Here is a 576,716-nt window from a genome sequence, read left to right on the forward strand (position 1 = left end):
TTCTACTTTCTCTTAGATTCTGGAGAGCATTGAGAGATGAAACTTATTCTATAATGCAACTCAACTAGAGAAGTGAATGCTAAACTGTCTGAATATGTGCTGACTGTGGAACTTTAGTGGCTTGTTGATCTGAATGGCTGCAACCTTTAAATGCGGGTTTTTAACTACTTGAATACTTCGTGAAATCACATCCTTTTAAAACTACAGCTTTACAGGAGTTATGTTTTATAAGAGTAATCTAAGTATTACCTTTTGAGAAAGCTTGCTGTTCCTATGTCATTAACAGCTGCTTCTCTTGATCTTCCTTGTTGATGTTCTTGTATGACATCAGCCTTTCTCATTTTAAATTTCTCATATTACCTTCTGTAAAGCACAAACAAGCGGCTTGTATTTTGAAAAGAAAAAGTTCTACACTCCTTACTTACAATTTGGAGAGTCTATTTCAGATGTTCTGTGAACAGAGAAAACTAAATTTAACAGTGCTAGTAAAACAGAGAAGCTCCCAGGCACGTAGACAGTGTACCCTGGCTTATAAATATGTGCCTGAGACTTATTTCAGAAGAGAGAACAGTATGGACTCCTTTGCAGTTCCACAAGAAAATTACTGTGGCCAGTGGTGAAGGATCCAGCTGGCATTTTGATTGACTTCAGATGAAACTTGCATTCCAGGTTTTTATTGTAGCTTATGCAAGCTGTCCAAGTACTCATAGCACATCCCCATGGGAAACAAAAGATGATGTATGTGCAGCTTGGTTTTGTTGCTACAGTGAATACATGTGCGAGCTTAAAAAGGAGAAGAAACAGTGAATGGTTGGGGTTTGGAAACATACAGTTTAATAAGAATAGTCTGAGTTGTGCAGGGTTTGTTTGCTTTGATGGGTTGGGGTTTTTTTGGTCATGGTGTTGTGTGTGTTTTGTTCTCAATATATCATTATGGTGCAAGGCAGTAGAGGGTTTTAAAGTCATAATCTTGCCACTTCTTTCATGGTTGTTCTAATGCTCCGAGTCCTTTCCAAAGAATCTAAGTTCTCTCTGCTCCAATCCCTCTCACTCTGTTCAGCAGGTGGTTCCATGCACCCTCACAAGGGAGCAGCTGGTGTCAGGTACAGCTTGGGGCACAGCTCCGAACACCTGCACAGGGGAAGCTCACTTGCCTGGTGCTTCAAAAGAGTCAGCTGAGTCATTTAAAGGGTTTTTGGCTTAATGTCATATTGATCTGTCTTCATTCTCCTGTCTGCAGAAGCTGTCCAGAGTTGATTACTTTCCTGAAATATCTTTGTTAGTCTTCAGAAGCACAGATGAGCTGGTACCTTTACAAGCTACAATTTGCTTAGCTAGCCTTGAAGTTCTCAGTACTGTTCAGAATGCAAAGTAATCTAGGGTCCTATGGATAAAGCACCACGTGGTGGTGTAATTAAAACTGTGTGTATATACAGTGGGGCCAAACTGGAGTTTCACAGGCAGTTCTAATTCTGGCATTTCTTGATTTTTTGAGTGCTTGGCTTAGCAATAAAATGCTGTTTTATTGTGGTTTTTGGATGTAATTGAAAATATATTGGGAGATGAGCAAGTGAAGTAGGAAACAACACAAGATAATTACAAGCAGATCTTCATTTCAAGCAGAGAAGTTAATCTTCCTTTGGGCTCTTGGGCCTGTTTTAACAGGGTAATTAGCCATAGACCCTGTGGCTTTTGACTCCCAGTCCCAGCTTAAACCTCTACATCCTAATAAACAAGGATGTGCAGCTCTGAGACTGGGAGAAGCTGTCAGAGGCACACATGCATTATGCATGTTCGAACCTGGGGACACCAGCTTGAGTTCTGCTGGACGCTGCTTGCTCAGCAAGAACATGTGTGCAACTGGTTTTGGTGAAGCAAAGAGCCTCAAAAGCACTTCTGTTCCTATGAGTGGATGAACTGTACCAGTCCTTGTTTTTCCTTTTCATTTACGTTATGTTTTAAATGTGAAAATACACAGTCATAGCTGATTTTTAGCCTGTCAGCTGTAAAGCCAATTAGTTTGATTTCTCCTTTACCTCTCTTCACACTTTGTTTATGGGTCATCATGTTCAGCCCTTCTGGTTCCTTTACTCTCATTGGACAGGCATTTCCAGTTGCAAGTGCTGTTTGAAACTCCTTTCATTAAGTATCTGGTGCAAATGGTTATTTCTGTCATTTGAAAGCAGGTCCTGCCTTTCAGAAGCAGCCCCTTCATGTCTTCTTGTTCCCTTCTGTTGACTTCTAAGGCTCAAATACCTTTCAGTGGTCTCCTTCAGAAGGTATTGGAAGGGAGCTGGGTCTCTGGCCACTGTTCCTGCTACGGAAAGGAAGCTTATGGAATGCAGTAGCAGGGGTGAGTTCTAATCTCTGACAATGGTTTGCTGACCCATTTCTGCTGATCAAATCCAGCCCTTTTAAAAATGGAATGGACCTGACAATGGGAGTATAGCTGTCCTGGGCAGAACTGTATGATTAGCAGACCACATAGCTACAATCTGTGGTGCCAAACCCTGCTGGATCACTCTGAAATTCTGTCAGACTGTTTTTTGTGGGCTTTTTTTAAGCACTTACAATAAGAATTAATTTTAAAAAATCGCTATGGCTAACTTCTGATGTGTTTCTTCTAGACAACTGCAGAGGAAAGCTTCTGCCAAGTCAGAAAGATGAACAGTGAATCCAAGCCCTGAAAACTGACAGGGCAATCTAACAAGGTAGATGAATGCTGTGCTGCTTTCTGCTTCTCATGGAAGTGAACATTTTTCAGGTTTACAGTTTCCTGAGTATTTAAAGCTGTTGACATAAGCATGCAATGTAGGGCTGGTATTAACGTGAGTAGGAAGAAGCTCCAAGGGTTGTCATTGCTCTGTTTTTTTTTTTGCACTGTTCCTTAGGGGGCTGAAAAGTCAAGCTTAAAAGTCTCCCAATGAGGCTATTCAACCCAAAACCAGAAAAGCTGATAGTTTTATGGAAAGTTTATTCCCTTTGGCAAAATGCGTGTGTATTGAGTAACCTACAATTCAGCCCTATTTGATTCTCTGTTGGTGTTTTTGCTTGCTTTTCCCCTTAACATACTTGCTGAGAACCTACTGGGCTGTTCAATTACACTTTCCCTTTTCCTCTGTACTGGGGATAATGCTGCAATTATTCTATGAGAACACAAATATATCAAAAGGCAGTCAGCTGAAGTCCATACGCCATCTTCCCCGCTTTCCCTATGGGGGAAATCCCTGCCCTTCTGTTTCTTAGAGATGTGAAATATATCGTTCTGTAGGTAGCACGCTTGGCTCTCACTGTAAGACTGCAGCAATGCCAACTGATGGATATGGCCTGAAGCTGAAGGAACACAAAGCTGCTTGGTTTGTCTGCATCTGTACTCTATAAATGGAGGAGGAAGGATTAGAACTTTACACAGCTTGGAGGTGGCTGAATCTACTAAATATTGTATGACTGTCTTGGCCATCAATAATTCAATAAGATCCTTTGAGCCTAAAATGACAAAAATCTCACTTGGACAGCTGTAGCTGCAGGCGGAACAGAAAGGATTTGAGCCAATTGTGGGCTTGTGCTTTGTTGACTATAAAGGTTGAAGAACACCTGAGGTCCCTACATTCATTAGAACAGAAAAGAGCAGAGCAAAGCAGCACATTTCTGCAGCAAAGACAAAGTATGGTTTTACATTCACTGCAATTGCTCTGATAGATGTAAGGCTGCTGAATATCTGTTTTAGCACAGATTATGCTACCCTGAAATGCTGGATTAATTTAGGAATGTGTTGAGCATAATTTTATCTCTTTTGTGTAATGACATCACTTAGGCTTGGCTCTCTTTTAGTCACTGGGTTTGATGTGCAAACAGGATGTAGTCTTGTCACCTGGGGGTGCTGATCTGTGCATCAGGAGGAGAAGAGCCATGATGTTCTTCCAGCACCTCGCAATGGCTGTGGTGTGTGGCAGTGCTGGGCTGTGCTGTGCTCTCCTTGGTCTACAGGGTAAAATTGCTGGAGCATTTCAAACCTTTGTAGACCTCAGCAGTGGTTTGAGCAGCCCCTGTCCAAGCTCAGTTTTGCCAGTCAGTAAAAACACCTGTGAATACATAGCAGTGCATAAAGATTGCATCTCTGCTTTTTACCTGCTACTATCGGGGCCCTCAAACATTACGAGTGTAGTGCAGTGCTCATAGCAATGGATAGATTTCTTTCCAAAAGATTTTGGTGCCCTCTGTGTGTTCTCCTTTCTCATGCTGTGCTCTGGGATCAGAAACATGTGGCTGATTCCTGGTGCCCAGCATGCTCGGGTTCCCAGATGAAGGAAGGTGCTGATGTGACCCCATCAGATCAGCTCTGCTGCTGTGCTCCCAGATCAGAGCTGTTTGTTCCTGTGTCAGTTTGGCCACAGCACTGCTGAAATCAGAATGAATCCCAGGAGAAGGAAAAAATGGCTCTACCTGGAGTAGGACATTATTAGCAGAGGAGAAGTAGTGCTTTTCTGCTAAGAGTGTGAACAGATGTTAGTCCTTATTGGCTCAAAGGTGGCAGTTGACATAGAAACCCATCTGCCTTCTGTAACTTGGTTATTGACAGGTGTGAGTTTAACTTCCATCAGAGATGAGTTCTTGAGTTGGCCCTAAAAATCTTCAGGCTCCAAATTCAAACTGGAGCGAGAAAAATCTCTCACTTCAAGTTGGCAGTTGTGGTCTTCATCACTGCAAGATTTCTCTTGCACTGTTACTGGCTGAGGTGAGAAGATCATAAAAGCTTCTTGTCAAGAAATTTTTAGCCCAAGTTTGTGCTGCTACACATTCTGGAGCAAAAATGTTTCTTTTATTCAAGTTCTTACCTGAACTCAACTGACACAGAGGTTTTTACTGACTACTAACCTTCAATGTATGTGTGAGCAATTCTATTAAATTTCAACATCAATGAAATTACTCAGGTGAATAACTCTCAAAGATCAGTCCCTTTAAAGTGTGTGGATAAAAATTCTGGTCGCTTCTCAGAGCTCCGTTTGAATTCAATGACTCTTCTGATAGCAGAGGATCAAATCTTGGTTGGACATGATTGACATTCTGATTCTGTGTCTTTTCTGACTTCTTCCACTAACTTCATAGAAAGCCATAGGAAGTAAGGGATAGCCCTGAGGCCCAACTTTTCCTTTCACTTCAGCCTGGCAGGGGGTCCAAATTTTCCTCCTTTTTCTAGGACCTGCCCCAAGTCCTCTGAAGCCCTTTGGACCTGGGGGGTTTTAAGGGAGGTTCAGAGCAAACCTTCAGTGGCGAGACATCTCTGTGGTAAGACTGGGATTGTGCCAGGGTGTCATCCTGTGTACCCTGAAGGCAGCTGCTGCCTGTGAAATGGACCCTTGAGGCATTCTGTCGGATTAAAAAGTAATACGTTTAAAACTCAAATTGTCAAAATTGCCTTTTTAATATACCTTAGATTAAGGCCTTTTACTGCTGCTGACATTCTGCTAGCTTTAAAGTCAATCTGTGGTACGTGAGCAGCTAATGCAAATAGCTAGTTTAATGCGAAACGTTTTGCTTTAAGCAACGCAGCTAAGGACATAAGTAGTATATTTCCTGGAGTGTGTTGTAGCTGCTTTATATATCTGGCTTACATTTTTGTGTAGTTGTAGGTACCAATTATTCACGTTTGGTCTTATGAAACCCTGAAAACTTATGTCTCATGAGTCAGCATGTAATTTTCTTCTGCACAAATTGCAGAATTATGTATCGAAGCTAAGTACATCGAATAATGGTAATTTACAACTGAATTCCTATGGATCTACATATTACAACCACATTAACGCCAGAGGAATCCACAACATTGTCAAATAGGTTAATAATGGTTACTGTTAGTGCAGAGAATACCAGTGGAATTAATAATGATTAACCACTTATTTCAACTGCATAATTTTGCATACATTTACCTTGAAATTATGAAAAGTATAAAAATGTCATGGCAAGTGAAGGTTGAAGAAAGGGAAAGGAATGTCCCTGTTATGAAGGGTTACCCATAACACAGCTCTGGGTTTTGCTGGGGAGCAAAGGCTTTCAGTGGCTGCTTCTCCACTTGCTCACAGCCTAGACAAGAACAATCATTTTCACTGCAGACTAGGATGAGACCATGAGCCTCTTTGAGCAGGAGTGGAGTCCCAGGTTAATACAGGGAGTGAATGTGTGGGCTCTGTGCTGGAGGACAGCGGTCCCTCTCTATTGCAGACCCAGACTAAGGGGTTGGCCAAGAGAGAAGCAGCATTAGCAGGGAACAGGGCTCCTGCGCTGGGAAAACCAGCACCAGTGTGCTGATCTGTAGATTGTTTCAGGCTCTTATGCACCTGTGAGAGTTTTGGTGTGCACTGCCTCATGCCTGAGTATTCACCTGTATGTCAGCGTGCTGACATAAAGCCTTCCTGGTGTTGTAACTGTTTATTGAATCTGGGTGGGATGCTGCGTTCAGATCTTTTCAGAGAAGACCAATAACATGTTCTGGAATGCACGGAGGAGGGAAATAAATGGTACAGCAAATGGATGAAGCTCATTATTTGTGCAGTCATTAATATTAAACTTCCCTTTTTCACAGGCTATTACCACTTGAATTTGTAGTATGCCAAAGATTTCCTGCTCCAGATGAGACACATTTGATCCTGGCAGACCTGAAAGATGCTTAGATTTCATTTTCTGCATCACAATAATAGATACAGTGAAGTTGAGTCATGTTTACAGCTGAAAAGTGCCCATCCCTGGCCTGGGGTACCTGGACATGCTGGGGTTGGCTGGGGGAGCATTTGTCATAGCTTCTTAAAAAGGCTTTGGGTTTTGTGTGCTGCTCCTGCTCACCATGCATTGCCCTGTAGGAGCACACATTAATATTTTAAGTATGGAATGAATTGACTTTGCTAATTGATTGAGCCCGTTCAGAGTGGATGGCTGTATGCAGAGACAGCGAGACCTCAAGGATGAAATGAAAGATGGGATCTCCTTCCTGCTCTGCTCACAGCAAATGGCTGCTGTTTAAAAGACACCGCCCTACAAGAATAATTTAACAGCAAAGTTGTATTTCACAAATAAAAAGCTAATCTGTGGCTGGTCCCTGTATAAGCAAATGACTGAAAAGCAGCTCCAGAAACCAGCTGGGTTTGCTTACTTCACCAGGGAAACAGAAGCATGCTTTAGCTTTGCTTTAGGACAACTTTTTGATGAGCAGCACTGGTGTAAGGAAAAATCTCTTCCAGTCAGTTTGCACATTTTATGGGGTTCCGTCTAGAAGGTGGCTGTTACAGGAAGATAAGGATTCTAATTTTGTAATTGAGTGCACTCTGAAAAGACAATTAGGAACTAATGTGATAAGTAATTGTAAATTATAACAGCAGAAGAAACCTGTTTCACAGTCCTCTGTGGAAACTGTATTTGTGTATTCAAATGATGCATCTGTACTTTTATTTCCCCACATGTATGTTTTATTTATAAAGCCGGAAAAAGGTTTTTGTATGGTTTTAATTAAAAATAATAATTAAAAAATAGCTGGAATGCATCTCAGCCTCATGTTAGTCTGAGTGCAGTATTGGAACAGCAGGTGGGATAATGACTTGGTGGTTTGGCCACATAAAGAATAATGTCGGTATGGTGCCTGGGGTCTCTACCTGTGTGGGTTTAACAGGATTTAAGTCTCTTTGTCAGGGATAAATGCTCTGGTTGGCAGAGACCAGGTGGAAGTGTTGTGCCTTTGTTATAGCAGGAGGCCGGCCCTGGGGCTGTGTAAATCCTATGGCACAGGTTACAGTGATAGTCTCAGTGTGTGTGGATGAAGCTTCAGGTCAAGGAGCCGTGCTTCTTTCTGCTGCTGGCACAGTGCTGGCAGAGCTGTGCAGTGCCCTTCAGAGCTTTCTGCTTTGCAGTCAACCTTCCATGTGGGATTGCTTTTATTTCTGATCACTGAAGTAGGAATAAAAGCTCTATGCAGAAAAGAAAGCCCTGTGGTTGTAGGCAGTTGTGTGCTCTGTGCCCAGGGCAGGGTACTGCTCTGCTTTGCAAAATGTATTCATAAGTAGGACTTGCTGGGGTATCCGCTTACAAACTGTCACAGCAATTAATGGTCATGTAAGCAAAGCAGTGTGTGATTTCATAACAGTAGATTTAGGTCTGGGCTGGTAAGAAGAAATTTTTGCCTATTGAAAAGGACCAAAGAGTAAAACTGCTCTGTGATGGTCACATACTGGCAGCCAAGTCATAGTGAGATCATTTATTTCTGAAAGCAAACTCATTGCTGCATAAGGCAGAGGGAAACTGATTAGTTTATCACTACTGATGTCAGCCCAGTGCTTAAATCAGTCAAACCTCTCATATTACTTCTTTCAATTCTCCCTGTCTCTGGACTCTAAACTCCTGCAGTGCCAATTTAGCAGGTGCTAAACCTACAGTAATTCTGTGTATCAGCATTTTTGTCACTTGATAATAAAACTTTGACACTGGTGGAAGCTGCAGGTCACTAGCACGTTTGTGGAGGCTGGAGTGCTGCTATAAAAGTCAGCATTGCAGGATGCAGCCTTAAGCTGGGAATGGCTGAGTCATTTAAGTTGTTATACCCAACATCCAAACAGGGTGGGAGATCTGAGCAGAATTCCAAATGTTATCTTTCCCCTGAGTTTTGTTGATAAATGGAGAAGGACTGTGTTGTGATTTAGTTGAAAATACACTGCTATGGTGCAATTTGTCATATACAGACAAACCTTGGCAGTACTGAATTTAGTTTCTGTTTGAGCCTCACTAGACCAGTGCTTGCCAACAGTAACTGTCCCCATGCATGGCAGTTTCCTCCAAGCTTGTATAGCTATTCTAGTGCCTGCTGGTGCTCCTTTGGTAAATACCCAGTACAAGGAAAACAAAGCAAGGCAAAATGGGAGCAGGAAAATGCCTGACACATCAAGTTTGAAGATAAGCTTGGGGCTGATGAAAAGGATTTGGTACTTGTGGAGGCCTCTGAGCTCTGTACTCCCAGTGCTGGGGATGTTACTTGTCTTCTTGCAGTTTTCTTGATCTGACCTCAAGATATTTAAACAAGAACTAAATTACACTGTGTAGCCTGACAGTTTTGTTCCTGTAACGGCTGTGCTGGACTCTGTCGATACAGATGAGAAGTCAGTAGGCATATTTATATGGACTTTGCAACCTGCCCTGTGCTTCTGGAAAGGAATGAGCTGTGTGGTTAGTGAGTTAGGTGTACCCAAAGTGGCTAAAATGCCATTGTCATCTTCAGAGCACATGGTGCTGAGCAGAAGAAATGCGATATTACTCTGGAAGTCAGATTTTAACTTTAGCTTACTGCAATTCAAATCTGCATCCCCCATTTTTCTTACAAAGCTCAGAATTTTTCTATTATATGTCACTGACTTCATAAAGAATGAATTCAGACCTCATACAAGATGAAGTCAAACCAGGCAATAAGTGGAGATGCCCAATATCTTTTTGTGTATTTGCATACTTCATTCAGCATCTTTCCATTATTGCAGTACATTGTCCCAGTCTGGTGAGCTGCATCAGAAATGGAAGTTAAAATACTTGGAGTTAGCATCACTGCTTTCCTGGGAACAACAAACTTGATATCTTCTGGGTTGGTGTGTGGTGTCCATAGAATTAATTGAAGTGACAATCATATTTTCACTGCTGGAAATGGATTTCAGACCTGTGAATGTTCAGCATCATCTGCAACTTGTCTGGGAAGAAGGGTGAGGACTGTTCTGCTTGTCTAATGCACTCCTGTTGCAGGTCTCCTCTAGGCAGGGACATGGTGCATGGTACCAGGTCAGCTCACCATCTTCTTTCAAGTGACAATACAGCTCTTGGCTTTAATAAACAAAAACAAGCATCTGACAGCGTGAAAGTAATCAAAGCCTGAAAGAATGCAAAGAAAAAAGACTAGTAAGACCTCAGTCTGACAATGTGATGAGAAAGGCAGTCACAGCGGCAGTGTTGTTGTGTACTGCTAATAGAACTGTGTTTTAGCTGGGTGTATTGCAGGAAGAGGGTAAAGGGAAACTCCTTGTTTTTGTTTAATTTTTAATTTTTGGTCAGTTGTAGGGTTAGAAAGCAAGAGATGATCCTGAACTGAGCAGTGTTGGTAGTCCCTTCTGAATTTGTTCTATATAAATACTTCTAGGGAATAGGAAATGGTTTCAAGCTGTGGTGGGGAGATTCAGGCTGGACATTAGGAAACATTACTTCTCAGAAAGAATGGTCAGGCACTGAAATGGACCGCCCAGGGAGGTGGGGGAGTCACCATTTTCAGGGAGCATGTTAGCATTGTAAGTACAGCAGGAATGAGATGAAGATGATGCCTGAAGGTGGATCTGCCTGCTGCTGTCCTTCAGCACTTGAATTTTGGTGTGGCCAAGTACCTGAATTCCCAGAACTTTCTGTACCAAAGTAAAAAAATCCACTTTGAGTCAGCATTTGGAATGCATCTTTGCAAGGACAGCGATCTGGTTGCAGTTGTTTTGAGGACTTCTGAGTATGACGGTGTGTATGAGAGCACAGCAGCACTGAGATTTTAAATCTGCCCTTTAAAAACTGGGAAGAGATCAGTGTGCTTGAAACGATTGCTCCCAAGTTACTGTGATTAAAACTATATGAGTCTTTTGGTGTCAGTTACTGAGTGGGAAGACTCTCCTGTAGACAGAAGTGGTAGCAGCGGTGTTGTTCTGAGCGGTACCATAACTATGTGTGCTGATGTTAATCAGAGGGTTGCTGTACATCAGTCTCAACTAAACTGTACAGGCAATTTAAACAAAGTTTGGAAAATAATAATCAACACTTGATGGCTGGATGTCATTCAGACCTGTGTGCTGTGGGAGTTGCTGGGCATACCTGAAAGCTGTGCCCATTGCCTGCCGATCTCCCCCTATGTTGCGCTACTTTATGAGCCTCATCAAGGAGCACACTGCTAGAAAAACTTCTCTTGTCTGTTGAGCAATCTTAATTACAGTCGATTAAAGCATCTCCTGCTTAAAAAAGAAAATCAACATTTACTTAATTGAGAAGAATTGCGAGTGTCATCTGAAAATGATGCTGAATCAGATTGCTGTGGGACACTCCTTTATTGAGAGGAGCTCTCTGGGTCGCAGAGGTTGCTTATTGGACAACAGCAGCTTTTCCTGAAGCAGGTAAAAGCCTTCTGGTGATCACACCACTGAAATTCCTGTCACGTTCAGAACCTCTTACAGGAAGCCCGTACAAGATTATAATAGAATTATAACCATTATAACCATTATAATCTAAAAGCTTTTAGGTTTGGCTACATGTTGGGAATAGTGGTTATTCTTGTGTACATATATATGTTATACACACATATGTATGTGTATATATAACTCTGCATGTGTTAGCGTATAGTCACAAACAGTGAGTAAATTGTCTTGTGAAAGTACATACATAAATACATACATACTAAAAAATGGGGTTGGAGGTTGGCTGATTCTGATGATCTTTTCTGTCCTGAAATTCCTAAGCCTATTGAACTGCCTATTTGTTATGAAAGTTTTATTCTTTTCTACAAATCTAATTGCTGGAGATTTATCACTAAGAATACAAAGCAGCACACATTCAGCCTTCCTAAACTCTTTGATGCTTTGATGTGCTGTTTGTTTGGAGTTTGTGCTCGCTGGGGGGATGTGATGCTGTGGATAACACAGTGATGAATTCCCTGCTGTGGAGTGGCTACCAGCTGCTTCTCTTACAACTTTAAAACAGAATGAGTCACTGTGGAGCCAACAAAAGCTGTCAATAAGCTCATTACCCAAACCAAGAGCTATCTGAGATAGGTGGTGAAAACTGACTATATTAAACATGAGGATAATTTTCAGCTTTCCCCCATCTCCCCCCCAAAAGAAGCATAACCCAATCAAATCTATATATATATTTTTCCATAGGAACATAAAAACTTTCTTTAATTTCTAATAGGTTTAATTAACACGACAGTGTCTCAGGATGGCTAATGAGTGCTATCAGTCTCCCATCCAATAATTAGCTGTCTGCTATGCTGTGGACAGGCCACTTTTTCTGGCTGTCCATACATTTTCAGTGGCAGTGCATAACTGAAACAAGAAGCCCTTTTTCCACAAGGTGGGGGCCATCTCTGCAGTTAGCAAAGTGAGGTTCTGCTATGGGCTGTCAGCTGCCATCAGGTGTAAGCAGCCGGCTGCTGCTGCTGAGCTACCATTAGGACTGTTGTGTTGTGTTGAGTATTTGGTGTTTTAATTTGTGTATGATGAACTTCGAAAGTTCATCTTTCATTTCTGGTTTCTCTCCTTATGTTTTAACCTTTAAATTGTCCTATGGAAAAGCTTCCCTAAGTTCTGAAACGAGTCTTCAAAGAAAAGCTTAGTGATCTATTGAACTGGATACACATTTTTTTCAAACAGACAAACTTTTAATATAAGTATTCCATGTTACAACTCTGTAGTGGCTCATCCTGTAGTTAAATGTTATTCCTTGAGATAAATGGAACTTTGTAATGCTGTAGTGCTTTGTTATAGCTGAAGACATCTGAATTCATAAATGATTCATTATCGTTGTTGTGAGACTGGTATTTAGCACCTGCAACTGTAATCTTCCTTCGTCTGTTGTACTTTACCATAGGAAATGCTGAATGTAATGGGTGTGAAGGATTTGGAAATAATAAACTTGTAGAAGTGCTAATTACAATGTGCTTAACACAGACATCCTAGTAACTCCTTTCTCAACTTTAAAATGGGATTTTGCAGCCACCAGCATCTAGTCACTGGTTTGGCTGAGGGTGTGGAAGGGTCGATGGCTGCCTTTGTGTCAGCGGTATGGAGAGTGAGTGAGACTCCAGGAAATCCAGTGTGTGGCCCAAGAGTGGACTTCGGAAATAACTCTGTTCGAAGATCAGTTGAACAGATTGATGAGTGATGTTATAATTCCCACAGGAATAACGTCTATTCTTAGGAAGTGAAGAAATTTAGCTATGTATGATGTGAAGACTTGGATACCTCCTGTTTGTGGCTCTGAGTTAGAAGGACTGCTTTTGATATACTGAACAGAGACAGTCAGAGAGCATGGTGGGCCCTACATGTCCCAAGGGTTCAGTTACTTGGGAGCTGATTCAAGACATACCTTTGGAATAACTTTCTTATGCTTAATGAGGAGTTACGCTGCTTATGGCTTAATTAATGGAAAGGCTTAGTTGCAACAGAGGGGTTGGATTCATTTTATCTAGCATTATACAGAACTTTTCTTCTATGGAAGGTCATGTACTGCACTGACTTTCTTGATACTTTCAGAACCTGTGATGGCCTTGCATGTTTTCCCTTGCTTCATATTATATTTGTGTAAAATAAGTTTAAAAGAAAAGGAAGTAGCCTTAAAGAAGTAAAAACCAGACCAACCAAGCAAGGAAAAAAAAAAAAAAAAAAGCAAGTTTCCACTAAAACATGAGGGTCAGTGCTGTAAAAATTGTCTGTTTCTCAAAAGACAATACCTGTAGTGATCCCATTTTTTTTTTTTTTTTTTTTTTTCTGGATGGTGTCATGAAAGTAACCCATCCATAGCGATTGATCCAGGTAAGAGGTAACTGATGAGATTAATGTTGGTAGCAGAGCAGAGGCCGTGTGTGTCTTGGCAGGCTGGGTGTTACAGGAAAATCCTCTGGCCATTTGCTTTTAAGACCACACAGTCTAAAGTTTCATGGCAGTATATTTCCAGTGCTGTGTGAATTTCTGTTCTCTGTGATTCTCGTGACAACTGAGAGTCTGTGTAATTTGGCTCAGGTTGTTTGGCACGTTTGTCCTTTTTCCACAATGAGCAGGAAGGAGCGTCGCCAGGGGTCAGATTGAGATCGGGACACAGCAGCAATGTGCTTCAGTGCTGCCTTGTTCTTGTGCAACAGAGAAGGGGCCTTCTCCAGGGGATCACCTGGGTAGGAAAGAGATCAAAATGTGTCACTAGAAGTATGGCTGGGTAATGAAAACACTCAGCTGGATGTGACACTGCTACGGCAGGATTTCCCAGTGGCTGAGATATTTGTTGTGTTGAGTTCCAGACCTGACAAAAAACCAGAGGGGAAGAGGAGCAATGAATAAAATGGTCCAGGTGACAACTGGTTATTTCTGGCTAACGTAGCTTTATGTTAATGTATTTTAGTTTAATAGGGCTGTAAATGTCGGGCCATTCCTCCTCGGTGTTATTAGAGTTTATCACTCCAAATGTAAATCATAGTGTATTAAAACTGTAGGCTCTTAAAGCGCTTTGCAGGTTATTTGTTCAGGGTTCTGCAAGCATCAGTTTGGTGCACACGTCTAATTATGATCATGATAAGCAAGAGTGTATGGAATGTTCCAGCACATGAATCTCTAATATGGGGTAATTCCTTGTAAAAATGAGGCAGCCCATATGGGTGAGCATATGAAACAGATAAATGCTGAACTAGAGCAGATGTATGAGCTATGCCAAAGGTTCTGTTTACTGCCCATGAGGAGGTGGAATTAGTTTGAGTTATAAACCTCTGACATTCTAGGTGCTAAATACAACCATGTCATTACAAACCTGAATCACGAGAGGGATTGCTATAGAAGGAGATACAGCTTTAATCACAAAGGGAATGTTGGATTGCTATCCTGGCTAATGTCATCTAGATAATGGAGCAGAATGTTACTTTGACAGTGCTCTCTGTAATGAATTATTTCTATTGTTCAGAATAATTGATGTATATTGAATAATTTCATCTAGTGCGCGTTGCAGCTGGAGAAAGATGGTTGCTTATTATAGCCTGATTGACTTGAAGTATTCATACTAAATGAGATATGCCGTAGCTAAAATATGTAAGAATAGGTATTTAAGTGTTTGTGAATGATTTTATTCATTAGCCATGAGTTACTTAAGGCAAATACAGTGGATGTGCACATAGTCCCTTGGCCCTCTTGAACCTGATTAAAATTGCTGTGCATTTCCTTGTAGCAACAAGGCTGTAAAACCTCCTGTTCTGATGTACACACAGGTGTTAAAGTGCAGATAGAAGAGACCAAGCCCAGGAAACCCAGTCTGCTTCACTGCAGCCCCAGACTTTGTGATGCAGCTGTCTGGTGGACTATATTCAGTATCGTTCAGGAAAGCTTATTTGCCCCCAAATTGGAAAAGGTGTCTTGGGACGTAGATGTTAGAGGTGTCTGAAAGCACATCCAGCTACTGCTTCTATAAGCATTAGAATCAGCAAGATTTATTTTAATGAAGTAACTTTTGGATAAACCCAACCTAATAAATGTATGTTACCCACGATGGCATTCTGGAGATGGAAACAAAACCTGGATTGTTTTGTGCAAAGCATGATAGTTACCCATTTCTTATAGTAAAAGCTGTTGGGCTACTCAGGACTTGTTACCAGCTAGGTAAAACGTATTGAGAGAAAAGTTGATCTTTTGGAAGGATTTGCAAGAGAAGTAGATGAAAGCATATCTTTTCCGCGGAGTAATGAAAAGCAATGGGGAAATGACTTGTAGTGAATGATTTTTCAGGAGACTTCCAGAGATTCTGCTGCTGATTAGAGAAATGAAACTCATGGTGCAAGGCTCTTCGTTCAAAGCCTGGCTAATTCCCTATGGCGCTTTGCCAACCTTCTGTATGTAGATGATAGTTTATCTGGGGGCCAGGCAGGGATCAGCAGAGCAGAAGTAATTAAACTTGATGCATGGAAGGTGGAACTTCTGGCAGGAATCCTCAGTAAATAAAGGTGAAAGCAAGTGAGCAGCACCTGACGTGACAGCCTTGCTGCTTGCTGCTGCCTGCTGGGAGTGCAGAAGCACCACACAGCAAAGATCTGGGCCTGGGTGAGGAGAAAGCTGCTGGAGGGGTTGTGCTCCATTTCATAAAGAGTGGAATCTCTTACTGTCCTGTAAACCACCATTATCTGCAAACACAGCTCTTAGAAGTACGTTCATCAGGGTTGGTGTAAAGCAAGGGAAGGGGTCAGCAAGGTGGGCCCAGCAGTCTGAAAGGCACTGAGACCTCTGGTGCTGGCCTGGGAGAAAGAGGCAGCTCTGAGCTCCTGCTGGGTGCTGGGGCTGCAGGGCCTGGGAGTGCTGCCTGGCAGCAGTTGTCCTGTATTGAGGATCTGTGTTTCCTGATGTCTGTTTGATTTCTGCTTTCTCTGTGCTTCCTTCAGCAGGATGAAAATGTCATCTGGCACATCTTTGTGGGAGAGTTGTTGCCTGTTGTGCCAATCGGTGAACAGGGGAAAGGATAGCAAAGCAGTCCTTAACCTTTGTAGGTTGTAGAGCACATTACTCCCCCCCATGTGTATGACAGCCAATGCAGCACAGTCTGCCACTCACTTCAGCACAAGCTTAAATGGTTTGCAAGATCAATGTCTTAGAGGCCAAATTTTGCATTTAAAAGAAAATATGATCAGAAAATGTCAAAATGCTCTTTCAGTTGGCTTGGCTTTTTGTTCCCCTTTAATAATGTGTATGCAGTCTCTTATACGTGGAACACTGCCATAGTAGATTGCTTACAGCTCCTTCTGTGTAATATTTAATAATAACCCTGTCAATATTGCTGGTGAGACAGACGTTTTGTTTTCCTGGAGACATTTAGGGAGTACTCAGCAGCAGACAATGTTTCCATAATCAACATTTGTCCAAGAATGCTCTGTCTGTAGTGCATAGAATGATGTTTCTAAGAATGTATTTATTGCTATAGCTATCTTTTTCATTGGTCGTTTGTTAAGGTAAGTGATAACACGTAGCTGCTTATGCAAAGTTAATACAAATTCTTTTGCACTCTTCCTTCTTACGATCTCTGCTTCTCCCCCTTACGTATCCATTTTTGAGGGCTGTGTTAGAATGAGTCTCAATGACACATTGGTAGCAGTTTTGTTTTTCAGTTCTGTTCTGTAAAGGTCTCTAGCTGTAACTATTAGCAAGGAAGATGAGACAGCATAAAACAAAAGCCTTCCCTGAAAGACTGTAGGGATTACTCCTTCCTTTGAAATTCAAACCTCTAGAAAGCATTAATGCTATATGAAGAACTTGTTTGTATTCCAAAACAGAAATTAATTTCTAAGAGAAATGTCACCTTTGCAGCAGATGGAACTGCTGTGGAAATCCTCAGCAATATTTGATACTTTGTTTTAGTAAGGAGTATAAACCTACAGAGCAGATCCTCAACTACCATAAAGGAAATCGGAAGGCATTTTCTTGGACTGGATGATCTTTTAGGTCTTTTCCAACCTTGATGATTCTATGATTCTAAATATCTGTGGGCCATACTGGGTGCATAACTCAGAAGTTTCATAAGTCATGTGGTAGAAATCCTTCCCCTGCAATGAAGGACAAACAACTGGTAAAGGGGCAGAGGAAACTTTTGCATTCTAATAAAGCTCATCTGGCAATCAGAATCCTTCCCATCAGTGGAGCTGAAGCAAATTTTTTCCCTGCTATTGTCTATGTCTGTGGAAATACAGAGACCAAGCTGCCTTAGCATAGTGCACTAAAGGGTTATTTTTGATGCAGTTGAGCACTTACGTGGGGCTGCTTTCCCTGGCTGTGTGAGCTTTGGCTGGCTGGAGAGAGACTAAGTTGTGTGTGTTTATTTCTTTGATACTATTTCCTTCTGAAGATGTCTGCAGCAAAAATATTTAAATATAAGCTTTAATGAGGTTTCAGACCTCTTGGTGTGAAGGCAAATTTATATATGGCTATGTGCCGTATGTCGAGAAGGCAGATTGGTGCTGTGGAATGGTGCTGCAGGCATCCCACACCAGTCACTGATGTTCTTCGTGCTCATTTCTCCAGAAGGGATGGATCTGCCTTACAAAGCTGTGTGATGCCCCTGCTGCTGCCCAGGCTGCTGAAATCTTTTGCATGTTTGCAGAATGCAAAAGTGCTCTGATTGACTCTTGCTTGGTGCTTATAAGGATTTCTGTATTAGAGACTGTTGTAGGCTTTTTCCCCTTTCCTTTTCCCCTACTCCTTCCAGTTTGAATCCTGTTTGTTATTCCTTTGACTGCAGTTGCGATGAGTTACCACGTGGTCCTTCAGATATCCCAGAATGAGATACATGGAAGAGACAAGTTCTTAGCTCCTGATGCTTTCAGAATAGGATGTATGACAACATGAACAAGTGTGCAAGTGCTTCTGAGGCAGCTCATGGAAATGGAAGTGCTTTAACCACCGGGCCCTGGGGAGCAACAGACAAAGGCTGCACAAGACTATGAAGCATGAGAGTCCCATTCAGTTTTCCTTGGAGTTCCATTTTTGAGAGTGATAGAAACTGCTCGACACAGACTTGGTTTAGGTTTGAGGATTTCTGTATGATCACTTTTGTTTAACAAATATCAGAGACACTACTTGAAGTGGTAATTATGCTGTGAATTTCAAAGGGGTTAGGGACTGCCTGGAAGTCAAATGGAGCTAGGAACTCAAACCCTCTGGCAAAATCTCAGTTCTCTGGTCCGTCATTAAAATTGACCTGCAAATAGCTTAAGGGCAAATGGAAGGCAAATTAAGCTTTTCTCTTACATACTAAAATACAAACACGTACTTCAGGAAGGTGACACCGAAGCTGAGAGGAGATGTTGGGTATCACAGGATAGAAAACCTTTGAGGACAAAGAGAAGTGCAATGGGGACTGTGGCATTACCGAACCACATGGAATACATCCCATTTCTTTGGCTGAGATGGATTAAAACATGGTTAGTGTGGCCAAAAAGGAGCCTCATTGAGGAGCCATTAAGAGGACTTTGTGCCATACAGCAGGGAGGGCCCTGTGGGAGCTGTCAGAGATGTGCAGATGCTTCCCCTGCTCTCAGAAAATGAAAGCCTTGGTTTTCCCCAGGAAATAGTAATCTCGGGGTGAGAGAGACATATGTGAACACTGTTTGTTTTAATATCCTCTTTCTGTTGTGCCCTGTTCCTACTGGGAGGATAAACTATTTTGAGCGTAAGCAAATTTTCTGATTACGGTGCATAGTGGGAAGAGCAGCGTGTACCAAGCACGGGCGGGCCAGGAGCATGCAGGGAGCCATGGAACGTGGTCCAGGAGAGGGAAAAGGACCAAAGTCTGGCACAGCAGTGAAGGGAGGAGAGTTGAGCACATTTCTCTCCTAGGAGACAGCAGGTTGGAAGCCAGGCCTGCTGGGGTGTCCACTTCAATGGGGCTCCCAGGGCTCCCCTCCGTCCCTGGCAGTGGCGTGGCTTTGAATCTAAAAGTGGGCTGTTGAAAATTACCCTTTTAAAGTAGAGGAATGTGTTTCAAAGATAATAGAGCTGTTTATTTTAATAGCTCACACTGATACTTTACTAAATTAGCTCGGAAGATGATTAACAGAAGCCATTTAAATTGCTATTTCTTTTTTTTTTTTTTTCTTTTTTTTTTTTTTTTTTTCTTCTGAAAGAGATCCCAGTATAAAGGGGAAGGAAAGTATTGTATCTTTATTTTTTGTGCTGACATCAATAGTAGAGCTCTGAACTGTGTATGGACTATAATACTTCATATGATATTTGTATTAAGCCCATTATCATGCAGTAGTTTTCTGCCATTTGATTTTAGGGCATAAGTATTTCTTATAATAGAACAAACACAAATATTGTGTCTTAAAGTGCTGCTACTTGTTTATGTGTTATGATCTGATTATTTAAGAAATTACTAAACCTAACTATTAGTACAGTATGCTGAGACTTCTCAGTGCAGCCAGAAACATCCTTACAAACCACCCCCAACACTTTCCTGAACTCACCTTTCCTCCCTTCCAGATCAAGAAAGAGCCATGAGGGTTAGCTGGGGGTTTATTTACCTCCTTTTGTCTGACAGATTTGCAGCTTGAAACTCTCAGGAGTCTTCTGGTGTGTCCTGTACATCTAGACTTGCACAACATGAATGTCTGTTGTGATGGGCTACAGAAAAAACAATCAGACCATCTGGTGATGTCTTCCACTAACCGTATGCTTTAACGAAGAAAGGAATGCATAGCAGTGAAGCAGCAGTTTCCGAGTCGCTACAAAGGCATTTCAAAAGCAAAATGTCTTGAACTTTGGCTAAAATGTTTGTGATTCCCCCCACTTTAAACAGCATTCTCTATTTGAGTCTCAAACTTAGGAAGAAATAAGAATATGCCAGGGGAGGTACACCTGTGTTCAAATAAGATTTGAACTGTTGTGGTGACTGCTGTGACATGACACTCTTTTATATGTTCCCCTCTGTGATGAGAGGTTAGCAAATCCAAATAAACCTATTAGATCTATATTATTCCCAGTTGGAGTGTTCTGAGAATGGATTCAGGGTGACAGGTGGGCTTACAGCACTGCAGTGTGTGCTTAATGCAATGGCAGGTTATCTCAGTGCCTAGATTATAAATATCTGGAGTGCTGAATGAGTAGATTGGGGAAATTGGAAGGGAAAGCAAGGGAAAAATGAGAAGATAGTAGAGAATGGAGAAAAAAAAATGGAAGTGCAAAAATGGGGGAAAAGCAGAGCAAGTTTAAAAGCAGTGTTGAAGATGTTCTGGGTAAACCTAAGGTGTTGCTAAAGAAGTAGTTAATCTGGAAATACTGTCATCAGTTCTCAAGAGGGATGGGAGCTGAGGGGGGAATGGTGTCTTGAATTGATGCTCTAACCCACAGGCTGTAACTAAGTGTGGAATATGGCCCTCATCCAAATGATACCCGTGCCCTGAGCATCAACTTCTGTGAAGTCAATCAAACAACATTGCTGACATATTTCTCATACCAAACACTTGTGAGAAACTCTGCATTGCTTTTCCTTGAGGTATCTATAATTTGTGTGGCTGAGACTTACCTTTTATACACAGTCAGCATCATAATCAACTTTCATTAAGACCAATGCCAATTTCTGATTTACTACAAAGAGTATTTCGATTAAATTTAGCATTCTGAATAGGACATGATAATTATCTGGTGTTGACACTCCATTTTGTAGGCCTGAAGTTTACAAACAAATCCTGTATCTTTGTTAGGAGCATTAGCAATTGAAATACTCTCCTAAATCATTCTCTGTGCAAATGGTAAATCTCTGCAATCAATCTTCCTTTTCTTTAAAAATAAATTTAGGAGGAATTTGCATAATTGGCCATGCTTGATAAAAGTGATGTATAATGTTGTCTTTTAAATGCACTGCTACCTGGAATCATGATGAAGTGTCAACATGCAGGAGGTAAATATAAAACAAGCAGTTAGTAAGGGATGCAGCTGATCTCATGAGGTGAGAAATGGCATCTGGCAGTGTCATAATTTGAAGTGACTTTACAGCATGTTGTAAGGCTTTCACCAGGAGGGATAAGAGAAGAATGGACAAAACTCAAATGCATCAAAGAGCTTTTATTTGAACTGAACTTGGGAATGAAATTTACACTGGAAATTGCTTTTAAAACGTGGTGAGGGTGATGGCAAATGAATGCCTGCACTTCTCTTTGAAAATATGTGAAGCTCACTGTATGGAGTTAGTATGAGCTAATGGGTTTCTCAGTAATAACAAAGATGGCAGAAGTTGTAGTGGTTTTTTTTGTTTTGTTTTTTTTTTTTTAATGTAAACTTTAATATTATTTTTTCACTGAATTGAAAGGAGACCAAAATCCTCTATTACCCTCAGAGTTGTGTAGTCTGAGCTAAATGGAGAAATGGGTCAGATTTACTTTCCTGCAATGGTACAAAGTGCTGAAATGTCACGGGGCTGCTCTGCCACAAGACCATGCTCTTGCTTACCCTGGGGCTGTACGGAGTACTGCATGTGTACGTGAGCAGCCGATGGGGCAGAGCTGGGGAAGAGCTGAGTCAGATGGTGATGTGGAAATGATCTGGGCAGCCCACTCATGGAATCTCTAGCTTCTCTTTCTGATGTGCAATTTCTGTGCTTGCCTGTCTTTTCCTACCCCATGAATCTGGGAGTGATTCATGCTCTTCAGCATCCTGAAAGCTTGATGTAATGGATGTCTTATGAGCCCATCTTTGCAGGTAACTGTAATATGCCTGGGGCTTTTACAGTAAAAACAGATGTTGGTATACTTAAGAATATGTGTTTGTCCTCTCTGAACAGTGATGTCCGCTATACTGAATGCTCTTTTTATTCCACTAGCTCCTTTTGAGAACAGAACAAAAATATCTTGCAGCACCCTGATCGTTTAGTAAATCATGACTCTTGACTAATGTAATCCAAGCAATGCTGTGTAGTATCCTCAGCTGCCAGTTGTTAAGGAAAAGTTAAAATAAGGCTGTTAATGTGATGAGAACTGACACCTGAACGTTGAACCATGCTGTATGCGGGATCATCAGAGTGAGAATCTTGCATTGCAGAGGGAATATGAAGTACCCTATTTCTGTTCTGTCATATGAGTGCCAGGGATTCTGACTGCATTGTGAGTATTGCTGGTGCTGGATGAGGAGCTCATTACTACTATAAGAAACATAAAAATAAAACTCCCTAGTAAAACCAAAGAATGATCACAAAACATTCTACAGAAGCCAAGAATGGTTTTGTTTGTTTTTGAACCATGACTGTACCATTAAAAACAAACTTAATTCAGCTTCTTTTCCTCATTGAAAGAATTAAGCATGCCTATTGTATTCTAATTCCAATTCTTTCTTTATATTCAATTTACTGGGGTTTCCATGGGCATGATGCATCGAAGAATCAAGCTGATTAGATTTCAGTTTTTTTAGCACAGTGCATTGTAAGAAGTAATTTAATCTGCTTCTGCACTGTATATAAAATGTTGTAAGACATCACTGTCACTCTGCTATAGTTAATGCTGGCACATATTGCTATCATAGGGTTGCACATGAGTTTATAAAGTGCTGCACGTGCGTGGGGTTGGTGGTGAAGAGGGGAAGAACAGGGAAAGTGGAAAAACTTGTAGTGGGCTGGTGGGCACAGCCTGCTGGAATGAGGGCTGCTATTTTCGCTGCACCTTGTATCTGTACCTTGCATGTATGCAGCACTGATACAGGGGTGGAAGGCATGGAAGTCTAGAGATTCTTCTCTGAAGCCTTGGCTAAGGAGTTTGTCATTTCTTATTGGTTTGGTTTTTCCCTCCAAGCCCTTTCTCTCCATTCCTTTTGTAAAGAAATGATCCTTGAGAAGTTTCCCACCAGAAAGTGAATTTTGGTTTCTGCTGAAACAGTGTGCAAAATCTTCTTGACTTAGATACAGATAGACTTATTTTTCTTTCAGAGTGGTAACTGAGTAAACTGAGGATGTCAACAGACTACATGCCCAGGGAGGGGAAATCAGCAGCACTGTTCTGCATTGGCGATGGATTTATTTTGCTGCTCTCCTGCCATTCCCTGGGTGAGCAGGACCTGACTAGAGAAGGGCTGGGGTTACTTAGGTGGGCAGAAGTTGTGCAGGCTTATTGATCAGTAATTTCATTAGCTCTATAGATAGAAACACTGATGGCTTCACTGAGAATCTATTTCACTTTCTGTGGCTGATAACATAATGAATTTGAGGGAAGGACTTATGGAGATGAGATGTAATTAGTAGTATTGGCAGAGATGCCAGCTTTCCCAATTCCTATTTTTTTCCAGTTCTCCTAGTGGCTCTGACTTGCTGTCCAGGATAGCCTCCTATCAGTGATCATTCTGTTCTGGTCAGTTTTGTTCTGGTGTTATTTCTGTAGGCAGCTGCAGTGTGCTTTCATTTCTAAGAACAAAACAAAGAAACATTGCCTGCCGAGGCCCATGCTCACCAGGCAGAGCTATGCCAGTCAATGGTGGCCATAGAGGTGAGGATGACACTGTATCTAAACTCAGTGTTTTCCAAAGAGGTGGAAAAGCATGGCCTTCTTAGTGACCTCTGTTCAGTGTAGCAGTGCCGTCAGATCAATGTGCATCTATGCTTAGTGTAAGAATGCAGCTGCATTGATTCTGGATTACTGCTAAACTGTAAATAATCTAATTTTGTTGCTTGCTGTTCTTTGGTATTTTGAGCAAACAGGTTTTATGAGGAGATGTTTTCTGTACCTTTGGATTTTCAGCACAATGTTTTGGTTGTGGTTCTTTTTGGGGTTTTCTGTGTGTTTTTTGTTTGTTTGGTTGTTTTTTGCTTAACCCATCTGTTCCTGTGTATATAAAATATATACAGGCTTCTGTACCAGTTATCTGCAGTCTACATACCGCTATGAACACATTAATTTTTTAGATGTTTTTTCTGTACATATTTACTTCCTGATGCTGCTGGGATTGACTCTATTTATTAAATGAATATATATGCATATCCTGGTGCTGACTCCCACTGACTTCAAAGGAGCTTCCTCTGAATGGAGGGAACTTGCTGCGCCAGCCCCTGGTTACACTCAGTTATCCTCGCAGCAGGTCAAAGCAAAGTGAAGTGAGCCATTTATTTTGGAGGAGGGACCTTGTGTTTTGGGTCTTGTTAATAGCAGTAATGCATTCTTTGACTTTAGGTGGCTATAAACAAGGTGAAACATTCTTTTTCTGCGTAAAATACGTTGAAATGTGTGTTGGGATTTAAAAGCTGGAATGACTACTTCAGTTGCTATTAATTATTGATATCCTTGATGAATCACAAGGTCCTTGACTTCCTTCTTCTGACAGATTGCTTATGTCTCGGTGTTTCTTCTCTCCTGCACATGCCAAGTTGGATAGGAAGAAGACTCTTCGGATCCCAGTCAGTGGTGATGTCAAGGTTTAAAAGTAGTGGAGATAGGAGTAGTGCACTTATGTGCCAGTTCATCAGACTGGTATTGCTGATTATCTGCTACAGCTGTAAAATGATCATTCTTCTTTGGGCATAGTTTTGGTTAAGTAAGAGGGGCCCTCAAGATTGGGACTTTTGCCACAAATGGAATAATGAGTTCCATTGTAGTTGAAATGATCTTAATTGCAAGCAGTGACACTGAATACTGATCTCTCTCTGAGGGAGCTTAGCAGCCCAGAAGGAGCCATCTCTGAGTCCTTCTCTAGGAACACAGGATTCTGCTGTTCTGCTCTCAGAGCCACACCTCGCCATCACCCCAAGGAGAACAGGGTTCTGTCAAAAACATGCCACTCATCACTGATCTCATTTAGGCTTTAATAAAGCATGTGACCCAAAGTCCTTCAATTCAGTTATGCAGTGCCCCATGCATTTAATTAGGAAGGGGGAGCTTAAAAGCTACCAGTATTTAATTCTGTAACCTTCCTCGTCCCATCTCCCAGCCTTTTGTTGATGCTGAAGCCATAGTTGCAGTGCGGGTTAAGCAGCCAGCCACAATAATTCAAGGGCTGAGTGGTGTGCTGAGTGTGTACCTGTGTTTGCACAGATACTTATCACCATGTGTATCTATGTGGTGCAGCAGGGGAGGCCAAGCACCTTGGGTGTCTGTGCCTGAGAAATGGCAGCTGTGTGACTGTGGCACAGGAGTGTTGCCGAGTGCTTGAAGGACAAAACCATGGAGGATGGTTTTAGTTATGGGTTCTCTATCGGTTTCTTTGCAGAACGCCACCTCCCTTGTTGTCTAAGAAACAATTATTTTAAATGAAAGGACAGACTGCTTAAACTTGGCTTTTGGAGAGTCAGAACCCTCCACCTCCGCCAACAACAAGAAAAAGCTGCTATGGCAAATGGGAAATTCATGCTTCTTTCTCTAAAGAGTTTAGAGCTGCACCCTGCACCTTTTCTGTATCTCTTGGAGAAGTAAAACCATAGGCACAAAGGCTGCTCTGGTTGTGCTGTGTCTTTCTGACCATTGGAAAGCTGTTCCCTGCAGTCCTTCTCTAGTGCTTGCTTTCAGAATAGTTTCAAATGGCTCAATCAATTTCCTGGTTTCCGTGGTTAAACTGAACTCCTCAACCAATATCCTGCATGGGTTGAACCTCTCCTTGCATTTCTGTCTGAGCAGCAGAATGAAGCTGTGATTCTCATATATATTAAAAATTAAAGATTGCATTTCTTCTTTTTTAATTTTTCCTTTTATTAAAGATGTGTACAGGGCTCTTACTGATGTCCCAAGTTAATTATATTCATATATTTATATCCATAAATCAGCTTCAAGAACTGTGCCTGAAAACTACAGCTCAGCATCTGAACTCTGGTAGAACTGTTAGTTTCCAGTGAACAAGAGGGGCTGTGGAACAACCTGGCAAAAGTGAAGCAGCTCAGCTGCCACTTGTCAGACCTCAGATTTAATGAGCTGCTCACATGCTTCCTCTCCTGAATAGCAGTGCTACCAAAAGGTGTGTCCTTGTTTCCAAGTCCCCCATTTGGGAAAGGTATGGAGTTATGAGCAGAGTGCCATGCAAGTGCAACTGGGCAGCCTCAGATCCAGCCTTCCATCTCTGTCTCAGATGCTGGGAAAAGTGTTTCTTTTCAGCACAGGCTTGTTCTTCCTATAAAGCAGAGTGCAAAGCTCTGCTGAGTGGAGGGGAAATGTCTGTATAATATGGGAGCCTTGAACAGGGCAGAGTCCCATGAGATGAATGAGTAGGTAAACTCCAGCCACATCAAACCGATATTAAAAAAACCCCACATACGTGCACACAGAAAAACCCAACACAGCTTCAGTTCACTTTTTTAAAGGCTAAACCACTGTACTCACTGGGGAGGCTACTTTCAACCATAAAATAATAGTGCTGTCTCCCTGGAGATGCAGCGTTATGACAGCTGGAATGAGCACAGTGTTATCCTCGTGATATGACTGGCACTTCTGAGGTACAGCTCTCTCTGCCTTAGGATGATCAAAACGTGATCAAGTATGTGGTCAGAGCCAGTGAATCTTCCTGCCTTTCATCCCTGTGACAGTCCTTGCAGGCAGAAATGCCAAAGAGAAAAAGGCAGGAGGGGATGGATGCTACCCCAAAAGTGCTCAGTGCCATCTTGCCTCCTGGGAGCTGCCCCTCCTGCAGCACTGTGTTACTCTGCTGACTTCATCGTGGGGTTTGGAGCTGATCCAGAACTTAGTGCTGTGATGGGAGCCTTTCTATTGACTTAGAGGCTGGCAACTAGCAGAGATCCCAGTAATAAAATGAATAATAGCCCATAGGAGGGGGAAGCCCATTGTTTTCTTGTGGTTTTTTGTTCAATTACTTAATTACGTGTTTTTAATGATTTTACACAAAAGAACTTGTGATGCTTGCAACCTTAGCATTTAGAAAGCTACCTAGCCCCTAAACACTAGAGGCTTTGATATTGTGTTTTTCATGATAGAATCTATTTCCTATATGAAATGCCCATCATACTGAATCAGAAATAATTTGTCATGTAGGAGTTAATATTTTCATGCACGTTGATAGGCCAGTCTTAACAATTTTAATAATAACAGTTATAAAAATTCAATACCAGCTTATCTCACAATGGCATTACATGTTGGAAAGAACACAATGAGTTCTATCGTTTAGTATTAGTCTCTGTGTGAGCTAGAGAAGTTTCCCTGCAACTGAAGAGATCTTAATGCTAGGGAATGCAAAAGTCACCACCTGGTAACCGAGGGGGGAAAAAAGGCAGCAGGGATGCTGTAATCATTAGTGTTCTTCACCCACGAAAGTCAAAGGGGCTTCCAACACAGAGGACATACAGGAGAAGTGATCTGTATTCTGGAGATTGTATGTACTGGGACAGAGCACAAGCAGGGGAGGACACAGAAAGGTTTAATTAGACTGAAGATGCCAAAAGCTGTGCAGAAAAGGAAAAGCAAGGGCATCATCACAGGCTTCTGGTTAATAATAGAAGCTTACAGAGGAACTGATATGAGGGAAAGTCACCCCAGGTATAAAACTGTGGTTTGGAGCTCTATCAGTTGGTGACCCTCCTGGTGTTTTTACAGAGACTGTGAATCAAACGGAGACTGACTGACTGGAGAGTTTAATTCGTTAATTATCTTTTCTGAAGCCGGTGCCACTAGAAATAATTTGCAGACAGATGTGACCTGAGGACTGCCCCACTCCCAGCTCCAGTGAATCCAGTGCTGCTCAGAGCTCTGGGGCAGCTGATCTTTAGGAATGGGAGAAAGCATTGGCCAAAGTGCCAGAAGCCGGGGGTAACTGTCCTCTTTGAAGTACAGCAGATCTACACAGTTCTCCTTTCCCCTCAAGGACAGAAAATACTATTGTATGGAAAATAGATGCTCTTTTACAGCAGCTGCACCTGGTTAGCCTCTGCAGTGCAAAGGCCAGAGCAATAACAGGGAGAGAAGGGCCAGGGATCAAACAGCTTGTTGTATTTTCTGCTCGGTGTCTCATTAATCAGTGTATGAGAGATCTGGATTTATGACTCCTTTCTTAAAGTTCAGAGTTGTTTGGATGGGGCAGGGAGGGTGAGATGCTGATCTCTGACACATCTGAAGTAACTCTGCTGGAAGGAATGCTGCTGCCCATGGGAGCAGGATGCAGCTGCATCAGGTGCTCTGTGAACACGGGCAGATCACTGTGTCTGAAACAAAGCCTTGCCAGCCTGCTGCTGCCAAAGACAAGGTTGGAAAGTGAGAGCAGAACGAGGGACACAGGTTTAGAAATGCAATGCTATTTCATGCTTTATGGATATTCTGGGCCTGTTAGTCCATGGAAGAAAGCAAGGCACGTGCTGTATTTTTTACTTTGAAAACAGTCTACACGGAGGAAAATATTCCAGAAGCAACTGGAAGCTCATGCTGCATAATGCTGAGTTTCCCTCTGACTTTATTGCCTTTATTCTGCTGCAGCTACAGAAAACTCATTTAAACTATGAAACTTCTTTGGCGTGGATTCTTTATATTGATGAAACAGAGCTGACTTTCTCTGGAGAGTCAGAATGTTATTAAAGCACTTAACCTAGCATTGCTGTGGCTATCAATTATACCCTTCATTTACACTCTACAAGGCTGAAGGCTTATTTGAAGTTCAAGAGGTTTTTTTAATGAGATGTTAATTGAGTACACCTGCAGTTGGCTAAAATTTTCATGGACAATTAAGTGTGATTTTCTTTTTTCCCCTTCCTAAATTCTTTGTTTTTCCTTGCTTCTTACACTGCATTTCAGTACGTGTTTAGTATAAACATATGGACTTCAAATATACATAAACTAGAAGAGTAATCAGTGCTTGTGATTTGTGACTGCTGCTCCGTGCTTTTTTTCTAAGCTTCTGTGACTTTTCTGTTTGCATGAAGTAGAAGTCTCGAGTTCTGTGCCTCGTAATTTCATTAAGCTGGAAACTATTTGTACTTGACGCCACTGAATCACCTTGCAAACAAAGATTCAAACCTTCTGAGTTCCTCTGTATCCCTCCAAGGGAGGTTTGGTACGATAGACCTCTCAATATCTTGAGATATGTGGTGACATTCAGGTTGTACTGAAAGTATAGTTGTGTTGGTCATTTTTTCCCCCCTAGGTTTATCTAAATAAAATTCCCCTTGTGGCTTGTATGCATGTTTTGGAATGGCTGTTTTTGGTTGATGGCAGTTGGATTTGACCTGCAGTGTTTGCAGTAGTGTCTGGGTGGATCTATGGGGAGAAGGCAATGGTCAAAATGAAAAATATTTTTGCTGCTTCCAACTTGGTTAAAACTGCATCAGCTTATCAAACTGGCAGATAAAGCACTGCCCAGCACCTTCTATTTTTGTCCTAGATTTAGAGTATGAGCATTTTCTGGCTCTGCTGGATAAACTTTATAACAGTGCCATGGCCTCACAGCTCCACAAAGCAGAGCTCTTGCACACCTGAAATTTTTGCTTCTGGACTTTCCCTGCAATTCTGTAACTCAGCCTCTCTGAGCTAATTTGTGCTGAGCTAAAAGGTGAAGGATAGAAGGATGATAGGAGGAAGCTGGGGATTAAAGAATTGATCTGTTGGAGCGAAACACAAATCAAAATGCCACTCTGTAAAACACCAAATTTGCATGGATGTTGTCATGCTAAAAAAAACTAGAAGAGTTGTTTCTTAGAGTTTAAGTTGCATGGCAGAACTTTTAATGATGCTTAGGTGTTCGTGTGCTTACTTGCATAAGACAGAGTATTCACATACCTCTCTCATTACTAACTGAGGTGGGAAAAGTTTAGAAATATTACTGTCTTCATCACCACCGCCTGTCAGATCCATGTGTGTCAGTTTTCCATCTAAGTGTTAGTAACACTGGTACTAACTTGATCATATGAAATGCAAAATGCAAATCACACTGATTAGGTTCATTTATGAGTATGCATGGACAGAATCATGGAATTGTTGAGCTTGGAAGGGACCTTTGGAGGCCATCTGGTATAAAACAAGTACTCAAGCGGGGCTGCATGGTGCAGTAGTTGACCACAGTAACATTCTTCAACTAGAAGCTAAAGCCTAATTTTCTTTAAAGATACTGTAATAGAGCCAGTAGAATGGGTATAACAATTATTATCCAAGAGTCCATAGACTAAGTGCTTAAACATCCGTTTGTTTGTTTGGTTAATGAGTTCTGAGTGCCTCTACAGTTGATTTTTACTGCTGATAAGACCACGTGCATTGCTTACCAATACGGGCTTGCTGTCCATCACTGATGTGCTTCAGAAAAAACTTGAACTGCACACCCAACTCCCTCTCTTGTCTCTAAAAGGTCATCGATTTCTACAGGCTTTTATTAGAATATCATGCTTCAGAAAAATACCTGCTCGTTATTAAGAAATAGCATGTAATTTAGAAAGGCCAAGAACTGGTCAGAGTATGGAGATGAATGCAACAGGGCCACAAATTAATGAAGGCTGAATGAAACTAAACATGTTCAGATAGAAAAGAAGCTGCAGTTGAGCAGAGAGGCTCACTAAGCATCAGGTCATGTAACTGTGGTGAGCCATTCATCGCTTGAGCTCATCACATTGAGACTGGATAACTTTTTTGAGGGGTGGAGGCAGAGAGAAGGGAAGAAATATGATTTAGTCAGTCATACAACATTTTGACGTATGCTTTAAGTATGTGTTTAATTACTTCTGGTTTCAGCTTCAAAGCATTGCCATACTCTGTGTTACCTTCCTGAACCAGGTTTTTGTATTTGTTGGTCAAGCAGATTCCCACTTTAGTGCTCCAGCATGAGATTTCAGCAGTTGTCAAAAGGGTTAGGCAGGTTTGTTGGCCATAGCAATTCTTCCTTACTTCAAACCACAGCAATCAGCACCGAATTTCTGGTGCTTTCTAGTGCTTGATCTGCAGCAGGGGAATTTGTTAAAGCAAAGCCAAGTGATCTAAGAAGGGAAAAGAACCTTTTATTTTATTTTATTTACTTTTATATATCCCCCAGTTTTGCATAAGATCAACTTGTTTCACGTAGAAAGCACTTCATGCTGAGGGCTCTCAGATCACCTCAGTAAGCACAATATGTGCAAGCTAAAGGCATGTTGGGGAATAGAAAGTTTATAATGGCTTTGAGTGGCAGTACAAGAGACAGAGAACTGCAAATAAAGCTGAGCAACAGCTTTGGTCAACCTTGTATTTCTTTTTATTTTTTGACTTGAACTTGTGAATGTTCAGAGGAGAAACGTGCCGCAATGGAAAAATGATAAACATTTTAGGCAATAAATGCTGTAGCAGTCTGGTAAATACATCTTTCCTCAACTTGAAGAAGGCTGAACCCATGTCACTGTGCTTTTCAGGCAAGTACTGTAGCCTGCAGGATAGCTAAAGCAGGGAGAGGCACATACAATGCTCTTCCCTAGTGGAACAATTCTCCTTCATATGCAGCGATTGAATAATCGCTGAGCTGGAAAGCAGAAGGCAGTGACTTTCTAGCTGGGTGCTGGGGATGGGGCTGTCTGCTGTACTGTGTCCTTGCCTGGGTCTGAAGGTCCAAATGGTCTTGGGAGCATGGGGTGTCCATCTGCTTCCCAAGTTAATGCTTTGGGAACTGGGTGTCATGGGAGGGACACTGCTTGGCTGTGTTCGTTAGCCCTTTGTTTGTGTTAAAGCTTCTCATTTCAGAGAGATTTTTTAATTTGAGCCCTGCAAACCTGAATGTTTTGCTTAACGTTTGGTCTGGAGGGCATGCAAAGCTTCAGTGGTTTGCAGAGTCCTGCTTTCTGTATTGCTGGCTCTGGCAAGTGAGTGGGAAAACATGTGTGCAGAAAAATGGAGGAAAACAATCTGCTCCCCAATAAGTGAATGCCCTCTTTTGCTTTTAGTCAGTTGTTTCTAAACTGCAGTCTATAGACATTCTTGGCTTTCTCAATTGCTTCAAGAAGATTCAGGAAAAGCAAGTATGTGTGCAAAGTGTACAGATGTGAATGTTCCACACTCTCACTGGAACATTTTTAAGGGTACCATAAATCAAAAGACTGAAAATTCCTTCTCCAAACATACTAAGCATACAGCAATTTTCCACAAGAAAAGACTAAAGTGACTTGTTACAATGCAAACTAATTTTAGCACCGCTGTCTCTTGTGTATTTGCTGCAGGCTCCCTGTGCCCCCAGAGCAGCCAGTTTGCAGAGCAGAAACGTACAGACAGCTCTGAGGCAGGGTTTGCTCATTTATATTCACAAGGCTCGGAACCCACGGTGCAGAACTGGATCGGGCTCCAGTCTGTGCTGCACCTCAGTGGTGTGAGGGCCAGAAAGCTGAGTCTGCCAGAAGAGAACATTTCAAGCTCTGGCAGGAATTATCCTCTATAAATTGAAGGAAGGTTTTGAAAAGGTTCCAAAGAGGCAGGTGTTCAAACCCAAATCTTTGCACTGTTTTCACCCAAATGACTGCTTAACCTGAAGTCTTATCAATAACCAAACATAGGGCTGAATGCTGCTCTTGTCCAGCTGTGTGAATCTATTACAGAGATGACTTTGAATAGGCACCAAGGTAAAACCAAGGAAATTATCTGCAATGAAGGCTGTGTGTTGAGCAGAAAAGAGCAACTTAACTTAAAATTAGTAAAACCTCCCAAACTGCACCAAAGTTCAAAATCACAGAAAAAAAATGTACCAAATGTATTGGAGAGGATATGGGAGTAGGAGCACTTAAATTGAAAGACAAAAGCCCGCCATACTCTAGAAAAAAAACAAACACAACAATGCTTATCAATGCAGCCACTGTGATCAGTGCGTGTTACATGATGTACATGGAACAGATCTCTTTCAGCTGACTTTGCAGAAGTGAAGATAGAGCCCCTTTGGGGCTGGATGGGAAGTAAACAGAAGCACATCAGAAAGTTTCCTTAAAGGCAGTGGCCTGCAGATTGTGTCCTTTGAGGTCAGTGGTTCTATGAGTTGCAAAGTATTCCCCCTGTTCATGTGGGCAGTGCTGTGCTTAGTTTCTTCTGGTTCTGCTTTCGCCAGTACCTGTTGATTCTAGCTGAGCTCAGATTATACTCGTTGTGCATAGTGAGTTGCTAATTACCATTTCTACTAATTGCTGAAAATGGAAAGGTGACATTTTTCTTACCTATCAACTTGACATTATTTTTCTTTAAATTAAACTATATCGAGTGTTATTTGTCCTACTGCTCCCACTCTGTTCTTCCCGTTCCTGTTCTGCTGATGCTCAGCACTGTGCTCTCCCCTGCAGCCAGTGAAGGCAGTTCTGTCAGAAGGAAACTAACTGTAAGGACTGGTTAAAAATGCTGTAGGTTCACATTTTGCTTTATACAGAAGAATGACCAACCAGCAAAAGATGATGATAACTTCTTGGTTTTGTGGGTTTGAGACAGCCACCAAGATCATCAAACTTCTTGATTTCCTTTCTTTCCATTAATTTCTACTTATTACTGTGTTAGAACAAACTGTTGCAAGGAAGCTTCTCTTTATTCCCTGCCCTTATCTTGGTTTTGCTAAATTCAGTGAGTTGCAAAGTGGAGAAAGGGAAAAATGAAAATGCAACATTGCTGAAAGCTCACCAGAAGTGGAGAACAACTCAATAACTCAAGAGTAGGTTTGGTGGAGAATGCTTGTGCCCTTTAACTGGAGCAACATGGTCAACTTAATGCAGCCATTCTTCTAAACAAATTTTAAATTGCATTTGTATTAATGATGATCATTATGTACTAATGAGAAATCATTTTTCCCTTCAATATTTCCTATCTACATCATGGTTTTCATAGTTGCCGAAGTGTGTTTGGTGCTTGGTGGTGATGATTACCAGCCTGAACAAAGAAATCGTCTTCATCAGAAGAGGCCACTTCTTTAGGAAGACACAAGCAATACAAGAAATGTGTCTTGCTCATTTGTTTGATTATAATTGTTATCACTGGATATTGAGATCTACATGCTATGTGCCATGTCAGTCTTTGTATCACGTGAAAGTTTGCTTGTGTTGTCTTGATCCATCGCGCTCACACTGAAGGGCAGCACAGTTCACACCAGGAAAGCAGCAGTGACAGAAGTCTATTTTATTGTTAACTGCTTCTAAACTAAACTTTCTTGGCACTGAAGACAAAACCATGCCGACTTGGCTTAGCCTTAAAGATATTTGTCTTCCACTCCTGGTAAGCATCTGCTTGTGCCACGAAGAAAACCAGAAGGAGGGTTTGCAACATGTGCATGTTTTTCCGAATTGGTTCCACTTAGTCAAGCTAGAGGTCTGGAGAAAGGCTGTCCTTAGCTTGACGCTGCAGGGTTGGTCCAAACCAAGCTAACCTTACAGCAAAGCTCTTGCTGGCTCCATTCAGCTCTTCTTTCTTTCTTCTGAGAGCTGTTTAATTTTATAAAAACGAGTTGTTTTGAGGTTTGGTGCTATTGGTAATAGGTGAACAGTTGGACTGGATGATCTTTTAGATCTTTTCCAACCTTGGTGATTCTATGATTCTATGTTCTCCAGATGAGATAATATTTGGAAACATTTTTTTTTTCTTTAATTGAGCTCACAATTGAGGTCACTGTGGTCAAGGCTTTGAGTGGCATGTAGGGCTATTAGTGAACATCAACTCCAACTTTTTCACTCATGGTGTCTTGTGGTCTCACAAGTCTCAGCCATTGCCTGCACTGCTTAATGCCACCGGTATTCACAGGACTCAGTTCCCCTCTCTCTGAGCAGCACTGCTGTCCATGCATCAGTGATGCTGTACAGTCTATGCTGGGTGGGTCATTTGCTTACAGCTGTTCTTTGAAGAGTTTGCTGAACACTGTGCCTAAGCTGCTTAATCAGATTAATTCCTGAAAAGGAAACAAATGAAAGGTTGAAGGTTAGTATGTGTTTGCATTCAGTCCTGCCATAGATCTGATTTGAGCTCTTATGTATGTCTGAGTGGAGGTAGGATACACGACTTCCAGATTTCCAGGTCAGGAAGTAAGTCTATGTTAGCTTCCATCCCATGAACTGAAAGGTCGAGTGTTTTGATGACGTGGAAAGAAATGGGCCAAACAAGCAAAGCAAGGCTGGGGAGGTGGAAATCCAGCCCATTTGTGTAAGAACGGCCCTTTTTTTACCTACTAGAAGCAGTGCTCTTTCCAGCCATACTGTTTATTTGCAGTGCTTAAAGAAATCTGTACTCTTCCTCACTCCTGAAATGTGGCTTAACTCTATTTAAGGCATTAACCCTTTTCTTTTCTTTTGAGAATTTCTGAGCCCTCATGGCAGCTGCTTTTTCTCATTTCAGCTATTAAAAATGTATAATTTTTATTGGTTGCATGGCAACAGATAATCCCTTTGTTCTGTTTTGTTTAAACAGATGCTAGAACTCTGCTTGTCATAATAAGTAAAAGCACTTCCCTCAGGCTTTCTTTAAAATTGAGAGAGAGTTTGGTGCTTGAATTAATGTTGCTTCCAAAAGTAAGAACTTACGGCTGTAGTAAGCGGCAGACCTGTCACCTGCTGAAATAGTTGTGCTTAAAGCACACATTGATGCAGTAACCAAATGGGCTCTGGGAGGCTTACCTGAAAGGGACACTGTAGACCAGGGCTAAGATTTGCAATTCAAAGGCCATCGCTTTTTGATTAGAAGGAAGGAATTGTTCTGCAGAGGAGCAGTAAACCGAGACCAGAATTGCTGGAATCCAGAGAGTTTTTCATAAACTTTAATAAGCTGTAATCTCACTGATGTCTAATGAACCTGGCGAACAGCACAAATTGACAGTGGCATGATGAGGCTACAGCTCTGCTTTTGATTTCTCTTGGATTGCTGTGATTTCATTGATGCCTGTGAAGTTCCTCCTGAATCTCTTCAGCTTCAATAAGATAAGAAGCAGGCTGCAGGAATTTTGCAAAGAGCCAGCATGAATACTTCAGTGGCCAATATTACCTGCTCTAAAATAGATGAGGGTGTCATTGCATCAGAGCTTCGCGTGACAAATGCGTTTTGAGGGCAGCCCTTGAGACGAAGGGAAGAGACTTGCAGTGTATCTATCATAATAGAGCTGTTCTAAACACTTAAGAAGTTCACCTTTGAACATTACCATAAGGAATAAACCTCAGTACTTTTTTTTTTCTCTCTCTTTTTTTTTTTTTTTTCAAATGAAATGAACACTGACATGGCACAGCCAGGTGTCCGGGCTTTCTAAAGAAGATAAATGAACCTGCAGAGAGCTACTTAGACTTTATTGTAGCCCTGTACAATGTACAGACTGGAGTCCTGTGAAGCATGAGAGGAGTGACTAGAACGTGTGCATGGTAGTCACAGACACAAAGTGTGCTCTAGCAGCTCTAGTTGTTCCTTAGAGACCAACACAGTAAGGAGATTTGGTAGGCCATAATAAATCTTGTCTTCTCTGGCTTTGTTCTAAATACAGAGCGAACTGTGGTTAAGATATGAAAAGAAATGTAGTATTTGTTTCTCAATCGTAGCTTTTAAAGGTAAAATATGAATCAGCTGTTCAGATGATGTCCATCCAGCACCCAGCACAGTTTAACACCAAATCTGATTTGAAAACTGGTGTGCCCCGGTGGCGCAGTGGTTAAAGACGCCGCCTTGCAACACTGGGGCCCGGAGTTCGAATCCCCCCTGTGGCGCAAGTGGTAGAAGTGCCGCTCTGCTACACAGAGGCTCGAATTCCGGGGGCTGGACTTGATGATCTCTAAGGTCCCTTCCAACCCGCATGAAACTATGAAACTATGAAACTATGAAAACTCTCTCCACTTCCAAAAGCTTTGCTTACCATCAAGAAATGATGATACCACTCCCATTCTGTAAATAAGGAATCCTGCTGTGACTCATTATTAGTGCTGCCTGGCTTGCAACAACAACCACCTGGACACACAGATTTCCCTGTATTGCCCTATGAAATGCCATGCTTAAGAAATGAGTTGCCTTTTTCTCTTTCAATTCTGTGGTCCAGAGCCACAGCTTTAAGCTGTGTTCCAAAATGAGAAATAGAGTAACAAATTTCTCTGTAACTTTCCTACATGCAAAGAGATTGGGGAAAATGCCTTGCTTTGCAGTACCAGCTATGTGCAGAAGTGTTCTTGCTGGGTGAAGGTTGCGTAGTCCCAGAGGCTGATCCTGCATACATGAGTATGAATCTGGACACGTTTCCCTGGCATCAGAGGAGTCACTTCAAGTTTGCATGGCTGTAAGTGAGATTATTGTCTAACTGATGAAGTGCTTTGCAGAGGAAAATCTGCTCTTCTCATTCTGGTGGGAACGTAGATGAGCATAGATGTGTGGCTTTCTACTTTGGAAACCTGGAAACCTTCAGCTACTGTTAGCAGAAGTGATGCTGGAGGGAAACTGTTCAGTTCTTCCATGTGCAGGTATTTTAATTGTCCAGTTACTTCAAAAAAGGTATAATGGTTTCTCCTAAAGAGAAGGTTCCTATGTCAGCCTCAGCTCTTCTTTGTATGCCCCTAATGTTTGTGTACCATCTGATTTGCTAGCTTTTATAGACTTCTCTGTGCTGTGGCACTCCCAGTAAGTCCTCCTCTAATTCCTCTGCCACACAAGATGTGTTTAAGAAATCCCTCTTTGAAGTCTCCAGAAATTCATACAGGCTCAAGCCTCTCCCTTCCTTTGTGTCAGTGGGGACTCTAGGGTGTCAACCTCATGCTGACTCTGTGCCTCTCAGCTGCATAGCACTCCATGGAATGTAACAAAGGAACCCCCATTTCACAGCCATGAAATTGTCTGAAGTCATCAGGTACATAAAAAAGAGCTGATTTATTCTGATGTGAAGGCATTGTTAATTGAGTCATGCAGGAGAATGAACACTAAGCAATGAATGCTGTCTGACATCAGCAATTATATTATTGATGCCTCCACATTTCAATCAAATGCAGCTCTTTCTTGGCAGGTAGTATTTAGCAATGATGGAAAAATTGTAGCTTTGAGGAGAGGGTCGGTGAGGGTCTCCAGTGAATGGTGGAATGTTTCCATTAGCATTGGATTTTTTGAATACAGTATTAGTTGCAAAACCAAGTTAACTCCACCTGGAGAGATGTGTGATTCTTTTCTGAGGAGCTCTCAGCTGATGCAATCTTATTGATCAAATCCCCAGAAAACAGGTACTGTTCAACATGGATGTGATTGGATCCATTGGTGTGATCTTTATTCATTTGGGGTCAGCTTTATGTTTATTCCCCAGAAATACTAACAAACCTGTGCTGCAGTCACTGGTTTTTCTTTCTTTTATGGAATAATTTTTGAAAACATTACTGCTTAAAGCAAAGGCTTCTAGGAAGAGCTTTGTCATACCTGAAGATCCAGATATCAGTCTTGAACTCTGATATTCATATATACTTAACCTGAAGAGAAGACAACCTGTCTTTCAAGAGGAGCTAAAATCAGATGAGTGGAACGTGTGCTGAGCTAATGAGTATGAAGGCACTAATTCAAAAGGATAGCTGTTATACCCTAGTAGTGAAGGGTGGTTGCTGTCAGTCTTCCTCATTGCAGCATTATAGAATCATAGATACATAGAATGCTTGCAGTTGGAAGGGACCATGAAAGTTCATCTAGTCCAACTGCCTCGCAATGAACAGGGACACCACAGCTCCATCAGTGCTCAGAGCCTGGCCATGCCTGGCCTTGAATGTCTGCAGGGATAGAGCACCATCACCTCTCTGGGCAACCTGTGCCAGTGTCTCACTGTCCTTGGTGTAAAATACTTTTTCCTTATATCTAAATAAGCATTCCTGTAGACAAAAACATGTCATAAAATGGCTTATACCTGTACGCATGTGGCAGTGCACGTGTATGCAACTTCCACGAGACGGTGCTGTACTTGTATATTCAATGGCAGAGTACATCCTCATGCTGTTTGAGCAGAAGCTGTTGCGAAGCCTTTGGCTCTTGCCTCGTGCCCATTGTAAATGTTGGCTGTCAGTGCCTGAACCCGTGTGAATGGCAAAATCACATTTCTCTGTACAGTCTTAAAATAGATAACTGAAGGTGATGGAATAGTTTGACATCTCCATTTTACACTCCTGTGCCATTATTTTTAACCACCCTCTTTATATTAGCTGTCTCGGAAAGCTGTATTGCTCAAGGAAAAACAAAGCTCTTGCAGAACGTCCCTGCTTGTAATGCAGGAGCACATTTCAGAGCTCATGGAGGTTTGGGTTTTTTTTTGCCTGTTAAGCCCATATTCCAACCTTTTAACATTTAATTGCTTTTCTTTGAACTTTCCCAACTGCTTTTTTTGATCTGTGGATACCAAAAGCAGAATAGAATGTGGGGAGCAGCTCTAGTAGTGCCAGATGCAGATGCCTCTCTGCTTCTCCCACAGCTCATCTCTTTCCCTCCAAGGAACACGTCAGGTTTTTATGGTCGCTGTCATACTGGGGTCATACTGCACCATAACCTTTCCGAGGCAGGTCCTCCTAGATTGACTCCTGCCTTTGTCAGTGGGGGCTTTTTTTTCTTCCTGTGTGCAGAGACTTAAAATTGTCCATATTAAAATAGATGGTGTTTGCTTATGCCTAATTTACTAGGTGACATAGAAAGCTCTTTGCCTGGGATTCCTTCTCTTCCTATTACCATTATGTATTCTTGTACGGCCTTTGCTGATGACCTTTGAATATGATGTCTTCATTTGGTCTCTTTTCAGTAGTGCGTGGGGATAGGACTAGGGGTAATGGGATGAAAGTACAGCATAGGAAGTTCCGCACGAATGTGCGAAAGAACTTCTTTACAGTGAGGGTGACGGAGCACTGGAACAGGCTGCCCAGGGAGGTGGTGGAGTCTCCTTCTCTGGAGATATTCAAGACCCGTCTGGACGCCTTCCTGTGTGACATGGTGTAGGGAGCCTGCTTTGGCAGGGAGGTTGGACTCGATGATCTCTAGAGGTCCCTTCCAACCCCTACAATTCTGTGATTCTGTGATTAATGTGACTGATAAAAAATACTTAATATTAAACAGTTCTTGGAGGGATCTATAAGAAAAGTAATTATGGGAAGGTACTTTTCCGCTTGGTTTCAGGTCTACCATGTGGCAGGGATTCTAACCTTTTAATAGGAGACATGCTCAGTTTGATGTAGCTTTGAAGTACTTGTCAATGTGAAGTAAGATTACAGATTTGCAGCAGACCATGCATGTTACACAAGTGCCTGCACCAGATGACCCATAGAAAACTGGCTGTTAGAGCACTGCTTTCCATAAACCTGCCGAAATCTTTTTCAAGCTATTCCCAATATTGCCCAGTTCATCCTTTGCTGATTGGTGTCGGTGGGAGCAGCCTCCCCACTTTTGAATATTAATTGTTAGACTCGCTTTAGCCTTCATCTACCTTCTAAAGCAGTTACTGCACAGTCTGCTCCATTTCTCTCCAAAATGTGGACTGCCTTGTTTTAAATTCTTGCCTACTGGTGTCTTTATAGTTTTACTAATCCTAAAATACCTCCTGTTAGTATTTTAGCTTTTGCTTAATGCTTATGCTGGCTACTACTGAAGTACAGTACTCACTGTTGTTATCGTTGGGTGTGACCGTGTGCAGCCTCACATAGAGGGAAAATGTTCACTGAAAACTCTATTATTTTTGATGATTTGACACTTCAGTCTATGTGCGAATAACATTGTTATTGTTGCACACCAAAGCGATAACCACAGCAATAGTTCTGGTCTGCCAAGAGTATAAATATTTTTTATGCAGCTGGACAAAGCAAGAAATGCATGGCTGTCCTGTAGTGTTTTGGTAATTTATACATTTTGAGATGTATTCAGGGGAAGGAAATGCCTTTGCATTCGTTACGTTTTATACCTGCTTTCATTTCCCTCTAAGCCAGCTTTGTTGTGGGGTTTTTGTTGGTTGGTTGGTTGTTGTTTTTTTTAACAGCTCCAGCTTGCTTTGATTGCGATTGGTTTCTTTGGACATCTAGAAAAATGTTCTTAATCTGTTCCCAATTACAAGAACATTTTTCTTCTAAAATTCTTTCTCCCAACTGGTTTGGCACTTCTCCCAACCTCCCTCCTCCCAGCTTCATGAAACTGATCCTGTTTTAAGCAGCAAGCACGTGTATTAGTGGGTTTGGCACAGTGGGATATCTTCTGTTTGCACTTGAGAAATGGAATCAAGCCATGATCACTTCTTTGGATAATGCCTTTTTTTTGTGTGTGACCACTTTACTCCTCATCTTACAGATGAGCTTTAATATGGAATTATCTGTGTTGGATGCAGCTTTTCTGAGTTAAGATTTTGTCATCCGTAGTTTCTTAGCAATTGCAAGGACAATTTAACTCTGACAGTCTGAGTTTTCTGCATAAATCATGGATGGGAGTCTTTTTTCCTCATTTGGATGTTATATATTAGTGGTCAAGGTGCTGCTCATACTGATTTGTACTGTAATTTGGGCCTTTTTCCTAAGGGGAAGAGGGCATCTTTTTCTTAATTACTCAGGAACAGATTGGCCTCATGTTTTCACTCCAAGACCACTTTTGTGTTTAGCCATGTGTTCAAATTGCAGAGTGAATTATATGGGAACAGTCCTTGCCAGCCCTAAGAAGCTGCTCGAGGAGCCCAGCGCTGTGCCCAGCAGACATATTTACTGCCCTCTTCCCACACTAACCAAATGGTATTGACCTGACTGCTCATGCCTTCCAGAAATCAGATATAACCGCCCTGCATCTTGTCTCCTTTGTGCCACCAGTTGGCCATCACCAATGGATTAGAGGATCTTGTTCTCTAAACCCTTGGAGGTTTTTAATGGAGTTGCTCAGAAGGTAGAGAAATCCAACTCCTCACAGCCTGCGTATCTTCTCTTTGCAGAGCAATGCTTCTGAGTTAGGATAAGGTACTTTCCAACCTTAGCAATTCTATGATCCTGATGTCACTAACGTGCACTCCTGACCCATCCTCTCTTTGCGATGTGATGCTGAGTGAATCCTGCAGGATTGCTGTGTGGATGAGAGGGCACACTGCTGCATGCTTGCTCTCAACATACTCCCTCCTTCTGCCCTCAATAATATCTGCACTTAAAACATACTTTCTGACAATTACCATGTTTATTCATTGAAGCAGGCATACACAGTTACACTGAGATTTGTATAGGAAAATGGTAACTTGGGGTCAAGACATAGACTGAAATTATTGCTGTGGTTATCACTGCATTGTGCATTCAAGTAATAACTGCAGTCACCCAAGAGATGCACAGTTTGGCTCTTGCAAATGCTTGCTTCTGAGACTGTGGAACCCACATCAGAATTAAAATTAATAAAATGGGGTAGCTTGTATTAAATATCAGAGGGGATTTATTAGAAGCTGTAACAAACTGAGTAAAGAATATAGATAAAGCTGCAGAAAAAGGAAGACCTAGAATTGACATGAAGACTTTTGAAAATGATCTTATGCAGTCCAAATCTGTAGTGTTACCAGATTTTTCTCTTTCCTTGGGAAATAATTTAGCACTCCATTATGACTGTTTTATGGAATCAGTGCTCTTTTTAGCAATGTTGACATTATTTTCATTGGAAAGTGTGCATTTACAGATGGTAATTGTTTTTAAATCACTGACACTAAATAGGAAATAGTCCTCTTTTTCCCATGACAGACAATAGCCTGAATGAAGGGCTAGGAGGAATATTACCATCTTGGCCCTGACTGCCCTGCTTAGCTGTATGTGGGCCATAGATTTGGGCTCCTGATGAGTTCTGTGTTGGTTTTTGGTTCAGCCAGGCACACTTTGCTTCTTGAATGCATTGCACTTCTTCCTCCATTAGAATGGGAGGGGATGAAATCTTCCAGGAGCGCTGGGTGGGACCTGGGCAGAAAGTAGGTGCAGATGTGCAGTGATGTGCTGGGAGCAAAGTGTGTGAGTTCAGGCATGTCCTGGTTGGCAGCAGAGGAAGGGAAATGAGGAGTAGTGCAAGAGTTACCAAGTGGAGCAGTTATTTCCTATCTTTTCACTTCCATTTCCTCCTCCAGATTGCATGAGCAGAAATGCCAAGGAACAAATTGGTTTTCTTCCCACAGCTGCTTGTTTGCTTTGTCTGCCCTTCTCTTCCCCAGTGTAAATAAGTCTGATGGGCAGGGCTGGAAAAAAATGGGATGACTGTGAAGCATTTGAGTAATTCACTTAAACCCCAGTAGCTGCTTCTGCAATTGCTTAAGAAAAACAAGGTGCTGGTAGCAGGGTGAGGAAGTGGCAGCAGAAGGGACAAGCAGGAGGCTGGGAGGAAGGCAAGGAACAAGTTGTGGGTACAAATAGCTGATCGAAGCTGGTGAAGGATTGCTTACATCATTCTTCCACAAGTCTGCCTTGTCTGGGTTTCCGAATGGTTGTGACTGCCAGCATGTTCTGTTTGCAGCTTGTCAGTGCTCCCAGTATCCACCTCTAGCTGGCAGGAAGAGCTGTGGATAGTGTGTTTCTCTCTGCAAGGAGCTGAGGCACACTACTTCGTTACCATATTTACCATCCCTATCCTTTTGTGCAGTTTCTTCCTCTTCAGAACTTATTAAAAGTCTCCCCCTAAAGCAGTAGCACAGATAACGCTGCTAATCATCTCTGTGCTTTAAAATACTTATAAATGAAATCTGTACCAGCCAGTTCTTGAAATGTAATTATAAGAACTCACTTGAGATGCAAGTTTCTTTGAATTTGTTGAAGGATGGAAATGGAAAGGAAAAACAGCATCTAACATTCCGGCTTCTGCTTGGAAGTAAGTGTCTCTGCCTGCTGCTCTGCTGTGCTTCCCATGCCTGGTATAAAGCCAGGGTGTCACATCTCAGATTTTTAACTAAACCAGCTGGAAGCTCCTTGGAGATATTAAAAACACGGCGTTGTTCTAGCTTCATTCCTTCCCGTGTGTGGAGACTGCTGTAAGAGGTTACGGGAAGTGGAAGGTCCTTCAGGCTCACTGTGTCAGACTGCCCATAAATCATGGAAGCTTTCACTTCCAAGCTCTGTACTGTAAGTGGGATGTTCAGAGCTTGTTTCCAGGGCATGAATCCATGCTGAGAGCATGCTTTGGAAGCCTGCTTGAGACCATATTCACCCACAGCAGGGCAGCTGCTGCAGCAGGGATACGGGGAGGTGGAGTAAGGTGCAGCACATTCCTCTGCCTTACTTGTGAATGAGAGCCAGGCTAGGTAGGCAGATGGTGACCATCTTCTGTTCTCTACTCGTGATGTGATTCAAACCACAGATCTTGGTGTGCGTCCATGGGACTGCACAGAACAGCAGGGGTTCAGCAGAGCCTGGCTTTGAACGAAAAGGAAATAGTGAGGTATGAAAAAGTATTTCTTTAAGTGCAGTAACATAGAGAGAAATCCAAGAAGGGAGAAGTTGTGCCAGGAATGCAACATAGAACTTGTGTTGAAGAGTTAGCCTGTAGGGAGGGAAGCTGAACTCCATGGTGCTCCATCCACATGTTGCTTACCTGGAGACAGACTGGAGATGTAAGAAGATTACAGAGGTGTTGTTTATACCAGACCTAATACAGAGTAGGATGAGAGCTTGTGGCCCTGTGAGTGAGGTATAAATTAGTACATCTGATACTGGATGCAGCTGAAGAGTTTTGGTGTGTCCTGTCCTCAGCTGCTATCCTGTGAAGAGGAGATCCATGCGTATTTGATAACAGATGCAATAGAAATGATGCTGCAATTAGTGAACGTAGGTTGCAGTGTTCGATTATCACTGAAACCTAATGGCAGCTCTGTAATTGCTCTGAGTTCTCTCAGCTGAAATGGCTGCTGAGGTGTGGCATGACTTCCAGGGAAGGTTTGTGGAGCTTGTCAAGAAATTTATCAGATTTTTGTTTATTATTATTGTTCAACATTATGAATACACTCGGCATACGATCTTTCAATTTACAAGAGAATACAAATGTACCTCCCTGCTGAAAGAAGCCTCTTCCAACTCAAAAAGTGTGTTTGTACAGAGAGAAGCGACTAAGGGAATTAATGACTTAATGATGATTGTTTGTTATTTGTATTACAGTAGCGTTTAAACCGAGACTGAATCTTTTATGTGTTCAGTGTTGCACAAAAGGAGATTGCAAAAGTGGCTTCCCCAGAGAGCTAAATGGAGAACAGATAAAAGATGGAAGAAAAATGACTTTTCCCAGATCTGAGAAGGAGAGAGAGGAGCTGCCTTGCCTGGGGTTATGTAGCTACTCTATGGCAGAGCTGGGATGTGAACTCAAATATATCAGTGCAACTCTTTTCACACAAATTGATGTGGCATCTTGATTTTTATCTAGTACTGCATTAACTGCATAGTGGTGTATTTGTGGAAGAATCTGTGCTTCCCTCTTTGTGAATGCTAATGCTTTGTTTGTGCACATATAGAAATGGAAAGCTAACATTCGTGTACGACTGTATCTTTAATCTCTCTCGTATCTCCTAACAAGATACATCTGTCAGCAACTGCAAATCCCGCTAGTAATGCCGGTTCGATGCAAAATTACTCTGTCTCATGAGCACTGGACTGGAATTCAGGTTGTCTGAGTGCTGGACTGGCTTCTGCCAGCGGCTCTTCTAGCCGATAAAGTTGATGCAGGGCAGTTCTTCTCTTATTGCACACGTCAGCCTCAAAGCTCTCATCACCACCGCAGCCATCACTCACACTGGTTCATCATCACCCACGCTGGTTCATCACTCACACTGATTCATCACAAGTCCCTGCAGTGTCCAGGTGGACTGCTGGAGCAGGGCAGTGCGGGCGCCCAGCAGGGAGCACTGCACCCCAGAGCCCACGCTTCAGTCCCCTGCCAAATTCCAGGAGTGAATATTTGGTGTTTTCATGTTGTTCCACTCATGGTACCTGAGGTTCCTGGTTGGGTTGGACAGTAAGAGGTGATCCTTTTGTTATGTGTTTTAGGGTGTTTGCTGCCACTTTGGCTTTGCACAGTTGGCACGGCCCTAATATTTGCTCATTTATGTTTTCAAAGCCTCCCCTGCTGGAACAGGCGTTTCACTGACTCTATGGGGTGTTCGTAATTTTTCTGTTTTGTTTTGTTTTTAAAGCACTGGCTCATTTCCCAAGGCAGCCTTCTCTTTAAGAAGAAGCTTCCTACCGTGTACAGCATTTATTTTTTAATTAGTCGAGCTAATGTGCAATTAATGTTTATAATGCAAACCTGTCTGGGGCCATCCATTCACTTAATCAGAACACTTTCAATAGTTGTATTTTTCAGTGTGTTTTCTTCTTATAGCTACACAACAGTATTTTCCTTGCACCTCTGGCTGTCACAGCAGTTGTGCTCTTTCTGAGAAAACCCCGATGAACTTTTTGTTCTTTGCTGTCTTGCAGCTTTGTAATGCTTCCCTGGAACAAAATGAACCATCAACAGAACATCTCTCATTTGCCAGGAAGTGTTTTGGTTTCTTTGAGGCCAGTCCCACTGCTGTGCCTGTAGCAGGTAGCTTTAAATTTGGCAAGAAAAATAGCCAAGAACTTTACATAACTGCTCTGTCCATATGTGCTGCTAAGCATACATGCATGTTGGTTAATGTCATCTCAGAATGACTGCAGTAACTTTTGTCTGCCAGTGATGCGCTGTTCTTCTGGCTGCAAGGCTGTGATTGCCATGCAGTGCAGTCGCACACAGTGTACCTTAAAGTGGGCTGCACTTGTACATGTTACTTTATGTGTGTGAACCACATGGCAAACATAATGCGCAATTCACAAAATTCCCGCTCATTCCCCTGGTCATGTTTTTGCTACTAACTTTTTGCAGAGGATGAGATGTGTCCTCAGACATGCTGCTGCTGGTGAGCTTAGCAGGTGCCTGAATGCATTTCTCTCTCCAGACACAGCTGTGAAGGTGTAAATAACTTGTGGGTTGCTTTTTCTGTTGTTGTTGTCCTTGTTCTTTAAGAATATTTAGCTCCTTTGTATAGGGTAGAAAGGAAGGTAGTTCGGTCAGACGCTACTTTCCTGGTACCTGGCCTAGGCAGTGTGCACTGGTGCCCTGGCAATTAGGTACCCAGCCTGTCCCAGGGACTGTGAAACAAGTCTGTGACATAAAGGGACATGGGGATGGCTGTGCAGAATGACCAACTGTATAGCAACAAATCATGTTCTTCATACCATCACAGTTTCTGGGCTGTTAATTATAGTGAAGTGTTTTGTGATAGGAACTAAAGCAAAATCCATTCTGGTGTTGGTCAGCATGGAAGTAATTATGTCCTTTTGATTTAGTCTGTGGTGAAAAAAGCGCTCGGTAAAGACTGTGATTCTTCTTCCTTCAGAAATAAGAATGTTCCAAAATAATTAAAACTATCATCATCAATGCCTTAATGGAGGAGAAACAAGAAAAAGGTGAGACCACTAGATGGGTCAATTTGTAGGGCATTGAAATCAATATCCAGTTATCAGACAGCACTTTGAAAACACTTGTGGATAGAAAAAAAAAATCACTCTTATTAATTTGAATAACATTTCTTCTGAATGTACAAATTAAAACTGAGGGCACTTATTTCAGGGACAGTTGTGGGCTTTAAGAGTGCAGATGTGTGCGGGGAAAGGAAACCCCTCCTGTGCATTGCTGCAAGGTATGTTAAGGGACAGTGCTCAGTGTAGCACTGAGGGACACACCAGACTTGTGCACTGGGAAGATGCTCCAGCAAAGGACAAATGTTTTGCCACCATGGTAGAGCTAGATGTGAGTCAAGTCATGTTCTGCAAAGAAGTAGGCAAAGGGTGTGGGTATGCAGGGCTTCTTTCAGTCTGCCCTGACATTCTTTCAGGAATGGTATCCGAAATGACTCGTAACAACTTGCTGTGCTTCAGAAGGAGGAGTGAAACCAAACAAGGTGTGCTCTGTTGAAGTGCAGCATCAGCTCCATGTTGCCATAGCAATGCTGCTTGTAGGGCATAACAAAGTGGAATAGGAAGGAGCCAGCAGGGTCATTAACATCATCAGGGGCTCAGTGGAGCACAGCTCCACAGTAGATAAATGGCTTCATATTCTTCATATTCTTCAAGTCACATCTGTGGGAGAGATGCACAAAAAGGGAGATGGTAAAAATACTCCAGCGGCTGCAGCAGCCCCGTGGTGGCACTGCCCTGATGTCTGCTGCCCCTTCAGTTTTCTCATATGCCACGAGGAGTTTGTAAAGTCCCTGTTTGGGAACATCCAGGGATATCCCCTGCCCAGAGGGCTTCCTGCAGACATTGCCAGGTACCTGCATTTCTGGGAAGGCCGCAGTCTATCCCTGTTTCCTTCTTGTCTGCTCGTATCTGGGATTCCTTATGGGCTCTGTTGTGCCAAATGCAGGGAATAAAGTGAGGTCCTGCCTTTGGTTATGTGGAAGATGCTAAGAAACAAAGGGAGGAAGGAATAATAGTAATACAAAATGAAGCAAAAAGATTCATGTTTTGTATCCGAGAAGAACAAGAAATGCAAGCAGTACTGCTGTCCAGAGACACTGAGCAGAGTGCATTGTGCAGTACTTTGTGTGGGTATGTCTGTGCTACAGCCACTTAGCTTGTGGCTTGCACTGTCAATGCAAATGCATGCTTGATTTCTTTTTTGGGTTTCTTCTGATACCATTTCCTGAATTTCCAGGGAATAATGATAGCAGGGAAACAGAATGATCGATCCCATATTATTGCTGCTGTAAAATGATCCCCAAAGGCTTTTAGCTGGGTCACTGAAATCCACGTATGTTGAAGAGCTGCATACAGACCAGGGTCAGAGCTAAGGGCCAAATCCTCAGCAGGGGGAGGTGGGCCAGCTGCCTTCAGCCAGGAAACCACTGCTATGTAGCACTGCTCGGTCGCAGGAGAACATCTTTTGCAATGGTCAAATTTAGCTGTTATCCCTTCCTTTCCCTTCCCTACTTTGCACACTTGTGGTTGCTCTGAAATTCCTTTCAGTGCCGCAGTGAATCATATTTTACAGTCAGCAAGATTTTCACTGTCATTCCATTAAGGTTCAAGAGAACTTGTTTTATTTTTACAACTTGTTTCTTGGAGAAGGTTCACTTCACCATCCTGAATTTGAACAGCTTCTGCTGGCAGTGCTGCCATAGAGCTGCACATCAGTAATTCTTTGACATGCAGGTAAATCAGTGGAACTCCTGCAACGTCTAATTAATTTGTGGTTGTTGTGAAGCTTGTGCAAATGGTCATTACTGGTGGTGAAAGCTATCGATCCAAAGAGCACTAGAGAAAAAGGGGAACAGGTGAAGGCTTCAGGTCGGATCCCCTGATAGCCATTGCCAGCACATTCCTGACCTCAGTGGAGTAATGTTAGCTGAGAACATGGTGCATAAAGTTTAATGTTGCTTGAATTGTTTCAGGATTTAGCAATAATGCAGCTTATGTAGACACCTACGCTGAAAGTTTCAAAGCTACCTTGGGGAATGTGATGCTGGATATAACGTAATGGGTGCTCCAAGCCCTGAGACAGCCTCCCAGATTGCATCCCATCACACCAGGAGGTGTGCAGCCACACAGCCTTACTGCTGCTTGTGTGATTCCATGGGCTTCACTTTTCTCAGACATCAGCACCGTCCCCCTTCTACTTGTAAAGAGGCTGCATTTTAATCATCATGGTGCACATTCTGGATGCTTTGCTTGGTAAACACAGGCAGTGTAATATAAATTTTCCAGTCTTCAATTTCAACACGACTTTGTAATTTAAAAGGTAATTCAGGAAAACACATTTTGAAACTCTTGTGCTCACTGCTTGTTCTGTCTGACTGCTCAGAATACAGCTACTGCATGAGAAAGTGATGTAATTTCAGTCGTTGCTATAAATTCATCCCTAGTGCTATCCATTACAACTAATGGAATTAGTTTTGGCCCACTTTAGAATTTTTAGACACTGGAAGAAAAATTACATTATGCTTGTCAGGAGGTAAAATAAGTCTGACACAACCTTCTATGAATTCGTATTTCATCCTTCATTAATGTTACACTGTAATGATGCTAAGCCTTTATGCTGTTTCAAGGGATTTTATGTGGTCCTTCAGCTGGCAGCAACAGGACACCTTCACACACACGTGTGTGTGTGCCTCTGTAGGAGGTGCATGAGCATATGTGAACACAGATGAAAGCCAGGAGACCTCTGCATGTAGAAGCATCTTTTAGTGTTCTGAAAGAATTTATGAATCTTGCACTTTCATTCTATTTATTAAATAAATCTTAAAATTAAGAGCAAAATTGCATCTAAACGAGATAAATTCTATTAGTCATCACGAGAGCTGAATTCCTAATTTGTAGACATTTAGCAACGCTGCTGCTTTTTTGGTTGGATCTTGAGAGAAATTTTATTAAAATGCAAATAGTGTAGCTGCAACACCAGTCCCTGATTAAATGAAAGAAGCATCACTTAGTATTCGTTGAAGTCAAATGTAATCAAGATAGAACTGACTTTAAATTCAGTTCGTGTAAACAGTGCTCATTCTAACTCTTAAAAATCCATAACATCACAAAAAAGCCAGCGTTATTCTTTGAATGGGTACAAGGTAAAGAGAGAACTGCTTACATGCTGGATACGTTTATAATGAGAGCAGTGCTAGCCTAAGGTAATAGCAAGATTGATACTTCTCCACTGCTACAAACTGGGAATATATATGGGAATGTGGTGGGATTCTTGCAGGCTGAGCGAAATGGTGGAGACCTCTTGCATGTTTGCAGCCTGGGACACCCCTGGTCCTTCTCCCTTCACCACAGGGGTCACCATATGCCTTGCAGATATCGTGTGCTAGGAATACAGAAAAGTGCCTGCTGGCTGAGCCTCTGGGCTCCATCCCCAGTTAGTCTTTCAGAAAACACCCAGCAAATACCCAGTTCCAGGAGTATCTCCTGGTGATACTTCACACCCCTCAGTTTGCACAGATCAGGGTGCAAAAGAAAGGTTCTGCCTGTATTAAAGACCAGGCACTGGACATGCCTGCCTGCCCCTCAGACAGAGGTTTTTAGGAGTCATTTTGTGCTAAGAGAATGAACGCTGTGCTTGCTAAGCAATGTGCATCTTTTGCTTACTAAGAAGCAGCTCCTAATATCTCCATTAAGCCCTAGTGCTCCGAAGAGCATGTGACTGGAAGGTAAAAGCTTGTATTGACGTTGTGTTAATGCAAGGCTGGGGAAATGCTTGAGGATTCTTGAGATCTCCGACATCTCGTGTCTTGGGAAGATCACTGCCATGAGCAATATTTCAGCCCTGCTGATTTCTGAGAGCAAAACGTGGCAGAATGTGGAGGTGAACAGATAAATGTTCTTCAGGCTCAAGTTTTCCCAACTGATTACTCCACTGACCATAATGAGTTGGAGATGTAACTGTTTGCTGTACGGGCTGCTGAGCAAATGGAGAAATCTTCACCTTCAGTGAAGGAGGATGCTATAAACCCATATAAACAAACCCCATGAGCTCGGTGTGCTGCATCTGCCTCCCTGCTTTCTTCTGTACCAGGTTTTGCTTTATTTTCACATGACCTATCTAAGGAGAGCAATTTAGCTTTTAAGTGAGTTGCCTGGGGTTTTTCTGAACAATGTCTTAGGCCATGTTCAACAGCAACATTCATATTAACGTTAGGATGGTCTCTTAGCAGATAAAATTAGATTATTCAGGAAGAAAATTATATTTTGAATTACTCTGATTTCTTGTGGTTTTATGTATTCAATATTTCTCCCTAGCTGATGACTCCTAATAATAATCTCTGTGCACATTTCCCAGACATTATACTGAATGATTTAAACTTGGAGAAATCTCTTTTTGGAAGCCAATTGGTACAAAGCAAGTTGGAGTGCTGGTCCATTTTAATGTAACCAATAAAGTGCAAATGGAAATTAATTCACTGTGCAAAGCATGTTTCAGGATGTGTTTAAGCAAATGAAGATCAACAAATCAAAGGTCATTCTTGGAAAGAAGATGCATTAATGTGGAGAAAGTGCCTTGGAGCACATCTCCTAGTAAAATCCCAGTGGAAGAAATGGTGGTGAAATATAAAGACCAGAGTCATTGCATCTGGGATGGGTCAGGCAGGTCAGGACATCAATTATCGAGATGGCTTTGACTGTCTTACTGCAAATGACTGTAGCAAAAAGTAAGCTCGTGTATCTGGGAGTCTCAGCAACAGGAAACAGGTTCATAATTCCTCCTCGTAATAAGCTGTTTCATTCTAAATTTCATATTCTTCCGTTTAATATTGCGCTCCATTAAAAAAAAATTGCTTCATAAAAGTTTTATAAGCGGTATAATTGGAAAGAAAGGTGGGATCTCTGTGGGTCCCATTCATTTCCCTTCTTGCAAATCTATCAGTTTCTAATGAAACGTTCTCATTGTGGCCATGATCTCCTGAATGATGCTCCCAGGACGCAGAGCATCCAGCTCACAGCACTCAGGTCTTTCTGATTTGGTTATGTGATCCTTTTCTCCAAGGCTTTTTGCTGATGACTCTTAGAATTTCAGTCTTTAAATCAATTTATTTTCCTGAATTGCTCCTACTTCACTGGCAATGAAGTACTTTATTATTTTTTATATTGAATAATCTTTAGTGGTAGTGAGGATTGTATTTAATTACATGCATGAAGCACTTTGGGCAGCTTATTTGTAAACAACTGCTGTACTCCAAAGGGCAAAGAAAGGAACAATCCTAAAAGATTCTCGTTGCCACCATCGTTATTTTGCATGATGAGAAAGGGGGAAAAAACAAAAGAGAAAAGGAGAAAAGAGAGCCTATTTGTAAAGGGGTGTGATGTGCAGGGAAGGGTGGCAGAAAGAGTACGGGGCTGTTCTTCAGTGATGTGTGGTGGATGGTGTCCCTTATGTTCAGGGTATCTTAGAGTAGTGTCTATTTGACTTGCACTGTTTCCTTACTGAGTATCTGAAAGGCTTAAATATTCTTAAATATAAGCTTTCCCTTTCTTTTCTCTTTATGTGAAAAAAATAAAAAAACAAAAAAAAAATGGTGCATCTTTGGGTAGAAGTGACTGAAATTCAGGTGTGCATCCTTGCCCCTGGGGTGCCAAAACCCAGCTTGTTTCTGTTTCTTGTGGCAGGGTTGGGGTTTGTTTTCTTTTGCTTTATTCTCCTCAGACTGACAATGAGTGCTAAGCCTGTCACGCTGTGTTTTAGTGTGTCACTTTGCTGTAAACAGGCCAGTGGTACAGGTAACTTAAACTCCACCGAGGGACTACTGAATAGCAGAGAAGAGCATTAGCCGTTTCATGGGCTGAATAGAAAAAAGATAGGATGAAATCATTCCAGAAGCAGAAAGGAAATGTGATTTCCATGCTGCTTTATGATTTATACTTTCTGAGCTGTGCTACAAAGGACAGCAATGAAAGGAAAGCAAAACATCCTCTGGTGATATTCCAGTAACATTACAGATTACGGAAGGATCGCAGCTGAAGGCTGCCAAGCTCCCCTTAGCAAAGCTTGGTGAAGGACTGTGCTGTCCCCTCCAGCCCCATTCTGCTGTTGCTGCTGCTGTGTTCAACAGATCTGAATAAGCCCTGGGACACCCTCTGTCCTTGCCCCTGCATTTCGTTTTCTTCCAATCCTCCTCAGTAATTTTGGGAATCAGGAGGCTGACTGTGTAGATCTGGTAGCCTGCAGCTGCTCTGCTCTATTTTTGTGTTATTTGTTGGCTCAGGTGGGCTGAACACTGTGTTTTGGAGGTCAGCATAGAAAGATTTAGAAGGGGATTACAAAGAGCAAAAGATATAGCCAAATCAGTGATTCCCCAGCAGTGTCTCCTGTGTGTATCGGGCTGGCACTGGGCAGCACTGAGATGCAGAAAGAAGTGGAGGTGCTCTTCCATCAGCAGCTTCTTCACAGTTGCTCAGGTCAGTGCTAGGGCAGGCAGAACCCCGTGCTTCCACAAACACAGCAACACACCCAGCTGGAAAGCTTCTCCCAGCATCTCACAACCAATTTCTTCTGGCTTGTGATGGTGAAGGATCCTTGAACAGAGTCACTAACAGATTTTAGTGGCAGAACTGAGAAATCTTTTCTGGGGTAATAAATAGTGTTTGCAGCAATAACACTCTTGTTTTCTGACTGCGGTCCCAGAGGTACACACAGGGCAGCACCAGCGTGATGGGCAGAGTTGGGAAGTGTAATTTACAAAGTGGAAGTTGCCCTTAAACTTCTAAAGATGATGTGTGGAAGACTGAGGCTTGAATTGCTGAGGCTTGGCCTTGATGTCTAAGTAGAAAAATACACTTATTCCATCACTTTACTAATCCCAGTTCAGCACATTTGACCTGTTGCATCAAAGGCCTAAATGGAAGAACACGGTCAAATGCAAAGCAGAGATATAGGAACAACATGGTGACAATGTGGCCCACGTGGCACACTCACTGAGCATTGCATTTGAATCAGGTGTCTCTGATTTGCTGTATAGTATGAACTGTTGAATTCGGCCATGAAATATATCATGCAAAGCTCTGCTTTTTCTTGTAGCTATGATTCAAAAACTCTATCTCAAAGATGCCACATTCTGTTTTTTGAGTCTTCTAGAAAAGTTTGTACTATCACTTCCTTGGGCTCCATACATGCTTTGTTGAAAGGAACTTCCAACCTGACTGCATACTTGCTGAACATGGTGCTCTGTGCTGGGCATGGGGCTCAGTGAACTCTCTGTGATGCTCACTGAGCTGCAGAGATTTGGTTCTATATAATCCTTTGTTCGCAGCCTGACATAGTTGGAAACAAAAGCATTTCCTAAAGTGATTGCTCAACCTGGTTCATTGAAGAGCTCCCACATTTTTCCCCTTCTTTCTGATGTCACTGGAATAGCCAATTTGAACTATTCTAGCTGTCTGTTGTTGTGGTAAGTGCAGGTCTGTCTTCTTGTTTGTTGTGTTGCTAGGGAATGTGTGCAGCTTTTGTTGCTTTTGAATTATAGCTGCTAGCAGTTATCTTCAGCAAATAGTGTTTATAGCAAGTTCTTTGAAAGCAGTGCAGTCATTTGTACTTAAGACAGAATTATGGCAGCAGCAAACAATTATAGAAAGGAATTTAGCCCAGTGTTGCTTTTACAGACTGGAAACTGCTTACTCATTATTCATTTTTGTAAGAACAGATTCCTTGAATTTCTAGAAAAATGGAAGGAGAGGATTTTACCAGAGAATTTCCATTTGCCAATGAGGCTTCCTGTCAAGCTACAATGTTTAGTGGAGCCTTAAGCATTTCAGTGATCCCTTGGGAAGGGGTTGAGGATTGAAGAAGCAAAAGAGGTCTGGGGGAGTGGAATTACTCGGACACTGATCTGGGATGAGAAACTGGGACTTGAACTTTCCATATTGTTTCATAACAGCCATACACTCTTGCATCCTCCTTCCAAATGGAGAAGCTGAGGTTTTATTCAGAAAGCGGCCACTTTGGCCCGGTTTTGTTTTCATGGCTGCATTAGAAATGGATTTAGTTTTGTTCAAGTGCAAAACAGAAAATGTTTTCTGTGTTTTGTTGTGGTTATGCTGAAAATTCTCACTAAATGGAATTGTCGTTGTCAGGTCAGTTCTAATTTGCCAGCATTCAGGAATTATACCAGACAATCATATCTCCCCATTCCTGTTTGACAGATATTTTGTTGTGTATTCTAGCACCATGTGCCTTGTTCTGCAATTAAGACAAAAAGGGGTAGAATGAGAAGGGTGATCTTGGTTTGAAACCTCAGAGATCTGCTTTAAGCAAGGGACATGGATGTGTCACGTTTGCAGAAAAAAACCATTGCCTTACTGAGGTGCAGATCTACTACAGTGGCCCAAGAGTCTGCAGGGTCCTCTGCAGAAAGAAGTTGGTGCTTCCAGTTGCCCTCATGTGGGGTGGGTTAAACTGTCATCTTTTGTGCTGTCATCTGTGGTGACGGTGGGTGTACTTGGTGTCACCCAGGTGCAGGGAAAGAGCTTCATGGCAATACAGGCAAAGTGAAACTGTGTGTGAAGTGAGAGGTTTATCGTTTGGGTTTTATTTCTTTCCTTTTGGAATGCTGTTCATTGACTTCTGGAGTTCTTAAGGGCTCTTTTTCAGAATGCCTTTCAGCTGTAGGCACTTCAAAAATGCAATCCCTATCAGGTGATAGTATAGGATTTGTTTTTCCTCTCTTCAAACCTTAAAAAAAACAAACGCCCACCCTACTCACTCCCATTTAGCCTCATAATTTATGGACTGTCAGTATTGACAGAAGTGTGTTTCATTTTTCCAACATCTTTGTTCCACAATAGGACTTTAGAAAGCACTACCAGGAGAGACATCACCTTCCCTTTATATCTTGAATGTATCTTATTTGTGCTTTCCAGAGCTGTGTACTTCTAGTCACTGCAACTGGATTCATAGTGCAATGACACATCATCAGTAGGGTAAAACTAACCTGTCTCACAACGGTCTAAACCCAGCTCACATTCCCTATTAGTGAGACCTACTAGTGAGACCTGCGTAGAGACTCATTAGAGTGTAGAGTGAGACCTATTAGTGAGACCTGTGTAGAGACCTACACAGCAATGGTCAAGGTGAAATTTAGAAGTTGGGCCTGAAGGGGCTAAAGGTGATGGATCTGCAGGTGCTCCCAGGCTTACAAAAGGATGCAAACTCTGTGAGCTGGGGCCTCCCCAAAGTCTGTGCAGAGGGGGTGGGTTGGGTGACCCAGAAGAAGGACAACACCTGAGCTCACTGCCAGGACCTTTCTACTTGCTGTTAGCACCCACACCCACAGGGACTCATTTCCAGAAGAGCATTTGAGTGCAAAGAATACAATTCTTCTGGCAAAACACACCAACATGATTTTTTTTTTGTTATTTTCTGTGTAGTTCCTACTGTCTTATGAGATTTGAAAATGAAACTAGCTCGAAGGCAGTGCGTAATTCCTTGAATATGCAGTAAGTGAAATAAACTTTCTAATTAAAGGTGTTTATAGCTACAGAAGCACTAAGCCTCCATTTTTTTCTCTTTGAAATAAACTTTCTCCTGTTGTCTGCTGTTCCTTCTGAGTATCTGCAGCCTTATTTTGCCTCTGTGGCATTACTGAGTATTCACAGTAAGCCTGGGCAGATCGGCTGCATTCTTAGCTGTAGATACGTGCAGTAGATCCCTGTTACCTCTGTAATTTTTTTTTGTTAATATCACCTGCAAATCTCGCTTTGGATTTATTTCATTTTCACAACTGTGTGATGAAAATGTGAGCTTCCAGAGATGTTACAGCCCTCCAGGACAGCAATGCTAACCATTCTGGTTTTCATGCTGAAGAGCTTTTTATTTGGGCACTGCTTGGTGCCCATCTTTGGGCATGCCTTAGCTCTAGCGATGCTGAAATATTTTTTGATGTGTGTGTTGAGATTTGGGTTTGTTTTTGTGTTTTTCTCTATTTAAGCTCTCTTTGCAGTCTGTGTAGGCCTCCTGCACATGCTGCTGGCAGCAACTGCTTGTCCCCTGCTTTTCCATTCAGAGCTGTGACTGCTTGGCTGATGTGTGTCTCTATGTACTGCTTTAATTCTCTTTGATATTATACTTTATTTTACACTCCTGTGTTAACTACAGGTCCCTGGCTGGGGCTCTTCCCTTAAAATCACAAGAGGTGAATTTTCAAGAAGCAAACAGAGAAAAAGCTGTTAATGAAAGGATTAAGCACTCCTCCAAGTGGGAGCAAATATTTGGTCAGGCAAAGGAGGGACACTTGAAGACAAAACACTGTTTGTCTAACCAGGTTTCTGGCTGTCTGAGATGATAATGCAATCATCAGGAAGGGTGGACTGTAAGTCCTGTAAGGGCAGGGTCTCTATTAAGCTGTTCTAAGGAAGCTGCAGGACCACAGGACTGGGATGTGCAGGTGGGAATGAGATAGGAGGGTGACCTATAAGGTGGACTAAATGCCAGCCCTGTTCTCCAATTCTCCAGCTGGAGAGGAGTTCCAGTTACTGCTTGTGTGGCTCCCTGGGGTGATTTCCTTTCTCCTGTGGAGAGGACCAACGTTCAGGGCCTAGTCCCTGCCAGGCCATGAGCTGCAGCATCGCTCACTGATGCAGGCAGAGCTGGGCGGATATGACCAATATTGTCTTCTGTCACCATCATGACATGTTCTGGCATCTCAATTACTGCTGTAAAATAATGAAAGGGGTTGCCAGGTCAGGTAGGTTAGGTGAATTACCCAGCTCAGTTATTCCTATCTAAAATGATCCGTATCACTTTGCTGAGTGTCAGCACGTTTCTTATTCGCAAAGCTGTGCTGGAGCTCCAGTTTCTCTCAGGCATGAGCAGGAATTCTTTGGAGTTTGGGTCTCTTGATTTAGTGCATATCAAAGAAACTGTCAAACCATCTCTAAGGAAAAAAATATTTTAACATTAGAAAGACATTCATGAATATAAAAAGGGAAAAAATGACTGCAGAGAAAATAAACTTGTTCACATGGAAGGATTTTAGTATGGGTGAACTCAATGATTTCCAAATTTACCTTTTCAACTAAAAGTGGAGCCTATTCAGTTGCAAAAAAAAAAAAAAGCAGTATAGATCCTGAGGGCTGGGGGTGGGTGGGAATCCAATGAGCAGGTTTTATTTTCACTTCTCATTGTGTTAGTAGCTATTTAATCCTATCCCTACCACGCCAGACTTGGTGCGGGTGGGTAGGTAGAGAAAGAGATCTATGTTGGAGAGCTGCAAAGTGGTTTGTATTGCAGGGAGCACCTGTTTGTTCTCCTGATTTCATTTGGTAAAATGAGGAATTGGAAATAAAATAATGAAATTTGAAGAATTGTGAAAAACCCGGAGCAGAAGGAGAAGGTGTGAATGAGTCTCAATTCCCAGGCTGTGTTAGCTGGATGCTTCACTGAAGTACGTTATTTCTTTTCCAGTTGTAGAAGGGTATAGTATAGCAGAAGCACCATGTTAGTTCAGTGCTGTGTGTGCTGTGAGGCTTCAGCACGGCCTGCTGATGGGGTACTGATGTGGTGCTGATATGGGACGGCTCTGCTTCACCTGCAGTGGGAGGACGGTCTGCCTGGGGGCTGGCTGCTGGTGAACACAAAATGCCTTTTTCAGCAGTGCTCCAGAGATGACTGAGTTCAGATCCTGCACAGTGTGTGAGGACTGGAGGACAGATCTAACCCCACGTCCTTTCTAATAGAATCCAATCTGGAAATGTGGAACCCCTCTGTCCTTCCCCTGCTGAACCACATCTTTCTGCAGGAACGGAGGACTGGGCCAATCACCTCATCTTTTTTCTCCTTCCTGGGGCAGAATGGATTAAAAAAATCTGCCTAGCCTCTAACTAATGTCTTTATTACTTGTGCTGTGCTGTATCTCATACACTGGCCTTCTCTGAGTGCTCACATTCAGGCTTCCTTCTGATGCCCTCTCATAGAAATGGGCTGCCCGTTGCAACCTCCTTATTCCTAACTAGAAAGAAAAATAGGTCTTGTTTTAATGCGGAGCTTGGTGACTTCACTGGAAGATAAAGCATAAACCACAATGTGGTTCACCTCAGTTACCGTCCAACTCAAATTCAACAGCTGTAGGTTGCAGGATTCTGGTATCTGCCTCTGTTTTGTGCTTGAGGAGGCTGAAGCATGTGCTGAGTGTAGACTAGGGTATGTGATTCAAAATACAGAATGAAACATCTTTGCTTTGGGGAGAGGGGGAGAGGCATTTGTAGTACTACCAAGTAGTACTTTTCCATTTCCAATTAGTTTTGTTCTACAATAAAACCGCCTTTGTCTGCAGCGATACTTAGTGAAAACTCAAATTAGAGCATATGAATCCAGAATATCAATCAGGTTGTGAACTATGTGAGATGCCTGGAAAATGAAAAACAAAGAGTGGATTAGTATTGGTCAAAAGCATGGGTGAAAGAAGAGCAATAAATTCCAAGAGCAAATTTAACCAGATACAATGAGATTAAAAATGAATCAAGGTCAATTGTTGACTAAAACAGTTTAGTACAGATAAATAGGGTAATCAAGACTTTATGAGGCTTTATCACAAAAGTATTTAAAAAGGGACTTGCCCAAGGACATCCAGCACATCACACCATAAGCAGAACTCAAGCCCTCTGTGCCTGTGTTCTGCCCAGCCGTGAGCTGCAGATGCCCAAAACGCTGTTGGCAGAGAGGTTTCTGCCTGTTGGTCAATGTTCTTTCCACAAAGCAACAGCAGGTATGTGAGGCGCTGCACAGGCAGTGTGTTGTGTGGCACAATGCTGGGCTGATGGACAGTGTGAGCGCAGCAGCCTGGGGGAGCTCTGCAGCTCCAGGGCATCATCTGCTGGGTCTGAGGAAGGTAGGAGTGACTCCTACCTGAGCCTAACAGCCATAAAACAAGAGAAACCTCTTCAGTGCCTTGCTGTTTTCCCTTTGAAAGCAGTTTTATGCTGTGAAACTTTGAAGTGCCCAATAATCCTTGATGTCTTCTCTCTGGCTGGGTGCAATGATGATTATATGCTAGATCGCGGAGAAAAACATATAGATTAGTGTTTCAAAATGATCATAACGCTTTGTTGCACTGCTTTACAATCTTCCAAAGTGCTTTACCGATACTCCTTTTTTAGACTCAATGCAGGAGTGAGACAAAGATGATCAGTATGCACATCTCGTGGGTAAGGCGTGTGCAGGCCAAGGGGAATGGGAATGGTGCTTGTGTGTGCAGTCCTCAACCAGCAGTAGGAGGTTTACTAGCACAGCGATGCATCATCAGTAGGGTAAAACTAACCTGTCTCATGACGGTCTAATCCCAGCTCACGTTCCCTATTAGTGGGTGAACAATCCACTCCTAGAGATAGATGGTTCCAACTTGACCTGGGTTTGGGTGGCTTTCTGCTGGCAGATGGGGAAGCTCCCAAGCTCTGCCAGGCTCCAGCTTTCCACATCCCACTTTGTTCAGGTGGGCTGCCCATCAGTGGGGACAGAGGCAGGCACTCTGTAAGCTGACACAGCAATGGAAACAGGGAACTCTGAGATGTGATTTTTGGCGTTTTTTTGCCCTTCTGTCAGACGAGGCACTTTTCCAAGCAATTTCTACTTTGTATTGCCCCAAATATTTCATATTAGCCATATGCAAACAAGTCATTGCAATCTAAGATATTTTGATTGTAACTGGTCGTGGTTCACTTTGTATATTCACATCTGTTGCAGTTGTCAGTGCAAATACTAAGGCAGTATATCTCACCTGCTCATTTGCCCATGGAAATGGAATTCTTTGCATAAATCCAATTAACCTTCAAGTGAATCTACATCACAGGACTTTGCCCTGATGTGGCAGAGCAGTGACTACATGCTCCAGTTGGGCAGCTCGATGTCCAGGTGAAAGCCTTAGGTGGAGAAGCGAGGCATACATCTGGATAGGCAGCCCAGCAGCTCTCTAGAGGAAGCTTTGGCCTTTACTTGTCTGTCAGCACCAGTGGGATGAGTTTGGAAAGCTTGCCATCAGAATTACGTCGGGCAACCATATATATCCTGTCCTGCAGTAGTACTCCTAAGCAAGAGATGCCCACTGTTTGGCTGAGCAGTGTTTCAGCTGGTGTAGGAGGCAGAGCTCTAGCAGACTTCTTAAGTTGTTGGTAACAGTGCTTTCAGATGCTTTATTGTGAAAATTCAGTTTCTTAAACATTAATTTAATACAAAAAACTTTGTCAGTTAAATGGCCTTGTAATCTTATTTTAGCTCTGGATGTGAAAAGCACACAGACATGTGTCTGTCTGACTACCAACAGCTGCAGACCGCGAGGGAAAATCAGCAGGCAAAAAACAGAGCAGTGATTTTGTTTGTCTGAGCAGATGAGAATAATTTATATGTACAGGCTATTTATAGGAAGGCTGCAGCGAGATAATTAATTGTTTATAGGGAGAACTTTAAAGAGCATAACCTGAGATCTGACATTCTGTGTAATAATTATAATTAGAGATGAGCTGGTATCGAAAATCAGGATGTGAACACAGATACATTTTGGAAAACTTTTGAATCTAATCCAGACCTCAGCTGTGCTGCTTGTGGCAGCCCTCAGGGCAGGCTGGAATGAAATCCTGGGCTGGAATTCAGCCTTCTGTGTTCCGGTAAAGTGTAAATCTGCATCCACATGATGCAATTGTGTCCAACTCTTAATCATCATCTGGCATAGTGGGGGAGCAGCACACAATGGATTGCTGTGCTTTTGTTGGTTCAGATTTGCTGGGTTTGGTGTTTTTTTCTTGGAATAAGTAACTTGTAAAAGCTCACTGGGCTGTGTGTTAGGATCTTGTAGAGCTAGCAGTGTGATTTATAAGGTGATTGTCAACCTTCTAAGCTATTTAAGTAGCAGCCTGATTTCTGTGAAGCTTCTTCAGCTTTATAGGAAAGAACTGGCATATTGGTGCTTTCCAGATCTGGAGGAATACTGGAGAAGAAGTGGAATGCTCAGCTTGGGAAGGCAGTGGGGTGTGGGCCGTGGTTATGCCTGGCACTCACCAGCACATCTTTCCCAATCCTATGCAAAAGCACCCAAGTATTTTGAAATTTGGTTGTAATTCTAAACTAATTAGAAGTCAATCACTGTGTTCTATATAAATAAATAGACAATGGTGAACCTGCAGTGAAAGAGCATTGAGTAGCCAGAGGATTAAATCTCGGTCAAATATTTATTGTAGCCAGCATATCTCAGTTTATATGAGATCCCTGTAAGCTGAAAGAAAAATGCATCCAGTTGAAGTTGACGTCTTGCCTGTGTGATTCAGTTAACAAATATGCGTCTGAATTTCAGATTTTGTTTGTTTTTCTTCCATGCACCAGAGGTAATTGCTCGAGAGTTTACAATACTTTGTATAGGATGCTGGTGAACTTGGAAGCTGTATTCATCTCAGTGCAGCAGCCAGTACGTTTTGTAGGGGGCATCCAGAAGGCTTTGCAGTGCAGGGATGGCACTCCAGCAGGCAAGCACGCTTCTTCCACTGCCATCACAGCCTGAGGAGGGCAGGTAGTAATGGAGGGTCTGCAGCACATTTGGGTCGGGTGAGATCCCATGTGAGCAGCTCTGACTGTGGCTGTCCAGCATTCGGCATTGTGTAAGTGATGATGCCGTGTGCTGCAGAGCTCTGGGCTCAGACACTGTGGGCATGATTTGCTGCTGACACTGCTGTGATTCTTTTCATCTGTTCCATCCAAGAAACATCTTCAGGCTGCTCAAGCTTGTGCTTTCTTTTGCTTTCTTAATTTCTCTTCCTCCTTTGTTATTGAATTATGCCTTTTTGTGTGCCATACTGGGGACTTCAGTATTGTTGTCAATGTGTTTCCAGGCAAACCAACTTACTGTCAGTGGAGCAGCTCCTGAGCTGCACCATCTCATGCTCCAGGAACTGCAGGCTGGCTCTCCCCATGGGAGCCCTCCCTTCCGTGTTCAATGAGGGACTGCTATGGGGTGCTGTTATTTCCCTCATGTCGGTTGCAGGCGATGTTTTGCCCCTCAGGGTAGCATTTCTGACACATAAATATGCTGCTGTAAAACTACACTTCCACCACGGTGGTTCATAAAAGTGGGGGTTGGTTTCCACAGCTCAAACTGAACTGCAGAGCTGAGCTTCCTCTGCAGAGTGCTGCGGTGAACTCAGTGCTGCTTGAGGAACTATTCATCATTCTTGTCTTCTTCGGTGAACTTGCAAGTCTGTCTAATAAGGACCACGTGCATAATCTTTTATTTATGTTATGGTCTATTTATCAATGTGAGGTGAGAATTTGACCTTACTGTACAAACTTCAGTATTCCCAAGATGTGTCACGTTTCCTCTTGCGGCTCTGCCCTCCTTCACCCTCTTGCATTTTCATGGCACTTTTTGTGATGAAGCTAATTAAGCCACACTCTTATATAAGCACCATTGCACGCTTTCGTCAGCTAGGGAAAAGATCTCTGAATATAACTGAAGAAAAAAAATCTCTTTGTATGTGAGTCTATGGTGTGTGGAGCAGATTTTTGTCTGAAGTAAGTCAGAGTTTGTTCAAATCAAAAAGTCATTTTACTATTGGCATTGCTGTGAAGGCAAACTATTGACCCATCTTGTGGACGTATGCTCATCTCCATTCAATCTGGAGCAGCAAGGGAAAGAAAGAAAGAAAAAGCCAGAAGCTGTTGTTATAACCCTCCTTCCTATCATTCCAAATGATGGAATGACGATTGCTGTGGGTTTGCAAATATTTATCTTCTGATGAGCGCTGAGGTTGGAACAGCTGAATCTGAAAGGCAGAAAGTGAGATCAAGTGGCGCTCGGGTTGGTAAGTGGAGACCTGGGGGCAAATTCAGCTGTAGTGGGGACAGTGTCTGGTTTTAAAAGAAAATAAAATAGTTTGGGTGTCTGCACTGAGCTGGGCCCTGTATGGCCCTGCATGGCATTGGTAGTCACTCTGTATGGTTTCCAGAATGTTTTTTGTTGCTTTGTTTTCATCGTGGAACTATTTTATTCTCATTTCTGACTTTACCCATCCATTGAAAAGCTTCGCCCTACACAACGCATCCAGTTGTCCAAATTTTGGGTGATCCAAAGGTCTCGAGCCAATGACTTAGAGAGGGGAAACTCAGATGCTGCCCAGCTCTGGGTGTAAATGAGAAGTCTTTGGGATAAGGTGCAACTTCTGATCCGCTGCAGCCGAGTGAGCTTAAGAAAATAGACTAATAGAGACTCACTCCTCTCCCTCTGGAAACAAAAGCAGAAAAAATAGAAATGCACAATGTTTTCCTGTTTTCCTGTTGCACTTTATGCCCAAATCAGAATTGCAGAGGCCACTAACAGCACATGTTGAACCAACATGCGCTCATTTCAGCTAAGCTTCAATTTTTGCTGTGAAAGTCAAATTAAAGCACAGACAGCCCCTCAAAAACATGTGCACGAATGAACTCAGAATTGGATGGCTGTTTCAGGTCTTGTTTTCCATGTGCAGTACTTTTATAGATAGGTTACAAAATTACTGATTTTACACATGTGCCTGCATCTTTCAGTTAAAGCTGCACTGCTGTTTGCATGTGCTCTGTCCTGCTCAGTGCCCCATCACAGCAGCTGCTCCTTGTCTTACATCTCACTGTCATAATTCAGAGATCTAACTGAAGCTAACTTGGCTTTTCAGGCAGGAATCCACGCCTTGTGAACTGCAAAGCAAATTCTGCCTTATGAGCACACTGTGAGTGGAAGCATGCAAGGTTTGCCTGGCTTTAGTCACCTGTTTCCAGGTATTTGCTTAACTAAACATCCATGTTTCTAATTTTCCCTCTTCTTATCAGGAGAATCGTATGCATTCTGTTTTTGCTACTGGCTTCAGATAGTGTGCAGGGGTTGGATGGCAGTGAATTTCAGTTCATGTTAAAGGATGGTGCTCAGTAAAATATATGTTAGGTTTTAATTGACATCAGGTCGTTAATCTAATTTATGTGCAGGCCAGATAGAATACTTCATCTAAAGACCAAAGTATGGAGGAGGGGCTGTTGGATTTGATGTTACGTGCTGCTAATACATGTCACCAGCCACATCCATTAGAGAAAGAAAAGGCGATGAGTGTGATTCCAGGTACAGAATCACTGTCAGGCTACCTTAGGACACTGTTAAGCCCCACAGCCATTGCTTGCTTGCACAAAGTACTTGTGCCGGACTGCAGTGCTAGGACACACGCTGTCATGATTTCCTATAGTACTGCCTGGGTATCAGAACAGTCCTTTGTAGTCATTACAGCCTGATGGGCGCTAATGAAATAAGCCCACTAATTCTAAGATACTCTACAGCTTTGCCTCAAGTAGATATATGTGTATATATTTGTTCTGGCTCATAGATAAATAAATAAAGTGCACAGAGCAATTTCTCATCACCTCTGGGATTATATGCCAGGATGATTTGTCAGAACTCCTACAGCTCCGCTGCCTTTCCACCTATTTCTTCCACCTTTCCCCTTTTATTTTCAGATTTCAGTTTATTGTTTTTAAAGTCAATGAGATCACATCACTGCCCCAGGGGAGGAATTTTTGCCACTGCACAGTAAAAACACCATTCTTTAAGAAGTTACGCTATTGCTCTGCAGCTTTTAAGAACCGTCCTTACAAAACCAATGCAATGAAAGTTTTTAAGTAGGCTGAACCATTTCTAAACAGCCACGGAGCAAAGCCAAGGAGCAAAGCCTGGCTCAGAGCACTGATGGCCCTGGTTAGTCTGTATTTCCCTGAGAAGCACGGGATTATGTTGGTAGGTAATACCTGGGACACCACATTGCCCTATGCATTATTTTCAGAGTGCAGCAGAGACGGGAGAGCCCAGACAGGCTGTCTTCGCTGTTGAAGAGCACAGTAAAATATTCATCAGTGGGGAAGGAGGAAAGGACGAAAAGCTGAGGTTCTTCTGAGGCGTAGTTAGAAGAAAGGAAAAGAAGCAAACTCATTCTTTGGGATGCTTCATGGCTTCACCATGTGAAGCACCAATATTGCAGTTCGGGTAATCACTGCAGCAGAGATTCTTCCTGAATCCTTATTCTTTTTGGTACCGATAGCGTTTTAAAATCTTGTTTGGCTTGAATTTTCTTACAGTTGGTCCGCATGGGAAGAATCCAAGTAATTCCAGGTTTGCTGTGTAATTTTATTATTCATACAAAATTCCTCCAACCACTTACAAATGATGTGTGTGTGAAAAACAAATATAGGCTCATTGTTATAATCCTAATTGAACTGTAATAACCTCCCACTGGGTACTTCTCTGTCCCTTTCGGTTACTAAATCCCTTAAAAAAATCTACCCCCTAATCCACTTACTTTCTTTTGAAAATCAAATTAGGCAGCCGAGGGTATTTGGTACCCAAATGCCTTTTTAATCCTAACCTGGGTCGTGTTCTGAAGTGAGAGTGCAATTGCATGTCCTGCTGGCTGTGAGCTGCCCTCTGCCTCAGGGTTACCTGGAGAGGATGCTGTGTGCCTCCCTCCTCCTCCATCCCTTTCTCTGGTGATATACAAGCAGCTTAAGTAGGAAACAGTGAAAAGGTGAGGGTTGCCACCTCGAAGTTGTAACCCATGTGAGGCCGCTATGATGGATGGTGCCGTTTCTGTATTTGTGCTGGTCACATATACTTGAGAATAAAGTTCCTTTCTGGCATAGATGAGCTGCCTGTATCGCTGCTAAGGCTGCTCACTTATCTCTCAGGGAGAACAGTCGCTGCTTAAATTGCAGCAGGGTCCTCGGAGTGAGAGCTCCTGGGTCTTTCCCTCAGGTTCTTCTTTATTCCATCTCAAATTGCATGTGGAACTAAATGCTGAGGAAATCTGGAAGGCTGCAGGGAAAAAGAGTTGTGCTGCATTGGAAATGGGGTGGCTGCCAGGCTTGCTGGCTGCCCCTCCACCACGCATCTCCATTAGACACAAACTCCCTGCCCTTTGGTGCAGGTGGGGATGGGGAAGCACACTTCCAGTCACACAGTGCAGTCTGCTGTTGTGAAAATACCTGCTGCCCTTTCCAGCTGTGCCTGCGTGGATGGGTGGCTCTGTGGATTTCAGAACTGACAATGCAGAAGTCAGTGATGTGAAAAAAAATATCTCCTAGGGTTCTTAGATCTGTGCAGAACATGGATGGAAAAATTACTGACTGTTCTGCAGTTCGAAGTAAAGTCAGCATGTGAATGTGCCTGAGCTCTTACCCAGCCCAGTCCTGTGTCTGACAGTGCTGTGTGAGCCCAGCTTTTTCTGCACAAGATGAATTGGGACGTGTGTGTTTGGGCAGGGGGGAGATCTGGTGCTGGTTCTGTGCGTCTGGAAATGAAGGTCTTGGTGTGACTGAGTCACTGTGGGACGTGACTCTGAGTTACCGGCACCAGAATTGATGAGCTGACTGCAAATTTCTCTGACATCACTGAGACAGAAGGAGCCTGCCTGCTCCTGGCAAATGACAACTGTGGTGTTCAGCGTTTAGTCCTGTCTCCGCACTGCACTGTGTTCACATAGCAATCAAGCACAGGGTGGCACTGGAGGCACCTGGCCTTGCACTGATGTGGTGCTCCTACAGATGGGTTGCGGTGTCCAGCCTGAGCAAGGTGCTCATCTCCCAGTGGGAGCTGCTTGCTGGAAGAGATGCTATTTCAGAAGTAGAGCACTGCAGTTCCCTCCTGTCCTAAGGCAATCACCTGTACCCGAATCTCGGTGTCATGTAGAACAAGATGCAACAAGATAAGAAATGCCTAGCACCCCCGGTTGCAGGTTTGGAAGCATCTGTAGAAATGTGGCCCTGTGTTACTTTCTCAGTGCAGCAAACGAAGCATGTGACAGAATGAGGAATTGTGTCTTGTGCAGTAAGCTCTGGAATGCCAGCCAGTCTCCAATTTGCTTTGGCTTTCAACCCATTTGACTGATGACACATCAGTAATTCTTACAGTACTGTGAACTTTGTTTTCTTTACCCTCAATTCTACTTCTCAGAGTGGGCAAGAAACACGGTGAGATGTGCAGGAATCCCCGCACAGCGATGAGGCCATTTGTATCCCATTGAAGTACTATTTCCAACTTTGAGATGAAAAATATCTTATTGCTGACCATGGCCTTCCAGGTCTCTGCCCACACACAGAAATGTGTGTGTATTTGTGACAGATTACCAACCTCAGAAGGGATGTGATGTGTAGAAGCTGGTCTGTAATTGTGGTAAAGGTGTTTCATGAGTAAAAGCAGAAAAAAGATAGTGTTTTATAGCCTTAAACAAAGCGGGACATCTAGAACTATTTCCATTTCAATACAGTAGTCCTGCTGTCCCTCCCTCCCTGGAGGGCTGCAGGAAGATTCCTATACCAGGTGATGCTGAGGGCAGCCTGACCCTGCACTCTTGCAAGCTTTCATTACTGTGTCTTAATTATGATTTTTAATCTTCAGAGATTATTACAATTGTGTTGAGATTCTTTATCTCCTTTGTGCATACTTATCCTTTGATGATCTATGTATAGTATTAGCTACCTCTCTAATTACATCTGCCTGATTCTTCAGCAGATCTTTTAAGGCAGCATTAATCAACGGAATTTGGAACAGAGAGCACCTGGGGTGCCTCGTGCAAACCCTCAGATTTAATATAAATGGTGCCCTCAGAAATGAAAGGCAATTTCCAAAGATTTTTTTTTAAATTTAACTTCAAAGCCTCCCAAGTCTATTTTATTTGGATAGATCGCAAAAAGAGGAACGTTTTTTATTGCCAGCGTTTCCAGCTCTCAGGCACCTCCAGTTTAGACCAGGCTGAGAAGAATCAGTCATCTATCAAAGGACATTGAAGAAGTTTCTAGCAGCTGCTTGGGAACAATAAATAAGGCACACGCTGGTTAGAAGGGAGCGTGTTTTATATCTCCAAAAAGAAAAGATCCTTCCTGGTTACAGTGCTGTGTGTTTCACAACATGCTGTTGGGTTTTCTCCAAGTGAGACACTTTTGTTGCAGGAAGGGAAGTTATTTTAGCCTGAGAGAAAGGCAGTGCAGAGAATTTGCTTCACAGTTTGACAACTGTTCCTCAGAAGGTTTGCAACAAAGGTTTTTTTGTGGGAAGACACTGCAGATTCCAGACTTGGGAAAAAATAATGCTCTCGGTGTTTCTGAATGGGTACAAAATAGGGCAGAAGGTGCCCTTCAGGTACGAGTCTATCTAGTCTGTCCTTCAGCAAACACTAGCTCACTCATCTTGCTGTTCATCAGACTTGTGGATGTCAGAGAGGCAGCTGAGGTTGGGAGCAGTTGTTTGGTTCAGCGGTAAAACTTTGGGGTATGGGACTGGCAGCAGTTCCAGACTTGCAAACAAAATATGCAAAAAAAATGTCTGCATGCTTCAGGCCAGTGTTTTTTATTGTGAAGACACTTCCCTGAGTGGGTCTTTGCAGGACCAAATAGAGAGAAGATGAGGCCTTGGGTGTAAGAAAGTCTTCAGGGTTCTTGTGCTGTGGAATACTACCAGCTTACACCACTAGGTGTTAATTGCAAGCGCAGAAAACAATCAGTGATAGATGCTTTTATGTGTTACACGCAGGAAAAAAAAGCACACAAAACAACAAAACCCACAACTTCTGAAGTACATAAATGATTTGGACCTTCGGATGAGAAAGCTCATCTAAGAGCCTTCTCTTAAACTGTGCCACACCAGGCAGGCTCTGAACACTTGGCGCTGCCTGCTGGGCTGCCCACCTCTAGCACTGCACCTCGGGGCTCGGGGTGGCCATATTTCAAATTCACATCCAGGCAGTGATACTTCATGAATTCTGCACACCCTGCCTTAAATTTCCATTGTAAAATGCAGTCGTGCCAGTGGGATGGCGGAAATCAGATTTTAGTCTAGAACTGAGCCCAAGGTTCTTTATTTCCATATATTTTTTTCCCTGTTTCTTTTGTAAAAGCCAGGAAATGAGGCAAATTGAAGCTGTGCCTATATTGTCTACTGGCACCAGAGAAATAAATCAGCAGCATTTTACTCAGACGGTATGTAAATACTGCTCAGCCTTTCTCATGTGATTGCCAGTTTGGTCTCTGTGCAATACAGTGAGGCAGAAATAATTCTTCTTTAAAACTCACCATCCCATTCACCTTACCATATACTAAACCGTTTTGGTTTTCAATTGGCAACTTTGATATTAAGCCTACTGGCAATTATTCATTTTATGAAGATTCTCTGTTCAGTAACAAAAGGAGAAAAAATTAATCTCTAGTAGCATATAACTGCCCCGTTTAGCAGCATTAGCCATCCATTGGAGAGCTAATAGTGTCAGATATAGTTTTCTGACCGCCAGATGTTGATGACTACAGCAGTGCTGACTTGGGGACAGGAGAGCAGTGAGCAGCTCAGGGGCAAATTGGTTCCACCAGGGTAAAGCAACCCATCAGGAATGCAGCAGCAGCACTGGGATGAATGCTCAGCAGGTGGCTGATGGGTGTCACACAGTGTGTGTGGGATAGGGAAGGAGAGATTTAGGCCATGCTGAGGTTTACCTTCAGCGTCATTGTTTCCAGCAGGAGGGCTCATCCTGCTCCCAGGTGGTGGCAGTTGCCATCCCTCCCTGTGCAGCTGTTGGTGCTGAGTGGTAATTGGGGCTGGATGTGATGGCTGAACAAAATCCCATCTGTCTCAGTGTGGAGCCAGCACTTTCCTGTTCTGATATTCAGATGTGATTCAGTCTTGATGCGCTCAGGTGAAAGCTGCTGCACCTCTCCTTGGATACCAATCTGAGGGAGTAAGCATCTCCTTGCATATAACCTCATCCTTCCAGAGGAAGCACCTTGGTACACACTGGCTTTGATTTCAGGTGATTTAACAGAGGAAGATAAAAGCTTCACAGATGAGACAGCTAAGCTGGAGGAGCCAGTGAGGGGGAAAGGAGCTCTGCATCCCCCAAACCACTGCCCATTCCCTATCTTTGTGCAAGCCACTCATGGCCGTGTAGAGAGGATCACAGTTTGAGCACTGTTCCTTTCATTTTGCCTAATTAAGATATTTGGAATGATTGAGTCAAGTTTTCTGTTCCAGTAGATCTTTTTGAAATAATGCTACAGAAATTAATCAACTTCTTTTTTTAATCATCCATTTCATTCTGACCTGTCACCTTTCCTTACAGCACTAGCATGTAAATCATATGCACACGCAGTTAAACTATGCTAATGTATTCCACAAATCACTCCCAGGGTTTGCTGCAGTGTGTTGAGCAGAAATGTGATGTGACAGAGAATAGAGAGCAGAGAACACGCACACCTTTCTGTAGACACTCTCTAACTCTAATGAAGTAAAGTCTTAGAAAATGCTTGGTGTCTGCAAAAAGTACTCAGCTCCTTCCCGTGCCTTTTACCTTCATTTCCACTTGTCCCCTGTTGCCTTAGGCTTAAGGGATAACAAAAAGGAAACAGCCATCACAGATGCAAGATGACAGTGGTGGGGAGCGCTCATTGTGACCGACAGACGTTGTCATAGGCTGAATTTTCTTTCTCTGGAAGAACAGATCACTGTTTTGCTGCATGAATAGCTACTTCCTTCTTCTTGTGTACAATACAAAAGCTATTGCTCAAGTACAAAAGCTGCTCATCAGATCTTTCCAGGATGTTCTTTGCCCAAATCTGCACTTTGAAGGCACTTTTTGCAGTGCAGTATCTGAATTACATGGAGTAAGTGGCAGCTTTTTTTTCTGAAAATAGCAGTTTTGAGCAAGATTTGGAGTGAATAAAAACCATCGGAAGTGGTGAAATGGAAAAACTTGTGGTGTTTTCTGAGAGGAGCTGTTGTCTTTTATGAATCCAAACTTCTAGAAGTCCACATAATATATTTTTCTCCTCTCCAAAATAAAGCTCTACTTTCAGAAAAAATCCACTGGGTGCAATTAGCAGAGATGGTAGAAATACTCGTAGTTAAAGATGAAACCGCTTAAAATCCAAAGGGGCTTAATTCTGAATTAATGCAGTGATCCCACACCAACTGATACCTACGCTTAGTTTTCAGCACATGGAAATCAATTCATCCCAGCTGAAAAAAAACCCCTCTGTTTGTGATTGCAGAGAGATGATAGGTGTTAGAATCACAAGATGGAACAGGTTGCCCAAGGAGGCTGTGGATGCCCCATTCCTGGAGGCGTTCAAGGCCAGGCTGGATGTGACTCTGGGCAGCCTGTTCTGGCTGCACATAGAAGGGGGTTGGAACTGGAGGAGCACTGTGGTCCTTTTGAGCCCAGGCCATTGTATGATTAATTCTATGGAGACGGGACCCATAAGCTCTCCTCCAACTGTGCTCTGAAGTGCAGGCTCATGTTCATCACTGGCAAAAATGCAACATCTGTGGTGGTGATTATGTTAAAAAAAAAACAACAAACGTTTCATAGCTGACAATCTGTGCTATCAAACAGTATTATTGTGCTCTTTTTATCTGTTGTAGCTTCCACAGAGGTAAACAGGAGGCATTACTTTTGGAGCAGCCTAGGCATTTCATAATATGGCCAGTTTTATTCTTTTTTCTCTTCCCTTAAAGAAAACACTGATAAATGCTGCTTTGGTTTTGATTCATCCTCTGTAATAGCTTTCTCTCAAGCCCAGAAAAATCCTGTACAGAGACACAGACTCTCTTTCACAGAAGAGATACATTGACTTCTTGGTGTGGAGAACAGTCTTCTTTTTTTAATCACAGACTCTGGTATTGTTGTCCCAGTGTTAGCATCTGGGTGTCACTTTGCCAGGCAGACGGGCTTCCTCTTGTGACTCAAAGCCAGGGCGAGTGAACACAAAATGAGTCTAAAACAAAGAAAGAAGGCACGTAGTAAATGGCAGTTCCATCTTCGCCCGTTCGCAGCTAAATATATGTGTACACATGGGTTTCTATATATATACATACACAGGAAGAGTATTGCTCTAATTTTAGTTTGTGCATCTCAGCAGATGCACATACATAAAAAAAAAATAAAAGAAAAAAAAAAAAGAGGTGAATAATTTGCTGCTGTGCAGTATTGAGTGGATGTTTGCTTTCAGAGTGCTTACCAACTTGTAAATATCTGCCCAGATCCCACTGCTTGGCCCATCAGCTATCACAATGCTTTGCTGGGATGTGTAGCAAGGGTACAGATGAGGGAATTCGCCCTTCAGGTGGGGTGTGCCTCCAGCATGGATGGTAGAGATCCGTCCTCGCTGAAATCCAGGCTGCTCCCTTGGCCCTCTGTCACCAAGGTGAAAGCAAAGGGAGAGGGAGGAATCATGAAATGCATCTGCTTATTCTTCTGCCTCTTCTTTCCCAGTTATTTGAAATTTCTGAAATGCAGGTCCAAAGAAAAGGTAATTACTTTCTGCAATGGGCATTCATCTAATAGGGGAGTCATTTGCAATGGAAATATTTTAAGAGCTAGGTGAAATGTTGCTAATAGTTTTCATTGTCAGGTCATTAGGTAGCTGCAGGCCTCACTGAAGACAGCAGGAACTTGGAAGCAGCAGCCTCCTTTCTGATCATCTCTCACTTCTGATAATGCATCCTCAGGACCATAATCTTGTCTCTCTATGGGGACAGCGACACAGTAGGAAGAGTTGCTGGAATCAGAGCCCTGGTGTGGGACATGTCATTGCAAGCTTCAAGTAAACGCATACAGGGCAGGCACCTACTGTCTTCTTTGGGCATCTCAAACTTTTCCCTTGATACGTTAATGGGTTGGCTTCATGGTTTGGAAATATGGTTTTTTCCCCTTTTTTCGTCTTCTTTTCTTTTTAATGTTGTAACTGAGCAGGACATGGCTGGCATGTGTGCCAGGGTGCTGTTGGTACAGGGCAGCATCCTGCAGGCTGTAATTCCATACTGGGCTGTGGCCCAGCAGACATCCTCAGTACTGAGTACTGCTGAGGCCTTGGACAGATGATATATGTCAGGAAACACTCTGCTGTAAGAGACCTGTGATTTAGACTATCTGCAAAGGGCAGGGATCTCTGAGCTGTTACAGGAATTGGTTGTGAGGAGAGAGAATAGGGGCATTTGGGGGTGATGCTTTCTCTGATGTTATTTGCACTCCTATACGCAGCCTGAATGCACTTAAGGTAGGAGCAGAGAGAAATTAAGATCTGTGTGACCCATGAGTAATGTGTCTTCATTCATTCATTCTTTTTTCTTTTTTCCTATTTATTTATTTTTTTAAAGTTTCTTCAAAATCACAACGAAATTTGATTTGCAAACTATCCAAAACCAGGTCAGGATGCTCAGTGTCACCTTGACATTCCTCTTGTAGTGATAGACTTGCACAGATTGAAAAGCACTGAAAACCTAGTTTGATGATAAATTTGTTTTTTCAACTTGGCGACATGAAAGATATTCCCTCCATTTTATTTTTCCCTTTACTGCTTTGTAATTCAGGTAGTTAAGTTTGTCTAGAAGAGGCACTAAAGAAATAGTGGAATTTGAAACAATATTCTGGGAGGGATTGTATTAATAGCAGTGCAATGTGATATGGAGGCCTCTTAGAATTTTCTGTAGAACCATCAGTTGGACTATTGACAACCCACTGCATTTTGGTATTTTCAACACAGAGTTCAAAACTCTTCTTGGTAATATTTTATTGGGAGATTTCGCCATAACTCATTTAGTGCAGTTTGACACCTTTTCCTATCATCAGTCTAAGCTGTTTCTTTGTGCTTTGTTCAGGTGTCTCTGGGAAGGAAAAAATGCGTTTTTACAAGAGCAAAGTCACAGGGTAGAAAGAGCATTTGGTGCAAAGTAAGGAAGCACCAGACTTCTTGACCTGTTTTCTTTCACTTCCTCCTGTTTCCAAGTGAACTCCCAGGTCAGGGTGTGTGTACTATAACTTGAATGCTAAGATCACTTATTTAATCTCTCATCAAAGCTGTACCCTAATGCCTATCCACAGCCTTGGTAGATTAGAAATAAAGAGTGTTGTCAGGTCCGGAAATGTAGTTATTTCACTTGTCATTTCTTGTTAGTTCTTTCTTTCACCCATGATCACTGGGTGGATAAAATATTTAAAGGAGTGTGCTGTGTTCTATCAGATGCAGTTGAGATGAGCAACAGGGGCTGTCGGCAGGAGAGGTCACCAGGCACTTTCACTCGGCTTTCTTCCAGGGCCTTTGTAAGCCGAGCTTTGGGAAAACAAGCCAGGAACACAGAAGGATCCCTGGTTTAATGCATATTATGTGTTTTCAATAAGAGAATTTGGCTTGGATCCCAGAGACTGCAATGACATCTTTCTGATCTGTAATATTTTAGGTCTCAGGGTGATTGGTAGAGCATAAAAATTCATTTGTGTGTGACCAAATCTAAGTGATAATTTAAAAACAGATTCAGATCTGTTGTGGCATGAGTAGATAGGGCACCTGTAAGAGATCTGTATCTATGAACTCATAACATGACAACAAATAGCAATGGGAACATAGCCTAAAAGGCTCAGGCTAGATACAGCCAGTTTGGGATCGCTTAGGTCTGATTCATAGCAGTCCTGAGCACTGTTATTTTGGTGTTCAGTCAGAGATGTCTGAAGTCAAGTGCCTCAAGATGAAGAGTCATAAATTCCCAGACTCCTTGAGGTTATGTGATATTCCTTACCAACTGCTGTATGTGGAGAGGGATTTACAGATGTCTGGGAGCTTTGTTACGTCTGGCCATATACCTTCTGCACCTCTTATTGACCTTTTCTCAAGCAAAATCGTGGTCCTCCTTCAGATGCTGCAAGCTTGTGTATCTGGCAGTCTTGCACATCCCACCTATGTAAAGGGTCTGCTGCTCACCACAAGCACAGAAGGGTGAAGTATGACTAGTGCTAGCTGTTCTTTGTACAAGAGATACGGATCCTGTAGCTATTTACCTTAAGGACCATAAGTGATATTCCCACTGGAGTAAAGTCCAGAGATCCTCTCTTGTGTCAGCATGAACACAAACCCACAATCATAATAACACTTTGAGATGCTAAGTTTGCACATCCCAACTGGGCCCCTACTGGCTCATAAGTGGGTGGCATCATCATTTTAATGCTGTATTTCAGTCAGCTCGTGTTTTTTCCATAGTGCTCTAACAGCTCCCAATGGCACTTCAGTTGTTGATGCAGCATTGTTTCCAATATCAGTCCTTTTCAAAGAGTTGTTTTGTAGTTGTTTCCTTTTTAGTTGTTTAATTTATTTATGTATCACCTAAAAACTCACTGCCAGCCAAATCCTGTCATTTTTTAAAGGCAAATATAACTCTCTTTCTCCTTCCCCTCCTGAAGGTCATGTCTACCTTTACCAGACAAATCTCAACTTGTTTTTTTAATGTTGTGTGAATGATACTCATGACAGCACTGGGACACTCAAGTGAGCACAGCATCCCAATCTATTGGATGATGCTCAAATGCGTGATGACAGATGTCAATCTAAGCAGGGAGAAGAGGAAATAAAGGACACAAAGTAATTAATCCAACATCACACATGAAGTCACTGGCAGGAATTGAATCAGCACCTTTTTCTTTGATGTCTTTGCCCCCAGTTCCCTCCTGACAAAAGTGAAGCACTGTAATGGAGGGAGGTTTGCGTCCCTATTTTATTTTTCCCTCTCAGTCCCTAAGTATGATTTTCATTCCATTTTTCCTAATAGATGCTCTCCACAAAGACAAATAGTAACTGATAATACTTCGTATTTTCAATCTACCTCCTGCAGATCTTGTAGGTTCAGTGGGCAGACCCAATTTAACTTTGGAGTTGTCCTGCTTCCAGCATACAGGTGATGCTCCTGCACAGTGGCATTCTTTAAGGATTACAGGTGCTCTATTAACTTCCACTGCCACGACAGCAGGGCTCACTGTCCGGCCTATGGATGGAAAGGTCATGTGGGAGGAAGTTAAACTATATACTGTTTTCTTGCTAAATATTAATAATGGAAAATATGAAAAGTGCCTCGAGTTCTGCTGTACTTATCAGTATGTGTCCTGCCTGCCCTGAGAACAGCTTCTGCTTGCCAGGATTTACTTGAATGTTGCAATTATACAATTAGCATATTTACCCTATGCACATAATTATACATAGTTACCGTAATCATGTCGGTACGAGATAGGAAAAGAAAAACCCTGCATTTAATAAGTCCCAGTGAAATTCAGATGAGAAACTCAGCATTAAAAGAACATTAAGGGCTTGATACGACACCAAAATGATTCATATTCAAATGCCACAGAAGAACGTAGGACTGCCAGAGAGCTGCTGGTTTTATGTATTCAGATGTTTGTCTTCCAGTGTGAATTTCCTTGACTGTGTCTGATTTGTGGCAGGATTTCATGAGGGAATAAACTCGAGAGCAGTAACTAACAAACACGATTATACAAATCAACACAAAAAGGTGTATTTCAGGTGTTCTGGAAGTGATGGTTCTTTAAGTACCACAAGGCAATAATGTTTTGGACATGACAATGGAACAAGTGAGGCCTATGGTTCTGATTTGCCGTAGTCAGGAGGGGAAGAAATAGCAGACTTCCTTGTTACTGCTCCAGCCTTGATATGGTGTAAGTCAGTGCATACTATGTGACTTAATATTTAATAGCATAATCATTTTTGTTATGTTAGAAGCTGGGACTGAAATCGAGCTGTTCTTCCTCAATTCCAGTGGTACCACGTATCAGATGCTGCATCATCATGAGCAAAGTGCAGTGCAGTTACTCCAAGGTACAGCAAGAGGGGTGATGTAATTGGAACAGCCAAGCAAACCTGCACGGTCTCTGTGTAAGTGGCAGCCATAATGGAAGGCCTTGCCAGCATTCAGACTCCTCTCTGTTTTTTGTTGGAGGCTGAACTGGTATTGTGTTGGCTCATACTGCTGTCTATGGAGTCTGCAGTGGTGCACTGGGAAGACAGAGTGCCTCAAAAGAGCAAGTGTGCAATAGAATTGACATTGGGGTCTTCTGCAGCTGAACTGCTGTATTTTCAGGTTATAGTTAAGTTTCTTATTCAGTGAATAATAGGGCAGGAAGCAACACTGAGAGGTCGTTTGGCCATGTCTGTGCCCCAGGGCAGGCTCTACTGTAGCTAAACTATACATGACTGAGAGTTTCCAGCCTTTTCTTAATAATGTTTAATGACAGAGTCTCCAGTTCCTATAAGTAATCCATTTTAGGGCTTCGTTAGCCTTGCTATTGGAACAGTATTCTGGCTGTCTAACTTAAATCTGTCTTGCTGCAATTTAAACTCGTTATTTCTTCTCCTGTTCATTGTGTAACTATCTTGAAGAGTTCTGTCATGTCTCCCTTGAGGCTAGAATGCTGGAAAGCCAGGGGAGGAGGGTGGCAGTGGCTCAAACAGAGCTGGGAACTGCTGCCTGCTGCCTTGGATACCTTCACCTCCTTTTCCTTCAGTCATCTGGAGCATCTTCTTGTACACCATGGTGTGAGTCACCAGAGTCTATGGAGAGGGTAAAAGGACCTATTTGGGGCACATAGCCACTTGCTACATCTTTGAGTAGAAATACAGGTGAAAGTGCAAAATACTGTTAATTCTAAGATTTGGTTTTGGAGGTGGACAAGGCAGGTTCCTTTGTTGAAGTGCAGTGGGACGAGGGAAGTGCTTCATGGCAGAGGAACCAAGGGGAGTACTGGCAGAGAGACCCAGTCTGTCTGCTGTAGGCAGGTTGCTGTCACTCAGCCTTATGGGAGTAAATCCAGATGAAAATGGATAAGAGAATTTCCCCTACTGGTGTTTCACATATGCCAAATGGAAGGTGACTGCACCCCTAAAAACTCTCTGACTGGAGATTCAGTGTTCTTCCAAACACATTACAGTTTCCCTGCAGTAGGACATAGTTGTAACTAGCATTTACAAGATTTATGATTTACTTTATGTACTGCATGGCAGAGATACCTGACATATGCTGCTGAGAGATCTCCTGGGTGCTGAGAGCAGCGTATGGGATGCTTTGGGCAGATGAGGGAAGTTTTTGAGTGGCTGCTTTTTGTTAATGCACTGATTAGAAGAGAGCAGCCAGCTCTTTCAAAACTCTTCCTTTAGGGATTTGTGTTTTTACTTGGGTAATATTACACTGAATTCAGTGTGATGTATCCAAAGAGCACTGGTGCTTATGTACAATCCATACCAGCACTTGCTTTCCTCAGATGAGTCTGATATCCATCAGGAGAGACCATTCTGAACCCCCACCAGCTCCTGACTACCTCTTTGTATTAGCTTATGACTTGTCTCCAAGGCCTGGCTGCATCAGCGTGCACAAACACAGCTGTTAAACAAGAAACAGCAGCTTGGTAACATTCATTGCTAATTAAAAATGTGCTTTGTGTCCTGTGACCTTGAGGCTAGGCATTCAAGTGCTAAAATATGACCTCTGTTTGACAAATACTGCTTTGATGTGGCCCATATTTCACAAATAACATTTTAATTGGTTTCTGGTGCTTACAGCAGCGTAAAATAAATTGTTCCTGATTCGCATTCATTGACTAATGTATATTGCATTATTAATTAGTGTGTAGCTGTGCTGTAATGTTTGTGATGGGGAGATTTAGATGTGTTTCCCTTGGGTATTTCGGGCATCTCGTCTTCGCAGGTTTGGAATGGCTTTAAAATAACTAATTCAGAGGAAATTATGATAAAAGAAAGAGACACTAATTCTCATAAATGGTTAAATTCCAGAAGAAGGGGGCAATCAGCTATGGTTAATGCAAGCAAGATGAAGTCTTTAGTGTTGTGAATGTTCTTTGTGAGGTGATGCAGGGGAGCAGTGTAAAAGACTGTGCTCTGTTCTGATGACATCTGCAGAACATGGACACTCTCACTTTGCTTCTCCTCTGACTGTGTAGCACCTCCTTCAGCTGTTCCAACACTCAGCCCTGAGCTGGGGATCCTCAGTGTGAACTGTGCTTTGGCTGTTCTAAGGGATGCAAAGAGGAACTCAGAGGAAATTATTGGTATCACAACGCATGGAAAAGTTGGAGTGTGATCTTCAGCTCTAATAAATCTGCAGCTCTGTAATTGGTTCAAGTGCTCAGTTACAGCAGTGAAAGACCTGAGTGTGGCTAACAGGAGGACCAGGTGCTCCCAAGGAAGCGCTGTGCAGTGGGTGGCTGTTTCTCACTGGCTGTGTGCTGCTGCCGTGACCTGCCCTGCTGGGGAGGGCTCTGTCAGTGCACTCCTGTGGGTCCCAAAGAGGCCTTAAGCAGAGAGAGTGCAACTGGTTCAGCAGTCAAGCAGAAAAGGTATATTTAAAAATCGCTCTTCTGTTGACTAATTACCTTTGGGGCCCAGGAGAAGTGACACTTCTGCAGAGCAATCAGCAAAAAAGTTCTGCGGTCTCATGCAGTTCTGCTGAGCTGACTCTATCTCAGTTGAGGTGTTTTTTGCAGTGCAGATTTCCTGCAGTCCCAGAAGGGAGGGGGAAAAAGTCTGAAATCTCTTCTGAAGTGAATTTCTCATTTTCAGACTTTCCTCACCATCCTGAGATTGGAACCAGCCCATAGCAGCAGCCCCCTGTAAGGGCAGTCAGGAGCCATGTGAGCTCAGGATGGGGTATAAAGGGATGCGCCTGTATCAGCCTGAAAAGGAAAAGATGATTTAGATAAAGTTTTTGCTTTTTCTTGGATTTTAAAGGGGCAAAGCTCACAGCACCACAGCATAGTGGGAGAACTGAGAGTGTTTCGTCCTATTTCCAGGTAACTTCAGCTCCTGAGAGATTCTGTGATTGTGAGATGAAAGGTCAAAACGAGCAAAAGAAGTCAATTTGTTAAGAAGCTGCTTCTTGGAAAGATAAGGCTCTCTTCCTCCCTATGTACTTATCACATAGTTTGGTGTCTACAGAAAGTGTCCTTAAAACATTCCCTCTCTCTTCTCTGTTCTGCAGAAGGCTGTAGGAAACCAGACTAGCATTTGGGATTTCTCAGTAAAATTGGGTTAATCCCTTCTCCCTCCCTACAGCTCACTTTTCCCATGGATAGAAGCTGGTTAACCATGTTCAGCGAAAGGCTTTAGCAACACAATATTATCTCAGATGCTTTGCAACTGGGAGCTTCTTAGTGGAACTGGTATCACTGTTTTAAAGCATGAATCTTGGCACCAGTGGTTCCACTATAACACCCTCTGCTTTCCCCAGCTTGGTTCTGGGGCTCAAGGTTCAGCATCTCTGCTGTGGCTCCCAGCTGCTGTCCTTTCCATCCAAAAATGGGATTTATATGTCACATTGCACAGCAGTTTTTTGCTGACCATTTCAGTAGCTCTGTCTGCAGTGGCACCGTAGTGGTTAGGGCTAACACAGGTGTGTCTTAAAGTTCTGCTGATGGGGTTTTAGGGTGTTTGCATGAAATGACCCAAAGTGCCTGAGTCCATCTGTATGATTTGCATTGGGAAAGACATTCTCTTCCTGCAGCCCTAGCAGTGTTCTGGCCTTGCTGTTCTGTGTCAAAAGACTCTCATTCATTCAGCACCCTCACAAAACACAGCTATGCATCTGAAATAAAAGGATTTTGATTTCTACACACATTTATTCCAGAATAATAATGTCCATTAATTGTCCCATCTGAGACAAACCCTGATTAGTGCAGAAAGTCCAAAGAGTGATGGCTGCTAACACATTTAAATGCTTTTGAAAATCTCACCCATTCTATTTGGGATCTCACCCGCTTTGGCGCAGCAGGGCAGGGCGCTGCCTGCCTTGGTTTTCCTACTCGAGGGAGAAGGACCCCTACTAAATCATTAACTATATGAGCCCTGTCTCCTCTATTCAAATTATAGTGGATGCTTTTTCATTTCTTAATATAGTTTTGCTTTTAAATGATTCATGTTCTGTTGCATGGTTTTCATGGCACTGTATGGGAAGTTGGCAGTGGCCTGGAGGACTTTTGTTCACTTCAGCATGCTGCTCCAGATGGCTTTGCATTTCCACAGCAGATGAGGTGCTCTGGCCATGGAGTTGCAGTGGATGTATTTGCTGACCTGCTTTGCCAAGCCCCAGACCCTTGCAGGGCACTCTGTGCACTGCATTCTGAAAGCTGGCATTTCAATTGGCTTTTGAAATTAATGTTACATTTTCTTATTTTAATTACTGTCCCTGCTGCTCTCATAGTTATTTATTAGTCTCTGCTGGAATAGTTTGAGTCTATTCAGGCTTGTGATTTTGGTAATAAATTTAGGCCTGTTGTTATTGCTGTTATGCTAGGGTCTAAATACCTAATTAGTGTCTCTCTGGTTTCTGAGAACCTGAATATATGGACGGTAGGCTGCATTTTGTCTCACAAAACAAACTTACATTGTAAAATATGCATATAGCATTACATTATTATAGCCCAGTATATTTCATACTATAAAACGTCGCATATTTTTACTTATCTAGTAAAAATAGGTAGAAGAGTAGCAGCTCCATTTGATTGGTGCTGAGCTAAAGCTCTAAAAGATGAATGGATCTGCCTTCAGATACCTCAGGAATGGTGGCAGAATCTGGGACTCCATTCTTTTTGGCACATTTGACTTCTGCCTCGTGAATTCATTGAGCTGTGTGGGATCAGACCTGCAGCAGCCGCTGGGAGAGCCAAACTTATACCAGACAGCCAGAAAAATGGGATTCCTCACATGTGCAATTTCACTGAAATGGTGGGAAAACGTTTCTCACTATTAATTTGCTTTTCATCTCCATGAACGTATTTGAGCCAGAAGTGAGATGAAACACTGTGCCATTTATGACCGAATTGGAGGTTGGACTGGCTGGCTCAGCCAGTAGAGCTGTGCTTGGTGCATGGAGGGCGGGCACTTTGGATGCTCCTGCTGAGCAGTTCCTGGATGGCAAACACAGTGCTTTTCTGAAACAAGAGTCCCATTATGTTCCTCTGAAATATACTTATTTAAAATTATGGTTCTTTTGTGTTTCTCTGAGCCTGTCTTTGGGTGATCCTCTGGCTCCTGCCTTGGGTCCTGGTGTATGACAAGTGAAACCATGCTGTGACACTGGTGGCTTCAATTTACTACCCATTTTGTAGTACTTTGTATTTTGTAGCAAATTGATGCATGCTCTAATGAATGTTGTTGCTTCTTTTAAAATACTCCTGTACTTCAGCATATTGCACTTTATTCCACTTTCAGGACCAGGGTTCCTTTGCCACTTGCCTGTTCCCAAAAAAGGGCTGATGATGCCCTCCCCTGACCTGCCTGGGTTTGGTGACACATTGCACAGGGGTGTGAAAAGTGGAGAAAGCACTCCTGAACTGGTACATTTGCAGCAGTCTTGCAAAATTAAGGTCAATGGCTTGAACTGCAGAGACTGGGTGCAGTGTATGAGCAGATCTAGAGGGCTGTCTGCCTGTCTAAGAGCCCAGCAGCAGTATGGGAGGTGTAACTGAGGAAGTGGGCACTGCTGAGAGTTTGCACTAATTAACAGGCTTTCGTGACTGATGTTTTTTGCTAGGCTGATGACCTCTGCTTGGCTGCTGTTATGTACAAAATGAGGGAATGTGGGGCGTCATATTTTCATAGTGTATGCGTCTGTTCTGCTCTGAAGTGATTTGTATCATACAGAGTGAGCCTTCAGAAACCTAACAAAAAGTGGCAAGGCTCCCAGCCTTTGGCAGAACTTAGAAAGCCATTTGGCCACATGGCTCTGCCTTCTTGAGGGGCGAGTTGAGCTCATATTTGGTGCTAGAATGAGTTTTTCACTACTAATGTCAAAAGAAGAGATTTCAGCTCAGTGTTTCAGGCTGCTTTCTCTGACCCTGATAGAAGAAGTACAGGGACAAATGTTTAGATGCTGTACGTGTTCTCTGTGGGATTCAATTGTAACTAACCTGGGACCAGAAAAAGAAAATCTGAATGTGTGAGAAAGGATGAAAGGTGGTTGTGTGTGTGAGACCATTCTTGCCATCCCTTGTCTGAACAGTGATGAACATCTAAGAGAACTTGTCTTTATTTCTTTTACTGAATGATTCCAAGCAGTGGTTATTTACTGCTGCATTTACATTTTTTAGCATATTTCCTTGAAAACAGACCCAATAACTGGAGTTGTTCAGTTCCAAAGCCCTCATTCCTCATCCCTCTCCTCCTGTGATGTGAACCTGCTGGAGGATTTTGGGGTCTATTAGGTTAAGTGCCTACAAAAAAGGGAAGAGTTTTAGCCAACTTGCTCCGAACTCCTCTTGTTTCACTCCACAGCAATGTCATTACTGGTGGATCACACGTCGTGGCTTCACCAAACCCTTCAGTTATGCACTCAGGAAGTCACAGCCTGTCAGAATTGCATTAGTGTCATCTCTAGCACCTCGCCTACCCACTGCCACCTCAGATCATGCCTGAAATATTAACTCCTGTGCTCTCTTGTAGTGGTAAAGTGAGGCTGATCAGCTCCTTGTCAATCAGCCTTTCAATCCAAGCCTTCTAGCTTGCTCATAAATGATACTACCATTACCTAAAACAAAGTGGGTGTTTTTTCTCATATTTCTCATCCATTTTCATGTCGGGAAGGAAATCTGGGATGGCATATCCATGCCATGAGCTTAGAGACACTGTGGATGGGATGGCAGAAAGTCATGCTTGGGTTTAGGGGAGCTTGCCCAGCTCTGCCAAGGGTCCCAGCTTCCAGCTGTGCACATATCCACATGCAGGAATGGCATCCATAGTATTTCCCTACCAAAGAAAACATCTCCATGCAGCTAAACTCATGGTATTTCATAGCACTGCTGCTAATTACTGATGAGAGCTATCAGTGCTTTGATTTGCAGTTTTCTCACCAGGAGAAAAGCTGGCAGTGAGGGAGCAGTGTGCTCTCCCAGGGCAGACGTTGGCAGGAAGAGCCACAGAGAAACGTACACTGAAATTGGCATTTCAGTCAATACATTGTTCATGGGATACTTCTTGTTCTCGAGATAAAGGGAAGCCACCTAATTTTAAAAGTATATCCCTGGGGAGAGGTCAAGATACCAGACTGACAGGTTAGAAGAAAGTCCCTGCACTGCTCGGGCAGACTAGAGGAGCCTTGGAGGAACTGTAAGATCAGGTCTCTGTTAGGTGCCTGTGTGTAACATTTTAGCTAAAAAGGAGACGTGTAATGGAAATCTTCTAAGCAGTACATACAGTAACATACCCTTCATGACAGAATCAAAGCCTGGAAAAGAGGGGAGACAGGTTTCTTTGTCAAGGCTTGTGCTTTTGTAGCTGTCCTCTGCATTAAGCCACCATGTCTGGCTTAGTGTCCATTGGGAGCCTGGATGTCAAAACTTTTAGTCAACAGTTCATCAAGCAATAAGCGTTTTGGTTCATACTGAGACCAAACTCTAGGGTGGCTGGTACCATCCCAGTGACCAGACTACTTAAAAATATGCATACATATTCTTACATATATATAATAGGTAAGGATCATAGTTTGAGACTCCCTAGCATGTAATCATGTGGATATACAAAAAGATAAATCTGACAGCTTTCTTTTATGGTGATGTAGAAGCAACTTACTTAAATGTTTACCATAGTCACAACCTAAAAATATTGGGGTAGTAACAAAGCTTGTGAGCTACAATCCTGTCTTGCTACATGCATGAAATCATAGATAAGTGTGACAGAATGTGACATCTAAGATACAGTTTAACTTATCCGTGAGGGACAAAACCAAGATAAGACATACTGCCTCCAGGGAAAAAGAGAAGAATAAAGGGGAGAGAGGGGAAAGGTTCACTGTAGGGATCATTCTGATTTTCGAAGGAAATCACAGTGCTTCAAAATGATTGTGCTATAATGGCTATAACATCAGGAGCAAGGGTAAACTCCTGGGGAGCTGCCTCTGTGGTCGATGCACTGGGTTTTCCAGTATTTCCATTTAGCCATTTTAAGGCAAGTTGGTAGATGTAGTAAAGGAGCGAGTGCTATTTCCACATACACATTTTGCTCATATTCTCTGTGTGTTTCATAGGGCTGCATAGGCTACCTCCGTGGCTTCTTATGGACTGAGCCACAAAATAAACCAAAGCAAAGCAAAGGCGGCTTACAAGATCACTGACATTTCAGTCTTGAAATTAGTGCGTGACAGTAATCAACAGAAAAATACCACGGCTCCAATGCAGGCAGCAAAGGCTGTGGGCAGCCTTGCTGATTGCTCTGGAGCAGGGTCAGGCAGAGCAAAAGCAGGCTGAGCTCTGTGAATACAGCTCAAAAAGCCAAATTAGCATGCATTTTTGCATGATCTGTCTTGCTGCCTGGGCATTTTCCCACAGTGCTTGGAGCTCTGATTAAGGCAGTCAACCGTAAATCATGAAGGCACATGTCAATGAAGCCCTTATGATGCCACTGGGGATAGAAGAATCATATCCTCTTATTGCTTTAATCGTGAGGCTGGAGTCCATTAAAAATCCATTTAAATCTATGAACTGGTGCTAGTTTTAAACTGGTAATTTATGTCCAGTGGATATTAGCAGCATTTTTTTCCCCTGTATCTGAACTATTGCCAAGATCTGCTCTAACTAACCTACAGTTCTCATGTTGAGGCTTGTACAATATAATCTCCTTCACTCTCTGGATGTATATATCAGCAGGCAGCAGTAATGGGTATTGTCTGCATCAAAGTGTCTTAAAGGAACATTGTAAACTGGACTGAAAAGGATGGAATAGCTCACTGCCCACACGTGGGAAGTTTTTCAAACTGAATTAATTGGAGGATGTTCTACTGTCATTTTTCAAGCTGTATTACAGAAGGATTCAGGAGAAATCCAGTAGTGTGTGGCCTAATACCCAACACTGATGTACCAAGTTGAGCTATACGGTAGTAATAAAAGAGGAGTCCTTGGAAGTCAAGGGCAAGTTGAGTCTAGGTGATTTTGTGGAGTTTTGAGTATTTCAGACGCACTGTCTCTTTGAGCTCACTGGGTCTGCATGGTGAAGTGTTCTGCAGGGTGAGCTCACCTCGAATCATTGCTCTTCTCTGTGTGTTGGCCTTTCAAAGAAGGCAGCCAGCCTCCTGCTCTTGGCAGCTTCCCAGGCTGTTTTCTTACAGCGTTCTTACAGGCGTTGATTCACACAGGCTGATGTCTCCTCATTTACTCACAGTAATTCAGAAATTCCAGAATTTAAAACAGAGTTAAAGGGAAGCCAAAATCCTTTGTTCTCATTGGCCATTTTCCACTCTTAAATGACGTTCCAAAGTCCGGAGGACGGCAGGTAGTTAGGCTGTCACTTCCATCTGTCCCTGCTGGGCTTTCTCAAGTCCCCATCTCCCATCAGTGCATCCTTTGTCCATTCCCAGGCTCCACTGCCCACCTCCCGCATTGCCAACAGCCGTGTGGCCAGCATGTCCCAGGTGGAGCCCAGCAAGCGGCCACGCCATGGCAGGGCCTGGTTTGTGCTCACGGTGTGTCTGTCTGCCGCTCCTTGGTCCATCTGTCAGCTTCTCTTCCTGCTGGCAGGTGAGCGCCTCACCTGGGAGGGCTGCAAAGCAGGAAGGAAGATGGCAGGGGATGGAGTGAGGTAATCACAGTGCTGGATGGAAAGGTGCAGGTCATGGCTGGAGAACCTGCAGGGGAGGCAGAAGCAAATGTTGAAGGTTGTGATGCAATTTGTCTGGCCTCTCATTTAGAAATGATGGTCAGAGCACGGTGAAGCTGCCTGACCAGGCAGAGGCAGTAGCAGAAAACAAGAAATGAAGGGATGAGTGGAAGCAGACAAAGGCTCCCATCTTCCTGAGGCATCAAGCTGATCTTTATGTTTCAAAGTGAAACAAATGAATTCCTACTACAAACTACTTATTTCTGTTAGCAGCAGTCTCAAGAAATCTCTGGGTAGTGCAGGTGTATGCCAGCAAAGCAGCAAGAAAATGAAAGGGGAAAAGGAAAGGTTCCCTTCACTTTCAGCTTCATAATCCAGACGACAAGTTTTGAAGTGAATTATAATAAATAAATAAATAAATAAATGAAAATCTTCGACAGATGCTTTATCAAAACCTGGCTCACCGCTTGGCTTTGCTTGCAGCTGTTCTGCTTGTTCTGGGCTTGGCACAGGACAGCTGCTGCAGGGCTGCATTCTGCTCACCCTCTGTGTGTCCTTTCTCTGACTCACCTTACATCCAATACATCTTTTTTTCCCCCTCATTTTTTGCTCGTTGATGCAAAGGGAGTGAGCTGCTGCCTTAGCTGTTACCTCAGTTAGACACAGGGGAACTGCTTCCCCAGGCACATGGGAAATGTTTGCTTGGTACCAGGTGCTCACTTGGGACAAAAGAGTAAACTACAACAATATCCAGTTTTCCCCCTGTCCTCACACTTGCATTAAGTGCTCTCCCATGAAGGTTCTTCTCTGAAACAACAGGGTTCATTGGCTGGACTCAAAGGCATCCAGATAGTGCCTCAAAAGGCACAGTTATGCAGCATTAGGGGAGGTCACAGTTGTGGATATAAGCAACCTAAAGCAAGCTGGGAAGCTTCTGTTTGATTCAGACAGCTGATAGCTGGGCGGCAGTGAAGTTTGCATTTGACTGCTGCCGGACTCCATCCTTTTGATTTCCCATGTCCAAAGACCCACAGTAGTTCAGAAAGGTTTCATGTGTGTAACTGGGTAAAGGGGGAGCCAGGAGCATTCTGAAATGATTCAGCGTGAGTTATGTTTTGTTCTTAATGTTTGTCTTTTTAGCACCAGAAATGGGTGCTGATGTCATTCCTGTGTTTGCTGCTTAGTTTAGTGAGAAGAAAAGATGGCTAAATCAGGGTGCTGCATAACGCACCGCCCAGATGGCTCAAAAGACAAATGAGGGAGGTGCTGAAATGAGAGGCCTTTGTCCTGGGCTTGTAAAAAGAAACAAAAAAATCAAGCAGAAGTGAAGCTGATTTTGAGCCTGATATTTGCATTCTTTTGCATCGAATCAAGCAGTTAGTACTGCTGTATTTATTCTGTGTTAAATAGAGGAGCAAAATGAAAAGCAAAGCAAGGTAAAGAGCATTAGGCTGTGAGGGAGTCTCTTCTTTTAGCACTGTTTTGGCACTCACTTATGTTGCTGCTGGTGGTGTGTTCCCAGCCTGGATCCAGGCCAGGTGGGCTAAGAGATGCTCGTCCTCATGGTGGCCTCAAAGCTGGATGCTCACCTGCAAGAAACATCCCATATTTTAGTTCTGGCCTGGATCCTGGCTATTTCACTGGTCACATTTCAGCCGCTCACCATCACAGTGTCATCCCTGCAGAGCACAGCTGCAGACTGAGCCAGCAGGTTAACCTGGTTCTTCTACAGTAGGTGGTACAGCAGAGGATGGAATAGGGACTACAAACTGGAGGACCACGGGCGCTAACATATGGCACTGCATCAGTTGCCAACACCAGCAAGACTTTGTTAAAAGATTCCCATAGGGTTCTCTATGACAGTGTTACTGATCTACAGCTGGTGATGCCCATCTCCCTGAGTGGTGCAAAATGAAGTAAAGAGTTACAGGCTCCCCGTTTCCAGCAGTCTTTCCTCTGTGGGTATTCTGTACCTTGGGAAACAGGTGAAACGATTTCCACCATAGCAGATACTGCATGGCATTTTCTGGCACTGTGTGATTAGTAAAGTGTAACATCACTTGTTTGGCTTATGCCACACAGCAGCTAGGGAGAGGGCTGGCAGCCAGTGAATCCAGGAGAAATAGCCTGAGGAGATGATGATAGTTTTTCATCTGTTTTTTTTTTTTTCTCTTGTGTTACCAGTAACACAAAAGCATAGCAGCATAACACGTATGTGTTGAAATTAACAATGCTGTGTGATAAAGACCTGTTTTGTTTTTTTTTTTTTAAATGAACTGCTATGAGTAAAGCTGAAAAGGAAGGAGGAGTACAGCACTGTGGAAAGGGCAACAGAAATGCTCTTACACAATCTGAAATGTGAAAACTTGTTGACAAGAAATATAGGTTGGCTGACGAGCAGCATACAGTAGGGCAGTGATTGTGGATAGATGATGCATTTTTAATTGTTATTTTTTACTTAAACAGTAGAAGGTATGAGGCACTTTGAGCACGTCAACCTCGTGGCATTCATGTGGATGTAGCTCTTGGCTGGGGTTACACTGTAAGGCAGGGAAGGATCTGTCCCCAGGCTCATCCTGGCTGAGAAGATGTGAGGTGCAATGCCAAACGCTGCCTTTTCTTCAGACACTGGAGATGTGGGCAGAGGAGGAGTCTGTCATCCACAGAGCACACCTGTCCCCATAGAGCAGGTTTGCTGCTTACTCTGTAGCTGGAGCAATCTTACCCTCTGCAAGGACACCCTTGTCTCTGTCTCTCATCACTTCAGAAAGCATGTTTCTTCCTTGGGTTTCTCTTTGTGTGCACTGGGGCTGATGAGCTAATGTGATATGACAGTATAGCTACAACTGCAGAAAATACAGGAAGAATAGCACTTTTTTTTTCAGGGTAGGCTCCCTTCTGTTCCAACATTTTCTTGGCATGTTAGTGCGTTAATGCTTCTTGTGCGGCAGTAACTGACTTACTGATGAGGAGGATGGTAAAGTCCAGCATGAGAATGCGTGCTCAAGATAAGGCATCACAGTAAAGGTAACAGCTTCCAGTCACCAGATAATGTTAAAAACATTCGGAATGCAACATTCACTTGTGTCCTGAGCAGCCACCTTGTAGGTTGCTGCTCACACACATTGAGCAGCCACCTTGTAGGCTGCTCACACACCCATCCAGCTGAGGATTGATGCACAGGCTTCTCCAGTTTTCTTAACGGGTACATGACCTTTCATGAGCTTTCTGCAAGGGTCAGATTTTTCCAGCCTTTCAGACCTTATCGTCTACAGGAGATTGAGGAGCTTTGATCTGTGCTTGTCCGTGTGTAAACAAGCATAGAAAGTGCAGGGAAGATTAATACAAACCAGTGTTTCTAAGTGTTTGACTGTCATCTTGGCTGTTGATCAGACGCTTCCTCAATTTCTATGTAGACATGACCCCAGTGCACAAAGATAATTAGACTTGGTGAAGCTGATAACACTCCTGCAAAAACCCAAGGCTGAGACCTCCTCGTCTCTGCCAAAGAAAATCAATATTTTCATTCTTCCATAACCTCATTGCTCTGTTTAGCAACACCAAGCCTACATTATGCTGAAACTTATGCACATAATTAAGGCTTTGGGACTTTGGAGGTGTTTTCTCCATAATTAGACTGAAGGAGAAGGATAGCAGGGCTTTTCTTTTTATGGTTTTCTACAGTCTCAATAGAAAAGAACAAAACTAAAAACCTAAGTGGAAAGAATTGACCCATAGACCTGGAAGCCATCCATGCCCCACAGAAGTCAGACTCCTGTGCAAGCATTTCCACCCACTGTTTAACTAGAAGGTCAACAGAAGAGCTCCAGTTTAACCAACAAAAAAGGCACCGAAAGATCCCATGTGAAACTAGGATAGCTCCTCCACTAAGAACTTCAGGAACAGTCCAAGTGGGCTCACTGGTGCACCTTTGCAAGAGGAGCAATATCCTCCACAAAAAGAGAAATATAAGCTGTACTTAATGCACGTTTAGCTATGTTTAGTTGCTGGCACATTTGAGTGAACTACTTTTGGGGACTCTAGATACATGATGTTCTCTGTTGATAAATAGATTAAGGGAAACATTGGGAAAGGTTTTTTTCTCATGCTGTGCAGCATCTCCCAGTGTCTTTCGGGACTGTAGCTGAGTAAAGGTTTATAGGGTTTTGGCAACAGTAGAAACCTTGAGCTGGCTTTGGTTTATTGCCATAGAATGTGCCCGTGATTTCCTCCCTGTACAGACAGCCCTCATCTTTACAAGCCACTGAAATTCCTTCTGCTGGCATAGATGAGATAGGCCAAAGCAACATAGAATCACATCTGAGGCTTCAGAAGAAATGTGGGTAAGGGCTGAAGCTGGAGCAAGGCAGCTTGGCTTGGCCAAATACAATGGCTCTGGTGCTGTTCATACCTATGCATAACCTCTGGCAATACCTGTGTTATAAACACAGATCTCTCTTTGTTTTTACTCAACAGAATGTCTTCTGAACAGATCTAGAATACTGAGAGTAAAAACAGTTATTCACAAATGAAGTAAGAAGGCAATACTTAACCTAACAGCTTTTACTACAGGTAGTACATAGTACAGAGAACGAAGTAATGACTGCACTGCAGTTTAAGCAGCCTTCTGAGCTTCAGCTGCATATGCAGCAAATATATCTTAAACAATTTCACATGAAGGGAAGGAAAGTGCCAAAGACAAAGCTGACACCAATAGCAGCCAGTGGTACAAGTATTCCTGGGTGCTCAGAAACAAAGGAGGCTTTAGGAAAAACTTCAAGCAAAGAGAGTTTGTATCTTATCTATATTCATCCTTGGTTCCACTAGCTCGCAGTGTACTCTATCTTACAAAGGAGATCAGCTTTTGTGGGGACAGCTGGGACTGGGATGGCTTATTGTCAAGTCTCAAATGTCAATGACTAATGCTGATTTACATGCAGATTGCCTCTCAGCTTTATTTTATTTGGTTACTTATTTCTCAGAAATGCTGTCTTTTGCTTCTGAGGAACAAATCAATGAGAGGGCAATAAAGAAAATGGAATCTTATTGCCAATTCAGGGGAAAAAAAAAAAAGAAGGAAAAAAAAAAGAAGACTAGATGATCATTACAGCAAACACATAACTGCTGGTAGTTTTCCTATTCAGGTGTTTGCCAGATGTCGGTCTATTTGAGAAGAATGCATGTTTTGCTACATCCAGAGCTGCAGTTGAGCTCAGAGTCTGTTCTGTCTCTGTTGAGTTAGCTTTGAACCTCTCTGCTATTGGTCTGAAACAAGAACCGTTCCATCAGCTCTGCACTCTCACAGCTAAAGAAGTGAACTCCTGTAGCTCTCACCATCTGGATATCAGCAGAAAAGGATTTTCATTCAATGGGAATGTCTTCTTTCCAGGGTGTTCCAAATTCTATCCACTTAGTTAGTGACAAAATTAAGCTATTGTGGGTGGCCCATCGCCTGCATTTGATGCTTTAATTTGGTTCATTATTTCCCTGTCCTATCACCTGCTCTCTAATACTGGGTGCTCTGTGGGGTAGGAAGGGGCTCTGTACTCATTGTCTTTACAGTGACTTTGCAGTCCTTCCTCCTGCTGTATGAAATGTCTTAGTTAATGGTGATAAATTAGAGTCAGAAAGATACCAATCTAGTGTTTTTGCAGACTTTGAGTTTGGAAGTTAGTGATTAAATGAGAAAGTTGGAGGTACAGCCATTGAAAATGAGCTGTGGTACTCCACCAGATTTACTTTGCATGGCAGTTTCCAAAATGCAATTGCAATGCCAACAGTTCCTGTTTCACTCAGTTGGTCCCCAAACCATTCAGAAGTGGCAAACTGCATTCCAGAAGAAAATGAATTTGCACGAAGGAGGCATAGATTACAATGATGTCAGATCTGGTTTCAGTTTGCAGCATGCTGGCACACCTCCAGCTATGGGGTCAGCTTCACCCCAGCCATTAAAGATGAGAGGGTACACTTGGGTCCCCATGTCCTTCTCCTTGCTGAGCTCAGCACTGTGGTGGTACCAGCTGTGAAATGCTGCTAATAAAAGCACTGTCACACTGATGGTTACCTGAATGTAAAATCCTGAAGCTACAAAGGCTGTTCCGATTGGGACAAACACTTAATGCTTAGGATTTACTGTAGCCAATTACTCAATGCACAGCCCTCATGTGGATTCAGAAGAGTGAGGGGATTTATAAGCACCGACAGATAAGAAGAATGGAGGGACAACCCAGTGTTTGTGGATTTATAACCAAACTGCATTGATTATTATCCTTTTCATTTTGATTTGGGACAGATGTAGAAAATGATCACTGGCTGATGGTGACCCTGCAAATAGCTTTATAATGGTGATAAAAATCCTTTATTAAAGATTTACATGGAGCAAGGGACCAGGTGACAACTTTTTGAGATGCTGAGTGAATGTGCTTCAGAGCAAATAGACGTTAGTGGTGATGTGAACGTTCTTTCTTGAGAATCTGTAATAGTTAGAGGATCCTTCTCATTACAGTCAGATATCTCACTACTAATTACTCTGTTGGGCTGTGTTCTGCTAGAGAGAGAAATACTGCAACAAATTTATTTACCTATTAAATTCTTTATGTGTCTATTACTGCCACCAGTCTGTGGCTCCTCAGAAATATAGACTCTTATTGACGGGATCCCAGATGCTAACTAGAATTTAATTTACTTAAATAGTTTCAACTACAGATTGCCTTTTTCCACAGTTGTGCACAAACAGAATGAGAGAAAGCCATTATCAGTTGCTTGGGCTAATTTTTATATGTATATTTTTTTTCACTATTTGCACCCTTCTTTCTTTGCATTGTAAACACAAAATATTTACAACTATTTACGTAAAATACTGCTTTTGTTTTGGTTTGTTTTGAGTCAGGAAAGCTGCTCCCTGTGAGGAAAGCCATGAAGTTGCTGTCAGTGCTGTCACTCCAGTTGTAACTGTCCAGCGGTTGTAAGACACTGCATCTGGCTCTACTTATCTTTTTAGTAGATTACACTAAACTGAATCCTTAAGGCTAAACCCTCTAATTTACTGAAACACACACACATAAAATTACAGCTGTCTCACAAAAGCTTTCATTGATTTGAACAGAGCTGAGATTCATTTAAGTGGTTATAAAACTTAGATAAGCAAACTTCTTTCAAAACAAACAGAAAAAAAACCAGCAAAATACCAAAACACAAACACCTTCAAACTGCCAAACAAAGCTAATTACCGGCATATTGATTGGCTCATCAGCACCTTATTCTTCACCTCTGTGTTCACTGACACCATTGCTGTCCCTTGGCTCCATGTGCAACCTTGGTCCCACATGGAGGGAAGAATTTGTTGGGAAAACAGGGCATTTGTTGAGATAAAAACACAGTTTTGCTTTGAAAAGTAAATATGTATATTGTATGTTCATCTCCCTGAAGGCCAGTTGCCTAAAATTTGGACGTCTGAAGCTGAAGGCAAGGCAGCTCCAGATTGTCTGCTAAGGACAAAGAGAACCTGGAGGGAAACACTTAGAAAGATGATTATTTTCAGGCATCTTAAGTATCTAAAGATGTAGGATGTAGCCTTCTGTGCACCTCTGGGGACTGATACAAAACACTGTGGAGAAGGAGAGTGAGTTTTCTGTTAGGACTTGGATGTTCTCAGCCGTCCTCCCAGGAGTGAGCTCTGCTGTTTCATAGTGCCGGCCTCACCTCGCTACGCTGCCCAGCTCAGGGTGTTCATTGCACCTTATGGTGTTGCTCTGAACTTGGTTGTCTGCATCAGAAATGTTTGAGAGAGCCAAAGAAATGGCAGAGAGAAAATTAATCTGTTGGTTTTCTAAAGAGATGGTAATGTGTTGGCAGAAGGTGGTGCTGTTACCTGATGTTGCCGCAGATAACTAAGTGCCACATCCTGGAACAAAACCCATGACTTGAAAAAAGATATTTTTACCCTGCAGCCAGAGGTGTGCTACATAAATAGATATAGATGAGGTTTCCCAGGCCCTGAGATATAATGAAGTGTACTTAATTAGAAGTCAGGCAACCAAGGCAACATTTCTCCCAACAGAAAGGAAGACATTGTGTGAATAGTGCTCGCAGAGAAATAATTGCCACTGCATGATGGCTTTCCAATGGGGTAGCTGATTTCACCCTGAAGCACAGGGTCCCATGGGCTGGGTGTCATAAAAGCAGAAAGCAAAAGATGCGTGACATAAGGGATGGCTGGAAGTTTCAGAATGCCTTTTAAGTGCCTTCACATTCAGAGGTCGGGAGAGAAAACCCAGATTGAAGCTGGGTTTGGAAAAAGCTCTTCTGATTTCTGTCTTCTTCAAGCTTAATGCAGTCAGGTGGCACCTTGATCTGGGTTGGGTGTATGTAGCAATTCACTTGTGTGGCACACATCGCTTTGGGGCTCTTCAGAAACATCTCCTATCCTATTGACAAGAAAGGGGACAATCTGTAGGATACACTGATAATAAGGATCACTTTGAGCCTTTAGATTACCTATAGGTTGTATTTTCAAGCTTTGTGTTATCATAAAAGCCAGAAACTTCTTTTGTGTTTTATGAAAGATGAATGATTTTTCACTATTTCTGTGCCTGTAGGAAGCCCAGTCATGGTTGTGGTTATGATTTATGGCACTGGAGCAGAACATGTATGCAAATAGAAGTCGTTGTTTCCTATAATTCATGTTAACTAAGGCATTAGAAATTGTGATGATTATAAGCTTTATCTGTTTCTGGGTTAGAACTTGGGCTATTGGCAACCCTGTGCTGTTACCATCCTTGGACCCTACTGAAAGTTCCTGATTCAGAAAATGAACTGCTGAAAGCTCCTGAATTGTCTGACTGGTGTGTAGCAGCTGAAGTGTCAACCTATGTAACAGTGTTGTAATGAAGGTTTATATTCAGGAGCTTCGGAGTACATAGATATACATCAAACTTTTTGAGCGCTGGCTGGAAATGGGATCAAGTGACAAACCTTTAAAAAATGTCTTTACCCATTGCTAAATCCTCAGTAATTTAATCTCATTTTAAACATAAGCATCTCTAAAGAGAAAAATGTGTACCAGGAGAGAAGATGGGCCAGTGGGGAAAGAAAATAAAGTCCATGTCATGGAATAGATGCATCAGGATTTGTGCTCTCTGCTGAACTGCCTCGGCAAGGAGAGCAGCAGTACATTTGGAAGGGCTAGAAATACGTGTGTGTTTGGTACACAGGGGGCTGTGATACTGCGATGTTCAGATCTGGGCAGTGTGAGCTCTAAATTTCAGAGATTAATTTGCAACAGCTACATTTTGGGCCATGTATTCAAACCTGAGAAATCTCGGCTTCAATTCTCTTGTTAGAACAGCTTTGTGGAGGAACACACAACCAGCCCACAAGTACCTGAATTCAGGTTGGGGGGGTGCCCAGCTCTCAGGATCTGGCTTTTAGAGACCGGGCACCACGGCGTCCCTTCAGAGGAGAGAGACAGAACTGGTCAGATGCCATTTAAGATACAATTCAGTCTGAGAGCTAAAGGTTCTTGCAGGATTTTCAGACCTTGAGCATAAGAAGGCTTTTTTTTTTTTTTTTTTCTTTTTCCAATTGGATTTCACGGTTGAAACTTGGTGTAAGAATTGCGAGGCTAGGGAGCAAATAGCTTTTTATGGAGATTTGAATTACATTTTACACTTGAAAAATCAGTCTAAGCAGTGAGTCGAAGGGCCTGGCACTCTGGCTGTGCCCCAGTCCTGCTTCTGGCATCCTGCACAGGGCAGCACTGGGTGGGGAAAGAAAGGGAAAGGGAAAGGGGGAGGAAAAGGGAAAGGGAAAGGGAAAGGGAAAGGGAAAGGGAAAGGGAAAGGGAAAGGGAAAGGGAAAGGGAAAGGGAAAGGGAAAGGGAAAGGGAAAGGGAAAGGGAAAGGGAAAGGGAGCGCTGTGGGGCAATGGCTGCTTCCTCCTCTTAAGCCCTCCATAGCAACCAATGGCAGAGTTTGTGGAGACTTAGTGGTGGATGGTGTGGTTGGCAGCCTTGCCCATGGCAGGGGTTGGAACTGGGTGCTCTTTGAGGTGCCCTCCACTCCAAGCTGTTCTGTGAGGATAGCTTTCATTTACCCTCCATCAAGCAATACAGGGAGGAGAGGTGGCTGCTGCTGCTTTCTGCATGGCTGCCATCAATGCAATAATGTCTCATGTGTTTCAGCTTAAGTCTCCTCTGCTGACAAATACCATTGCCACTTCAGTGGAATATTTAAGGCCATTGATCATGATGACACGGACCGTGTCCTTCTGTATGTGAAAATCCAGCAATTTTTGCAGGATTGCAGGTAGTCCTCAAAGCATCTGCAGGGCTTCCCATGACACGCGCTGAGAGGTGTATCTTTATTCGATTCTGTGGTTAACATCTACTGCAGAGATCAGCAAAATTAGCTGCCAGTCAGTTTGTGACTGTGGAAGCCTGCTTCTGGTTGTCCTATGAGTGCTGGTGGGAAGCAGAAAAGGAGTCCAATGGTGGTACGGTCCGACCCTGTAACCGCTGCTACTCAGGTGGGTTCTGCTGGTGCCAAGGGAAGCAGTTCTTTGTCAGCCACAATCTTTCTTTCACCTTTTTTTTGTGTGTGTGTGAATTGCTGAAAAGCAAACCTTTCTCACAACTAATTGTATTTGCTAATTACCTGTGAGAAAGCAATTATCTCCCGGTGATGCAATTCTTTGGGAGGGCTTATTTATTTATTTATTTATTTTTAGTTGGCGAAGAAGGAAGGAATCTCTTCTATAGGGGTTATTTGCAGAAAATGCTGCCCCAATATTGTACCTGATGTATCACGGTAGACACATCAGATTGGGTTGCATCAGCGGTGTTGCGTTACGTTACATCACCGAGGTAATGTGCTGTGACGGCTTTGCAATGCAGTGTGTCAGCTGGAAAATAGGGAAAGATGTGATTTCCCGAACAAAATGCTCCTTAAGCTTTATGGCATTTTCCCCTCCTCCACGTAAATAAATGGCTGTTTAGGTGTTGGGGTATTTCTTAAAAGACTCAATTATATTCAGAAGAATCTGAAGCTGTTTTGTTGTTGCTATTTTCTCTCTCGATGGATAATTATCTAATCTGGAAAGATATCTTCGCTTCTTATATTTCCATTACCATTTGATAATTTGTCTGCACCCCCAAACATGCAGCAAACTGAAAAGGCAGTTTCCAGGAGGGCGAATTCAGCTGACATGGTGAGGCATTCTGGTTGTGGTCCTGCTGGGATGACAGAGCAGGGATGGAGGCACTTTAGCTGTAGCTTTGGAGCTAGAGAGGACAGAGCAGCAGAAACAAAGGAGGTACACTTAAAACTGTTCTGCACTTTAGGAAAGTGGGCGCTATGAAATCTATGTGAAAGCGAAAATCCAAGTATTTTGAGCACGTCTTCAACCCTCTACATTGTCAGATATAAAGGGCAGTGTTGCTTCCTTTTCTTTTTGTTTTCTTTTAAGTCATCCTTCATGATGAGCTACTCAAAGTTGTCTGATGTTAAATGCTGCTCACCTTACGCTTCAGTAAAACCGGACCAATATATAGTTAGTTTCTGAACAGGGAAGTGCTATGCGATAATGGTGACCATATCGTCACTAAGCTGTGGTGGTTAACAACCCCAAATCGCTTTGATATTTGTACACACTCAGATACAAAGGATTGAGATGTTTGCTCTCATTTTAGTGAGCTCTTGTGATTCAGTACATTTGGCACTTTAGGGTTTGGAATAGTCACTTGTTTCCTACAAAGCAATGCCCTGAAATGTGTTACTATTTGGTTGCTCGTTATGGACCCATTTAGATCTTTCTATTGCTGTGCAAATATGCCTTCGTTTCACAGTAACTTGCCTAATGCTGCTTTGTTTGGCATTCTTTGTTGGAAGGATTAGGGTTCTGGTGCACTCAGAAAGAAATCAGCTAAGTAAATCTGTAATAGCATCGCTGTTTAAACAGCGCCTTGGAGCACTACAAGTAAAATTAAAAATGTTGGTTAGGCACCTGTGGATGCCTTTCATTTTCAGTTCAATGGTTTTCTTACAAAGGGCAGCAGTTGGGTGAGAAACGTTTACTTACCGTTTTTTTGTTTATTGTTTTTTTTTTTCTTACTTTGATTTAGCACTTAAGGACAATACCGAGATTTTACAGCCTATCCTGAGTGAGGTGAAGTGCATAATCGCTGTGCCCTGGGAACAGCCTGGGAAATGAATTATGGGGAAGCAATTGCTAATCTTTCCCTGGCAACCTCCACTTCTGCTTGCTCTAAGCAGATGTTAAGAACATTAAGAATAAAGGTATTAGAAAGGTATCGAGGCACCTAAAATTCAAACAAACTTACAACATTTCTTTCAGGAATAAGCGAAGTAGGTCTCTCATGTTCCTTGAAAATAAGAGCTGTGTGTCAGTTCACCTTCAAACCTCTGCAAAAAGCGTTATGTGATCTACTGCACCCACCAGTTATGGCAGCCATGCTGCTATCCCAGATCCTATTTCTTAGTCCATTCCCAGCTCTGTACCCTCCATATCTTGGTAGTAATGGGGTCATCCCCTACCCCGCACTGATGTCTGGTTGTACAATCCCACATCAGAGCCGTTTCCCCAGATGTCTTGCAGTCTGATGTGAAATGCACCCTGAGGTCTCTTTGCTCTCTACCAGCTGCATGGGAAGCCCCCCTGAGACGAGCCCAGAAGTGGATGCTTCTAGCCTGGCAGCCAGTGTGCTCATGTTGTAAATGAAGGGACAGTCTTGGTGCTTCTGCCACTTGTCTCCACCACAACATTGCTGTTCCACCTCCCATATTATGTATGTTGTTCAGATCAATAAAAAAGCAGCACAATCGTTAAGCCAACTATTAACCTTGCTCTCTATATGCCAGCTGGTATTAGCTGTCACTAACCCTTATTCTGCATTCTGAACCCCTATTCTAAGCCTTTTCTTTAAATCCGTTATTAAGTCTGCCTTTCATGTCAAAACCTGGTGCAGTAGTGCAATTAATTGCTTTACTTAACATGCAAGGTTATAAGTGATCTCTATGATTCCACGGACGTTAAAGAAATAAACGGAGCTAAAGTGATTCTCATTACAAGGTGATCATTACGCAGTCTTTGATTGGTGGAACCAGCAGCAGATGTGTATTGCAGAATTAATGTTAAAGTGTTATAACTAACATTGTCACACAGTGGCAGGATACAGAAGAATCTGTGCAAGTCTTGTGCTTCAGTTTATACTTTAAAATAACTCAGTCATACAGCCAACACCTACTTTTATGCTCTTCTTTTCCTTCTGGTTATAAACACAGCATCTGCTTTTCCTGTAGTGTGCTGGGAAGTTCAAGCAACTGCTCACAATGAGCCAAAGGTACCTTTCCTACTGCAATGGGGAGAGTACCCTGGTTGTTTAGTTCCTGGTTCTCAGCCTTTTCTGCTGGTGAATTCATAGAGGAATGTCTGGATGTTTTGTCAGGCTTGTCTCATGATGAGACTGAGAGAAGTCATGCGATGCCTTGTGAGTAGAAGTAGGGAACTTGGTGATACGCGTTATTAAGTGCCTGATGTGGTAGCATCCCTGCCCAGAAAGGCATGACTCTGAAAGCAAAGCAGGTAAGCAGGGAAGGCAGGTAGTTCTGTCCTTTGCTTAGTGAGTGGTAAAATTTCACATGATTCTTAGAAAAGACCTGTGGTGATCCAGGAAAGCAGGTGACTAACAAACGAGTAAGGTTTCTGCAGGAGCTTTAGGGTGAAGGTAAGGTTCACTTCTAGCATCTATAGAAGATGTGATCAATACGTTTGCCAGAACAGAGCAGAGAGGTTCAAAAAGCTTGGGGATAAGGCTGAATTCAAGGGTTTCGGGGCAGTTACCATATCCAAGTGAAGCTTGTAATAGCAATGCCAAGAGCATGATGGAAAACCACTCCATCTACTACTTCAGGAAGACAGCATTCATTTGATTGCAGTTATTCAATAGGCACACAGGAAAGCAGCAAAAGACCCCAGCAGACAGAATAGCTGGTGACGAAGCTGTAAGAAACCACCTTTAGAGAAGCAAGACTGCTTCCCCAGGTGGGGAAAAGAGGATGAAGAGATTAGAGAAAATGGAAAGTGTCCACCAGGGTTAGAAACATTAATGTGAAGAACAGAGCACAGCAGTGCTCCCTCCTTGGAGAGGTTGCTGGAGATTTGCATTGCTAATTTGCTTGCTAGAAAGTTCTCCCAGGCTTCTGGGGAGAAGAGGCAGATGTATTCTCACAGGGCAAGGCAATAAGTGTTTGTGTAATTTTACCTCTGTGTCCTGAGCTGTGAAGGTAGTGGGGGTGAAGCCTCAGGGCTCCCAAACAGAAAACACTCAAACTTAAGAGCAAAGAGAGCTCGTTTCCAATCTTGATATCTTCGTTAAGTAACACATCAGTAGGAGGGCAGAATAACAGTTGCTCTAGGCCCAGATAAGCTTTTGCATTGCTGCTACCCCAATTATTTCCTTTTTTACACGTGCTCAGCAATCTCTTGCCTCTGTAATTACAGCACTGAACACTGCAGCTATTAGATACAGTCACTAGACTTTTAATAAGCCATCATTACTTGCACTCGGAGTCTTACAATTTAAAAGCAATGTCTTTGAGAACGGTGTAACTTATTTCTCCTTTACAATAACTACACAGACTCATGCATGGACATGCATGTCTAAAAGCTGGTTGCAGCTGTGGGCTTTGCTAAGGAGCAGCAAAGAAGCCAGGAATAGAGCTGTCAAATTATGATCCTGATTCACATATTCTGGTTATTAGTAACATCTCAATATTGGGAAGATAATTGCCAAATAAGGAAGTAGTAAATATCTGCAGCCCTCGAGGTCTTGTGCTGATGTCAGAACAGTGATGTATCGTCTGTTTGGAAACCCAGAGAAGTCAGGGAGGCAGGTGCACAGGATCTGCCTTTTCCCAGCTCCCCCTCCCTCTGGCAATTTCTTTCCTGCACTTTTTGCTCTTGAAATACTGCTGAATACTAAAAAGAGGCGATGCTGTGTACAGCCAGGCAAGCAGGAGCATGGTGGGCCCAGTGACCTGATTAGCCCATGGACTTCTGTGCTAACCCCAGGTGGTCAGACAGAGCAGGCATTTAAAAACTCCTCTATCTCTTGTCTGACTGTTTTTGAATTTGCATAATTAAAAGCGAATTGCTTGCTGTATTTTAATATATGCTGTGAAAATGCATGAAAAGCTGAAGAATTACAGCAATCCAGTAATTCATGTCATGTTCCATTCAGAATTACAGCTTCCCAGTGCCAGCTCAAACACCGAGGAATCTCTGCCACCATAAAGCTATAATTGCTGAATTAATAACAGCGGGTTCTGGAGAGTGACTGCTCAGACTCTCTGACCCGAGTAATAGAAACACTTGTGTTAAAGTGAAGTTGATACATTTGACTTAATCTATGTAATATCAGTCTGTAGGAGTGAAGATCATTGCTTTTGCATCCCATAAGAAAGCTGCAGGGAGGTGGTACCCTTCTGGTTTAGTTTGAGTGACCTGCATTTGTCAGCCATGGGAACTAGGAATTGTATTTGCAGGGATTAGTCAGGTTGCATTTCCTTCTGCCATGGGATTTGTACCCCAGTCTGTCTAGAACTTCTGGGAGGTGGAGTTCCCATCCAGCTGCAGAGGGGTGGGGAACAGGATGTCGAGGGAGATGGTGAAAGGCTTCCGCTAACACTTCATTACTCCAGAATATATTAACAACTAAAACCAATCCTTCCCCCCCCCCCCCCCCCTTCTAACTCAGGAACAGATTCTGATGCTGGTGCTTCACAAAACACTGTGCCTCATGACCCCCACAGCTAAGATGTTCCTCAGAACTGGGATAAAGGAACTCTCTTTAAACAGGATAATAGGAAATTAACCAAAAAGACTTGATCTGAATGAGGAGTTAATTACATTTTTCTTCATATTTTTAGTTTATTTTTAAAAAAGAGTTTCCCTGGGTGTTAGATGGACCCGGTAATTCATTTACCATGACTTCCTCAGGTTTGGTCCTTGAATGGGACCTGTGCTACTCTACATTAATTTCAGTTGGATTTGTGATTCTTGGTAACCTTTTAGGCTGACTCAAGTCATTAGGGACAAATTGCCCACGTCAAAGGATCTGATTGTATCATGGAATTGATATAGTGCACAACTAGTCACGTTGCAGAGCTCAGCTGCAGCAAAAGCCAAAGCGTGTGACCATTGAGATGTCGAACTTCTCAGCTCAGGGCATCATCCCATGCAGAGGATCTTAGCAGCAGCCTCCCTGAGGTTGTATATACATCTGGATAAAAAGAATTGGCAGATTTCAGGGCTGCCAATCTGGTTCTTTTCGTAAGAATTACCATCAGTAATTAAAATATCTTTTTTTTTTTTTTTCTTTCTTTCTTTCTTTCTAATTATTTCAGCTCTAATTCTCTTGCAGGTTCATAAATAGTAACATCCCTTTGTCCTGGAAAAAAGTTCATTTTTCTTTTCTTCCTCTTTGTCATTGCCCTCATTCTCTGTCCTCTCATGGCTTAAGGTAATTAAACTTCCAAAGCCCGATCACCTCTCTGAAATATTTAAGCATGATCAAAGAGATTTTCATGTTGCTTTTGCCCACAAAGCTCCATGGGAGTTTTGAACACAAAAGCTTTCTCCTTTCTGCAGATGACTGCAGAAGAGGGGCTGGGTCTGCTGAGGGATCATTTCTTTCCAACCTGGTTTGCTATTGCCCAGACCCTGTACTACTAAGTTATGGTTCAATAAGCAAACATTTCAAGCCTTGTGACTTTTAGGCGCAGGAAAGGTATTTAACTTCATTGCTGTAATTGCCTGTTTGCCATTTAGCACTGAGGTTCCAACATGTACCGTTGGATGTTGACACTACTCTCAGTTAACTGCTGCATCCAGCAGATTTCTGCAAGATATCTGTATGTGAGGTGCTCCTCTACATGCCCAACTGCATGCATGATGGTGGGCTGATATGTGGAGGGGAGGAAAATCTTCTCAAAGGGAGGTACGTAGAGCGCGATTACCCAGAAGAGCTGAATAAAGGACCTGGGTATTTTGAAAAGAAATACATGTAAATCTGTGGTGTTAAGGCAGAAGGAGATCCCTCTTTTCACAACTTGAATTTGTGAAGGTCTTTCTAAGCTGACAGCAGGACAGCCTTGTTTTTTCACTTACTTCACTATGAAATCTGCTTTTTCTGTGCAGATATTTAGCTTGCTGGCTGATGTTTTCTTGAAATTTCCTTTATTAAGTGCCAAGCTTTTGTACCAGAAAATATCAAACACAGCTAAAGGTCAAAGTAAATCATGAATGAAATTACAGAAACTGATGTATAGTGGAGGATAAAACAGAATTTCTGATGGCAGTTTACATAAATGCTATTCCCGGAGTAGAGACCTACTGTGCCCACCCAGAGAAGCCCTGTGCCCACGCTGCCGAGACCTGCTTGTACTGCTCTACTGAGATCAGGCTGGGAATAAGACTGAAATTCCCAATAATTTCACCATTAGAAAAACAAGAATTTGGAGAACTTGACTGAATGCTTGTCTTTCTTTCAAGAAAACATCTGAATTTCAAAAGCATAGAGATGCCATAGGTACCAGATCACTCTGGAAGTCTCTCCTTAACTGCAGCTTGACTGATATCAGGGAAGAAGAAATTTTTTCTATATCTTCTTACTTTTCCTTACTTCTTTGCTTAGGTGGTGAGGGCAGATGAACTCAAGGTGTTCTGCTGGCAGTGAGCACAGGAGTGCCATTTGTGGGCAGCTCACAGGCTGGGAGGGTCTGTTAGATCTGTCCTGATGCTATTGGTTTCTTGCACACTTGGTTCAGTGTGCAGTGCCTTTCTGGTTTCCAAAGACTGCCAATGGACTTTCAGTCAAAGCTTGCCATTTGTGGTGCATTTCCAAGCAAGCCTCCAATAACACAACTTAGTTGTGGGCTGTTGGGCCATGAATCAGAGATGTCTGACAAACCACCTGAATTTGGCTTAGGAGCAAATCAGTTCCATGGGCCAGAGAGACAATGGTGGCATTTTCAGTGTGTCTTGTGGGGGTTTTTGTTTTGAGTGTGGGTCAAATGCAGAACTTGTCTGGTTACCAGCATTCCTATTTCATGGAATTTTAGGAGTGTGAATACTTCTACTATATACATACAGATAAACGCATACTCAGAGGCTTTGTGATCATACAAAACAAGAATAAAAGTAATCCTTTCTTTTTCCCATTTTTTTTCTGGATTTTGCAGCTCTTGTCTAAAAATAGTGGCAGAAGTGGAAAGAAGGAAAAGCACACGGGCACAGGTCACAAGCAGAAAAGTAAAGTAGATATTCTGAAGTACTTCGATGGCAACAAGAATGTTGTCTCCCCTCCAACGTCCTTTCTTTCTTTATTTTTATTTAAGCTTGGTAGGCAGCAAAATGAAATGTTTTACTGTTTTATCAAGTGCAGCAAAGTCACTGCTATTATGCTTGCAATTTCATGACATGGTAAACAGAAACCTTTGTGCAAGAGGGTCTGAGTGTCAGCAGTGTAGAAAACTGATGACTACGCTGCCTTGTGAAATAGGAGCTCCTTCATAGGAAACGCGTGCTACCTGGAGCAGCATCACCTGATATTTGCCCTTGTGGAGTGTCAGCCTGTGGCCAACATTTATAGTGAGATTAAGAATGAGGAAAACAGCTGGGACAGTAAAACTGGTGATATATTTCTATATTTCATCTTGGGCTATATGGGATATATCTATCTTGCCACTTCAGGTGCAGTGTTTCTCACCAGGCTTTCATGGTGGGTGTATTAAGCTGCCTGCAGGAGGAGAGCTTGGTGACTGAGGGTCTTCACAGCAAACAGGGGGTGGCTGCTGTCTGCCATTCTTGCTGTGTCTTTGTTGCATGCGTTACTGGTGCGAGCTCATTTGCTTTCAGTCATTAGAACATTTAATTTGCAGCAGCTGTAATTTATATTTGTAATTTTGTCTGAGATCAATAAAAGAAACCGAAGAGATTTATAGCCCTAGTTTCAACCAAGATAAATTGAAACGGGCTCTGTTTCCCTGAAAAGCTGTATTTAAACGGCATTTTAAAAGAACAAAATGAATTAGATGGGATATTTGCATGCAAGTATGGATAAACAACCCGTAGTGTCTGGAAGAAATATTGGGAGGCGTGAACACGGTCAGTGTGTTCTTCTCTGAAATACAAATAAACTCTTGGGGAACGTTATTTTAGAGCAGGGTCTGATGGCAGACAAGTAACCATTTCATAATGTTTCTTAACAGCAGCAACTGATAAACAGCCTTTTGAGACATGTTGTGTTAATAGATTATTAAAAAGAATCGCAGCTGCCTGCTTTAAATACCGCCAAGATCACTGTGAAGGTGGAAAGGCAAACTCTGAAAGCGAGGCCCTTCCTTCTTTCACAGCAGTCCAGGAGCATGCATTGCTGAAATGTGCTAATGATTTTCAAAAGCTCTGTGGTCACTGAAGAGATCAGCCTCCCAGTGCCTCCTCTCTGTTATCTCCTACCAGCACTGGGCTGTGGGATGGCACTGGGCAGCACAGCCAGACTGCAGCCAGCCCTTGGTGCAGCTGGTGGTCCTGATGCACTGCTGGGCAGCTGCAGGCCGTGCACAGCCCGCAGCCCGCCTGGCGCAGCACTGGGTAACGGAGGCCATTCTGTCTCCACCCCTGCTCAGTTGATTTATGTCTCATTCAGACGCCTTTTGCCAATAGTCAGCTGGTGTCATTGTGCAAGGGAATGTGTTACTCGCCCTTGCAGTGTAGCCAGGCTTATTATTTCTGCTGTTTTTGGATAAAGCTCTAGCTCCTACTGTTGTGTGGTGATGTGGAAATGGTGTTTTACTGGAGAAAAAGATCATTTGTGCTTAGATGCATGGGAGAGAAAGTTCTGCAATAAGACCTACACTCACTCCCAGCAGGGGAGTTGCTTTTTAGATGAGCTGTTCCATGTTATGGTGGTTTGAGTCGGGGTTCTGCCATCTGCTGTGCACTGTCAAGGTTCTGTTCTATTCCAGGTCCGTGTCCTGAGCCTCTATGGGGTCTGCATTTCTGTTTTCATGGGCCCATGTGAAAGCAGATGATGTGTGTGGGGGTGGGGGTTGGCGGGGAGAAATCTGCCTGGTCCAGCCTGTGCTCAACGCATGCTCCTCTGTCTTTTTGGAAGGTGTGCAGCTGACCCCTCTATTCTAAGCACATTTTCTCCTATTAGGAGCAATCTAGGATGTTAAGTAAGTGTTGAAGTGCTGTTGTAATCTGTGTTATTCTTAGATTGCTAAAGGAAAATAAAAAAAAAAAAGGGGGGGGGGGAGTGGGAAATCCCTATTTCCTACTTTGACAGAAAGCTTTCTGCTGCATGCTTCCTGATGTCAGTTCCCATTGAAGAACAGTAAAAGTATAACCCGACCCACCTGGATGTGCATGCTGCATTTCAGGAGGAAGATTTATTTATGAAAGCTGACTGTCAAAGGCACTTATTTCAGACTTGAAATAGAAGCACAGCATGGTTGGGCTGGAAGGGAGCCCACAACCCCCCTCCCCTGCTGTGGGCTGGCTGCCCCCCCAGCTCCAGCTACTCAGGGCCCATCTGTGGCCTTGGCACCTCCAGGGATGGGGCACCACAGCTCTGTGCAGTGCCAGTGCCTCACATGACTCATACCTGAACTGCAACAAATGTCTATATGGATCATGAGACTGTAAACGCCATAAATATTCCTATTAATAATATTAATAGGAATTGTATATGCATTAAGACAATTACTAGATATATCAATGAGAGCTTCTGGCACTAGGGTCAGTAGAGAGAGAGAAGTCTGTGGAGTAAGACTTCTTCCTTCTTCCAGTGACCTTCTCTCTCAAATGGATGACACTGAAATGAATGTGTCAATAAAAATTTTAGAAGCAAGAAAATATGCTCAGCATCACATAAGGAATACAGCAGAACAGAGCAGTAACCTTTAATCCTGACCCAGTGCTATGCTCTAAGTATTATCCTGTTCATGGCAATGCCAAAGCCACAGGCGCTCTGTTTATTGCATGCAGTCAGCTCAGCTTGTCACTTCACCTGCTCTTTCTATTACCCGGTGTTTTCCTTAGAAGCTTCTAACAAAAGGATCAAGCGAAAGACTTCCTGAAAATGAGCAGCTATTTTTGAGTCAGTGCATGATACTGTATTTCACCTGCTGTGCTTTTTGGAAGAGAGAAATTGAAAAGGAACAGCAGATAGCACAGCCATGTTCAATGGCCTGTGGGTTGGTCTGAGGTCCACAGTCATCAGGCATACAGGGCTGAGGCCATATGGAGACATAACTGAGGAATCCTTTCCTCCCTTCCTCCCGTCCCACTTTCCTTCCCTCCCCCCCTCCTTTCCTCCTTCCTCCCTCCCTCCTTCCTTCCCCCCTTCCCTCCCTTCACTCTCCCTTCATTCCTTCCCTCCCTCCCTCCCATCCTCCCTTCCCTCTTTCCCTTCCCATTCTCTCCCCCTCCACCCTTCCACCCTTCCCCTCCTCCCTTTCTTTCCTCCTCTTCCTCCCTTTCTTCCTTCCCCCTCCTCCTTTCCTTCCTTCCCTCTTCCTCCCTTCCTTCTCTCCTTCCTTCCCTCCCTTCCCTTCTTCCTCCCTCTCTTCCCTCCTGCTTTCCCTTTCCTCCTCCCTTCCCTCCTTCCTCCCTCCCTCCCTCCCTCCCTCCCTTCCTCCCTCCCTCCCTCCCTCTCTCTGACAATAGGACTGACTGTGGCTTTCCTCTTATGAATTAAAATGGTCTTTTGTCCACCTGTGCTTTCTTGAAAACATTCAGTAAGAAATAGGAACTATCACCTATATGACTATATAACTGTCAGTTTGTTCATTTCCTGTCTGCTAATATCTCTTTAACATGAGCCTCAGTTTTAGAGTCTCTTCTTATTCAATCTGTAGTGCTAACTGGAATGCATTTGGAGAAAGAGAAGGCCCCCTTCCCTTCCTCAAAGCCCCTCCTCTTGGCTCCTGGTATGAGCTGACCCTGGGAGAAGACCATTTATCCCCACAGTCTGTGGCCCCAACACTTAACTTACTTTGCATTGCATCCACCAAGTGCTCGCTGAAACCTGGACCAGCATAACAATGACCCGCATGGTTCTGTTTCACTTGGCATGTACTCTTCCCCTATATGCACAGTTTCCTGTGGACTTCCTTAGCAGATCCTCTGCAGCAAGTAGGTGTTTCTCCACTTTTCCAGCCTGTGAACTTGAAGTTAAATTAAAAAATAATTCATCATTTTATAAATAAGTTATACAAGCTGTCACCACAGATCTGTCACTGCACAGACAGGTGCCAACATGCGCAGTATGCAAGAAGGTAACGACACCAGGATTGGAATAAAGGATGTCTAAAAAGCAATTACATCCAGATATTAGGCAAACACAATTATTTAAACTGCTAGTCAAAAACAGTTGATAAAATAGGTAATTAAAAAAGATCGACCCGAAAGCTGATTTTAAATTATTCTGTCATATGCACGTAACTCAAATAATTGCTCTCTCATAACCCAGCCTCCATTAATAGGAAATTTCACCTAGAAAAAAAATTACATATTCAGTACGTGGTGATTAAAAAAAATATATATTCTCTCAAATGCTGGAGATGATGTGAGAAACTGTATTAAAAAGTGGTTAAGAATTATGCCTGAACTGCAAACAGTAGTGTGGTCTGTCAGTGCAGTAAATCATGCTCAATAGACACTGAAATGATAAGTATGACAATGCAGTAAATCTACATCAGCCTCAGAGCACAGCAGAGGTAGGAGACCTGCCTATCCTGTGTGTGGATACAGAAGAGACAAGCTGGACAGTAGTAGGATAGAGTCATTAGAAAGGAGCTATTTTAGTAGTCCAGTTTTCACACTGAAGTCTTATGATAGGACATCAAAGCCCCTAATTAGGAGCCTGAGTTCTGTATTTAATCCATTTTATGCCCGCTTCATATATACACAAGATATCCCAGCTTCCACCTAAAACAATATCCTGACCCCTAATGCAGGGTCAGATTGATTGTTCTTAAGACCTCATTTTCTGTGCTGCTATCTGGTAGTGATGCAGGACTGACTTCAGTACTTGTGCTGTCATACTTCACCATGTCAAAAGCAGGATCAGCCCGCTGTGCTTTAGCTGGGAGGACACAGGGGTGCCCTCATTAATGCATCTGTCTTTAAGAAGCCATCCTGTGCTATCCTGCACTATCGTCTTTGAACTTGAGAAACGCTAAAACTTCAGCTATGAGCACACGGTATTACTCCATAAATGGTACTGGAACTGATTAACCTATCAATCTCTATTATTCAACTATTGCAAATGAGACACATGCTCCCATGGGGATTTACCTGGAGTGAGATCAAAAGGAAACTGTTTTCTCCCTTCCCAGCTTGAAAGTTCAGAACTTGTTTTGACTGGTGATGCTACAAATAAATAAATAAAAGAAGTGACCTGAATAACTTGAGCAATCCCCTTGGGATTGAGGCAGGAAGCATCTGAAACATGAAAAGTTGCACCCGTGTTCAAACGAGAGAGGCCCTCGTTAATTATTTACAGCAGCTGAAAGCTCATCAAAAATTTAACCACGATTTATTTCTCTGTGACTGTGCGGGCACCACAATGTGCAGAAATGGAGGCTTTAGCTGTCTTAAGTGAAGCTCTTGAGTTTTCACCTCCCCAGCATTTGAACCGCTGCTGGGAGGTTCTGAGGTGGCCCTCAATGGACTTCAGCTGTGGCAAAGCTGTGACCCGTCGCTGTCAGTAGTTGGTATCAAATACAAACCCACCTGTGGCATAGCACTACTTCCTCTCCCACCTCGTGTGCCCTTCCGTTTTGTGCACACTGGCTGAGTGAAGGCTGGGCCATTGCCCTTTGCTTTGAAGTCTGTTGCATTTGTGATTTTTCTTTGATCATCGCTGTGGAAAAGCCTGAAATGTTTTTCTCTGGAGTCTGTATACACACAGGCATAAGAGAGCTGAGAACCTCAGGAAAGGTAAAACTTCTGAACTGATCTTGATTTTGTTAATATTAAATTAAGTAGGACCAAATTGTGTTTTGCCTTGGGAGACTAATGAGGAGGAAACAATACTGTTCTACTACTATCCATGTACTCAATACATTCACCAGCGACAGGAACAGGACCTATAAACGACAGTGACTACCTTAGGATACCAACTTCCTGCAGAGGTTTCAATGATGGCACCTCATGACCAATATCTCATAAGGTCCGTGAAAAAGAATAAAAAATCAAGTATTTTCTCACCATCTCTGAGTAGAAAGCTCACAACACAAGTGGGAATTCATTTTTCATGAGAAGAGTCAGTCTCTGCATTCTCCCATGCTTCCGGAGCTTCCCAGAACCTCTTATGACTGAGTCACTCTGCCCTCTGTATCTGTGCTGGTTCAGCCTTTTCTTGGTCTACGCAGTCTACACAGCTAAATCTACTTGGGAAGCAGAGCTCAGAGTCAACTGCCCATCCTTCTTGCAAAAGCATCTGAAGCTCAGATGCCCCAGGCATGGAACAAAGCAGAAGATGCCAAAAAACAACAGCAATTCCTATTTGCAGCTGAATCCATCAGTGATGTATCAGCTCCCAACCCCACTGTGACCATCCTTTCTGAAAAGGGCTACCACTGAACAAGAGATGAAGGAGAGCAGACAGACAAGGGGGGAGCTGGGAGGAAGAAATGGTCCATCCAAGGTAAGCTGCGCCATCAAACCACTTGGTGGCTGAGGATTTTGTCCTGCTGGGTTGTGCATTTATCAGTGACACTGAGAAAATGAATGAACATTGAATACTCTGCACAGAGAGAGGATCTTTGGCAAATAGCTAAAATAAGACCCCCTCAAATCACACTGAATATTTTAATGCTTCCTGAGAAGTATCTGGGGAAAGAAACTGTACAAAGCTTTCATTATCAGTTGAAATATTACTGTATATTTTGATTCATTTGGCTCAGTTCGTGATATAATGGAGCACAACTGATGTAACTTGGCTTGATGTGACCCCTTGTTACACATACTGGAACAATATCTGCAGAAGCATTTGAAATGACACTTTTTTTTTCCCAGACATCTATTTTAAGGATCAGTGACTTCAAACAAGCAGTGCATTTGGGCATATTTTAAAGGCTTATTTCCTGCAATCATGTGCAGGTCACGGCTAAATCCTCATCAGAAAGAACGTGTTTTGGGATTCTGATGACTGAAGGGGCAGTGAAAGAAGGATACACCTAGAAAGAAAAGCATCAGAGTTTTCAGGCAGAGCCCGGACTCTGGACCGGTAAATCTTTGATAAGAATTTTTGAGCATGGTGCTTTTTTTTCCTTTGTATTTTCTTTAACATTTGAATGTGGCACCACAAGAGGTGAAACAAAACAGTCTTTGAAGTGTTGGTTAGGTGAGGTTCTGGCATTGCCGTGCACTGCACTGACATGGGCACAGACCTGGGAAGAGCCAACTGTCTTGGCAGGGAGCAGGTAGCCAATGTGATGAGCAGCTGAATCTGTTATTTTTTACCGAATTACTGAGAGTCACAGTACTTTGGAAAGTACTTTTCACAGCACTGTGACTGTACAACGAGAGTTTTAATGGCCAGTAAGCTATTTTAAGTGAGAAGGAGCAGCACAGCTTTGCTTGGCCAGATGCATAGCTGTGCTCAAGGGAGGGCTGGCGAAAGGCAGAGGGAAATGTGACAGCTTTCCACGACAGATAAGAGCTGGATTCTGGCCCACTTCGAGCTAGCTAAGCAAATAATTACCTGTGAATAAATTAGGAAGAAAAATGCTAAATATCCTTATTAATAGAGACCATATGTTTTTGGCAACTTCTCAGCAAAAGGCTCCTAAAAGTACGCAGTGACATTCTAGAGTTCCCAGTCACGTTTCCTACATACACTCACCATGTAGCAGACAGAATACTGATTTTGTGGGTATTTTAAAGCCCCACAGCCTTACCATCTGTGAATGCATGGGCAAAGCCTGTTTCTTCACCTTGAGCATACCCAAAGTATTCTTCCCAACACTCCCAGATAGGCACTCACTACTCATTTCTGGAAGCGCTCTCTTCATTTGGTGCTGCTGACAAGTTTTTACACCTGGTGTGGTTTATGGGAGCCTCTGGGCTGCTCTTATTTTCTGCTTGCAGGACAACTTCAAGCTGAAGAAACAAAAAATGGAGCGATCACAAACCACTCCAGTACCCACCTTCCCTGCCAACCCCTGCATTCCAGCCATTGCCCATTATCTCCACAGAGAGCGCTCAAAAATCAGGCTGTGACTGTCTTCCCCTCCACAGGTTTCCCTGATGTCCCAATCACTGCCCAGCTGTTCCAGCTGCACAGACAGAGGCTCCGGTTCAGATATACCAAGGGTGGCAAGCAGAGGAAGCATTCTAAGGTTCATTTATTAATCTGGTAATACATAATCTGATGTGAGCTTGAGTTGTTTATGTGCCAGAGCAAATTCAGATTTGGGAGGGATTCTGGCTTCTCTGTGCCCTGCCTACACCAGGTATTGGGAATACTACAGTCAAAAAACATCCTGAGCAAGATAAGAAGTGGTAACAGTGTAAGATGGAGAAACTTTGCCCTGGTGCTTTAAAAAAGAGAAGGTGACAGCTATCTCATAGGAGAGGAATGAGTAACCAAGCAGTTCCAATGGCCATCAGCTGGGGATGGCAATGCCACTGCTGGGCTTATATGCACTCCTGCACAGAGCCTGGATGCAGTCGGGCACTGTGCACTGGTGGTATCAGGGTGTGTGTGCTGGGGGAAGCTGGACTGATGGGCACCTGGTGACAACCAAGGGTGTTCTCAGGCTTTCAGGGAGTGGGGGAGAAACCAAAAAGGCCAGTCTGCGTGTTTCATAAAATTGACCAGTGCATTCTAAATCCAGATATTTTGATATTAAGCTTAGATTTAATCACACCGCTGTGAAAAGCCTGTTTCCCTACCTGTTACACTCAGAAGCACTTCTGCAGATGAAGACCGAGCCTTTCCATCCCACAACCTCCCACAGACATATGCACACACATTATGTCCCACGTTTAATTGCCTTTCAAAACTGTCTTATCTTGGCACAAACTTGTCGCTGGTTTATCTCTGCTCAGGATAAATGCATACCTAATCTTATTACTGGATGCATGCAGAGCAGGCAATCTCATTAAGAGCCACCCTTAAGGGATTTCTATCCAGGGATCAATTTCATAATTGGAACACAGCTACATAATATATAAATATACCCTTTCAATGGCACAGCCATTTGCCTGCTGGTCTCATGCTGTTCTGTCTTGCACATCTCATGAAGAATTGAAAAAGGGGAAGAAAAAAAAAAAAGAGAGAATCCAGAAAGTATTTTTAAACTAGAGATCCTTCTTGGAAGCTTGTTAGGTTTTCAGATCACACCACAGGCTTACAAGCTTGATTTGTCAGGTTCATGATTGTTACTGGATATGTGAGTTCTATCATTTTTAGCCTGCGTAGTCACTAAGAATAGTTTTCCCCAGCACTGCACTGAATTCTGTATGCTCTTTGTTGTAACATATAGAATTCTATAATGGGAAAAAACCTGACTTGTTAGCTACGTATCATTTTCAGAGCCAGCAGGAGCTGTAGAGCTTTTAAGAATTAAATTATGTTCATTTATTCAGTGACTGCAAAATACCCTACCAAGAGCCTAATAGCTTAAAGGCTTCCTAATCAACTTTACTTCATCATTAAATAATTATGCTTCACATCTCCGAAATTCACTTTTGTCACATCTCATAGAAGGGATAGTTAGTGAATATAAGTCATTACTGAGGCTGAGCGAACCATTCATAATTAAACCTGAGCAACGCAAAGCTTCCTGGTCTAAGGTTGTGTGAACCTTTCACTGAGTCTGGGCTAAGTTTCCTACAAACTTAAATCCAATTATATCCAAACCACAAGAAAACAGTATCTATTCGCTCACTGTGCAGACCCAAGCTACAGAATGCTTCACTTCCTTTAGTGGATTTAGCTCAAATCAAATGGGACCGATTCACTGTCTCCCTCCCATGCTGGAAACACACAGTGAGGATGGGCACCACTGATGCTCTTGGAATACATACCTGAGAAAATAGTGAGAAATGCTGACAGGTGTTTCTCACTTGGATATACCTGTATGTAGCAGTGAGGTGTGTAATTGCATGCAAGGTTTTTTGGACATCACTGAGTACTGCTAGACAGCTGGTCAAATGGAGAGAAATTAATGTCATAACTCAAAAGGAGAGTAGCACTATTAGTAAAAAAGATGATGAAATAAAGAAATGCCAGAAATGGTCATTTACTGTGTTTGCTTACCAGCAGCTCACAAGCCACTCAGAATTGAATATCCTCATCCCCAGGGCTGCCAGCCACACCATGTCCTGTCCCTGCTGCCTGCACAGCAATGATGGTGACACATCCGCATGGAATGTGGAGATGGAAGCCCAATGTGTGTCATCTCCTCTGAGGCTGCTCAAGTTGCTCTTCAGTGCTTTATGGGGAAAAAACAGAGCAATTATAAGGCTCTGCATGAGCAATAAGACTCCAATTTGTATTGTGATGGCTCTTCATCACTGGATCTACTTTCTAACAGATGGGACAGAGATGCAGGTAGGGTGGAGGGGCCACAAAAGCCCCTCCAGGTTTCCTTGGAGTTCGCCATTCTTTTTGTTTCATTTATATTTCATTAAGCATGAAATTATGTTTATAATTGTATTAGACAACTGTGTGAGATATTAGATCATAAGCCCAGACTGAATTAAAAACCATTTTTAATTAGTTATTGATTTATTCTGTTTTGTCATTTTTAATGAAATTATGCCCCTGAATTCAAAGCACCAGTGCAGGTGTGTTATCTTAGTTCATAAAACTAGCACTCTGCTTAGCTCCTAACCAACCAGGAGAGTGGAAGTTGGTGTTCTTTAACACAGTTGTGGTATCAGTCACTGATGTGCATCTGCACAAGGGGTGTGAAGGAAAGAGACGCCACACTCCAGAAGGGCTCCCTGGGCTGCAGGCACACTGCTGGGAGGAAACAGGGCTGAGGAAAACCCAGGGTAAGCTTTCAAAAAAAAAAAAAAAAAAAAAAGAAAAAAAAAAAAAAAGAAAAAGGGAAAGCAGGAAACAATATGCAGCTGTGGGATGTGTGAGATGTGTGGGATGCTGTGCTTCTGCTGGTAAGGAGCAAAAGCCCATTGCCCTGGCGATGCTGTGTTGCAGCACCAAAAGCATCAGCCACCACACAGTACTGGGATCCAGTTCAATCCCAACAGCTGCAAGGACACAGAGCAATGCTGAGCAGCGAGGCTGTCTGTGCTTTGTCTATGCATAGAAATCAGAGCCAAGAGGTTTGGGGTTCTTTGTGGTTTTGTTGTTATCTCAAATCCATCAGTTCCTCAGCTCCCTGTTATACTTTTCTACTCCATCCTGTGATGTTAATACATACACAAGGATTCACTTGGACTTCAAAAGCGCATCCTCCTGTGGTGTAGGAGCCTCAGGATATTTCTCGAGGTGTTGCAGACATTGATGGCTTTCATTTAAAAAAGAAATAATAAAGAGGCTGTAGTCTGTAAGGTGCTGCTGACGCACCTGAGCCATTCCTCAGCTCACCTTCAAAATGCTTTCTTTTTTATCACTTTCTGGCACTCACGCTTATTCTGCTAACGACCATGGATCTCCAGAACTTCTTTTCACCCTTCAGTACTTTTCAGTCTGTGTGACAACACGTTCCTCACTGGCATTTATCTCACAGTCTGACAACCCAACATGTTCCTTTTCCCATCCAAGCTCCCCAAATGCCCAACAACTGACTCTTATCCTTTCTTTCTGTTTCGGTGTGGGGTTATTTTGGCTTCTCCTTTCCTACTTCCTTTCCCCCCTTGTTCAGCCTCCCACATGGTTTCACTCACTAAAACAGCCCATGGTGAAATCAGACAAACACGTTGACTTTGCCCCCGGCCCCAGTGGTAGCTGTACTTCTGAAGCCACCATTCACCTCTAATTACACGTCTGCTGAAATCATGCAGAGAAGGAACAGTGTAAGTCATTAGCCCTCCTAAATGAATGCGCAGCTGAGTAGCTAACAAAGGGATTAACACTTGACAGCAGAAGCGTTGCACGCTGAAGGGGAGGGTCATTGGGTGGCTGCTTATTACACAGAAATAATTGCCATCCAATGCTGAAAGAAACCGATGGCTGCAGGCTGTGTTTACTGAAAAAAAAAAAAAAAAAGAAAAGAAAAAAAAGGCATTTTTTCTTATCCCTTCTGCTTAATCTTCCTTTGCACAGAGCAGGGAGGAGGCCCATTGCTGGGCAGGGCATGGCAGGGAGCACATGAGCAGGTAATGTGATGGGAGCTGAAGCCCAATCAAGTTCAAAAGGAATTCTCCTGACAGTCAGAAAGCTTTCACACCTATGATAAAACTTTGTGTTTTTTCAACTTTTACAAACACTACTTCTCTTGTTCCTCTGTTACCCTACCATGGCATCTGGCTTTACGCAATGTTTAAAAAGGTATAATAAGGTGATTATAAAGACGTAGTGAAATTATTTGTCTTTATCTATTTATCTCCACAGGTTTAGGGGACTATGGACATCCCTGTCACCATGGGGCTGTTCACAGAATCATAGAATTGCTCAGGTTGGAAAAGACCTTAAAGATCATCCAGTCCAACCACAGCCCAACCGCACTACCATAACTCTAATGGCCCTCCACTAAATCGTGTCCCTGAGCACCACATCCAAATGGCTCTTAAACACATCCAGGGACGATGACTCAACCACCTCCCTGAGCAGCCCATTCCAGTGTTTAACAACCCTTTATGCAAAGAAGTTTTTCCTAATATCCAACCTAAACTTACCTTGGCACAACTTGAGGCCATTTCCCCTCATCCTGTCACCGGTGAAATGAATTACTGAATTGTGTGTGTCTGCTGAAAACACGCTGCACACATTAACACAGTGCGATATGGAAGATCCTGTTTAGCAGATAGGGTGACCTTACAGTTAAGAAAGATTTGGGGTACGGCTTCCCTACTAGAATAAATACTCATCACTCTATTGAAATCACTGCAGCTGCTATGTTTGAAATGGGCTGAGATACATTCCCTTGTCTTTAGGCAAATGAGGACAAAGCAATGAGTAAAACAATGTAGGAGAATTCAGTACACATTTGACATTGAACAGAAAGGGTCTCCATGGTGGACTTCTGAGCAGGGATGATGCTCTCGTGCCCTACCTGGTGCAGGTTGCAGTGCAGAAGGCGTGTGGCTGATGCATGACTGGATTACGTGCCACGCAGGATCTCCAGGTAGGAAAGGTTTGGGTCTGGCTTTTTTTTCCCTTCCTTCTTCTTCCTTTCTTCAAACAACAGAAGGTGGAAAAAAACAAAAACCTTTTTAGTGTTTTTAGGAAAGAAAGATGCAATTTCAGAGCACGTTGACTCAACCGTAAAACCGGACTACATATAGATGTACTTTGACACCTTCAGCCCAACTGAAAGGCAGTGGATTTTAGTACAGTCATTTTAAGCTATCAGATGATAGCTGAGATGTAAATACCACAGATACATGAAAAGCACGGCAGCACTGGGGTGGTATGGTACAATGTGAAAAGGGTGTTTACATCCAAACATGACACGCACAGTTGAGCATGAATTCATATTAGCTCAGCTTGCGTTTCAAACATCTATTTATTAACTCTGGGTGGAAACAGCTATTTTTCAGTAGCAGAGTTCAAGTATCACAAAGGGTTCTTAATGACTTCTATAAACCTTAGCACAGCTATTATTCCAAAACCTGAGCAGAGGTGATGCTTAAGCTTTTCTATTATTCACCTCTTTTTTGGCATTTTTTCTTCCTGTGTCTTCAGTGATGTGTCAGCTTTCCTACATTCTTCCCCCTTATGTGTCACTGTTTCACTACTGTGCTGTAGCCCAGTGAGCCCGTGCACGACTGCAGCATCCTGGGTGCACACGGCCATGCACTAAGAGCTCCTACCACCCAGCACAGGAGGGGCTCATGCATGCCAGAACTACTCGTGGGCACAGGCTGGATGGAAGGCCACAGAAGCTGTGAATATGGGAATAAAAGGAAACAAATGCATGAGCTGATGCGCATCCTATGGAGTGTTTTCCATTCACTGTGGGGTACTGCTTCCTCTTGTCTGATTAAATGACATCCGGTTAGTGTATCTGCCTGATTATTTAGTTCTCTGCATCACTCTGAGTGCTGTAATCTCTCTAATTGGTGCAAAGAATTTTTTTCCTCAATAAGGTTAGAATGAAGCAGATTCTCTGTCTATGCTCCTTCACGGTTGATTCTGCTTTCAGCTTCAGAAATAATACAGAAGGAGTCTGACTGTTCCATTCATTCAAGAATTCTGACATTTGCAGCCACAGAAACAGTATTTAGGTCTGGATACAAAGGAAATATAATGCCCCAATTAATTTTCTGCATCACCAAAATGGAGCTTCTGTCAAATGGGGGAGGCAGACATTGCTGATGCTGAAGAGCCATCCCAGAACCAAGCCAGCAATGCTGTTTGGGAACAAAAGGTAAGAGATGGTCAATGAGATGAAAATGCTGATTATGTTTTTGGATGAGATAAGCAAACTGGCTTGTAATCTCAAATTCTTAAGTCTTCTTGCTGTGTTTTCACACTATCCTGAGCCTGTTGTTATGTCTGAAAACAGCCCTTGGTCTATTTTTATGCTTCAGGCAACATTAGTTCAGATGAAAACACTCTCCCTTGCCCTGATTTGTTAAAGCCCTAAGGTTTATTTCCTGATGATAAGAGGGCAGTCCCAGCCTTCTCAAAAGTGCAGATTTTCTTTAAAACAAACACTCCTGAGCTATTTGGCTGTTTAGGTGTGAGCTGGCAGTCGGCCGCACAGAGGTGCCCACATCCTCCTGAGCCGCACCAGCACATCCATCCCAACGCTGGAAGAGCGCTGGGTCAGGAACGTGCTCCCAACAGACAGCCTTGGAAAGAGCAATAATGCAAGCCTGCCAGAGATAAATAGCTGATTTGTCTATAAGCAGTTGTCTTAAAGCAAGGATACTACTGATAGTATTGATATTTCCCAACAGCTTGAATTTGCGGTGTTAGAATTGCTTGTACTCTGACTGCTTGAAATTCCTCTGGTGGTTTTTATCACAGGATGTCTAAATTGTTTAGCAAGATTCATTAACAGCGTGACAGCCTCTCTGCTGACTAAGAGCTTCCAATGGCCACTTCACAGAGCAGACACCACAAAACGTGTTGAGTTGGTGAGAAAAGAACAGGAAGGGCTGAGGCATCCCTAACTCCAAGAGAGCAGCAGGCATTATAAAGAAGGAAATCATTTTTCACTTCTATAAGGAATAGGGAAGTGATGAATGTGTAGAGCTTCAAAATAATGTGGTGACATTGTCCTGACACTCAAAACATTTGCAGAGAAGGTACTTCTGAAATACTGTCCTGGTCACCAAAGGGAGGAGGAAAGTGCCTGGCTGCACATGAAGCAAAGGTTTAAATTAGAGACTGGAAAAGCTTCCTAATGAAGAATACTTAATCAGTGAACCTGGCTGCTATGGGAAGCTGTAAAATGTAAGTTCTAAAGGACCAATTAGACTAACACCTGTCTGAAAGCAGCACAGCAGGGTTCTGACTCCTTGCAGCAAAAATGGACTTAAAGCCACTATCATACTGCAGCACTATTTCTTATCCTCCCAAATCCCACTCACATTCCAAAATCTCATTTTTGCTATTAACATGTAAAGCATCCTTCCCTAGTGAAAAAGGTGCATTCTGACTTGTGAGCTACTAATGCATCCGAGCTCGCTTAGGGAAGTCTCTCCTATAACCTTTATCTTTTGGAGGGGTTTGAGGATGAAGATCCTTGAGGAGAGGGAGAGGTTATTGCCCTTCAGCTCTCTGTGAGGTACACAAAGGTTTTACCTACCGTTCCCTAACATGACTGATTTGGTTTCCTGGTGCACTGCATGAGCAGTGCGGACATGCAGTTCACAGTTCTGGGTTTCCATCCAAAAGCCAGGATCCTTCATGCCACCCTCAGTGCTGCTTCCCAGGCCTCCAAATCCTTGACTGCATTCTTAGTCAAGAATTACAAGAACGATAACCAGCACTGTAAGTCAGCAGTACCCCCTTCAATAAGATAAAGCAGCTGTGTTGGCTCTGGAGTAGCTTAACTTTAGACTTCTGAGTATGATGAATTATTGTTTAAGGAGATGCATTCGTAATTCTGTTCCTTCCAAGCAGGTGGTTGATATTTTGAGATCCCTGCTGTATCAGCACTGTGTATATTTGGCACAGAAACTGCATGAATATTATAAATTCTATATTTAATTGAGTCTCATAATGAAACCCTGTAAATCATAGTCAGCCCATCAAACTAAACAGGAAATTGATATGTTGAGGTGTTAAATAACGTTATTTCTTTCCATCACTACAGGTTAGGCAAAACTTGGTTATTTCCCTAAGAAGGAAAAAATGATGGCAGTCAGACATAGTTGATGTAGTTCTCTATCTGAAAGTAACATAAAAATCTCCATTTACATTTATGAACATCATGCAAGTGCTGGGTGGTGAAAACTACCACTGCTTCAACTTACTGGGCTTCAACAATCCTGAACTGTTCAGCTTTTTCTGAATGAAAACTAGCGCAGGACTATACCCATACAGCTTCAGTCTGAGGCTATGGCAGAGGAACTTTATCCTAGGAAACAGAATCATAGAACAGTTAGAAAGGACCTTAAAAAAATAAAAGATTATCTAGTTCCAAGTAAGAGACAGTTCAAACAAGTGTAAGTATGATCTAGTGAGTAAGGGTAAAATCTTAACACAATGGAAAGTACAGCAATGACAGCAGAGCGGCAAGATCCCAGGCTGCAGCAAGTGAGGATTTGCTCAAATGCAACAGCTGTGGGCACAGAAATGAAGGAAAGCTGCTTACCTTCAGAAGGCCTCAGGGATGCAGGGATCTTCAGTGATATCCCCTTGCCTCCACTGCCAACCCTACAATGAAGGCTGGGAAGGGGTGCATCCTGGTTCCACCCTTCTGGTCACCCAGTGCATTGTATTGCATGCATCTGAGCTCCCCTGGGCTGGTCCTGCCTTCCCACCAGGTGCTCCATCACTGCTTCAGATTGTAACAGCATTTCCACTACATCTGCAGGCAAATTCAAGTGGAGTAAGATTTCTATCTAGCTTCTTTCAGTGGGTTGTAAACAGTGTATGTTTACATGACTAACATTGCCTTCATTAGTAGCATATTATTTTGAGGTTTTGGTACAATGAGCTACTATTTGCACCTTCTTTATCTATGGTGATTCTATGACATCAAGTCAAACAAGTGATAAGAGAGACTTGCACTCGATGAATAGAGTTCATTATTTTGCTGCATCTGGCTAATTGAATACAGAGAGCAGAGCAGCCTTTGGCACCTGACCTGCTTGGTGTTTTTTGCCTGCAGAGTGCTCTTTGTGGATGAGGACAAGGAGCTGCACATTACTCTGCATTTTCTTAACAGGCTGTTTCAAGCACTCTCCAGATTTACTTCCTCTGCTTCTCCAAACCCTATTCACACTGCTTCTCTTTACTGCTCTTACAGTGGAATTCATCACAGGCTATTTTATCTGTGTGAGAACTGAGCATGCACAAGTACAAACTGTGGGGCTGCTGTCCAAGGTTGTGGCCTTGCTTATCAAAAAGCATAATGCCTGGGAAGTGACCTCAGTAAGTCAAGGTGACCCTGAAGCATTGCACCGTGGGCAGCTGCAAGTCCCATTATGCGATAGGCAAGATGCACACTTGCTTGTCACAGGTCAGCGAAAGGTCCTGTTGAAGATGGTTTGCAGATACGTGTTGAAAAGCCTCTTTGCTCGGCCAAGGATGTTTCTTGTGATAACGTTTAAACATGACATCTTTGTTGTGCAGCATAATAGTGATGCTAGAGGAAAGTAACTCAGGTTAGCAGCTCCTGTGTTGAGGGTAAGGGAAACAACAGAGGGAAGGGTAATCTTCACCTGCTGAGGTAAATGCTTGTCACTGCCCCTGGAAAAGCAATTAAGGAAGATCGAAAGTAAGCTGGTGAGAGCATGGGCAGAAGAAACAATTTCCACTGTGCTGGGGGAGATGGGAACTGGTAAGCACAGTCTAAGCAAAGGTGGTTTTATTAAGGAACATATCTACTTCACTCAGTTTTCTTGCCTATTGGAAATTATCCAAGGCAAAAATTGACCAACAGTTCACAAAGAGGACAAGAGGGGTTCTGTGCGTACCGAGGGGCTCACTGCAAGTGTGGGTACTTGGAGAATTCTGTGTATGTCAATAGCATCCCTTGAACATGCAGGACTTCATGACGATGGGGTAAGACCTCAAGTGTATGCATAAATATAATTTCATATTTTACTATTACACAAAGAAAAATCATTCTCCCCACCAGAAAAGAGGCAAAGTTTTTCTGTAGTAGGAATCAAGAAGTAACTTTGCTGGAGGCACCGGTATTAGCTAATGAGGTCTGAATACTTTTACACACACTAAACAATACCTGCATACACTCTCCTATTGAATTTAGGGGGCTTTTTTACAGCAAATTACTGTTCTGCCCAAGTAAGTCTGTGAGCATCTGGATTTCCACTAACTGAGATTACACATCTATTAGACTATTCAGAAGTTATGACACCCTAGTATTGCCATACACTGGATTACCACACACTGAAGATAGGACCCTGGGAAATTATTCAGTACAAAGATGTAGGAGCCCTATTTTCTCAGTAACAGCAGATCTGTCTGAAGCACAGCAGTTTCAGCGACGATTTGGCTCTTGGAGCAGAAGCCATTTAACTTTGGATTTGGAAAGGCCAGTGCTGGAATGGAGGGAGCAGATTTGTGTGTCACTGGATTATAATGGGGAAGCTATTTTGCAAATAACCTGTCCTCTGAAACTGGTGACTGCAAGATGCTTTAGGAATATTGACAGTTTGCCACAAGTACAGAAACCTCAGAGTCAACTCCCATCATCAGACAACTTAACAACACATTTCACTTAAATGAAACAATTCCCTGTCCTCCTAACAATTAGGAGAACATTTCTCAGTGATTATGCTTCCCCGCAGCAAAGAGAAGGGTGCTGATCCAGGCCTACGTTTCATTTACAAATTGTGTTTATATTATGACTCATATTGAGGGCTTTTCTAGGGAGAAAACGGGGGATTATAAAATACTATTAAATATTGAGCAGATGGCTTCATCTCAAAGAAAAGAACACCCTCTGATAAAAAGTAAAATGCTCAAAATGACTTAACAGCAAGGATGCTCACCACAGCGTGTGTGATGTTTTGGAGAAAGCTGCATGAGAATGGAGCAGGTCAGCTCATTTCACACTGCTGTCATCTGGGGACTCAATCACGGGTTGGCTTCCCTTAAGATAAACAAATAACATCACAGGAGGTCACTCCTACACCAGAGTTCTGTGTGGTTGTGCATGGAGAACTGAACTGAGAGAGGCTGAGATTTTTTGCCCCATAATCACAGAGCCTTTGGTGGCACTGGGACCTGAATCAAGATTTTCAGAGCTTTTACTCAGCACCTCCATCTATTCTTCAAAGGTTAGGCCCAAAGGGAATCTGTAATGATGGCAGAGTTTCCATAGGATTACTTTGGTAACTGTTTCAGGTCTGTGTAGGATTTCCTCTCCACTTTGCCTCTTTAAAGCTAAGAGAAATGCAGTATGCCCATGGACACTGCCATCTCCACCTTCCCAGCCCTGTTCCTTCCTGCAGACCGTGCTGTTGATATCAGAAGGAAAGAACTGGCTATAAGCAGAGATAATTCTGCCTCAAGTGAATGAAAGGAAGGAAAAAAAAACAAGTTTCACGACTGGAAACAGTGCTGACAATTTCTGTTAATATTTCTACAGATGACCCCATGCCAAAGTTCTTCTGCAGTCCTGCAAAGTGCATGCCATGGGTCAGCCGGTGGGACAGCTGCCCAGGACAATGAATGCTGCCTTCCTCCCCTCTCAGGGTGATTTGTTTCCACATCCCAAACGTTTCAGTATTTTTCTATTTGATTTCTGTGGGTTGAATCCCACGCCTTCTCATGCATGCAACTATCAGTGGGCAGTTTGGGCTCTTGAGCATTTCGGAGATGTTCCAGCCAATTGTCATTCTCCACGTGACTGAATTTTATAGTCACGACTTCATTTGTTGCAGTGGTTGTGCTCACGCACCCTCTTTTTCTGAGGTTTAGAGAGGCCTTTCATTTCCTGAAACCCAGTGATAAAATCTATTCCAAAGGCCAAAGCCATTCCTTACGTTCAAAACGCATATGTGAAAAAAAAAAAAAAAAAAAAAAAGATAGGCTAATTAGTTCTAAATTAAAATTCAAAAGGAATATCCATTATTTCTGGGTTATGTATACGCACCACTTACTTCCTTAACAGTTTTTGATGAAAGATCAGCCACTGTGCCCAAGTACTGCTGAGAACACCAGCAATGCTGTCACGAGACGATATCTTGATCGAACATGGTGACCTTTAAGTTGGAGCTGTAGAAGCAAACCAGATAAGAAATGTTTTCAAAATACACACGAAAAGCACTACAATGAAAGGAAAAATTATTATCCCCACATTCTTAATTGTTTTAAACAGTTGATACAATTAAAGTAGATACTGTATTAAAACAATGGGATTTCATGCCATGCTGGCTATGTTATTCATCTTTGAATGAACTTTCCAGTTTTCCATTTATGAGGCTATGCTGATTTCTTTATGCATGCTTCTCATTTTTCTTCACATATCATATGGTCAGGACAAAAATGCTCACAGCAGGAATTGATTACTAGCCAGTCACTTCAAGCCACGTGCCCTTCCTTCTTTGTAATTATTGAATAACTTTCTGTCCTTGTTCTGTTTAAAAAAGGTTTCTACCAGCAGACAACAGCTGGGGTCATTTTTATTGCTCCTGAGTAATCTTGTTTGGTAGGAACTATCAGAATGCACAAAGCAGCCCCCTACTACCTCACTGCTTCTGTGCACAGAAGCTCTTTGGCAAGGGAAAAGGCAAAAGCAAAAACATCTACTAGCGCCAATTACATCTGCTTCCCTTTAGGTTTTGATCCTGCTTTTACAATTAGACTTGAGTGGACTAAGAGAGTTAGAACCAGGGTCAAATTTTGTCGTGTTTTTATATAATGCTTTACAAAATGAATTCCTAATCCTTGATTCTGACTGGGTGGCTCATCTGCCCTAAATATAATAAATATTAAAATTCAGGCTTTGCTGATGTCAAACAGAAATGAGAGACTGGGAGGATGAGCAGAGTTGAGTGACCTTTCCATGTAATCCCAGGTTGGATCTATAGATTAAATATATTCTCTTTGAACAAATCCATTACCATGAAAAACAAATTCAGCCTCAGTTCTTGACTGAAATGCTACTGCTTATCTCTTTCCTTTTTTTCCCTGAAGGTTTTTCTTCTGTTTTTCCTTCTTCTGAGCCCCGTGGTGTACCTTGAGCTCCAGCTTTGACAAGTGAAGCTCATCAATGTGATTCCAAATGGGAGAAAGATATGTTGTTTATCTGAAAAAATATCTAAGAAAAGGCTAGAGGAATCCAAATTTCTGCATCCTGGCACAGCCAGAGCATTGCTGTGTTATTGTGCTGCAGTTCCATATGAACACCCACAGGCTCTGTTTGCAGTGCTTTCCTGGTAAGAGATTTGAAGTTTCTAGCCCCAGAATGTGAGTCATTCCCATAACCCTTTGAATGCAGGACAGCTGGCAGCCTTGAACTTAAAGTTTAATCTTACCTGAAAGGCCGAACTTCCCAGTTTGGGTTGCTGTCTTTATTTCCAAAGCACTTGTCTAGATCACTGATGTAACTTGATATTCACATTAGCTTGCATTGTACAAATGGAGAACGCAGCATAATCTGCTGCTGAATGTACTTGAGGCATTGCATAACCTGGCTGAAGTGAGGCCAGATGTTTACTGAAGATTTATATCCTTGATGCTTTGATTTGACGTTGGTGACAGAGTAATCCAGAAAAGTGCTTGCACTGCAATCTCTCTCCATTGCCAACCATCTATAGAAAAGAAAGCAAGCAAAAAATGTAAACTAAGGACCCCAGCTATGCTGCTGCTTCCCTCAGAACTGCAATAATGAGGCCAGGCTGGGCCATGAATGAAAGCTGTAAACCACCTTCCATGGAACAGTAGGCTATCAGATCACAGAATTACCCGGGTTGGAAGGGACCTCAAGGATCATGTAGTTCCAACCCCCCTGCCTAGCAGGGCCACCAAACATACACATTTACTAGATCAGGTTGCCCAGGGCCCTGTCCAACCTGGTCTTGAACACCTCCAAGGATGGGGCATCCACAACCTCACTGGGCAGCCTGTTCCAGGACCTAACCACCCTTCTAGTAAAGAACTTTCCCCTAACATCCAACCTAAATCTTCCCTCCTTCAACTTAAAACCATTTCCCCTAGTCCTGCTATTATCAGCCCTTTCGAAGAGTTTACTCCCCTCCTGGGAGTAAGTTCCCTTCAGGTACTGAAAGGCTGCAATGAGGTCACCTCGCAACCTTCTCTTCTCCAGGCTAAACAAACCCAACTCCCTCAGCCTGTCCTCATAGGGGAGGTGCTCCAGCCCCCTGATCATCTTTGTGGCCCTCCTCTGGACCCTTTCCAAAATCTCCATATCTTTTTTGTACTGAGGGCTCCACACCTGGACACAGTACTCCAGATGGGGCCTCACAAGAGCAGAGTAGAGAGGGACAATCACCTCCCTATCCCTGCTGACCACCCCTCTCCTGATGGAGCCCAGGATCCCGTTTGCTTTCCGGTCAGGTCAAGTCCAATAAGTGCTAGGGCACAGCAATTTTTTACCACCCCAAATCCAAAGTGTTTCGACAGCAGAATCACAACTGGGATTCAGAAGAATAGAATAAAAATCCCCAAACATTCCCTCACTGACAAAGAAAGGTAAGAAAACAAACAATACAGAAGCACAGGATGCTCTGACTGCAAAAATACAGTTATTCTTGTCAGCTTCAGTTGTTTGCCCTCATCTTCACGATGGGTGTTTAGAATCAGTTCCCACTGACACCAATATCAGCACTGAGCCTTGTTCTCAGGATATCACATTGCAGTCACTGATTAATCCCTCTGTTCTATTAAATGCTTTCATTCTTTCAATAGAAAAAGTATGATAGGGTCTATCACAGAGGTATCCTGGGCTGACATTTTATCCTCCTTCTGTCATGAACTCACAGGCGAGAACAGCTGAGAATAGAGAAATGAGCCATAAAAAAAGTGAGCAAAAGATGGCACTCGGATCGCTGCATGTCAGAAATGCCATGCAGGACCAGAATATTGTCCTCACTCAGCAATGACATCGTTTTGTCACTGTCTTCAGTGCTGTTTTACTGGGCCCATCAGAGCTAACTGGACACAGCACCGCTCATCCAACTCCTGTCAGTCACATTCTAAAAATAACATTCAGCTGTCATCAAGTTATTGGAATTCATGACTATTTTATATGCTGCCCACCCTGCCTGTTTAACCCCCACATCAGCCGTGAGTCCTGGGTGACACCGGAGATTTCAGGTAAGACATACTGAACCCCAGGGACTGGATAACTCTGGATGGTAATTACTATACACATAGGAGCACTGGAAAGGAAGAATTAACAAGTATCTGCCACCATGGTTTGGTTTCATACTGTCTATTTTTGTCTCCGTACTGGTTTCCTGCATTGTCCTGCCTTTTACCAACCCCTGTGGTTGTGGTTTGCAAAACAATGTGTCTGACTTTTTAACTCCCATCCCTCTGGATTCCAGCTGGGATCAAACACTGGGTACGCCTGTTCTTGAGAAGTAACAGTGCAGGTATTTTTCACTAAGTATTTTGTGTATTATAGCTTAATACATCATCCTCTAGTGAGAGATAAGACACACAAACATAGCATAGAGCCACTGGTGTTGAGCATAAATCCAGCACTGGCTTGCAATGTGCTAATGAGCAGATGGGAGCCCACCAAGGGATAGCAGCCTCGGGGAGAAAAGGAGGATGCTGAGAGCAGCTGGAAGGCACAAGCTCCTTTATGAAGCTCATAGCTGCCATGGGGAGGAGGGCCTCGTAGAGAGCTATCTGGGAGCACTCTCGTGGGGTTTTGGTTGTGTGGAACTTGCATGAAGTCTAATAGACACCAGCATGCCCCCCTCTCCTCTACTGCAGCTTCCTGAGAATGGAGCCAACCCCCAGCAGCACCTGCTGGTTTGCTTCTCACCTGAAACCCACTGAGGTTTATCTCAAACCCCAGAGCTCTCAGACATCTGCAGAGGAGCCACTTTCTACGCTCAGCCAATGGCAGATAGCCTAGACGATCTTGCCAGAAGCAAAACTCTTGCTAATTCTCCCATCTCACTCCATAAGACATTATAACAAAGTACCAGTGCAGCAGCTCACAAAAGAATGACAACACAGAGAAATTTCTAAGGTGCTGGGAAAAAAGACTCTGGGTTCACTTCAACAGCTTCTCAGTTCCTGAAGGAGACACAGCATGCAATTCTATCTCTGCAAACATACACTCCTTTCCCCTGTGCCCTTGGTGAGCTATCTGAATAAGGCAGCAGCAGGTTTGTCTGAAAGGCACAGAGGCTTTGTATCCAAAATTTCCTTCCACATACATTTGTAACACAGTCTTTGAACACACTCTGTCACCATTTATAATTTTTTTGTCTTTCTTCTTTATCGTCTCTGCAACAGCTGCTGCTGCTACTGCCAGATGCCACCAAAATGTCTACAGAGCATCAAAACCAGGCCAGCCCTAACACTGGGCTAAGTTCTCTGAAGTCAGAAAAGAGGCACTAAAGAGTCTTTCTCCTTACTAGTGGCCAAAAACATGTCTGTTACTTTGACACAGAATCTAGCCTACCAGATAGTCATCCCCATATTGGACTCTTCTCACCCACCTGCCTAGGTTAAAGCAGGCTGCTGCAGTTTCCTGTAACATCCAAAAGGATGCACACCTACATGATATCCCTTGTTAATGAGATCAGTGGATTTGTATCATTTGGTATGAACTCGAAACACAACCACTTCAATAACTACACAACCTAACCGCTACTCTACCCCAGTAGAAATGGGTCTGGTTACACAGCAATGTGTCAAAGCTAAGTGATTTTCCAGCGGCTGATTTGCAGTGATGTCTTATTTGCACTCCGATGTGTCTGGGAACATCCACAGGGTTGTGGTGGAGCTGCCCCTTTTGACCACAGAATCATAGAATTGCTCAGGTTGGAGAAGAACTTAAAGATCATCAAGTCCAACCTCAACCTGACCATACTACCCGAACTCTAATAACCCCCTCACTAAGCCCCATTATGGAGCCTGAAGGATGGCAGAGGATTGCTTTCCCAAGTACTGACTGTTTACTGAGAAAGCAAAAGCTGAGAGTGTCTGCTGAGCCAGCTGGGATAGGTAACAGCAAGCAGCCAAAGCAAGAGCTTGAATGGAACTTGGCCAAAGTAATGCAAGCCAGCAGGGTCAATGGAACCCAACACAAGCTGTCCCCAGGGGCTGCCCTACTGCACACATATCTGGATCTCAAATAAGGCAAGGCTCTGGAGGATCATGGATCAGACCAGCTGAGTAATACTGGGAACTTCAGCACTGAGTCAAAGCCAAAGCTTTTTTAACTTTATCACATCCAAAACTGATTAAAGCAAAATAGTGCAAAATGACAGAGAAACAAACTGATCCAAATCAATATTTGGAAGAAACTGTCAACAAAGAACTTAATATATATGCCAAGCTTCCCCTTAGGAACAGACTAATTTTGCACAGACGTTCCTGAGTGGGAGATGCATCCATAAAAACACGTTGTCTCCAGATCTCACAGCATCGTGGGATCTCCTTACTGAATTAGCTTCCAGGCACAACTCAATCCTCTCTTCTTCCCCTGTGGCCAGTTCTGAGCAGCTTTCCCTGCTTTGTCTCCGTAGGGGTTAATTCCTCTCTGTTACGCAGACACTGGGATTACCCTGAGACTTTCCACAGTAGAAAAGGGAAATAAAAAGTAGTTCCTTGCATGATTTGTGGAAAACACAAAATACAATAGCAATAAAAACAGTAAAGAGCTCATTGCAACTGAAATGTCTCATTACTACTGCAAATGCCAATCATATACATGGTCAGGGTCTGGATGGTACAGGCAGTCCTTTCAACACTGTCCTTCCTTGCTCTGGGGATACAAGTCAGATATAAAAGCATGTAATCCTTCCTATTCCTGGGCTGCTGTCCTTTCATTGGCTCCCGAAACAGTGTGGTGCAGACCGTAGTGCCTGGAATAGGTAGCATACAGGGCCAGATACTCTGGAGCCAGCACAGCAGAGCAGTGCTTCCCCTTCAAATTTACATTACAGCAAGAAAATGGAGGACTCCTTCTATTGGCAAGAAATGGTGTGAGCACACAATGGGAAGATGCACTTGGAAATAAGTGGGAGAAAAAGTTCTCATCAACATACTGCTAATGGATTCAGGGCATTCGCAGATGAATGGCATAAACCAGGCTAATAATGCAGCGTCAGAAGTTTTAGACATCGAGAGCTGCCATGGGAAGACAAGGCATGTTGCTGGCTGCCAGCTGCCTCCTGCAAGGAAAGTTTGGCCACCAGTGCTGGGTTCTCCACTGGGCATTGCCCAGGCACAGTGTGCCCAAGCCCTGCTCAAGAAAATGTCCCTATTAAACATCTGTACATATACATCGCATGAGAGCTATAGCTGAGCTCCTCATATCAATGCATTTCTTTGTGCACATGAGAAGATGATTATATTCATTTTATAGATCTGGGATTATACTTCTGAGACCAGAAATGGTCCCAGAAGTTTGGCACCTTTCTCCTGGCAGCAACCAAGCTAAGGCTTAAGCTTTACTGCTGACACAGACACATCACTCTTAGCCTGCACGGAGCTTCTCCTGGATCACTCAAGACACATTATGTGCCTAAGGGATCAGACTTTACAGGACCTGGATTTTAAGGGACCTCTGCAGCACTGCACACACACATCCCTGCACTGTCTCTGCAGTGGTATGGCAGCCTGCAGCAGAGCAGGAGATGAAACTTCTGTCCCCTTCGGGACTGGCTGTTCCATAATTGCCAAGCAGTCCCCCTGCGTACAAAGTTCTTTTCTCATTTGTAATCTAGGCTACAGGGATTGTGCAACTCCATCAAGATCTGCAAGGTAATAATGAGCAATGCTCTTCAAAAATGTACTTAAGGCTGAAAGTGTTTAAAGATGCTCCAGCCTGCAATTACCTATTACTCACTGGTGCTCTAAACGGTTCATTTTTCACATCATTCCAGGAAGTTGTAACTTCTTAAAGCAACGTTTCTGGTAATTATGGGAGAGCAGTGACAGCAGGCACAGAGCATTATCTAAGGCTGCAGCAGAGGCAGAAATGCCACCTTCTGCAGCTGAGACAGTGAGTGTAGGAGCACAGCAAAGCCACGCAGCCTCCAGTCTGACTGCTGGCCTGGCCGTGCTGGGGCCATTGGCCACCCAGTGGGACATTGGGTCTGAGCCTGGCAGTGGGATGGCTGCAGGCAGGGCTGGGAGTGTGGCAATCTCTGCAGGATGCATCCAGCTCTGCCTGCTGCAGTTGGCCAGAGAAGAAAGGAAGGCTTTAGGGGATGTCTTTTTAGGCTCTCTAGTTTTAATTTTGAAACATCATCAAAATTGCTAAGGCAGCTGAACATGAAACCTCAACAATCTGCCTGCATGTCTGAGGCATTGCTGAGAACTGCTTTACTTACTGCATTCACTCTTTGGTCTGATAAATATATTGCAGTGCTTAGAGGAAAAAAAAGAAATCACAAACAAATAAAAAAGAGCTGTAGGCCCTTGGGACATCCCCTCTGAACCAGACAATGCAATTGCTGGACCAAGCACTGCAGCTGTCCTGCTGCTTCCTCATGTATCCCAGGGCAGGGAATGATCCCTAACAATGGTTGCATCAGGCTCATCGGTCAGCATCACATGAAAACCAAAACTTCTGTGGCTGTGAGCTGCCTTGCTCTGGAAACACACCCTGGGATACACAGAAAGCAGGAGTTTTGCATCTGCTGCGGCGAAGTGACTGATGGCACACTCACATCCAGAAGAAGTGCCTGGTTCCTAACACCAACTTGGCTCAGCGTGCAGATTTGGAGCTGCTGGTATCACATCTGCTGGCTGAAAAGTCAAAGGCAGCAGCATGTGAATTGATCTTCATTTTCCCCTTTGTAGTTTAGAAACAATATCCAGGTTGTATTTTTCCTCTCCAACATGTTTTGCGATGCTTCATTTCCCTGTGCTCACCCCTCTGGCTGAAGTGATGGGGTCACATCAGCCCACACTCTCCCAGCCTTGGCTGGGCTTTCCCAACCTCGCCATGCATGCACACCAGGCACCAGTGCTGCTCCACGTGCCGCAGATGCATCCTGGGTACAAGCTGTTTCAGCACATTGGAGACCAGCAGGAATTCACAGCCCAATTCGTAACTCACAGGAACATCAAAGGGCAAGTCCTAGTCTCCTGAGGTTTTCCTAATCTTTCTATCTGGGGTCTCAACACAGCTGACTTTCCGATGAGCAAAATAAGTGCAACCCAGGCAGTCCAACTTCTTCAGCACCCAACTGGGCTGGAGCAGAACAACTGTGCAACATCTTCTAAGGACTGATATTCTGGGGAGGAGAAACATCACCTCTAGGAATTCAGCTTTATGGGATACTCTAATCCAGAAGAGATAAAAGCACTTACTAATTACTGCTGGGTTTTGTTTCTTTGAAGAATTGGGTTAAATCTCCTTTGAAAGCAGAAGGCTGTTTGTGCTCGTTAGATGTATAATTTAATTTATTTAGGAATTCTTTCTCTTTCAGGGTTTTGTTCTACTGATATCTGTGCACTGACTCCTTTCCTTTCCTCTATTTTCTCCCCAAAGATAGGAACTTTTGCTTTACTCTACATTTCATTATTTAGCAGTGAACATCCTTGAGTTGATGCATCTTTTTTTTCTAGGGGTGGAGAGGGGGGGTATTTATTTCTTTTTTCCTCTCAAAAATTCACTTCCTTATTATGAAAATAAAGCGTTCCTTTCTTTTTTCCCTTTTTCTTCCCTATATAATAATCCTGAGGTATTAATTCAGAGCTGCATGTTTGCTGACTGAAACACGTCTTCATGCTACACTGAAGAGAAAACTTTCAACATCTACTTTGGGGAGAAGAAATCATTGGAATCACTGTACTGTAATTTATCTGCTAACTACTGCTATGCAACATTGCAGAAGCAAAGAAAATTGGCCTGAAGGGGAACTTGGGAGGTTGTTCAATTCATATTACTTCCCCAGGTCAGGATCATCCACAGCCTACATCCTTCCTAACAGATGTTTTTCTAACCTGCTCTTAACAATCCCAGTGATGCTACGTGCACAGCCCTCCACTGCAGCTTCTATGAATATTATGCTGTTCTCACTATTAGAAAGTATTTTCTTATGCTTAAACTGAATTTCCTGAGAGGCAATTTGAGCCTATGACTTCTCATCCTACCCACATATATTTGAACTTGCAAGTCCCTCCGGCTGGAAATGATCCACACGAACTCCCAGGAGCTCTCAGCACTTGTGCTGCTCTGCAAATATAGCCCACATATGGGAGATCCCACACACTTAGAACTACTCCCAACATTCAGAGATCAGCTGCTTGCCCTGCCCATGCCTGACAACTACTGAGGCTTTGCTGTGTCAGTGGAAAAAAATGCCTCATGAATCACACACAGAGTCACACTGCACTCAATTGCTCAGCTCCCTTCTCTCTCACCCCACTGCTTGGCAGGACAACGTTCTCCATCTCCAATCAGGTTCTGCACTGAGATGTGTGAATATTGACTTCTCCTGTGTCAAGAACACAGCTTTGGATGGGGTATTATAAATTAATTCTTTCTTCTGCAGTATACAACCTGGAGTTTGCTATACAAATAAAGAAAAGTACTGATTGTCTGTCTTGTTTCTTATCTGTAGGATGGGAAAACATACATTGCTATGGAGAATTCCAGCAGCTGTTGGGGCCCCTTAGCTCCATCTCTCTGGTCCTCTGGAACAGCAGCAGTGGCTTTCCAGACATCTGCTAAGCAGGGCAGAAACCAGCTGGGGCACAGCTACTCTGCAGCTCCCAGCAGTTGCAGCAATTTTCTCGCCCCTAGCCCTGGCTCTATCTGGTTATTAATTTCAGTTTTCAGCATTGCTATTACTACTACTATTCTAAACAACAATGGGACAAATTCCTCCTCAGAAATAGATTTTTTTTTTTTTAAAAAGCAAATGTTACTACATCCTGTGACAGCCAGAAGAGAAATGTCCTCATTGTATGAGTGGAGAGAATTCCTTGATGCTAGATGGTGGGCTACTAGGAATGGCATAAAGAATAAATACAGATTAAATTGGGAGTCTGGATCAGACAATGCAGGGAGACACTGGCTTGGGCATCTGGACGTGTTGGCTTCTCTATTCCTGGAGCAGCAGTTGCCTCAAAGGCACAAGCCCTGAGAACATGGGGGTCCCACAGTGCGACAGCCCAAACCGGCAGGAAAGCAGGGAGGATCTATCAGACCACAAATGGGCGAGGAATTGAAAACATTTTTTGACTGATGCCAAGTGATTGTACAGCTGGTCTCAGGAAAATTAAATGCTGAGCAACAAAACATGATCATTTGGGGCCAATCAAAGAGGTCTTGCTCAGCCCCAAGATGAAACAGTTTTGGTTTGTTTGATTCTCTTAAATAAATAAAAAAGAAGAAAAAAAATAGCATGGACAGATTTAAAAATGGGGAATTTCAGAGGAAAAAAGAAGAGAGTGATGAAAATACTTGGCTTTCTTTTCCAAGTGTTGATCATTTTGCAAGCTTACCTCAAGACATTTCCAAAAGGCTGCTCAGTTTGTCTCAGTGTGCTCCATATGCCTGGGGCCATGGCGCTTCATCCCAGCCAAGGGAGCAAGGGAGCCTCTGCCATGGGGGGTCCTGGTGATGGGTAAGAGAAAACATGATAAGGAGTGGTGCAGCCACATCAGCATGCCCTCATTTATGACTCCACCAACTCATGTCTAGCAGCCCTGCAATCCTTCAATTATTTGGGTAAGGTCTCATTCCCAAGACTGAGGCCTTGCTGTGCTCAGCAGCAGAAAAGTAACAAAAGAAGTCCCAGCCCTAAGGAGCTCACAATTTTCTTCCATTGCCTGTTGAAAGGAGCCAAAGAGCTTTGGCCTGGAAAGCCCAAGATATCTCCAAGAAGATGTCCAACTTCTGCCTTTCTGCAAGAGATGACTGCAGTGGATGCTGTCAGGCTGGGGAGGGACAGACCTGTTCTGATGGAAGGACCACTTGTTGCCTCTCTACCAAGAGAGAGGTGAATACAGGCTCTTTAAAATGATGCCCTCTAAGTCATGTTCCATCGATGCACCCTGTAAGCACAACCTCACTTAGCAGTTTGAGGAGCTGTACACCACAGCACAAAGAATTCAGAACTTTCCAACCAAGAGAAAGCATGCAGTGAATAAATACATGGTAACATCCACAGAAATCATTTACAAATGGTCACTGACTTATATCTCACCTCACAGCTGTCTCTAACTGAGGGGTGAAAGATGAAGGCCCTGTTTCTGGAAGGCGCCAGCCCAGTCCTGCCCTGCCAGCACCTCCCCCATGCAGCTGAGCCATGGGCAGAACACATTCCATTGTTAAAGGATAATTGAGAAACTTGCTCCCTTCTGCAAACACCTCAGACCATGGGGCAGCAATGGGGGCCACCCTGGTACTATTAACTCCCCCACAGAGGCAGAGACATGCCTTGCTGTGGCCTCCTCCACCCACTCACTGCATCACCCCCGAGGGAGCTGACTTCCCAGCTTTTTTGAAACCAAAGTGTTTAGCAATCTCTTGTAAATACTGAAATAAATCTAATTATTCACATAATTGGGGAAAAGAAAGCTCCCGCTGCTTCCCAAAAAGCAGGCAAAAACAAGCCATTGCGACAATGCAAGAGAGAAATACGTTTACAATCCCAACCCCATACGGAGTTTGTTAGAAAGCTCCTCAGCCCTCTTCAGCCTGTTGCCAGCCCCACACCTATATTCAGAAAGGCACAATGCAGCAGAAAACCAACGAGCCAAACCAGTAAACTCTCCAAACCCAAACGCTGCTTAGGCAGAGCAAGCTGTCCATCAGCTGCTTGGGACAGCAGTGCAGGTGGGATGGGGTCTGGGCAGACGGGCAGCTCTCCCCTCACACCATCCCGTAGCTCTCAGAGCTGACAGCAGGAGCAGCTCAGCGAGCAGCAATGCTTGGTGGCATCCCAGCAGCTCAGTAATGAATGGGGAGTGCAAGTTCCTTTGGCTGACAACCCCAAACGTGAACTGCAGGCTTGCAGGTCCTTCATATACCCAGTAGAGGACACAGAGCAGAGCCCAAAGACATTGCTTTAAACTACCTTATGTGTTATCAGATCCTCACTAACTTGCACAGGGAAGATGGATGTCTCTGGACCTCTGGCTCCTGGTCATTCCTCCCTCTTTATGCCTCCTGCCTCAGTTCTGCTGTCTGTATCTCTCTTTCCATGTCCTGGGGCTCCCTGTCCCCCTGCACCCTCATGCAGGGGGGCAGAGCTTGTGCTTTCCCAAGGGAGCACATCCCCAACCCCTGCCAGCCTGCTGCAGGGATTGAAGAACACTAAAACAGTATTTGTTTCCTTTTCTCCCTTCTTAATGGCTTTTGCTCTCCTACTTCCCCATCTGAACGTTTGTGCCCACAGGTGCCCTCATGGATCCAGGGCTGCTCCCTGGGTCAGGATAGAGGGAAAAGAAAGGCCCAGATGTGCCCTCTACCAGGATCAGGAGGCAGAAGGGGACTCCCCGGGCAACTCAGGGGCTGTGCACCAACAGATAAGCCATGCTGGGAGGCAGTAAGAACACAAACTCCGTTTCCCAGATAGGGTGAGTCAGCTGGGTCACAGCTCAGTGGAGCCATGGAACTCAGACAGTGCAGTCATCCCTGCAGCAACTGCATTAACTCCTTGTGGCTTGTTTTCAAGCCCAGAAATAATCAATAGAAGCTATGGAACATAGTAAGTTATTATTTGCTTTTTTTTTTTTTTTTTTTTTTTTTTCTTTCCTAAAATTATGTGCAACTTTGTTATATTACTGCCAACACAAGCTGCCAGACAGACAGCCCTGACTGAAGGAAGAACTGCCCCATATACTCACCTTCCAGCAGATCAGAAGGTGCCACGTGAGCAGCTGAAAGCACAGCTGAAAGGTGAGCGCTTGGGGCAGTTGTTCTTTGAATCAGGGCTTAATTCCTTTGCTGGCCACCTGCCTCAGCTGGAATTGCTGGTGCAGGCTCATGTCGGCTCTGTGCCACTGCATTCAGGGCTGCATGCGTGTTCATCGTGGCTCAGGGCAGTTATGTCAAGCCTCAGCCCGCAGCAGCTGCAGGGGAGGCAAAAGCCTTTTCCTATGGCGCAAGGCAGAGATGTCAGTGTTGCAATCCCAATGTAAATCAATGCTGGGAACATGAAATCAAGACTTTCCTCCAGCGCTGAGTAATCTCTTTGCATAATTCCCCTCTGGATGTTTTGGATACAGCAACATATTGTTTCTCCTCTAGTGGCAGATTTTGAGAGGGCTTTGCTACCAACTCATGTCTAGTTGGGCTTCCAGTCTGCTTCATGGGAAATGAAACAATTGCTCATATTGGGAGACTTGAAAAAATACACAAACGCTTTTAGAGGAATGAGTCTCCCTTACTTTGAAACATATGTTTCCTCCTTTGTGGCTGTTGTGTCTTCGTTGGGTGCTTTTTTTAACTCACACTTCTTAGCAAACATTGTCACCAACAACATGATGCAAGCAAAGAGAGAAAGCCAAGTTTTAAAACGTCATAATGGTTGATTCATCATGGTAAACACCTGATTTATGTATTTGCTGTCCCTTGAATGAGGGCATTACCACGTTGCCCAAGACTGAAATGCCCAATAAAAACAGCTATAATCTTGAGTACCAAATGCTGTTAATGTTCTGCTTACCATAAACTACTGAACTGGTCACAGAAAGGTTTGCTATGATGACTCATTTCCAGGAAAGTTATTAGCTTCTCAGCTGAATTTTAGGCAGCAGGGGGGAGAAAAGGTGCTAAGTAAGTCAAATAAATACTACAAATTATTCACCGTCTTCTGACATCTGCAGAGATGACCGTTAGCATCTCCCTCATTCCCTAGGGGAGAAAGCAGAGAGGAGAAAGTAGAATAAGACTTCTCTGTTCCCCTCTAGCAACAGTTATTAGCACTTCCCCGGAGCACCCTCCTGCCACCAGGATGTCAGAAGAGGTCAATCATGTTCAGGAGTTCCCAGCTAAACGCAGATCTGGTTCAGGAAATAGCACATGAGCAGAGCAGCCCATTCATGTGGGAACAAACAGGGATTTCTGAGCCTATTCTGCACCAAATGCTGCTTCAGTCCCACCGCCTGCAGTTTGGACTTTCACCAGTGGTGACAAAGCCCTGACAGTGATGGGGCTGTCAGCAATAAACTCCCACCTGCACCCACTTGCTTAGGCTGGAGCAGCTCACTGGGCTCTAGTCAATACACAAGCAACTGTACAATCAGTGTTTTCAGCCTTCTGCAGATTCAGTCTCTCCTGAGAGATGTTACTTTCCAGGATATCCCTCTAAGGAATCCTTCCTTTAAAATTGTTAGAGATTACAACTGACAAGGTTTAATGGGCCAGCATAGGGTCTGTTTTGTCTAAATCCATTGAAAGCATTGGAAAATAAGACTTAACATTGTGGTCCAGCCCAGGCTGATCTTTGGTACAGGAAACATTGTCTCCCAAAATTCATTTGTGCGCAGCCCAACACAGTGTGTAACCTTTCCCAACTGATTTCCCACCCCCTCTGCTCCAGATCACACAGCTGACCATGGGCTCAGTGAATCACAGAGATAGATGTTCTCTGTGCATGGCTCCTTTCTGAAGAACACTGCCTCATCCTCATTAAAAACAGCCCTGCCACCATTTGTTTTCTTTCTGCTACCCATATGCTCCTGAGCACCTTTATTAGAAGCCTCGAGCTTGGAGTTAAGAGCTAATTAAACTGACAGTGCTGCCTCACTGCAACTCATTGCAAAACAATTCAGATTTCATTTGGTCTGATTTCTTGGAAGTGAAACCAAGCAGTGCTGGGGAGAGGAAGATACCTGCAAAGCACGGCGGAATTGCATGCCCTCACCAATGCTGTGCATGTTGGTGCAAGGTGAGATGCAGAGCAGGCTGGAGGGGAAGCGTGGGCATCAGCTCTGTGCTCTGCAAAGGGGCAGTTAGGCTGGAGACAAAGGCTGGAGAATCTGCTTGAGGCAGGAGCAGCCTGAATAACACTGACCAGGGAACCCGGTTCTTAATTTGAATTAGGAAAAGAAGTGGCTTTGGGTTTTTTCTTTCTTCTTAACAAAACATTTAAAATCACAGCACTCAACAGCCTTATTTTTTTTTATTACTCATTAAAATTATTTTGCATGTAAAATGACATAGCACAAGATCTCTGAGAGGTACATGCAGGCCAGCGTCTCAGCGGTCACCTGCTCTCTGCTCAGGTGGGCACGGCACTGCCTTTGGAAAACCACAGGTTGGCACAGTGAGCTCAGGTCACCATGTGTTGCTCACAGCACCCGCAGCTCCATGCAGATTGCTTGTGAAGCCAACAGGAATTCGAGTCAGTGTTGACACTTGTTGGTGAGTGACATGAAAGCTGTGCCCTCACAACGAGCTCAGGCCAAGCTGGGGCAGCTGTTTGCCAACCTGAGCAATTCTACAACTCGGTGACTCTTGCTCAAGTTAGGATGCAACTTCAACATCTTAGCTCCCTTTTTTGTTTGCATTAGAAGATGCCTGACTTAAATTTCTTAAAACCCTCCAACAAAACAGTGTCTCCATTTCATTATTTCTGCCTCAGACAGCTGAAACAGAGCGGGAGCCCTTCACACTGAGTGATCCAGCAGAGGACAGCTCTGCTGCTCAGTGCGCTGCATTGCATTGAATGCAGCCAAATATTCATCAGAACCTCCCAGCAACTTCAGATAAGTGCTGGCACCAGCACTGTAAGGCCTGGCTGTTTGCACCCTCAAAGCCCAGCTCTGACGCAGCCATTGCAAACAACCCACTCTACTTTTTGGGAAACAAACCAGCAATCACCATCTCTAACTCCACTGAGCAAATCACCTCTCATTCTCATACGCTTGGCTGCAAACAATGCAGACCTTTGCACACAGGGCTGTGGGGGCACCTGACGTGACCAGCAGTGACGTGCTCACTGCTCACAGCTTTCGAACCTTTGTGTTTAAGGACCTCCACCACCAGTGCTGAGATGGGCAGCACAAGTGGAATGGGTGTTGAGGAGGCTTTACATCAACACACCACATCCCTTAACACTGCAGAAATCACACTGGTTACTAATTTAACTCCACCGGCTGGAAACCCGAACCATTTGCACATTGCTTCCAGCTTCTGCTTTGTTAAGGTCACATTTTTTTTCCCAAGCATTGATTCATAGGAACTTTCCACTGTGCTGTCTGCCACCAAACCTGAGTTATCTACATTTTTCCACAGTTAGAGATGAGGAATGGGAAAAAACTCTGCCTTACCCCATCAATATAGGATAGTATAAATAGATAATGTTCTATTTTTATCTCATACCAGAGATCCAAGCCTAACAGCCTGTAAAGCTTCAGGTACTTTTTGCAACTGCAGTCACTAATGTATTAGTGAACAAGCAACTGGAACCTAAGAAAACAGATGCAGAAATAACTAGGAAGGAAGCAGCACAGAAGAATGGTACTTTCTTGTTCTCACTCTGCACGTGACTAGCTTGTCCTACATCATAAATGCTATATCAGTGTCTCACTGCAAAAGGATTTTCAACCACGGTGCTCTGTAGATTATATGAATTTCTTTTTACAATCATTACCTGTACAGTCATTTAAGTAACAAATCACTGCAATGATGCATTGCTCAAAAACACTTAGCCTTCAGGTGATAAATGTGGGATTTGAGATGCAAACCAGGGTTTTCTGCCTGGCCTCTGCCTCGAAGCCTCAGACCTCCAACACTGCACTGGGGATTTCTGCCCTTTGAAAGTCTGTTCTGAAGAGCAGTAGCTGGGTAACGTGAAGATGTCAGACAGACTGCAAGTTAGTCACTACAAATACATCTTCCCCATAAGTCTAACATACTTTCCTGATCAGATAAATCTCTTTCTCTCTGATGGATTTGCAGAGATGCTCATCAATAGTATTTACATGTATGTAATTTTAAGCACAGAAGATCAGCAAGTCAACTGGGAGTCCTGACACTGAGCAGGCAGCATGGCTTTGTATTCCAATGCCCAGCAATGGCACGCAGCAGTTTTTCTATTTAACCCAAGGGAGCTCTGTAAACTTCAGGGAGAAGAGATAGAAAGGGTGAGGAAAAAAATATCTCTTTGTCACCACGGGGGCAAAATAGCTGCTAGACAAATTCATCCATCTCACAAGATTACTGTCATCATCTTCTCTACGGCTTTTTTTTTTTTCCCCCTCTTGCACTACGTGCGTATAGAGGAGAGGAGCAGAGCGATGGAAGACAAAATGAGAACAAGCTGAATGACAAATTCAGTAGTTATTATATAACCAGCAACCTCTTTGGAACTGTTTAGGACTTGTATACATAAGACAGGACATTTCAGCATGGGACGGGACTTACTCAGCTCACTTGGCTTTGCAAAGGCGTTACGGGGTAACTGGCATTACAATTCAAGCATGAAAAAAAGACTGAAATGATATCAGTAGGAGTGAAAGGAAAGAACCCCAGATAATACTATCAAAAATTTAGAGCAGTTGGAGAAGATTTTAAAAGTGGGAGCTGATGAAAATGAAAGAACTAAGCTTTGAATTTAGTAAACGATGCTTACTTGATTACACCCATATGCAGTCACTGATGAGATCTTGAGCAGAACTGATGAAAAATTGGATTGTTTACATGTATTAAACCAAGCAAATGGGAATCTGAACTGAATGTGCCAAAAAACCTTGAGAATAAAAATGCTAGCAATAATTGCTACATTTTATGTGTCAACAGCATGCCAGCAAGGCTCCTGCATCAAATTCTGACCAATGGAAAAAAGGTTGGGTATGTGAAACTGTAATATCACTTATCTACCAAGCAGGACACCTGATGACTGACAACTTTAATTTGAGCGTGAAATTGGCTGACTAGCTGTTGAAACATCCATCCCATTTGACAGGGACAGGAGTCTCCAGATATTACCACTAGGAACTTCCAAAGTCAACCACCTGCTGTACTCATCTTCATTTCAAGCAGCAAAGAGAGAGCCTTAATCCAAATCACAGCTCTCCCTCAATGAGCAGGGCAGTGGCCTTACGGTGTGGGTGTCACACATCACTCCCCTCTCTATAGAAAGGTCCACGTGCTCAGGAGAGACTGAAGCACTGGGGAGCTGAGTACCCAGAGGACAGCGTGAGGTCTGTGAGGTCAGTGTGTGAGCTGAATCCAAAGGAACAAGTTAAGACAGAATGAAAATGTGGATCAGGAGTGCAGCCAGAGCTCAACGGGTTGTTCACAGCCAAAGGAGACCCACTGGAGCACATGGCTTGATTTCATTGTTGGGTTGTAGGTACGTCACCTCACAAGACTACATAAATACAACCAAGCAATGGGGCTGCAATCCATGTTACTGTACGATCTCTACCTCTGCTCTACACTTAACAGCAGTTCCGAGCCCTACTACATTTAATTTATTTAGGAAACTCATTAGTACTCATTTCATTATTCTGATTTTGATATTTGCCATCCACTCTGGGTTGAGGGATTGTTCACAGCTAAACAACAATTAGAACAGAAGCCAGGCAGCATATCCTAAAATCCTCCCAAGTCAGCCTGGAGTTGCAAGCTGCCATCCTTCAGGCCTCTGCTACCAGAGAAACCAGCTTCAGTTCTGTTGGCCTCACTGCAGCACCACGTGCATGTTTGGCCTTCACCCCAGTTTGTGCTGGTTGAGGAATTCCTGACATACTTGGTATCACATGGAAAGATACCCACAATGAACATCCCTCCGCTCCAAATGGGCTTTCTATCAACTGATGGCTGAGTGACCAACACACACGTTCCATACAGCTGACTTAAAACAAACAACAAACCTAAAAACAACTGAAGTATATCTGCTCCCTCCAGCTTTATTATGAATCTATGGCTCTTAAGATCCTATTTGGCATTGTACTCCTGGTTCTTCAGCTTCCTGGTGGCCCAAAGCAGCTGTAGGGTGAAGCTGTCTGTGCCAAAGCAGACCACAGGACACTAAGAGTGATTAACTTTCCTAAAAATACCATCTAAACAATGGCCTCAGGGAATGGCAGAGTGCATACGAAGCCTGAATGCTGCATTGACTTTTGGATTGCAACAGAAGGCTTCCAAGGAATTGAAGGATTACTGCTCATTTTCATTCAAAAAGGAAAAATAGAACTGATGAGTATAACACGTACACGTACAGTATGCTGAGCGCTGCATCAGCCCAGACACTATTAGCACATAATTAATTAAAATGGCTTGGCACTTCGGCTTATGCTACTGACACTACATGAGCTAATGCTGGCCCACTTTCTACTCTTATTATAGCCCACGTCAATAGGATGGACACATCTGAAATCACTTCCTGTTCTTTTTTACAGTATGTGCCAAGAACAGGAGAAACTGATGCTGTGAAAGAGAGACAGCATCTCCAGCACTGCAATGGAGAATGGGAAAAGGACAAGGGGCAAGCAGGCAGCCCTGGGTGGTGCAGATGAGAGCCCAGACTGCTGCAAGAGCTCTCTGGTGGAACAGCACAGGCACATCTCAGAGCAGCAGGGTTCTCACTTCAGTAGACAAAGCAGAAGAGGAAAAATGAAACGGGGAATAAAAACAAATTCAATTTTTTGCAAACTTCTAGATCTGCAAGTGTTCCGGGTTCCTAATTTAGCAGCGTTAAAAAGCCACTGAATCAGAGCAGGCTTTCTTTGCCAGAAGATATTTTCTTCCCAACTGCTGCAGACAAATACTGTAGGAATCCCAATGGGCTCTTTCTCCCCCAGGGTTAAGGATGGGGAGCAGAGCACGCAGTGCTCACACGTCCATGTGGGTAATCTCCCCCAGCTCCTTCAGCCTCATCCAGGCTCTGCTGCTACCCCAGTTTGCCTCAACCTGAAGCACAAACCTGACAGTACCGAGCTCTGTGCATCTGCACAACACACTAAACACAACTCTTGAGGATTTATTAGTGTTTCAGTGTCACCAAGAGCTGATTAATTATCAAGGATTTCTCCACAGCAGCTTAAGGGAGAGAATCGTGCTTTGAAGAACAGCATCATCCGCACCAGCTGAGTAGCAGAGAGCTAATTATTTCTGTCTATGTCATTGTTGCTGCCATCAGTGGGGAGAAGCTGGCATTTCTCCAGCTTCTAGTACTCTAAGGTAATAACAAAGTGTCTCAGCATGCAGCGTGTTAGAAGGAGATTTAATGTGCTTGCTGAATATTGTATTGAGTTCCTGATTTGTGTCAGCAAGACCTGCTAATTCATAAGAAAAAGTGTCATCAGAACTTATTTTACATACGTTTAGACATGGCCAAATTACACAGGAGACAGCCTGAGTGTAGCCATTAGGCCTTTGCTGCAGATCTCGTCTGCCTTGGAGGGTTGCTAAGGGTACAACAGCTTGCCGTGCAGCAGCCTGCTTGGCCATAGCCCTGCAGGGCTCCTGCACTGCTGCCCCATTGCTCCTCTGCCAGCACAGAAGCTGCATGTCCTGCTGCTCCCCCTGCACCCACTGCTGCGGCTGTGCATCCTGCAGTGCTTGGGGTGCAGACTGCTACAGCTCTTGTAGCTCCCCTCACCTCTCCTGTCGCATCTGTAACACAAGGCCTGACTTAGGACTCCTGCGTTTGCCACTTAAAATCTGGTCTCTCAAAATACATCTGAGTTCTACTGACAACCCCAGAAAAAGCAAACAGAAAAGGTACTGAAACCAGTTCTGAGATGGAACAGTGCTTGGGTTCCTCAGGTGATGCCAGGCTCCATCCTGCCCTGGGAGAAGCAGCTGCCAAGTGGGGACAGCTGGGTGGGTGGTGGGCTGGTGGGTGGTGGGGGATCACGCAGGAGGGCCGGTATGTGAATCCCTGCTGGAGCCTCCAAGGCTGCAGTGTGCATTTCGACACCATGAAATCCCAGAACCCTTCATAAAATATTCATCCCTTCTTTAATGCCGCATCTTCTAATTTTAAAATTCAGCCCCTAAATAATTCAGCAGACTTATGGAAAGAAAATAAAGGAAAAAACAAATAATAAAAAAAAAAAACAACAAAATCCCCATCGAGGTTGCGGCACAGTTCCTAAATTAAAGCCGTCAAAGATTCCTATCATATTTCTTGAGAGAGATTTATGGCTGTGCCCACTGCCGTGGGGTGCTGAGCCCTTTTGGGGCCAACAGATAACAGCAGTGGCCTGATGCTGCCAAAGGAAGGGAAATGCTTATGGGAAGCGTGACAGCATGTGCCAGGGTCAGACCCCTCCCGTCCCACCACGTCCCAGGGACCTTCTCATCACCCTTGTGTTCTTCACTTTTACACACAAGAGGATGAGCAGAGACGACGAGTTGAGGCCTCTCCTCACTACTCAGTCCGTAATTAAAGCATCGTATTTGGTTGAAATTTGTGTGCTTTCATGTTCCAGCTCTGGGGCTTTTCTATGGGTTTTCTGCGCCAAGCAAAGTTACACCCCAAACTTCCTTCTCTTCTTTCCTCGTACAGAAAATGCTACCCTGCAGAATCAGCCCCAGCTGGGCCGCCTGCAGTTGTTCAGCAGCACACAAAGTCGGACTGATGAGAGAGATGAAATTAAAACATAAGGCTCCACAGTCACGACCCTGCTTTGCGGTAACAGTGCTGCACCTCTGTGCTTCACTGCTGCTCAGGGCTGCCTTCATGTAGGTTACCCTTCCAAAAGCAAACTCAGTTCACCTCTTGCTGCAGAAATACAGCGTGTCCCTTGCAATGGTACATATGCCAGCTAACTTTCCCAATTTAATTAACTTTTCCCCAATGGCCTTGCTGAAATAGACTTCAAAGTTCAGAAGACCAAAAAATAAAGATTAAAAAAAAAAAAGAGAGAGAGAGAGAGAATTGCATTTTAATAATGCACTCCACAGAAATGGGGGGGAAAAAAGGGAGTTTTCATTATTCAGTACTGAAGTCATGGAAACTCCTGTGCCTAGCGGCTGTTTTGCCTTTTATAGCATCAATAATTTAAAACTTAATTGTTGTGCATTATTTGGTTAAAGAAGATTATGACTCTAACATTTGCATTTATTTATCAGTAATGGTGAGATAGCTCTTCCTCAGCAAAAACATATTTGGAAATCCATTCACCCTGCAAACAGAATCACAAAGCAGCTCATCCCTAATGCTCCTATTTAAGCACTGAGAAATTAAGCCTTTCCATCCCGGGGTGTGATGAGAAATGTCTGTTTATTACCAAGCCATTTAGGTGACTTTCAAACCAGTTGAAAGGCGTTTTTTGAGGGTAATCTCTGGGAATAACAACCCCATTACATCGTGCATAAGCCAAGTGAAATCTCTTGTTTGTGTCTCCAAAGGGCAGAAGACGTTTCTTAACGTCTTTCATCTATCAGAAGAAACTGAACATCCCCAGTGCAGTCTGCGCACAGAGGACAGCACTGTTGGGCACAACAAGGCATGCAGTGGCACTACTGCTTGTCACATCTAAGCTGACTTTGTAGGCTGCAGGTTTCAGGCGCTGCTTTGAGCTTGTGGGATGCACAGTCACCCACCACATCTCCAGAGTGCCCCTGAGCTGCATAACCACTTTGTCAATATGCACAGCTAAGGGGCAGCTCCCTACAGCTTCCTGCTTGCCCTGATACTGTGGGTGCCACAGCACAGGATTTGCTCTGGAGCCTTCTGCTCTCTCCTCTGCCCCTTACACAGCGTGCTCTGTGCCAGCCAAAGGGCAGTCTTGCAACAGGGCACTGCTCCCTGATCCCGTCAGCTTATAAAGTTATATCTGAAAATCCCATCCTCTATTAATTATGGGGAATTCAGATACATTCACCTTGTAGGAATGAAAGCTTAACTTTCCAAAAGCACCACCTGTGGACCTGCAGGTCCCCATCACTCCCACACAAAGCTCAGATCATCATCTCGGCAGCAGGAACTACAGCAAAAATTAGGAGGGAGAAAGGGTCTTTCAGGATTGGAAAGCAAAATGTGAACTCTGCTGGGATTAAGTGCACTGAAAAATTGTCTGCTGTTTTAAATCCAGCAATCTTATAACATACAGCACTCCCGAGAGCCTCATCAGAACAAATCACATGCAACTGTTGAAAAAATGCAGGAGGAAAAAGGATTGTTAGACCTTTTTCCTTTTACCAAGATGTAAAAAAACCCAAAACCAGAGAACGTGGGAGGCAGAGCCTTCAAAGCAAGTCAATTCCATGCTCAGTTCTCTGGACTGTTTCTATATTTACACCCTTCTGAACCCCTAATGCAGAAAGATGAGCACTAAGGACCATCAACTCGGCACACAGAGATGTAATAAGAAAAACAATTTGTGGCTTTGGAAGTTTTCAAGTTCACAAAGTCAGTGCTGAAGTTGATACAACCGGGATCGGTGAGCGCCTACATGCAGAGCAGCCCACAGCCACACAGCACACATCTCTCAGTGCTGCAGAGCTCCCCTGAATGCAGATCTGACAGCAATTAGTCTCACTACAAAACGCCAAGTCCCATCGAGCACAAGACTAAAGGTTGGGTTTTCTGAGGTTTCCAATGCTTGCTCGAGCATCTGTGCAGATTCAAATTGAGCGTTAATGAGATGCCATGGAGAGCTGAAGTTACTGCAGGAAAAAATGATGCCCTGGTGCAGGCACGATCCTGCTGGGATCTGTTCTGTGCCAGGGGGAGCTGTGCTGCCCGCTCTCTGAAAACAGGCGGTCTGAGCAAATCCTGCAAGACACCCAACTCAGAGATAGAATGCAAGTTGATTGCAAGCATCCATAACAAAAAAGCGAAACCCTCGGGAATAATAAATGTCCTTAATAATGCCTATGTCCCCATTAGGGAAAAGAATAGCCAGCAGCCTTCTGAGTGTCTCATGCTAGAAATGTGTGGAAGGTGGCAGTCTGTCTGCATGCAGACAGATGAATTGTGATTAATAGCAGAGACTGCAAACTCCATTTTGAAGGAGGATTTCTCTTGCTGTCTTCTACCTCCACAGAGTGATAATACCCACAGAGGTGTCAGCAGATGATCTCGCCCCTGGTGCGGCTCTAACAAGGGTCATTAAACTCTGATGAGCATCCATTTAAATCGATCTAAGTCAAGAATTTGGCTTCTGTTCAAGGCAACCAAGTGAATGCATTGGTGGGAGGAGGCTGGGCAGCTGGGGCCAGGCAAGCTGAATGCAGATGGGAGACAGGAACTGAGGGAACCCTTTATTATTAGTCATGGGACTAATAAAGGTCAGCTGGTATTAGGGGTATACTACAGGCCACCTGATCAAGGGGAGGCTGCTGATGAGGCTTTCTTGCTCCAGATGTGTGAGGCGTCTGGCTCACGGGCTCTTGTCTTGGTGGGGGACTTCAACCATCCTGACATCTGTTGGGAAAACCACACGGCGAGCTGCAAGAGCTCCAGAAGGCTCTTGGAATCCATTGATGATAGCTTTCTGGTTCAGGTATTGGACAGACCGACCAGAGGTCAAGCGTTGCTGGACCTGCTGCTCACCAACGCTGAGGAGATCATCAAAGGCGTCAAGGTTGGAGGCTGCCTGGGCTCCAGCGATCATGCCCTGGTTGAGTTTGTGATCTCAAGCGATGTGGGCCTGGCAAAGAGCAGGACCAGGATGCTCAACTTTAGAAGAGCAGACTTCAAGCTACTCAATGGAATGCTGGCCAAGATCCCCTGGCGCACTGCCCTCAAAGATAAGGACGTTGAGGAGAGCTGGCTACTGTTCAAGGATGCCCTCCTGGCAGCACAAGAGGTCTCCATTCCCCTGATTAAGAAAGTGGGCAGGAGAAGTAGAAAACCGGCATGGCTCAGCAAGGACCTGCTAAGAGAACTGAGGGTGAAGAAAGGGGTGTACAAGCTCTGGAAACAAGGCTGTGTCACCCGGGAAGAATACAGGGATGCCGTCCGAACTTGCAGATGTGGGATCAGGAAAGCCAAGGCACAGGCAGAACTGAACTTGGCGAGGGATGTGAAAAACAATAAGAAAACCTTCTACAGGTACATTGGCCAGAAGAGACAGGCCAAAATGGGCGTACCTACTCTGGTAAATTCAAAAGGAGAAATGGCTTCAACAGATGAAGAGAAAGCTGAGGTGCTGAATGAGTTCTTCACCTCGGTCTTCACTGGTGGCCAGGATTCTAGTCTTTTTCACGTCCCTAAGTCTTGCACCCCCATCCCTCCATGTGGGGACCAAGGAGGTAAATCCCTCCCCACTGTAAGGGTAGAGCAAGTCCGAGAGTGCCTCCTTAGACTGAATGAGTATAAGTCTATGGGGCCAGATGGCGTGCATCCCAGGGTCCTGAAGGAGCTGGCTGAGGTGGTTGCTGAGCCACTCTCCATCATATTTGAGAAGTCGTGGCTGTCAGATGAGGTCCCGGATGATTGGAGGAAGGGTCACGTCACTCCCATTTACAAGAAGGGGAGCAGGGGCGACCCGGGTAACTACAGGCCGGTGAGTCTCACCTCTGTGCCTGGGAAGATTATGGAACAGATCCTCCTGGACAACATGCTTGATCACATAAAGAACAAGCATGTGATCCGAGACAGCCAGCACGGCTTCACCAGGGGAAGGTCATGCTTAACTAATCTTGTGGCCTTCTATGATGGAGTGACGGCGTTGGTGGATGAAGGGAAGGCGACCGATGTCATTTACCTGGACCTGAGCAAGGCCTTTGACATGGTCCCCCATCACATCCTCATCTCCAAATTGGAGGGAGGTGGATTTGATGGGTGGACAACTAGATGGATAAGCAATTGGTTGAAAGGCCGCAGACAGAGGGTGGTGGTCAATGGCTCTATGTCCAGGTGGAGGCCGGTAACGAGCGGCGTCCCTCAAGGGTCTGTCTTGGGACCGGTGCTCTTTAACATCTTTATTAATGACATCGATGAGGGAATGGAGTGCACCCTCAGCAAGTTTGCTGATGACACCAAGCTGAGTGGTGCAGTTGATACGGTGGAGGGAACGGATGCCATTCAGAGGGACCTTGACAGGCTGGAAAGCTGGGCTCGGGTGAACCTAATGAGGTTCAACACGGCAAAGTGCAAGGTTTTGCACTTGGGCCGGAAGAACCCCAGGCACCTGTACAGGCTGGGAGGAGTTGTCCTTGAGAGCAGCTCGGCAGAAAAAGACCTAGGGGTCCTGATAGATGAGAAACTTAACATGAGCCAGCAGTGCGCTCTGGCAGCCCAGAAAGCAAATGGGATCCTGGGCTCCATCAGGAGAGGGGTGGTCAGCAGGGATAGGGAGGTGATCGTCCCTCTCTACTCTGCTCTTGTGAGGCCCCATCTGGAGTACTGTGTCCAGGTGTGGAGCCCTCAGTACAAAAAAGATATGGAGATTTTGGAAAGGGTCCAGAGGAGGGCCACAAAGATGATCAGGGGGCTGGAGCACCTCCCCTATGAGGACAGGCTGAGGGAGTTGGGTTTGTTCAGCCTGGAGAAGAGAAGGTTGCGGGGTGACCTCATTGCAGCCTTTCAGTACCTGAAGGGAACTTACTCCCAGGAGGGGAGTAAACTCTTCGAAAGGGCTGATAATAGCAGGACTAGGGGAAATGGTTTTAAGTTGAAGGAGGGAAGATTTAGGTTGGATGTTAGGGGTAAATTCTTTACTAGAAGGGTGGTTAGGTCCTGGAACAGGCTGCCCAGTGAGGTTGTGGATGCCCCGTCCTTGGAGGTGTTCAAGACCAGGTTGGACGGGGCCCTGGGCAACCTGATCTAGTAAATGTGTATGTTTGGTGGCCCTGCTAGGCAGGGGGGTTGGAACTACATGATCCTTGAGGTCCCTTCCAACCCGGGTAATTCTGTGATTCTGTGATTCTGTGATTCTGTGGAACCCTGTGCTCAGGAGGTGTGCTGAACCTGGGTGCATCTCAGGGGGTGAACCTGACTGCATGGATGCTGCCCTCCAAGAGACAGCACGGGTGAGCAGAGAGCAGAGAGACCAGACCAAGCAGAAGCATGGAAAGCGCATTTCCATGAAAGTCCAGAGGATGTGCTGCTCACAGCCTTGTGGAGTGCCAAAGCCCCATGCTGTGGTCCCTGAACATCAGCATTCAGCACATCCCAAGGAAGCACAGCAAAGCAGCTCTGCTAGGACACTTCAGCCCAGAAAACAGGAAACACTGAACACAATTCCAGTAAGCCAGTTGGCACTCTCCTGCATATTTAGCATCTCTGAAAGTACTTGCACGTGTTTAGCAAAGCATTTAATTTCATGGAGCTGGGTGGCAATATTTACTAAGCTAATGCCTTTTTACTGGCAATAGCTTTCATTGGTGCAGGGCTACTATCTTTTGTTTTTAAAGGTCTATTTGTGTGCATCAACACTCCTTGCTCTGAGGAAGGATCCAAAGTTACATGAAAACAACCAGTATCCCAAAACCTGAGGGAAAATGACCTGCATACTATATAACCAATGCTACTTTCCTGGCTGCAGAGAACACATACTGCTTTAGAGTTACAGCCAGTCTATAATCTGCTGTATTTCATCTTATAAATTCTCTGTTTTCACTTCACCAGACGTATCACCAGTCTCAACTGGTCATTTACAAAGCAGCACTTCACCATTCAGTATTTGTCAACACAGATCAGAATTGCACGCAAGTCATTACCTAATTATTGTTACAGAAAGAGCAAACCAGTGAAAATAGCCTTAAAATCCCCACAGTAGATATAGAGGCACGTTGGAAGGGAGACAGTGCTACAGGGCTGTCTATTATTTCTGTTTGGCTCTGCTGATCTTTGAAAAACAGTCCAAAGTCACACACAAAGACCAGACTCAACCATCCCTGAGAAACCCTCCATTGGGTTGTAGTGGGAACCAGATCAAGCTCAACACCAAACTCATTTCTGAGCTGTTTATACTTTATCTCTCAGATCACTTCATGCTGTACTACATGGCTAACTAAAGGTATTACATTTTCATTGGCTTGCATGCAGGGGTTGTATGCTAACTCTTAACGATGAGCCTCTGCTACAATGATAACGACGGTGTTTTTGTTGCTGGGAAGGTCTGAAGGCGTAGATGCACCACACAGCACTTCTAGAACTGTGCACTTGCCCTCCTATGTTTTATAAACGGGCGTGTTTCTTGTTTCTGTTCTTCTTGTCTAGTATTATCATTTAATATTTACTCTGCCACTTCATAGCTCATGAACTGGATAGCTCAGCTGACAGAAAATACACTAATAACAAAGCGCCATCAACTAAAGCCAGTTGCTTCAGTTTGAGTTTTGCAGGAAGCTGCAGAGCTAATGAAGAGGATTAGCATTTTTCCCTCGACAGGTACTCATTTGAGGGACACTTATTTTCCTTCTGCAGTTTCTTGGGCAAATGACACGTTCTTCTGAGAGGGAGGATCTAAGCTACAAGGAAGATCTTGTTATTCCCTGGCTTCATAAACAGGAGCTTCAAAAACCAACAGAGCCTCATTATAAATGGAATAAACAGAAACGCCGTGAAGGAACTCGCTGTCCCTGCAGGCTCATGAAGTGAGAATGGGCACGATTTTCCAGCAGATAGGAAGTCATTCACAGCCTTCAAAGTTTCTGGCTCCATCGAGATCAAAGATCCGGATGCTCAGCACCGCTGCCTACAAATACAAACTGGGAGCTGTAGGAATGTAAGAGACCTTTTTATACAGGAGTCAAGAGTCCTCCTGTGTCCAGCTCCAGAGCACATAATCCTCTGTGACTTTTTGACTAAGGGTTGGGAGCGGAGAGAGAAAGCTTCAGATGCACAATAAATTATAGTTGTATAAAATTAAGCTTCATTTGAGAATCCACTCAACTTACACCAAAATCCCTTGGCTCAGGAACACAGCATGCTCTGTGTAATACACAAGCACTCAAAGAAAAATGTAGCTTACAAAAAGCAGCCAAGATGGTGTTTCTGACTAATGATTTTTGAGTGTTTTAATATAAATACATTTAAAGGGAAGATGGTTTTCACAGCCCCTGTACAAACCTTTTCAGATTTCCTTCAAATAGGCACCACAACACAATGAGGAAGCAGCCTCAGCAATCTGGGCCACATTCTTAGTTCTGAAATACATACCTTAAAATGAAGCACTCTTTTGTCCTGCATGAGGGCTGTAAAGCTGCAGTCCTACACTACCCACATCCCTATGAGGCTTCTTCAAATACCCCTACAAGGGCATTTTCTTCACATGACATCCCAAGCACTGTGTCAAACAGACACAACATTTAGAAACTTTTTTATTCCCATTCTGTATTGTTGCTTTTCTTAAAAAATAAACAGACCTGAAAAAGTGATCCACAGTGTCCCTCTTGTTGCTCTCCTCCAAGCACATATCCTTTTGATAAAGCTGCCTTCTACTCTGCTCTCTAAGCTTCATCCTCCATTTTCCTTCAGGTTCTCATGTCTCTCCATGCATTTAACATTCTTCCTTCTTGGAAGTTGGTATTCGTTTCCCTATTTCTGTTTAACCACCTAAACATCTGACACCTTCCTCTTATCCTCTTCCAATTCTTCCACTTTCCCAGTCCCATTAATTTCTACCTGTACTCCTCAATGGATTCTGACACTCAACATCCCGTACTCCAATTCCTCTTCTCCACCCCCCTCCAATGAATTGTCTTCCTATAGCCTATCATCTGCCTTCACAACTCCCCAAACAATGCATTGGATCATAAATATTGCCATGTTTTATTCAGCTTGTATTTGTGACAAGCCCCAAAATGAGCTGCCATGCTCAAACATTAATCCACCCTCAACTGTCTTCTGTTATCAGTTCACCCCGTGAGCTGTCAATCAGCCTCCCTGGGTGTGAACACTCAGTTTCCTATTCTGTGTCCTTTGCACCGACTTCTCCAAACCCTATTTCAGCACTTCTACTTTTCTCCTAGATTTTCTTCCACAGCAGAACTCCTAATCCAACGCTATCCCTTTCTGCACTACCAACGTATCTCCCATCTCACACCACTGCCATTCTGTTTTAATATTCACATCAGGGCTAGGAAGCAGAAGGGCCAAGATTTATTAAAAAAAAAAAAAAAAGAGTGGAAATTCATGGAATGGCTCATGAAGCATGCAGCTTTCAGCAACCACGGGCAGTGACATTTGCAGGCTGCTGTTCTCGACCAAAAGGCTGGAGGCATCTCCTCTGGGATGGTAATTGAGGAACAAATGCTGTCTTGCCAACAGACTCTCTTTTCTGGTCTCTGCCCAAGAGACATGTCTTGGATGCTTTCCTTCTACCGTGCCTTGAAATCTGGGCACACTAAAGAGTCATTTCCTCTCTTGTTCAAGTTTTAATTCAACCTCTGACCACAGCAGGTGTTGATGTTGGAATCCTGCACTGAAGAGGTGCACACTGCTCTTCTCACAGGAAGTCATATTTGTATACCTGTAGCATCTGCTAAGTTATAATTATATTTTTTTCCATTCATTTTATGTGAATTTTTCAGTATGTGGCATTGCTCCCCTTCCAGGCTGTCTTCATTTACTCCTTTTTGATTTGTTTAATCTTCTATTGCTGAATTTTCCATTCTCCTGTGTCCTACCTAACTCCTTTCTAAATTCACACGTTTGCACCTGCTTCCCCTTCCAACCACTAATGCATGCGTAAAACAGGGCTAACAGAGGATGAGTGCATACAGCAGAAAGGGGCAAGGAAAATGCTTCCTAAGTGCACACGTGATGATGGCCCAGGGGCTCTGATGCTTTGCTGAAGTTGTTGGCTAGATTCATGGAGAGTAAGGGAATAAAAGAAAGGAGAATGGCACCTGATAGCAAATCTGTGTAATGGAGATTCTTTCCAAACCCTTTTCTCTAGAATCATCTTCACCTGGGTGCTGTGGGCACCAGTATTTGCTGGGAGCCACCCAGCTGGATAGCAGCTCTGCAGAAAAGGGTCTGGGAGTCCTGGTAGGCACAGAGCTGAGCTCGAGCCTGCATTGCGCTCCTGATGCTAAGAAGGCTAATGATCTCTTGGCTGCATTGCCGTGCATTTTTGCCATAGGTTTATATACAATCAATTTCCCAGACTGTTTTTTCAGGGAGCAGAGAAACAACGTGGATCTATTCAATAAATTTTTCCAGAGTAAGCAACCTGTTTTGCCATGGAAAATTGGATTTGTGTTTTCTTCAGCAATGTGAAAGACTGGAGCCTTGAGTATATATACGTATGCTCTGCACTACCAGAGTGTAAAACTGGAACATGATTATCTGATATTCCTGGAGGGTGGAAGGTTTGATGCCTTTTACCTCTAACAAGTCATCCCAGCAGAAAGGGAGAGATTTCTTAATGTTTTTCTCTTCCTTGAGCACCTGTGTCAGGTCAGTCCTTAGCTTGATTTTAATATTCCTGACTTGATCAGAAGTATTGGCAGTTGAGAAAAACCACCTTAGGGCTAACAAACACAGCATGTTTATCACAGGAGCAAAAGAAAGTCTCTGTTCAGCCTCACAAGCGCCATTTTCAGAGATGATGAAACCGTTCGTTTCAGTCTCTTAATTGACAAGTGGAATATGACAACATCTGAGTCCTTACAATGACACTGCAGACCTTCACTGTCGCCTGTAACAGCTGGGTCCCTGTAGCACATTTTGTTTTGGGTGTTTTTGTGCTTTACGTCAAACCAAACCAACCGATACGAAGACAGCCCTGGGGATGGCAAAACCAGCTTTGCAATTTGGCTTTTCTGCCAGGGGAGAGACAGTGATATCAGCAGGACATATGAGCATGGACTGAGGGTGTTTTACAGCCCACGGAATTCTTTTTTCTTTGACGTCTGCTTTATTTCTCCCTGCCTCCATGAGTGCTCTTGAAAAAACAAGTGAAACCATCCCAGAATACTCTCCTTGTGTTTTCTGAGAACGTCCAGCCCTTAGTTATGTCCATGAAAATCAAAACCCATGGCTGGATAATACAGGAAACCTTATTAATGAAATACTAAGCTGCATTATATTCAAATCTGGATTTCATTATCTTTCATCTCATAAAGACTAATAACGGTACAGACGACGACCATCTTATCAAAAATAGCCTCTAATACAAATTGCCTTTGACTGTATTTACAATGTCACTTTTAATCAAGTAAATTGCCAGGCTCTTACACTTCTGCAACCAACTCCACACAAGATTATAATGAAGGGAGAAGTGGGTCCAAGTACCTTCAGCCTTAAATGGCCACCCATCTCATATCAATTACTGCCTATTTAGTCAGCATCCCTTTCTGTTCTTAGAAAAGTGCCAGATAGAAGCATACCGGTTCCTCTGAAGGAGACAGCGCACAGGAAAAAAGCTTATTCCACTTATTGAGGACATTTATCTCTGTAATTACACTTCTCTTACTCCTATGCAATTAGTAAATACAAGCTGAGCATCGCCAATTGAATGCTAATACGGTCCCTAACTGTTTCTCTATTATGTCACTTTCAGGTAAGCAAAACGTTCCATTTATTTGTAAGCTAACAGCTTTATTTAGATGACTTTACCTTTGCAGGCACATTCCAGGCACCTCATCCCATCCCCCTGTACATCCCATAGGTACACTGCTGCCCATGCTCTACTCTCAGCATTCAGCAGCTGCCCACAGCTCTGCCTCACATTGCCACACTCACTGTGGCCTCTCCCTGGGCACGCTGAGATCAAGAATTTCTGTTGTTTGGGATTTTCTATTGGGAGTGGTTTGCAGAAGCAGTCAGCATTATAAAGAAGAATAATACTGGTGCTGCGGATGTATTTATCAATGGCAGACCATGCCCGAAGCTCTGATGACAAGCACACACATAGCTCAGCCACCTGCCACAGCTCGCAGCACCTTCAGGAGATGGCACCAACCAGATCCTCCATCAGTGGAGAACTCCCCTGCAGGCTTGAGCTGCACACCAAGGGCACCAGAGCTCTCAGCAAAACCAAAATAGGAAAAGTTACGCTTCCCAGTAGAAGTGATCCAAAAGGTAACCTAGTTTCCAAGTTGCCACCTGTAGACCCTTTGATTTCTGGTAAAAGCGAACTTATTAATCATTTCCCTTCTTGTGAATTAATAACGTTCCTGCCCTAAGGCCAGCCGCCTATTTTCACACAAGGTGCAGGTGCTTAACACAGTTCCTCTGCCAAATATAGCTGTGCATTTACTATTGGGTTTAAATGTATTGTTGAAGGATTGACAGACACAAGGAGAGTACGGAAGCACACGTTTCAGAACCTGGTCTAACACATAAGCACCTAATGCTATTTTTATGACTTAAAACATTTATTTCTTTTATCCCAGTCCCCTTCTTCTTTCTCAACAGACAGGTTCCTGCCACCACAGCAGAATTATTTCAGCTGGAGAATGAATATGTCCAAATATAAGCTTATGCTTAAATCTCCTCAAAGCCTGGTGGATTCTTTTCCTGTGGAAAAGAACACAATGTCAATTAAAAGAATGAGGACAAGAGCCTTAACCTGAAGAAATCAGGGAAAGATCTCTATTCCTATAAATGGATCAAGGGTCTCGTTCCTAGTTGGTGAATCTCAAGCCTCATATTGAGAGATGCCCATTAAAAGCTGAGCTGACTGTTTGAAGCCAGGAGCAGCAGGCCTTATCCTGGGATGTCACCCTTCACATCTGGACAGCTCCAGGTAGCCCCGTCATTTGAGACTTCAATGGGTTTTAGCTAATGGCAGTGAGCAGAAGGCACGTGGACAGAAGCTGCCCAGAGCACACTGCAAACAACCCCTGAAATACAAAGGCTAGATCCAGCATTTGCATACAGTGCAATTAAGGCTCTTCCAAAAGAACTGGTTTGTGATCCTTGGAAGCAACACTGGAAGCCTGTTTGAAGTAGTTGTAGCTGAAATATGTGTAGATCTTGCATGTGAACAAGTGGACTTAAAAAGAAACAGTGGAGAGTTGCACATACCAACAACAGTAAGCCTCGAGCAGCACAATACTCAGCTGTATGCTCAAAACTACCCCTCAGGAATCCCAGCTTTACCTTTTCAATTTTCATCTGCCAACAATGCTCTGAAAAGTCTACAGCTATAAATATTAACGAGTCGCTAAATTAGAGTATAAAACCCCACCTCCATAACACACACGCAGGCACACCCCTGTCTGTGCACACACGAGGGTATTTCCAATGGCATGTTAGCATGGTTGCTTTTATAGAGCACGTCTTCCTTACCACCTGTAAGAATTTTGCTCTGCTTCTTGAGAAGAACATTCTGCAGAACAAAACTCAGTTTGAAAAGGGTGTAAGGTGGGAAATAAAGTAGGAAATACATCAGTTTAAGAGCTGGATGACACCTCCCCCCCAGATACAAAAAACTGAGAACACTGAGGGGGAAAAAACAAATGAATGAAGTGAATGTATCTAATATTCCTTTTGTTTTGGAACAAATATCACAGGCCTAATTTTCTCAAATCCCAAAGAGAGAAAACTCTTTTCCCCCTCCCTTTCCGAACGCCATTTTCATTCTTTTGATAAACTAGAAAGCTTTTAATTTCCTTTTCTGTTATAGTTTGAATTATAAACACAGACATAAGCTTCTGGGGATTTTGCATTAAACACAGAAGCAGAAATCATAGGTGATGATTCTGAAAGGTTTGTTAGCAGAGCAGAGAGGGAATGGTCACAGCACAGAGCACAGCTGCTGCCTGCCCTGTGCCCTTTGGCTCTCTGGAGTCCAAAAACCCTGTCTGTAAATTCCAGAGTGCTGTGCACTGCCTTCTGTCTGTACACACCACATCTCTTCTGGAAATTAAATCAGGCCTCTTTGCTCCAAAACATCTCTTAAGGATTAAATCAGGGCCCTCTGCAGCACCCAGCCCAGATAAGTGCGCTGAGATCGGCTCCTGGGAGAACCAAAGGCCTGGGGAGGAAGGAGGCAAGGACAGCCATGGAGACCCATCGAAGCAATGAGCTCTGCCATCACCCAGGGCTGGAGGACAGCTTTTCTCCCTCCCTCTGACTCACACCACTGGCTGAAGTGGTGCTTTGACAGTCCCACACTCCTCCAAACATCATCTATTTATAAACAGGGCTAAGCAAGAAGCTAACTGCCTGAGCTCCAGAACACGCGCATTTTCCGATATTCGTTCCAAATCTGCAAGCAAACAGATCAATTAATTTTGCAATTCTTTTCCCGTCTCCATTTGTCTGCCAGAAGGATGATCTGCTGGGACAGAGCGTGCTGATCATCAGGGAACACTTCTGGGGGTAGAGCTGACTGCGGAGATAGGGAGCTTAGACCTTTGCGTCTCTTAATTTACGGAAGTGTAATTAGGGAAGACTTAACGCACAGAGCACACAAGGAAGCTGCAACTTCTAGACAAATATTATCAGTACCATTTTCTTCATGCTTCATTAATAAAGAACAAAACGTCTCCAGACTTTGTAACATATGCACAGAGTGATTTCAAACCAGACTGAAATTCTTTTGAAATGAGGGTTATAATACACTCAAGCAATAACAATGCAATTTTTTATTGCTTTGCTTGTGAAGCCGTTTCCGTGTTCTACTAGGACAAAGTTGTTTGTCAGTTCTGCAAAGTGTAACTTGTTACTTTGATGGGTTTGAGGACCTTTCTGTTTCAGCTATCGATTCAAGGTTGCACATAGCCTGCAGCACAGCCGAGCTTGGGGAGCAGCGCCAGAGGAAGACTTGTATGAAAACAATATAATTTCTACATAAAATATACAAATTAGAGACATCAGAATACAACGTTTTGATTTATCTTCTCCATTATATATATAACATGTAGGATTTCGTGCCACACAAAAAAACAGAAAGACTCTTTAAACATTCCACATTTACTCACCTCACTCAAATTGCAAACAGGATTATTTTATTCATTGCTTAGATCTGAAATAGAGAAAACTGCAAGCAACAAGCACAACTTTCCCCTTTTCTACCAAAGACAGGATCAACAAAACCAGTGTGTCCTGCTTTGTCTTCAGATGCCCAAAAGACACACTTCTCATTGGCTTTTTGCATTGAAGAGTAGAGATGCAGCAGCCTGAGCCAAAAACTGTCTGCCTTGAGAGCCCCGATGGGGCAATTATATCTGAGGAACTGAAAAATTAACCTCATAATGTCCATTTCTAAAAGGAACCAGATATGGGCAACTCCCCAAGCGATTCTGCACTGAACACAAACCTTCATCCATGTAGGAAAAGGAAAATCAAAATAATCTCACAAGGAGAAACATTTGATATAAGAAATCTGGTGGAGAACATTAAACAAAGGAATTCAACTATTGCCCAAAAATGCCCGTGTGCTCCTACAGTGATGTGCCAAATTTCTCTGCAGGCATTGAGATATCAATGTTTACCATTCAGACATAAGTACAGAGTTGGGAACAGTGAAACAAACTAGGTAACAATGTCAGTCATGGATTATTAAGCAGAGATCTGCATACCAATTGATAGCTGCCAGTTGGTGCTTCTTGTGAGTGTTCATTGTGGTTTGACTTTCCATGTGATGCAGACTGTATCTGGCAGGCAAATGGCTCTGAGGTACTTTGCAAAGAGGGAGTACATTCATCTTGAACCAGAGAACCACTGGGTGCCTGGGAAGGGGTGACAAATGCTGGCACTGCCATACTGGGGGTGACTGGGTGCTCCCCTATTTAACATGGAATACCTGGAACTTAAAGACTGTGCTGTCAAAGGGAACAGAGAACTGGAGAGCGCTGTAAAACCAGATCTGCTGGAGAGCTGGAACTTTCCAGACCTTTAATTAAACAAAGAAGCAAGGAGCATTTGGGGTTGAAATCTTTGTTTAAACATCCGCTGTTACTTTATTTGAATATCTGAGTGGAAGAGAAAGTTCACACGCTGAAAGAAGCCAGAAGATTGCTCACCTCCCACACTCTGTTGTTTTTTTTATGTTGCACTCATTCTGAACACTGAATAAACACAGCTGATTGATTGGACCGTGTCTGCTGGTCAGCAGGGCAACAGGATTTGAACTCTTACGGTAGGAAACAAATTCCTCTCTGAAAAAAGATTCTTCTGCACTGGCTCATGTCGTCCCATAAAATAAAATAAGCAAAACTCGACTCACTAACAAACTGCCTGGACATATCACAGTATCCGTGTCTCAGGAAAAGCTAAGGAGCAGTTTGGAGTTTTACTTATCTTTTGGCTCCACTTTTACCCTGAAGTTTAAGTACATCAATTACTTTATGCAAATGCCAACACAACCCACCGCCACCCGCTTAACACATCTCCTCTGGATGGTTGAGCTCCCATTGTTGGGAAAATGCATGATTTAAGACTTCTCCCAATCACTTAAAAAATTAAATGGAGGAGAAAATGAGAGATTATTTAGCTCAGATTTGTTTTGCTTTCCTAAAATAAAATAATTCTGGATTCTACTGACAGGAAATCTGCTTGGTTAAGAAATGTTTAAATGAAAACAGCACAGGGCTGTTGTGCTTTGTTGGCTTTTTGTTGTTTAGGATTTCTGGACAGGTTTACAGTGAAATTATAAAACCAAAATGAACAGTAGTTTAGCATTTTCCAGAGCTGCACAGAACAACAACACATTCTGATTAAGAAAGCCAAATCCCAGCGTGTCAGGAGTTTTCTGATGAACTGTTTACTGCCAGAAAATGATGGTTGGCCATAAAAATCTCTTATTTTCTAGATATAAACTCGCATTGAGCAGTTAGTATGAGAAACGTGTTCCCACACGGCCACCCTAACAGCTCCCTCAGTGGCGTATGGGTCAGAAGGATTCCAAGACCAATGGGCACCAACCTGCAGCACCAACTCAGCACCATGCATTTCACATGTCAACAACATTTTATTGTCTCATTTTAGTTCCTGGCTCCATAATATTCCTTCCAAGATCCCCTCAAACCTCAACACATCCTCATCTCAGAGCACAGCTCTCAGAGCTGAGAGGTGCCTGGTGGGCACCCACAAAGACAGGGATTACCTATTGATTTTTGCATAAGAGAAATGGCGACTGTAGGCATTCTAAGTAGAGCTCAAGGCATGGGGAAGCCTGAATTTACTACTGCTGTTAGCTTAGGTTACCTTTCCTGGTGCAGAACAAGCTCCCATGCTTCCCCAGCTCTCACCCAACCCATGGGTGCTCTGGCAGACAGGAACCTGGCCATCACCTCCAGTCCTCACCTTACCACTGTCCCCAAAGGATGGTGTTCACCACCTCTGTAAGTCATTTGTCTTCCTTTCATTTTGCTGTGGCTATGACTACTTATGCAGGGGGGAGGAAGGGATCTATTTCTTTCTGTGGGCACCTGCAGAGACCACACAATGGAGCTGCGATCTCATCTGAGGCCTCAGAGCAGACACTCCTTTCATGTAACCATCCCTCAGAAAATGCACAACAAACAGACTGGAGAAAAACTAATTTTCTGCTTTCATTCCATTTAAACATGCTGCCAGTTCAAAAGGCAGGATCCTTTCATTGCTGCAATGCCTTTCTCACCTATAGCATCCCAGCGATTATGGGCAGAGAAAGCACTGAAGTGGTGCAGTGGTGCCAGCACCAGGAGTTTGTGATCTGAGAGATGAGCCCAGCAGCTGGCTGGAATTGAAGGGAATGGCTGAAATGGAAGGGAACGAACAGCCAGAATATCCACACTGAGCCTGGAAATCAGAGGACTTTCAGGGTTCAGGTGGATGTGCTGCAGCCCAACAGCATGTTCAGTTTCATGGAATCCAACATGAGCAGCTCCTGGCTGCATTCAGTGGCACTTCTGCCCTACACATTTCATGGGCACCATCTAACCAGACATCCCATAAGTATGGACCCACTCTGGCATTGACTACACAACACCTCTTCCCTATCACCTTTCTACTGCACAGCCCCATTGATTTCTCCTCTCCATAACTGCCAAAGGCAGCTGTCATTGGTCTGCCTCTACAGCCAGCTACAGTGGGGTAGTACATTGCTAATAACGTGCAATCTCCCCAATGGATGATGGGGCTCCAGAGGAGTTACCATCTATTTGAGCAGATACTGACCTATTCCAGTACACAAGCCAGGTACTGATATGGGAAATATAAAATATATATATATATAAATATATATATAAATTTGTACAAGAATACCCCCAGTCAGCCATATCAGTTTATCTATGCTCTTCTACTCAAATACCCTACAACCCCCTAAATTGGGGAAAAACATCACAGTGAAATATTGACCTGAATTACCATTTTACAGGAGACTTTTTTTACCTGTAGGTGAAAATTATACTGGTAAAACAGCACTATGGGTGTTTACATCACTTGCATTACTAACACCGTGTTACCTTCAAAAGTATCTTCTCCAAACAGCAGCACTGAATGCATAAGACACTGAGCACATTGCATTAACCAGAAGGCATCCCTTTAGCTCAGGTATATTACGTTTTGTTAACATACTTTGCTACGCAAGAATTTATTACCTTTTTTTTACCAGCAGTTAGTGGTTTTGAGACAAAGAATGAAACCAACCACTAACAACCAGCACTCAGGTTATGCACACAAAGGAAAACGAGCAGCAGAATGTGTATGAGCTTCCGGCCTGCAGCGTTTATAGAGCCTGCAGGGTTTTGATCTGCGCGCGTCCTCATTTACCAAACGCTGAAAAGCCAAAGCAACTGCCAAAACTCACATTTGGCCCTGATTAGTTCCTTGTTTATCATGGTTAGCATTCCCCAGATAAGAGATAATGCTGCAAACTCAGTAACTGCAGAAAGTTTTGAGGACGCTTAAAGTAAAACACTTATTTTCCCAAAACCAAAGTCAAATTAATTTTAAACTGGATGGACTTTAATCGGGCAATGGTTAGAATTGGCCAAGTCTCACTCCTGAAAAATCCCACCTGGTTTACACCCTAAATAAGTGCATGAGAAAATGCAGCTATGGCTTCACATGTGCATGTCTTCCATTTACCACAATGGTATTTCAGCTGCCTTTACATCTCTCACTGCAATAAACCCCAAAATTCCACAAGTCACCATTTCCCATCCTTCACATCAAGCCCACAACACATGGCTGGAACTCAGAGGGAAATTATGAAACCACGACGGAGCCGTAGAAGACAACATCAAACTTTTCCTATTTCAGATGACATCGTGCAGGCCATTGCTGGCTCTCAGATGTACAAGAACTGCTGCCCTGCACAAACAGAGCAACCCTGGGGTTGGGATGGACTTGTTATTCAGCGCCACTCTTGGCACAGCGCGTTGTGCATTTCTGCAGTTGGAGAGCACTCTATAACCAGGTGAACCAGGCATGCGAAAAGTTAATATCCTGCTGTTGTGACAATATAATTATCCCTAATAATAAAGGAAAACAGCTGCTTCAAATATTCCTTCACTTAGCGTTTGGATCATTATACTTTGACTTTTATCACCTGTTTTTTGGATCCACTCCCAACGTGGTTTATGGTTCTGCAGAATGGTAACATCTCATTTTATGAGTGACAGACAGATGGGCTTTGCTGCAAGGCTTACTGAGAGGAAAGCACACAAGATCATCCACAAGGCTTAACTGCAAGAAATACTGAAGGTAACAAAATATCACCTTCTCTTAGTTTTTAAGACTCCTACTGTTTATTTTCAACTGTTTCCAGTATTCTTTTCTGTGAGTTTTTGGTGGTATCACCAGCTAATCCTAAAACTGAGGGGTTTTTTTGTTTATGTGCATAGACAGAAGAACAGCTGTTTTACATTTAATTGGAAGGTAACGGAGTTGCAGACCAGATTTCAGAGCGAGGTTTGTTTGCAGAGCTGTATGCCACGCATTTCTTTTTCTTCATCCTTCCCACCCCCAGCAATCATCTAATTGGATTTTCATGTCCAAATCCTGTTCTCTTAATCAAAAGACAAACAAAAATCAATCTTTTGAGTTCCCAGAATCCGAGCAAAGCATTTAGTCCTAAAGAGCCGAAAGCCTTATTCACAAAGCTCTGGCACACCCAGCTTACTCAACTGGTTGACCCTCATCACTAAGAGCCACGGCCTTCATCCCCGAGGTGTGCTGTGGGAATGTTACATTGTCATATTAGGAAAGGCTCAATTTCCCCAAACCTCTGTAAAATCCATGAAACTGACATATGGCAAATGGTGCTATATGGTGGGAAAAAAATAAACTGAGAAAAAAAAAAAGAAGTTATAAATCTTAACCTTTTGGAAGCAGACACTTCAAACACGTGGTAATATTTTGCAATATTTGTCCTGGAAAGAAGAGCATCTAAAACGCATTTGAATGAGTTGCTATCTCTGTGACAGACCACATCCTTGAAATCAGGAGTTCAGCTCTTCTTCCTCTCCTCTTCTTTGGCAATTTATATCTTACACCTCTGCAAGGCCCACATGCTTTCTGCACTGTTTCCTGCACCCTTCCCACAGAGCAGCAACCTGCACTGTTTTTCCAGCATCCTCCACAAAAAGCAGAAGATGTATTTGTTCCGGTTTTGTTGGTTTTAGTACCAAAATTCCTTGTTAGCAGCTCCCGAGAGCTTTCAGCAACCCATATGCACTGATGGAGCTGTGGGTGTCCCTATTCAGTGCAGGCAGTGGCTTTGAAGTGCCTTTTCCAACTCAAACCATCCTGTGATCCAAGAACCTTACTACTTAGGGGCTGAGCGAGCCTTGCTCTTTCTCCTTTAACCTTCTTTACTGGCCTCATCCTGAGCTCTACTGCCCCCTGAGCCACAAAAGAAACCCCTAACATCTCCTCACACATGTTGCTGGTTGCTTTTCAAAGAGCAGCTGCAGAGATGCTGACTCAGCTTAAATTCCCACTAAACCCAAAGCTCTCACCTTCACTCCACCCTGATGGTGCCCAAGCACTGCTCAGCTTCTCAGACCACCACTCAGTACCCCCACCATAGAAGCCCACTAATTCTCAAAGATAAAGAATCCTTATCATACCTAGAGGCCACATTCAACTCCGGACACCCTGAAGGGGAATCTCAGAGTCATGAAAAGCACATTTATCCTTATCTGTCCCACATGAGTATTTTCAAAGAAATCACATTTTTTTCCTGCTTCTGTGCTTGTGCTGTAGTGAAGTCCCAGCTCACCAGGAGGAAGCAGGGGAGCCCTGTGCTCTGGGCAGAGCCTTCCAACCAGGAGCCCCTGAGCATCCCATAGCTCCCTGGCCCCCATTTCCTAATGGGCTGTGGGACAATCTGCTTCAGCAAAACCAAACAAAATGACTAACAAGGAGGAACAAAGGGAAGTATACAAATTACTCATCTTGTGATAGGGTTGCTTTATTCAGTGTCAGCTTTGGCTGCTGGTTACAGTCCAATGTTGTAAGATAGATTCCCAGCTGAAAAAACACAATTTGATCCCCACAAATGTTTCACAATACTCTGCTGGAAAGTCACAGCACAGCTTTGGGAACCCTATAAAATTCCTCCAGGAAGAATTTCCCTCACGCTGCACTGAAGCCAGTGTTTCTCCTAGCATTCATCACATACCTAGCAGCTTTATAACCTTATAAAATGTGCAATAGTTGGGTTCGTGACAAGCTTCTTGGTCTTTCTGTTATAGGAGACTTATCTTGTTTCACACCCATGATGCAAACATAGATTGCAAAATAACTTATCCATGATCTGCCTGAATATCTCCAGGCGAGGTCAGAACCACTTGGAGGCATCAGGTCAGCGAGACAGGGATACTCTAACTTGTAAAAATAAAGACAAGACTTAAACCCTTTGGATGGTTATAAGTTCCTTAGCAGGGTGGAGGGGGATGCAGAGTCAGATCTAAACAATCCAAGCAGCAGGGAAGTAAAATGCTTGCTGGATGCAACTGCATTGCAGACTGCTTCTATTGGAAGACAGGCCTGCAGGTCATCTCCTCTTTTTGAGGCCCACATTGGCAGCGTGCAACGGCACAGGGAAGTCCTGCTGCTGGGGCTGTGCAGAGGTGGAGCAGCTGCTGGGAGTGCCCTAGCAGGGAAGGCAGGGCATGCAGCAACTGGTACTACCAGAAGAACAGAGCCTTAATAAAAAGAGCAACAGAGGTTGAAAAGCTGCATCTGAACAGGAGCCAATAGCTCACGGACCTTCCTCTTTGGCAACTCTTCTGCATACATCAGAGTGCAACAGCACTAATTAAACCTCAGCAATCCACGCTTTCCAAAAACAAAGCCGTCTTCCCATGGTTCTGTCAGCCCTCACACTGCTCCTACAGGCATTGCTGCACCCAGCACACGCGGAGCACTTCAGCTGCAGCTATTTAAGCACCAGCCTTGCACCGAGCACAACTCAGCAGCACAAAATCTGTGCAGAAGTGACAATTCCAGGCCTCTGCTCTGTCTTCTCCTTCCCACCTTACAAACTGCTGTTGAATCTTATAAACTTACAGTCAGTGGAAATGTAGTAGAATGGTAGGAAGCAACTTCCAAAGTCCAGGCACAGCAGCAGATGCCAGGGACCTTTGCAATAAGGGTAGTGCAGACACTTAGCTCATTTTTCATTCTATATCTGCCTGGTCTGAAGGTGCACTGGAACAAGCATTCCGGTACACTCTTGCCCACAACCTGCTCAGTATAAATTCAGTGTCTTGGTCGTGTTTTTCATCAGCCTTGACCTGGTTCAGAGGGGTTACAAATCAGAACAAATTAGATTTTGGTGGTAGTAAAAATAGCACAGTTTCAATGAGCATGAATTTTTAGAGGTTCTGCTGCTGACAGTGGAGGGAAGCACAGCACAGCCTCAGCTCAAACACCTAACACTGCATTAAGAGGGCACACGAGTTATCAATGGAACGAGATTTCACTTCCACATGAGCTCATATAGAGAAAGCTTTCATTCTTGTGGCACTGAGGGATGTGTTAGTGGGCATAGTAGTGATGGGTTGATGGCTGGACTAAATGACCTTAGTGGTCTCTCCCAGACTTAATGATTCAATGAATCTGAGCTTAAATATCTCTAAAAACTGGCCATAATCAAGCTGTTCCTTAGCCCATCTTCTATTTACAGCTTTCATTGATGTGTCATTAGATTCTTTGTTAAGGTCTTGGCCGTGCATTTGGATGGCTTTAAAATGTTGGCTCGTTATTAAAGCCGAGCATCTATCCACCTTATAAATACAGCATTCACCACAGTAAAAGCTTCCAATTTGCAAAAATGGGGCAAATTCAAAAGAGCAAAAATTGATTAATGGAGATGTTGATGAAAACTATAAAAGCAATTATTCTTGTTCGTTGCTCCTCGGGAAAAACAAAGCTAAACCCTGTAATGTTATTCTAATATTCAATTCCAGTAATCAAAGATCCTTTTAGTAAATGATACCAGGCATCAAACCACACATTCTCAGTCCTGCTTCAGTCCCCCGGTCTCAGCCATTTGCTGATGCCCTTTTGCCCAATCCTTGAGTACGATCCAATTACCATCTTATTTTTCAATAGAGTGTAAAAATAATTCTTCAATTTGTAGTGCTGCTAAAATCCCCACAGACTGAAGGTTTGGCCTTACAGGACTCAGTGATGGTCTAAAACAAACTGGAAAGCAATTTTTACATAGTAAACCAGCTGTAATGGGTAACAAAGCACACTGTGCAGATGTGAAAGTGACTGAAATGGGCTGAAGGACCAACAGGACAGAATTCTTTAAATTAATTGGGATGCAGAACTTGAGATAGGAAGAACACATGGAAGCTTCAGAAGGGTACGATAACACACAGTTATTGTATTATATCTTGGAATATACAGCAGTGTTTCTACAACTTATTACAAATCATTCCTCAGAAATAGCCATCTGCCTTCACAGCAACTGCTCTTCTCCAGAGAATGAATGTAGTCAATTAGTCTTCCTTTATGTATCCTGTGCTGTTGTAATGCCGAGCAGCACTTGGACCTAATTCTTCTGACACAGTTATGAAAAATGTAACTTCTAAACCTTAAAATATTCACACAGCTAGCGAGATAGAACTGAAGTCTGAATCAAGTTGTCATTTATGTGTGGTGTACTACAGCAGATCCATTCAATCCATTAAAATAAAAGCAGCAATGAAACATCACCAGCCAGGAGGAGCCCATTTCTGCCCACACCCAGATCTTATTTACCTATTCCTCTGCCGTATACCTTTCCACAGGCCTTTCTGCACATCCAGAAGACAGCTTTGGAGAAGTAACTTGTAGGATTCCTATGGCCAGAATACTGCTATTTATTGCCAATAACAACTTACCTCACTGACCATTTTAGTTCTCGCCTTGCTTCATCTTTAGCATCTGTGTAAGCCACTGCTACACACAGATCAAGAAAGCAGACTCTAGTGCCTCCTTGCACCTCATCTTGTTCAACATTTCCTTTTCATTAGTAGGATAAAAGCACTCTGCTGTGTTCAGTGCTCTTTGAGACTTTGGCTTAACCCTTTCAGCGTGATTAAAATAAACAAAGATCAATTCTGCAAGCATTCCCCAGAAGGACAGAGACAAGCCAAATTGGTATTGAAAACTCACAAAAGGAGCAAAAAAGAGATAAAACTTTTTCCTTTTTTTATTGCTAAACTCAAAGGGGGAAAAAAAGAATAATTGATTGTGATTAGTTAAGCCAATACTTGGAGACATGGTCTAGATTACCAGATTTATTGTCCCCTTTCAGCAGCCATGGCCATGACTGAGCTATTGGGTGGATTGTATGCAGAACTAATCAGCTGCCATTTCATTCTGAGATTCATTAAGCAGGTGCAGCAGATAACCATTACTGCTTTTTGGTGTGAGAAGACTTCAAAACTCATGCACCACTAACAATGCCAGAATTAAGAAAAGCAATACCCTGCTGCATGCAGAGGTCAGAGTAAGCTCTAATGGAATACTTATCTGTCCAGAGAGCAAATTAAATCAATTTTCTGTGTCTTGTAATGGGTATAATGCTGAGACAGGAGGCTGCAGGACAGGGAAGCCTCATTTCCCTTACAGGTGGCTCTGTGTTGCTCTGACATGCAACACTGCCAGCCACAACGACAAGCAAAGCTGCTGGGAGACGGGGGCTCTCTGGGCACAGCTGGGGCCAGCAAGGTCTGACTGCATCTGGGGAGGGCACTGATGCCTAATGAGAAGAAAGGGTCATACTTGAGAAGGACAAAAGGGAGAGGAAGAGGCTCCTTTTACCACAATGGGAAAGGGACACATCTGTGCTGTGCTTTATTTTCTTCCAAGTCCAACAGTCAGCAGTAAGAAGCTAAGCACAGAGGTGGACAACCAGAGTTATCCTCCTGCTCTCTTGCCTTCAGGCTGTTCTCTCCCTCATGGCCACTCTGTAAGACCTCACCTTTCCTTTCTCCTCTGGCATACAGAGCTTCTGTATTGGTCAGTAAAGTAGCAAATGATGGCTGCAGCAAGGAAGGACATGTTACAAAAGCAGTCACCCTTGAAAGTGTGTGTGAAAGACACTTAGGGTTGGAAATAGGAAGGGGAAGAACTGGCACTCCATTCGTTTGTGCTTGTGTTCCCACTCTGCCTCTCTGCCTGCCTGTGGTCAGATGGTGCTGAGTGATCCGCAGCATCAGAGCAAAAGCAAAGTTAAAACACTGATCCTCTTCTTCTAAACAAATCTCGTTCATCTCTGCCATGCCTGGAGCTGTCAATTCTGGTCTAACATCTCAATGATTAAACAGCAGGGAAGCAGCTGGCTCGTATGGCATCAAGGTACACCCAGGACTGAACAGATGAAGCCTTTGAAATGAGTTGCCTTCAATGGCTATGGTTTGTTCTAAGGGCTTACATGTTTGTTTGGGAGCTGTTTGGCTTAAGCTTCTCCCTGATAAATCAGTTTTCATAGATTCAGAACAAAACCCTCATTTTTCTTCTTTTAATAGGACCTTACTGCACAGCTCCTCTGGAGCCAGCACCTTGTTGGGCTGCTTTGTCATTACCAAACCTGCTGCAGTGTTCTCCATTGAGTGAAAACTAAACTTTTTTTTTTCCTTTTTTAAACTTTCCAATTTACTTTTTGCCTTCCATTCTGTGCAACTGCATCAGATAGGAAAGGCATTTCAGCTGCTTGCAGAGAAAGGATTGCTTCATTGTGCTGAGGAATATCAACATCTTATTCTGCCAGCTTTCCTCATTTAAACCTCAGAAAACACAGGCTGAAAGTGCCCTGCATTCTGGTGACAGACTGTACTTTGGGGCTACCAAAGAGATCTGAAACAGATCGTTATTTCTTTCCCATTACTTTCCTGTACCAAAGGAAAAGAAAGAAATGGACAACTGCAGATTGTCTGAAGGTCTCACAGCAAATCATCCCCTTGAGTCCAAAACCTTCACAGATCCATCAGTCAGTGCTTACAAATATTCCACATTGAAAAGTTCTAGAACTGCTGTTATGAAGGTTAAGTGATACATACAAAGTGATACGTACACTTGCTCAAAATGTATTCTTCTGTCTTAATGCCACAGTAAACTCATTTATAATTTCACAACTTCTCACCTTTCCTTTCTTTTTGATGCTCCCAAATTGTACCATGGAGGGGACTGCATCCTCTGACATCTTCAGCTGTGTCTGCTGCACCTCACTTAACATACTATGTACATGCCATGACAATTCTTCTTACAATCCTAGATTACCATCTCAACACAGCAAGAGCTCATTTTATGTTGGCTTAAAGATTTCTAGGGTTGTGAATGCAACTGGGCTTAGCATTTTGCTTGGCAAAGGGATGCTGTTAAGAAAATAATAGTTAATGGACAACCCTCTTTGCTCCGAGAACTCTCAATCATGTTGAAGTGAGGCAGATCTCTTATTTTCTGTTCTCTCTGGCAGCAGCATGAGAGGTGAGATGTTTTGATTGTGCACTTCCCTTCACTCCAAATCTCAGCTGCTCTGCTAATTTAACTGGTTCATTTTTGTTGTTCATTATTTGCAGACAGTTATAGCTTATTATCTCCCGTATTTGCTAAACCCTCTGCTTAACTCCCTTAGTACTGCAGGTCACATTAATTGACCTCATGAACATCTCAGGTTCCCTGTGTGCAGGTGTGTGAGCATGCGGTGCCCACCACCCAGCCCTGATGATGAGCAGCACACTGTCACCTCCCCACATCTGGATTTCTACTATTGTAACACTCCTGTGACAACTGCAAGTCTTATCATGGCACATAAGCATCTGTAAATAGGTGGTTGAGTGCCCTGCTTGCTGAGTTCATTGACCCTGGCATTTCCAACACCTGGGGAGGTGTGCACTGGTTCAGTGCTCAGTGGAACAGGGCAAAGCCCTGCCAGTGCTCACCCTAAAAAGATCTGGCAGGAAACCAGCCAAATGAGGCCTCTCAACAGGGAATGAACATGGATTGTCTGTCAATCTGTCATGACAAAAACAAGCTCCAAGCAAAGGCGTTATTGCTCTTCTAGACAAAGCTGCACTGCGCTGCATGGGAAGTAGGCTGCAAGAGACGTGTGAAATAAAGTGACATGGGAGCAGCAAGAGATGGAAATGAGAGCAGAGATGTTATTGAAGTAGACAACCGAGATAACCTTGGAGCTACCAGCATGTGTGTCAAATAGAGGTTTAGGCGCTGTCCTCCATTCCTCATCAGCAGACACTGCCTCGAGTCACTAAATTCACTTCTTTCAACATCTCCATGAGTAACTTTGAGAAACGCAACTCTGGTATCTCTCCTTGCATCTGCTGTTGACAGTATCTGAAACACTCCAGAGATTTCCTCTATATGGTCCTTGTATTTTATTTATAATCACGAGGAATACATTTTCACATCCCCAGCTTCCACTGAAAAGAATTATTTTGTATTTTAAACACCTTCCAGTGCCATCTGCAGTGTTTTGGCAGCAGACAACTGATTAGCAACCAATGTAAAGAGCTTATAAGAACGATACATGGCCACGGGTTGGCCTATTTGTATTCAGTGGTTTGTTTTATAACATTTGAAGATACCCAACTCTGATCTCCATGCAACTCCAATTAACGACAATGGAAATTATGTGAACAGCCAGAGTAGTTACATTGCCCTTAAATTCTTGTTAGAGCAACTCTCATCATCTACTACTCTACATTTGCATAAGCAATTAATTCCTCATTAATGTCTCATTAGGAACTTGTACCATATGAGAGAGGAAAGAACATTAGTGCCTTGGTTGAAGCTGTATTAGGTCACATATGAAAACTACTTTTATGGTTTCATCTCATTTTGTCTCTGCATATGCAGAAACAGATAAAATCAGATGCATAAGGCATGGCCTGGAAGCTCCTCCTGGTAGCTGGGAGCTCCTATGGTGCCCAATGCTCCCAGCTCACTGCCCATGCATTCACCCTCTAAGTGCTTCGCTAAGGCAGAACCAGCAGCACTGGGTGCTGGGTTTTGGCAACTCGTGTTTCTAAGTGCAATCACTGAACTGAAACAAAAAACTGCAAGACAAAGCAATAAACACACAGGCACCGCAGCACGTGTAGCTGAAATCAGGCATATTTCTGACACCCTGCTTATTTTCTTGGTACTCCAAAATAAAGAAATATATGAAAAGCATGCTCAACCCTATTTTCAGCATTTCTCTTTCCAGTGCCTCAATTAGCAGCAGTCACAGCCCTAGCACAGAGCCTTGCACAGACCTCATGTGGAACAGCATCCTGCACAGCACGAGCTATCACCGCAGAAATCAAACTGCCTCTGGTTGCACCAATCTTAATGCAGCCACCGCACAGGCAGGAATGTTAACTCTTTCACAAGAGTTCACCCTTTATCTCATCTTCTCATTTTAAACCACATTTATCTTCCAGTATCTCTGAGGTTTAGCCAGTATCATCTGAAATGAGACTGTAATTACTTTTCTTCCGCTCCCCCCACCCCCCAGGACTTATAAATAAAGGCTTTTACATCCTACCTCCCCAGCTACGATGAAACGCCTTTGTTTTTGAGCACGGCAGAACAAAAACAATGTTGTATTATTCAGTAGCCGTGGGAAATATTTCTTTATTTGGATGCAATTAAACTTAAATGTTTAGTTCTGCTTTTTATCAAAAGCTTCTATGAAATATGTATAAACACAGCAATCTTCGCCTGCTCATTTATTCACTTTGAATAGGCTATGCAGAATTAAATTGAGCTTTATTTCATTCTTGCTTAATAAGGTGGGTAACTAGCTAGTAAGTTCCCAGGACAAGTTACACACCGCACTGATCTTGCTGTTCCTTTAATTTACTTCCAGAGAAAATGGGTTGGATCCTCGTTTCAGTTGCCAATGTTTTCCCTTAACAGAAGCACAACTCTGTGCCCAGCTGAAACCCGTGGGTTTGGGCACACCTCACTCTTCTCAGCTCACCACTTTCTCATTGATGGTGAGTTCTGAGTCCACGGCTGATTCACACAGCAGTTCCCACAGTGCTCTGGCAATCCCAGTTTGATTTCCAACGTCTCTTACGCTCACATTCTCACACTCACAAAAGCTTGGGCTGGAGATATAATTTAGATTCTCTCAGAAGCGTTATTGCAAGAAAGTCTTAGGGAAAACACACAGGGATGTTCCCTTAAGAGAAAGGGAAAACCACTGCCAGCCTTGCTACCAAGCCAATACCCCCATTGGCAACCACTTGGGCTGCTCAAAGGTGGAGACTCCACATGCCCTGTGGTCTCAGCTTGCACAAAGGGAGACTCTGCACCCCCAACAAACTGAATCACAGTGTGCTTGGGTTGGAAGGGCCTGTGCAGCCCCTTAGTGCAAAGCCACTTCCATTTTGTTTCAGAGACAACCACCAACACATCGATGTGGTTTGTTTGCATCCCTCAGAACAAAGTTTACCCATTATTTTTTTCCCAAAAGGAAAATAAGGCTTGTTTTCATCATTATTTTGAATGAAAACTTGTTTGTAATGAGAGAAGCTCCCGCTGGGTGGAAATGCCACAGCTTTTACAGCTTCACCTATTGGAACCAGAGAGCTGAAGGCACAAAGTTATGAAAAAGACCAGGTTGCCTGGGTAACCATTTTTTCCACAGTCAGCAGATCGGTCTTGCAACTTATTTTTAGCTTTTCTTAAGGAGAGAAACACCATTGCAGAGAAATGCTGACAACAAATAACAAAAGAGGCACTATTTGTAGAAGTAGTAAAAATATTAGTATGATTGCACTGGTGAGAAAATACAAGCTATGCTTCCATAAGACAGACCCAAAACCCAGGCTTTTAAAATCATGATATGAATGAAAATACTCTGATTTGGGGCCTGATTTGTGTGAGCACCAAGTCAGGTAATTACACATAGAAATAGTTCTGCATCCTATGGAAACACCCTCTTCCTGCGTGCAGCCCAAAAATCATCACCACATCCTACAGCACAGCTATAACTGTTTATCTACAGAGCCCCTGGAATTTGTATTTGCCTTAGAAGCATTTCAGCATGTGTTAAGAGTAACGTGTTTGAGAACTTGCCACACTTCTCAGCTGCTGTGAATTTTACATCGGTGCTTGTTTATGTGAAGGGCCATCAGAAAAAGAAACGAAACAGGAAAGAAACACAGACCTGATTAGCTGGGATAGCTTTGGTCACCATTCAGCCCTGTGAGCAGCAGCACACGCACAGCAACCCGGGACTGCAACACACAGGCTGTAGTGGTGCGATTCACACACCACAGTGCTATCTCTAAGGCAGCACTTGAGATATTTCAGGGGGAATCAATGGGCAGAAACAATCTTCTGAAGAACCTGAATTACTGCTGAAGAGATGTTATTTTTATCTCCATGATGGTGAAAGTTCCCAGTGATCGATAAACCTGACCTACAACCACCCTGTAAATGGAATCAAAACAGTATTTCTGCCTCTGTCTCATGGATTATGCCACATTTAGAAGCACACCAAGCTATATTTTCCTCTTTTTTAGAAGAGATATTCGAACAATCACTCTCAAATCTGGCCTCCAGAGCAGATGGACAACTTCCTCTCCTCCCTGCAGAAGTTGCTCTCTAACTCAGCACAAACTCCTGCTTAACATGCAGCCCAAATATGGGAAAGGATACACAAGTGGATGCTTTAATTCTAATCAGGACACCAATTACAGTTTTAAAATGACTTCTTGTAAATGCAGAACCCTGTACACTCTCAGACAAGCATGAGCTCTTTCCATATTGACACTCCTGGCTCTTTCTGGGCAGCTGCAGGGTATGACTCTTTCTGGAATAGATCTAACTTATATTCCTGCTCCATAGAGGAAGGATACACGATACACACATCTAAGGTAAGCAGACAAATGGGAGGAAGAGGAAAGAGACCAACTGAAGTACCAAATCATCAGCCCTTGGCCAAAACACGTTATGTCATCAGCAGCATCTGTGCAAACTGCTCCACTTTTAGAACCCTCCTCAACCCAGTTGCATAACTGCACTATAACAGTCATTAACATGCACTAATCTGCACTCTCTGCCCCTCACACACAGATGCTGACGGCAGCCCTAGTTATTGCTCACGTCCAGCCCAGTGCCTCACCTGGGAAATTCAGGCAGCTTTTCTCCACTCAGACAAAAACATCCCGATACCTCCAACAACAAAACCCCATGTTCTGCATACAGCTCCTATCTGCTATTTCTCCATAACTGGGACACGCTCTGACTCGTACCCCCTCACTGTCACCTTTCATTCTGGCCTGAACTTCAGAGACTCAGCTGCAGATCTCAGATGCTGCAGGCGGTTCAAACCCGATGTGATAGGAAAGTTTCCCTGGCAACAGTCACCAGAGGAAGCCCTGTAAAAATGCCTTTCCTCACTTTTGTAATTCTGCTTTCCAAAGATTTACACAGGTAGACCAGATACAAAGTTTGGACAGCTTACAGAACAGCAGCAGAAACACAAGTCTGAGCAGAAATAACTTATTTCTCAGCGTGTTTGAGAACACCTCCCATTCTGCTTCTTCATATTATACCCAGCAATTCACACATGCTTTAACAAACCACAAGGTGTAACTTCTGTTTAGAAAGGCACAGCCAAAAAACCCTCTCACGCAAGAAAGCTTGCATGTGATCACCTTTGATAGGCATGAACCACGCTATGTATTTATTATGTCATGTTAAGATAATTAAACAGCTGGTTTATGAGCCATTAAACTAGGATGTTGGTTGACGATGATGTAGGTTTCACTGCAATTCACACTCCAGTCCATCCTTCTTAATAATCAAATAATGAGGTACTAGTTATTGCAGCTTTGAGAGTGGTAAACACCACTGCTTCAGTAACATCTCCAGTAATATTTTATTTTCCCTTTAATTATGCCCTGAAAGCAAATCCAGACATCAGAGTAGCAGCAAAGTCACTACTGGAATGTGTCAGGCTGGAGGAGCATTAATCAATGGGTGCTCTGCAAGGAGATACTACAGAACACCAGCCTGGTGTTACAGGAGACATGAGCAATAAAATACCTACTGCTAATATGTAGTGCAGTGGTTCCCTCTTATATACCTGCCACTGTGAGATATTACTGAAATAAGCTGTTTTCAAGCATGATGTTTTCAGCACCAGTAAATCAGCATTTCACTAGCAAGAAAAAAAGGACCCTTATTTATGCAAGGCCTCTTGTGGAAATGAGTTATATTTTGGGAAGAGGATATAATCGAGAAATACCCTGCTAAGAAAGTGTATTTGTGGCCTATGATGAAAGAGTTATCCCAATCTCAAAGTAACACAGAAGTGTGGAGGACACGAGCAAAGTCTTCAAAGGTCTATCAGGGGTGGGGGCTCCTTACACAGCCTTGCCCAGGGGCTGTCAGGACCTCCCTGCTTCTGGGAAAGGCCCAACCTACTAATGGGATTCTTTCCCAGTCATTCTCTTAACACTGGTTTGCATTGGAACCTGGTTTCTAGCTGAGGAGCCTATTAACCATTGACAAAGCCAAAGCTGCAGACGGAAGATGTGAACTGAGAGCCCTGCTGTGGGACAAGGCAGATGAGTGCAGTAGAAGAGCTGATAGGAAAGGCAGGGTGGACCCATAACCGGTTTCTTCCATAGGAGGCCTTGGCTGCCCCCAGCCCCACAGCTCAGCCCAGGAATGCACCCCATAACCTGCTGTGAGATACTGTTAAGTGCCCAAAGCCAAGGAAATGCTTCAATACACCAAACAACTTGAAGAAATCTTCTCAATATAACCAAAACATACCACGGATGGTCACACATTGTCCAAACTGCTTAGAAAATTTGGCTTACAGAAGAAAGCTGTGTATGGGATGGAAGCAGAGCCTTGCTATGAGTTCTCACCTGTGCTGACGGTTGGCATCTGTGTTAGAAAACCAAACTACTCTCAAAGCAAACCATCTATTCTGTGGCAAGATGCTCTGCCAAAGGCATCTCACTCCTTTATGTACTCTCTTTATAAGTCACATATCCAGAGACAGAAGCAGGTTACACAGACTCACTTTTTGAAGCGGCTGGAGTAGAGGCTGAAGAGTTTTGAAAGGTCAGTCATGGTTATTGACTGCTTCATAACAGTACTAAAAGCTTTTTCACAACAACAGCACTCGATTGCTGCAAAAATATTGATTCAGTCACCAGAAAATACCACTGCGTTGGACATGAAGCATATTGCAGAGCAGGAGAACTTAAGCACAAAGAACAATTCATAAACACTACTCATCTGGCTTGATGGTAAACGAGTTACTACAAATCATTTTTTTAATTGCTGGCAAGAAGCATCACTGCTACATTTTGTTGATTCCAAGGAGAAACTTTCCTATCTGTGACTGAGCAGACAGGTCAGTTCCACAGCCCACACCCACACACAGGGTGCTGTATGCTGAAACCTGTGCAAACCACATGTGTCAGACCTCCTCAGTTCACCAGCACACACAGGGCTGCTTCAGGAAAGGAGAGCTGAACTGCAGTTCTGGACCAGCATGAATACGCAAAGCATCAATCTGTCCCTCAGGGGCAAGCACACCGTGTCCTCAGTGCAGTGCTAACGTGAGATGTATTCCAAGAGATATGGAAAATACTTAATCCAGGATTAAGAGATTATGGTTCTCTGAGGTTTCTGATGTGAAGTCAACTATGGATCAGTTTCTAAAGCTTGGGTGTCAAAGAAGGACAATTCAAGGCATGCACCTATTGAGTCTATGCCATGAGCAGAATGTAAATAACTTGCTCTAGTGTCATGTGGCCAATCCGATGGTTAATCCTAGAAGAGGAAATCAGTTGACCTCAAATAACATCCTAATCAAAAGCATTGCAGAGTTAAGCACAATGATATGAGTTTACCGGGATCTACTGTTTGGGTTTGTTGGGGTTTTTGTGTACTTCAGACTCTGACTGAATGACAGGAGCATGCAAGTGCTCCTCCTTATGAAGAGGAATATAAAGTGTGTGCATTCAGGCTTCTAAAGGTGGATGGGCTGGAACAACATGAAGCAAAGGGCGTTACAGATTTAGTGTTTTTCTCCTGGAACATTTATGAGGAACAACAAAAAATAAAGAGGAGGAAGTAGCTGATATCCACAAGAATTGAGTCTTTCTCCCCTTGACTGACACACATTAATGTTTAGAGTATTTCCCTGAAGGAAACATGTTCAAGGTAACCTACAGGGTTTCTACTACATTATGGACAAAAGTTTTCATTAGCATGTTAGAAAACGTGGGCAGCATGCAGCACAGATTTGTTCCTGAGCATTCTGAGTGCCACAGTGCAACAGTATGAAATCATTCCAAACTCATGCCATGACCATGAGGCACACCGGCAAGGAGCAAGCTGTGCTGTCAGCCTGGTAACTAGCAGTCAGCTTCTTCCACTGCTTCACTGGCAGAAAAGCCATAACAACTACAATTTACAACACAAAACTGGCCTTCATCAGCATCAAAGTATCTTCCACAACATGGTAGCGTTGCTACAAGTTCTGCTGGCGCCTACTAAGCATTGCTTAAAAGCTTCTTGCAAATTCTAATTATTTGATTATGTAACTTCACTCTGCGTCGGTGTTCAGATTCAAGAATATCTGCCAGAAAACTTTTTATTCCCCTAATCAAAACAACTTCCACAGTGACGGGTAGAGGAAGAGCTGTGGCTTTGGACTCCCTAATCCAACCACCCCTCTGCCTGCTCTCCCACTTTTTTTATTGCTACCTTCCCCTCTTTGCCCGTTCTTTACTCATCCTTACAAACTGGGACAGCAAAGCCCAAGAAAGATGTTTTTACACAGCAAATACTTAAGTTCTTCAGGCCACAATCTTGTAACTTAATACACTTATGGAATGTCCAGTTTTTCCATGATGTTATTCCCTCAACTATGAAGGATTATGACATGTCTGAAGAAATTGCCTCTGGCCAGAGTTCTCTTGCAAGTGGGAACAGAGCCCTGCTCTTCACATCCAGAGGCAGGTGACCAACCTAACACACATGCTTCTAGATGTTATCTAGTCCCAGGCACATAATAAAGATGCTTTACTTCAAACCTCTGGGTAAAGAGCTGCATAAAAAGAACCACTTTAGAGGGATTCAGGAGAAGAATGAACTCCTGGCTCTGCAGACAGCCTCAACAATATTCCCTTTTATGTAAACAAAGCCAAAGATTTCAGCCCCAGTAAACAAGCTGCTCACCATTACCATCAGAGATCTTCATCTCCTGACTTGTGCACAGGAATTATTTGTGTACTGCTTACTTCTGCAGAACTCATTTTACACACAAGACAGAAGTGTGTTCTAAAACAGGAACCCACATTCCATGGCAGTATTTGCTAAGTATTCACTGCAGAAAGATTAACTGATCAGGGTTAGCTTTAGAGATGAGAAGTGTAACACTTGGCTTGAGTGCAAATATATCGAGCACATGTTTTCTGCTAGTGCCGACAGGTGGTGATTCTTTTGGAGAATAATTGAGATTAGGGTCAAAATGGCTGAACACTTCGTTTTCCTGTTCCAGATCTGGAAAAATATAGTAAGAAATAAACAGGTGCTTACTTTTCAAACTGTGTGCTTAACGAGTTGAAGCACAAGCATGCCATGTAGCTCATGCCTGGGAAGGCAACTGCGCAACTAGATGGAGTTGGACAGCACTTCTCTATCTACAAAGTAACATAAGACAACCTAGATAGACATTTAGTACAGGAAGCCATTCAACTCATGCTTATTCACTTCATCAAGAAAGTGGATGCCAACTACAGACAATTCAGTAGCATTAAACTCATCTAACAGCAGATCCCTAAAGAAGGGCTGATCACCGACCTGCAGCACCATCAGCATTCCAACCTGCAGCAGCTCTAAAAGTCCTGTCAGTCTATATATTGCACTACCTAGAAATAAAATGAGGGCTGATGACTTGATAAAACATTGCCAGAGGTGTGAGAAAAACAGCTGTGTATTGATTACTATGTAACAAGTATAAATGCACCTACTGCAATTATTAATTACATCCAAAGCTCTGATTGTATAACCAGTTTCAATACAGTATTAGCACTACCGATGTTAAGATTTACTTCCTGGCTTAATATCCTATCTTTAAGTTTAATTTCAAGCCATTTAGATTCAAAAACAGTTCTTTGAGTTCCAAAATGATTTAAAGTTTTGTAATTAGCTGAGCTATGATCCAGCTTTTAAACCACACAGTCCAACTTTTCCATTAGGAAAAACACATACGTGTTACTTGCAGTTGGACCCGAATTAAAATTGCTCCCTGCTTGGCAAGTGAAGCAGCAGTGTTCAGGATCTGCTCCATCAAACACTGATTCATATCCTCAGCCATCACCCAACAGTGCAGAGCACCTCTCTCTGGCTGTTAGAAGCAGATGTGGCAATGAGAAGCAGCATCCCAACAGGGCAGGCAGGAACAACAGCACTGCTCCAGCTGCTGGCAGCCTAGCCTGGCTTTCTATAGCCCTGCATGGGGTGCTTCCTCACTGCTGGTTTACAATGCCTTGAAAACCTCCCCCTTCACCCAAATCTCGAATGCAGGTTGTGACAACTAATTTAAGAATTAGAAAAGAAAAAATAAATAAATAAAGCCAAAGATTTCACTGGAAGGAGAACACAGACTATTTTTTTCCTTAATGGCCAAAATAAAGTCATTCTCTTTATGTGAACCACAGCTCAGCAGCATCACAGCAACAGCGCGAGCTTAGCTGTGGGTGCTGAAACACAGCTCTCCATAAATCACCCAGCTAGCCCTCACCACGCATGTGATAACACAGCTGACATTTCTTTTTTTCCCCCAGGATATTCTGAAGCCAATTAATCTGCGCAACAGATTAATGAGATGAAAGGACATCCTGACAGGTAGAGAACCCGCTACAACCATTTTGCCACATTCATATTGAATGTGAGAAGTGAATGTAGTGCATGGGGAATTTTTATTGATCACAGCAAAGTTGTAGTACAGATAACGAGCGCATCTAGAAGCCCTGGTGTGAGATTGGTTCAGAGCCAAGATCTCTATTATCTATTAACATCCTGACTACGCTGCACAAAAGGGAAAGACTTCTAGTGCATTAATATACCTTAGTATTAAACTAACTGAATATCACGCTGTTTGTGAGCTTGTGCAGTTCAAATGCATTCCTGCTAACATGACTTAGAAGTCAAGATTTTATCACTTACACTGTGCTTGCAAAAACCTGATTGTTTTACAATACCACCAGTGCTGGTGGGATCCAAGTTTATGGAGCTCCTGTGTAGAATAAGCCTGAAGTAGTCAGCTGGTGTAAGGCCAGCACGCTTCTCTTCTAGAGCTTGTCACCCACTGCTGCTTCTCCTCTGCAATCTGCCAAGTGATGACACTCATTTCAACACGCAACGCATCTCCTGAGCGCATCTTTGTAAGAAGTAGGATCTACCCATCAGGGATGTAAAACACACCTCCCAGAAGAGGACTGGTAGGAGGAAGAAAGCCCTGCTGAAGGCTCAGCCAAGAGGACATTTGGGCTCAGACCCTGTTTTCCACCCAACAGGCAGCTTGCCATAGACACACCTCTACACAGACCAAGGGGTCCAAAGCCCACTGCACCAAGGGCACTGTGATGAGAATTAAGGGCCAGCTGCCCAGAAGGACCAGGCTTATGAAAGGATTCAGACCCTTCGTTACCCTTCCATGTGCCAGGAAACACAACACTCAGGGCTTTATGCAAGCAGAAACTATTCCTCTTGCTCTGTGCCAGCTCGAATCCCATTTCAACACAGGCAGACTGGCTTCCTCCCTGCACTGCCCTGCACTGCCTGTCTCCTTTGACAGCCCCAACCAGCCCATGGAGGCTGCCAACCCGCTGTGAAAAGCAGCCTGTTCCACCAAAGCATAAACGGGCCTTCTTCAGCCCTCCCCTCCAGGTTGACCCCAGCAATCCCTCCTCTTCCCACACACGGAAATCGCTTTTGTGAGGACAAAATTCAAACAGAAGCACTGCCCTCCACACCAATGCTCTGACAGCCTTCATCTAAACCTTCACTCAAAAGATGTTCTGTGGCCCACGGGAGTCATAAATCAATCCTCAGTTTTTGAGCTGGGTATCAAGTGTTTATCGGGGCTTCAGTGACTTAAAATGGTAAAGAGTGAGCCAGGGCTGTTTTGTCACCATTTATTATGTTGATTGTATATTTATTCCTCAAAGCAGGATTCTGCTTAATGTTCTGTGCTTTGAAAAACCCTGGCAGCTGGTGTAAATGAGTTATAGTCCCATTTACCACCAAATCAAAGCCCAGAGCCAGATCAAAGCCAGATAAAAAAAAATCATTTTTCTGTCACAGACTGGATGGCTTCTTCTCTGCCCTGTAAATAAAATTGATATTATTTCATCCAACTTCTATTTTCTCCTGATCAAAATATGATTATGTCTAATGCTATCCTGTCCAGGGCACTGAAGTTATACGAGATGTGAAAGCTTATTGATGTATTCAATTACTGGCTGCTGCTCCATTGTCTGCTGCGCAGAGATGCTCAGTTATCGGTTCTTTAGAGCTGTACGTTCCTGCCTAACAAAGTCATAACTCCCACAATTACCTGCCTGATGGATGGAAAACAGAAATATCTCACGGGTCCAATGCTGTTATCAGCTCTTTTCCATCTCCGAAATTGCTTTATATTAATGAGATAGGGACTATGAAAGAGGTACCAGAAGATTTAATTATTAGTGTTTTTCCTCTTACGGCACCAATGCGCTCACATTTCTCTATATGCACAGTGGTTTTTCTCCCTAAAAACACAGCATTCCCAGAGTATGAACTGGAGGAAACACAGTGAAGTGACTTTCTGCAGCCTCAGGTAACTAAGGCTCACGTACCACTGTGCTGACCGCCCAGACACAACCAACCCCCACAGCACGGCAACAGGAATCCCTCAGCAGCCTGTGCTGACGCCCTTCCCCTTAGTCAGGTTGATGCACACAAGCTAAGCCCTCAGGAGCCAAGTGCATCAATTGCTGGCACCCATATTACTTCTAACCATGCTGCAACTCCTTCTCCCTATAGCATTCCAACAACAACTGTCCACACTTCGCTATGGTAAAGACTAAAGAGCTGGCATACACATAATCCTGCTTTCCAAACACCAATCCACTCTCACTGGCACTGTTTCCCCAGGAGCCCTCAGCACAGATTGCATGGCTGCTGACATTGTCTTTCCTCCTCACCTTGGACTTTCAAGAGGTTTTTTAGAGGGAAACACCTCATCTTCCTGCAGCTTGCTCTGGTGGAAAGGCAAGGAAGGTCACTTTCCACAGCTGTTCTGTGATGCTATTGCTGCAGTAAACCACTTAATACAAACAATACAGCTGTAACACAGCACAGGTACCTTAAAGGCTGCGAGAGGGGTTCTGTGTTTATTATGCACGCACAAAGAAAAGAATTCAGCTTTGTCACAGTTAAACAGAATTTGAGTTCTGCAGGGAAGTGGCAGAAGGCAGACAGTGCAAGTACAGCAGCCTGAAAAACTCCTCAGCCTGTATAGAAACACTGCTGCTCACAAAGTGAGAAAGCAGAACATGTAGCCAACTGATATTAAGTATTCTCCTCTTAACATTCAGTAATAGATGATGTCTTTTAGGTTCCGTACAGGCAGAAGTTCGATGCTGAAGCTGCCTGGACTGCTGGGAGTGATTAGATCATTGAGCAGCCCTTTCTGACACTGCTGACTGCGTATCATATTCAGCTGGTGACATTTAATCCATCACCCTCAGCTCCCAGGAGGCAATATTAAGGAGCACACAATGACCACACAGCCCTGCCCTGCTTCTCCCACCTTGCTGTCAGCATCCCTGGCTGGCCATCATTTGGACAAAAAGGGTTAACGTGTCACTGTCACACAGAGGATCTTGGGCAGCATTTCTCCCTCTCAACTTATCATTCTGCAGCAGTCTGACTGCTGTCACCCTCCTTTATTATATAGAGCAGACAGCAGGGGTAATCTTTGGTTCAACCGTGACAGCTTGTTTTATAAAGTCTTAGTGTGGTATAAGCAGTAATACTTGGTATCACTGGCATATAGTTTGAGATACTCATATTAGTGCCAGAGATAACCTCAACGTCCCCTTCAGACACCAAATTAACTTTAGATGCATTAACACAGCATTTTAGCTTTCACTTTGTCTGCCACAGCTCCAATCCCAGTAGAGCTCTGAAGGACCAGAGCATCTTGCCCAGTCATCAGCTTCCTGAATGAAGGAGTCATCAACAGTTCTCTGCTCAGCTGCCTTCAGCCACTCCAGAAATGGTACAAGGACAAATGTCAGGGAAGATGAGCTCTTACTCTGCTGAGACCTGTAGGGCCACTACTAGGGATCCTTGTTGGAAACTCTTGCTTTGATTAAGCTGTGTCAGTAAGACACTCACCTGCCTGGAGCGGCCTTGGGATAGTCAGCCCCGTGACAACTTATGGAATATGTCATTTTTCATCTCTCCGTGCACTGTAGTTAATCCTTAGAATAAGGAGGGAAGGTGATCTGATATGTCACTGCCCTCCTGACTCAAACAGGGTTTCCTCCTTCTTTACTCAAGAGTCTGCAGATCTACCATAAGAGAGTGCAAATCAGGAGAGTTCACCGGTATTTGTTTGGGAAGCATGTGTTAGAACGTGAAGTGGATCTACTTATGACATTTTCAGAAAGCTATGAATAATCATACACCATTAAAGCTGCTGATTGAAACACTGCTTTGCCACGACACTTCTAGGAGATGGCATAAGTAAATGCAAAGACTCACTAGAGAAAAACCCACAACTGAAACTCGGTCTTATATTCCAAAGCCTTTAAATCTTATCCTAGATTTAAAATGAAGAAAGGGAAGGAGGAGTTGCTGGCAAAGCCAATAGCAAGTTTCCATTGAACTCAGCAGGATCAGGTTTACTCCAGTAGCAGTAAATTCCTAAGCAATAAAGAGCATAGGCTGCCTTTGGAAGGGAGATTTAGGCTCCTTATCACACGTAGAATCTTCAAGTAGCTCTCTTCTTTGCATTAAAAGGGTGCTTTATCACAAAACATTCATAATATCAACCTATTCTCTGTGGGAAAAAAAGAAAGCAGTAGTGTTGCATAACATACATGTTGGGAATAAATCCATTTGTTTACACAAATTAAGAGCCAGGAGCGTGAGAAACCAAGATGAGGCTTTAGATATCTGAACATAGCTCGGCTGCAACAATGAGTTTCCATGAAGCTAACTGTCCTTTCATTAAAAACCACAAAAAATAGAACCCATGTTACCTGGAGATAACTGATGCTTCCCAATGATACCATTTCCACCTTGAATAATTTCACAGAATCATGGAATCATTTAGGTTGGAAAAGACCTCTAGGATCACCATCAACTCATCCCCACCACACTCACTAATGAGTATCATGGCTAGCACTGCCACATGAAATACTGGGAAACTGAGGCAAAGAATGGAAACAGCAGGTTTTTATGTATTCTAAGACAACCCCTTCAAAACACCGCTCAGAACCGTGCATTTACCCATCTGATTGCTCAGGCAAAGCTGCCCCACAGCAGGTGCTGCTATTCAGTAGCTGCCTTTCCTGTCCTATTACACAGACCTCTGCTCTGAACTTGGGTCATCTGGCTTCTCAGCTGGATGCTTCTGAGAGCCAGGAACAAAGCTACGGGTCTGTCTGGTTCCTGTCTGTAAGTAGGTGTAAAAAATGACAATAAGTTGAGATGAGGAAAAAAAAATGAGAAACACACAAAGTGGAATAAATTCTCACTGCTGCTTTCTACGTGCCATTCATTTTGGCCCTAGCCCAAAATCCACTGCATTTGGAAGATCTGGATTCATTACATTTGGATAAAGCCATTATTCATGAGAAACGCTTCTGCTTCCAAGCACAGCCTGATTAAACATAACACAGCCGCATCGCAGTGAACAGCCAGTCAAAAAGCAAACAATCTACAAGCAGAAATTTATTGACAAGATTTAAGTGGGGAGCCACTAGGAACAATCCCTTGTCTGGAATCGGGGTCACCTCAGACCACAGGGCAGAAAGGCAGCTAGCTCAGGAATGAATCCTATTCCATTGCATGCTTTAGCCAGCTCTCCATATGAACTAATTGGGCAAGAGTTGAGCTTGCTTTGTGTTAATTTGACTGGGATTATTTCATAAGATTGGAGAATTCTGTGGCTTTTGAACAGAGCAATCTCAGCTTTAAAAGCTCCATTTTCTCTGACCAAAAATCCCTTTTCCATAGAATGGTTTGGGTTGGAAGAGACCTTTAAGATCACCCAGATCCAGACCCACTGCTGTAGGCAGGGACACCTCTCACTAAACCCGGTTGCTGACAGCTCCACTTAGGTTGGCCTTGAACACTTCCAGGTGACATACATAACCTCACTGGACAGCCTATTCCAGGATCTCACCACCTTACCCAGTGAAGAATTTCTTCCTAGTATCTATTCTAAACTTGCCCTCTCCATTTAAAACCATTCCCCGTCATTCTGTCACTACCTGCCCTTGTAAGAAGGCCCTCCGCAGCTTTCCTGTCAGCCCCTTCAGGCACCAGAAGGCTGCTATGAGGTCCCCCTGGAAACTTCTCTTCTAAAGGCTGAAGAGCCCTGGCACTCCACCTGCCAGAACATCTCTAAAGATCACACCCAGCAGAGCTACTTTGACGCCTGGAAACAGACAATCAATGGGAAGAAACATAACTCCATACAGACATGCATGTCTCAGAGCAGTGTCTGTCTATGCAGGGTGCTGCTGCAGCATCCTCTGCCAAATGCAGCCAGCTCTGCACCTGGCAGCATGATCAGAGCAGCAGCCAGCAATGGGCATCCAGCACTGGCAGCAAAACAGCACGCTGGCCAGCCCAGCCATGCCCAAAACAACTGATAATTGCCTCTTACAATAGCAAATGAATTCCACAGAGCTGTTGACCAAGATGCTGAGGAGATGCAGGAAGTGGAGCTGCCCAGGAGCCACCAGCTGGAGCCTCACACAGTGATGTTCTCCTTTCTTTACGGTGTCGTTCTCTGTTGGCAACTTCTTTTTAGAGCTGCTGGCTTCTCTGAGTTTTTATCATATTCATTAAGAACTTGGACTGGAGCTTCAGCCTTCCTGCCAAGCAGATCTGGTGTGAAGGTAATGTCACTGGTGGAACTATTATGTTGAAAATGAACCTTTCCAGCTCATATTGTCCAATGAGTTATTCAAAGCACTTGGCGTATCAAACAGTTCATGGAATATAGGTGAAACAACTCCCATTTACATTGATTGTGACCTCAATTTAAAAGCCAGAGGTGAAGACAGAAGACTTTGGATTTGTTTATTATCTGGCAAGAAATTTCTCACGCTCATTTTGTCCCTAGAAAAGTGTCTGATAAAATGGTCAAATGTACATCTCCCTTATAGATGCTGCTTCCAGAAAGCAGTGTGAATATGTGCATTATTCACGTTGGTTTTTTGAACCAGGTGGTTCTATTTCTGCCATAGCACGCATCCTGCTATTATTTAATGCTGCAATATAGCAACCCCAGGACACAAAGTCAGCGGCGGCTGCACCTTTTACTAATATAGCCTAAATCACTGAGGATGGTGGAGAGGAAAACTTGTTAGCAATTAAATACTGTCCTAGAAGTCATTAAGAATATTAATGATACAATTATACACCCTAGATGTCCAGTCTGAAGCAGCAGAAATAAGTCATGGAAATAAAACATGGCCAATAGGTGTATTTCAGGAGCAGCTGAAGAGATTTCTTAACAGAAGAGTTGAAATTAATGAAGTGAAAGCTGCAGTACTTTCCAGAAGGAGCTGCATATGCTCAGCAGCAGCACCTGCTTTGCCTGTTTGCTTCTGTAGGGCAGAAATTCATTGGGAGGTCTTCAAAATTGTGAAGGCAAATGACTTTTGAAGTCAGAACTGAGCTCATGCCAGGGCTGAGGAAAAGCCAGACCTGCTTCAAGCTCAGTGAAACTGCATTTTGTTTACTCACACCAAAATTCACCCTTGACTGAAATCTCATGGCACTGATGTCCATAAGTTTTAAGCCTCCAGGGGTCATCCTTTTTAAATGCTGCTGTTCTGCTTTGTGCCTCTTCTCCCCCAAATCCAACACACCACAGGACTCCTAACCAGAACTGGTCCTAAAGGGCACGCTTCTCTGAGAACAAACATCTGTGTGCTGTGCAACTGCCTCACAGGGTCTGGTAGGTCTGGAAACAAAACCACGGCCACCAAACAGCCAAAAAGTTGTGACAAACCCAAGGTTTGGACCAGAGGGAATTTTTATGAAACATATGCAGTTTTATTCTAAAGGCGCTTTCCTTAGAGAGCCGACTTACTCTGATTGCTTTTGGTTTTCAAAAACAAGAAGTTGACATTTTCTGCAGGAAGTGCAGCATTTTCTGATTAGCTCTAATAGCCACCTTTGGGAGATGCTGCAATTTATCCCAGCATTTGAAGGAGCTGAGTGCCATTAATTGCTATTCACGGGGGTATTAAAGGCACTTGGTACCTTGTGAAGATGGGAACTAGAAATCAGACTGCAGGCCAGGATTGAGCAAAACACTTCAGCAGACACCAAAGGCTGAGCTGCACACACACCTCTGTGCCGGGCAGACCCAGAGCTGTGCATGATGCACCCCAAAGGCTCCATTGAGCATCTGCTGGCAAAACCCAGATGCAGTGTTACTCTTGCTTTGAAATGAGGCATCCATTCTACCCAGATACCTGACCTGCTGCCAGAGCTCTCCAGGTTTTTTTCCTCCCTGTATCATTCTCTACCTTCATATTTCTCACAACTATTCCCTCCAAAGTAAATATATCTTGGCCTGGTATTAAAACACATAATGTTGTTACCCAATAAATCAGATCTTGATAATGCCAAAGCTACAATAATATGTAATTCTTGTCAAAAGAGTCACTTATTTTGTTTGCCATCCTCAGAGACATACGCTCTAAGTTGGTTTCTGATAGAAACAAATGAAGTTAATGATTTGTCTTGAATAATAAAGCACCTGCAGCTGCAAACATCCTTTCGAATGATGGCTTACCATTAGCAGAAGCGCTTATATATTCCAAGAGCCCACATGCCTTGCGGGTAGGATGCCAGGGTCTGTGCCATTTACCTTATTTTTTCATCATTTTTTGTTAACAAGAACATCAAGGATGCAGCACATACAGCATCTACCCAGGAGTCCAGGTGCACTTTAAGCCGTGACCTTTGAATGAGCCCACTCTGCCCCTAAGAAGTCAATAGGAAAGATTTCCTTAGACTTGAATCATGTAAAATCTATAGCACAGAGCTTCCACCTGGGACCTGCAGGCACTGAGCAGGTGGGGCTGGGCACAGCTAAACACTGCACAACTGCAGGAAGGCTTTTCACAGCAGATACACATACCGCTATTCTCCAGGACAGCAAAGCTCTGAGCAACAACTGCTATGTTTGTCTCTGCTCTACATCCCAATGAGGTGAGACCTACGTGCATCTTCTGCGAGCAGTAAAGGTACAGAGCGAGCATGAAGCAGCAGCAGTCAGCTGTAGGGCTTCGCCAGCCCGCTGCTATGGGAGCTGGAAGCAGTGCTTATGGCACAGGCACACAGCAAGCACCTCAGCTTCATTCTAAACGCATTAACTCATCATGGAAAACATGACATTAAATCGAACAGAAATGAGTGAGGGATTTTCATGGGTGTGAGCATGCTGCAAATTATCACAAAGCTCCGGCATAACTAGAAAGGAGAAGATTCTAGCAGTATAATTTACAATTTGGGAAGCTCAAATAATTACCCAAGTCACTAAATATTCGTGAAGGAAATAATGATCCCTCTCTACAGCAGCTTTAGCTTTACATCACCTCCATGACAAAAGCCAGGTGAACTACTGCTCCTTATCACCTGCATCATCCATTAAGGCACAGAACCTCCCTGCAGGCAGTGCTTCACATGGTTGTCTGAGTCAGCACCACCTCCAGCTTCAAACTCAAATGCCACAGCACCAGTGCAAAGTTACTATTAAATCATTTGCTGCAAATTAATAAGATTCATAGTCAAAAAAATCACAGAATCACAGAATTATAGGGGTTGGAAGTTTCCATTGGAATAAATGTGCTGCCTTCACATGGCCTTAAACTTAAACTGATGCATAGCTATACGCACCAACTTCAAAACTGGGGTCATCAGTGCAAGCACACACACTCTGCCCATACACACAGAATCACAGAATGACGCGGGTTGGAAGGGACCTCAAGGATCATGTAGTTCCAACCCCCCTGACTAGCAGGGCCACCAAACATACGCCTTTACTAGATCAGGTTGCCCAGAGCCCTGTCCAACCTGGTCTTGAACACCTCCAAGGACGGGGCATCCACAAAATCACTGGGCAGCCTATTCCAGGACCTAACCACTCTCCTAGTAAAGAACTTCCCCCTAACATCCAACCTAAATCTTCCCTCTTTTGACTTAAAACCATTTCCCCTAGTCCTGCTATTATCAGCCCTTTCAAAGAGTTTACTTCCCTCCTGGGAGTAAGTTCCCTTCAGGTATTGAAAGGCTGCAATGAGGTCACCCCGCAACCTTCTCCAGGCTGAACAAACCCAACTCCCTCAGCCTGTCCTCATAGGGGAGGTGCTCCAGCCCCCTAATCATCTTCGTGGCCCTCCTCTGGACCCTTTCCAAAATCTCCATGTCTTTTTTGTACTGAGGGCTCCACACCTGGACACAGTACTCCAGATGGGGCCTCACAAGAGCAGAGTAGAGAGGGACAATCACCTCCCTATCCCTGCTGACCACCCCTCTCCTGATGGAGCCCAGGATCCCATTTGCTTTCCGGGCTGCCAGAGCGCACTGCTGGCTCATGTTAAGACCTGGGTGAGGCTCTTCCCCATCTCCATCTGACATCCTGGTTCTGCCTACGAGAGAGAGTAATCAAAGCACAAAATCCATAGGGCCAATTTCCACTGCCTTCCTTGGAGCTGCATGCAGTCACACTATGGTCTTCAAAATTACACACACCCGACCCAGCAACACATGGCCAGAAGGAGCTGCAGCTGCTGTCTTCTCCAGCACAGCAATGACCACCTCACTGCTTGCCTCTCAGGTAGGGACAGCTTCAATTGCTCCACATTCAGCCTGAGTGCCCAGCTGGCAGGCACCAAGCACTGCTGGAAGCAGTGGGGCTGCAGCCAGTACCCCATGCCCGGAGCACCAAGCAGCCTGCACACAGCTGCCAGCACAACACATGGGCAGCAGCTTCCAAGTATGTTATTTCAGGTACATGTCCCAGAGCAATGTCCCCACGGTGCCTGCTGGCTCTTACCAGGACACATGGGGCTGGCAGTGAGAGAAGAGAACCAGTATATCTGGTGCCAAGCAGGGAAATAAATGAGAGCTGCATTTAGTTACCATTTCTCTGGGTATCCTACATAGCTTTTCTTCATCCTCATTATCAGTTTATTTCAGCTGATGCATTTCTACCTTTTGCATTGCTCCTTCTATGAAAGGATATCCCTAATTCCTCCTCTCCCAATCTTCTGTCCTCCCCTAAGTGCTTTTCCCCTCCACTCACACCCATCAGTGGGCCCCTTATGGCCCTGCTAGCCCAACAAGCCCACCTCCATCCATCCAGAGGCTCAGAGACACACTCCTCACACCATTATATTTGCTACATATCACATATGCATCACGATCCTAACCCATAAATATGACATCACAGAGAAGCACTTAAGAGGTTTTAATCTGTGCCTGCAGATCCAAGTCCCGACAAAAGCAATTCTTAGCAGATGTTTGTCCAATAGCCATCAAAAAGCTCTGCAGGTGGAGGTGTTTCTTACCCTGCACAGCTGGGCTGTGCACAGAAGTTGAGATATTATTAGGTAGTGGTGTGCATGAGCTGTTACAGCACAAGTTCTTGCAAGCCTGTGCACAGGACTATTATAACGTTCCAGTATTACTGGACTTTACTTTTGCTGTGGGTTGCTGAACTAATATGAAATTCTGATTGAATTTCTGCTGCCGGTGGAAAAGCTGGAAATCGGTAAATGCTCTGAGAGCAGAATGCTGGGAGAGCACCAGGCAAAGCTCTGCTACAGGGGGAAAGAAAAGCCTTGAAGAAATGCTTTGGAGCAAACAAGCTCTGCTCAGCCCTCCAGAGTTACTGTGGGAACATCTGCATTTGTTGTAGGGATCCCTGCAGCAGTCTAAAGCCATGGGGTTATATATATCCTCTAATGTCCATTGAAATGAGAGGAAAAAAGCAGAGGAAGATTGTTTCTGGAGCTTTGCTCATGCCAATAAGGGTTATTCTGCTTTATGAGAAGTACCCTCAAACCTCAGAAGCTTCTTACACAACTGGAGCTTTCTACACAACCAGTCTGGGTTCATTTCCATGCATTTTCATGTGTCTTTGGCAAAACCTCGAGAGCTGTCATTCTCCAGCAGTAGATTTTAAGGGAACTGACTTGGCTGGAGCACACCAACTGCAATGTCCTCCTCGTTTCCTTCCAGCAGCCCTCATGCTGAGCTTCCTTCATAAACATACCAACTTCACAGGGCCCACACTGTTGCTTTGGCCACAAGGAGGCCTTTTCTCTTGCAATAAGCTTCCCCAAGAACATCCTGTATGCAGAAAGCTGTGCATACTATCCTCACTCCCAGCCATTACAATGCACCTCAACCTGTACTCAGTTTATCCTGGGAAAGTGGTTCAAAGGAGCACAGTGGGGATTAGGATTAGAGATGGAACAGAAAAGTGAGGATAGCTTACGATCCCTCCCCCTTTTTTGTTTTAAGGCCATTTGCTCAGTCTTCAGACCATCTTATTTCTCACTCATTAAATCTCATATGCAAGGCTTCAGAAGATCCACCCTCATACTGATGTAGCAGAGCTGCGACCAGGCACTTTTACAGCATTGTGACTTACTTTCCCCATACATGAGAAAAACTAACTTTTTTAAATGAGTCATTAAGATGAAACGAATAACATTTGAATTGCTTGGCTATTATTGTGATAGACTGTGCAAGCAGAACTAGCTTCAGGCACCATTCATTTTGAACAGGATGTAGTGCAAACCAGCTTTGTACACCACAACAAGAAAATCTAATTTCAAATCAGAACAGTATTTTTGTATTTATTTCATTATCTTTCCATTAATGCCTTTGCTTTTCTTCTCCCCCCCTCCCTAAGAGGACATTCAATTTCTTGAAGTGATCCAACAAAAGCCTCTTTTAAGCCTTAATTTCTCTGAATGAAGCAGCCAATTTCTAGAATAAATAATGATTACAGCTGCCATTCATTCAAAAAAGGAATCTCATTCTGATCAGCACCCACCTCTCAGCTCTGAATTTAAATTGAAATTGGCCACAATTTTTGGCTACAGTTACTGCTAAAATAAAGAGGGTCTTGCTGCCTGCAAGAGCCATGGGAGCTCTTCCCATTCCAAAAAAAATCACATTAGGCCATTGGTGCCTGCAGCACGATTCTCCTTAAAACGAACTGCAGTTATTTGCTCCCTGGAAACACAAAGAATTGACACCAATGATACTAATTGATTAATCCAAGGAGCGTGCCACAGTGACCCCCACTTTGTCCCTGCTCCACTGGGTGTCCCACAATCCTCCTTCCTTTATTCCTACAAACAAGGATGCTTGAGTTGAAGAGACTGAAATCAGAAGAGGCCAAACCCTACAAACACACTTCTGTCCATCACACCATGCAACACAGCAGAACAAATGCACCAGGACTGAAGTCCAGAACTGCCATATCTTATAGTACCTGCATTTAAGAAAAAGCTACATTTGAAAATACCTTGCCAGTATCCACATTAGACAACATTTTAAGAGCACTACAAAACAGCTCCAAGCTATGCATGTATATGGATGGCACCAAAATAACCATTATGGTAACTCAGATTGGACTGCAGCATTACATGGAGGCAATGTGAACATGCCTACTCAGCAGCAGATTTAGCAATGGGATTATCCAGGGGCTGCCTTCCAAATGGTGCATTAGCCTTTTTCTGGCACAGTACTGTCAGCCTGTAACAGAATGTCCTTAATACAACTGAACAGACAGAAGTGCCCGAGAACATAATGAAAAAGACCATTTAAAACGTGACTTCAAATTCAGTATTGAAGACTTGTAGGAACGAGTCGCTGCATTAACGAGCTGCACCTCTCAGAGTGAACATGAAAGAGCGTGACTTTAGTCCAACTGAGAACCTATTTCTAATTCTACCAGATTTTTGCCCTGCAGCCAGACTGAAAGATTTAGGTCAACTTTAAAGAAAAAAAATATATATATAAATGGAGATTTTGATCACAGTTTACTGCAGAAACTTTGGGCTATTCACAAGCCATTGACTTTCCTTCTAACACATGCACCGAATGTTGGGGCAGTACCTTTACTGTAAGGAGATTCAAACAAAGCATCTGATTTATTCAGCCCAGCAAATAGCAAGACACATCAGTCCACGTTCAAAGTATTTAAGAGCAATGAAGAACTGTTTGAAGATCAGAGCAGTACAAAGGAACAGAGCCTTCCAGCTCCTTGCCTGGGAGGAGTGGCACAGGATTTGACTACAGAGAACAAGCAGCTTCAAAAGCAGCGAGTCCACAAAGTCCCCTTGACTTCTCCACAGAGGAGGAATCATTTAATTGCATCAAACTGAACCAGCTCCCACCCCACTTCCCTTGCCAGGAGTGACTTTGAGTAGAAGAAGAAAGAAGAAGGTGCACAGAGTTATGCCTCAGTTCAGAATGGTGATCAGTGCAAAGCACTCAACACCTCTTCCATAGGTAGTGCTCAGTTTTCCCACTTAGTGGATACTTTCATTATTTAGCATGGGTTTTCTAATCAATTTCTTGAGGGGTTGATTTCATATTACTTAATCTTTACATCGAATGACAGCAGTCATCTAAATTCAACAGGTGTTGAAAATTGGGAAAGGGAATGCTTTTTCTGTAGCCCACAGATACGCTGGCAGACCACAGGCCAAAATGGCACCCATCGCTCACCCTGCAGCCCAAAGGCAAAGGCTCACCACCCTACAGCCCCATCCTCAGGGTCAGGTGTGGATAAACAGTGATCACCCTTCCTATTCAGCAGGTCTTATCAATACTGCTGAGGAATAGCCTTCCCTTCCTGTTGGACATCCTGGACTAACAGCTGATTTGTTCCAAGTCCATAAACTCATTTCCCCACACACACCACCCCAGCACACACTGCAAGTAGTGGAGCTCAGTGGCACGAGGCTTGGATGTACTGACCTTTCCATCCCATCACAGACAACACATTCAGTCCAAGGAAACTGGCTGGTGCCTTGCTGGAAAACAAAGCAGCATCATACAAGTTAACAGGATGATTTAGAGCTGGTACAGAAGCACCACTTCATTACCCACTTCTTTCCAGTTCATGTGGACCTCAGGCTACATTGGTCATCATCACACACTGAGGAAGATAAGCTTGTTATTCCACTTAGCTAACTTAGACTTTAGACACATGGCAGCAAAAGTGTTTCCAAACAAGACAGCATCAAGCATTCGAACTGCAGCGATAGTGGAGCATTGAGTTTATTCCTGCCTAAGAGAAAGCAATATAACAACAGCACAGCCAATCTGAGGCTCTGCAGTCATTTCTATGTAGGTAGCTATAAATTACAGTATGCTCTGACATTCTTTTACCAAATACAACATTAAGCTGACAAATTGTACTAATACAGTAAGATTTTAAGGTGTATCCACACTTGCAGCATGTGTAAATTTCTCAAATAGAATCCGATGTTTGCTAATACGGTACGATCTAAGTTAATAAGATCAAATTACGTCTGATCATACTACATTAGAAAATGTCACATCAAATTAGTCACTTTCGGAATGATAATGAAGCACAGAAAGCAACCAAAAATAACTTTTCCAACACAAGTAAGCAGCTGAAGCTGAAACCTGAGTGAAATACCAAGTCTCTAGAGAACACTCCCTGAATTCAAGGTTAGCAGGGTTTTCTCTTCAGCCTTATTTCATAGGGCTCTCATACATGATTTAAATCTGGGTTTGATTCAGAGAAAGGTCTGACCTGAAGGTTGCTAACAAAAGCTGGAGGTAAGGGAGGAAAGGAGGTGGCACAGTACGGCTGGCTCAGAGATGCGGTCGCTGCGTTGGTCCCAGGTAGGAGAAACTACAAAACCCCTTCTATCAGAGCTTTGGAAAGAGGAAGCTACTTAAAACATCATTAAGCTTTCCTCCTTACTGGTCAAGTGTAACTGGTCAAAACTCCAGGCTTCAAAGCTCGGTTTTCTCCCCTCCCACCCCCTTGTCTATTACTGAAGCCAAGCACCCACTGAGTGCACTTTTCACATAAACCCATTTGTCTGCAAATACAGTTTGCCTGCTGCAGGCATAATAGGAAAAGATGACCTGCTGGCCATGTCATGCTGAGGAACATAGTATATGCAGACTCTTCTCTCCTTGTGCTGGACATCAGCCCCACAGAGCTGATTTTCTGTTTCCTGCCTCCAGCTTCCTACAGGCTTCCTCCACCCACCAACATGCAAAGAGCTCTCTGCAAACACCCATGTTAAAGCTGACATGCCACGAATGCCAACATACCTCAACAGGATGCCCATGATCTCAAAGCCTACCCTAAAATGAGGATTCTGATGGAGGATCTCTTGCACACCTTTCCCAGGGCTTTCTACAGGAGGAAACCAAACCTGGCATGTGGCAGCAGTCGTCAGCACGTGCAATAGAGCCACACTCACAAGAACACCCTGTCCATCAGCTCTTCTAATGAAAGTTGTCATGGTTTTGTAATTTTGTAATTTTGCTATCAGTATTCCACATCATAACATCATGTAAAGCATGGATACTTCTATTGAATGTGCAGTCCACAGAAGAAGACTACATATCCGAGAGAACAACACGGTTAGTGATAAGTCACAGGACCAGGACGCTGTATAATCTCGTTCCCAGGCTGGAGTGTTCTTCTTCTTCTCTCGAACTTCTCGGAGAGTGGGAAGCGTTCCAGCCATGTCGTCTAGAGTTCACAGTAGGCCTCTCGGCCTCACAGGGGACTCTCTCTCTCTGTTTCGTTCGATTTGTTAGCCTCAATTATATTATATTGTGTTATCTTGAATTTTGATATCATATTTAGTAAAATAAGTTTTTCCTCCTTAGATTGCCACTGTTTTTATCCCATTCCTCTTTTCCCCCTCCTTTCTGGGCCCCGGGGGGCCCTACGGGGTGGCTTCCCCTGTCATGGACATAGGTAAATCTAAGTAACCCGTGACAAAAGTTAAAAGGGAAAAGCAGCCCAGAAAAGCACAGAGCAGGAGAACTTTCTTCCATAAGGCCAAGCACAGCCTGGGTGGTGGGGAGGGATTCTGCCCCATTTATGCCACTGGGCAAAGCAGAGCCCAGGATTGCCTCAGCCCTGTGCTAAGGGACGTGAAAAAAGAAGTAATGCAAAGGTTCTGTTTCTGTTGTCACTAAACTAACATATACCAAACATCATCACAGCTAAGCCCTCTGCATAGATCACCTTCATTCCCTGCTGGCTAAATTAGCAGAGCAAAAAAACCCAGACCTTGCAAACAGAAACTGGGGGGAGCAAAAGCTGAAGTGGCAGTTAAGATCTAACAGCCCATTTCTCAAAACAAAAACACCACACACAGAAGAGAAAGGAGAGATTCCAGCTGCTTTTTCCAGAAAGGTGGAACAAATACTCACTGTTGTGACCCATAGCATTCAATATTAATTTCCATTATGTACTATACATTGGCATGTGCTTCAAAGGGCGTTTTTCCCCACAATGGCTCTGCCAACCCCTGTTGCTCGTGACTTTTGTTTATTTGTGTGATATTTGTTTCTTTTTAAATCCAAGCTGTCTGCATGAAGTTTGACTCAATTATGGGTGTTTGTTTAAGGCAGTCTGCTGAGGGACAAAGTTGTTGATCCCCAGAGGAAGCATTGTTCCCATCCCGCCTGTATTTCAGTAGATTAGGTTTAAACAAGGCCTATCATCAAAACACACTCGCTACCACACAAGCCTGATGTGTGCTTTGGCTTGAATGAAGTCATTATGATAGACTAACCTTTTGTTATTAGCAATTATGAACACTTCTGTTGGATTCCTGTATGCTAATGGACTAGGAGTGCTTTGTCATCTACTAAGCCAATATCCATGTTATTCTGCATTTCCTTCTTCTGATCATTTCTCAGTCCGGGAGGGTTTTAGCAACACTTTACCATCATCCTGTTATCAGACTTGTTCTCCCTTGGGCACGTGGCAGCTTCATTGAGTAGCTGAGCAACATGTAACAAAATCAACCCATGACAACATAAGCTCAGCCAAAAAACAAACGCTTTGACTTTACTCAAGACAAAAACAAAAGAACATAAAAGGAGAGAGAAAAAAAAAGAAAGAAGGTAAGCTTTATTGACTGTATCTTTCCCACTTGTTTGGCTGTGCATATTGGAGCTTGATGTCATATCCATTGCGAGCTCCTGTCTCTGACCCACTGAGAGCAGCTGGGACAGCCAACCCACCTCAGTAGGACAGGAAGAACTTCCTTTGCCCCAGCAGGCAAAATCTGTCCTCCTCATTCAATCAAATCAGGCAAGAGGTTCTTCCTCTCATAACAAACAGGCCCTTACTATCACATACACGAGCACTTTCTGAAACATTATTTGGCTGCACATGGACATGACTTAGAGATGTTTTTAATGACCTCTGCTTGTAGGACCCAAGGGCCACTCTTATCACCTCACTCATACTCACTTGAAGAAGTAATATTTTCCATCATCACTTCAGAGAGCAGAGTTCAGCTTACACCCACTAACACCACTGTAAACCAGGAGCAAACCACTCAAGCCAACTTTCTATATGCCATCGCTTACAATCAAGAGTTTTAATGTATGCATGGGTTCCAGCTAATTAAGTGATCCCAATACAGTAAGCATGCAGAGCAGCAAAGATCTCTTGGCATGGGAGGCAGCACATGCTGCTAACACACGGTGAATCAATAGCAGTTTAATCAAAGCCAGCTTCCCACAAGGCACAACCCTCACTACTTGCTTTTGGCTTCAGTCTTTGGTCACTTCCCTGTTACTGCCAAGCCCATCTTGCTGGAAATGATTCTGTTATGAACCCCACACAACATCAGCAAGCAGCAAGAACAGAAATGCAAGCTCCTCGTGTATTGTGACATGGTCACCATGCACAGACAACACCGTGTAGGTCACTGCCAGCCACAGGAAGATGGAACATCAATTGGCCTTAGGAGGCTTTCAGAACACAGCTGTAAATAGATCTCTTTCTCCCCCTAAAACTGAAAATCACTTACATGAAATTGGTTTAAAATACATCAGTGCCAAATTAAACTGAATGCAACCCAAAGTGGTTTTGTTGTTGTTGTTTTAATAGGGGTAAAAGACTGCAGAAACCATTTTTTTTCCCCCATGTGTTTAATTTTTGTGGCCTATGCCCATTAGCCTTGAGTGAGAATAGTCCTTCAATCGTCTTCAGCTATTGCACCTCCAGATTCAGAAGCAGAAATGAGGCTGCTCCTTTGGGTTTCAGATCTGAGTCACGATTATGCATAAGAAAATTAAAACAGGTCTCTGTTGACCACAGGAGAATTCTGACCAATATGAAGATAGAAACACAAAAAGGCTTTTCTTTCAACTCCCCTGGCACCAGTGCCTTCCCCTGAGGTTACACCCACCCCGGGACACAGGAGCTGCCTGCACTGAGACCTGGGAAGCAACCAACACTCAGCCCAACTTACAGAACAACGATGTTGATTGTGGGCAAAGCTCTCCTGGCTCAACTACAACTCGTTTTCAGCATTAGACATGAAGCAGGCCTGGAGTTAAGACAGCTGATAGCAAGGGTGGTCCATAGCTTTGGATGGCTTTTTAAACCCAAGTTATTCTATTTCTATGTTAAGGCTAACCCACAGTGCACAGAACAGACCCATTCCCTGGGCATCTGCCCCAGTGTGGAATTAAACACACACGTCCAGCATCTGCTTCCTTCTGTTCCACACACAAAGAACCTCCCTCACACGCATGCACGCTGTTAATTAATGAGCCCCATACAGTCAATTGCTCCTTCCAAGAGACAAAAAACCACATCATTATTCATCCTTCATTCACACTGAGCAGAGTATTTCTAAGGCACAGACACAGTAAACAAAACAAAGCCCCTCTCCCTGGCCCTCATCAGCTTGGAAGCTTCAGCTGTACCTCATGCAGCTCCTGATGCCATTCCAGGCACCCATTCCCATTGCAGTCATCAGAGCACAGCATCCATCCCTGCAGGAGAGATGGAGATGGAGTGGAGCTTGGTCAGCACAGGGCCCTATCATGGGGCAGGCAGCTCTGTGTTACAGCCCTGTGTTACAGCCCTCAATAACAGTAGCCAAACTAAAAGGAGGACAGTAACCCAAGGTCTGGAGATGCTCTTCAGTAAAGCTTTCTGCTAAGATGCCTTAACTCACATCAGATCTATTACAATGTTCCATTAGTGCTTCCTTCTTTGCCTCCCATTCTCCTCTCTGCCTTTACATCCTGATCTGCCTTCTCCCTTTCTAATAGAGATACAAGAAGCAAACATAGCTCCTTAGCATCAGCTTCCAAGCAGGCCTTTGAAAACAAGGCAGCAAAGTTTACAGCACTACAATAAAAAAAAATGCAACTTCCACAATAGGCTCCTTTACTTAACACCAGCCACCCTCACAAGGAACAAAAGGGAGATGAAGAAATGAAGCACCATTTTCTCCCTGCTTTAAATCCTTACCAAGTCCAGCTTCCACACAGCCAAACAAGGCTGCTAGAGAAAAGTCATTCTGTGGTGTGTAAGGGAATCCCTTAATTAATGGCAGCTGTCCCTGTCCCAGCACTCCCTGCTCTGTGCTGAGGGCATGCATGCAGCTGTGGTCTCTTGTATGCTAAAGAGAAGGACTTAACCCCTTCCCTACTAACCCCAAATGAAGGCTACAGAACCCAGAGAGCAGACAAAGAGTGAATGAGACCAATGGCATCTTATGTAACCTTGTGTACATGATTGTTATCAACTTCGCAGCTGAAATAGATTTATTTTCTAAATAGAAACTATTGCCAGACTTCGCTCTCCCCCTGCGGAGTGACCACACCACAAGCAATTCTGGTTGCCTGTTTTAATTTCAGTTTTCTTGTTTTCTGGGATTTCATCACCTGGCAATGAAACGCAGTCCCCTGAGGTTCCCAAACAACGCTGAGTTGGGCTCAGTACATCTGCAGCATGCAGAACAGAGAGAACAGATGGTGGGTTTGCATTGGTGTGGTGATTCCAATTGGGCAGGCACTTTAAGACAACATCCTAAAGACTCCCAGATATTCTGCAGAGAGGTGCAGGGCATGTGAACTGGAAGGTTCGGGTCTCTTCTGAAGTATTTCCTTCTGTGTCCAGTAATTGCAAAAACAAGGCATCAAGGGAGGCAGCAAATATGGAATGGGCTGTGCACTTTCACTGTGTTAATATGCTAGCTAAAGCAAAGGGAGATGCATCTCCATCTCCCTGAGGGCACTTTGCCCCTCAGCCACAGGGTTCCCAGGCATACCAAGTGCATCCCACTTCAGAGCCTCGCCTCTGAGGAGCAGGTCTCATTCTCTATGCTGCTCTATGTGGGGGCATTTCATTGTTTTACAAAGACAAATCCCCATGTGGAGTTACAGAGAAAGAGTTCTGTAAAAACCAAATTATCCAGAGGCAATAAGGAGGGCACTGAGTACACTGTTAGTGCCACCAAGTACCGCACTGTTGCTTTGCATGGCAGTGAAGGGCTGCAACATGCCTTCCCCCTCCCATGGAGACAGAGCTGCGTCTGCCATTAGCACATCTCAGATCTGATTTGGGACTCTGTAGGTGCAGGATTGCACTGCAAGCTCCTACATGCCATTAACCAGCAGTGGACGTCATTGTAACACAGTGAATCTGTAGCCCCCTCCCTTTGCAATGGGAAGAACTACAGGCGTACTCAGCACACAACCTCGCTGGGCTGCAGCTTGTATTCCACATCTGGATCTGGTCACTGAGGAAGTAAAGCACTGTAAATATATTTTGAAAACATGACTTGTAAACACTTCAAGAACTGATTACTGCCCCTAAGTGATGAAGAAGAAATGCATCGCTTCATAAATGTGAACCACCTGACCTCAAAGGAGGAAAGAGTAATAAACGAAGAAAGTGCTGTTGCATACAATTGGCTCAATCCTAACCATGTGGCACAGAGATCTGGTGCCATTAGGGTCACACTGAGCGTCACTGTGTGTTGACCCCACTTACAGATGTAAGAGATGGATGATCCTTTTGTATTTCTGAACAGTTAAATTTCCAGGAACTTAAATACTGCAGTCAGGTGGATGGCAGTATTAGGAGCCTCCTGGTAGATGGCAAGATGGGAATAATTACTTTAATTAATTTCTGGGTCATTGTAGGAATCAATTCTAGTGTTGTGGCCCATTAAGTCAGTTTGGTTTATCCCAGAGCTCTTGGTCATTATTAGCTTAGAGTCAATAAGCCACATTGCACAATCATAATCAATAGATGAAAAAGAATTCTGAAGGAAAAGAAAGAGAAGGATGGATTTTGATCTCACTTACATCAATAATTTCCCAGAAACTGGTGGAATTCCCTGATGTAAAATCAATGTGAGCAAGTTCAAAATTGAGTTGTTTTGCTTTGTCAAGAAGATAAAATGGAGAGCTTGGATTGTGCCTTTAAAGTCAGACATTTATAGATTAAATTTTATCTGCAATATCTTGCTCTCCAGAGATTTTCTCTTCATTTATGGGCTTAAAATATCTGTGCTCAGAAGGAGGAAAAAAGAGAGATTTTGCACATCTGACTGAAAGAAACCTTTGATGGTACTTCAGGTCAATCACCACTCACCAAATGCTTCCTGTCATCTCATCTAAGATGGAGATTTGGTTACACTGTTTAAAAACATTAATATTTTCATTTAGGACCCAACATTAGATATATCAGACACTTATTCTCTGTGGTTTTAGCATTAACCAAACGTGTAGCTTGGCCAACGTTTCACGCAGTGAGAACGTGAATATTTCAATGTCTTCATTCATTTTCATCAATAACAGCAAGCTGAGTGGTACAGTTGATACAGTAGAAGGGAGGGATGCCACCCAAAGGGACTTGGACATGCTCAGAAAGTGGGCACATGAGAATCTAATGAGGTTTATTGAGGCAAAGTGTAAGGAGCTGCACTTGAGTCACTGCAGACCTGGGTACAAATACAAACTGTGAGAAGAACTCAATGAGAACAGCCCTGCAAAGAAAGACCTGGGAGTCCCAGTGGATCAAAAGCCAGCAGGGTGATCTTACAGGCCAGAAGGGCTGTATCAACACAAGATTCTTCTGCAGACAGGGTAGAAAAGCAAGAAGCTGCTGTTTTTGTGATGGGAGGACTCCGAGAGGCCAACACATCTGCAGCAGCTCAGGATGTTGCAGCTGAAGCGCAGGTCATACATCACTGACATCAACTGTGTGCTGGAAACAAAAATGCCCAGTACTGGGAGCTCTCTGCTGGACAACTATTGCTGCTGTGAATGTTATGCACTTGAGCACAACAACACAAAGTCTTGTTATCAAATGTTTCCCATTGGTGCATGAACCCAAACTCTGCCGTAAGCAACAGCCCCCTTGCACTGCAGGTGTGACTATTACTGATACAGGGCATATATACTGATACATGATTGATAGATTGTGTAGATTTTAATGTTTTGCTTGTTCTTCTCTGTTAGAGAATAATTACGTCCTTCCTTTCATTCATTAAATCAACCCTTGTTCTCAGCACAACCAAGTGTATTGCCCACAAGCAACGCCTGCTCTTGTGCTGAGACCTTGTCAACTCGTTTTCAGCCTAAAGCAAAAACTTCTGGCTGAGTTCATCACTCCTCATTATAAGGGGCTAATAATGGAAAAGGCAATTTGGGCTCAGCTCTGACAACCTGACTGCCCTGCAACAACACTCCCAGCACTGCAGCAGAGAAGCACATGTACCCTCAGGCAGTGTGAAATGACCACATCCCAGTGACAGCCAAACCTCATGATGTAGTACAGCTGTGTGGTGTGCTGCTCTGCTGATTTGTTTCCATAGGCAAATAATTAATTTGCAATGACTGACATTGTTTTATCTCCACCCCATCACTGACATCTTGTCCGAGTTGCATCGTATGCCACAAACTGCTTATCTTCTTTGGTCGCTGATGTGCTCTATTCCTTCTCCTTTAGTATGATACTCATTACAACCTCTCTTATTCTGAGGCCAAGACTCCTGCTGTGATCCCAGGTAATGGATTCTATTACCGAGCGCTTTGGTTGGGGAGAAGAGAGGAAAGAAGGAAGGAAAAGCCTGGAGAGGGAAAATGGCCAAGTTGCAGGATTTCTGGGTCTCTGAAACAGTTCCAAAGTTCCTTGGTGTTCTGGAGGTCTTTCTGTGCACGATGAAGGCACTGGGCTTTTGTATTGTTTGCTTTATTTTGTAATACTTTCTGATTCCCATATATTCTGAGTTGTGTTGATTTGTGACCAGCATTTCATCGCTATCCTGGGGAGAATTTTCTCTGAAAATACAGGAAAGAAACAACGCCCTGATGCAAGACTACAAATGAGTAACTGCCACCAGACCATGGCTTCTGTTATTCACCCTGTTCTTGCAGAACGCTCATGACTGCAGTACGTGATCACCTCCCAGAATGATAAAGTGGAAGTAAAGGCATCTCTCTCCTGCTCCCTCCCCTTCCCATTTACCTCCCACATCAGCTCTGCAGGCCATCACACAGCAGGGAAGGACCACAGCCTTCCCCAGCCAGGGAGGAAAGCTCTGTGATTAAAGAGGTAACCATGGATGCAAAACATGTCAGCTAATTGCATTCTCTAACATATGTTTTCTGGAGGAATCCACCTAGTACCAAGCATCTTAAGTCCCTTGACTTGTAACAAAACCAATAGATGGTATCGATTTAAATCTTGTTAGGAATCAGAACTGCAGTCCTTCAATGTCTTGGGTGCAGGCTGTGAAATGAGAATATCAGCATTGCCCTGGCTTACAGGCAATAATCGATTCACGCAGATATAGAAAGCACTCACATGCTAGGTCACAAGAGCTGTAGGTATATCTAAGACCAACAACTCCATCTCCTTGCCCTGGGGTTATTGTAGATTTTCAGGGATATAAATGAGACCAATTTCTCATCATTCATATCTGAAAGTACTTCCACAAAATCAGTGATTCTCTGAGCACAAGAAATCAGGGCTCTGATTTCCTATGGATTTGCATCCCTGTGCCAGGGCACCCTCTGGGTCCTTTAATAAGTACTGAATTCATGACACAGCCATTCTCTTAACTGGGCGCTAATAGGATTTCTCTTCTACGCCCAGCCACCCACAGCCACTCCATGCATTGTGCTCACTCTCCTCACCTGTCCATAACAAGCTGCTGAGGCTCATTTCCACTAAGAAATTGCCTTTGCTCATTTAAAACATTCATATCCTCAGCTGCTACAGCAGAAAGAGTATAGAGCCTAATACAGTTAATTTTCAAGCCAGCTTTACTTACATCTGAGCAAAATTACTCTTTTCTTTCAATTCTGATCTCCCAGAATAATTTTGTCATTTCAAATTCTGTTTGTATATCCCTGAAACTATACTGGCATCAAATCAGCGTAAGATAAGTGAGAATCAATAAAGAGAATTTTAATCTAAATCATTGAAAATTGTATTTATCAGGACCTTGGGTTCACTCCATGGCACTGAGGCAGATACAGCATTCTCACTGCAGATGTTAGAATGGCTCCAGATGTGCTGGTATGGATGAAAGTAGATCTGCAAATCTATCCATATCCAGGGAAAGTGGGTAAAATCCTGGTTTCAACTTTTAATTGGCCATACAGGGCAATAACTTCAGCAAGAGCTCTCTCTGGAACCAGAGGCAGTGATTCCACCCACTCAGAAGAGTTTTTTTCCTGTCCCATATTGTTCCATAAAAGCAACAAAAGCTAATTTTCACTGGGATGGGTTGGACTGACTTTACAAAGGCTTGTCATAAAGAAACACCAACACTGAGAAATATGTGTAAGCGCCCAGTTTTGAACAGAAGCTTTTAGGGCAGCCCACATTTCTACTCCTTTTTGGTTTTCTGCTTCAAATGCAAACAGTCCTAAATTGGGGGTATATACAGAACCACATCTTTCAGACAGCTTCCACATCAGGTGTTGTTTTATGAAGCTGAGTTCCTTATTCTCAGCTACTAATGCTACAGCTGCCATTCTTACAAGCATATTATAATGTACCAATTTATATTCAGAAGAACCCAGGGTTATCCCATCATCAGAAATCCTTGTAAGCTTGATTGTTTTTTCTGTTCCCATCATGTAGTAGGATTATGGTTTCCATAAGAAAAACAAAACAATTTTTTGCCTTTTTTTAAATTTCCCTTCTCCCTTCTTTCCTCCCACAGTTTAATTCTGAAATAGAGAACACTTTTCTTTTTTTTTTTTTTTGATTATTCTTTTTAGGGCATTTGTTGCACACTACAGGCTGAGTGGAATGTGCCTTTCCCCACTCAGTACTAACCTGCTGGCCAGATGCGCGCTTGGCGCACTGACAGCTCTGGTTCACTCATGTAGAGACCCACAGCACAGTTTGGTACCATGTTCCCTAGCAGGATAGACTTCATTTGACATCAACCAGCACCAGATAATGGTTTCTTTCCTACACCTTCCCTCCCTCCCCCCCCCCCCCGCCAAAAAAAAAAAAAAAAGAAAAACCAACCCAAAACAGACAAATTCTAAACAATTTCTATGGAAGTGCTGGAGTATCTACTGAAGATGCTCAAGCAGGGAGTTCTCACTAGCATGAAGTAGCCAAAAAAGAATCATCTGCTTCTTCTCAGAAGTGCTCAGCTGTGCTATTCACCCACAAGACAACCAGGTGGGAGGTGACACCCCAGGACAGCACCGTTAGCCAGCTTTAGGTGAGCATTTATCAAGGCAGCATGAAACTTTAACTCTCAAGGTAACTTTTTTTCCCCAGTGAAAATATTCAAGACAACACTGATTCCTCCACCTCAGGAAACTGTATTTTCTATTGAAAAAGCATTTTGATGGAAAGCACCCTTACACTCAGCTCTTCCTTGCCTGAATGCTCATAGGACTCAAACAAACTGCAGTGTTTCCCCATGGGTGATGGCACTGCAGGAGGACAGAACTTCACTGCATTTCCCATACAGAGCCACGTGGACCTGTGGGGCATGGAGCTGTGTGTGCTGGGCTTTGCCCTGGGAGCTTTCTTTATAAATAGGTACATAGGAGAAGCACGCTTTAAGTGCTTGCTCCTTGCGGGCCCATTACCTCGACATGGAGACAGAAAGGAGCAATGTTTTGTAAATATCTGTCTATCAACTTAACTTTGTTCACCTTTCTTGCTTCCTCTCCTCCAGCACCTTTTCACAGCAAGCTCTTTAAGCAACATCTCTGGATTTTAAGCTGTTTGGGTGTAGCTGTGCATTTTTATGGGGTGCTCCACCTCTTTCCTGGAGCCTTGCCACAGCTTTGCAAGTCAGGAGAAAAGAGAATGGAGTTGGGAACCCATCCAACTGTGTGTTTGCATCAGATAATTCTGGAAGGATTTCATCCCCAGACTGTGCTCCTAACTTACTTTGCCCAGGAAGGAGAATATATGTCATATCTATGGAGAAAACATTCCACAGAAAAGCTGGAATCGAGAAAAAGATTCCTACCATAAAAGATTCCACACCCGTAACCCATGTGAATAGAAAGAGCACTCCAGCTTAAAAATAAGCAGTACATAGGGGTAGCAAAGATCCTCAGGTTCATTTTCCAGAACAAATTTCCTTTCCCTGCTCCCACATTCCAGGGCTTGCTGGCTTTGCTGTGCCTTGTTCCATTCATCCATTGAGCAGTTTGCAGGGATCCTCCTGAACAACGCTACCCAAAGTGTCTGGATGCAGTTCATCACTGGTCTGTACTAGGCTGACAACGTGAGCTATTTGAGATACTCAGCATTCAGTCCTGACCTGTGACAGTGCAGAAAGGAGCAGTGAATGCTGAGTATTAATGTTCATAAAGAAACAAAAATGGAGAAAACCTGGGCTTCTGGCCACTGCTTTCCTCCCCTGTTCCTGTCCAGGTTTCCCTGTACTTCTACGCATTGTATGAACCGTAGACTATATATAGAACTCTGCTTTCACTGCTAACCTGAGGAGGAATGACAGAGGTCTCTATGTGCCACATACACCCTCCCAGCACTGCCATGGCAATGGGCTGGACACCAGCATTCAGTTCCTAATGTTCTGGGAACTGACTGCTCCTACAGAAGGACTCAGTAAAAGCTCATGAACTGTATAATTACAGTTCCCTTCCTGAGGTGGTAACAAAAGAACTAAACTGTAATCTGGGCTCTCACAGTTAGCAATATCCACTCTTCTGGAGAAATATAAGAAAAAAAAGACCTAATACTGACCTCCTGCACCCCAAAGGAGCAACCACACACACACGGCTATCACGGGGGCATCAGGAGCTGGCAATGCTCAGCCTCTCCTCACAGCAATGTGGGCACTGGGCTGCATTCTCTGCTCCTGCAGGACTGCTGATGGTTCTGCTTGCTTTACAACCATGGGAAAGCTCCTACAGGCATCATGGCTGCCCCAGAGCAGCAGGCTGTTCCCAGCAGGAGTTGCTCAAAGCAAATAAAGCGAGGATCCCGCCAGGCCCACCTCAGGTGATTTCTGCTCCGTGATGGTGAAGGGTCTGATCCACTTACATGGAACAGAGGACAACAACCTGCTTTGATTACTGCCTATAACTGCACTGCACATTCAAATCTTGCTCCGTGCACTCAGAAGTCCATCCCCAGTCCCAGCAGCATGGATTAATGACACCTTCCCTCCAGAAAGGGAACGAAGGACAAAAACGTCCCTGCATTTGTCTTTTCCACGCTGAGTTTTGCTGCAGATTTGTTAAAGTCTGGACAAAATCATTACCATTCTTTAAGAAGTCCAACTCTCTAGCCAAAGCTAAAATTAAATTGATGGATTCTCCTTGACTCTCCGTTATGAGGTGAGCGCGGACTACTTTCATAAACATGAAGGACCTTGACACAGCTATCTGAAAACTGCCCGTGTAATAAATTAAAGATTTTTCTGTAATATAATCTTTCGCTGCTCATTTTGTTCCTCTCCTTCTACCAAAGAAGGTTTTTGTATATATTTCAGCTCCCTCCTTGCAAGAATTCTTATGTGCCAGGGACGTATTTGGAAACATCCCCGTCACGCAGCTCTAGCAGCAAGCAGGAAATGAAACGTGAGCAGCGCAGTTCAGCATCGTTTCAGTCTTCCCCGTGAGCTGCTGCTTGCTTCAGACACTCACAACAAAGATTCTAATTAACAATCCCAGTGGATCTGCTTTCTAAGAAAACTATCATTGATGCAATAATGCTTCGTGACTCAGAAACTGCCAACAGGCACTGCAGAGAGAAAGGGAAAAAGGTCTGCGCTGCAAGGACATTTACATGTGAAAATTGGGTCAGAAATCACTTACTGAGATTCCAGTTGGGTTTAATCAAACTACTTCTTAATTTGGATGATCTGATTGGAAACCTGACATAGTGACCCATCACACCAGCTTGCATCAGCCCTCCTGTTCCCATGCAAATGAAAAGAGAATTTGCCCACTGAGTGTGATGGGAGTTTGCCTTAATAGGTAGTGAAAGTTTGGGTCCAACTCGAGGAGATATTGCTCATGTAAGCCTCAACTGCATTCTTCCTATATTTAAAATCCAACTGTTCTTCATAGCCACATGTATCTTACCAGATTATCCCAAGGACCTTATGTTCCAAAGGTCCTATAATTGGAATTTCATTCTTCCTCCCCCACCCCTTTCTCTATTATCCTTGGCGATATTATCCATATGTCTCAAAGTAAGGTACTTTTACAGACTATTTTGCCTTGTTACAAATATTTACATTTTCTCATATTGCTGTTTCTTTTGGATGAGTCACACTGTCTCCATCTCACCGTTGGTCACATTTTCATTGCTTGTAAAACTATACAACATTTTCACATGTAGGATGAAAGTGTTAAAATTCCCCTTTCTCTGGTGTAAAGAGCCCATCAAATTAATTTGCTTCACGAGTTTTGTTTTTCCAGATTTTAATAGTTAATAAATTTACTGTTTTGCTTTAGAGAAATGGAACATTTTGCTTTCTCTGATGGGGCGTTGGAGGCTCAGTGCCATCCTTAATTAACACAACACATTGGAGATCTATTGACCTAGGTAGAGCTGCATCGCTTCACAAGAACAGAAGATTCAGCCTCCAATGAAAACCAAGCTTTTCTGGAAGCACAGCACAATGAGCCTACAAACTAAAAAGGGAGAAGGATCCTTCACATCCCTGTTTCACTACACACCCACTTCATGAAGCCCCCAGCATCATGGCAACCCCATGATTTCATAAGGGCTGGTTTAGAAAGAGACTCCAAGTAAGAGGCTTAAGTGTCATATCTCTGCCAGTTTCTCTACAATTTCAGTATGTTTTTCTGCCACAAGGATCCATGCTACACTGTTTTTATCTCGTGGCATTTTAGCACAACTATTGAGATACAGATGCAGGTTCAACCTGTATATACACATTTAGGAAGAGAAACTCCTCTTTCCCCGTGCCCTGCAGTGTTTAAAGCAGCTGAATTAGCTCAGTTCGAGTTTCCAGGAGCTGCGTTTCCGGGCACACAGAGCTCATAAAAGAGTCTGTGAGTTTTGGAGGGGCAGTAGAAGGCACAGAGACACAACCATTAAGCCACTCTGGCCCTTTTCTGTGCTTGTGCTTCCACTGTGTTTCCCCACCCAGCAACCCGCATCTGGAGTCCCAAGTCCCACATCAGCTGCTCACTTGATCCAGGAGTTAGAGGAAAACAACAGAAATTAGCCTGGTGGCTTATTGTGGGTGGATGATTAAATGCACCAAGATTGCTGCTGTGATTACTGAGCTTTCAACTCAGGTGATGCTAGTTTGGTTTTCCGTTCTTCTGCACACATACATTGTGTTAGAGCAGCTTCACTGCAGTACTGCCAGAGCTGCACACACTGTTCATCATCACAGCCAACCAGCCTTACAAACTACTCATCCAAGGCATGCTCCATTGAAATAAGGCACCACCTCCATTTATGCATTGTCTAAAGCATAAGGCCTCTGATCTGGGCAACGCTTGGGTTTGGGAACACAGCTTTACCAGTCACCTGGGTATGCCAGCGTAAGTGCAGCCACTCCTCCAGCTCCAGCGCAGACAGACAGCAAAAGATCTGTGTACACAGCTCAGACTGAGCCAACACAAATGCACCTTATCAGTGTTTGGGCAAAGTTCAGCAGAGCCAACAGCCATTGGAAGCATCCACAATACACCGGGCCCAGTGCAGATGAGGAGGACCTGGGCATGTCTGTAGGGGGCCCAGAGGAGCTGGGTGCTGATGCCATGTTGCCATCCAGCAGCCCCAAACTGCCTAGCAGGGGCATTGCATGCCCTACCCCAGCTTGCAGCTGTAGACATTGCCAGAGCTGCATGCCCCAACGGGCTGAGGGCCATGGGGCTGGGCTGCTCGTGCAGGAGAGCAAGGAGGAGGGAGGGGGGCAAAATAAAGCGTGGGAAAGGACGTGAGAAATCTGGGAGAGAAAATACAAAATGGGCTGTAACTGTTTATTCAGCATAAAAATTTCTCACCCTGGGAGAACCCTGGATTTCTGATTGTGTCCTACATCATGACAGCACATGGAACAAATTAACTTGCAGCCATGACCTACAATGAGATCAGAAAAGACTGTTCAAACTAGAAGTTGTGAGCTGATGTTGTCAAAATACTGAGTGGTTGTTTTCTTACAGCCCTTAGGATGATCCCCTGCAGCAAAAGGCTTCAATGTATTCCCCAGCAGAGCATGCCTACTAGCAGCTTCCAAGCACTTAAACCCCCGGGAAGTGCAGCTATCCCTCACTCATTAGCTTCGTTTGATCAAATGGGACAAGCACAAACAAGAGCAAAACCAGCAAACTACAGCAGTGGAAACAGCAGTTTCCCAGAAACATCCAGTAGGTGTGAAATAGCTGGAGTCCCCAGCAGAACCACATCAAACCTGCAAGATGTATGGATGTACTTGGTGCACTGATGCTAGCTTTGAACTTGCTACGGTCTTTCTGAATCACATCCAAAGTAGGAAAACGCTATTGCAACCTCACCTCCTGCAGCAGAGACAAAGCAATACCTGTTCAAGTGGCTCAGACACACAGAGGGGAGATGCACAGAAATGGCACCAAAGATGAGCAGCCCTTGGCAATAAAGAGCAGATCCTATTTTTAAAGCTAGATTTTCTGCAATCCCAAGAATGCAGAGATGGGTTTCAACAAGCACACTGAGTTCTATGTGCAGGAGCAAGCACACCTGCCCTTCCCTCTGGCTGTTTTCCCCATCTTGGTACACTTTTAGCAGTCAAGTTTTTGCCTTCCTTTTGTTTCCCGTGTCCCAAATTCAAGCTGCACCTTAATTACAGCAATTAGCCCCCTAAGACAGGAGGTGTAGCCTTGAAAAACTCTGCTGTGCTCTCCCTGTCTCTCCCTTCTCCAAGGCTGCTAAAGCAGACACGCTAACCCACGAGCAAACAACCTTGGACGATTAACTCAAATATCACGTTAGGGTTTGGGAGGCTGCCGTTGACAATGCACACACAGAAGGGTGACAAGACTGATGAGACAGAAGGAGTGCCACCAAATGTCATCAGGCATTACCAACCATCACTGTGCCTGGGGCTTTCCCAGGGAATTGTGCCAAGGAGGAATCCAAGGGCTGCAGCACAGCGGCACATAGCTCAGCTAGGGCGAGAGACCCTGAGCTGTTGCCTATAAATCTCCAAAGACTGCTGAAACATAACTAGAGAAAGCAAGTAAAGCAGCAGGGAGACCACTCTGGAAGCAAACGACAGAGCATCACCGAACCATATGCAACCCCACAAAGATAATGGCCCTAAATTACCTCTCACTTGCATTGGTTCATTAAGAATTTGATAGAGCTCCACTAGTGCTGTTGGAAGCCTGCTCAGAGAGCTAAGTGGACTCTGGATCAGGCCCCGGGACTGGAAAATATATTAGGTCATAAAGTACAGTATTACATATTTTATAAGGGAACAGCTATCAACGTCTGCTCCACCCAGTGAACATACAAAAATAACAGCTGGAAATAAGAACAGCTGTGCAGATCCCAAGCTCTCTTTAGCTGCAGCTTCTTCCATCCACTCCTGAGCTCACACAAGAAAAACGTTTCTACAGCTCTTGTCTGCAGGAGGAATCTTAAGACCAGGAGAATAGCAGTATGACAGCAATAGATGTGAGTAAAATAATTACAGCATAAAGAGGACATACTTAACATTGTCAATTATGTGAGTTAACCTATGAGAATACAAACATGGGTAACGAGAGACATGTTTGCAGGTACCTTTAGTGCATACATCTTCTATCACAAATGTGCAGCCAAGATTCTGGTATTTGCTAGCCTGATTTCAATGACTTACACAGCTACAGCCCAAACCAGAGCAACCACTGCTTACACACAACATTGTCCTGTTAAGGTCTGCGTGGAACAACGGGCATCAGGGGATACATAACCTCATTAGCAGCATCTCCACTCACTGCTTCTTACTCCCAAGGTGGAGTCCTGATGCTTTGGATGGCAGGCTTCTCCCATCAGATTTTATCCATAAGTAAGAAGTAGAACTAAAGCAACTACTCAGTCACAACAGAGAGAAATTCTGCCAGTTTAACACAAACACATTCCTGATGCAGTGAAATCCCAAGGGACACGCTGCTGTGATGGAGAACCCCTCCAGCCCTTCACAGCAAAGCGCTGGCACTGAAGCAGAAGCTTGCGGAACACAAGTGATGTCAGGGAGCTGAGCTCAGAGATCCAGCTGCTGAAATTAGCTTGCAATAAATGCACCAAAACCAAGGGAACTCCAAAGCACTGAATGACTTCTAGCGTGGAGCCAAGAGTCAGAAGTAGAATGGAGATGATGCAGGTAACTGTGAGCCAGCTGGCCAGCACAACACTGAGCAAAGCAATGCAAAGCTGATACAAACTTCAATTAATAAAGGTAATTAATTAAAATAATAAAGTATAGCAATATAATTAACACCAGTAACCACTGTTTATGGAAAACAGGCCTGTCAGATAAATCTAATTTCATTCTTTGATGAGATTACGAGGTTGGTTGATGAAGATAATGGCAAAGACGCAACATGCGTGGAGTTTGGTGAGTCAGGACACTGTGAAGCATCTGCTGAAGGAACACTGCTTGGAGCATGAGGCCATGGTGTGCCACACACTGCCTGGATTGGGATCTGAACCAGCAGGAGTCAACAGTAGAAGGTAAGAAGTTAATCATGGAGAGCAACGTGTGTTTCTGGGGGGTTCTGGGCACTTACAGTGCTATTTAATGCAGGCAAACAGCCTCACAGCTAACAGGAATATAGGCCACCACTGCAAGGAGGAGTACATGGAAAGCTGTGAGTCAGGACAGAATAAAGCTCTTGTATAAACTGAATGCAAGTCCTCTCTTTTCTTTTTTTTCCTAATTTCTTTCTTTCCCTAAAGCAAATTTGATCCTTCAGTGCAAAAAAATAATAAGAATATGGGCAGATTTTATCTCAGCACACAGCACCTGCTGTGTTTTATCACCTGCATTTCTTAAGGCTGCCAAGGATTTGTGTGGGTAAAGTTTGAAACCATTCGGTAAAATATTTTATAAGTTATTTGTGGAGTTCAATCTGTTTAATTAAGCAGCAAAACAATGGAAAGGTGATTTAATACCATGTTTGTGCGTGTGAAAGAAAGCAGTAGGTATCAAAGGAACTGTTCATCAAGTGAAGCAAGGCACAACTTGCACCGAGGTCCTAAATGTGAAGCCAAAGAATTTTAAGTGAGCAATTATGAATGTAGTTTAATAGAAAAAGATACAAACTGCTTGCACGATCTGCTGAGGAAATGCTTGATTAAGCATGTAAAAAGACAAAACTAAATGCAGGTTACCTTTCTTAAAGAATAAAGAAGACCCACCTATACGTCTGCAGAATAAGTATGGGGGTAGCTGGCCTTCATTAAACAAAATGTCAAAGTAGATGTTCTCATGGTCCTTTCTGGCCTTAAACCAATCGAATCCCTGAAGAAACTGACTGCTTTCTCTGTAAATAAAATGATAGGATGACTTCTGGTTTCCAGCCAGTTCTAAATATGCTTTAAACTGTTCAGAGCTCTGCCTGTTTTTCCCATTCTGCCTTGAGTATTTCAAGCAGGTCAGTACAAATATCGATCAAACATATTTCCCACCAAAAAGGAGATTGTTTGGTCAATAATTTCCATTGGCATTTATATATTTTTACAAGCTTACGACCAACTTTACAGTGTGCTGGGTTCCTCTCAGCATTTCCTGGCGCAAACCAGAACACTTTGTCATCAAAACATCCATACAGTTTTGTTTTGTATTCTTTTTCCTTGCCTGTATGTAAGTAATCAATGAATAAAACTGATGTATGAAGTGGTCGTTTCTTCCTGCCTTCACATCCAGGAAGTGACATCACCACCATCTGCTGAGGTTTCTGACTCCCGTAGCACATGATGGGATCCTGTGAACACAGGACAGTTTCTCATCATAGCACTGCACACAGTCATGTTTTTAGCATTCCTCCATTGCTGGGTGATATTTGAGCTTAGCAGACAACTGCACAGAAAAACAACATTTATATAAATGTTGGGCCAGATCCAAAGCACATTAAAGACAATGGAGAATTTCGATTGAGCTAATGGAACAGGACCTCCAGGGCCACGATTTCCCACAGGTCCTTAAGGTACATCTCCATCCTTCCCACCATTTTTGGTGGGGCTGACCCTGCAAAGAGGCTCTGAGCAAAGCCCTGAGGTCTCAGCTGGGATACCCAGGAAGAAGGCACAACAACAGCCCATAGAAAGGCACTGGGCTGCTCCACATGCCTTGAATCCCTCCCCACAGCTCACACCCATGGAGCAAAAACCAAGAGAAACAACATCCTTCTGCCAGTCATGTGGCCAGTGAGGGCAAGCATGCTATGTTTGGGTTATTTCTTTTTATTTTTAGCAATAAGGCCAAGTATGTGTTGCCTTATCTCCTTGGGGAATTCCAACTTGGGAACACACAAAGGATGAAGTGGTATCTCCTAATGCAAAGCATACTCTCTGCTGCAACCTACAGGCCACAGACGATATCCTTCAGCCTCAGGATGCCTTTGTTAGGATAAGACTTTCTGCTTTTGGTTTTACTCTATGCTGTATCAAATGGCTCCATTACAACCAGTAACGCTGAAAGGAGAACTAGACACGTTGTGTTTCCAAAACCTATCCCTAACACATACGAACATACTGTTCCCCTTCCATCTCCCACCAGGGCACTTCCAGCTGCTCTCTTGTCGTACCCAGCACTTCAAGTCCAAAACCAAATCCTCCTCCTCCATGCTTTGTTTTGGGTACTTTTGAATCAAGCACACAGCAGAGTCCATCAGAGATGCACACTTTGTACCAGCATTTCTTCAAACATTAGGCAGGATAATACAGGACAATGAAAATGGTTTCAAACTAAGGAGGCAGATTCAGACTGGGTATATGACAGACATCCGTTACAATAAGGGCAGTGAGGCAGTGGTATAGGGTGCCCCATCCCTGCAGACACCTGAATTCATGAGATGGGATCTAAGCACCTGATGGAGCTGTGGGTGTCCCTGCCCAGTGCAGAGCATGGGACAGATGGCCTTTAAAGGTCCCTTCCAACTCAAATAGTTCTATGATTCTATGACTCAGGGACAAATGAGACATGAAGAGTCAATATGGAGCAGCCTCAGGCACTTTGGCTAAATTTTCCTCCAACTGTCAACTTTGAGAGCATAATTAGTCAAATAGCCAAACCTGTATTACACCCCCCCTGTATCGGAGCACTTCGTGTGCTGTCAGTGACTGGTTCCAATCATACCCATTTCCAAATAACCGCACAGCCCAGCACCTAACAGTGAGCTCAGAGAGCAGCAGAGTTTGTAAATCATTCACAGATCAAACAGAGCACAAAGCCTCGGGAAGCGAGGTTTGTACAGCTATCATACACTTAACAGCATCACCGCAAAATGTTGATGAGTGGAAATCAATAGGATCTGACAGGCTAAGAATCATTCTGCAATCCAAACATGAGTTTAACTAACTTCACAAACGTCACCTGGGCCAGATGAAGACAGAAACAGACAGAAACTGGGCTTTTCCTTCATCAAGGAAGGAAATTACTATTTTGTGCTCTGTGATCACATACAGGTTTCACCTCTCAGCTGCTGTGAAACCCTCCCTATCTCCCCAGCCCAGGGAACACCAATGGTTCCAGCTCTCCAAAGGAAGCCAAGACACACAGCGTGCCTTCCCAAGAGCCCTGTGGGGAGTGCACAGCATTGCAGGGAGGGCTGAGTCAGCAGCCTGCAGCCATCAATCTCAGCCATCGCACAACACCCTTCCATTTATTTCATCTGATCCTTTCCACTGCTTCTGTAATGGACTAATTTCAAAAGCATGGTTACCTCCTTCAAAGGAGTACAGGACCTTATGGGGAGGGTAGTGCTGGCTCACACCATTTCTGTCTCGAGCCTTGGGATTTCCTGTAGTGTGCTTTAGCTGCCAGGAGTGTGCAATGACACAAGGATCTCAGCTAGCTCTGCTCTTGACTTTTATTAACAGCAATTTTCTAGGCTTTATGATCGTACCCTACAGACCCAGAAATCAGAACACAAAGCAAAAAGGGGCCAATTTATTCAATTTATCCATGATTTTTAAGAACTCCAGTCTGAATCATGATACTTTTCTGATGAAACTGGCAGCACTTTTTCCTTTGCAGCCTTACAGAGCTGCCCCTTTATATCATTCTAATGTAACTATCCAGTTATTGAAGAAATAGGAGACACAAGCTCTCTGTATCTGGATGCAGAACAGCAATCAGACCTGTTCTTTCCAGGAGTTTGCACAGAGGACTTTATGGTGCTGGGTGAGGAATGGGCCGGTGCTGGGGGGGGATGAGGGGCACCTCCTGCAGAGCAGCTCCCCATGCTCAGGACTGAGTCTGTGCACCACACCAGGACAGAAGGCATTACTTTTGGAGCAACCTGCGTACTTAGAGCTAGAAAGGGAAATTATGACATGTGCTCTTACAGTTCCTTCCCAAGCTGAGTTTCCTCTTTGCCTTTCACAGATCCACAGCTGGGCACACATCCACAGTGTCACTGCTCTACAAAACAGAAAGGCTAGCAAATACATTGAGTGAGGGAAGGGAACGTTTAATCCTCTGCATTCAGAAAGGTTTTGCTAAATTCTACTGTGGCCAAAGCATGCCGCTGTCAGGGCCAGCATCTCCCTATAGATGAGCTCAGAGGACAACCAGGTTCAACCCTGCAGAGGTGAGCAGCCACCACAGTGCTTTGGGCAGGAAGCTGTGCACCAGTCACCTCTTCCCCTCTGAGAGGATCTGCTTCAATGACAAGAGAAAAGAGACTGCAGCTTGTAAGGGAAGCCCTGCCCAAAGCATCGGGCAGAGCATTTTCAGGGCACTGCTGTCTTCACTGAGCTGCTACATCACCACTGGTTGGCAGCCACAACGAGGCCTGTTGTTCTTGGCACCTCTCTGAGAGCCTCACCTACCAAAAGCATTTAATTAACAGCGAATTTTAACCTTCACAACAAGCAAAGCAAAACAAGAAGCGACTGTTGAGCTCTGATGACTTTGGAGAAAAGCTCAAAAGCATAACCCTGGCATCTCTCAAAGGCACCAAAGGCAAGAAGAAAGGTAGCAAGACTTTGTGTTCTGTTTTTAGATACAAGAGCTCCAAAGCCAAACTCCTACTTTTAGAGGACCTGGCATCACTTTTGCATGGGAAGAGGCATTAACAACTTAGTTGGACATTATCTTTGGGAGAAGAATCATTTACCAGATATTAGCTATCTCCAGATAGTAATGGGCCAGCGAAGAAAAATGTGTTTTCCTTAAGTGTTCATTACCATGGTGAGTTTCACTTGCTCTAAAACAACTTGCATATTAAGTAGCAATAATGAAAGCCTCATTACGGGCTGCACATATGTCTGGCACTGAAAGGACACACAGGATAAAAAGAAGCCTGCAATGTTAAGCTGTTCCCAACCTTCTCTGCTGGTGATCCCACCCGACCAAACTCCTCACCCCCATGGAGGGGCTCACTGCTGCTGCAGCCCAGCTTCAGCCATCCTCTCTTTTCGTAAGAGCTATTTACACATGGTTCTGTGTGTCAAAGGGTACAACAGCCCAAGTGCAAAACAGTATGAGGAGACTGACCTCTGAATAGAAAAAAAAACCAAGTTCAGTGTTATCAATAATCAGACCCAAATCAATAATGGAGGAATCTCACCCAGAGCTGTATGATGTGTTGTATATTTCATGCTTCTAAACAAGAAATATTGGTATTTCCTGCGGTGTATAATACAAGGGAACTTCAGTTTCTTTCAAGCATGCGTTTTTATAAAGTTAGAGGAATAAAAATTCTGACCTTGAAGCAGAGCCAAAATAACATTAATAAAGCACAAAATGCCTACGATTCAGTTTGTCATTATGACTCAGATGAGATTAGCTAATCAAGCAGTTTAACTCCCAAGCAACTATATATTGCTATTGTTTGCTTGTGGTTCTGCCAGAGATGCCTCAAAAAGGATGAAAACCACAATTAAGGTTTTATTTACATTTTCTTTAAATATAAGCAGCATTATATCATGGACAATGCCCTTAATTACCTACCCAGCTCCAGGTTTATAATGCACTACCTGCACATAAACTCCAAGCACTGATTCACGGTCTGTCAAGACATTGCTGTTTTCACATGTGAGTCTATAGAGCTCAGTCTAACTTTGCTTCTAGCAGAGAATTGATGGCTCTCGGAGAGCTCTGTTGCTTACCCCAGTCTCTGGTGATCTCATGAGAGCATCAGACAACACACAGCTTCATTTCCAAACCATAAACCATGTTAAATCTACAGCTTACAGCCAGTCCTTGGGGAGCAGAGGTGGGTATTCCTCTACAAGGAGCAGATCTGCTCCTTGGACAGCTGGATACCTGGCTCTGAAATCTGCGTTGGACTCGATGATGCTCATGGGTCCCTTCCAACGTGGGATACTCTATGATCAGAGCAGAGGAAACACCTCTTCCCCTGACTTCCACATAGATAAAGGGGACGTGAAGCTACAGCGGCACACATTAAGAGATATGTTAGTTTGCCATTCCTAATGTGCAGGAACATCCCTCTCCTCCCTATCTCCGAGCCTGACACAGGCTCCAGCCTGCACCTTGGACCCATCCTCTGAGAAGGGAGGGAGGAACGAAGGGCACCAGGATGGCAGCTAATGCTTTCAGCCCAACCCTTATTTCAGTCACCTCCTCCAAGAAGGAAAAGCTGAACAGACTGACTCAGTCATCCCAGCTTGCCAAAGCAGGAATACGCTCTGTGGTATTTTCTTAAGTGCTTCTGTCCAGTTTACACTTAAATGATTCAAGTAATGGGGATTTCACGATCAACCAGCTTTGTTGTTTGGAAAAACACTCTGGCAACCAGCTGGCATTTCCTTGGCTCATTCTCATGCCATCCCTACCCAGTGCCTCTTTCCACCACCCAGCACATTTCCTGGGCCCTTGGAGCAGCTTCCCTGTCCTCACTGTGCTGCCTTCAGCAAGGCACAGAGCCAGCAAAAGGCTGACCTGCCTAAAACACAGCGATAAACACAGGTTTATCCTTCTCCAAGATCTTGGGAGCATCTGCTCCTTGGTCACCAACTGCAGCCTCAGCACAAACCGCTGATCTCACACCAGGTACCCCAACATGGGGATATCTCCCACGTCACCACCAACAGCTGAGTTCTGCCCCTCCCCTGGGCTTTCATCCACACTCTGAGCACCCCTCCCTTCACAGCCCTCCCACCCAAACTGACATCCCTCCCATCAGTCCAAGGGAGCTTTTATTCCCCCAGCCCACTCCATAGAAACAAGGCCCTCTGCAAATTGCAGACCATCCTTTCCATTACATTTCTATAGCAATGCTGGCACATTAGTTCCACTTATCCTTGGTTAATAGTTCAGCTTATATTCAAACAGCCATTAGCATAAAAATCAACACAGCAATTTCGTATGAATTCTCATATCATTAATCCATTTAGAGTGGATACACAGTTCACACTCCAAATTCACTTAATTATTGACTTAATAACATTTAAAGAGGCCATGGTCTTCGGCTCCCCTGGCATGCAATTTTTCCCCCCTTTCCTTGTTTTTATAGGTTTGCTGCAGAAGTTAATTTTGTAAGATTTGGGTAATGCTTGGAGATGTGACATCTCTGTGAGAGATCCCCACGCAATCACAGGTTCACTCTCATGAGAAATAACCTTCCAGAGCACTGGCTGGCTGCTCGCTTAGTGTACTTGGGAAAAAGTAAAACAAATACAGACAGCATAAAGCAGATGCCATTCACCCAAAACACTCTATGGGGTCAGCCCTGAGCGTCCCAGGACTCCTTCCAGTTTCCCTTTGTCCTGCTCCAGCAGAACACATGTAATTATGTCCATCTTTTGCAGGGTACATCTTCCTCTACATCCACCAATTAGCTCTGGTATGAACAGCGAACATATCACCATGATTTCCAGGCACCACACACAAAGTCAGTAACTGCACCAAAAACTGTTCAAGAGAACTCTTGTTTTCCTCTACCATTCAATTCAATGTTTTTCTCTTTGTCTCTTCCCCAACCCTCTGTTCTCTCATGGTCCATGGGGGATGATGTTGTTTGCACTTCAGCTGCTGTTATTGGGAAAAAAGCAATCAACAAGCAGCAGGCCTTGCATTTCACTTTGAAAAACAGCAAGTTTGGACTCGCCTGAATCATTGCATAATTTGTGCTGCTGCTGGAGGCCTTTCCCAGAGGTTTGTCTTTTTTTTTCCTAGTGCAATTTGTTAGCACAGCTATGGATGTGGAGAGAAGCAGAAAAGCATCCAGAAGTTATAGGGCAATGCAGCATGCAGCACCATCACTTCAGCCACCTGCCCTGCATCCCTCTGCCAAGGCCTGGAGCACAGAGGAGAATGCTCAGCACACCAGGCAGTGCTGGGCTGGAGCCCACCTTGCTATCATGCCAGGCAGGGCTATCACACCCAAATAAGCCCATGCTGGGAATGCTGTTTGGAAAGCTTGGGGTGGATCAAGTCATTTTCAATTAGTGTAGCAACACACTTCATCAGCTTAAAGCCACATGTTTGCCCCAGGTATGTTGCAAGCCACATCTCTTGTGTGAATACATTCTAAATGCAATTCTAGCTCTCCAGGTGATCATAACAAGCCCAGCACCCCCAACGGCTTGCAGTACAGTTGTAGCAGCGTGCTGGCTGGAAACCTCCACTATTACAGACACTGGTGGAGACTGACTGCACAGAAGGGGCACAGGAGCCAAAGAGGGCACTCTGCCTTCCACAGGGAAATGAGTGCTTGGAGGATGTATCAGTGGGACTGAGCCCAGATTTATTAACCCATCTTACCACAGATATCAGCAAAAGCAGATTCAGATGCGCAGCACTGCAGGATATAAGCAAATGCTTTTATTCAGATGTTGTAGTAAAGAGAAGAACATCCCAGAATAGAAAATAACTGCACTGTGTGTGGTTTCTCCTCATCAATTGGGCTTCGGGGTGTTTCCCACCTCTTTACCACACAACATCATTCCCTCTCAGTTTATGCACATGGGAATTTCAAGGGAGCAGTGCTTTCTTGGGAGTGCCTTTGAAAGAGCAGGCAGCTGCTCAGCACAATGAGGTACAGCTTCGCACCCATCGCATTTTGCTTGCTAGCTGCTTCAAGAATAGAAGTTCCCCATTTGGGATTTGAGAATCTATCCACACCATTAAAAGCGCTCCTTTGTTGTGAAGTGTCCACCACTGCATCTGCTTAATTTATAAGGTGACACCATAATCCTACTTCTAACTGCAAAACACAATGAGAACCATTTCAAAAGGAGTCAAAGCTGCCCCTGAAATGCTCTGTGACATTTCACAAACATTACCAAACTTCTCCCTGCCCTAAATTTGACACAGATTTTTTCTTAACATTGCATTTAGAAAACGGCCCTCATAAGCAACAGTTGCTCTGCACAAGGTCCACGCCTGGTTTGGGCATTACCCCCATCCATCACCTCCCACCCCATGCATGCACATACAGCCCACATCCCTTCTTGCAGCCTGTAGTTTATCACTCATCCATCCCTATGCATGCTCACAGCAGCAACTGCACCATGTAGCAATTTGGAGAGTACGGTGGAACAAGAGGAAGCCCTCCAAGCCACACAACCCAACAATGTGTGCAGCCACAGGTCAGATATGGAGCACACAGCTGGGTGGGCTGCAGCTCCACATGGGTTTATCTCAGCCCTGCAGCTGCTGCACTCCATGTGGCACACACAGCAGAACAGAGCAGCACCTCCCCAACCAAAACAGCTGTCTTCCCACCTAGCATTTCTGATTGAAAAACACAGCATAGGAGCAAGCTGAGCTGCAGAGCATGCAAGTCTGCATCAGACAAATGCCCTGAGGAGTGGGTTAGCACACAGGCAGGGCTGGGTGCAAGCAGCCCTGCCAGCCCTGCTGCTGATCCTCAACTGCCAAAGCTGGGACATGTCCAGGCAAACCGTGCTGCTGAGCTCCAGCCTTTGGTAGGAGCAAACTCAGCAGCTGGAGTGGAAAAACACTTCTTTCCTACACGCAGTCATTCATTCCCACTGGCATGTTTGCTCACACGCACTCTGAAATCAGGATCATCCTGAAATAGAGTTTAAGTTGTTTCTCGTTTACACTAGAGGAAATTCTCTTACCTCACTGTTTTTTGCCTTGCTACACATGAGTTAGTACAAATGAATTTGGAGGGCTGCTCTGCTTTGGAGATTCACAACACACTTCCTAGTAAACCCCTCACCACCCTCATAAATACATACTAAAATGATGGTCATTGTTCCCATAATAAATCACATCCTAACCTAGTCCAGAGCAGCGCCATTAAGTATTTTCTCCATCTTACTGGGCCCCACTTTTTTCTATGGGGACACTGTTAGAGGGTACATTTTAAAGATAAGATATCCCAAAAGTGACACAGGTACTAATTTAATTTAGAAGAAAGAAAGGAATTAATGATAGTATACTTTGGGATCTCTCCTTTGGGTATCCACCAGGAAGCCCTAGGCAGCAGTAGTACCCAGCTCCAACAATCCCAAGGCACTGTCCAAGAGGAGCCCCATCTCAGAAATAAAGGCAGTTCCTATCTCATGACCATCAGCAGGATGAAGAACCAGTCTAGTTGTAGGCCTGGAGGCCACAAGGAGGTCTCATTGCAGTGCTGCACAACAGTAAGGTGAGGAACAAGCATCAGAATTTGTCTCATGGTTTCCATCTTCCAAGGACACATTCATACACACCCTGCTTGTATTGGGCACATGGAAGTACAAGTCAGCATCGTTTTCCTAGCAAGAACAGAAAAGTTAGGCTTTTTTACTGCTAGTTCCACACTGGAGTAAACCACGGTTCCCACCCCTGTATAAGCACCATTAAAGGAAGGAAAAATCATACATGCTTCTTTATTTTTAATACAGACGAAAGGAAAAGGAGGGAACCTGTTTGTACCAATCACTTAAAAGAGACCAGGATTTTATCCAGTCTTTTTAGAGATGGGACCATCTGAACACCTTGGATGTTCCCTCTCCTGTTTTTGCAGTTAATATACAGAAGCAACACTAAGGTGGTTTCCCCACCCCCACAGTGAACCATCAATATGAAATGGGATATTAAAAATACATAGCAGATATAGTCTGACTTCCTAGAGAGCAGCAGGAACCCAACTGCTCATTTAAAAAAATACCAACAAAAAACCCTTTCTCACTGCATTTGGTTTTAGCTGAACCAGGACGCAAACGTAAGCCTGACTGTGCCAAGATGGGGAATGCACAGTGCTCAGGACCAGGAGCATTTGCTCTCAGAGCTAGCAATAAAAAGAGGCCTGCATGGAAAGTGTAATTAAAGGCAAGAAGCTTTTCCGTAGCTGAGATCTCACCCTGACTTTTCAAGCTGCACTCCGTCCAGTCTCACATTCAGATCAGCGCTCACAGAACAGGGTGGAGTCCAGGTCCAAATGCCAAGTCATTTCAAACCTTTCCATGCAAGCCAAACTTTTCTCATCTGACATTGCCAGAAGTGGGGAACGCTTTACTGGGGCCTCAGAGCCCAGGGCTACAGATGAAGAACTCCATCTAATCCCACATTCACACCACAGCTCAGCACAGCTGCTCCCATTGGGCTGCCCCAGTGCAGTTGACTGCCCCAAGCCCAGGGCTGGCTTGCCCTGGGAAGATTTGGTACGACCTGACCCCAAGGGATACACAGCTCACACCCACAGAAGTCTTTTTGTTGAGACAGCTCAGAGAGTTCTGAGCCAACGAGCTATTTCAGCAGAAGGATGCTGTTGTATGTATGCTTCCAATTAGGGCTTCATTCCCCAGCCAACTGGGAACAGCCCTAATGAAAGTAAAAGTAAGTAAATAAAAGTGTAGGTAAATATAACAGTAAAGTATGGGTCAGTACTCAAGAACAGATTTGTTTGGAAGGGAGTATATGTAATTCTGGTCCTTTTTTTGCCTCAATAAAAGAGATCACGGATGGGGATGCTGTTATGAAAGAGTTTTAAAGAGAGGAATCACGAAGGCAGTGAGAACAGCTGCTGGGAACTGCAGGGCTCGTGTTTATGATCCTACTCCAGCAGTTGGGAGAGAGGGGGATTAATACTAAATAACTCTTACTATTATTTCATTATTTACAACCCTGAATACAAATACTATAAACAGATGTGAAATATGAGATTAAGCCAATTTTTTAATTACTAGCATTGAAAAAAAATATATATATCTTTAAATTCAGTATGAGCTGCAACCAGTACAGCTCCTTTCATTCCACTAATTGAGCTGAATAGATTTAATGAATACACTTCATTTTTGTGTTTCATTGCCAGCACATTCTGCCTCCTTCTATTACAACCCATTGTGGAAGACACCTGATGTTCATACCTGCACAACCTTCCACTTGGTTCATGCTTTCAACCCAATTAATTAGCTGCTTTCAGCAAGCCTTGAGCCCATGTGCTTCATTTCTTCCAGCCAGCTGTTAGCACAAGGAGCCCCAGCACTCCAGCAAGTCCAAAGCATGTCCATCCAGCCCAACCAAGAGCAAGCCATCCTTCTGTCCCCCCAAGCACTGCACAGGAGTCCCCTCTGGTTCATGTGCATCTTTCCACTAAAGGACCATTGGGCCTTTTCAATGAGGCCACTCCAAACAGATGTTTAATAGAGAGCTGTGTCTGTTTCAGTGTTCAGATGTTCACCTCTGAGCTTGGCTCTGGGTTTCAGGGTGCAACTCCCACCTTCCACAGAGGCATCCTGCAAGCTATAGGAGGAGGAAAGCCCAGGAACGTGGGTAATGGGAAAACTGCATTATCCAGGTTATTGACAAAAGAATTTATTCACTTAGAAGGGAAATATTTCCTGAAATAGCAGACAGTGGAACACCTAAATTATATTCTGCATAACATTAATCAAAGAAAGCAGAGGTGCTCCAGCACTCGCATAATGAATGGTACATTACCACCAAGCTACTGGAGGAGTCCAGGGCTGTACCTGGGTTATCTGTCCCTGGGGCTTCAGTCAGAGCTCATCATGTAGACTCTGAACACAGCCTGCCCTGTATGTGCTATTAGGATATTGCACATGCACCAGTTGGATTTCTGAGCAGAAGGCAAAGTGTGTTAGCACAATCCTCAGGATACATACTCAGGAGAGAGGTGAGGTAGATAATATACAGAGACCAGCAATGCAGATAATTAGGGGGGAGGAAATGGGAAGAAATCTGCCAGGAAAAAAAAAAAAAAAAGAAGAATGCACGATCTGAATTCTTCCTCTGTTCCTGTTTCAAAGAGGGAACCTTCCAGGAAAAGGACATCCCAGCACTCAGCTGTGAGTTCACCTAAAAGATGGGGAAACTGCGACTGCATTGATGGGTAATGCTGAGGAATAATAGAGCTGCAAGAGGTCCTTCTCTCACCAGAGAACAGAGATTCAAGTAATGATCACCCATGGAAGACACAAGTCTTGCAGCCTGCTGAGGTCAGCAGCTTTTACAAATGATTGCCACACATGTTAATGTGGTGTGAAGGCCATCTCCAAGCAAGCAGCTGAACTTCCCCAGCCTCCAAAATCCAAGGGAAAGAATTACAACCTGCAGGTGATGCCTCTGTCCAACCCTGCAGATTCCAAAAGAATGCACATCTGGAACCAACAACTGGGATAAGCTTTTACTACCAAAACCATAATTCTCATAGAATAGAGCATAAATCAATACACTATTTTCTTTTTTCAAACTGATGCCAGCTCAGGTTTGTCTCCTTGGAAGTGGCTCTTCCAAGTTCCAGCTGCACTTGGGTTTTATCTCATAAAGATCTTTATCTTATCTACTGCAGAAGTCAAGCAGGGGAAAGGCTCCCTTATCTCCCCCAGCTGTCAGGGAAGGGCCTAATGACAAAATCCTATTGTTCATCCACAAGGACCTACTTGCAGCTCCCACTGAGCTTGCCACACTGTGGATATGTGCCAACACCCATCGCTCTGCTGCCAGTGTTTACTCAGATCCAAACCACACACCTCACCTATTCCACAGGAGCCCAAACAGCATTTCTCTTCCCCCTTCTTGACTTCACAGCATTCAGGTATCACTGTGTTGCAGTTCTCAATTGGAAGCTTTTTTCATTAATACTAATGGTCATAAAGTGTGACAAAGTTAGTTTGTGTTTACTCATAAAAGGTAATTCAGATTATGACAGCCATCCTTCTGCTGCTGCTGTTGGCAGCTGTGTCTTTAGTTCATGTCTTCACCACACTGGGAAGTGAGGATCTCTGTTGCCATTGTCCTCAGGTTCTCCCGAGGATGTTTCAATAAGAGCATTAATAAATCCAGCACCCAAAGGGGAAGCACAGTAAGTCCACTCCAAATGAAGTACTGGGAATTTGTCATTTATTCCTGCAGGGGAAGGGCAGTAAAGGATAGCCCAGCTTATAAGAGCTCTTAAATTGCTAAAAACTCATAAGGAAATCATGCAGACCGAGTTGGTCTCTCTGAATAAGGGAGACCACAAAAATCAATGTAGTAGGTCTACCAAGAAGGAGGCCTAAATAGCTTCACTTTTCTTTATCAAAACATAATTAACACAAATTTCACCTTCTCCTTGCACCAACACTGTGAAAAGCAGGCATTTGCCTGCAATAAAGATTTCATGACACAATGCAGCAGAGCAAAGTAGAAGCATATAATAAATCAGACCACATTCTAGCTGTGGCTAAGGGGCTTATAGAAAGCTCTCTATCCATTTCACACTCCAAAATCTGAACTGTAATTAATTCCAGGAATCAACCAACCTACCCTTGCTTTAAAAATGTCAGGCTGAGGAGTGCACTATGTGAGATTACAATTACAATTAATCAGAAGTGCACACGCAAGCATCTCCCCACTTAAACTCCTTATCCCCCCAAAAATTACAGCAGCCCTGACAGATGCTCAATGATCTTTTCAAACAATGCTCACTGGTGATGAATGGTGCAATTCTGCAGCCCTGTGCTAACACAGAGCTGCTTGGCAGCAAGCAGGCATCATTCAACAGCTCCCATGCTCACTCCAACACACGCTGATGGCACTGACAGCTTTTGCTATCCCATCTGGAAGGAACTCCAGGGATGGAAGAGCCCAGCATGCTAAATTCTATACAAAGTTATCAATATTTAAGGAACATTAGGCATTATTCTCAGGACAATGCTGTTATTTACTCATTTTCTTGCACAGATAAATTGAGTTACCTATTGCTGCTGCTGCTGCTAAGGGCCCTACCTGTACTTTCCAGCCCCATGCTGTCCCACTGAAGACCACAGTGCTTCCTCTGCTTGTGCCTGTTGCCCTGTCAGACATGACTGCAATTCAGGCTGTTCAAATAAAAGCACCTTTTCTTCCACTTACCCACCTGAAGAGCAATTTCTGTTCAATTCACCAAGACAATTATCGCATCCTGTTCTCCCCCCAAATATTTCTCTTTCCTAATCACCACACAGGGCTCCTACCTGCAGTACACGAACCAAGCAGACCAGACATATCTACTGCAGCCAGCTAGAGATCCTGCTCTTCTCTCATCAATTATTTGTGCTGCAATTGTTTCCACTGTTTTCTCCTCTTAATGAAACTGATCGCAGCCGAGTGTTTGGCTGCTGCTGCAGAAGGTGCCAAGCCTCATTATTTCATTATGGAAGTATTACTCTTAATTTGGGCATTCTTCACAAGGGCTTAAAGTAAGCTTTGTCTGGTTGAGAAAGTATGGCTGAAGGACAACTCCTGAAGATGGCTCTGCAAGGATGAATATGATTTCCTATGCAATAATTAATGAATAATTAATGGGAAAAAAAAGCATCTCTCTTCTACCCTACTTCCAGGGGTGAAGCTGACAATATGTTTTTGGAGAGGGGAAAAAACTCTGGGCAAATTCCTCCCGTCCTGCATAGCACTGGAAGAAGGAAAACAAGGTTCTCCTTTCCTGCCCTGCAGGGAAGGGCTGTCAGAGCGCAGAGGAGTCCCAGCCTTAAAAGAGCTCTTCCCTACACCAGGAGCTGAACTCAGGGGCCAGGCAATGAGTCGTAACATCCTGCCTGCTCTAAGGGAACAGAAATGTTGATCCTGTAATTTCTTTCTCCTCTCTGTTCAAGATATCTCCCAGCTGGAAATGAAACTGTTAAGAAAACAGTGTATGTGCAATTAACTGTAATAAACAAGTGCCAGAATGACTTATTTTTCTAGCAGCAAGATCCACATTCCTCATGGTGTAGCAGAAAGCATTCTTAACCCTGGTTACAGGGGTTGTAGGGCTCCACACAATGATGGTGAGAATGTTTTACAGGCTTGCTTTGGAACTGCATTTTACAGTTGCCTTGTGACATGGAGAGATGTTACCACCATGTGCGTGCCTGATAGCTGGTACTGAAAATACCCATGGCATCCACCTGGTCCCATTTACCCCAGTTCAAAGAACTGAATGTACTGAAATGAACTTGCCAGTGACAATGAGGCCTTCTGGACACCTGTGTTATTCCACAGAAGTCCTTCCACATCCCTTGATTGCACTTCATCATTTTGGAAGTTAAAAGTGTTCCTCTACCAAGTTATTTTTGAGAACCCCCCTCCCTCCCCCCCCTCCTCCAGTGGAAATAGCAAGCCTGGGTGTTACCATGGTTCAGTCAGCCCAAGACCAGCATTGGTAAAGCACCACACTGTACCTCCAAGGTGGAGAATCCTGGTCTTATAGTGGGAACAGAGCACTTCACTCAAAACATGAAGACGTTGTTTCAAGTCTACTATACAAATTGATTCAAGCAAGATAAAATTAAACTGTATGATTAGGAAGGTTAACAGACTCAGGGGAGTCATTTAGACAAATGGTGAAGACATCTGTTTTTAAAAGAGCAGAATCAGAGATACTGGAATTCAATCACTTCCATGCAGTTTTCCTCATTTCCCTCAGTTGAGAAAACACTAAGTCAACATCAAACAAAAGTATTAAACAACTTACTCAGTTTTGAGTATTAGATTTAAATGAGGCTTTATAAGGTAAGTGTTGGTTGCTATTTAACCTGCTGTAGGAGAAAAGTATGTAAAATATTAAACACGATCCAACTTTATTGCTATTATCCATCGTTTTCTAATCCTTAGCTCTTAAAAAGGATTTAAAATAAGTTATATAAGGCAAATTTGTTTACTAGATCTTATAAGAAGCAAGTTAGAAAGGAAGCAGGCTGTCTGAGAACGGAAAGTATATATTTCAAGCAAGGCTTGAGGAAAAGTTTCCCCAAACACTGCCATGAAGTAAGAAACAAATTCTCATTTATGGGAACACCTCGGAGCCAAAGGAAAGATTTCCTCCAGGAAAATTTAACTGATGTTACATGACAGAAGTACTTCTTTGATATCGTGTGCAGCAGCCAAAATGCAGAGCAAAAAGGCTGCTGGAATTCCTGCCTGCTTTCATTCCCCAGCACGGAAAGCGAAAGAACAAAGGAAAGGTTACAGTGCCAGGTTTCTTGCTAAAGGTGATGGAAGTAGTTGCCTTACTGATAACGCCTTATGTTGATCACATCTTAATAATCTTATAATCACAGCCACCCAGCTCCCTGCTTAGCACACCACACTCTGCAGCAGCAAAGCAGCCCTCTGCCCACCCCGCACTGCCCAGTGTGACCACTGATGAGTGGTGACATCTGCACCAGGGGGTGTAAATATAACCTGCTCTGCAGCCACGTGGCTGTCAGCTGCTGCCAGCAGAGTGCTTCCCAAGCAGCAGTTTTCCTGGGGTGCTTCAAGACTAATAGAAATAATGGTACTGAAGACCCCCCAGCCTGGAAGCGCTCATGGATTTGAGCTGAATCGGTGTAGAGCGCTTCCCAAGCAGCTTTCCCTTCTCTTTTCCTACCCCTCACTGTCACATCCCTCCTGCAGGGCTTGCAGGGCTGCTCCTTGTGCTCAGCTCTACCTCAGCCTGCTGTCAGCCTCCCAGCAAACACAACATCCAGCAACAGAACTGAGGCTCTGCACAGAGCTACAGTGGTCACAGGGAAAGTGAGAATATGAAGTCAGGACCCTGTTTTCCCTGGGGAAACAAGAGCTTGCAGCAGCACAGCACCTGACAGTAGCTTTATCACTTGCACCTCTTGCTGCTAAGGGAAACAAAATTCAAACTGTCTTTTTGCTGAAGGATTTCTTTAATGAAGGTCATCTCAAATGGTGAGCCACATGCACAGGAACTGGGAGCTCTGTACTGTGATGCATGGCAAGGCAGTGAAGGAGGATTCCCTCTGCCCATCAGACTCAATGGCCTAAATGCTGAGAGCAGTCTCAAACTCATTCCCTCATGGGTATTTCTGAGAGCAAAACCCAGAGGGCTGAAAATGAGAAGAGCATAAATAATTGCTAGAATGAAGGAAAAGAGACTCATGCTGAGAAACAGCAGCACAACACCACCCTGAGACTACCACGATGTGATGCTGCAGAGGGGAGGGAACGGGATCTATTCCTCATGGTTCATGGTTCAGCAAGACATAATAAGATGAAATTATAGTTAAGGAAACTCAGTTTGGACATCAGGAAATACTTTCTAATGGTAAAAGACTTCTGCCCTGGAATAGATAGCTTAGGGAGACCAGGGAATGTACAGTGCTGGTGGTTTGAAGAGACAGATGAACTAAATGACCTCCTGAGGTCCTTTCCAAGTCCATTGTCTTTAATTTAGAGTAAATCATTTTCAAATTTATCAATGGACTCTGCCACCTGTATGACCTCCACCTTTCCAGACTCTGTGGACGTGCTTAATTTCTGAATCCATGGTGTCTTTGGGGTTTTGGGAGAAAAGTACATAAACAGAATGATAATTATGATATTTTATGATACGCTTTTAACACAATTGTATATAAGCTATAGCTCCATTTGATCCAAGAACAGCATTAAGCATCTGGCCACGTAGCTTTCATTCAGTCAAGAACATCAACCCTTGCAAACACTCTTTGGCTGCTCCCAGACAGCACTCACAGGTTGCACAGTGTCAGACTTCATATTTAATCAGCTCAGATGCTTTAGCATTGCTAACTGGGAGGGCTCTGTTAGACACTACTCTAGGTGAACAGGTTTTGATAGCATGCATTGTAAAGATTCTGCATGAGCAGCATTTTCAGAGGGTGATTTATTCAGAATCACCACTTGTTTTTAATTGAAATCCCAACTTGAAGAGCCGGCCTAAGAGGCAATAAGTGAAACCACGCAGATCTCATGTGAGCAAAAACCAAAGCGAGATTTCAGTGTTCACTACGGACCCGATCTCACCACCCACTGCACACACTGGCACCAACCCAGCAAAGCACTTAAGTGCATGCTTAAAATTAAGCATACAGGTAGTGCCATTTAGGCTAATGGAATGGCTTAAGTGCTTTGCTGGACTGGGGCCAGTCTCCTCAACATCTTGCAGTGTCGAGTACACTGAGCAGGGGTTCCATTTAATCGCATCAGACTTTAATTGACAGAATCAAAGCGAGGCAGCATTTAGACCAAACCCATCTCTCCAAGACAGCTATTATAATTACAGTGAGTAGGACAGGGATTATTTGTGCTGTCCTGCTGCCTGGAGTACCCTCATGGATTTGATCCACTTTGCCTCATCTCTCATAAGCCCTTTATCAGCAGTTCCCCTCTACGCTTCCCATCCAATGCAGCTCTCATTGAGACATTGATTTTCCCCCCCCCCCTTCAATGATTACTTTAGCTTCTCACATAACTGTGTGGCACACCATATCAAGCATGTCTTGTTCATTGCTACCTCCTCCTAATATACGCTTGCTTTGAGGCTGCAAGCTCTTCTGGAAGGTGCTCTCACATGTACATCTTAGAGTTTCACAGCACATAAGTTAATCTGGAGTACAGGAGCTGGACTCAATGACCCTCCCAAGTTCCTTCCAACTCAGGACGTTCTGCATTTGCAGGTCCTTTACCAGACCCACAGAACATGCCCCGCTTCCTCCTGAGAGCTTCATTTTCTTTAGCAACTTTATGAAGAATTTTGACTTTGTACTCACTTAAAAGCAATTTGAGCACTTATGTTTCCATTAGCTCTGTGAACCCACCCATAGGCACAGGAACTGGGGTACAGCTGCAGTTCTGGAGTCCCAGGCTGCACAGACCCCGCTCATGATGTACCAATGCACACAGTCATTGGGACCCCTCTGCAATGAGTTCTTCATGGGGGTCGCACCCTGAGCAAACACACAGCCTTTGCAATCTGTCCAGCAGCTGCCTGATGCCATGAGTGTTTACCAAAACATGCAGGCAAGACAAACAGGAGGATATAAAAATCAATCTGAAGGAAAAACTAATTTTAAAGAACCAACAAGAGCATCTCCCAGCATTTACACATCTCACATCAAGGCAACCCTGCTGTGTGTGTGTGTCTCTGCCAGGGTATGCTCCCTAAAAATAAAACTCCAGCTGCACAAAAAAAAAAAAAAAGGGCATTTCTCCCTCTGGTGACTGTGACAAATAGGAACTTGACTCCATAAATCAGAACCTGGTTTTTAATTGCATCAGCTCCGAACATGGTCAAAGCCGTGATGCTAAGCACAGCCTTCCTGCAAAGCACATCATATTTGAGAAGCAAGTAGGAGGGGAAGAACGACAGACAGGAAGAGGTTCAGACTTCTGCAGCCTTGGGTTTGCACTGCGTGGTAATTACACTGAAGAATTCATGACTCACTTTGGTGCACTACTGTGCACAGCTAAGTTAGAAGCTTGGCCAGCACACCAGACAAATGATGAAAGGTAGAACATTGGTTTCTCCAGTGTAACTCATCACTAAGGTCTCATGGCACTTCAATGGTCTTGTTAGTTTTTATAGCATTCTAAGAAAGGGTTTTTATAAAAGAAATTCAAGAGTAACATACCCAAAAAAACGCACTGAATGGAAGCTTACAGAAATAGCAGTATTCCTCTTAAACAAACAAACAGCCTTCCGGATAAACCGGGCCTTAACACAGAGCCTCCATGGAGCATTCTCACATAGACTACATAGAAGTGCTGTGTGTTTGAGCAGAAGTGTGAAGAGGAGTTAAAGCTCCCCCACAATATAACATGAATAAAGGAAGAAAGTGTTTCCATTACACCAGCACACAAATGGGTATTGTCATAACGATGCATAGAAATGCCCCCTCCCCTCCACCCCCCAATCATCTGACAGCTGCAGCAAAGCCAGCCATGCTGGAAGATGTACATATGGACTGAGAGAGCACTCAAATTAACTCTTAAAGAGAAATCCTCCTCTGCCAAGGATCGCAGCCAGCCAGGAGTTATGCAGCACGCTGGAATTAATCCAGTTTTGCCAGATGCAGCCAATCCCCTGTGTCACACTGAGCAAGCTGCTGGGGTTTGTAATGAGAACCAATTGGTACCAGCCAGAGAGAAGACGTCTGCTGTGTGACCCTGACTTCTTTGCTCCAGCTGCAAAGCAAATATCAAAGATTCCACCTTCCGGGTAGGACAGGGGTGGGATTTTATGTACTTGTATCACTTCTCTTAAAAGTCACTGCAACACAAGTAGATTTTCACAGCTCACAGCACTCAAAACATTTGCAAAAATCTGCCTGCAAAACTTGTCATTAACATCACAGGCCCCCTGTGCAAGCCTGGCAAGCTCTCAGAAACAGCAGAGGCAATTATTAAAGTTAACATCTCCATACACCAAACAACCACCCCTCTGTATGTTGGGATTCTGTTTTAAGGCAAGCACAGAGATGGCAAACAGTTATTTTTAACTCTTTTCAGTATACAGTACATCTGTTGTGCTCTTGATCTCCATCAAAAATCAGAGTCATTTACTGATCGGGCTGCCAGCCAGCGTCCTGTGTGGAACACATGGGCTGAGCTCAACACAGCACTGCCTTCCATGCATGGCTGCATGCATTGCATCCATCTTCCGTGGGAATAAGAAGTGCAGCTAAAAGTGCTTGGGGTGTGGGGGGTCTTGAAGGAACAGACTGCCTGAGTTACTCAGATTAAAAACACAGCCATGAAACCTTTGTGTCACATGCTGTTACAGTGACATACAGTCCATTGCCTTCATCCTCTTGAGCAAGGGAGCTGAGGCCACAGAAGGGACGGGGTTGGGGAGTACCTGATATCTCAAGCAAAGCTCGAAAGAACATGAGTTGAGAAAAGCCTCCAGCAGAAAAGAACTGCCAAAATACCTGCCAAGATGGAAGTCAGCCAGCAAGCAGAGCCAGTTCAAAGCTGCCACAACTTCCCTGACAGTTCTCCAGCAAAACCTGACCTGGGTTTTGTTTTCCTGGTGAAGAACAGAAGAGGATCAGTCCACACCTAAAGGGCAGCAGGGTCAGACCATCCGAGTCCAGGGAAGGGAGGAAATTAAAACACCAGGAGGGCACAGCCAAGCACCCAGCCAGCAGCCTTATACCAGCTCCATGCAATGCAGCACGGACTCCATCCACAGCCACCACTGCCCTTGGGTCACACCATCGTCTCCTCACAGGGCACTGCTGTCCTGGCTTTCAAGGTGGCAAAGCAGTGCAAAGAGCAGAGGGAATCCTCTACAGAAGTGATGAACGAGGGCTTGGGAGGTCAACGTGACACTGCTCTCACTGAGACTCAGAGCTGAGGCAACAGCAGAAAAAAATACGATAGCCATTAGAATTTGGAAGTAAATTTCCAGGTCATTGTCTTGGCAACTGCTCAGCATTGTTTTCCATGCCGTGCATGCATAGAGAACAATTTCTTAACCAAGATCCTTGCAAAATCAGCCAGCCTAAAACATGAACAGCCAGATGTTTAGATGAGGTGAAATTCAAGTTATGCATTTGATTTCTGATGTGATTACATAACCTGTCCAGCAAGAAGGCAGGGCTGATGTCCCATGGCTGACGCAAGCAACCCAGATGGAGCTTCACTTGCACGGCAACTCTTGTTGCTATCAGCATAAGCACATCTGGCTGCCCAGGCCAACACCACCACAGGCAGCATCCAGCACACGCAGGTCCCAGCCCACAGAAGTCATCAGACAGAGCTCTGCAGGGTGGAGCAGCATGATGCAGAGATGCCCAGATGAGCAGGAAGCTGTGAGAGATGGAACAGAACTTGTCAGCTCCAGCCCAGGCAGAGCCCTGCTCAACTCCTGTAGAGATGTGCAGGAACTCTGACGCCTTCCAGCAGAGCACCACAATGCATGGATATCCCTTTGTTGACATGAATTAAAGCTAGCTTGCACACAGCCAAGGTGGAGGCTCTGCCCACCACTCCCACACCATGCTCCAACACACCTCCCCACTAAGGGAACCAGAACACTTTTTGCATCTCCTCCCATTCCCTGCCTACCAGGTCCCTCCACCCCAGCAGCACGCAGTCCACGTGTCAGCTCACCCACCAGACAAAGCAGAAAGCAGCATTTCAGATGCACATCACTCTTCCCCCTTTACAGACCTTTCAGCAACTTATCCCCCCAGCCTCTGTGTGCAGGCAACACACAGCACTGATTTCACACCCATTTTCAGAGGATGGGATGAAATTAAGTGACATGGCCATAGACACACACAGGTAGCAGGGTTAACATGGACTCTGCTAAAAGCAAATCCTTTCCCTGGGTGCAGGTGTGCCTTCTATTCTGTGCTGTGTTACTGCTCTGTGACCATCAGGCTTACCAGGCTGAAAATACCATCGTGTTACCAGACATACAGTTTAATTTAATGTGAGTGTCCTTCAGAGGTTAAACCTTCACAGGAGTTATTTCTGTAGAAATACAGTTTGCAGATGTCTGTGCCAAGAAAGCCGTTTCTGCCTCTTTTCTTCACAACTGCAAAGTCCATGGGGCTTTTTTAAACGACTCAAAGACTAAATAAGAGCACAGCTTAGGTTTCAAGAATGCAAACGTGCACGTTGAGCACCCAGAGCAAGTCCTCCCGTGCTGGCAGCAATCTGCCCCAGCTAAAAGCACAGCGCTTGCAGAGGATCCAGCTGGCAGCGCTCAGAGCTGCTGCCCTTTGAACATTGGGGCTGGAGAGCAAAGCAAAAGGGAAAGTCATTTTCCAGATCTTTCCATTAAAAGACTTCAGAGGTGATCGCCACTGCTGTGCCTCTCATCTTTCTAAGCCTCTGTTCCTTTTTCCCTTCCTTACTCCTTTCTGTTTCTCAGCCTCTCTGGCTGCCAGTCAGTAAGGAGCTCAATTACTCCTGCGGCACTCAGTGTGGGTACAACAGCAGCATGTCTGCAGCTTCGACCCATTTCCTTGCTGCCACCACAATGAAGAAGAAGATGAGAAAGTGCTGCTGCATCAGAACACAACCTCTATAAATTTGATAGAGAAAGAGAGGCTACTGGGGCATGCAAGCTGCCAGCACTGCTACCTGGGACAGAGATTTGTATTGCACTGCCCTGCAGCATCCTTATTCCTCCTGAAGTATCTTGCAGCAATGCCAGCATCTCTCTTCAGGAAATAAGCCAAGAATATTGCATCAGGAAGGGAAGGAGTTTTCAGTCAAGTTCCCTCAAGTCTTTCACAAGAGAAACAATTTGGGTCTGTGCAGATTCATGAGATCATTTGGGAAGTGAAAGGGCCATTTCACCACAGGTTTGTAACAAAAACAGGTGGGAAATGACACAATTAAGCTCTGACTTTTGCACTGTCTCTGTGATATGCTCACCCCGGAGTGTGCTTCAGCATCTGTCACACACTGTATGTGTGCAGCACACTCAAGGCTGCAGCCTCTGTGCATGGGAGTGGGCTCACAGGGGTGCCTAGCAGGACCTCACTGCCTTCGTTTGTATGCTGGTCTCCACACCAAATGCTCAAGTACCGAGTGTGTGCCAAGATACAAGGAAACAGCATCTTCCTTGGCACATAAAATAACCCTATGACTTCATTGGCAGCAGCACTTCATACATTCTTCCACACCTCCGTAGGTGGCAAGACAGGACCAGTCATGCTCTACAGATCTCCAGGGCTCCCCAGGGGAGGCAGCCTCCTCCCAGGCCTCACTGTGCCATCACACATGGCCAGGTCCACCCACACCCAGCACAGGGCAGTGCTCTGCCCTTTACCACCTATGACTCCCCCCAGTCCACTTCTGTGATTGCCAGTGGTGCACAGCACACCAGGCTCTGAGCAGTTCCCCACAGCACGGCTGCCCTGCAGACCAGAGGCAGAAGGCACAGCCTGTCTGTAATCATCACAAGCAACCTGTAATTATCTTCTCCAGGGTAAAGCACAATAAAAATGAAAGACAAAAATAGGAAGCATGATGCAAGTGTTCACATGGGACTGCGAGCACCTCTGCTAATGATACTCAAAGCAGCATCTCACTGCGAGTCCCTTGTTTTATTTCTTATCATCCGTCATTCTCAGCCCTTCTGTATAAGGCATCATGTTCTTCTGCTTCATAATTTTGTTCTTTAATTTATTCATCCCCATTTCTTTCTGTTCTTTCTTTGATGTGGATCCTTCTAATGTTTTTTTTCTTTCCTTCCCCCAAAGTCCTTTTTTCTTAGGAAAAAGACATTACCAGTTTCAATGCTCTGTCTTTGAAGCATTTCTGCATTTGCTACAACTTCTCATAGAGTATTTATTCTTAACTTTTGCTTGCTATCTGTGGACCCAGCAGCCACCAGGTACTGAGAGCCTCACTGCTTTACACTGTATCAGAGAAACACAAATGTTCATTTCTCCATTTATTACCCACAGTCCTCAGTTTACTTGCATCATGTCCATTTATAGACTGAAACTTTACTATAGTCCTTTATAGCTTTGTATTCCATGAAGGTCTCCAACACTATCAATGAACTCAGCAATGCTGGGTTAAGCAGTCCTCTATTCCCTCTGCTAACCCCAGGCATCACAACAAGGGCTCCACCAGCCTGTCAATTCAACACACTCAATTATCCAACATCAAACTGCCAAGCTGAAGATCACCAAAGGAGCTCCTGTTGATTCTAGCAAGCACCTGAGCACACTGTTCCTCCGCCACCTCCAGCACAGGATCCAACCACTCCAGATCTCCATCCCATCAAGGCAAGGAGCACCCTGAACACAGCATTGCCCCTTTGAAGATCACAATCATTTGCCTCTTTCTCAATTGTTTTCTAGCTGTACCCATGCCCAGAGGAGCAGCGCCTATGGAAGAGGGACAGAGCAGTCCAGCCCTTGTGACCTAATTGACCCACCAGGTGAGCACAGCCTGTATTTGAAGACAGATGGAAAAGGAACGGGGAAGGACTCCTTCACACAGCAAATGTGAACATAGAACTACCACCATGGTTACAGAAAGCCCCTTCAAACCCTTCAACTTCAAGCTCGCAGACTGAGCTGATATGTCATTTGGAGAAGCATTCACATAAAGATGAGTCACTGTATCATAGAGTTTGAACAGTGTCTGTATTTGTACGTATGGCAGTTATGTCTAAGAGGTCTGGACCACACCTGGCACTGCTCTAACTTCACTTCAGCTCCTGAAATATTTTACAAGTCAGCAGCTATTGCACTGGCTTGTTCTGCATGTTTTCCTGTGAGAAAGGACAGAAATCAGAGCAGACAGCCATGTGCAGAACATTGATCTAAAAGATAATGGGAAACGCTTTGCAAGGGGAGAATTCAATTCACTTCACTAACAAGGAATGTTCACTTCAGTGACACCCAGAATGGTCAGCACTGGGCTCTTGCAGGCTCAGCTCCCCATACAAAGGTCATGGTGTTTTGTCAGCAAAGAAAACAAAGGTGTTGAGATGGGCTAGTCAATAATTGACTGAGCCCTGTTACTCACTGCACTCTCTATCTTGTCACCACATCCCTGCCTCCAGGTTTCAGCTAAAGCCATTGGAACACTCCACTGAGAAGAACTTGCAGGGAAAAATAACTCACCACCACTGCCAACAACAAGTTCCTATCTGCTTTGGGCAGAGGTCACCAAGCACTGTTAGGTCCATTTACACTGCAACTTCTGCCAGCTGTGAGGCACACGGAACAAAGCACAGTTACACACAGCTTTGGCTTTGAAATCCCCATGGAAACCTCCTGTTTCTTTATTTTTAAGAAGTTACCTTCAATCTTCAAAGATCTGGAGAAGGAAGAGGCTGCACCCAAAGCTCCTCTCCCTGTGGGTCCAACATCCCAGCACAGCCCACCCAGGAGTTACAACCTCAACACTCCTCCTGGCAACTTCCCAAAGTGTTCATCCTCCAACAGAGCAGGTAAAAAAAAGAGCAGCTACTTTCCCTGCCAGATCATTGTGGCTGAGCACTCAGATCATCCCATCCTCCTCCTCAGCACTGTTCCACCCAAGGACATCACTCTCATGCTGCAGGCACTGCACAAATGCACAATAAAGGACAGGCCCTGCTTCAAAGCTTCCCAAATCTTCAAGAAGTGGATCAGTTGAGATGTATCACCTCAGCCCATAGGTGGGAGTCTCAGTTTGAGAGAGATCAACATAGGGACAATCCCAGAAGCAATCAGGTTTGACTTAAAAGGGATGTAATTACGTTTCTAGCTCAGACACTTCAGCTGAGCCAAGTCTTTGGCTCCATCCCTAGGAGAAGCCCAATGCCTGACAGAAAACAAGATGGCCAGAAATGCATCCTACTGCAGCACCACAGCACACTCCTGCACCCAGTACATCATCCCTGCCCTGTAATAGCACAGCTGCTCCTACAACAGGGGCCACACACATCCTCCCACCTCTAGCAGCAAAAGCCAAACAGTTCCCACTAAGCACCAGAGTTTGTTATTACAACACATCAGTAGAAAAACAACCAAGACAGTGATAATGTGTGATAAATCCCTTAGGGAAACTGACACATTTGGTATCAAAGAGTGGAAATCACCACCAAAGAAATTCCAGGGAAAACCCATCCTGCAGACGGGAAGAAGAGAAAGCAGAGCTGTTAGCTGAGGTATAGAGAGCACAGAACAGCACAGTGACAGCAGCACCAGAAGTGGGCCAGGAGGACCAAAATTCCTTAGGAAAGGAATCTGACACCAAGCTCATCAGTTAGGATATACCTGTTTGTTAGCGACTGGAGCACAGAAGGTGCTTGCTTAAAATGCACCAACAGCAACACCAGCACCTACTGAGCTGAGTGCAGGTGGCAGGAAAGAAAAGGAGGGTTGATGGAGACTCGGGTCCTCATAAGCACCAGCTTTGCTCACACTTTTCTGTGCTTGCTGTGAGCTTCGTGGCAAGGCTTGATTAGAGAACAAAGTGTCATCATCTGGTGGGAAATGGGGATTCCTTATGTGATAATTACTGTACAGGAATTCTCCACGGCCAAAGTTCTCAGTTCTTTCATATCAAGTCATCAGAAGCAAAGCTGTGATTATTCTGATCAGCGTTCAGGAAAGCACTTCTGCAGGGGCAGCAAGCAAGAGAATCACAGGGGGGCAGGAAAGCAGACTGGGTTGGGGAGCAGAGAGTGCAAAGGGCTCTTGCAAGCCCCTGGCTTTCTGTGCTTTGCATTCCCAGTCACATCACACAGCCTTCACATATTGGAGCAACCCCACAGCTCTGAGGGCACTACTGAGTGTAAGAGATCTCTCCATCCAGACTCATGCAGAGCCCCAGCATTTCAGGTTTTCCCTCCACACAAGTATTCTTAAGGGTTTGAGTTTCTTGAGAGGTTGAAGTCAAGAGCATGAATTGCTCTCCAAGGAAAAGAGATGGAAAGTATCAGCATTTCTCTCCTGTACTTTCATTAACACATCACACAGTGCTCTCAGGTCTCTCTCCCAACAAATGAGGCTGAAGTGACTTCCCAGCATCACATGAGGAACCTCCATGTCCCCCAGGGCACTGGAACTCACAGCCCGTGTTACACCACCTAGCTGCGGGGCTCTCCCATGAGATTTCTTTATTAGTATTTTAATTTCTATTTCAGGCTGTGGTGCGCTTAAAGTGTCTTTGTGGTTTACTCTGACTTCCTCAGGGTTTTTTTTTAATGTTCTGATTGAAAGTTTAACCAGCCAAGAGGAAAAAAGCTCAAGGTAAGAAGTCAAAACATCCATAGAAACCCAAATTATACAGCAACAACATCAAAAAAAGAATTCCCAGAAGAGTTTCTCCCCTATACAATTGAACTCCTCATGTGTGCATCCATTCATCTATTGGTACACACTGAAGTGTGGCTCTGTGACTGCATACATCAGCATGCAGAGCCTTCCCACGAGGATGTGGGCTGCAGCTTGTTTTTAGCATCAGGGTGCATTTTCCCCTGGCATAGATCACATAGCTCCCTCAATTGGAATGAATCTGCAAGATGATTGTCTAATTCAGGTCTAAAACATGACTTGCTTTTTAAAAGATCCACCTGAACACTGAAGGTCCACGTGGATTGCAGAACTTTTGCTGATAACTCTTGAGGGAAACAGTTATTACAGGAGGATGAAATTACAGTAACTGAAGTAGTGCATGGCCTTACACCTTGCAAACCAAGATAATGCGAGTTAGTTCAAATAACTTTTAGATAAGTAAACAACAATTAGTTTCCATGTCATCCTTCTACCAGAGGAGGGACCTAAAGGAGCTGCTGGAGCTGTACAGCAGACCACCACTCTGCCTGAACAACTGGAGAAATGCAATGCTGCCTCAGGCCAACCCCACTGCTCCAACTACAATGCCAGGTTTTGTTCCCTTACTACCAGGCAGCCCTCTGTTCCGGCCAATGGAAGAATTGAGCATTGTGGAGCAGATCCTCAGCTGATACAGTGAGATGGCATTTCATTGAAGCTGTGGCCAGCTGAGGAACTAACTCCTGATCTGCAACAGCTGAGGAGTAACAAAGGGGCAGGAAAAAGCCTTCTGTTTCACGGTCCTAACATAATGAGTTCTCTGCTTTCAACAGGTCCCTCAGCAACTCCTGGGGTCACCCAGAACATCTGAAGCCCAACCTACAGGATGGAAGCACCCCAAGCTGTGGCTGAAAGTTTGGGCTTTCAACAATCAGTTGAGGCTAGTGGTGCATTTCCAGGATAGGTTGCACCTTGCCCAGCACTGACAACTCAGCAGCAGCTCTGCTGGGAAGAGGGGATGCCTCCGTTCAGCACTACTGTGCTCCAGCTCACAGCTCAGTGCATTTCCAGTCAGCTTTAGCAAAGCCATGATGGGAAGGAAGGACTGGCTGCATCATCTCTGGGTTTGGGAAGAGATGGGGGTCAAGACCTGGACCAAAAGTATCAACTAACTCACAGAGTCTTGAGCTGGAATGCAACCAAAATAATTTAAAAGAGACAGACCTGTGTGATCGTCTGAACACATCACACTGCTTTAAATAAGCACTGTGATCTTCCACACACCAATGAGAAGCATTGAAACAGCACTGACAGTCTTGCCTTCTGTTCAGGAGGCAGAGCAGGTGCAGTTCTCAGCAATACAGGCAACTTTCACAGCATGGGAGGTTAATATGCAGGAAACCCCACTTTCCCATTTGATGGAACAACAAAACCACATTGAAAGAAGCTGTGCAGTCAGGCCTGCCTTGCGGTCTGTCCTGCTGCACTCAGGTTTTACATCAGAAGGCTCTAAGCAGTTAAAAAACACAAACTAGCCAGGTCTGTTTACTTACCCCAAAGCACGCTTCACTTATTCACCTGAATACTTTATCACACACACTGACCATTGTCACTGCTCAGTGAAGTGAGCAGGCAAAGTGGGGGAAACCAACTCTGGCACAGACCTCCCCAGCAGAAAAAGCTACTAATTCATGTACAAAACAATGAAGAAATGCCAGGATACGACTGCTGCTCCCAAATTCTTGACTGCATTGTTAAATAAAAGCAATACATTTTTGCATGTTCTGCCTTTAAGTGCTAATTTGAAACATCAGAAAAAGCATGTTAGGTCCAAAGCAATCGTAGCTTGTGGTTGTAGTGGTTTAATGTCACACTTCCAACAGCATTCACATACTTTCAAGAAAGTGAAGGGCATTTTAATTCAATAGTCCAAAGAAGAAAAAGTGGATGGCAAGGAACATTATTTTATTGAGATTATTAAAATGAGCTGCATGCTTCTTAATTAACTATTATGACATTGAGAAGTTATTTCCTTGTTAACATCGCATTAGCTCTTATAGGAGCAACACTGGTCCAACTCAGCACAGCCATAGTGAAAAGCTGTTGACCACATACAGAACTCCATTTGAAAGCATACACTTCAGATAGGGATTAATACTTACACTTCTGTTACTGAGTCTGGGATCTCAGGAGGTAAAACAGTAAGTAAGCAACTTCTGAAACCATCCAAACCAGGTGGTGTCAGAAAGGCCCTATGGCTCTATATCAGTCAGTTCTGCAGGTAAAAGCTGATTTGAACAAGGTTCAACACCAGTTCACTTTTCCCAGTTACCAAAAGAATCAGTGTTTTCCCCAGCAGCTCCAAGTTGGGAAGGCAAATGTTTGATTGCCAGTTACCTCCCTTGCCCTCAAATGCTGCACTTATGTTGGAGTGAAGGTGCCAAGGCACAGAGATAGGGCTCAAGTCCAACCATACCTTACTGGGGCACTGTAGAACCACTTGCCCACAGCAAGCAATGGGATGCTCCTGGGAGGCTGCCCAGCCCTGTTTCCACAACCTCTCTAGCTCTGATCTAACCCTGCCTGCTCCTTTTCTCTTGTGCTGCCCAGTCTCCCATCTGGACTGACCTGCATCCCAGCTCCTGACTGCACTCAGGCCTCACCCTTCAGCTCCATGCAGCCACAGCCTGTGGCTTCCTGGTCACAGGTCACCTCAGCTCCCCCACCAGATATTCAGGTTCACAGCATGGCCCAAACTCCAGGCTGCTCACCAGCCTTGGAGAACCTCCAAAAGGAACACAAACAAGATTACCACTTGCTCTGCCCTCCTAAAGTGCTATTCTTACTTCTGTGAAGAGTGTGTTTTCTCACACCAAAGTTCTGATGTCCTTAGAACAAGATCAGGGCTTTATTCCTGCACTTATTATGGGGGAAAAAAAGTCAATAACAAAGCAAGGAAACTACTGCTGCCCTGAGATGTGCTGAAGACAGAACTCACACTGGAGAGAGGAGGCTGGATGCACCCTGGTTTCACTCCCTTGCATTACCAACCAGCACAGCTCGGAGACACACAGGAGATGAGAAACACTACTGATGCCAATCATTAGCATCCTTCAGAATGGAGGGTGGAAGGCTCAGGGAATACAACAGTGGGAATTACACAGTGCCCTTTACTCTGAAGCAAAGCCATACATTCACCCTCTGCCAGTGTTTGCCTTGAAGATCCACACATCTTTAACCATCAGTGTGGTCATCTGTGAAAAGCAGCATTTGTTGAAACAGAAATCAAGAGACAAAGAAATATCTGATGGCTTTTTTCCCCTTAAAGTTTTCCTCACTGCATTGACTAAGAAGACCAAAGGAAAATTTGATCCTGGTAACAGCGTCTGCTCATCCCTGCTGGGAAAGTCTAAAGCAGGAAAAACACCAAGAAAAATGTAAGGAAAAAACACCCACAGGCTGGAAAGGGGAACAGGGAACTCCAGGAAGGCAGCCCAAGTTAACCAGTGTGCAGTATCTCCCAGTGCTCCCAGGAAGGCCAGGACCACAGGTGAACAACATCTCTTGAAGCAATTAGCTGCAGGTGAATGGAGTCACAGCTCTATTGCAGATCCTCAGAGGAGATTCTCCAGCTGGTGTTGCTTGGCATTTCAACACCTTGACTAGACTAGCATATGGGTGTTGTCTACACTATAAAAAGAGTTGCTCAAAGAAGGGCTCATGTTGCAAAAGAGATTTAGCTCTTCTGAAAGCCACCAAATAAATTTAAAGTGTAAAAAATTAAGCACCTCTCCTTTATGCACATCTCCAGGCCTGGAAAAAACCATCCACAAAGACCAGCTACAGAGAGAGCGTAATACATCCAACCCCTACACAGATCTGCACTGTTGGAAAGGACCAAAAGGACCAGAACAGGATTCAGTCCATAAGTAGATAAGATCTAAGTAAAACCATCCTTAATTTAATAACCAATATTTACAAAAAGTCATTTTGATGAGAACAACAAGGAATCATTTGCCTGCTCATGATACTGTACTTTTTATTTCACCTTTTGAAAGCCATGTAATTAGTTGCATTTAATTTTCTGTATTAGCCATCAAATCTGATCTCACTTCCATTACATAACTCTTGAACACACACATGATACACCTAACGCAGCATTTTGTTTCTGCAGAATATCTCATGTACTCGAACAACTCCAACCCCACACATTCCACCTCCCTGGTGCCTGTTAAGGCCACCTTCTTTCAGACCAGAAGAGGAGAACCCTACAGATACACCACGTACCATATAAGCCCTCCTGGGCCAGACCAAAGCAGATAACACACAGCACCCTCCTACCTCACAGTGGGTCACAAAGAGTTCCAAGCAACTTACTTAGAGCCCAAGAAAAAAATCACAGTAAAGGGAACACAGATTGAACCACCACTTGCACTCACCTCCCATGAAGCACCATCTCTACCTGCTCTCCTCCACCACAACCATAATACAGCTCCCAGCTGCCTGCTTTTGTCTCCCTGGGCTTGATGGCTCATGCAGCCCAGCTGGTGGCCCAAAGGACAGCACACCAGGCTGAGCAGGAGAAAGGCTATAGCCAGTGATAGGCAGAAAACTGCAAGGAAATGCTCTTCTCCACATAATTCCTGCTGAAGCCCCCTCATGTATCACACTCCTTCCAGTAGAGGTGGGTTCCTCAGTTGAAACAAAGCAATGTGTTCTCCCTGGAGGAGCTAAAGCACTAACTTTGAGCACAAGCTGTGAGTTCCATTTTGCAGAGCAGGGTGCTGCTGTCAGTACATGGGTGTGCCCTGCAGAAGCTCCCAATGGGGGAATGGTGCTGGATGGATCCAGAGGTAAAAAACACTTCTGAAGGGGGAAAGGCAGTATTTAATGTTGGTTAATCCTGAGGAAAACGGGCCATCCCAATCAGCTTTGAGAGGATCCTATGCAAAGAATTTCACCCAGAGGGTGGTAATGCACTGGAACAGGTTGCCCAAGGAGGCAGTGGATGCCCCATCCCTGCAGGCATTCAAGGCCAGGCTGGATGTGGCTCTGGGCAGCCTGGGCTGCTGGCTGGCGACCCTGCACATAGCAGGGGGTTGGAACTAGACAAGCACTGTGCTCCTTTGCAACCCAGGCCATTCTCTGATTCCATGTAAGGGTGGTGGTGGCTGGGCAGAAGCACATACCTTTATCTTTCCTGCTGCATCCCCACTTAAAGCTTATTAAGCCTCGCTAATAAGCACAGGAGAGTCGTGGCACACACAAAGCCAGCAGCCCTGAGCACACCTCACCACCTCTCCAGGACCGCAGTGACCCGTCCCATCCTCCAGCACCCACTCCCACCACCCACGGGGCGCTGCCCTGTGGCCACCAGCAGGCAGAGAGCGCGGATTACCTCGGGATTATCACAACCCACGGGATGTGGGATTACAAAATAAACACTGCTCGGCCGAAGGAAGCAGCGCACAGCGTTCCGCCCTGACTTTGCAGCGGTTCGGGGCTGAGCTCGAGGGGAGCCACCCGTGCCCACCCTGCAACCCCGGCAATGACGGAGCAGAACCGCCTCTCCCAGCACGGCCCGCAACGCGTGCAACACTTTGCAACGTTATTGCAGATTCCCCTCTCCGTCACCGCTCGGTTATTACCATCATCTTCTTTAAATTCTATTTTGCAAACCTTCGTGGAACAGACGCCCTCTCCTTGCTCCGCTTGGAGCTGCAGTAGAATGAAGGGGGGGTTGGGGGCGGGGGTGGGGGTGGGTAAGAGGGAGGAGAGGAGGAGAAGGAAAAAAAACACTTTTGGTTGAGGTTTTCCTGTTACTATCACTGTAGCGTTTATTTAGCCAATCTCCGAACTGTGACGTGAGGAAGGCAGGAATCATGGCTCGCTCATAATATTTAACACACCCACTGGAAGCTGGAGCTGCAGAGCTACCCGTCCAACCCGTCTCCAGAACCCAGTGTGGCTGAAAGAGGTTTTCACTCTGCACCTGCCATGCAGCTCTCCCCCTCTCCCCTCCTCTCCCCCCCTCCCTTCCTCTCTTCCTTTCTCTAAAGGCAGATCTGTAGGACCCAGCAGAGATCAAAGACGGGACCTCTTTGCTATATAGAACCGCTACCGAATTCTATTAGTTTCTTTCCCCTAATCCTTCCCCTCCCCTCCCCCCCCCCTCGTTTTTCTTTCTTTCCCTGTGCCATATTTAACCTTTATGTTGCAGTTGTGCCATCCGACAGTTTTGCAGCCAAAAAAACCCAACCCACGCCAAAGGCAAAGCCCAGTTCGGATACAGCAGCCACACCGGCTGGATCTCAGCTGAGCGCTCATCTCTCCCGAGCGGCGGACAAAGCGATGGATGAAGGAACTGGAACCGCTCGGAGAAAATGATTTTGCAGCCAATGTTCTTAAGCAGTCTCACAGAAGAGAGGGAGCGAGCGGAGAGCGCTTCTGCTGCATCACTGGGCACATTGAAAGGAAGGAGTCAGCGTTTCCTGCACTGCCAAACGTTATGGATGTTTTTTTTTTCCTTCTGTCGCGTTGCCGTACAGGTTTTCTTAATATTCTTCTCCCTCTCCTCCTCCCCGTCATTTTTTGAACGATTATGATTTAATCGCAGCCAACGCCAGACGCCGGTTTCTTCTCCAGAACCAGCTCTCCTTATTTGTTGTGATCCCCGTAATAAAAAAGCGAGAGAAACCGCGAACAGATGGCTCTAGATATCGCAGTGCCGCTGCCTTTGTTTTCCTACCGATTTTAAAGGCTCCTTTTTCCGATTATTATTATTTTTTTTTTCCCCCGATTTCCTTCCCCCCCTCCCCCCCCGCCCTCCCCCCTCCCAAGTTCTTGATGATACTGAGAAATGAGGACCTATCGCTTTTAGCCTCTTTCTGTCGCGGCGCCTATGGAGATAACTTTATTGACTTGATCGCTCGCTGCTCGACCCGCCAGGAGAGCGCCGGAGCCCCGGGGGGGGCGGAAGACCCGCTCCCGCTGCCGGCCGACCCCGCCGCCTCCCCTCCCTCCCTCCCCCGCTAATTCATCAGCCGCTCCCGGCCATGAAAATGCTCCTGGTCCGCAAGTTCCGGGTGCTGATCCTCATGGTGTTCCTCGTCGCCTGCACCATGCACATCATGATCGACCTGCTGCCTCGCCTGGAGCGCCGCGGTGCCGAGGGCCGCCCGGGCTGCTCCTGCCCTCCGCCCGCCGCGCCGCCCCGCGCCGCCCCGCGCTGGCCCAGCAAACACACGCTGCGGATCCTGCAGGACTTCAGCGCCGAGCCGGCCTCCAACCTCTCCTCGCAGTCGCGGGAGGCGGCGGAGCGGGCGGCGGGCGGCGGAGGGGACGCGGCGGCGGCGGCGGCGGCGGGCGGGGACGGGGGGGCGGCGGGGCGGCCTCGGCGGCTCATCGCGCCCGGAGCCCCGCGCCCGCCGCCCCCCGCCCAAGCCGCGCCGTTGGCCGCCCTCTTCCAGCACCCGCTGTACCGCGCCGCCCTGCCCCCGCTGACCGACGGCGACCTCCTCTTCAATGTCAACAGCGACATCAGGTTCAACCCGCGGGCGGCCGAGCAGAGCGAGTGGTGAGGATCGGGGAAGTGGGGGGGGAGGAGGGGGCGCGGGGTCGGGGCGGAACGCGGCGCGGTGCTGCCCTGCTGAGCTGCCTTTTTCCGGGGGTGTTCCCGAAGAATTGGGTGTCACGGCTCGGGGTGAAAGGGAGGGATTCGGGCTTCAGGGGTATGAGAAATGGAGCGGAACCGTCTGCAGGCGTCAGCCGTTGTTTTCCTTCCAAATTAGCCCCGAAATACGGGACGTAACGCGGCAGTGTCGGGAGCAGAGGGTCCCCGGGATGCTGCCTGCAGCTGCAGCCAGAGGCAGATGCTAGCAGAGAAACAGTGGGAGGCCAGGCTCAGACACAGCACAACCCCCTTGCCCTGCACCTTCTCATTTGCAGGGGCTGAGCAGTCCGTCCCGCCACCAACAGCCTCACTTTTCTCTAAAGTAAGGTCTAATGTCACAAAGTTCTGTCTTCAGGCTTTGATCGGTGCTCCAGTTTTCATCCTCAATTAATTCCCAGTGTCCTGGCACCTCCGCAGCCCTCCAGCCTTCAGAGTGCTCTATTGCCTCTGCGAATGGTTTGTTGGCTGGTGGGAAACGCTGGGAAATCTCAATGAGTGAGAAATCCAAAGGCTTGTCTAATCCAACAGCACCCTCTTCCAAACACACTGACATTGTAGTGTTTAAACAGCTGCATTGTACCGAGCAAAAGCTCTGTGAAGCTGCAGAGCTTCCAATGGGATCCGAACATTCAGACGGAGAGGACAGATATCTCTGATTTCTACCCCCTGCACATGTCAGTGGTCCAGGCCCTTCTGCTTAACAGAAGCATCTGTGAAGGGAAATAACTGACAAAGTTCTGGTTTCCTTGAGAATAAAAGACCAATGGCAGAACATGGAATGATGGCTAAAAGCATGGGAGGCTTTGGGGTGGGAGAAGTGTGGCTGTGTCACATAGGTGGAGGGCAAAGCTGTCCCTAATGGCCATAATGCAGCTGCTGCTGTGTGTTTTCCCCCCAAGTTCCCCGAGCAAACATGAAATGTAGCATTCACATGTTGTTCTCACAGTCCTTTTCCATATCAGTATGGTGCTGCTAAGGAAGGGGCGACCCACCCCAAGTTTCTCTTTAGCAGCAGGTTCAGCTGAGCTGGTTTCTTCTTATTCTTCCTGATTAAAAGGAAGGAGGGGGAACATTGGGTCCAACAGGTCAGCTTTCTGCTGCACTGACTTCCAGCCCCAGCTCTGTTAAATAAAACTTGAGGACGATGCTTTGCTTTGGGTCCAACTTGTAAGAGATGTTTGCAACATGATGCACTCTAAACACAACGTAAACCCTGCAGCTCCACATTTCGGCTGTATAAGGGCCTCTGTGAGCTCCTGGTTATGTCACTGTCAGTTTAGCTCCTGTCTTTCATGGGCTTCAAATAAGGCATGAAGAGTGGAGGTGCCAATTTGGCTTCCCCCACCTGCACAGCCCTCCCCAGCCCCATTTCTTGGTGCCTGCTACAATCTGTAACAATATTTCTTTCTCCTCATTTATGGTATTGCTTTTTTTTCCCCCCTTTCCCTTGTCTGTTTTGGTGGTAGGCATAACGAAGAGAACGAAGAGTTTTTGCCAACTGGAGAAACCTCCATAGACTCCTACCCAAACTGGTTAAAATTCCACATTGGCATCAATCGGTACGAGCTGTATTCCAGACATAACCCTGCAATCGAGGCTTTACTACAAGACCTGGTCTCCCAGAAGATCACCAGTGTTGGTATGTTTGGGCACTAATGGTTTTTATGGCTATTTGCTTGTCGTTCAGATCTCTGAATATTAATAGCTGTTTTGCACGACTTCTCTCTGTGCCTACAACGTTGCTTCCTGACTTCTGTGCTCATTTTCCTTGTTAAACAGAAGGAGATATTGCCAGCTCTGTATCACCTGAATAATTGAAAAGTCTGCCAGGAAGGCATGCCCTCATTCATTTCTGATGTCCTCTGGTTATCAGGTTGAAAGCACCCTATTTAAAGAAAAAAGGAAGAAAAGGCTAATGAAAAAATCACAGCCAAAAGCAGACAGCATCCTGCCTGAGCAAAGCGTCTGCTGCTTGCTGGTCATTATTTAGGGCTGAATCTGGAAGGAGGAGAGCAGCAATGAGCCCTGCAGCCATGCAGGGAGAGATGGGCATGGGGGCTCAGAGGGGCTGCATCCCCCTGGGCACAGCTCAGCTCTGCTTGTTCCACTTGGGATGTGCCCCTGTCAGCCTTTGGCTCCGGTTAAACAAGGTGACAGAGTTTGTTGTTGTTGTTTTATTTTTTCTCCGGGGCTGTTTAATGACAGCGTGTGTCTCTTCGAATTTAGCTGCCGAGCTGCACAGGGAGTGAAAAAAACCCGCAGCCTGAATGAAAGCCCTGCACTGCTAAACAAGCACAGCCCGTGGGCTGCAGGGTAGAACTGCACAACCACCGGCCTCCAAGAAAATGGAGTGCCTTGTGCTGACCACAGAGTTGCTAAGTCTGTTTCAGGGGCATGAAATAGCAGCTCTGTAAAAGTGCTGATTGCATGGAGCCACCGCGGGATGAGGTCACCAGGTCTTTAACCCTGCAAGGCAAAAATTCCCCTGGCTTCAGCAGGAAATGGTCCCTGCAAGAATAGCACCCATAGGCCTGTGGTGGACATTTCCATCATGTGAATCCCAGCAGCTGCTGAATAGAACTAAGGGAGATCCTTGGTCATCAGTAGTGGGCTGAGCACAGATCAGCCAGGGTGGGGGAAAGGCAGGATGCCCTGGGAGGGCTGCACATTCAGTTATAGAATTGGTAAGGTTGGCAAAGACCACTGAGACCATCAGGTGCAAACATGGATGTGTGCACGACTGGCAGCTCTTCTCTGAGCTCTGTGGGGTGGAAACCTGCTGCAGCAGTGCATGGTGTCCAGCTGCTGCCCTGCAGGTGGGAGGACAGGGTCTGGGGGACAGCTGGGCTCGAGAAAGAGGACAAACACAGGCTTGTTTATTAACAAGCATCAGGTTCTCCATCCCTACAGCTCTGGACTGGGAGAACAGGTGCTATGGCTAAGCTGTGTGTTTTCCCATCTCTGGCTCAGAAATGGCACTGCAGGCAGCAGCACGCTGCCAGTGCTTTTCCCCGTGTGCACATAGCGATTCCTGCAGTAGCAGTGATGTGTGAGCAGGGTCCAAGGCAGCTTTTTTCAGCATTAGCAGTGCTCTGTAAGCACATCCTTTGGGAGAGAAAAAGAAGAGGTGTTCTGCCCTTCCCTGCCCCCCTGCAGAGCCCTGAGCAGTGAGCAGGTTGTGCCTGGGTCCTTGAAGGGGGGATGCTCAGCCAAACTGCCCTCTGGCTCAGCTGCTGAGGTTCACACAAAACACATCAGCCCCAGCCATGGTTTGGACTGCGTGGCTTCTGTGTGTCCCTTCTACAGAGCAGTGAGATGGTTAAGGTTGATGTAGGGATGCTCAAGAAGGGAGATGGGAAGGAGAAATAATAGGTTACTCTTTGCTCAGTTTGAGCTTCTGGGCATATTGCTTAACCTCTCTATGCTTCAGTTAACCTAGCAGCAGCACTGTTACAATGAAAAATAGGAGTGAAATCCTGACAGCAGTGACGTAAGTGGAAGTTTTGTCATTGGCTTCCCTGAGGCCATGATTTCACCAATGCATCGTATAGATGTGTCATGAGGTTTTCATTAATTATGGTTTTGATAGAGCTTTGAGATCAATGTGGAGGAAAGGCCAGAGCCTGCAGAGGAGGTCTGATGATTAACAGCCGTTTCCTATGGGACTGTCTCTTTGCTAATGTTTGAATAAGTCAGGGCCTCTTATGCCCCAACATGAAAGCACAGAACTGTGCTTTCTATCAACGATTCAGTATTATTTCCATACGCTGAAATATGAAGTACATTTAATAGAGGTATCAGTCACTGTGGGAACTGGGCAGCAATCCCAGCATAACATGAAGCAGGGAGGTAGAAGGAGACTTCTGCCCGGGTCAAGAAGCCAGATAGGAATGTAGCTGGGAGCTTCCACAGCCTCTGTGGGGCTTCAGGGGCTCTCGGTCGGATTGCAAAGCAAGAAGAGCATCTTGCTAATATGCTTCTTTTAATCCATCTTTTATTTCCCTTTGCAAATTCTTCGGATGTTTAAAAATATGTTTTAAAATAACATCTGCCATTTTTCAGCTTTGCTGCAGAGCCACAGCAGGGATTCAAAAACATGTAAGCTGATTAATAAAGAGTCATATATTTGACCAAAGGACATTTATAGGACTTTTACAGTCTTTTGAATTTTCCTGCAGATTTTCCAATTGGACTGAGTTTTTCTTTATCCTCTTTGCTCTCTGTTCATTTTTTCTTTAAGGCAGCAGCAAAGATTCTAGGTTAGAAGTAAAAATAAATGGGCCTCTTCGTGGCATCCAATCTTCAGGCTCCTTTTTGTAAGCAGGACAATTAAATACGCAGGCTTACATGCATTAGATGAAATGGGATATTGCTCTATCCAGTCTTTTCCCAGCGTTCAGATTTGCTGTGGCTCTAATAGAATTAGGTGATTTGCCATGTGGGTTTTTGATACCTTCAGTAATTAGATCCAAACTGCAGCTAAACAGCTTTCTTCACCACTCCGCACTTTCCCTGCTCCCTTTGCATTATTTATGGAGGAGAGTGGTGACCGGATTGATCCTTCCCCATCTATCAGCACTGCTCACACGGCCCCGTAATGTGCAGCGTTGTTTTAAAATGAAAACGGTGACAGAAGCAATTCCCAAGAGCAGGGAGCACCAAGGTGACATTTTCTTGATGTTAAAGTTTAAACGGAACAAAAGCAGGGATGGGAAGGAGCGTCACATTCAGCTCCCACAGTGACACCTAGAGCTGGCCTTGAAAAGGACAAGGTTACTCAGAGCTTTGAAGCTGAGGATGTGTTCTGTGCCCTGCATCAATAGACGGAGCTCCTATTCATTCTGAGCAGCATAAAGGGATGGCTCTTAATTTGATTTAATTCAGTGAAAATTTCCCCCTGCCATAAATAGGAGCCTGGAGAGAATTGTTTTCCATTGGGCACCGACTCCCAGTTTGCAGAGGAAGCACACGCACAGGCAACTGCACGCTTCCTTTGCCTTTCAGAACTGTTTATTGCATGCATCAATAACCATGGTTGGCTGTTTTCTTGTGTATTTACAAAACGTCTGTGCATAATTGCACAGCGCTGTCAGCAGTTTAACAACAAATACGGCACGGTGCATTGTAGATCTTCATCTCTCACGTGTTCCTGTCCCTGTGCTGAGGGACTGTGGTTGAGCAGAACATGGTGATCGATGGGTTGAGTGAGTTGGGTTTGAGGTTTTGATTCTTCTTTAGTTGTCTGGCTGGAAAGATTTGGAAATATACCTGACTGAGTTCATTTCTGAACCTGCAGTGCCTTTGGTTTGTACAGGCAGTAATTAGGAAGTTACCGCATGAGATTACTCATGCAGTGAAGGAATGCTGCAGTTAGGCAAGGTAGACTCTGCTTCAACTTAGGAGAAAATAAAGAGAGAGGTAGACAATAAATACTAAACTTAAATTCTGGTGCTGAAGGGAATTATAAAAATCTCATCAAAGGAGAGGAAAAAGTGCTGCTGAAAATGTAATGCAATGTAGCACCATTGATTTACTGTATAAGGAAACAGTGAATCAGCCAAGAGTCAACAGATTGATTAAATGTACAATTCCAGATGAAAAGAGAGGACTTAAAGCGTACAACAAAGCCGCTGAATGGTCTCACAGATCTCTTGCCTATCAGAATTCTTTACTATCTTGACTAAAGCAAGAAAGGTCATTAAAAACAAGTTAGCAGGATTGGCTGAGCCAGAACAAATTAAGAGATGATGATGGTTTGAACTTGATTTGAAATCTATTCTTTACAGCTTGTCTGGGGCCATGTCTTTAGCCCAGGGCAGAGTATTGCTTGTTAAAGCCAGTCGTAGAGTCATAGAGTCACAGAATGGTTTGGGTTGGAAGGGACCTTTAAGATCGTCTTGTTTCAGCCCCCTGCTATAGGCAGGTACACCTCCCACTGGATCAGTCAACACTCTCATGCTAGATTTAAGCTTGACCTATACAATAGGATCTGAATGGATCTGGACATCTATTTCAGCTGTTTGCACATCCCAGGCTTTGACTGGATCTTGTTGCTCAGGCATTAGCTTTGCATAAATAACCAAAACAAAGTGTTCAAAGGTCCTTTTGGAACTCTCACTTTCTATCAGAAGACTATATATGCAAGACTTATGCAGCAAATCCAAGCTGGAAAGGCAGATAAATTCCAAGTCCTTTTGGGTCAAATCACAATGGGCACCACTGGATCTCTACTGAGTCTGTACTAGATGATTTAGAAGAGGGAGATAGAAACCACGTAGCATACAGGTATAAAAACAGGCTTGAAAGATAATGGGTAGTGCATCTTTTATACTGATGGTATCTGTAGATTTGGAGGGGTATTCACTGGGACATCTTGTATTGATGAGAAGAAGAGAATTGATTTCAGGAAAAGAAGGAGGGGACAGGATGGAAGAGGTAGCAGACCCGATGTGTGGCTATGTCAGAAAACACTGAAGGCATTTTTAGAGGCATGATTCAAAAGTCCATCAGAGAAAACAGAAAGAATCTGTCTGATTTTACTGGTCTTTGGTTCCTAATCCCTCGGACCCTCCAGGAGAAGGATATCTCAGAGGATTTTCTGCAAAGCCTCCTGAAGTTAGGAAGGTTTCTAATTGCACCCAAAAGATCTTTCCCTGGGTTTAGAGGAAAGTTTAATGCTGCATTCCCTTTCTTTCTACTTTGGGGGAAAAGAAAGCTTTTGAATTGCCTGGAGGTAAAATAGCAATGATTCTATTGGGATTTGGTTTGAACACTGTGCCGGTATGTTCAGGTGCTGTAGAAGAGGGAATTTGAGGTATTCCTTTTCCAGAGCTGCTCTTGTTCTTACAGTATCTTCAGAAACCTTAAAACCAAACAAAGATGAAATCAGAGTTTGACTAGAGGCTCCCTTTAGAATCAGAACAGCATGACATTGTGAGACCTCTTAAAAATTATATAAGCTCGCTGATCATAGACAAGACAGATTGTGATGGCGTAGCATCTTCCAGTTCCTTGTAAAATGGTGTATTCTGCTCCAGGGAGTTATAAATCCTTCAGAATTGTTCTTATGGGCAGTAAGTGACAGCGCAAGGACGTCTGCAGGTAAGCCAACAGTGTTTGTCCAGGAGAAGTTCCTGGAAGGGGACGTGGCTATTGCTGTTTGCCTGGGGTGACCAAAGGGATGTATTTAAGTGAGGTTTGATCAGGAAAAAAATACAGCTCAGAAAAGGGGAGGGAAGCCAGTACTCTACAGTAGCAGTAATGGTCAAGGAATGTAATCGAGCCTGGAAGTTCTAGTGAGTCACCTCCAGTGAGACCTGCTCTTCTCCAATTGCCACCCTCATGATTTGGGCACCTTCCTCAGGCTCTGCTCCCCATTCTATTTAATTTAAAGTTGCATTAAGGATATTATTGAGTTCAGCAGGATAGTCTGGGCTCAGCACCATGTGTTTCCTTCTCTTTAAGGACGGAACATTAGTTGCTGGACTTGCTGCGTATCTTTAAATCTCCTCTGGCCTGTCCAGTGACTAGATGAAGTGGGAATGTCTGGGAGCCTGGAGAACGTGGAGGGAAGCCAACATGGAGCTCATATGACGTTGGCCCCAGTGCCGATGGCTGCCAGCATACTTAGTTACAAGGCTCCATGCAACGCTGTTCCCATCAACGTCACCCTCTGTTTTGGAAGGGCCCGAAGTTTTCTCCTGGCAGCAGCAGTGGGACAGCATCCCAGCCAAACTTCTGTTGGGTTGAGGCTACTATTGCAGCCAATTAAGACAATACAATAAGATGGATCTAAAAAGGCCGAGAGATGCTTTTGTCTTACTTCAGCTCAATTCTTTCTGACAGGAAACCAAGCCTCTGTGTCTCATGGAAGAATTATGCTGAATTGTTAATCTTCTTCATACATTCCCCTTCTCAGTGATGACACACTCTCTGTTGAGTTCAGCTGCTAACAAAATCATTATCTGTCGAGTGGCTTCAATTTGCTGAGAAACCAGTCAGCTTAATGCATCTGTTGCTTTGTGCTTAGAAATAGGCATGCTGGAACATCCTTTTTTCTTCTTTGCATTTCTGTGGTTTCCTAAAGCCTTGGCTTCCCAGCTGTACCTCAAAATAGGCTCTGTCCTTCCCACTTCTCTGATGAGCTTACAGGATATTTGCTATATTTTGGACTTATATGGCTCAGGGAGGAGAAGGAGCCAGGGTCTAAGCCCTGAGCTATTCATAATTCAACCAAAAAGCATACATTATGTAAATTTTAAAGAAAAACCGTGCAGTCTTCATTTGTTGTGATCAGTTTGCAAGCAGCTGTACTGAGATTGGTGAGCTGGGGAGGATTATACCTGACAGAAGGGACAAAGTTCTGCCCTTTGGGCTCAAGACACATTACTGACCTAACTGAAGACATCCCACATGAATAGGGTTGCGATTACAGGTTGTGCCTTAAAAAGGCAGGCAGACTCTGCTCGTTTGGCAGCAGCTGGGCAGGGATGTTCATGGAACGGCAGTGGGTCTGTGTGGATCTTTGTAGGCATGAGGCAAGGGCAGCTCCAGCTGCCTGCCTGCTGTCCAAACCAAGCAGAAACGTTTCCAGAGTGCATGGCTGGGCTGTGATGTTCCTGGGGCAGCACTGTCTGCTTTGGGATGGATGTTTGCTGTTCTTCATTGCCTCCGGGCTCTGGGCTTGGTAGAAAAAAAATGCCTATATCCTTCCCTCGGGTGCAGATCAACTGACGTGCTCTGCACAAGAGAGACAGTTTGGTACATGCAAATCACATACTTCTGCTTTACCTGTTCAGTGCAAGTTATTTAATGCCCTTTAATTACTAATTATTTATTTGTTCCCTTGGGATCAACTCATAATGCAAGAGAAGGCAGGGGTCAGCAAAACAGCAAGGCAGAAGGGATTTTGTTCTAAGGCAAGTGTAATCACACTGACCAGATTTACACAGCATTCTGTTGCAAAAACATGGATTACATGGGCTGAAAGAGAGCTGTCAGCCTACCAGTAATATGGCACGGAGAGGAGTAATTAAAAAGGCTGTACAGCTAGTGGCATTGCTTAGAGAAAGAGAAGGTACGGATTATATAGGTTGAATAAGGGTGGCTCAATGCCAAAACTGACAGAGGGAGGCAACTTGACTTTCATATCATTCTCCAGTCGATACAGGTTTTTTCAGAACAGTAAAGAAAGGGATTGATGATGTGATCGTTTGTGGGAAGCGTTTTGAAAGGACTGACTCATCCCCACAGATAGGGCTGTCATGGCTCTCCCAAACAAGAAGTGAGTTAAAGAGTTAGGGTATGGGTCATTTCATTTATTCAGAGCAGTTTTGATTGAGACGGTGAAAAAGCAGCTGGTTTGCCAAAGTATATATTTACCTTTTCCAGTAACCTCATCATCAAGTAGCATGCATTTTAGGAATTCTTACATTAAAATAAAAAGGGCTCTGACTTTAAAAACACTGTAATCTGGCTGTTAACTTGATATTGTTCAAATTGTGCAGGTTGGTATGAATGAATGTCAGTCTTAAATTCCCATTAGTTCCCAGCTGGGATGTGAATTCAGTGTCTGAGCAGTCGGCCCCAGGTGCATGGGATGGACTGCAGCCCCTGCCACCCCACATCCCGCTGCCCTCCCCACACAGCCAAAGGCTCTCTACACACCTCTGCTGTCCTCCACAACCACCATGGGGTCCCCTGAAAGCTAGTAGGTGGTTTGGGTTAAATCTCCATTGTGCATAGAGGAGATGGATTTACATACCGCTCAGCAGCAATGATTAAAATCGCAGCAGAGATCAGAGGCTGCTCTAGTATCTGCTCATACTTTTAATTAAGGAGATGTCTGCTGTGCACTGGACTGTAATCCCAGCTACAGCTGGATTTGAAACCATTCTATCTGCCTTCCCAGTGTGTACCTCTTGTTAGCAGGAAGTCCCAAAGTAGTTGAAGATGGAGAAAGCAGGACTTCAGTGAGCTGTTCCTATATCTGCTCCTCAGTCAGGGTGCTTGTAGGGACCACCATGGATCTACCCATGACCAACCAAAGAGGACAAAGACATGTCAGGGAGTATGATCCAAATTAGTGCTGGCCAGTAGCACAAATATACTCTTCCCTGTTCTCTGCACCCACTGGATAATCTGTTATCCAGTTAGGACTGCCCTGCTTGGTGCTCAGATGCCACAGTGCTGCATGTGGTACAGAGCAAAGATACGTGCTTTCATTTCAAGGAAGCTGAATGTAAGTAGATCCATATGTAGCATTTTAAAGGGGTTTTGCTTTTTCCCACAGCAATGAAGTCAGGCGGCACGCAACTGAAGCTGATCATGACGTTCCAGAATTATGGACAAGCATTGTTCAAACCAATGAAGTAAGTGAAATGATGTCTGGCTGTGTTGTATAGCCTGTTGCCTCTTTCAAAGCCATTAGAAGTTTGCTCTGGTATTGCTCGAGGTTGGTGTGGCTGATTGGCTAGGCTGGATGCTCAATATAGGGCTGTAGGGTATATGGAAACCTTGCTTTGGTTTGCTTTGGAAAACTGGGCTTTGGAAGTTACATTTCAGATGCATTTTAGTCTTCTCAGGAGTGTTATTCACTCTGATCTCTGTAATCTCCCATCATAAATACAGGGTGTTTTCAGCATTTCTTTTGTATGTAAATGTATTCTATAGGCTCGAGCTTTATCTAATGTCATTTCTCCTCTGGAATATGATCATATGTGGGAGATGGCTCAAAACAGTTTTGGGAAGACCTGAATAGTATTTGTCTGATAAATTACAGTTTAATCCACTGGTTGTTTGTATGGAAGAGCTGTGTTAGTCATTTGGCTGTGGCGATGCTGACTGTGAAATGTGTTCATTTGAGAGTGCTGCTGCAAGGTAACGGATCTGGAAACAAGGGGAAGGACTGGGATGAGGCAGTGATGGTTTGCACCTGCATCAGGCTGCCCAGATCCCACCGAGATCAGAGAGGTTATTCATACATAAAAGAGATGTTAAAGAGTTCCAATCCCTGACCTCTGTGTTTGTGTTGTAATAAGGAAGATGACTCTGTGCTTGTTGTAGATGGTTTAGCAAAGACACTGGGTATTGCAAAATGTTTAATGAAGCTACTCAATATCTGTGTCAGGGGTACCACTGGAATAATAAATTCATTTCCTTCTTTTGTTCCCACTGTGGAGAAGATACATTAATTATCTCTAGGATGGCCCATAAAAGAGTAGAGTAACTCAGAATGAGTGGTTTGGAATACATACTGGCATTGTGTTATGGCTCTAGTGGGGAACACAGCTGGTGGGGTAAGATGCTGGCTGGGGCCTGAGATAAATGCCCAGTTTTACTACAGATATTGCTATAGACTGACCTCAGACAAGTGCAGACTTTATTCGATCTTATTTGACTGCCAGAAGGGACAAATAATTGGTTCCTGCTACCTTCGACTCAAGCCTGAGCAGGAGCTCACCTTGTGTGCATTTATCCTGGGGTTTATGTGGAAATCCATTGAGTGGCACAATTTTTGAGGCACAAAGATACTGTACGAAAGCATTACACCTCCATGTTATTTCTCTTGTTACACACAAATTTCTCCATGTTTCTAGTGGGTCCCTAATTCCTGGGAAGAGTTCAGAGGAAACAGAGATATCAGATCAGAGGGAAAGTGCTTTCAGAGAGCATCTACTCCAACATCTTCCCTTTCCTTCTCTGCCTCTGCTCTGAATCATTAGATCATCAGAGCATCAGTCCATGGGTCCAACCCCTACATCTTCAAGTTTGGTGCATTTAAGCACAATTCCTATTTGTTTCCCATCCTTCATGGCAAACTAAGAACTGGGCACATCTAGGGAGCCTTTAAGAACAAGGAAGAATCATGGTTGTGCAGTTGGATTTTACGTAGCGTGTGATTTGTTTCTTCTCCATTTGCTGAGATGCAGATAATTTCAATCTCTGTCTTTGGTATAACATTGTAATTCTGGGAATGCTAATGAGGTTAAATCAAAAGTTTACTGCTTCTACCCTGCCTTGGCAAGATGATGGATGACAGTAGATGTATAGCCACTTTCCTGTACAGAAGCAATTACTACCATCCACCAGTACAACAACAAAAGATGATGATGTCTTAATCATTCCCTTTGCTTAATGCGAAGGGCAGCAACATCTTATTTTCTCCCTGATCTTTGCATTAAATACACATCTGGATAAAGCAGCTTTAGAACATTCAGCATCTGTGTTCCCAGGCACCACACCTTACAGCAGCAACGCTGCTTTGTGTTCATCATTGCCAAGCACATTAGTGATTTTGAATAAGGATATATGCAAGCATTTGTCTTCATTCTGGTAACAGCGAGCAGGGAGCCAGATGCTCGCCTAGTGTAAATCTTCTGAGCTTCTTTGGCATCTGGTCCCATTGGCCTCTTTCACCAACTTACAGAAATGTTTGTAGCATCATTTCTTGATATGGAAATAAGCAGCCTGGAACTGAAAACAAGGAAGCAAACAAAAAAATTCCGTCTTTTAAAGCAATGAGACTTCTTGTGGGACCTTACTGAGCACACAGACTGTTTCTGGTGCTCCCTCTTTTAAGCAGGTTACCCCTCTGATCCAGGCTTCACACAGATTGCTGGGCCTTCCCTGGGCAGCACACCAGAGGAAACTCACAAATCAGGGCCACATGTCTCCTAAATATACTCTTGTCACAGCACTGATGGTGTAAAGGACATTAAAAAAGAATAATTTAATTAGAGAAGCATGAAACCTCATCTTGGTGATTACTTCTGAGATCAGTTGGTCAGTGGATGGTCACTGTGCTGTCAGCTCCGTGGCTTTTCATAGTGGGAGAAATTATGTTTTTCTATCTCTGGAGCTGATAAGGCCCTTCAAACAAGCAATCTTCACAAATTCCACGTAATACACTTGTTAAATAGCATGAAGTGCCCAGCTGCAAATGAGAAACCAGAGCTTGAGTTCATCCCCTCAGTGCTGGAGGAGGCAGTAGGGGTTACATCTCCATACTGCACTGAACTGCATTACTGATTTTCAGAGGACAGGATTGGCATCAGTAGTACTTCAAGCTTGATCACAAGGAAAATTGATAATCCTGCATTTCTCACCCTGTCTGGAACCTGGAGTTCTGATAGCTGAATGGCATGAGGTACAGAGGGTAACGTGCAGGGGTGGGCTGGTTTGCTTGGTTTCAATTCATTTGAACTACCTGGAAAGCTGGTTTTGCTACATATAGCTGCACTTGGCATCCCCTGAACTGAGCTAATGCCTCTTTGAGGAGGATACCTTCACAGCATGGAGACATGGGAGCCCTTCCCCATCACAGTCAGGTATCTGCTCATGGGAGGAGGTGTCTCCATCCCCCAGCTGTGCTTTCTGTAGGAGAGTCACAGCAAAATGTCCTTTCTGGGAAGTCTCTTGGAACGTGCAGAACTCGTAGGACTTGTTCTGCCATGTCCCAGCCTCCTCATTCCATGTTGCATTCATGCAGAGCGTAAGCCAGCTCTGGAAACACCCAGGAGGGCTTTGGAAATGGGGTAAACAGAATCTGCCCTCGGCACTTCTGTGCTCAGTACTTGGCGTTAACTGACAGCTTTTCATCTGGTCACTGATTCAGGGTAGCGGAGCAGATGAGAGGCGGGGAGCTTAACAGTCAGGGAAATGTGATAGTGGTAAATAAAGCCCCATCAGCTGCAATTATTTTATTTATCTGTGGCTCTGCTTCTTCATTGCCGAAATAATTGCCCATAAAGGATTGCCGGGGAAGCCAAATCTATTTATAAATCCTATGGCCCAGCGTAGATCCCTTTGCTAGTTCCAAGTGCATCATAGAAAAAGTGAATATTTGCTAAAACTCCAGGGAAGATTTAATGTATTTGCAATGTATCTAACAGCTAATGTGTAGTTTTATTTAGCTCATAATACTTCAATCATACAAAATTATTACCATATGGGACAGGAAAAAAATAGCAGCCTCCTCTTCTCTCATGATTAGTGCGTCTAACTTCATTAGTATTGTAGAGCATAAAAAAAATGATCTACGTGATCGCTGATAACTGCAGCCACAGCTTTCTGCATGACTTAGCAGGTAAAGATGGTGTACAGCCATAAATTCCAAAGGGTTTTGGCTTATTTGTCCAAAAAGAACATGTGCTTCATAGTTTTATTTGGTTTCCTTTCGTTCTTGCGAGCTGGTGGAGTTAAATAGCTGGCTCAGCAACAAAGCCAACATACTTTTTATCCCTCCCAGTGCTTTATTCTTGAAGAGGGGGATCCTGCGCCAGCAGTCGGTGTCAGGACTCCTCTCAATGCCAGGATTTTGAGAGAGGTTTTTACAGTTCCTTATGGAGAAGCCAAATAGAATCAAGAAGAAAATGGTATCTTGCGATAGGAATTGCGAGCAAAGTGCCGGACAGTCTGTGTTTAAACAATGGCATTTCTCACCTCCAGTTTTATAGGCTGCTTTGTACGACTGTGTAGGAAGGTTATTCATTAGGAAATCTTTGAGGTTCATTTGTTCTGTTGAAGAAATACTACTGTATCTTGCGAACCCACTTTTGACCAGAAGAGGTTAAAGCCAATTCTGTTCCAAGTTCAGACGTTGCCTGATATTTTTAACATCTTTTTCCCTTTCTCCTCCTGTTTTTACAAGTCCTGATGTAGGATTGGTGAGAGCCACGTGGCTGCTTCCCCCAGTAACCGCTGCTCACAGTTACAATCTTTAATAAAGCAGAACTAATTAGCATCAGGGTGAAATCAGGCCAGAAGAGACTTTTAGGGTCATGAAGTCCAGGTTCCTTGAATTGCAAGCAATCATGTCATCAGATCTCACTCATAAACAGATCCAACCTCTCTGACCCCATTTTTGTACCCTTTGTCCCCTCCGCTCTTCCTGAAACCCACTGCGGTGGTGTCTGTTGTGTTCTGCGAGGTAATTATTAATTGCAGTTGAACAGTTTAATCACAGAAGTTTGGTTTTGTGACTATGTAGAAAAAATACTTCACGCTGACTCTTATTTTGCTGGAGTGTCAGCATGAAGAAATCCCCAGTCCCCAAAGGCAGCACCCTTCTTAGTGCCAGCTGCAAGATAAGTTGTCAGCACGTACAAAGGTGCTTTATAGAAAGAAACCCAGCACTCTTGCCTTCTGGTTTCTGTAACATTCCTATAGCTCAAAGACGTAGGCACTGTTAGCTGGGTTGTAATCTACTAGCCAAGGTCACCGGGAAGATAATATATGTGCTTCAATTGGCAAAGCACCGCTTTTTATTGACTTTCAAATGTCATACTTATAAAGACAAAGGATTAACAACCTTCCTGAAGTTTCCCTTTGATTTCCTTTTAGGAGTGCTCAACAAATAATGCATCTTTTGATAGGGTTATTAAATAGGGAAAACAACCCCCATGATATAAACAACTGTTAATTGTCTTCCTACAGTTCTATCCCCTTCTTGAAGCTGCAGTGTGACTGCTGTACCTGTGAAAGGCAAGCAGACCAATTAGCTCAGCATAATTCTTACAACTTAGTCCAGTCATAAGTCAAGACATAGTCCAAGTCAGAGGAGTTGAAATGAACTTAGCATCGGGGTGGCTGGAAGATTGCTTTCCTTATTACATTGCATATCATGCTGTTTTGAGGAAATACATTTTGCAAACCTGTTGCATTTCAGCTGGCAGGCATCCAGTATAAACACGCTGTTATAAGTCAACGTGGCAATTAAATCAAATTGCAATGTTTTCTCTGAGCTGCTACTGAAGTGAGATACGCATACAGTAGCTGCTACTCTAGAAGCCTTCCAGGATTAACACTTGGGCAGGTCGGAATGTGCTGTGTGAAATCCAGCAGGGCAGTAGCTGGTCAAAGTGCAAATCCAGCCATCAGGTTTTGTAACTTGGTTTTGTTGCTGAGCTGTATTACTGTGCTGCTCCTCTAAGAACTCACTTTCTGCATGAGGTGGGTTGCAGGAAACCCAAGGATGAATGAGCTGGTTGGGAATGCTGGCGTTAGTAATCCCAATATCCATCTTGTATAAGTGCATTTTAAAACCAAGTGCTGTTTTGTAACATCACAGAGAAGAAATGCTTTTTTTTTGCTGCTGGAAGTACCAAACCATCATCAGATATTCTGTGGACCTCATCCATGAGATTTTGGTCTTTACAAAGATGCATTCAAATCCTTACCTACCAAATCCCTGCTGAAATATTTACCTTGCTCAGAGTGACAGGCAGATTCTGCTTCTATTTACCTCAGGAATGAGCCTGGAGTAAGCTAGATGAATTGTATCACTTGATATTTGAGTTGTGTGAGATCTGAATGTGGGACTTAATGAAGACAGCAGAGGTTGCCGTGTAGTATTTTAGTTCTTCAATGTGTTGTGTATTATGCATGAATTGTTTTTCTCTTTTCTAGCTAATCTTGATCACCAAACCAATCCTGCAGTATCTCAGTGCAAATTGTGTTTTAGCACTCAGCAGTGCTGGTGGTCCAAATCTCATTTATGCAAAATGGGAAATCTGCAGTGACTTTAAGGAGAGCTGGATGGGGATTGATGCTGACTGATAGCACTGGACAGTAATGAAACTCAGTCTTCTGTCTGCCAATGTGCACCGCATTCCCCCTTGCCACAGTTCAGCAACTGCTGCCTGAAATATTGATCAATCCCATCCAGCCCAAGAGCAATCTGTTCTGCAGTTCTGCTAGCGTGTTTATGAAATGACCCCAGAGTCAAAGTCTGCAAAGTCCAGGTAGCTCAAAGGTTGTCTGCTTGGTTTAGGGTCTGTGGGGACCAATGTCAGAGGCATTTCACGAGGCAGAAAGAGGAAAACAAATCTCTTTTCCTCTTTTTGGCAGCAGCTCTGTTGTACTGTCCACGCTGAGCTTCCCTGCACTGAATGGTGTGACCTGGTGCTGCACAAATGGCCACAGGTACAGGCTGTACCTGTCCCTCATCACCTTTTTAAGAGAGAACTGGGTGGGCAGTGCTATTTCACAGTAATGTGTCTGCACGTATTAAGCTATTGATTAGCTTTCTACCTTAGTGCTCAGAGAGTGTCGCTAATTAGTCTATAGGAACAGAGACACACTGCTGCATTTTTTCTTTAACAATCAGATATTGCTGCAGCTATTTTTTCATGCTGTGCATTAGGAAAGGGGCATTTTCAGTGTCTGATTTTAATCAAGCTATTTCTTCATTTTAATTTTCTACATACCAAGAAGTGCAGTCCTGTGGATTTACCTTTTAATCATTTCTAGTTCCTCACTTTCCTGTCTAACACATCTTGCCCTGTGCTGGCAGTACAGAAAAGCAGCAAACGTTACTGAGGGAGGAGCAGGCAAGAAATGCATAACCTGTGATTTACTGCAAAGTAACAGGGCTTGGCACACGGGGGACTCGGTGTCGCAGTGAGGTAAGATGCCCTTAGTAAATCTAAGCAAAAAGGATGTGTTCAGAATGTTCTCAGTGGGATATGCAGATAATGCTACCCTGAAATATTTCATGGGAATTTTTCTCCATTGCTCTGCAATTTATAATCCTTAAACTAGGCTCAAGAGACCGAAATTCAGGAAGGGAAAATGATTTGTGCAGGAGTTGTGGCATAAACCAGAGGCTGAAGCCGTTGGGTTGTGCAGTGTTTTATCTCCAGTGATGCACACACAGGTTTGTCCTGGCAACCAGTTGTGTTGTGTTCATCTCCTCCCTTGGGGGCAGTAGATCTGGGAGGTATTTATGGAGCAGCATTGTTGGTCTCTGTGGTCTGAGCATCCCCACCATTTGGAGGATACAAGTAGGGATTTGACCACTGCTTGCTGAGACTGGAAATACATTTGCTCTTCTAACAGTCACCTTGTTGCAACCCTCAGCATTTCTGCACTTACCTCATGTTAGGGACGGCTCCCTGCAAACATCTGTGGGAAGGGGCAGGGAATAAGCAGCAATGAATTAAGTTCGATGAACCAACTTCATTGTCTGAGGCCCCGCACTGAGCTTTGGGCAGCAGTTCAGGTCCCATGGTCAGTGACAAGGTGACAGCATGGTGACACTGGGGAGGGACCTGCAGCTGAAGTGACAGCATCTTGCAAAGTGAGACAGGGAGGCTTTGGTGAACTGAGATGCTGAAGAGAAAGAGCATGGAGTGCATCCAGATTATGCCACTGGCATGGAGCTGTCGGTGACTCACTGTTGTAAACAAACAATGTATGTTTAAAATAGCCCTAATAGCTGCTAATAACACAGCTTTAGGACATGCTGGGCATCTCCAGTTGTTGGTTGTTTTTTATTTAGATTTCATGTTCAGTGTCTGGTTCAATAGTCTGATGACTTTTTCTTTCTAACTTCACATTTTCTAGCCCGCTGTAATGTTCTGCATGTGGGCAAATGGAAGTGAGAAAGCCTGAAAGATTCATTTACATGCGAAGGAATAGCAGAAAGCCAGAGTAAATAGCATCTGCAAACGTGTGGGAGCTGGGGAGCAGGGAGGACAGCAAAACTGTTGTAAATAGAAGCAATTTAAAGAGCTGCATTATGCGCTGCGGATAACAAAATACCCCACCCAGTGCTTAATCCAGATCCTTCCCAGCAGCAGAGTCCAGCTGATCCTGTTAGCACTTGGAGCCCTTTCTGTAAACCTTATTAATGGGAGGACTGAGTCCTGCATGCAGGGCTGCTCACTGGGCCAGAGGACAAGCAGTGCCACGGCTGTGTGTGGGGACCACTCAGGGCAGCGGTGCCACAGACTGCAGCACGCAGTTGGTCAATGGGTTTTGAACTGCTGTGATGTGTTGGCATGAAGCAGTAAAGGAGACATTGAATTCATGTGTAGGATTAGAGAAGATCCAGCTGTGATTATGATTATTATTGTCTTTAGTTTTTGATGTAACCTATTTGTGTTTTGTTTGGTTCAATCTCGTGATGCACAAGATGAGCTTTTCTACCTGGCCTATTTGTATTTCTCTGCATTTTGTGTCTGCCTGAATCGCCGCAATATGACAATCTGTGCAAAATTTTCTAACAAGACTCTTTTGCATCCGATTCTTTAGGGATTTATGAAGCAGAAAATCTGATTCCCAGGGCCTAAAACCCAGAGGTTTTTCAGCCTTTCATGTTGCGAGTCCAGGTTTTGTGCAGGGAGGAGGGGAGCACGGTGCTGCCAGCTCTGCCTCCTGAGGCTGCTGATGGCAGAGGCAGCTAAAAGCAAAATTCTGTTTTTTCTGCATAAGATTGAGATGTGGGTCCTGGCTGGGACCACAGATTGATGCTGACGTAAGGATATGGCACATTCAGGAGGGCTCGTGCCAGCCCAGGGCAAGTTGGCTGTCTTTAACCACATGGACCCAATGCCACCACAGGCCTCTGTCTCTCTGCCTCCACACCAGCAGCCAACCTAACATTTCAGGTCTCCAACACCAGCGAAACAGACTGCCTAAAGAGTGGAGAGCTTCCCTTCCTCATTGTCTGCCTAATTACCCTGTTCTCGGAGCCAGCTCCGAGTTAAAGCCATCTATTTTTGCAGCCTCCTGGCCTCAGGTACAGGAGCTGGTGACTGGGAGTTTAGCCCAAAACGTGCCCTTTTTGCTCTGCCTGACCTACTTGTCACCGCCCGCGGCAGCTGCAGAGTTCTGCTCTTCTCACTTCTTTGCTTTGCAGTCAGTTGTTCGGGCTGCCTACTGCATCACGGCGCCTTGAAGTCGCTCTGCTGTGCCTTGGGTGTTTTAGGACAGAAGCTGCATTTTGTATGCTTCCGTAGCACTCGAGGTACCAACACTGCCCAAAGCACTGGTGAAACCTCTGTTGTGTTGTTACAGCCCTGCAGGGCAGCAACAACGCGCAGTAAGAGTGTGTCTCCGGGAGGTGTGAGACCCCCAGGGCTTCTGGTCGGTTGGCACTCAGAGAGGCCACGCAGAAGAGCAGGGTTTTGCAGCATATCCAGGCCACCTATTCAAACCCAGGCTCTTTTGGCACTCATGAAATTGTCTGACAACTTGCAGGCAGGCACTGTGCCACATGAGCAGATGGGCATGGACAGCCTGGCAGCCAAGAGCCCGGGATGTTCATCTGGCAGAGGAGAGGCAGGGCAGAGCTCCTCGGCCAAATGCCAGTCCTGTGAAGTCACTGAGGGAAAAGCTGTCATGATGGTGGGGCTCTGGTTGGGACTCAGGGTGTTTTGCAGCAGGGTGATGCCCCCACGGCTTCATTGAGCTCCACTAACATGGAGCTGCTGACATGGTGGGATCGAGCAGTCTTGATTCAAGGAAGCTGAAGAGAAGAGAGGCTGCGGTGTTGTCCTCAGTTCAGCAGGTCTTTCTGCAGGGAATTCTGTTATTATTCACGGTTGTAAATGGTGACATGGCACTGCCATGCATACACCTGAGCACCTGGTAGGCTGCAGCAATGCAGGTTGCTGGGCCTGCTCTGTGAGGTGGCTACTGGTCATTAATTAAGTGTTATGAATTAACTCCCTAATCTGAAGGGAGGGAGATAAGGAGAGAGGAGCTCCTTGCAGGCCTGGGTCCCATCCCTGTGAGCACAGCCCACCATTCCGCAGCACTCCACAGCCCTTTGCGCCTGGGGCTGAAGGAGCTCGTAGGGACAGCAGGAGGAGTGACCCTGATTTCACTGCTCCTCCTTGGACCACCCTTATTTCCTGACTGCCACAGTTCAAACCAATGGTCTGCAGGAGTGAGACTGTATCTATTGCTCTGAATGTGGAGGAGGAGAAAGACGTAGAAATAGATCCGTTGTTGCCTTTGAGCTTCTCCTTGTTGCCTGCAGTGTAGGATGGGAAGGGTTCAGGTTCTGTGTGCAGTACAGCCCAGCTCTACCAGTGGATGTTTGCATACCTCCTTTAAGGCACGCCATCCTACACAAGGTTTCAAACAGAAATTAGGAAAAAAAAAAACCACATTGCTTCTCCTCCAGGTTAGCTGCAGTGTGGTGACCTCTCCTCTGTCTGCCATAGCTCCAGCTGTGCTGAGATCAGAGTCCTGTTGCAGACAGAGCCGTACTGCGAGAGGCCAATGCCTCTCCTGCTGACTTCAGCTGGACTTTGCCTGTGTCCTTGAAGATGTTATTTGGCTCTGATCATTCTGAGCCAGCCCGTATCTTCTGCCAGTTGTGCCTCTAACAACATCATATGTCAGGCGATGGGATGGCGATTGCTTTATTTAACTTCGTCTGCATTCGCCTTTCAAGGAACAACAATGCGGCAAATCTGTGGACTATATGTGGCCTAAGAGAAGGAGCCGTCCTGTTTATCCACAGACATCAGAGCCTTATGCGAGTTCTTGGGGCAATGCCAGTCTTGATAAGACATCAGTGGTGCTGACAGGCCGATAATCATCACCTCTGATGGGCATTTTGCTGATGGTTGTGCAAAGTTTTGCGTCTAATATTCTTGACCCTATGGGACCGTTTGGAAACGCTCCATGGTCCCTCTTATCTAACTGTGCTCTTATGAGATTATTGCTTTCTCTTTTCTCTCCCTTCCCTTAAAAATTCACAATAAAAAGTGGGATTGCAGTGTATTGAACCACATGATATCGCACCAATTCCTTATTGCAATATCTTATGGATTTGAAGAGGTAACATTCTTCCAACAGTTTTGGTATTACTGAGAACTTTACTATCTGTGAACATAAGGAAGGTATTTTCTAGCTCACAGCAATGACTCCAAAGACCCAAAGAATTACACTCAGCAGCCCTGAGTTTGAAAGCCTGACATCACTGTGAGCAAGGAATACAAATCCATCAACAGGAGCGGGATTTTAATTGCTTTTGAGTGATTCTATAGAAATCTAAAATTGCTTTGTGGGATGAAAAAAAAATCCCCACTTTTATCTGTGAAGAGGTTTTAATTCTGGTGAATAAAATAAGTGGCTGCAGTAATAATACACAGTTTTTTTCCCTCTGACTGTGTAGCTGTTCCTTCAGCCCCTGCCTGCTGGGATTTTATCCTTGAGCAGTGAGACATTGGAGTTCATCAGATATTATAGGCAGCAATTGCCAAACCAGGAGAGGCCCTTTGGTGGAAGATTTGTGCTTCTATTACACGAGCTGTTAAAAAATGAGACCACCTGCATCCTTCTGCAATGTGACCTTCCCTAGCCAGTCACATGCTGTATTTTCTCTGTGATCTTATCTGATTTTAAGGGTATTCAAAAGGCCAGCAGTGCTTTAAAACAGAACCTTGACTCTTTTTTTTTTCCTTTTTTGTTGTTTTTATGAAAAGAACCCAAACTTCTGCATCTGTGCCTACATTTCACTTCACTTCTGGTTAAACATGTCCTCAGGGAGTGCTGGAAAACAGCACTTCTGTTTAGAAGAAAAATAAATGAGCCATGTTTTTCCAAACACTTTGCAAGGAAAGCGATATCAGAAGGTTGTCTGTATTTTCCTGTGTAATAGATAGGGGGAATAGCTGAACACGGTCTGTGTCACAAGAGACGGTTCCAGCACCAACAACAGTCTGAATATTTCCACTGCTTTGCCAAACAGAATGATTATTGAGCTCACTTTGGGCAGGGAGCAGAGAGAAGGAGAATCTAGCATTTATTTTAGTTAGTATTATTGGAAAGGGGAGGCTGGCAGCTGCACCTGAAGATCTGCACCCATGTCTTACCTGTGCTTTGAAGGGTGACGATGCTAACATGCATTAAGAACAGAAAACCTTCCTACAGAGGGCTTTAAAATACCTTTAATTATTTGTAGGAACAAACCCAGCCACGATTGTATTTTTTCAAGGACAATTATTTTGTCCCTTCTCGCATAACTACACATTTTAAAATACAGTTTAAAATGATTATTTTTAAATTGATTTTCTTCAAATTGGCCATAACAAACCAGACAAATCTCTTTGGGATTAATTTTCCACCTAGCTGAAGAAATTAGCTATCGCTTTCTCCCTCCCACCTCAACGCCGTGGCAGAATGGTTACCTGGATACCCTGCCTGGAAAGGATGTATGTGCTGAAGCAATTTAAATAGCCTGATTTGTCATCTAACTGCAGACATCATTAGCAAAGCATTATTTGGCTGGAACATTGTAGGCTGAGCAGGGAGAGCTACTCTGTGTTGAGAGGTGGAATTTAACCACCTTGTGACCAGAGAGTGCCCGTCCTGAGAGCGGAGCTGCAGCAAGTCCAGTGTGAGGAGCTTTATCTGGGGGGGAGATGCTGTTAGGATTGTCTGCAGCCCTGATTGCTCTGCATCAAGGTGAAAACAAAACCATTCAGGTTTATCATGTTAGGACTCACTGATATTTGGGGATGAGGATTCAATTTTCATATAACGGAGAAAAGGAAAGGAAGGAAATGTGAACCTGGCACTTGCTTTTCTTCTCATTAAGCTTTCCGTCTGCCCAAGGCCCCATTTCAGTGTATTCAGTGACGATCACCTCAGGAAACAAGGCCCTGCAAAAGCAGGTTTTAAGGAAAAAAAAAAGTTGGATGACATTTGATGTGATGTCTTGAGATTAATCTTACTGCGTATGACAGCGTGCAAAGCAGAAAATAGGCAGCTGCTCTGATCAATTGTCAAGGGGTGGGAATGGCCATTTCCCTGGTATGTGCCTGTGCAGCATGGCCAGCGTTCTGCTGTGTGCATGGGGACTGCGTGAAAACAAGCCCTGCTATCACATCACTGCTTAGGGTCACAGCTAACACATCATCCCCAGGATACATCCAAATTCAGGGTCTTTGTGATGGGTTCTGGCACAATGTGGGACATTCCCCCAGGGCGTGGGGTTTGTCAGGTGTGCTCAGTGATGCTGCACCCTTATATCTGAGCTAATCCTGCAGCTATGGTGGAGTTGCGGGAGCACCGTGATTGCACGGCTGCACAGTGCCTGTTCTGAACATCCTTCCAGGCAAATCATCTCCCACATCTTCTTCAGGCCTCACGGCCTCAAACGAAGCACAATAGTTGCAAAATATTCACTTGTTCTGTGGTGCAAATCTTTTTTTCCCTTGGTTGTAATTGATGTTACCAAATTTATATGGCTCCTGTCATTAGTATTCCCAATTGGCTCGATCTGCAATTTATCTCATGCTGTAAAAATGCTACGAATTTTCTACTGATTAACAGCAGCAGTTGGGCGTGTTTTGGGACTTATCAGTGTGGGTATTTTAGGGCGGGCACAGAATCTTTCGTCTTTGAATTAAAATGAGTCTAGACAGGTTATTTTTTTTTTGACACAAATTTAGCAAAATGAAGATACTTTCTAGGTAGTAATTAAATTCCTTCAGTGACATGGAGTCTATTATGCACAAGGCTTCGGGATAATGAATGTATTTATTTCCAGGAAAACGACAGCCTTTTCCTTGCCATTTGTAGGACTCGGCATATAAATAATGCAGGCCATGCTGCGCTGCTTTTCAGTTCTTCCTAGGAAATTATGCCATTAGAAATGCCACAGTTCTTTCAGGCACACACAGACACAGCAGGTAAAGAGAATATTCATGTGATGAACAGTGACAGGAGCAGCATCAGCCAATACACCACACGGCAAAGCGCAGCTCAGGCAATGAAATTGTTTGCAGTAATTACAGCATGGAATGAGACTGTTGTTTAACTTAACACTGCGGTAGTCAAATCGCGATCCATCAAAGTGGGCTCTGAATTTATGGCCAAGGTTTAAGACTCAGAGGTGGAAAATGAAGTGAAGGGAAATGGAGAGCTCTGCAGCTCCACTCCAAACTTCCAATAACAGCCCTAGTGAAAATAAAACTTCATTTGAGCAATTGGAGAACGACAAGGTCCTCATTATCTCCTCACAGGCTTGTTTTTGTTTGAGAGCACACGTTGCTATTTGAAATGTGCAATGCAGATGGTAAAATGTCTCTGCTGCAAAACTGGCGGCTGCTCCCGTGGTGTTGAGGCAGCAGAGATCAGGCTGGGTGTAAAGGCCCCTTTTCTCAGCAAGGTAGGAGTGTTTGGTGTGATAGGTAAATTTACCATCTACTCTTTGTAGGCATTCCTTGTGCTTAAACGGAGCTTTAGTACATGTTGCAAATGGAAATCGAGAATGTTATGAGCCTGGAAAGAGTTTATCTAACTATTTATGGGCTGGAAGTGTCTCTGTTATTTTTAGTGAAATAACATTACAGTAATGGGTGCATTTCTACAGGAGCAGATCATCCTCCTGTCACGTGGCACTGCTGCATGGAGCGACTCTCAGGTCTGATTTCCAACCTTCATGTCTGCGGGCTCAGTGTCCATGGAGAAGTGGAATCTCCACTTCTGCCCAGATAATTGCAGATCAGTGAGCTGCAGCTCAGAGCTAGACTTTGGTCTTCCTACAGCATCTCTGTGTGCCTTTGTGCTTTCCTTCTCACCTCCAGCTATGTTCTGAGGACAGACAGTTTTGGCCAGCTGGGAGCCCTGGTTTGTAAGGGATGGCTGCTCCTAGCAATCCACGTTAGGTTTTTCCATCCTTAAAGTACAATGGCCACATGGAGTGCATGCATTTGTTTGCCCCAAGGTTTTGGAATGGATTAATTTCCAGATCTGGGGTTAGCTGTGGCTGGTACAAAGGAACTTTGTACAGGAGTGAGTTCAGCCAAACACAAGGCTCTTGGATGTAAAGTTTTTGTTGGACCTGTCAAAACAGTTCAGAAAGCCAAAGGAATTTATTGTCCTAGGAAAAAGGGCCTCTATCTGCTTTCTACCCTTTCTTTTCGTGACAAACATCAACAGTTGCTCTCAATTGCTCTTTGATACAGCTTCAGAAAAAAAGATCACAAACATTAGAGATGCAGATGTAAAGCAACACGTCATTAACATGAGTGACTACCCCTTCTTTCTAATATGAAATGTATGGAAAACCATTAAAACTTATGAAATAGTAAGGCAGAAGCATATAATTTAATAATGCCACCTATTTGGAAATGCACATTGTGCGTGAATAAGCAGACATATCAGCAGGGACTCTGCAGCCATCTAGCAAGTAAGTTGTTTTGCAGTCGCCATCTGACCTGCAGATAAGCGGAAACAGCGTCTTCATTAAACTTACAAAACTGCACATTAATCATTAGCAAAATCAACGCTACAAGATGTAGGGGAAGCTTTGCTGTGGCTCAGGAAGTACTGAGCATGTACCTCATGGCAGGATTGAACTGTTATGGTCATATCTGATTTTGGCATGAAGGTTGGCATGAAGGTTTGAGCCGCAGTGCTTGTGTGCCCGCTATGGAGGAAATCCAATGTAGAGTATCATTTCTAGGCTTACTCTATACTGGGAAAGTAATGCTGTAACTGTAAATATGTCCTCAAAGGCCTGACTTCACAAGAGGTTTCCAATGAAGATAATTTAGAGGGGAGGAACTGGGCTGATGCTGCACTAAATGCTCCATTGCTTCTCATCCTTTCCAACAAGCTGTGAAGCAATCTGTACAACTGCAGAGCCTTTGGAAAGCACGTTTTCCAGCTCTGCCTAAGACTGCTTACGTCTAACCTGGTCTGTGCAGGTTTCTCCAGTGCCTTCCAATAGCACGGAGACAGGAGATTAATGTGTCAGGTGTGGTTTGTTCTCTTTTCCTCTTACCCTCCTCAGGGTGTAAAAGATTAAGAACAATCGAGTGCTTGTTTTTTATAGGCCTTTCCCAAAGTGTCTTGTTTCGTCTTCAGTGTTCACAATGATTCGTATTCTGTTCCCTGCTAGAGGAGGGATGGCTGGTGGGGCAGGAGCTGGTGATGCCCCAAGATCTGCAGGGAGTTCATCTCATCTCTTGGAACACACAGTTGTTACGGAGGTGAAATCTCCAATGTGAAGGCTGTCATTGATAGGATGGGATGGCTCCAGTGTGTGCAGTGCTGGAAATCAATGTTTGTTATCACAACTAAATAACTCTGCCCTATGCATAGAATAGGGAATGGCAAATTTGATCCTGCATTCCATCCTTTGCTTATTTTGCTGGTAGGTGAGCAAACCCACTTTATTGTTTTCCTCTGTTTACCTCTATTGCTTGTTTCAACCAAGAAGCTGATTCAGTCCAAAAGTAGGCTGTCTGTAACTAATCCTGTAACACCTCCCTAATGTTCATATTGCTGTTGAGCATTTCGGTCGATAAAGTCTTTGCCTGTGAGCTGCGTGGAAAATAGTGTGCCCAAGCAAAGAATACAGCTTTCATTCTTATCAGTATTTTGATAATATGAAGATCTTCACTCAACCTTACTGGAATTTACTCAGGCATTTGGTAATAGCAGCCTATTGGCCACAGATGGCAAGGGAATTTCAAGGATCTATACTGAAGTACAAGAAGGCCTGCACATTCTTTTTTATCCATTATCTGAGTCCTGAAGGTGTCAAACGTGCAGCATGTTTTGTACAGAGTCAATACTCCAATGTTAATTCAAGATGCTATGCCCTACTCTTGCTTAATCCTGCATCTGCCTTCATATTAGTAAGAGCTATGGAAGATGCCAAGGACATACTTACACTAAACACGAACAGCAAATGTTATGTCTTCTTTCCCTCACATTCAGGCATAGACAAGAGTGGGGAATTTGCTATCGTAGCTGTCTTGTTTGGGTTGTTCCCTTCATTCTGCATCAGACCCACACTCCTCTGAAGTCACTGAGAGCTTTTCCCATGGCTTTACTGGCCTTTGAATTTCAGTATGGGTAGACTGGCTCCCATGGCTCTGCATTTCCTGATCCAGGTCACCATAACCACAGTCTGAGACCTTTCACTAAGTAAAAGGAAAGTTGGATCAGACCCAGGGTACTGAAGTACTAAAGGAAAGAAACAGTGAGGTTCAGTGGTTAAGTCTTGGGATCACTTTGCAACACCATATACCTGTCCTCACGGTTCACATTAAAAGGCAGGAAAACAGTGAAATACAAGGTCCCTTGCCTTTGGAAAAACATTGTCCTCTCTTTGAAACCAGGCTCCCACAAAACTCATGTGAGTTGAGCACATATATCTATCAGACTGTACAGGAGATAAGCTTCATATTTTGTTGACATTTAAACACAGTTAAAAATTCAAGGAGAAGCAGCCAGACATGCACAGTTGGAGAAAAGCAGCTGCATGTTGTAAATTAGGTCCATAAAAAAGTTGGCAGTGGTGACAATGTTTTACTGCACATCTTTTGCAGAACTTTCCTCCCCACTCATCCTCTGCTCTTCTCTTTCCTACAGTGTTTTCCTGGGCTCTGCTTTCATTACCAACCCTTGCATGCTCTATCACAACATCTTCTTATCTTACTGAACAACCTGAATGTGGGTAGGCTCCTAGGTTTAAATTAGGATAAACTAATCTCCCTTCCAGGGACAGGGGATCCACAACCACAATACCTAGCCCTTTTAAATCCTGCTTCCTTGCAATGAATGCAAAACCTTCAGGTTTTCCCTAATGCTCTCTCTTTAGCCAGGATGAAATCAGGGGCTATGGCTGCATGGGCAGCAGTTTTGCTCTGCTTCTCTCACTCCACTGCAGCCTCCAGCACTGGGCCCATGCAGAGACCAGGAGGTTAAGATGCTCCTTCCCTGTGCAACGACATGAGAGGGAGGAGATGCTAACACAGCTTGATTTTCCCCCTGGAGTAGCACAGGGACTCCCTGGGGGCTGCAGAGCATTAACCCACTCCTAATCCAGACATTTAACAAGCTAGAAGGACCCTGATGTGTAATTTCCAATCTAATGTGTGAGTCATGCAGCGCCCCTAATATAAAACATGGATTAGCACTGAGAGTTTCCAGCCTCAAAGAGGAGATGTTTAGAGGAAAGTGAGATCTTTTCATAATTTCATAAAGCAAAACAACTGATCTCTGAAATAGATCTCCCATCCCATCATATATCATTAGGGACATGGCTTAGTGGGCGTGTTGGGGATGGGTTGATGGTAGGACATCCTAGTGGCCTTTTCCAGCTATGGAATCCTATGATTTATGTAGTATATATAAACAACTAAGGCAGAGAGGAACATGTTCATGACGCATCTATGAAACCAGGCTCAGAAATGTGCTGCCCAGTTCCTTGACGTGGCAGTGGGATGGGGCTGGTGCCAGTGAGCAACATGAGTCTGGGCCCATCCTACACAAGGAAACAATGAGCAGCAAAGTGCTCTTCTGTATTCCTTGTTCAGGCAAATTTATTTGGGGGAAGAAAATGCATTAAAAAAAACAAAAACAAAAACTGAAGAAAGAGTATTTAAAAAAAGAAAGAAAAAATAAAGTGTTACTTATGGACCACAGAAGTTCCTTAGGGAACAAAATAAGTTCAGTGGTCCTCACAGAGATTGTGGTTTCTGATGGGAGGAGTAGTAATGAAAAAGGAGTAAAAACTGGGAGGAAAGAAAGAAGAGGGAGGTGGAATAGTTTCCTTTGCTGGGGCAATGAAATACCTCACCATATCAAAGCAATTCCCTTTTCTTTTGTAACCACAAAGTAGTCTGAAACAGTCAATTACATCTTCTTTCCAGCTCAGAGAGGCACATCACCCTTTGCCACACATTAAGGAATGTTAATAGCCGCAGTAACGAGTTCAGGGGTGCGTGTGCTTTATTGGGAAATCACACCTCCAAGGAATTAGAAACACTCAGCCCTGGGGAGCGATTAGCTCACAGTAACCACATGCCTGCTATCCTCTGTGGCATAATTATTCTTGGAATTTGGGATTGAAACACGATGGAAAAGCAAAACTTGCAGTTCTCCGATGGAATAACCAAGCATACAGATGTGGCACAGCGTCCTCAGGTACTCTGTGCTACTCTGACACTGCTGTGTTTGACTCAGGGGGGAGAGCAGCATGCAGACCTGGAGAGCCGCAGCTGGCAGCAGCTGGGCAGCGCAGTGCTTGCTCCACAAATGGGGATTTTATGCTGTTTTTTTTTCAATCTTTCAGTTCACACTTGCAGATTTTTGACAATATTGATTTATCTGCGAAATCTTAGGAGCCTGATTCAGTGTAAAGGAACATCCCGTAGTGAATACACGCTAAAAGCACTTGGCTTCTGCACAGGGAGGAGGGGAGTGATGATGGAGTGATATGAGTTACAGTTCTTTGGGGTCTGTGAGGAAATGGAACTCCCCTGTATGAATGCAGATGTAGACATCACCCATGCCATCAAACTGGAACTTCATGGCTGCAGCCCTGAGTGACCTTTTATTTATTCCTACATGAAAGGATGGCCTCATTGTATGGCTAATTGAGAAGTGTCATCATATTGGGTTTTGTCCCATTATACCACCTTAAGAGCTGTAAATGTTTCATTTGGGAGATAGAGATTCCAGCTGAATTACAGTCTTCCCATGGCTTCCCATGCCATCAATATTTGGTTCACCCAACTTCTCCTTGGACTGAAAGGAAATTGTTGGGTCAGTCTTGCAGTGCTTTAGGTGGCGCTGTTATTTGGGCACTGGAAGTCAACCAGATATCAGCCTGAGAGGCGACCTCTGGGTGCCACTAAAGCCCATGGCCAAAGCTGATCTGTACTTTTGGTGTAATTACATGCTTTTCCCAAAGTGCTCATCATCAGGGGTGGAAGAAAAAGGAGAAAACAGCCCTGAATCTGGAAGCAAAGGAGGAGAGCTGCTCCTGAGATCCCGCTCATCACTGCCTTGTTCTTGCAAAGTGCTGAGCACAAAAGAGCTCCAAGGAAGTATTAAGTCCGCGCCTGACTGTCAAGGACAGCATAGTTCACTGACTATATGCATGCCCAAAGTTAAGGATGTGCTTAATGAGGCTAGAGTGCTTTGCTTAGGGCAGAGCTGAATCCTTAATAGCTCCATGTTTTGCAGCTTTTGCTGAAAAAATGGGTCTGCTGTTTTCTTGCTTCCTGAGATATTTAGAAGACGAGCTCACTAGAAGTGAGTAAAAGTGATGATCAGAATGTTATGTATCAATGTATCAGTTTCAAAGTAATTAATTTTCCAACTCTCTGTGAACCCTGAGGTTTCAATGGCATTTACATCCTGTCCAGAAAAAGAGAAAGAAAAATCCAAGAAATTTGAGCTCTGCGATGCTTCTGATACACTTAATGTTATTGTTCCTTTAAATCCCTGCCTTTAATGACCGCAGACATCTTTAAAATCCTTCTCAGGGCAGAAGAAATGCTTTCCACTTCTAATTTCATGCCCGTTTTTCCTCCCGCGCTCTAAAAATGTTTGATATTGTAAAACCTTCTCTGCAGAAAACATTGTGCAGCCTTTCTCCTGAGGAGAGCCTGGCAGTACCTGGGCTCACATTGAGCCCTTCTTGCACTGTCTGCCTTTTCAAAAATAGTTTCTGCAGCTGGATCGTTTTTCACGTATGCAATTTATGGCCAGCAGGCAGTGTAAGGCTGAGCCTCCGAGGGATAAATCAAGGGGAAAGATGACAGATTTTATAGGCTTGGCATGGCAAAAATGCTCACACCACTCATCCAGGAGCACAGGCAAATCCAGGATGGAAAGGCTGGGCAGGAAACAGCCACAGCGGTACAGCAGTAATGAAGAAACCTTAAAGAACAGCACAGACTATCACTGCAGCTCTTCATTAATTATCTCTCCTGCTTATTTAATCGCTTTGAGTCTTTTCTTCCCTGCTGTGGCAACAGCATTGACCGTGTTAATGTTGGTGCTGGGGCCTGGTCTCTGGTGCTGTTGAGTACCTCTTCATCTTTCAGCTCCTGTACATTGAGGCAAGTTTCTATCTCAGGGATAAATCAAACCTTATTTCTGCATTAAGTACTTTATATTTTTTTTATCTGCAGAGTGAATTAGTGACAGGAGCTTCCCAGAACTTTCTGTTCTCTGCACACTGTGACTCATTTGTTTTTCTGTACGAGCCTTGCATTTTTTGGATGGGAATAAAAACGTCCTAGGCATTGTGCCCCATCATTTCGCCACTGGGACAGTGACATCTGTTCATTCTCCATCCCACATCTCCTCTCCCCATCAGCGTCCCCAAAAAAAAGGGAGATGAAGGGGAATTGCAGCAAGTCCCACACATTTGCACACCTGCAGTTTCTGCTTCTGTGTCAGCTCCTGTGCTATCAATGGAGCGGAACGGATTCTATACCTGCACGGACAGCAGGCTTCTTTAAATCAAGGTGTGTGGAGACACGAGCTTCTAATTTTGGAAGCACATATTTCAGCCCCTGAAGCAGCCACGCATATTGATATGTACAGCAGAAGCAGCTTTTCACACAGCTTCCAGAAGCAGACGTGAAAAGCATGAGGGAAGGTCTGCACTTACCCTGGTGTTCAGTGATGCTTCGTTTTGATTATAATAGAGACCACACCGTCCCATAAAATGAGAGGAGCTAGAAAAATTCATCTAATTTTATATCTTTTAAAATTGCATGCTCGCACAGTGCCTGCATTTTGAGATATCTGGGGGGTAGGGGAGAAATATAAGCAAGTATTACAGAGAAAGATCCTACCTGTCTGATCACAGTGCATCCTGTACCCCAGTGGAGGTAGAAGGCAGTGGTGAAAGTGTTGGACAATACATAAAGTACACCTGCGTGCATTTACCTGTAGTTTGATAGTGCTGGAGTTCTGTTCTCACATTACCTGCTTTGGAACAGCATTTTGCTTGGCTTTCTTTCCAGACATTTTCTAGCTACACAATAATAATAATTAGTAATAACAATTAATAATAATAATAAAGAGCTGTGAATCAGATATCTGACCTACATCCCCTTTCTAGCTGAGGAAGGGGAAAGGGACTGCTGCCTGCTGCACCAAACAGTGCAGGTGGGGATGGCATCCTGACAAATGTGCTTTCACCAGTGATATTTTTCCATTTGCTTCTCCCACCACAGGCAGCTACTCACTGGGCAGGTAATATTCAGAACTGCTGAAAGAAGTTTTCCTGGTTGATCAAACTCGTTGTGTATTTTATAGTGATCAAAGATTCTCTGCATGTCAAACGTATCCTAAAGCACAAGAGAATGAATGAGAAAAGATAGTTGTTCTCCTGAGCTGGTAGACAATGAAATGATGATTGGTGAGATAATGCCTTGACTCTACTGTCAGCACTATGTCAGTAAAAGCCATGGTATAGAGAGGGTGCCTTTTGAGACATTAGTACCAAGTCCAGATCTCTAGAAGGAACAGGAAAACCCCACAGTGGAGAAGAATGTCTCGTTTTATTGTATTTTTTAGCTTTATTGGAGAATAAAAGAAATCTTTTGTATTCTCAGATTCTTCTAGTTACTTTGATTATTTGTTCCTTCGCATTCTATCTGCCTGTGTAGTCAGGAGGGGCAGCTTGTGTTTTGCTCAGGTGGAAATCTGCTTTTCTCTGTGTATCTCACAAGTGATATATTCTCATGTACAGCCTGGAAGGAGCCTTTTCCTGATGATGCTTTGAGCCAGGTTGCAGTTTTGCAAACCCTTTTCCCGAACTCCCTCATCTGTGTCAAGGAATCAGAGATTGCTTCCTTGTCTGCTAGAAACAGTGCTGGTTTTGAGAGGAAAGGCAAAAGTCAGTATTTCAAGGCCTTGAGTTGGAGAGAACTGTAATGAATTAGAAATAGATGAATGGTTCTTCATTCCCTAAAGGTGTCTCTGAGCAGAGGGATGTAGAGGCATTAAGGTGTGGTTCCTGGGTCTCAGCTTTGGAATGTGCTTTTCAGGAATGGGAGCCAGTCACTATGGCAAATCTCTTGCATGTATTCGTTCCTCAGGAAGGCACTCAGGTGCAGCAGGTCCGATGTGATGGCTTTGCTTTGGTCGTGGGGCAAGGAGGGGAAGACAGAGAGGAAGTGTGCAAGAAGAGAGGCCAGCATGTGGGGACAAGGAGGAGAGGGCTGTAGCTGTGGGACAGGGAAAGGGATGTTTTGAAGACCGTGTTACAGTGATGCCTGTCAAGAATGGTTTGGGTCAGGCTGAACTCGCCTTGGGGCCAGGGGTTGGGGTAGGTGACCTCCTGAGCCTTTTTCCTTTGACTTTGCAATCAGAAATGGAAAAAAACCTTCTTCAGCATATCGATTCCCTGAGGATTTTCTTTCACTCTGTCCCCCAGTAACCTCCTGTGCCAGGTAAAGAGATGCTCATACATACAAATGCTCTTTTTGAAGCTCATTGTTATGCGCTGTCTTAGAAGTTTGCCAGTTCTCTGGCTCTGACTGGTCCTTGAGCATGTGCTGCTGTCAGGCTCTCCTTGTCTTCTCTGGAGAAAAGCACTCCAGGGCTGGCATGCAGTAGCATCATCTCAGTATTTATCCTTTTGGCGGTTTGCTAATTATTCCTATTCCTAGCACATCCCTGTGCGAATTTCTGTCTTTCTGCCACAGTAAATACTCTCTCATTTTTCTAGCTGCAGAAGCGCTAGCTTAAACAGGAGAAACCTAAATATTCTGCAGAGGCCCATATTGTTGTTTGGATGAGAACAACGACACAGGCCAAACATCTTTTCTGTATCACTTAAAACTCATGTCTTTGCACTCCTGGATTGGCCACTCATTTTCTGGACCATATTCTGCTCTTGTAAACAGCTCATATCGTTCCTGGGAGTGCTTTTTGTAGCAGAGCACTTTGATAAAGCCAAAACCATCAGCTGCCAAGACTCCATAAGGAGTCGGAAACAGGCACCAGATAGCTCTGCTACTGTAGATGTAACTGCATTAGCAGTGCCATTTATCTTCCTAAGGACTTATTAAACTACTAAAATGTATTCTAAAATTAAGTGGCATTTTTTCCACCTGTTCTAACTGGTGCCAAATGCATGGAAAGCTCTCCCTGGTGATAGGACTGTGCATGCAAAACCTAAGTGTGCTTCTAAGCACTGCAGAAGCCTCAGAGACATTGTTCTGTTTCTCTCTTTATTTTTTTCCACGGGCTGCCTACTTCAGTTAGAATAATACGTCTTAGATTATCTCAAGGCACTCTGGATCCCAGTGCTGCACAATCCAATTTGACACAAGGGTTGCAAGAGGGGGGAGGGGGGAGAAAATCCTGCAAGCAGACACTGGACTCTCAGTCTGTGTTTTCCAAACTACAAAGAAGTTCCTATGCTGCGGATTTACCTGCCTGCCTTCGCCAGGAGAAGGGCTTTCTGGACTTGGTGGAGCATCTGTGGTTACATCAACTGGTTGCTGGTGTAAAAGCAATGCCAAAGCCCCACATGGTGCTTCTGAACACACACAAGAAGTCCCTGGTTCTTCCTGGGTTAGTCCCTGCACTAACTGTATTTTATCATTTAGATAACACCGGATATTAACTGTCAAGCCTTCAATTTGGCTCCACAGCAGGTAGTTATGCACCTTAACAGGAATACAGGAAAACAGCTTTCCATGGGAGAGTAGCAACCTGTAGCTGTGGGTAGACCCGGATAATCTCCGGTTCTCTTTTCCCATAACCACATTACTCTCTTAGCAATGTTAGCTTTATCCCTGCCAATGCACTTACTGTGCCTTCTTCCCCACTTACGTTCTTGCTGCATTTTGCAGCTGCCAGATTTCCCCAGCAGGATCAGGGTCTCTGTCTTCCAAACCAACCCAAGCTGACCCCTCTCTGCTGCAGACCTGAGATCCCTAATTATCCTTAATCCCTTTCTATGATTCCCCTGATTACATGTGGGAGTAGGAGCACAGCCTTGTTAGGAGGAGCTGTTTTCCAGTCATCAGTGTGTCCTTTGATTAGCTGAGCTACGAGCCTTTGAGACCAAGGTGTCCTGAAATACCTTGGACTGGGGCACAGGAAGACAGTGTGTCTGTCGGAATAGCAGTTGAGTCAGATTGGGCTGTTTGCCCTATTTTCTGGCTTTCTGGCTGCTGCACAGATAATAGGATCCCTCCAGTGCAGAGGAAGTCTGGCATTGAGGGAGGATTCTTTCGAGCAATGCGTGGCCCTCGCGGGGATTAAACCTGGTAATTTAGGCAGGTGCACACAGGAGATCCTGGAAGCTCAACAGAGATTTCCATGTTAAAGGTAACCTAATAGTGCTTCCTGAAATGCCACAGAGCCTGCAGCCTCAGTGTGCTGATGAGCTTCATGAAAAAAAACAAACAAACAAGAATCCAAGAAATGATTAATACTGAGTTTGGGTGAAGTTGGCCAACAATGGTTTGCAGAAACATAGAATAAAAAACTTGAGGCTCTGCAATTACACCCACACACACATCACTATGTTGACTTACCCAGAAACTCCTGAGCACCACAACAGGTCCCAGCCACGGTCAGAGTGAGCTGACCCGATTTACTTATGACCACATCCATTTAGCACAGTATCTCCGTTGCTTCTGTTTTCAGGCATGACTTGCTCTTCCAGCTGCAAGATCAGACAGTTCCATCTGATTGTGCAGATGTGTTCTTATCCTGTTTAAAATCCTTCTTTACTTCCTGTGTTTTCTCCAAGTTGGGAAATTTTCATGGCCTTTGCTTTCCCCTTAGTTCTTATTCCTCTTATTCCTCCCCTGTGAGCGTTACCGGGGTTGATTTGTCTTTTCCTCATGCAGTAATTGGTCTGGTGCCACTGTGTAATTTTTAACTGTGTGCAGCACCAACAGACCTCCATCTGTCTCTCCTCCAGAGCTTCCCAGCCTGCCGTTAGCAGTATCTGCCAAATCCTCCTCCAAAGAGAGGATCACCAGATTCCAACTGTTTGCAAAATAAGAGCCGCAGCCAGAAGCGCTCTCCCACTGTTGCCAACATGTGCAGGACTGAGTCCTGCATGCTCTGGGGTTTGCTGTCCGTCAGACACGAGCGGTGTGTGAGCGTCCGGTGTATTGGTCTGTGTGCTCAAATACTTCACTGCACGTGTCCTTTTATTAGGCAGCAACCTTCAATAACCACTGGGTGATAAAATAACAGAGAGGGGTTTCTGGCTTGGGATTGTCTTTAGGTTGTTGGTTTTTTGTTTTTTTCCTTAAAATGAAGCTCTGATTTCAAACATGCTGTGGGATGGATCAGCTCCAGTGTTGTTTTATAAGATATTTTAATTGATTCTGGCTTAGAGCGCACGCTCCTTTCCCAGCCTTTCCAGTAGAGACTGAGGCTGTTGTGCTAGAGTAACCGCTGTGCTTGCTGACTGCCCACCCGTGTTACTGACAGCAAGCTTCGCTTCATAGAATCCTTGAGTTTCCCACCGCTCCCTACACACACAAGTGTGTGCAAGTTCAAAGACTGTGTGTACGTATAAGAAGATTATTAGAAGTACTAGCAGCAAACTGGGTGCTGATTAGACTGCACACATTAAACCGATCAAGTTTTCAAATATAATAAAATCATTTACAAATTTGTTTAAACAAAAAAGTTAAGGTTATGGTTATGATGTAGGTATTCTTTTAACACTGCAGAAGCTATTCCTAATGGTCCACTGACTCCATCAGTTCAGCACTGCATTAGACCTTTCAATGCAGTACTGTACTGAAGGCAATGGTCATCACACATGCTGGCATCTGCTGGTGGTTTAGCAGCTCTTTAGGAGCTGCTGCAGACATCAAATTAATGATAATTTGTTTGAATAGAACTCTAGCCTGCTTAGGTTAGACCCAAAGAGCAAGATTCTCCTTTTTTTTTTAAGTGGAATATTGCATCCTGTTATGTGAAGGGAATTTTCAAGGTTATTTCAGAGAGTTTCACTTCTGAACCTAGTACAGCTTAGTTCTGCAGAGCTGTTTTTGATAAATACTCCTTCCAGTCTTCATTCAGAAGTACCCAGCACTGCCTGGAAACAGCAAAGTGGGTGCCATGCCTGTGGGCACAGCCCGTGGTGACTGGGATGAATACTGGTGCGTGTTCATCTGTTGATGATAAGAGTGAAGCACTGAAGAAACATACAACTTTGTTACATGATCTTTAGTCAGGCTTAAAAAAAAAAACCACAGTATTTCCATTGTTTACATTGCACTGCCAATTGGGTATCCATTTTAGAAAGTTTTAGGGACAGTCAAGTTCATGATTTTCTAGGAGGGTGCGCCCATGCCACCATTCAGTAACACATTATGACAGAAGCACATACAAACAAGCAGAAGCCTGCAGGAGAGCTGTACTTACTTGAAAGCGAATAATATCTCCAACCATTGCCAGGGGTGGCAGGGAACAAAGAGGAAAATGAAATGAGAGAGACCAGAGCCTCCTGGTTGTGATGTGCCGACTGCCCAGCACATCGGGAGCCATCGTGGGGTGGTGGGGAGAGCTGTGCTTGCAAGATTCACATTGACCCTTTCCTTTAAGTCTCATTTTCCAGAGCAAGATTTTCTTGTAAAGAAACAGCCATGACATGTTTAAAGCCTTTTGGAGATAAAAAGCAGATGGCATTGATTAGCTAATTAGTAATATTTTCTGCTGCTTATCAGCTGTGCTTATATGTGTAAAGTTTGCAAAGGCTTGGGATGAGTCTTTTTTACTCTGATTTGTTGAATCAATCAACTGTTTTAAAATCTGGAAGGGAGGGAAAGCTATATACAGACTCATAATTTCTGCCCAACAGAAATAACATTTTCTTTGCATTTATTTTTAAGGCTCATTTCTTTATTTTTGAGGGTAATATACCCAGGAAGCCCGCAGCTCTCATAGCTTTCACCTTCCTTACTCAGCACCCTGTGTGACTTGCCTCAGGTTTTGGACCCTGTTTTCCTCCTCCGAGGTGCTATCCTTTGTCTTTCCATGTATAGAGAAGACAAAGCACAATATTAGTTTTTACTTTCTGACCTCCTGCCCCTCTGACCTCCTGTTAAACTGGACCCACCAAATACCTGGATGTTCTCTCTGTGATGGCAGTAGTTCAGCACTTACCATGGAATCCTAGAATCATGTTGTGGCTTGGGTTGGAAGGCTTAAAGGTCATCTGGTTCCAGCGCTCTGCTGTGGGCTGGGATATTGTGGTCTTTCTGGAAGTGAGCACGTGTTTTAATGGCTGGTGTGTAGCATGGGTGATGCACGAGCTGTCAGCTGGCCACCTGGAACAGCACAGAATGAGAAGGTGCTTGGGAAAATTACACTTTCCTCTTCTAGGTAACTGTCCTCCCTTGCAGATGTTCTGCTTTGCTGTCCATATTTCATGTTTAAGACTTCAAATAGAATACGGTGCAGATTTTGGTGGGGCCCTGACATTGTATTGGTCAACTGCATGTGTTGCTCTCCATCCAAAAGCCATCAGGACTGAAAATTCCTAAAATGAGGCAGATTTGCTCCTATCACGCAGAGCTTCCTGTTTGCCACGGAGTTCAGTGTTCAATCTTTAGCCTTTCTCTTTCCATCAGAATGACATTTTTTATTGTTTCTTATGCTGAGGAAACAACAAATTCTGCATCTTCTCAGGAACATGGGCTTGTTAATGTTCTTTGAAACATGACATGTGTCGTGGCCGTCAAACTGCAATGATCCCATTTTTTCTGAAATGAGAAAAACATGTCACTTTTGGCTCCAAGAAATACAAAGGGAGAGTCATATTTTAGATAGGAGATGCACTGCTCCCAGAGATGAAAGAAAAATGTTATTACTTTTGGAAATTTCATAATTACAGTTAATGATAATTTAATGAAATGGCATTGTCTTCACTGCTATCACTAATGAAATGTTTGAGAGTGATAAAATAGATCTTGTTCAGTAGAGCGAGAGCCTTGAGTGGAGGAGCTTGTATGACAGCAGCCTGCGTGCACGAGTCTTGGAATCCTATTTTTTGTTACAGTAATTTAAAACAGAACTTGAAATGAAGGCTACGTGACAAATAGTGCACACATGAAGTATTTAAAGGCCTTCCAGTAAGCAAACAACGCTGAACCCCTGAACAACACGCGGATGTCTGAGTGCTGCTCCTTAGGAATGCTAACCCTTCATTAAAACAATTCCCTTGTTTTTCTTTGCAGGCAAACCAGAGAACAAGAAACCCCACCTGATTTTTTTTATTTCTCAGACTATGAAAGGCATAATGCAGAAATAGCAGCATTTCATTTGGACAGGCAAGTAAAATGGATTTGCATTAAAAGAAAAAGTGGAAATATTGCAATAAATTTATGCACTTGCAATGTAACTGAATTACTTTTTAAAAGGGGGAAAATGGAACAAAAGTGGGCAAAAGCCATGAAGAAAAGAAATGGAAGATGACGACATGGTAGATTAATTATCAGGAAATGTGACTTGCTTTGGGAGTGAGAAACTGAGCAGTAATTCTCAAAAAGAAATGCTCCCAAAAGGAAGCTGAGAAAGTAATTTTCTTTGTGATCTCCAAGCATTTGTGGGGAGAAGCCATCTCCTGGGAGAGAGGTAGCATAAGCACAATGGGAATCTGGCTCACCGCAATCAGCTCCAGGTTGGGCAAATCCAAGTGAGGCATGGGGAATCTCCTGAGTGTTCAGAGGAGAGTAACTGCCATAGGAAAGGAGTCCTGGCATCACAGCCAGAAGCTGGGGCTGTCCCTTATCAGGAGGACAGAGAGGACACTGATGGACATCTCATGTTTCTGTTAGCTGAAGATGTCCTCCAAGCAGAAATAATGTGGGCTGTGTTGAAAATGGACTGAGGACAGTCTCAGCCAGCCCACATTAGGAGCAAGAATTAATTATTAACAAGGAATTACTGACAAAATGGCTACAAAGCATTGCATTTCACAGGCTGAGTTAGAACTGAAGCTTTTTTCACAGTCTGCAGTGCCAAGAAAGATCCTTGCAAAAGTTTGAAGCTTTGAGCCACAAATTGTTTAGAGGTGCATGGAGTATTGATGCCTTCTGGTTTGATGGTCAGGATGAGGGAACATGTCTGTGGGTGGCACAGAGTAGACTGGCCATGGAGAGCCATCTTGGTCACATCCTTAAAGGGTCTTCTGTATTTTAATGTTGATCTTGGTGCTGATCCCCTCTGTTTTATATTTTATATTGCCATTTTAAGCAGATGGTGCTGTAGTAAAAGGCATTAATGGAGTTCCTGCAGGGAGTAATGCTAAACATTCACATGTTAAGCAGAAAAAGCAGTTGCTACCCAGTGTAAAAAATCCTATCAGTAGAGTGGACATAAAAATCCCACCTATGGGGAGGCTTTGTATGGGGACTTTGCTCTTTTACTGTGTCTAATGGCACTGCTTCATAGGGAGCTTTTAATGACCCACTAAAGCTGGGGAGTTTGTGGTTGAGAAAGGCTCTTTCTCCAGGCTTTGCCTGTGGGAAAATGTTCAGTTTCAGGGAGGTTGTTTGTATTGGTGTGAGGGTACTGAAAAAGGGAGGAGCTGAAGGAAATAAATGAAACAAATACGAAGACTGTCAGGAAAAAAAAAAAAAAAAAAGGAAAAAAAGAAAGAAAAAAAGGCTAGTTTACAGGTTTATTAGATGGTGTTCATGGAAGAAAGAGGCTGAAATCCCTAAACTGCTTCTTCTCCTGTTCTCCCAGGATCCTGGACTTCCGTCGCGTCCCACCAGTTGCAGGTAGACTGGTTAACATGACGAGGGAGATACGAGATGTTACTCGTGACAAGAAGCTGTGGAGGACGTTTTTCATCTCACCAGGTAGTCCTGGAAACAACACTGTGTTCTTTCTATCCCACAGAACACGTACTTAAGGGAGCAATGTGTAGATTGCTTAATTGCTCAGATATTTCTAATAGAGCTGTCTTCTAGACCTTTGAATAAATATAAATGTGGAGACATAGCATACAAAGAAGACTTTATTGTTTTGAATTGAGTGCCTTTCCCCTTGACAAATTATCCACAGAGACAAGCTTTTATTTTCACAAAACCAATGCACTCAACAAATGTTTTACGCAGAGCAATTTCTAAAGCAATTTCTTCTGTTACTCTCAGTTTACCCAAAACCTTATTACTCAGCCCATTAGTTATTTAGACCCTTTTTTTCTAGTGCTGTGTGAGCTGTCACTTTTGGTGGTCTTATACATTTATTTCTCATTCTTTACTGGAGGACCAAAACCTCCTTTTCTCAGAGTCACATACCTCGGTTTTTATTACAAGAGGAGTCTGAAACAAAATGAAGCAGATGTGTAATGTATCCTGCTTCCAGCTCACATTCACTGCTGTGAAGAGTCTAGAGTAGAACTGATCTGAATTGGTCCCAGCCCTTGAACTTGCTTTGAGAACTGGCCCAGGCCCAGACCAGTGGCCCTAGCCAAGGACAGAGCTCCATGGGGTGGGAGCTGTACAAATACGAGGTAAAAGCCCATCCTGCTCCCAGAATAAACAAAAATAGGTGAAGACAATCAAATGGATCCTCTGGGGTATTGAAATGTTGAGGTTCAGGCTCTGAATTAAGGCACAAAAATACATGCTTAAGTATGTTTGTGGAGAAAGAATATACAGGGAAATGCTTGATGTAAAACCTCTAGCTGTGTCCACAGAGCTTAGCTCATATTAGTTCAGCTGTGTGCAAATGTGCATTCCTGAACTTGGGCTGTGGCTTGTGTAACAGGAAATCTGGAGTAAGGATCTCTAGGGTTCTCTCCTTCACTCGGTGTGCCTGGACAGCAGGTGCTTAGCCCAGATCCCTGTAAGCAACACCCAAAGCCTTCAGCACAGATTCTCCCATGGCAGCATCATGTTACTGCTGCTAGCTGGAAAGCAGAGCCTGCACTGCGCAGCATTCTCTCTTAAAGTGTTTATCACACTGTTGTGAGCACCAATAAAGTCATTATTGTGGCTGTTATTTTTAGCTTAATGTTTATATTTGGCTCTGCAGGATACGGTTGAGCAGACTGTTACTTATTCCAGTAACTACACTTGTGCAATACATTACACAATTAGAAGATGTTTCACCTTCCCCATGTTATCCGTGCCCAAGATGTGCCCATATGACTGATGGTGTGCACAAATGTGGTCTGTATGCACGCTGCAGGCGCCAGCCAGGCACTTGTCTCACTCCCTTCCTTCTAGCTCTCTCTGCCTACGTATGTGTGTATATTTATATATAATTATTATTATTGTTGTTGTTTGATTTGTTTTCAGGCAAATAATTACCCATAAAAGATTACAAAAAATAATCTTAGAGCTGTTTGTGCACATCAAGATACTTCGGCTCATTTCAAATATAAGAGGTTTTATTCACATTTTAGCCAGTGAGACAAGGATTAATAGGCTTGCTTGCTTTTTAGTCTTCCTGGGTTATATATCAAGGCTTAGGAGTGAACTTGAGTGCTGAGAATTCCAAAACTGTGCTTGTCTATGGGGCAGCTGCAGCAGCCACAGCCCAGCAATGCAGAGTGAAGGCTGCTGCTGGATGAAGACACAGATCTTGTCACTGCTAAATTCCAGACAGCCAAAGGATGATCCAAGCATAATCCTTTATTCAAATTTATTTGGAGGCTTTCAATAACTGCAATTAAAATATTTGATGAACTATTTGAATCAGGCTTTCCTGGAGAATGAAATGCTTAAGCAATTAATTTTTCTTTCAATTTTACGTTTTCTGAATCTATATTCTATGTGTAAATCATGTTGGTTACTTGTCGGAGCTCTTCCTTGCAAAGCTTTTATTTAATTAGTAGGAGTCTCAACATATGCCCAGCCTCCATCTTGTATTGCATACTGACCTTAAAAGGCAGACATTAATTAATGCCTAATGAAAAAGTGATAAAAGTCCTAAATTAAGCAATTAGTTCTGTAGTGCTGCATGGATACTTTCAAGAATCAGTCTGAATGTGGCCATATGGCCACCGAGGCCCCCCTGGGACTGCCTGGTATCTCTGCATCTCCCTCCACAGAAGTGTCTGCTGACAATGGCTGCTCATGGGGATGTATTGCTTCTGCTAGCACTGTATCCCTATCCATGCAACAAGCACTGAATGTAATTAATTATTTACAGAACTCTTCCCCTTGGTCTGGGAGACCATCATTTGCAGCGAAAACCCTGCCTGGGTTCATTATGAGCGCTGTGACTGTTGCCCAATACACGGTGTTTTTCCCTAGACCAGCATGGGGGATGTTAGAAGGGACCTTTATGAATTTCCACACTTGTTCCAGCAGAAATGGAAATGGAGATCTGTTCCTTCCAGGCAGCTCAGGCAGGTGCTGCTGCACAGCACGTGGTGTCCGTCTGTCCTTCCCTGCGAGCAGGCAGGGCTGGGGTCAGGCATTGCAATAGGCTGCATTCAGAGGGAAAGCAGATTGCAGAAAAGTGCTCTTCCAGGCAGTTTGGACTGAACATAAGAAATGGAATTAGGTCAGTAATTATTTAAATTAATTTTCCATCCTTTGCAGTAGGGCAGACTGCAGTAGCCCTGCTACTCTTACAAATGAATGGTAATTTGCTAGGAAAAAAGAGACATATTAATGATGTCAGCCTTCGTTTTGGAAGTAATTGAGGCAGCAGCTTAAAGAAATCAATGTTGCACAGCTAGTAAGCACTATGTTTTTGTTCATATTAACCAATTCCAAGGGATTCTGGTGTGTGTTGTTTTTTTTTCCTCTCAGCAAACAATAGCAATTCTGAATTAGCTATTATTTTGAGCAGGTAAATGAAAGATTTGTTCATGCATTGCATCAGTAAATATTCAGGGCTCTTTCCAGCACTTCAATTGCACAGGCTTGCTAAATGTCCTCTATTAAGAGTCATGCAAATCTCAATAAAAGAATTGACCTGCCAAGCAATTTGCTTTAAGGTATTTCTACTTGTTCCTTTTCTTCACAAGAAGAATTATGGTTCAGCTACCTGGGTGATGCACAGAAAATGTGCAGATGAGTACACAGACACTCTCTGCTTCTTAATTGTCATAATTAATTCAAGTTTTGATCACCGAATGTGGTGATTTTTGTTGGATTTCATTATGAATTGTGTGCATCCATCCTCAGATATTGGAAGTCAGACATTTGCAACACGGTTCAATATTCTCTTTACTGTGCTTTGAGGGAAACAGGTTTTTTGTTTGTTTTTAATGAAGAAGGGGTTTACATGTTGCAGATTCCAATTATTTGAACATTTCCATGTTTGTAAACATCTCTTTCTGCTTTGGCTGTGCTGCTGCTGCCATTCCTGCATGCAGCCCTGGTGGTTGCTCCCACTCTTTGGGGCTCTCATTGCCTTCCAAAGGCCATGCCCTGTTCCATGTGGGGCTCCTGCTGAAGCTCTGGGTCTGTGTCTCTGGCTGGAATTTCCCACTCAGCATGCCCTGCAGAATGTGGGTCACCTACTTAGGCTTCCAAGAAGCTTGTGCTGCACCTTGAAGCCCTAAATGAGAGCAGCATTTTTCTATCTTTGGTAGCTCTTTATTTTTGCATTTTTAAGAAGCCTTAAAAACAAGTCTATTTCCCCAGATAATTTAGGCTGCTTCATCTCACTCTCTGTATATAAGAACCAGGATAGACATTTCAGCATGTCTCTTCTGTATGCATCAAATAAGTTAATTTCGTTAATAATCACTTGAGATCCATCACCCTGTCACCTCTGCTACACCCAGAAAACAGATAGAAGTGACACAGAGTGAGTTCTGTATGTCTGAGAGAACACCAGCTGTCAGAAAAAACATTACGCCTTTACCTCATGCTTACTGCCCTAATGATGGGCTGTATCCTGCCGTGGCTGTGTTCCTGTTGCAGCAATGGGGCTCTGTGGGAAAGTCAATAGCTGGAGGGTACAGCAGGAGCAGATCAGCCCATGTGCCAGCTGTGTCACCCCTCAGCAGCAGCAGCATGAGAGTGGAGATAGCCCCAAAGCCTTCTGAGATTTATCTGGGTTCCAGTGTGCGATTACTGTCAGATGGTTACTCCCAGTTGCTTCCGCTGACAATACCAAGCAGGGTTTCATTGTTCCCCTAGTTAAATTCCAGAGCAAACTATTAAACACAGTATATATCTTCCCCGCTGTGCAGAATGCTGTGTTTATTATAATTCCTTTTTTTTTTGAAAGGTCAGATTTGCATAGTGTGCAGCAGAGGCTGCGATAGCGCAGGAGGGGCATCTCTGTGTGTCTTTTGCTTGCTGCAGAACCCGTGCAGCAGCAGATAACTGAGTGCTGGCCTCCTGCTGCCAGCTGGGAAGTCAGGTCACCCGGCCCCTGGGAGATAAATTGTCTCTGGTGATCAAGATAAATGGGAACGGGTTCCTTCCCTGTGCAGAGCAGCAGGTGATGCTGACACAGCCGAACCAAACAGGAGCTCACTGCAGCTTCCATTCCATGCAGACACTGGCTGCAGATGGAGAGAGCCCTGCCTTCCCACCGTGTCAGCAGGCACTGGGAAATCAGGCATCTCTTTGTACCTCCTGATTATTCTGTGCTAGCCCACAGCAGGCACAGCATCTGTATGTGATTTCTTGTAAACCATCCCTTGTGGCAGCCTGGAGCCCCTTGAAACACTTTGTCTGCAATCACTTCTTTTCAAGGTATAAACCACAGATGTTTTCCCCTGTTCTTTGCTGGCTGAGCATACCCCAGCCTCCCTAACCACCCACCCGCTCCTCCCATCCACAGACCCACAGCAGCTCACTGTGCTGCCCGCAGGTGATCCACAACTCTGTACTTTCATCCTGAGAGGTTTGCAAGGAGGCACGAAACCCTCCTGGTTTTGCCAGGATGATCAAAGGCAGCTGAGGCACCTCCATTAGCCCAGGGATAAATACATCAAGACTATGCTGCAAGAGCCCTTGTGGAAAGGGAACCCTTGAGTGATCACAGGCTGCAGGGCTGCAAGCCAACAGCTTGCTTTACATTGGGTTTCTTCAGATGTTGACTTTGCACTTGATTTTAGGCTAAGAGAACAAGTGAGGGCCACTGAGATGGTTCTAGGGCTGGAGAGGCTGGTGTATGAGGAGCTGAGGGCCTCGGCTTTGTTTGGCATGGGGAGGAAAAGCAGGCCCGGTCCGAGGGACACAGGGCCGGCCTGCGTGCTCCCCCTCTGCCTTCTGCTGTTTCTGATATTCATTTTCTCTTCTCCCAAGTGCTTCTCTTTCAGTTGTTTTCAGGAGTGAATCAGGCTTTAATGTGTGAATCTGAACATACTGTTTGGGAAGGAGTTATACCTGAGGACGGACACATGGGCAGCCCTTAGAGCTGATGTCAACAGAGGGATTTGAAAAGCGTGCGCCCAGCATAAAGGAGCTGCACCTCAATGGACAAATCGATGGCCATCAATAGAGGCTGCAGATGAAACCCTGATTGAAACTGTCAAGTAGTAAATCATCAGCCTTTTAGTCCAATTATTTGCTGTAATTCCAGGGTTAGCAATTAGTCCTATGCAATACAGCTAATTAATGCAGCCAAAGCCATCACAAGACCTTATTGTTGTTCTCCCACTCCTCCCTCAGCTGCAGCCCCATGCTATTTCTCTGTTCTTCCTATTATCCCTTTGCCATGGGGGCCACGTTGCAGCAGGCAGAAACCAACCTTCATCGATGCACCAGCCCTCCCTGCCTCATTTACACCTGTTTTGTCCTCCTGCAAGGAGAGTAGTTCTGAAGGAACGTTTGAATTTAGAAGGAATTGGGAGGCAAAGTGACTTCCGCACTTGTGTCTGCCATAAGAAAAGGGCACAGTCTCCCTCTAATGACATTTTATGTGCATACAGTAATTTTAGGAAGAGTTGTTGCACACCAACAAGCTCAGTATCATGCTCTCCTTCTTGGTTGTGGTCCTGTGGGAAGGGAAGGGCTTCTTGTAAAGGGGTGGACGGTTCCTCTTATTACAGAAAATGTTGTGGCATCTTTGAGGAAGTTTTAAGGTAATGCGCACTCCAAAACGTGCTGCAGGTCCTTTGTCTGTGGTTGTTGGGCTAATGTGGTGTGTGGAGGAGAACATTTCTATTTGGGATGTGTGTTGAAAGATTTACATCTGTGCTGCTTTCCATGCACCCCCATATGAGTCTGCATGCTACATAGCTCTCCTTAGTAAAACTGCCAGTTCTCATCCCAGCAGGTAAATGGACAAAACGTTATTGTCTGTTCTTTAAATACAAGTCAAGATTTTAGAAGGTGGCATAATTTTGGTCATGTGTCATTGCTCAGCTGCAGGACGTGGGGTTTCAACCACCCCAGTTAGCATAGGGCAGCACATGCAAGAGGACACATATCAGTCTGGGGCTGGAAGGAAGGAAAAAAAAATGTATATTTTGTTGTTTGTGAATATAAATAATATGGAAACAGTCACAGCTCAGCATAGGGCATGATCTTAGCCACTGAAATAAATCGGTCTTTCTAGTGGTTTCAATGGAAGAGAAATATGCATGGTAACAGCGGTTTCTGGATCAGAGCTTTACTTCTGCTTCAGTTTTTTCACATACGGCAGTGTTTTTGTGGATTCTTGAAAACTAATTGAAGAGTAGGTTTTAAAACAGTTTTCTTTTATTTGTCAGCCAACAACATCTGCTTCTATGGCGAATGCTCCTACTACTGCTCAACTGAGCATGCCCTGTGTGGAAAACCAGATCAGATCGAAGGGTCTCTAGCTGCTTTCCTTCCTGATTTGTCCTTAGCTAAAAGGAAAACCTGGAGAAACCCTTGGAGGCGTTCCTACCACAAGCGCAAGAAAGCAGAGTGAGTAGTGCTGAGCAAAGTTCACCTGCATCAAATGCCAAGAGGAAGATTAAGCAGTACTTTCTCTATCTCACTTAATATGCTGTGGTGTAGGAGAACATTTGCATTTCTTCAGTGGCTCCAGCTCCTGGAAGGGGAATGCTTGCAATTGCAAGGAGCTCTGGACTACAGTCCTGAACCTGAAATGACCGTCAGTGTCATAGTCCTCTTGTGGGATAGATATGTGCAATGGCTTTTGACGGGATGTGTTGGGACCTGTATTACATCCTATCAGAGAACAGAAGATTCACTGCTATCAGCAGCCTTAGACAAGTCCCAGATGTTTTCACCATATGACTGATAATGCAGCTGGTCTCCTAAATCCTGAAGCTGTTAGCCACATAGTTTTCAGTGTTGTGATTTTCTTCCTTTTTCATCAGTCACAGTCTTTACTGGTTGTTTGCACTACTGAAAGCAGCCTGAGGAATCTGCTGCCTCCTCATGCTCCTGCCCTCAGTCAAATACAAGTAAATCCTCACAAAAAATACAATTTATTTTTTTAATACTCAGTAAGCTTTGCATGTCACATAAAATATTGAAATATTGGCTTTTCCAGATGGGAAGTTGATCCAGATTATTGCGAAGAGGTTAAACAAACACCCCCGTATGACAGTGGGACCAGAATTCTGGATATAATGGATATGACAGTTTTTGATTTTCTAATGGGTATGTTTCATCTCTTTCAAAAATTAAATGCAACATTTAATTAGAATAAGAACCACTTCTTTCTACACTGCTTTGCATAGCTCAGCAATTTGCTAAAGCGTGGTTGAAGCTGCATTTGCAGTATATGCCATTCTAGATGATTATGAGAAAATGCACATTTACATGGTTATGTATTCCCATCAGTGCAGATTAAAGGAATAAAGATGCTCAGAAGTGCACAGTGATAAATGCAGGTCATTCTAGTCTCCTTCAAAGTTGCCAGGAGCTTCACAATTTGCTGTAGTGAGCGCCTTAGCACTGTTACAGGCAGCTCCTGCATACCCTTGCAAAGGCTGCTCAGTTTTGGCACATTGCTTTCATCCTGCAGTAGTATTCCCTGCTGCTTGCTCTACAGACTTGGAGGTTGAGACTGGGGAGTGGAGAAGTACTGATTTGTCACAAAGACAATTCTAGTATGTATTAGGAAGGTTTTATCTTGGTTAGGTAACCTGCCCACAATAAAATAATTATAAGCAAGAATTTAATTGTGACCTATTCCAAGCCTACTCAGAGGTAGGGAGACATTTGTGAGACATTTGTATGTGTAATCTGCCCTGCTGCACCAGTATAAATGCAAGATGCCAGCATACGCACTTGGTCCTTGAACACAAGTGAGCAAGGACGGAGCCTGTGCCATTTCCACTACTGAGATCTCTGCAATAGACTGCAGCAGGAGAGGCCAAATCACAGCTCAGCAGCCATATGTGGCATCTAGAAGTGACTCAGGATCCCCACTATGAAGATAAAACTCCAACTTGGCACTAGTGCTCAACACACTGACCTTAAAATGGTGATCACATGTCCATCTGTCATGGATGCCCAAAGCAGTACCAGGAGCATCCTGCTCCATATGTTAGAGCCATAATGGTTTATTGGCTTTCCAGGCAGGTAGAAATTTGGAAATAAGTTTTTAACCAAGAAAAAGCAAGGTGTTTGGTTGTGGATCAAATGCATTAGTGAAGTCATATGGATGAACATCCCTATTTCAAGAGTCCATTTCCCTCTGCAAAGCTAAGCCTTAACAAGAATGGTCTTTTTTCTCCATAGGTAACATGGATCGCCATCACTATGAAACCTTTGAAAAGTTTGGAAATGAAACATTTATTATCCACTTAGATAATGGAAGAGGGTAAGTACCTTTAATAATCTTTTTGAACAGTGAAACAACTTAGGCCAAACTATTTACTTCATAGTAGCCATTATGAGACGATTTTGCATCCTGTAATTTATGAATTATTAGCAATTACTGGTATACTAAGGCAGTATTAGAAGCCCCAAAGCAGAGCCAAATTCTTGCATGCTATCTGCTTCTCAGAAACAGGTTTTCCTGGTCCTTATCTCAGAGTTTATAAGGAGAGGAGCTTAGCAGAGAAAAGTGCAGAATAAATATTTGCATCCCTGCTTCAGAAAAGAAAAACTGAACTGAAACCTGCCAGAACTGTGTCATTTGTTCAGAATAAGTGGCTGTGCTTGGAGTCCTATTTCCTCAGTGCCAGTCCAGTTAAGCAGAACATACACAGCTATGAATTTCATACTTGCATTTCCTGAAATGAAAAGAGGTGTGCAAGTGAGTCTCTAAAGCAGCATTTGTCACATTCTTCTTCTTACCTTTAAATAGGTTTGGAAAATACTCCCACGATGAACTTTCCATATTGGTGCCTTTAAACCAGTGCTGCAGGTATGTTTCATCTCTGTAGTCATCCTCCATTTTGTGCAGATTTTTCAGCTTACTAGCTGAAATGTTACTCACTAGGACTGTAATGTTTGAGTGCATCTTCCACTGCAAACCATGGAGACAGGGGATGCTGTGATCCTGCCTGATGAGCCTGACCTGAGCTGTCCCTGAGCATTGGCACTGACACGCTGAAGTGCTTTACTGAATTAAGATCTGCCAGCAGGAGCGTGGCTCTGAGCTGTTGTGAGAGGCTCTGCTAAAATCTGGCTTTATTAAGGCAAAACTGAAGTCAAGGGTGAACTCTTCCCTCAGCTGGAGTGTTTCTTAAAAATGTGTTCCTCAAAGCCCATGGCCAAGAGTATTGAGATGAGTGATACCTATAGAGTTTCATTTTGCATTACAGCCCCTTCTCTGCAGGCTCCCAAATGTCACCAGCCAGGTGAAAATGGAAGCACACATTTGGAATGTGATGCTGCATGGTTCTTAGCATTTCAGATCACATAGTAACATTTTTTTTGCAATCATCTCTATGACTTTACCCTTTTACCCTCATTGAGGTCAACAGTGATGAAAACATTGATAGATTTTTTTTTTTCCTTTTTCTTTCAGAATAAGGAAGTCTACCTATCTGCGATTACAGTTGTTAGCCAAGGAGGAATACAAACTCAGTCTCCTGATGAAGGAATCTTTGCTAAAAGATAAAATAGCTCCCATTCTCTATCAACCTCATTTGGAGGCGATGGACAGGCGGCTGCGGATTGTCCTCAAGGCTGTCGGTGACTGTATAGAAAAGGATGGTTATGACAATGTGGTTGAAAATGACTTTAACACTGATGTTAACACTGTCGCGACCGAGAGGTAGTGAAATCGCAAGACTACGTTTTTATCAGCCAAGTAAAGAAGATTCAAAAAGGATAAAAAAAAGTCTTGCAAAAGACTGGTATGCCACTTTGTGAATTCAGTGAATTCAGAAATGAGATATAATTGTTCCCAGAGTAGGTAATGTGTAGGCTCTGCAAAGGATTAGCTCATTAAGAAAAATAAGTCTAACGTGATGCTTTTCATTAGTTCCTGAGAAGAGATTATGGAAAGGTTGAGAAGACATTCAAATCGTCGACAGACAGTGGTCTGATAGCAGAACACCTCCTGTCCTTTTTGTATAGCAAGGAGGCCTTTACTTAATATTTTGTATTTATATACGGTATATCTACGAACCCCCAGACCTACCTACCAAATTTAATGAAGAGGGACAGCATAGGTTTGTGACTCACACTTTATTTGTGGTGACAGTCCACGTAGCATTTTGTGTTAACCCTTTAAGTGCTCTAATCCACTGTATCTTATTTAAATTGAACACTTTTTTCCCCAGCTATTCAGCATTTAAAGGGTTAAGGCATTGCAAACTTTTAAAGGCAAAAAATAATATTAATAATAATAATGAATACAGTGATTACCAGAAGGGAATTTCACTAATTGTGCATTGACAGGAATACTTGAATGTTGGTTTTACAAAGTGATGTAAAATGACAAGTTGTACTATTTATCCTTAAGGAGGTGGCAGCTCTTATCTTTCTAGACTATCATAGCTGAGCTGCTACTTTTCAACTTTGCTTTTGATAGTTTTGTGTAAATATATACATATATGGGTAAAAAGCTGTTTTCAGCAGCTCTAGGCTTACTTTTGCAGCATTTTTGTGGAATTGTTTGCAACGTGGTAAAAGTGCAATAAAGATATGGCAAAACGTGTAGCCATCATGTGTAGGTGAATTCATTTGTCACTGCAGTATATGACTAATGTACATTACAAATCCGTTAAGGACCACAGTGGTAAGAACAGTTAATCTTCCATAGGAAAGCATTGTTTTGACTATCATTTCAGCATCCCTTCCTGTTGCAATTATAGCTGTAGAAACAAGCTGTGCAGCAGCACCTCAAAAAGATACATTCTCAGAGGGTTTAAATGCATCACTTCCTCTGGCTTGGGGAGCAGAACCCCTAGAACGGGCCTGAAAATCTCAACCTAAATTATCAATAAATGCAATATTTTCAGGAAAATAGTTTTGAATCACGCGCAGCTGAGCCTGTGAAGAGTGTGTTGAGACTTTCAGGCCTAAAGGTAGCTGTAAATTGTAGGAGAGGCTGTATCTGACATGCAGAAACATGGCGTGGTACAGAAGAAGTCCCTCACCGCTCCTTTGGGCAGAGAACAGGATTTATTGTGACAATATTCATCACAGTCATCATTCACTGCTGCTGTTTCTTTAATTTTATGTCTCTCTTCTCAAGGGTTTGTAAACATACATTTTAAAAGCTTGTAGCCAGACAGCCTAGCAGGTAGGCAGTGGAGGGTAACCCAGCAGCCTTAACACAGTGAACAAAAAGAACAGCCATGCAGTCTTATTCACTTCTTAATTTGATACACAATCACTAACGAATGCCTTTGTTACTATTGTACTCCCCATTTCCAATTCCCATGACCCTCACATACATGGTATGCAAAGAAGTCAGTGCAGCTCAGACGCTGCAGCTGTCCATGCACTCAGAAAATTGCTGTGTTACCCTGTGGCGTTTTACACTGCCTGAGATCCAACTGTGATCTGAGGATGTGCTCTGTAACACAGCACTTGCTCTGCCATTCCCACTCCCTTACCCCAAAGATGCAAAACATAGGATTGTAAGAAGGCGAGGTGGGTGATGCATATTTGTTCGCATCTTTCATCCCTGAGGGGTTACAGAGGACTGCTTGTGTGTCCTTACTCTCTTTCTCCTTCAGCAAAATCTCAAGTTCTCTCCCTTAATCCATCTGCAGTGCCTGGCTGTGGTTCTCCTGCAGGTGCAGCTTTTTCTCACTGTGAGAATATGAGGCAAGGACAATAAAAGCATCTCCTACGGGAGCAGTTCTGCTTTCTGCTTCTGGGGTTGGTGCAAACCTGATGTACTTTTGGAAAGCAAAGTTTGGCAGCCTCTGAGACAGCAGATATTTTCATTCTGGAGAAGCTGAGCTGTAGGTCAGGAGCTCCTGGCAGGAGGGTGCAGGCTGGAGAGTCAGCAGCAGATAGGAACTCAGATGAAAACTTACTGCTATTCTGGATTTCTATAAGCTAAACGAGCAGTACTTACGTAGAATAATCAACTGAAGGTTGCTTGTTTTTACCATATTGTAGCCAGGTCCACAGGGTCTCCAGTTTCTTTCCTTAACCTCAGCACTTCCCTTTGCAGGCTTTGTGTTACAACTGGTTGTAACCCTATAACAATGTTCTTGTCTACAGCAAGAGACAATCTTGGGTTACCTCTGCTCCTACATAGCTCTGTACATAGATTTCCTGTATATTTAAAGAAAAGCTAAGAGAGGGGTTGTTCTTTATGATGAGGCTTACAAACACTTTAGAAGAAGGTAATTGCTAAAAAGCTGGGAGACATTTCCCTTCTCCCGGGCCTCAGATGATAAACTGGGGTAAATAAACCACAGTGGAGCAGTGCAAACCCAAATATAGGTCAAGGTGCTTATCCAGTTAGTGGCAGCAGCTGAGCTCCTGCCCTTTGTAGGGTATGGGGAGCTGAGGATTTGGGGCTGACCCAGAGGGCATTGCAATGTAGAAAGGGTGATTAATTAAACAGGCCACACTACTCAGTATGGTTTGAGGGCCCCCTTTGAGGACAGCCCGTAGCAGTGGGGTATTATGGAGCAGAGCTGTGGGCTCAGTGTGTAGAGCTGTGCACTTCTACATGCCATGCAGCAGCTCAGCACGGTGCTCCCAAAGGGCTGTCACTGTGCGTTAGGTCAGTAATCCGAGAGCTAAGGAGGATTAGCACGAGGCGGTGTAACATCTCTTTAGGAGTCCTACATATCTCTCAGACAAAAAGATTTGCTCTAAGGAGATAAATAAATGTCAGAATCCAATTGGTTTGTCTCTGACTCTCAAAAACAGTGTAGCAACAGCATCCAGACAATCACAGGTTGAGAAATCTTCAGTCATCTGTCAGGGGCATGACACGTTCAGCACAATAAGTGTAGTATGCACAGTAAATAACAGATAAAATAGATAATATACTTCTGCAAGCACCTAATTACAACCGCATCTGGCAGCCTCAAGCAGCTTACTGTATTCTCCTGAGTGATTCAGATGAGAGCCTTGTTTTGTTTTGCTGGTTTTATGTTATTTAAGCATCAAAGGAAATTCACACAGATTAAAAAAAGCTCTCATTGTTTGAATTAGGTATCGCTGTTGTGATCAGCGGCAGCGGGCAGAGCCTACAATGTATATACAAGCTACAAGCCTGAAGGAGATTGCAGTGTAAGCAATATTGTGAAGCGTTGCACAGGAGGAGGGAATGTGGGAATTCAGCCCGAATGGTGCCTGCAGGCACTGAACTCAAAATGAACTCTTCTGTGGGCACAGAAGGAGGAGTGTCCAAAGGGCACTGTGCTCCCTGCTGGTGGGGCCGTATGTGGCTGTATGGTACCCCAGGATCTGCTTGAGAATCACAGAATTGTTAAGGTTGGAAGAAACCACTAAGATCCCCAAACCCAACCCCAGCCCATTCCTGCCATACCCCCTAACCACGTCCCCACATGTGCTCTTTTCTGGAACACCTCCAGGGAGACTCCACCACCTCCCTGGGCAGCCCATGCCATACCCCAGTGCACACAGCAGCACACCATCGCCTTCCCACAACCTCCACCTGCAGGCTCTCCCTGTGCCAAAGCATTTGTGGTCCCAGCTTGGAGCTGGGCTCACACCAGAGCCTTGATGATGTGCATCCTTATAGAGTGAGGTTTTCGTTTTTTTTCTGGTGATGAATGGAAAACTGCAAAATTAATATTCCAGAATGAGTTCAGATATCAGTTGTTCCCATGGACTATCTTGCCAGTGATTGTTTCCTGAAATGTTTGTGGCTTATCAAGGAGAAATTAATAGACTGAAGGAAAATTCTTTTTAAGATGTAGATTGAGTGTCTGTGCAAAATGTTGAGTTTCCTGGGACAGGTTGTCACATGGAATTTCAAGTTATTACCAGTTAGAAGCTGATGGATCTTTCTGAGAATACTTTTCACGCTGGACCTGTGTGATTCATCAGTCGCTTCCAGCCAGAACTCAGACTGTGACCACATCAGACTCAGTTATCTGCTGGCTTCTCCATTCACATCAGCAAAGTACTCATCCAGTGCTTGTGGGGACTGCCTGGAACATAAAAAAAATTATAAGCAAATGGCTTTGGTGGGTCCACAGGCATAAAAAGTCTGAAGAGGCCAGCCCTGGTTGTGGTCAGCAAATGAAGCATAAGCAAACAGGGAGGTCATTGATTTGGCACAGCAGTACCCTTTCCTCTAATGCAAGGTCAGAGTAAAAGTTTGTCCAGTAACTGTTCAAGAGATGCTGGAATGCATGCCATCAGCTGCTCCATCTTTTTAGAGATTTAAATACTTTCCAAGGGCTTCTGTTTCTGCAGCTTTTGATGTAGTTGGCATGAGGAAGGAAGGGGATTTGGAACATGCTGGGGGAATGTCTGCATTTGTATCAGTGCCCTGCGTGAAGACTTACGTGCTGGGAGATCAGCTCCACTCATTCAAATGAACTTCACACACGACAGTCCCCATCCCTTGTCAGAAGCAGCATGTGTCATGCCTTGAATCCTGCTCAGACCTGGGCCTGAACCCAACAGCTTGCAGATGGAATTGGCAGCTTGAGCTAAAGCAGAGCATCTCACAATTGGAGGTGTCAGATCAGAGCACTCTCCACTTCTATGAATGTAAGAATCTGGGTCATGTCATGCCTTGGCCATTGTAATGAATGACATTAGGTTCCCTACATAAATTCTTCTGCCACCTCTTCTGGAAAGGAGCTCGCTGATTGATAGACATATGTCCAAAACCACCTACGTGCGTTAGTTGACCCTGACATAACTTCAAAATACATCCCAGGCTGACTTAAGATAGAACCTACCCCAAAAGACAGACAATTGAAAATCTCATCCCTCCAACTCCTGGTGCTGTATCAACACAGCTGTCAGTGGTAGCTGGGTGCGCAGAAACACAGCGCTCTGTGCCCACAGCACACACCGCAGCACCTGGCTGCCTGCACAGTTGCCAGCAGTCACACAAGAACTGAAATCCCCGTGCATATTCTGAGCACTTGTGCCCTGCTAAGTGACAAATGAAAGTTAAAGCTGTCAGCACGATGGAAGCAATGCAGCTGTGTGAGCCCAAGTGGGGGTAAAAAGGCAAAGATGATGCTCAGCCCCTCCTTGCAGCTGCTGAAATGTGGACCAGAAGCACCACTCACTGTTCTGCTCAGGCCGAGCTTTGGAAACTGGGCATGAAACCTCTTCTGAGCTGAGAACTAAGCCAACCCAGAGCTGCAATGGCTTTCCTTCCTGCATCACCTCCTTTGTCCTCTCATGTTCCCATTTGTGCCACAGGCAGTACTTTATAAGTAGTGGAGATAAAAGGCTTTTCCTGTTGGACCACTTAGTGAGGTTCACATCATTTTCCAGATCCAATTAAAACTCTTTTTGCTTCTTTTTAAGCAACAACTCCTTCCTAACCAGTGGAGTCAGAGTTTCACAGGTCAGACCTTAGGCCTGTTCCCTCCTGGCTGCCCCATTGGCAGATGAACGACCTCTGCCTTCCTCACAGGTTTCTTGGGTACAAGATTCTGTATTTTATTCTTATTGTTTATGAATTTTCTAGATTTCTAGCTGCTTGCTTCACTGAATTGCACTAGATTTCCATTTGTAAAGGGTGCTTGCTTAGCCTGAATAAACTCTGAATTCAATTATTTATATATTGAAGCATCTGTAGCCCAATCTTTGCACTGAAACAGCAGCTTCCTAATAATGCTAACAGCAGCACATAGACCTGGCTTTTTGCAGTGAGTCTCTTTATGATGTTCATCTCTGCAGAGCCCTCCCATTGCAACTCATCCAGTAGCCATCTGTAGGAGGCTGTTAACAACCCCATAATGAGCCCTCCAAGTGTTTCACCCTCATTGTCCACCTGAGGGCTGTATCTGAGGGCATCTGCTGCACTGTTTGTACCTGCACAGCTGAAGATGATGCCTTATTGATCTTTGCAACCAATTCTGGTGGACTCTGTACCTTCAAGGTGCTGCCCTGGAGGTTACGCTTCAATGAGTGGTTTGGATTTCAATGTAAAAATGCTTGGAGGTGGTGGTTTTTTCATGGTGGCTGTTTTATCTTTTCTCTCCCTGTGTTGGCAAGGAAAGTGAAAGCATTAAGGAAGCATTCATCCAGCTGAGCCTCCCTGCTTCTTCACTGCCCTAAAGGCTCTCAGCAGCTGCTAAATCCAGGGTTAGCATGGGGAGCCTGTGGGCTGTCTGCAGGTTTGATGCAAGAAGCTGATAGAAACTTCTCTCAGAAGAAGCTGAGGTGAAGTTAGGAAGGCTGTGTCATGGCTCAGGTGCTTGGACGTTTCCATTGAAAAAGTTCTGCTCTTCCACAGTAGATTTATTCGCCTTTTGACTAGGCAATAACAGCCATTGCACAAAACCTCCTTACTCAGTAGATACGATCGGTATTTTCCCATCAGAGGACCTAATCTGAAGTTAATGGACCTGTTCCCAATGGTTTCAAGTTGTTTGAATCTAGCCCAGAGCAGCTGCTGGGGGCCAGTGGCACAGAACTGCTGCTAAGAGGTCTCCAAACAGGAATGTTAAAAATTAAAAGGGCTTAGTAGCTGTACCAGCACATCCTCTGACCTGAGCTGGTATATGTGCTTCCTGATTGAAGCCATTGAGAGGACCACAGCACCAGCTCACAGGTTCCATCTGCTCCCACCGGTCACCTGCAGAAACTCTCATCTTCATGCAGCATGGATCCAAAGGAAGAATGGGAACCTCCTCCATGTGTTTCTCAAGGCGACTGTGCCCAGACATGTTTTTTTCGTCTCTCTTCTGGGAAACGTACCATGGAGAGTTGCATTTTCTCTTCCCTCTGCAACAGATTCAAATGTATCGAATGAGATTTGTGATAATTGAGATGAGAGCTGAATGCTGAGCCTTCTCCAGATCCCTCCGGCTTTTCCTGGGAACATGATGGATTGCCCAGTGTGTTTCAAGCAAAAAAAAAAAAAAAAAGAAGAAGAAGAATGAATAACTAGATTTGTGAATAACAGCATGCCTCGTTTTGCCTATCTCCTAGAGAGAGAGGAAGCTGATTCTTTAAGTATCAGGAATGTGCTCATTATGCAAAAATGGCAGAGCAGATGTACATATTCATAATAAGTATATTAGAAATCTCATTTTAGCTCTTTAGAAGACGAGCGCGAATGCAAAAATTGGGTGCAATTATATTTATCGCCCCACCTATGGCGTGCTTTCATTTGGATGTGTGTTTGTTGGAGCTGTATGGCAGTGCGGCATTTCCTGTGACTGAATAAGCAAATTACCAAACCTCACAGTGTACAACACTTCATGGCAAAGCTGATCCAAGGGCTGCTGAAAGGCTTGTGCTGAGTTCAGCTTTGCATTCAGGAAAGGGCCGGTCTCCGTGCAGCTCTCAGTGTGTTCACAGCCACAGAAAAGAGCAGCGGGCACAATGATGGTGGGGCCATTCATCACAGCTATCGTTTAATCAAACCAATGTGATGAACTGATCATTAGATATCCTTGCAACGACTGCCCTGAGCCAGAGCCCTGGGTAGGTCCCCTTCCATACAGAGAAATAAATCAGATGGGTTGTCTGCTATGGGCAAAGAGATTAATCTTGGGCATCAGTGTGAACAATAGTGGGAAAAAGTGCTGCTTGTGGACTGTTGGTCTGAGTGCTGGTTAGTACACATGGGCTGTAAATCTGTGTTGATTGCAGTCGTTAGCAGTGCAACCTGTGTGGAGCAGGAGGAAAGCCTGTTTCTCAGCCTAGCTTTCTTTCTGTAAGGAAGACTTATGCAATTGCTTTCATTCTCCCCAGCTTACAAGATAAAAGGTTGCCTACTTCCCAAGATTTAATGAGCAGCACCTTGGAATACTGTTATGGACATATAGGCAGTTTAATGAACATGGTGCCAGTCGAAAGTTGCCATCTTCCAGAATGAGAGTATGGCTTAAATAGGAGAAGATGCAATGGTCAGACTATGACAAGAGTCCTCTCACAGCACTGAGAGGCTGACATGGATCAGGACCTCTGAGTTATTTAATGGCATTCAGCTATACCCCATGAGGTGTCTAACAGTTTGAGTCAAGCTGATGCACGGTTCCTATTAAGTCTGCTGGGCCAAATCTGAATCTCTCTTGATTTTCACACTGGCACATTTTTTTGCAATTTATCCCTGATTTCCTTAGTTAGAGGAGAAAAAAAAGGAAAAACTCAAATAGAGACTATGACATTCAGCTGAACAAACAGCAAGGTGAACTACAGCTCCTGTAGGAAGACAAAAAGCAGTTTCCAAAAGAACTAAACGTTGTATGTTTATCCATGATTAGGGCTCAGCGTTGCCAGAGAAAAACATGAAGGTAGGGAGATAAAGACGAAGAGAGAGAGTTGCTTACAGCTGCTTCTTTAATTTATTTTCTTAAAGATCGTTAAGATTACCACAAGAAATAAATATGCTGAGAAGGAGAAGTTTGTGGGCAGGAGCAGCAATGAATGAGGACGATATGCCACAGGAAGGAAGAAGAGTAATTCTAGGAGTAAGCAGCTACTTTTAGAAAACACCATCTGTCTTAAATATGAGTTGGCCATATATTGTGACTCAAAATGCTTTTTCTACTACGTTCCCAGCTCTGCCTTTATTAAATGTTGATAACCTTAATTGGCTCAGATATGGCCACATCCTGTGATCGATGCGTAGCCCTATCTGGAGCCAAAGGACCAGGCAGCTCCAGAAACCTCCAGTCCCAGTATTCATCTCAACTCCTCCTGTGATCTCATGACTTCTTTGCAGTTTTTTAACCCAATTGGACCATCTGTAGAAACTTGCCTTGGAAAGTGCGTGCGTTAACCTTACTCGCTTAAATTCACTTGCTAATGCATGTGGGAGACAAAGCAATACAGAAACTCCACATACTGTACAGTAGAAATTAGCAGGACAAGAACACCAGGGTTCAGAGCATCCAGGGAACACCTCTGTCCTTCCTATGGAGAAATGCCTGAGTTTGGGATGTCTGACATATGGAGAAAACAGTTTTAGATAGCGGAAGGAAAACACGTTGATCAGCAGCTTTGCCATTTAGGCTCAGTTCTTTTAATTATCCCCAAACACTAGAGGTGGGAAGTTGCTTTTTGAAATATGTTATTCTGCATCAAAGGTTGTTTTCTTCAGGGCTTTCTGTGAAATCAGTGGGAAAGCAGAAAATGAGAGGAAAAACAATTAATAGATATAAACATCAGTTGGGCCAAATTGAATCCCTTGACGGGATGAGGCAGGCTTTCATCGCAAGGTCCTAAGCATCTCAAGAAAGATGAATAACTGAGCAGAGAAGGGAAAAAAGCCAAGTCTGGTTGGGAATTACGAGGGAACCCTTAGGCAGAGAGTGTCTCCAAATGGCCTTGTTGGGGAGAGAGGCTTTTTTCTTTTTGTTTCCCCCGAAAAGCCTCCTCTTCGGATAATAAAGCTGTGCTGAGTAGAAAGATCAGCAGGAACACCTGCTACAAATACTTGTCCTGCATCCATCCAGAAATGGACCCCTGCACTGCTCTAGTGCCACATGGGAGATTATCGCTGTCCCATCTGCCTGTGTTCCAAGGAACCACATTGCCATGCTACCCAAACCAGCAGCAGAGGGGGACAAGAGAGCCCAAGAGGGGTGCACAAACTCTCCTGCAGTTCATCCTGAGTTAGCACAGTTTTTAATAGCATCCTTTACTCACGATCATGAGGGGGAAAAATGCACCCATCTGCAGAAAATGAAATGAGGAGAAAATGCTGATTCAGACTAGAAAATAAAGCAGCAGGTGCTCGTTCACAACATTGAGGACAGCAGAACTTTGTCCGCAGGTTGCTGAGTGTGGTGCAGCACATCCGGGACATGGGGCCCAATGATTCACTGTGTTGCAACTCCAGCAGTTTCTGTGAATTTCCTCCTGATTTATTGTGCTGCTTGTCAGATGACAAGTTAGTTTTCATTTCTATATCTGTCATCACAGCTAGACCCGCACTGGAAGTCTGATGGTGAACAGCACCTTCACCAATTGAAGTACGATTTCAAGAGGACTGTCAGTGCAGGAGCCTTCTTTCTGTTAAGTGCTGGGTGTTACGACACAGTCTTGCATTGGGCAAGTGAAATGAGTAAGATGAGTTCCTGGCAACAGCTGCAAACTCTGGGACTGTCTGCTTCGGTGAGCTGGAGGCGACCAGTTTGGTCATCCATGGAAACTTCCCTGTTCCTCACAATCAGCCACCCACTCTTATCTCCCCTCTGCAGAAGTGGAAGATGAGCACGCAGCATCCACCCCACCACGTAGATGTGGACAGGGCCATATCACATGTTTTGTTACTGTATGTGCACTGTTCACCCCCTCATCCAATCTCCCCCGCAGGAGCCATGCAGAACCACAACCTGCCACAGCCTGCTCTCCAATACCACTGTGCAGAGCAAATTATACACTTCAGCATGAGCAGAAAGAGAGAGGGAAGCTTCAGGGAGTCGGGCTGTTCTCAATTAGCAGTTATCTCCAGCAGCTTATCTGATTAATGGCTGCACCTCACACTGTGTGTGGGTAATAGGTGCACGGAAGGTGCTTTAAAAGTGCTTTGCTCCTAATTACTGTGGAGACTGACACAGTGGGCATCTCTTGTTAGAGTAAACATCTTCCAGTCCTTCCCCCCATCCTGCTCAGATCTATGCACATACCAGTGCTGGGCCTGGGCAGACAGTACAGGAGGGAGCACGGCAGGTACAGGAGCCAGCAGGAACCCGAGCACTGTGGGGCTGAGCAAAGCTCCATGCTGCCATCCACACTCAGCTCCTCACATTTTGAAGCCTTTCTCATTCCTATGTATATCAACAGGCCTTTGGAGTTGGGTTAGGCTTAGGACACACTAGTGCAACCAGCAGATGTATCTGCGGAACTGTATTCAGCAGTGTGGGACTGGCATGTTGGGGGGAGATGAGAATGACCAAAGAGTTCCTCTGCTTCAGGCTTATGGGATCATGATAGTCACTAAGTTAACATGAATTTGGAGATATTTTCAGAAAATTTGCCCTAAAAACACCAATGCCGGGGCTGTACTGCAAAGAAATGCAACAATATATCCCCATCAGCTGAGTTATATGAGATTTACAAGCAACCTGTGGCTATATGAGGTACTCCTGCTTCCCTCTTTTTATCAAGAAGTTCAGGTAATTTCACACTCAACTGCAAAGTAAAGAAAGGTTTTAAAGTACACTTCCCTTGTGAAAATATCAACTCTTTTTTAGAAATGAGCTCTGGTAAATTATGAATGAAGGCACTCAGAGCTGAAAGCCCCTGCTTATACATTTTTTAAATGTAGCCTTTCACTTCTGATAATACTTTGAAAAACCAACTGGACTGGAGCTTACAGTCCATAGCAAAAACCACCATGTTCATTGATCTGTAGAGTCCTGGCTGCCTCAGTAAAGTTAGACATGGTGCTGTCTCCCTTGCAGCCTGGAAGAGAGGCCAGCAGCTCAAAAAAATAATAGCAATAGCAATGATAATGATGGTGATGATGATTATATTAATAATAACCCGAATTTCCAGCTCTGGAGCTCTTATTTAGGCTCTTTGCTAGGCAGGATGGTTGTTGTTGTGGAGGTGTCAAGCCCCACTAAGGGACCTCCGTGAGCAAGGGATGTGTCCAGTGCACAGACCTGGGCACAGACCCCAACATGACCCGTACTTTGGGGTGACAAGACGCCCTACCTACACTACCAACAGGACCCATTCAAGTACTCACATGGCAGTAGCATCCTTCCAGTCCCATTCAAACTACCCAAAATGAATTTTGATGAACCAGAGACTTCTTTGGCCCATTCTCCTGGGACACACAGGGACAGTTAGAGTCCAGTCTGACTTTTGCACTAGTAGATGTTGAATAGACAAGGAGGTACCAGCCAAACTCATGTGAGAAGAGAGCTGCTTTCCACACAGGGATTGGATACCTCTCCCTTTCCCATGGCTCTGTCAGCTTCAGTATCTCCACTTAATATTAGGACTGTGATGTTGCTAGGATATGTTTTGCTTAAAAACAAATCTCCCTTTTATTTTCCATAACCCTTCCTGCTCTGGCTTTGCAGTTATATATCTTCCGCTTACTTTCATTTGGAGAACCAAATGATTTCCAGTTTGTGTTGGCTGCTGCCCATCATACACACTCTCTTTCTCATGTGGTCTATTCTTTCACTCTTCTGGTGCTTTTGTTCCATCAGTGAATCAAAAGGTGGCTCATATCAAATCGCTCTCCTCTGCCTCAAATAGATTTCTCTGCATGAGTTTTCACTTATTAAGGGTTGCCAATAGGAGATTCTTCCACGTTTTCTTTTCTCTGTATTTCTTTTCAATCAGTTTCACTTGGCAGTGGTCAGCCCTGTCCGATATCTCCTTTGCAGAACAGCACAGACACTGCTGGCATTGTTCAGTACAAAACTCTCAGTCAGGAATTTGTGGTTCTGAACTGTAAATACTGAAAACCATTAAAGCAGCTTTCTTACTCAGCTCTGTGATATTTCCCAGTCTGACCTCTGAAATGTGCTGCATTTCCTGGCACAGACTCCCGGGTTCAAATATAAAAATCAAAATAAATGGCCTAGGAATAAACTTAACGTGCCGGATAGTTCAAGGCACGACACAGTGCAGTGGGCCAGGTTATAGGAAATATGCATATACTGCCGTGGATCTGGCCCTCGTCCCAGCTGTTAAGGGAATTACCAGCACTGCAGCGTTCCAGTTCTCTGTCACTGGCAATCCGCCCTCCTGCAAACGCAATTAAAAACCTCTGCCCGGAAAAAGAGAGCTCCCAGACACAGCAAACTGGGTTTAATCTCAAATTTATTATCAGACTGCACCATCTAGAGGGCAGCAGCAACATCACCCGGCCTTGCTCTCAGCCTCCCCTTGGAGCGCCCATGCTGCACAGATGTTTCCACATCCCGCTGTATAGGAAACGTTTCTATGTCCCTACTGCCTCCTCACTGCAGCTGGAGCAGCTCTGCAGAAACATACACTGCTGCAAATACTGAACGTGCAGCAAAGCAAGGAGCTCTGCATCGTTACAGGAGGAAACTTTCCCTGCCCTCATTATCAGGCTACTCTAATGGACCTTTGTTAGCATTGGTCAACCCTTAACTGGTAAGCATTCATACTATATGCCACACGCAGCCCTCCCTCTTGTCTTCCCTTTGCTTCCTTTTCTTTAAGATGACCAACCATTTGTCTACCATGACCGACTATTGCTGGCTTGTTGCTTTAGCTGAGAGCTGTGAGGTGCTACACAGCTGTGGAAGGAGCTGCTATGTTAGGAACCATGCAGACATTAAAAGGGAGATGTCATCCCCAGCAAGAAGCAGCAGCTGATCCTGAAGGAATATGTAGCAAGGCATGGCTGCAGACAGAATTGCTCCTCTTCCCAATCTGCCATGTCCTGGGTTCTCCTCTCATTAAAACCAGCATAAGTCTGATCAGGGCAAATCAATAGGAGGCCCTCTGCTGCCCAGGGCACAGAGCACCAGAGCATAGCAGGGTTTGCAGTCCTTCCCTTTGCCTGGTTTCAGTGTCCCATCAGATCCTGGTTCTGTGCTGGGATCATCCTGGTGCAGCTCCAGGATGCAGCTGAGCCTCAGCTGGAGCATTTCATTCAGAAAATGCACTTTGTCATTGCAGTTTCAAGTCAAACTGCTGGGGATGGCCTCGAGTAAGGCAGGTGTGCTCATTATCTGCTCAGGATTAGTGTCTCCAGGATTGACAAGTCATTTCTATCTTCTGAGTATTGAACAGTGTCATTGGTCCTGCCCCCTTGAATCATGTTAAATAACCCCTGAATGGAAAATCACTCATAAATGCCATGTTCTGCCTCCCACAGGACCTGTGGATTGCCTTCCCCGTTGCAGACAGAGAGGAGCAGATGTGAAGCTCCGAGGTCCATCCCAGCAACCCCTCATTCCTGTTCCAGCATGTCATCATCTCACCTCTCATCTCTTCTCACAGCACAGCACAGCTCATCCCACTGAGCTCTGTCACACAGAGAAGCTGATGACACAAAATCATTTCAGGTGGCTGTTCTTACACCAAAGCCTCCATCCCTGGACCCCCCAAGGAAGTTTGGAGGTTTCCCAGTCTACCCCTTATCTGTCAACAGCTGCAGGACAATTACATTTGTGAGATCCAGATGGCCTCAAACCCCTTTGCCCTGTCCTGAAGAAATCTGGGGACATCCCTTAAAACCTGTGAGCAGTTGCTCTCCTTTACTTCTAAAAACAGATTCAATTCCAAATTGGCCAAATCAGATAGGATCGTGTAGGGGTTGGAGCCAGGAGACAAGCTTTAGATACAAGGCTCCAGCAACCAAAAATAACCTTGGGAAACAGTCTTCCCGAGTCCCAGTTTTAATCAAGAACATGTCCATCCCCACCCATCTTCCAGGGGAAGGAATCTAAATACATCTCTGGCTTTCTGCTTGGTGCTGTTCAACCCCATACCAAACAGACAGACATAAATAGTTGCAGTGACATTTTTTAGCAGAAATTTTCCCCACAAAAGCTAGCAAGAGATACAGAGGCCTTCAGCCATAAAAAGGGCAGAGATGAATGCTGCATGCTTCAAATTTAGAGTTACTGGGATCCAAAATATCTATATTGTTCTATTTCAAATTGCAAATAAGAACTCCTTACTCAGATTGCCCTCCCACGATATTGGCGTCTGATTTTGATTTATTAAGCTAACTGGAATTGTTCTCTCCCCAGACACAGTTATTGCAGAGTGCTCAGAACATGTGACCTGTAAAACTTCCATGCTCTAGTTTCTCAGCCTACATAGTGAACTGCCAGCAGATAACTCTGCAGCACTTGCCAGAATAGGATCCTCTGCTCATTTAAGTGATCACATGGCTACTTTGCGTCCTTCTTCCTAGAAAACATAACTCCATCTTGATTCTGACTGATAACCTTTGTCAGTGCTAATACACATCTCCAGATCTGAGTGACCTTCAAGATTATTTCTGGTTTGCTCCTGCAGTGTCAATTGCCTTTAGTAGCTCAGAGCCCATCAGGTGGGTGATGCTTTGAGCCTTTCCCAAGGATGCCGAACAAATAACAGTGAGCATCACCAGGCCCAGCTTTGTCAGCAAATGCTGTGCTTGTTCTCCTGCTGTCAGGCAGCTGACATGGGAGGATGCTCCTACTGCTGATCTCTGCTGTTTGTTTCAGTACACACACAGTGGGGTTTGGTTGGGACATGAAGCAGAATAACCACCACTCTTGTATCACTGCTTCTTTTCAGGTCAGTGCTGGGTGTTGGACCACCTGCTTTGGATGTGGATCAGAGCACGGAAAATTCCTTTTTGTGGTTGTGCCTTCTTTTTATTCCAGATTGCCTTATAGTGAAGAGACAGAATGGAAATATATCAGTTTGTTAAGACTGACAGAAAGCTGCAAAGAAAGAATGTCTGAAACCATCCCGGTGTCTCACCTGCTCCACTCCATCATGGATCAGTCTACACTACAGCTCCTATTGGAGGCCATCATAACAGCAGGCTCTGACATTTCAGATGGACTCATGGCACATCAGTTGCAACCTGTATTTCTAAATCCTGAAGTCCTGAGAATTATTTGTAAGAACTGATGAACAACTTGGAAAATAAGCAAGATGCAAAAGAAAAACAAACTGCGTTCACAGAGTCATCAGCAGAGAGGTAAGCTGTACATAACAATGCTTTATCTTATGTATCCACTCTAACAGGCAGCTGCAGAAGCAATTTAGACAGAAAACACACAGGATTTGACTCTCACATCACACAACCTTCAGCTTTTAGTCAAAATATGTGGTAAACTGGGAATTTATTTACAAACACATATAAGCATTGGGGCATGATGAATGGGAAGGATTCATTGCATTAAATGCCCGGTGTCTCAGAGCTCTCATTTGGTTAAATTCTGTTGTCTGGATGAAGGACCTTCCCACTGAACAAAAGGAAAGTGGAAAGTTTTTGGTGCTACAACTGGGCTTTGGACACTTGGAAATCCTAAAGGCGTTTCAAAACGATCAAACTGACATGTTGATAAAGGTCAAAAATCAGTGGGAAACAAAATCAGTGCTGGTGGTTTTTGTTTGTTTTTTTTTTTTTTCTTTTAAATATCTACAAATAATTTTTAGCACACTGAATATTTCAAACAAAATATGACTTTGCCAACAGATTGTCATTAACTCTCTCACCTTCCTATCAACAACAGAGCCCAAGAGAGGAGCATTGCACTCCAAATATTTTCACCTGGAACTGTACTGATGGTGAGAAAGCACTTCAGGAGACAAAGATCAAAGCTTTTTTCTCTTTAGACTCCACTGCAAGCATCGGGAAGCCTCTCACAAGATGAAAAGGCTGGAAAAGCAAGAAGGGAGCTTACACCTCTTTAAGGAGCTATCAGCAGAAACCTCAAAACACAGTGTTAGCCAATGGCCCTCCGCTGAGACTCTTTCATGTGATAGATTGCCAAATACTCCAAGGATGATAAATGCTGAACTTTGAATGATTATTCTAACTCAGAGGAAGAAAAGAAGGCTTATGTCTGGCATTGTGGAAAATGTAATCGGATGTCCCTGACACATTTGCTGTCAAGTGTTTGTCCTGGAATGAAAGAGAGCAGTTTAACTGGGATTATCAAAACATATTTACTTCTTTTTTCTTTTTTTTTTTTTTCCAGAATTAAGGAAAGAAAAGCCTTGATGACTGAACTTGGTTCAAATCATATCAGTGAGTTTGGAGAGATGTGTTTTCTATGGGGAAAAAAAGAAATCATATTGATCATGGAGAAACATTATCACCATTTGGCAACAGAGAGACAATATACAAGGCATGAACCCATTTGAAAGATGGGCTTTAGAGGAAACTGGAATATTCTATAAGGTTTATGCAGCCACAGGTTACACCTGGTAGAGAAACTAGAAAATACCTGAAGGAAAAATAATTGGACAGTCCCTGGCTGCCATCCCCATCTCCAGCACATGCATAAGACCCAGGTTCCAGTTACTTTACTCCTGCCAGTTTGATCTGCGTGGCTCTAGGATTCATCATGCAACTCCCAGAGAATTTATGCACATCCTTCAAGAAGCTGGAAACCTGCATTGCCACTCTGCTGTTTGCTCTTACAAGGCCGCATGCAGTCTGCCAATTAAGGCAAAACCTGTTAGGACCTTCTTGCAGAAAGCCTTGCGTTTGTCCATTTTGCTGCACCACATAATAAAAAATCATGGATTCTGACTCCAAGCTGTGTGCAAGGCTGATGGACTTTGAACCACTTTAAATATCCTGTCTCGTGGAGCTGTTAAATGCTTGTGCAACCCCCAGACAGCCCCTTAAACAATGAGACATGTGGTAGAGAACAGAAAACATCACACAGTGGCCAGCCCCTTGGTGGCTACCAACCCCCTAAATACTGTAATTTGTGAGTGGGTAAAACGAGACTGTTCTATCCTTTAGATTCATGAGTGCAGGAGAGACCCGTGGCCTATGGGATATTTAAGAGACATCTTCAACACCCTCTGGTGTCCCAATAGCAAACTTTGTCACATCTGGGGATTAGCTTCTTCACCTCAGCACTGCTCCTCCATGCCTGGCTGCCTGTTGACCTTTATGCTCTGCAATAAAGAAGACTGCCAAAAATGAATGTGTGGGATGACTGGTGCCAGTTTCCTCCATTTAGCAGCGCACAGACATTTGTGTGGAAGTGTGAGCCAGGATGTTTGTGTTCATTCCCATCATTCTCTGGACAAAATGATTTTATAAATAATCAGGCCTTAATTGTGTGATTCCAGTTAATGCAGAGGGGAGTTAATTAACATCTGGAACAAGTTTCCTGGCCTGAGCTATTAGCTGTGTCTGGTGCAGAATTCAAACAACGTACGAAGTGAGTCCTATAGCCAAATGATTTTGTACATAGCTGAAATGAGAAATGACCAAAGATGGATGAGCTATGGCAGCTGTGCCAAGAGAATGTCCATTTTTGGTAAACAAGTGTAGACTGTGTCAAAGCGTGAATGCCATGCCAGTCCGAGAGGTGCACCGTGCTGCAAAGAATAGGCATCACCACGTGATTTATCCCATCTGCAAATCCTCCAGCTCTCTCCTTTTGTCTCCAGAAGTCTCATGGATCAGTGAGTCTTTCACAGACGAGGGAGGAACAAAGCTGCCAGCATGAAGGCCAGGTCTCCTATGCGGTCTTGCACATCCCCAATGTACTTTATCCCATCTATTTGTGGAGTCAAAGAGGTGGATTTCATTTTGTGTCACTGAGAAGGAGAATATCAAGCCATGAACGGTAAAAATCTGAACAAATGCCTCGTTTCCCTGTATCAAATACAGAAACTCCTATGCATCCTTTTAATCACCAGCATCCCTCCTCCAGAGATGTCCTGGTCAAGCTGAAGGTGGAGTATCTCTGGTTTGGGGTGTTCTGAAATCATTTTAGGTAAACCCAAAGCATTCTGATCAACCTAAAAATACATTTTAAGAAACAATATTTTTGATATTTTTATTCCTCTCCCTATTGTTTCTGCTTTTAAGCAGAATGTAAATCCACAAAAAATCCAACAATTTAGCCTAATAAATGGCTAAAACTTGAGATTTGCTTACCATCTCTCTGCACTGACTTTGAAACCACGACCCCATGGGAGAGAAGGAGCAAATAGCACAACACAGTGCTGATTCCTGTAATGGCCGGGTCACTCCGTGATCAGCCCCACCAGGAGCCCAGCACTGCGTGTGTCATCTCCCCCACGCATGGCAATTGATGTGGGGCATTGTGGCTGCACACCAAGCAGAAATAACAGCCCATGCTGGTGACTGCGCACAGGACATCATAGGACCATGGAAAGCCCACGGGTCAGATGGAATTCCTGACAATGTTGCTTTTTTGTCCAACAGTTCCAAATTAGAAGCAGGTATGACAGAAAGCTTTTCTCACTTTAAACAATTCTGTTCCTTGTTCTCACTATGAAAAGACACTGAACATCCCCAGGAATGGGTTTTCACATATATCTTGTGAATCTCTGCATCTACCTAAGGCAGGAATAATATATCTGAGCTAGTTTATATAGTTGCTCTCTTAATACCAACGATAATGTTATGAATTGTCAGCCAAGGATTCTTATTCACATTCCTGTTTGGTAGAAACCTAAGTTGTGTTTTATGCACGAGTTTCCAATGCTGCAGCTTGAAGGCGTGCAGATGAAGAATGCTTCTCCAAATAATCCTCTCTCTAGTAATCATAAACAATCCTTGCTAAGCCCTGGCAGAAAATTGCAAACTGTGGTGCAAACTGTATTTATTTCCATGAAGTTCTATTCAGTCATGTGAAAGAGAAGGAGAAAGGAGAACAAGTCAGTAGATGAACGTGGGTGAAAAAGGGAGCAATGTGGGAACTGGGTGTACAGTGTGGCATAGCTCTGCTTTTCCTAGATGTGGTCACTATTGAATTGAGTATCAGAGCTCTTAATTGGGCTGCCAGGTGCCACCACAACCACAGCTTCAGCTGAGCCCACAGGAATCTCTTCCCCATTGCATATGTTGCAGAGTGACCATTACACTAAGAAATTAAAATTCAGCCCTCTTTGGATTTTCTACCAGCCTGCATTTCATGTACAATTTTTGTAACCTGTATCATAATTACAAAAATTGCATATAACTTTTTAATATCGACATTAAAAAGAAAAAAAGAAATAGTCAAATCTTTCACGGCAATTTTATTACCGATTTACGAGCTCAAATCAAATGGTTTATGACTTTGTGTTTTGAAAATATACAACACAAGGAAGCCCTAGCCTGGCATAATTATGCTTTTACGGTAACGACAGCGATGAGTTACAGTTCTTCTAGTTAAACTGTAATGGCCACACAGATGCTAGGAAAAAACTATCGTACAATATTTTGCCACCGTAAGCACAGCACCTGCCAGCACAACCACGATGCCCAGAAGAGCACATTGGCAATTCTTTATGAATATAATTCTTATGGAGTATAATTGGACCATAAACATTCTCATGGGAATAAAACATCAGTCTTTGGGCTTTAAAAAGATAGACAGATGGCACGGGCAGCAGTTTCCTTATGTCTCTGACCACTGTGCCCTGCTCCAGCCACCCTTAGTCTCACTCCTGAGATGCTCTCCAGAGGCACCAGCACTGGATCCCATGGCACATCACAGGCATTTGCTGGATGTAAAGCCACAAAGCAGTCTCTGAAGCACGAAGTTATCTGAAGGGTTTTGTTCCACAGCAAAGGGTGAGGAAGATGGTGGCCATGTCCTGTGTCACAGAACAGGGCTATCTGTTATCATAGAATCATAGAATCACAAGATTGGAAAGGACCTACAAGATCATCCAATCCAACCACCCTCCCATTACCGTAGCTACAGCAAGCCACTAAACCATTTCTTGGAGCTCCTCATCCAGACACCTCTTGCACACTGCCAGGGATGGTGACTCCACCACCTCTCTGTGCAGCCATTCCAGTGCCCAACCACCCTCTGAGAGAAAAAGTTCTTTTTATGTCCAATCTAAACCTCTTCTGGTACAACTTGCAACCATTTCCTCGGGTTCTGTTTGTTTCTTGGGAGAAGAGGCCAAGCACCTCCTCATCACAACCTCCCTTTAGGAAGTTGTAGAGTGCAATGAGGTCTCCCCTCAGCCTCCTCTTCTCCCAGTCTCCCTGAGCCTCCTAAGACTTGTGCTCCAGATCCCTCACCAGTTTCATTGTCCTTCTCTGGACATGTTATGGTGGTGCACGTTACAGATGTGCCAAGCACAGGTGAACTGACTGCAGTCAAGAACAGGTAGGAATTGAGGGACATCACATTACTGAAAGAATGACATTGCTTTCTTTTGCTGTCACTCCCTTTACAGAAAAGTTCCCCTACCACACACTCTTGCAAGCACATGAAGGTTTTGGTCCAAATCCACAGCCTGACTTTCTTCTCACCAAAGCGAGTTTTATCGAGTATCTAAGGGTTTAATGAAGGGAACCAACAGGTTGTGTGAAATAAGAGCAGCTACCCCAGCACTCATTTTCAGAGATTATTGTAAGTCAGAAACCACAATGCTTGTGTCATGGGAATGTCAGAGAGGCAAAACCTCTCCCATGTGAAGAACCACTGCTACAAACCCACGTGGAGGTGTGCTTGTTTCTCAAGGAGGACTGCTGCAGTGCAGGAAAGTCTTCCCGAGTCCACAGCCCACCAACTTCTTTATTTAAACCTTTTCAGTCCATCTGGACAGAGAATGAAGATCAGACCTTGCATATTTCATCCTTCATCGCTGAACCTGCTCCATCTTACTCAAAGCCCTGCTTGTGCCTTGGGCAGCAGTTGCTGACCCTTTGTATTAAGACCTCCTCTGCAGTGGATGCTTCATGCATATGCCCATTGATGTATTTTAGAGTGAAGATAATTTTTTGTTTTGGATTTCTCTGCTTGGCCTCACCTTCCTCAGAAAGCACCTCTTCTATCTATTTTTTCATGCCATATATTTCTCCCTATTCCCTGCTATATTGCATTGTTATATTCCACAGAAAAAAAGCTTTCTTACGTCTGTCTTTTCCAAAACCCCAGGAGCCCTTTAAACGTCACTTTGAAGGGCTCTTTATCATTTGGATGAATTTTCCTCTAATTGTATCCTTTAACTCCAAAAGGGGTTTGGGGACATACTTTGTATGAAAGATGCTATAGAAAACACAGTTGCATTGCTAGTGGTTCTGCCTTTATATTTCGATCCACACAACTCTCTGCACACCAATTTGCTTTCTCTTTTCCAATACCCATTTTCTCCCAGGGCTGGTTCCTGGGACAGAGCTATCTTCAAATAATTTAATTATCATGTGGCATACACCTTTTTAGCCCCCTCTGAAACAGCGTGTGATGTCTTCAGTTTACATCACTTGTTGGAAAACACTCCAAAGCATTGAAAAACTATTAAATTGTTACAGTATTGGATGCCAACACACAGGGCTATTAGTCTAATTCATCCTTCAGATCAAAGCCCACACAGGCAGCTCTCCTGCCTACAGCTATTTTCCTTTTACTTTCCTGCTTGACAGTAGTCCCTCGTATCCCTCTGTTCTCCTCTCTTTGAACATACACATTTTCCTTTAGTCACGGAAATATAATTTATGTCTATTATCCCGCATTATAGACTGCAGATTGGGACGAATGAATGGATCGTCCGCTCATCGAACGTCGAGTTTCCAGAAATAAATAAATAAGGAAGGCACCCCGCTTTGCTGGGGGGAGAGAAAAGCCAAAGAGGGATGGCTGGGGGGCTGCAGGGGGACTCCGCTCTCAAAGTTGAATTTCCAAGCGGGGACCTTGAAGCACGATTTATTAGCACCATGCTGTTTGCTTTTGTCACGTTGGGATGTGGTGGGGGAAACAGTGGCCCCACTCCAACCCAGACCACCCAGCGAGCTGCCGGCTACCGGCTGGCACAGCCCAATGCAATGGATCACCCCAACTCAGCAGCTCCAGCCTGGCTCCGCAGCCCCTTTGGGGGTGAGAGCAGCAATAACAGTAACAGACCACCCCCCACCACCACCCCCCTAGGAAAATAAAAAATAAATTAATTATATCCTAACAGACGGGCTGTCTGGGACGAGAGAATTGCAAAAACAATCCCCACCCCAACAGGGAGAGTGTGTGTGTGTATGGAGGAGAGGGAGAGTGAGGAGGGGGGAGAGAGGGAATGAGGCAGACAGAGGGGAGGGAAGAAGGGAGGAGGGAGCCCACGCTCTGAGAAACATCACTCCATCTCTCTCACTCCACGGGAGCTGAGTAAGGAGCAGAACGATGTTTGACAACACGCAGTACCCCTATAACTGCTTTAATTATGATGGCGATGATTATCCTACCTGTAGTTCTGACGAAGAGAAGAAATTCACCAGACCGGCGTATAGGTAAGAGGAAGTTTCTCCAAGTCCCCCAGCTTTGGGGAGGGTTTTTGAGCTGTGGGATGGTGAGATCGGAGTGTGTGAGGCAGTGGGGCTCCTCATCCCAAATGTGTGTGGTGGGGTTGGGTCTATGGTGGGTACATTTCCCCCTTCCTGTGCTTGTAGTGCTCACAGTTTGTTTTGTCTCATGTGGGGGTCACAGTGCTGAGCCACCAGAGCTCAAAGGATCTTTTCTGACCTCCTGGAGCCCCAGGAGAAGAGGTCTGAGACGTGCAGCATGCCAGCAGGGGAGTGGGATGTAGATAGTGCTCAGTGTGGTGGTGGGAAGATGCGCGGTAGGTGCTGTTGGGGCAGCTGAGGTCCATTCCTTGACCAGGCAAGGCTCTGGTGAGGAATATCTCTGCAGCCTTTTGGCTCACAGAAACTTTTCTGATGGGGTTTGTGAGGAGGGTGATCTTCCTTTAACCCTTTGGGACTCAATTGCTTGGAAGTGCTGCCTGCTTCTTGTGCTGGTTACTGCAGTGACCACGCTCAGGGCTCATCCTGGGGCATCTCGGGTCAGTGTGCAGGAAAGGAGAACTTTTGGAAGCAGAATCATGGACACACACAGACCTGTGTGGTCCTAATAACAGAGTGTGGGGGTTAGGTGATGGTGTAACTGCAAGTTTTCCTTTTTTTCAGCTACATTGCCTTAATTGCAATGGCCATCCAGCAAAGTCCTTCAAATAAAGTCACTCTCTCTGGCATTTATGACTTCATTATGAAGAAATTTCCTTACTACAGATCAAATCAAAGAGCCTGGCAGAACTCCATCCGGCATAACTTATCACTAAACAGTTGTTTTGTAAAGGTAAGACCTGTAACTGTGCATTTACTTACAAACTGTGCATGGCTAAAAAAAATTATGCAGGAATAGTCTCATCACTAGGAAGGAAGGCAAAAGAACAGCTGAGCCACAAATCACTTAAATCTCCCTAAGCTGTCAATTACAGAGATAAAGAGTATATCCCTGTCTGATGCGTGCTAATAGATAACAAACAGAAGAGGCTAGAGTTTGCATCCTATTCATGCAATGAAACAGAATAGGCTTAAAAGTCTTGTCATATGTGTTTACACCATTCTTGAATGTAAATGAATGCAGATGTTAAGCAGCAACATCTGTAACGCATACAAATACTGAACTGCCTTTAAATAAATACAGGTTCCCAGAACAGAAGGGAATGAGAAGGGGAAAGGAAACTATTGGAGCTTTGCAACGGGATGCGAATCCATGCTGGATCTCTTTGAAAATGGGAATTACCGGAGAAGACGGAGGAGAAGGAATATGAAAAAGGAACATAAAGAGCAGAGATCAAGCAGAGGGAAAGGGTCTTCGTCCCCTGATACATCTCCTACGGACACTGCTTTAAACAGTGCTTCCTCTTCTGAAAGCATACATGAAAGAATTGGCTCAGAACCAAGACTACTGGAGCCCCGTGGGTTTGCTCCAAACAGCACAGCCAGCAGGCAGAGCCTGAGCAGCTCCTCCTTAGCAAAATCGGATTCTGAAATAAAATTCAGCATCGATTACATTCTTTCAGCCCCCGACCCTTTGCCTGTCCTGAGATCTCAGTATAATATGCAAGAAAATAAATATCACCTACTGGAGGCCCAGCAGATCAATCTCCAGCTCTGGACAATGTGAAGTTATTCGTGGTATCAAAGTCCAGGTTGCAGTACAGGCTGCCATCGCTGCCATCAGCCGTCTGCCTCCTCCTCCTAAGCAGCACTCAGAAGGGGTTACCCCTTCTCCATCTGTACCCAAAGAACTGTGCTGTGCTTGAAGTGCAAATAACTGTCACCAGTATCAGTTTTTGCCATGCTGAAATTCATCATAACCCCGCTTTGTTTTCTGAACTATCACAGACACCATCTACCACCACAAAGAGTTTCCTTCTTCAAGCAGAATCTGACAGAAGAGACTTGCTCCCCAGCCCAGCGCTTTCTTAGAGACAAAGTGAATTTGATTCCACTTTCACTGGTGGAAATTTGGGTTAATTCCACTGAAATGTATGGCTCAGCTCTTGAGCTGATCCACAACGGTGTCATTCTGTCCATTTACACTGGCTAAGAATGTAAAGGCTTGGGGGTGGGGATTTGTTTCCTTAAAAATGAATCACATAAAATCAGTCTTCTATGAATTTTGATTTTAGCATCATGTCCCAAATTGCTGTGTACTAACACAGCTTTTATCCATTGTTATTTAGCAAATATAGCTGTTAATACGTGCTTAAGGTATATTTTTGTTGACGTTCAGAGCAGAATTGTTCCAGCTGTAGAAGCTGTGTTCAGGCTAACCACATGAATGCTGGTTGTGAGGCTGTTGAATACTGGCAGACACCAATAGATGATGTGACAGAGGTGTGGGGTCTCCTCATACCTTCATTTAAAAACAGAAGTTCCCCTCTCCCCTTGCACTACCAGCAAATGTCTCCAGGGCTGCAGGAAAGCCCTTGGTCACATTTTGTTTAACAAGTATGAAGAAAGACCTGGGGCTGCAAGAAGCTGCATTCTGCGTCAGCCAAAGCCAGAATTCCACCTACCTGCTCTGAGACAAGTTGTATATTCCTACTAAAAAGATTTATATTGATCCTTCTTGCTAGCAATTGATAAAGTGGTACCTGATGGGATTTCAGGAAAGCTGGTGAGATGAAGATTGTACGGAGAGCAACATTAGCTCCCCATCTCCATTCCAAATGAAAGCCATTCCAGCACCATCTACACACTGTGGGATGTTTCAGAACAGAACCTGAAGGACAACGCTGAGCTCTACATGACATTTAGGAACTGGTTTTTATGTAAGTTGTCCAATAAGAAACTTCTTGGTACTGAATGACAGCATCAGCAGAGATGCCACAAAGCCTTGGTTTTGGCTTGGCAACCAGAAAAATAGCCTAAGGAAGGCAAAAAAACAGCCAAGGATTCTGGTGGTTTTAAGCAGTTATGTAGAGAGATAAAGTTATCTTTGCAACATGAACAAAATGAAGGTATACAAGATAAGACTGAGCAAATTGCTCTAGAGGTATGCTCAGGCATGACTTGAATTTTTATGCAGAAGCTTTGACATTTCACTAAGTTATTTTACATTGTGTCTAATATATATTGTACATTTATACTATAAATTCTTATATATTGTTATTGAGAAAGGGAGCGATATCACTGCACTTAAATGTTGTAAAAATGCATGATGTATGTAGCTGTGCTGCTGGAAGTCCTGCCGCTTACTCACAATTCACCATCAGCAATATTTCACACTGATTGGTAATAAATGCTTGTTTTTTGGGGTGGAAAAGTAGACAACTTGCTGTCTTCAGGCACTTCTGTGGCACACTAAAGTTTTTGCTTCTTCAAGAAAGGCCAAATGGAAAATCATGTCAAAGTTGCTTTGCTGTGTGTGTTCCGAGCTTTTGAGGGATGACTTCTTGTGACCAAAGTGTGCCTCCAAAGGGAGCTCTCTATTCACTGCAAATCCACACTCATTCTGGCTGCTATCATCTGAACACACAATGTGAAGGGTTAGACCTGGCCCATGCGCCATGTGCACCAATGTTGGAAAATCTCTAGGCTCACTGGCGGATGGATTCTCACCTGAAGAGAGATGAGACGTTGCACCCTTGGCACACAGGGCAGTATGTAGGTGTGGGAAGCATGACCCCATGGGTACTTCAATGTTTGCATGTACTCCTATGCATGGTGGTATTTGTGCTCCTCTTGCTTCCACCCCGCAGTTACGTATTCACTCTTAACACTCGTCTCCTTTTCTTGATTGCTTTAAATGTGATAGTGCTGCTGTTGGTCCAATAGTTATTCTACACATCAGCACTACATTTGAAATATATTTTTATTGCCACAAAGTGTGCAAATATTTCTTACTATTTGGTCTTTGTTCCTGCAAAAGGTAACTAAATGACAGCAGAAGTTTCTACCGAGCATACATCTCACCCAGAGGAACACAGAGGGCTGCTGAGACCAATGGAGGAACCATTATGGCTGTTAAGCAATGCAGCATAAATGCATTAGGAAAGGCAGAAATATACCCATGGAGATCCAAAACCATTTACAATAAGATGAATTAATATTCACAAATAGCCATTTCCTCTGCTCACAGTAAAGTACCTGCTAGGAGAGACTGTCTTACTTGCATTTCTCTAACATATAATCAAAGAAATTTGTGTACCAATAGGTGTTAACATTTGTTTTGCAAAGGATATCAATCATATTTCAAAAAATGAAGGGACATATTTCAATTTACCCACTGTATTATATTCTGACGACTCCAGAAAGGTTTCCAGCACTTAAAGTGAATGGCATTTAATATAGAACAACATAACAGGGGTGAGGGCTAGACGTGACCTTATTCAAATGTCGTAGCCATTACAAAGCCATTCCCAATGTAATTATAATTAAATACTTTATGCCTTTCTTGCAAATCCTCTGATCGATCATTGATATTAACATTAATATTGTATTACCCCCGAGCAAATGTCTCCCACACAAGTGTTATGGATCACCAGGTTTCCATTAACAAAGTTGTGAGCTATTGCCATATGCTGGTCGTGGATAAATTTACGTAAATTACCTTTTCTTGAGGAAGAGGGGAAAAAGTCCAGATTTTTCTTTTTATCCCTGCACTCTGAGCCTGGTGCTATTTCTTCAGCTCCATTTAGAAACCATCAGCAACTTCTATACAGCCAACACCAGAGAAAAATCTGATAGGAACATCCATCTCCGCTGGGTGAGGGTAGGGGTCTGCACCCCACTGATGCCATCACTGGGATGGTCGTGCACAGCAGACAACATGAGCAATGGTAGTGGTGTTTGGCTGAACTCATTTTCAGGGGTCTTCTTAGCTACAAATGGAAACTCAGGAGTCTTGGATTTCCTAACCCTAAAAGATGTACTTCCCTTGGGGGCTGATGCTGGCTGTCCCAAGGCTGGAGCTGCCTGGAAGGGGAATGTAAGCCCGTACTTATAGTGTCATGAATACCTTTGCAATGGGAAAAGGTGAGAGGTTTCTGTCTGCAGACAAACTAAGTTCAGTCTTACTGAGGGATCCCAGGTATTTATTTATCCTATTAAAGGAAGGATCCCTATGACAAATCAAAGATTTGGATGGAACTATGGCAGGTCACTCTGCAGCAACTTGACTTCCAAAGACTCAGTTTCTTGGGCTGTGTGCAAATCCTTGCAAACCCATTAACTTTGGTTCATTTGTTTTTGGAACTGAAACAGCACGTGTGAAAATGAACACTGCATTTTGTACCCAACATCTCTGCACGCGCACTCTGCCAAAATGTGTCAGCAACTCATCTCCAAGACAGCATCCTTCAAGCAACAAATGATCCTTCCTCCTTATTCTGCCTCAGCATCCAGCTTCTTTCTCCAAAACATGGCTGCTGTTTGCACTGCAAGGCACAAAGATCCTAGTGCATGCCCTCTGTTTCTCTTCTACTGGGAATGTCCTTCACATTGCATGTCAGGTCATTAAATTAAAGATCTGGGTAGGTCCAAGCCCTACAGAACTCACATTGGAATTCTTTTACCCAGAGAGCTAACATAAAATAACAAAGTAAGCTATGCTCCCTCCCACCCTATTACAATAGTTGGAGTCAGATCCAACTGTGAGAATTTTGCCTGAGAAAGAACTGCAGGATTTCTCCCACTGTGAAATCCAGCTGTTAATTCAAACAGAAGGGATGGACCTGACCAGATAGGCCAGCTGGCTTGTTTCCATCCCAAAGTCCATTCTGTTCCACAAGTTCCTAAATTTATGGTTATGAAGGTCTTCCAAAGCCCTTGTAGCAGAGTATGGCATGCAATGTTTTTGTTATGGAATGCACGCTGCAAAGGAAAAACAAGGTTTGAATTTATCTTTCAAATGAAGATCCTGGAATCTCTCAGGATAAACAGTCTAAATTAGGAATCAAAACACCCCATGTTTCTCACCATAACTATGAAACTGAAAATAAGCTCTTGCAGAGGACTGCCAGAGGAAAACTAGAAGTTGCAATAACCCAACCAACTCTCTTTTTGAGATCAGTATTTCCATGCCGCTCATTGTCAGTCCATTGCAGGGGATGATGCTCTGCAGCAATGGGAGCTACCTTTCATTGCAGGGATGCTTGCTGGTACCAGCACTTGGCCTTACAATTCCATGTATGTGGATCTAACTGCCCCCTGTAGCTGCAGTTTCCAGAACTGCTAATGGTGAAAGGCTGTCATGTTTTTCTTTGCCCAGGAAAAAGATTAGGATGGAATCAACTTTCCCCTTGAGCCCAAAGGCTCTGCTGACCATTAGCCATCTGTCCCAAGCACATCTGCTCCAGTTGAAAATCCTTTCTGAGGTTTTCATGCCACGGATATTTATTACTACATCAAAATTACTTCCCATTTTCCCCTCTTCAGCTTGAGGCATGACACTGTGCTAGTATTGACTGTCACCATTATCCTCTGCTGCCACTTTCTCCTTCCAGCATGGACTCTATAGGAATGAGAAAAAGAAGCAGAAATGAATGTGGAAAATAGTAGGTGCAATGAGCTGTGTTTTGTAATTAATCTGTCTTAATCTTCACAGAGGCTGTGGGCTATATGAGCAATTAGTAAGCCCTGGGAGGCATTTTAGCACCAATCAGCCCATAACATCATTCTGCACTGGAACATCTGGGACTGGCTTCATAGGTTGAATCCTCAATCTCCAGAAATGAGTGGGAGTTTGGGTTCAAGTGATCAAAACTTCATTCACTGTTGCCAGGACCAGAGACTGTTCAAATTAAATGCTGCGTTGACTGTAGAGAAAACCAAATACCTGCCATAAGATATTTGGTGTTCTCTCAAGACAAAGTAGCAGCTTGTTTCCACAGGTTTCTTTGGCTCTGTCTTTCAGCCAGACAAAATACTCCTTGAATTCAATGGAAGATATGTACAAACAGGGAAGAAGTTCCCAAAAGCTGAACATAGCAAAACCAGATGTTGGCAGCTGGGGACAGAATTCCCGGTGCAAAGACCTCTGTGTGTTCTCTGATGGCACCTCTGTTTTGGGGCTGGTGTACACATCCAAATAAACAAGTTACACTAAGCTCATGCCCAGACTTGGGATCTCAAATTTTCCTTCAATGGGAAACTGTCCCAAATCTGCTACAGTTTGGCAAGGGAGTGACACTGTATTACTTTCTATTTTGTTTTGCTGTTGATGAAATTACAGGAAAATAAATGTTTTCAAGATGATACATTGTGTATCCCTAATAAATACCGAGGGCATTTAATATAAACTACGGACACATGGTTTGCTTTGTTGTTCTAAGTAACCATTTCCTTTCAACCAAATGAAAAACTAGTTGTGCTGTGATGCTGCAGATTATAAATTAGCAGCTCTCGTATGGTTTTGTGCAATTGTTTCTCAAAGAGCTTTAGGCTACTTCAGACACACACACAAAATTCAAATAAAATATGAATTCATTGAACTGTAACTTGTGGTATTAGATTTATAACAAACAAAGGTAGGTCACATAATCATGTCACTGAAAACAACACTTTAAAATTCAAGCAGCAACATTTTAATCGAGTTTTAGTTCTGGTTCTAAAGTCAAAATGAAGCTTGACTCTTCCTGCTTTCCAGTGCATGAAACCAGAGCAGGCAGTAAGCACATAGCATATACTTGCAGACAGGTTTGCTGTTGTGGCAGAAGAGCTGGGGACAAAGTGAAACCAGGGCTGGCCCCAGCAGGGTGCCATCAGTCTGTCAGAGCATTGGGTTGCTGGGTGCACCAGCTTGACTTCCTCAGCTAGAGGAAGGAGCATGCCATAATGGATAGAAATCTTCACTCCTAACCCTGACACTGCATCATGTTTGCCATTTCACTCTGGGAGAGCAAACACTGTTCTTGAGACATAAACCCAACTGCTATATCCTCTCGTAAGGAAAAATCCTATTAGCAAGCAAATTCTCTGTGTACTAGGCTCTATAGGTACATGGACATGGTATGGCACACATGAAATTGGTATCTCAGTCTTAATTCTGGATTGCAATTACTTGGAGCTAAAGTTCTTCCATCTGCCAGACCTGTGAGTTAATGCTTGTACAGCTACTGAAATTGATTATCAGGCTTCCTGTTTCCTCACTTGTGATCCAGTAATATTGACATATGGTACAAGGAAATTGCAATCTGAATTCTAGTAGCAATAGCTAGAGGCAATTACAACAGGAGCATTGCTGGTGGTGGCACGTGGATTCCTTTATTAGATGTAACCATATTCTGATTATGATGCATTCATCTGAGATAGCAGGAAATTCTACTTTTTGCTGTTAAAATACAGCCAAGAAAACAGTTTGTTTCTGTATTTCAGGCTTTACACTAGAGCAGCACATGAAAAAAGCCTTCTGGCTCCAGAGATTCAGGTCCATTTTGACCCTAACAGGGGCAATGCCTTGGGGCATGTCGTGTTCTTCCTGTGCCTTCACATCCCCATCAGCAAGGCAGTACAGAGAGTTCTGCATTTGTTTTGAAATTAGCTATCTATAGGAAGCTCGTGTTATTAACATTCTATATTCTCCTCATTTGCTTTCACCTCTTTTGCCTCTGCTTTAGCTTTCTGTGACAAAGAGAAGCATTTTTCACTCAGAGGGAACAGGTTGCCCAAGAGGTTGTGGGTGCCCCATCCCTGCAGGCATTCAAGGCCAGGCTGGATGTGGCTCTGGGCAGCCTGGTCTGGTGGTTGCTGACCCTGCACAGAGCAGGGAGTTTGAAACCAGAAGACCATTGTGGTCCTTTTCAACCCATTCTATGGTTCTGTGATTCTTTGATCAGAACAGAAGGTTTGGATTTCATTTCTTCAGAATTATCTTCTTGTTTCTCATTTCCAATATGAAGTAAAGCATACCTATGTTATATACCTCCAGCTACACGTAAGAAACTTTCCAACTTCTGTCACATATTAATTCCCACTACCACCCACATAAGCAAACTTTGTGCCATTTCGGCAATTTTGCACTCAGTTCATTTCATAAAGACCCACAAATAGGCTTTGTTGGCAGTTAAAAATAAAATGAGAAGAGGACTACTGAAGTTTACAGAGGAGTCCCTATAAGTGGGGATGATGGTATTGCAGTGGGTAATTAAATCAGCCTGCAAAAATTGCCTGGGTGCAAAACTGGATGCAGAATCCAGTCTAGCTCTTCTTGAGACAGTCCAGCTGTACTGGGAGAGGGAGGCATTCAATATCTCCAGCTCTGTGAAAACAGAGCTTTGATTTTGCCTTTGGAGAACTTTCCCATGCCAAGCCCAGCTGGTTAGTTAGCATTTGCTACACATCCAGCCGCAGTGCCATCCTGAAGTAATGACCCATGGCCATCCATTACAGAGGCTGAGAACAAGTGGGTTGTCATGGATCGTGGCTCCACAACAGACCAACCTTTACCAGAGGAAAGTTCAGCCAAAGTGGGAAAGTTGATGGGTTTTTCCCTTCCTTGTGTGATCTGTGAGAAAAGTGCTTCTGCTAATGAGTTCTCCTTGCCTTTTTCCTTCAGAAGTCCCCAAGGCTCTGTGTGCCTGCCTGCCCACCCGCAGCAAGGCAGAGGTGTGCATGTGAATGAGGCAGATACCACCGTACCGTAATTACAGACATCCTTACCTGCAGTCACTGCCCAAGGGGGGAGGTAGCATCTGTTGGGGCCACTATAAACTGTAATAAGGATGAAGTATAGGGCTTTCTATCTCTCTGCAATACCAGATGTTTGCAATTCAGACGAGACTTTAGCTGTAATGAACCCAGACTTGTAAGACTTGGAAAACCTTGGGCGATCCTTATGAAAAATGAGTGTTTAAGAGATTCAGGAAGCAGATATGCCAAAATATGATAAGAATGACGCTTCTGAGTGACGTTTTCCTTCCTCCAAATAGAATAGAGTAGAAATTTCACCACTACCATGAAGTGTCTGGAACAAAATAAGAGAAATACAGAAGTTGTACAGATGCAACAAAGCCTGTCCATCTTCTCAAAGCTCTTGGGCTCAGCCTATCTCTGATCCCAACCAAGTGGAAGAGAACCATACCTGGAATTGGACAATCCTTCCCTACCTTGCTCAGCAGCCCCAGTGGAGCCAAGCTGTGTTACGCTCAACCAGCTTCTAATCCCTTTTTGCTTGCAATACAAAAGTTAATGGGAATTTCATGTTGATTAAATGTGTGTAAAATGCTGCTTGAAATAAAAAAAGTTCCCAGTTAAATGACTTCTCGTCACTAAAATTAATTTAAGTTGCATAATGTTTTTCTTGTTAGAATAATTAGCCCTCATTTAGGGTCATTTGGAAGACCAGCTTAGTTATTTAAAGGCAGTGTTGTATTTTATTCAAGAAAGCTTTGTATTTGAATTATTTCCACAAAGTGATGCAGATAATTGCTTAATGCTTACTCATTCCAATACATAGTCTCTCAGCATCTGAACACCATTAATGGAAGCAGAACTTGGCAAAACTACCCATCATTCTTATCCCCCAATCTTTTTGGAAACGAAGAAAGAGCATTACAGACAATGAAGTATACAGACTTTCTAATTTTTGCCTACAAATTGATCCACAAACAAAATGTATTCCTCCAGCTGCCACTTCAGGACTGATTTCACATCACCTAGCTTTAATACATTGCCTTTTAGCCAACTTTAAACCCAGTCATGAGGTGTACCTCAGTTTTGGCACCTCTCGTGTTTCCCCAGATAAATAACTATGTTCACCAGAATCAGGACCTAAAATTCCTTTGTTTTTCCCAAAGGTTTATTTGGTTTGTTTAAATATTAGAATCCACCAGCAGTGCAAAATAGGCCTTTTTCATTTGCTGTTTGATCATGGTGGGAAAAGCTATTAATTTAGTTGGTTCCCTGCAATGAGCTCTGGGGTTGCTACCAAACCACAAACTGATGAAAACAATAAATGCTAGACTGTATTAACTGTAAAGGTTAATCCATAAATCAAAGGGAAATGTCAGATGCCTTTTAACATTGATTGAGATGTAATTTGGTGTTGGTAGTGATATGTTTGTTTCATAAATTCACAAATGCACGTGATTCCTGTTACAAGTCCAGGTCTTTGTAACTTAAAAGAAATTAAGTAATCTGTTTTATTTATATGGTCGTATAAAGATTGAATATCTCATCCTGTTTCCGTTGCAATATATCACTGACTTTAAAACAAGTGAATAGTACCATCCAAGTCTTCTTCCAGGGCTCTGTACTTGGGCTTGGTATGAAAATGAATGTGCTCTTGTTTCTCCTGAAAGTATGCCATTACCTTAAATATGTTTGAGGCTGCTGTTCCTTTTAATTTCTGCTTTTGATCCATGTTTTTTGAATTACAGCATAAGAATCAGCCTTTGTAGACGTGTGTACTGAGAAGTACAGAACATATTTTCTATATTATGGATACATCATATTTAAATACATAATATAAAACAACAAATATGAGGAGGAAATGCCACAAATTAGATCAGAATGGAATACAGCCACTGATGCCAAACAGCAAGGAAAAGATCATTGTGGTCACTCACAAAAATGTTTCTTTCCACCACTCTTCATGAAAGAAATATGAGGCCATGCAGTTCTTCACTCAGCGCAAATGAGAATCAGGCCATGAAACCTCAAAATACAAACAGATAAGAACAGCCCTTTGTGCTTTATCTACTCAAGGAAGCTGCAAAAAGAAAGTTCTCAAGGAGAGGAGAATCACTCCCAGGTCACTATTAGCCCCAAACTGAAGGCACTGAGTATGTTTACTACCTGGTGCTTTGGTGGGCAGCCCACTGGAGATTGCTAATGATGGGAGTATTCTGCACTTTCAAAAACTGCATGGTCAGTGGATCAGTCCTCATGCCTTCTTTCTTCCTCAAGAATAGCAAGTGATACAGATGAACACAGAAATCACTGCAAGAAGCCCATGGGAGCAGACCTTTAAAGGCACTCAGGTAGAAGATCACAGTCATTTGTTTCTGCTTCATTTAGCTTAGCCATGAGTGGGAATGCTTTCCCCTGGATTCCTAAAGGGCGCTGACCCAAACAGGCATCCAGAACACCTTTGTGAGATTAAGGCGCAGGATGACGCGAGACATGGTCAGTTAAACAGTGCCCTCACTTGTCTTCCTTCTGCAGCAACAGCTCACTGCAAGGCTCAGCAATGGCAGCTATTTCAGCAATGGTAAATGTCCATGCAGCCAGCACGCCCTGTGTGGACAAACCATTGAACTCTTGATGGCTCTAAGCCATCCAAAATTTAAAAGGTGATTTTATTGCCACTTCTCTGCCGTCTGCTCGTGCATACAAAAAAGAAAGCACATCCTTATGTACCTATTTTTCATCTCAGCATACAGATGCCTGCAGGAGTTGAACCACATCCTCAGCTCACAAGTATTTTTCCTGTTGTATTTCATGCACCAGCAGCAGATTTTGGCCAGTATAGAAAATGCAGGGCAGACAATTCACAGACACACATGAAACCTTCTCTGAAACATCTGCTCGGGCTCAGGCCGAGAAGGGTCCAGAGTAGAGCACTGCATTAAGAGGGTATCAAGTACAGGAAAATACCTCCTGTTCCACCATAGAAGGTCCAAGGCATACAGTGAGAATGAAAGGGCTTCAGTAAGACAGAAGGCTTTGGGATAGAGCAGGAATGAATCAAACATACAGGGGCTCTGCAGGCAGGGTGGGAGTTCTGCAGGGCACTGGCACTCACTAAGCCCTGGGGACAGGCTGCTGTGGCTATCTAAATTAGGTCCTCGGAAGAGGGAAGGGAAGGAAAGATGCAGCAGGAGATTAAGACCACCCTGACCTCCAACCAGCTCCCACGGCTCCATGTTCTGTCCTGAGAAGGAAGCGGAAAAATGTCTTTGTAATCTGAAGCATTGCAGTCAAACATGAATCGCAGTGCCGCATGCAGGAAAAGCTTTCTGACAAACATTACAACTTATTTTGCAAATCTTCAGGCTGAAGTAAATCCAGCCTTCTGTCAAAGCCCTGTCTGTAGCTTTCTTTAGGCTTTTGGTTTTTTCTCCCAAAGTAAAACCATACTTCATGGATTTTTCAACTACATTTACCCTACTAATATACAGTTCTATAATCAGAGGTTCAGTACTTCTCACCTGCAAGGATGAAATTACAATGAGTGTATAATGAGCTGCTCCACAGCCACTAGTTCACATGCTTCAGCAACTCCAAACTCTTCAGTACAGATTGGTGGAGTCCTGCTGATTTGCACGGCTATTGTCTGTGGGAATAAACAAAAGTCATATTAATATTCACAGTGTCATTTACTCAGATGGTAATTGGAAGCATTGCAAAATAAACTACAAAGGCAAACACCAAAAGGCATGTGATCAGGGTAAACCTCAAGGACATGAATAATAGAGCATTGGATGGAGAGGGACCTCTGAAATCACCAGCTTTTGGGAACTCCTACACACCAACTGTCACACAGATAAAATACTGAGGCCTGTTGTCCTTCCAGTTGTCCTGGCTTCATTCTTGTCATACTAGATTCTATGAATGGTGAGGATAACACAAACAGGGGAAGAAAGTTGGCAGAGGCTTGGCTTGGCTTGGCTTCTCTTCTCAATGAGAAGAAATCTGCCCTATTGGACCCAGAGCTTCTACTTTATCCCATGATGACTGGCCAAAGGTGGATGTTACCAGACTTCCGTAGCAGTCACCTAAGGATGACGAAAAATTCCCTCTTGCTCCATCTTCAGCCCCTGGATGATCTCAATCACTGCAATGCACCTGTGTGCCATTCCAAATTAAGGGCAGCACTCTGCTGAGTTCCATTCTCTCTCTCCATGGATGTTGTGCAGGGAGCAGAATTCCTTACCCAGTTTTAAACATCTGAGATGTTGCATGAAAACCAAGAAGAACACATTAAATAAGCAAACAAATTAAAGGGAGAAGGCAGGGCAAGTGAGCAGTTCCTTAGCCCTATAGAAATTGTGTTCTCCATTCCAAGCTAACTCCCACACACTGATGGGCATACATCTCAGCAAAGGATTGATTGTCTTCACAGCAGGCACAGTTTGCTGGATCTTTCCCACACCTCAAGCTCCTCTTTTTCTAAACACCAAACAAGAAGTCCTTGTGGAAACCTATTGACAACTTACTGGGTGAACCATTTTTTTCTGATGGAGATCCTACCCAAACTGAGATATTGAAGTTTCCATTAGACAGGTTTTAAAAACTCTTGAGTTCACCTGTACCTTATCAACAGCTCCATGTCCCATATCTCCTGGGTAGTCTAACAGAATTTCTAAAGTCTGGTATTTGGCAGGAAAGAAACCCAACTCACACTTAAGTTTGAGTCCTCTTTTTGGCATGAGACACATCCAGTCCTACCATCTGTGTTCTTTATGCTCTTCACTTGACAGCACTGCAGCCTAGTGAGGGCAACAGCACTGAAGTCTCCAGCCAGAGTTGACAAGTCTAAGGAAGGGACTGTTGTCATCGCACTTGGTTATAGAAGGGCAGCTGAGAGGAAGGTTGCCTGCAGCAAGAACAGCCAGGCTGAGACAAACTCTCCCATTGTTTGGGGTCATCTGGTCTGCAAATTGTTTCACATGAGAAAATTAGGTTATGCCAAACCAGTTTCTTTGGAGTAATTTTTTTAATCCAGCATTAAAAGGATGGAAGTAAATTGTAAATCTGGAAGCAATCACACACACATCACTTAGAAATGCTCTGCCTCAGTGCAAGAGAAACAGAATACATCAGTGCTGATTGGCCTGAGGTATCTCCCCCTCAAAAACCATGTCCCAGACAAGCTAAATGTTTCATTAATTAGGCGCTAACTATGGTTAAAATTAGGAGGGCTGCAAGGATCTCTCCTCTTCCTTCAGACTAATCCTCTGATTAAAAGCAGGGCCGCTAGTATGGGCTTGCAGGGTCACTTTGCATTGCTGGTTTGCATTTGTTGAGGTTGGGTTTTGAGCCAGTGTGGTGGAGTGTGTGAGGCAGAGCGGGATGTCATTTTGGTGCCAGAACAGGGGCCAAGCAGTGGGAGCAGCCGGGAAGAAGGGGACACTGCTGCTAGCAGGGTGTATGATGGATGTGCATACACACAACCGCTCTCATGAGCCCCCATAAATCCCAGCTGTGTATGAACAAAAACTGGGCAGAACTCACCACTGTCTTCCAAGGGAACTGCCTCCAGAGGGGGCAACTTAGAATACCCACCACATCCTTTATGGCCCATTTCTGGAGGTGCCCAAGGCCAGGTTGGAATGGAACCCTGGGCAGCAAAATCAAGTGGGTGGTACTGCATGACAGGGAGGTTGGAACTGGGTGGTCTTTAAGGTCTCCTCCAATCTAAGCCATCCTTTACCCACATGCCAGAAGCTACAGCTCCTATGTGCAGCCCCCACAGTGCAAAGGACTCCTCATAGGAATCCATCTCTCCCAAGCTGCCCTTGGAGGTGGGGAGCTGGCTCCAGATCCACCTCTGCAAGGCAAAAGAGAAAGCAAGGCAACACTCTAGCCAGAAAGTTCTGGGCTTGAGGGTGTTTTTTCCCTAGGAGAGATTTTGCTTTTAACTCAATGCAAATGCAGCAGTTTTGCAGCATCACTCTCCTCAGCAGGACTAGCATGGAGATTTCAGGGCCACTTGCTTGTTAAGAAGAGAGAAGTGCTCTGTCCATCCACCCAAAGTGCTGTCAAACTGTGACATTAATCAGAAAATAATGGCTTTGGCAAGCCATTCTGTCAAGAGACAAAAGCAAACCTGGTCATTGAGGGAAAGCTGTGAGGGAAGCTCAAGAGAAAAGAAAACAATGGGGATGTTCTGTAGTAACCACAAATCCCCTAGTTTTCTGCCATATTCTGCTTTCCATAAATGTTGGCCTCTCTTTAATGCAGAGCAGCCAAGAGTGGCTTGTATGAATTCAGCCTCCCTCACCAAGAGCTTTAATCAAGTATAAATAAAATTACCATGACAGACATTATGAAATACAAACTCACTGTGCTGAGGTATGTTCTAGCACCTCTCAACAAACTGGAAAACCATGAAAGGCCATTGAAATGCAGCTTTTTCCAGGCAAACAACCACAGCCTCATTAGGTGTAGTGAGTAGCATGTAGAGAACAGAGGAAAAATGGAGCCTGATTTACAGCATCCAAAACTTTGAGAACTGAACCTAAGGACTGCTTAAAATACACGTGTTTTTGCTCCAGTCTTTCCTCCCAAGCCAACACCTTCTCCATGTTTTGGGTTTTTTGGTCCCTTTTTTGGCCCACTTGCTATCTGAGAATGCAGGACATATTGGGACATACTGAATAATATTTTCCATGTAAATCCAGGCAGCTGAAAACAACGTTCTCATAAAGAGAAGCTGCAATTGTCACATGAGGACTTAAATCCAATAGGTGAGATGTTTTTGTACATCAAATACAATGAGATCAGCAGTGAGATCCAAAGGGCAGGAATGTCCGAGGGTGCAAACTAAGCAGGATGCTGGAGAAAGACTGTGAAGTTCCCACTCTCTGAACCTTGGTTGGCAAAGGTGCTTTCTGAGAAAGAGCCAGGGGATGAATGCTGGTTAGGAAGGAGCACTTCAGCTTTGAATAACATGGTGTCAGGGACTAATTCCCAAAGCACAGAACCAGTAAGGACAGGGACAACTCATCAGCCCTCCAGGAGTACAACCCCTGGGCAGCAGAACTGGATGTAAAATGCTGAAAGAAGGGGATTCAGTTTCCTGAGCAGCCTTGAAATATGGCACCCCATCTGATTTTTTAACATATGTCATTTGGAACTGAAAAAATACATATATCTAAAATTCCACTTCAAACATTCCAAGTAAAAACCAACATGATATATTTAATTTCCACTATTCCTCCCTCCTTGAAGCACAGGCATGTTTAGAACCATCTCTAAATAGAAATTCCAGAAGAAAAAAAAAAAAAAGAAAAAAAAAAAGAAGTTGGAATCAAAGCAAAGCAAATCTTCATCATGAGAACGCTGCAATGCAAAGGTCAGAGCGCTGTGAATTACTGTTTTGAATTATTGTTATTAGCGATCATCTTCTCTTGGCTGAAGCACCTGAGAAATCCGAGTTAATTTACAAGCCTGTCAGAACGACTCACGTCCACATTTTTCTCCTTTTTGCTCATTAAATACTTGACCACAGACTTTCCCCCCGTTCACATCTCAACACCTCACCAGTTCTGACCCTGTTTAACTCGTGAGAGCTGAATCCTTCCTAGCTGGGAGGCCGGAGACTCACCAAACAAACAGTGCCTGTAACATTACCCCACAGCAAATGGAACTCTGATACATTATTTTAACTCTCCCACTGTGCCAGGGAACTTCACGAAGTGCACGACCTTGGTAATGAGATGCTTTGGTGCTCTGCCAGACGCAAACAGTGAGCTTAAAGTCAAGCAATGGTTTCAGTGCTAATTTCTTTCTTTCTTTCTTTTTTATTGATAAAATTTTTATATTTTTTTTTGCTTTTAGTGGCATTGAACTTGTAATGTTTGCTTAACATACTTAAACACGCTGATGTTAATACGTAGTGATATTTACTGAAAAAACAGGGTGAGTTATGCTGAAGGAAAGGTGCTGGAGGCACACTGCTGAAGTTCAGCTCTTGAAGGGGAAAGTCCTGATGTTATTTCAGCTGGAATAGCTGCTGGGTTCACCACTAGCAGATTTCCTTGCTGAGAGCAGGAAGTGCCCCTGAGATGTCACGATAACATCACCAGTAATTTCAAGGGACATCTCCCTACCTGCCCAAGCTGGGAAACCATCATGAAGTTCAACCACTGCCAGCACACCCTGTGCAAAGCCCAGCCCAAAGGCAGCTCTCTGCAGGCTGAAGAAGGAGCTGGTTCTCTCATGGCCATGTATAGAAAGGGAAACTGTGCTGTTTCCATTGACTGCTCAGTAAGACCATACGCATTTTGGGATCTGGCAGTCAGAGATCTCCACTCTCCCAACAATGGAACAACCAAAAAAAAACCCTGTAGTAAAAAAATCCCATCAGAGTGACGGAGAGAAGCTCAGTCTGCACTCAAGAGGCCAAGTCATGGAGCGCTCCCAAGTTTTTCCATGTCCACGTGCCAAAGTCTGTGTTTGCCTCATGGACTTTTTTTTGCTCATGAGCACAGTTCAAAAGAGTGAGTCTTGCTGTGATTAAAGCCCTATTATCTTCTAAGGAGGGTTGTTGCAGGCTTTCTCTGTGAATGATGGGGTTTTCTGTCTGTTACAAGCAGTCAGAGGGTTCCATGGGTACAACTTGCAAAATAAGAGAAAAATATTCGACCCCCATCCCAAACTTTGGGGGATGATTTGAGCAGAAGCACAGTTATTTGTTAGCAGAAGTTATAACATGATGTGAATTGTGAGAGGCACCAGGGTCAGCATACAGGGGGGAGGTGAGGGCAGCAAAGTGACTTTGGGGTCCAATAGCTGTGTGTTAGGAAGGTAAGCCATCTGCTGTGGCTCATTTTCCCCACAGGGTCCCCTTTTCTCCCTTGCACCTATAACCATCCATAGCACAGATATTAGTGCTGCAGTCTGGTCATTTCTCAGTCTGGTCAGTTGCTATACTCAGGACAAAAACTAATCGGAAATCTTTTGGGTCAAAAAGAAAAAGTAAAAGGAATCATACAGAACTGTTTGAGTTGGAAGGGACTCTCAAAGGTCATTTAGTCCGACTGCCCTGTACTGAGAAGGAACACCACAGATCCATCAGTACTCAGGGCCCCATCCAGCCTGACCTCAATGCAGACAGGGATGGGGCATCACATCTCACTGGCCACCCAGTGCCTCACCACCCCTATCATAAACAACTTTTTCCTTACATCCCATCTAAATCTGCCCTCCTTCAGTTTGAAACCATTTCCCCCTGCCCTACCCCACAGATCTTGCTGAAGAGTCTGTCCCCTTCTTACAGCCCCTTCAGACACTGAAGGCTGCGCTCGGGTCTCCAGGGAGCCCTCTCTTCTCCAGGCTGCACGGCCTTAATGAATTTTAATGAATTAATGAATTTCAAAATAGACTGCTTCGATGTTTCTTATATGAAACATTATTTTTTTTTCTGAAGAAAACTTTGCTGTTCTTTTTTTTCCTGATGCCTCCTGAAGTTCAACTCTTTGACTTCTTGTTTTGCAAACAGTGGTTTTCTTTTCATTATAAAAAAATCACTTCTCAAGCCCTTAGAAGGATAAATAGCCTGAAAATGAAAGGCTGAATATGACTGCGTTTTAAGTCAAACAAAAACATATCTGGTTAACCAAAATGAAAAATGTGTTTTTTTCCCTATTGGGCCTCAGAAGCACCACAGGTCCTTCACACCCCCACGTATACCCAGCGGTGGCTTCTCCTCCCACATGCTGAACTCTTTATAGGGCAGGAGGGCAGGCGCTGAGCTGTTTGGCAGCAGGGGACAGGCTGTTCCCATGGTGGTGGGAATGTGGCAGCCCAGCTCGGCTGGTGCCTGGAGGATCTCTTTGTTTAGGAGGACAGGAGGCCCCAGCTTGGTTTGCTCTGAGTTAAGCCAAGGGTGACACAGCCAAGATTTCCAGTGACATTTTTTTCAAAGGAGGGAGGAGAAGGCTTCCTCAAAATGGGGCTCATTGCAGTGGGCTGGATGAAGAAATATGCATCTCTATGTTGTCTGTGTAAAACACACCCCTAGTGTTTTCTCTACTGATAAGCAAGATGTAGTCAACACACTCATTGCTGTGTAAGCGTGATTCGTCTCTGTTGATGCTGCTTTCTCAGTTGGGTCAGCTGGAAGGTGCCTCACAGATTGCTCATTTTTAAAAGTGGACTGTGAAGGAGATGGAGGGTGATGAAACACAGACACTAACTTGGGATGAACTCAGTTCCCACTCAAAAAAGACTCCCAGGGAACCATGAAATGGTGCTTTGTGAATCGGGCAAACAGGAGAGGCACTGAACCACCTGCAGGAATAGGAGTATCAGACATCAGACAGTTTTGTTCTCAGACCTAATTTATAGCACAGGAAAATGTGAGCCACGCGCCATACTTTCATCCTTGCACTCAACACAGTTCCTTTGCCACATGAGAGGGAGATGAGCAAGATTGGTGCCCCAGCTTAAATCCTTGAAACCTGACAGGTTTAAATGGCTAAGGAAAGAGAGGTGAGATAGGAGCCAGCATCAAATGGAAGGAAAACTGAAGGCAAGTGTGCATGGCTCTAATGCTCGATAAATACTTCTTTTCTAAACTGTGCTGGGTGGTTATGGAGAAACCAGACCTGGTTGTAAATAGGTAAGAGTCCAAGAGGGACATGAACTGCACTGACTACAGCATTAAGCAGACTTGTGAAATAACACAAATACAGGCTTTGGAAGCTTAAATATAGGCCGGTGGGCTCCCAATAATAGTAAAGCATCTGGCTTCCCTTCTCCTCTCGGTAAATCACTACTACATGTGCTTTAAGAGGATGCAAAGTAGTGCTAAAGCTCTGCAGACAGCTGCCAGGAGAAATGCTCTGCTATCTGTCCCAGCAGGTTACCTTCCATCCCACATCTTGCTTTCCAAACAGCACAGCACAGCATTGCATGTGATGGGGTTACAGCTCTGCAGCCTAGTGGCACATCCCCATGACTGGAGGGATTAATAGGGACAGCTGCTCACTGTGTCCCCCACATCCTCGGGTTCATTGATTCCCCATGAAATGCATTTTGCTGCTTGAGTGCCCATGGCATTGCTGGTTAGAGATGATCACCAGATGATCACCTTTAAATATCCCGGAGCACAGTTCATACGTGACACTCCAGAATGAGGAAATAGCTGTTGTGGCAGCTGGAGGAACCTTTAGTCAGATTTCACCACTTGGTGGCAATAGTAGTAAAGGTTTGAGACAGAAGATTTTTCTGGAAGCTCCCAAGCCGTTCAAAGTATAAACCAGGCTGCTGTTCAGTCTACCTTGTGGCATAATATAGATCTATTTTTCTGTCTGGAGAGATCAGCTGTCACAGCTGCCTTAATAGAAACTGCGTCCACTTCTCATCCTCATGTATCTTTGAGAACCAAAGATGATTCTGAGATTTGAATGTCTCCTTTTTTCTTCCCCTCCTACCTTCCCCAAAATGTATAACTGCAGCTTCTGCGAACTGTTAATGCACAGAAGGTTGTATTCTCAGAACTGAGAGAATTGCAACATGCAAGTTTTCTTTAGCAAATGAGGTACATTTCCAAGCATAAGAGTTGCCCAAATGTTCCAGTAAGGTCAGTTATTTCCCTATTGGCTTAATTGCCAGCAGAAAAATAATAATAATAATAATAAATATATTGTGACTTCATCCCCAAAGTACTACTCTGCCATCCATCCCTCCCAAAACAAGAAAGGGGAATAAATCCAGAGTCAGTTGCTATTGGTGACTGGCCAACATTGCAACATCACTTCGGGAGGTAAGAATGAGCTCCTGTTTGTGCAGAAAAATGATTGCAGTGCCGATGTTCCCCCCTCCTGCAGGACAGAGCAGGGTCAGGAGGACCCTGGGGGACAGGAGCAGCAAGGAACAGGGTGCAGGTGGCATTTTGTGCAGCCAAATAATTAAGAACATTGTGTTGTTTCCAGGTGTCTCTTGTCCCACAGATGCACGTTGCAGCCATGGCAGAGGGCTCCAAGGGTGCTGGTACATCAGTTATGGCATGAGGTGAAGTGCAGAGCTGGATCGTCTCATTTAAACAGGAATTACAACATGACAGCACACACACTGGAGTTAACACCCCATTCCTCTGGGAAGTGCTGGGGATTTATGGCTCTCCCAAAGGACCTGCTACTGCTGCAGCCGTGCTCCAGAAGCCCCATGCAGCGCTGTCTGGATCAGCAGTGGCATTTCCTGGAGCACCTGTGTTTTTCTTGGAGGTTTCTCATCTCCGTGCTGACCAGACCTGATGTTGCTTATCTTTGGCAATTAAATCAGCTCATATCTGCTGGACTGGAAGGAATGATATAAAAACATACCATCCTACACCATCTCGAGTAACCTGCCGGGAAGCAGTTTATTTATATGTTCCAGGCACTCCATTTACTGCATGAGTAGACAGGTGCAGATTTAGCAGGGAAGCCCCTGTAAAGCACTTGAACCCTCCTGTCAGCCATTCTCATCTGCGTCAGGAGTAGCACATTCTGTTTTGTCACTGAGGCCCAGCCTCTTTGGTCACTCTTTTGGTGCTGGCCACACACATGATGGCTAGAAAGATGGCTGTCGCACCTATTGCTATCAATGTCTAGGAGTATCTAAGATGAAATGAGATGTCTCACAACTCTGGATTTTTAAATAGCAATTGAATTAAAACTGAAGCAAAATGAGGTGGTGCAAAATGTCTATCAGTCCAACACCTTCTGCTGCCATTCCTTGGAGTCCAGCCACCAGCCCATCACCTCCACTAACCATATCCTTGCAGCTGCTGTGCCTATGTGTGCAGCTCGGGCTGTCCCAAGCTCTGTTTTGGAGATAAAACTGTTTGCAGTTCAAATGTTTGATGTTTGATGCACGATGGTTCCAAGAAAGGAGCCATCAGTTAAATTGATCTCTGTGTCTGAGGAGGAATCTTGGCTGAAATCTTCCCCCGTGAATCCAACAACAACAGCACATCAGTTACTCCAGTGGATTTCATTTCTCAACCCTTTAACATGTAATTCCTGGACAGATGCCCTAAACTGAAAGAGAAAAAGCTCTGCTTATGGCCACTTGAATTGCGTAAGAGTGCATGCCTACTGCTAAGCCATATACAACCACTTATTTGTGCTGCACTTACCACTGCCACAAAGCCTGCAGTCTCAAGGGGCCAGTATTTTTGTATTGGTTTTCCTTAACAATTAATATAAATCACTCAGGAAGGACCAGAAAAGAATAGCGCTGGAATCTCTTACTGAAACTGCCTCAGTTAAGCCAGTTAACAATTACCACAGATGAAATAGTATGTAGGAGCTGAAACTCTGGGGTATGCCTGCAGACTGCCTTTGGAACAAGAAGACATGGGAATCTCCTCAGCTTGGACACCTCTGGAGATGTCCCTTGCCTCAGAGGGTTTGGAGTCTTCACATCTTGCTCGGGGCAGAACAAATCCCTCAGTATTGTTCACTATTTGTAACTTTAAATGAATTATCTTTTCTTTTTTATATTCATAGCCTGAGGGCTACGAATATGCTGAAGAGAGTAAATGGAAGCTATTCAAATAGAATAATGAGGCAATTTAATGACTTTCTATCACTTGTTTACAGATAGTCGATGTTTGATTTGTCATTTGGGCAACTGAACAACACACCCAAGAAGATGCAGAGAATGTCACCATCCATGGAAGCGTTCCAGAGCCATGGAGATATGGCACTGAGGGCCATGGTGAGTGGGCATGGTGGGATGGGTCAACAGTTGGACTTGGGGATCTTAGAGGTCTTTCCCAGCCTTAATGATTCTATGATCCTATAATCTTATGATATCCATGGGGTCCAATTTTTTCCCTAGTGAGAGTTGGGCTCCAGCACTTATTTCTTTATTCATTTAATGCATTGAAGTATTTTTTGCTTTGATATGGCGCTCATAGGAGCAACAGTTCCTGGGTATTTTGCCTTACAGACCTTCAAGGGCATACCAGTGCTCACATCTGGAACTGTCCTTAGGCCTCATCATTTAGGTGTGTGTCATTGAAATCAGGCCTACCATATATTTTCCTGGCATAAATATCATTAGGCGTGCTGTTAGGCTGCTTTGCACGTTACTTCCGGTCATTCATTAGATAGAAGCAACTCTTTCCAAAAGATTTCCATTTTCATACATCAAAGAGCGCTAAGCAGAAAGCAGTCTTCAGTTTTAGAGCTTCTCCCAGCATGCAAGGCCTTAATGAACAACTTGTCTGATTGGCCATTGCATAGAGCATTAAAAATTACTGATTTCTTTAGGGGTTTCTCATAGTTCCATTCTTGTCTCAGCTGCATTGGACAGAAAGTATTTCAGGCAGCAGGAAACTTTTAGATCTATTGGAACTTCCTTATTGTAAATACATTTAGTTAACATGGTGATAAAATAATAAAGGAGGATCAGACTGACACCAATAGTGCACAGTGCCTGGTTATTCCCATTGTTGGTAGCCTCTGTCCCAGCCAGTTCCTGTGGGGACAAGGGGACATGGCTGTGAAAACTACACTGGGACAGCACTGCAGATAAACCTCATTACCATGTTTCCCCTGAACCACATCCGCTTGTTCACACGGTTGTAACTGAATGCATGCCAGCGCATGCTGTTCTCCCAACTCTGTGATTTCTTCTACCTCATGCCTTGTTCACGCAGAGCCCGGCTTCTCCAGCTGCTCCTCCTTGCTCCACAAGAAGGGAGGTAGAAGCTGCTGAACACAGCCAAGCACGGACCATAGTTCTGCTTTTTATCTTGCTTTTGAAGACTTGCTGCTTAATCTCTTTCTGAACAGGAGCCAGTTCCAAGAAAGCAAGACGGCGAGGTCCTGAGGACAAGATGATGGATGGAGACACGGAGTTCACAGCACTTCGTTCAGCTCCTCAGGTTCTTTCTTAAGATAATGATAAAGTTAAACAGATCAATTTTGGAGCTCTATAACAGCAGGCTGTCTGTGGATTGACAAGACACAAAATGAATTACCCACTTGGATGTCATCCGGCTGACACAACACAGACTGTATCAGCACTTGCAATATCCAGTTCTAGTATAGTTTTAATAAACCAGTTATTATCTCGCAGATTACACGTACTGAATAACACCAAAATCATGGCTTGCCTGTTCAATATGATCTTGCTTTTATTTTTAATATCATCACTTACTGCCTGGGACAATATTCAGGCATCCCTAACTCCATGCCAAAGTACCCACTACTGTGATCTGATACTTCTGAGAATGGGAGAAAATCCTTGGAGGAGGTAAGTTAGTGTAACTCCATTAAATGAATGGAGCTTTATTTACATCCTGGAAGTAAGTAGCTCCCTCCCCTGGTTTCTGGATTAGTCCCATGTGTAAAGCAGCACCTCTTCAATGAGTTAATTTGACTCACTTTGTTCCAATCAAAAAATGACCATGGAGAAATGGATAGTCAGAAATGGATAGTGAGAGCTCTTTTTCACTGTTTGAAGCAAGCAGGCATCATTCTCCTTCAGAACTGTATGGTATTTCTCTTCAGTGTCTCAGAAAGAATCCTCCAAAGTTGATGAAGAAATGCAAGCTCCTGTGCCCAAAAGGGCAGCTTGTAAATGCGAGATTTAAAAAATACACAGATATAACAAAGAAAAGGTCCTGAGATTTAGCAGGGAGGTAAACCTGTGGGAATTACTAGGAATGTGGAGTGGAAGAGGAATACTGAAGGAGCCTTGGTGCAAGTCAGAGTGGAGATCTTTGGTCCTGAATGAAAGCTGTGCAAACTGTGCTGTGAACTGTTTTGTTTGTACAAGTTTGTACAGCTTTTCATCTTAAAGTTGTCGGTTCACTGATTCCGGAAGAAGAAGCAATGGAGTGAAACTCTGATACTGTTTAACAAAGCAACCTGTATGTGTGAGTCAAGGCAAGGTCCTGGCTTTCCAGTTTGTTCCTGGCATGCAAGGAAATCCAAGAAAAAGCAGTCTTTTTTGAATCAGGGCTTTTTGCTGAATTTCCAGCCCTGATTTTGGAATAAGGACAGCTGACTATCCCCGGGTTTCTTTATGAAGATATCCTGGTTATAGCAGTCACGTGTCATGATTCAGGCCTAGGAATTGAGGAAAGACAAAGACTTGCTGAAACACCAACCCAGCATGAGTCTGCTTAGAGCTCAAACTGAAAAGAAGTGACACAGCAGATTCGATGCAATCTCTGCAAACTGAGAAGGTCTGAAATCAGTGCACTGAAATAGCATCAGCAAATCCTGACCCACATCACAAAGAAAATCCTAAGATCTGAAATGTTGTAAAGGCTTCTGAGACTATTGTTGAGGAACTTCTTTGGATGTGATGGTCTCACCTTCCCATCACATTTCACAGATCCTGCACATCAAATTTGTAGCCATGTAAATCAATGCCCAAACTCAGCTCACTCCTTTGTACTCTTTCCAGCCTTCCACGTATTGCTGTATGAAATCCCTATTTGTTTGCTTGTTGTGGTTTATTGGTTTATGTCTCTGATCATTTCACAAAACAATATTGAAATTCATGGATCAGGTCAGAAAACAAGTTTAATATTGTTCAGCAAACTGAGTAGGCAGATACATTTTACAGATGGCTCAGAGATCTACAGAAGAGCTTGTCTGGGGCAAATGTTAGACTGAGCTTGAGAAGTTTGATCAACATTTAATGTTTCGCAGTTGTCATTAAGGATGGTGGCAAGTATTAAGGTATTTATTCTGACTGGAAAGTCAAAACATTCTGTTTTGAAGGATGCTTCTTCTGGTTGTTTATTTGCACCAGCAGGAACGATTCAGTGGAAATGTGGCAAACTCATAAAACATTTTTGTGTCGCTGAATCTGTCTTTTTGCCAAAGAAAAAAAGGGGGAGAAAAAAAAAAAAAAAAAAAAGAAGAAACAAAAAAGGAGACAGCCAGAGCTGTTCCCATCTCTCCTTCCAAATTATTACAGAAATTAGAGTGAAATGGTAGTGATTAAGATGGGGGTGGGGGGCATCACCCTTGCAGTAACTCTATCCAAGGCAATGGATTTACATGAGAGCCAGTTCTTGGCTCTTGGTATTTACTAAGCCTATAGCCTTCAGCAGTTCATTTTCAGAACATTCTTCTTCAATGACACGAGGGTGGAATATCACAGATAATGACTCCAATGTTTATAAAAGACAAAAGAAGCAAGATTTACTCAGACAACAACATGAAGCCTGGGCAGCACTGACCCAGAGAAATCAGAAATGTGGGTGCATATAGGCAATAGGTCCGTTTGGTCTGCAGCCAACTGATCAGGAGAACAATCTCAACACAGGCCTGAAAGGGGCTGCCCTTTACTTCCCTTCAGCCACCTCTAGTTTTGAGGCTTTTTGTTTATTTACTATGTCAGGTCCTTTAGTTATTCATTTCAGTGTACATTAACCCTCCTCCTAGAGTTTTCACCCTTTCATTTTGCCATCCTGTGGCAGCTCCTCATTCCATGCGGCTAAGATAGGTTATCCGACATCCAAGCCTCATACATGGCAGTGAGAGATGTGAAAAGCCCATGAATCTTTAAGACAGGGGCATGTGTCCTTCCTAAGAGTGCACGTGGTTCCAAAGGGGATACAGAGGAATTAATGTTAAAATAAAATGTTATGTGAATTAAGGAATACACATAGCTGGAAAACCCTCTCCCCCATAAGCTGGAAAATATCAGCTATTGTGGGCTCTTTGCCAAAAATTCAAATTCTCATGAACAAGCTCCTCTGAGCTCATCCAGAAATCCTCGTGAACTCTGCTGCCATCCACCCATTAGGTTCAGGATGAAAAGAAAGCCTGGAAGCTGCAGAGACAGCTGAGGGCTGCCAGCCCTCCCACATCTGAGCGTGGGACTCAGCTGAGCTCCCCTCAGCCCACGGAAAGCAGATGACATAATGCTTGGACTCATCCTGTCCATCCCTTGTGTGGTAGGAGCAGAGGGAGGAGTCATCTTGGCTTTCTTTGTGGGCTTTTATAGTGTGAAAGGTGCTGGGAGAAGGCTAGGTGCCCACATCCATATATGCAAGTAAGTCCAGACCCATGGGGACAGACTCTTGAGCAGGGTCTGTTGTGGGCTGGGTGCAGGTTCTTGGGCCCCTCTCTTCCCCTGCCCAGCTTTTGGCAGAAGCCAGAGCTGGGAGCATGCTTCAGAAGCACATGGGTCATGGCTGGATGATGTGAAAGCCTTCTCCAGGTCTTTCTGTCCCGCAGAGCTTACTTTTATGCCAACCAGAAGGATGGAACCCTGCTTGTGTCCTGCCATGTGCCATGCTTTGGCGATAAAAAAAAGTGCTTTGGGTTTCAAGTGCATTTCATTTTGCTTGGATACATTACCAGCTGTACGTGCATGTGGCACTCCTTGTAGGTACACGTGTACGTGCATCAACTTAGGTGAACCGAGCCGAGCATGCAGCGGTGGGGCAATGCACAAACTCCCTTAGGTGCTGAGGGAGGGTAGGACCCCCCGCCACTAAGTGCTTATTTGATTTCATTTTAGATAAGGACATTCCAAAGGTACAATCCAAACCTTGATAACGACGATGAAAAATGAAACTGGCATTGAATGCTCACTACCATTCCTGTTAGTTTTTTTTTCCTTCTTTTTCTTTTCCTCACAAAGACATGAGCAAGATCTTTCTAAATGAAAACTACAATGTGGCACCAGGGCAAGGCTGGGCTCAGCCTCATGGCATCCTTTCTGGGCAGCACTATAGTCAACATCAGGATGTGACAGCTTCTCCACAGCAGTATGGTGCACACAACCACATGCCCTGTCATACAGACAGTTTCCATGTCCATTCCTCTGCAAAGCCACTTGGCTGGCACAATAGCCCCAATGAAGCATCACCACTTCAGTCCCTGAGCATCCAGGGGTGCTACTGATTCCCCCAATAGCCACGGACTTGAGTGCGGTGCCACCCCAGCCATGGCAGTGGCATTCAGTTGGCTCTGGGCTAGAGCTGCTTGCAGAGGAGCACTGCCAAGGAAGGGTTTGTAATATCTCCTGTTCTTTTTAGTGGTTTATTTGTGTGTTTGTTTCTGTGTATTTTTTGTCTGCAGAGTTGCTGAGTTTGGAGGAAAAGATATCCCACAATGATTGGGATCAACCTGCATTGGCCACATATCTCTCTGAGGCATAAAGAGAGCCACTTCAGGCTGCTGTCTGCACAACAGAGGTTTGATCTTTCAAAACTTGCTTTGTCAGAATCCCTTTGCAAGAGAAGAGCGGTGAATAATGTTGATGCCAATTGCTGGGGAGGCCATGTAGCACCTGCCACTGCTTTCCTCCCACCAGCCAGCAAAGGAAGAAGGTGACTCAGGGAGATGGGTACTGTGAGTGCTGGCTTTGCTGCTCTTTAGTGGATGCTTTGCAGAACGTTATTATGGGGATGGTGTTGGTGTCCAGCGGCTACACTATCTACAGCAGGGGCAGAAGCCCACTTGTGCAGAAGCACTCCAGATCTCCCACATTAGAAGCCTGCAAAGACACAGCACCTTTCAGAAAATGAGAGATGTAAAGGTAAGGGGCAGGCATCAGCTCCGCCTCCTCCCCACGCCTGCCTCTAATATCTCATTATTGGCACTAATGACTGATTATACGTCTCCAGTCTTTTGACCTTTAATAATTTCTGTACCAACATGCTTTACTGCTTTCCGGGGGAAATGTTATCTGAAGTGTGAAATTAACCATTCTTTTGTTATGAAATCACCACTTGGCCATCACCGCTGAATAGTTTAAAACCTGAAACATATTTGAACTGTTTCCAAGTTCATCTAGAGCGTGACCTTGTGTGTTTTAATAATTATAATTTCCTAAGTAAAGTACAACTCTAGAACCAGAGAAAAAAAATGTACAGACAGCTGCAGGGGTGGGGAGGGCTGACTGCAGTGATGAGCTCCATGAATACAGCAGGAGGAAGGCCATAAATCTCCAAAATCAAAGTGCTTTCTCATTTTAACCCCTGGTGTGCAGCAGTGCTCTGATGATCCGAAGGACCAGACCTTCCCATGGGCTGTCCTGGTGGCAACAGAAGTGGGAAATGAGCAGGAAGAATGAGGAAGAGGAGGAGAATCAGGTTTCGAGATGATCTTTCTTTTCCCAGAGAGCCGCTCTGGTTTCAGATTTTTATCTCTGGCGTAGTGGTGTAGATCAGCTGAAAGCAGCAGGATTTACCCCTGCCCTGCAGAGACGTGAGCGGCACTCAGGCGCACAGCCGCGGTATGCATGCACATGTGAGTAATACCATTGGAATCAAGGACTTGAAAGAGGAGCGCGCACATGAGTAATGTTTTGTAGATACAAGGGCTGGAATCTGGGCCACACGGCTCAGGACAAAGAGACGTGTCAGTTCTGCATAAATAACACAGGCATCCAGCTTCAACACCACAACCTACTTAGCAGGGCGAAGTAGGGAAAGTCACCCTTTCCATCCCACTTCCAGTAGGGCCAGGACTGAGCAGGAGGTCACCTTCTGAGCTATGGGTGAGCCCAGGTGCTGGGTGCTCTGAATGCCCAGTGCTGCAAGTTCAGCTGGGGCAATGGATGGAACCTCACTGTTCAAGGGAGGGAGTGCCATGTTTTGTGCTGTGGTTGTCTTGGAAGGAGAGCCTGCTTGCAGCCCTGCTGCAAGGGAATGTGGACCACAGCAGGAGGAAATAGCCTCTATTTCTCCTCCAGGCACTTTCTGTGTAACAATCACCTCTTAAAGCCTTAATGAAACGGGGTTAAAAAAAAAATAAAAGGAAAGAGCCAGAGCGACAGACCACCCAGGTCAGGGTGCGTTTATCAGGCATGCATCACTCCGTGCAATGTAAGGCTTCTCTGAGGCACTTCTGGGAGATTTTACCAGCAATATGACTAACACAACACTTGGCAAAGCAAAGACTAATAGTGTGATTGTTCTGCCGGCTTCTCCCCTTCTCGAGTAATATCGTGCTGAGCAGTGTTCGAGTTAGCAATCTGAAAGGCCTTTTCATTATTGTATCGAAAACTCCTCTGACTGCAGATCTCTTAATCAAAGGACTTTTATGTAAAGTCACATTTTTTCCAAAACCAGAAAAGTTCAGGCTCAGAGCATAAACATTAGACTCATTATTTAGAAATAGCAAGCAAGTCCTCTGGGTTCTGGTATCAGATCAAAGCTAAAAAATTAAATTGCTGAAAAAAAATAAAATAAAAATAAGCTCATTTTTGGGGATCAGCGTATTTCTTGTTTGCTTTTATTTTTTCATTACAGAGCTAAAAAAGGAAGAGTGAGATTCTGTCGGTGGTTTTCAAGTGTTTTCCAAAACTGGAAGGATGCTGCATGCTGAGCACTTCCACAGTCTGCGGAGGCAGAAAATATTTTGTTGACATGACAATAAAAACATTCTGCAGACTTATCGCATTGTTCCCCCCTCTGCTGTTCATAGCCACAAGCAAGCAGTGTGAGCACCGCGCTCCTGAGGAAAAGAAACCCATGTCTGGCTGCCTGTGTCTCTGGGATGGAGGCTGGAGCCTGCCCTGATGCATCAAAGAAAAGTTCCCATCCAGGCTATGGGCAATTGGACTCTGCCTCCACTAGCGTGTAGCCCAGTGTCATGCTGCTGTGCCAAGGGAATCTCTGCCCAGCAGTAACCAGTGGCAAAGATAATTAGTTTATTGATGTTAAGAGCTCTAGACTCACATCTCCAGTTTCCAATGCTTTTTCTCTCTTCTCCCTGCTGATGGCCTCCACCTGGTTTTTCAGGCTGTGGACATACGCACTGGGGTGGGCTCTTGGTGCAGAGATCATTGGATGTGGGGATGGAGGAGAGCCATGCAGGCAGGGCAGCTACCAGTGCTGTCTCCATCCAAGGCAAATCCCACACTGGAGACCTACAGCAAAAATTCCCAACACCCCCAAGGTTCTGTCACCTATACTGACCTTGGGCACCTCAGGAGATGGCAGAACCAAGGAGTGATGTTTGGGGTTGCTTTTTATTTTTACTTTTTTCTTCCTGACTCATTTCCCCAACACCAATTACTTACCGTGCTCGCAAGGGAAATAAGAACAGCTCCAATTCCTGCTGATGCTTGTGAGCTTTGCACGTGGCTCCAAGAGAGGTGGGACTCTCATGGAATACCAAAGCAAGTGGCTCAGGAATGGCAGAAATGCCCTCGTGCGTTCTGTTTGTGATACTGCTGCTAATGGGAGTTGCTTAATCACACAGCAAGGCAACTTCAGAGTAGCTTTACACCAGTCCTTCAGATGTTTCCCTTATCTCTGATTTTCTGTGGCCTGCTGGGCTTTTTCCTAGATGGTTTTCTGTCACATAGAAATGGCTCAGAGCGTTTATTCCTCAGGACATTTGAGTTTTCTCCATGATTCAGCCACAGATTCCCTGCTTGGCTATCAGAACGCATTCAGTCTTCATTTCTAAGATCCCCATCAGTACAGAGAGGCCAAGAATGAGAGGAAAACAGGCATAGTAGGTCCAGCTGCATGCAGATCCTCAAGTGTTGAGGGGATATGCAGTTTCTTAAATGAATTGGTCACATTATACTGTTCTGGGGGGGATTTTGGTCCTTTACTAGGTAACTGAAGCTTCATAAATATTAGGAATCTGAAAAATGAGTATCAGTTATTTACATACAAACAGTTTTCTCACAGCAACCTGAGGTTCTCATAGGGAAGAGAGACCTTCTGTGAGCACTGCAGCAAACAACCACTTGTTTCCACAAATGTAAGGATTCCCACAGCTGGAATGAAGAGTTTCATTCAGGATATAAACACAGATTTTCCATCTCTACATTGCAACTTCAGCTGGGATGCCCACCATCAAACCTTCTCCACCAAGAAACACATCTATTTCTCTACATTTCTATGCTTTCCAAATGACCATCTTCTCCATTTAATAAATAAGATCTGAATTCCTCTGGCTTAGCTTCTAATTTTGTGATGGGCTTGGCACACGAAGACCAAGTAGTAGGAAGCGCAAGAATGCAGGTGGATGAACTTGGTCCTCCAGCTGCTACCCAATGGGAGATGCATGGTTATCAAACTCAGCCCCACAGCAAGTGAAAGGCTCCTGCTACAGCATGGGGATGTAATTGGATCTTGTATGCTCTGTGACATGGGAACTAATTACATAGAAATCCAAGTTTTGGCAGGCAAGTTTGAACTCTGGTGCTAGCTGGTCTCCAGCAAATGGCTGCTGTATGCATGGTAAAGGTTAGGATTCAGCTGATGCAGAGCTGGCAGCTGAACTGAGTCCTTTGGCATTAATATGCCATCCTGGGTAAGGAAGAACAATAGATAAGTGCCTTCTGGAATCCTGCTTCCATGCTCCCATTCACCCTGTGACAGTGAAATGGCATGATTCTGTACATTAAGCAAGGGAAAAGGGAAAGATAGGCTCTCCTGCAAGCAGTGCTGGCGTGGTGAAGAGAGCCTGATGGAAAGAACTGGACCCAAGGAGGAATGAGTGGTTCTTTCTTATATGTTCTTTCCTTAACTACATGCAATGCAGTCCAATGAAGATCAGATCACTTTCCACAATAGTGCGGGTTGAAGATACATGAACATGGCAAGATGGTGCTGGAAGCCAAGTGAGCAGCTGGCCAAAGCCCATATAGCCAAGGAGGCTCAGTGCTGGACACCCAGGGCCTGGCCCCAAGCTCCTCTCTAGTGATAACCGCATCACTTCCATACTGCTGCCCTCATGTCATCACAGAGAAGCTGCTTTCAAGGAAATGGGAACACGACCAAAGCAAACTGCTCTGGTTTCATTTGTTAATGGACCTTCAGACACCATAAAAGTCAGAAGGGTAGAGAAGTGGCCAAAACCACTCTCTCGTTTCTCATACTGGGTGAGGGCGGAGTTGGCACTAAAGAGATGTGATTTTGTGTTTGAAGGAAACAATCAACCTATTTTTCTCTCTATAAGGGAGCAAACTTGCCATAGCTGCAAATTAACTCCAGCAGTCCACACCAGATCCAGGAGGAAAAGAATTTTGTTTCATTTTCATTACACATTTCATAAGATAAGGATTAGAAAGCATTGATTTTAAAAAGGAAACACTGCATGGTTTTATGACCTTTATAGTTAAAGCTGTATGACTGTCTGTAAAGATAGAAATAAGGACATTATGAAACTTGTTATGGGAAGAACTTAGGACTCTAGGCTCCAGGATACATTCTAGTTCTCTGAAACTCTGACGTGGCTTTTGAAGCCCAAGCTTTGCCTTTCGGTTCCCTTCTTGTTTCTTGCACACCTGGAGATCTGGCCTTTGTTCTTTGCCTCTGTGTCTTGAGCAATTTTCATACATTTCTGGGCTACAGCCTCTCTGTGTTTCATATCAGAACCTATCTCTTCCTTTCCATATCTACACTCCTATAGCATCTCTTTTTACTGGTATTACTTACTCCTAATAACTGTAATTATATTATGGATCCCTGTCAAGCTTCTAGGAACAAAGCTTGGATGAAGAATTCTATACAAAATAGACCTCTATCACAGGAAATTTGCACCATGGCAAAGAGACAAGGAAGCTGTTTGATCATTACTTTTATCTAGAACAAATTGCACATAATAACATAATCATATTTTCTACCAGATTCCGTTTCTCAGACAAGCCCCATTTCTTTTCTTTCTTTTTCTTTCTTTCCTTTTTCTTTTTGGGGTGGGGGGTAAATTAATCTGCATTTAACTGAATCATCTATGTATATCTCAGTCCCCAAAATAAGATACTTGAATGTGCATTAAAAAATAAACAAATGACTAATTCGCTGAATGCAGCCCTTGTTTCACTGCCCTTGACATAGCCCTAGAAACTCAAAACTTTTGTATTGACTTAAGATAAGTGCCATAAGACCATTAAGCAATCCATTGTTCTTATGGTACCCAATAATCTAGTCTTTTTATTTAAATATGATAGGAAGTAATCCCCAAGCCAATGAAAGCATGGAACCAACTAGGTGTAACGTTCCACAAATGCTATATTGGATGGAAGAGTTCAGCTCCTTATCTGGAAAACAGTTGGCTGTGACCCTATTAAACAATTATATATTATCAGTTTTACTTGGCAACATTTATGTGTCAAAATGTGTCACGGGTTTCACAGCTTATATCCAGAAATAGACTGTGATCTGGGTGACATCATACTTCTCAGTAAAACCCTTTTTTTTTACTTTTCTTCCTTTCATAATCATTTGTACTCCCAGTATTCCCAGCCTTACACTGGGTGTGTTTAGGCCAACAAGATGGAACAAGCTCTTCCCACAGTTCGGCCCCATGGGCACATCAAATGGGTTGAAAAGTTTACCAAAACAGTGCTGGTCACCTGGTGACAAACAGGAACCTTGGTGGCTCCACTATGGCAGAGCACAAAAAACATAGGAACTTTGGTGGAGACTGTTTATAGCAATAACCACTGCGCAATGAAGAGACACCAAAGGCTGTCAATGATTGAATGGGGCTGTCGGTTCACTTTGTGATGTAAAGGGATAAGAATGTGTTACGACTGGGAGGTGCAACTCCCGTAACTCAAACAACCTCTGTCTGTGGATGTGCTACTCAGAGCGCTTGGCCCGAGGCACAGGGGAGATGTCGGCTGGTGAAAGATGAGGAAAAGCTGCAAGTGGGGAGAGGTGAACGTCTCCTCTCAGAAGCTTATTGGGATTTTCAAACTGTAAGCAACTGGATTCTCAAATGTTAAGTGGGATAAACTGGCATTGCGAAACTGCATTGCATAATCCTATTAAGTTGAGGTTGCAAACAGCTACACAACTGTCTGTTGTGTTGGAGCAGGAAGCCTGGGCACCATTTTAATGAGTCATGATCAAACATCATGCTGTCATCTCAGTTTTTTTCTCAAATTCATACTAGGAAACCTAAATGAATTCTAGAGTTTTTAGCATTCAAAGAAGAATGTGTATAAGGTTTTCTGCTCTCAGTGCTAATCCTTTCCTTCAAAATATTAAGGGTGCATTATAGTTAAACTATAAAAGGAGTTACCATGGTAAACTCAAGGTCTTCATGAACTAACCCACAGACCACAACATTCTCTTTTATTTTGAAGGATCGCTTTTCTGGATTGAAGCATAACTGCATTTTACCTCGCAAATCTGGACAAACATCCTCCAGGTCGTAAGCTGAAGGAAATGCGTAAGAAAGGAAAACAAATTAAAAGAAGACATATGAAAAGTTTTCTCAGAATCACTCAGGAAAACTAAACTGAAACAAATAACCCACATTTGGGAGAGGAATAATTCTATCACATTAAACTCCAGGGCAACATTACTCAAATTTTAGCTATTCCAGTCTGTATTTAATTTATTTTGGAAATGAATTAAACAGTGGCAAAACTAAGGTACGCTCATCACAAGATGAAGAAAAGCTGAATAATGTACTTTAAGGTTTTCTTTTGTTCCTTTGTTTTTTTGGAATCTCCTTTGAGGTTCTTCATACAAACTGCTTTTCACTGGTCCATCAGCACCTGAATATGGAATGTTCCTCTCAATTCCTATGGCAGTTTGGAAGTGACATTGGCTTTTTCTGTGACACTGAGAAGCCCAAAATAATGACATTTACAAGAATTCATTGTGTTTTCTCTTTCTTTATCATTTATTCTTTCTTTCTTTATCGTATCTTCTTCTTTTCTCAAAAGCCAGAAGCAAAATAAGGAGAGGAGGGTAAAAGGGTAAAAAGCAAGGTGGAACTGCAGAACAAACACGATGGCAAAATAACAAAACTATTTTTTAATAAGCTGGGAATTTGCCTCAGTATGCAGTTCTTGGAGGAGAGGCAGCTCTGTGAGCTGGCCAGGTTCCCCACCGCACACATATGGACACCTGGAAGGAGAGGCAAAAAGAGCTTTACTCTTGTGCAACCCAAAGGTTACATTTTTGGGACAAGTGTAAGTACTCCTTATTAAGGAAAGGTTGAAAAACTGCAAAAATGATAAATGTCAGTTTCTAGTGGTGCAGTGATAAACAAGAATCAAATAGGGATCTTTATTCTCCACACAAAGGATAACTGCACTGATGGGCTACACTGCTGGAAAGCTGTGCTTCAGAGGGGAATCCAGCAGGAGAAATTAGAATGAACAGAGAAAAATGCACTGGAAATGTAGAGGGAGAGCAGAGGAAAAAATGCTATATATAAAAGCTATATTTGAATTGAACTGTTCTTGATCTTTAATGAGTGATGTTTCCTAAAGGCAGATAAGAATGAGAACTGCAATGAAGGAAACGCCTGCTAAAGATCCAGGAGGTATTTCCCAGAGTCCCAGCCCTGAGGCTGAATGGGGAGAGAGCTGAAGTTGCCCAAGGAAAAGCCCAAAGTGAAGGAGGAACACTGTAAAGTGCAAAGGAGAAGAGAGCCATCATTCTCTCACTGGGGCTGAGCAAGGGGTAGAGGAGGATCAGACACTAAATGTACTTCATGTGTCAACTTGTCCTTCTGAACAAAGCTCCTTCAATCTCTAATGATTTCAGCGGCCTTTCTAAACCCCAGTTCACTGGTCATTAATTCTCTATCACGACTTTTGTTTTGATCTATTGCATGGAGGCCAGGACTGGCTGTGAAGCAGATGAGAGGTGACACAGAACATATGGCAGCTAAACAGTGGTGTAGGGGCCAGGAGAAGATGGGCATGGGGAGCACAAGCGCTGCTTACTGACCATCTTTCCTTTAGGAGGACCTGAGTTACACCTGAAGACCATCAGTTGGCCTTTGTCACTTTTCATCTTTCTGTGGCATCACTGGGAACTCTTGGTGGTGACGTCTGTAGCAAATGAGCCTTGGTTAATGAAGCAATAGCCAAAGAGCTGATCTGCTCCTTAAAAACAGAGTGGTTCTATTTTGGGCAAAGTATGTGCTAATATATGTGGAAGTGCGTCACTCTGCTAGATTTCATCCGCCATTGCGACATTCTTTTCTAAAGGAAAACGTGTTTTGCCATTACAACTTAGAGCAGCTCTGTCCTCATTCTCACACTCCATGTGTGTGAGCTCACATCAGCTCAAATAGCAAGGCAGCTGTGATGGGGCAGTATGGGGTTATCTGAAGGCAATTTAAAACATTGTTAACATTGATGTAGAAGAGCAAAAGGGTGTTTCTGCTGACTTAATCGGTGAAGCTTGCAACATTACATGCTGGAGTAGCAGAGCACCCTTGGCCCATGCATGCTCTGATGTTGGATGGCTTTTTCATACCAGAAGCAGAGCTGGAGGGGACAGGCAGCAGTGCTCATGATCTGTCATGAACATCGGATATGTGCGGTCATAAGCATCCTGTCCTTGGATGTCACAAGTCAACATATGGCAAGAAAATGCATTTCTCAAACACGTCTGTTGACTTTTCAGAACAAGTTGCACAGATGCTCACCTTTCTCTTCTAAAAAAAGGATTGTGTTGTAGCCAACATTGCTATAAGAGCTCAGGAACAAATAAATGTGTGGCACACCTCCAAGGGGTTTTCCCTCATTTCCTCACAATTGACAAAGAAGCTAATGTTGTTTCAGAGTAAGGCAGGATGACAAATCCATGCATGTGTTCTACTTCATAGCTGTCTGAGCCTGCTGCTGCAGAGTTTTCTTAGAAACGACAGCATTATTATATGTTTCCTGGCAGAGACAGTCTAAATTGATGCCCATTTTCTTCACTCTGCCCTGGGAACTGTAAGAAAAAAAAATAATCAATTGTAGCCCAGATGGATTAAAGCAGGAAATATCAGCTAAAATGTTGGAAAAGCTGGTTGACAAGTGAAAAAAAATATATATATATATCAATATTCAAACTTACCAGTGGACAGATTTCTTTCGTAGTTTCATAAGTGGATGTAATGCTGGAATAATCTCAGCAGAGTAATTGTGATCTCTTATGCCAAACTGTATCTCAAATTACTTCAGTTTATTCAGCGGCATCACTTAGGATGCCTACCAGCTTGGAGTAGTTGACTGGGGGTTGACTTTATAAAAGTCTGACATTCAAATCCAGCAGAGGAAATCTTAGCCAATTAGAAAAGACACAGATAGGTGCCCATCAAACATTCACTGTCTGGATCTTTATTTGGATGTTCCAAATAGCAAATAAGCAGTTAGCTTACTCCATTTCTCTGGGGAATCGGTAGGGCTTGTACACAAAGAAAGCTGAGGTGTGGCATGGAGAGATCCCATTGCAGACAGATGAACTTCTCCCCTGCCTTGTTAGCTGATCTTGTGTGCCTAAAATTTCCCAAGGTTAGGGAGGCAGGCTTGAAAGTTAATCTGGAAGGGCTACAAGGAGTTTGCAGTGGAAGTGCTACTGTGAAGTTACGATCTGATAAGAAGGAGAGACAAACCAGAGCCAGCTAATAGCTTTCTTCCTCCTCCTGGTTCTGCCACTTACCTCTGGCTGCCCTTCTCCCAGATTTTGTGTTAGGACAGAGAAATATGTATTTGCGATTGCATGAAAGCTCCTCGTAACCTCTGAAAATATTGCTAGCTTCTCATATCTGAGAAACCTACTTAAATTACAATAAAACACTCCAAAAGTTTCCCCCTCTTTCTCCTGCATCCTGTAATTAGAATTATGCTTTGCCCTGACCCTCATCACAGCTGTGGACTTGTTATTTTTCCACAAGTCAAGCAGATCTTGCCATGGAAGAACTACGTCTATGTGAGGAAGAGCAGCACTGAGAGAGATGGAGGAGAGTTTACACGTAGAAGAAGGGCCTCATAGCATCACTGCTGGGATTTGATGAGGAGCGATGATCTTTCACACTTTTGTTGAAGGGCAGAATATGTCCTTGGATTCTTCTGTAGGATGGAACCACCTGGAGAGAGTCATGGGAAGCTGTGCAAGGTGGCCCAGCTTGAGTAAGAGTGAGAACCTTCAGCAGTCCCTTCCAACCTCAACCATTCCATGACTGTGAATTCACTAATTAACCTCATGCTGTTCAATCTGTGCAATTTCTCAGTCCCTCTGTTATTGATTTTATGTATCAGAAGACAAAAAACAGCTTCTTGCCTTACACATACGTTGTGCTGAGGCAGATCGTTGAATTTGATGTCACTCTCTATTTTACTTTTCTGAGGAGAGATGGGAACCAGGGACTCTCATCATTTCTATTTTGTTTCCTGAGGCTAAATATCTCATATCGTTATTTTTTTGTTTAGTTTCACACTGGCAATTTTCCCATTGACACACACTGGGTGGTAACTTAGGCCCCTGAATTCCAATTCCCACTTGGGCTCAAAGAAGTCATCATTTCAATCAGCATCTCCTATCAAATTGTCCTACCCTCACTCTAATATTTGGGTCTTTTAAAAATGTCATGTAGGTCCCCTAAAGCTCCTCTTCCTGCTGAAACATCTGATTAAGGAAGATCTGGTCTTTGACTCTTTTCTTGGGGGGAAAAAATTCATTACCTGAATTCAAAGGGATGCATATTTGAAAGCCTGAATATTTCTTTAGATGATCTGGTCTGATGTACCATATGACTCACTCCGTGTCATTTCAGCTAGGGAGTTCTCTAACTTCTTGATTAAAAAATGTCTTATCTGTAGGCATCTAGTCACCATCTGAAGACTTTAGGAGACAGACGGTTAAGCAGCACTCCTCCATCCCTTTGCTGCAATTTTCTTCTTGGCTTTCGTTCTGTTATGTCCTCTTCCCCACCTGTCAGTGAATATAGAAGAGGGAAACTGTGCAGTTTAAGGAGAACATAGTAGCTGAGGACTGAAATCAGTGATCTCCCTCAAAACCAGGGACATGTGAAACTTATCACTGCATATTACAATATTTTTTATTCTGGGAGAGAATTCCAGTAAGGTCACTGGGGAAAATAAACAAACGTGCTTGTTTTCACATAGCTGAGACTTTGACTTTGTTTTTGAGTTATCAAAACATGTCAGACAGCTCAAAGCCCAATGAGAATTCCACTCACCAAAAGCAAATTACATTTATAAATGAGGAGAAATGGTTGAAAACTCTGAGTTTGAATGCTTGATGAAAGTACACCGATCACTTCATTTTTCAAAAGGTAAAGAAGAGTTTTGGGTGTAAATATTGTCAAAAGGTCTTTTCTGTATCAATTTGCTGTGTAATTCACAGCATTTTTTAATGTACAGAGGTATATTAGTTGTGGTTTATCCTGAAGGAGGAAAAGGTTTATATACATACAATGCTCAGAGAATGAAAGCCATGAACCAGGCAGTCTATTCTGTGATTGTAAAAAAAGAAGAAATTGCCTTTGTATTAATACTTTGTCCTCACTAGAGGAAAACAAGATGCTAATTTATAAACCAATTCAGTCATTACTGGCTTGATTTATTAGTTATTGTCAATAAATCCATGGAGACAACAAACACCTTTTTATTTCAAATGGAGTTAGTCACATTTATTACACCTACCCAATCTCCACTAGCAGTTGACTGTTTCAGGGTGAAAACATGTAATATTTTCCTCTGGTTAAGACACGCTGCAAGATCAGGAGGGAGATATGGAGAAAGGTCAGCAAGGATTACTCTTCAGAGGGGCAGATTGCTCATTAGTGGATGCAATAGACTTATCACCACAGAAAGAACAAAACTTAGTGATTATATCTAAGAAGTATGAATGTTTTCCTTGTCAAATGTCATTCCCTTTAGAAACTGGCAATAGTAACTTAATATAATTTTTCTTTCATGTGAAATTAAGTTAGGCTGTGACTCCATATGTAATCTTTTTCTCATGATGGTAGTATAATTTGATATATCAACAGTATATTTATAATGCAAATAAACATCGTTGTGACTCCCCAAAGGGAACTGATCTAAATCTCACTGAAAGAAAAATGGAAAGATTACCATTGACTTCTCTGATCTTCAGTCAAACCATTGTAGCTGCAGGATTCTTTTGCTTTCTTCCTTTATGCCTTGAATCCAGAAACCACACATATTTTATATCTGTGTATTTGAGTCATCTCTTGTTTTGTTCCCATTATTCCACAAAGTGTTAGAGGTGCGTTAACAATGTAAAACAAAACAATTATCGTGTTGTTTCAGTGTTATTATCTTGGCAGCAGAGCACACAAATACAACAGTGCTAAAATCTCAAGTTTTCATCAGATTGCACGGACCAAACTTGTAGGCAGGTAACTCTGCTGATTTCCATAGCATTGCAATCAGATACAGAGGAGCAAATCCAACCCTCTGCACAATTACTGTGGCTTTCCTCAGCAGTCTGATCATGTCATAATTCACTTTAATGCTCATGTATACTAGCTTGAGGGCTTATATAATTATTACGTCTGTCTCATCACGAAAGTGGGATAAATCACACCCGAATACAAGAGTAGAAATGTGTCGTTGTGTTTAGATTTAAAACATTTTAAAATCATTATTAAATGAGCAAATTATGTATGCCCTGCAGTAGATGGTACAAGTCAAAGCTATCTGGAAATTTCTTAGGACTGCTGATATGAATTTTGAACAGTATAATCTTGTTAGGAGGAAACATTGATTAACAGGGTTATGATGAATTTATCTGAATGTAATGCAAGAATTAAAGATAGAGAGAAACACATGGGATATAAAATACAGTCCAGTTGGATATGAGAACATTTCATAGATCAAGCAGTACTTTATCCCAATACAGAAGTTATCATATTCATAAGGGGCTCTAATTATACAGACATCTGTTAGGGGCGTATTTACAGAAAGGTTTCTGAATAACACAGATGATCATTCCCAGTTAAGATACAGTTCCAGAAGATGGGTGTCCCCTGACTGCAGAGGCTTCAGTATCAGGTGGGTGTGAAACGTGAAAGGAATTAATGGCAAATTAAATATTCTATAAAAGCAAACGCCTGGGAAATTAAGACATCTAAGGCCTGATTTAAACTCTAAGGAAAAGGATTGCTTTGACTTCCATAGTTTATGCAAATGGGAGTATTAAAACTCTGGAGTGTGGTATAATGATGAAGAACCTGAAGATATATCATGGCATAATACAAGATGCCTTGTTAAGGAGACGTGCTGTGCTGCTGGAAGAGCACTCAAAAGCACTAAACAGGCTGTTTCCAGTCACTCCACAGTCCAAGTAAAAGGTACAGTTCCCTCTCTGCATCAATTATGGATACATTCAGAACTTCACAGTTTGCAATGCTGTTTTACCTTGTCATCATTTTTTCAGACTCATTAGATTTTTTAGTGCTTGTGCAGATAGCTTTTATAAACACCTTACCTATCAGTTGATGTAGAAACTGACTGGAGTGGGAGTACAGGGCTACAGGAGGCAGATTCTCTCTCCTCTTTGCCTTATGTTTTATCCTGATATTCTTGACTCTCTTCTACAGACAAACCAGCAGCAGTCATATTAAGACAGGTGGTAAAACATTGCGTTGCTCAGAACCAGTGTCACTCTTTGGGTCACTGTTAAGTTCTATATGGTTCTAATTTCCCCCATATTCATAATTACTCCAGCTTTCTCTCCTTTATGGAAGAGTAGAAGACATGGGCTGATCGCTAACATCCTGCCTGCTCTATGTCAGACAAAACCAAGATCTGAGCCACCATGTCCACTCATACAACTTCTACATGTTTGCTTTGGCACAGCCACCACTGGCACCTTTTCAGATAACACCGAGATGTACAGTTTTCCTTTTCAGCCACTGTGATTATAAATGTCACGTGCAAAAAAGTGGGAATTATAGATACCATAGAAAAACCTAATATCCTTCTCTGTTTCACTACTCAGTCAGTAAACAGAGATAAAAACTCAGGAGACCACAGCATCTCTGCAGTGCTTCTTTCATTATTCAGAAGAATCTGCCTATTAAGTGTTAGGGCAGACCTTTGTCTGTACTGATGGCAACAGAAGGAATAGGGACCCCTGTTCTGAGGTTTCTACCAGCCTTCTCATGCTGTGAAGCAAAGCAGAAAAACATAGAGAAGGGGAGACAAGGAACATTCACCCATCTCAGGAGCATGCTGCCTATCTGACTGTGAGAGAATGTATTTATTTACAAGGCAATTAGGTTTTGTTTGTTATTAATTTAAGTGGGAGGGCCTCTAATTTAGATAACACACCTGGTACAAAGTGGGCTTAAAGCAGGCCTGGCAGCAGAGAGAGAAAGAAAGAGTAGAGTGATGTGAATGACTGCAGGGCAGTGGATGCTCTCAGGCTGTTTGAGCTAAATAAGAAGAAGTTGGAGAGGAGGAGTCTGGGAGGAATAAGCAGAGAGATTTGCTCAGAGTTTAGTACAGTGGCATGGATGTTTTACTCCTACGTCAGCCCTGGTTGAAACTTCAAACCCAAGTCACTCGCATGGCCTCAGATGTGGTGCCTCTTCAGGCATGAGTATTGTGTGTGATGGAGTATTATCTCACTTTTTGGAGCATTGTCCCAAGGAGAGTAGGAGCATAAATGGTTTAGGTCCTTTCACACAAGGAGAGTGAGCACCAAAACACAGGAATGACCTAAAGGCATGAGATAATCTTGGTGTTCTTCAGGGGAAGTTGTGCTTAAAGGGCAAAGGGGACTTCAAGCCTCTCTCAGCAGTTGTGCCATCATACTACAATTGGATGAATGTACAGCTCAGTCATCTGCTGAGTAATTATCTTTCTCTATCACTATGCCCAGCTGTACTTACCCACCATTTCTGGCCAACCTCAGCTTTTTTCCTTATTCCAAGCCTTTTGCCAAAAGTTTGTTCTTTTGGGATTAAACCTCTAGGTTTGCCCCCTGAAACAAAACCAAGATAGCAGGATTTATAGGAAAATATAAGGAAGATTCAGATTCAAAGAAAGAGGGTCTGTGACCATAATCTTGTGAGGGTGGCAGGGAGCAAACGAGGTAACTGGCTGCACTTTTAAACAAAACTTTTAAACGAAGTTTGCAACACTGTGGTTGACAATGGCAGAATGTGCTTCCAAAGGGAAGTATGGTTAAAGGAAAAGATCTGGTGAAAGAATGTATCCTTTGTGCAGGGAAGTTATGCCTTTAACAGATCTCTACTGAGTTTTTTAATAGCACGCCATATGCCAACAATTTATAGAAAAATGGACTTAGAATTTTGATTATGATGTTAGCAGGCATTCCTCTGATTGCCCATACATTGCTGCTCTATGAGATGTTACTTCTACCATAATACCTGTGTTCTGCCTTTTCCATTCTGGAAATATGTGATTGTTCTGGCTCCTTTTTGCCATGGCCAGAAATGTTTATTCATGGTGCATGGAACCATAAAGCTGAGCACAGAGCCTTGCTATTTCACCACAGCTATAAATAAAGGAGATGGCAGTGAACCCTGCCTTCTCAGTCGCCAGATGCTGTGCTCTGGAAGGGGCCGTGAGTGAAGTTGAAGAGCAGAAAAGCTGTTTGCCTGGCACTGATGTTAAGAATTTGAAGCCTGGATGCCAGCTGGGTGATGGATAAGAGCTAAATCCCTTTGATGGATCTTGAAGTTCCAAAGGAATTCCCCTTGCCTTGAAAATCAAGTCCAGCCAGCAAGAGAAATACCACAGCTTTCTTCAGTGATGGGCTGCCAAAGAGATTCCTCAACCAGAGTATGTTGGAAGGGAGCCTCCAAGGAGAAGGGCTGTATTGGAGCTTTATTGAGGCTGTGGTCAAGGTTTGCATTTTAGATCTCATCAACAAGAAAACAAAACTGCACTGCTAAACAGCTGTGTCAGGTGTCTCCTGAGAATAGCTGGGGCCAAAGCCTCCTACTGCATCTCCTACAGTCCAATTTCTGAAAGACTTTGGATCAAAATGGCTTGCAAATTGGGAGATGGTTTTCTTCTTCTCAGTTGTCCTTTGCTAGATCTTTTACAGACCCTAATGTGGGAACTTGATGTGGGACAACTGCTTTAATCTAACTGGGAAACTGAGCTTGGGGTAGGATGGGATTTGTTTGCAATTATTAAAACATCTTTCAGATTATTATTATTATTTATTAATTCTTTCTTGAACCACAGGGCATTACATTTTAGTTCGTCATGTGGGGTTCTTTTTAATGAGTTTGTGTGACTCATGGAAATGATTGGAGGAAATGAAACAAGCAATTTTTGCCCTCCCAAAGTGCACTTTGTTGATAAATTGGCTTTTCTTTAGTAATATGATGCTAATTTCACAGCATCATAAGACACTTCCACCAGACCTTTCAGCACTTGCAAATATTTTGCAAATAGACCAGAATTCCACATGTGCAGTGACTCCTGGTCTACCTGAGAAGAGGATGGCTTCATAGATCAATTCACTGGATGGGGACCAAGAAGCTCAAAAACTGCAGGGGTTTCATGCACAAACCTGTACAAACTGCTTAATCCCTGCTCCCCTGGGGCTGCACGCATTCCCATTCTCTTAAACACTGCAGATATTCTCTGACCAGTCTATAACGCCTTCACAGCAACATCTCTAAGAGACTTCCAGTCTAGTGCAGAGACATTTGCTGAATGTAAGGCAATAATGCAGACTCACCACCAGTTAGCTCCCAAGCCTTGTTTCCACAGTGCAATTCAAGTTTATCCACAGGAGCTGACCTTGAGTCCTCCAGCAGAGCTCTGTCCTCTGCTCTCAGACAGAAAGACCTCTTTACCCTCACTCAGAGGGTATTTTGCTGAAATAAATTCCCCTTTAGTTACTGCTTGAGCTGCATGGAATCTCATGGGTATTGTATTTTTCCTTCACAACGTGTACTCCACAGCAGCTTTCTGATCTAAAATGTGGTATAAATGTTGGGGGGCTGTCCATGCGTCGTTGTACCAACATACTTCAAAGTTACTGATGAAACACAAATGGTGTTGAACATAAAATAAAGACCAATATCATGTCAAGATTTTTTTTTTTTTTTTTTTCCCAAGAAGAGTTAAGTGTGCTCTTTATATGAAATATGTTGTTAAATTTACTGAAAGGGAAAATATACAAAATGTGCACATACTTCAGAACAGCTGACCTTTGAGCACACCACCTTGTGGCCACATACACAAAAGCAGGGAAGGAATTCATGGCCCTGCATGAAACACCAACAGGCAACCTGAGCAAATGAATCTGTGCACTTTTGCTGGCATATTCCATGCTCACTGGGACTGGGTGCAGTTCAGTAAACAGAAGTCTTTGGGAGCAGAAATTCAATGATTAGTGTAGCATTTTCTAAGTCATCTGTGATTCTCTTAAACTTTCTGGGATCTTGCTCTGAAAAGTTTTCAGAAAGAATAAATGAAAGTAATAATTACTTCACAGCTGGGAGGCAGTTCAGGCTGCATGGACCCCATCCACCCTACCAGTTAGAACCATTTTCTTACCTGGTGGAATAACGCTGTTGTAACCAGATCCCTTCTCCTTGTTGTAATTGTGGTTTAGGGGAGACTCTATTGCAAAGGTATAGCATGTTTTACATGAGTCGTCAGCTTAAGTACCTTTGTGGTTTAATGCTTCCAAGGTGCTTTGAAGGATCTAATTAGGTCTTAAGTTTCAGTGATGGAGTCTACTGGCTGGAAGAGCCATCTACTTCCTGTCTCCTAAGCAATCAAGAGGAGAGGAACAATAGGAATGGTGATTAGCTCTCCTCAAAGACACTGGCAGTGATACTGTCTACCTAATGGGATTACTATGGTGAATACCTTCACAGTGCAAAGCTAAGTAGGAAGATACTGATAGCACAACATGGAAATAAATAAATAAATAAACTTAAGATTTAATGTGATGGGAGTAGGAGTCCTCACATTTGAATTTATATTGCCAATAGGTTAGTGGTCTTGAGTGGAATAAGACTTTGAATAGCTTTTATATTCCAGAAGTTCACTCTCCATCCATCTCAGCTCCTCCCCTCAGCTGACCAATGACGAGCACCTTCTACCCCATCCAGAAGAAAAATAAACAGCCCTTGAGTCCTTGTGGTACGAAAGACCCCTTAGCTGGTGCTCCAAAACCCTGAACTGGGATAAATGAATTGATTTACAGTGGGAGAAACCTCATAAGGCACCTCTTACGTCAGTATGTTGTAGATTTTATTCTATTCAAAATAGCTTTCTCATCCTCCCAAGCATAAATCAACAAATCAGTGGTTCACTGAGTCAGTCATGCGGTAAATCTTTCATCAGAAGGGGCCGAGCTGAAAAATAACTATACTTCAGAGGAATGTTAGTGTGTTACCTCTTCATTTGATTCAATAATCATACTAATTAGGGCAACTTCTAATTAAACTATTTTCATCTAGGCAGACTAGGAAAATTGCAGTTATTAACAATAAGAAAGCCAATGGCTCACATATGCTGCAGTGGATGTGAATAACAGCAATGCTAACTTGCACCCTACAAGGTTTTTGGAACAAGCAAGTGGGTGTGCTGCACCCACTGCACTGACAGAAATGTCACTGTTGTCCTCTTTGTTTTCATCCCTTCTCCATCTCCACAATAGCCTGACTCACTGTATGCTTGCCTTCTTTGTCCAGCCTGACATTTGGTCCCACACGACCAAATAGTGTCTGGTCTGAGGTACCCAAGTAGGAGTTGGTTGTATTTGGTCTCTTTCTTCCTTTTTTAAAACAGCTCCATTTGATAACAGAGCAGTGAGGCATTTCAGAATGCCACAGGGGCACCCACTGTGGAAAAGAAGCCCCTACCTACATTTTTATGGTCTCTCCACACATGAAAAGGCGCCTTTACAAGATGTCCTTCTTCGTTCTATAAACACGAAACCTGCAATTAAATAGGAAAAATGAAGTTAACAAGCAGCGAACACTAAAAAAGCTTACACTTCAATAGAGTTCTGTTTCTAGGTGCTTGGGTTAGCCTGAAAGGAGAGAAATGGTGCAAAAAGCAGGTCATGGCTATTTCTAGAACTTGTGGAAGTAACTGTAGCCTCTTGACGCCAAGAATCAAAATTTCCAGACATAGAACATATTTGATGCCAAGATACTCACTTTAATCGTTAATTCAACAACAAGAAAGCGCATTTCAGGTAGAATTAAAAGGCTGGATTAAGCCTACAATAGCAAAGACAGATCAGTTAAGGAGAAACGTCCAGACTGACAAATGCAACTTCTGTCCATCAGAATGACTGGTAGAAAAGAAGCATGGTGACATAAACAGAGACCAGAATGATTTGGATGTTGAAAGTCTTGTTTTTCTCTTTGTTTTTGCAAATGAAGATGCTTAAAAACTGGAGGTTTTTAATTACTTTTACAATCTTCTTAAAAACAGCCCTGAAGTAGAACAGTGACTATTACTTACATACAATAGAGACTTTATAGTCTTCCTAATTAGATACATTTCACCAATATCTATTATGTACAGTCAATTGAACATGCAGTTAAAACACTTAAATTGCATACTGTGGACTACACTGAGTAAATAAATAATTAGGGAGTTATTAAAATGCAAATTCCTAGCATAATGGAGCAATTACGGGAGGAGAAAGTATTTTAGTTCATGGCTTATTGACCATATCAGCTTTTCTGTTGGGTTTCCTACATTAATGTGAATGTTGCTGACACGATAGACACTGAAGCAAAATGGTTTGGTTTGGTCAGTGCCTAATTACTTACAGCTTTTAGATCCTGTGGTCTTGATTTAGTGGATTGTAATGGCTCAAGAGGGAAAAGGAAGTTCTCTGATGCCCAAAGACTTTGTAATATTGTGGAAAATAAACTTTTTCATCTTTCTGAATCCATCTTTCACTGTTTATAATTCAAAATTGGTCAAATGTTTATTTTTTTCAAGTTTAGCAAACACCAAGAGAACTGCTCTGTTTTCTAGACCCCTGTTAGTGAAAGCCAATACAAAGTGCAGCCTGATTGTCAGAAACTGGCATACGTACCATCAGGGTTGCAGTCTTTCAAACCAAAGTCAAATCCTGCCTGTTGCTGTGGCTTTGTGGAGCTGCTTTTCACATCCAGATGCAGATGTGACTCTTGAAGACAGAGCTCAGCAATTTGACTGCCCTGCCCAAAAATCTATCCAACACCACATCAGCCTATCCAAAGCCACTGCCTTGCAGGACACATCACAGACAAGATGGTCCTTGTGGCCCCATTCCTGGTCTTCTGCCATGTGGATCATGGCTTTCCAGGGCTGAGTTCTGCCCTACAGCTGGGCTGTCCCACCAGACATCACTCACACACCTCACACACCTGCAGTGCTATGTGGTGTGCATGGCTTTTTTCCTGTTGTGGTTGATGAGATATACATTATTTCTGAAACATAGCGCTTCTTGTTTGTTTTCCTGTCCTTACAAAGACTGGACCAGCAAATTTGCTGCATAAATCAGAGAAACTGTTGCCCTTCAGAGTATGTAGAGTGAAGCTGTGTGTGTGCATTACCACCATATATATGCTTTAGCCATCAATTTCTTCTGTCTCCTTCCAAATGAAAACTAATATGTAATGTATTGAGGACCACTTTCCCTTGCAGCTAGGCATGCTGCATACAGTGAATTAATTTTACTGATATATAAAATGGACTCAGATTTCTTGAAGTGATATTGTTCTCAGTGTTTCCCTAAAAGGCCTCTATGAAAATGTTTTCAATTAATACTGAATCCTCTTGTTTCTTACGAATACTTTTTTCTCCCCCAATATTTAAGAAGAAACTACTGTGCAGCTCTGCTCCTAATAGATTTTATTGGCATTATTCTATTGCTGTCAACTTCAGCTCTGTTGCAGTAACTTTCTTCCGATGCTGTGCTCTTTGCTAAGACTTGGCTGGACTAGGAAACCAAAATTAGAGGAAAAGTTACAGTTCTGAAAGCATTCATTGCTACGTTCATTACATGCAAAAGTAAACTTTATAAATCACGTATTGCAAAATTCCTCCAGGAAAAAAATACAAGAAGATCATGTAGTGCTTGGAACAAGATAGTTGGTCACCTTTCACTTTTATTGGTTTTTATTGTACAATGTGACAGCACTGAGCCAGACCCTCAGCCCATGAAAACCAGCAAAGCTGCATTGTGTCCCGTATCCATGCCTTCAGTGTTTTGTTATACATGTAGGGCTATATCTTAAAAAAGGCCATTGTTTGGTTAGGAGGTAAATGACACCCAACATTGGCTGAGAGGTTTCCCATGGAGGAAATGGGCAGAGGGTGGGAGCTGAGCATAGGGGTGGAAATGGTGCCTTGAGCATCATGCAGCTTTAGGACTGTGGTCTGTGCAAAGCTTGAGCATTACCAGGGTGTCTATTTTCTCAGAGCTTTTCCTTTATCTTTGGTCATGGCCATATGTGAGTACATGAATACATCTGCAACGTAACTTTGTATGTGTGCTGTTACCTCTCCAACAACTTCATCTTAAGAAGTTGCAAGGGGAAACTCATCTAATTATTGTACATTTTAACTGAAAAGAATGAATGTTCCCTCATTAAACAATGAGAATTAATGCAGTATGCAATGTGACCAGTTTCAGTATATTAAAGAAATCATTTGTGACTTATTTCTGAGGGAAAAAATAAAATCCCTACATACCATCCCACTATCCCATAGCTCCCTTTTTAGCTCTATACCTTGAAAAATCAAGAGTGCTCTCTTCTGATGAAGCATCTTTGCCTCACTTTAGGTGCCATCAGCACTAAGTAACTATGATGTGATCAATTCTATCAGGGCTACAGCGGATGTAACACATTCTATAAGGTGAACAGTGTTTAAATTCAGCTCCCATCTGAGTAACATAAACCCGCCATCATTCTCTGCCCAGTTTTGGCTTTTCCCATAGTTGAAATAGTTTATCCATCTCAAAGTTTCAGCCACTATTGGTTGGCTGAAACTTGCTAATGAATGTCCAGTGCTTAGAAGACAATGTAGGCGGAGAAGTAAAAGGATAATTAAAGCTTGTTGTTCCATTAATGTCCCAGTCTTTAAGTGTCAGTCTACACTGAGAAAGTCAGCAATACATAATGTACTCACACTGTGCTATCTTGCAAGCCAGTGTTAAAAGAACCACAGCAACCAGTGTAAAATATGTGTGAGTACATATAGTGTATTTACATTGGTAAACCCAGTCTGCTTGTGCTAGGAAACATTTTTAGCAAATAATTTTATTTATAACTTCTGTGCAAGCATTCCAGACATAGGTGGTCGGTCTGCAAATTCCAGAAGACACTATTTAAAATGGAATTCTGTAAGGAAAAAATAAAAATAATAACACTCCCTGGAGGTGCCAGGCGCTGCTCCAGCTGGTACCGAGCACTAATCTTTGCAGAAGTGAACTCATTTTTGTTTTGACACAAAGATAATGCTCTATGATTTCACAGTGAAGGCATTATCTATCCCTGCTCTTTCTACCTCCAATAAAGTTTTACAAGCAATAAAACGGCCTAGAGATCAGCTATCTTCCTGTTGGTGCCTTTGAATGTTTCCTTTTGATGCCTACCGCACAGAAACCTCCCCTGTGAATTATTGCAAGGAACACTTTAACACCACTTCTCGGTGTAGGTATGCAGTCTGCACTGCAGAGCTTGGGGGATACAAGGCATGGTAATGACGCGCTTGTTAAAAGCAAGAATATTCCCAGGCAGGAGAAAATCCGGGTTAAATATGGATTAAAAGCAACTCTTCCTTTCTGCATTCTGGTTGTTGACTCCTTGTTCCCCAGAGCTGGTGACCTGTCCTGCCTTGTGCTCTGAGTGCTGAGCCTTCCCCAGGCAGCAGTGAGGCAGGTCAGCATCTCTGGGCGGTGGCTGCAAGAGGCTTTGCCCTAATCATGCAGTGACACTACAGATGGGGGAACTCCCGCTTTCTTCCCTGAACGACTCTCCTGGGGAAGATCCAGTTTGTTCTTAGCCAAACGTTGTGTCCTTTCTGACTGGTATCGTTTCCTTGTGAAAGCAGCAATTAGGAGAAACAATGTCAGTTAGTTAATAGAGCTGCCACAGTGCAGATTGCCTTATATGTCATAAACTTCTCTATGCTTTACAAATAACTATATGAGAAGTACTTTTTTACAAGCAGTGTTTTCATTTATATTTTAATTCCAGGAAAGTTGCTGGCTTTCCTGTTCCAGCCACATAGAACAATGCTCCCATCCAGATTTCCTTACAAAGTTTGCTAGCCCAGTACTCAGAGACCTGAACGAGATCCTGAAAACCACCCAGGTCAGGAATTCCCAACTGCAATTGCACATGGGAGAAAATATCTGGAGACACATCCCCATAAATCCACCTCTGCTCCCACTTTAGCATCCTCTGCCCACTACCAGGAACAGGATATGGATCTATGCTGCCAGCACTAGCTGGGACTACCCAAAATGGCAATTCTTAGCTTATTCTGCTCTTAAGTTTCTAGCTGGAGTGCATCAGCAATGTTAGTCACTTCCTCTCCTTCCTCTTGGACCTTGTCACAGGAAACAAGGAACAATGCAGCCCCTCCACTGTACAACCCTCACTACTAGGCAAAGTGGGGTGACTGTGGCACGTGGAAGTGGCTCCTGAGGACAGTTGTTCAAGTACAGCTGCACAGAGAAAGAACAGAAACGATGCTGAAAGAGCCAAAACTAAGACAGTGTTCACAATGATGCCATTCAGACATTCTTTGGTTAACTAGAACACACAAGCATACTTCAATTTTCTTCATCTTGTCTACCAAGCACAAGCTATGGTTGCACATCTGCAGTGTTCACAATCTGGAGTTGTAAGGATGTGGATATTTTTAAACTCACACCTGCCCTCCTTCTGCTGGTGTTTATCCACACCGCGGTACAGAAATCCTGTTCTCCAGAGGTACACTCCTGTCTGGAGACTCTTCATGGGCTGGGGGGTCCCAGGGATACGCAGGAGGGAACTGAAACCTGAAAAGCAATGGAGAACATCTACTCCATCCTGAACAGTTCTACAAAAAAAAGCTGGAGCTTTTCTTGATCTGCATTGGAGCAGATCAAGAACCTTACATGAGGAATCATGGGGCAAGAAATACACATAAACCACAAGTCAGGTATCTCTGCTCCTCATCATAGAACATCAGCACATACTCAGTGAGAACCAAATGAGTTAAACTTTTTGCCACCCAAGAATGAACATAAATGATCACTTTTAACTAAAGTGTTCGGGGGTATATTCTTTAATTCCAGGAAGACACCTGTTTTCTGAAGTTGCACTGCCTAATGCTTCTTACCTCCTTTCACAGTATCTTTTTAAATCACATTTTAGTGGCAAAAGTGTTCTTCTTGTTTTATGTAAGTTCAGTTTCTGCCAATGTTTTAGTGTAATTTCTAAGTCCTGCACACACTTAAAATGACAGGACTTGCATTGCCTTTCATCTGAAGCCAAATGGGTTTTAATATAGTTATCTCTCTGCATGCAGTGCTCCCCTCCTCCTCTGCTGCTTCACCAAAAGGGGCAGGAAATGCTGCGTCCACCTTCCATTCACAAGCTGGTCGGTAGTAACAGCAGAGAAGGATCCATCCAAAGCCCATTGAAACCAATAGAAAAAGTCCCTTTAGCTTCAATGGGTCTTGGACTCATCCCAAATAGCTTTAGGGACCTTTATCTAAGCTTCGGGCTTTTCCAAAATATTTATAAAGTAATACCACTCCCTGACTGGCTGAAACGTAACCTTTCACATTTGTGCAGACTGTGTTCTTTATGTAGCTGGATAAAAAATATCCAAGCCGATACTTTAGGTTTCTAAAGGCAGAACAAAAGACTTTAAATTCCAAGCTGGGAGTTAATGGGTTGGGTTTGGCACCCAGCTGGGAGGAGGATAACTGTGTGGAGCTCCCATGAGCTGAACTGCTCTGCTCCAATACTCATTCACATCTTCTTTTAGCCATGAGCCCCTGAAGGGGATGCAGGAGGACCGGCGCTGGGTCCTAGATATTTCCACCTGTTGTCTTATTCCATCCAAGCCAGATGGAGGGAAGTGCAGGCACAAGGGTTGCTGGTGGGGTTAGGAAGTAGATAAACCATTCACTTCTCACAGGAGCCAACCCTGGTTACAGAGATAGCTGCATTAGTGTGAACATTTAATAGCAAGTAGCTACATCATCCCCAGGAGAAAGGGACTAAGCAATAGAAGCAAAGATGACTCTCCTTTATTTCTTTGCTTTTTTAATTTAATTGGGCTCGGTTTTAAATGACACTTTAAGGAAACAGAGGAAACAAACATCTGCTTATAGATGGAACATGAAAGGATTTCAAAGACATAGTTTGCAGGATGGGGGGGTGGGAAGGGAGAGGTCCTTCAAACCATGATGCAAACCTTCCTCCAATGGGGCGATCTGCTCCCACTGCCATCACTGCTCCCCCCATCAGAGCCAAGCCCTGCTCTGTGCTCACCCACATCCCTCCAGGTCTGCAAAGGCTCGAGCTATTTACACTTTGATTTTCAGTTCAGATGACAAATCCCACCTCCCTCCTGGTGTGTGTTACTGAACACCGTGTGCTGCTTCCAGAGTTGGCCTTTTCAGATATCCCTTGCTCTGAGGAGAGCCATTGGTACAGACATCTGTGCAGTGTATGCAGGCATTTAGTAGGGAGATTAATATTAAAACACTCGGCTATCCGATGAACTTATTAGGATAATGTAATGACTCGAGTCTAGATGTTAGAGTTCACTTAAAGTTCACTGACTATTATGGGACTGATGGTATATAGAATAGCTTAATCTTACCGTGGGAAAACTGAAATGATGTAGGGGAAAATTAGGCAAGACATGGAGGATAAACTTCCATTCCTATGAGAGATACCACGGGGCATGCCAAAAAAAGGCAGAAAAGGATCCATTTTCCTCAAATGCAGAGGGAAAGGCTGCGCTGTTACCAACATGCACAGTAGCCATTTGCAATCTCAGACTGTTCTGGAAGCACTTTGCAAAAGTGGGGAGGGGAGAAAGAGCTGCATTACATTTCTTCTGCAGGAGCACAAAGCAGAGGGGAAACCAGAGATTCAAAAGGTTGTTCTGTTTTGCAGGCTAAAGATTCCTGCTTCTTTTACTGACAGACCTTTCTATGCATAAGAGGAGACCTCCCACACCTTAAATTACTGCCCTGAATGGATTTACATTCTGCTTTATCCCCTGCATTCCAGCTCCTGCCCTTAGCCTTGTGACGGTGTGCATGCGACTCTGCCGGCCTCAAGTCCGCCCCACAGGAAAAAAACCTCACAGCCAATCCCCCAGGGAAGAAATGATCCCCACTGACCCAAGGGCCACCACTTCCCCCCTTCAAAAGCAAAAACTTGCGGAAGGGAGAATTTGAGAGAAAGCTGGAGCTAATGAATGCTGCACAGGGCTCCTTGGCTGCGCCTGTCTGGAGAAGAGAGGTGTAGCTCTAGGCAAGCAGGAGCTTGTCAAGCTTTAAGAAATGTTACCTGCTTCAAGGCAGGTAAAATCTGGCACAAGCTTAACAGTCCTTAATCCATCATTCAGGTTATTACATGCCAAACTCCTGTAAATGTTTTTCCACCACATCCTGTCTCCTACTTCCCCAGCTGAAAAATAATAATAATTTTGGAAGGGCATGAATTAGGCCTGTCATTCTTTATTTTTCTTTCTTGTCCTTAAACTACATCATACGAACTCCCCTTCTGGAGGACTCAGTGCTGCAATCCCAGTCAGGGGGCAAAATTCACCACTGCTTCAATTTGATGTGAAGCTGAATTTTCTTCCAAAGAGAGAAGAACTGAGCTTTCCTCCTGCCCATGACACATTCCCTGCCATCAGTGGGATGCCACTGGTCCTACTGGTCCTGCACCAGTGACCAGGCCAGGCTTTCCAGCATGAGGTCTTGCAGCATAGACAGCAGAAGGAGGAGAATATTGCTGTGAGAAGTTGATGTGGCAAAGCCAGATCTGAGCAGCCTCACCCTCAGTAATGAGAGATGTAGACAAGAGTCAGGCTGTTGCCAAGCAGTTGTTGTAGGTGAGCAGCCCTCGGCAGTGGGTTCATTTGGGAGGCACTGGTGTTGCATCCTTTGGACCTTCCCATCCACTGGGTGTGTGCACACAGACATGCCTGATGTCCTGTGAGTGCTTGAGGAGGGAAGACCCTTTATTTTTTTTGTAATTTTTTAACCTATGTATGATTTTGTGAAAAAAGATAGTGGGGATGGGATGCACTGCTTTTTGCTCTAAACCTACACGTTAGTTCGGGGCTTAGTCTCACTTTCTAAGTGAGGTAGGATGATTATCTGATGGTGTCTGTATGAAGACATGCCACCCAGTGACTCCAGAGATGCCTGTATTTGGTCTCCCTGGCACTGCACCTGTGTGAGGCTCTGTTTCCCTCTGCAGAAGCTGGGCCTTAGAGCAGAGTTGCTGCATCAACCTCCCCCCCCCACACACACGTCACCACTGTGGTCCTTCCTCACCTCTGGGGTGCTGCAGGCTTTCCAGATGCACCTGAGACACATAACACCTGGACTTTGTAACACAATTATGCTGCGAGCCAGATACTAAAAGAAATATGTAGATCTGACAGAACATCCCAACTCCCTAGTGCACCTGCAAGCCTGAAGTTTCCTTATTGCTCCTTAGTATTCCTTGGTCAGAGTCCCCAGGGGTGCTTGAGGAGCCTCTCCACCTGCAGACAGATTTTCCTTCCACTCCCTTCTCTTCTCTGAACACAGCTCATAAGATTATATTCTTTCTTGCCCGTGCTGACAGGTTGTATCCTAAGCAGTGTCACTAATTCTGTATAATTACCACAAATGCAATCTAATAATATTGCCTTTGTTGAGCAGGTTGGCTTCACCCCCTGAGCAGGAGTATTTCCAGGTGCTCACAACCTCACCCATGCATAAAGCCTCCTGCTACTACAACAGGTAAAGTCTCCAGATGGAGTTGGATGTTCCTATGTAGGTAGATGCTCTGGTTTGCCAAACCAGGCTTCGTTCACATGAATTTTATTCCCCCCAGATGTGATAAGCCGATGTATAACACCTTTTAAAAGGCATTTGATGTTTGGCGTATCTATGGAAATATGAGTTGCCTCCTCGAGTTCCTGTTTACAGTGTCACCTCCCTGTGGAATGCACCATCTCACAGAGGCATAGGTCTGTTGCAGAATATTTTTCTTTCGAGATTTGCACACACACAGCATTGACACCTTCTAAGTTTAGGTCTAACTCAAAGCCAAGCTCCCTCTCGTGTCAATGCAGCCTCCAGAGAGCAATTTGGGATACCTAAGTTAAAAGCCCTAAATTAAGCCACGTGAATATTTCCCAAAGCGTCAAGAACTCCACACTTGGCATCAGGAGAGATCCTGGTATGAATGAACCAACAGGAGTCACTGACCTTAAGAAGACCACAATTTTCATTCGGGTTGTTAATGACCTTCTGTTAGAGCAAATTCTGCTGTTTTTTTAAAGCCACTTATGAATTTCCCTTAGAGCTTTATGAAGCTGCATGGAATAATTAAGAAAATAAATCTAGTCCCATGCTAAGCAAATTACACGCCTTGTGGTTTCATATGTATTTTTCTCTCTTTCATCGTTACCTTTTAATACCATCCCATATTTCTTTCTGACTTTTCTGTGTTACTCTCTTCAGTAATCTTCAGGAAACCCGTTATTACTCACGGGACCAAGTAATCAAACAAGTCTCGCTGAGCACAATTAATCTCTTTGGCTGGAGGCTGGAAGATAGATGGCTTCCACCTTGACACTGGGCAGTAGCTAGGAATCAGCACAGCTCCCCTCAAAATTCCTATGCCCGTATCCCCCTGAGAGGACTTCACTGTGGGAAGAGTTCCCAGTGCTCCCAGAGAGCCATGAACCAAACCCTCCCATCTCTCTTTGCCGAGGAAGGAGGGAGGGAAGGGTCTATACCAGTACTTCAGTAATATCCTTAATGAGGCAAATGATTAATCTTCAGGATGCACAGATTAATGATATTTTTACTCAATATGTGGATCTAAAATGTTAATATTGTAGCAGAATCATTGCTAAGTGTAAAAACACACTTGTGCAGCCTGGCAGAGTGGTCACCCTGGGGACGAGGCTTTTGATCTGAGCTCAGAAGATGAATTCTGGAGCCAAAAACAATCACACCTTCTACAGAAATATTAGAAATTAAAGATTTAAATCTTCCAGACCGTCTGGAGATATACCTTGACTTTAGTGAAATTTTTGACACTGTCTCATAGTGCTCTTATCAGCCAGTTTGGGAAACAGATTGAAAATAAGCTTATGCAAGATGGGAATGCAAAGTGCGAAAACTGTTCTCGGGAGGACCTATCTAAAGATTAACCTTAGAAGAGAAGTGTCAGGGTTAGGATATTCTAAAAGCTTGTTACTGATACGGTACTGTCTGGTACTTAAAATAATAACTCATACAATTGACTGTAGAATATGCTTGTTAACTTTGGAGATGGCATCAAGCTAGGAAGGCCTGTGATATGTTGGAAATTCAAAAGGATCTTACAGATTGGAGAAACAGTGGAGAAATGATCAGGGGGCTAGAGCACCTCCCCTATGAAGACAGGCTGAGGGAGCTGGGCTTGTTCAGCCTGGAGAAAGTAAGGCTGTGGGGTGACCTCATTGCAGCCTTTCAGTTCCTGAAGGGTACCTATAATCAGGAGGGGAGTAAACTCTTTGAAAGGGCCAATAATAGTAGGACAAGGGGAAATGGTTTTAAGTTGAAAGAGGGAAGATTTAGGTTGGATGTTAGGGGGAAGTTCTTTACTAGGAGTGGTGAGGTCCTAGAACAGGCTGCCCAGGGAGGTTGTGGATGCCCTGTCCCTGGAGGTGTTCAAGGCCAGGTTGAATGGGGCCCTGGGCAACCTGATCTAGTACACATGGAAGTTTGGTGGCTCTCCCAGGCAGGAGAGTTGGACCTTCATGATCCTTGAGGTCCCTTCCAGCCAGGGTCATTCTGTGATTCTGCGATTCTGTGATCAATCGGGCGATGGCAAGTTTTGACCAGTAGTTTACATACCAGATCTGCACAAAATGATGTGAGCTTCACAGTGGATCACAAGCCAAGCACAAATTAGGAATGTCCAAGTTATTACAATAAGTTCACAAACACACTCTTGAGATCTAATTGTACCCAGGAGTCCTGTCTCTGACATACACACACAAAAACTCATTGCCCTCCTCATAGTGCTGGGAAGGCATTGGCTGGGATGCTTCATCCTATTTTAGCTCTACAAAGATATGGACCATTGGATAGAGTCCAAAGGACAACAGGGATGGCCAAAGGTCTTGAAAATAAAGTCCACAAGGACAAGTTATAGGATTGTTTAGTCTGGGGAAGGAGAAAGAAAGTCTTCAAGTATGTACGAAGTCTACAGGAAGGGAAGACAAAAATTCTTGTTCCTTGTTATGGGACAAGGAGAAATAATCACAAAATGCACCATGGAACACCATGCTTAGGCATTAGGAAAATTTTCCAGTGATAAGGATAGCTGGCACTGAAAGAGATTGCCAAGAGAAGTTGTGACATTCCAGTTACTGGAGGTTTTGAAGTGCTGGCAAAGCACAGAGGATGAGTAATCCTCCCTTGGGCAGAGGGATGAACCAGATGACCTCCTGAGGTTCCTTCCAGCCTGTTTGGTGTGCCACTGCACAAGACGAGAAGCAAATGAGCATGAGAAAATATCCTGTAGCAAAATACTGTAGACCCACTCCACATAACTCTGAAGGGCAAGACAGAAATTAATTGATCTTTCAGGGATTTTGAGGGAAAAAATTGTTACACTATTGCTTTCCTAAAGGCAAAGTCATTCACAGCAATGGCGTACCTATAAATTAGTCCCCAGTCCTGCTGACCTGAGTGAGAGGACAGGGGGAATACAGAGCCACTTTGCAGTGCAGATATCTCCTGGAGCACATTGTTGTGTATGACACCAATGTTTGAGGCAATATTGAGTTTTTGGGCACCCAGACAACTATTCAAAGGAAGTTAACCTGGGAGACACTTACAGGCAGAACCAACAGGAAAGCTGGTCAGACAGACAGCAAATTCAGAGGTTTACAGCCTGCTACATCTGACCACAAGTAATTGAGTTCTGAAGATTTAACCTTTTCTGCATTAATTTGTAAGCTATGGAGCTCCATAGAAACTGAATAAAACATGAGTATTTTTGATTGAATAATCTGATGTTCATCTTGCCCTATGGGAAGGGTAGGCTTGCAACCCTTTCTGAATGGAGCTCACGCTGATCAAATTGTCAGGAAGATAAATATTAAAATATCAACTCAAAGGAAAAAGCTAAGCTAGGCTGCTTATAGATGGCAGCACCCTGACTAATTGTTACATGTCATTTTCGCACCATCAATATATGTCTAAATACTTCTGGAAAGCTCTTATTCATGCAGGCCTTGCAGTTTGCAGAGTTTTCTTCATTGAATGGAACTAAACCTCAGGTCACCAAAGAAGAAAGTATAGCACAAGGCAGGAGGACCAAGGGACTTTCACACCATTATGAGGCTATTCTGAACCTGGAAATAAAAAAGAGAAAGAGAATGAAAGAGAGAAAAATTCACACGCCAGAATTACCACTGCAAAGATGGTGCTCATTATATAATTAAAGAGCTTGCTGGATTTCAAGAGTTTAATTTTTATCTTGGCTTCTTTCTGCGGCAAATATTTATAGCCCTCTCTTTCACTTGCAAGAACATCCAGTGGCATTTTCAACTGATTTAAATAAGCAGTGTGTCCCTGTTAATATCCACACAGGCGTGCTATATTTTCATTCAGAGGCTCAATTCTCTGGATATGCACCAGAAATTGCCAGAAAATTAGAGAAGGGCAACAAGAGAGGACTTCTGGTATGTCCTCCTTTCTACTCACCTGATGAGCGCCTGCAAATCCAGGCCGGCCCAGACACTGGGAATCTGAGAGCAATGAGGGTGCTCCTGATCATTAAGTGTTCATCTAAGTTATGGGCAAAGCTGGAGGTGCAAAATGGGGCTCTTCTCTCCTCAGCCTCTGCCCGCTGCCCTCATCAATTGCTGCTCCATGGGAAGCACTACTCTAATAATGCAAATCCTGCCTGAGGTTGGCTCACTCACTTATACCCTCCCAGGACTAATCCAGTCCTCTGCACAACCCATTTACATCACTGAGTTGGGCCAAGTGTCCATTTTGGTGATGCGTATGATAAATGGTGGCAGTGAATCATGCTTCATTTCAGCATCAGGTATTGCACAGAAGGCAAGTTAAATAGCATCCAGCTATTATTATTGCTGTAGGAAGGTGGATCTCTTTTGGAAATACGGTAAAACATTTGCAGTATTTTAGAGAGGCTTAAGTTCTCTGAGTTTTACCACATAGAAATGGATAAATAATTTAAACAAACAGTTTTGCAAAATGTGCTTAATGAATTATTCAACGAGCTTTATTTGATCACCCTCAGACACAATGCTGCTGTCAACAGCAATGTAGAACTTTCTAAGTAGGTCTTAAATATTCATTTTTCCCCATTTGAGAAATAATGTGTACCCTGTCCTATCACCCGTGTTAGCATGTCTTAGAGTGAAATAGTTTCACAAGTTGTCATCGATCCCTGTATTTGTGTTAAACTTTAAATTTAAGATTAGATTATCTCTTACATATATTTTTTTAAAAAGATAAGTGAGGGAAAATGTTTGCTGTGCCAGTTAAAACCATGTCTACAATGTAAAAGTGAGTGCATCTCTGGATTCGGATAGTTACATAAAAAGGCAAGAGAAACAATGGAGAAGGAATGGCATTCCTGGAATGCAGTCCAGATGTATATGGGTTGGGTAAGGCTAGATAAAGTTTTAGAATAAACTCTGCAGTAATAATCACTTAAGACAAAAGGTCTCTAAAGCTCTAATTGCTGATGTAATCCTTGAGTCTTAAGGCGAGACTTCTGAAATTTAGATCAGAAATGAGTGCTATGTGATTTTGCTGACAGGTAGTGAAAAAAAGTGTGGTTTTTGAAAGGGGAAGCATGGAAATGAATATTCCCAGATTTCACATTAAGGGTGAGAAGCTGCTAGGAAGAAATCAGAGTTCCCACCAGGCTCTTCAGGGACTTGGATTGCTCCAGATTTGTGTTTAATATCTGATGAAGGCAATTTGATACAGGATCCAGCAGCAAGAAAAGAAATGAGAATAAAGGCATGAAGTTGGAACAAAACTCTGCTACTAGACCTTACCATCAACTACGGAGTATTTTTCTTTACCTCATTGTTAAAGCTCACAATCATGATAGTTTCAATTGAAACCAATTGCTTGGAGGGAAGGTAGGAGGAGAAGAGAAAATGCCAAATATGTCAGCCCAGTTTCCCTGGTTCTTGGATTGGTTTAATGGGGTATGTGAGCATGAGGCCCAGTGCATCACCACTGACTGAAGTGATGGCATGTAGTAATGCAGGGCCATCGCACTGGAAGCCTTAAGGTACCCCTACACAGCCAACACCCCAGGGCCATTGCCATTTGTAAGTCCTTAGCCTAAAGGGACTATAGTTCTGTTGCAATAAAATAATACTCTTCTACAGCATTGTAAAATCAGACCTGCTTGTAGCCTCCAAGTGCCTCCAGAAACAACTGACATTCATTTAAAATCCTGCTGCTGGTCCTGACTGCACCATTTTCAATTTTGCCTCTCCCCATAACTGAATATCAGATGGAGAGATCTGCTGGATATTTGGCTCCAAACTGCTCCTTGAAAGCCAGGAAGGAACTAGAGCAGGCAACAGAAATCTGACTCAGAGCTGTGTAAGGAGAACACTTACTTACAGAAACATTAACGTCCATTATAGCCTTGGAGAGGTATTACAGCAACTGGGGATCTTGGGAGGGGAAAAAAGCATTGTGCCAGGTAGTACTCTGAAGTCTCTTCCAATTCAAGTCATTCTATGATTAAGCATCTATTCTTCTAAATAACATTTTTAAAAAAATTAGAAAAATTTAAAAAAATAGAAAAAATAAAAAAGTTCTTTTTTCATTTTAAAATGAAGTGAAACTAAGGCTTCTGAAAGGAAGTCATTTTAACCTCAGCATCAGAAAGATTTGTTTGCAAATTGATAATTGATGTACTGGTACTATCAGTTCTGCTAGAGCTGTTTTGCTCCCACAGTACAATGGTTTGTAAGAGACTGAGTGTGCCAGACTCCTGAGAGCCACTCTTCTCCACCTCAGCTGTTCTGTTTCAATGTCATCCACAACTGCTGGAGAGCCAGCCACCACTGTCTCACAACCTTTCTTGCTGCTTTTACATGTTTTTCTCCTTACTGTGCATGGTTTTGATTCTTCATCCACACAGCAATGTGTCAGAGCTTCCCTTGCTGTGGGGAGGTGTTAGCTGTATTGCAGAGGTTTTGTGCTAATTGAGTTTCTGTGCATGAATGAATGAGCTTATGTAGGATCTCTACATTATCCAAAGTGTCCCCTTCATATTTCCATGGGAATGCTCCATTGCATCTTGCTACCCTGTCCAAAGACAAAGTGTGCCACTTAACAACTTACCGAGTATGCTTGACATCCCCTCCACTCAACTCTGACTCACAGGAACCACAGTCTAAGGTAAGAGGGCAATTCAGTCCTGGTTCTCCACCACCCTTAATAGCTCCTTTCTGCACAGAGCACTGCCAGCTGTGGTTGAACACATACCTGGGTGGCGGTGTGGAAGTGTAGTTGGCTGCCTGCAAAGTTTAGTTGTCTCACTAAACTTTTTTCATTTTTCAAATGCTGCAGAAAGAACTCAGGGTAAGGAGAAGGAATAATAGTAGGGAAGGGGAGAAACATGGAAGGCATCTGTGCCAAGAACTGCAGGACTTGTGGGAGAACCCTGCTGACTGGGCTGGGTGGCGAGATGGTTCTGCACTGGTGCCTATGTGCCCTGCTGAGGAAGGACCTGGGGATTTGGCCTGCAGGACAGCATTCCTGGGAGTGATTTTGCTAGAAATGTCAGTAAATACAGCATCTAGTACAGGACTAGGGAGTAATTAAAAGAAATGGAATGTCAGAATAAATGTCTGTGGATCTCTATCTTCCTAAAGCATAAACTACTGAAAAACTCTGTCCTGCTAGCTCTTACCGCACAAGATAGAGCTCGGTGAGTATATAAGTCTGCTGTTTTTGCTGTCTTTATACACTATCAGTCCAACTCCAGCTGATTCTGGACTGAGATTAGATACAGGCCTGCTTTCCATCTGTGCTGATAAAACAAGAGAAAATGAAATGATTTCTGCAAGCCTGTAAATCCATTTCACTTGCTGTTTATCAGGAGTTGGAGAGGGCAATGACAGAGGCAAAGCCTCCAAGGTCACTCCAGCATCCAACTGTGCCTCCTTCTGCTGAGGGACTTCTCTTGCTCTCTCCTGAATTAGTTCATGTGGAAAAAGAAAGTTAAAAAAGAAAACAACAACTGAGTACAGACAGATCCAATGTTCCAAAGGAAAAAACAAGACCATGTCAAATGGCTTTATGTTCCCGTCTGAAAAAATACATGCATGTTCCAACAGGCTCTACGAAAGTATTTGCCTTGCTTGCTCTGAACAATGGGGAAGAAGCTCCTTTGTGTAGTCCCTCTGTGTTAGATTGGAGGTTCTCATTTGTACCAGGAGGAGTTCTGAGGGGCTAAGACCTAAAGGATTATGTAGGGGATTGTACCTAATGCTCATGAGCAAGCTATACCTATGAGGAAAACTACACAAGATCTGGATCTACTAGAATCTATGTCTTGCTACTTTCACCTATGTGAACATTATTGTAATCTTTTAGCCAAGTACCTTACCTTCCAGGTATCCCATGTTTTACAGAAACCAGATAACCCAAGATGCATGGGCTGAAATTATCCAAACAGGTTCTGATACAGACTCCCAGCAGAGTCTCATCTACTTATTAGTCTGTTTGATATTCCATGAGAGCTGTTTTCAGATCCTGGTGACAACAAACTTTCTTATGAAGTCTCTCTGGGTCAAGTTTTCAATCTGTTTTCGTGAACAAAATTTACTTGGGAGTGTTGTGATATGATGAATGTGAGCTTAAGGATCTGTCAATAGAAGGCAATTAATTCCTCTGTGTCAATATGGCTCTGGTTTTGCCTGCAAGTCACACTCAGGACTGAATTGTGATGGATCTTTATGCACAGAAAAAAGGAACCTTACAGGGAGTGAGCAACAAAGGGCTTACCTCTGCAGACTGTGAATTCAGGGAAGCAAAGCCAGTCAGGAGTTTTGTAACCTTTCAAGGCAAGAGAAGCAAAGAAGACATACACAGATATATGCAAAAGAGAGATGGAGGCACTCGGGTCCTCAGCTTTAAAAAAAGTCATGCAATACAATGGATTTCCATTGCTTCCTTGGTCAGAAGCCTCTGTTAAAGTAGATGCCTGCAGAGTCAGAGTCAATAAATAGGTCAGAAAGCATGAACTTCTACTCTCACAGCCTCCAGCGCCGGCCGCAGCAAGCTGACTAAGCACGATGCTGCAGACAACAGGTTTTGCTGTCTTCCTCAGCAGTGTGTTTGTGGCGGCCACAGCTCGCCAGCTGTCAGCGCTCTGCCCTGCTTGCTGACCGCAGTGCTGCTGCCCAGCAGGAAGCATGCATGTTCCCTAACTCCACCTCTCTCCCAGTTCCTATCTCAGCAGGTCACACCTGTGGCTTGGCCAGGAGAAGGGGACCGTGCAGGAGATAGCCAGTATCTAGAGAAATCACCTCTGCTTGATGTTCTCTTCATGTTGACAACACAACAGGATGTAACAGGATGAGGACGACAAGAAGGAAAATAGGACAGCTCCCACTATGCGTGGTTGAAGACTGTCTGGGAGAACTGCAAAGTGATCCGTGTGCAGGCAGATAAATAGCAGCTGCAATCTCTGCAGACACCATCACTGACAGAGGTCAGCAACCCACGGGTGTCTCTTTCAAGTTCTGCAAGAAGAAGGAAAAAAACCAAACCTGTAAATTGGAGGAATCACTGTGAAAAATGCAAAAATAAACACCAAGAATGGAAAGAGAGCTATAAAAGTATGTTGCACATACACACAGCCGTGAAGCTTTCTCATCTGTTAAAGAACACAGAGTAAATGTTCACTTCAGAAAACCACATGGGAAATGCCAACAAAGACTGATATAACACCGTGTCCTTCCTTTATTTGCATTAGCATAGAGATCTTTTTATCAGCCATTCTAATCTTGCTTAGCATTTCACAGGACAGTGCACTGGGATATCCACTCTGCTATTTACTATTTAATTAATTTGACCACAGTCCAAAAATACTGAAGGCAAAACAGTGTATCAATATTTACTGTACCGTTTCAGTGGAATTAAAATACTGTAAAAACATAACCGTGCGCAGACAACGTTTGTCTTGGCCATTAAAGTATTTTGAAGGTTTATGTACAAAACACAGGTTAGGAGTAAAACTGTCGCTGAAAGGTATTGATCATGCTTTCACGTTCCTTTGTCCAGCACCACAACCTATTAGGACCAATTTCATTATCTATGGGATGTTAATGATCAAGACCAGGTAAGAAAAACAAACGCTGACATTGATGACTAAATAAATATTACCATTAACACCCTGGAATCTGGAATTTCTATTGGCCAAATATGGACTTTTCACTAAAAGTGTGAAGGGAAAGACAGAAATGCAGCACTGCTTTTAAATGTGTCAGAATGTTACAGAATTGTTTCTGTGCAGCCCCTTTTCTACACAAGTAGAAAATATTAGACCTGATGAGTGAAAGACCACTTTGGGGCTTTAGTAAAAAGCAAGTGATGAATGTGAATGACAGGCCATGATATAATAGTATAAGTACATCCATTCCCCAACATAGTACTGGTGTGAAAACCACCTGCACAGCACAGGGTCACCTTCTGCCTCACACTGCCATACACTGGCTGAACTAACATGAGGTGTACATCTCCAGCACCTGAGCAGAAGTGGGACCGATGGGCAAAGCTCAGAGGTCTGCCAGAACAACTGACAACTCCAGATGGAAGAGAGACACTGCAAGAAAAAACTGGGCACAAGCTTGGAAAGCAAACGTTTGAAGGAAGGAGTTGACCAGCACACCGTGTGTAATTACTAATCCACCCTTCTTAGGTGCGCCAATATCAGGACTGCATCTCAGACATGCTTTCTTTTAAGAACAGAAAAGATAAGGTATCTCTTTCTTAGAGATACCAAGGTTTCTAATTGCCCACAGCAGGAGTGAGCCATGAGACCTCAGCTCATTCCTCTGTGTTGGCCTGGTGTTGGATGTCAGTCCCTGCTATTGTGACAAGTGTACCTCATTTTTTTGCTTGGTTCATGTCTACAGATTTGGGTGGTCAGGCAGGATCTCATTCAGGCCAGAGGAACTATAGCTCCACGATGACCTGGCTGGAAACCAAGCTCTCCAGACAGGCAGCTGCCTGGGAGCAGGGGAGAGTGCTTGTTTAGCACATTCCTGAGAGGCACTGACTATCTACAGCCATTTTCAAGTGGTTCTCCACAAGCCTACCCAGGAATGTGCTGATGGGCTGTACACGTAGGGTCGAACGTCGAACCCTCTGGGAGGATGCAGTGACTTTAGAACAGAAAAAGTTGCCATGATAAGCATTGTAAACTAGTGCTCCCATACAAATAATTTGTTAATAGTTCCTTAATTAAGGACATGTAATTGCTAAGCCTTTCAACTTTGTTTTCTTGGGCAATCATATGAAATAAAAAGAGGTGGCAGAAGGACAGAGAGCTACTGGAGTGCCATCAGGAAGCCAGCATTCATACCAGCTGAGTGTCACAATTCTCTTCTTCCAGAGCCTTTGGCCTGAGCCACGGTAACATTTCACACTTTTGCCAGATGACTGAGTTGGAAGGTGGAGATGATAGGTTGGTTGAGAAACTGCTTTTCACAGGAGAGTCAGCATCCTGCAGGATGGAGCACTTGGAAAAACATTGCATGAATTAGCAAGCAAACGTGAGGCTGAGACAAGTAAAGAGGGACAAAACTTGTCAGTTTGTCATTCATGCAATAATGCTGTCAAGTGTGAAGTTGACTACACTGGTGATTTTTGGCTTTGTTTTTGGGAGGAAGGAAGGAAGAGGGATAACTTACTTTATTTCTGATGCATTGTATTTTTCCAAAAGGGAAAGGCAATCTTGATATTTATGTTTGTCATTTGCACTGATGTTTTTTGAATGTCACATGGCAATTTCAGAATCCTTCTGTGTCTGCCACATCGATGTGCGATATCTGAACATCCCAACTGGTTATTCATTTCTAATGGGGACAATGAATTCATATGCAGAACAATTACTGATGGCAGTTTTAGATCTCCATGAATTTAAAACCTGGCTGGAATAGAAGTAGTCCTTCAGTCTCCAGACTATTCCCATCCTCGGTCTCTGACAAAGTCTTAATTCCAAAAAGTCTGTTAGATTCTCAGAGCTAGCATTACAAAAGGCCAAAGAACTACTCAAATTAAAAGGAAAATATAAAAGGGAAGTAAAAGGTCTGAATCATCTTCTGATTCCTTGTACAGGGAAAGCTAGATTCACCCCAAATTGTGTATGTGTTGTTATAGCGTTGTTATAGAAACACTGAAATACTCATGACTGCTCATCTTATCATTCTTCTATGTGAATATGGTTAAGAAGATAAGTTATGCTATTTATGGTGGCAATGGGAAGATCCAAGTCAAGGACTGGAGCTTCGGAAAGTATAAGAAAAGGAACCCTGATTGCCATCCAACAAAGCATCTTTGTTTGAGAGTTAATGATCTCACTGGCAGGGCTCAGAAATGAATCCAAGTTTTCAGATTTAAAACTGACACAGAAAAACACGTCATTTTTGATCCATAAAGTCAGACAGAGGAGCTGTTATCTGAAACAACGCATAGAGTCTGAGTGATCTGTCAGACTTAACACATCCTGCCTCAGAAGTCCAGGTGGGAAACTTTACTAATAAGGAACAAAATTAAATGCAAAAATATCTTCTAATAGTTCAACTGGTGCATTGACAACACCCCACAAATAAAGCTGTTAAACTGTACGCATATCCACCATTGTAACTGCTATACCAGCTGGAAAAAGTCTCATGGGGAAGGTTTAGGAAAGTAAGACTTCCATCATCTGCCCTGATTGGGACTGGATCAAAAGAGGGAATGACCTTTCTTCATTAAACAGCGTGAGGAGCTAGAACTGGTCGTTGGCTGTAAAGTTAGAACAAAATGCTGGGCCTTACAGAGTGCAATTCATTTACATGGAGAGTGTCTTGCATGGGAGAAGCAATTTGCATCCAGGAGCTCGGAACAGATAAACAAGAAATTCAGGGACAAAACCAGATCCCATCTCTGCAGAGGACCTCATTCCAAGATCGGGGGATCCAAGTTCTCTCCTGTTCAGACACTGCAGAGCTTTTCTGGCAGATTCTCCCTCCCTTTGGCTGGTTCAGCCACTTATCACAAACTGCAGGGGGTTGTTTCCCCACATTTATATTTGGCATGAGAATTTTTTGCTTGAAATGATGGAGCTGATGCAAAGGTAGCGCTTATGAGAGCAGCATCCTCCCAGATGGCCTCATAAAAGGGGGAGAGGATGAGCTTGTCGTGCTGATTCGGAACTGACAAGTTGGCAGAAGTAAATATCAAGTTTTGAAAGAAGTTCATGCTGTTGCATAAAATACTGCCCTCCCTAGGACAACAGGCAGACTTAATCCAGCAGCACTCAGATCAACAAGAGGTTTTCTAATGACTTGAGCAAAATCAAACTTACCACCTTAAAGCCAGGGAAGATAACAAGAATCCTCTACTCATCAGGATTCTTCAGTCCCTAAATATCTAAGACATGGATCTAAACCTTGGAAAGAATAAAATACTGGTGTTGCTGGTAGGTGATTTTATGTTAATTTAGTTGTCAGATTTCCCAGGAGCTCAAGCAGAGATGTCTTCTGCAAAGATTTTGAAAGCAATCAACAGAGCCGGGTGAAGTTTTGTCTTGCTCAGATGCCTCTTTGCATGGGTTTCTAGATACAAAAGCCAACTCAACATTGACCATCACCATATGGCAGAACCAGACACTTAACCACCCAGGGTTAGAGAACTAACACCAATGACTTACTAACCTCCATATAGACAGAAGCTGAGATCTTATCACAGGATGTTGGCCACAAGAGCAGCCAGTCCTGATCAGCCCCTGAAAAATTACATAAATCTTTGCCATTCAATGATAAGATTGTGGGAATTTTTGCCAAAAACAAAACAGAGCAAAAAAAGAAACACAAACAACAATAAAATTCATCCAGACAAATCCTCTTCCCTCTTCACTTTCTTCCCCTCACTGTCTGAAAAGCTCAATCCACTGGTATGCAATAAGGGACTAGCTTCCAATCAGTCACAGATTGCCAGTTGAAAATCAATGCCAGACAAATCCAATTAGAAAAAAAAAAAGAGTCTCCATTTCTTTAACAAAGGTGGTAATTAAGCCTGGAAAAATTTTTATGAGTAGACTTATTAATTCCTCTGGTTACCTGCTAATATTTGTGTCCAGATGGAGATCAGATAAAGCCTGAAAAAATAAATTAATTGATGATGGACCCAGATCCACAGTATAGTGTTTTCAGAAGTGAAGCAGCTCTTCCAGCCATGGCTGGATTTCAGCTTTTGGTTGTTTCACATCAGCTGTGTAGTAAAATGCTCGATCCATGAATTCTGGCTCTGGGGGCTGACAGTTGACCTTAGGGAGGCATTTCAAACCATGATGCCATTTTCATACGTCACTGGGTTTACATCTATTTCCTACAGTCTTTGACAAAAAGATTTGGAAATTTTATTTATTTATTCTTTTTTCTTGATACACAGGACACTCATCAGAATATCTTCTATCAGCCATAAAGTGATTTGAAACTGAAGGTACCTGCTGTCAAAGGCAGATTTTTACTCAACTGTGCTTTATATACAGAAGCTATTTCTTGTACTTGTACTGGAACCTCTCTGCACCGAGGCAGACGTAACATGACTAATAGGCTCATTGTGACTAATAAGTTTGCCCCAGCTACTGCACATCAGTCAAATCATGCATTGCTTTTCACCAGACATGACACATCATGATATGTAAGGCTGGGAATTTTGAAAGATAATATTAGTGATAGACTGTGCCCTGATGCAACAACTCAAAGTGCAGTTTTAACTATCTGCAGAATAACTACGTGGATTTCCTGCCAGGAAGCCTTGGGCCAGGATCTCAGTTGAGTCTCCTGAGTAAGCATCAGGTGTTAGTAAGGATACTGATCTGCAGTGTCCATGTCATCCTGTTATACAAGGGAGGTTTTTAGGTTGGCCAGACAGGTTGGTTTCCAAGATTATTGGGATTAAGATTTGAGATGGAATCACGCCTTAGGTAAAATGCTTACAAAGATCAAACCTTCAAATAGCTTTTAACTAGGATTAAGAGGTGAATGGAACAGGAAAGAGCAAAAGTAAGCACTCAGCAAGAGGGTCAGTCAGTGTGGCACTGAAGCAGAGAGTTTGCAGAGGCTGACACAGCACAGGGTGTAGAAAGCACTGAGAACTGAGGGAATTAGAGAAAAGCATCTCACTAACTCAAGTTTACAGCAATGAGAAAGGATTCAAAGAACCAAGACTCAAGAACCTGTTAATTGAAAACAATAGGTAACTTCCTTTCATAGCAACAGCCCTAATCATTTCTCTCATCCATTTCTCTCTAATCCATTTCTCTCATCCCCCACCTAAAAATCTGCCCTTCCAGGTAACAGAATATCACCTTTCCTTCAATCCTCACAGCCCAAAGAGAGGGAATTATATTCTCATCCTCAAATTTCAGCACACTCAGTCTTTCAAAGGAGCTGTAGGGTGAGGATATGAGGCTTTCTCACTAGAGCACTGATATCTCTGAAACTCCTAAGTCGGATGTGAAAACCTCAGTTCCTTGGTACTGGGTTATAAACCCTCAATTGCAGCTCTTTGACTGTCACCAGTAAGAAATAACTTGTTTGCTGCTAATTATTGAACATTCATTAGATTCACAGAGTGAGGAATATGTAGGGTTGTGATAACTTCTCCTTCTAATTGTGTATTTAATTGGTGATACAGTGGCAACAATAACAGTCAATTTGTTCTTGAGATCCTTTCTTCACTATTTCCAAAGCTGTATGGCTAACTGGTATAAGAGAAGTTAATGGCTAAAGACTCTCCTAAGATGCATTTAAATATGACATAATGAGGACATCAATTAACTTAGGGCAAGAGTTGATTAACTATGAAAATCAGTAACGCTCAGTGGGGTGTAACAGCAGAGGGACAGTGATCTTCCAGGCCATAATTTCACAACAAGATCATAATCTCACAGCAAATTCTTAAGTGTCCCAACTGAGAAAACAGTAGAGTTTAATTTTGGGTCTTACTGTATTTGTGATACTAGAAGAGGACATTACATTTGGAATAACTCCCTATAGACACGACTGCCTTCTTAACCTTCACTGAAGCAGCTGAAGAAATGCTTTGTGCTATAAAGTGGGACTGCTAGCTGATATTACCACAGAGGCTTCAGGAAAGTATGCACCATATCCTGGCATTTACCAAATGTAGTAAAGTATCTACAGCTTCGTGTATTTATAAACCATCTCATGATCTTAGAAAAGGCGTCGGGGAGAAGTCTTGATAGGAAGAAGAGATTTATGGATAACTGCGTTTCACACTAGATAAGAATTTGCAAGATGATGAGGTAGCAGAAAAGGCAATTCTGTGGAGAGCTGCTTCCCTTCAGCAGAGACTGTGCAGTAAGGAGGCAGAGAACAAACAGGCGGTGTGGATAGAGCTCTGATCTGGCCTCACCTGGACAGCAGGACAACCACCACTTTTGGAGGCTGGCAGATTTCAGCATCTGCCCCATCTCTGTCCTGAATAACCAAAGAAGAGAAAGACAGAAACAAGCTGGAGGGTGTTCACAGAGTGCAGAGAAAGTATTACAGGCTGAGAGGAACTGAATTATAGGGCAAGATTATAAGGAAAATGAAATATTGCTCTAGGCCAGATCTGTGCCTAGAGCAATGCTTTACTCATGCACAGTTGCTCTGATTTATATTAGAGAAGATTGTAGCTTCTGACACCCTTGTTCGCTTTGCACAGAAAATTTCATTTCTTGGATTTTTATATGGAAGTCAGAGGAAATGAATGCTTCTTACATAAATAAGAAGATGTTAGGAGTGCATCAATAGAAGAAGGTTCTGTACTACATAAAGCTGTCTGCAGCAGCAGTGATTTCTGCAGAAATTAAGAAGGGAAAAGACATGCAAAGTGCTCTCAAACACAGAATAGTCGAAGGCCTCAAACTGAGGAATGTTACATTGTCTACCAAAAAGCTTTCAGTGAACTGAGAGAGAAAAGGACCTACTAATGGCTGAGCAAGGCATCCCCCCTGGACCTGATCTGTATAATATACTTCAAGCCAGAAGCAGAAAGCGACCTAAACCCCTCAGAATTGACAAGGGCAGTAAAAGAGCAGAATAGAGAAGAATACTAAAGTGAGAAGGAAAATCAGGTCTGCAGCACTCACCCTTACATATGAATATACACACATAGTGTCCCCCCCACCACAGTTTTTAAGACTGTCACAAGGTAAGATGTGAGTAGACCATGCACAACAATGGCTTACCTCCATAACCTCTCTAATCTATGGCTGAGCTTATAATCATCTGCCATTCACACTTCCAGGGCCATTTCAGAGCTCATCTGTAAAGCTACACAGAACATCTTATAAAGGGAAGTGTACCACAGTGTGTCCTTGCAGAAGGTGTCCCAGCTGCTTTCTAAAAAAGGTCCACCACGGTGGAAACAAGTTTACCTCAACATCTAAATAGCCCAGACAAGCACTAACAGCCAGAAAAATGCATAAAATTCCACTTGCAGCAGCTGCCAAAAAAATAAAATAAATAGAAGCAGACTTACTTCACCCACTAAATCCATCAATCCCTAGGAGATCCATTAACAAACCTCTCAACAGCCCAAGGGTCCCACTCCCCAGGATGCTATGTGCTGTGGCCAGAATTGTCCTACCCAGCAAATGGGAATGTGCAGAGGTTTCTCCCCTTGCTCGCTTGTAGGTCTCTCCTCAAGCTCCCTGCACTTTGGCCAAGCAGCCTGCAGGCTCTGACACTGTGCCCTTTTCTGCACACTTCATCAGAGTGGGACGTGGCCATGATGGTGCCACCTCTCCCCATCCAGACCCCACGAGCTGGGAGTCTGAGAGCAAAGTGTGAGACCTGGCAGGGGACAGAGCTGGCAGCCTGCTCTGCTCCATGCAGCTCACAGAGAGAAGAGCTGTTAGCATGTAGCCCTTTTACTGGAATCCTACAGCCCCCTGGGAGACACCAATAGTAGAAGTAACTTTGAAATGAGTCCCAAACTACTTGGGACTGGTGGAGAACTTGCTGCGAATGTAACTTTCCATCCCCAAGATATTTTGGGGTAGGATAACCCGTAATGAGCTGATGCTGGTCCACAAGGTGCCAGACACTGCTGCACCCAGGTGGGGTCTAGGAGTGTTGTCACACCAAAGAACGATGTCATAGGTGAGCATTGCTCCAGGCACCCCATGTAACACCACTGCCTACTGAACTTTCTCAAGCCTCAGCCAGGTCACCGTCTCTAATTTACAGAGAACACCTTCTCTTTGTGCCCATGTCTCCTGCTGCCTTCCAAAAAGGCACTGTGGGCTATGGGCAAAATGGTTATAAATCCACCTCTTTATGTTATTCATAATATTCTATGTAAGAATGTTTGAATAATGCTTACTATCATATTTTCACTAGGCATATACATATATATGTAATGTATATGTATAAATAGGCATGTATAAATCAAAGCGTGGTTTCTCAAGGTACAGGCAAATAAAATCAGCAATTATTTTCTATTTTGTTTTTAATCACCAAACTGATGTTTTACCTCCAGATAATGACAAATATGGTCCTGACACCAGAGGTCCACATGCTCCCACTACACTCATTCAGCACGGAGCACAAATAAGTCACTTGTTAATATACCAACTGTCATGTAAGAAGCCACAATTATGCATGATTCATCCCTACAAGCTATGTAAATCTCTGGTGTGTATATATGATAACAAATGAGTGTTACTTGATGGGAGAACACAGGTGCCAAGGACTGGGACTTTCTGTACTATGGACGTCAGGCACAGCGTCGGTGTTAACACCTCCACTAACCCTCACCTTCAGGTATATGCATTTCCAAACTCTTATCAAACATCCTCTATCATTTCAGTCTGTCAGAGCACCGGCCAGCCCAGATCCTGAACACACAGCATTGTTGGAAGGTATGAGAACAGAGAAAGCACGTGCCTCCTCCCACAGCCCAAAGCACACACCATGCCCAGCCTTCCAGCTTTTAGTTTTACATGACTGAATTTGGACCTGTGCCTGCTCTTGCCATAGTGGTTACTAAATACTGGTCACAAACCAGAAAGGAGTTGCACCAACTCCTGGGACAGCAGGCTGTGCAGACAGCCATCAGCAGAAGAGGCTGGAAGCAGCAAATAGCAAAGTGTCTGAGACAGCACACTGCCTGACAGAGTTGTCTGTAAGGCTTTGGGTGTTATTTCACCCACAGATGGCATTTGTATGTATGGCAGATAAAGGTAGAGGTTGGGAGATAATTACTTTTTCTTCACAGTTCTGTCGTTCTCTAAGTAAATATCATGCCATTAATTAGTTCTGTTCCTAATCCTGAAAACTCTCATTGTAGTGCATTTAAATATGATTTCCAAGTGTTGTGTATTGTAGTGCGGACCACCCTCTATCCCAGTGCTTACGAGCTCTGTGTGTAACACCTTGAAAGTGAGCAGGCTGGTAGGGAGCAGAAGAACTTTCCTTCAGATAAAAATACAGAGGCTTGAAATGCAAGCCTGAGCAGTCCAAGGGTCAGAGGGGAAAGAATTTTTTTTGCTCGCAGGTTTGAATTCCTCTGTTAGTGATGGTATTGGATAACATCCTCGGTGTTTGCTTAGCCCCCAGTGGACAGTAAGACACAAACCAAAGCCCTGCTCACAACTGGGATAAACACTGCATTTTTGAAACAAAGGGCTCCATTGGGGCAATGGTAACGTGGCAGTAGGGATGGTCACAGTGCCACTTTGGGCTGGAGATGCATTTTGATATGTGCCCTTGATTTTCACCCACACAAAGGAAAAAGATCACCTCATTTTTTTCTTATTTCTAGCTACAATGCTTCCTGCAGTAAAAGCTGAAGAAAATGATTGATTGGTTTCCTCTGAAAGGAATATAATGCTTCCAGCTTTTACTCCAGCAGGGAAAGAAACTGGCTGGCATCATGGCTGATCTGCCAGATTGCCCAAAGATATAGCAAGAACCTGGGTATAACTACGCTAGACATACCACCCTCATTGTGAGGTGCTGTTCACAAGGTTTTTTATCTTCTGAAAGCTTTAATTGTCTGAAACTGACTTAGAAGTTAAAGGGTGTCCAGGTGATACCCTGACAGGCCACGTATTAGCTTAGACAATTATCTATTGTCAATCACTGTAACACGCAGACACTATAACATGCCACGACTCAGTCTGATCTTCTCTCTCCCTCCCATTCCACCCCTGTTCAGTCGCATGACCAGGTGTGCTGCAGGGTTACTGTAGCAGGTTTCCTCTGACTGTTCCTGGTGCACTTCCTTGGCACATGATTTACAGTTGAAAGATGGATATATGTGGCAGCATTCACACAAGGGCAGAACAGATCTTTTGCTTTCTTTCTGCTGTACAAGTCTTGCAGGGCAATCACTTGTCAGTCACACTCCACTCCTGTTCACATCTCTGTGGTGCAGTTTTCATGCAGGGAAACACAATGTACTTTGCTCTATACCCTGGGGATTAGCATACATACACATCAGGAAAGTATCTCTTTGTCTCTGTCTTCCTAGTTCCCCTGCTTCCAGTTTCAGAGTTGCTCACACATTCCTTAAGACATTTCTCCCTGCAGTGCATGCTGAGATATTAACAGCATCTCAGCTTTACAGAACTGCAGCTAAGAATGAGGCTTCAAAGACCTCTAGGTTTCTAAGCTGTGTTACCCAGTTTGCTTTTCATAGCACTAAAGACCCGAACATCAGTGATGGGCCTGAGGCCAGACTGGCAGTGGAGGAGGTGGCACTTCCCTACTGGAGACAGAAAAGCATTGGGAAAGCCATAGCAGTGCACAGCTGGCATTGCAATGACTTGGTTACAGACCACCAGGTCCTCCTAAAAACAGAACCCCTCCAGCAGGAATACCTACTGCCCATCCCCGGAGCAGACAGTGAGGGAATTTTGTTTGGGAGCCTGTGGTCCACAGGGATTGAGAAGCCAGCAGCAGAGAGCACTATGGCATCATCTCCAAAAGACATACAGCTGTTGGAAACATGTCTAGCAACCAAGCCAAGTGGGCCAGACAAAAGAGATCTGAAAGATGTCCAAGATCCTGACCTCCTGTCTGAACCAGTGGGTATGTTTCTCTTTGATTTTTTTATATAGCAGACTGAAGGCATGGTAGAAAACTTGCTGGGGTTATTGCCTCTTCCTTGCCTGTTTTTCCTCTTGAGTCTGGGTAAATGTTTTTGTTTGGAGGTCTCGCTAACAAGCTGAGGTTTTCATCTTAGTAGGTCTGCTCGTAGTACAGGACGTTCCCCTGGATTTGTGATTTCAGAGCAGGATTTTCTTTTAGAGAGTGAGGGATTTTTTATTAGAACCAGCCAGCCTCCAGAACTGCGCTGTATCTAAAAATAGAAGGGGCTGCTTTTTTTCAGATGTTAAAAATAGAGATGTATAGAAATGGTCATGGATAGGCTGCTTTTTACAAGGAGGCAGAGGTGCTCCAAGTGGAAACATTTGCAATCTGCCATGTGACCGAGGAATAGCACTTCAGAGTGCCATGAGCTGCTGCTTGCTAAGAACTAAGGAGAATCTAATAACCCTGGATGGACTGAAAATGGAACTGGGACCACGCTGGAATACACACATTTGTGTAACTTGTCCCAGATCCCAGGGGAAGAATAGGACATGGTCTTGTAACGCACGGGAACCAACAGATTGTCAAAGATGGGGTGGTGCAATGGGAGGGATGGAGCAGAATCATTCCACAAGACACTAAAGAGGCCATCTAGTTCTCCTGTCCTGGGCCCTGCTCTGGAGTGATGCTGAAAGCTGCATTCCTTTCAGCATTGCTGAAAAGCCTACCAAGCCCCATTTACCCTGCACAGCTTCTGAGTGTTCATCCACGTGACACAAGCCGAGCGCTAGGCAAAAAACAGTGACCTCAGTGGGAAAGATGGTCCTAGAAACACTTTCAAAAGCAAACAGAACTTGCACCCATTTAGAAAGTAATGTTGTGGCTTTTGGGGAGATCTGGCAGGGTGAGGATCTTGCAAAGACAGATGGATTTTGTTTGCTGTACTCTTTTTATTCCACATCTCTCGCAGCTAATTTGTGGTCATACTGATCTGCCATGTTATAGCTGAGATGTTCAAAGCTGTTAAAGTGATTTGGATAAGAAGTTACCAATAACTGGAACTGGAATTGGAATTTGGCATTTAGATTTGTTAAAAGAGGAAAAAATCCCAGCCTAGGAGTCTATATGCCACTAGAAATCTACCACATTTGAAGTTCTGTTAAGTACTAATAAGTTATTTCAAATGAAAAAAGAACCCTGCAATTTGTTTTAAAAACATATTTGCAGCAACTAATTGCCCTATAAATACTCAAGGCCAACTTCACAGGACACAGCTCGGACAGTAAGTAATGCTGTAATACACTACCCCAACTCATCTAAATAAGGGACTGCTGTTTTTTTCTCCTAAGCTGGCCAAGTCTTTAAGATACTTTAACCATCACCTCCCCAGTCTCCCACTACCGCATCAATCCCACCCTGAAGAACCAGCTGCAGCTCGAGAATCTCAGGTCAAGCATTCATGACATTTTATGAGATGGCAGCACCACATGTGCCAAATGCAGTCCTCGATTACCTCCAGTTTAGAGACACTCATGTTTCCATCAAAGGATCTGATACTTCTTGATGTAATGGCCGGGGCAGCTCCATTTTTATTGCCGTATAGATGTCCTTTCAGCTATGCTCCTGTGAAACAGTCACAGCTCAGTTCAATCCCCTGTAATACCAGGAGAAGAAAGTGGCCAACAGCTGCTCTGTGTCAGTGGCCTTGTGGAGCTCAGCAGGCTGCTTGACCTCTTGATCCAGGAGGACTGGGCTGTAGAATAGGAGCTCCCTTCCATGAGAGAGCAGAAAAGGAGCTTAAAAAAGCCCCGTGGGAACTAGGAAATGGGGAGCGCCTTCTTTCTGGTTTGATTCTCTTTCCTTTGCAAAGCTTCTTGCTGTGGAGTTAAAAGGAGGGGTAGATGAACAAAACAAAAAGCAGACCAGCCCTAGATCAGGGACACACCACAGTCATGGAATCATGGAATCACAAAGGTAGCAGTTTTCCATATGTTCATCAGTTTTGCGTGAGAAGGGATTTGAACAGGACCTCGGAGCTGCAGGTTGGCACCACTCATGGCTTGGACCAAATGTGCAGATGGGCTGGCTCCATAAGAAGGTCCCACTCTTTGTGTTCTTATTCGCTTCACTAATTCTAGGTGGCTTAGCAGTCATGCTAAAATGCATGTCTGAACAAACACCAGTTGTGCCAGGGCCACGCAGAGCAATGGGGAGCCCTCTATATGCTCAAAATCAAAGGGAAAACTCTCCATGATTTCCAGCAGAAGTTCAGTTTGTTACAGAGGTTATACAGAGAGGCAGCACATATTTAAAGCCTCACAGATATTCTGAAAGCAAAGCTAAGTTTATGTTTTATATAACTACAGATGGATTTGGCAGCCAATCACTGTGTGGACGGTGTTTCTTTTGAAATGGAAGTTGTGCTCTGGAACGGAGTAAACACTACACAATACATCCACAAAGAAAAGTCACGGGCAGTAACTCTAAACCGAATGCCTCCCATTCAACTCTGAAAACCCAAGGGCTTTTCCTAGACTTTATTGCCACTGAATTAGCAGCTGCTGCTGAATAGACAGAGCTGGGTGCAATAAGGGAAAGTACCGGGAGATGGGAACTCTGTGACTTGGCAGCATTTGCCCCTGAAAACTTGGGAGCTGAAGGAGAAGCTTCTCCCTGTCCCCTAAACAGTTCCTTTGTGCATATCACATGCATAATTGATGGCAAGCAAACCATCCATGCTGAACTCAAAGCTGCTTCATACACACACCTGCATTAGAGGAGTTGCAGGCCATGGAAAGACCAGAGTTGATTTAGACATCAATTATGGATGAGAAACTTCTTTAATATAAATAAACTTGCTGGTTCAACACTGTATGTAGGAACCTGTCAATAAAATAACTGATTATTCAAAGGCAGAGTTCCTGCAGTTTGTCTCAAGGACACATTCTCTGAGTACATGCATACACACAGCCACCAGCACAGGTTTGGTGAAACACCCAAGCTTCAGCAAAGCAGGAATTGTACCTTCAGCTACCAATAGACTTCTCTTTCTTAAAAGGCTCCATTCCAAGAAAGAAGCTTATCTGAGTTCCTTCTCAAGCCACTTACATATTTGTAACCTACTTATCCAACCAAATCCCACCACCCCTTTGGGAATTTTCATTTTTGGCAAAACTGGAATTCTCCCTTGAATTTAACTATACTGCTTATTTGTTCAACTGTGGGGCATCACAGGGCACATCAACACTACCACAGACACATGCATGTGTGCATAAATATATAACTTTGAAGGTGACCTGTTTTCCAGCTGCAAAATACTGTCGCTATCGGAGGTTTTTGCCAGCTAGAAAAGGACACGAACCAGAGAGGTGCAGAGCAAACTGCTGCGTCTGCATTATTTAGAGCTCAGCATGCCAGGTTCACAGGTGTTCAAACTGCCCAGGAACCATTTGGCCCACTGGTATGGAAAACATGATTTTAGAGACTGAAATCAGTCAGCATAAATGGTGTTTTAACCAACCAGCGACTGCAGGACAAAACAAAAAGTCAAGGTTTTCTTTATATTGCTTTTTATTCATTTTGTTGTTCTTTTTATTTCCCCTGGCACCTGTGATAGTGCTTGCCTGACATTGGGAGCTGCTTTCAGTGGAGAAATTTATTAGCTAGAAATTTTGCACAGTGTTTGTAGGAAATGTTATTCAGAGTCACAGAACTGCAGGCAGAAAAGAACCCACAGGAGGGAGAAGGACTACAAGTCAGGCTGTGAGGTTGGACCACTCCTCCAAATGGGGAGGCTATGCAAGCAGCACAACATGGTGTATTTATGTGTGCTTGGCCAAGGCATTGGCAGCCCGATATCTCTGGGTGAAGAAAGCAATGAGGATAGGTGAGGGATCTTGTTTCTTTCCAGCGTCCTATCTGAAAACCATGGGTCAAATCTGTGGAGTAGTAGCATCTGTCTTAAGGATACCATCCACCAGATTTCTGTAGGGTGTAGGGAGAAAGAAGAGTTGGTTTGTGCTCACCAAACATACAAAGGAGACCAAGTCCTCAGTAGCTCCTTGGGACTGCCTTTGCTGTATGTTTTGAGTTCAAACAGAGCCTTTTGGTTCATCTCACTGTGTTGGTTTGTGACCTTCCTGGAGGAGGGACACATGTGGCAAATCAAAACCAGTAAGTGTCAGTCAGAAAGCCCTCAAGGCCTGGCAGGTTGCAGCTGTCAACGTCAAGCTTTCCAGAGGAGAAAGCAAAGCCCAGCAGCTATCAGCCCTCAGCAGGGTCACACCCATCAGTGGGTGGCTACAGTTTGAACATACAAATCTCAAGCAGCACTAGTGCATGTGGGACCTGTCTGACTGCCTAGGAGCTACCAGGACTCACCTGGTTCAGTGCATTGTCTTTCTCACTGCTTTCTAGCAGCTAAAAATAAAGCAGGTAGGTGCCCTGAGCCAGAAGTCACAGCCACCATGCAGAGCTGCTCTCAGCTGCCTCTTTCTGCCATTACAAGTCTATTATTATCATGCAGAGTGAGAAATATTATTGTGAATATCTTTCTGAATATTCAGAGGCATCTAAAAAATAAATCTCTTTTCTCTCTGTTCCATCAGTTCCATCTTGCTGCTAAATATACGCCCAGAACTATAGGATGGAACTGTATAAAACTGCCTCCCCAGCTCTGAACTCAAAATCCAAGATCTAATGGAATTTAGGACCAGAATGCTAGAAAAGTTGGTACACATAGATGGAGTTCAGAATAATCCTAAGTGTTCAGACGTGCCCACATCCTATAATCCATTGATTTAAAGATACTTCAATCACGTGAATCGCCTTTGAGAGCTGAAGTTCTGCCTCTATGTTATTTCGACATCGCAAAACATGACCGTATGCTTTTGCCCACATTTCTTACATTGCAGAAACCAAATTATTTTCTTTCCTCTGAGTATGTACTTATAAATACACATGCACAGACTGCAGTCCTGCACTAATTGGTATTTGCAACGTAAGCACTGGCCTTTCCTCCCTTTTCGTCAATGAAAGTAAACATGATCAAAGCCTGCCAGTATTTAATGATGAAAACATGCCGTGTCTCGGTAGCCTGAATGTCATTGGAGTGAACTTGAAGGAAGAAAGAAAAAGAAATAAGAAAAATGACTAAAGAAAGGGTTTCATAACCACTTCAGAAATATATCTATATGTTTATCTTCCTTTCCTTAGCTTTTTTTTTTTTTTTTTTTTTTGTCTAGGGGGGAAAAAAAGGAATAAACAAAGATTTTTATTTATATATATATTTTTAAGTGGTGAGCAAAATAAATGCATAGGGACTTTATCCAGCACTTCTAAGGATCTTGGAAGTGCTACAGCTACACTGTAGTCTCTTTGTTACGGCTCTGTATGCATTTATACAAAAGAGAGATGAAAGAGGGGAGAGAGTGGTTGATATGGGTTGTGAGAAGTTGGTGGAATTAGATGGCAAGGGGTCAGGTTACAGACAATGTAAGCTAAAATGCATCAAAGGATATGAAGCGAAGGACTAGATCAAAGTCTAAGAAGCCAAGTACAAGAATAAAAGAGTGATAATTGTAGGCAGTGAGAAAGCACTGGAATAGAAATGTGATAATGGTATGACCTCATGACAGGATTTTTTTTCCCCAAGTCACCAGTTCCCTCGCACAGGGCACCCAGGCTGGAGGGGGCGGTGGGAGTGAGACAGGAGTTCTGCAGATGGTAACTTTTCTGTATGTTGAGGAAAACCTCACTTTTTTTTTTGCAGTGCTGTTCATTCATACGTTCTCCATAGGATGACAGGGTTGCCCTCACAGGCACTGGTGTGAATCAGCAAGCATCAAGCTGGAGAAGGGCTCCTGGGAGGCTGAATGGCTGACGGGCAGGTTCTGCTCTCCAACAGCAGAACACAGCAGGCATTGGTGGGGGAGTGGGTCTACTTTGGAGTCCGCATAGGGCCCAATGTCCTGGAACAGCGGATTTTAAACCACCAACAGATCTTCAAGAAATTCAGTGGACACTGCAGTGCTTCCTTTCTGGTCCACGTGTTTACATTCAAGTCATCCTCCTCAAAAAAATAAGCTCTTGAGACATGAATGAGGTGATCAGACAGCTCCTCTCTGATTCACTGAGCTCTGTTGAAGTCTGAGTAGGTATATCCCATCGTTATACAGCACCATTCCCTGATAAGCAGTAGGCAACTACAGGGTTTTCACTGAAATGCCTGAATCTTTTTTGAAGCCACACTTAGCCAAAATTATTCTCAAATCCACTGGACTGTCTGTCATTTCATACCTCAGGAAGTCAACATAGGGGATCTTCCTGACAAGGGTCTGTATTTTATCTATGTTTCATAAACAGATATTTCCACACAGGATAAAAAATCTTTGGCTGCCCTGGACAGATTCTTGAGAGACCCTGAAGGCAATTAATATGTGGCTTGATGCAGGATGATTTTTGCTTTCCAAAGCCTTAATTTGTGGCTGAATGCCAAGCGTTCTGCCAAGCATCTATGCTGAGGGTGACATGGGCCAGAGGTAGCTGTGAAGTGTGGCATGCTATGTACTGCTCTCTGCCCTTACTGAACTCTCCTGCCCTGTGCTGATAAACGGCTCAGGAGATCTTAGCATGGTAGGTCACGGTTCAGCTGTGTCAGCCCAGCACAACTGATTTGAGTCACGGAAGATAAAGAGAATAAACTCATAGGAACTTTTGCCTTTAAAACCTTCTCGATCCCATCAATTGTTCAAAATGCAATGTAGAGAAGTCACAGCTACAGGGTCCAAAATGCCTTCTAAATCTTGAAAGGCCATCACTCTAAAAACACTCTTGAACAGCCACGTTGGCATCACCAAGAGTCAGATCCACTTCTGTACCAAATCATCCAAGGTCACTTTCTGCAGACTCCAGTCCAGGTCCTGATGGAGCCACCTGGAGAGTAGAAGGAAGCGTGGCCTGAACAATAGTATGGAAATTGGTTTGCACACCAGATGAATAACAGGATAGAACCCATTTGCATTATTTTTGGTTTAGGTAAATATTTGTTGTGAATTTTGGCCTATATAGATGTATTACTAAAAACTTTTGCTCCCCGAGGGCTTCCTAAGCCATTATCTAAATAGTGTACACATGTCAATTCCCAGTCCTGGAGAGTGCAGAAGGATTAGGGAACAGCAATTCGGGTTCATATTAAGAATTAAGAAGAGATGTGAGAAGAATGTCTGGAAGGTTGTGTATTATTGAGCAACTGTTTGTTTTTAGGCACCTGTAGAGGCCCTGCACTCAGAACTGATGTCATACAATTCCTTGCGGTTGTCTACCCCGGATATGTGGGTAAAAGCAACTTCCCCCAAACCAGTTCCTGTTTTGCTTTTCCATTTTCATTCTTTTTAAGGTTCTGCAAAACATGTGATATGCTATGACTCATATCTTGATGAAATAGCAAATTCTAACAGGAATTTTCCAAACTATTAACTTCAATGCCACTTGCTTTGGATTTGACCATATTAATTGCATTCCAAAATATTGACAGTTACTGATCCTGATCCTAGGAGACAACACAGCAGCAAAGGATGATCCAGCAGTCACCATGCAGCTACTGTCCTGTATCTGGTGTGGAGATGTAACACACAAAGACATTGACGTCCTCATTACTCAAAAAGATGAAGCAAGGAAAGCTTTCAGCCATAAGAGTGGGGTCAAAAGGACAAAGAAGCCTTGTGCTCTTTCATACCAGATCAGTAGTCTTTCAGAAGAAGCAGAAGGGGAAGATTCTTATAACCTAAACCAGCTTGGCCAGTTTCCTCATCCAAGAAACCCCAGTATTTTGTTGCATCCCGCAGTTTTGATGTGAATCTAGAAGTGTTGTATTCCTTTTTACCCAGTTATTCTCCCATCAGTACACTTGGCCTTGTATGTGAAAAGCAACAGTGTGTCTAGAATGTCTCTTCTTTGAGGATGCAAAGGGAGGAGGGCAATCAGTATTGGGTTTTGATGAGACACTTGTAAGATCTCCCAGTGGTGCCAAAGAGAAAATATTCCTTGAGTGTGAATTGCTTCAAATGTTGCCTCTTTAAAGGGTAATCACGTAACTCTAGTTACCTTGGGGGCCATAATCCAGAGATTTATAGCCTTTACTTTTACACATTCTTCCTTCTGATGCATCTGCTGTGGTAACACACAGCCAGCTCTGAGCAATCTGCTCTGTCCAGCCCACAGCTTAATTTCCACCTCACATCCTGTAAATCTCATTGGATGCTGCTCTTCTTTTAGGATCTTCTCTAAGTGCGACTGGTTCCCCACTTTTTTCCCTTTGCAACAGAGTATCCCCTTCCCTTGGAACCATCCCACAGTCAGAAGACCTCCACTGGGAAACAATCATCAGAAACTTTGCAGGTTGATTCTAACTATTCTTCACCTCCTCTTTTCTTTCTTACTCTCTCAGCTTTGGAGAGATTCATTCCTTTGCAAGTTCATTTGTGTTCATTCACAAAGAACAAATCTCTCCCACTCAAGCTGCATGAATGACTTACTCAGTGACAGTGAATTTTTGATCCTAGCTTAGACCAAAGTCATGATTTCTACCATTTTGCGAAGAGGTAGAAAGCACACATTCCAAAATTGCTTGTGACTATGAGTTAAGTTCAATATAGCTGGCAGCTTCTCTAAGGCAGATCTGCAGCAGAACTGACCTCACTGACTGAATGAATCACTTGTCCCCCAGGGGCAGGAATGTTTCTTCCAGGACAGGATTGAAGCTGCTTTCTTATAAAAGCACTATCAGACCCAGGCAGGGAGTTGGAAGCTGCCTGAGCCACACACCTGGCTTGTAGACCGTTCCTAGGCCTGCCAGGCATTTACCATTCAAAAAAATACACATTCTTCATCAGCTTGAGCTGAACTTTGGCAAAGGGTGCAGGGGGGAGAGGGGAGAGTAAAAGGGGGAGGAGAGATTCAGGGGCTTCAAATGGAAGTTTCCTGTGACATATATAAATTTCCAGGTCTGTCCATTTTTACGCCAGTGCATTTGTTAAATGTTCCAAGACTAGAATTATAACCCCATACCAGTTTTCCAATGATTGCTTTCTAAAAAATTATTGGTTTCTTATTAAGATTATTCCAGCATCCTCAAGTGGAAGGAGCAAGGAGAAACCTCTCATGCAAATCCAACACACTCGGTCAGGTTTACACTCCAAACACTGCTTGGACCAGTACTGGACACAAAGAGCAGTGTGGAGCAGCCCTTGATCAGGGCAGATCACAGGAATCTTACTGTCATAGTGGGTAGAGATGAAACATGTGAAGATGAGAACTCAAGAGCTTGACAAATCCAGCACTTCAGCATGTTTTTAGCTGCAAACATATGACTGAATTTTTCACATGCTACTAGCTGGACATGGGCTTACTTAGATATTTATATCTTGATTTTACTGAAAATAAATGGGCATAAATAAATGTTATCTATTCCTGTGGCCATGCCTGAGAGATGGAGCAACCAAGGCACAAGTGTTTTTGCATGCCTGATCCATGCCTCCTGTGTGCTAAGACGCCTTTAAGCTCTCTTTAGCTGATGAGACATGAGCAGGTGGTCCAATTGTGAACAAAATGTCAGAATCCCTTCCCAGGTACAAAACCCCACTTAGAGAGACAGTCAAGCTATGCTGATAAACGTCAATTAGCCCCAGGCACCACCAACCCCCAAATCTCTGCTTTCAGTACTAACATTAACTCTAATTATGTTCATCCTAAATCTGCTTCCAGTCTTTTTTCATTACCTTCATTCACGTTACTTTGCTATCACTTGTCCCTGCTTGCTGGTCTGATCTATGATCTGATCTATTAGCAGATCTGATGCAGTGCTTTTATATTCATTATTAGCTTGTATGTGGCACTTCTGCTTTCCCTGCAATGTAGCTGGTACACTTCAGTGCAAACTTCTTATACTGGAAAACTGCTTCATATCTGCTTTCAGGGCATTATCAAAAGCCTTCTCTTCTGTCACTGAGGTCAGTAATGAGAACAAACACAAACCCCATTGTACCTTCAACAGGAAGTTGTCCTTTGCATCACACAAACAAATAGGATGCATGTTAGAAAAGGCATGTAAATAAGATAACTTATTTGGATTTCCAGCAGCTCTGGTATCTTAGGGGACTGCACAAATTAGGTTTGTTTTCACACAGATGCTTGCTCTCCCGCTAGCTGGTCTTTCTAACACCTATAGAGAACAGTGATGTAAACATATCTGGGGAATGACAACTCTGCTATCTGCAGAGCAGTCACACACAAAGCACTGGGATAATGAAGGTCTGTTCTGATTTCCCCATGCTGTTTCAGTCTCTTGTGTGCCAGCCATAGTGCTGCCTGCAGGTTACATCAGGGAACACGACATCCCAAGGGCCTGCATTCTCAGGTGTACAGAGCACCCAAATTTCCCAGTGTTGACGATGGGATGTGTAGTTACTCCGTGTTTCCAAAGCCTACATTTTCCATTTAGATCAATACTCTATGTCTGCATGTATATTAAACCAGAACATTATCTCCACGTTTCTGGAAGAGGTGCTTGCAACTTCCATTCTGCCTAGTAAGCACTGCAGGAGTATTAGCTCCAAAATCAGACAGAAGTCCAGCACCATCCCTTGGAGACATACATTATGCCAGGCATGTCTGCCAAAAGGACATATCGAGATCAGAAAAACATGTTCACTTCTTCAGAGCTTTGTAAGATTCTGCAACTGATTGTAATAAGCCATGAGCCCTTGAACAGAAGGTGCTACTGAACTGCAGATCAGTTTCTGTGAGTAGATGTTACATGCTGCAATACTCATAAGATGGAGAAGGAAAATGATATTTTGAACGCATTCTCAAACTTATTTGTCAGTCCTGTGTGCTGTCACCCAGTTGGCATAAGAGATAGACCTTTAAGGGTTACTGACTGGGGAGCTACTTTCCCAACATAAGAAGCTTTGTTGTGTGTAATATATTTACTGATACACAACAATGTACAGGCATTTTTTAATTTCCTAGTATCTACTATGTGCTGTTTACAGTTATTGAGTCCTTGATGACCCCATTGGGTAAGGCCAAAGATTAGCTACCCCTCACAGGAGGTTTTCTTCTTCTATTTCTCAGTGTTGATATTGCCACTTATGTGAAATGTTACCACACAATTTTGGTTACCAACCATGGCACCAGGCAAGCAGGATTTCATCACTTTCTTTGCTATAGGAAATTAACAGTATTATTGCGGCACATTGTGTCTATCCCCCTAAATTATGTTTTGGAATTTCTTTCTTTACTTTTCTATAGAAATAGGAACTTGGTTTTCACTTATGCCAAGTCGAGTCGGCGCTTGTTGGGATAAGAGAGGCAAACTTTTAGAAGAATCATTTAAAATTCCCATTTTCAGTCTATTTTTGAGCTTCACACACCATAATTCTTTTGCTGTTTTACTGTTTTCCACTTTGACAAGAAATAAAAGATGGGAAAATACCTTGGGACAACCCCTGGCTGCAAATTGCCACTGATGCATGGAGTCCCCTATTCTGTAAAGTTTAGCACTTTTCTGGGTTGGACCTTTAGAAAGTCAGTAAAGAGGAGAGTCATTCAGGGTTACTTCTGTGAGAGAATTAATGCCTTAATCAATTGACTTGCATGGAAGAAAAATTAGCAGATGCTGCGGAGTTTCAAGTGTCCTTCCAAACACCGGCAAAAATTCTTTATGCTCACTAAGATCAGATGCATGTGTGACAGTTCCCATTCAACCCGTGTTTGCAGTTTGCATATTTCTGTGTAAATGTGTGTCTTACAATTAGCTTGAGGATGTGCTTACAGTTGCTTTTACAAGTCCTCATTCTTGACAGTTTTACGGATGTTTGCACTAAGTAGCTTTTAGTGGCATACTGGTGAAACTAGGCACCTTGTTTTCCTTTCTTAAAGGCCCTTGGTTCTAATACCTACAAAGGCTAATCCATTTGCCTCAGCTAATCCAGTCTAAAAGTACTCCAATGCACTTGAAAGGATGTCCTGTGAGCAAAACATCTCACCTTGAGAATGGGGAAAAACTTGTTTTTGGGGGCTGCTTCCCTCTGAAGCAGCAACTCCAATTGGCTAATCTATTTAGCAAAATTAATTAGAGGGCCATGGATTGAGTTTCATGGCAGACTAAAGCCCAGCTTTCTCAAAGAAAGGAATTCATTGTTGAACCTTTGATGGTCTAAAGGAGGAGAGGTGCATTCATATGTTTTGGGTAACTCCTTCATCATTACTAAGATAAAATAAAAAGGCTTTAAGGTTTCTTTCACCAGTCACCCCACAGGTTGGCAATTATATAGGATTACTAGTATCCCATAGACCTGAGCTACCAACAGCTATTTTATTCACTTGTGCAGTGCATTTTATGGTAATAACAAAAGAGTTCTTCTGGCTGTTTTGTGGTCCATACAGATGAAGGAGGGGGAGCCCTTATTTTTGTTTGTGTTTTGAGTGAGGGTGATGGGCAAAAGAGTGGTTCTTCTGCCAAGAGATTAGCATGAAAGAATGAAATGAAATGTTTCAGTCTTGTTCAGCTCTAGTCTAATCAAGCCTACTCTCAAATTAATGAGCTCTTACCGGGGGGGAACATCTCTGGATGCTGGAAGGCAGCAGTAAAGCTATGCACTCCTATTTCAAAAAAATGTAAAGCAATATCCTTTTTGGCTTCAGATAAAACACTGAAAGAAGCATTTTTCATCTTTTAGGGTTTGATTTAATGCTACGCTGACTAGCTGGGTTTGTGTTTATTGGAGGCATTTTTCTAGAGAGCTGAACAAATTGCCAATAATTTGAGGGTTAGAATTCTGGTCTATTTTGGCTCACGGTGAATGAAAAATGTAGGAAAAGGAAATCTAGTGAGGGAAAAACTTTCCACTTATTTTCTGAGGAAGACTTCCTAAACTCTCTTTAGATCATAGCAGCCCTTAAGTCCTTCTAATAGCCCTTTCTTCTCTCCCAAAGTTCATAGAGTCAGAACCATTTGAGTTGGAAGGGACCATGGAAGGCCTGCAGTGAACAGGGACACCCACATCTCCATCAGTTTTTCAGTGCCCTGTCCCCTGGCCTTGGTTGCCTGCAGGGATGGGGCACCACTGCCTCTCTGGGAACCCTGTGGCTGTGCTTCGCTGTCTCATTATAAAAAAAACTATTTTCTTCTATTCAATCTAAATGTGAAACAACTTCCCCTTGTCTTATCACAGGAAACCCTGGAAAAGAGTCTGTCCCTTTTGGGTGCTTCACCTGACTGCCACGACTTTTCAAATGTCACGTAGAATGGCTTGGTGACTACATCAGCCAGTTCCTTCAGGACCCCAGGACACACCTCATCAGGACCATAGAAGTACACATGCTCATGTTCCTCAGGTGGTCACAGAAGGGATCTTCACTTACAAAGGGACATTGCTCCCCCTGCCTCTACCCTCTGACCCATCAGCTCAGAGGGTACGTGAGGAATGTTTGCCACAGAAGTTGTTCAAATCTGGAGTGACAATCCCTCAATTTTTGAAGAAATCTTTTCTTAACGTGGATCTGGTATTGATAATGGCTCACAAGGCTACAATCCAAGGAACTCCTTTACAACTGGTCTGAAGTACAAGCACAGGTTTGCAGTGCCTTGGGGCTGTAGTTCCTGGTACCATGGAGCAACACTATACGGGAAAGGCGTCTGTATGCCAACATATTCAGGTCATGTTGAGGTATTCCACACTGCTTAGAGCTAAATTCATATGTTTTTTACAGTTACACCCACATGCAGTTTTATACTACAGAAAGCTAAGGCTGGCAGTTCTCTCACTTTGTACAGCAGGAAATGTCCATTAAAGTAGCATGTGCGATTGTCATTTGCCCTTTCGCTTATCTATTACAGTGCTTTGATGAATTATCTCAACACGGGCTATTTTCCTTACTTTATTTAGCACAAAGAGCAGTGAAGGCTTACAGAATCCATGTGTGGCTTATATTCTCTTGTAACTTTATAATTTCAAAAGTATTTTCAGGTCTTATCTACCATTCTGTATAACCAAGCATTGTACCAGACCAGGTATGTTCATATATTCTTTTAGTTTCCAATTATATTGCCATGATAGCTTAGAATATTTCACAGGCATCAGTTCATCTTTACAGAACCCCCATGAGATAAGGCCCAGATGGATTAAGCCCAAGCTTGTCACATTTTCTGATGTAAGTCACATAGAGGCTGACTAACAACACACCCTGTGCTTTTATAGGGCAATCTATGTAAAAAACCACAAATCTCCTTGTTCCAGATCTAGGTGAAATCCTCTCTTTTCTTTCTTCCTTCCTTCCTTTCTTTCTTTCTTTCTTTCTTTCTTTCTTTCTTTCTTTCTTTCTTTCTTTCTTTCTTTCTTTCTTTCTTTCTTTCTTTCTTTCTTTCTTTCTTTCTTTCTTTCTTTCTTTCTTTCTTTCTTTCTTTCTTTCTTTCTTTCTTTCTTTCTTTCCTTCCTTCCTTCCTTCCTTCCTTCCTTCCTTCCTTCCTTCCTTCCTTCCTTCCTTCCTTCCTTCCTTCCTTCCTTCCTTCCTTCCTTCCTTCCTTCCTTCCTTCCTTCCTTCCTTCCTTCCTTCCTTCCTTCCTTCCTTCCTTCCTTCCTTCCTTCCTTCCTTCCTTCCTTCCTTCCTTCCTTCCTTCCTTCCTTCCTTCCTTCCTTCCTTCCTTCCTTCTTTCTTTTTCTTTTCCTTTTTCTTGTTTGTCAGGCTAGATCATTCTGTGTCTCAGGGGAACACAGGAAAGAAGTAATTCATCACAAGTGAGGTCATACAGAAGTTTTACTCTATGTTATACATAAAGTAGCACACAGATCCCTGACAAACACCAGAAGAAAACCTAGGATTTTGGTCTGGGTTTTGGTTCCCTCATCCCCACCATCATCTATGCTCTTCATGATGGGGCCTGCCTCATTGATTACCTACATCTCCTGAGATATGTGAGGCAACATGGTATATATGGTGATATATGGTGAACAACAACCTCCTTCAGCACAAACCGTGATTCATTTCCTCAGTATCATTCCCAAAGTGTGCTAAAGGCCAAAATGACAGACAATAAAATTCACTTCTTCTAACATTCACTAATGGAATACTCTTAGATTCATCTTCTAAGAATTAAAATAATTAAAATAATAATAATAATAAAAAATAATAAAAAAAAAAGGCTTCCTAGTGGTAGAAGCCTACAGAGTTTCACCTACCCAACCAGCAGGTATGGACTTTGACCTAAGAGAGGAACTGAATATCAGTATACCTGCAGCACTTTCCACTGTGAATGAGCCCTGATGAGGAATGAGGCAAATGAATTGTCCATCTGCAAGGCAACAGACAAGTACAGAAACTGGTCTCTGAGTTTGGAAGAGGACATAATGGCAACCTAAATGCCTGCTGAGCCATCCAGTTCTTACCGTCTGCTCATGTTGCACCCCACCCTTCTTCTTGCTTCACTCAAATCTACCAGCTTCTTCATTTCAGTCTTCAGTGCTGTTGGGTGAGCTGAGGCTGAAAGATGTCTTGTCCCAGATCCTCCTATGGAACAGCATACGTCAACCTGGAACAACCCTTGTAAATACATTATTTAGTTACTGAAGCTGTGATCCTTGAGATCACTATGGTGTCCTCAAGAGTTTCACCATTTTCTGCTGAGCTTCCAAGCTCTTTTTAAGCACCTACTCCACAGCAAAACAAAGCAAAAACAAAGCAAACTTCTGAACAAAAGATCTGAAAATGTGTTCTAAATTTGTTCAAATTATTTTTTTCTCATTTCATCCTTTCAAAACAATGAAAGTGTTTTTGCTAGGCATTCCCCAGCACAGAAAATTCCAGGAGGGACCATTTACAAGGCCTAGTTCTCAGCTCCTTGTAATTTTGCCAGATGCTTCAGGAAGAGGCAGGCTGCTGTAGCAGCAGCTGTTTATGTCAGCTCCATGTGGAATGACATCAGGAGTTGGTACTGTTGAGTGATGCTGCACATTACTTCTGCTTGTTCTCAGAAAACAAACCTTTTCTTAGCAAATGATAACACAAGTCACATTTGGGCTTTGAATAAGTGGATTACACTTGTGGGGAACTATAAATATGGAACTAAATGAGGAAATTTGTGTCATGAAATCAGAGAGCATTTTTCCCAGGCAGGATTGCTGTGCTCTAGCAGCCTGGCTTCCCACAGGGCAAGGTCAAAGCCTTGAGCCTGAGCACAAGGTGACCTGGGCTGCACAGCAGGGACTAACAACCAGCAAAGCACACTGGTGTGAACTAGAACTTAAATTTATAAAATGCAAATAGGATTGCAACAACAAAGATCCAGTGCCAGAAAGGGCTACGAGCGAGGATCGGTATCACCTGTCTGTGGGCCAGCATGAAGGTGCAAATATTTGAAGGATGTGCCAAGTCAAGATCACAATGTGTTTCAGCTAATAAGCTCTCTAAAACACAGATTTCTTAAGCAAAACATCCCTTTATTCATCTACCTCAACCACATAAGCTTCTAATTAGACCATATGAGTAACTTCGTAGGCAGCCCCCTGAAAATAGAAAACTCCAAGAAAGCTTTTCCATAGTGAAAAAGCCATGTCAAAATGCCCTTGTTCTCTGCATGCCCATCTCTATCTCAAGAAGCAGAATTACGAGTTAAAAGTCCATGACAAACACCAACATGAAATGGCTTAAGAATTTACTACCATTATTACTACAATGATTCTCATGGCTATCTTTTACTGTCACATCTTTCTCCTTGGCTACTTTTTCTTCAGATGTCATCTAACACATTTTTGTACTTGCTTTCATGACTACAGTGAATCAGAAACTGTTCTCAGGAAGAACAGTGCAGCACTGTCCCTGGAGGTGTTCCATAGCAGTGGTGATATGGCACTGAGGGACGTGGTTGGGGGCATGGTGGGGTGGGTTGGGCTTGGAGATTACTTAGAGATCTTTTCCAACCTCAGATTCCATGAACAGCCTCACTCAGGGAAGCAAAACGCCTCTGGCTCCTCTTGCCCTGTGGACTTTTTGTAAGGCTGTCTATCACTTCACATGGTTGGCAATGATGTGTGAACTACCACAGATCTGTTTCTGATCATATCTTCCAGTTACACTGCAAATGAGAACTCCTAATATGGGGCTATCAGCAGGCAAATTGCTTAAGCCTAACAATGCCACATGAAGAAGTGTAAATAACTTGAATCTGCTCCTTTTAAGCAATGCACAATGCTTGCATTGTGTGCCCAAAAACAACTAGAAGCATTTCTGGATTTTTTTTTTTAAACCGTTCTGTTGCCAAGATTGAATAGAAAATCACATAAAAAAGGGAGAATGTTTTAATGCATTCACTGACACTACTCCAAACGCGAGCAGATCACAACAAACAAACTCCAGTACTTGGAAAAAATCAAATGCTTTGCCCTTGACATTCTCCCTCCTAGAAGTTTTTGAGAAGATGGGGAGGAATGAATATAGACAGCAAACAGAAAATACTCAGTATAGAGGATGGGGAACCTGGCAAGAGCCTGAAGCACCTTGGCAGGATAAAGGTGTTCTTCATTAATAAGGCTGAGTATTAGGGCATCTCTTACTTATTTTTATGACATGACGATGAAAGTCTTGAGTTACATCAGTTTGCAAGCTAACATACATCTCTCATTCATAAACCCCTCCTACTGTAAGTTAGTTCATTCAATTCAACTATAAAATCAAGCACCACAAACTTCTCCAAAAAGCCTCTTGCCCAATCTTTATGAACACATTCCATTTCTTCTCCCTTAAGAGATCACTCCCTGAGGGAGAGAGAAATAATCCTTCCCTCCCTAGAAGGGGAACCGTTGGAGCTCTACACAGCACAGTAACACAAGTTTTCTGTGTTCAGAGGATGACTGCTGGCTTGGAGTAAGGTCTCAGAGGAAACATCAGTTGAAGTTATCCCAATAATAACCCAAAACTAGATTTTCCCCAGAAAACCGCAGCCAGTACTTTCATTAAGATGGTGATGAACTCAACAACTCAGAGCCTGCTGGCCCTGAGGCTTCCCCTCAATACTATTGCCTCTGTACAGCAAACTTGGACAGAGAGTATGTTGAGGTCAAGAAAAGGGAATGGGTGAATTGATCCACTGAAATTTCAGCCACCGAATCTTGAAATGGGAAGAAGAATGCTTTCCACAATTGTGAACTGTGTCCTCTAAAACAAAGTAAAGTAACTTGTGTTGGAACCCAGAAGACAACAAGACCTAGGGAAATAATTGCCCTGCTTGATGAATCAATATGTCATTTTCTTTTTGGGGATCTTTTTCACAACTGATCATTTTGCCTCCGAACAAAATGAAGTGGGGAATTGAAGTCTCATCACATGGAGGTTTGGGGACTCCAGCAATTATACCATTCCCAGTCATAGCTACATTTCTTTCAGATGGAAAACTTTTGCCTCAAAATCAAACGTTGTTCCACTCACAGCTGTTTTCTCATTTGAAGTTATATATTACGTAGTATCAATTTTAAAGAGCAAATGACACAATTTTAGAAGAAAAAGATGTATTCGGTGGTTGATTTTTTCAAGTGTAGAGATAACTTAGGATGGTTCAACATTCCTGGGACTTTTTCATCACTTTTTAAATGAAATTCCCCCCAAAAGCAACGTGAGCTCACAAAATGCTTTTCTATTATTATTAGTTTAGTGCTACTGCATCTTACTGATGGAAAAAAAAACCTTCTCCATCAAAGTCTGTTTCCAATGAGTGCTACTCCTGACTCAAGTAGGAGCATGTCTGAAAATCCTTCAGATGGAAGATTTATTATGAATCATTGGGAGGGAAAAAAAAAAAAAATAGGCAAAATGGTATTTGGGGCCAAATTCTGATACAAGCCGTTTTGTGCAAAAATGCTTCTCTCCAGACAGTGAAAATTAGGCTTTATCAACATATTCCAGGCTCCTAAAAAAGAGAGGTACCTGATAAAGAGGATGAAGAATGTCATCATGTGTTTGTGCACATGCACAGATGCATATGAACACAGCCAGCCTGTTACTGTTCTAGATTGCTTTAGAATCACATACTTACACTGGGATGGCCCATAGCCTTGTGATTTTTCAGGTGTTTATATTGACTTTCATCTTTTTTTTAATGTTATTTAAAAATAAAATCTTGTGAGAGAGAAATGTTTAGTCCTTTGTCCGCATATATAGACCACATTTTGATACTAACCAGCAAGAGCTGCCAAGAAAAGCCACACATCCCTTGCATGTCAATAGGACCTTCCCCAAAGCACCATTACTGAGCTGTGAGATAATACTCCACGGAAGCACGACAGCTTGTGGATTGCAGACATGCCCAAACCAGCAGAAGGGTTAAGGAAGCTGTGGTAGAAGTAAACCAGCAGTTTCTTCAGTACAATTAAATCTCTTCACAACAACAACCCTTATTTTTAGGGACAGGGTAAATAGAAAGATGTCTGTGTTGCCAAGCTTCAGAAACCCACTCGGCCTAAAGATTGTCTGAGAATGTTAGCCTGATGCTATGACTTTACAGGCAAAAACATTGTGATGTGTATCACAGTACTGCAGAGGGGCAGCTTCTCTGCCAGCCTTAACAGATGTGAAGCACAACAAGCTGGGCTGATTCAGTCTGTTCCTATAAACACAATGTAGTGAAAGGAGGTTGCATAATTAACCCATTGTCCTAATAAACATTATTTAATACGCCGTCTATTTAAAATTAAATTGCTTTCAAAAGCAGCATTTTTATTTCTAGTTTTCATTTGTGTTCAAAGCAAATAAAGTCATGTCTGCAGTATTGCCCTAGGCAATGACATTAACTGTTCCAAATGCAGGGTTTTGCAGCCTGATTTACAGTGTTGTGGAATGACCAATATTACATTGCTGCTTGGGTGACCTGGATCCTGCTGAGAAAAACCCAGGGCTCATCTGAAGTGGGGAGGAATGAGGACTCAGACTCTCCTTGGGCCACCTGGAGCCTGTCAAGTGCAGGTATAAATCAAAGCAACCTTCACGCAACAGAGGCTTGTTGAGGCCAGGACTAGGTCAGATCCATTCCTGCAATTGAGATAAAACTAAACTGCAAAAACTTGTGGTATGATTACATGCACTGTAGTAGGTCTCCTAGGAGACATCTCGCCATGCAGTCAGAGCAAGTCACAGAACAGTGATCAGTCTGAAGTAGAAAAGTAGTGAGAAATGAGAGAACAAGCTAACCAGCAGAGAACTGTGACCATGGTCTTTTTCTTTACCCTGCTTGCTTCATCTTCATCCATGCAGCACCCACACAGACCTCAGCTACCATACTTTGGTGGGGTCTGGGCTCCCTGCTGTGCAGAAGTAATAGCACTTTATAGAGGAAATGGGGATGCCTTCAAGGTAGTCCAGCTCAGCTATATCTTCACTTGTTCTGTTAATGAGAGAAGTTGGTGGAAAAAGCAAGAATATATCCTAAGGCTCCCAAGGAGCCATCTTTTTAGGGTCTGCTCCAGGCTACAGTGCCTTCAGGGACAGCAGTGTTGGGTAGATCTGAGTGTTTCTGATGAAATTAGCTTCCCCTCAGATGAAAATCTGCGCTGTTGGTGGAATTGTGTAGCAGAACCTCCATACAGGGGTGAAAGCTCTTAGCTCAGGAGCCATTTAACAATTATGTAATTTTTAGTTTTCCTTAACCTAAAAAACATGTAAGAAATACTTGCATGACACATGTTTAATTTAACATGGTAAATATTTGTTCTCATAAAGATTCAGAGCTCAGCACCACCGGATGGCAGAGTTATTCCTGTATGTGCCGGCAGACTTAGCCTAACCCAACCCTACCACATGTTTACTTCAGCTCTGACCTGTAAGCCCACCTTCCTGACCTATCCTCTGTTCTGGCCACTATGTCAGTGCTGGATGCCAGTCTCCAAAGCATCAGAATTTCATGGTATGGCTTGTGTTGTGGTGGCAGCTGTTCTCATACCACTCCCACCCCCCCCCACCCCAACTGGCTTTTATGCAGTCCTTATCACTGTGGTATAAACCATTTCATTCCTGAAACATCACAAAATCACTGGCATTAATGCCCTGGTAATTAAAACTCGTTTGAGATAGAGCAGCCAGAGTTTGTAGTTGTCTGAGAAAATACCTAAGGCCGTATTTTACAAAGAGCTTTGATCAGAAGCTCTTTCCAGATATGGACAGCTGAAATGTTATACAGCCAATCTGAAGGCAATCTTAATTTATGTAACACTGATTTACTGAGGAGCTCACAGCTCAAAATAGGCTTTGATGGCAGTAGCTTATCTCCTTGAATCTGATAAAGTCTGAGGACAGATGTATTGCTACAATTAACATAAAGCATATTCTGCAGAAAGTGAGGAGGAAAACAACTGTGCCAAGAAAACAGGCACTCCTTAATGCCACCTTTCTTATGCTGTGCACATCACAGTGAGTGAGGCTCCACTGTAACTGTAGGACATATGAGTAATTCCAAGGCAAATCAAAGCATATTGGGAGGGTCCTCATCATATCTGAGCTCTTTCCAGAGGTGATATTTACAGCCTAATTAAGATCTATCACCAGTTTCCTCCCTCGTCTCTGGGAAAGAAGGCTATACCCTGGTCTTGTGAGCCCAGGGGCAAATCTGATTCATTAGACTGGATTTCCAAATAGTTAGTTGTTTGTTTCTGCTGTGTGCTTACATTGAAAAAGCCCAAGGATTTGGAGAAAAACTGAGGATGGTCGTGGTGACTGCAGAGGTTCATCGCATGCATCGTCACAGAGCTGCCATAGAAAAAACAATTCTGCAGAAATAGGTCAGGTCAGGATGGTGCCCCATGGTGTGGGAGTTATCACTCCTTGTTTCGCTGCACTCAGGATTCCAGCATAGGTTAGTGGTGGAGGTTTCGAGCTCAGGGACAAGGTGAAGGACAAGTGAGGCAGATGGGAATGATGCTTGAGAGCATAACAACAAACATACTAAGAAAGTAATGCAAGGAAAATAATCTTATCAGTGTAAATCTCTCATAAGTTAGCCTGGAACACCTGAGAACCAAATTCTATCATCTTTAACACTGAAATTGCATTGAAGCCTTTTCTTGGAGCAGTCAGCAATGATCAGAAATGGCTTGTTGGAGACAGCTCTCAAAACCACATCAGCACAATCTAACCACAGGTTCTCGCTCTGTCTGCTTTGAAATAGCATGAGGGTGGAAAGCAGTGCATCTCCCGGTGGCTCACTGCAGCTTGCTTTTACATGTCACGAGGAAGGGCACAGCAGGAACACAGGATCTCTTCCATTCTTTCCCATAGCAGTTCTATGAAAAAGGGTGTTATTTGCAAGGAAATGTCTACTCAGAGAAAGAAGGGAAATGAAAGGACACTGTAATGCTATGACATTTCTCAGGTACCTACCTTGGCACTGGCTTAGTGTCACTCAGCAGCTGCAGAGATGCTGATCAAAGCTGGCTGAAGCCTGGAATTTCCTTTGGAAGCCAGGAATACTGTAATCCTCTGCTTATTATTATTATTTTAATTATTTTTAACTGGAAAACAACATGAACAGTTGAAATTTCCTATGAAATGAAAATCCTGAGTGATTTCACTCTGATGGCATGGGAACATCCTATTGGAGACATTTGTTTCAGCATGTCTACCATCGTCACAAGGTCACAGTGTTTTGATCCTAATGGGTCTGTTGAGACAGTCGTCAAAACAGAAGTTCCATAGGAGTTTTAGATAGCAGATAAAACCTTTTTTTTTCAGCAAAATGGTTGTTTTCTGTAACTTCCCCTGAAGAAAAGGGGGAAAAAAAAACTTTGACCATGATTCTCCTTCATTGAATAAGTATATTCTGCTGGAAAAATTCCACGATCACAAGTCCATTTCCAGTTATGCCTACAAGGAGAAGATTTGCAAGTGCTTACATGTTTGCAGGAGCCGTGCCATGGACATATCATTACAGTTCCAAGTTGTTTTATCTTTTGTCTGAATATAAATAGATGAGTGAATATCAGTAATTTCCTTTGCCCCTCTCGCTGCAGGGAGTTTATCTGAGCAGGGGAAGGCTTTAGGATTAGGGCCAGTCGTTGGGTCTGCTTCCAGGCCCTCTGTTCGGGTCGGCTCATGAGCTTTTTGTAGATAACACCCCGCTCACATGCAGCCCCATCAGCACACATCAAACTACAGCGTTGATTTAAAGAAACAACAGCTCAGCTGTGCCTGCCCCACTGCTTCTGATGCAAAATGAGAGCTTCCCCAGGAGATCAATCTGGCTGAAAGAACCTCTTTTCTCCTATTTTGGCAGACCTCCCATTCCATCCTTCTAGGCTGATCTGGGACCTGTGGGTGAGGAGAGAGAGCACCTTTTCTCCATCGACTCAATGGGTTCAGTAAAAGTGGAAGCTGTGGTTTGCTTTTTCTTCAGGTCAGATCTCCTGGAGTTTCATGACAGTTGACAGCAGCTTTTGTTCCTCTTGGCTGTGGTCTCTGCTCTTATCTTCTCCCATAAGTGCTGTCAATGTTTTCCTTTTCATCAGAAATGTCTCCTCTCTTTCTCCCTCTTGATCTCTGGTGGGTCACTTGCTGTGAAATATTCAGCAAAAGGGCGAGCTTTCATTCCCATGAACTTGGGACCACATTTCTTCCCAGTCCCACCATTCTCCTCACATGACCCCAGTTCCTGCCTTCCCACTCTAAGTTCTATAGCTAAAAAACCAAGCCTCACACGGTGTCTAGTTGACATAAACAGATAAAGACCATGCAGCTTATAAGGAAAACTTGGAATGGAAGCCCTCAGCTCTGTATTGCACTGCACAGTGAGTTACACGTTATCAAAACACACACACACAAAAGTTTCCATGCAATCTCATTACCTCTGTATGGATTCAAACCTGTGCATAACTCAGTAATGCCTTGATTCTATGATTTGCTGAGCTACAACTATTTGTGGCTGCTGGGCTGAAACGTCCCTTCACCCCTGCAACCTTCTTCAGTCCCCAAGCATTGCTGGGGTGCAGGGAACCACTATAAATAAAGGAGCTTTGCCATGGCAGCTGGTGCAAACCCCAACCCATCAAACAAACTAACCTTTCCTGGGGATTCTGACCAATCTGCTGTAGAAGATGGCTAATGTAGAAGATGGCTCAGGATTTTCCACAGTTGAGGTATACATAAGAAATGCTGGTTGTTTGTGTGCACTCCAAACGCTTTCCAGCTTGTTTAATCTGGCTGTGATGCCTTGTTCTGTGGTTAAAAAATGAAAGCAACAACGCAGTTAATGATTTTTGATGAAACCCATTATTCTCACAGCTATTTTTAAACACCACGGAAGGCAGATCAATCTAACACACCTACAAGACTAATATTTTAATAAACTCACAGAGACAGTGGTCTAAAGCCATGGTATTTTTGCTCTGATCTCTTGTTTTGAAAGGAAACCTGGTGAGGTTACTTTGGCATTCATTCGCACAAGGGAAGCAAAAGCTAGAAAATAAATTGCTGTTGGTATCTCCTGAAGTTTGTCTTCAGCTTTAAATGGAAAACAGAAAATGGCTTCAATTTCATAATTAGGTATGTTACTGGAGAAGGAATTAAACGATTCTGATGTTTCTCCTGCTTCCACACACCTGTTAAATGAAATGTGATAATGCCTCCGTCTTATTAATATCTTATGAGGAAAGTCAGGGGGGAGATATCCATTTTATACTTACTGTTATTCATTTTGGAAATCCTGGCTCTAAGATGAACTGATGAGAAATTGTTGTAAAATGTGGAAAATCATTTAGATTGTGGCTTTTCCTCCAGCTTTGCTGGAAACTGTCCTGAAATATAAAGACAATTTTTCATGTCTGGCATCCTCAAATTAATTAATACCGTGGCTGAGAGCTTCACCCCCAGCTGTCACATTTACAGGAAGGGCAAGAAAAGATGACAGTCTGTGCCCTCTGGGAGAAAGAAGATAGGGAGATAAACCCTGAGAAAAAAAAAACTGAGACTATTTACAGGGTGAAGAAATACCTGACCTGAGCAAGGGTGGACCATTCCTAGCTCACCAGACTTGTTAAGTGTCTTAACCTGCTTCTCAATCCCTCATGAGGATCATAACTACACAAAACTACCTCAATCTAAAATTCATTTTTGACATTTACTGCAGCTTTCCTGAGGTTTCATCTTTCCCATTTTGTCCTGTTGCAGCTTAAAGATGACATTTCTAATGTTGCAGCTAGTTGAGAAATTGTCTACCAAGCTGACGATGCTCAAATGCACAGAGCATAGGCTCTCATTCTGTAGGATGAAAGAGCTTTGTCTGAGGCTGCGAGAGGAACCCTCCATCATCTCCTTATATCAGCTGCTAAATTGCCTATGAGGAAAGCAGTGTGACTGCAAACATACTGGGCTGTGAATAATGTACTGAAGAGCTGGAGATAATGCAATTATTGCCACATTAAGAAAATGCAGGTGAAAACATATTGCCTTCTAAGAACTAAGACGCTGATGTGAAATTTCAGGAGCACCTCCCCATTTTAAAAATTGAATAGATTTGGAGAACAACAGTGAGGAAAGCTGAGGAGGACAGAAGGGAAGGGCATGGCTGCAATCCTTCCCCACATCCATGCATTTCTTTCCCTGCTTCCCGCAGCTCTTGGGAAAAGTTCACAGGTTGGCCCCAGCCCACAGCCAATGCAGCCACTGATTTCTTAGCCTGGTTCTTCCTATTCAAGTTGAACTTGCTCATGGCCACGTGTTGTGTTTGAACGAATGGCTGTGTTTCTACATTTGCCCCCTTGCAGTGAACAGATGAACTTTCGGGATATGGTTTTCAGAGTCAGTGCTGTGGCTGCAGCTCAAGCCTGGAGCGCAGAGCAACCCCACAACTGGCATTAGCCACGCTCACTCTATTAAAGGCAGCCCTCAAAAAGGAGACCGTTACTGGATCAATTAAAATGCTTCAGTGATTGAAGCGGGTGACTTCCACACACAGCTTTGTAACACTACACCCCGCTGCCCTCAGTTAAAGGCACTTCTTTTGCAGCACACCCTGGTAGGTGAATTTATTCAACAGCATTGACCGTGACCTTAAAGAAAGATCATTAAACTATTCTCCTCGTCTGAAATCCGTAACTCTATCTGTTTCTTCTATGGGAAAGGATGGGACAAGGAGGGAAGGGAAGGAGCAACTCATTGACCACCCAAAATGACAGAAGGACCTGAAATAACTTTGTCAGCCTTGATTCTTGCTGGTGTACCTCCTGGTAGATAAGCAGGAGAAGTCAAAAAGAGGGAGATGTGATACCTGGTAAGAGTTTTCCAGTATCTAACAGCAGAGCTGAGGCACCTCGCTCCCTGGCAACAGCCCCCATGGGCCTGAGCCACCCCTCTGCTCACAGGCACTGCTCCCAGCCGCCCGCTGCAGGCGTGCCAGCAGCTCTCATAGCGCAGCAGAAGGCTGCAGGGCTGCATCCTGGCATCCTGGCTGACGTCTGGGCAGCTGTGCCTGCAAACATAAGGGAAAGGGTGACTTCTGTCACTTGTCTCAGACACACTGCAAAGTTCAGCTGCAAGCTTTTAATGGTCCCTTGATGCTGAGCCTGCAGATATCGAGAGATAGAGAATGTAATAAACTTTCAAAATATGACCTAACTACGTAACACATCAAATGCATATCTCAACCATATCCAGTGGAACTGAGCGGAATCAAACACGCCATGTCAAACCAGACCACACACAGAAAGATAATGCACATGACTAATTTTGATGACTGATTTCATATAAATAATGCACCGGGATTAGTAGATGCACTGTAATATTTCTTCATTCCACTCCTTTAATTATCTTTTCATTGAGCCTCCAACTGGAAGTGGCTGATTAATACGGTACTTGATTTTTACTACTTAGATTAAAAGCACATCCCATCCTAACTGAAAACAGTGAGAAATTGCACAAAACTCAGGGAATGGCCTGCTTAACACCATTCAAAGTAATGCTGGCATTACAGCTCTTAGCTGGGTGGCAAAGAACAAAATAACAGGTGTAGATAAGGAGTGGGAAGAACACAGTACTATGGTAGCTACACGTTGTAAATTGCTATGGGAACCAAACAGTTTTGTTCTAGATCAGCTCTGCCACCTACACGAAAGGGGAATAAGACATAGATAACCCTACAGCTGAGTTCTGTTCTTCTGATGTCTGGCAATGTTTAAATGAACTCATGAAGGAAGTGTTGAGTAGTGAGAGACAAATGACCTTTCCATCTGGGAAAGGTCTCAGAATCTTAAAGCTGCAATGCCTGTGTTTATCAGGGGAGAAAGAAGGGAAAATACAGGTGAGGAAGAGAACTAAAATGCACAATTGTGAATTCACTGCTTGAATTTGAAGAGGATAGAAGAATTTAAAGGAGCTAGTGACCTTCGGGAAATTGATCCTGGTGTTGATGGATCACTGCATATAGGACCCTGACAGCAAGTCAGATATTGCCTTTTTGCTGTAAAAAAGGTGAGATCTCCCACTCCTCCAGGGACAGAAACTTTAAATGGTTTTGAATGAGGCAATTTTAACACATATTGCACCATCCCCAGTGATTTTCAGACTATTTTGCAAATGAAGCAGACAGTTAGAGCAGATAAGTCCTTCCATCCCATCGTTACTGATGGAAAAACTGATACACAAAGATGTGACACAACTTGTCTAAAAAAACTCCCCCAAGAGGGACGCTCATTCTTGTTACTCAGGTGTGTGATTAGCCACAGGCCACTTTTCCCCCTTAGCAAGTTTCACCTGCTTTCATATTAGAGCTGTCCAGAACTACAGATTTGATGTATTTTTTAATACTAAGCCATCAATTAGTCCAGGTTTACTCAAAACAGTGCTCTGGGTCTCTTTATAGGTCCATAAACCTGAAAGGACCTACTTGTGAACTCGGGCTGTGATTCAAATTCTTAAGAAAAAGTGAAACTGGGGCTTTTTTTTTTTTACATTACTGCAATTTTCATACTTAGTTCTCACATTCTATGTCTGAATGTGCCTGAAGGGCTTGAGCAGAAAGCAACATGCAGATCTCCAAGACCTTTTCTTGCTTCAGTCTTCATCCCAAATTCCAACTCCCTCCATGCAAAAGTCTTAACATGAACATCTCAGGATATCCTATGTTGAGATGATTATATGGTCTCAGATATTATTTGGACTGAATTATTTGGGTCATGGGCTTCCAAGTATGTCAATGGTTTATGGGCTGGTTTTTGCTAATGGCTGGATTGCCATTAGCAATCAAAGGCATGTTGACAAGATAATAATGGATATTGCCCTTCTGTTGTACCATGGTGTACCAGAGCAAATCACTACCATGGCAGTGTCAAAGTTGGATAGGGGAAACTATTAACAGCAGATCAAGGGAGAATAAATACTAAAAGAATTGCTTCTTGCTTGGAAACCTCACCGAGGTTCAGTTTGACTGTGGGAAAGGAGTCACAATTCCAGGCTTCGTTCAGACCACTTCTGGGAACAAAGGCACCTGTATTAAAATCAGAGCTGTTGATTTTGGCAAACTGTGATCAAATAGATATAGAAAAGAATAGAGAAGATGGTACAAATCTGATTACCCCTGGGCATATAATTCTTGCTTCTTCACACATCCTCTCTACTCTTCCCACATCTTGGCATGACCTGGTCTCCTTTGTTTCACACCACATCTTATTTGCTTGAGTGAAAGCTGAGATGTGAAAATATTGGTAAGATGGCAATAGGATGAGTGTGAGAGAGGGCTCTGTAGCAGGAGTGAGCAGGCTATGCAGGGCAGCCCTCCCACCTGCCAAGTCTCACCACTGTCTCCTGTTCCCTGGATCCTTTTGGAACACACTCTAAGAAAACTTTAGTCATGTATTTTGTTAATTTTAAACTAAACAAAAAAAAAAAAATTAAAAACAAAACAATCAGAAGACAACCAGAGCTACTAGTCCTCATTTAATATAGAATTATTCCCATATATGGAAACAGTCCTAGGCTTGGCTTCTCAGCAGCTGGAAATGCACAAAACTCCTCTCAGTTCATGGAGCATTTCATACCAGCTAAAGGCCTTCCCCAGTGCTTCTTTCATCAAGATGGGAAATTGAATAAAGACTGGAATTATTTAAGAAAATGCTGAGGGAAAAATAGCCTTTCTGTGAGCATCAGGAGCAACTGAGCTAGTGAGGACACAGGGAGGACAGGCACCCAACCCTGCCGCAACACACTGTGGAGTGGCCTGAGACCATCACTGCGTGGGCACCTCTCCTGAAGATGAAATGTTGCAGCTCAACATTCCCCCAAGGTTCAAAGCATTTTACAAGTGGGAAGAAGTGCCAGCAGCTCAAAGTGTCATTCACTACCGAGCTGTAGCATGGAGCAAAAAATAGCAGCTATTCAGTAGTTGTTTAGGGCAGAAAATGAAAAACAACGTGGCCATTGAAACAGCAGGAGGAATTTCTGGTAGGCAGAGCATCAAGAGCCAAGTTGGCCTGTGGCCAGAACATGGAGGTTAGTCATCTCCTTTTGTGAAAAGTGTTGTCAGATCTTCAGTGACTAAGAGTATTCAAGATCTTGGGTTTTTGTCTAAGAAGATAGATAATAACTGTAAAGAGGAAACATCAGAGGCGAGTATGACCATAAACAGGGAGGACACACAAGATAACTTCCAGACAGTGGAGAAAATTGGAGCTGTAGGCACTGGCCAAAACAAACACAAGTCACCATGAGTGGATGGGGGTCATTTCAGGATACTATGTGAATTACATCAGGAACTGACATTGCCTTCTGCATGGCTTCACAAAATTTGGCTTTCACACTTGAGCATCACTGTCAGAACAAGGCAAAAATGTTGTACCCACAATCAAAGAAAGCCAAGGGGGAAACTTGGAGAGATAGATAGAAATAAGGAGTCTGGTTTCACTTTGGGGAACAATTAAGAATTATTTATCACGGGTGAACTAATGGATTTGTATTTTTAGAGGAAAGCTTTGGGGAATGTTAAGAGTTTCCCGCTCTTAGCCTGTATTTTAATAATAAATAAGTATCTATCTGAGTTCTGGGGAAGGTTCAAGACAAGCAGCTCTCCCAGTTGCAGCCATGCTGCTTTTAAAATGGAATCAAGGTGAGTAACTAACTAGAATTCCTGCAGCCAATTCAGAAGTCCTGCACCTTTTCAGAAATCTCAGAAGTAATTGATTTCTCCTGGCATTGTTAATTAGGGTCCATTCTGTTAAGGAGTACCCCACAACACATATGTCTGAAAGTGAGGGATTCAGCAGTTATGTATCATTCAGGGAAGTCTGTAACAGTGAAAAATACATTCTGCAAATATAACCCTGATGGATTTTCAGCTATCAACAGACCGGATTCATGTTTGTCTGTGGCTCTTATGTGAGCTGAAATGAGGCTTGAAAATCAAATCTGATGACTTTCATCTACTTCAAACTCTGAATAGAGCAGACCCACAGAGCTAGCTCTAATTATTTACTTTAAAAAATATTGGGCACTTTTTTAAAGTACAACCTTTAACTCTCAGCCTGCAAGCTATTTATAGGGATTGAGTCTTTCTCTATCCATTCCACATACACACTGCAGCAAAAGGTCACTCATAAGCACATATTAAAAGTGGAAGACAGTGAAGAGGCATGCTAATCAGAGTTGCTCCTAGCAGTTTGCTGCTCAAAGAGCAGGCTGGGGCTAAATACTAATGTATTTGACCCTTCAAAAGCTTACTAGCCAATTAGCTACCTAAAGGCCATGATGAACTGCCCTCATTTACTGTGCCTCCACATGCTCAACAGTCATGTTTAACAAGTAGTAGGGCCACCTACAGCTGCCCAGCAGGACCGTTTGCATACTTACTTAACACAAATGTAGCCACTTAGGAGGAAAAAAGATGTAAAGTGCACAACTTCAGATAATTTCCAGTGACAAAGCAATGTCATTTGCAAAGATGTAAGATTCCAGTAAGTTCCATAAAACATTTTTCATGGTTTGATTCTTTGGAAGGGCTCCCGTGTACCAGTTCTCTTTTCTGTATCAAATATAGGTCTAATGGTCCCATCCTTCTCACCATAAGCATAATCATGTAAGAAACCTCTGGAAACCCAAGGAAATCTTGGACATCTTCATTGGAAAGATGGTCACTGAAATGCCAGACCACTTCTGAGATTGTTCACATGTTTGTCTGCCACATCTATCTTGTTACAGGTTTTCCTAAGCTCCACAGCAGCATGTTTGGCCAATACTGGAGCCCACCATGTTAGACAAATCCATTCCCAGCCATAACTCACAAATACGCAGTGCAGATTTGGTTTTCTCCTCAATTATCAAAGCAAACTAAATAGGGCTCACAAAGCAAAGTCGAGGTAGGCAAACACAGAGTCAGATTATCAGAGGTTTCTTCATTCCCTTTGGTGCCCTTCAATCAGTGCAACACCTGAAGATCCTCTGGGCTGATATCACAGCAGCCAAATAGTACAGTTGTGAATGCCCCCTATCCAAGCAATAACTGCACATACGGGCATTTATCGGTCTGGTACCAAGTCACTAAAACACTTCACATATTCTTCAGTCACACATGTCCCAGAAGTGAAGTATGTCCTTGGCAGGGAGCTGAACCCAAACAGGCTTAAACAGATGCTTAAATACAAGCACATACGTAAGTGTCTCACTGAACTGTGGCTGTGTTGACATTCATATTACTAGCCCAGGTGTCAAGGAGAATCATTTATTAGTTTCTTCTCTCCTTTTTAGGAGTTGTTTTTATTCTATTTTTTTTTTCCTACTGAAGTCTTCATAAAGAGAAGTTGCACTTCATTCCAAGTTAAGTTGAGATAAACCTAGCATGACTAATCAGTCTTTTGTAATAAAGTGTGAAAGCAGGGGAGATGATGGACAATAGTGACAGTGAAACTGGAGAAAGACATAGATGTCAAATCTTTTTAAAACTCCCAGTTTTAAACAAGTGCTGCATTTTTGCCCTTGGCGCCAGCAGTTCTGCAAAAATAAGAGGTTGCCTTCAGCTTCTTTGAGCTAAAGTTTTCCCTTCAAAATTCTGGTAGGTTAAACTTCATGGAAAGTTTCACAAATAAACAGGGAAATTTTCCTTTTTAGATAGCAAAGCAAGAGATGAGGAATGTTCCTTTCTTCTCGGTACATACCAGTCATGCTGTTGCAGTCTCAAATCTTCTTATGCTTTTTATGTCTCTCTGCCGAGCTTCCACGGTCTGCCTAATGACATTTTGGACCCCATGACAATGCGAGGGTTATGTCGAATATAATTCATCAGGATCAGATAGCAGCTGGTCCTGAACACATCTCCCAAGAGCTGGGACAGTTCTCACCCATCACAGAGCAAAAACAATTATCTGAAGCTCCCCACCTGCTCCAGGGCCACTTTGTCAAATATGATACTTCAGGGGGTGACACCTACCTGTCATACTGATTTTTTGGATGTTGACACAGTGGTTGGAGAGAACATCTGTTGCTGCTACTCCTCTGTGATCTCATTCACGCTCTCCAGAAGCAAAGATGAAAGTATGTTTCAGTGCCTACTGCCTGCCTGCTCCACCTGAGAACCCCCCTGTGCGTTGTCCGGGTGTCTGAGCAGCTGTGACTATGTGACAGCTTATCTCCTGCTTTCTTTGTAACACCAGTTTAATTCCCATCTACTCGCTTACTGCATTCCTCTGGGTATCTAGCTGTGCATGCGGCCATTTTTCCATCCCTTGTATAAATATCTCAGCACTTGAATGAAGGGGAAATGGAACAACTTGCTTCTTCACTGATAGAAACTGTGGAGAAAACAGATAAAAACCTGGCTGCAAATCACAGAGTGGGGTCCAAAGTGAGATGTTCCACTGAACACAGACACTGGCATGGGATAAGGGACCTGTTCAGTGGGAGCTGGGTGCCAGGAGGGGTAGGTTGCAACCTGCCATCCCCCCTGCAATGGATTTGTGCCTCCAACAATCCACCTAAAGCAGTATTGCTCTTCAGCAATACTTGTAGGATTTTTTCAGACTTCGATTATTATTTGGGTCTGGAGGTTTTTTATTCTCTTCTTACCTTGTTCCAGGATTACAAGCAAAGAATCATTCCCTACTAAGAAGCTCCATTGCATCTGGAGGAGCCAGAAACCCACTGTTTGGAAGCACAAATCTTCCATCCAGTGTCACTCAGTAACAAAGATAGCAACATAGTCATAGCTACCTCTGGGATACACATTTTCAAGCTCAAAATGACAGCTTCCAGCAGTTCAAAGCTTTGCTAGAACAGAATACACAAAGCCTCTGTGTGTTAATTAATCAGTTTTTCTGTCTCTGTGTGATCACTTTGTGAGTTGCCATGAAAGTGGCACCAAGAGTGAAGAAGACGAAACACTCCTGTCTGGGTGCTGTAATCACACTGAACAAGTCTGAGCCGCCTGTATAGCAAATGGGCACTGGAGATTTTAAATATCTCAGTTTTCATCATTAGACATCACAGCCTAGTTCCTGTTTCCTTCTCAGTCACCTATACTGACTCTGTCGGGCTACTGATGCAATGCTGAGTGATGTGTGGCAGCACATTACTCTCAGTGGAGATTAATTATTTCTTTTTTAAGGCTCCTGCAACCCCCAACCCCTCTGGGGCTCTCTTGTTTGGTAAAGTAGAATGTCAAAATCTAATGGGAAGGTGTGAGACATGACATGACTTTACGGGGAAAGAAAATTTGTGCCACAGGAGATGGAGTTTGAATTCGGAAAGGGATTTTTTTCTTTTCTGTTTGTTTCTTTCCCCCAAGAATATCTTTCTATTTTTAAATCCAAATGCATTGCTGTGATTCATTCTGTAATTGCTACAGGAAATCAGGAGGGGCTGCACCTGTGTTGGACCGTGAAGTACAGCCACCTCCGATAGCCAGGAAGCACAAAGCAGTGCTGATTCCTCCTCACACTAACTAATCCCCTTAGTCTGCTCTGCACAAACACTGCTACCTGCCCAAAAGCCCTTCAGCCCTCAGACTCCCTTTTACAGCTGTCTCCAGAATGTCACAAGAAAAGATGATGAATGGGCAGAATTTTATTTCCATTAGAACGAAGCCAACTAAATATTTCCATCTGCTTTATTAAAAATACTACTTCTTGCTTTGCTTAATCTTGAAAAAATGCAACATGTTTCTGCAGCTGAGGTTGCATTTTGTCTAGCAAATAAATGGATGCTTGAGGCGGAATGTTTTTCTGCTGGCACAGAGCAGGGTGCAATGTAGTCCTTTCTCTATTGTAGGAACCTGACTTTGCAGAGAGCTGATAGCCTGCAATTAACGTCTCCAGAAAAGGGCCACACTTCAGGTTTTTGGCAAGGTGATTCCTGAAGTCCAACAGAGGAGGCAGTCAGGGAAATATCTCAAACAGAGGCCTCTGTGCCATCTCAGCTGTGTGCCAGTCTCACTCCTCTCCACGACCAGGCCTGAGCCCTGAAGCACATTGCTGACCCTCCCTGATGGGTTTCTGTCACTGTGGCTGTTGACATGCTACTTGTGGCTTGTAGCTGGCTTCAGTTACAGAAGAGTGCTGGCAAATAAGAACATCTAACTGCTTGGATTTGTTGGGGTGTGGAGGGGAAGGTATTACAAACACAAGGGTTGAGCATCTAATGTAGACAGGCTAGAGGAAGTCAGATCTGGATGAACTGCTCTATCGCAGTGTCTGTCTAACTAAAACTCTGTCAAAAAATCTGAGTTTGTTCAAGTTTTTTCTTTACTTGCATTGCTTTTCCCATTTCATTTTTGTTTGCCCAGAAATAGAACATGACATTTATTTTAGTGGACAGTATGATCGTATGGCTATTCCCCTGTGACTGGGTAATCTGAACGCAATTATGTTCTGCTGACAAAAAGTGATAAAACCGTATTGTGTCAACACTCTGAACTAACAGATTTGTCATCTGCTCTACTCTCAGATAATAGAAACAGAATTAGAAAATGGTCTGACAGAATCCATCCTCTTCCACAGTCAGAGAGTTCCAGCTCTATGCCTGGTGACTGTACCATAGCATTTCTCCTCTTCCAGCAAAATCTGCCCATATTTTACACTCAAGTGTAAAGCTTGCTTTGATGGACTTCTTTTGGAAGTTTATAGCTTGTATAAACTGCTTTGAAGTAATTGGATCTATCATTTCACATCAGTTCTGTTACTCCCACATTCTCCATGTCTTTGGAACATTCAAATTTTAGCGTATATGGTTTTACTATACAGATTTCCTTCCAGAAAATGTGTTTGATAGTAGTACTTGCATTGCATCCTCCCTCCAGCTGACTTCATAGCCTCATAGACCACGAGCTGTTGAGTACTGTCATCCTGAGACAGGCACCCACCTCTGCCCTACAGAGAGGATCAGCTCTAAGCACGCACAATGTTGAAGAGAAAGACATGCATAGCTCCTTGAGACACCATCACATCCTAAGTCCGATGGCAAACCTGCATCTTCAACTCTTGATAAGATGTATGGCAATTACTGTTAAAGAGTTAGAAGAATGATGATATAACTCAAGCAAAGTAGAAAAACCTTTTTCAAAGCCAAAGAAAATGAATTTCCAAATTTTCTGTAAACCATTTTCCTATGCAGCTGTGACTCCTGCACTGTTAAATACAGACAGAGAGCATTTCCATTCAAATAGGCATCTGCAATGTATATTAAGGCTTTCCAAAAATAGGGATCAATAGCCACCAGGTGTAAGAATGGAATGAGTCAAACATGATAGCATTTGGCCAGCTGACCAAAACCTGCCCAGAAAGATCATGTATATTGGTCTCCTCTTTAGAACAGAAGACATGATATATGCCATGAAGATATTTTTACCTTTTGTATTTGGTCCCATCTCAACTCAACTCCCAGCTTCCAGGTTAAGCACTCTGTCAGACTGAGAGTCCCCAAAATTAGTTCTTTTAAGACCACAAACATCAGAGTGATCTCAGGCCTACTCACCTGAGATGCATGCTCCCTCTCTCCTCCAGCCTGTCCATTACAGCCCATTCTGTTCTTCAGCTTCTGCAGTGCCCCAGCACATCCAGGCACAAGTAGACCATACCTGTGTAAGCAGCATTTTGCATAGGTGCTCTTTCAGATTGATGTATTTCCTTGAACAGAGAAATGCAATCAATTTAGACAGCAGAATGAGGTGAACTGAGCATGTACATGAAGTTCTATTGTCTATTCCTCTGACCCATCTCCCACCAGGAGCTTTTGTAGTGTGGGGGTGGAATAAAGGTATTTGCATCCTGAAATGAGAATAATGGTCTGTAATAGTGGTTTAAGGCAGTTTAGTTCAGCACCACATCCTGATACCCATCGCAACCCTTAAAGAAAATTGAGCTGAACACTGCAATGGAAATTTAGCACCATCTAGAAATTAATTCACAGCTCAAATGTCCCAGAAGAATCCACAGCTCATTACCACACCTACAGAGCTACTCTTGGAAGAGCACAAATCTGACTCTTGTTCTTCCTTCTCCTGACTGACAGCCAGACTTGGTGCTCAACAAAAGGCTGCTGGTGCAGGAAAACAGCTAAGGAAAAAAAAAAAGGTGCTAAAATTCTTTTCAGAACTGACTTGAAGCAATAAATACGTTGCGTAATGAACAAGTTTGACTAAACTGAAGCATTGTCACTATGGACAACAGATTTTTGCTCACCCACCAGGTTGGTCCTTGCTGTGATAACACGTGAAGGTTTAGCTACATGTTAATCTCCCCCAGTGACTGTTTCTCTCACAAGTAACTGTCTTTCTATCCTTTCTATCCTGCAAAACCAGCTGCATGTACCTAATCAGGTTTATTTTACAGAAAACTCTTGGTCTATTTCTAGTCTAATTCTAATCATTTTGCAAGGTCATATCCAAGATTATTTTTTAATACAGTTTTGTCATAATGTTAACCATAATGTTAACTGTAGAATCCAAGATACTCGGCTTACAGCACTTCATTTTTTCACTGGAGTCAATAAGGCCATTTATTCACATGCTTAAAATTAGGCATATGCTTAAGTGCTCTGCCTTTGGGATAAAGAGCCCATTTGGGACTCTTGGGTACTTACCCTCGATAAAACCCATCCATCTTGCTTAGATGATTAAAACAAAAGCATCTTTCTCAGAACTTCCAACAGATGTTTTCATAAATTTTAACATACTTCTTTTCACTCTCTCATTCATTTCCAGTACAAGTATTCCCTTAAAAGCTGAATGAGGAAATCTGTAAACTTAATGGAGGAAATGTATTTGGATGGAAAGACATCTAAAGAAGTATAACAGCACTTGCAATGGTCTCTGGCCAAATTCTGCACCCATTAACTTTCTTTATGCCTTTCTCCACTGTTAGACGTATCTGTGCAAGTGAGATTTTCCAAAGTCTTCACTGAATCCCACAGAATCCTTTCTAATAGATTCTGAGCAGAGTTTTAAACAAACTGAGTGCATATATAACTGCTCACTCCATATGTCTGCAGTGTACTCTTCCTTCCATCCGCCCCATTTCATTCTGTTGACAACGTGCATTTTGTCAAACCTCTTACTTCCAATCATTCCGTCAATGAAACTTAAAGACATTTCAGCACATTTTTATCAACAGAATGTAATTTTGTGCAAATCATACTGTCAACGGGAGAGAATGCCAAAAGAAAAGTCAGAGAACCCAAACTCATCTCGTCCACAAAAAACAATCTGCAGTTTGGTTTTATTCCTTGTGCATGAAGCATAAACGCATGGGAGTAGCAAAACCTCCCCCTCTTTGGACAAAATTAAGATTGATCTCTGAATTCATGAGGTCAAATGCTATTTGATAGGAAAATAAAACACACTATGAAGGAGAGCAGAGGTGCTGAGCCAGAAGGATTATTCCAGTATTGTGTACCCTTCACTGTTTTTGTTATATTATTGAAATACCAACTGAGACATCACTCCATTGTTGCAAAATATTCTGTGACAGTCTTGAATATAGGAAAGCAGGCTAAGCTAAAGGATAACACAGATGCTATTTCATTTCCAGATGATGAATGGGTTGGGTTGCTCTGCAGGTGCACATCCAATGGTATGAAAGCAAGGCTGTCTAGAGAGTGCTCTTGGGTCACCAGTGCTCCCCACTTTTTCTTTCACTTTTTTTTAATTGTGATACTTTCATCCTTTTGCTGCTGCCACTTGTTATTACAAAGCTGGGCCTTTGGACACCATCTCAGTACCTTGAGGTGTGGGTTCCCTGGCAATCCGATGGTTGGCACCATACATTGCATCCCTATGGCCACTAACTTTGCAGGTCATTGCCAACAGTGGTTTCAATAGCTGCCTTGAAATCACTCTCCATTGTAGGACTGACAACAGTTTCTACCTCCCAGCAGCTAAAGGGATATTTATATTGGATGGTCCTTCACACCAGGGACAAGTTACCTGCTTTGTCCTTATTAACACTCAGCAAACAATTTGGCTTCCCTAAAGATGGAGGGAAAATCTGCCTTTGGCAACAGATTTTAGGAGGATGCTACACCTTTTGTTTTCTTACACCTACTCAAGTTTTATTTCAGTGTGTGTACTGTAGAATTGTTTTCATAAGGACAATTATTTAATTCTCTTCAATACTTTAATACTATTTTTTCTATGGATGGAGTTATTTCTTACTTAATATGGCAAAAGACAACAATAACATTCCAGGTTTTTTTGGAGAATTTCAGCATGTTTTAAAATCACCTTATCCTTTCCTGTTCTCCAGTGAATTGTTCAAATAAGGCCTTGGAGAACTGACAGCCCCAAAGAGTTTGTACGGGGCTGAAGGAGCAGAGACACTGGCTGTTCTCCAGCATTTCAGAAATCAGAATGAGACCACATGCCATTTTGGTACACTCTGTGGGGGATAACAGATCGTTTTCTCCATCAGTCCCCCCCAGTCTTTACTGGGGAAAATGACAATCCAGCCAAATTCCCAGAGTCCTGCTCATCCACAAAAGAGGGAAGCACAGAGAGAAGGTACGCATTGTGCGGCGTTAAAAATGTATCTGCTTTGAGACACTGGCCAACACACTGACACCAAGAGCTGGCAGCAAATATGTCAGAGGGATCACGAAGCTGGCATGAGAGGGTTTCAGCTAATACAAGAGATTATTTTCAGGACCTTGTTGTGTGCCAAGCACAACACAAAGCTGGCCTCAGAGAGAAGCACTTCTGCTGCAGCCATAGGGGGTGGCAGTGGAGCGGAGCAGATGCTCACAGGGAAACCAAGCTCAGGCTTTTATCTGGGACAGCACGAGGGCTCTGCACGGGCCAACTACTTTTTGGCTGCATGCCACTGTGGTGTGTCCTAGCTACTCTCTACTTACAGTCATCTGCATAGAGCGCCCATGGGGTGGGTCACCTCTTTTGATTTTTATGCTCACGTTGACATAGTATTAGAAGGGGGATTTTGGCAGCCCTCTGGCTGTGCCAGGTCACTGGAGTGAATTTCAGATTTGAAAGTCTTCAGGTTTGTCAACACTGAGGACCTCCTACAGCTACTCTGCACCTTCCTAGCCAGAGCAGCTCCAAAAGCAAGGAGGCATCCATTTAAAAACATTGCACAAGCGACAACAAAAAACAGTGTAAAAGTGCAGATTGATTCAGTGGGAATACCATTTTGCTGTGCACATCTCATGCTACCTTCTTGCCAATGGAGTTGTCTTGCCAGTGCCATGTCTTATAAGGAGGAGTCATACTTGTGTTGCATAGACAGCGAGCACTGGAAAGCTTTCATTTAGTCTGAATCAAGAGTGAGCTTTCATCTTTTCAAAAGTTGTTATGCCAATTTTTTCTGCCTGTGCAAATGAAGGCCATGGTTGTACCTTCACTGCACTGTTCCTGTCCACTAGTACTAGGTGCTTTAACCTCTCTAACCTCTGGCATAGAGCTTATGCATAAACATAGTAGAGAGATTGCAACTTGTGCTCTCTCCTTTCCCTGTAGCTGGAATCAAGGCCTTGCCAACTAACCTTTTTTTCCCCTGTATGTTGACTGCAGCTTGCACAAAATCTCCCAGCCCTGTCCTTCCTGTGCCCACCTAACATCACCTTTCTGACAGAATTCTGAATGAAAGAGAGGAAATGAAAATCTGTGAATTTACATGGTATTCATGGCTGATTTCTTATGTGTACATTATGGAATTAACTCAAAAGGAAAGCTGGAAGTCTTATATTAACATGCACCCATAGCTCTTGGCTGTAGGACACCTGGAAATCAAGTCGGTAATTACTAACACAGAGGTAGATTGTACATTCCCTGATGGAATTTACACAGATCCTAATTCCACAGCAACAATAAAATTATGGCTGTTGGAATCAGAAACAAACACGGTGCTTTTAACCTATGTGCTTTGCCTATTATTCTGCTAAACGTAACCCATTAGTGCTTTTAATTAAGAGTGAAAATCAGAGCAGAAAATTGAGGAAGATGAGGAGAGGAGCTGAGTGGTTACTTCATGGCTCGGCAGCAATTGCTGTAAGTTGTGCCTTGTCCATGTTGATGGGAGTCAATGCATCACCTGCATTAGTTCTCCCTCATGCACTGAAAGAACACTGCAAAGCTCCCAGAGCATCTAGTGATGAACATGGGACCAAGCCCTCTGAATATATTCATCTTCCAATATGCAAATACAGAAAATGCTTCCAGGCTTTGATGCTGGCATTTTTTATTGCTGTTTTCTTAGTCAAAATAGAGTCAGTTCTGCTAATTATTGCTCACAATACAGGGCTTCCTTCATTTGAACTACAGTTCAAAGGAAAGCGATTATTGGTTCTATTCCTGTCCCAAAATACCTGCAATTGGGTTCAAAGATGGACTTCAAACCGCATCCTTTGCTGAAACTGGAGTTCAGTTCCCTGATGCCAGCAGTTGGATCCAAACATGATGTCGCATCAGTCTTGGCAATCTACAAAAAACAGTGACTTTCAACTGAAAAAGCCACCTGTATGCTAAATTATTTCTTCAAAAAACAAATCTGGAGCAGGTATCTGCAAGGGTAGGGAAATCAGCAGAGCCTGGCCTCTCTGCTTTGCTCGAACAGCTGGCATTCCAGGAAGGATGCCAATAAAGGACTCGGGTGAATTTTGCCAATTCAAGTTTTTAATTTGTGTAGCTATGTGACTGAATACAACACAGATCTTCAGGCTTCACAAATGAAAAAATAAAATGGAATCCTGCAAGGTTTAGTTGGAGCTCTTTGGCTCCTTCGTCCCTTGCTCAGACACCTCAAAGCTAAGAAGGTGGTTCATGGAAATGAAGCATAAAGAAAAGTATTTTGCCTTGGAGGCTATCAGCGAGGGCTGATAATATTCCTGGATCAGCTGTATTCAGATTAAAACCCTGGAATTCCACTACTGTGTGAAAAGATAAGCTCTGAAAAATGGAGGGGCTGCTCAGCAGCCATAATGGGTTATTCATTAGAGCAGAGCCAGCGAAAGATATTTTAACAATGCTGAGCTGCCTGATTTTCTCATTACCTCCATTTCATGTTTTCTCCATAATGTTTCCACCCAGCAACACCAGCCACTGCCAATGGCTGCTGCACCATCTGGGATAAAACATGCATGATTATTTCGGGAGATGTGCCTCATACCTGCTTTCAGTAGACAGTGCACAACCTGTGAGCTGCAGAAAGCAGTGCCAGTAGTGCTACAGGGCAGGTGTAGCCAGCAAGATCCCAAGTACAGGTTTTTAATGAGCTGGAGCTAGGCTTTCACCCAGCGCTTCTCAAACCCTCCTGCCTTGCAAGTGAATCACATTTGCTTCTAATTCATCCAGCAGATTTACACCTGTTTGCACAGCAAGCCAAGAACTTTTTGAAATTACCTGGCCTATAATTTTGGCCACTCTTTGCCTGCTGTGCATTTCCCCAATACATAGAATGAACTCATTCACTCCAGCTAGTTGGATACACATCTTTCTTTTCCAAAACTGTTTGGTCTATTTTAGCACAACCTTCAAGAAAGTCTCTTCATACAGAGCGTCATTGAAAAGTTAAAGTACCTGACAACCAGCTGTATTGCTCCCAAACTGATTTATTGAAAGGGATTTATGCAAAGGGGATTTAACATGCCTGCTCTTCCAATATAAACGACAGTGCAAAGCTGATCTGCTTTCCGGTTTGTTTGACTTCAACATTTTATATGGCACACATCCCCAGAGAAATTTCTTAAGCACACTAACAGCATGGAAGGAGATGCTGTGGCCAGTTGTTTGCAGCCAGGTGCTGGGTGAGCTCCAGGGCTGGCAGTGCCACCTGCTTGCTGTGTGGCTTCTGGAAGTCACTTGGCCTCTGGGAATCAAGGCAAGGGTGAACTCAGCCCATCCTCTTCTCCCCAACAGCCATGGACTGTTTAATGCAATTATGGTTGACAAGCACTGGCTCGTGCACCTTGGTGCTGCCTGCACCCTTGCCTGGCCCTTTTCTCTCAGGTGCCTCGCTCATGCAAGACTGTGTCCAAGCAGAGGGAGATTAAAGCCAACAAATCCATCACCAAAAGAAATAATTGCAATTGTCCCTTCCCCAGCACTGCAATCAACCAGGAAACTCAGGAACAGAAGACACCATTTCACTCCAGGGCAGCATTAGTTCCTATAGGCACATGCCAATTGCTAAACCTTGACATCAAGGCAAACAAGAGGAACAATGTTTGTCTCAGGGGTACAGGATTAATTCATGGATGTTGTGTTGAGGGACATGGTTTAGTGGGAGCTATTAGTAATAGGTGAACGGTTGGACTGGATGATCTTTTAGGTCTTTTCCAACCTTGGTGATCCTATGATTCTATGATTTGCGTGGGCAGCAATGTTTTGGAGATGCTGCAGTAATTACCAGGCATTATAATAGGCCTCAAGTGCAATTTATTCTCCATAAAAGTCATGCTGCACAAAGGAAAAAGAAAAAAACACACACAAAAAAATCTCCAGGCCCTGAGTCTGATGCTTTATTACTGTGGCAAAAGCTCTTCTAATGGTGGGAGCCCTTTGAAGGTGACAGCTGAACTGGCTCCTGGATTCCAGAGGTTTGTAATGGTTGCTGCAAGGTAAAAGAGTTTGCTGCAGGTTAATGTCTCTGCTGATGAAGGTGGGTTATTATAACTAAGGGTGGGGGAAATGAAATGTCAAGATCCTAATGGTGAATGGGAATTCTTGTGAAACTCATCACGCCTTGCACAGAAATATCCCAGGCTCTTCCTGAGGAAAACATGGAAGAAGTTGTGCATGTGACTCTGTGTGTTCTTCAGGTTCAGCCTGCATTATCATTTAAGAAAGGGGCTGAAAGAATGTGGAGAATGACACTACAGAGAAAAATGAAAATTCAAACATGAGATGAGAATTGGAGGAAAAAATGTCAGGGTTTCTCCAGGGAGCACAGGAGGAAGAGCAGGTGCCACCTGCTGCGGCTGCTGCCAGACATCAGGCTGTCAGGGAGCCCCAGATGGAGGGGATAAATACAGCTGTCTTACCAAGCTTCCTGGGATCATTGCTTTCCCCTTTCGTGTGCTCCAATGACCCACCCTACATCATCTGCATGTCTCTGAGAAGTCCAAAGGGGCAAAACACGGTAACCCCTTGGGGCAGTACCATGGAATAGACCTCAGTGAGCTGCCAGGGGGGTTGTTGTGGGACAGGCTGCTGATGGGATGAAGCCTGACTGTGCTGGCAGCAAGAGGAGCTCATAGTGGTCTGTGAGGAGCTCAGGTGATCCATGAGGAGCTAGTGAAGGTACCCAGAGCTTATGGATGATGGGTATTCCTACACACCCTCTGCATCCCCCAGGCTCATTCTAACACTCCAGTGATGTACAAACCTCGCAGCTCAGCACAAAGGAAGGCCCCACCAAGACCCAGATATAGTGATATAAAATAAGCAGCCTGATGGTTTCTCTGCTTTTTCTGTCTTTCTCATTTCCCGTTGCTATGCTGTTCCCCAGGCAAATACATAGCAAATGTCTTCCTCAGCCACAAAAATGAGATTATTCACAGAGCTTCTCCATTCTCTCCTATTTACTGTGATAGGCAGAGGAAGAAGTGTTTGACAACAACTCAATTACCCACAATGAATAGGAGCAGGATAGGCAAGCAATTATCCACTTTATCCATGTGAGAGACACCCGTATTCAAAATCCACAGTCAGAGAGATCCACATTATTTTCAGACCATTTTGCATATTTCTAATTACCGGCTTCAATTTAGCTTGATGGTTACGGCTCCAATCAGTGTGCTTTGGAAGGGCTGAGCACTTGGTTGGAAGCCAGGCAAGAACTGTCACATTCAGATCAGCAGCCAACATGCAATATTTAGGTTGTTTGGGTTACATTCTGAGAAGCAGCCTGCAGAATGTTGCAAGTCATTAGAAAACCTGGTTTAACATCTTAGTCTACACACCTCAAGAAGAGAAAAAAATCCCTTTTGATACGGATTTCATCAAGTCAGGAAGGTTATATAAAAAAAATATTAAATATCATGGCAAGTAGCTGTTGTGTAAAATTTTTCTCAACATCTGCTTTAGAACTTACTTGAATAATTAAAAATATATATTTTTATTAATTTTATTAAATATTTCTACTTAACATCTGAATTATCTGGGGCAACCTGAACTGTTCTCCCTGGAGGAAATATTTCTATGGTTTCAATTTTATTTCCTTACTGAGGGAGAATGTCCGTATTTCTCAAATACAGGACAAGATGGGAAGCTAAAAATCCAGTTCCTACACCATTCAAGTTAATAAATGTCCTTCTATATGATCTGCACAAAATATGATCGCCTACTGCAGCTAAATTGAGCTGATATGGGGAATGATTTGAAATCATTTTTACTAGCTGTTCAGCTGGATAACAGTATGTTCCTCACACAAAAGAATGGCAAATTGCAGCTGAGGTAGTGGAAGCATTCACTTTTAGATTGTAAAATTGGACTTTTGCATTGACTTTTTGGTGTATTATCAGAATATTACGGGTGCAGTAATCTCTCTTTCACTTTTCAAAGGCTTCTAAATTTCACAGTGCCAGTATGCTTCCTAACTCTTCAGTTGCCTGAGGCATGGGATTAAATAGGATTCACACCTTCATTTTTTTTAAGAATACATTAAAAATATGAACGAGGAAGAAAATATCAGCACACGTGATTTGAATCCTCAGAGTCAGGAATAAAAACAAATAAATAAATCTGCTTTGTGTGCAATCTTACAGCTGGGAGAGAAACTTCACTCCTTATTATGACCACAAGAACTTGCAGTGCCAGCGCTGTAATTCAAGTGATGTGATTCCTAATCTGTTGAGGCCTCAAGCAACCAAAGCTGGTCGGTGGGCTTTTCTACAGCTTCTCTATTCAGTTCAAACTCAAAGCCCTTCCACGTGCAAGCTCACACATCTCTTGGAGCCCTGACTGCATGCATTTGGGTTACTCCTGCATAGACAAATCTAACCAGTCTAACAGCTGCTAGTCCTCATGCCATGTTTGATGTCCAGGTTAAATGAAATCCAAGGATCAAGGACAAGGCCTTCCCACTGGTTCCCCTCCAGAACAGTGAGGATGCATTCATGCTAATAAACCCCAGAAACATTTCCATCCCTGCAGCTAAGCCATTAAGGACATATTTGCCACCAAATACGACATTGCCTCATCTTTGTAACACCATTTCATGATGGTATGGTAAAGGGAGGATGGTTGTACTAGATTATCTTATAGGTCCTTTCCAACCTTGCGATTCTATGACCTCACTTTGTGTGACTAAGGTGCTTCATCACTCCACTCTCTTTAAGCTTGCAGAGACCAAGCTTTCTGAAGTCACTGAGCTCTGGATCTGAAAACTTTGAAAAGATTCAGTTCCTTGACTATTGTTTAATTTTTATATTTTCCTTCTTGCTCTCTCAGAACATCAATAAGAAAACTCGGTCAGGAAAATCAGGGTCTATGTTTGCATATTTATCTGGTATCGTGGGTAACATTGGTTCATGTTATACAGCGTGTTTGTTTTCATTGTACAGATTTCATCTGCTCTGGGGGTTGGGTTATTTGACTTTTATTAATATTTAATGGCACAAATAAAAGTCCAGGCACAGCCAAGGCCTCAGCATTAAGCAGCCAATCTGTGTTAAAACCTGACTCCATCTGACAGGTCTTGTTTTCTTGCAGGGACTTAAACAAGGTGCCATATTTTTGATGATTGTTTCATGACTATTTGAATATTGTTTTGGCTAATATTGCTGTGCATTTTGCCCATTATGCCTACCTTGTAAAGGAGTTTTGTACAGTTCTTGATTTAGTAAGCAGTAGAAATCTGCAGAAAAACAGAGAAAATCTCAGCTGCACCACTGAAATAGATCATTGTATCAAAGCAAAGTCTGTTTTTCCTTTGCAGTCAAGCTAGACCGGTATGTTAACATGGGAAGTTACTCATGGTGTAATAAAACCTTGTCATTCTATTACTTGTTTCCCCATACCAGTTTCTTCTTAGGTTTTTCACAGAAGCACGTTAAATTTATACCTGCACATATTATTCCACTAATACTCCCCTCTTCCAAAACAAAGTTCTTCCAAGGCTGTCTTACTCTCTTGAATTTCAACCAAAGAAACTGCCTTTACTGGCATGGCTATGAAAGAGATTTTAGCCCATGAAAAAAAGGTAGAAGGCTCCTCAGCATTAGGGTACAATATCTGTACAGTACAGTTCAGTCAATAGATTTCTTTTTTGCTGTGAAGCAGCACGAAAGCAAGCAAATGCTCACTATGAATCAACGAGCTGCTTTTCAGTACCTCTTTAATTTATCCAGCATATCTCAGCTTGCCTTTCACTCCCTGCACAGTGAAGAATATCCCTGTGTCTGCCTTCCAGAAGTAAAAAGCACACTTTTGCCTTGGGCTAGGGATGTGTCAAGAAGCAAAGGAAAAATACAAACCAAGTCTCTAAAGAAAGAAAAACAGTCTTTAGAAACAAGCACAGCATTAACTATGTAAGAAGATGAAAGTTGATGACATAAAGGAAAAGAAAGGAACTTAGACCAAATTGGATATGATGCTGTTTAAAAGCTCACGAATGCTTTATACAAATTAATGAATTGATTTGAGGCTCCACTGGGTGATATACGACATAGTATTTATGTAACCTGTAGTTTACTGTTCACATAGTAATTTCCTCCTCCCATCCTGTCAAATAGAAGAAGCTTTTTCACCTTAAATCTTAGCTGGTGATCAGATCAAATAGCAGGAGAGGATGTATAAATGAAAGTAATTTAGTGAAGAAGGTTTGACTGACATGAAAAGACAATAAAAGTTATGATAATGTTAGGGATATCAAAGTGAAAGCCAGGTGGGCAGACGAGAATAGGCAAGTTCCCAAGTCATCGTGAAAGGCGTTCTTCAATGCTGGGGAAAATCCAACCATTTATTTTCCAGCTTATCACTCTGTGGGTCAAAAACTATGTATTAAATTTGGAGCACAAAGACCTGCCTTGTCTAACAATTGTACTTATTGTATGAATGGGCAGGGAGGGGGGGAAGGGGTAGACTTTAAAAAGCTCAGGACATACTTTAGAGAAGATGACTTGGGATTTTCTCTCTGAAAAATAGACTATTTGAATATCTCCTGTCCTACTATAACAAAAGGTGTATATTAAAGTGCACTTCTTTTGTGCTCATCACAATGCATTCTCCAAGACAGAAAAGGTATGAGGGTGTCTATTCAGAACCTGCTATTTCTGGGACAGGTCCAGTGAGTCGGTGGAGATCCCCTCCATGTGGTGTCATGAAGGGAATCCCAGCCCTGGGTGGTTCCAAATGTTCTTTGGGCTCAGGAATGTGTACTGAGAAGATGAAAATTCAGGGCTTGCTGTGGGGAAAGCTCATGTCAGGCTGCTGGATGGATGGATGGATGGATGGATGGATGGATGGATGGATGGATGGATGGATGGAACATATCAGTAGAGCTGAGGAAGTATGTTGTGTAATACAGCACATTTTAGCTAGCTAACAAAGATGCAGCTTAAAGAACCATTTATGGATGCTGTGAAGGCAGGGAATCGAGATAATCACCTCTGCTGCACAAAGTCAGAGCATTACTCAGATACTTGCAGCTGCCATAATGGTTCCTAGTGGTATTGATACAGTTCCTCAGAAAAAAAGACTGGAGAACTGCATGTGAGCACACAAAAAAAGAAAAAGAGACTAAACTAGAAGTTGACCATGATATTCACTGCTGTTAGGACATTACTGACATCTTGTTTGGAGTGGCAGTGGACAAGGGGTACACATTTTTGTGCATATATTTTATACATCCTTTATACACCTACAAAGTTACCAAACCTAATTTCTTTATCTCTCTTTTATGAAAAGTGGATCTGAGGTCTTAAATTTCACACATTACCAAAATTTGGTCATATACGTTGGAGAAAAAAAATAAAAATCTCCTTGTTCAGGAGATCATACTGTGGCAATCCTGTGCCTTCCATTAGCTAGTTGGTCACACAAGGACATGCCTACAGCAACACTCCCTCCTGGACAGATTGTGCTTAAGTCTAGGAGTTAAGCTTTCAGAGCTGCTGGTATCTGAGGAAACACCAAAGTCAGGCGCTGATCTTTGATTAATCCTGATTTGATTGTCTTTTGTACCCTCCTGTATTTTTTTAAGCCAGAAGAATAACTTGGAGATGTTGAGCCATGGGTCTTTATTCCATTCAAACATTGAAAACACTGAAAAAGCCTGTGAGTCATTCTGCCAGTACAACGAATGTGTTAATCCATCAAGTTTCCTCCTAAGTACCAGTTAGAAAAGGAAATATCATCTTAATGTGAAGAAAGGTTTTACTTTCCCACATCCGCTTCCTCAAGTGGATACTGGATAACTAAAGATAAGGCCAAGTTTGCCAACAAGTTGGCAGTCTTCAGAGTCTCTAACTTTGGGTATCTATTTTTGTCACCCTAACTGATCTTAAATCATCTCTGAAGGCATTCATTCAGCAACTCTACACTGCTCCAATAGCAGCACAAAAAAGCCCTAACCCCTAACAATTTTATCACAGGATGAACATATCAAGCGTATCAAGGGATTTTTTTTTTCCATTTATTTAAATGCCTTCCATTTTGGTTTTGAATTTTTGCAATGACTTCCATTTGTTGGAGAATATTCAACACTGCACTGGTGAATGGGTAAACTTTGTCACGTGGTTCATTTTTATCATCTTTGTTGGCTGATGTTGATCTTCAGTGAAGAAAGGTGAGGTATGGAGAGCATGCCCCCCTGTGAAACAGCATTTCCTGAAAGCACTGACTTTCAACTGCAGCTTAACTAGTTGGAGTAACCTATTCACAAACCTCTCTCTGGAAATATAATTGGAGAGAAAAAGCTACACCAAGTAATCTTAAGTAACTCTTCGGTCCCTTGAAGGGAGTCACATACAAGGCTCCTTCAGCAAGTTTTTTATCTTCCAATAAAAACCTGTTGTTTCAGTGATAATGGAAAGCAAAGGAAGTACAGAAATAGAAGTGATTCATTTTCAGAGCCAAATAAATATTTATGGGAGGAAAAAAAAAAATAGTATTTATCCACCCAGTTCATCTTGAACCCCTAAAATCAAGCCACGATTACTGGGAATGTTGACAAATAACTGGAAACTGTAAAACGGTTATTTGTTAAAGCTACTGAATTGATAGGCAAGTTCCACCTGCTCTCTCAGAGATCAAATGGGTTTATTCCTATTGCTTCACCAACTGATGGAGCTCTCTACTGCATGGTGTTTAGACATTGATCAAGGTGATAATGTACCTCTTTGGAAAGGCAGCCTTGTTAGTGTCATGACTTGCCAGTGATGTATTGCTCTAAAAATGGTGCCTTCTACAAAAGAACAGGTCCTGAAGCAGATTTAGCCCTAATTACAGGAAGGAAGGAACAGGAGAGGTATGCAGATACCAGGAGATTCATCTTGCCAAAACAGAAAGTGTGTTGCTGCAAGCTTGAGAATTTAAGCAGTGATGCTTTGGGAAGAGACCCATGCTAAGCAATTATCTCCTCTGCTACAAGAAAGAATTAGGTTGTAAAAATGCAGATATCTGAAACCATAATGTATGTGGTTTTCCAGATACCAGAGTTACTTCTAGGCAGTGAGACTCAAAATACCTTTTTACTTCATCCACTAATTTAGCACAGTGTCTCACACTGAATCCCTGACTCAGTATCATACAATCACATCCTGTTTTTATTAGGTAATTTAGTTCTAAGTAGCAACTGAAGAAGTCCCATTCCGCTCTTGGTACTTCTCAGATTTCCTGCATTTGTCACCTGAAGATGATTATTTGATATCCCGTATTACTGCTAATCATTATTTATGCTAGACTTTTGCATGAAGTTATTATTGTAGTCTAAGAATGATGATATATTCATGCAACGACTCACAAGGGTGCACATCTCAGAGTGTTACACATTCACTCCAGTTTACAGAGTATAACATAAAATAATTGGAATGATTCTATGGCCTTAAACAAGTCATTGAAATTAGTAGCACACCCAGGAATAAAATCCAAGCAGTGTAAAGCTCTGTTCCCACTCTAACCAGTGAACAACACAATGTACCTCTGTATTTGTTCATTATTCTGTATCACATAACCACAGTACATTGTCTTTCAGAGCTGAGCATAGTAGGGATTACATTACAAAATGCTCTTATCATAAAACAGATACTGCAGTCCTCAGGTTTCCTCTGTTAATCTGTTTGTTTTGCTGTATCTGGAGGATAAAAAATGTGGGAGTATGAAACATTTATCTGCTAATTAGCAATTATAAAACAGTAATGGAGATTGTGTGTTCTAAAATGTGAGACAATGTTTGATTTTATGCTTCATTTGGAAATATCATAAGGATCTAAGCATATTCTATAAATAATTTAGAGCACTCTGTATGAGGAAATGCATGCAACCAAGTGGAAGAGAAATAAAGTCCATGCTGAAAATAGTGACCTTATTAGCAAAGGTGGGTGTGTTTGCATAAATACAAATGCCTAGGTGCTATCTTCAGTGTTAGCACTTGCCAAATTCATTTAAAACATATGCAAATTAATAGCAGGTGACAGGCTATGCCAATTAATTGCTCACTGAGTTGATCTAGATACTGCTATTGATACAGACATGCAGTTATATTTGTTCTTTCTTCATATACAGTGCTCCTTCTCTGGAGTTTCTAGATCCTCACCTGGTAGGCTGCAACTACCATCATCATTGGGAAGAGGAGAGGAAATAGCTGCCTTGTCTAGAGAGCTATTTTGATTGCCACTTGGTGGAATCATTCTAGTAAGACTTAAACAAATGGCTGCTTTCCCTTCTGAGCCATAAACCTGCTTGAGCCTCATGCTGAAAAGCAATACCCAATAGAAATCCCCATGCTGAAAAATTTACACTTAGCCAGCAGGAAAATGAGCCATCTGCAGTTATGGAAAGGTCAAGTTCAAAAGAGAATCACTGCATCTGATTTCATTGAGGGCAGTATCGCTCTGGTAAGGGAAACTCAAGCCCTGCAAGGTGTGCTGGCTGAGGCCCAGAATTTTCAGGGACAGAGTTGCAAAGCAGCAATGCAATAGCATAGGCGCCAGTAACACCATTAGAGGTATAGTGAGGAGGAGGGTCTGTATAACCAAGGTGTGTCCACCTTTTTCTTCATATGCTGCAGTGACCTTTTGGGGGCAGGGGGACTCTGAGGCCCTGCTATTCTCTCTTTTTCCTGCTGATTAAGGGAGGCATCAACATCCATTATTTTGGGAACTGCCTTCTCTGATGTGGCCTTAATTTCCAGATGCAGCTAGTTATGAGTGTGCAGGGTAGCTCTGATGAATTTTCCAAGCCCATCCTTGCACACACAGAAATGACATGCTCTAATGGCAAGCCAGAAGGAGCTGCCTTCCTTGCCATTATTGCCACCTAAGGTTTGAAAAACCATAGGAATAAGTTTAGGAAGATGCCAGCCAAAGCATCCTATTGTTTCAGAAACAATGTGCACGTCATTAGAGCATGGCAGGACACTGCTTTCATTAGCTCCTTATATTTCTCCTTTCCTATCACCGCTTCCTTCCCATCACCACCCTGCAAACTGCCTGCAGAAGTAGACGCCCTTCATAACATCCACTGTTCTCCAGTGGGCTTGTCATTACATATATTAATTCCAATACACATTAATGTTATTAATCCCAGGGGAGCTGAAAGGGCAGTTTTCAAGCTTCCTGCCATAGCAATAGGCTTGGAAAATTGGCCAATGACATTGCTCTTGTGCAGGGAGCTTCATGTCTGTGCAGAAAAGGAGATACAGCGACAGACTTCCCCAAAAAGGACAATGCAAAGCAAGAGGCTTTAGGAGGCCTGAGGCTGTAAAACCATAAAAAGCACAATGTGCCCTGGAGTCCTCCCCTCCTACCCCCAAACTGCTCCTAATTCTGCCACTACTACCCTCTATCATGGCAACCTGCTACTGGGACAGTGCATTAATATAAAGCAGCTCTGCAATGAGATATAATTGAATTATATTTTCCCTTATTTGTGAATTTCAAAAGCCCCTGTTTTTCCTTCTTCCTGCTGCCTTGAGCCTTTCCCAGGGGTTCAGAGTCAAGAAAATGAGATACATTTTCAAGTAAAAATTGCCAGTATATTCTCCAAACAGGGCTATTTGGGCTTGGGATTGGGGTTTTTTCTGAATTGAAAGTATAGAAGATTTCTCTGTGTGATAGACTCGAAGTTCAGAGATCCCATTTCACTCCCATTTTGTGAATCATGTGTCACGTTGACACTCAGAGTACCCTAGATGTTCTACCCTGAAGGAGTTTCCAAGGGGAAGAATGTCTGCATGCTCTTTTGAGAGACTTACAGGGCATACGGGATACCAGTTGCACCCTACTGCAACACACAAGCCTTTGCTGTCAGCACAACTGTGCACCGCTAGCAACAAAATAAAAGAGAGGGGAAGAAATTAAACTCAGCTTTTGTGGAAGGAAGTTGCTACTTAGAACATGGATGTTGGAAGCAGGTGTTAATCTTTACTGGCTCAGTCCCTGAAAGAATCACACAGGGCGCTTGTCGTCCCAGATGTCCCTCTTCTTCTTGTAATGCCATTGCCAGCTGCACCCAGAGTGAAGTGACTTCTCCCTTCCCCATCCTGATGGACACAAAGGGAATTAAGGGAGGGGGTTGGTATTTGGCAGAAATATCTGCCTTGGTAAGTGCTGGGCTTGCTCTGCCACTGCCCATCACAAACAATAACAGTGGTGATTGCGGCCCCGCTGTCAGCAAATTGCTTATGTGGGTTTTAAACTACATAGGATTTTCTGGCCTCATTACTTGACTCAAATAGGTTTCTGCTCCTTCCACAGCTGTATCCCATCTTACAAACTTGGCAACACCCCTCTCTGGTCCCTCAACCGCAGAGGTCACTGTCAATGGAAGAACTCTGGAGTTGCTGAAATGGTTTGTGGAAGATCAATGGGAATGAAAAGAGGGTTCAAGAAACTACTCTACAAAAGGGCACTGAAGCTATTGCATCATACTTGGTAACAGAAGGACCACTTGGCATCGTAGTGGACTTTGCCCCATTCTTGTGATGCAGGTAATAATAATGGCAAGAAGTGAATTCCCTTCCCTCTCCACGCACAGTAGCAGGTGAGTCTGTTTTTTTGGACAATAGGGTTATATTCAGTTACCATATGAACAGATTCCATTTGCAGCCATCAGCTGTAACACAGCAGCTAAAACAAACAGCAAACACAGCTGTAGAGTACATAGATAGACCAACCATGTGTTCCTCTGCTGCTGGTCTTGGACAATTAAACATCCGCTTTCCACTGGAAATCATTTTTTTTTTTTTAAATAACCTTATGGGAAAAGAAGCTGTTTTATTTCGTGTTTTCACACTGTGCATTCACTGCTCATTAAGCCATATTACGATTAAGGCAACATAGTGTAATTCAAACCATTCCTTTCCACTAATAATTATAGGGCACAATTTTCAATCATTGGACACTTCAATTATCAATCAATCTTTTTTTATACCCTTTTTTATAAAACAAGTCTCTGGAGAGCTACCATCCAACATGCTGCCTCCAGACTCTCATAGCACTATTTACATCCCAGCCCCTTTGGCCCACTTCTACTCACTATATTCAAAACATTATTTTTATGTTATACACTCACAATAAATAACCTGCATACAAGAAGCCAGAAAAGCCAAACTGCAGACGACTTGCAAACTGAAACCAGCTCACAATACAGCAATGTCCCAGAGCAGAACCTGATGTTGGATGGCAGCTCTGGGTATCACCCTGTGCAATGGGAATGTCCGCAATCACTTCAGCTATGAGATACTATGAACGTAGTCGTGAAAATACAAAGCAGAGGGATTTGTTTTGAACTCCAGCATTTGCTGTAGGATTCTTATATTACAAGGTTTCTCATGGTGCACTGTTATGTACAGGCTTTCAGAAAAGCTGAGGGTACTCCTGGCTATAAATCGTCCAGGCAACTTAAGTTAAGGGTATCCATATATGAACCCCCATAGTCACAGTCAAGCTGTAAGAGGTAAGTGGTCACAACCACTTATCCTCAGTTCCCTTTTTTCTGCTTACTGCTGCAGCAAACTGTGCGCAATTGCCCATGTGTTTGAAAACAAATCTGGCCCCTAAAATTGCCTGTTCCATTTTGACACTTCACTAAACCATACTGGCTCCCTCGTACAGGTTTCCACTTTCCCTGTATTTTCCACTTTTTGCACATTTAGCACATTTCCATTTGCAATTTTGCACATTTTCCTGTGCAATCAAGCGTGTCTTCAAGCAGTCGGAGGCTCACAGATATACATGTGCCTTTTGCAGACTCTGAGACTCCTAAGCCAACTGAAGGGAAGGAACAGTTTGGCTTCCCCTTAGCCATCACACAGAGCTGGAGCAGATCCAAGAGGGTGTGTGTGCACGTGTGAAAGGAAGAGCGAGCACTGAGGAGCTCAGGTTGCATCCGAAACAAAACAGTTACTCATTGCCAGAAGCCAGCAACTTTGCCTACTTGAGGAATTCCCATCCCGAACCTCTGCAGATAACAAATCCCATTGCATTTAGCCTGCCCCCCATCATCCCCTCGTTTATCAAATGCAAACAACTATCTCTAATAAGTCAACTAAAGCTTAGAGGGAAAGGCAACGTTCCCAGCTCTTAAACCTATCAGCTACAAGCAGAGTCGGTGACTAAATAAACAGAGAAATAATCTTTCAGAGCCCAATTGGTTTCCTATCTATTCTGAGAGTATCTGAAACCACAACAGTGATTTATTAACCACTACTGAAGGACACAGCTGTTAATAAAAGTTCAAAAATACCTCAGAAAATGACAATATCATCTAAAAATGAGTTCCTGACATTCCCATTTAGCTTCAGATCAGCACAGCACAGTGCATGAGCAATAGCACCACTGGAATCTGAGTGTCCCATGGAGTTATTGTATCTGATATAAGGAGGTAAACCCAGGAATGACAACAGCACTTCTTATGCCCTGAGATCCTCAAAGCACAGCTGGCAACTCTGTGAAGATCATGTTCAATGTTATCAAATGGAGTCATACTCAAAAAGAAGGTATGGAGGCGGTGCCAAAAACCTCTCACTTGCAAAGAGCCCTCACATATTGGGGCGACCTGCATTTATAAAAACCACACATTTGGAGTATATTTAATGTACACTGGTCTAAACTTCACATAGTTCAAGTGAGAGCAGAATTTGGCTTCATATCAGTGGAAGCATTAAGTGCATGATCTCTTCAGGCTTCATATTTGGTGGGACTATGCCTCTGTGGAAATGAAGGACGTGATGCTAAGGGCTCCCTTCATTAGATTACAGACTTCTTTCTTAAGGCTTAAAACATTTTAATAGTAGCAAAGAACATAAAGGTGTTGTGGTAATTAAAACAAACAAAGAAAGAAACAAACAAAATCATTATATTTGCAAGGTAACAAAAACCAGAGCATTCCATAATTGCCAAAAATAGCAGCTTTGGATTTCTCATAACCATTTTAGTACTGAAAGGAGGAAAAAGCGCCAGCAGTCATTCCTCACTCTGGGAATCACCAAAAAGCTCAGTGGTCCAGACAGGGCCAGAATCACAGTCCTGACTCCCACCCCTACCTCCTTCCTGTGCTCATTTAAATGCATGCAAGCTGACTATAAATTCTACCACATCAGGAAAATATCCCTGCTTTCCCACTTTCTAGAAGCATAAATGACAACACCTACTATAGGCTGGGGGAAAGTTGCACCCATCACAGCAGATGTTTAACTGAAACTCCCCAGAACATTGACTTTTTTTATTTTTAATGATGAGAAATTCCCCAAGATTAGGTTTTTCTTGTATTATTTCCCCTGTATCCTGCTCTGAACCCAATGAAAATACAGTAAAAATAAATAAATTGTTGTCAAACCTTTCCATAAAATTAGGAAAAAAGATCCATGAAGAAAAATGAAAGGAAATATTAAGAACCGAACATCCCAGATTTTTTCATTCAGGTTTGAGTTCAAATGTGGGGCAACATTTTTTGTCAGGGTTCCTCCTTATTTTACACAGTTCCTTCTGCTGGTTCTCACAGGCGGATCTGAAAGTGTTTTCATTGCCTGTATCCCATGTGAGGGTTCATTAGACGGTTAACTCCACTTTCATTAAAAGATGTGAGGTTTTAGCTGTACGTAGACCAATGAACGTCTATCAGTACTATGAACTCAACCCAAAGTGTGTGCTGTTCACAACATATTAGTAAATATCAGGCAGAGTATAAGTCATTTGTTGTAAAGGAGCTCATAACTTAGGACACCTAAGGAATTCCAGAGCTTTGCAAGGTCGTGCATGAAGTAACATGCAACTTATGCTGTCATTATGGCCGACTTGAGAGGTTTAGATAAAGAGGAAAAATGCCAAAAGCGAACTAACACTTCAGAGGCATGGTTAAAAAATGACACGCTTTTTGGTGGGGGATGAGCAGTTTTAATTTTTCCCTTGCTGGTACTTTTTTTCCTATCTGAGTCATTATGACATTCCATGTCTTGCACAGCTTAATACCTGGAAGTATTGCCCAGTCTGTGCTGCTCAAATACATTGTCAGGATACAAACTTTTCTTTCCTAGGACTCAGACTGAGGGATCTGATCCTCCGCTGCCAAGTTATCCCTTTTGTGTCTGAAACAGGGCACAGTGGGGAATACACAGGAATCCTGCTGACCAGCCAGGAAGTGTTTCAGCCCAGGAGAGACTTCCCCAATTCCCTTCTTAGGCGCCAGTGCCAACATAAGGCTTTTGGCTTCAAGAAGTGTGAGTTTCTGAATCATTTTAAAATGAACCATTGCACGGTGGAAACCCCAGGTCTTTCCACTACCAGAATTGCAATTATTGTTAGTGATGAATAGTAAGAGAATGCTGAGCATCACAAGAGAAAGGCAAGGAGTACTGGTGGTTAAAAAGCTACCCAGCTGGCAGGACTGTTTTGTGCAGGTAACCAGTGGAAAAAGATGAATGGAGCTCCTTCTATCCAGGATAAGCCAAGTGAAGATCATCATATCCAGATCAATCATAGAATTATAGAAGCATTAAGGCTGGAAAATTCCGCTAAGATCACCAAGCCCAACCTCAGCCCATCCCCACCACATCCCCAGCCACGTTCCTCAGTGCCACAGCTCTGGAGCACCCCACTCCCTGAGCAGCTGTGCCAATGCTGCACCACTTTCTGAGAATAAATTTTTCCTGATATCCAATCTTATCCTCCCTTGGTGCATCTTGAGGCCATCACCTCTTGTCCTACCAAGAAGAAGGAAGGGTCCTGTTTGGAGAGCAGGGTATTATGGCAGGAGAAAAGAAGACAGAAGGACAGGCAGAAAGTGAATACAAACAAAAAGGGGCACGCAAAGCAGAGTGAAAGAATGAAAGGACAAGAGAGGGGAAATATTTTGATGATTCCCTCAAGCAATGGAGCAATAGACCATCTGCTCTCCCTGACCACAGTGATCTGAGACTTGCAAACACATCAGGACTAGATGCTGCAGGATCCATAATGTGAGAGTCCAGATGCAAGACTCATTCACTCTAAAACTGACATGCTCTTTCACATAGGGCATTTTCCTGAGATCTCAGTTTTAAATTATTATGTTGACATCCAAGACTGGAATTTTGCATTATAAAATGGGATCTCTGCAGGTACACAAGCATTTCAAACACTCTTGAGTTACTGTGCATGTGGTGTTTCATGCCTTTGTGCCACTGGCAGGTCTGGCTGAAGCCCAGTATCACTCCTGACTATGTGGCAACCCCGAGTTTAAAGATCAAAACTGAAACAAAAAGCTGAGATAACATTAAAGTCACGTTTCAGCTCAATCTCCGTCACTTTGAACCATTAGGTCAAGGCTGGAATTTTTCTGGTAAGTTTTCAGAAGCCAGTGTGAAGCTCACTTCAAAGCACAGGGACTTCAAAATCTCACTTCTTCCAGGAGATTGTTAGAAAACCACACGGTGCTGTTGCAGAGCAGAAATCAAGGCGTGGAATTAAATAGGTCATTAACTTTCAAACCTGCTGCAAGTGAGTGCCATCCTGCTGAAGGGAGAGAACCACAGCTTCACTCTATACAATCACTTGGACCCATCATCATTTCTGATTCCCATTAATTACCTTAAAGAAATACAGAGGGCCACCAGCTGAGATCAGTGGCTGTCACCATAGATAGATAGAGAGGATGGGATTCCTCTCACCTCATTCTAGCTGTCTAAAGATTAGCTATCTAGTCGAAACTAGGCATCTAGCCTGCTTTTATAGTCCACAGAGAGAGATAGGCACTTTCAGGGTAAAATTTGCTGATTAATTTAATGTGTGTGTTTAGTCCTGATTCAGCAAAGTACTTAAGCAAATGCTTATCTTCAAGCACACAAAGAATCTGATCTCTGTTAAGTAGAGCACTTCAGCCTGTTCTGAGTTTAAAGTTTGCCACGGGCCTAAGTGCTTAGCTGAATCACTGAGTACAGTCAGGCTCAGCACGATGGAGAGCTGCAGAGCAGAAAGCAAACATGCACCAGACTCGGAAGAGAAAGGGAGTCAGGGAAGGGTGAATATTCAAGAGGTGGCTGAAGCTTTCAGGTGAGTACAGTAGGCCAAAGCACTCCTGAAGCAAACCCTCATGTGCATCTCTGATGTGAAGAATATGTGCCCTGCCCTCTGTGTTGCTGCCACAGACGGACAAGGTGACATTCAGTGCAATGGGAAAGCAGCAATCCAGAACCAGTCAAAGGGAACACAGATGAAGTCCTGGTGCAATGAATGTACAGACTCTATCACTACAGAAATGTGCAGAGGGCTTAACGGTATCAAAAACAGGGCTGAAGCTTTCTGAGGATAGACAGCATCTAAAACATTCCCAAGAGAGTTATTTCTCAGCCTCCTGTAGGAACTAGTTCCTAATGGCTTGAAATCAAGATGCATCCCACAAGGAAATGCCAATGGAGAGCAGGTAGCCTCATGACAACCTAAGCTCAGGTCCCTCCCACCAGCCTGAATCGTTTGCCCTGCCGTGAGGTTCAGAGCACTGAGTCTGGCAGATCTGATACATGGATCCATTCCTGCAACCATTAATTCAGAACCTGGTCTGTAAAGAATCCTAGTGTGTTATGCACTTGGTAAAAGAAGGAATGCTTTACCAACTTGGATTTGTGACCTTATTTCATAGCCATGCTGTTCATACAGGGCACTGCTCTGAGGGACATCTCTCTCCCCCATTCAGGAAGGCCAAGTGATGTGAAAACCTGGCAGGTCTCCTTCCCTACAGACCGCATCACAACAGAAGCACCAAAAATTACTGCTGCACTTCAGATCAGGCGTCTCAGATGCCAGTGGCCAGGACAGCACAAAGGCTGGAGAAACCTGAACTCTGTGGAATAAATGCCTCTATTTTCTTACTGCAAATACTTGATTGACAGGGTAATTTGCCCGTGAGGCTCCAAATGGGAAACAAGCCTGAAAAACATCAGCATCTGGAGATTTTAGCTGTCTTGGTCTAAGAGACAGTGCAGACAGGAAAACTAAGATGATTTACTTTTTGTGGGGTAAAAAAAAAAAGAAGTAGAAGAAAGGACTCTCAGGCAAAAAGTCAGGAATCCGCACAGGGTCTGATAGAGAATCACCATCACAATCATTTTCTCTCCCTGTTTATACTATATCCCTTTTCTTTTTCATGTGTTTGATAGCTACAGGAAGACGATGGAGATATTTTATAGAGCATGCCAGCAAATATTCATATCACCTTTTAATTACCATACAACATGCCGACTGCTGTTACAGGATGTGGTGAGGGGGAGAGCTTTATAGATAAGATGAGTAATAGAGCACCTCTCCATGTCCAAAGCCTTTGGAGTACCGAGCGGAAAACTAAATCCCAAAAACACCAATCAATATTTCTAACACAAATGCTTTACTTCCAACCCTTTTGAATTCTCTCCCATTTCTTGGTATTTTGTTTTTCCTCCGGTAGTCTCCCTGGAGACAAGTGTTAGCGCATGAGGATCCGAGATCTTCCTTAAAATAGAAGAAACTTCAAGTTTCTGAATCCTGATTCCTATGGAGAAAAACTGAATGTTTCTAATGGCCTAGGAGCTGAGTGACAGAAGTCTCATTTCTCATCCCATACCCACTGTGTTCTTTAGTTTCATCTCATTTTATTTAAAGGTCTTTTTTATGACATGTGAATATTCATCACAAATTATCAAAACACAAAGTAAAATAACTGCGAATAGGAAACAGTCTGGGCATTGGACTGCAGGATTTGGATGCTGTTCCTGGGGTTTGCTGAAAATGCTGGCAGCTTTTCTTCACTGAAAGGTCAGTTATCCTCCCCTGGTCTTGGGCTGGTCCTTTAAAATACATTCCTCCTGCAGAATACATTGTCATTGACCAATTAAAGTCTTGGACTGCTGGTCCAGGCTTACTCTATTCCTGCATTGCTATAACTATGATAATTACTGTTTCAGCTGTCCACAAAGAAATGAGGAAAAAAAATAACATTTTTCCCAGTGATCAGCAAGTCTCACAGATTTCTAACAATCAAAGGGTTTCCTCTGGTACAACAGCATGTTGTAAAGTAAAGTTCATAATGTTGAAACAGCAATTGCTGGCGGCTTTCATCCTAATTTCTTGCATAAGTGAAGTGCAGAGACCAATTTCACATTGCGCTGTTACCTTCAATAAAAATTAGCATTTAACTTGTCAGAAGGAGCTATCTCCCATGCCAAGCAATGTCACAGTGTTGAACGCTCTGCTGCAGTATGTTTCTGTTAGATTTTTCTTCCAGCAGCAGGGCAGCTACCAGAATAAAAGAGCCAAGACTCAGTTCCTTGTAATTATTGACAGACAGTTCTCCAAATGCATGTGCTTAACAAAAGGGCAGGCACAGAATTAAAGCCCAGGGGCAAGTTTAATGGTCTGTCAGCAAAAGCCTGATAGTAACCAATGGACACTTGAGAAATCTGCACACTGCCTGAGAAATGAATGGAAATGGCTTTTTAATTATGCATCAGCTGTATAAGTCGCTTGCAGCCAAGCCACTTAAAAGCCGTGTTGGAAAGCTCAAAAGGAGAGTTTTCATCTTGCAAGGCCTCAAGTTTGGTGGCAAACAATGCCTCATGGTTGAAGCAGCACTCATGCCTTGACTCTTCAGCACAGCCTTGTCCAGTGGTGACAGCTGAGGGACTCAGACACTGTTGACACCATTACCTCCAAATATATGGGTACTGGTTCCTCCCCTCACCCTTTGCTGTCCAATTCTGCTCTGAATTTGGGGAGTGGTCTCTCAGTATGAGACCCAGCAGCTGAACTAGTGACACAACATGGCCATTGAAGGCTTTGGGACAATCCTATTGTGGTCTCCAACAACAAAAAGAGCTCACCTGATGGGGCCTACAGCCAGCAGTGCATGAGCTGGCTGTTTTAAATACACGTCTATCTGCAAGATTCTTTGTTGCTGCAGATACTGACTGGAGAGCATCCTGGGTGGGTTTGATCTCCAGCTGCCTCTCACAGAAGTGTCTCCTCATTTGGGCTTCCTGTTATCAATAGAGAGAGGTAGGAAATGCCAGAGGGTGATTTGTCACACCTCAGTTATGGGTTGGATGCAGTGACTTGACTTCTGGAGGCAACTATCAGTCCCTACAGATTATAATAAGAGTCTAGACACCTACCTGCAGCCAGACACCCAGTTCTGAGTTAGGTGAGAGGAAACCTTCCCCATATACCTGTCGACATTGGCAGGCACTGATCTCAGCTAGGGGCCTTTAGCATTGTTGGAAGGCAATTAGTGAGATTCATAAACATTGATAGGCCCAGTCCTCCATGGGAAATTATTTTTGTCTTTCAATTCCCAGAACGGCACTATCTTGCATCACTTCCACTACTGACTCCATAGCAGTTAATCTAAATGAATGCAAAGAAAAAAAAAAAAAAACAAACCAATAGATAGAGTATTCCTAGATGTTGATGTCTTAAGGTTAGACCCACTAAAATATGGAATTGATACCATACATCATGGGTTTTAATGAGTAAAGCATTTCCCTCCTTGTTTTCAACTAGTTCTCTCTGGACTATCCTTAACATCAAGCAGCAGTGAAAGTATGATTTCACTTGTGTTCAAGAGAAAGATTAGGAATCTGTGATATGTCAGATAAGAGGAAAAAAATCCTTTACCTGATTCTAGTTAAGGACCTCAAGATACAGTCCCTGTGAAGTAGAACTGAATTAATCATGGCAGTGCTAATGAGATAAAGACCGAACACTTGGAGAGTTCTCAGTCAAAAATATTATTGTAGTTTCTGTACAGGTGAGGCTTCCATGTATAAAGCCATTGTATGCTTTCAAGTCTGGAATGGGCTCTTCGAATTTCTTCATTTAAAAGCCACAAACCTCTGACAGTACCTTTCACCCCAAATACTCACTAAACCTCTCTTTCAGAAAACAGATCAAATAGGAACAACAATAATATCTACTCTTAAAAATAAAAGGAATAAATACTATTTATACAGAATCAAATGACACCTTGCGTAGATTTTTCTGACATGATTTGAAAATCTTCCCTGAACCATAAGGTTCTGAGAAGTGCCCAATTTTGGCTGAAGTCCACACCACTGAAGGAAGAGTAAAACTCCAATTGACATCAAGACGAACAGAATTTGGCCCAAAATTGGTACTTTTGGAAGTCCCACTCCATTATTTTCTGTCAGTAATATCTGAAGGGAATGAGGCAGTTGCTCACAGTTCAGATGAGCTTCAAATGTAGACCCCAAATTTAGTATAATGAACTCGATTAATTCCAAGAAAACATAATTAGAATATGTTTATAGGCATTAAGCCATTTTGATGAAAGAAATACTTTCCAGCCTTATGAAGAACAAGTCTTAACAGACTAGAACAGGTTTAAAAATCTCAATATGATTAATGAATTGGATTGTAGTTCTATCCTTAAGCAGAACAGTAATTTAATTCACTGTTGAATGGTAAGAGAACAAAAATTAAACATCTAGAAACTTCAAGTGCAGAAAAACTTAGTAGCCCTAAAGCTACTACTTGAAGTAGATCTCCATTTAAACCAAGAACCACATGGTAACGGGTATAACTTGTAAATGGAAGACATGCCCTCAAGCTGAATTAATTACCCCAATAGATAAAGCCTTCAAACCTCAAGAATGAAAATAGTAATTTTTCTTATTAGAATATCTGGGCTTTCCAGATGTTATTTTGCAAATTTTAGCCTTACCTTTGACAGTCTTAAGAAACTGACAGCCTGCTTAATGCATTCTTCCTTGAAATCAGGGACAGCACAGCAATACAAGGGAAAAGCTCTGTAAAGTCATTCCTAGGTTTAAAACACAGCTTTGCATCAGGTCATTCAAAGGAAGCAATGGGACTTAGAGCTTTTAAAGCCGGTGACTACAAAAACTGATGAACATTGCTTTCTGTGGTTGGCAGCAGGGAACAAAAGAACAGCTACACTCCAACTGGCTTCAGGAATTCAGCCCAGACTTTGACAGAATCTCAGAACTTAAAAGAGAGGAACGGGAAGGAGAGCAGTTGGATCCCAGCCATCCAAAGGGCTTTCTGACCCAGAAGGATTTCTTCAAGCTAGGATAACCGTTCTGCGGTAGGTTTTGACAAATGTGCTTAAATAAACAAGGTGGCCAGGAAAAAATTACACTTTACACCATTTTCTGGAAACAAAAGGACAACCCAGTTGGAAGAAAGGCGATCTGTTAGTTTGTCATGTCTGATTGCCTGCAGCTCAAGAAGTCCACAGTAATTGGGAGGGATTCACAGGAGTTCCGTACATTCCTGATTCTTCTATAACAGTGATAACAATGATTGTGATATGCTTGGAAACTCTCACCGCTTTACATGTTCAAAGCATTGTATAAACATCACTTAATTAATAGCTGCTAAACACTGCTTTATTCAGGTGGTTCAGATATGCCTTTGAAGGGTACATAAGTACTTAGATTGTATGTTGTGAAACAATTTGATATATTTGTTCATTTTAATTAAGTTCTGCTGTGTTTACATACATGATACAAGGTAACAAAACATGATTGTACAAGTGCTAGGAAGGAGAGAAATCAGGGGGGCCCAAGGGGATATAGCAAGCTGTAAGAGGAAAGGCAAATTAGGCAGATTATCAGACAGTGATTCCTACTGACTAAAAACCGTAGGACTGCTTAACTGCACACCACACTGCATTTATGATGATATATATGGGCCAGAAGGACGCATGAGAAAGCTCAGGGAAAGCAAGTGAACTTCAGACTCTAGTCCCAGAAATGCCATGGAAATTTAGGATCTGATCCAAAGGCCAAAGTCAGTGGAAAGATTCCTACAGACTGCAGAGAGCTCTGGATCCCAGGTTCCCCAAGGGAACTTGTGAGGGTGTCATTTCTGGCACAGTTTAAAGCAATAAAAGCCTGTAAGAGCGAAATCCGCACTGAGCAAGTCTCACAACCGGTCACTGAATTCTGCTCTTGCTTAGACCTGCAATTAGGCAGCTGGCCTATCTCAGTCGCATTCTCCCTTTATTATATGTATTTTTATCTGAACTGGGTTAGTCACGTGGAAGTCAAAGCAACAGTAGTAACAACTACTAATAAAATCAGTTATTTCCAAAAAAGTAGCCACAAAAGTCTGTAACAGCAGACAATGCAAACGACCCACAAACAACATGACTATTGCCCTCAAGTGTGGTCCTTAAATAATGACACTGTCACATTTGTCACAAAAATGACAGTTTTACTGCTGCCTTTCATTTACCATGGTCTTCCACGTTTGGTTCATTAAACAAGACAAAGAAGCTTACGCAGTTATTAGAAGTGACTGGAAATGTCCAGGGACTGTGAGCTTTGCTCAGTTTTCTGCTTCTTCCCATGGCATATTTTTCAGAGCTGATCTTATTTAGGTCTCCTCCAGAGACTTTGACCTGGATTCCACCTCCCTGACCATCTCTAAATAGGAAGCCTATCCTCCACATACAATTATATTTAACCACACTCACTTCCAAAGCTTTTTTCTACCTTCCCTCCCAGTACTGATATTCCTACTCTGATATTCCAGCTCTGAAATACCTTCCCAAAGTCTTTTTTGCTTCTGCCTGTCCAGCAAATGCCTCAGGTCTGCATTCATGCACTTACCATGGGAGTTTCTGTAGGACATTCAGCTTACTAGAATGTGTGGAATTTCTTGGTCCTACTAGTTAGGACATGATTTGGTCTTCATTCAAAGTAAAAGGCAAATATTTGTCTGGCAAGGTGACTCTAAGCATTTACTACGTGTTACTTATCCAGCTGAGTCTTGGCAGCTCTCCCTACCCTCACACAGACTGACTCCCCTTTAATTTTTTATGTTCAGATACGCTGGTTCAAGTGAAACTTCTTGCTTACTCTACTGCTGAGACTAGCAATACTAATACCTATTCTGTCAGCATGCAGCATAATTCCCACTCATATCTTCTGAAGAAGAAATGTCAGACCTTCCTACCCACAAATATAAACGCATTAAGGATTACAGAACACTCAGGCAGAGCAGTAATGGAACCCATAAAAGCGCTTTGCTGGATAGGCAAGAGCATGTCCTAAAATGGGATAATCTTTCATCTCACTCTCCATTAGGAGAATACAACCACGTTTCTCTGCTGGATCTTACATGGCAAATGAGCTCTCGTGAACATTTCATACCATCCACCCTCAAGAAGGACACTGCTTGGCCCTCTTCCAGCCATGCTGCATCTCTGAAGGGTCCTGGATATGAGCCAGGCTGTGTCACATCCAGGGGGCCCACACGGCACTTCTGGCTCAGATGAGACTTTGTTTGCAGCTACGGCAGATGAAATTTTCAAGCATATGATTCATGGGTGCTCTGTGTCAAACCTACAAATCTCTGCTCCCGAAAGCCTTCCCTTACTCCTAAATTATGTGCCGGCCAAGGCTAGAAGGGCATAATTGTTATTCAGAGGTTTACATTCAGCCTGGTGAATGTTACTTAGTAAGGGGTGACGTGACTCCATGATGCCTATGCTGTCAGCTGAGGAGGGTTTTTTTATTTAGTTATATGTGATGACAACTGCACCCTATTTATACCAATGAACTTAGGCATATCAAAATAGTAACATCAAGAGGAATACCCTGAGCAAAAGTTCCACACTGCTCGGTTTACACTTTAAAATAAATATTTCTTTAGATTACAATTGATCACTGACTACAAACACTGGAGACTTATTTTATGGAGAACCCAGGGGCTCTGCTCATCCAGGGCTGTGGGACTGAGCAGCAGCCTCATGCAGATGAAGGCTGCCATCCCCACAAGGAGCATCCCCAGTGCCAGTGGGCATCTCACTCTGTCTCAAGGGCAATTTGAGCAGAAAATAGCCAATAAGAGAAGGACACTAGTGAGTTTGTGGTTTACACCTTTCCTACAGCGATAAACATAATTATTACTAATAGGCTGCAGTACCCTTGCCCCAAAAATTTTGGAGTGCTTTTCAAAGCCAGAATCACCTGCTGAGAACAGGACAGCAGGAGCAGATTTGGATGCCAGGCATCCCTTTGTACAGTGGAATTTTAGAGGTGCACTTAGGCTGTGCTGAAACAAGAAGCAGCATTCCCCACCTCTCAGCTGTCACCCTCCATTCCTACAGGCTGCCCAAGCAACTGAGTGCAGCCAAGTGGTGCAGCTTCCAAATGCATTTCATGTAATGGAACAGGCAGAGTCTGCATCCTGGCAGGGCAAGAACATTGCTGGTGGTGGTCCCCAAAGGGCTGCCCACTGCTCAGCCCTTAGCTTTAATCCACATGGACAAACCAGAGGGTAGGTAAGGCTTACCTGCATTTCCAAATCAGAATTCATCTTTTAGTAGTTCTATTTTCTCTCCCCTATGCAATGGTATTTTAACCAGAATTCAGCCTGCTCCCAAATCCCCCTTCCCACCAACTCCCACAGCTTTGGAACAGTTTAGGGGTCACTCTGCATTTTGCTACATAGCCCTAATTACTACTCAGCACTATAATTGATACGTTAAAGCCTATTAAAATATGGAGCTGAGCCACTGTTTTACAGTCACTGCACTTCTAGTGCCAAAAATCACTTACAGTTTGTTTCTGTGCTCCATTTCAGCTACTTTTAAATCAATGTCTCTCCCCGGGACCCGGACGATACAAATGGGATTTAGTCTCAGAGTGTGAAACTTGCAGCCTGCAGCACCAGAAAAATAAAGTGTTCTTACAAAGCCATTCAAATGGATCTCCCTCACCAATTACTTCAGCCAAAAGTAAATTATAAGCCAGACATTATCAAAGAAAAAAATCTCTGTAGCACATTCCAGTTCATTTTGTTGTACAGAAGGGTTTGGGCACAGAGGCGCAGGCCTGCAGTCACATTTTCATATTTGCAAGGCAAACTCATACACTAGAGCAACCACTATTTATATGTGTATATTTTAGCTATCACTTCTGCTATTTACTATGTCAGAAGATGCCTTCAGGACATTCTTGAGGGGATGAGCTGTCTGGCATGCCTATGAAAATGAAGCGGTGAAATCAAGTAAAACTCAAGTCAGTAGAAACTACTACAGGAAATAAACAGCCAGCAGACAAGTAACCCCACTGCAGGACTTTTCCAAAAGCTTATAAGAGGGGAAGGGGCTACTAAAAAAGGATGCGCTAGTGTATCACTTTGCAGAAACACCAGGTAACTTGTGTAAGGGCAAAGAGCAACAGGGAGAAAATCCACACAATTAGATTAATATATCAGAAATTTATTAGTGATCAGCAGTCTCAAAACTTAAGAAATAAAGGGTTTCTCCAGTACATGTGAAATTCCACAAATACAGAGGGACAAACTCTACCTACTCTAAGGGAATCAAACGCTCTGCAGCTAAGGCCACAGTGGGAAAACTCTAAATCAAACTGGGATCTTGATAAGGTCTTTTAAGAAACGGTTTGCCCAAAATTTCTAAAAGCAACTCAAAAGTCACTGAGAGCTTCTATTGAAGGTTGGAAAGGACCTATGAGATCATCTAGTCCACCCATCCTCCCATTACCATTGCTACCACAAGCCACTAAACCATATCTTGTAGCTTGCCTATAAACAGGCACACACTGGATAAAAGGCATTTTTGTCATCATGTTCATTTCTTCCATCTGGGTCTTTGAAGGGGACATCATACACATAGAAATAAATCTTCATCCACATGATAGTCATCCTACAGCATGGAGACTTCCACTGATAACTGCTGCATGCACCAGATAACACACACGGAAGCATCATCCTAGACTGATGAAATGAGGATTGACACCTACAATAGGTACAGCACCAGGGGAGCCCAGCCCTAGCAGAGCATCTCATTCAAGAAAGCGATGCCACACTCAAAAGAGAGGACAAAAAGAAATTCATCTCTGAAATCCCTGGTGGACTCCTTTATATGGTACCTGAGACAACAACAATCCTGCTGTAGCTCAATGGAAAATACAACAGTAAGAGAACAGCAAGATCCCAAGCTATGTAAGCAAGGGTTCACTTAAGCACAACAGAAGCAGGCACAGAAGAAGGGAAGAAAAAAAAAAAAAAGCCACTGCTTACCTCCAGAAGGACCTCAAGTATTCAAAGACCTCCAAAGAGACCCTCTTATTCCCACTGCCAGCCCTTAAATGAGGTCTGGGAAGGGATGGATCCTGGCTCCACCCTTCTGGTCACTCAGCTGCATTACTTTCACCTGAGCTCCTCTGGGCTGGACCTGCCTTCCATCACTGTTTCAGGCCATGACTCAGCATTTCCACTACACCTATGCTCTCCATTTTCTGTGGCCTGGTACTTCTCATATGTGTATCCTTATAACAACCATGACATGGCTTTGGTCACCAGAGAGGACGTCTCTGGACTTGTGGTGAGATCAGCTGTGTTTCAAGCTTCAGGGAAAGCCCTACATCAGCCATGTCATCAGTGGCAAGGAGAAATCTCCCAAAGCAATAGCCACAGGGGAAAGCCCACTTTTAACAAAGAGAAAGCCTTACACTGGAGGCAATGGAATCTATGGGCCCACGTCCCAACCAGGAGGCCACCTGAATCAGGACACAACACTGCTCTTTGACACTGCACTCCTTGCCTACCCCTCAACAGCCTTCCCTTGCTTTTCCATGTTGCTCCCCAATGCTTGCAGTTCAGTCTGCAAGTCTGGTCTTAACCCAACAGAGTGTTCTAAGTGGTACAACAAAGCCCAAATAAGCTCAGCCTATTCTGATCCCATTACATTTCAGATGTGATCCTCTACAGCTGCAGTACATTTCCAAACTCTGCATATCACACTCAAGTCTCTGATAAGGAAATGGCTGCTTGTGCAACTCTCCCATTTGGCTGTAGCCATTGCATTATGACAGTTTGGCTTCCACTGAATTCTCTCTTCCTTTGGCACAGTTCAGACTGCATCTGACTCCTATCCTACCTTCCGAAAGAAGGAGAATTTTAATCCAGATCCATGAGAAGAAGGAATAGGTCTCTCCTGCTTGTGGAATACATCCCTGCTCTGTAAACATTGCCATTGATAGCATTTGATCTCCCTGAAGAGGTGCCAGCATCACCGCTGCCACACAGCAGCACTGCACCAGCCTCAGCCAAAGCCAGTCTCTTGCACTAAAGACTCAGGGTAAATTCCAATCAGAATAGCAGGCATTGTGTCTGCCGCCCATAGGAGATGCAGAGAAAGCAAAAGCCTCTGATGCATTTAAAGGACCTTTAAGCTGCTGGGCAGAGTGGCCCTGGAAAATCCTCCTATGGAGCAAGTTTCTCCCTAGGAGCTGCTGGATTGGCAGCTCAGGAGCTGCTCACTGCGGTGCAACAATTTGTTCCAGTTCTGAGATATGCAAAGAGACTTTTCCATGATTATTTCCAAACCAGACTAGAACAAGTCTTTTCCTGCCATCGGAAATACATTCTGCTAATGTAATACTGGTTTGGGGGCGAAAAAAATAATGAAATAAATAGATAAATAAACCTCCTATTAAGCCATGCGTAGGAAACATTGTGGAAACATTTTTTGTCATATGAGTGCTGGAGGATAGATGCGTGTTTTTAAGCAACAAGGCCATCGTTGTACTTAGCTCACTCTCTTTGTGCCCAGCAAATGGATTGTGTCTTTCAGAATTAGTATTAATAATAAAATGTCAAAGGGTGAAGGAAGTGCAGGTTCCTCTACATAGCTAGATCCCTGTTTGGGAGCTTCTGAGCAAAGGGACAGCAGTTTCTACATCTATTTGCTATTCAGCTGTGCTGCCAAGACAGCCAATATAAAGAAGTAGACATAGTAGTGCTTTTTGTGCTGTTCATCTCCGGTCACCCCACATCGGGCAGAGGCAGCTCATTCAGTTCATCAGGCCACCAAACAGAAGCAGGGTGCTGTAGGCATCCGGTCTCTGTTGCATTGGCTCAGGTTCTGCTCATGATGAGAGTCTCCACAAACCAGTATTGGCCTTAGGAACTGCTCCACTTCAGAAATGTACGTTCTTCTCTTCCAATTAGCGAAACAGATCCACATTGTCAAGGAAATGCTCGGAGTGATCTAATAGGTCAGTCCTATCTTTAACTTCTATCATTCAAAATAGAAAGAAATTATTTTCCAGTCATTTGAAAGTTCACATCGTGATTAAAATAAAGCAAAGTTCACTAACCTTTCCTTTGCTTTGTGAGTTTTTCCTCTTATGAGTATTTAAAGAAATCAGATGTGACAATCCTGGACAATTAAAGTCTTTAATAAAGGTCAGAATTCTCCCCTAAAATAGAGAAAACGCGATGTTTCCAAAAGACCACTAAATCTCTGCCAGCAGATTTTGAAATAATAATTAAAAAAAAAGCCCTGTGTTTCCCTGCCAAGTGCCACCAAACAAGTCAGCAATACAGCCAGAAAGCTCTCTTACAGGCTGGGGCCGTGCACCAGAAAGATAAGTTTCCAGATCTGAAAACCCATCTGAGTCATGTCTGCATTTTAGCATTTGTGAGGGGCACTTTTGTAATGCTGCTAATTCCCTGATTAGTCCGACAGGACTGGATGTTGTATTTTTGCTTTTTTGGTTGCGGTTGTTTTTTTTGGTTTTTTTTTTAGATAAAGAGATTCTGTAACACAGCAGACATTACCACATTGTCTTTGTGCTGTTGTAACTGCAGCACGGAAGAAACGCGGGTTGGGACTTCGAAGAGCACATCAGCCATTCGGTTCCAGCTGAAACTGAGCAGAGTTGGGCATCTACCCCATCCTGTGACTGCCGTCCTCCAGCTCTACAGAACACACAGCAGTGATTTCAGCCTCTTCTGGCACAGACTCCTGAGCTAACCTCACCTCTTACGTTAATAATATCAAGTTTTTCCCTCTCCAGCAGAGAGCGGGACTGGGATGAAGTTCAGCTCTGGCTTGTATGCCACTGCAGTCCTATTTTGAGAGCTCACATGAGACTATTCTTTTAGAAGAATCAAGAAAGTACTTTCAGCCTCCTGCTATTGTGCACCTCACAGCAGGTTGAAGCTGCAGGAAAACTCTGCATCTTTGTGCTTGTTTTCCATGCTATCCTTCCCCAGTGCTCTTCCTATGAAGGATTAAGGGGTCACAAGAGAGGAAGAGGGGAGAAGATCAGAAGCACAGCCTATCTGCTAGTGCTTTGGAAAGGTTATTTCAGTGTTGGCTTCTTGAAACGTAACAGCCTTGTGCACCAGAGCACTTCCATGAAGAACAAGCTGAAAGACATACTGGGGAAATTGGGGAACTGGTGACAGACCTTTGTTTTAATATCAGCTTTATGTGGCTTTGCTCCTGGATAAAATGACATGATTTTAGCAGAAATGCTCTACTCTGAGTCAGAAGCAGCTCTATCCTCAAGGCCATGCCATCATGCCATGCCCTGGTAGTGGAGTTGAGGCTGACAAGACTGGGGAGAAATGGAAATTTAGAACAAAAGACACAGGAAGATCCATTCCAACACATGGGGAGGTTAAACCAATGTTTGGCCCAGCTGCCAGCTCTGGCCTCCAAACATTACTTATTGCTACAGCTTTCTAAATGTCCACGGCCACTAAGGACACTGAGTAACAGGGTATCCCCATTGCAAAACAGACACTCTGATGCAAGGGGCGTATTTCAGGCTGCAACCATTTTCAGTCTGTTTGTTGCTGCCATCATTAACCAGTTCCATTAGAACAGCAGGAGGAGATGGCGGCCCCACTGTGCTGCTGGAATGAATGCCTTGGAGGAGATGGCTGCTCTGCCAAAGCACAAGCCCAAATGACAAATGGGCAAAAGAAGTTTATCAACTTTTCCTAAATAATAGTTCCCGTAATGTAAAATCCACCAAATTACAGCTACTCCTGCTCTGGCTGTGGGGTAACCAACAAGTTGACTGCACCTACAGACACACAATTGGAGCTGAACACAGACACTGAAGCCAAAATTTGTGTGAGTGTTTTTCTATGTCTAATTCATTTATGGCAACCTGCTTGATGGCAAACCGATTTACAGCAAAATAAGCAAAGCAGTGGTCAGCTTCTCTTTGCTGAGTAGATACCAAACAGAATGCATTTAGGGTAATGACTCAGCAATGATTTCATTGTCAATATCAAATGCAATTTTGGAGTAGATGGGGATGTCTGAGGTCATTGCGGTTACTGCCGTTGTCAACAGCTCCTTTGGGCACAACACAGCATTACTGCTGTTTTGTTTCCTGCTGCTCTACCTGACTCTCCCTGGAGAATTCTTCATTACATGATTTGCACTCTGTGGCCTAGATATTGCAGGGAAAAGGCTACATCTTTTTTTGTGTGTGTGTGTTTAAAGACATTAACTTTCCTGCTCTGGCTGGAACACAAAACATAGGCAAGCTATCATTCAGCAGGCCATCAGTGAATTCATCCTCTGCATTAGTATTTTTGGAAATATTATTGGCTCAGCAGGGAATTAGAAATGAATAAGAGAAACATATCAAAACATTCAAAACACCTGATAGATAAACAGGCCATGCAGACGGAATCCAATTGGTTAATTACCTCTTTCAGCTTTGGAAAAAGCTCTCTAATCATCCATTCTTTTCATAGTCTTATAAACCTTTCTTCAGTAGAATTTTTCTTTACAGAACTTGTATTTATTGGGTCAATGAGAATTTAGCCATGGATTTTAAATAAAGGACAAGCAGACTGAAATACCTTGAAGTCCCAGGACATGCATCAACAGCTTGCCTTGAACATACCAGTTTTATATACACAGACAAAAAAGTTTATTTTCAACTCAATGAGGGCAATGCAAAAATGTGAAAAAGAAGAAATACCAACAAAATATTTTGAAGGAAGCAGAGCCCTGAGAAGATAAATGTGCTGTATATGAGTAAAATGATTAGAATTGGCAGAAGACGGGAAATTATAAATATAGGTCTGCGTTTCTCAGTCTTTTCTGCACCATGCCCCCACACTTCAAGACACAAGAGTTTGATAAGTTTTTATGTAGTAAAGAAAAAAGTGCAATCACCTGCCCTTCAGAGACTGAGAAACACAGTCTGATAATGTCAGATCACAGATAGAAGAAAATGTAGGAGAACCACTAGGAAATCTTGATGCAGATGGGAGCAATGGTGCATGGCTTTTTGAAGGCCCTACACTGGTAATTTAGCAATAATCTATCATGCAAACTGCAACTATTATTGCCAAAAAAAAAAAAAAAAAAAAAAGCCGAAGTCATTTAGATTCCTTGGGAAATGTTAATCTCAGAACTCAGGACCTATTTTCAAAAGAGACCTGGAAACCAGGACTGCCTTGCTGAAAAGATGGTCAGCAGCTAAGAACAGCTCACCTCTGTGCTGGGGCTCAGATTTCAAAGTCAATGAAAATCAGCCTTCCGAGTACCTATGCCACTCCAAATAATGTCATCAGTCACCTAAAGCAATTAGGAGCCTCCACACCAATTATCACCAAAGCAACCAAGCCATCTGAGTGTGTTTGAAAGTTTTGTCCCAGCAGCATCTCCTATTTCCCTGCCTTGGCTCCATCCTGCCCTTGGTGCAGAGGAGCTGCTGGCCTGCACCCTCTGCAGGACCCTCTCATTCCATTTGGCAAATGGTTCCAAAACCAGCTCAAGCTGGCTGTTGTTCACATGTGAATTTGCTGCTATTAGCCTGCTGATAGATGACGAGGTTGACTTAGTCACCAGCAAAACTACAAATATGTTTATAGGAACTCCTATCCCCTGACCAAATGTTGAACTCATTGGGAAACTTGCCCACTCTGCTTTGTTTAAAATGTGAATCAGGCACTTGTTGCCAACACATATTCTTCTTTGTCAATCACGTCTCATGGTCTCCTGTCTCCATGCAGCTCCATGCCTATTGGCAGGGCTGCAGCCTTGATGGCTGCTTGGTTTTCCCTTTCTGCCTCTGGCTTTGGTCCAGGCAAGAGAGCGGGTGTTTAGCTGGAGAGTGTCACTGACACTGACATCCTTCTTCAACCACCTCAGCTGAGGGGAAGATGACCGTGAAACCACTCAGTTACTGAGCTCCGATTTCATTTTGTTCCTGTCTTCACATATGTTCCCCTTGTTTCTTGCAGCAGACGTGGAAGGTTTTAAGTGAAAAAGCTGAAGAAACCATAGACTGGTTAATTTTATAGGGTTTTGTGTCAGGCTGTTAAATGTGTTCACATATAAACCAGATTCTCTCCAGTGGTCTTACCCAAGTAACTAAAGCATCTAGTGAGTATGAAAGGACCCCAGCAAGGCACTCTGCCTTGAGGAAAAGGATGTGGATTTTCATTTTCACCACCCAGAACTAATAGCATGTTTATCACTCAAATGTCGGAGTTATCATCCTATAAAAGGGGAAGGACCATAAATACAACATGTATCTTTCTCCCTGGGATCCATGATATGGCTGAACCGGTTTTCTAATTCATATCTAGTCAGAATCAGAAGAGAAACCAAAGCAAATATGAATAAATCATGGTCAGCACAGTTAACTGGCCTTTCGACTGTTACTGATGTTCTGTTTTTCTGTGACATTCATTCATCCATGATGTGCCTTTGTGTTACAACTGAGCCTCCCTGTTCTGCACTACTGCCACACAGCCTCTCTGGTGGATCTGTATAATTCATATCAGTGAAGTTTTCATGTGTGCTAATACACAAGGCAGCCAGGGAGAAGAAAGAAAATTTGCTTGGGGGGAGGAAATGCCGTCAGCATCAGACTTGGGCATTTTGCTTAATGGCTTTCCTGGAATATACCCATCTTGCCAATAGGAGATAGCAGCTCTAGTAACACCATCTCATTCACACAGAATATGGGAGTGTGCACTGTGGGGAAGATGAATCCTTTGAGCTACCTTTTGAAATGTAATAGAAGCACTGGTTCACTCAGCTGCGCTGCCTGTTACCAATTTAACAGTAGAAGAATGAAATGCATCACTGTGCCACTTCTCACTGCAATAAATACTTTATCTGCAGCTACCAGGTTAATAACACCATGTACTTTATCCCACTCCCTGCAGCGGTGGGAGCCAGAGAGCTCCCAGCCACCCCTTTGCTGATGTTCCACAAGGCGAAGCCCCAGCACCAACAGCTCCCCCAGACAGCATGAGGGGCTGGGGAGGGCAAAAAGCTCCAGTCTTGCAGTTCCCAGCACCGAGTGACCCCACAGGTAACAGCAGCAGCCTTGGGGGGAGGCACGGCCATGGCCTCCTGCCAGCTCCCCAGCTCTGAAGTCCCAGCTTTGCTCTTCCTGTTTGCAGTGTAGGGTCCTTTCTATTCTGCTCCTCCATATTTGCTCACCTCTCACCTGCCATCACACTCTTCACTTGTGTATATTTATTTTTTCCCTTTTATAATCTTTTCCCTCTCTCCATCAGTTTTAATGCCTTCACGTATTTTCTTACACAATTTTTCCTCCATTCTTCCTTCCCACTTCACCTATACCCTCCTTTTCCAAACTTAGCCCCAGGGCTTATGTTCTACCTGAACTCTTATACAGGAAAGAATGATAGGGCTGATCAAGTAACATGAACGTTCAGCTAATGCACAACTTTTGTCTTTTTCCTTTCTGTCCCTTTCTTCTCCTCACACAGTAAGTTGTGGAGGCAGAGATATGACTCTCCTGCAGATCTGTTGGCATGCACTGCACATTACTGTTCTACTGAGCTGTGAATCTGCCCAGTGCTGTAGTGCAGTGATCAAATGGTTTAGACAAGGGCTACAGCGGATAGATATATTTGCCTTGTTTCTTGGAAACCTGAAAACCAAAAACCTGTTTAGTTGAAAATGGTTGGACGTTTTCTGCTCTTGGAACTGGAGGAGGGAAAGACTTCCAGCCAAAGATATATCAGTTTTCTAACAAAAAAAAAAAAAAAAAAAAAGGAAATGTAACTAAAGCAGATAGTAATAAAAACATCCAACTAACAATCCAGTTTCCATTTTGATGGAAAAATTTCAAGCAGCCTTAGCACAGTATTTTGAATAACTGAAAATTAGTTGACAGTATTATGTTTATTCTCTGAGATATTTATGTGCGGAAAAGCAAATCCTCTGTGATTTACCCTTAAAATGAAAGATTTTTCTGGGATTAGTCACCATAATCAGCCTTTCTGATTAAAATAAATAAGTAAATAAGTCATTACATACCAGTAAAAAATCAGAACATGAATTATGAGTTCCTGATCGTTCATTAGACTCCTAGTAATGAATTCTTCCAAAATGCATAATTTTCCTTGTGTAATAAAGCTTCATATAGTTGTTTTAAATGTGTCAGGTCTTGGCCCAGTCTCAACCCCCAAAAAATCTTGAGAAAATCTCATTTCACAGTTTCCCATAAAACCAGGTGCAAAACAGCTGCTATGGGCATGGGCAGATTCCTGAAGTACTTCATTGGTATCAGTAGCCAGTGAAAAACCATGAAATTGAAGGGATTTTGATAGGTACATACACAATCCTTCAAGTAGGTGCCATGGAGGATAGCATGGCTGAGTTAGTGTTTCCCACATTTGAAGAAAGGACATTCACGCGGTCTAGTTTTCCAGATTCTGCAGAAGTGGCTTCATTTGACTCTGTGTTATGGTTAAGAACACCCTCAGTTTGCTCCGTGGTGATAATATGGGTGACTGCACTGGTATGCCAAAGCTTGCTGTGACGCCCACTGGAGAAAGAAACTTTGTCATCTTCCCTAATGGCTTAGACAATTTCTTGTAATGCCTTTGGGTTGTTGCTGCCTTCACTATACAGCTTCCACTGAATCTCTGGTTCATGTATGTTAACTAAGACAGAATCACAGAATCACAGAATTACCCGGGTTGGAAGGGACCTCAAGGATCATGTAGTTCCAACCCCCCTGCCTAGCAGGGCCACCAAACATACACATTTACTAGATCAGGTTGCCCAGGGCCCCGTCCAACCTGGTCTTGAACACCTCCAAGGACGGGGCATCCACAACCTCACTGGGCAGCCTGTTCCAGGACCTAACCACCCTTCTAGTAAAGAACTTTCCCCTAACATCCAACCTAAATCTTCCCTCCTTCAACTTAAAACCATTTCCCCTAGTCCTGCTATTATCAGCCCTTTCGAAGAGTTTACTCCCCTCCTGGGAGTAAGTTCCCTTCAGGTACTGAAAGGCTGCAATGAGGTCACCCCGCAACCTTCTCTTCTCCAGGCTGAACAAACCCAACTCCCTCAGCCTGTCCTCATAGGGGAGGTGCTCCAGCCCCCTGATCATCTTTGTGGCCCTCCTCTGGACCCTTTCCAAAATCTCCATATCTTTTTTGTACTGAGGGCTCCACACCTGGACACAGTACTCCAGATGGGGCCTCACAAGAGCAGAGTAGAGAGGGACGATCACCTCCCTATCCCTGCTGACCACCCCTCTCCTGATGGAGCCCAGGATCCCATTTGCTTTCCGGGCTGCCAGAGCGCACTGCTGGCTCATGTTAAGTTTCTCATCTATCAGGACCCCTAGGTCTTTTTCAGCCGAGCTGCTCTCGAGGACAACTCCTCCCAGCCTGTACAGGTGCCTGGGGTTCTTCCGGCCCAAGTGCAAAACCTTGCACTTTGCCGTGTTGAACCTCATTAGGTTCACCCGAGCCCAGCTTTCCAGCCTGTCAAGGTCCCTCTGAATGGCATCTGTTCCCTCCACCGTATCGACTGCACCACTCAGCTTGGTGTCATCAGCAAACTTGCTGAGGGTGCACTCCATTCCCTCATCGATGTCATTAATAAAGATGTTAAAGAGCACCGGTCCCAAGACAGACCCTTGAGGGACGCCGCTCGTTACCGGCCTCCACCTGGACATAGAGCCATTGACCACCACCCTCTGTCTGCGGCCTTTCAACCAATTGCTTATCCATCTAGTTGTCCACCCATCAAATCCACCTCCCTCCAATTTGGAGATGAGGATGTGATGGGGGACCATGTCAAAGGCCTTGCTCAGGTCCAGGTAAATGACATCGGTCGCCTTCCCTTCATCCACCAACGCCGTCACTCCATCATAGAAGGCCACAAGATTAGTTAAGCATGACCTTCCCCTGGTGAAGCCGTGCTGGCTGTCTCGGATCACATGCTCGTTCTTTATGTGATCAAGCATGTTGTCCAGGAGGATCTGTTCCATAATCTTCCCAGGCACAGAGGTGAGACTCACCGGCCTGTAGTTACCCGGGTCGTCCCTGCTCCCCTTCTTGTAAATGGGAGTAACGTGACCCTTCCTCCAATCATCCGGGACCTCACCTGACAGCCATGACTTCTCAAATATGATGGAGAGCGGCTCAGCAACCACCTCAGCCAGCTCCTTCAGGACCCTGGGATGCACGCCATCTGGCCCCATAGACTTATTCAGTCTAAGGAGGCACTCTCGGACTTGCTCTACCCTTACAGTGGGGAGGGATTTACCTCCTTGGTCCCCACATGGAGGTATGGGGGTGCAAGACTTGGGGACGTGAAAAAGACTAGAATCCTGGCCACCAGTGAAGACCGAGGTGAAGACCTTGGATATGGGGGAGATTTTGCTCATTACTCTATCTATAACCAAAGATGAGCTCTTTCCATCACTCCTCTTCTCCAGCAATACCTTGATTTGTCCCAAGATCACTTTTCATTGATTACTGAGTCTTACTTTGACATTTTTCTCCCTTTGCAGATTCAAGGGTTCTGTTACTGAATTGGGCAGTTATAGGAGCTAGCACAAGAGTTCAGCTCCAGAACTATGCCCCAGTCTTCCTCCTCTTAACTAAGCTCTGTGGCTTCATGGGAAGATCATGGCGATGAACATGTTTTCACCCACTAGAGAACAAAGTGATCATGAAGCCTAAAAAGACCTGCAAAAGGGAGCCTAAATTGTTCAGAAAGCTAATATAGCAGCTGCTGGTTGCAGTTTGTTAGTTGGATTTTTATTTTGGGTAAGTGCATACATCTATCTGTGTGCATTTTTATACTAGAACCCCATGGAATGACTTAGCATTCATCATTGTCACGGGTTACTTAGATTTACCTATGCCCGTGACAGGGGAAGCCACCCCGTGGGCCCCCCCCCCCCCCGGGACCCGGAAAGGAGGGGGAAAAAGGGAGTGGGATAAAACAGCGACAATCTAAGGAGGAAAAACTTATTTTACTAAATATGATACCGAAATACAAGATAACACAATATAATATAATTGAGGCTAACAAATCGAACGAAACAGAGAGAGAGAGTCCCCGAAAACCGAGAGGCCTACTGTGAACTCTAGGCGACACGGCTGGAACGCTTTCCACTCTCCGAGAAGTTCGAGAGAAGAAGGAGGGCACTCCAGCCTGGGAACGAGATTATACAGCGTCCTGGTCCCGTGACTTATCGTTAACCCTGTTGTTCTCTGGGATATGTAGTCTTCTTCTGTGGACTGCACATTCAATAGAAGTATCCATACTTTACATGATGTGGAATACTGATAGCAAAATTACAAAATTACAAAACCATGACAATCATTGATTTAAAAACATGTATATCTTGACTGCTTCTTAGGCACTGCAGTCACTATCTATGGTATTTGAGGAGGACATAATGGAACCTTTATAAAAGTCAAACCAGCTGATCAAATGTTGGTACTCGATGAACGACAGTTCTCTCACCACTCCTACTTGTTTTAAAGAATAATACAGAGCAAATTACAGCAGCTTCAAGAAGCCTGGTCACCCATTGAGACAAATTTTGACTCCAGTGTATTGCAAAGGATGCACTTCAGGGCCACGGAGGAGATGCAGTTCTGGCCATAAGGCTGATACCAGTGACATCCCCATGGTGAGGAAAGTGTTCAGTTTTCATCATGTCCTTAAAAAAGTACCATTTTGTTTTAACAAATGGGAACATAAATGAAAGATATTTCTGTGTGCACTGCTTACACGAATGTTTCCCAGTGTTTTTATATCTCAGTTCTCTAAGGAATAATGTTTTCAATTTCCTTCAGCCTTGAACTGAAATGTAAAATAAGACCTCTGGGCTTAAGGATGCCATAAACGAAAATTCTTACTCACTTTCTATTTAATTAGCATGAAACAGATCGTGGAATTATTCAGGGATAAATCCTGACCTCTCTGGAGGGAGCAGGGAGAAAAGAATAAAGAAATTTTCTTCTCCTGTCAGTAGCAAACAAACATATGCAGGAAATGTGTAAGGGTCCATTTACAGTTCTATAGAAAGGCCTGCAGTGTGAGGGGCATGCTGCCAGGTGAAGGTGTACTACCAGAAATGGCTGGGGAATCAGTTAAAAATGCTGCTTAATATGCTTAGTGCTGTTACAAGTTATAATCCCAAGTAGCCATCAGCTGCTAAATGAGAGGCATTTACCTCCACTTGGATGATCACTAGCACATTCCAAGCTGACTTGTGGTTAAGAAGGGCTACAAATGATGAAGAGCCCTTGTATGGCTCTGCCCATAGGCAAGAAGAAAACTTGGCCCATTTTTTTCAAAACAGTCATTATTTATTATTAACACTTCCCTCAATTTTCCATTGAGAAATCTACCTCTGCAAAAGCAAGCAGCGGTGTTAACACAGCCCATAATTGGTTAGAGAAGTGCAGCTGAGCTTTCAAGCTCACAGGCTCTGGAGACCAGAGCACAGGGACTGAACCCAGGACATTTTCCATGAGCAGTTCTCACACCCAAAGCTGTGTCCCCTCCTCTCCCAAGCAAAGACCAAAGCCAGTGACACTGGGGCCTTGTTCACAGCTCAGATTGGCCATGAGCAGATGAGGTTGGAAAGAAGCTTTTAAGGTGTTGTTGTGTGTGGAAGGGATTACTCTAAATACTGTTATTACACTACTTATGTATTGTTTGCTTTAATATAGGTTGTACAGACACCTCCAGGTGCAGAACAGGTTTAGCATAAACTGCAGCAAGGAATCTTTCCCTCAAAGGTTCTGTTCTGCAAGAGCTGCAGACTGGTTTTGGCCTGGGGATATTACAAACCTGACCTGCTGCTCTCCTGAACTCCAAATGGCTCTTTGTGCCCACTTAGTGCAAAGCAGGTACAAAGCCAGCCAGGCCAGCGTGCTAGCAATTTGTGTTTATTTTTCCCTGGAGATGCCACTACAGACTATAGATGCAGCAATAAACACATCTGAAATGCCAGGAGAGACAGACTACTAAAATGCTCGAGGTAAGGGCATAAATGAGTGGAAAAAGCAGGTACTGGAGAAGCAAATTAGACACTCAGCTTCCCGTAGCTAATTTAAATGGGAAATGGGAGTTGTTCCAGGTATTCAGTAAACAGGCTTGCAAATTAGCTTCCCACAGTTTCCTTATGCTGCTGTACATGCATAAGAACAAGTACTGCAGTTCATTGCTTTCACTCACTTCACTCCCAAGATCAGTGAATATCTCCATTCTTTTCAGTTGTTTACACAAACGTTTTCAAACCTGGTTATGAGCAAACAGGGTAGGAGATAAGCAGGAGTGCTGGACTGTCAATAACCAGGTAGCCGGACTCTTTATTCACAGAAAGGTTCTTAAGCCCAGTGTTACCAGGGGAAACAAAACTGCTTTCAGCAACTGATATTTATCACCACGTACAAGATAGAGAGGCTCAGAACAGCTTCATATCCTAATTCCATTCCTTAATTCCATATGAATTAAGTGGAGGTGACTTCAGGCATCAGAGGAGGAGCACAGCAGGATGGGGACTGCATGCCAAAGCTGAATCAACTCCTATTCAAGGGAAAAGGGGTCTGGAAGGATATACATTATCAAAGGAAAAAGGAAAAAAGGTACAAACAAAGCCATTACTTCTAACTTCAATTTTAGCCTTAGATCAGCATCAATCCTTTATCCAAGCTTACTATGCAAGAGAGAAATGACTGTGCAGACCCCAGAATATCTGCCCTCTGGCTAGAAGCAGCAACGGTCTTGAAGGTGCTGTTACTGAGTTCACGGCAGTCTTCAGCAGGTAGATACTTGTCCCACATGCTTTCCTAGGCCATCCCCTCCTATTTGCACCCTTCCCTTCCATAGGGCATAACACAAGAGCGGAGAAGCGTTGTTTTCCTTGCTTTCAAATTTCAAGGACCAATATGCAATGCAAGGTCAAACTTCAGGTTCCTGGCTGTTGAAGCATCAACACACGTGCCAACAAAGTTCAAAGCAAGACACAAGAACAGTAGACCTACAGTCAGTATGACAAGAAAAATCACACATTTTTTTGCTGGAAATATTCAATTTGCTGCAGTGTCCATTTAATATGAATACGAAAAGCAAAAAAGAAAATTGCATTTCCCGTTCTGCTCTATCCTTATATGGAAAAACATTAGATAACTTGTGTTATTTATAACCTGTACATTTGGTATTTTTTTGCACTGAGGGGGGAGGAGGACACGGTGGGCAAGGAGAATGTGGATTTTTTCCAGTTTAACCAAAGAATTAAGAATTAAACTGTGTCACAAGAGCAGCCAGTTTTATTCATACGCCTTGTAGAGAGGCAGATCTTGAGCCGGGCCATTAAAATTCATGCGGTTGATGACTTTAAGAAAAGGCATTTACTCACACACCACACAGGGTGTAATGAGAAGGAAGGAACTCTGCTCCAAAAGCTTCGAGCTAGAAACAAGTCTTCAAATGTCTGCATTTCAGGTCCTCCACACCTCCTAACTCAGTCACAATTCTAACAATAACATGTTGGAAACAGCTTTTCAGGCTTACAGAGCTGGAAGAAGTCTCATGTGAGCTCCTGGCCATCTCCCTACTGTGCCTGCACTGCACATTCAACCCCAACATGCTGTGCCTATGGCTGTGCCACGTTCCTAGGCCAGATGTGCTCCATCCCACCAGCACTGCTGTCCATACCTGGACCAGGTCTTTTGCTGCCAGGTCATTTCAGCCCATTTTATTTGTCATTAGTGTCACTGTTCCAGCATCAGATCCTGCCAAACCACACCAAAATGACTGTTTCCCTCCCCAGTGTTTACATCACGCACCACATGGAGCAGGTCTGTTACCTCACCCCCAGGCCTCACACACAGTCCCTCTTCCAATCCCCCAGAAGCTTCTATTTCACATGTGAAGATCACAACATTACCCTGTCCCTTACCCCAGGTCAATGCATAATGGCATTTCTCCACCACATTCACACATACTTCATTGTGATCACTTCCTGATAGACGACCTTAACATGAATGTAGGTGGCAAAGAGGTCTTTCAGGCATCCTGCAGGGGCACATCACAGAAAACTTGGGGGTGAACGTAAAGCCGCCCCACAATATCTATCTATAATGACAGTTATTATCTGCTAATTGCATTTAACTTGGAGAAAAACCTCCATGCCTAACAGTCCTTTGTTCTAACTCTCCACCCAGCAAAAGCAATGATGTATGGATGAGTACAGGTTATTTCCAAACTGGTACTAAGCCCAAAGCAAAGGTAAGTAGGGCATGACATGTAGATTTAAAGGCATCCTTCAGTGGTGGTTAAAGATTGCTTGCAGATGTTGCCTTCTGATATTTGTTGCCTTGCTCTACTTCTTAGAATATCGTTTCTAAAGCCCTCGTTGTCTTATCAGCTTCCCCTTCCCCTCAAAACCAGAATATGCAAAAGGAATGATGGCAAGATGCTCCTTTTTCCCATTCCATGGCAGAGAGGAGGGTAGAATTTCAGAGGCTGCAAACTCTGTCTTCCACACTGAGATACTGACTGCATGGGCAGAACCCCTTAAATAGAGCTATGCTGACAGCATTGCTTCAGAGAATTCTGTGGGGGAAATCTTTCAGCTCTATGCTGGTACCTCAAGCCAGGCAGAGAGCTGTCTTGATAACTTGTTCAGATAATGAATAAAATGTGGAATGAATTCCATGCAGGATCAGCACTCTGCTGATGTGAGAATGGGTTGCAAAACGTACCGCAGGATCCTCCTGTGGCTGTTGTTTTAAGCTTTTCAAATACCACAGATTGCATATGCTAAATTCAGGCTATTATTAAAATAAACCCCCAAAACTCCAGAGAGTTAAGATATGACAGGGCTTCCTTTGAGCTCAGGTCTCCTTATCAACAAGATACGCTGTATGTGGATGCAATTTATATTAACTTCTTTAAGGCTAGAACAGTCTCTTATTTCTGCCATGCCCAGGAAAATCAGGAAAGGTATGCAGCAGCAATAAATCAATTATTTCTTACAAATTAGACTGAGATAGCATTGCCTAGCAGCAGTTATCCAGATGGTTGGGATGAAAGGTAGACGGGGCTGGAGGGGAAGGGAGAATTTCTAGATAAGAGAATAAATGGGTGTCAGTTTAGCAGTATAACTGAAAAGATCCAGAGGAATGACACCTGTGAGTGGGGAAACGTATCTGTGGGCTTCAGTTATAGCAGTGGGTTAGCAAGGCAGGCTTAAACATAGGCAGTTCCTAGACATCACCAGGAAGGTGAATTCTTCTCAGTGTTAAATTAGGAGTAGCAACAGGGAAGGGGAATGGCAGAATTAAAAGAAAACAGGGTAATTTGGAATATTAGGGGCAAAATGCACTTTTCCCCTGGAGAAAAGAAGGAAAAGAAGCAGCTGGGGCAGGAGTGGCAGGCACTGAAGTAGGGACCTGAGGACACGAGGGCAGCCCCAAAGCAGAAATCAGATGCCAGCGGTGTTGTATGGTGCATCTCCATGCACAGAAGGTGGATCTTCACCCTCTCTTCCTGGGCTGTCATTACACTTGTGGTGGAAACTATTCCCCCCAGCTCATAAGGCAGCCTGGGATGTGGCATGTCTGTACCCACCAGCAATGTGACTGCCTGGGAAGTGGGCTGATTTGCTCCATGGTTGTTGAACAGCATTGGGAAGTCACTGGGATCTTTCTGAGCCTCAGTTTCCCTGTGGACAAGGGAGTTAATAGCAGTGGCACCCAGCAGGGAAGAGAAAGCACTGATGTTAATTAGCTAGGACTTAACTTTAACTCATTAACATATGTATTGAAAAGTATTAACACTTTAATATATTGAGATGATTAATATTAATACATTAGTAGTGAAGCTCATCAATTCCCAATTATAGGGATGAACCCATTGGTGTTACTGAACAGCATCTTTATATCTACACATTTGGTTCTGCCAAAAAGCAGCATTGTTTGTTGTATAGTCCCCACTGGCAGCAAAACTGGGGTGAGGTACAACTTCAAGACCCAAAACATCCCTCACTACTCACCACAGAAGGATGCTTAGGAGCACAAGTGGCTGAATCCATCCTGCAAGGCAGCCTTGTAGGGCCATTGTGAACAAGCCATGTGGAGAGCTGGGGTTTCTGCAGGTATTGTCAGCAGGCTGATAGATGTTTTTTCCTGGAGATATTTTTCCAGTGTCACACAAACCTCTGCCACTTCTCCTGCACTCCTAAGGAAAACTCTTCAACATAATCCCTCCCCCCAACTCCTGCTCTGCTCAGGCCTAACTGCAGTGGAGCTGCAGAGAGCTCACTGTGCAAAAGCAATGTAGTTCATGAGGGTTACGCTCCAAAAGAAGAGAGCAAAGACAGGCTTGTGGCACTTCAGCCTTGCACAGGTTTTGGCCTAAACTTGGTCATGATGCAATGAGAAGGAGCCTTGTGTTTTTGCTATAATTTAATTACTGCCCCACAGCTGCCTCTAAGATGACGTGGAGATCAAATCCGTGGAGGATCCTTACCAGGTGCTCAGATTCTGATTGCCATCCCCACCTTGCATGTGTTCTGCACCTAACGTGCTGCCTTCAACAAAATGGCTCTTTTTCCTCTTTTCAAATACAGAAAACACTCACATCTGCTATATTCGGATACTGGACATCTGAAAAAAGAATTACCCATAAAAACAGCCTGCGTGAACCTGCTGGATGGCAAACCATTGCCAACAGACTGAATAGGTTTTTTTTTTCTTGCAGAGATGTTTTTGATGTTTTCTCTTATGAAAGCAATAGAGCAGGATGTCAGCAGGAGCCACACATGTCTATTTTCATCAGCTCTGCTACGTCCAAAGAACAGAACTTCTCTTCCTGTAATGATGCAAGAGCCACCAACCCAAACCCTACGTGTAATGCTCAGGGCTGGCAGGCAGCAAAATGAGTTCTGTGTTGTTTATCCTGCTCTTAGAACCTGTCAGTTTGACAAATGTAATTCAGATGTTCCTGCAAGGTGATAAACATGGAACCTCCCTACCTCAGAGTCCAGAAATTTCAAGGACAGATATACTTAACACAGAGATGATGAAACAGAAACAACGGACCTCTTAGTGAATGAGGCAAGAAAAAGCCAGAGAGCCAGGAGGGAGAAGGGTTGCTCTGAGGGCTCCCTTATGAGCAAATGTGGTTGTGGGGGGGTGCGAGAATCAGTCAGGAATTTGACTTCTCAGGACCAATGGATTTGAAAAAGAAAAGAAAAACTTAAAAAAGAATAAAACTGCAGGCCAAACTAAAAATGGTTATCATGGTGAAGTTATGGGTTGCTTCGTGCTGCCAAAACAAATAGCTTGCATCCCAGAGCAGTAAAGGTTACATGCATGGAAAACAGAGCTATCCCCAAGGACTAACTAACATACTGCAATTATTATTCTTGAGAGAGCTTTGAGAAAATCAGGGCATGCTGAACTACCTTGTCTGCTGCATCTACAGGAGTCTGCAGAGGAGATGTTCCAGCTGAGAAATGTTGCCATGTTCCTGGTTTGGCTGACATCTGCCATTGCTGTTTCAGAAGTGAAAGCAGCATTTCTTCAGCAATTAACAAGAGCTGTTTGAGGTTACTGTTATACTAAAAATGCCATGAATTTCAATGAGTTTGAAGCTATTTATTTCCTATTACAGCTTGTACCACTTCTGCAGGAGATATTCCCATGTAAAATGCAGTCATGTCTGGAATTTCAGCTAAGTTAGGGTACAACAGAAATAAAAAATCCACACTTCTGAGAATCTCTATTTATCTCAATTTCAGTAAGCCTGCCAAGGTATTCTGAAATTCACAGTCTCCAGCCCTGTGCTTATAACTAATGCAGCCTTTCTGCAGGGCCTACTGCAGGATTAGTTATATCACTGTTTAATGGCTATAGATTTACATCAGTTATACGAGAATATTTCTTCTTTTTAGAGTAAGAGAGAGTGTCCACACCTCCACGTTCCCTTTTCCTTTCAGAAGTATGGCTCAGCAGGTCAAGGAGAGGACGAGGCACAGGGATCTCCCAGGCTTCCTTCCCAGCAGTGCGAGCTCTTTAAGGACAGCTTCTTTTCTGCAGAAATCAATGAAACCATAGTGAACTTTCCTGGGAACATGATAAAATCCGTTATCTCTCTCTGCCTTCCTACCCTATCCTGCAAGACATCAAGCACACTAGCTCAGCTAGTCCAGCAAAGCCTTTAAGCACACGCATGGGAAGTGCAGGATGACTGTGGCCAGAGCCAGGGCTTGTGGTGAGCGCCTGCCTGAGTGTGCTGCTGCTCCCAGAGCCTGCAACGAGTGGGGGTCGATGGCATTCATCTACCTCCAAAGGATGTTTCAAACATTAAGTAACGAGATTCTTGCAGAGCAGTCACAGGATGCAATAGAGCGAGAGCATCGTCTGTATCCTTATGCTTAATACCTATTAATGGAAATGGATGATAGACTATCTGTATCTATGCATACCTCACATCTCTCCCACCCCATCAGGGCAGAGCATTATCTAGTAAAGAAGCAACACTTTCAGGTTTGAGGAGGGGGAATGAGACAAAGGGCAAGCTGTTTAGAACACATTAAACAGATACAGAATTAGACGTTTATATTCTAATCCTCCCCAGAGAAGCCAGAACCTACCTACAGGGTGTGTTGACTTAGTTCCTCATTCCTTCTTCCTTCTTTTTTTTTCTTTAAAGCTTCTTTTGAAATCATTGAGTGAGCAGCATGCCTTGCCTCGGGGCAACATAATGCTGAGCTGTTACTGGCACCATAAAAGGGTGCTACCTCCTCCTCCCTTTGCCGCAGGGCCCGTTTTGAGGTGAAGAAAGGGCTGATGGGCCAAACCAACAGAGCCTGGAGCACCCAGCCCTGGGGCAGCTGCTGGATGGTTTGAGGTGTTCAGCCTTTGTGCTCTGGGAAGCTCATTCCTGCTGGGAATTCAGCCTAGATGAGGTGTGCTCCAGCTTGGGACCGTGGAGAGTTTCAGGAACACAGCCTGGATGTCTGGTATTGCATATGATGTTGCTTTAATCTGGTAATTGACTCCAAGAAAGGAGCTGGCTTTGGGTGGCTTTAGTTTTAGTGGACTCTGTCCTCTTCTGTGCCATGTGCCAGAGACTGGCCCACATCTGGAACCAACACATCGATGTCCAAGTATGATCCATCCCAGGTGCTTTCCAGTGCCACCTTAGTGCAGCAGCTGGCTGAGGCACCTTGCAGATGTCAAGGGAGAAATTCCTTACAATTTATAAATTTCATTGAGTTCATACATCTCCTGCATGAGCCCAAATATCCCAGCTCCCTAACGTGCTGCTATGTGAACGAGGAGAAAACCATCAATGTAGTCAGCAGTCTACCATGAAATTCACTGATTAAATTACTGGATAAATATTTGAGTGGATCTAGCTGACAGGTATGTCATGCATGCAGTCTTAAAATAGGAAGGTAATGGGAAATGAGGGAGAAATGAGCCAAGGAACAGGAACTGGAATGTGATTTCTGGTAATACAGCTCATGTTCATCAGTACATTTTTAGCAAAATAGAGGACGTGTGTGGTGAAACTGAGAGCGAGGCACCATCGTTAAAATAAACTGAGAGAAAAGTGCAGCTACGGAGAAGCTGAGCACTGAGCAGTTCTCCAGGAATAAGGCTGGTGAATTAATTTATGGGGTTTTACATTGGCTGAACCTGGCAGGTAGTTCTTACCAAACTCACGAGAAGCAGACGTCGCTATTTCCAGTAAAATCTAGAGAAGCTGTGGTGGGTGTGGGCTTACTGGAGAGGCACGAGGCTGATGCCAGCCCCTGACGGTGTTAGACTTGATGCTCTATGTTGGCTATGACCCCTGCCATCCCCATGGTTGTTCCCTCTGCAGTCCAAGGGAATTTAAAAGATGAAAGGAGCAGGTCATCCTGCTGTATGGGCACACCAGGTCAGAGTTGTCAAAACATGCACACGTGTGACTCTGGGTAACACCAACAAGGGTAGCATTAGATATCACCACGTCCATCAGACCGTGCTGTGAAGGGCTTTAAGTACCGGCTGATCATATTTGTGTCATTCCGAGTCAACAGTCTGGAACATAAGTGCTTTAAAACACATCTAATTCATTTTTGACTGATTCTGCAAATGTTTCCCCTTCCCTCAATGCTCCATTGATTGGCCACGCAAACCATTTGGCGCTGGCCTGCGTGGTGTATGCAGTCGCTTTGCTCCTTGATGTTACCTCATCAAAGAGCACTTGAAAATGATATTTCCAGCCAGATGGTTTTCAAAAGTGGCCAGTGAACTTGCTCTGCCCTGTGCCCTCCGACTCGCTGTTGGATAGGTTTCCTGTATGTCAGTCCAGCTTCAGAAAGGTGATAAATTTCAGATTGCAAGATGCTGACCAAAAAAAATAAGATCGTGACGGGCTATTTTTGGTTTCAAAAGAAATTTCTCTTGCTAGGTCTTTCCAAGCCATTGCCATAATGTACAGCTGCAGCAGACAGGGAAAACAGGATGCAGGGTTGCAGTGCTGGAGGAATCAAGCATAAATCAAAGGAGACAAGCTAGTCCCTGTGTGTTGCCTGGGTTAGACCTCAACCTCTGAGCAAGGTGAGCCGTCGTTTCTTGCTGGGGACTCTCCCAGTAACAGCATTGCCCAGCTGCTGGAGAGTTTATACTGGGTTATTGCCGTGTCTCACTTTTTCCTCCCACTGTGTCACCTCCTTCCCTTGTGCTGACAAGTAATTTAGACAGCCTGCCCTGCTGGACCTGCATTTGAGATGTAAATCAAACACATGGGACATAAAGCTGGGTTTCAAAGTTGACTATTAACTAGGGCGGAAGGGGTGGCGTAGCAAAAACAAACAGTTCCAAGTTCAAGCCTGAAACCATAAGAGCATGCTGAAAAGCCTTCCTCCTTTCCATCACCAGAAACATGAGGGTGAGCACTTTTCCCTAGGGTAGAAAGTACTTAGTGGTTCCTTCACTCCAAATCAAGTCTAACACACAACTTAAGGAGAGAACACTGGGTACTAAGGCTGGCCTTTGTCATATCATCATGTAGTGTCTTTAGTTAAGGCTTTCTTCTAGTTCCTGATGTCCTGAAATTGTTTGATTTCCACAGCATAATCCTCCCCAGAATGCTGAATTCACTTGCCACAGTATGGAAAACCTGGTGTTTGAAAGTAGTCTTTTGAGCTTCTTCCAGTAGAGCTAATAACCATCCATATATCACCAAGTGTGGTGATCCCCTAAACATGGAGGCCCTCTCTGCCAGTCCTCAATCCATCCTAATGCTTTAAAAACTATGGGAAGTTTTGCCTCAAAAAGTACAGGATACCTACTTTTATCAAGTAGGAATGTGCCTCTATGATTACAGAATTTAGCCTGATATTACCTTACCTGTCACCCCAAATAATTCGCAGCAGTCCCAGAGGTGTGGGCAGGGGATGGCTCCAGTCTTGAAACACCTTACCCCAGTCAGTGGGCCATGGCTCCTGGTGGGACTCCAGGACATCTCCAACTGCCAACCAGGGCAACTTCAGACACATCGTTGTTTCTTTCAGTACTTCAGCTTTCCTGTTTGTAGGGTGACTGCACTTCTGCAAAATGATTTCTGGGGAAGAAGGAGTGCTGTGGTACCACCAAGCAACATTTCCTTATAGACCTGGTTCTATATAACTGCCCTCAATACCATCAACTGCAGAAAGAGTTCTGCTGGCATGAACTCCCACTCTACGGGCTCAGCTCCATCCCAGTGCTCTCTGAAGGCAGAAAGCATGAAGAGCTATTTCACACAAGCCACTAACCAACATATCTGCTAATAACATTCCTCTGTCTATAGCTTGGACTTCTTTCAAACCTGCTCGATTATCTCCTCCAATATGGAAAAGCATTGTCCAAAACCATAGCAGATAATAATCATGCAGTAGTTCTTCTGTAAATAATGTTTTGTTCTAGCAAAGCAAACTGCTCCACATTAGGCTGCACCTCAGAGCAAGTTGAAGCCAATTTGATGGAGCAGCAGTGAGGATGGCGTCGCACGATCTTCATTTCCATTAAACAACTGGATCTAACTGTCTTTATTTTTATGCTAACCATGCTGAGATTTAAAATTGCATTGATTATAATAAGCTTTTAAGTGATTTATCATGGCTGATGGTTTTTTGCACATAAAAGTTGCTACTGGCTGATTAGGGGGGAAAAAAAATCAGCATTGCTTTTTCTGCTGCTTAGGAAATTGCAATCCTCTATCTGCAGCCTGAACAGCATGTTGCCATGGAAATGATGCTTACGCTTTCGTAAATAAAAGTATTCTAGGGTCACAAAGGTCTGCAGCATAAACAGGGGCACAAACACTGCCTGGAGAAGTGCCAGGGTGGTTTAAACCTATAGAAAGATAATTTTAATGGTATTTTACTTTCACTGTTATCGTCAGAAGGACTGATGAAGGTTAACATGTAGCTATAACCTTGGCACGAAAACAAAGCAGAGAAACACCCTACCTATTGGTGTTAATAGGAGTACTGAAAGCAATATCATAGCCCTCCTGGCTGGTCTTCCTCTGTTCTATTGGATCAGTGTTTCTCTCCCTTTCCCTGCACACTGAAGTGAGATGCATGCATAGACTTTACCATGGGCAGCTTTACTGAAGTCATCAGCGCAGCCCAGGACATAAGGAAAACTGGGTGATGTTATAAAAGGCTGTATCATGGACTATCTAATTGTGTTGTATTTAGAGGCAGAACTTTGTTGAAGTTAGTCACCTTGAGAAGATGCAATGGGCTTTTCTTCATCTAGAAGACAAGCTGGGAAATGCAGGCAAAAAAAGGGTGGGCTGGTTGGGATGGCAGGGTGCCAGCTGACCTTCCATTGGGAAACTGAGGCATGAAGGCTTCTATCCTCACTAAAGCATTTCAATATTCACCCACAGTCTAACTGAGACATGCTCTCCATTTACTCCACGTGTCTGCTATTCCATCCCCAGGCCCTGAGCTGTACAGCCAGAGCTCAGGGCAATGCAAAGCCACCTGCTCAGCTCCATGCTTCCAGGCAAAGTGCTTTGTGTTCAGCATGTGCATGAACACCTGCAGTTTGGTGTCTTAATCAGGAGCTGAAATAATGGAAAAATAGCAAAAGTGGGAGTGAACACAGAGGCCAGCAGCAGAGATTGGGATGCACGGGTTTGTGTGAAGCTTCAGGAAGAAAGCAGGCAGTTACTGTTTCTGGTGGGTTCTTAATTGTTCAATGGACTGCTCAATGGCATTAAATGGGCCATACTGTGAAGCTGCCTTGGGCAGAATCAGATCAGGGATACATGCTTTACTCCTTGTACTTTTAATACCAGTACGGGCATTTAGAACAGACAGTCACTTTAAATAAAACTACAGAGGTTGCAAATACCATGGCTTGCTTATTTACTGCGCCTCAGTCTGCCCAAAATGTGGAAATAAAGTTTCCAGAGATGCTGGAATTCATGTGTCTGTAGAGGATCCTGGCTCCTGTCCTGAATGATACTGCATATTCAGGGCATGATTCATTCACTCCCGAGTAGGAGGAAGGACTGTACCAGCTGTACCACCTCTCTGCTCTGATTGACAGCAGTGATGCTCCCACAGGGAAGCTGTACCTCCAGGTTCAGCCAGCAATTACAGAACAAACAAAGGAGAAGTGGAATGGAGAAATGATTCACGGGGAATAGAAACCAAAAGAGAACCAGGAGGTGATGCCAAGCCGGGCTGACAGCAAAAATAGCCATTTGTTTTTGCTGAAAATGAGCAGTCAGGGTTGTGCATCTCCTTGGAGTGTAAATTAACAATGTCCTTTATCACCTATAAGGGAGGACCCAGGAGGGATAAATGGCTTTGAGGGTTTTGAGCCTACAAAAGGATGAGAAGCTTCACAGCCAATAGCATAGAAAAGCCCAGCCCGGTAACCCTGACAGCTCCATGGAATAAACTTTCATATTTTAGTGTTAAAAAAGAAGTGCTGTCCCTTTTGGGATGGGAACTGTGTGGGATACGGATGGTGCCACGCGTGTTACACGCCTTGCCATGGATTTAGCACAGTGGGGCTGGGCAGCTGACGGCTCCCATCCTACATAAGGCTCACATGACTCACATGGGAACAGGGTGGGAAAAGTGGGCTCAAAGGTTGCCCAGAATGACCAAGAGAGGAAAAATTCCTCCTGCCACTCCTCTGCTAATCAAAGGGGTGTGGAGGGGAAGTTTCGATCTCTTGTGTCTCACACTGCCAAGCAGAAAATAAACACGTATTTTATACACTAAATACACAGCCAATTCCCATATTAAGGATAAAGCCTCCATGCAATCAAAATCGGACTTGAAATGTATCTTGCCTTTGGTGTATTAGGTTGCTGGAAATGGAGCCAGATGTTCCAACTCCCTCAAAACACCCTCCAACAGCACCTCATCAGCTGCTCCAGCCCATTGCTGCTGGCAGCACCTGGGACTTCACCTCGGAGACTTCCTACAGCGTGTGATCTTAGCAGGTCAAAGTTTCCAAAGGTGGGGAGAAGAGAGGCAGCTCCTCCCCTTCTCGTAGTAAAGGTATGTGCCTCCAAGCCACTAATTTAGAACCAATGAATCAGAAATAAGTTAACACACACACACACACACAAAAAAAAAAAAAAAAAAAAAAAAAAAAAACCTAAAAAAACAGCCAGCATTCCTGTTTGCAGAGCACCTTTTCCAAGCAGACAAAAGTACTGTGTCAACAGGGAAACTGCTGCTGAGAGCTGGCATGGCTGTATTTAAGCAGCTCGTGCAGGGAAGGGAACATGCTGCCCAGGGAGCAGGAGCCAGCTCAGCCCAGGTGCCCTCCTGCACCCAGAGCTGCATCCCCACTGCAAGGAATGAAGCTGCCCTGTGCTCGCCACTTCTTGTTTCCATCTTTGCAGCTTAACAAGGCAGATCTTCCATGGCTGATTAATGTTACTCCTGCAGAAACGGCATTTCGCACATATTGGGCTAGATTTGAACTAAAATAGAATAGGTTCGACTCCTTTTTTTCTGATACTGTCTGAAATTCATAAGCTTCAAAGTGATATTTCTGGGGGAAAAAAAACCAAAAAACCAAAAAAAACACCTTTTCTAGCCTGAGGAACAAAGGCATCCAGGCTGCCTGCACACACACCTGTGTTGATGTGAGTACAGTGCTGCAGCAGCTTGTGGACACACACAGGGGCAGCTCAGAGCACCAGGACAGACACCCCAAACCCGGAACCGGGACCTAATGGGCTGTGACAGTCTGCCCAGCACATATCCTGTCCCATGGGGTGAGATACCTGGGGAGAGCAGTGAGGTGGTGGCACAGGACCAGCAGGGATGGCTGCTACAGGCACAAACTGCACTGCAGAGAGTGTGCACTTCAGGGAACAAGTGGCACTGTAATATACTGCATCATCCGGAATGCATCTATCCACGTATTGATCTCTATAAACACACCTATTTCTCCACGTGGATGGGCATATACATAGGTCACTCCCAAAGTAACGCCTCCCATTTATTTCCATGGTAACGACAACAAAGAGCACAATGACACTATTTGATAGAGCACATTCTCAGCTACAAAGCGCTGTTTTTCTGCAGGGTCACCACCATTAGCCAATCTGTGCAGATGAGCTGATCGAGATGCTCTCTGTTTAGTGGCATGACAGCAGGGCATGGCCATCCACAACTTGTCTGGTCTTTCACATCACTGTCACCACTGTTGAAATGCACCACCCACCCCGCACTGTGCTCACATCCACTGTTAGGTCTCTAGAAACATTGATCAAGCATTGATGAATGTCAGTTTCACATGGAGGAATTCAGCAGCACTACTTTGCTTTCTGCACCCTTTTACAGACACATCCTGATGCTGCCATCTGTCACACAGTGACAAAACGTGAAGGTATGTTGGTGGGAAGGATCAATGCCTACTGCCATCCCACCAACATCCACTTCTGACATTGCGGGCCAACATAAATAACACAGGAGGCATTACTTTCAGAGCAGCCTTCATATGTATCTCTACCAGCATTCCACCATCACCCTAAAGCCACTGAGAGTTTTTATTTTCCCTGTTTATTAACAGGATAATTAGGGTACAGAAAGTGCTGTGAGCTCTCTCAGCTGCCCTTTCTCAGGAGGGGAGGGTTTGTGCCTCTGTAGGAAATGTAACAGAGGGAGTGGAGTTTCCCAAAAGCCAAGGAGCTCCTTGAGTGGGAGCCTTGCTCAGCTCCTGCTTTGAATCATGCTGGCAAATAAACATGAAAGTGAAAACGGTATTGTGAGATGGTTACACAAGAGCGGGCGGATCCCAGGACCCAGCCATTGTTCCAAACATTTAATTAACATTATGAAAGCTGATTAAAGGAAAATCTGTAACCTCCAAGGAAATCCCATTTTCCCTCACTTCCCATAGCTCCGTAATTTTCACAATGTAAGAAGGAAAATGTTATTTCAAGGCATGAGTCATAACAGCTACAACCCGATTTTTGCATCTGTCATGTCCTGCAGTTTAAATAATCATTAGCAGTGACACTAAATGGGGACACTTCTGAGGCAGCATTTTTCCCCCTGTTATGGCATGACCTTAATTGCCATCATGATTTCTAGACTTTGTGTCATCCTGGCACGATGACAAGCGTTCACCCACGCTTGAGAACTAAGACTGAGTTTGCAAGGACAGAGATTACCTTCCCGGACACAGCATCTCAGATACAAAGTGCTAATGACACACCACGGCCCGGCCTTGTAACAGCGGGGGCCATTTGCTTTGGTCGCTGGGGTGAATTCCTTTGAAGGCAGGAGACCAAAGCACCATCCCCAGAGACTCCCAGTCTAACCTTGAGCAAATCACTTACCCTTTCTCTTCGCCTGGAGGTGGGGTAAGCAGGGTAACCTCCCTCCAGGGCACTGCAAACTGCAGTGCTTCTGCTGAAGACATCCATGTAGACAGTGCTATTGCAAAGTTGTTTTATCAGAGGTTTTCTTTATGCAGCAGTGAAAAAATCAGCTGTGTATGTGTTGCATATTGTCTTTCCTGGGCCTATTTTAATGATCCAGCGTGGTCAGCTCTTTGGAGTCCTAATCCCAGGATCTAATCTTGGAGTCAAGGAACAGCTGATTGCCAGTGCTGTTTACACAGAGCAGTGCCCTTGGGGCGATGCAGCTGATGTGCCCACCCCTCATCACTAAGCACAGCAAGCCCAGGGCCTTGCTCACCCCACCAGGACAAGGACACTCTGCTTACCCAGACAGCAGTGGCATGAGGGTGGCATCACTCACACATCACAGCCCTGGGTCACCTCCCGGTTAACAAGGCTGTGGGTAGAGGGTGGCCATCCAGACAGCCAGACCTCATTCTCTGAGTACACACATGGCTTTAGTCCTTCCCAAGATGATATAAATACATAAACATATAAGTACATGGTATAAATACAGCCTCTAGCAACAGCAACCATCTCTTATGTAGTTCTCTCTATCTGTAGACAAATACAGGAGATCCCAGAAGCTCAGAGACCATTCCAAAAAGGGGAAACAGGGCCCTTTCTCCTGTGCACGTCTATTGCAAAAAAACAACCCCAAACCAACACTTTAATGATGACATAGCAATATCATTCTCACTGCCCACAGCTATGAAGAGCAGGCATTGCTTTGGTACACACGGAGACTTCAGTAAGGTTGAAGTTTTATTTACAGGACAAAATTCCTTCAAAAAGTGCTAGAGATAAAGCAAAGGAATATTAATGCGATATCATGAATACCAAATGCACAAAATTCCAACTCAATTAAAGGCAGACGGCTGGGTCTTCTGATAAAAACGGGCCCCAGCACTTTAATTCTTCCTTTCATTACCTGGGTTCTGTGTTGGTCAGAGCAGCAAAATGTAGTTTCTTTGATATGCAGCAAAACTGAAAACAATCCTGCCAGGAGCACAAAACAAAACAAAAACTCCCACAAAGGGGAAAGCTATAAAATTTGAGAAGCAACAAGGCTTTCAGAAGTGCCAGCTTCCCAGTGCAATGGCTGGAAGGGTGGCCTGGCCTGGCGGCAGTTCAATCATTTTGTAACGAAGGACAAATACTTTCAACATCCTGAGAAAGAGGGCGGAGGGGAGGGGGGCACGGCTCCCTTGCTTTCCCTCCTCCTGCTATTCTTTCTCCTCCCTCCCCCCAACCCTTGGATTTTCAATAGCTCTTTAGTGCTTCCATCAAAGGCTTTTACCATTCATCCTCCTTTCTGGTGCCTGCCTTCCACCTGTCTATCCATCACAGCCCTAACCCAGGTCCTTTTTTCCCCCCTCTTTGCTATTTTTCACGCAGTGGGATTTGTTTATAAGCTTCTGTATTACCTAAGATTGAGGAGAGGAGGCTGCTGGGAGGAAAGTGAGAAAGCAGGATTAAGGAGTAATAATTCAGCTCCATTGCATTTCCAGCCGACCAGTCATAAAATGTGCAAATCCTGTTCCTGGGAATTTCATGTCGGAGACCTTCCCTGCCACTGCCCTTCGTGTGCCCCCTCTCATGTGAAAACCAGCCTTGGGAAAGCTGCTTGTACCTCCTAGGATACCAAGGGACATGCAGCACGTTGTGTGGGCAAACACCTCAGATGGGCCTATGGGCAAAGAGGTGGGAGGCAGCAGGGACCAAACCTGGCAGGATAGGAGGAGTAAGTGTGGAGAGGCCCATTAGTCTGACAGCACCCCTGGTCCATAACCGATTAGTCTGTATAAAAGACAAAATTAAGGTAGCCTTCCCAACCGCTTCATCCCTTAAGAAAATGATACAGAAATCTACATGACTGACCCATTGGCTTGAAGAGTTTCTAATGTCTCCTTTTTAGATCATCAACCATCATGAAGCATCAAAATAGACTGGGTAAGCCTTCTAGATCCCAAAGATTCACCAACAATCATAACTGATCAAACTGCAAGACAGCAGACACAAGTCAGTGAAGCTTTGTCATCAGTTCGAGCAGAGGTCGGCATGGCTGGATGAGGCCTCAGCGTGGTGGAAGGGACCAAACAGCTGAGCTGTGTGGATGAACCCTCACTACCTTATCGAACACGCCCAGAACAACAAGTAGTGCTAAAAAAAGGGACTGCTTGGTTCTGTTTCTTTAACCTGTACCCAGCTTTAGTGAGCCTACAAACTCTGTCTTGATGGAACAGCATGTCATGTCTACTGGACCCAGCATTCTGGGCACAGCTTGATACCAAGGATCACTCAACAGGCATCACATGTTAAAAAAAGTTCATTTGATTGAGAGTTATTTATTATTTTTCAATAAAATGGAAAGAGATTGAACTGGTTTTCCATCAGGAGCTCAGTTCCGTGTTTGGCAACTTTCTGAACAGTTTGACCGTGCATATGACAACAGAAAATGCAATTCACTTGCTTGCAGTAGCAGCTTGCTATAAACCCAGTCCAACAAAGATTTACAGTTCTAGCAGCAGTGGGGTATATGAAATGAGAAGCTGTTTCATCCATAAACTGCTCTGCAGTCTCGTTGAGATGATGGAAGTCATCGTTCCTAAGGCCAGAGGAGAGCAGGAGTTACGCAGCCGGTTCGGCTGTGCTAGGAGCAGGAGTGCAAATTGGGTCCAAGACGAAAGGAGGTCCACAGAAACAGCAGCCCTTGGTTTTGCTGAACAGTCAAAAAGAAATCCTTAATGATGTTAGCCTTGCTTTGCAGGCTGAAGAGGAGCACTATTTCCATCAACTAAATAATCTTTGCTTTTCCTGAGGGCACTGCAAGAGGACAGACTGTGATTGCTCACCAGCCACTCTGATGTTTGTGTTCTTCCCACCCACCAGCAGCCTCAAACCTGAGCAGGACTTTGGCACAGCAGGTGGTATCCTTAATCCCATGGAGGGCCAGCCCGGAGCCAAGATTAGCAGAAGAATCTGTTTTCATTAAAATCCAACCTACCATTACCATCCTATCTGATGGTGCAGGTTTAAAATGCGCATGTCCAGCTATTCTAGCACTTCTTTTTCTGCAGGGAAAGGGCAGCTCGTCAACCTGCCTCTTCAATTTCTAATGTCGTTCTGTTAATCAACACGTAACTAAGACAGACACAGCGAGGGATGTTTAAACGCACCTCCTCCTGGAGAACTCTGCCGGCAAGGTCAATGGAATTGGGATTTCACCTTTGTTAGGTTTCTTTCCACTGTGGAACTGGTCTGATTTTCCTTCCAGATATATATATATTTTTATGGGACCGTGGAACAAAATAAAATATACAGAAAGAGACATACAAATAAACACTAATATGCACAGGAAAAATACAAACCTTAGCACCATGCACTCCCCTCGTTATTAGACAAAGGTTGGGAAGGGTTCACAAGTGTAAAATGCTCATGTGAGTTACGAGATTACTGCTCAGTTATCTTTCAAGTCGTGGGCTGGAAACAGATGGTGGCTGTAGCATTTATGACGACACAGCGTGTTACTGCAAGCCCAGCCATCTCGCTCTCCCTCCTCAAAAATGCAGCTGCAAGGAAAGTTGTGGAAAATCACATTAACAGTCTCTTCCATTACACGGTTTTCCAGCCCTTCATCCCTGGCCAGCATATGGAAAGAGCCATCTTGTATCCCAGCAAGAATGTTCTCCTGAAGCCTGGCCTGAATGGTTACCACTGACCAGCTAATTTAATGGCTCGTTAATGAGGAGTTAGTCAGCAACTTAAAAAAGGCTCCAGAAGGCAGGTCCCTAAGGTCATAGCACCTGCTATGTGACCTCAAGCACTCTGTAAGGGAAACACTCAAAAGGAAGCAAGCAGACTGTCCTTCAGCTGTTTGGTATTTACACTTTCAGTTCAGGCCAAGCAGGTTGATCTACAGAGGAACGGGAGGACAGACAGAATATTTGCAAAAGCATCTCCATGACCTGGGGGCCCAAATCTCACTTTCACAAGGGCAAATGCCTCTTGATTTCAGTCAGAGAGCCTTCCAATGGCTGCAAGTCTAGAGGCATCTGGGTGTCTAAGGACAGAAAGAGCAACTAAGCTCATATTTAAATATCCTGTTTTATTTAAGAAGAAATGCAAGAACTCAAGCTGTGACAGCACATCCACACTGGAAACCATGAGGTGAGCCAGTGGTACAACCCTCAGCTCTCTGGTCACCAGTGATGGGCTTGATTACACCAGGTGACAATTTATTACCCAGAGGACCTCCAAGTACTTTGTAAAGATAGGAAATACTTCTGTTCCACAATAATTGTGAGGCCCAGAGGAGCATCAACTCACTAGCAGCAAATCCATTAGCGTGGGATTCAGCCCCTTGTCCAGAAACAGGATTTCAGCATTACTTCTTCAATTGAGTTAGTTAAGAACCTGGCAAATACTAATTTTTCAGGCAAGTGCCACTGATACATTAAATGTGAATATCCATGCTTCTTCCCTGACTCTGCTGGCATCACTGCCTTATAGAAAGCATCAGCACAACATAACCTGTTCACCCTTACACATACAGATGTGATCTTGCTGTCCTTCCTGCAGCTGGATGTATGCAATGCAGCACTCTGCTTTCTGTGGTGTAGAACAAGCCAGCTGAAAGCAAGACAGACCTCTGCCATTCCTTTTATCTCATTTCAGCAACTAGTCCAGGAAGCTGCTACAGAAATTCAACACCGTGTACATTAACAACTTTCAAAAGCTTTTTCCTTGGGGTAGAATCCTTCCACTGAACATCTGTTCACATCCCTTGCATGGCTACCATGCTGAAAGACTTAAGGCCCTTCTTATAAGATACAGAAGGTACCTTATTTTTTTCTTTTGGAAACTTCACCCTGCAAAATTCATTAGTATCTCACACAACAATGTATTTCCTGTAAGTAATGAGCTATAAAGCGTATTAGAAGTTTCCACTTCTGATTTTATCTTTTCCTGATCTCGCCTCTTTTGAAGTTGCTCAAAGTGTTCTTCATGTCTGCTTGTTTTATTGGCAAACTTCTCCTTCATTAAGCAAGATAAAGAAATCAAGATGATACGATCTGCTTAATTTCCCACCTTTTCAAGGAACTATTTTAAGATTTTTTTTTTTTCTTCTGTTGCCTTAGAAAAGAAACGCTGAAGAAAATAAGGAAGGAAGAGTCCTCAGAGGCCCAGAGAAGGCAGTTGTTGCTAAGGGCTTTCTACTCTAGCAGTTTACTGCTAGAAAGCCACTGAGTAGTTAAAGATTTCTGATTTCTTTCAGTGCTATGGAATAGTTTCCTGAGATCCTGCTGCTGAAACTAGCATCACTGCAGGCAATGCACAAGAGGAAAACACCAGGCTTGCACTGTGTTACCACAGCGGGCTCCTCAGCAAGCAAGCCAGCTCAGATGGTGCCTAACTTGAAGTGTGAGTAACTTCAAAGAAACATCTCATGTGCTTCAAGTTCAGCTTTACTGCTGAGCATCTTGCTGAATCACCGCTAAGGGGAATTCAGGGAGCTAATGGGAAATATTTGCACTTGCTGACCCCAGCTGTGAGGTCCCTGAGCCCCCATTACATAGGCAGACATAGCCCAATAGCTTGGGTTGGCCAGCAGCATCTTCACAACCAATGGATACAAGCTGCTGGTGGACTGTTCTGAAGTGCATAGAAGAGAAAGAGATATCCCTGCACAGTGACTGGGTAACATAAAAGCTGCATTTGTGGCCAGCAGCAAAATACACAGGCTAGAGGACTCACACAAAGCCTGTTACAGATGGTTTAGAGGGCGTGGTGGTGATGTGCTGATGGTTGGACCAGATGATCTTAGAGGTCTTTTCCAACCTTTATTATTCTATGATTATCTTTTGTCACTTTTACTGTGAAAACCCATTGCAGCTAAGGGGGAATCCAGGTCCTGAAGATGTATTTGAGTAGCTGCCCGGCTCCAGTGTACCCTCTGAGCAGCTCATTTTGCTATGGATGACTTAGGACAAAGAAGAGTCTTCCCTTCCAAGTTCGTGAGCCTTCAGTTTCCATGGGAATCCTACCTAAGCTACACCACCTCTCCTCAACCATTTTGTGCAGTGTGAGACCCTCTCCTGCATGAGGGATATGTCAGCATCAGGGAAACACAGGCCCTCTGGACAAGAGGAGAAGAGGGAAACTGCAGGGCTTGATGGCAGCCAGGGAGGGTTGCATCTTTAGGAAGGATGACCGGAGGATGAGAAGGCATATCTTGGCTTCCTTGAAGTGTTGCAGCATCTCTCCCTCCTTCCCTGGCCACAGACAGCAGGCACAGCTGGGCACCAGGCTCCAGCAGAGCAGAATATCTGCCCTCTTAAAACTCCCCTGGTCTTCAACTTCAACAAGCATCACCTTTATATAGATAGGCAGGCAAAAAAAGGGTGAAAAGGTGAAGCATGGCTGGAATTAGGAGGACATCCCATGTGAAATGTCATGTTGGTTCCTGCAGTGATTGGAGCATGTGACGGCTACTTGAAGTCACTGCTGGAAAACATTTTCACCTAACAGCAGAAAGCAAAGCTGAGGTTTGAGTCTAACTACCCAGAGAAAGAAGGCAACATTCAACACAACATCCCTGGGTCAGAATTAGCCTCTGCAGAGCAGAGACAGAAGGATTTTGGAACCACTTGAGGTTTACTGAAAGTCTTGAAAAAAAGAAATAGGATCAGATGTGCAAATCCCTGAGACTGCTGAGAAAAAATCACAGCCGGGGGCATCCAGCAACTTTGGAGGGCTCTGGATACGTCAGTGAGATCTACAAGTTTGAGTTCATCCCCAAAGGGAGCTGAGGCCACTCAGCACTTCACCCGCAGCCCCCTCTGAACAGAGTCTTCTTTCTTGTGGTCAAATGGGGGATATCTTGAATTTATGTCTTGCTTCTCCCCTCATGAGCAAACAAAACAATTTCTGTGAGTAATTCTACCCGCTAATTGCCAAGGAAAAGTCTGGTAATGAATGCCTTGCATTTTTGACAGGTCAGAGGCTTCCCTAAACAAAGTTGCTGTTTTATGTTTTCTATCAGCACATGTTTGCATCCGGGGACCTCAGCAAATTCCAGGGTGGATGAATCTCTGTGGGAAATTGCTCTTCCATATTTTCTTGTTTTAACTGCTCCAGGAAGTGAGTCTATTTTTACAACAACACTAAACCGCAAAATACGAAACCATTATCTGCTGCACGCCGTGAGTTTCGGGTCAGCTCTCAGGTAACTGTCATTCCCAGCGGAGTCAATGGAGTTGCATCTATTTCTGCAAGGTAATTATGTAATTGGTTGATCAGTTACTAGAACACGCTGCTACCATTGGCCTGAGGAGTGTCTCATTTTCATATGACTCAAAGTCCATCCAAGCCCTGATGTATCGATAAGTGAAGTATTTGAGTATTATGGTCTGTAAAGATGATCATTAACTGCTGAAATGTTTAAGCATAAACATTTTCCATCAACACCTACCCCGTTGTTGAATGATCATTACATACAGATTTCCTGGATCCATTGTTCACTTGCCGAATAAACTGGGGTGGGCTTTTCAAGTGTCTAAAATGTTTTTCTTTCCTGCTGATTTCTGGTTGTTCTCAAGAACCAATTCATTTTTTCTTTAGATTTCCATGGGATTTTACGTGCTATGCATCCACCTGCATCTGTGTTTCTATTCTTCGCATACCTGATCTTAGCAGCCAGTCTCAGTTTCGAAGATGGACAATAAAACAGATGCCTTTACTACGGACGGTCAAAGGTACTTTACAGAGGCTAAAACAGTCCTGATCTTGGAAAGATGAGAGTGTAGCTCTCAGGCTGGGAACGACGTATTCTTGACTTCACAACTAACCAAATAGCTCATCAAACATCACTTGAGAAACTAACATACAGACAACAAACTTAGAGACAATATCCAAGGAAAACACTACCTAACCTATGACTCGTTCTTTGATTTACAGCTGTGATTGCAGGCCCCACCTTACAGTCATATGCCATGATAATAGGTAGCAGTTCAGCGAGAACCAGCCATAACTTTTATGTGTTGTGGTGATTCCGAGCTACTTCAGCACATAATTTGGCCTGATGCAGCAAATAATTGGAATGACTGATAGGTGACATTCCAGAACTGAAAAATGAATGATCAGCCTTCTGGTCTTCTTCACTTTCTTTTATCATTCCTTTTTAATAAAAAGTGCCACATTTTAACTCATTATTTTTTTCCATCTCAAATGTGTCTGTTATTGATATGATGGTGAGTTTTCAAACTATGCTGAGATTCCATCTTAAATGGGAATTGCTGGCATTAGTAATTGCAGACCTGAACACACTCCTGCCAGAAAAGCAGTTTAAAAAAATAAATAAATAGATTAAAAAAGAAAGAACAAACAAGGCAAAATGGCAACCTGCATGGGAGCAGAGAAGAGGGGAATCCAGCTGCATGTTCTACTCTCATCACTTCATATTTGAGGTTATCTACAACGTACTTCAACGCTCTAAGGACAAGAAGACCCCTATGTCCCAACTGGGATCCTTTGTCAGAAAAAAGGGTAACAGACACCAATTCTGTCCCATTTGCCTGAAGTCAGTGGGATACTTCTCTAAATTCGCGGGCTCAGGCACTGATTTGAAGAAGGGTAAACACAAGCACCTCTTAAAGTGCTTTTCCACGTTAGGGCCTGGGAAAAGAATTCAGAATTGGGCCTATGATACAAACAGCTCCCTTAGGAAATGCTCCCCACACCATAAAAGGAAGGAATGACAATGAAGCGAGGGACAATGAAAAATTGTCTACTGAATTTTCACGAATTCCCATAAAATCAGACCCTTAATTTGTTCTATGTGCATAATTTTCATTACAAAGTCACAAAAGGTTGGCTCCTTAGAGATGCAGGAAATGACTAGCTCATGATAGCACAAAAGGCCGCATAACTGCATGGGCAGAAAGCTGGATTTTTATCAGTCACCACATTCTTTGATATGGCAGTTTTTGGATCGTGTTTCCAATGCACAATAATTAGGCAAAATGACTTACCCTCAATCTTTTCAGTATTTATCTCTAAGGGTGCAAGGATTCATTCTTGGAAAGGAAAGATGGCCGTGTGATTTAGGGCACTGGATGAGCACTCAGATCTGAGTCCTATCCCTGGTTCTGCCATAGCCTTGCTGTGTGACCTTGCACAGTCATGTCTCCATGCCTCGGTCTCGCCTAGAATGGGATAACAATAGTTCTTTATTTCAGTGGGATGTGAGTACAAACCCATTCAAGGCTGTGCCGCAGAGACACTACAGCAAAGAGCAGCATAGGAAAGCTGTGACATTAAAATGTGGGAAAACACACAGTAATTACTTAAATATATATATATATATATGTATATATACACACACACAAGCTCAATTTTGGGGAATAAAACACTGACAAGCTCTCCTCTCCTACATGAAATTAAAGAATACCTAAGTGGGAACCTCACTGGTTTCAACAATTCTTATGTTTCTAAGATTCACTTCTCGAGAAGAGGTGGAGTTGGAAACACCAAGAAAACAATTTCCTTGACAACAAATAGTTACCTCTGCTTGTTTATGTTTGAAAGCAACCAGAACTTTCAGCCCAAGGCAGGGCCAGATCAATACTCAGGATGAGTTTCAAAGCCTTATAAACACTATTTCTCCCACTTCACAGTAAAATGTGAGCATGAAAATCTGAGGTAGCTTTGCAACTTCATCTTTGCTGTTGTGTGCACTTCCAATTAAATTATAAATGGGGATTCTGAGTTTAATTGAGCCATCAGATGTCTGAAGAGCTTCTATACCGCTATTCTAGAGTCACAATGTTACTGCAATTGGACAGAGCTTCTAAGGGAACCTTCAGCACTATTTTGCCACATGCAAAGATGAATCTTCTCTCCACAAACACTTGTCTGTGTAAGAGCATTTGTTTTTTATGTGTGTGGTCAGTTACAAGCTTGTAAGCCTAGGAGACAGGATCTCAGGGCACATGCCTAGATAAAGCAATTGATTTCAAGATAAACAGATCAAAGACTGTTCTCTCCGGCAGAGGGAGAGCAAAGAGATCTGTGATGAGAAAGAACCAAGGAAGGGAAAATTGTTTCTGAGAGAAACAGAGAGATGGGAAAGTCAGGCAGAGAGTAGCTGGAAAACAGCCCACAGAAGGTGAATATGGACCTGAGGAGGACAGCCAAGAGAACCCCAAAGCTGGAATGCTGCAGACTACTGAAGGGAGGAGATACATGAGATGCTGCTCCAAGTAGAATAAAAGACCTAAGCTCAAAGATGCAAAAGATCTGGAGTTGCCTAGGAACCTCCAGGGCTGGAGAGGAGCAACTGCCTGTAGTCACCATGTGCTAACAAAACAGATGCCAAGTAGGACGAAAGACGGCAGAAGAGAAAGGAAAACTGGCACACAATCCTTGATTTCACTCAATAACAACTGAAGGGCAGCTCCGAAAGTTGAAGCACAGAATTAAACTGCAAAAAAATTGACTAGACAATCAGCAGTCGTGCACCGTATGATGGCACTGAGGTGTATTCAGACACTTCCCTCCACATATGCTTTTTGATCAGAAAAGATTGCAAAAAAGATAACATCAGATCAACAACTTCTGAATCTCCGGACAGGTGAAGCAACTGCAGAATGATAGAACATTTTGCCCCCATACCTCCACATAGTTTGTGCAAGGACAAAAACAACAAGGAATGGAAGTACTGCATGGGAAGGAGACTTCCAACAACTACCACCTTTGGGTTCTTCCTTAAGCACCCTGTTGGCACCCCACCCCACAAACAGCAGTTATCAATCACATATCTGGCAGCTCCAACTGCTCACACCCTTCCCCCTGTCACTCCAAGTGCTGCACTTCAGAAGCCCAGGCAGAGTCCAACTCCAACAGACACTGGAAGAAGGTATGACACGGCATTCACAGATGCACAGAGAACTGTTTAATTTACAGCCACAATGGTGAAACAAACCATTTCAGAGCTCGGACATTCAAAGTTAAGTCTGACACTCATTCTTATATTCACTTATTGTGCTTAAGTATTAGAGAACACAGGATTACATTAACAGTACACGACAATCCGAGATCCCTGCAGGACTGAGGAGTGAAAGGGATGAGCAAGAATGAGGGACCAGCCCCTCAAGTGGTGTAAGCTGGTACCGCTACATTGCAGGCAACAGAGCAACGGTGATTTACACCAGCTGAGGATATGGCCTTTGAAATGTCCAACTTAACTTTGAATTAACGTCTCCTGTGTCACAACCTTTACGGTCACTGTTCCTTCTGGTTGTTATCTGCCAGCTCACAGAAGGCCCAACAGCACAGCCTGCGATGCTCACAAGGCTCCGGGTAAAATCTCAGGCAGACGACAGCAAAATGGCACGTATGTCATGACACTGCTCCTTGTGCTTTGAAACTGTGGACTGGATCCTCATCTGATGTAAATTAGCTTAGGGGCGGCTGAAGTAAAAAACATTTGCCAATTCATACTAGCTGAGAATATAGCCCTGAGATTTTTGTGTTATCTGCTTGCATGCCACATAAACGTTGTGCTTGAGAGCAAAGGCTCGTGTGCGTTTCGTTCCTAGTAGCAAAATTAACTCGACACTACAAGCCTCAAACAAACAACTACTGGAAAAGACTCTATTCAGCCTTCATTCTCTCCTGGTTTGCTGAATTTGGCATAACACGCTTATTTGCTGGCACCAGCAAAATGCATGCTTCTTAGCTTACTTTCTTCCCGAGAGCTTAACACGGGCCAGACTCACTGGTGGTGTAAATCAGCAGAGCTCCATTATACTCAACAGAGTTACTCCAGGGAATCTGGCCCACAGGTTTCAATGCAACCTCTTATCCAGTGTGACCATAGGACACTCCAAAAGGTTTTGGTGGTTTTTTTTCTTGCAAATAATTCCACTTAAGTGACTTTGACATCCTTTCATACCTGCGCAGTGTCTGAGTGGGTCACATAATGCTTTTCATCTACATGATTTTAATGGATAAATGATTTCTTTTTCATTAGATATCTTCTAGGAAAAAAAAAAAAGAAAAAAGAAAAAAGAAAAATAAAAAAGAAAAATAAAAAGGAACGGAGCAACATTATTGGCATCCCACTGAAACATAAATATATAAATTACATTTTATACACTTCTTTAAACGCAGACACATACATTCATGTGCATAACATTGTGAACAGTACACTTAGTGGAAAACAAGCACAGACAATCTTAGTTAAATGTACTTCCAGTTTTGGTGCTCAACAAATACACTGGGAAAATGACCACAAAATAGAACGGTGACTTAACTATCTCTGCATTAGCATCTGAAACCAACAGTGCCTGTTAGCTAACATTGCTTTGTTTGGCTGAAACTGGGCACAGCTACGGGAACGGGTTGGGGGGGGATGGCTGAACCATATGTAAAGGAATGGAAAGGTTAAAACTCTCTTTTGCTGTTATAAGGTTCTGCAGTTCACTCCCACTTTGAAGGCATTTTTTATTGGAGTGGAAACGCTGTCTCAAGACAAACTCTTTCCCATTCCAAACTAAGAGGAGAAAACTCTTTCATCTCTTTGCCGATGTTACACAAAGAAAAGAATCCAGTAGTTCATTTTACATATCCAATGAGATAACCCAAATAAAACAAAGGGCACATAATCCAAACTACTGGGGTGGGGCAGGGATTTTGGCGCTGTGAGTAGCCGTGTCATATCTGGCACAGCCCTGAATTTCCAAAGCAGTAAAGCAGGATTTAGCCATGAGGCTCCCACTGCAATGCATGGGGAGCTCAACACGTAATCCCTTGGCGCACTGAAAATACAGGAGCTTGTGCCAGACTGTTTTATCTGCCCTGCTATAGTTAAAATAGATTTTGATGTTATTTGGGCTATTCTACTACAAAAATATGACCACAAAAATGCTTTTTTTTTTTTAATTTTTCATTTTTTTTTCTTTTTTTTTTTTTTTTGGTTCAAGAAAACATAGCAGGCTTTCTCAGGTATATAAAACTGTTAATTTTTAGATAAAAATACAAACTTCACCTTTACAAAAACACATATTTCTGTTGAATACACATAAAGCATAACATTTTTACCAAAAATAAAGAATTTTTAGGTTTTGTTCAAATATTTGCAGCAAGGTAGTTCCCATGCCACCATGACATTGTACAATGCAGATACAAGAACTGGTACATTTCACACAGCTCCAACATGTGAAATAAAAGTATCTGTATACTGGTAAGAATGACAACTGCTAACACAATATCACTAGTAGGCAACTGGCGTAAGTCTTAAAGGAAAAACAAAAAGGATTCTCATATGGATATCCTATGATTTGTTCACGCACATCTCTCTTTTCTTTCCTCTTTGTTTCTTTTTACGTAATGCTTTAAATTACGGGGGAGGTTGGGGAACATAAACCAAGAAACGTCTAGAAAATTATGCATAGGTATACCACTTTTATTTTAATACATCTCATTAGTTCGCATCCCACTAGGAGAAATACCGCAATGTTGTGTGTTCTTATTGTTCTACCAGTCTTTTACACGTGTTATTGGCAAATGTAGCCCAAGAGATAATAAAAAGCTAGGCAAAGAGTAAAAAGAAAACTTAATAATCACTTTATGGTGTGTAAAAAAAAAAAAAAAAAAAAAAAAAATTCCACTTAAGGCTCCCCAGAAGGTTTTCTTTTCTTTTTTTGTATAGACTTTTCAAATACCACCAAGCAAGGATGTATTGTTTTATAGTGTTGGCGCGGCATTCGATCATTTCATACATTCCTGCTTTTTTTGTGCCTGAAGTCCATCAGTGTCCATCCATCTTCATCAAGAACGCAGGCACATTTCTTGACGGAAAGCACCGTTGGCTGCTCTGACAGAAATCCACTATTCACTCTGATTTTTGTCATGTTTTTGGGTACTTTTGGTATCCTCCATCCATTCATTCAACTGTCTGTTTTCTTTTCTGTTTTGTTTTTTTTCTCTATTTTTTTTTCCTTTTTTTTTTTTTTTTGTTTTTGTTTTTTTGGACAGGGAAGCTTCCTATTGTTTCACAGAGTGCTACAATACTTGCTTTGATGTCACATTAAACAAATGTACATTGTCTCTTTGTTCTCATTAAGTGTTCTTTTGAGCCAGTTTGTTTTTCCACACAGGAGAACAAATAAAGTATACAGTCAATAAGCACCATACATAGTAGGTTCAGGAATGTAACAAACCATGTACATCCATGTCCCAGAGAGAAGTTTTTTTTCTAGCTTATTTTCACCTTACATCTGCAGGAGAGAAAAAAGATACAATAACTCTATGATTAGAATCAAAGGTCCTATCCTCAAAGCAGATGACTTAAAAATTAAAAAGAATAAGCTGTTCTGCATGAAGAGTCACTAACCTGGGGCAAGAAGCTCTAAATGCTGCTCTGATTGAGTTTACATGCGCACTTTTAAAGTTGAATTTTAGAAAATCTTTGCTTCTATCATACTACTCCCAATAAATACCTGTTAATCTGAAACGGGATATCAAGTTTAGCATTCTTTAGTAAAGACACATCAGTAAAAACGAGAACCGCCGTTGGGAGTTTACGTGCAAAAAAAAAAGAGGTGTTTGAGATTCAGTTCACCATCATAAGGGCATTAAGCACACACACTGCAAAATCCAAATCATTCCCACTCCAAACACCAGAACCAAATGTAAATGCTGCAATTTGCATAATTTCAAGTCATTAAGAAATGAAAACTCCCTGTTCAATTTGGAATGTCTCTCTCATCATCACACACTGCTAAGTACATTGGCCAACAGATTTCAGGCATTTTTTGCATTGAGAGGGTGTTAGCTTTTCACTATGCTGAAAAACTCATGAATTCTGATGACTGTTATCATCAGACTGAGACTGAACAGAGCCTTGCAACACAGAAGTGGCATTTCTAAGCATCTTCCTCCTCAGCGGCATGTACAGTCAATCCCAGTTAATGCTAAAACAGGGGTTTGATGGCCATGCAAAGAATAGTATTTACTGCATATGTACACTCAATGTTTTATAGACAACGATGGGGACACAACAATTTGTAACCTCAATTCATTCATGCATTATTACGTGATGTTTGACCTCAGAAATCAATAATAATGAAACAAAAGCAGAGGCGATGGAACTTGAGATTTCAGAAGCTGAAGTATTAGCACCTTCAAAAAAAATAAAATAAAAATGAAGAAAAAAAAAAACCAAAAACCAAGGCAAGAAAAGGAAGTAGCTCAAGAATGTCAGATGCTGATGGTGATGTGGAGCTTAAAGGAAAAATACCAGCAGGTAGAATTATCAAAGCCAATCAAATCTAATCTCTTTGCAGCCTTGAGGTAGCAAGTGTCAAGATTTTGAACAGTGATTAAGTTGAAGTGATGGTATTTGATTAAGTTTTCCAGTACTTGTGCTATTAGGGTGTTCAGCATATAGGTCCTACCTGAATATCAAATAGTTCCAGTAGGTTTTATGTTGGTTTTAACCTTTTTCGTTTCCGTTTTTTACCTGATTCCCTAGGCCTTCCTGTTAACATAAGGGCAGGGCTGGTCAAAAGCCCCAAAGTAATGCATTTCGTTGAACACTGAAGTAATAAATACTCAAACCGTTTACATTTCAAAGAAATCTCATTATCCTTTGCATTAAAGCAGTAACTTCATAACGCCTGATTTGACATTCTGTTTGTAAAGTAATTATACAAAAGCAAAGAAATAATAAACGGAGTTGGCACTGCATACGTCATTACGGAGATCCATCTATAATTAACGGTTACCATGTTGTATTCAACACACACTTTCAGCTCTGCAGATAAGCTATTTTCAGCTCACCATCCAATTGCAGGTACAAATTTTATTCCCATCAGTTATTAAATCCCAGAAAACTGTATTCTCCTGTTAAATTTCTACCCCATTTTTCACACATAATTTATCTAACCCAACATTTTTTTCCAAATGCGAGACAGAAAAAATATCAAACCACATATACACAAAAATAACCATTTTAAGCATGTTTTTGTCTATTCATAATTCAACCTAGTTTGAGCTGAAACAATCTGCTTAGATTATAAATCAGTGTCCAACAGAAACCACAACAGAGGCCTATCGTTGCTTTTATACAAACTATAATTCTGCTCTGTACATAGCAACTAGAGTTGACATTCACTCAGACCTGGTTTGATGCCTCCATGCTAGAGAGAGGCAGTCCTTACCCAGACACCTATGGAATCCATCACCACTGAGCAACCTTCTTCCTATATTTACATGCTCTTCACTGACTCTAATTTTGGGGCTGAGTCTACTTTACCCCCCCAAGCCTCTGGAAGAGGTGAAAGTGAACTTTTGTTGTTACTTTAATGGGTTTTCTGAATAAGTTTCAAGTCCTGCATCACACATAGGAAGAGGATCTGAGCTAATAATTTTAGGCACTTTATGAAAATTGCATTGAAACTAGGTACTCTTCCCCACATATCCTTCCCCATGCTTATGTCAGTTTTGTCTTGAGAGGGCAAGCACACATTTAACCTAACATTGGCCAATTCTTGACTACATGTAAGTAAGAAGACAACAGGAACAGGCACTGTCGTTTCAAAACTCACTACTTCTGAATATAAAACTACTCCTAAGTGCTTCATATTCGTTTCGTGAATATTTTCCCCAAGGTCAAGTAAATCTCAGCCTTAACTCTGTCTCTACAAAGTCGAAAGAAATTAGGCAACAGAGTTCACCAATAAGCTGCAATAGGACAACCTTTAACTTAATTAAGCAAGACCTGAGCAATATTGAGCATTTCCTTTTATTTAAAGTCTAACCTAATGAGAATTGACAGAATTTAAACTTCAAGTCCAAACTTTTTCATCCAGCACAAACTGCCTCTAATTTTTGCATCTCCAACACCCACAGAAGTAGCTGGGGCTCTACTGCGTTCACTGGAAGCAAGATTTGCTTTACATTCTTTACTAAAATAAAAACAAGTTCTATATGAAATAAGCATTAATTCAAAAATAAAAGGAAAACATACCAGTTTCTTCTTCTCTATAATCTGAATTAGTATTTGTTGATGTACAGGTGCATTCCATATGCTCTTCTAATCTCACCAGAACTTCTTTTAATTTTGGCTTTTTTCTAACATATTCCACTTTTGCCACCTATAAAATACGATGAGGTATGTTCTGAGATACATTAACATAGTTCAGGACTGAAGACAGATAACTATATACCCCTATTTTTGAATGAAGCCAAACCCATATAAAATGTTAGCAAGATAATCTTCTTTTATCTTAATTGTGCATCATGTAACCACTTATTGCACAGACTATTTGTTTACTCAAGTTCAGCACTTTGAAACAGTTTTCCCCCAAGATAAAAATAATTTCCCATTCACTTCATTTTGATCTTTTAAGCAACTCAGTTTTCACATACATCACAATAAACTTATATAGGAACTCTCATCAGCGTTGGTTCTTGCAGACTGCCACTTTTAGTATGCTGTTCTGTATATATTGACCACTGCTCTTAAGCTGAAGGCTAACAGTGAAGGCATTTGGTTAGTTCATAACACATTTTCTAGACCACAAAGTGTTCTCTTCAGAGTCCTCTGGAAGTAAAGTACTCAACCCCACAGAGACTCTGTACCTGAGTGTCAGCCTAGAAAGCAGTAATCTCAGTCCTACTCATTCCTAGCAGCAACCCAAGACTTGCTTACAAGAGCTCCCACACACTGTTGACAGGTCCAAGGGAACTACCACACACAAATTAGATCCGGCCTTTGGCTTTTTATGTGGATGGCCAGCAGGTACACTGTTCTTCTCTCATCCATCCAACTGCTTCCAACTGCTCTCTGCCCCACTTTGTGCCAAAGCACTGGCACCCTTTATAAGACAAGTCAGGGGGGCAAGGTGAGGTTGGAGGAAGGAGCATGTTGGAGAAGCAGCAGGTCTCAGTGCAAAGAAAACCAACACAAAATTAAAGGGCATTGAGGTTGGAGGGACACTGAAAATGAGGAAACCTGAGCTGGCCATGCAACAGAAGATGTCACAGAGTGGGATAAGAGCACTAGACAATGTCTAAATTTAGTTTACAATTGCACTGAGTGGGTGGTAACCATTTGTTTGCAATGGTAAGCACTGAAATAAAATCATGGCTCCTCAGTTCTACTAGTGATTTGTCTACTGCTTGAAACAATAAGGACTGCATCATGCCTGTCCCAGCAAATAGGAAGACAACTTAGTACAGGTATGCATTATAAATGAGACAGGTGAGGGAGCAGAACGACAAGAGAAGCAGATTATCTGTAGAGAAGTTAAATGACAGAGCCAGAAGATCCAATCCAAGCAAAACCTCCTAAGTAAAGCATTCACACCCTCCTTGCAATGGTCTGCTGGTGTGATTGGAGGGGCTTCAAAGCTCTGAAATCAACCTTCAAACCATGAAAACCATCCCCTGACCCTCCCCAGAATGGAACAGTCTCAAAGAACAAGAGTGGTGCTGGAAAAAACATCACATCTCCAGCTCCCAGAAACACTCTTTTGGCTCTGTGGATGTACATAAACTACCAGGGATCTCTGAATGACAATAACAGAAGCGAGAGCAAAATCCTGGCCTTGTTAAAGTCAATGGGAGGTCTGCCATTGCTTGCAGAGCCAGCATTTCAAATCCAGGTTTTAGTCACCGCCTCTTCTGTCAACAGAATCTGGAGACTATTTTCATTTACCCCGCAAACAAAAGTTGCAGTGAGACACATACATTAACTAAGATGTCCACATTAAAGGTATCTTCAAAAACTCTCCTATCTCCATATAAACAGATTAAGAGCTGGCCATGGCATACAAGAATGTTTTAGCACGAGAAGACTAACAATGGGTCAGAGTGGTAAGCTTCAAAATCTCCTATCAGGACCCAACTCCAACAAGTCCTTGAATGCATAGACATGAAAATGTATGGCACAACCGAGTCATCTGGCATAAAGGCTGACTAATCCTTAAAATTTACAAAACAAACAGTAATTAAGACACCTCCATCACCATAGACAAAGAAAGAGAGAACCAGCAATCACGGAACCTCTTGCAGATCTGCCATGCTTATTATAGCTGTTGGAATAAATCAGCCCTATTGAAGCTAACACACAACAAAAAAATGTAATCCAACATTTTAAAGTCTGTCCCTGTTTTGCTTTGTTTGCCAAACTGGAAGTTATATGCAGTTTCTGTTGCTACCTGGTATCAAACAACAGTTAAAAAAAAACAAACTGAAAAAAGGCGATGCTTTGAATAGCAGGATCATAAAGAATTCAAGAAGCAGTTTGTATCTCTGGTTTATCACTACACTGTAGCTACAATACAATCCAGTATCTGTTTCACTGCCCTTGTGAGGCAAGTTGAAGGAATGATGGTTTTCAGTATGCTGTGAACATTACAACTGCAGCAGCACGTGAAGAGTTAAACTGCCGTGCTTGTGCCACCTCCTACCACCTGCTGCCAAACAGGATCTGTAATTAAGGCTAATCTAAAACGATAAAGGCTGCAGGTCAGATTTTTAGTGGCTATAAACAGGGATGGCTATGCTAATAGCGTGGGATTTGGCCGTTTGTCAGTGTCTCTTTCCTTCTTTGTGTTTTTGTCCCTAGTGTTTATCATGTACAGTTACTACCACATGTAATACCAACTGCTTTGATGGCCAGTCCTCACAAACCACCCATACCAACATCAGCTTCTTCCACTTGTTGCTAATGCAACAGAACTAAAAACCACAACCTCAAATTCCTCCAGGACTGACGAAGACTGCAATATAAGGGCTAAGAGAGAGAAAGAAGACAACCAACTAGCTTGGCTAAGTAGTGTGTAACCAGTGGTACTGCATTTGATTGTACCATTGTACAGTATGGGGTGGTGGTTAAGTCAAAAGAGAAATAAGATCTGAAAAACATATGTGGCCTCATGAAATATCATGGAGACATCTCTTCTAGAGCTCCTGCAGGACAGTGATCAGGGAGTAACAGTGGGATGAAAACAACACTGAAAGCAGCCCCATCCAGAACTACAACACAGCTGACAGTTACCACGGGCCAGAAACTGCATGGAAATCTCAGCATAGAAACTTCCTCATAACACACAGAGCAGCAAAGCTTGTGACGCTGGCAGCTGAATAAAGGATGAGAAATAAAACCAAAAATGACAGACTGAGGATGCTCCTTGGGGTTGGCCATTTCAAGCACCTTACAACCCCTTCTTTACCACCCTCAGGTCTACAAGGAAGACGCAGGCCTACAGGGCATAAAGGCACCAGAGGGGCCCAGCAGGGACCTGCCAAGTCCCTGCATGCTCCAGAGATGGGCACAGTGCCCACCAGGAGACACGCTGCCAGCTGAGCACGCTGCCTCGCTGCCTGGCTGCCACCCACATTAAAAAGTCCATTAAAGACATTTGTAGGGCACTCCTCCAACCCAATCCCCAAGGGAAGCTCTGTGCACACACTCGGGGAGGGCTCTCCCTGCACACAGAGAGGCCCTGGGTGCTGCCGCTGCTGTGGGGTCAGGGGAAACCCAGACATGTCACCATGCCATGGCAGCAGGATGCTGGGAATGCAGCCCCGAAAGGCATGAGAGACTGAGGCTGCTGTGGGGAATGCTGGGAAGATGCTAGAACACTTCATGTGGGCTGGGGCTTCCCTTGTTTCTTCTGCTTCTAAACTGACCTTTGGTCTTCCCTGTCAGCTGGTCCTGCCTGCCACCAGCAGTAATCTTCTGTTAGGTCACAGCTAAAATCAAAGTGCTGCTTACCCTACTGATAGAAAGGGTCACTGAGGAAAAACACCCTTAAGGCTGCACACAGGATGCACAACCATTTCACCTGCATGCACCACAGGGCCCTTCCGAACCTTCCCATGTCCTCTGCTAAATACCTCCTGTGTTTTTGTCCTTCTCTTTACAACCTCTCAGCCCAGTGACAGCTGAGCAGCAGCACTCCCTTCCCTCCAGCTCCCTTTCCCCTGTATTAATTTACTGTATGAACACACTAGGTTAAATTTCCCCGATCAGCTCAGTGCTGAATACTCAGAAATGGCTGAAGTTGTTATGGCTATGGCCCAAGGCAAAGCAGAAGGCAGAGCTGAGGTGATTTATGTCATTTCTGTGTTTAGAAACAAGCATTGCTGCAAACAACAGTAATACTCAGCTTGGCTACTCAACACTGGAAGCAAGATTCGGTCTGCGATATTAACTGTTTTCTGCTGCCTTGACCAAAAAATGAATGATAACTGTGCTGAATATTACAATAAATATACTGGGAAGACTCAGTCCAGAAACCCCCCAAATAAATTATGGTGCTGTACTTGGTAAATACGTGATCTCCCTGTGCAGAAGCAACAGAATCTGCAGGTGTTACTAAAATGCTTTTGCAGGCAGAAGAAGAAATATGTCTGTAACAGACACCGATACCTCTCTTCACCAATCCTTGTTACCATTTCTCTATCAGAAGGATAGAACAGCAACTCTTTCCTTCCTATCAAAGGGCAGCTCCCAGCCAGGTACTTCAACTCAGATTGCTGCAGTGCTGTACAGGTACAGCTTGCTGAGCAGAGCTCTTTCAGACCAGAAGCTGTGCTCTCTGGGGCTCACCACGTTACAGTGCAGGGTAACCTCCCTTTCACTGACCCACCCAACTAAGGGGAAACCTCAGTGCACTTGTTTAGGGGAAGTCATGTCACCAACCCACGTCAACAACACCCCTGGCTTGAAGCCTCCCTGCAGCTCCAGTTCCACAAGCCTAGTAACAGAATGCTGGGCACCTGAACATGGCTCTGTGAAGGCAAAGTGAGGACATTCAGAAACCCTATAGCCTTTAAGTCACGTCCCCAAGAAAGGAATGCCCCAGTACAAACCTCTCCGCTGCTCCTCTCACACTGCTTCGGCTGTCTCTTAACCTTGAATACAGAGGCCCTCAGAAGGACAAAGAAAACACCCTCTGCTTTAGGCTGTTAGATGATGCAAACCCACTTGTTGACCTTTCTGGGTGAACATTTCTCTAGTGTGAATGGGCCAGCTATGATCTCACTACCTTGTCAATGAAGAGGAAGCGGGGAAAGCCTTTTCAATGTTTAATCAAAAGAGGGCTTTTATGCAGTCTGACATCAGGGGAAAATACAAGACAGCTTTCCAACCACATTGCAGAACAGCTGAGAGGCTCTCCAAAAACTCTCCCCCTACCTTTCCAGCGACCCTTCCTCCAGGCCAGCTACTTAATGGCATGAGCAGACACTCAGCTCAGAATGTCAGATTGACAAAAAGCTCATAAAACCATCAATTATATCAAAGCTACAAGAGGATATGACTCTGGAGGGCATAAATATGGATTCTGTTCAGAGATTTCTGGTGTGACAGTGGGGTCAGCCTACAACCTTTACAATGAACATCCTGTTCCTGCTTGACCTCTTGTCCTCCCCCCCTCCCCTCCCCCTTCTACTTAATGACTATTTGGAGCAGTCTTGGGAGTTTTTTGGGAGGAAAAAAACGTCCTCCAAAGCAGACTGACGTATATTGATATCACTGGTGGCAATATATTTACACAGCCACAAAGAGCAGCTGCTCAGCAGAGACTACTTTTAGCTTGCACCCTACTAAAATGAATGCAAATCAAAAAGCACTCAAAAGCATTATCAGAGGATTGAGTACAAGACTGTGTGCTGGGAAGCAGCCCCAGCAGTGACATCCCACTAAGGTGCTGCCAGTTACAGGCTGCATCCTTGAGGCTTCTAGGGAGTCCCTGGGGTCCCTGAGCAACAGAGAACCTGCACAGTCTCTCTCCCCCATCCACTGCAGGGACAGGTTACAAGCACAGGGCTACTCAGTTCTACCACCAAACACCAACATAGTTCACAATACACAGGACGACTCTTTTTCATTGTTGCTGCAAATTCCCATGCAGGATGAGCAGCAAGTGCAAAATATAATTGCTATTGTAAAAAGTGAGCAAATCTCTCCAGATGTTCTTCCAGCTCATCTGGATGGGAAAACGTTTTTCAGATGCTCAGAAAAGAAGTCCTGCTCAAATGCCTGCCTATGTGTATGAAAAACACTGTGCTAATCCAGATGCCACGCGCTGTATTTACAACATAGAGTGCTACGTGGGTTAATCAAGAAGAAATCCATTCCAAGTAGAGAGATCAGGGTGTTGCACAGGGCAATTTTATGCTCAAGAATGTGGGTTGGTTTCTTTCTTTCTTTTAAACAAATCCTGCTCTTAAAATACTCAAAGCAACACGAACTCCGAGCTTTAGCAGTGTTAGTGCTAAGCCTAATCTCCTACATGCACATGTAAATCAACATTAGTTGTTTAAACACTGATAAAAATTAGAACAGAGTGAAGCCTAATGAACATAAGAAATATTTCACGTGGTATTTACTGGAAAATTGCAACAGGGATTTTGTCTAATGAGTAAATACAGCATGAAGCTGTTGAGTCTTCTATCCCTGGGGTAAAGATAATTTGAAACACATTTTTTTTTTCAGATCAAAAGTGTTATGTTGTCAAATATAAAAGCCCAATTTAGGCCGCATAATATTTAATTAAGAAAACAGCATTCCACACTGAGATTTTGTTGGTTTTTGGGTGTTTTTTTTTTTTTTTTTTTAAGTCCAATGCCCCTTGAGTCATTTTATCTTCTTAACTGTAAGATTTGTACAGTGCGAGATCATGGGAAAGACACAACCAACTTTATTTTCATTACTAAAAGAAGAAAAACTTAAAGGGAACCCCGTGGAAACCAAATCCAAACCCAAGATTTTCCAGCAGTCGTGTCATCTGAAAAGGCCCTTGGCTCACTCAACACAGAGAGGAGTATAGCAGCCAGCCCTCTTGCTAAGAGGATGGGTATTAAAGATCCGGGTCATGCAGAACAGCCACGATACCTGAAGTTCCTACACTTACAAGGAGGTTTTCTCAGGGCTCCGCAGCCCCGCTCTGCTCACCTTGACACTTCTGTGATGTATCCGTGAGGGCTGGCATTTCACACTGCTGGTGTTGCAGCAGCCAGTGCAGCGCTTCACCTCCACGCACGGCGGCCATATCAGGAAGTTGGCCGAGGTGGGATCAATCTGACTCCGAGGTATCTCATATATCACCGTCCGTGTTTTGCAGACAGCCGGGATGGCTTCCTCTGTGAACAGAAGAAATGCACACTTCCAGGTGAACAGCTGCTCTCACCTCAGAGCACCCACATACCGTACACCACCAATTTATGAGCGGCATCCTTAGCCCGGGGCGAGACAGTTCTCAACACCCAGCACTTCCCAACACGCCGAGCACTGTTTGCCTAACGCTGCACTGTGGGTGCTGCCCTGGAGGAAAGCTGGACTTGCTCCCAAAAACCCAGCCCTAAAGTGCGTGATGACAAAGGCCCAGCTCCCAACACAGCTCATAGCATACACCGCTGGGTAAGACAATCCTGGCTCTTCAGAAGTGACAGCAAGAGGCTTCTCTGCCTTTAGCCTGTCCTCACATACAGCCTCATACTAACTGCTGAACAGCAGCTGTTATTTTACAGTATTGGGGCAATCACCGCACACATATTATCACACCAACATGCAATACCTGGCAGGTGCAGCCACAGAAGCTGCACTGAGGGTATTTTTATCACACTCAAATTGGCTGAGCTGGGAAACAACCCACGCCAGCTTGGAGCTTCTGAGTCTTGGGTTTCCACTTCCACAACCTTAACACCCTCATATGGAATCTGGTCCACACACCCTCAGTGGGCAACAGTCATTTTGTTCTAATTGAAAGCTCTGTGCATTCTGGGCTTTATTTCATTTGTGATTTTTGAGTAAAGTAAAATCACAAGAGCATCATGACTGAGGAACCTGCAGCATAATTTTCAGCAAAACAACTTCACTGCTGGGTTCAGGTAAGGTGAGCTTGTCGCTGGCAGCTTCAGCCACATGAGCACCAGAACAAGAGGAATCACAGAATCATTGATAGTTTGAGTTGGAAGGAACCTTTAAACGTTATCTAACCCAACTCCCCTGCAATGAGCAGGGACACCCTCGGCTCTGTCCTGCTGCACTGCACGATTGCTGTCATGAGAAATCCAAACCATGCATCATTCTCAACCTAGGGACTGCCTAGGAAGTCAAACTGGTAACTTAAAACGGTCCAAAAAATAATAGTAATTGCAGGGACAGCTCATTTGGTGGTGAGCTCTGTGAAGGCAGCTTGGATGTTTTGCCTTTGAGTGGAAGCAGTGATAGCTTCGGGTCATATGGGGCAGGGAACTGTAATTCTGCCTGTGCTTCTTCAGTTACTCCTGAAGCACAAGGAGCTCAGGCCTGGCCTGCACTGCAACATGAAAATCCAGGCCTGGTTTTTAAAGAGGTACATTTTGGTCATCTGAACAGAGTGAAAATTCTTCTTCTCAACCCCCAGTGCCATGAACTTGACAAAATTAATGGATCTAATATAGCAAAGATACTGGCAACTCCTCCATGTTATTGAGCATATACAGTTCCCACTGACTGCTACGGAGAGGAATGCAACACCTAGCAGAGCAAGGTGCCAAGTGCAGCAGACTGTTTCAGAACCGCTGCTCTCCAGAGGCATTCAATGCGACGAGCACCCTTGCCAATTCACACTGCAAATCCATGCTGACAACATGCTGTGCTATCTACTGCGGGCAAGCACAGCTCCAAGTTAGAATACATTGACTCTGAATTGCCTTAAATAGATAACAACATGTATGCTTCCCACCATCAAGTAAAGTGGTCAAACAGATCTAATCAGATGAATGAGCACTGCTTATAAAAACCTGCTTTAACATTCCTTAGCATCTCTTTAATGGGGGATCTGCTCTTTACTGGATCGCCATCATTAGTGTTTAATAAGAAAACCATCCCCTGTAAACAGGCCTGGTGCTCTACACAACAACGAAATGAATGTCCCAGTGTTTCCATCAATGGCTTTTAATTTTCTGGATAAACTGGGTTTTTTTTCCCCTTTTGAATAAGGAGTCAAGCTGTTTCCTTTTGTGGAGCTTCTGTACTGAAAACTCTACCAACTGTTGATGTTTTTTTTTTCAAAGCAAACGGCTGTAGTTGTTCCCCACACTATGAATTATACATTGAATATCACAGCGTTTTCCAACCAAGGTCTAGCTTTGTAACATGCTGCAACAAGAAAGTGAATGCAAAGAATTTGTGCTCGTCTGTCTCCTATGGACAACCTCCACAAGAAAGCTGCTGGGGCAACAGCTCGTTTTGTGCAAACAGAAAAGCAGAAGCTAGAAATGGCCTTTTTCCCTTTTTGTGCACATCCCATTCTTCCAGCCGAACGCCCTGCTTGGCTGACCAAAAGCACCCCTCTGTTTTTCCTCCCCAAGTACAAATAGCTCGTCTCTTACCAATGCTTCTTTTTCTGCGAATGGGCACAGGACGGTTCTCTTGCACATGTTTGGCTGAATGAACACTGTAAGACCTCAAGTTTGTCTCTGAAACATCATCGTATCCTGAAAGAGGAGACAAAGTATTAAACCTCAGCAATGTAACAAGCAGGAATGTTGCTAACAGTGCTGTCCCACACCTATAAAACTGCACAAGTCCAAATCATGCTGCAGTTAATCCAATGTAATTGCTAACAACACAATTGCAATGGATTTAAGGCAGGGAAGACATAAACATGAAATGCCAGATATAAGCATGCACAGCATAATTCTAACACCTGTTTTACTGAAAGCCCCCCCAAAACAGCACGCACTCTGTAATACAGAACAGTATCCAAAGCAAAACACGTGCACTTTTATCTGAAAGGCATAGTAAAACTTCCTATTTCTACATGTTTCCAGTGAGAGATCAACAGTATTTCAAAGGAAATGTTTCTTATGAGAAGTTCTGTGAAGCCCTGGCATGAGGCTACAGTAGAAAACAGTGCTACACACCCAACAGCAACAATACTGCCTCTGTACGTTTTCTCTAGCTTGGTTTCCATGCCTGTACCAGGACAGAATTAAAAGCACAAAGTAACTAGCGTGGCTTTCCTTTTAGCCTCTCCGTTGCAGAACAAATCCCCTGTGAAGTATCCTAACCTTTGGAGGGGCATCTGAAGCTACTGCAAACTCTGGGACCGCATCCAGGCTTGTCTTGTTCCCTAAATAAGCCTACCACATGGGTTAAAGGGCCATGAGAAAAAGCAAAGACTGAAAACTTGGCATTTAATTTATCATTAAAAAAACAACAAAATAACCGCTACAACTATTTGGTTTCGTTAAGTGAAACAGTCCAGGTCGCATCCTATGCAGTGGGGTTCTGAAAACAGCAAGCACAGTCTGCAAACAGGGGGTCAGGCAGATGTAAGCACGCTGAGGACTGCGTGCAGAGTTCAGTACAGCAAACGAAGATATTTAGCACTCTGCTTCTTGGAGTGCATAATGTCAATGGACAGTTTCAAGGTTTTGCTGCTGGTTCCAAAGAAAACTGCCAAAAAAAGTAAATGGTTCTTACACAGTACTCAGTTATGCTCTCTCCATGTGAGCAACGCCTACATCTCTCTGTCTTCTACACTGTCACACTCCCTACCTTCAGTTCGCTTTGCATGCACAGCTGCCTGTGACTCTGCAAGTGGCTTTAACTTCTTCATTAGTAGCACTCTTCATAAGGGCATGCCCTGCACGTAAACCTGCTCCTTCTGTTTCCCCTCCAAGAAATCCTGCCCTAAAGAGATGTAACCCATGGAACCTCCTTCAGAGCTGGATAAGACATAAAGAGAAACATCTCCAGAGTCTTAAGGAGAGTTCTATGCCTCAACATATACCATCACTATTTGGAAAACAGTACTGCATGTAGCTGAAACAAAATTAAATGGGAGTCAAAAAGGTAGGGCCAGGAAGCCCCATTAGTCCTCTTTTCCTCACCAGCAGAACAAATCCTTGTCTGAAATAAGTCAGCGTGAAATCCAGAGTTTCAATCTACCAGGTAAGTAGGCTCTTTCCACCAGTGTAGAGGGCTTGCTTCCCATTGACTGCAGTGGGAAATTTTGGAACCAAATGGATTAGCTGATTGAGGGCCTTATTTGCAATCCCAGTCTTGTAACGTAACGCAGCAATGACTAATGCATTTTATTTCTGCTTTTATTGCACCCCATACTCCACAAAACTCATCTGTGGGGTAAACAGAATGGCCTGCCTGAGATCCCACAGGAAGTTTGCAACTGAGCTGGGGAACAGCGCCAGGTCTCCTGCATCCCATTCCAATGGCAGCAAGCCATCCACCTGACCCCAAATGGTGTTATGCAAAATGAGGATCCGTTCTGATCTTCCTCCAGCCTTTTTCTGCTTCCTAACGCCCAGCCACCCAACACCTTAATGCTGACGTCCTTCTTGGCAAGTTCAGGTTGTCACAGCGTCTCCCTCACTTTGAGGCAATGAAGTGATACTCAAAAGAAAGCAGCAGGAACACTGCTCAGCATGAGATCCAAGCAAGGCTCAGAGCAAGATGCATCTCTGTGCATACTCAGGCAGAGTTTAAAAGAGATTAAACACAGCACTAAAGCTGCTAACCCTAACTGCTTGGTGGGCACAGCCATCTTGCTGAAAAGAGAAGCTGCCAGTGATACCAGCTTTAGCCCCAGGTCCTAATCCCTTATTCAACACCCTGCCATAGCTCCCTTTTAGCATGACTGATTCCTTGCCGTCTTGTTTAAAGAAACAACTAAGACTAAAGGAATAGTATGATCAGTTAACCAATATGTTTAGCCATGTGCTTATATCTAACTGCTCAACTCAGCTGCAATTAGCCATATTCCATCATCATGTTTATAAAGCAAAATGACACGTCGAGGAGCATGTGTTGCTTATAAGACGACTCCTAAGGTGAAGAAGGCCTCTGGCTCATGCTGTATCTCACTGTCTCACTACATATCTTAGGCATGTATATCATTTTGTAAGTTCACATCTCGTTGTGGTGGTTAAAAAAAGATCGATGCAGCTAGCACAGCAAACTGACAAACAAGCCCCAGTCAAACCCCAATGCATTATGCAACACAAATTGTATTATTTCTATCTCCAAAGCCATGATGTTGCTTTTTATTCTTTAATAAACAGGAGCACACGGTTGGTGAAGACAACATTGCAGTGCTAAAGGCACTCGGTCTCCTCTTGACCCCCCTCCCCCCACTGGCATTTGAAAGTAGTTCCATTTCCCAGTGAAGTCCAAAGACAAATCACTGCACCGAGAAATCAGAAAGACAGCTTTGGAATCCATATATCACTATAAACAGGCGTTCAGAAGACTTTATTTCACTTCGTCAAAACAACAGTGCTGCAGTAATTACAAATAACTCTCTCCAGTCTGACTTTAAAGAAACTCAATGCCCAACCTACAACCTGTCAGAAAGATTCCTTAACAAATCACACCTTCATTTACATCACTTTTTCCCACCCATGTGTTGACTTGGGAAAACGAAGTTGCAGGATAAGGTCTTCCAGCTCTTAGCAAAGGAAATGGGGGTTTATGGGTGCTGAGCACCTCACAAAAAGAGCCTGAGAGCAGAAAGCTAAGGAATGGGCAGTCCTTAGTTTAGAAACCGAACACTGCTTGTCACTAAGCAAAGATGGAGGATGCTGCACTGTGCCAGATTAATTAAGTTCTTTTTTAACATTTAAATAAATTTTAAAAATGCTTTCATGGCAGCTGATCAAGACATTTCTCTGTAATCTTTTATGTAGTGACAACATATCAATGCTGGGTAGAAAAACTCTCACATTCAGCTTTGGTCAATCCATTAGTAGAGCTGAAATTGTTCTTTTTTGTCAGGCTGGCATTTTTCCACTAGGTCATGGAGCACAAATCACAGAGCTCCTGCGACATCCTGCCAATACACCATTACTCTTCTCCCAAAAAAAGCAAGTGGAAAGCACCCTGAGACTACTGTTACTTTATATTTGTCACTTTATATTTTCACATTGCCACCTCCTTCCTGAGCAACGTTACATGCAAGGTACAGTCGCCAACATAAGCAGTCCTAACACAAACCCTTCTAGATGTCACTTGGATGTACATCCAAGAAGCGCAGGTCCAAGATTTCTTGTACCAACTGCAGGAGCTGGGGAAATTCTCAGCCTCTCTGCTTCCAGGAATTTGGTGCAAGTGAAATGGTCTGTCTTATAAATTGGTCCTAGAGCCAGAAAGCCCAAGGCAACGTCAATCTGTTTGTTTGATCTCCTTTCTGGCTGATGCAAAATATGCCCTTCTGACATTCAAATGCAGAAATAGATGTCATTAAGTTTTCAACTTTGAGCTAATAAAGGAAATATAAGTGTAGCAGCCTGCAAGGTCCTATTTGGTTTAGATTACTTTTTCCCTTCTTAGATGGGGTCCACCAACTGTAAGGGAAGAGGAGCATTATCCACCTGCCTGAAAAAAGCACAGGATGCAGGAGGCAGCTGCCCGCCTCTCATCGTGTTTAAGAGGTGCAAGGCAAACTAACATCACACTGCAACATCCCTAATTGGTGCACCACCCCAAAAGCCACAAAGTCAACAGAAGGTTTTCCAATAGACTGAGCACTGGGATGCAGCCCATAAACTGTTCATTTAGAAGTTCCTCCAGGAGCACAAAGCTGCTCTGCTAGTTCTTACTCGCAGGCCGCTCCATTCACATGGCCTAAGCTGACCTTGTGGTTGATGCCCTTAAACCATGCAGTGAAACACACTCAGCCTGGCGCTTCCCCACACAGGGAGACGACTGGGGGAAGTCTGTTCCCAGCGGGAGGCAAACATAACAGGTGATGAAATGAGCTCTACCTCCCACAGGACAGATGGGAGAGGTGAAGCGCGATGAGAGAAACCACACTGCTAAGGCAAGGAGAGCTTTCAGAGGCAGAATGTAGGAAATGCCCCCATTTTGGCGAGTTAGTCTGCTAGTAGTAAATCTGAACCCTGCACGCTGCAGCTGCCTACTTCCTGGGATCGTGCGTGCTTTCTGTTTTAAATAGGGTCAGCTTCTGCTCTCTGTCGTGCCAACGAACACCCAGCACTGACTCAGATCCCAATCACAGCAAGTTAACATACAAGGCTGTTTTCTGATGGAATGTAGCATTTGCATGTTGCCTTCACAGGGTTTTCTCCTCGGATCGGACACAGAACTGGGCTCTGACAAACTGGCCTGGATTGTCTCTTTATGAAAACAATGATGAGCTCCATGTTGGGTTGTGTTTTTCTTTAAGTAATACGCCAGATGGTCTGGGGGTGTCGTTTCTAATTTTATGAAGGGGGTTATCAGTCATCTCTGTGCTACAATATAGCGACCAAATCTGTCAGAATACAAGAAAAACCTGCCCACTCCGACTTAACAAAACTTACTTTCCCAATTAAAAATGCATGCCTTGCATGGCAGGAAAGAAAACGACTGTTCTTCCTTCGTTTCCCACAAGATTCTGCCTCGTTACTCAGTAATATCAGACATTTTCTGGGTGTATGAATGATCCTGCAAACTCTTCCCGTTCAAGATCATTCTTAATTCTCAAGTCCACCCACTGAGTTTTAACAGGGCTACTCGCACGCAGAAGGGCTGGCAGCACCATGCACTGAAATGAAGGAGAAGATACTTGCTGGAGTATGTAATTCTGATTGCTGAGTCCAATCAGTACATGCCATAAAAGAGACATACAGCCACTGCACAGGCCCTCACCAAACCAGCCCTTCCCTAAATGCAACGACAGCCCTAAAGAAATGCACTTATTTCAGAAAGACCATCTCACCAACAGCAGGGAAAACACAGCTGATCTGCTAAGCCAAGCCCATATTACAGACAGTAAACAGGCCCAATCCTGTTAGCTGAAGAAAACACGGCAATTCCAATGTTGGATTAGTCACTCTGATAACCCCTCCATAGGCATTACTCACGGCAGCAAAGACCATGCCCAGAAAGCATACAGGCAGGTAGGAAGGAGCAGAGACTGCCTATGAAGATCCAGCCCTGTCTGCGTAGCTCAGCGTGCGTGCAAACAGAGCAGGCAGAGGCTGAAAGGCCGGATGTTTTATTTTTTAATATTGTTTTGAGTTCACGTCTTAAAGCATTACCATTTTGCACTGAAATAGTGAAATATGTATGCCTCGTTTCTCTAATGGTTTCTAAATTGACACGTCGCATGGAAACAGCAGAACGAAGCTGTAAACTCGTGGCTGACCTCTTCAGTTTTTGGTCACACATCCTCTGGTTAATATTTGCCACGAGGTAAATAATTCTTTCCTGAAATACATTTCTCTCCCCTGCTACACGCGCTGATGGATTCAGCTCCCTCCACCACTTGTCTGCTTGCCTCAGTGGAGCCCTGTGAACTTTTGCTCTCCTTGCAAGTGGTATTTAAAAATGAAGCACGGCATACCTGAAAACACAGATGTACTCTGGTAGCTACACAACACTGACTCAAATACAGCATTCCAACATCCCAGCGCTCAGCTCCAGCCCTCCTGCAGCACAGCCCTCCTCTGATTTCAGCAGTAGCACACTTGTCTGGTCCAGAGCAATGTTCAGAGGGGAGATATGCACTGCATCCCCCTCCTCTGCTGTGAAAGCTTCTTTAATTGCACTGATGATGAAGCATTGCTCTCCAAAAATACTAATGCAATGCCAACAGATCTGGTAATTACTAATTGGTCTCTATGGTAAAGTACTGCGCAAGAAAGAAATACTCCCATTTTCAGTATAATGGGAAACTCTGCTCCCTAATCACATGAAAATTGAAAGCTATGCCTCTAAGACATCTTCCAATGCTGTCCTCAACGTAGCACTACACCAAAGGCGATGAGTTGCACTCTAGAAAGATCCTGCAACACTGAATGAAGGTAACTGAACCTGGCACAGCCTTTACAAAAACACACAGCTTATGGTTTAGAAAGAGATGGCCCCGTACCAACGCAAGCAAGAACTCATTCATTTCTCTCCATGTTTGCTCCTCAGAGCGATGCGGGTTTCCCTTGGGCACATCAAAGGTGTCGGGTTTGTTCTCTCACAACTGAGGCACGAAATCACCAGGAACAAAGTGCATCCAGTGAAACCAACGATAAGGCAGCCAGCAACCCTGTGCTGCTCCATCTGATTTACTGCTGCAACGATCTGTTTGAACTGCACGTTCTCACTACACCCATTTGCACGCCTAATGATGCAGAAAATAACCCCGTGCTATTTTCTTTTGGGAAAAGCGTGTTTGTCAGGGTGAGCTCCATGCACAGGTTCCTGCTCAAAATCAACGCGGACGGTTTATTTTGCTTTTAATAAAGCCCAGCGCTTGAAGAGACATTACTTCATTCATAAATATTGTTTCAAATATTTTAAATACCTCTAGGACAGTAGTTTAAAGATAACAGAGCGATGCAAGAACAGCAAACCTTACGGAAATTCTTCTCTGCTGACAGACGGAGAGCTCTGAAAACACCGCGGGTCACCGGGTCCCTCTCCACCCCGAACCCCACGAAGTTTGAACTCCCGAGCGGCCCCATGGCCGCCGCCTCCCTCGGCAGCCCGGCTCCCCGCGCGGTGCGGAGCGGAGCGGGGCGCGGAGCGGTGCCCCCCCCCCGGGGCGGCGGCGGCCGCCGGCGCGGAAGGAAGGAGGACGGGACTAATTTACCTACGGAGTCAATCTCCAGGAGGCGCTGCAAGTCGCGGATGCTGTGGATCTCGCTGTGCGCCAGCCGCTCGATCAGCTCCTGCGGGATCTCGGCCTCCTTCAAAGACACACACACACACACACACACACACACCGCGGGTCAGAGCGCAGCCCCGCGCGGCGCTCCGCGGCCGGGGGGATGGGCACGGGGTTTCCAATAGGGCGCGGGGCGCCGCGGGGCTTTTGGACCGAGGGGGGGAAACATTCGCCCCCGGCTCCGCCGGCTGCCGGAGCGGACCCGCGGGGCTGCGCCACGGCTCAGCCGGGCACCTCGGAGCGGTTCGGCTCCGGGCCGTCGGGCTCGGTGCCCGCCGGAGCAGCGCCGCTTCTCCCATAGCCCCCCCCGCCTCCGCTGGGAGCCGCCCGCCGAAGTTTGCCCGAACGGTCTGAAAGTTCGCGGCGACCCCGGCTCTCCCGGAGCGGGGATGGTTACCGCAGCCCCGGGGCCGGGGAAAGTTGAAGCCGCCCCGCAGCGCCGAGCGGCGCGCACTCCCCACCCCGAGGCACCTGTAGCGAAGCCCGGGGAGTAGCAACACTCCCACCCACCCCCCGGAGCTTCGCCCCCCGGGCCTCGCTCAGCTCGGGGCCCGCACCCAACCCGTGCCCGCACCGTCTCGTGCCGTTCCCGCAGCGCTGCCGGTGCCGCGGGGGCTGCGCGCTGCGCTGTGCGCCGCGGGGGCGGCCGCTGTCGGGCGGCTCCGCTCCCGCTCTGTTTGCAAATAACCGCAGCCCGTTTGTACCCGGGGGGCGTGAATCTCTCTATTATATATCCTATAAACATGCGGGTACGTATATACATCTATATTATTATTTTTTTTTCAAGCGCAGCCAGCAGCCCCGGAGCGGAATGCACGGTCATTCCCCTCGCCGGTGGCACGCACGAAATGGCAACTTGCTTTCTGCCTCTCGGGGTTGGGGTAGGGCGGGTTCCTCCAGCCGGGCCGAGGCGCGGGGATGCCCGCGGGCCCCAGGTGGGCACAGCCGCAGCCCTTCCCCGCCCCGAGCCCCGGCTGCGGCGTCCCTCGGGCACCGAGAACGCGGCGAAGCGCTCGCACCTACCTCGCAGGAGGTAAAGGACAGGTAGCCAAAACCTATCAGCAAAACGCAAGCCCAGGTCCTCATCGCGGTCTAGTGCACTTTAGATACGGAGGGAAGGCAACGCTGATGGAGAGGAGCTGCAGGCCGGCTCCTGCCGCGCAGAAATTCAGTACCATCCCTCAGGGGAAAGGCAGCGGGGTGGCTTCGAGGGTCCTCCGCATCCAGGGTGGCTCGGGGCTGCCTCGGGGCGGCGGTGCTGGAATTACGGCGCTGCCGCTGTTTGTACGTTCCCCTCCAACGGGAGCGCGGCCGCTCTCCTTTCTGCCGCTCTCGCTCGCTCCTCTTGGCTCTTAGGACTAGACCAGCCGGTACTTCTGCATATTTGCTTAGATCAGACCAAAGTGAAACCCAAGGAGTCGATCCGGAGCGCAGCCGAAACGCCCATCACCTGTGTGGGGCGGCTCGCCCCCCTGGCGGGCGGCGCTGGGTCCCGCCTCCCCCCGCGGCCGCTCCGCGCCGGGACCGCCGGAGCTCGGGATTTGCCGGCGTCTCCCCCCGCCCCGCCGGGCCGCCCTGCACCCTCTCTCCGCTTTTCTTTTTTTTCCCTTGCGAAAAGGGCGAAAAATCAAATGACTGATACGGATGGAAACGTCTCTCTCTCTTAAGAGCGGCCCGCTCAGATGGGTGAGCTTAAAAACGGGAATTAATTAATGAATAATAGCAGCGATAAATCGGAGCAATTATTGCGAGATCTTGAGGGCTGCCTTGGTGCAGCTCCTTCCTCACTTTGCACGGGAGAGATTTTAAAAAAAAAAAAAAAAAAAAAAGGAAGAAGGAAAGAAAAATTATATATATATATATGTATATATATATAAAATCTGTCTCTACGCAATAAGATTTAAATCCCAAGGGGAGCGGAGACGAACTGCAACTCCGTGCTCGCAGCAGCCAGGCCTGTCTGCAGCGTGCGGCCGCCGGAGCGGCATTTAGCGCTGCGCGCTGCCAGGCGCCTCCCCCGCCCCTCCTCCCCGGCACCAACCCCACCGACAACAAGTCGTGGCGTGGGGGCCACCGGCAGCTGCAGCCCTGCGAGAGGGGTCTGCCCACATGCAAAAAGAGGGGGGAGGAAAGGAGGGAAAGGGGAAAAAAAAAAAAGAAGAAGAAATACAATCAGAAGCCGGAGCGGTGCCGGGGGTTGCGGGGCCCTCTGCGGCACCGGGGCGGGGGAGCTGCTGCGCAACAGCCGCCGTAACCTGACGGGATCCACCTTGTGCCCCCGCTGCCTTTTATATAAGGCGGAAGAGATCGCCATGATCGCGGAGGGCTTGGGGTTATTTTTATTTTTAACTGGGGGAGGCTCGCCTTTGGCAGAAGAGGAGGGGCAGGGTGGCAGTGGATTGGTTCTGCATATATATATATATATACACACACACACACACACACACACACACACACACACACACATATATATATATAAATATTTTCGCAGCGCAGCCTTCGTTGCAAAGGAGAGAGCACCCCCCCCCCCCCAAATTAAAGTAGGAGCGAAAGGCAGCGGGCGCCCTGCGGCAGCGGCTGCGCCATACGCGGGTGCGGGGCTCCCCACCGCGGCCGCGGAACCGCTGCATCCCGCGACCCCCGCGGCCGGGCCGCCCCCCAACCCCGAGCAGCGGGCGGGGCGGCTCTGCTCTTCACTCGCATCCTCCGCCCTCCCGTAGCGCCGATGCCCCCTTCTCCCCTCGCAGATTGGCACAAGGTGCTGCTGCGCCCTGACATCTCCCTGAACTCATTGTGATTTAAATAACGGCCCTTTCTCATCTAAACAAAGCATCTTAATAGCAGATGCAAAGAATTCAGCTCATCTGAAAATCCAATAGCATTTAAGTGGATTAACTGCAATAACACAACTGAGGAGTGATACTATCCTTCATGGAAGACAATAGACTGTAAATGCACAGCCAGGGAGACTTATCCTTTCATCTCTGAATTTCCTTCAGCATTTCAAAAGCGAATGCTTTCTAGAAGCCCTGGAGGGCTCTGCGCGCTGCTGCTTGGACATGCTTCTAGGAAACAACCTGTGCTTTAATGGGCACTTTGCAATTGCATAGAAGTTCCCACCAAAACAGAAGTGGCCTTTCAAGTACGTTTAATTCTCCCTCGTGATGTCATGTAGGCTTGCAGGGTGGTCTGCAGGACCACAACGGGGGAAAGAAAAAAGGTGGGGGTTGGAAAGGGAAAGAGATGTAAAAAGATTTGGAAGCACTTGAGAAAGGAGCATGTTGTGTTTTTAAAGAAGGGAAAACGCTGAGCCAGTGTGGAGCCGTTCTCAAATGCCTTCTGATAAATGAAATGAGGAGCTCGGGGTGCCCCAGCCGGGCACTGCGGGGCTCTCCGGCAGCCCCCACCTCCCGCACAGGGTCGGTACCGCAGGGCAAAAAGCGACGGCTTTGGCTACAAAAGAAAAGGAATGTCTGCTCTGCACTTATCAGTTCTGTGGGTTGAAGCGGCAGCTCTTACAGTCTGTGATGTCATAAAAGCAATAATAACCAAACGGTGAAATAAAGTCTGGCACCGAGTGTTCGTGTGCTCCTCTCCTTCCTTCTCCCGCCAGGCGATGTGCCCGGGGTCAGCAGTGCTGGAGCCCCCTCCGATGGTACAGCTGTATGAAAGCCATAGGGATAACTCCTACTCTATCTATTGTTCAAAAATCGATGCAGTTTGGGTTTTTCCTGCTCTTCCCTCTCTGGATGAGAAGCATCGGCGGCTCTTCTGAATCTGTCATTGCAGAGCTCAGATAAGCATCTCTCCTCCGGGTCCAGTTACACTCAGAGTAGCTCTTAACATCGGGCTGTTCATATGAATGGTTGCAAATATTTGATAATAATGCAAGATATGGAGGATCCCAAAGGACCGAGGAGCAGGGAACGCGAATAAAATTCACATGGGATCTGCAGGAGGATTTATATTTGGGCTGTCTGTCTGATTATGAAACACACCACCACCTCCTTCCCTTTTGTTTCAGAGACAAGTGCAAACTTTGTGCCATGGAAGTCCAGGAGTGCAAAAACATCACAAAAGCTGATCTTGACTTCTGCATGGCACCTTCCTCCAGTCAGCAAGTCGACATAACACGTGTGCACCAAACATGAAGGTTCCTCTTTTATGTAATACCTGTAACCACACATGTGGAGTGACGGGGTGGTATTTATAGGCTGAAAAGAAAATCCATACAATGAGTGTCAGAAAATCAGGTTTTGCGCTTCTTTATTTATCTGGAAACAGCAAGATGTCTCATTTGTCTCATTTGAAGCACGCACTGCTAGAAGCCCCTCAAATGTCAGGAGTTATAATAGAATTACACTATCATGGAGTGCTGAGGGAGGATTTGCACAGCTCTTGGTCTGGGGGAAGGGATGCAGGCACTCCTTGACATGAAATGCAGCTTCTTCAGCAGCACCCAAGTGTTCTGTGAGCAGTGACGCACGAGGGCAGGGTGCCCCACATTGGGCTCCCAGCACCACCTGCTGAGCTCCATTCAGTCCATGCAGGCTCTGCTTTTAGAGACACGAGGAGCTCCAGCTGTGTGGGAACAACTCATGTTTCAGAGTGACGAGCAGTGGCTGTGAGCACAGGAAGGTGGGCAGTCGGGGCACAGCCATGGCAGGGAGGGATGCTCCCATTTCTGCAGTGTTTGGGTTGAGGGTTAGGTTGGTTTGGAAGAGCGACCTGCTTTATTGCAGGGGCTGAATGGGGCTTGCTGTGCTCTGGGGTTGTATCCTGCCACTACAGCTGATGATGGACTGAGAGCCACGAGTGTGTTGGCTCTGGAAAGAGACCACAAAAATGCTCTCAGCATTTAAGACCCACACCATGTCAGTGCCTCGCAGGACAACGCTGGGGATACAAGTTCAGCCCATGCTTTTGACCATTTTGTTGGCCTGAGTTCAGAGGGGCACGTGCCATGGGGAGGGTTTTCTTCCCTCCTCTCGGTTGCCACCTGCCTTCAGGAACAGGCACAGAGCTGTCACAGGTGCAGTGCAGAACAGACGGCACTTTACAAAGCAGAGCGCTGACAGCAGGCAAACCACCTCAGTCCTGACACCTGGCCCAGAAACAGCAACAGGAAAGCTGCAAGGAGAGCAAGCAGAAGAGCTGCTGTTCCAGCACCACGAAGACTGTTTCCTCCTTTTCCAGCTCTTCCTTTTGGATCCGTGTGCCAGCTCCGTCTTTCTGGCCGGGCTTTGTTTTCTTTGAAACTTTTCTCGGTGTGACTTTCCAGATGCTTTCATGGTTGATAGTTTTCCTAAATAGATGTGAGATGCAGATCTGCTCCGAGATTTCAGCTCAGCAGGGTGACGAGAAGGGGCTCAGAAAGATTTTACAGCATCCCTATAAGTGAGGAGAGTGGTGCCCATGGCCCGTGCCACCTGTGCACCTTGGCACTTGAAGCTGTAGTATTTTTGGAGTGGGTTTGCTGCCCTGTGCATGGGGCAGGGTCTGATAAAGCTGTTGCAATTGTCCAACATTGACTTCAGTGGGGACAGACCCAGCTCTCCCTGGAGAAATGCCCAGGTTTCATAGCAAAGGCAGTCAGTGACACTCTGATGCGCTCTCCCCCTGCCCTTCCTACCGAGCTGTTCAGTGCTGAGTGACGTGAGCTTCACCTGTAGGGCTGAGTGGGACCAGCAGCCCTGCCAGCCTGGATAGCAAGATACCATGTTTAGGCACTGAGCAAGGGCTCCTGCATACCAGCACAGCCTGCTATTTTGCTGGGTTAGATGCAGTTGTTCCCCACTCCCCACCCCAGTGGGGTGATGGAGTTGCTGCAGGTCACAGATATCTTCTGCCCTGTGGTTAGAGCTATTAAAAATGGGCCGTGCTTTGTCAGTAATGCTCAGTTCATCTGGCTGAGTAACTGTGAAAGTACCAGTGCAGCTTAGGGTATCCCATGCTGAAACGTGTTGTAAATGCAAGGAATATGCCGTGGGTTCAATCTCCAGAGCCCCATGCGTGGTGTGCATTTATCCTCAACAATGTGGGTGTAAAACCTTTCTTTTCTGACTCAAATCAAAGCCAGTCACAGGGATTCTGTGGAGACCATCCAGGATGTAACTCAGCCATGCTAAGTACCATAAAATTGTGATATTATTCTTCATTGTTTGTAGCTTGGAAGCCTGCAGAGGCCTAGCTTGGAGCAGTCCATTTTATTAAGCCCCATCCAAACACCATCCAAACACAGTGAGATAGCTGTTCCTCCCAAGAATTCAAAGTCTCAAAGTGCAGGCCGCTCCGTTTGTGTTCTGGTATCCATGCAACCTTGTTGCTTCTACAACATTACACATTTGTCCTGTGAGGTTCCCTCCCTTACAATAAAAACTCACGAGAGTGATGCACGCGCTCTCAGCACTGCACACACCAGAGGCTGCAGGACCCGGCCATGCCCAAAGGACACAGGAGGTCTGAAGGCTGCCCGAGTGGAATTGCTGATTTATTTTGAACTGCAGATGTTTGCAATGGCTGGGAAGTTTCCTAATTGAATATCTGACCCTTTTTTCTTTGTCAGAGAAACCCAGTTAATAGAGGGGAAGGAGAGGAGCAAATGGAAAGCGTGACTTTCCTTAAAAAGAAAAAGAAGAAAACAGGCAAAAAAGAAACTGTGCTGCAGAGTTCTGTACAATTTTTCTTTTCACTTTTTTCTTTTCATTTTTTTTTTTTTTCTTTCATCTTCTAAAAATACAGCATCCTTGTCCTCACATGGTCTCGGAGGCTGCAGACAGTTGGAAGGGCCGTGCATGAAATCTCCTGCTCTCTGCAGTGTCACCCGAAGCCCACCCTCTCTGAGCACCTCCATCCTCTCAAGGCACTGTGCTATCACAGACCCACTGGCCGTGGTGAGCAGAGCAGAGCAAGCAGGCCAAGCAGAAGCATGCAGTGCTCAGCAGAACTGCCCACGGAACTCAGTGCTCTGCAGTGCTCACCCTTAATGTTTCATGCTTATGCAGTGTCTCACTAAGAGCTGTGGGAGCTCTGTAGCCACGAGGCACATGGTTGGACACACAGAGGGATGTGGTGAAGGCCAGCAGCCCGTCTTGTGACCAGGGCAGGTTGTGGATGAGCTGATGGGAGCAGCTGCTTCCTAACCCAACTGATCTCTCACCTGCAGGCAGGTTTTGGTACCACCCTGATGCTCTTCAGGAGCAGTAGAGATCTCCCAAGCACACAGTGGTCACATTGCTTGGCTGTGCCACTTGTGGACGTCTTAACTTGGTCAGTGACCTGCTAGCCACTGTTCCATGTACAAGGAGCATGTTCTTGCACGTGCTATGGTGCTGGGCTACCAAGGGGACATGTGTCCCATTTACACCAAAAGTGAATTTCTCAGTTCTCACCAAAATCGAAGTGCAGAGTCGTCTTCTCCATCCTACTGAATGTAGCACTAGTTTGCCTTCCAGCATCAATTTGTGGTGCCCAGCAGCAGAGATGCAGAACACCTTCCTTGGAAACCAGTGAGAAAGGCTCTGTTAAACCAAGCGTGGGCAATGGCCCTTTAAGCATTGTCTGTTTAACTGCAGCACGATCTCTCCTGCACTCGAGTGCTTTCCATAAACAGCAAGTCATCCTGGAAGGGGAGGGAGAGGATGATAAATAATCCTGTTATTCATGCGACTGCGTTCTTTCATGAAACTGGGAAAAGGCAAAATAAAGTGGCGACTGTGAGGCTGAGAATGAAATCCAAGGCGGTGGGTTGTGTCGCTGCAGTTATTTTGGGCTAAAAGAAAATCTGAGAAGAGAAAGGTGAGCAGGAAAGGTTTTAAATTCCAAGAAGCAGGCAAGGAGACGAGGGATAAAAGAACAGCTTTTTCTGCATCCCTGCTTTGTGTCTATGATAATACCTAGGGCTGGCTGCAGCCCTGCTGCCCGCCTCTGCAGGGAGCAGGAGATGCTGGAGCTCCAGCAAGGGGGGGTCAGGGATGGGCAGAACCCAGGGAGAAAATCCCATGGAGCAGCAGGGAAAGAGAGCAGAAACCTGTTTGCTGAGGGCCCTGAGGAATGGGCCATAGTGATCTGAGAGAGCTAATGTTCACTCTATCCAGCTTCGTCCTTTGTGCAGTTCTGCCCCTGCCCTGCCCTGCATCTCACTGTGCCCTGAGCTGGCAGCGCAGATCCCAGGCCTCCCTCCAGCCTCCTGCAGAGCCCTCACAGACAGCTGTGGGGCGGTGACATCTGAAGTCACAGCAGCTGTTTGCTGGCTCTGTGTGAGTCAGAGCCCCATGTCCCTGCAATGCCCCTTGGAAGCAGCCCCATGACACTGCTGCATCTCCAGGTACCAGCCTGGTGCTGTGCGAGAGATTGCGTGCTGGGAGAGCGCACCAGTGCCTCTCAGGCTTCACACGTCCATGACAGTGGTGTGGTTTCAGGACTGGGACAAGGCTGGTTGTGTGGCAGACATCTTCAAAATGTGTCTCTTAGCCATGTGGCGTCAGCCCAATTCCTTATGAAAGCTTCCACCATTGTAAACAAGAAGGACTGAGAGTGTAGGCATTGTGGAGAGAGAAAATTCCTCCCCATGTCCTACATATTTTCATATGGGGGTTAAAAAGAAAAGGAGAACAATGTTTAAGACGTCAGCTTCTCTGCTATCGTAAACGGGGCCGGCTCCATTTAACTCCAGGCTGGTGTGTCTGTTACACCATCACTGTGCAAAGCTCCCGGCAAGGCAAATGGGAATCACACATGGTGTGATGAGAAGGCTGCAGATACCTTTTGTAAGTACCACAGAATCACATGAGCCACATGTATCTTTCCTGAGCTGCTCTGCCAAACCAGCAGGTGTTTTTTACATCAGGGCCTATATTAACACGCTCCTACGTATGTCTGGCGCATCTGCTGCGTTAATGATCCTTCGGTGCGTAATGGCTGGGAGAGTTTGTGAAGTTAAATGCCACGGGCAAGAGCCCAGCCATGGTGCATACAGTCAAATTGCTCGCACAGTTTCTGTTAGTATCACATGGCTTACTTCTCTTGCTCCTTCACTATGACTTCTTTCTTCCCTCCTCTCACTGCATTTTTCCCCTTGTTTCTGCCCATTCTTTCTCTGTTTGCTGTTTCCAGATCTCCCCAGCCTCTTTGTTTCTTCCCTCTTCTGCCACAGCTTTCCCATCTCCCTTCAGCTGCAGCAGTGCTGGAGCAGATGGGGGCTGTGGGCAGCCCCCCAGCAGTGGGGTGTTCCCCTGGTGCCACCACATGCCACCACTCCCACACCAGCTGCAACTCCTGACAACTGTGAAAGCAAAGAAGTGGTAGAATTTCCCAAGGGTGTCCAAAAGTTGCGTAAGTTCAGATCCTGTTGGAGTGGGAGCTGGGAGCGTTACTGCATCAGAAGGATTTCAGAAATAGTCTTCTACCCTCCTTTGTTTGAAATTAAGATGTCAGCATTCAAACACCCATGCCAGTGTTGTATCTGTTTCCATTGCTCATGCTTTTAGTCTTGTAGCTGTTGCCGTGGCCCTTCGTGGAGGTCTCACCCTTGGTCACTTGGCCTACGGTTTAGTTTTCTGCCATGCTCCGACAGCAGCGGCGCACACCAAAGCACAACAGCTGGTGGATCTCTTATTCATGGCTTAATCACTTCCCCCTGGAGGTGTGCGGTGTGCTGTGTGGTCTTACTCAGTGCTGGCTGTCTGAGGGATGCCGGGGCAGGGTCAAGCACAGCCCAGGTTCAGCCCAGCACTGAGCCCTATGACTAATGCCGAGCCTGGAGGGCTCTGTTGACGTCACCAGGATGGACCTGCTTCTTTTCCTGGCGTTCAGCAAGCACTTCATCTTTTGGAGCCTGCACTACCACACCCTTCCCATCGCACGCTCACCCCAGCATCACGCTGCCCACTGAGTTTCCACACATTTCTGACTTTCCCCAGGCCGCTCTGATCTCATAACCACATCTTCTCTGTGTCTCTGGTCCCACCCTCCACAGTCGCTGGCTGTGGCACTGATGCTTCCCCATCCACTTGGAATTCCCCTGCAGCCCCTGAGCCACCCATAACTGTCATCAAAGGCTTTTCACTGGAGGAGACGCTCCGAGTTGCCTCGTGTTTCTTCTCTTGGTAGTTGTGTAACCCAAACTGGCTGTCGATTTAATTGGAAATGCCATTACTGCAGAGCAGGGCCTCAACATTTGCAGCATTTGAGCGAGATAAAATAGTGATAGGGAGCCAGATGGCTCAAGAGACTGGGAATCAGCTATGGAGTCTTTAACTTCTACATCACTGCTTCAAAATGCAGCTCTGATCCACTTTGTGGTTGCAGTCCAATTTCCAGCACATGACTGGTCATGCCAGAAAACCTTCCCCCACTGAATAGCCCCAGTCTGGCTTGAGACCTGCAGTGTGTGTGGGCACCATGGCCTGTCCAAGTGGGCTGCACAAGGCCTGCATGGTGACAGCAGACATGCCTGCATGTGGCTGGTGTGCAGAGTCATTCAGATTGCAGGAAATGTGTTTCCTTCCCTCCCAAATTGCTTTCAAGCCATTTTACGAACAACCTATCAGCCTGGTCACACCAGGACTGTAACTCATGCACCCAGCAGAAGGTTTCTCGGGGCTGACTCTGGGCCAAGGGAGCAGCACCAAGAGCAAGAAGTAAGACAGTGGCATCTGGGGTGTCCCTGGCATGAAACAGATTGAGAACAAAATTTGGCCATGCTTGTAGGAGCCAAAACCATGCCAGGCTAAGCAGTGATAGTTCATTATCGTGATTATTTTCTAATCTAGCTGGCCAGCAGGGACAGGGAGGTGATTGCCCCTCTCTACTCTGCTTTTGTGAGGCCCCATCTGGAGTACTGTGTCCGGGTGTGGAGCCCTCAGTACAATAAGCACAGAGAGGTGTTGGAGAGGGTCCGGAGGAGAGCCATGAAGATGATCAGGGGGCTGGAGCACCTGCCCTATGAAGACAGACAGAGGGAGCTGGGCTTGTTCAGCCTGGAGAAAAGAAGGCTGTGGGGCAGTCTAATTGCAACCTGTCAGTACCTGAAGGGAGTCTATAAGCAGGAGGGAAGTCAACTCTTTGAAAGGGAAGATAACAGCAGGACTAGGGGAAATGGTTTTAAGTTGAAGAAGGGAAGATTTAGGTTGGATGTTAGGGGGAAGTTCTTTACTATGAGAGTGGTGAGGTGTTGGAATGGGCTGCCCAGAGAGGCTGTGGATGTCCCATCCCTGGAGGTGTTCAAGGCCAGGTTGAATGGGCCCTGGGCAACCTGGTCTAGTAAATGGGGAGGTTGGTGGCCCTGCCTGGCCTGGTTGGAGATTCATGATCCTTGAGGTTCCTTCTAACATGGGCCGTTCTGTGGTTCTGTGAATCCAGCCTTGCAGGTTTGCTTTACCAAAGCCATGACTTAAGCTGCTCTCTCCCAAGCTTCACTTGCCCCTTCTGGAAAGCTGCCCAGACGTTCCCTCCCCAGATTTAGGGCCAAGACCCAAACAGCAGAGTCAGGCTCATTTCTTGGGTTGTGCCCCTGGGCTCCCTGCAGGAACCCTTCATGTCTTCCCCCTTGTTTTGGCTGCAGACTGTCCCCAGTTCCCCGGGTACCCCTGGCTGGTGGCTGTGTGTTGCCAGTGCTGCCCCAGCACCCGGCCCACCCCACACCCATGGCCCTGGGGCTCTGCTTCATCCCATGAGCAGTTGTTTGGTTTATGTTCGCCTATCAGGCTGTGACCTTGAACTGGCTTCTCCCTTTAAATTCCTCCCACTTGGCTCTGCCCACTCTGTCCACAAAGCCTTGCAAAGAAATGCAACTTGGAAGAAAAAAGATATCCAAGAAGAAAAAAAAAAATAAATAAAGCTTCTACAACAAAATGTCCTTCCCTCTGCCGGCAGCACTGCCTGGCTGTGGTGTCTCAGTGCTCCCCCCATTTGGATGCAGGGTCTGTGCACCTCTTGGCTCTGCATCAGCAGCAGCCACTGCACAGCCAGGCATGGAGCACCCACACAGGGTCCCCATCCACTGGGCTCATCCCAGCTCTGAGGGCTGCCCAGTGCCACCACACTCCTGCAAAAATGTGCTTGCATCCCACATCACTCTTGTGGCACTTATCTGCCTTGTATCCCACAGCACTCCTATGGCATCTGCATTTATCCTTGTGTATCCTTGTGTCCTACCTCTGTCAGCAGCTGCATTTACCCAGTGCTGCACCCTGTGCTGAGCTCATGAGTGGCCCCACGGTATTCTTCTCCACTATAAAGAGGCAAAGAACCCCCATCCAGTCTGATTTGATAGATAGAAAGACAGATAGATAGATAGACAGACAGATAGTTAGATAGAGTTGTCCATGCAGAGTGGCAGCTCCATGTGTGTGGATAGCTTTGTATTTGCCCTTGTGATTTCATGCCAAAAACATTTGCAAGTTCAGCTTGCTGCTTGATTCCTCTCCCATTCTCCCCAGCTACTCCCGGGCCCCAGTGAACTCACCCCATGTTTGTCCCAGCTTCATCTCCCCTTTCCCTCCCTCCTTAATGGTCAGATTTTGGCTGCAGGCTCCAGGCAAGACTTTCAGGACGATCAAAACAAACGATGCCATACGCAGAGCTGTTCTCGCTCTTCCCCTCAGCCTCTATTTTCAGCAGCTACTTTGGGATGATAAATAATTTACAGCGAGGCTTGGCACAGCAATGGTTAAAGGTACAAAGCCGTGCTGACGCAGGAGCCTTCTGGACAGAAGCGGTTTTATAAAGTCCCATAAAGGGCTATTTTTTTCTTTAGGAAAGGAGCGGATTTTTATTTTTAATTTTTTTAACTGTTGTGAGAAGAGGAATGTTTCTTTTTTAGCCAATTCCACATACTTTTTGTTATAGGAGAAGATGCGGTCTGAGGGTTTTAGCAGAGGCTAAAACAGGGGAGAACTGGATCTATTTTGGTGGCGTATCAAGTGGGTAGGAAACAATCAGAAGCGCTGCATTACAGACCAGCCCTGCTCTGCAGACAGCCCTCCCCTACCTGCGCACTGCTTGTGGGGCTGCACTGCTGGGGGTCAGCACGCAGATTCCATCCAGTTTTCCCATTTGGCTGAAATCCATTCCTTTAATCCTGCCCCCTTGGGAGCTGAGGTTTCGTGTGCTATTGTTTTTGTGTTGAAACAAGGCATTTTGATCACAGAGGTTACTTTCAGGAGCCACGGAGCTCTTCATGTCACAGTCACCATCCTCTCTGCCCGGTGAGAGGCAATGCTGGTTTTGGGGATGAATGGTGCTACAGACACAATGAAGGCAGTGAAGCATTGTCAGAAGATACCCAAATAGGTGGAGGTGCCCCAAGGTCAGGCGATGGGATCTGAGCATGTGATGGAGCTGTGGGTGTTCCACAGGGACGGGGACAGATGCCCTTTAAAGATTCAACTGGAACAGTTCTATGACTTTGCAACACAGCGGATGGTTGAATTAGAGAATCATCAAGGTAAGAAAAGACCTCTCAGATCACCAAGGGCAGCCCCAACCCATCCCCATCACACCCACAAGTCTGCATCCCTCAGTGCCGCACCTGCCCTTCTCAGCAGCCATAGGAAATATCTCCCCTTTTGGTGGCTACTGGGAATGAAGCACTGATTGTCACCGAGGAGCAGCTCGCAATTTGCACTGAAAACTTTTGCACCAAATGGAGATTTTCTGACAAACGACTCAGGCAGAATGACCTTTTGGACTGCAAAGAAACTGCAATGAACGTGGGTTTTTTTTGACAAGGATTTTCGTATGACATTATGAGTCCTGATGGGAGATTAGCAAGAGCGGCTCATTATCGATGTGCGGAGCATCGCAGAGGAAGGCTTGGAGCTTTGAGAGATCTTCAAAACAACCACCTGATGCCAATAAGCAATTTGAGATACAAATAGAGCCAAAAAGCAGAAACCGTGGGCTCAAGTCAGCACTGATGTAACTCCTTATTCCACCAAGACTGAAATTGCCTTAGGAAAGTCAAGCTGGGGAGAGGATTAACTTCTAAGAAACTCAAACTGAACGAATTATGGCAATTAATTGGTGGGGTCAGCAACGAAATCATCGCAGAGGAAAAGAGGATTCATTGCTGAGGGGCAAGGTGGTGAGGCAGGGGTTGGTGAATGACCTTTCCAGCCACCAAAGCAGACCAAATATGCCTTGTCACTGCCTGCTGCTTTTCAGTGTGTGTGCATGTAACGTTTGGAAAACAAGGCCCTGTCTGTCTCTGCTGAAACAGAAGCAACAAAATAATGCTGCTTGTTAGGGAAATGCCAAAACATGGAAAGATAATTGAAACATTCAGGCTGTGGATAAAGGCAATAAATCCTGACAGCGCAGTGCTATCTCAGGTGGGAGTTACCTGCTGGCCCAGCTCTGGCCGCTGCCCCAATCCCTGGTCTGACTTTATCTGCAGTGCTTTGCCCAAGGCCATGACCCCATGTGGTGCAGAAAGGGATGTGCTTGTTGAAGCAGGGAGATCTGCATCCCTCCTGCTGCCTTCTGTCCTTCCTGGAGCAGTTTTGTGCTCTGTGCAGGTGCAGGGAGGTGACTGCAGGTGAAATGGAGCCCATTGGTTGCACGCATGAGGACGCTGCCATAGGCACGGTGCAGTGCTGCTCCTGCACATGCAGCTCACACAGTGCTTCCAGTGCTTGTTGGTGCCTGGGAATCCCCAGTGACTCTGAAATTGTCTTCACATGAATACATTTAGAATGAGGGAACCCCAGAACTCAGCTACATGGTTGGTGATATAAAAGAAGACACAGATTTTCCTTCTAGTTCTATGTGTCATTGAAACTTGAGCAATAGAGGGGGAAACCTGGGGGGAAAAAAATAAGAAGAAGAAAAAAAAGAAACAAGCCTGCAAACAAAATTAGGATCCCTGAGTCTTCTGCTTATTACATGGCAATTGAGGTATGCGATGCTGCAGAGCTGCTGGCGGGTGGCCTAGCCCTGCTCTCACAGGAGCCCATGAGGAGCTATGGGAGTCCAAAGGGAATCTGTGAGTTCTGCTGGGGGAATCGCCCCGTTCCTCCCTCACTGCAGCCTGAGACAGGACCTGCTTTTTGCATGGTGCAGGTTCAGGTCCTGACACACAGCACTGCAACTTGAGGCCTTCAGGCATCGCTGTGAAACCCCTTAGCTTGCTGTGTGAGTGCTGCCCTGCTCGGAATTACCTCTCTTTGGCAGAAGACAGCCATTTCTTTTTCTCTGCCATTGCAGTTGTTCTGCAAGTGAGAATTCAGAGTGGAGCAGCTCGCAGGGCACAGCAGTGCCTCTACCTTCGGGTGGACGTGTGGATCAGATGGCACCGGATGGTTTCAGCATGAATCACACTGCCTCTGGAACCAACATTCCCATAACCTAAATCTATCATAAAGAACATAAACCACATCAGACGCCTGTTCTCGGATACTAATTTGCTAAGACTTTGGAAATCTCTTATATTAAACAGATCATCTCTTTACAGGAGAAGCTGCCCTCATTACACAAAGGGAGGAAAGGGACCATCTTCCATCAGAGAAGGCTGTTTAAGTTTTCCCAGCTTCCTAAAAACCATTGTCTTGTAAACTGAGCATTCCTCCACTGCCCCGTAGACACAACAGTCCCTGTCCCGGCGCGGTGCAGGCCAGCTGCGGGCTGCCAGAGCCCTGACTGCGGGCACAGCATCCTAAGGGGCCACAGCCCTGGGTTTGGGATGTCCCTGACGCACTGCTGTGTCAGTGCACAGGGCTGCGGGGTGCTGCCAGAAATGGGCCTGCCTGGGTATTTGAGGTTTTCTAATGATCCAACTGCAAATAGCAGCCTCTAACACAACGTCACATCGTCCAGGGAAGATCTGCCTTCATGTGATGATAATCCCAGGCAGTTGTGTTCAGCACCAGCAGCTGTGATTCCCACCAGTGGATGAGGCACAGGTCCCTGTTTGTGTCCACGCTCTGTGCTGCATGCAGCCACCCAGCTTTATACCCACACATTGCAGAAGGTGCTTCTTCCCAAAGGCACTGCATTACCAAAGGCACCAAGTCACGGAGCAAAACCATTGTTGCAAATATCATTTGAAGTTAATCTTAATAAAATCCGCGGTAAATATTTATACGCACTACAAAAGTGGCTGGATGTGTTTACAGTTTGACATTGTTGGAGAGAGGATTCCATGCAGATTAGTCAGCTAATCTGCTGTAATCTGCTTAAAAAGCATCGAACGGGGGTTTCTTTCACTCAATCGTGTTAGCTCTATGCACACAGTGACTTCAGATACAGAATGGACTCAGACACAGAGGACATCTACCCTCAGGCACTGCTTGCAGCACAGTCACATCTCCTCCTTCCTCCAGAGCCATGCTGAGGGGCCTGAATGCAACTGGAACGTGTTGGGCTCGTCTGTGCCACATCCTTCATGTGGTGTTTGAGCAGCATGGCTGAGGATACGCTTCTCTTTGGGGAGGCATCTGTGAGGGGTTTGCACAGAAATGGGCTTTCCTGAGTCTGTAGTTTTGGTGGTGGAGGTCCCTGTGCACTGGTGTCATTGGGGAGAACACACTGCTGGTTTTCCTCATGTTTCTGAATGCTGGAATGGATAGAAGTCACCTCCTATTCTTTACCCACCTCTCAACTTTGCCCACAAGGAAATGGCAGCTCACAGCGCAACGAGGCTTTTGGTTCTCAGCACAGTTCCAGCAGCTCTCTGGCTGCCCAGGGCCCCATGTTCCCCATGGGCAGGTCTGTAGGTCTCTGGCTTGGGCCTTCACCAGCCCTGCTTGCTGCTTGCAGGCCCCAGATCCTGCACCTCCATTTTCTCCTGACCACATCCCCCGGTTGTCAGCGGATCATTTCAGTGTGGGTCCCTCTGAATAAAACATTCATTTGCAGTCCTTCCCCCCCGCCCTCAGCGAGGCCTTCCCGAGCTGAATGCGGTGGCTCAGCTCCAGCGCGCACAGCTGCCGTCACTGCTGCAATTCTTTTGCCTTGAGAAAAAGCATATACAATTTAATATGCTCCTGGCACAACAGCTTTTCTGTAGCGGAGGAGGAGGGTTTGTTTATGGCTATTTTGATAGGGCGGCTTTCATCCGGACACAGGTTGTGCCGCATCTCCCGCCTGCACAAGGCTGCCTTTGTGGGTGCTCACCTCATGGGCGGCCCCGGGACCTTCTGCCCCGGAAGGCGGCTGCAAAAGCCCTGCTTGCTTCGGTCTGCATTTCTCTTACTTCTCTAAAAGCGAAACCCCAGGCTGAACATCAGAACAAAAGGCAATAGTAGAGGGTGTGATGTGTGATGGTGCATGGGATTCACGGTTCTTGCTGCCATCACTGTGTTAGGCTGAGGGTGATGCGTGGCCCAGCACCGCAGGGCTCAGGGAGCACCTCCAGGTGGGAGAGTCCCAACCCAAGAGCCCACAGTCTGCAAACGCAGCTGCACAGCTCTGGCAAATTGCTTGAGCTGCCCCTGGATGGGAAGGAGAAACGGCCCATAGTGTTTCTCAGCTGTTAACGTCTGTTCTCTCTCTCTGCCACAGTGGAAATAAATGGTGGGAGGGCTCAGCCTGCACTAATTCATGGCCGTGCTTGAGCTGAGGCCTCTGCTACTCTGTGCGCATAACACAACTGTGAAAGTGAGAGCCGCCAGAAACACGGCCCATCATCAGATTATCTTAAACACATGGTAACGAAACAGAGTCACTCTGTAGCGTACAAATTCCACACATGTGGAGGAATGTAAAGCAGCTATTGTGCCCCCACTTTGCGGATCCATTTCACTGTTTTTCCAGTTTATCTGGAAAATACATACTGCATGGTACTGTACGTCGTATTTCACTGCTATGCACCATGATGTCTTCTAATTGAACAATCGCCATGCTTGTAGTCTAAGGGCGATACAAAAGTGCTTTCAAACAATAACAATGCATTGTCTGTATAAAGAGGATAGGGAGTAGCCGCTTCCCAGAAAGGCTTGATTTCCCCAGAGCCAGCAGTATGAACATCCAGAGAGCCAGGAACTGCAGGCAGCGCTGAGATCGTCCCTCATCATCAGCCTGCATGCCCAACAGGCAGCTCTGACCGAGCCAGGCGCGGGCTGGCAGCACTCACCCAGCAATCCCACCACAAGGGGCTTGGCCAAGGGGCACTTCCTTGGCAAATAGAGCCTTTGGGATGTGACCCTGAGATGTGAAGGGAGGGAGCACCGCTGGAGCAGCGCAGCTACCAGAGATCACGCAGGAGTGCAGCATCTGCCAATTCACTCAGCGCTGCTGGCCGGCAGAGCAGCATGGCACGCCGCTGTTCCATGTTTGGAGACAGTTTATACTGGAATACGAGCAGTCTTTTTTGGTAAAATGATTATTTTTCTTTTTCCTCCAAGAGAATTCACGACTCCTTAAAGAGAACTCCTCACGCTTTCACAAGGGCTGGACAGCGGGAGTGTTGCAGCTTGGCTGTGTGCAGCAGATTCTCTGTGCTACTATTGCAGAGGGCAGCATGAAAACAAGGATTAAAACAGGGCCAGGAGGGGCGGGAGCCCTCAGAGCAACAACAGTCACCAGTGCACCCTGAGATCGGACCGGGTAAACCCAGTGAGACATTCACACTCTACTTTGTACTCCCTGGCAGAGCACAGCCTCTGTTCTAAAAGCTGCATCCACATTTTTAGGGCTCAAAAGAATCACTCTGGTATTGGAGTCGGATCAAGCACAAAAAACATCCTCAGCCTTCACAAAATACCAGATGGCTGCAGATGCCAGCTCCTCTGGCCAGGCAGCTTTGTCAGAGGAAAGGCCAGCTCGTTGTGCAAGCTGCATCCCTGACACAGCCCTTCTGGCAGCAGTGCCTGCACAGAAACCCTGTAAGAGGAGCATCAGAGCGGTGTGTTCCCGTAAGGTCTGCTTTGTGAGGCTGTGCCATGCTCCTACCGTCGATGTTCTCTCTCCAGGCGGCAATGGGACCTGCAGGAGCCACTCTGGCTGTGAAAACACCCTTCTGAGCTTCCTACTGCATGAAAGGGGGAGGGATGGGGGGGGAATGAACTGCAGGCAAAGTTGCCAAATCAGTGGAAACAAATCTGAAAAACATGCCTGGGCGTGTTAGGTAGTTCTGAGTCTAAATGGTGAACTCTAAAAGATCCAGCGTGGTTTCTGTGCTCGGAGGGTCAGCAGTGCCACACCAAGTCAGTGCCCTCCTGCTCTGCAGCTGCATACATGTGGCATGGAGATGCACCATGGGGACCTCAGGCTCTTCTCAAGGACATCATCATGGCTTTATCTCTGCTCAGTATCACCTCTCTGCTGCTACACTGAAATGTGCACAAGGGACGAATGCGATCTCTTAGATAGGTCAGCGAAAGGATTTCTGTACCATTTGGAGCTTCAGAGCCACGTGGTGTTGTGAACCTTCACCCTCTGTGCGTGGCTCCATTTCCAAAGATCACTGACTTGCAAGAACAACAGAACAGCCAGCGTGCATCAGTATTGCTTTGTTCTCTGATGTTTTCCACCAGCATCCGAATGGGCACCACGGGGTCAGCCTGTGCCTGCCTTGGGAGCAGGGCCTCGCAGGGCTGACAGCACTGCACAACTGTGGGCACTCACTGCCACAAAGGGGTAGGAATGCTGGAGGCTGCGTGCAGTCATCTGCTGCACACACCAAAATGTGGTTAAGCCAAATGGGTCTTGTAAAAAAACCTGGAGGTGCAATTAGTTTCTATTAAAAAGAAGGTCTTGCCTTTTGTCTTGGAGTCCTAAAATGGCTGTGAGACAATTAAAAACCAACCAAAAAAAGAAAGACAAAGAGGAGTGGTGAGATGCCCTTTTTGGGGAGCGTGGGCTGGTAATGTCCATCTGGAAGGACCTCAGAGAGAGTGGTCACTTTTGATTGCTACATAACGTGAGTAATCTCTGGGAAGATGAGTCCTTCCCTCCTGAATCACAGCAAAGGGGAAAAATAACACACTCCAGAAGCAGCAAGCTGTCAGCCTCGCTGCTGGGAGCCACCCACGAGCCCTGCCCGGAGCCCAGCAGGACCAAAGCACCTCCATTGGAGCCACCCAGAGCCTGGAGTGCCCGCAGGTTGGGGCACTGAATGTGCTGTGCTGAGTGCTGCTGCTCAGCAAGCCGTCACCGCCAGCCCTTCAGTCTGAATACAGCAACGTGAGGAGCTGAGAGACACCCCAAATCTCCACTTCCTCCTGTAGATACGTACGGGTACATTTAAACATAAGCTTTTTGTTTTCTTCATGCCCAGAACTCCATTTTGGTTTCCATTCCTATACACACAGCGCTGCGATTCTTGGTCTATTTCTCAACCCTTTGCATGTGATTATTATTATCAGCAGAGTTCAGAGTGTGACTGGCAGATTTTAAGTAGAACATAACTTCTATTCATGCAGAATTCCAGTATTAATGAACCCACAATGGTCACATATAACGTAGAAGAATTTTATTCATACTGTAATTCTATCCCATCATCCACTGCAAATATTACAATTATCTTTAAAATGTTGAAGAAGATCATTTTGTTCCACGTAAAGCACAGGAAGGCTGGCGCCGAACGGCCACACTTCTCTTGAATTTGCTCAGATGTATTTTCATGACCTGTGAAGGCTTAAAGCAAAGATCTGTGTGGGTGCTCAAGTGACTTCTAAGCGGTGAGGCTAATAATCCAGGGAGTAACAATGAATGTATCTTGCAGATTATGCAAAACACTCACAATTTTTGTTACGAATACAACAGAAATGCATTAGGTTACATAACATCCACGAGTGACCTTTAAAAACGTGTCTTAAAAGCAGCACAAGAGAGTACAAAAACAGTGAAAGAAAGAATCAAACACGCACACACGTTCATTGATAGATAGAATGGGCATCTGCCTGTGTAAATGTGTGTCATAAAGCTGCAAGGTTGAGAAATGTGAATGGTCGTTCGTTAATAACACATGCAAGAAGCATAAGGTCATCATAATAAATAGTAGCAACTAAGATACACTGTCAGGGCCGCTGGGAATACGCTGAAATAAATTAAGCACCTTGGAGTGATGAGAGGACTCTGAGTGCAGCCCAGGAACTCTTTCCCACTGCAGTGGCAGCACTGGGCACTGCCATGAGAGCCTTCTGCTGGGAGGCAGCAGGGAAGTGCCAGGTGAGCTTCGTTAACTCCAAACGACACGTCAGTGCGGGTAATTGTAGACAAGTTCTTAACTAACACCTACAGCTTCAGAAGGAAGATTGCTGCCTCGTTTCATTATACAACCTTTGGCATGTAAAAGGTATGGGAAGTTCCTATTTACTTAGAGTTAGTGCTACCGTTAATAAGAAAGACAGTTTTGCTGCAACTAAAAGGTGGGCAGTGCTATTTAGGGTAGCGGAGATGCAGAGATTTGCAGCGGTCAGCACAGGAAACTTCACCTTCAAAGGAAAAGCTTCCCCAGAGAATAATTTGGATGATCCCAACCTGGAGGGCTGCACAACAGCGCAAGGTCTGTCTCTGCAGAAGCTCTGCTCAATACCCACATCTGCACAGAGCAGCAACAGCTGCCAGCAAGGCTGCAGGCACACAGAGCTTGCTGCAGCTCCTGCTGCCTTTTGTTCTGCCATGCACATCTGCTGCAGGAGGCAGCATTCTGGAGCACGCATTTGGCTGGTTGCACACTAAAAAAAGGCATCTGAATTGAACTAAATGGACTTTGTGTAAAGGAGTCCTATCAAACTTCTGCTTTACACCTGCCACCATCTCCTGAGAGTTCCGTATGCTGTTCAGAGAAGCAGCTGAGGACACTCTGGTGCAGATAAATATGATTCAAAGCACACTTAGTTCAGTGAAGAAGTTCTCTGTGAGTTTTAAGGAATCTGATGTGATCCCTCATGTAAAAAAGGGAGAAATCAGATAACACCAGTCCTGAAGGCTCCACCCTACACTGGACAAAACACTGCCTCTTGAACTACTCACCCACAGGCCCTGAGCAGACTGTTTGCCTTAGCATCAGCTCAGAGCTACAAAGCAAACCCCAAAGGGCCGCTAACATAGAGAAGTAATGGCCCCTATTTCTAAACCACAAAGTGACTCAGAAGTTCTACTTTCCCTCAGCTTACTGGAATGATCAAAATCTTTCTTTAATCGTCCCTCTTTAATTGCAGAATTGCTACTGACCACATGGATTTTGGAAACCACCAGTCCCTAACCAGTGAGAAGTCTGTTAGGAGAGACAGGCAGAGGGACATCACTTTATCAGAGAAGCTTGACAAAAGGTGAGTAAGACTGACTTTAAGAATAGGTGTAAGATAATGAGGGAAAGAGACGTTCATTTGTAGTTTAAATAGTTAAAAACACAGTTTTATCTGTACGATCCAACAACAGGTAAAAATCTCGCCTGCAAGCCAAAAGCCTGCTCTTCCCTGAGCACTTTCCCAAAGCGAGTCTTATCCAAACAGTTGTCTTCTTTCTTAAATGGTACATAAGATTTGAACTGACATCCAGTGCGTGACATAACAGAAAAAATACACATGAAATGCACACCTTTTATTTTTTCTTGATAAAGCCATGGAGCTGCACAGAGTTAATGTAAGTGCACGAGGTCAAACAAAGGCAGCTTTCCAGAAGGAATCATTTAGACAGTGAGAGAGATGAAGCTGTTGTATCTCTGAATGTTTCTCTTGAGGATCTCGGAGCAGGGGCCCAGCACTCGTTCGAAGCGGGGCCGGTCGAGCTTCACACATTTCAGGGGCCCACGTGCCACCACCGTCGCAGCCCGGGGCCGGTTGAGCAGCAGTGCTATCTCACCTGGAGATGGGGGCAAACACACCATCACACCTCCTCTCCTTTGGAGGGCGCATATTGAGGCCACCGTGCAGTTGCTTCGGTTGTAGAACACAGCCCTTTATGTTATCCTGATAGACACTTTACATTAATTCCGTTGACAGTACAAATGCATTACACATGCATAATGCATGCGTGTAAAATGCTTTTGAAAACAAATGCATTCAGACTGTTTTGCTGATTCTGGATCTGTCTCCTGTCAGCCACATTGCAATAAACCGAGGAATAGTTTCAGCTTCCATGCTATCTCTCCGTACTGCTGAAAGTGGAAGCTGACCTAGGCACAACCCCTTGTTCGTTAAAGAGTGGAACACTAGTTAACACAACAGCTACTCCATGCAATTCCAGTTGCTATTTTTCCAAGCCACATTTATGCTGAATTTTCTTACCAAAATAATCTGATGGTCCAAGCCTTCCCACCTCGACGTACTCCTCGTTATCAGACCTGCGCTGCAGAACAGAGGCTGTGCCCTGGGAACAGAGGAGCAGAGGAGCTTAGTGAGGTGCTCAAAGCGGTGGCGGTGCTCCATCCCTGCAGACATCCAAGGTCAGGGGATGGAGCTCTGCGTGTCCCTGCTCAGTGCAGGCAGTGGGACCAGGTGGGTTTTAAAGGTCCCTTCAACTCAAATGATTCTGTGATTCTATGATAAGGTTACCTTGTTTTTCTTGACCCTGTAATTCCTTTGGGAAGCACTGAGCAGCATGCCCCTCTGTGGGACATGTCTCATTCCTTTTGTTCTGCTAAGGCAGAGATGACCACCTCAGTCAATTTCTTATACATGAATAAAAAGAACTGAATAATAAAAAAAAAATAAAAATAAAAAAAATCCACCAGTATGGCAAACTTGATTTCACTCTTATGAATGTGGCATTGTTTGCATGCTGACATTCAGCTCACACAAGGCAAGAGGAACAGGACAGAATTCAGTAACGAATGCCCATTACGCTGTGCAGATGAATCCTCCAAAATACTTTAAAATACACTCTGAGTGGATGCAGAACCTTGCAAGTGACACAAGATTTTCACCATAAGGAATAAAAAGGCACTTTTCCCAGTACTATCTTGGAACCTGAATTTGTAAGGCAGCACCCAGACTTCGCTCTTCACCTGACCATTCGCTGGCTCTCACTGAGACTGTTGGCAAAGGCAGTTGTTAATGCTTAGTACAACAGACAGTGTTTTTTTAGCGGCCTTTAGTGATCTGGACACCTGTGAGTCAGTTGCTTTGGAGATGGAATGTGCCTTGTCTCCACTCCCACTGTGAACTGCAGTACTCAGCACGTGCCAGTACATGTCACAACTCAGAAACACCCTATTGAAACCTTCAAAGGGCTTTGACATGCAGAAATATTCTAACCTGGAGGAAACCTTAAATTATTTGTGGCATCATGGTTTTGGAAGGGAATATAGAAAGTATCTCCTTTCACTTTTCTAGGACCTGGGGCCCAGAATATTCACTATTACCTGGCAAGTTATTGTAATGTGCTTACTTCTGAACAAGCACTACTATGATGGAATACAACCACCGTTGTATTCCATCACGGCCCATTTCATAGCAGGGTTATTTTTATGCCTGTATAATTTATGAATTGCTGGGCCACTCTCTAGGTTAATTTGTAATGTAAGCTTCCTGTGCTGCACAAATGAAGAGGCACATCATTTCTGATGATGGCAGGAACCAGAGCCAAAATACTGGGCAAGCTCCATCTCATAGGTGCTACGCATCTGATGGCTTTTATATGTACTTGGATGTACATCAAATTAATCTGACACATTATAATTTCTCATTTTGCCCATTAGCAGTAATCAGTGCTGAGCATAAACTACCAGATATTGGACTGTCGCGGCATTATGTGGGCCATGACAATTTGGCTTGGGGTTAAGGCATGCCATGCGCATAACACTGCCCACAGCCCGTGTGAGGCTATCCAGGAGAGTAACATGTAAGAAAGTGATTTGGTGCCTGTCAAGGTTCCAGGAAGAATTCCTTATCCTTGATATAACTAAATTGTTTCGCCAAAGCTGCTGTTTTCCAAGGTCTTCCAGTAAATCTGCAAGGGGATGAAAACACAACGATGGTGTGTCATGAGTTTTGTTATTTGCATTTCCTGTGAGCGTTCAGAACATAACACATGGGGAACAATGCACTTACTAATCTCTCCCTGGCCGCACTTCAGATCAGGTGCATCTCATGGGCCCAACTCAATGCTTTACTTATTGCCTGAGCTTTGGAGTCGGGATCAGTTTCAGAACCACTTCCAGCCTCTGTCCTCTGCTCAGTCCCCATCTGGAGCCTGGCAAAAGCCTAGCCCCTTGACCTGAATAGCTGTCTGCAATCCACGTCTTCATTTCTTTCCCAAACTATTCTTTAACAACTTTTATTACAGATGTTTTATTGGATACAACAACAACAAAAATCTCTTAAGTAATCACATTGACTGCTCGGGTCAAATGAGTAAAGGTGTCAATTCCCCACTGCTCACCTCGAGCACGCTGCCATAAAGGTAATCACAACATCAAACAATATCACTTTCACCTCCCCTTGTGTCAGCTTTTATGGTGGTTAATATTCTTTTGACAAGGCCTGTATGATATAGGGTTTCAATAAGTCAGTCTTCTGAAGCAATTTCTTCCACTGTTCCACTACAGTTGGCCTTTTTAATCCAAGAAACACCATGCTATCTGTTGGAGGAGGACAGATGTGTCTGGCCTCCACAATAAACACTCAGCTTGGCAGGATAAAGCAACGCATATTCCAGATACATATTTTTCCACTCTTGTTTTAACAGTCACATCGGCTCTTCCCATTGCCCAATGAGAATGGGTCTGTCACAGAGAAAAAGAAGTTTCCTGACTCCTGGACAGTGAGCACCCGCTGTAAGGCCCCACTGCCAGCACAGCCCCACGGCACATCCTGCAGCACGGGAAGGCTGTGAAACAAAGAAGGTGTACTCATATCACCTTCACTTTAGGTATCTCGTCTCTGCGAACAACTCCATTCTAGCTGGGTTAGAGGAGGAGTCCAGTGGAACGTGAATGGCATGAGCAAGGCAGAAGTAGAATAATACAGAACTGTTATCAGTACACAGAATCACAGAATTGTAGGGGTTGGAAGGGACCTCTAGAGATCATCGAGTCCAACCCCCCTGCCAAATCAGGCTCCCTACACCACGTCACGCAGGAGAAGTTTTCATACCGCATTAAGTGCTGACCCCTATTTCTGCTCTCATCACAGGTTTTGTGGCTGTATTTCACTTTAGTTTATTTCTCACATCTTTCTAATGCTGTTTTTTGAGCTTTCTGTCCTTGTGCTAGAACAAACCCTGCCTCACATCAATGGTATCACTCCGTAAGACTTCTGGGTGCTGTCCTGGGAGGTATGGGCATTACCTAGCAAGGATTCAAGGGGCTTATCACTCTCAGCCCCAACGGCATTTGGTCTCAGTGGAGAAGATTCCCTCTAAACAGCACGCAGAAACTGGCAGGATCCAGTGAAACAAACGGCACAGTCCCAGATTTGCAGGATCAGGCTATTTAGTGCTGCTCAATTTAAAACGCTGTCTTGTACACTGCGAGTCATTTCAGCCTCCTACGCTGCAGAGCAGAACTTTCAGAGCACGTGCTCAAACACTGTGAAGAAGTTTGACACCATTAAATAAATCAGCACTTTGTGATGATAAGAAACTGAAAGCAGACAGGCATGTCTTTCTCCTAGCAGACACTTGGGAGTGAAATGATCTTCAGGGGATCCAGGAATATTCCCTTTCAGTCACTGGGGAGTGCCTGTATTTGCAGGAACCGATATCACTAATCTCTCCTCCTCTGCTCGAGTAAATACAGGCATCCTATTGCAAAAACAACAGGAGTAGCAGCTCCAAATGCAATGTGCCATCAGCACTCGCTGCCAGCCTCACCCCACGCACCTGCTCACTCCCTCTGGAACAGTTCTGCCGTGGTGCTGAGAGCACTTATTCATGTCTGTCAGGTGCATCAGCAGTTTGCTTTGTAAAAATTTATGGCTTAGATATGGCACCATAATTTAAGATATAAAAAAATAAGGTTTATAATCCATGCACTCCCACCCTCTCCAGAGTAATGAGATTTTGATAGATGTTTCACTTTTAAACTCTCAGACCGTATGGGTGAGGGAGACATCTGGATCAACAAGAAGATTCCCATGCATGTACTCAGAAGTATAGACTACTTCATGAGCTCTATTTATACACTTAAGTGTAAATCCTGTAGCCAGGAGCTGGCCTGAGTAGCCCGGCTATAAAAGGCAAGTGTTCAACAGGATGGTCAGAGGGGAAATCCTGCAGTTTTTCCTCCATTCCAGCAGAGGAAGCTCGGAGGATCAGATGGGATCGATACCAGCAGCACAACACGGTGCAGCGCTGGGCACCAATGAGTGCTGGGTACCAGGAATAGAGGTGGGAAGGGAGGCTGAGCCTTCATTTTTAGACTTTGGCATTTAAAAGTCAGTCCTGTTAATGTTCTGTTCCCACTGGTCAAACCTCCCACTTCAAAGACACAGCAATCATTAAAACATACAGTGAGGCTCCACAGAGATGTATTTATCATTATTAAAATTGAAGAATATTTACTCTATGATGACCGTATGCAGTGTCAATGTCTACGCACTTTCAATACACTTAGTATATAGAATAAAAGTCTGCCCTTAAGGAAAATAAATGTAACAGCAGACAGGTTTTTCCCCCATTCCCCCATAGCACTTCTGCCCTGGTTTTGAGCTCTAAAGGCTTTTTTTTTGTCGACTTCATTTTCCTCTGCACAATTCAGTAAAAAAGAGCAATGCAGTAGTTTTTTTTCTATAGAATTAGTGATGAAAAAGGTCAAGCCTTTCCATCCGCTATTGCTATTAACTCTATCAATCACTATTATGAACGTACCTTTGCTCTTTCTCACTTTGCTAATCCACACACTCCCATTCAAAAGATAAGTTTTCCCTCACTCCACAGTAACACAAACCCTCATTATATGCTGCTATGAAATCTTTGCAGAGTTGCTACAAAAGATGAAGGAAGAAGCTGTGGAGTGGCACAAAACATCCCTGGTGAATCACACAGGACTCCGTGTAAGGACTCCTACTGGTTTGAATGGAAGCAACAGCAGATAGCAAATGAATCAGAAGATCCGTCACATAGAGTGGCTCTGTTCACACAGAATGATTCTGGGAGTATTTTATTTAACTGCAGGCGAGACTTCAAAAAATGGTCATTTAAATCAATTCAGTTGCCATTAAGTGAAACCTCCAACAACTTTGGTTCAAAGCTGTTGTTTGGTTTGCTTATCTTTAGTGAGTTTTCTCTATCCATTAGGGCTCAGTGCAGTTTACAGTGAGACACGAGACAATGCCCACATTGGAAACGTCAGCTACTGCCAGCTTTGAACACAGAGATACGACTTTCTGTACATTTTGGCCTTTGAATTCAGTGGGCCACTGGAAACCTCCCATCGATTTCAGCAGGTTTTGGGCAAGCCACCACCTTGACAGTATCTTTAAGACTCAGTGGTACAATGTCAAATAAGCTCCAAAGGCAGCACATGGGGAATCAGGAGCACTGTGACACCTCTGAGATCTAGAGAAAGAGCAGTGCTGCAGAAATTACCTTTACACTGCAATCACTCAGGTGACAATGCATATGATTATCATAATGTAATCATCATAATGTTATAACATTAGTATTTCTCGTTTTATTGGCTATTTATCCCAACAACACTAATGCACGCTGCCATCCTCAAAGGCAGAAAGCAAGCAGACCTTCCTAACCAGCATGAATCTCACACCCGAGCTCTGCAGCCACACTGGATACTAAATGAAATGCAGCCACCCCACACCTGCATAGGACTACTGCATGGACACCTCAACTTCCATCCATTCTGCTATCCACTTTATTTGCAACACTTTAGAAATAACATCCACACCTGAAAGAGTGGAACAAAGCTGTGTGGAGCAGCCACCAGAATAGCCACCAATATAAAGGTGCTTTTAAAAATGACAATCAATCATAAACCAAGTGCAGCTTAAAACAGCAGAAGCAACCGAGCCACAGGGCATTTCCTAGGGATATACGAGAGGCCGGGGTTAAGGCCCAGACATGACTACACCCAAGCCAGCCATTAATCACCAGGAAATGCCTTTGCCTTGATCATTTACTATTTAAAATTGTAGACATTTGACATGGGAAGACCTTTTAGATCATTTCGTTCAACTCAGGCAATCTTCCCCTTCGGTATTTCTTTAAGGCAATCTGCGTTAAGTGTCTTCTGTGTCTGAATGTGCTCCCCCCTTAAAGCAAAAGAAATGTTAAGGGATGGGACATGACAGGATTCAAGCAGAGAGACCAACAGACATAGTGCAGAGCCAGCAGAATTGGGACACATGGCTCCATATGAGCTTTGACTCATGGGTGAAGAGCCCTGCAACACTTTAGTGAAACAAAGCAGTTTTGCACAAAGAATAAAAGCTGGGAAACGCTTCTTTTTGTTGCTGAAATGCTTTTTATAATCAAAACTTGAAGCTCTGCTGTCTCTTGAGTTCACAGTATTGCCCTCAAGGTGCAGCAGCAGAGCTCAGCCCACAGGTGTCTGACGCATCCACACACTGGGAGCTGGGCGCCTTCACCAAGCGCTGAACTCCCAAGAGCGAAGTGAATAGCAGGGAACATCTCCAGGCTCATGGCATGGCAGCCTCACACCTCTTCTCCATCTCCCCAATTGACTTTGGGCACTGGGAGGCCTGGGAGAGAGGAGATGGAGGCACAGGGGTGATGAGAGCAGCCCTTTGGGCTCAGGATAGCTCCTCAGCCTGGCTTTACCCAGCTGCTGATGGCAGGAAGCCGCCAGGCGGCCACACTGCAGCCCAGGCGCTGGGCTCCAGTCATGCTCTTTTCTCTGCTCTTAGAATTGGAGTTGCCCCTTATTACATATCCCATCCACCTGTTATGGTGGTGACACAAAGCAGATCTGCTCAGTAAAGGTGGGCTCCGCTTTGGGTTTTAATGAATCATCGCAGGGATACTTGGCCTTGACTAATCAGGAGCTTCTGTGGGAAAACAACTGAATTAATATTCCTCCCGGTGCCAGACTTTAAAGGCTGTCTGTGCCAAGCACTGTGGATTATTGGCAACATTGCTCTGTTTTCCTCCCTCCGACATGTCAGCGTACAAAGCCATAAAAGTCACAAAGGAAAAAAAATTGTTGCATTTTAGAGATTCTTTCTTTCTACAAAGCTAGCCATTATCTTTACTCTCTGCGAAGCCAGGAAATGTCCACAGAGTCAACATAAAAGTGACTCTATAATGGGTTATTCATCAACTGTTCATATTTGACTGCCCTTACAGTTACCATGCCCTGGAAGCAGGCGGTGCAGCCTGCTACCACCTACAGACATTGCACACAAGGGACCAAGCACATGCAAACAGGGCACCTCCCTCACCCTGCCCACCAAATCCTTTCTGGTGAAAATTGGTTTTAGCTGCTGATGTTGTTTTACGGCCCAATTACTCCTACCACCATATGCTTCTTTGTGAAAACATTCTGTAGATAACAGAAGTAACCAGACCAAGCAAAAGTCTGAAGACAGGCAGCATCATTAAAGTCTCAGCCCTAATGCTGTGAGCAGGGCTGGGCTGGCAGCTGTGGACAGCCAGGGCAAGAGCTGGGGGAAAGAAACACAGCTTGGAGTAAAGCATGGGAAGGGGAAAGGGGAGCTTATCACGGAGATCAGGAAAATCCCTATGGGGAGCTTTCTGAAAGTTGGTGAATCCCGAGTATTTGTGGATCAAGTTTTGTGATTCTGAAATTCAGAAGGAAAATTAAACCAACCACTCAAAGGTGCCTCTTCCTGAAGGACAGTGCAGAGCACCTCACACATTCCTCTAAATCCACATGATAAAGCTAATGACCGAGCCCTCGGGGATGCGTTATTTCAGTCATCTCTACATTATCTTTGCAGAGGAGGGGGTAAACAGCCCAGACTGCTCTCCTTACTCACACAGCGACAAGTACCACTATGTGGGAACCTCCACTGCTTCTCCAGACCTCCCAAAATCTACTGAACAAGAGAGAAAACTCAAAACAAAAGCCATACCTTAAAGTATTACATAAGTGAAGTCACAGTCAGTTGTGAGCACAAAGAAAACCTAACATGAGGATTTTGATGAAAATTGAAATGGAGACATATGTATTAAGGATGAAACAACCAATTATTAACGCTGGGATCTACATCTCTGCTCAACAAACCATCTCCCATTTTCCACATATTCCATAGTGGTAAGAGGACAGGGTGTGGCTGAACATCCAGCACAAATCTTCCATATATGGGTTTATAGATGTTTTAAATTGCAGCTGCATGAGACTGGAGGCTCCTACACAAGTTGCCATGAACTAGAGAAACCTCCATAGAGATGGTTTGGATATAGGACATACAAAGAGAAGTGCTTCTAAACCTTTGAGAACTGGATTGTAGCACTGCATCTTCCTAATGTTTTGCTCTAAGATAAAAGTTTACTGTTGTCCCAGTGAGACAGGGTAACACAGAAAGCCCTGTGTGTACCTCGAGGTTCTGACATGCGTAGTGTTCTCAGCCGCAGTGACCTGGACGACCACAAGCATGTCACTCCTCAGCTGCCACTGCGGCCCTTTGGGACTGCTGATAGCATCATTCCTGGGACAGCTTTGATTTTACAGTTAAGGATCAGCAGTTCTAGGGCTACTTTCCAAGAGAAGACAAATCCTTTGAACTACATAGCCAAAGACACTGCAAAAATTCCTTTAGCCAGAAAACAATCTCGGGTTTTTATTAGTTCCCAACCTTTGACTTGTGAAAGACTATCATACAAAAACAAGGGAAGAAATAAACAAATTCTAGTCGGCAGAACAAAAAGCAGATGAGTTCCACATAAGCTGCGGTAGAAAACTGCACCCATCATTTGAGGGCAGTAAAATCGAATGCAAAGGAACTGTTGGTGGGGTACCCTGGGATCTTGGCCATAAAACTCACACCTCTCCACACTGGGCCTCCTGCAGGAGAAACCAGACCTTGTAGGGTCCTATTCTCGGATTGTTTTTCAGTAGGAATGATGAATTCTCTTAACTCCTGTGTCTTTGCTTCAGACTGGAACATGCGAGGTAGAGTTTGCTTCATGCCCCTCATCACAGAGGTGTAGGGAGCCTCAGCTCCGTGAAGGTCATGAGATGTTCGAGTAAGACAAGTGGGTAAGTATCTAAGGCAAAATCAGTAGATGAAAAGGTGACACATTTTGTACCACAGTAATTATCACTCTCAAAATTATTTTGTCCTGTGTATACAGACAGTCATGTGCTTGTCCAAACTAGGGGGGAATTTGTGTTCAAGAACTAAATGCTGGCTGTGTATGCTGTTTTTAAGCTGTTTCTCCCCCCAGCAGACTCCTTTTAAAGAAGCTTCTTCTCTGTAATATCTAAACAGAATGGTGTTGGAGAAAGATGATACGAGAGGGCTTAATGCTGACTGCGGACAAGAGATTGAGTCATGACTGGTTTGACAGCATGTTTCTAACCGTGCCTCTTTAAACCATTCTACATTATTCTCCAGTCTCCGGGTTCATAGCAACTCACAGAATTTACATACAGTTGTCCTGGTTTCTGCTGCAAACGAGGAATAAAATCTGCAAAGTTCTAAAATAGACCAGAAATATTGGCTAATGTGAAGAACGCTCAGAAAACCACCCAGCACACATTGCTCCCGAGCTTATGGATGTTGCAGAACGTATGGCAGGAGCCAGCATTGCCATGGATATTGGAGGGTGGGAGAAAGCTGGAAGGAAGGACTGAAGGCTGCATCACTCACAGCTCCTCCATTGCTGGTAGAACAAGAAGGAGAGCAGCCTTTCGCTCTCTACAAAATACTGGCCCTTTCCATCAGAAGAGAGGGAAGAGCACGCTCAAGGTTTTACATATATGCAGTCTGATGCATCACTCACAGAACTCAAAGTGAACTCAACAAGAGTTGGACTGAGACTGCATTTAAGTCACTTGGGCTCAGCAAAACACTTCACCTCCATCCCCAGGCAGGACGGCACTCAATCACATGCCTCAGTTTATATCTTTGATGTCATCAGGCCATCAGAATTCCCATCCTGAATGCAGACCAACTTTGAAGCGGGGCAAATGGAAACACCACTGCGTGAGTGCAGCCAGGTGATAGTGATAAAACTCAGACCACCTTCCCTGTAAGAGCTCTGCAGAAACCAATGTCTCCACAGCTAAAAGAGCTCTTAGTAACTGCTGGCTCTGCTTATTAGATATAATTTGTTTATTAGGCATATGAGGAGTTGCTGTAGACTGCCCTTAACAAACATACTCAGTATCAACAAAGTCCTGGTAACGCTAGGCAGTTCGGATTGCAGCCTTTGAAACTCCTTTTCTAGACAACATTCATCTTCCTAATTAATAATTAATCACACTGTGTTTTTAAAGAGATTATCAGGTGTGATAGCAGAGTGTGCCTAAGGCAGTGACTTCATTAACCGTACGGAAGAAGTTTACTTTGTAGTTCTCCTGCCTGTCGTAGGGGTAGGTGCCAAAGGGGTCTCTCTTGGGTTAGAATGTCAAAGAGCAACAATTTAAGGCAGGAAACAATTGGGCTATTATTTTTCTTTTCCTTTCTTTTCTTTTTCTTAAAGAGCTTTTAAATCATAAATCTTCAGATGCTTCTTGTGCAATTTAAGACTCGAGTCTCCTTTTCCTATGAAAGGCCCAATTTTACAAGGAGTGAGCCCAAGAATCTTCCTCTGCTCCTTCACATTACCATGGCACAAAGGGTTTACAGACACCATTCCACCTCACAAGACGTTTGTGCAGAGATGCTCCACACAGTGCCAAGAGTGTCAGCAGGGCTGGAAATGTTGATTTCACCTTCAGGATGGTCTCTCAAGCCATCAGCAGTAACAATAACTTTCGGCAGATCCTGCCTAAACTGGAGCCAGTTTGTGGCCCTGACTGGAAACAGCAATAACGGACAGCCCTCCAGCAGACACCACGTTGTTCTGAATGTGATCTGCAATATTCTTGGTTGGATCAATAATTATTATCAATTTGTTTGACTGATTTCCATCAATCGGGAGCTCTCTGTACTAATTTTGGAAGGATTTCTGTGCTGCGGGTGAAAATTTTCCCATACTTTCCAATTCTGCTATTCCCATCCCCTACATTCAGTACTAATGGATACTTGCTATGATTCCCCATTAAGATGTTGCTCACCTTCATGGAGCATCATGACTCAGGATTATCCCCACTGATGTGGAAACAGAGGTTTGGGGTGGGTAACACTACCTGCGGGCTGCTCTGACAGCCACCAGGACAACAGGGAAGAACATCAATCCCAAGCTTCTCTTCTGTGCTCTTCACACAAGAGTTATGGAGAAGGCTGAAACTACCCACCCTAACTTAACACCCATCCACAGTGGGAAAAAAAAAAAGTAGGTTTTAAAGTTCTTTTCCCAATGAAATTTGTAATGGGAAACAGCTTGATACAATGGGTTCACTTCTCCTTGAACTTCCTCCTGCCAATTATCTTTTATTTTTAGACCTTTTATTTTTAGACTGCTGCATGTTATCACTGGGCAGCTCAACCAACAATTAATTGGAATTGTTTTGCTTCTCACGCAGTTTTATTTCTTTGCTTTAGGCAGCACTTGAACCAAACTGTCCTCGGAGGAGATGACAGCATGCTGAGGACAAGCACAAGCTGGCACGGCGGGGCACTCTCACTGCAGTTCTCCCCCACACACACCTGCATACATTTGCATCTGTGTGTGCATTTTTCTCAAGCCATGTCAAACTTTATGGAGAATTAGAGCCATATGGCAGCAGCTCAGCAAGCAAACAGCATAGAGAGCATTCACTGTGCGACCAATGCAGGAAGACTCCCTGAGCACCACAGCAGTGTGTGCCATACATGGTGCCCAGCAGTGACACGCAGACCCAAGTGATGTGACGTGGGAAAGGGTGGGAGCTGGGAATCCCAGCAGGGCACCGCGGGGCTGCGATCCCATCAGCTTTGGCTAATGGGCTCTTCTTCAGCGTGCACCGTCACCAAGTTGAGTCTGAAGTTGAAGTTACAGAATGGTACGCGATCCCATCCTCTGTTTTTAATACTATTGTCACTACCTTGTTCAGTAACCTAGACAACAGCAAAAAATCTCCTTCCTGTCCCACAGCACCACTCAACTGGCTTGAACTACTGTTCGTACTGAAGTCAGTGGCAAAGCACGAGCTGGGAACAAAACTCAGCCCCCGTTCAAACAACATTTCATTTAAAGGGCCTTAGCATTTCCTACGTCGTTTAACTCCGCAATGCTCACATGCTTCTGCAAGCTGCCACTTTAAGACACTAGCTAAAAATATTTGCTTTATCTGAAGTCAGATGAATAAATCCTCCCTACTGTTGGGTACACAGTGTGGCAGTGTACAATACAACTGCAAATTTATTTGTTAGAAACTGTACATCTGTTATGATTTACGCTTGCCAAAATATTATTCTTTATGGCAACAATTGTTTCACGGTGCTTAAAGTTTTTCACCTCCGTGCCAGGAATCTCATATGGGATAATTCCATGACCTTGGAATCCAACAGATACATTCCACATCTGTCTGGTCTGGGAAAGCCCGAGTTTGTTGTGTGAAAAGCAGAGTGGGAAACTGAGACCTGGAAATATCTGAAAATACAAAACCTTGCCGGGCTGCTGCTTTTTTTTTTCTTTTCTTAATTACCAGTTTCAAGTGCAGTAAATCAATCTCACAAAAGCAGTTACTTTGCTTCTGTAAGCACGCATTCATTTCTCAGCCTGTCTTCAAATGAAGGGACACAGTACAAAGGTTAAAAAAAAATTCTATGGCTGGAAAAAAAGAAACCTGCAGCCTTGAAATACTTAAACTAAATCTTGTTGAAGGCTGTGTCAGACATAAATGAACAGAACACCCAACCTGCTGCAAGGAAACAACGCGCTGCTGCCTGTGGCAGTCCGTAAATCTCAGGGTAATATTCTTCTCTTTAGGTTTCTACCAGAAAATGACCACAGACAGCTCTGTGAGCAGTGGACCTACAAAGCGTGGTTTCCTGTGACTTTCCCCCATGCACATTTTGTGTTATTCCACTAATTTTGCTGAGCTCATGCTGCAGTCTTTGCATTTCCATGCTTAGAGCCTGTTGTAGCAGCTCTCACCCTGCCATGGTCTGGAGGCAGATGCTGGACAGAAAGACAGCAAAAAAATGCTATTCTCAGGGTGAGGGGGGGGAAAAAAAAGGGATCAGGTGAATCTGATTCATTGGCAGAAAAAGGAGCCTATGTACTCCTGTCCATAGTAACCACGGTGATATTCCTGGTTTCAATCAGGAATTTTCCACTCAGTCTGGAAGTGCCCCTTTCAAGAGGTGTGCACCAGGTGCGCTTCAGGCTGCGAATCCCAAGGGTGCCAGCTCCCCTGGTGGCAATGTCCTTCTGCAGGACCAGGAGATGGAAAGTGCAGCATCCCACAGGATGGCACTGAGGAAGGCAGCACTGCAGGCTCACCACAGATGAGCAATTTATGGAGATCAAAGAGAATGGTGCAAACAACTGAAAATCCACACTCTGTCCTTGCTGCCTGCAAGAACCTTTTTACAACAGAAGTCACAAGGTCCCACCGGGAACCAATATTTGTGATGCTGGTGATCTCTGCAGGTATATGAAAGACTTACAGATTGGTAACTGGTATGTCTAAGGCATTCTGCAAACAACCGTGTTTTGTAATAGCTCAGTATCTTGCCCAAAAATTCTGTGGCAAAGTGTAGCTTTGCACTACTGCACATACTCGGCTGCAAAGGAGGCTGCATCCTGGTGGTGTACGCAATGGTTTCTGCATGCATGGAAGCCAACAGACTGGCTGCATTTGTTGAGATCTGGACTGTACAGCCACAGAAATCAATAAACATATGAAAGAACCTAATGACTACCAGATATATTGTGACAACAAACCAGCTTTCAACCAACATCTGTAGAAAAAAGTGCTCCTAGTGGCTCGTACCAAACCTGCAGATGAATCTAACATCGAAGATGCAAATTACTCCTGTGAAATCAGGTTTAAAACACAGATCTGGAATTTTCTGTGAGCAGACACAAATATTTCTGCAGCACAAGAAACAGCAGATAACTGGATGTTCATTCTTCAAAGCAGAACAATGCAGGCAGCTTCCAGACTAAGAAACTATGCAAGGTTTACAGTGGATGGGTGAGGTGAGCAGGTACTTTATGATTACACAGTATGCAGTGCTAATACTTTCTTACCCATTCAAGTCTTTACAGCTGTTCCTTCGTAGGGGGGAAATAAAGGCCCTTGGTAATTCTTTAGCAAGCTGCCAATTTTCCATATGGGATTTGATGGCTAAGAAAATCAGGTTTTTCTAGTCATGCTGCTGCAAGGAACAACAGGATGCTCAATAATACTAATAGATATAAAATATTCGTATTTCCAAAGAGGCACAGTAGTTCCTCAGTTCTTCTTATACAGTAAAGATCTTATTAATGAGACAAAAAACAACATCTAAGTAATAGTTAATCTGGTTTTATTCCCTCACTATTGATTCGAAGGCTCATCATATATTTAAAGGTCCTCGGTGTGTAACTGCGTGCTCTGCAGGTGTGGTTATTTGCACCGACAATTTTGTGAGCATCAGGAGAGAAACTGTGTTCATAAATCAAACACATATTTCAACACCAGTGTCCAACACTCAAGAGGGGGGAAAAAGAATGGAATTTTAAGTGTCGTATATTGATTATGAACTAAATTTTGGCTGCCTTGAGTAGAGGCACCTGTCCAAAAAATCATCCTTAAGCAGCAAAGGAAAACCTGTTGTCCCCTAAACCATTTGGAATGGGTTCTGTGCAAACCCACTATCATCTGCATGGTGCAAGGTCTCTTTCCTACAAACAATCATGACACAGCACAGCATCTGATGGAACCCAAGATGTATTCCATGTGCATACAACTGTATTCTAAAGCAACACAGTGACACCAGCTTCATTACATCCACCTGATCCACTTTCCCTCACCAGAGAAATTCACACAGCTGCTACCCCTTGTACCACCACTGCCTTACTGCTGGTCATGTAACACATGGCTGAGATGTGCACTTGAACTGTCACCACACAGCCATATACCAGTCTAAAGATTTGTGCAGGGACACTCAGAGCCAGCACTGAAAAATATGTCCCAAACTCCTATTTCAATCCATATGCAATCATATCCTAATGCTGTCTTGTTATCCTTAGTCTCTCAAATGCCTTTTTATAATCTGTTAAATCACAGTGTTGAAGTATTTGTGTGAGATATGGAGGACCCAAATATTTATGCCAGAGAGGGAGGAGAAATCCCATCAGCATCTGCTTGCAGAAGTGAGATGGTGCAACTGAAGTGTCAGATAATCTCCCAAAAAGATGTCAGCATTTTCAGCTGCCTGACAGATCTGTCTGCTTGCGTGAGAGTAAACAAGAAAATGGCTCCACCATTTGGACTGAGTTGAAGGCAAAACAAAGAACAAATGATCCATTTTCAGATCAGGTCTCCTGTTCCAGTCTACAGATGTTCGCTGCAAGTTCCCTTCTAAGTCCTTCTGGGAACAAAGATCAGCGCACCGCGTGGCTGGCCAGCCTTGTAAAATACAGACAGTTTGGAACAATCCAAATAAATGAAGTAGGAAAGAAACCTTCAAATGGTAAAGACAGCAGACACACCTTAACATTCCTCCGTGCCTTACACTTTCCTGTAAATCAGGGACTGTCCTGTGATATTTCCACAGAACTGGTGTCCGTATTCATCTGAATTTTGAGTCATTCTCCTGGTTTATGTGGAGTTAGTTCATATTTAAGAGTAAGAGATTAAGCTGCAACCAAATGCCTTTAATACAAGATCTTGATCTTTACTGGGAAAAGGCACAGCTGATCAGGGTGCCAAACTTACCTCTGTAATAATGAAGAAGTCATCACCGGGCTCTCCCTGCACAACAATTTTTTCTCCATCTTCAAACTGGACAGGTTCCAGCGCATCAGCCACTGTCAGCCGCTCCCATTTATCCAGGGACTCTAAAATATTGAAGATCATAAAACTTTATTATAAAAAGATTCTAACTTTGGCAGAA

At 43.9% G+C, this 576,716-nt stretch overlaps 4 protein-coding genes and 4 long non-coding RNA genes across 18 annotated transcripts in view; 3 read left to right on the forward strand and 5 right to left on the reverse strand.

Moving 5' to 3' along the window:
- Positions 1-84,391: 84,391 nt before the first annotated feature.
- Positions 84,392-252,284, reverse strand: LOC107320795 (uncharacterized). Its single transcript, XR_014933774.1, has 12 exons — positions 252,225-252,284; positions 136,947-137,058; positions 127,808-128,083; positions 126,431-126,545; positions 122,950-125,418; positions 122,609-122,712; positions 119,233-119,354; positions 116,310-116,484; positions 111,335-114,145; positions 110,031-110,202; positions 89,449-89,544; positions 84,392-87,983 (listed from the first exon to the last, which is right to left on the reverse strand). It is a non-coding gene; the product is annotated as an uncharacterized LOC107320795 (long non-coding RNA).
- An 87-nt stretch (positions 252,285-252,371) lies between these two features.
- FAM20C (FAM20C golgi associated secretory pathway kinase) lies at positions 252,372-306,707 on the forward strand. The gene is made up of 11 exons (XM_085513824.1): positions 252,372-252,522; positions 252,766-254,121; positions 255,684-255,856; positions 264,509-264,587; positions 293,952-294,044; positions 295,465-295,580; positions 302,360-302,540; positions 303,136-303,245; positions 304,332-304,413; positions 304,903-304,962; positions 305,569-306,707. Exons 2-11 carry the CDS (start codon positions 253,601-253,603, stop codon positions 305,819-305,821), a joined length of 1,668 nt encoding a protein of 555 aa, XP_085369950.1. The 5' UTR covers positions 252,372-252,522; positions 252,766-253,600; the 3' UTR covers positions 305,822-306,707.
- A 14,132-nt stretch (positions 306,708-320,839) lies between these two features.
- LOC146758674 (uncharacterized) lies at positions 320,840-325,805 on the forward strand. The gene is made up of 2 exons (XR_014933775.1): positions 320,840-321,783; positions 322,322-325,805. It is a non-coding gene; the product is annotated as an uncharacterized LOC146758674 (long non-coding RNA).
- A 2,983-nt stretch (positions 325,806-328,788) lies between these two features.
- FOXL3 (forkhead box L3) lies at positions 328,789-333,488 on the forward strand. Its single transcript, XM_015877032.3, has 3 exons — positions 328,789-329,025; positions 329,701-329,869; positions 330,221-333,488. Exons 1-3 carry the CDS (start codon positions 328,919-328,921, stop codon positions 330,701-330,703), a joined length of 759 nt encoding a protein of 252 aa, XP_015732518.1. The 5' UTR covers positions 328,789-328,918; the 3' UTR covers positions 330,704-333,488.
- A 66,527-nt stretch (positions 333,489-400,015) lies between these two features.
- Positions 400,016-403,598, reverse strand: LOC116652410 (uncharacterized). The gene is made up of 3 exons (XR_004309004.2): positions 403,514-403,598; positions 403,113-403,197; positions 400,016-400,244 (listed from the first exon to the last, which is right to left on the reverse strand). It is a non-coding gene; the product is annotated as an uncharacterized LOC116652410 (long non-coding RNA).
- A 25,706-nt stretch (positions 403,599-429,304) lies between these two features.
- On the reverse strand, positions 429,305-443,065 carry LOC146758675 (uncharacterized). The gene is made up of 4 exons (XR_014934045.1): positions 442,939-443,065; positions 431,679-431,789; positions 431,056-431,211; positions 429,305-430,551 (listed from the first exon to the last, which is right to left on the reverse strand). It is a non-coding gene; the product is annotated as an uncharacterized LOC146758675 (long non-coding RNA).
- Positions 443,066-506,383: 63,318 nt separating this feature from the next.
- Positions 506,384-539,231, reverse strand: PDGFA (platelet derived growth factor subunit A). Of its 9 annotated transcripts, none has more exons than XR_014933785.1 (8): positions 538,774-539,231; positions 537,676-537,772; positions 530,456-530,560; positions 528,033-528,220; positions 521,091-521,217; positions 513,088-513,261; positions 507,427-507,627; positions 506,384-506,777 (listed from the first exon to the last, which is right to left on the reverse strand). XR_014933785.1 is itself a non-coding variant. In XM_015876874.3 (7 exons), exons 1-6 carry the CDS (start codon positions 538,834-538,836, stop codon positions 513,128-513,130), a joined length of 714 nt encoding a protein of 237 aa, XP_015732360.2. In that variant the 5' UTR covers positions 538,837-539,231; the 3' UTR covers positions 506,384-507,627; positions 513,088-513,127. The 9 variants fall into 9 exon arrangements, 4 of the variants coding, with proteins under 4 accessions (XP_015732360.2, XP_015732363.1, XP_015732364.1 ...); XR_014933787.1 differs by lacking the exons at positions 506,384-506,777; positions 507,427-507,627; positions 513,088-513,261 and adding exons at positions 514,987-518,337; positions 518,454-518,567; positions 519,517-519,599; XR_014933789.1 differs by lacking the exon at positions 521,091-521,217.
- Positions 539,232-558,148: 18,917 nt separating this feature from the next.
- PRKAR1B (protein kinase cAMP-dependent type I regulatory subunit beta) overlaps positions 558,149-576,716 on the reverse strand; it is an 87,790-nt gene continuing 69,222 nt past the window's right edge. For all 3 annotated transcript variants that reach the window (XM_015876891.3, XM_085513850.1, XM_085513851.1), the window contains 3 exons: positions 576,539-576,660; positions 560,925-561,006; positions 558,149-560,499 (listed from right to left, as the gene is read on the reverse strand). In XM_015876891.3, coding sequence (XP_015732377.1) covers positions 560,327-560,499; positions 560,925-561,006; positions 576,539-576,660 — 377 coding nt within the window. In that variant the 3' untranslated portion in view covers positions 558,149-560,326. The remainder of the gene's footprint in view (positions 560,500-560,924; positions 561,007-576,538; positions 576,661-576,716) is intronic.

The sequence above is a fragment of the Coturnix japonica genome, chromosome 13, assembly GCF_054131305.1.
Source record: "Coturnix japonica strain WE chromosome 13, WE-NBRP24, whole genome shotgun sequence".
Classification (NCBI taxonomy): domain Eukaryota; kingdom Metazoa; phylum Chordata; class Aves; order Galliformes; family Phasianidae; genus Coturnix; species Coturnix japonica.

Coding starts and splice junctions, on each gene's coding strand:
- FAM20C (XM_085513824.1), top strand. CDS start 253,601: ATGAAAATGCTCCTGGTCCGCAAGTTCCGGGTGCTGATCCTCATGGTG. Junction 264,588..293,951: donor GCATTGTTCAAACCAATGAA/GTAAGTGAAATG, acceptor TTTTCTTTGCAG/GCAAACCAGAGAACAAGAAA. Junction 304,963..305,568: donor CCTTTAAACCAGTGCTGCAG/GTATGTTTCATC, acceptor TTTTTCTTTCAG/AATAAGGAAGTCTACCTATC.
- FOXL3 (XM_015877032.3), top strand. CDS start 328,919: ATGTTTGACAACACGCAGTACCCCTATAACTGCTTTAATTATGATGGC. Junction 329,026..329,700: donor TTCACCAGACCGGCGTATAG/GTAAGAGGAAGT, acceptor CCTTTTTTTCAG/CTACATTGCCTTAATTGCAA. Junction 329,870..330,220: donor TAAACAGTTGTTTTGTAAAG/GTAAGACCTGTA, acceptor AAATAAATACAG/GTTCCCAGAACAGAAGGGAA.
- PDGFA (XM_015876874.3), bottom strand. CDS start 538,836: ATGAGGACCTGGGCTTGCGTTTTGCTGATAGGTTTTGGCTACCTGTCC. Junction 528,221..530,455: donor TCGCAGAAAAAGAAGCATTG/GTAAGAGACGAG, acceptor TTCTGTTCACAG/AGGAAGCCATCCCGGCTGTC. Junction 521,218..528,032: donor TACATCACAGAAGTGTCAAG/GTGAGCAGAGCG, acceptor CGTATTTTATAG/GTGGCAAAAGTGGAATATGT.